The 466,711-nt window shown below is 39.4% G+C and overlaps 58 protein-coding genes, 5 long non-coding RNA genes, 4 other non-coding genes and 2 pseudogenes across 143 annotated transcripts; 33 read left to right on the forward strand and 36 right to left on the reverse strand.

Annotated features, from left to right (window-relative positions):
* Positions 1–694: 694 nt before the first annotated feature.
* LOC135594471 (uncharacterized) lies at positions 695–1,150 on the forward strand. Its single transcript, XM_065084852.1, has one exon. It carries the CDS (start codon positions 695–697, stop codon positions 1,148–1,150), a length of 456 nt encoding a protein of 151 aa, XP_064940924.1.
* Positions 1,151–3,590: 2,440 nt separating this feature from the next.
* Positions 3,591–7,707, reverse strand: LOC103996957 (uncharacterized). Its single transcript, XM_009418035.3, has 4 exons — positions 7,313–7,707; positions 5,165–5,234; positions 4,850–4,938; positions 3,591–3,818 (listed from the first exon to the last, which is right to left on the reverse strand). The coding sequence occupies exons 1-3, from the start codon at positions 7,646–7,648 to the stop codon at positions 4,883–4,885; spliced, it is 462 nt and encodes a 153-aa protein (XP_009416310.2). The 5' UTR covers positions 7,649–7,707; the 3' UTR covers positions 3,591–3,818; positions 4,850–4,882.
* Positions 7,708–7,935: 228 nt separating this feature from the next.
* On the reverse strand, positions 7,936–20,206 carry LOC135592498 (protein SCAR2-like). Of its 7 annotated transcripts, XM_065081988.1 has the most exons (16): positions 20,009–20,206; positions 19,659–19,902; positions 19,409–19,548; positions 18,345–18,791; positions 18,073–18,257; positions 17,734–17,940; positions 17,603–17,664; positions 17,414–17,510; positions 13,851–14,014; positions 12,761–12,884; positions 12,543–12,672; positions 11,720–11,787; positions 8,795–11,633; positions 8,563–8,649; positions 8,365–8,472; positions 7,936–8,266 (listed from the first exon to the last, which is right to left on the reverse strand). In XM_065081988.1, exons 9-16 carry the CDS (start codon positions 13,972–13,974, stop codon positions 8,204–8,206), a joined length of 3,543 nt encoding a protein of 1,180 aa, XP_064938060.1. In that variant the 5' UTR covers positions 13,975–14,014; positions 17,414–17,510; positions 17,603–17,664; positions 17,734–17,940; positions 18,073–18,257; positions 18,345–18,791; positions 19,409–19,548; positions 19,659–19,902; positions 20,009–20,206; the 3' UTR covers positions 7,936–8,203. The 7 variants fall into 7 exon arrangements, with proteins under 7 accessions (XP_064938060.1, XP_064938062.1, XP_064938061.1 ...); XM_065081990.1 differs by having other exon boundaries at positions 17,603–17,940; positions 19,459–19,548; XM_065081989.1 differs by having other exon boundaries at positions 17,603–17,940; positions 19,449–19,548.
* Positions 20,207–20,474: 268 nt separating this feature from the next.
* Positions 20,475–29,953, forward strand: LOC135592499 (uncharacterized). Of its 11 annotated transcripts, XR_010479101.1 has the most exons (9): positions 20,539–20,772; positions 23,732–23,825; positions 23,920–23,992; positions 25,288–25,445; positions 27,369–27,953; positions 28,357–28,410; positions 28,501–28,928; positions 29,056–29,528; positions 29,615–29,953. It is a non-coding gene; the product is annotated as an uncharacterized LOC135592499 (long non-coding RNA). The 11 variants fall into 11 exon arrangements; XR_010479096.1 differs by lacking the exon at positions 20,539–20,772 and adding an exon at positions 20,475–20,520 and having other exon boundaries at positions 23,732–25,445; positions 28,501–28,655; positions 28,768–28,928; XR_010479097.1 differs by lacking the exon at positions 20,539–20,772 and adding an exon at positions 20,475–20,520 and having other exon boundaries at positions 23,732–24,670.
* Positions 29,954–31,162: 1,209 nt separating this feature from the next.
* LOC135594200 (senescence associated gene 20-like) lies at positions 31,163–31,903 on the forward strand. Its single transcript, XM_065084609.1, has one exon. It carries the CDS (start codon positions 31,234–31,236, stop codon positions 31,753–31,755), a length of 522 nt encoding a protein of 173 aa, XP_064940681.1. The 5' UTR covers positions 31,163–31,233; the 3' UTR covers positions 31,756–31,903.
* A 640-nt stretch (positions 31,904–32,543) lies between these two features.
* LOC103996960 (uncharacterized) lies at positions 32,544–58,893 on the reverse strand. 4 transcript variants are annotated; one of them, XM_018818524.2, is made up of 25 exons: positions 58,723–58,893; positions 58,243–58,626; positions 56,279–56,350; positions 55,858–55,901; positions 55,655–55,766; positions 55,289–55,360; positions 54,890–54,952; positions 53,676–53,753; positions 53,518–53,610; positions 53,308–53,427; positions 52,609–52,692; positions 51,191–51,406; positions 51,046–51,093; positions 47,978–48,232; positions 43,030–43,133; positions 42,410–42,654; positions 40,837–40,905; positions 40,688–40,752; positions 37,854–38,023; positions 37,666–37,744; positions 36,046–36,301; positions 35,035–35,080; positions 33,696–33,804; positions 32,948–33,010; positions 32,544–32,856 (listed from the first exon to the last, which is right to left on the reverse strand). In XM_018818524.2, the coding sequence occupies exons 2-25, from the start codon at positions 58,591–58,593 to the stop codon at positions 32,776–32,778; spliced, it is 2,895 nt and encodes a 964-aa protein (XP_018674069.2). In that variant the 5' UTR covers positions 58,594–58,626; positions 58,723–58,893; the 3' UTR covers positions 32,544–32,775. The 4 variants fall into 4 exon arrangements, with proteins under 4 accessions (XP_018674069.2, XP_009416312.2, XP_009416313.2 ...); XM_009418037.3 differs by lacking the exon at positions 58,723–58,893 and having other exon boundaries at positions 58,243–58,670; XM_009418038.3 differs by lacking the exons at positions 32,544–32,856; positions 32,948–33,010; positions 33,696–33,804; ... (2 more) ...; positions 37,666–37,744; positions 58,723–58,893 and having other exon boundaries at positions 37,886–38,023; positions 40,683–40,752; positions 58,243–58,670.
* A 278-nt stretch (positions 58,894–59,171) lies between these two features.
* Positions 59,172–63,322, forward strand: LOC135592503 (protein transport protein Sec61 subunit beta-like). 2 transcript variants are annotated; one of them, XR_010479105.1, is made up of 3 exons: positions 59,172–59,322; positions 60,621–60,856; positions 63,007–63,322. XR_010479105.1 is itself a non-coding variant. In XM_065081993.1 (2 exons), the coding sequence occupies exons 1-2, from the start codon at positions 59,770–59,772 to the stop codon at positions 60,880–60,882; spliced, it is 318 nt and encodes a 105-aa protein (XP_064938065.1). In that variant the 5' UTR covers positions 59,338–59,769; the 3' UTR covers positions 60,883–61,179. The 2 variants fall into 2 exon arrangements, 1 of the variants encoding a protein (XP_064938065.1); XM_065081993.1 differs by lacking the exons at positions 59,172–59,322; positions 63,007–63,322 and adding an exon at positions 59,338–59,825 and having other exon boundaries at positions 60,621–61,179.
* Positions 61,354–64,446, reverse strand: LOC135592502 (uncharacterized). Its single transcript, XM_065081992.1, has 4 exons — positions 64,206–64,446; positions 62,844–63,281; positions 62,171–62,515; positions 61,354–61,748 (listed from the first exon to the last, which is right to left on the reverse strand). Exons 1-4 carry the CDS (start codon positions 64,383–64,385, stop codon positions 61,473–61,475), a joined length of 1,239 nt encoding a protein of 412 aa, XP_064938064.1. The 5' UTR covers positions 64,386–64,446; the 3' UTR covers positions 61,354–61,472.
* A 744-nt stretch (positions 64,447–65,190) lies between these two features.
* LOC103996965 (cationic peroxidase 1) lies at positions 65,191–67,613 on the reverse strand. Its single transcript, XM_009418042.3, has 3 exons — positions 66,342–67,613; positions 66,062–66,256; positions 65,191–65,991 (listed from the first exon to the last, which is right to left on the reverse strand). Exons 1-3 carry the CDS (start codon positions 66,540–66,542, stop codon positions 65,425–65,427), a joined length of 963 nt encoding a protein of 320 aa, XP_009416317.2. The 5' UTR covers positions 66,543–67,613; the 3' UTR covers positions 65,191–65,424.
* Positions 67,614–68,995: 1,382 nt separating this feature from the next.
* LOC135592504 (CBL-interacting serine/threonine-protein kinase 14-like) lies at positions 68,996–70,509 on the forward strand. Its single transcript, XM_065081994.1, has one exon. The coding sequence runs from the start codon at positions 69,084–69,086 to the stop codon at positions 70,389–70,391; it is 1,308 nt and encodes a 435-aa protein (XP_064938066.1). The 5' UTR covers positions 68,996–69,083; the 3' UTR covers positions 70,392–70,509.
* A 1,732-nt stretch (positions 70,510–72,241) lies between these two features.
* LOC103997268 (expansin-A2-like) lies at positions 72,242–73,476 on the reverse strand. The gene is made up of 3 exons (XM_009418437.3): positions 73,200–73,476; positions 72,821–73,133; positions 72,242–72,748 (listed from the first exon to the last, which is right to left on the reverse strand). Exons 1-3 carry the CDS (start codon positions 73,345–73,347, stop codon positions 72,445–72,447), a joined length of 765 nt encoding a protein of 254 aa, XP_009416712.3. The 5' UTR covers positions 73,348–73,476; the 3' UTR covers positions 72,242–72,444.
* Positions 73,477–73,943: 467 nt separating this feature from the next.
* LOC103996967 (nardilysin-like) lies at positions 73,944–96,861 on the reverse strand. Its single transcript, XM_009418044.3, has 19 exons — positions 96,313–96,861; positions 94,853–94,928; positions 93,304–93,350; positions 91,848–91,960; positions 91,653–91,726; positions 91,432–91,527; positions 91,228–91,347; positions 90,842–91,075; positions 89,983–90,131; positions 88,135–88,291; positions 87,684–87,839; positions 84,604–84,983; positions 83,095–83,244; positions 78,645–78,827; positions 78,267–78,470; positions 77,687–77,793; positions 77,342–77,495; positions 76,066–76,187; positions 73,944–74,791 (listed from the first exon to the last, which is right to left on the reverse strand). Exons 1-19 carry the CDS (start codon positions 96,664–96,666, stop codon positions 74,545–74,547), a joined length of 3,123 nt encoding a protein of 1,040 aa, XP_009416319.2. The 5' UTR covers positions 96,667–96,861; the 3' UTR covers positions 73,944–74,544.
* Positions 96,862–99,017: 2,156 nt separating this feature from the next.
* LOC103997269 (vicilin-like seed storage protein At2g28490) lies at positions 99,018–100,864 on the forward strand. Its single transcript, XM_009418438.3, has 5 exons — positions 99,018–99,383; positions 99,486–99,667; positions 99,763–99,843; positions 99,904–100,269; positions 100,342–100,864. Exons 1-5 carry the CDS (start codon positions 99,047–99,049, stop codon positions 100,756–100,758), a joined length of 1,383 nt encoding a protein of 460 aa, XP_009416713.2. The 5' UTR covers positions 99,018–99,046; the 3' UTR covers positions 100,759–100,864.
* Positions 100,865–102,578: 1,714 nt separating this feature from the next.
* On the reverse strand, positions 102,579–106,399 carry LOC103996968 (probable LRR receptor-like serine/threonine-protein kinase IRK). Its single transcript, XM_009418046.3, has 3 exons — positions 106,171–106,399; positions 104,591–106,071; positions 102,579–104,371 (listed from the first exon to the last, which is right to left on the reverse strand). Exons 2-3 carry the CDS (start codon positions 106,036–106,038, stop codon positions 102,910–102,912), a joined length of 2,910 nt encoding a protein of 969 aa, XP_009416321.2. The 5' UTR covers positions 106,039–106,071; positions 106,171–106,399; the 3' UTR covers positions 102,579–102,909.
* A 1,845-nt stretch (positions 106,400–108,244) lies between these two features.
* LOC103997270 (WRKY transcription factor 55-like) lies at positions 108,245–109,718 on the reverse strand. Its single transcript, XM_018831458.2, has 3 exons — positions 109,240–109,718; positions 108,935–109,060; positions 108,245–108,840 (listed from the first exon to the last, which is right to left on the reverse strand). The coding sequence occupies exons 1-3, from the start codon at positions 109,716–109,718 to the stop codon at positions 108,369–108,371; spliced, it is 1,077 nt and encodes a 358-aa protein (XP_018687003.2). The 3' UTR covers positions 108,245–108,368.
* Positions 109,719–111,870: 2,152 nt separating this feature from the next.
* Positions 111,871–114,726, forward strand: LOC103996969 (trans-cinnamate 4-monooxygenase). The gene is made up of 3 exons (XM_009418048.3): positions 111,871–112,717; positions 112,823–112,953; positions 113,976–114,726. The coding sequence occupies exons 1-3, from the start codon at positions 111,933–111,935 to the stop codon at positions 114,569–114,571; spliced, it is 1,512 nt and encodes a 503-aa protein (XP_009416323.2). The 5' UTR covers positions 111,871–111,932; the 3' UTR covers positions 114,572–114,726.
* A 2,660-nt stretch (positions 114,727–117,386) lies between these two features.
* On the forward strand, positions 117,387–117,460 carry TRNAI-AAU (transfer RNA isoleucine (anticodon AAU)). Its single transcript has one exon. It is a non-coding gene; the product is annotated as a tRNA-Ile (tRNA).
* A 272-nt stretch (positions 117,461–117,732) lies between these two features.
* On the reverse strand, positions 117,733–123,837 carry LOC135592506 (eukaryotic translation initiation factor 2 subunit beta-like). 2 transcript variants are annotated; one of them, XM_065081996.1, is made up of 11 exons: positions 123,747–123,837; positions 123,496–123,632; positions 123,253–123,358; positions 123,102–123,157; positions 122,952–123,006; positions 122,493–122,590; positions 120,973–121,118; positions 120,008–120,150; positions 119,137–119,222; positions 118,216–118,342; positions 117,920–118,048 (listed from the first exon to the last, which is right to left on the reverse strand). In XM_065081996.1, the coding sequence occupies exons 2-10, from the start codon at positions 123,538–123,540 to the stop codon at positions 118,265–118,267; spliced, it is 813 nt and encodes a 270-aa protein (XP_064938068.1). In that variant the 5' UTR covers positions 123,541–123,632; positions 123,747–123,837; the 3' UTR covers positions 117,920–118,048; positions 118,216–118,264. The 2 variants fall into 2 exon arrangements, with proteins under 2 accessions (XP_064938067.1, XP_064938068.1); XM_065081995.1 differs by lacking the exon at positions 118,216–118,342 and having other exon boundaries at positions 117,733–118,048.
* Positions 118,959–119,042, reverse strand: LOC135594550 (small nucleolar RNA SNORD34). The gene has a single exon (XR_010480104.1). It is a non-coding gene; the product is annotated as a small nucleolar RNA SNORD34 (small nucleolar RNA).
* Positions 123,838–126,208: 2,371 nt separating the features above from the next.
* Positions 126,209–129,579, forward strand: LOC103996971 (receptor-like protein kinase FERONIA). Of its 2 annotated transcripts, none has more exons than XM_009418051.3 (2): positions 126,209–126,320; positions 126,469–129,579. In XM_009418051.3, the coding sequence occupies exon 2, from the start codon at positions 126,678–126,680 to the stop codon at positions 129,324–129,326; it is 2,649 nt and encodes an 882-aa protein (XP_009416326.2). In that variant the 5' UTR covers positions 126,209–126,320; positions 126,469–126,677; the 3' UTR covers positions 129,327–129,579. The 2 variants fall into 2 exon arrangements, with proteins under 2 accessions (XP_009416326.2, XP_009416327.2); XM_009418052.3 differs by having other exon boundaries at positions 126,223–126,320; positions 126,587–129,579.
* An 847-nt stretch (positions 129,580–130,426) lies between these two features.
* On the forward strand, positions 130,427–135,131 carry LOC135592507 (hydroxyacylglutathione hydrolase cytoplasmic-like). The gene is made up of 7 exons (XM_065081997.1): positions 130,427–130,586; positions 130,696–130,818; positions 130,997–131,158; positions 133,046–133,121; positions 133,209–133,322; positions 134,011–134,187; positions 134,915–135,131. Exons 1-7 carry the CDS (start codon positions 130,540–130,542, stop codon positions 134,987–134,989), a joined length of 774 nt encoding a protein of 257 aa, XP_064938069.1. The 5' UTR covers positions 130,427–130,539; the 3' UTR covers positions 134,990–135,131.
* Positions 135,132–136,315: 1,184 nt separating this feature from the next.
* On the reverse strand, positions 136,316–143,837 carry LOC103997271 (2,3-bisphosphoglycerate-independent phosphoglycerate mutase-like; annotated as a pseudogene).
* On the forward strand, positions 136,682–137,450 carry LOC135592508 (probable calcium-binding protein CML27). Its single transcript, XM_065081998.1, has one exon. The coding sequence runs from the start codon at positions 136,682–136,684 to the stop codon at positions 137,270–137,272; it is 591 nt and encodes a 196-aa protein (XP_064938070.1). The 3' UTR covers positions 137,273–137,450.
* Positions 143,838–144,796: 959 nt separating the features above from the next.
* Positions 144,797–147,498, forward strand: LOC103997272 (cation/H(+) antiporter 15-like). The gene is made up of 3 exons (XM_009418441.2): positions 144,797–145,003; positions 145,129–146,238; positions 146,323–147,498. The coding sequence occupies exons 1-3, from the start codon at positions 144,797–144,799 to the stop codon at positions 147,496–147,498; spliced, it is 2,493 nt and encodes an 830-aa protein (XP_009416716.2).
* A 538-nt stretch (positions 147,499–148,036) lies between these two features.
* Positions 148,037–151,053, reverse strand: LOC135594201 (L-ascorbate oxidase homolog; annotated as a pseudogene).
* Positions 151,054–151,668: 615 nt separating this feature from the next.
* LOC103996976 (probable NOT transcription complex subunit VIP2) lies at positions 151,669–160,372 on the forward strand. 4 transcript variants are annotated; one of them, XM_009418056.3, is made up of 14 exons: positions 151,669–151,787; positions 152,926–153,065; positions 154,314–154,419; positions 154,500–154,678; positions 154,897–155,257; positions 156,612–156,815; positions 156,903–157,004; positions 158,440–158,525; positions 158,616–158,789; positions 158,885–159,313; positions 159,397–159,449; positions 159,523–159,564; positions 160,006–160,150; positions 160,226–160,372. In XM_009418056.3, the coding sequence occupies exons 2-14, from the start codon at positions 153,048–153,050 to the stop codon at positions 160,298–160,300; spliced, it is 1,974 nt and encodes a 657-aa protein (XP_009416331.2). In that variant the 5' UTR covers positions 151,669–151,787; positions 152,926–153,047; the 3' UTR covers positions 160,301–160,372. The 4 variants fall into 4 exon arrangements, with proteins under 4 accessions (XP_009416331.2, XP_009416334.2, XP_009416333.2 ...); XM_009418058.3 differs by having other exon boundaries at positions 151,695–151,990; XM_009418059.3 differs by lacking the exon at positions 152,926–153,065 and having other exon boundaries at positions 151,691–151,787.
* Positions 154,342–154,419, reverse strand: LOC135594558 (small nucleolar RNA snoR35). Its single transcript, XR_010480110.1, has one exon. It is a non-coding gene; the product is annotated as a small nucleolar RNA snoR35 (small nucleolar RNA).
* Positions 160,373–162,394: 2,022 nt separating the features above from the next.
* LOC103996977 (probable apyrase 1) lies at positions 162,395–168,930 on the forward strand. Its single transcript, XM_009418061.3, has 9 exons — positions 162,395–162,976; positions 164,431–164,559; positions 164,669–164,725; positions 164,853–164,945; positions 166,002–166,207; positions 166,356–166,444; positions 167,823–168,040; positions 168,170–168,359; positions 168,447–168,930. The coding sequence occupies exons 1-9, from the start codon at positions 162,680–162,682 to the stop codon at positions 168,557–168,559; spliced, it is 1,392 nt and encodes a 463-aa protein (XP_009416336.1). The 5' UTR covers positions 162,395–162,679; the 3' UTR covers positions 168,560–168,930.
* A 1,497-nt stretch (positions 168,931–170,427) lies between these two features.
* Positions 170,428–171,880, forward strand: LOC103996978 (NAC domain-containing protein 58). The gene is made up of 3 exons (XM_009418062.3): positions 170,428–170,830; positions 170,913–171,205; positions 171,286–171,880. Exons 1-3 carry the CDS (start codon positions 170,671–170,673, stop codon positions 171,685–171,687), a joined length of 855 nt encoding a protein of 284 aa, XP_009416337.2. The 5' UTR covers positions 170,428–170,670; the 3' UTR covers positions 171,688–171,880.
* A 7,681-nt stretch (positions 171,881–179,561) lies between these two features.
* Positions 179,562–181,895, forward strand: LOC135592510 (thioredoxin-like 1-2, chloroplastic). The gene is made up of 4 exons (XM_065081999.1): positions 179,562–179,955; positions 180,209–180,385; positions 180,508–180,672; positions 181,262–181,895. The coding sequence occupies exons 1-4, from the start codon at positions 179,719–179,721 to the stop codon at positions 181,517–181,519; spliced, it is 837 nt and encodes a 278-aa protein (XP_064938071.1). The 5' UTR covers positions 179,562–179,718; the 3' UTR covers positions 181,520–181,895.
* A 7,246-nt stretch (positions 181,896–189,141) lies between these two features.
* On the reverse strand, positions 189,142–190,914 carry LOC135592511 (transcription factor CSA-like). Of its 2 annotated transcripts, none has more exons than XM_065082000.1 (3): positions 190,354–190,914; positions 189,796–190,242; positions 189,142–189,664 (listed from the first exon to the last, which is right to left on the reverse strand). In XM_065082000.1, exons 1-3 carry the CDS (start codon positions 190,631–190,633, stop codon positions 189,444–189,446), a joined length of 948 nt encoding a protein of 315 aa, XP_064938072.1. In that variant the 5' UTR covers positions 190,634–190,914; the 3' UTR covers positions 189,142–189,443. The 2 variants fall into 2 exon arrangements, with proteins under 2 accessions (XP_064938072.1, XP_064938073.1); XM_065082001.1 differs by having other exon boundaries at positions 189,568–189,704.
* A 9,193-nt stretch (positions 190,915–200,107) lies between these two features.
* LOC135592513 (phospholipid-transporting ATPase 1-like) lies at positions 200,108–205,479 on the forward strand. Its single transcript, XM_065082002.1, has 7 exons — positions 200,108–201,752; positions 201,821–202,130; positions 202,827–203,529; positions 203,603–203,726; positions 203,798–204,017; positions 204,450–204,908; positions 205,082–205,479. Exons 1-7 carry the CDS (start codon positions 200,354–200,356, stop codon positions 205,305–205,307), a joined length of 3,441 nt encoding a protein of 1,146 aa, XP_064938074.1. The 5' UTR covers positions 200,108–200,353; the 3' UTR covers positions 205,308–205,479.
* Positions 205,480–210,135: 4,656 nt separating this feature from the next.
* On the forward strand, positions 210,136–212,104 carry LOC135592514 (WUSCHEL-related homeobox 11-like). The gene is made up of 3 exons (XM_065082003.1): positions 210,136–210,876; positions 211,463–211,638; positions 211,789–212,104. Exons 1-3 carry the CDS (start codon positions 210,159–210,161, stop codon positions 211,804–211,806), a joined length of 912 nt encoding a protein of 303 aa, XP_064938075.1. The 5' UTR covers positions 210,136–210,158; the 3' UTR covers positions 211,807–212,104.
* A 2,731-nt stretch (positions 212,105–214,835) lies between these two features.
* LOC103996984 (cyclic dof factor 3) lies at positions 214,836–219,931 on the reverse strand. Its single transcript, XM_009418067.3, has 2 exons — positions 219,687–219,931; positions 214,836–216,705 (listed from the first exon to the last, which is right to left on the reverse strand). Exons 1-2 carry the CDS (start codon positions 219,837–219,839, stop codon positions 215,326–215,328), a joined length of 1,533 nt encoding a protein of 510 aa, XP_009416342.2. The 5' UTR covers positions 219,840–219,931; the 3' UTR covers positions 214,836–215,325.
* An 844-nt stretch (positions 219,932–220,775) lies between these two features.
* Positions 220,776–235,948, forward strand: LOC103996987 (uncharacterized). 13 transcript variants are annotated; one of them, XR_010479112.1, is made up of 9 exons: positions 220,776–220,908; positions 221,710–225,076; positions 225,624–225,734; positions 226,532–226,951; positions 230,592–230,686; positions 231,851–232,075; positions 232,550–232,928; positions 234,493–234,900; positions 235,020–235,948. It is a non-coding gene; the product is annotated as an uncharacterized LOC103996987 (long non-coding RNA). The 13 variants fall into 13 exon arrangements; XR_010479113.1 differs by having other exon boundaries at positions 231,864–232,075; XR_010479110.1 differs by lacking the exon at positions 230,592–230,686 and having other exon boundaries at positions 221,710–222,114; positions 224,940–225,076.
* On the reverse strand, positions 225,903–228,739 carry LOC135592515 (myb-related protein 2-like). Of its 4 annotated transcripts, none has more exons than XM_065082006.1 (8): positions 228,554–228,739; positions 228,256–228,466; positions 228,034–228,110; positions 227,829–227,886; positions 227,672–227,750; positions 227,528–227,597; positions 226,811–226,967; positions 225,903–226,714 (listed from the first exon to the last, which is right to left on the reverse strand). In XM_065082006.1, the coding sequence occupies exons 2-8, from the start codon at positions 228,464–228,466 to the stop codon at positions 226,323–226,325; spliced, it is 1,044 nt and encodes a 347-aa protein (XP_064938078.1). In that variant the 5' UTR covers positions 228,554–228,739; the 3' UTR covers positions 225,903–226,322. The 4 variants fall into 4 exon arrangements, with proteins under 4 accessions (XP_064938078.1, XP_064938077.1, XP_064938076.1 ...); XM_065082005.1 differs by having other exon boundaries at positions 225,903–226,717; XM_065082004.1 differs by having other exon boundaries at positions 225,903–226,967.
* A 597-nt stretch (positions 235,949–236,545) lies between the features above and the next one.
* LOC135581909 (E3 ubiquitin-protein ligase SIRP1-like) lies at positions 236,546–238,808 on the reverse strand. 4 transcript variants are annotated; one of them, XM_065082009.1, is made up of 3 exons: positions 238,598–238,807; positions 238,283–238,419; positions 236,546–237,863 (listed from the first exon to the last, which is right to left on the reverse strand). In XM_065082009.1, exon 3 carries the CDS (start codon positions 237,822–237,824, stop codon positions 236,769–236,771), a length of 1,056 nt encoding a protein of 351 aa, XP_064938081.1. In that variant the 5' UTR covers positions 237,825–237,863; positions 238,283–238,419; positions 238,598–238,807; the 3' UTR covers positions 236,546–236,768. The 4 variants fall into 4 exon arrangements, with proteins under 4 accessions (XP_064938081.1, XP_064938083.1, XP_064938082.1 ...); XM_065082011.1 differs by lacking the exon at positions 238,598–238,807 and adding an exon at positions 237,936–238,149 and having other exon boundaries at positions 238,283–238,574; XM_065082010.1 differs by lacking the exon at positions 238,283–238,419 and having other exon boundaries at positions 238,598–238,808.
* Positions 238,809–239,773: 965 nt separating this feature from the next.
* Positions 239,774–243,918, reverse strand: LOC135581911 (probable complex I intermediate-associated protein 30). 2 transcript variants are annotated; one of them, XM_065082012.1, is made up of 7 exons: positions 243,608–243,918; positions 242,177–242,290; positions 241,330–241,386; positions 240,962–241,053; positions 240,487–240,567; positions 240,265–240,363; positions 239,774–240,146 (listed from the first exon to the last, which is right to left on the reverse strand). In XM_065082012.1, exons 1-7 carry the CDS (start codon positions 243,912–243,914, stop codon positions 239,961–239,963), a joined length of 936 nt encoding a protein of 311 aa, XP_064938084.1. In that variant the 5' UTR covers positions 243,915–243,918; the 3' UTR covers positions 239,774–239,960. The 2 variants fall into 2 exon arrangements, with proteins under 2 accessions (XP_064938084.1, XP_064938085.1); XM_065082013.1 differs by having other exon boundaries at positions 243,618–243,781.
* A 168-nt stretch (positions 243,919–244,086) lies between these two features.
* Positions 244,087–248,509, forward strand: LOC135592518 (pentatricopeptide repeat-containing protein At3g03580-like). Of its 2 annotated transcripts, XM_065082015.1 has the most exons (3): positions 244,087–247,725; positions 247,811–248,054; positions 248,133–248,509. In XM_065082015.1, exon 1 carries the CDS (start codon positions 244,178–244,180, stop codon positions 246,902–246,904), a length of 2,727 nt encoding a protein of 908 aa, XP_064938087.1. In that variant the 5' UTR covers positions 244,087–244,177; the 3' UTR covers positions 246,905–247,725; positions 247,811–248,054; positions 248,133–248,509. The 2 variants fall into 2 exon arrangements, with proteins under 2 accessions (XP_064938087.1, XP_064938086.1); XM_065082014.1 differs by having other exon boundaries at positions 244,087–248,054.
* A 1,669-nt stretch (positions 248,510–250,178) lies between these two features.
* Positions 250,179–258,468, reverse strand: LOC103996991 (probable ADP-ribosylation factor GTPase-activating protein AGD14). Its single transcript, XM_009418087.3, has 13 exons — positions 258,005–258,468; positions 257,847–257,908; positions 256,117–256,204; positions 255,981–256,042; positions 255,804–255,900; positions 255,231–255,674; positions 254,565–255,077; positions 254,294–254,434; positions 254,102–254,212; positions 252,715–252,798; positions 251,041–251,170; positions 250,925–250,970; positions 250,179–250,850 (listed from the first exon to the last, which is right to left on the reverse strand). Exons 1-13 carry the CDS (start codon positions 258,098–258,100, stop codon positions 250,796–250,798), a joined length of 1,929 nt encoding a protein of 642 aa, XP_009416362.2. The 5' UTR covers positions 258,101–258,468; the 3' UTR covers positions 250,179–250,795.
* A 634-nt stretch (positions 258,469–259,102) lies between these two features.
* Positions 259,103–260,117, forward strand: LOC135594202 (uncharacterized). Its single transcript, XR_010480029.1, has 2 exons — positions 259,103–259,824; positions 259,897–260,117. It is a non-coding gene; the product is annotated as an uncharacterized LOC135594202 (long non-coding RNA).
* Positions 260,118–261,478: 1,361 nt separating this feature from the next.
* On the reverse strand, positions 261,479–265,754 carry LOC135581927 (ADP-ribosylation factor 1). 7 transcript variants are annotated; one of them, XM_065082016.1, is made up of 7 exons: positions 265,610–265,754; positions 264,996–265,156; positions 264,611–264,681; positions 264,153–264,272; positions 263,145–263,263; positions 261,882–261,963; positions 261,479–261,716 (listed from the first exon to the last, which is right to left on the reverse strand). In XM_065082016.1, the coding sequence occupies exons 2-7, from the start codon at positions 265,141–265,143 to the stop codon at positions 261,711–261,713; spliced, it is 546 nt and encodes a 181-aa protein (XP_064938088.1). In that variant the 5' UTR covers positions 265,144–265,156; positions 265,610–265,754; the 3' UTR covers positions 261,479–261,710. The 7 variants fall into 7 exon arrangements, with proteins under 7 accessions (XP_064938088.1, XP_064938093.1, XP_064938090.1 ...); XM_065082021.1 differs by having other exon boundaries at positions 264,996–265,148; positions 265,610–265,753; XM_065082018.1 differs by having other exon boundaries at positions 264,996–265,175; positions 265,610–265,720.
* A 3,009-nt stretch (positions 265,755–268,763) lies between these two features.
* LOC103996993 (la-related protein 1A) lies at positions 268,764–283,426 on the forward strand. 2 transcript variants are annotated; one of them, XM_009418096.3, is made up of 14 exons: positions 268,764–269,344; positions 271,495–272,068; positions 272,162–272,321; positions 272,636–272,726; positions 272,838–272,909; positions 273,055–273,731; positions 276,761–276,830; positions 279,041–279,145; positions 279,356–279,693; positions 279,783–279,923; positions 280,012–280,075; positions 281,922–282,067; positions 282,207–282,311; positions 283,007–283,426. In XM_009418096.3, the coding sequence occupies exons 1-14, from the start codon at positions 269,111–269,113 to the stop codon at positions 283,200–283,202; spliced, it is 2,973 nt and encodes a 990-aa protein (XP_009416371.2). In that variant the 5' UTR covers positions 268,764–269,110; the 3' UTR covers positions 283,203–283,426. The 2 variants fall into 2 exon arrangements, with proteins under 2 accessions (XP_009416371.2, XP_064938095.1); XM_065082023.1 differs by lacking the exon at positions 268,764–269,344 and adding an exon at positions 269,379–269,585.
* Positions 283,427–286,681: 3,255 nt separating this feature from the next.
* LOC103996994 (protein argonaute 4B) lies at positions 286,682–294,030 on the reverse strand. Of its 3 annotated transcripts, none has more exons than XM_018818679.2 (23): positions 293,905–294,030; positions 292,163–292,421; positions 291,857–292,062; positions 291,517–291,741; positions 291,266–291,402; positions 291,062–291,159; positions 290,831–290,928; positions 290,387–290,558; positions 290,200–290,316; positions 290,011–290,118; positions 289,862–289,924; positions 289,674–289,787; positions 289,438–289,603; positions 289,255–289,367; positions 289,038–289,175; positions 288,803–288,933; positions 288,536–288,601; positions 288,279–288,342; positions 288,046–288,157; positions 287,828–287,901; positions 287,549–287,643; positions 287,429–287,460; positions 286,682–287,183 (listed from the first exon to the last, which is right to left on the reverse strand). In XM_018818679.2, the coding sequence occupies exons 2-23, from the start codon at positions 292,403–292,405 to the stop codon at positions 287,008–287,010; spliced, it is 2,748 nt and encodes a 915-aa protein (XP_018674224.2). In that variant the 5' UTR covers positions 292,406–292,421; positions 293,905–294,030; the 3' UTR covers positions 286,682–287,007. The 3 variants fall into 3 exon arrangements, with proteins under 3 accessions (XP_018674224.2, XP_018674223.2, XP_064938096.1); XM_018818678.2 differs by lacking the exon at positions 293,905–294,030 and adding an exon at positions 293,698–293,898; XM_065082024.1 differs by lacking the exon at positions 293,905–294,030 and adding an exon at positions 293,816–293,886.
* Positions 294,031–306,785: 12,755 nt separating this feature from the next.
* LOC135592521 (uncharacterized) lies at positions 306,786–307,792 on the forward strand. Its single transcript, XR_010479120.1, has 2 exons — positions 306,786–307,003; positions 307,294–307,792. It is a non-coding gene; the product is annotated as an uncharacterized LOC135592521 (long non-coding RNA).
* Positions 307,782–311,029, reverse strand: LOC108951253 (cell number regulator 5-like). The gene is made up of 5 exons (XM_065082027.1): positions 310,891–311,029; positions 310,122–310,375; positions 309,911–309,955; positions 309,052–309,278; positions 307,782–308,400 (listed from the first exon to the last, which is right to left on the reverse strand). Exons 2-5 carry the CDS (start codon positions 310,186–310,188, stop codon positions 308,233–308,235), a joined length of 507 nt encoding a protein of 168 aa, XP_064938099.1. The 5' UTR covers positions 310,189–310,375; positions 310,891–311,029; the 3' UTR covers positions 307,782–308,232.
* Positions 311,030–311,289: 260 nt separating this feature from the next.
* On the forward strand, positions 311,290–314,246 carry LOC108951254 (uncharacterized). The gene is made up of 6 exons (XR_010479121.1): positions 311,290–311,429; positions 312,427–312,577; positions 312,672–312,796; positions 312,877–313,078; positions 313,219–313,359; positions 313,503–314,246. It is a non-coding gene; the product is annotated as an uncharacterized LOC108951254 (long non-coding RNA).
* A 38-nt stretch (positions 314,247–314,284) lies between these two features.
* LOC103996996 (protein ROLLING AND ERECT LEAF 2) lies at positions 314,285–322,259 on the forward strand. 2 transcript variants are annotated; one of them, XM_065082025.1, is made up of 7 exons: positions 314,285–314,309; positions 314,400–314,483; positions 315,603–316,746; positions 316,911–316,985; positions 317,246–317,460; positions 318,450–318,673; positions 321,219–322,259. In XM_065082025.1, exons 3-7 carry the CDS (start codon positions 315,621–315,623, stop codon positions 321,895–321,897), a joined length of 2,319 nt encoding a protein of 772 aa, XP_064938097.1. In that variant the 5' UTR covers positions 314,285–314,309; positions 314,400–314,483; positions 315,603–315,620; the 3' UTR covers positions 321,898–322,259. The 2 variants fall into 2 exon arrangements, with proteins under 2 accessions (XP_064938097.1, XP_064938098.1); XM_065082026.1 differs by lacking the exon at positions 314,285–314,309 and having other exon boundaries at positions 314,316–314,483; positions 315,523–316,746.
* Positions 322,260–322,499: 240 nt separating this feature from the next.
* Positions 322,500–325,032, reverse strand: LOC103996997 (probable steroid-binding protein 3). The gene is made up of 2 exons (XM_009418104.3): positions 324,514–325,032; positions 322,500–323,079 (listed from the first exon to the last, which is right to left on the reverse strand). The coding sequence occupies exons 1-2, from the start codon at positions 324,828–324,830 to the stop codon at positions 322,818–322,820; spliced, it is 579 nt and encodes a 192-aa protein (XP_009416379.2). The 5' UTR covers positions 324,831–325,032; the 3' UTR covers positions 322,500–322,817.
* Positions 325,033–326,334: 1,302 nt separating this feature from the next.
* LOC135592523 (guanylate kinase 2, chloroplastic/mitochondrial-like) lies at positions 326,335–334,779 on the reverse strand. 9 transcript variants are annotated; one of them, XM_065082029.1, is made up of 7 exons: positions 334,639–334,779; positions 333,985–334,278; positions 330,014–330,145; positions 329,600–329,774; positions 328,458–328,522; positions 327,372–327,726; positions 326,335–326,592 (listed from the first exon to the last, which is right to left on the reverse strand). In XM_065082029.1, exons 2-6 carry the CDS (start codon positions 334,234–334,236, stop codon positions 327,388–327,390), a joined length of 963 nt encoding a protein of 320 aa, XP_064938101.1. In that variant the 5' UTR covers positions 334,237–334,278; positions 334,639–334,779; the 3' UTR covers positions 326,335–326,592; positions 327,372–327,387. The 9 variants fall into 9 exon arrangements, 5 of the variants coding, with proteins under 5 accessions (XP_064938101.1, XP_064938100.1, XP_064938104.1 ...); XM_065082028.1 differs by having other exon boundaries at positions 326,335–326,626; XM_065082032.1 differs by lacking the exon at positions 334,639–334,779 and adding an exon at positions 331,006–333,903 and having other exon boundaries at positions 326,335–326,626; positions 333,985–334,124.
* On the reverse strand, positions 334,725–343,879 carry LOC103996999 (uncharacterized). The gene is made up of 13 exons (XM_009418110.3): positions 343,678–343,879; positions 343,493–343,559; positions 342,304–342,414; positions 340,455–340,650; positions 339,713–339,798; positions 339,291–339,486; positions 338,489–338,600; positions 337,621–337,748; positions 337,272–337,478; positions 337,020–337,129; positions 336,669–336,798; positions 335,444–335,593; positions 334,725–335,170 (listed from the first exon to the last, which is right to left on the reverse strand). The coding sequence occupies exons 1-13, from the start codon at positions 343,766–343,768 to the stop codon at positions 334,949–334,951; spliced, it is 1,806 nt and encodes a 601-aa protein (XP_009416385.2). The 5' UTR covers positions 343,769–343,879; the 3' UTR covers positions 334,725–334,948.
* A 5,006-nt stretch (positions 343,880–348,885) lies between these two features.
* Positions 348,886–349,371, forward strand: LOC103997000 (calmodulin-binding protein 25-like). Its single transcript, XM_009418111.3, has one exon. The coding sequence runs from the start codon at positions 348,886–348,888 to the stop codon at positions 349,369–349,371; it is 486 nt and encodes a 161-aa protein (XP_009416386.2).
* Positions 349,372–350,556: 1,185 nt separating this feature from the next.
* Positions 350,557–355,662, reverse strand: LOC135592524 (UDP-rhamnose/UDP-galactose transporter 6-like). 2 transcript variants are annotated; one of them, XM_065082034.1, is made up of 7 exons: positions 355,208–355,662; positions 354,800–354,964; positions 353,758–353,951; positions 352,248–352,432; positions 351,957–352,157; positions 351,617–351,778; positions 350,557–351,278 (listed from the first exon to the last, which is right to left on the reverse strand). In XM_065082034.1, exons 3-7 carry the CDS (start codon positions 353,885–353,887, stop codon positions 350,949–350,951), a joined length of 1,008 nt encoding a protein of 335 aa, XP_064938106.1. In that variant the 5' UTR covers positions 353,888–353,951; positions 354,800–354,964; positions 355,208–355,662; the 3' UTR covers positions 350,557–350,948. The 2 variants fall into 2 exon arrangements, with proteins under 2 accessions (XP_064938106.1, XP_064938105.1); XM_065082033.1 differs by lacking the exon at positions 354,800–354,964.
* Positions 355,663–358,339: 2,677 nt separating this feature from the next.
* Positions 358,340–361,350, reverse strand: LOC103997003 (ethylene-responsive transcription factor CRF1). 2 transcript variants are annotated; one of them, XM_009418115.3, is made up of 4 exons: positions 361,113–361,350; positions 360,748–361,006; positions 360,584–360,652; positions 358,340–359,492 (listed from the first exon to the last, which is right to left on the reverse strand). In XM_009418115.3, exon 4 carries the CDS (start codon positions 359,392–359,394, stop codon positions 358,516–358,518), a length of 879 nt encoding a protein of 292 aa, XP_009416390.1. In that variant the 5' UTR covers positions 359,395–359,492; positions 360,584–360,652; positions 360,748–361,006; positions 361,113–361,350; the 3' UTR covers positions 358,340–358,515. The 2 variants fall into 2 exon arrangements, with proteins under 2 accessions (XP_009416390.1, XP_009416389.1); XM_009418114.3 differs by having other exon boundaries at positions 358,340–359,567.
* A 138-nt stretch (positions 361,351–361,488) lies between these two features.
* On the reverse strand, positions 361,489–365,586 carry LOC135592527 (ubiquitin-conjugating enzyme E2-17 kDa-like). Its single transcript, XM_065082036.1, has 5 exons — positions 365,430–365,586; positions 365,253–365,332; positions 364,267–364,394; positions 362,298–362,402; positions 361,489–361,877 (listed from the first exon to the last, which is right to left on the reverse strand). The coding sequence occupies exons 2-5, from the start codon at positions 365,320–365,322 to the stop codon at positions 361,734–361,736; spliced, it is 447 nt and encodes a 148-aa protein (XP_064938108.1). The 5' UTR covers positions 365,323–365,332; positions 365,430–365,586; the 3' UTR covers positions 361,489–361,733.
* A 95-nt stretch (positions 365,587–365,681) lies between these two features.
* LOC135592526 (exosome complex component RRP41 homolog) lies at positions 365,682–369,755 on the forward strand. Its single transcript, XM_065082035.1, has 11 exons — positions 365,682–365,839; positions 365,926–365,972; positions 366,088–366,148; positions 366,453–366,491; positions 366,584–366,651; positions 367,109–367,187; positions 367,266–367,302; positions 367,445–367,561; positions 367,658–367,743; positions 369,022–369,111; positions 369,359–369,755. The coding sequence occupies exons 1-11, from the start codon at positions 365,783–365,785 to the stop codon at positions 369,404–369,406; spliced, it is 729 nt and encodes a 242-aa protein (XP_064938107.1). The 5' UTR covers positions 365,682–365,782; the 3' UTR covers positions 369,407–369,755.
* A 1,212-nt stretch (positions 369,756–370,967) lies between these two features.
* On the reverse strand, positions 370,968–379,506 carry LOC103997006 (G-box-binding factor 3). Of its 3 annotated transcripts, XM_065082037.1 has the most exons (15): positions 379,352–379,506; positions 379,153–379,252; positions 378,534–378,987; positions 376,893–376,969; positions 376,357–376,407; positions 376,201–376,278; positions 374,126–374,206; positions 373,859–373,924; positions 373,546–373,694; positions 373,355–373,412; positions 373,206–373,254; positions 372,665–372,927; positions 372,172–372,249; positions 371,945–372,070; positions 370,968–371,534 (listed from the first exon to the last, which is right to left on the reverse strand). In XM_065082037.1, exons 4-15 carry the CDS (start codon positions 376,950–376,952, stop codon positions 371,319–371,321), a joined length of 1,275 nt encoding a protein of 424 aa, XP_064938109.1. In that variant the 5' UTR covers positions 376,953–376,969; positions 378,534–378,987; positions 379,153–379,252; positions 379,352–379,506; the 3' UTR covers positions 370,968–371,318. The 3 variants fall into 3 exon arrangements, with proteins under 3 accessions (XP_064938109.1, XP_009416392.2, XP_009416394.2); XM_009418117.3 differs by lacking the exon at positions 378,534–378,987; XM_009418119.3 differs by lacking the exons at positions 378,534–378,987; positions 379,153–379,252 and having other exon boundaries at positions 379,352–379,488.
* Positions 379,507–383,632: 4,126 nt separating this feature from the next.
* Positions 383,633–387,630, forward strand: LOC103997007 (cytochrome B5-like protein). Of its 3 annotated transcripts, none has more exons than XM_009418122.3 (6): positions 383,633–383,856; positions 384,725–384,817; positions 384,894–384,931; positions 386,147–386,224; positions 386,307–386,398; positions 387,333–387,630. In XM_009418122.3, exons 2-6 carry the CDS (start codon positions 384,739–384,741, stop codon positions 387,397–387,399), a joined length of 354 nt encoding a protein of 117 aa, XP_009416397.2. In that variant the 5' UTR covers positions 383,633–383,856; positions 384,725–384,738; the 3' UTR covers positions 387,400–387,630. The 3 variants fall into 3 exon arrangements, with proteins under 3 accessions (XP_009416397.2, XP_009416398.2, XP_009416396.2); XM_009418123.3 differs by having other exon boundaries at positions 383,634–383,856; positions 384,739–384,817; XM_009418121.3 differs by having other exon boundaries at positions 383,635–383,856; positions 384,711–384,817.
* A 1,932-nt stretch (positions 387,631–389,562) lies between these two features.
* LOC135592530 (F-box/kelch-repeat protein At3g61590-like) lies at positions 389,563–392,469 on the reverse strand. Its single transcript, XM_065082041.1, has 2 exons — positions 391,854–392,469; positions 389,563–391,084 (listed from the first exon to the last, which is right to left on the reverse strand). Exon 2 carries the CDS (start codon positions 391,048–391,050, stop codon positions 389,842–389,844), a length of 1,209 nt encoding a protein of 402 aa, XP_064938113.1. The 5' UTR covers positions 391,051–391,084; positions 391,854–392,469; the 3' UTR covers positions 389,563–389,841.
* Positions 392,470–392,807: 338 nt separating this feature from the next.
* Positions 392,808–400,799, forward strand: LOC135592529 (protein SCO1 homolog 1, mitochondrial-like). Of its 3 annotated transcripts, XM_065082038.1 has the most exons (9): positions 392,808–393,097; positions 393,561–393,717; positions 394,286–394,363; positions 395,269–395,445; positions 397,047–397,137; positions 397,847–398,059; positions 398,787–398,876; positions 399,075–399,207; positions 400,494–400,799. In XM_065082038.1, exons 1-9 carry the CDS (start codon positions 392,817–392,819, stop codon positions 400,594–400,596), a joined length of 1,323 nt encoding a protein of 440 aa, XP_064938110.1. In that variant the 5' UTR covers positions 392,808–392,816; the 3' UTR covers positions 400,597–400,799. The 3 variants fall into 3 exon arrangements, with proteins under 3 accessions (XP_064938110.1, XP_064938111.1, XP_064938112.1); XM_065082039.1 differs by lacking the exon at positions 394,286–394,363; XM_065082040.1 differs by lacking the exons at positions 392,808–393,097; positions 393,561–393,717 and adding an exon at positions 393,729–393,796.
* Positions 400,800–402,221: 1,422 nt separating this feature from the next.
* Positions 402,222–411,402, reverse strand: LOC135592531 (uncharacterized). Its single transcript, XM_065082042.1, has 14 exons — positions 410,767–411,402; positions 410,573–410,659; positions 409,820–409,929; positions 409,656–409,706; positions 408,734–408,905; positions 408,292–408,612; positions 407,919–408,122; positions 407,333–407,818; positions 407,021–407,227; positions 406,345–406,533; positions 405,126–405,289; positions 404,804–404,956; positions 403,913–403,991; positions 402,222–402,886 (listed from the first exon to the last, which is right to left on the reverse strand). The coding sequence occupies exons 1-14, from the start codon at positions 411,160–411,162 to the stop codon at positions 402,449–402,451; spliced, it is 3,057 nt and encodes a 1,018-aa protein (XP_064938114.1). The 5' UTR covers positions 411,163–411,402; the 3' UTR covers positions 402,222–402,448.
* A 2,821-nt stretch (positions 411,403–414,223) lies between these two features.
* Positions 414,224–420,595, forward strand: LOC135592534 (calcium-dependent protein kinase 15-like). The gene is made up of 8 exons (XM_065082049.1): positions 414,224–415,103; positions 416,841–416,984; positions 417,065–417,217; positions 418,128–418,240; positions 418,319–418,495; positions 419,192–419,319; positions 419,406–419,505; positions 419,952–420,595. The coding sequence occupies exons 1-8, from the start codon at positions 414,437–414,439 to the stop codon at positions 420,033–420,035; spliced, it is 1,566 nt and encodes a 521-aa protein (XP_064938121.1). The 5' UTR covers positions 414,224–414,436; the 3' UTR covers positions 420,036–420,595.
* Positions 420,596–421,167: 572 nt separating this feature from the next.
* LOC103997012 (protein ABIL1) lies at positions 421,168–424,459 on the reverse strand. Its single transcript, XM_009418130.3, has 8 exons — positions 424,182–424,459; positions 423,622–423,704; positions 423,018–423,168; positions 422,804–422,903; positions 422,441–422,525; positions 422,309–422,361; positions 422,121–422,221; positions 421,168–421,466 (listed from the first exon to the last, which is right to left on the reverse strand). Exons 1-8 carry the CDS (start codon positions 424,266–424,268, stop codon positions 421,308–421,310), a joined length of 819 nt encoding a protein of 272 aa, XP_009416405.2. The 5' UTR covers positions 424,269–424,459; the 3' UTR covers positions 421,168–421,307.
* A 1,045-nt stretch (positions 424,460–425,504) lies between these two features.
* LOC135586120 (S-type anion channel SLAH2-like) lies at positions 425,505–428,567 on the forward strand. The gene is made up of 5 exons (XM_065082048.1): positions 425,505–425,655; positions 425,776–425,946; positions 426,090–427,340; positions 427,429–427,460; positions 427,528–428,567. Exons 2-5 carry the CDS (start codon positions 425,785–425,787, stop codon positions 427,829–427,831), a joined length of 1,749 nt encoding a protein of 582 aa, XP_064938120.1. The 5' UTR covers positions 425,505–425,655; positions 425,776–425,784; the 3' UTR covers positions 427,832–428,567.
* Positions 427,949–428,146, reverse strand: LOC135594542 (U2 spliceosomal RNA). Its single transcript, XR_010480099.1, has one exon. It is a non-coding gene; the product is annotated as a U2 spliceosomal RNA (small nuclear RNA).
* Positions 428,568–430,765: 2,198 nt separating the features above from the next.
* LOC135592533 (ribosome biogenesis ATPase RIX7-like) lies at positions 430,766–440,890 on the forward strand. Of its 5 annotated transcripts, none has more exons than XM_065082044.1 (17): positions 430,784–430,887; positions 430,981–431,238; positions 432,541–432,662; positions 432,760–432,848; positions 432,928–432,963; positions 433,371–433,464; positions 435,074–435,116; positions 435,207–435,307; positions 436,877–436,941; positions 437,108–437,604; positions 437,685–437,769; positions 437,863–438,003; positions 438,943–439,508; positions 439,611–439,746; positions 439,818–439,886; positions 440,253–440,381; positions 440,525–440,890. In XM_065082044.1, the coding sequence occupies exons 2-17, from the start codon at positions 431,018–431,020 to the stop codon at positions 440,636–440,638; spliced, it is 2,508 nt and encodes an 835-aa protein (XP_064938116.1). In that variant the 5' UTR covers positions 430,784–430,887; positions 430,981–431,017; the 3' UTR covers positions 440,639–440,890. The 5 variants fall into 5 exon arrangements, with proteins under 5 accessions (XP_064938119.1, XP_064938116.1, XP_064938117.1 ...); XM_065082045.1 differs by having other exon boundaries at positions 430,807–430,887; positions 430,986–431,238; XM_065082047.1 differs by lacking the exon at positions 430,981–431,238 and having other exon boundaries at positions 430,766–430,887.
* Positions 440,891–442,080: 1,190 nt separating this feature from the next.
* On the forward strand, positions 442,081–455,540 carry LOC103997014 (golgin candidate 4). The gene is made up of 15 exons (XM_009418134.3): positions 442,081–442,552; positions 444,276–444,374; positions 444,955–445,077; positions 446,704–446,862; positions 446,996–447,131; positions 447,227–447,291; positions 449,125–449,295; positions 449,398–449,475; positions 450,139–450,258; positions 452,380–452,676; positions 452,782–452,847; positions 454,123–454,325; positions 454,579–454,633; positions 454,728–454,913; positions 455,090–455,540. The coding sequence occupies exons 1-15, from the start codon at positions 442,340–442,342 to the stop codon at positions 455,393–455,395; spliced, it is 2,277 nt and encodes a 758-aa protein (XP_009416409.2). The 5' UTR covers positions 442,081–442,339; the 3' UTR covers positions 455,396–455,540.
* Positions 455,541–456,767: 1,227 nt separating this feature from the next.
* Positions 456,768–458,775, reverse strand: LOC103997015 (reticulon-like protein B2). Its single transcript, XM_009418135.3, has 6 exons — positions 458,509–458,775; positions 457,795–457,975; positions 457,560–457,701; positions 457,413–457,482; positions 457,147–457,324; positions 456,768–457,028 (listed from the first exon to the last, which is right to left on the reverse strand). Exons 1-5 carry the CDS (start codon positions 458,699–458,701, stop codon positions 457,155–457,157), a joined length of 756 nt encoding a protein of 251 aa, XP_009416410.2. The 5' UTR covers positions 458,702–458,775; the 3' UTR covers positions 456,768–457,028; positions 457,147–457,154.
* A 5,210-nt stretch (positions 458,776–463,985) lies between these two features.
* On the reverse strand, positions 463,986–464,916 carry LOC135594203 (uncharacterized). Its single transcript, XM_065084610.1, has one exon. The coding sequence runs from the start codon at positions 464,866–464,868 to the stop codon at positions 464,185–464,187; it is 684 nt and encodes a 227-aa protein (XP_064940682.1). The 5' UTR covers positions 464,869–464,916; the 3' UTR covers positions 463,986–464,184.
* Positions 464,917–466,711: the final 1,795 nt, after the last annotated feature.

Here is a 466,711-nt window from a genome sequence, read left to right on the forward strand (position 1 = left end):
CTCTATAAATACCCTCGCACTCTGAACGAGTGGGGGGGGGGGGGGGAGGAGGTGATACACCAAAGAGACTTCTTCATCTAAACCCCCTCCACTATCGTATCGTCTGACCCGATCGTCGGAGGGGTCGGGTCGAGCCTCCCGACCCGACCTTTGTGCAGGTGCGAAGCCGAAGGTCCCCGCCAGACGCGCAGGCGAGGAGTTCCTGTCCCGAGGCAAAGGCGACCCCGTCCTGATCGGACATCGCACCACGACCCCCTCTGCGGGCTCGAGAAAGGCCCCTGAGAGATCCCCGTCGTCCGGACCCGAACCGAGCCGTCGACCCCGAGACCACGACTCAAGGTCGTTTACCAACAGAAGGTAATACATCTTATCAATTTAAAGATTTTAGAAAAAAAAAAAATCATCCAAACCAAGATAAATTAATGTCAATCAAATCCTACGACGACGACGACGACGTTGTCAATCGATTTATTTTACGCAAAGCATTATCGATATTTTATGTTAACTGATCGTGCCGTGTCATGAATGTTGAACTACGAAAACAAAGGAAGAGAAATAGAAAAGGACTTGCAATGAGAGGTCAATGAATAGAGTTGTTTGCGGAGTGGAATTGAGTACGTCAAACTCCAACATAGTCTTTGGATGGACATTGGAGTACTTACTATACGCCGGCGACAAGAAGAAGAAGAAGACGATGGGGATGGGCAACAACCTCAGGTGCTGCTTGGCTTGCGTCCTCCCCTGCGGCGCCTTCGACGTGGTTCGAGTCGTCCACCTTGACGGCCAGGTCGAGGAGTACTACAGCCGCCGCCACGTCTCCGCCGGGGAGATCATGGCGGCAAACCCCGACCACTTCCTCACCCGGCCATGCTCTCGGGGCGTGGCGCGTCGGACCTTGGTCGTCCCGGCGGAGTCGCAGCTCGAGCGAGGCCACATCTACTTCCTCGTTCCCACCTCGACATCGCCGACGCAGCGGAAGCAGAAGAAGAGCGATAGGCGAGAGAAGCCTGCGAAGAACGCACCGAGCATCGATGTCGCGCCAAGTGAGGACCACGGTTGCCTGGCGGCGGAGAAGAAGCCACGCCGCTGGAGCGATCGGGTCGGAGCATGGCGGCCGCGTCTGGAGAGCGTTCGTGAAGAGAACTCATGAAGAGTCGGGAAGGCATCAATTGGATGGGTGCGTGCTGTTCTTGCATGAACAAAAAGAAGAGCAAACTTGATAGGAAGAGACCATCACAGTCTCGATCATTCTCTTTCTACCGGTCTGCTGGTGTTCGTGCTTTACCTCAAACTACGCAAAGCTCTTGCAGCTGCTGATGAGCCAATTCTTGGCATCGAATTCTTTGGCTTACTCCTGCAATCAAGTTTCTCATCGATCCAAACAAAGCACAATAAAGAGATGCAATGTTAAAAGGTAGAAAACGTGTGGTGATCATATATAGTTTCTTGCGCGAGGAAAGAGATCCAAGTTTGGTGCTTTGTGCCGCAACAGAAGACTTCTCGTGCAACGAAGAGAGAGAGCCAAAAGGAACCGACGAAAGATGACTTGTGAGCTAAAAGTCTACAACAACTAATTGTGTTGCATTCTCAATTCAACACGTCTATTGACTTCAACTCTTGGAAGAATATTTACAGTGACTATGGTCCCAAAATCGACAGGAATTTGGAACAGAAACCAGCATCGGATCATGGGGTCTTGCTGAGGTGAAAACATTCATCGGTTGTTTGGTTCTTGATGTGATGTGATGATTTAATGGTGAAATGATCGATGATGAGAATGACAGGCTGCTGAATCGATCGATGATGCTTAGAACTGGAAGAAGATTTGAAGGTAGACATGGTTCTTGTGAGACCTGATAAGTGATGGGTAGGGTTGTTCTTGTTGGAGAACACAGACAAAGAGTTGGCTTGGTGAGCAGACTCTCCATGATCAGCTGCCAGAAGAACGTGATGTTATTGGTTTCATGAACTAGTAATTCATAGAGATCTGTTTCGTAGACTCTGCGTTTGCATATCAAGTCATGCCTTAAGTTATTCATTTAATGCAATAATTGGTGAAAACGTCCTTTGTCACATCTGTAATTTTATTTTTTTATAGGATTACAAAAAATCTTTCTCCAGATACATAATCAAAAGTTAAATAAATAAATAAATATTTTTATTAATATACACAAATTATAAATAGTTATTATAATGTATTATTTATCAAAATATATGTAAAAAGTAACGATAGATCTTATTGAGAAACATAATGATATCAACTATAAAATAAAATTTAATTGGCTCTACCTACCTAATAATAGATGAAGGTTTACTCTCGATTGAAATCTTGACTAGTGTTATTGGGAAGCTGCTTTTAAGATAGGAAAATAAAATAAAATAAAGTAATATTGAAAATAAATATATATCCAAAAGTTAATTATCCCATTGATATGTATCAAATGTAGATCACTCTCCAATAGTTGATGAAGAGGTTTTATGTTCTCTTACTAGCGAATGGAGACAAATTTAAATCGCACTCCTAATAGTAGATGAAGTGATGTCCATACCAAAGTGGAGGCACGTTCCTCCTAACAACATATGAAAGAATCATCCCACTACCACATTTAATGACTTGCTAATCCTTCAAGGAAATCACCTTATCTGTCCTAGGCAAAAGAATAAAATAATCTCAAACTAGTCATATCCATATACGATAAAATAATATATTAAAATATTTTAATTTATCTTTCAAATGTCATTAATATCAAATAATATCAATTAACCTTAAATTAATTTGAATCATAGTTCAATTGATCTAATTGAACTCGATTTAATTAGAACATAACTGAATTGATTCTCATTTAATTGATCTAGAATCAAATTAGTATAATTTGAACTAGATTATGTTTAGATTAAACATGCTCGAATAAGTCAAACTAATCGAATAAGTCAAACTAATTTTGAATCATCTTGAATCGATCTAAGTTAATCTCGCATTGGTTAGACCTAGTTTATGATTGATCCTAGTCTATAGATAGTGGCTTAATCCGTGGAGTGATTTTAACCTAAATGATAACCAATCCCCTTAATTCCGAATTATAATATATTTTAATCCAAAAAATTAAATATTTAAAAATTATATATAGCATGAATAATTATAAAATTAAACATGTGTTTTTATCTTGTAAAACATGTAAATGGTATAGATAGAGTAATGCCTACCACAGCCTGATTTCTAATCGATGACATTACGATGTTAGCAATCTCAACACAGTGGACCGTGACATCGTATCGGCTGAGGATTCGATTATATAGAAAGATGGATCTATCACTCAATCTTGTTGCTAAGGTGATAGATTGCTTTTGACCTTTTGTGGCACCATGATTCAAAACTTACATTTATATTTTACAGTGCCTGTAAAGTATTTACTTACATTTACATTTTACCGTATTTACTTGAATGATTACTTACGTAATCCTAAGTTTTCATCTCTAAGTCTGTCTTTTCATTTATAAGATTATAAATAGGTCAAACTGCTGCATAATCTAGACGAAACCAGCTAACATAGGTCAACATGCACCAACATCGTCGCAGACAGACAAAAGCGGACCGTAAATGATTCATTTGTTCAAACAGAAACTGTGTCCGTCACTGAATTGTTACATTATTTATTGGAGTTCCAAAACTCGAAGAACAAAGTTGTATTCATATCAATATAATCGTAAACGAAAAAAAGAGATACACGGGGAGGAAAGGTAATGAACAGATGCTGAAACAGATGCACTGGTGGCAGTAAAAGTTCCCAAAAATCACGCAAGTGTTGTAAGCATTCCAACTGAAATGATGAGACCAGCAAAGAGGTAATCAGCCACCGACAATAAGCAAGCAACACAAACAAAATATGGCGGAGTTAGCAATTATATTGTAAATAGGCATCAGTCATCAACACTTCCTCCAATTTTTTTTTTAGCTATGGCTAATCTAATATAGTTTTTAATGTTCTTAAAAAAAAAAAAAGGTATTAGAGACTGCAATTAAGCAAAATAATGCGAATGGATCAGATTTGAAATGCAGCTAACTATTTCTTCCAAAAGCAAAAGCTATTTTCTCCTTCGATACACAAATTGCCAATACCCAAACCGGAACATCTATGAACCCAATATACCATTATGTCACCATGCTAGCATTTCGAGTTGATTTTTTAGAAGGTCATTAGTAGTTTCAAAGTTCAAAAGATGTGTGTAGAACTTCAGTACTTTGTACCAAACATTTTAACTTCCAGAAAAAACGGAAAACTAATCATAAAATTACATGATAAATAAAACAAAGCATTCGATATTTTAGATAAATTAACAATGTTCGAGCTCTTCTATAATCTCAACCTGGACTCTAGTCTAATACACATGACAAGTACTAACAACATGTTATGAGAGTTGGCTCACAAAAACCATGAGAACCCTTTCTCACAATCTTGATGATTTGATTTCTTTGGTGTATGGAGGGCCTCAATTATCTGAAGAAGCTAATAGAAAGACTTAAGCTAGTAGTGCTGGTTATGTAGGGTATTAAGATATAGTTGGAAGAAAAAATGGAAACAATCAGGAAGCAAGAACTCCATCCTAGATCATCCATCATTCACAACTCAGTCGTGTGTATCGCTTCTAACTTTTTTGGTTTTCAACAAAAAAGAAGTATTCTCACACTTGTAAAATATACATGATTTACCATATTTAAGTATTCAAATGTGCAATAACATTATATTAGCTCTAGTGAGTGATTTCTTTCCCCCTTGAACTCAATAAAACAACATTCCAGCTAGAAGCTCAATCTTAATAATGATGTGAAAGATGGACAGACACAACTCACTTTGATATGATTTCTTAAAATTCAAGCCTCGGATCACGATTTCATGCTCATCTTCTCCTCATCAGTGTCTGAATCACTGGCATTGTAACCTAACATACAAAACAAAAACATGAGCAACAAAAACCATGCAAAAGAAGAAGATTTTGAGTTTACAAAAAGCTATGAGAGCAAAAGTACAAGTATATCACATACAAAAAAATATAGACCCCCCCAACAATAAAAAAGGGAACAAAAATAGACATGCATACACACATACCCCAAGATATTAACCTGTCAATGCAAAAATAGTAATGGTAAAAAAAGATAGAACATTACCTGGACGCTTGTCGCTAACCTTCCAAACTGATGAACGGTACTTGGATGCTTTTGAAATCCATGTATATGCCTTAAAAGCAGATGCTCATTAGGATTCTTGCAAAGGAGATTCTTAATCATTATTTCAACAATATGAAATAACTAATTCATATATAGTTCTGAAACATTTTAATTTAATGGAACTATCCAATGATTACAGTTCTCTGTCATTGGATTAGTGTTCTACAACCTCCAAAATTATTATTTCCCATAACTGCAGACACATACCTTTACACGCATGTAGTCGATAAGTTAATAAGACTAGCACACGTCATGATGAAGGTTATTTGGGAGGACCGGATCATCCTCAAAAAATTTTCAGGGTTCACTCTCACTGTTTGCACCCAGGTGAGGCCCCATATATACGTGCCTCGCATGTAAGGTGTTTGAGAGGCAGACATTTCTTTAGGGTCAACTCAGTCCACCTAAAGAGCAGCCTTTGCTCAGAATTTCCAATGATGATGGCATGATTATTTGTCAATTCAATGTCTCAAGAGTATCCAGAAGAGTTCCAATGTACAAGAATCCTAACGTTAAACAAATTGCAGAATTGAAATCTGGCAGAATCATTGTTTCTCCTAAGCTGCCCAACGAGGGCCCAATGATATGTGTTCTCAACTTCACAAACTACACTATACACTATTCACAGAACTGACCTTGCCGCACAAGATTATGAGTACGTGTTACCCTGCATCTTCAAATTGTACAACCTTCAGAACCAAACAGCTTCATCTTCCAAACATGCAATCCTCAAATCCAATGCCTTGCTACAAACCAAGGAGATAATTGGATTTCAATTTCCAAAATTTGGTAACAAAAAGTTGTCATATTGCTTGATACCAGAAGCATTGTCAACAATCTTCAGATCCATGAAGTTTCTCATGAAGTTTTGTTCAAGATGTAGAGACCTCAAAGTAATAGAGAAAGAGGCATTTATTGAAGTATGTGGATCACAAAAGGGAGATTAAACACTTCACTCTGCAAATCACAGGTAAGACAGACCTACACAAGTATTCTTGTGTAAGGAGCTATGCTCCAGGAGTTCCATTAAATCTTTCCCAAGAAGAAACTTAGCCAAGCATGACAAGTGCTTTCCAAATAGCTGTGCAATATATAACATTCTCCACTGACCTTCCAAACCACAAATATGATTCTGCTTCTCTCAATATGAATCTCACAATACGAACCTTCACCAGTTTGGTCCTTTAGATGATGTCCACGGCACTTGTAACAATACAGTTTTACTCTAAATAATCAGCATATCATTTGGAAACACTTTGATTAGGTGCAATTAGATTCCTTTTCTTTACATTTCTATTTGCTAAAAACTGAACCAAAATGTTCTTTGAGAAATCTATAATTCACCTCATTCTATCAAAGCAAGTCTATAATATCTAGCGAACATCTTCAGGTGTATTAGTACTAACTCATTGAAGGATCTACAACCAATCCACTTTTCAAGAAACCAAATGTAAGAAAGTCAAACTCCGGTTTAAGACTATGACTACATCAAACACTTGGATAGTTCTAAAATGTGGTCTACAAGACTGCTTATGCTGTAAGCAATTATATAACCGCGTCACATAGGGCCTAGCCACATATAATGTATAGAAAAAACCAAAACATATAATACTTGTCAGAGTTTCTGAAAGAACTCAAACTTCTCTTTCAGAGGTCCCAGCAACAAAATTCTGGATGATCCAGAAAGCCAAAAGACTATGATAAGGGAGAAATCTATCAGACAACAGATCCAAATGCAGCTGCCACTATATTTTCTCCTATTTTAAAGCTGCCTGACACAATCAGCGTTTCATGTTTTGTTCGTTGTCAGATGCTGATGACTTCAGCAACCAAAATACACAAAGACCAAAAGCATCTTTTTAAGGAATTCAAAGCATATTTTCAGAATCTTACGTAAGCTATTAGGTGCTGCTACCAATCGAAGCCCTAGTTCCTAGAAAACACAAAGAGAACCCTAAAGACGATTCTTTACGATCGAGACCAGCAGGTTTCCCCAAATCACAAAACCTACATCTCAAGAAACTGCCACGTTCAACAAATCACACTTCAAGAACGCTAAAAACGATCAGAACCCCTACAAAATCTCACCTTTTGCTCATTCCTCGGGACTCCGTAGCCGCTATGGTACATCTGACCAACAAGAACCTGCATCGCGGCATCCCCGGCCCTGGCCTCCTTGAGCGCGTCCTGGAACCACCGCCGGGTGCAGTCCGCCACGACGTCCTTCAGGGGGACGCGGCCCTGCTGCCGCTCTCGTTCGTCCATCCACCGGCCTGGACCTCTAGAGTGGGCGGCCGCTGCCTCCTCCTTGCCCGAAGCCAGAGATTTAAGGGCGGGCTTCGCGATCTTGGCTCTCCGGATCGTCTCGACTGCTAGGCGGGCGTATCTCTGTAGGCTCGTCGCCGATGGGAGTTGTTTGCCCATACAACAGAGCGGAGAAGGAGAGGGGAAGCAAAGGGAGGGAGGCGGACCCAAAGGTGGACCGGGAAAACTATATTATATTGCGGGAGTGGAGTCGAGAACAAACATCGAAGCCGATGCTCGAGAACGGGTGAAGGGTGAGAAGTAGCTTACACGTACCGCGACGCACGCTATTACAAGATCCACCCACTGATCAGCGTGGGCCGAGATGATTATGGCCTTCTGATCGAGATCGCCTTCGTAAGGACAGTTAAAAGAACCGCACGGTGTGCTTACCGACACTCATTACATCATCCTACAATCCGACGAAGAAAAATGCGATAGATGTAATAGATCTCCATACAACTACTACACTCTACCCGGATGGCATGTCAATCTTGATCTGAACAAGAACAGTAACGTTCATAATATGTGACCGAGATAGTAGCAGTAGTTCCATGAATGTGATTCTCAACGTTGAGCAACACTCTATCGATCATCCCCTCGTTCTAATCTCAAAATGATCAGCAAAGTGAATCCGTTTGAAGTTCTGTAAGTACTTCTTGTGGTCAGTGATTCCTAAGAATCACTCTTCCAGTTATCTTCTTCGTCATCGTCGTCGTCGTCACTTCCTGCACATGCCTAAATCAAGGAGTAATTTAGGAGAGGCTGTATGAAACCAGAAAGAGAACAAATGTAAGCGCAGATCAATAGTTTTCCGATTGAGCCAGAGAACAGACCTGCCGGATTGCATTTGCTTTCTCTAAAATGGCGATGACCTTTACGTCTGTTGGAGGGCCACCTTTGAACTTCACTGTCGGTGCCACCATTGGTTTCAGGTTGAAGGACTTGACAAAGAACAAAATGCATCAATATATGATAATAAAAGGTGTTTTACTTTGAGACAAAGATTTTATTATCTAAAGCATTATACCGACTTTGTTCCTTATCTGCTCCAGAAACGATCCTTTTTCATCGGACTTTGGCATGACAGAAGAATGAATCAGCTGGGGTGCCTTCCTCAACTGCAGTCATCAAAATAAAATAGACATGGTGAGAACAATTCTTTAAAAAGGTCCTGTACTATAGACAATTCCTCAACTGCAAAATCATCAATTAAATTGTTTTCCAATGTTACTTTAAAGATTATGCAGGAAATAAACTACATACCTTGCTTTTGTCATGAGATGCAATAGCCTCAATCAAGGGGTCATTAGGCCTACTGATAACCAAGCGAAGTTTGTTTGTGGGTTTCTCATTCTCTGTAGTCGGTGTGGTTAAATAATGTAAAGAGGATGAATCCTTTTCTTCTGTAGAAAGAGATCCATGTCCAGATTTCTTAGGTTTTGTGGATGGTGGTAGTGGAAGCTTACCATTCACAGTTAAGGCAGAACCAGCAACTTCGTGGGTGTCCTTGTGCTTCTCACCATCTGCAATACCATTCTGAGATCTCTTTAGTTCTAACTCTTGACACCTCTCATTTAAACTTGGAATTACCTCTGACAATGTTGGAGGATATGTTTTTGAACCTTTCAATACAGAAATGTCTCGAGAGCTTTCATTTTCTACAGTTGATGGCAGTTCTGTTGCTCTCATGCAATCTTCTTCAAATGCGTTGCCATCATGCACCTGCTTGTCCTCTTCATGTGGCAACTCCAAAGCTGGGTGCACCAACTTTCTATCTGAGTGTAAGATATCTTCGTAGCCACCCTTGACAGCTACTGTTATATCACATGATTTTGGAGACTGCACGGTACAATCTGACCCTGTAATTTCAACTCCAGCTAGTAAGTCTCCTGAATGTTCCTTCTCAACGGTTGATAATGATATGTCAGTGTTTGATCCACTTGGAGGTTGGGCCACACTACAACTGGAGACAAGAGAAGCCTGAGGAGGTTTTGTCAATCTCCCTGGAAGTATCTCTTTAGTATCTTCCGATGTAACATTATCCTCTGGAAGTGGTGCACTCGAAGCTAGTTGTGGCTGCTGTTCAGAAGATTGCTGCAGAATAGTTTCAGATATCGAGTCCTTATTCAACCGGATTAGTGGAGCAGGTACCGAAACAGAACCGGAGGTATTTTTATGCAAATCAGAATTGCATTGAAATGGAATAGATCCTTCAAAAGAAAGTTCCCCACATATGGTTTCATTTGATGATGGCATGTTAGATTCGCTAAAATCAACATCACTGGTAATGTCGTCACCTGATTCTTCTGGATTGCATTTCGGCAGTTCATTTTCAGTAGATAAGATTATTCCAACAGGTTCAGACAGGACATCCGTGTTATCAGAAAATGCTTTATGTCCAGTAAAGGTCCATGGAGATTCATGTGCCCCAGATAAAATATCCGCCTTACAGGTTGACATGTTAGGCATGGGAGTTATTCCTTGGGTTACAGCATCGGCATTTTCATGTGTTAATACCAATGTTGAAGCTGCTAAACTGTCATTACCTGTGATGGCATTTCCCAAATCTTCATCCAGTACAGCAGGCTTCACAAGGCAACAAGCTCCTTGATCATGCTTTTCTGACTCTTGAGACTTTATATGGTCTGAGACTTCAATATCTGTGGTACCTACTTCAAGAGCAGTTTCATGTTGTTTCTGCAAGTGAAGCACCGGCCTGTTAGAACTCACCACATCATGTGTGCTTTGCTCCTTGATATATTCATTGGGATCACTTTCTTTAGGAATATCATCTTTCATCAAAAGCTTTAGGTCTGTCATATGGTGTAGAGAATCAGATAAGATGCCAGGGTTTTTAGCAAACTCTCCATGTAACATGTTAATCTTTTCTTCAGAAGGGAGTTCGGAAGCATCTACTTTGCATGGTGACTCACCATCCAAATGGCTTACAGCTTGGCCAGTTTTTCTCTCATAAGATGGGGATGTCTCCATAATGTTTAACGTAACCAATGAGATTGTAGAAGTTAAGTCTGTGATAGAAGATCTACAAAATGCTTCTCTGTGTACAGCAGATGAAGAAACATCTGATGTCCTTAGAAGTAAATGCTCTGAAGATTTGCATTTCACAGGCTCATTATATGTCTGCTCAAAATGGGTACCCTTCATTTCGCCTAGGCCAACATCTGACTCTGGAGGAAAATCAGAGTCATTCTTGTTCTCTTCTAATAATTGAGCAGCCATATGACCTAAAGTATCTGAGAAGGAAAGATTTGCTGCCCCTTTCCTGAATATTGTAGTGAAACCTGGTGATGAAGCAGAATTTTTTATAAAATACTGTTTAGAATATTGAGCTTGTAACTCCTCCTGTTCCTCATTAGCATCACTTGCATCAGAATCTGTCTCTTGAGATTCAGTGCTGACAAAAACTGAATCTGTATTACCTTGATTCTCAGCATCTGTTTCTAATTCTGATTCCATTGTGGTAAGTGCGTCCATGTAATTGTCCAAGTCACTAGAAATCTCATCAGAAATATAGCCATCAGAACTGTTTTGTGATCTACATTCAGCATCAGGTGAAAATCCATTTTGTTCGACTTCTTGATCAACTGAAAGATTTAGGTCTACTTCACTAGGCTGAGAACCATATAAATGGCCTTCAGTTATATTTTTATTCTTGGAAACTACTGCCTTTTCTTCCAGCATAAAATAGACAGAATGCACGTTTTGTACTTCACTAGTTGGCTCAAACTGTTTATCTGAAAAATTCATCCTTTCTATTTTCTGCTTCTCTGAGTCACCTGCAGTTGTCATTTCCTGCTTGGTAGGAGATCGGCTTTGGTTTTTCTCTCTGTTGGAAGATGTATCAACTACAATTGCATGCACCTCAGTGGCCGACTTAATCAAGTCAGCAGATTTCATTCCGATGGATTGAATTATAGATGTCTCGGAAGCCACTTGCTGCTCTGTTGGAAGCAAATCAATATGATTCTCCATGTAACTTCTTAGACTGTGACTAACTGATTCATTCAGTTGTCTAGGTTTCAACTTGACATGTTGTAAGGTTACTTTGTCAAGAACTTGGCCAGAAGTAGCAGGCTGCAATCTATACACAGCATCAATTTATGACAAAGAAAGAACCTCAGAGGACAAAGAGTTCTATAAAGGTATCAACTATCAAGAAAGAAATACCTGGAATCAAAGTGAGACATTAAGAAAGATTTAGGTGGTTCACCACCACAGGAAAATGATACCTTCTTCTGGAGAGAGAAAGAAGTGGCAATTTTAACTGACAAAAGTTCTTGGTGCAAAGAAGAGAAAAAGGCACAACCTAAACAATTCTCCAACAGAACATTGGATATAATGTCAAGCTGAAAGTCATTATGCTTAAGCAGAAAAAATAGACATAATAAGCATCAACTCCTTGTCACTTACTATCATCAGTTCATGGGTATTAAGCTAGCATCAACCCCAGGTTTTATGGATATTAGGCTGTAACTGAACTTACTATCACCAGCATGTGGACATATATCAACTCCTTGTCACTTAGTGCTGGTATCTCAGCTTTTGTTAATTCAATGGAAAGAGATATTAATCTGATATTCGGAAAAAAATAAATTCAATATAAGAAACCTTTAACAGGATACTAAACTAGCCAATGCGGTATTATTTTTATTTATTTGGTCAATTTAAATAGGGCCATCCCCTAAGGAACATACTAAGTAATACAGATTTTCAGCATACCTGACACAACACTGGAAACGAATACATGGAAAAGGGTTGGGTTTAAGAACTGGTGTCATTAAAATTATAATGTGCATAGGGAGCCATGTATCACTCTTCCTAGGACAAAGTCAAAGTCATCATCATGTTATTTGCTCACTGTATATTTATTTTCTGTCACCAACAAAAGAAGCCAATCTAGTAGGTCTTGTGAAAAATACATCCTACCTAAAAGTAAATGCAATGAGTATTATTCCTTGCAGGTCATTTTTAGTGTTTTTTAATTGACCACCTTTGTTTTGCAAGTTCTTTTTTCTCTCCGAGGGTCATGTTCCACCAATCTGGAGGATGTCAATTCCATCATAAAAAGAGATGGATCACTGTATCTCTTCAAACATGCTCCATCACCACCAACATCAAACCTGCAGAAGCAAGGACGTATGAATTAAAAAAAAAGAAGAAAAAGAAGCCATAAAGTCTGGCTGGTAAGTAACTAGAACAATGCCATACTTGTCTAGCTTGAATAACTGTGGTGGACCATGACATTCTTCATACATATCCATGAAAAAATGCGGCATATCTCCTGCAGTGATTAGATTATGGTCCACTTGGATATTACAGTGCCAATCAATACCTGCAAATGATGGCATTTGTACTAATCATTAAGTGCCTTCTAAAAATAAAAGTTAACTTTGTTTTGAGCCTCTCTAATTTACTGCATGAGCTCCAAAATACTGCTTTATATACAAGGTTATCTGCAACTCAATAAAATTCTAACTTAAATATAGATTTCGACAAGTTTCCGGTTGCCACAAACATAAATCACATCCCCTTTTTTTACTTGACTTTGCAGTCATATGGTAAATCCTAGCGGACTGGTAGTACCTTGGGTCATGCTAACAGTACTTCACCACTGTGTCAATGGCAATATCTTTCAATAATGTGTCTATATGGTCAGTTATCCTGTCTGATTATGTTCAACAGATCAAAAACTAAATAAATTTCTATGTGAATGAAATCGAATTGACACGAAACTAATAATCAAAACAAAGCAAGCGTATTCAGATAAAAATTTATGAAAAAAAATCTTAATTAAAAATTCATATTTAATAAAATGCATGGCTATCCACCCAACATTTTGCCTCTTAAAAAATCGATTGGTATGAAAACAAAGTTTCAGAATAAATACATATGTGGCAACTACGTAATTACATGCATGTCCAACTCTATGTTTATCACAAATCATGGCAATGACAATCAAGCGATGCAAGTTCCATATTCAATAGCCACCAAACCTAAATATATATGAGGAAGTTAAAAAATATCCTGGATGCATGTTTATCAAATGAATTAGAAAAGCAGAAATAAAGTAAAATACCTTTCGAGCAATGTAGCTAATGCCAAGCAGAAAAGTATGATTTGTGGCTAAATTACAAAACATTACATCAACATCTTAAAACTTGGTGTTTTTCCTTTTTTTTATATGGTGTTAGAGGTGCAGAACATTGGAAAACAGATGATAATTGACACAACATCTGAGTCATCATATACAACAAAACTGTTTTGTCTAAACCATAAATTTTTTTAAGTGCAAGCTGACCTTCCCTACAAGACAAACATGAAGAGCCACTCCCATGAAAAAGGCCATTTGATATTGCTGGAATCTGTGTCTCTAGCTGTTGGACTCGAAGTATCATGTTATGACCTCTAGAAGCAGTGTTCATTACTTCTTCATGCAAATTGTGGAACACCTCTGTAGCAAACCTATAGTATAAAATGTGCTTGTCACAACACTGTGAATGGATATTAAGATGCAGTGAGAAGACTGAATCTGTACAATTACATTCTATACTCAGAGCTAAGCAACTGCACCACGTCCATAAACATATTCAGGATAACAACAGTTCAGCATGATAAATTGGCAAGAATAGTAGTTTCCAGATGTTATACAAAATTTCATCTACAAATGATCCATTAATGGATATGAAAATTTTAAATATTTGAGCTTCCTATCTGTGGTAATGAATCAAAGTAATTATGTTTCAATGAAAAACATGCAAGAATTCTGGTTGTGGTTCAAGTCATCAATACTTAGAAGCTACTGAGAAAATCACAGACGAAGACCTGAGTTATCACAGTTCCTTGTGGTATCTAAAGTTATTTGGCCATATGCATATTAAGGAACCAAAACAACAAGCTAATTAGTTTGAATAAGACTTCTTGTGGGTAGTTGATCCTGTTTTTTGGTCATTGACAACTGTCTTGTGTAGTGCACCTAATAATGGTAATCCTATGACTTCACATGTATATGGAATTAGGCTTTGGGGATCAAAGTCTATTTGGAGTTACTTTTGTACAACCATAATGCCTCTCCCTAAAATTTCTTCACTTTAATTGGTTACTCAGCTCAACTTCTCGGAAAACCTGAATAAAAATTATACATTGTAAATCTAGACAATGTAGTCCAGTCAACTTGTTAAATACATAATCCAAACACAAACTAAATCCTTGCTCGCTCCAAGTAATTTTAAACTTGGAAGTCTTTTCAAATTCTTGAAGAAAGAGATGATGCTCAATCTTAGGTCCATCGGTTTATATATGAAATACAAAATAAGGAAAAGAAGGTTAGCCTGTGGATACAGATTCCGCTACTGGTGGAGGAAGATGAACCTAACTTTTTGCTATAGTGCAATTCCAGAATATTCATTTATTCAAAGTAAATCTTATGAAGCACCAAGGAATTCGAACATGTTTCAAAACAATAAACAAGATTATGAATCATGAAGAAATTTTGAGAAATCTAATCAAGTGAAATGGTTCAGTTATCTGAAAATGAGCATGGGACAAGTGTCTTGTGTCCGATGATGATATGAAGCACCAGGTTCATTTGCTTAGAACACTTCCCAGAATGCCATTGTTAAGGGGTTCATTTACTTAGCTAAAAAAACCAGTCAATTTGAATGAAATAAAATTCTTACAATGTAATGATCATCAAAAGTGTAGCAATGGACACTGTTCATCATGTATGCAATAAATTAATTTGCCCCTTGTTCCTCCCTTCCAGCAATTGAATCCATAACTTAGCTATGACAAAGACCTACGTAACCCAAAGGCGCCAGTAGACAATCCAATCTCATGCCAATTGCAGATGATCATCATCATATGCAATACAAAAAACCAAAATTTCAGAATATCCAGACCTCATCATGTTCCTAATCTCTCCCTAATCTGCACCACGAAGTACAAAGAACATAAAAAGAAGTTCCGAAAAGCAAAAAAAAAAGCAGGATCAGTGTGCATAGATATTGAATCAACCACGCTTCCCAGCAGAATATCACAACACATACCCACACACATAAAACATCACACCAAACCAACACCACAGAGATACTCAACAACCCAAAAACTGGCATGAGAAAACGAGGAAAAAGAGAATCCAAGAACGCGTGACATCGTCTCTCACCTTTCATTCTTCCCCAAAACCACCCAAAGAAAAGAAGGAAAAGAAACCGATCCAAATCACGCTTGAGGTAACACCGAGGATGAAAAGCTCACTCTGGATGCAAGAACGAGGATGAAGCTTCGTTACCGAAAAAACGAGAATATAAACCTACTCTGCGAGATCGCCAAGCTGCCTTAAGAGGCCGACCAGTCCAGCCATGGCGACACCCTCGAGAAGTGCTTCAGGGTCATTCTTGTCCGCAGCTCCATAGAGCTCCGACCTGCCCAAGCCATACTCGTTCTTTATCTGGTATCTGATCGTCGGCATCCCTATCCGACGTCCAAAAGGCCGCGTCGTCGATGACTAAACCAAACAAAGGGCTCCTTCTTCCTTCCGATATATCTTCACCGTTGGAGCTCCGTTACAGAGGTCAGACGGGAGCCGAAGAGACGAGCCTTGCAAGTCTCCCTCCACTCCTCTGCTCTCCTCTCCTCTCCTCTCCTCTCTCCACGCACACAGAAACTAAGAAGACGTGATAGCGTTTTTAACGAGCGTTCGATCTGGCCCGTTAATTGTCCTTAGGACCCACTTCCATTAAGAAGACAGGACCGTAGATGGGGAATTTAATTAGCTGTTAAATAGTTAAGTACCACGGCGTACCGACCCGCTTCGATTACAAGTCGGGAGGGAGTGTAAATGGTGAATTTAATTAGCGGTTAAATGGTTAAGTACCACGGACGACTGACATGTTCCATACCCTGCATTAATGTTCTTATGTTGCAAATTTACTTGGCCACAGTTCAGCCTTATTATATCTCTCTCTCTCTCTCTTGACCTTAAAACCAAAAAATAAAACAAAATTTATGTCCATGTCTGGTCTCAAGGGAACTGAATTGTACTTTGACAGAAGCACTTAAAAGTTTACAATCACAAGAAATCCACGTTTTTCTGTTTTCGATTCTAATGATCTTCTTCAGAAGGTGAAAAAAAATCTTTTTTAATCAGCACGAATATATATATATATATATATATATATATATATATATATATATATATATATATATATATATATCTTCTCCAACATCATTTTACAAAAGTCGAATAATATAGTATTTTTAATAGTAAAAAAAGATAGAGAAAGATTAAAAAAATCTTAATAAAAATTATAAATACACTAATTAAATAAAAGTGAATTATTATATATCATAATAATAATAAAAGATTCATGTAACCAACTATAAATAATTAGGACTTACGATTTTATTATTGTTGTTGTTATAAGACATGAAAAGTCGGGTTAGATTTAGAAACAATAAGAAAAACTAATTTGAATTGATAATTTAAAAGAAAAAACATTTTGAAAACACAAACTATATCAAAAGCCTCTAGAAGTAATAAAACAATGTTTTGGCAGCTCGATTGGTGATAGCTGGGCCAAAATGTTGCCAAATGCTAGCTAATAATAGTATAGCTTCTATCACGTATTACTGCTTCGTCACCCACGGTTGGCTGCGCAATATTATTATACAGCGAGCATGACTGCGATTCCATAACCAACCTATCATTTCGGCAACGACGTGTGGCCCTCTTTCTTCCACTCTCTCCTTTAGTTTTATTATTTTACTGGAGATAGCATTTTTTTGGTCTCTTAGCTTTCAAGATTTTGTTACTTGGCAAACACTCATAGAAATGGATGTTCGAGCAAAGTAACTTATGCTTACCTGACGAGGTCAATCGAGGAACTGTAGCTCTGGGGACTGCAAACTGTATCCAGCAGAGGTTGTAGAGCATTAGCATTTCGATCGAAGCTTTTGGTAGCTGCACAGAGAGAAGTTAGGTTCTCACCACTTAAATGCCATCTACATGCGAAGAAAACATCAGCATCAAGAATGTGATCTTAGGGAACACACCTCCTAGGAGAACCAAGTCAAGAAAGTGGATCCTTTCAGGTCACTGAAGTCAACAATGCCCTCTGCATCAGAATCGAAAAGTTTCATGGTCAAATCAGTGACACCTATTGGTTTTAGGCATAGAAGACAACCGTGATCTTGAAATCATGAGGGGCCTGCTTGGCAGCTGAAGCATACAGGTTCTCAGCCATCTTCTCCACCAGGCCAATTTCCTGATTCAGGTTCCATCATCTGTTACTCGTGGAGGAACTCAAGAATGATGGTCAACCTTCCCATACAATGGGTATCTTTTGGAACGGCAGGAAGCTCATGCAAACTTGTCTGTCCTTGTTGGGAATCTGGAAAAGCATGTAAAAGATAAGTGCAAATGTACAAAGTTAACAATCAATTACCTTGGAGAAGTTCAATACTAGTAACTCAAGAGAAAATAAGTTCATAGAACGTAAGAGCTTCTGAGAACACCTTCTTACCTGCACAAACATAAGAGCTTTGCCATTTGAAGAATAGCACATAATAAGGTGTTTATCATACCGATTGCAAGTGAAACAATGATACTGCTTGTGACTCAATCAATTACCTTGGAGAAGTTCAAAACTAGTAACTCAAGAGAAAACAAGTTCATAGAACATAAGAGATTCTGAGAACACCTTCCTACCTGCACAAACATAAGAGCTTTGCAGAGTGTCACGATAATACACACATGCCATTTGAAGAATAGCACATAATAAGGTGTCTATCATACCAATTGCGAATGAAACAATGATACTGCTTGTGGCACCCAATTTCTCGTAGGAAGACACAAGGGCTTTCTTCTAGCATATCTCGATAAGTATGATAATGATCACATTCTAATTAAGTGGTGTAATGCTCTCCTCTGATAGGTTCAACAAAACAATTTTCAATGATTATTGAACAATCAGGAGCTCATCATCAGAACATGTTCCAGTAACAGAGAAACCACCGGAGAAACACATCGACAATGGATTTGCTCATTGTTCTTGCAACAGGAAGAATAAGGGCACCATCCATATGAAGTAATGGAAGAATTACGCAACTTGAATATTTGTTATGCTAAATATTGCACAAATTCTATGGTAACCTGGTCGCAAAACAAAAGAAAATTGACATCTATGGAGCATCAGGAGCAGAGTTAGATTGCTATGCCTCCAAAGCCAGCATTTTTTGGCAGCTGAAAAAAAACACAGAATAAATCATATGGAATTCAAGTTCAGAAAAACATTAATATTTCTGTGGAAAAAGAAACTTTTGCAGATTGCAGAAACTATGTTGGCTGAAACTATAAGATTGAGAGGTATAATCACTGGAAACTTCATGCTTATTATACAATTGTAACAACACCACAAGAGCATTGTTGTGGAACCTTAAGTTGTAATCGTTTAATCGTAAAATCTTGATACTTTAGTCCTTTCATCTCTAACATTATTTTTCCATATAGCATCAAGTTTTGTTTAATATTTGCCTCCTGACTTGGCTTCCAAGACATCTCTAACCTCATCGTGACTTTGTTTATGCATAATGAATCTTCTACACCATGTATATTGCACATATGTGCACATATAAATGAGCTTGAATACACAAAATAATTCCACTAGAAAAGGTTGTGTATCCATAGCCAGTTGTACCATGTAGATAAGGACATGTTCAGAAGAAAAAGTAATGCAGCAAGTCATCCTTTATCTAAAAGATCTAAGAACTGATGCTGAAACCAACGATTGAAATCGCACTGCCAGTCCACTGAAACAAACATTGCATTAACATGGCAAGGTAATTTTTCCCATTTCTCACATTGCATTAACATGGAAGCTGTAGCTTCAGCAAAAACTACCATGCTTGACCTTGAAGTTTGGCTGTTTTCATTTTTCAGGGCCACCACATCCGATGTTCTCTCATATTGAGAAAACAAGCATAAAGAGATTGCTTCACTTCTGCCATATACAGAAAAATGAAAGTAAATTATGCCACAAAATTTGTACATGCATGTACATGGCAATACCAAACAGAACTCAATTGGATAATGGTAAGTGATAAGTCAAACCTTCTTCTTTCCCTTCACTTTGGCAATTGGTGAAAGGTACAGATTCAACGACAGCATTAAAGACTAAAGCAAATATCCTATAACCCAGTCTACAACAATGGCATAAGACGCCAAACGAAAACCAGCTCTCAAAGAATTCCTTTTACGAGGCGAATCTTGACATCTCTGTTGCTGAGATAGTCTGATCTTATCGAAACACAGGCTTCGTATCGTGTTCCATTCGACATCGGAAAAGGCACGAAGACTTATAATCAAGAAAGAAAACACAACATGAATAACCCTATTAGCCGACAATATCAATAAGAAAAAGAGTACGAAAAGAAAACATGACAGCGCCGAAGAACATCTACCTTTCTTCTTATTCTTCAAGTAAATCATCTACTTCGGAACGATATCTTGCTTAGGAACCGACGCCATACGGGGACGAGGAAGAGCATAGCCCGCTGCTTTCGCTTGCTTCCAATTCGGCGACCGCCGACCAACGGAGCACGAGGAAGACAAAAGTGTGAGCTCGTCTAATTCTACTCTGTTATCTATGAGCAATAGCAGCCTACGAATAGACCGGATCTGGATCCGATAGGAGCGGACTTGGTTCACAATTTCGATCCAAAAGCCTGGAATCTTCGGATCCGAAACCCGATATCCGACCCGGTTCTTTCTGTTTGTTGCTCTTTTCTTCTCTTCATTCCCGTCGAGCCTAGGAAGATCCGAACTCCGAGAAATATTCGGATCGAACGTGGAATCGGATCTCCTAGCATTCGGATCCGATCTGATTTCTCAGGTTGGTAGACCTTAAACGACGTGGATCAGATCAATGCGGGCATTAATCGAGAAGGAAGCATCTCCGTGGTAGAAGAATCAGGTGATCCCTACTCCCCTTTCTCTACTCTTCTTCCCCAGGGTAGAAGAATTAATCGCCAGGAAGCTTCTCTCTGTAAACGGGAATTAGTCGCTAGGAAGTTTACGGTTCAAGAATTGACATTAGGTGGTGTCTTTGATCTAGTCCTCTCACCTCGTGAGAAGCTTCGAGCGGTCTTCCTTCAGAGCCCTTTGTCCCACTCTGATTTAGTTCTTTAATCTGGCGGTGAATGTGAAGTTCTTTGGTTTGCAGCGGGTATGCGAACTATTTAATCTTAGAGTGGTAGGGTTTTTTGAAGTATTTATTTAATCAATGAAGGGATAATGCCTTTTGGTAAGTGAATTAACAATGCAGCGTTAGGGGTGGGTTGAGACATGGCAGATCCACGGAGTTAGAGTTATTGGGGGATGATAATGATGGCTAATGGATCTAGAGCATTGACACTGTTAGGGTCATTGTTCTGGTGTGATGGCATTGAATTCTTGATGATGTTGGGGTGTTTTGAGAAAATGATCGAGGACTGTCTTCCACATACCTCATTCACAACATGATGATTTGTAGTTATATATTAGTAGGAGATATAGAAGTAATTGAATAGAATAACTTTATGTTTTGAAAGAAAAATTTGCTTAAGAAATTTTCTTGGCATCGTTGGTTATTTGGCGCCTATCTAACTAATGTGTGATCCATGCGGATAGAGTTTGCTATAGGTTACGCTGGTGTTAGTGCTGGCAATTTCAGAATTGTTAGATGGAAGCAAAAAAAAAAAGAGATATATGTGAAGTTTCTTAAGGTATGGATCACACAGGAGTGGAGGAGATGCTTTCAAGGGTTCACATTGCATATATAAGATTTTCAACTTAGGAAATATTGAATCTTTTACATTGTTCTGGTTATTATGATCAGAGGAGTCACTATTGGATTCAATTAGTCGGTTAACCCTGTCTTAGTAGTAGAGGGATACCTCTTTTACTTATCACATTGGACATTATTAAAGCTTTAGTAAAATAACATGGTCCTCTAACTGTAGCATCCCGATTAGTCTCACATCGAAAGTGGACAAAATTAAAATTTATGTATAAGGGTCCGATAGGTATAATACTATTGACTTCAGCTTAAACATTTTGAGCCAGTAGTTCAAACCCAATGAAGTTAACAAGCCAGTTATCCTATCAGGTCGGGTTATGACAATTAGTATCAGACTAACCTACCTAGTATTGGGGCATAACGAGGGCCTCGAGTCGGACTAGTATGAAGCTTAATGTTGTCCACTCATGAAATTTTGTTTTTGAGCATTACTTTATGGTTAAAATCCATATATTATGCTTCTAAGTTGTGTTTGATGTAAGGTTTTTAATCTCGTATCGTATCAATGTACTAAGCTTTGCTCGGTATGGTATGACATACCGAGCAGTATGCCTAAAATAGTCATAAAACCCTTCGAAAATACTTTAAAAAAAAAAGTTAGGATATGTTTTTAAGTTAGAAATAAATATACATTTAGTATAGTTTTAAAAAATTAATGTAAATTAGGTAAGAATAGTGCCACATATCTTTTTCGGGCTTTGAGGAGTAGTCTTGTGCAAGGTTCGTAATTTTGGTTCATTCTGGATCGTTCTTTCATTAATATTGAATTATCTATAGAAAAACTATTTGAATTGTTAGATTATTTTGTATACAACTTAAACTTTAAGATTCAAATGAATTAAGTAATCATATGTGTAGATATATCTGATTCTACCACCAAAATGAACGACGGGCTTCCACGGGTGGTGGATCGGGATCCTCAATCTTATGTATCTGTATATCAATATAAGATGCTTGCCGGACCTAATCCTGAAATTGATCTCATGACATAGTGTATTGGTACACCGTATGTCATTGGTGAATTAATGTGGTGATGGTTGTAGGTTGATCGTCGTGAATCACGTGTCGGAGACAGCTCCTGAGGCATGTATTAGTGAATGTCAAAACTTATACTTTCGCTACTAATCTACTGTTTCATATCATACCTCTTGATTAAAAGGTTATTCCTCTTAATCCTTTCAAATTAGCCTTCTAAATTTGATCTAATCCACAAATCGTTGTTTTGTTAAGTTTGGGAGGGTGAAAATGTGAGAATAAGAGAGAGATTGTGAGTAAAAATAAGTTTAAGAGAGTTTAAAAGAGTGCGAGAGTGAAATGAATTTAAAGAAGAGGGAGGAAAGGGTTTAAAAACCCTTTAGAATGCCTCCAACTGTCAAATTGACCATTTGAAAACCGATATAAATCGGTAACGGTCGAAATCGACCGGTACAGGTAGGTAATGGTCGAAATCAAAATTTCGGCCATTACTGCCCGGTACAACTCCGTATCGCCCTATACGGGGCCAAATACCTGATACCGCCCGGTAGTGGGCAGTCAGTGTGCCAGTCTGCTAGCGGACCGGTACATACCGCTCGTGGGCGGTATGGTACGGTATTCAAATCCTTGGTTTAATGCACATTGAATACTGGTTGGTACCAGTTGAAATTTCGACCGTTACCGCCCGGTACAGCCCTATATCGACTGATACGGGGCCAAATACTTGATACTACCCGGTAGTGGGCAGTCCGCGTGCCGGTTTGCCGGTGAACCGGTCGATACCGCCCGTTTCGGGGGATATGGTACAGTATTCAAATCTTTGATTTAATGCACATTGATCAAGCACTATTGGAGTTTAAGTTGCTACATAGGACTTCCTTGAGGCTAATTTAACAAGCATCTTTCTTTTGTAGCTGCTCTCTATACAATTTATCTTTTACTATGGCATAATTTGCTCAGAATAAATTTTTTCTATATTTTCTTCTGCTGGTGTATTCCTCACATTTACAGTGAATTTTTTTTGTAGTGCATACTGTTTGTGTTCCTGGTTTTTTTACCCAAGGACCTGTATTCATATGGTTTACATACCAAACTAGATGAAAACCTTTTTATGCATAAGTTCAGTTTGTGTCATATTTTTTCACTTTTTTGTTATTTTTAGTAGCACTTAGTAAAGAATCAATTTCTTGCTTAGAATTTTTCCTAGTTTTAAGAATTCGTGGTCTACATGAATAAACCTAATGTTGATAGATGATCTGAGGATCTTGTATATGATTTACTTTTGCATTCATTATGGGCAGCTATCTTTTAGATGCATTGATTAGAGCCGCACAACTGAGCATCAGTTCACTTTTCGTTTTAATTTATGCAGGTAGGTACAGAGATGTGGTGGGCATGTGGACATATGTGTTGAAAACTACCTACTTCAAATGTTAAACATTTGGATTTAGATATAATGTCTCAAGGTTCACTTTGTCACAGAAAATACAACTATAATAATCTGGATGGGAAAGGTTTATTTCAAGCAATCGATGCTCATGATGTTATAGTGAAGTGCAGATTGCAGATTTTCTTATCTTACTTTGGGGTTGCTGTGTTTCTTACGATTACCTTTTATTTAATTATGATGAAGGTATCTCCTAACCATTCTCATGGCTTTTATTGTGTGTATCTTTAGGTTTTATTTGCCAAAAGACATGTTTCAAGGGAGGATTTTTAGAATGACACTTTGTATAGGTTGTGGGCATAAACTTGCTCTTGCTTTAGTTGCTGATGCCTCACAGAATTTTTGTCTAACAGGACTTGTGTGTCAGCTCCATTTGGAAAACTCTAGTGTGTTTCCTCATGGCAAAAGTCTTGCATTACAATCCTGTAAAGAATGGCGAAGTGTCAAATTTTTTCTTTTTTTTTGTATTTTAAGCTGCCTTTGATTCATGACTTCTTTCATGTTTGAATTAGTTAATTTGAATAAACAGATTTCAATATAATTGTTGTTATATAATTAAAAACTAATGCCATATAAGATGTGATAACTGTAGTACTACTTTTCGTTTCTTATTTACATATTTCTTTTATGTTGTCGAACAACTTTAACAAGGTGAAATATGTTTTGATTGATGTTGAATGAGTTTGACACCAATAGAAGGGCTCATTTGGTCTTAAACAGAGCTGTTTCGACAACCTGCATTCTTTTTTCTTTTTTTTTTTCGCTGGAGACTTCACACACCAATTTATGGGTTTTTTTTAACAATGTATAATCAGTGGTGATTATGCCAGCATTTGGTGTTCAACATGAAACTCATTACTGGAGGTAAGTTCTGTTATATCTGGATGCCTTGACATTGCATTGGTACATAGTTTTTTCTGTTCTTGTATTTTTCTTTTATCTTCATAACTGATGGAGTGCTTTTAAGATAATTATATTTTCTATTTTTTGGTTTCTCAAAACATTTTACTCTTTGATTTTTCTCTAATAAATATTACAAGATCTTTACTATTTAATCTAGTTGGCACCTAAAAAATGTGGATAAGAGTAATCTCAAACTGCTATCCAATGGTTCCTTGTATGTCTAACCAAAAGGTTGTAGTAGTTAAGTAATCTCAACTGGTCATGAGTTTGTCCAGACTTCGGATTGAACTCAAATTTCTAAAGCTGCTAATATTTTATGTGCACTGTTGGAAATATTTTCCTATTATAATTTCAGTAAATTGTCTTGCTGATTGATACATTTAATTGCATCATATTCATTTTGTACTTATTTTCAGAATATGAACTACATTTTACGCCTGTGTCGTGAGTCTGATGTGTTTATGAAATTTTCAACAGAGAATAGATGAAACAAACATCCATTATGTATACACCACTGTGACATATGTGTTAATGGTACAGCAATCCTAATATATTTTGAAATGTCTGGCCTGTATTAGGAAATATCCAAAGGTGTACCCAGTGCACAAGGCTCTCACCAATGCAGGGTGTGGGGAGGGTCAATGTACATAGCCAATTTATGGTTTTTCTTGAACAATATAGAATCAGTGGTGATTATGCCAGCATTTGATGTTCAACTTGAAACTCATTACTGGAGGTAAGTTCAGTTATATCTGGATCCCTTGACATTGCATTGGTACATAGTTTTTTCTGTTCTTGTATTTTTTTTTATCTTCATAACTGATGGAGTACTTTTAAGATAATTATATTTTCTATTTTTTGGTTTCTCAAAACATTCTACTCTTTGATTTTTCTCTAATAAATATTACAAGATCTTTACTATTTAATCTAGTTGGCACCTTAAAAAATGTGGATAAGAGTAATCTCAAACTGCTATCCAAGAGTTCCTTGTATGTCTAACCAAAGTTTTGTAGGAGTTAAGTAATCTCAACTGGTCATGAGTTTGTCCAGACTTTGGATTGAACTCTCTCTGAAGCATGTTTCTGTGCGGCACTGTTTAAGTTGGAATTGTATGTGAACACTTCTGACCTTTTAGTGCTTGCCAAATTGTTACTTCTAGACATAGCACTTCATTGTTCCACCATGTGGTTCACTGGAGCCATTAAGACATGCGGTATATCTTCTCAAAACATATAGAGCTGTATGCCTTTGCATATACGCTTGTCTAAATTTCAAATATCACTAGTTTCCTTGTTTTCTTGGTCTCATGATTAAATTTATACTTGTAGTTTAATTTACCGATGCTTTGGCAATAAAGAACCTAAGGAAATTTTATGGTCATTACCATAAGTCATAAAAAAGAAAAAGTAAAATTGATTCTTTTAGCTGATGTTTATCTTTCAAATGCCACAAAGATACTTCTGGCTTTCTACAAACTAGATTTCAGGTTATGAACTTTATGAATTTGTTGTGGCTGGACACTAAAGTGGATTTCCTATTGAAATCATTATGTTTATATTATTGTTTTCTTTGCCTTTTTATCTGTTATTAGACTCTAATAGGACTATGAAGTAACACATATGTTCCCTTGTTTGAGTGAACATATTGATTGAACCAAGACTTTGTGTTAAAATGACGAGACCTTTATTGACCTGTCCTTGTGCAAGTGTTGTGTCTGCCGTAAGATACTAATCGTGTTTTCCCATACGCAGAATAGAGATTTGTTTCTCGATGATGACCCATGACACATGCTTTTTTTGTCATGGATAGCACTAGACTTTTTATTTCATTCTTTTCTTCTAAAGACAATCTTATCTTTCCTTAGTGGAAGGGTCATCCGCTGTTTTGTCCGTCTTAGCAAGATACTCAAACCAGTCTTAAATGAATATGTGACTCCTATGATGTTTTTTTTTGTTCGACTCCTATGACTTGTTACTGGAACCAATCAGTTCGTTGAACTTCAGCTCTTACCATATTCTATCTTTCAACCTCATCAAACTATTTTTAGATCCATATTCATGACACCCTAATGTTAAACTTAGTTTGATAAAATTATAAGTACATGCAAGGGAAAAAGATGCATTGAAGAATGCAACATATTGGTTGCTAAATAAATTTTGTCTAGGCATATTATTTATCTACATACAAGCAAAATAGCTACAAAGCATTTGCATGCCCAAAGAGTGCCCCAGTATAGTTTTCATCAACAAAGTTACAAGTCTTTTGACATATCCAAGATCACAATGATGTTTGGATGTAGGAGTTGTATGACAAACAAACTTGCAAAAATATAAACTAGGAACAATTTTCACCAACCGTATTGTTGTCAAAGGTGATAGGCACAAAAAAGGCATGAAAGTGTGAAGTCACTCTAGGCACCAGGCGCTCACCTGAACAATACAGGTAAAAAATATAATTAAGGAGAAAGAAATGAATCACTGTTGAATAATAAGCACCCTCTGCCTGGTGGGTTTGGACTTTAGCCTTTACTCATATTAGTTACTATGCTAGATCAACCATACTCGAAGGCTTACAAATGACCAATTCTCTACCATTGCAATGGCATAAATCTCCATAGGGTTGCATTAAAATCAGTACTGATGGCTTCTCTTATTTGCAGGATGGAGATGCTGGATTTGCCTTACATAATCACTTGAGAGCATGTTTAGGAGTTGGGAAAATATATGTCCAACACAAAATGGACATATAGTGTGAAGCATTGGCCACTAAAGAAGGGTTGTTGTTTGCTTCAAATCGAGGATTCATTCGTATTCAGATTGAAACAGATTCCTCGATATTGTGCAACACATTTACCAAAGACGTTGCACCACCTTTGGCATTTGCGGATCATCATTCAGGATATCAAAGCACTTCTTCAATAATTTACTTATTATATTTTTCTATACTGTAGTAGAGAAAGTAACCAAACAACTAATTGGGTTACCAAAAAATACTAGGGTGTCTAATGTATCAATGATTTGAAAGGACAATTATCCCCCCGAGTTATCCTTGTATTTGCTCAACGACTAACAGTTCTTACCGCAGAACTTTAGCTCAGGAATCTAAGTTTTCTTTTTCTTGAAATAAAAATGCATTGCTTTAATATGTCTATATTTTGATGCAGTGTTGGATACGTATATATCTTTCACTCGACACTACCTACTTGGGAAAAGAAGCTATGTGGTCAGTCTGGCTTGGATTAAAGGTAATTTACTTTTTCAGCCTCTCTGTTTGTCCTTTTATTCATGGACGAAAAAAAAATTATAGTAGATGCACATTTTATCACACATATATGTTGTTCGAAGCCTTTGGACTACAACCATAAAATGCTAGTTTATTATAGAGAAACTAATTAATTATTGTCAGTCTGTAGGACAGCTAAAATAACTTATAATGAATGCAGACATTAAGATGCGTACATTTCGATGCTGTCGTTGATACGGTGAACATAATGCACAGATTTTTCATCAATGCAACAACATAGAGTTAAAAGTTTTGGCGATTCGAAGCTTGCTCGCTTTCTTGTGGTGTTAATGCATATCTATGTCTAAGTGCATCATCAACTTATAATTGCCTAAAGCTTAAATTTTCTTGTCATATCGGATTAGTTGGAACAGGTTTGTTGCTGAGGAGAAACCCAGACCCTACATAAGCTGGACAAGGTATAAGCCAAAACACAGCTACGCTACGCTGCCTCTCCTTCATACTCTTCTCATTGACTTCTTCATATCTCTGTCATCACAATCTGCCAGCAGCAGAAATGGACAAAAGCTGACAACTCATTTCACACGCCAACTCTGACCGACAAAAGCAGCTGGCGAGTGCTCAGATCCATGCATGCAATGCTTTTATACCAACACTTGGGAATGGGTTCCCGTCTGAGGCTGTTCTGAAGAGGAGACCACGAGTGAGTTTGAAGTCTGTCAGAGATGGAACGATGATGATAGATAGCATTATTAAACCTCCCATGCCCTGGTCCCAGTCAACTTGATTGGTGTTATCTGTCTCCAATGAATCAGATTGCAGTACACGCGGAACTATTCATTCATGGTATCCCTGACGAGCAGGAGGAGCCACAGAAGCCGATAAAATGGTGAATCCAAGCTGTAAAGGGATTAAATACTCCTCAAAGCGACCGACATGGACACACAAGACAGCAGGATGGGAAGTTTGGTTTCAGGTAATGCGTGCAGTCTCTGCAGAGAAAGGTCCATACTATTTGATATTGGTTTCCTTGAAACTTAGCTGTTATCTGCTGAGCGGCAGCAGTTCATGGGGCCCTGTTTAACTTGGTTCTTTATTTGTAGTACGTGAAGGCAGTGGTGCTTCAAATTAAAGCTGGTCGAAGGGCTTTAAAGGCATTTCAGTCAATTGGAAAACGTTGATGAAAGGTTGAATGCCTCGTGTCACAAATTCTGCATCGATTCTAGAGAAGCAATACTTGTCCTGTTCGAAGATCATTAGCAGTTGTGGATGGGTTGGCGGGACAAATGGCATCTTAAATCGTACCGATATCTGATTAAAAATCACTGGAATTCGAGCCATCCCAGCTGTTCTTCTGAGGCCATTGTCTGCCTGAATCACCCACAGCTGTGGATGGGGCAATTATATGAGCATATTTATGACAGTGATTGGCTCCTAAAATTCAATCATAGTTCAGAGGATCCGGTCATATTCATTGCACCAGCAACCATCCGAGTTTTCCTCCTGTGTCTCAGAGAATTTCTATGATCCATGGATTGATGGATTTATTACGACTTGCATCACCGGGGCAATCACGGTACTTCACATTTCTTATTTGGTGATATCAATGTGAGCATTTTCTTTTTCTCTTACACGAAAAGAAAATATATTTTCTTCTTTCAGATGTCAACTCGCAGGGAGAAGAGAAGAATCTCCTGCTCTCGGACTTGATTGCATTTCAGTCGACACATCTCTCGTGGAAGGACATGAATGGAAGTAACAATATCTACTGCGCCTGCACTGCAAGATTTGAGGTAGCAAACGCATTGGCTGTTTAATAGGTGGAGGCAGCAAGAAACACCGAATGCAGACGACAGACAGATCGATGGCTGCAGCCAGTAATAATTTTTATAAGATATGCAGCAGATTTGGTAACGTGGCACTCGCAACTAATCTCCTCCGTCTCGTCTTGTGTACCTTCTTAAATGAGATGTCCACGTCCTGGGGTCATTCGCAGGCTCATCTTCCCATTCTTGCTCCTGGCTTTTAGGGTGCATGCACGCCACGTGCACGTCAATCAAATCCAAGGAAGAAATGAAGTCTCGATGGAATGGGTGCGAGCAGTGGCTGAGAACTCAGTGAGAGTCCCATCAGGTTATTGATGTGTCTTGGCACATCTGTAAGAGAAATGCAGTCTTTAGTAGATCGCTCTATCACGTAATTAGTTCCCGTGATCTCGAAGGGTTAATTATATATTATTTTAATTATTTTTTAACTAAAAAAGATTATTATATTTTAAAAAAAATTATATTAATATTCTTATAATTACGAAAATAAAATATTTATATTCACGATATCAACGGAGGTCGACGATGACGTCGTTAAGGGTCGTGGGTGATTGTTGTAGATAAGGAAAACGATGACAATAGATAAAAGTCGTTTTGCATTCACGTCGACACTGATGTAATTGTTAAATGACATCGTTCTACATTTACGTTAATGTTATATAGATGTGAATAATTTTTACGTAAATATAAAATAATAAAAGGATCACTCGACAATTACATCGATGTCGATGCACATATAAAATACTCCTAATCTTTTATCATCGTTTTTCTCGTGTACAATAATCACCTATATCCCAATACCAACGTCATCATTTATTATTATCCATCATCAACAAGTAAAATATTAAAATTATTTTTTATTTTAATATTTTTATTGATAAAACCGATAATATTAAGATAAATAGATATAAATTTTTATTTTTATAATTATAAAAAAGATAAATATTAAAATATTAAAGATAAATATAAATAAAATATATAATTAGCCCGATCTTGAATACACATCAAGGCAAGAAAGAGCAGTGATTCATGTGAAGTGGCTAGGGCGGAATGCATCTTACGCACGTTTGTGATTCCGACTACGCGCGTTTGTGATTCCGACTTCAAAAAGGTCGCCTGGAACAGAGTCAAATTCGATAACAACACATTGCCTACTTTTTTATGACGGACAAAAGGTCATCGTACCGGTGCTTCAATTCCCCATGCGGTAACCCGCTCGAGACCATTTGTCTATACATGAAGCCCGACTCGGCTCATGCGTGGCTTTCCACCGAACTCATGATTCGATCAGGTATGATGATGATGATACACGTCGGTGTCGTGTACCCTGACAGTATTAAAAGCTTGATGACAACAACCGTATATACATACATATTTGTATAACATGTGTACGAAACGTGGCCTAAATTGCTTGGCTTAATCCCGTTGTCGTTTTCCTTGGCACGAACGCTATAAATGCGCACCACCGCCTCCTCCCATCTCCATGTGTTCACAGCACAGGGGCATTCAGCGCCGCACCCTGCCTTACTGTCCATGGCGTCCAAAGAGGTGGTGGAGTCGCTGTACGAGGCGCTGTCGAGGGACGACGCGGCGGCGGCCGCCGCACTGATGGCGGAGGACGTGGAGTGGTGGTTCCACGGGCCGAGGCGGTGCCAGTACATGAGGCGGCTGCTGACGGGGGAGGCGGGGCACCGCGACTTCCGGTTTCGGCCGCGGAGGGTGGCGGAGGTGGGCGGGTGGGTGGTGGCTGAGGGGTGGGAGGGCAAGCACGCGTACTGGGTCCACGCGTGGGTGGTGGAGGGGGGCGTCATCACCCGTTTCAGGGAGTACTTCAACACCGCCGTCACGGTGCAGGAGCTCCGCCCGGCGGAGGCTGGGATGGACTCCGTGGCGAGGGGCGGCGGCTCCGCCGTGTGGCAGAGCGAGGCCCGGGCTCACCTCGGCCGCTCCCTCCCCGGCCTTGTTCTCGCCATCTAGCGATACATACTGTAGTACTGGTGATCGCAGTTATTTTGGTGTCACATGTAGTTGTTGTATAGAGTAGGAAGCTAACGAATGTTGTGCGTATTATTCCTACTGCCATGTCCCATCTTTTTTATGCAGATCTGAGCTGAGTTTCTCATAATCTGTTGGTGCAATTGGTTAATTATATGATGGATGATGGATTAATTAATATGGCAGAGAAGCTAAGAAAGTTTTTCATCTTAAATCTTAATTATAATGGATCATCACAATACCGGTATATGTCCGACACAGATCGATAAGCCATAATCCTAATTGTTTGGGGTCGACTTTGCATGTCCGGTATATGCCGGATTGAGGATGATGATGATGATGATGATGATGATGATGATGATCCCGAAACAGTAACACTTTCGACGAGAGAGAAAACCACTTAATGTCCGAGATCAACACAATATAAAATCAAATCTTGCCTTAATACGATACATACATACATACGAGACTAAGCTCAATAGCAACTCGACCAATCACATGTCTGATAGTTGACTCTGATATGATTAGTCAACATCTGACTTGATAAGGCAACTGATATACTAACTGTTTAGATCGAATCGCTAACCCAAAAATACTTGAGCACAAAAGATCTAAGGTTATGAAAACAGTAACTTGGAGACTCGATGCCTTATTGTGTCAACAACGTAACAAACGCCTCAAACATCTGATCAAAAGACCTCAAGTTCAAAACACCTCAAACATTTGAATCAATTTCATCCAGCAAATTCGAAGGCGAAAAACTAACCGGCTTATCTAACAAAAACTTTATTCAATTATTATAAAGTCTGGGGATTAAAACTAGCATTCATCACTGACCATTTGCTTAAAAATCAATTACAAAGTAAAACACAAAACAGTAATATGATAAATAGGGCTCAAACAAAGAGCAACCAGAATGACACTAAGAGATCCAATTATTTATTCCCTTAATAAGTGCCTTAATTAGGATACTGAGTTGTAGTTTGGATGATGGAGAAGGATCTAATTCGATCTTTGCCGAGCAAACTCAAGAACGGTACGAAAAAATTCTTGAGGACGTATGGGTGGTTGTTCTTCAAGGGCCTGAAAAGAGAGTCGATGGTCATTACGCCCAAGTGGTGGATGCATCTTTTATAGAGTGACTCTTGCAATTGTCACAGATCTAATGAATTACCTGATGAATCAAGACGGTCGATGGGGTCATCCCTGGTATGGTGTTAACCTCTATCACTAAAACCTGTTAACAGACATTTAATGGGTTATGAGAATTGTACAACAGGCAGTGGATACGATAAAGACAAATTGACAAGCACTTTTTAAAATAACTGCAGTATGTAACAAATTATTACAAGCTACCAAAATAAGCCTACTTCAATATGATCGGATGCTGCAATTTACTTTCTGTAGGATACTTAGCATGCAGAGAGATAATATACTTCACACAACCTCTGATTCGGCTGTTTAGATGAGGTGAATAGAGTTAGGGGGGTTGGAATGGCTATGTACCAGCTATTTCAACATCTACGGGATAAAGTTAGTTGCTTTCAGATGGAATGCAATTTAAATAATGAAACTAGGAAAGCAGGGATGATCTCAACAAGCAGCATAATACTTGGCTAAGCTTGGTTGCAGCAAAAGACATTTCATCAAATGGTACCACACTCCATTTAAAAGATGAATCTATCCGTCATAGCAGGACAAAGGAAGCCCAATTTTCAGATCAGTATGATCAATGATTGAGATGGACTCGAGAGCTACAAGTACAAGAAATTACTTCGAACAAAAATATGCTAGTCTCATGAAAACCGAGTTCAAGCTGAACAATGATGGATGGCACCTTTAATGAAAACAGATCCATGATGTAAATTACCATTAATTAAAATGTAGAGAAAAGGATCAATAAATTAATGAGAAGAATATACCTCCCCACTTTGCACATTCATGAATGCATCAATCCGAGAAAATCCTTCCAATCCTAAAGTATTTGCAATGATTTCAATTCGTTGTTTACATCTTTGTAAGGCTTCATCACTGTGAGAAAAGGCCAAAGGAAATACTCAGCAAGACAAGAACACACTCCTTCAGAAAGCACATGTAGAAGAATGAATATTATGTCACCTAAATTATACTGCCTTCAAGTCATCCTGAATATACAAGTCCAACGCCAATTAATCAAGTTAATTAAAGACAGGTTCTACTTAAACATTTCGGGAGGATTCTTCTACCTTACCTAAAGGATAAAACATACAGAACTGCAAAGAAAGAAAGCAAACGACTATATGTCTAGCATTTTGGGCTTTTAAAAGATCTGTGCTATATTTGACATGCTGCGGAGAAGCAGCAGGACTTTGCAACACATCACCTCTACTAGTTCACAGGCATTTCTCCATGTGGATGAGACCAATAGCCTACACCTGTTTGATCCACCACATCAACAAACAAGCCAAAATGTCCCAACTATTTCCATATAAAATGGCTGTTAGCTGCCTATTGCAACCCTCCTTTTTTGATGCTTTGGCCTGACAGTGAAAAAGATTCAACTCTTGCATTTGATAATTACTTGCAAGTGAAGAAAGTTCTAATTTTTATTTTTTATTTTTGGTTGTGAGCAATGATATTACCCAGGTTAAAAAAGCACCATATAACATAATGAACCTGAATCATTATACAAATTTCTTTGCCAAACTTACAAGAATTAGCATGCTTTTTTTTACTGCTTAATGATGATTATGAAATGAGATTGACAGATCCCGCATGCCAAAAAATCAATCATAAGATCTAGTTTGGAGTCATATCATCAGTCGTTAAAAACCAAAACATAACAATCTCAGACAAAATGTGCATGTTAATAATGACTGAACAAAATCCTGACCTTTTCCAACTCTTGAAGTGCCAAAGGAAAATAATAGAGGTTTAACTGCTCTACCGAAAACATTATCACAATTTACAGATTCCAAATATCTATCTCACAGAAACTCACAATTACATAGCATCCAAATTATTATTACTAGCATTTTTGCACATAGCATCCAAATTATGTCCACATCATAGAAACTCAGAATCTCAATAAGTATTTTATTTTCAGGCTTTAGATAGTGGTCAACGTTACAATTTCAAAATTATGATATGCATCTGAATGATCAAATAAATGGCCAAAAAATTGCAGTTATAATTATCACGTTTTAGTACATTTGTCAATTCTTGTGTCAAATGTTAAAAACCATATAATCAGCAATTATATAACAGGATTTTGAGATGAACCTTATTATTGCTGCTGGAGGTGGTGTCAAGTTGATGCCAGTACCACCTGCAAAATGCACATATACAAATAATTAATTGTTAATTATAAACAATGACTGTTCCTTGAAGCATCCAAAATGATAACATGAATGGGATGCACATTATACGAAGTACTTAATAAAAAAAAAGTATCAACTAGAAACATGAGCAAAGATGACAAATAACATAAAATCAGGGATCATTCACTATGATAGCAAAACCTTTCCTAGCTAACAGATGCCTCTCTTTCTTAATTAGGTGATTAGAACTTTACTACATTGTTGTTCAAGAAGCCGAGGAATAAATAAGCTTGATAAAGATGAAGCTGACACGTAAGCTGAAATTTAGAATTTAGAAAATGTTCAGATGACATTGTAGCTAAGGACTTGTTGCTAAGAATAACATTCCTACATAAGCAAATATCCACAGAAGTTAGAACAATTAAATGTTTTCTCCTAAATAGTTTCTTTGTTAAGAAAAATTTCAACTTTAAATCTGGTAGAGTGCAATCTATAATGAATGGACACTGATACGAGTACAACATGATCTGGATATACCAACATGGTAATTCTTAAAAATTAAAATAGCAACATAGTGCAATATAATAATGTTGTCTATAGGTGATTAAAATCTACATACAAAGATGTATTTTGTACAATTAGAGAATCTAGATACAAAGAGCATTAGTAATAAGCTAAACTGATAGTACCATCTGGAGGTAATATGAATAAGAAAAAGCATTGGAAAACTTGAAGGCAACTATGGAAGGCCAAAGTGCAATATTAGAAAAAAATGATAATCACTGTAATTATTCTAAATCATAGCTAAGACACTGCAGAAAATTCATGAAAGCACATTTGTTAATGCAATTGGTACTCCTCATCTAAATGGCATGCCTTTCAAGATAAAATATCAATAAGATCAACTGTGGAAAAGAAATAATTAGTTAAATATATTCAGGACCTGTACGACAACATTAAATGAGAAACATACCTTGAAATTTCTCTTCAAGTGATAAAATGTCACCAGTTTCTTTGACAGTAATACTAGGACTAAGTGAATGCATCTCACCACGTGTACCCATGACACCAACTGTCACTTCAACCCATCCAGTATGTCCTTCCCATATAAGATGACGAGCATTACTATCCAGTGATTTGGATGAAACAATTATTTCATCTGTTTCAATAAAAGGCTCGAAAATTAATGACTGAGGAGGAGGGCTTGGCATTTCGATCACCCCATGTGCCTAATACAGAAAATCAAATATCAACTAAAAGAATCACAATTAGATTAGACACAATGCCAGGAATATTTTTAAGTATTATAAGATACTACCAACACACAAAGTGTTCATTGACTAAAGAATTTACAGTTCAAGGTGAAAAAAATTCTAGACAAGCTTTCATTGGCTCAAGATATGCAATTGTTAGAAACAACTTCTCACTTTTAGGAGTTAGTTTGTAGGAAGTAGTTAGGCATAATTAAGTCACCAACAAAACAGCATGTATAATTTTTCTATGGTAAACTCAAATGTTACATGTTCATGGTGTTCAAAATCCATCACTTGGAAAATATTAAAAACATAAATTTATAGGTATGGAGAACGAGATAATATGGATGTAGTAAGAAGACAGAAAAACACTTGAATTGATATCATTTAGCTAATTCCCTATAAAAATATAACTCCAAAACAATTTATTTAGATCATTTATCTGTATATATTTGTCAAGGGAAATTAAAACAGTTTGTCTGCTAGAAGTACAGGGACAAAATGAAATGAAATATCACTTCATATATGCTAATATAAAAAATGGTATTAGGTTTCATGTAATCCACAAAAGATGATGCCAAGTACCACAAAAGGAAGATATCATGATCCTTAACAAAAAAACAAGAAGTGACTGTTATAGGGAAGAACATAATCAAAAAGGTATTTTCATTTGAATCTAAAAGCATAGCATTTTTAAAAAGTTTCTGAACCCATGAAAAATATATTGAACATTTTTAAAAAGGTACTACATACTCTGCCAGTCGAACTCAGGCATGTTAAAGAACAATAACTATGCCAATTTCCAAGCAATACAATTTTACAAATACTCATTTCTGGCAAACACACTGCACTCAAATTTCAATGATCCTATTTGACAAAGGTGTATAATTCTGTACATCTGGTCTAGCATCAACCAAGAAACATAGATAAACACTGTCACAATCAAATATTAAATTGAGTTCCTTGCTGATGAAAGCATGTTTATGATCATTTTTTACCAATGTACCAAAGAGGTACATACCTATGTACCATGTTTTTTCCCATAACAGCAAATAGGAACCAGCATGCTAGTATGTACATATATGGACATAACTTAGTTAACTAATGTGTCTTGGCATGTGATAAGACACCAAATCATGGATCAGCACTACAACAACAGATCAGGTCATACGAAACAAGATCCTGTAGAACTTGAAATAAACCATATATGCTGTCAACTAAAAGAATAATCAATTCTTTTGCTTTTAGATGCCCATTTATAAAAAAAATGGAACTAACAAAACTACACTTTTATAAGCACATATCTTGAAAGTTCTAAATTGACAGTGAGTATTGCAGACCTTTAACAAACTATTAGCGGGTATACGTGGGAGGGAGTTCCTTAATGCATTTACATAGACTTCAAGATCTTCCATGGAGCTGCAAATACACTATTATCATTAAAACTGAAACTGAGAAGCAGATAAATCAAGTACTTGCTCATTACCACCAAATTTTAACCAAAATGACCTTGACAGGGTCTTCATACCATAATCTAGCAACACCAGTTGAGCATCCATCCCGAGCTGGTTTGACACATAATGACCTTGATTGCAGTTCACTTGTCAGAGCTTGCCAGGTATCAGATACATAAGAATTCAGTAATTCTTCTTTTCTCCGAACAACTTTAGGTATGGTAAGTACTCCCAAACTTGTCAACTGTTTCAAAATTAAAGGAATAATAATAAAGATACAGAACCCAGGCCTCATACCGGTTAAAATTAAGATGCAAGCTACAAGTTGAAAATCAACTCTGCCGAACACATTTACAAAACAGAGAAGGCCAAGAAACCAGAATTGATGCAATTTGAAATCCATTTTTCATGTACATCAAGCCATTAAAAAGTAGGACTTTACAGTGTTTTACATATTTCAATGATGACAAAAGATCCAAATCCCAATAGTTGGGACTTTATGACTTTGCTGTGTTGTATGTACACCAAACATTAAAAGGTGGAAAAATAAAAAATTATGCACTAAATATGACACAGGACATTTCTTTTAAGGATCTGAACCACTGATATTGAACTAAGTGTCGTGTAGACCAAAGAGTTCATAAAATTCTGATGCTTCTAAATTCCTAAATTTTCATTCTTCATGATAAAATTAGTTAAAAATTGGCATTTATATGATTCGCCGGGATGAATGGTCCCAAGAAAAGTTTATAGACTGTAGTACAGATTAATGAAATCTCTTCATTAGTGAACATTCATATAGTCTAATAAACATGACTTCTCTTGGGATTAAAATTTTGCTCTTTTTTTTCTCTCTCCTTTTGGACAAGATGGTCATTACTTATTGTATCAAAATATGTTTCAGTAAATAATACAACTTAGAATGTTTCTGGAGTAGACATCACAATGCCAGGCTGCACATAAGTTCTATGACATACAAATGCTAATAATTCATTTGTTTTCATAAACCAACAAAGGAAAAGGTGGTCTTAACTTTATCCTAGAATTTGACTTGGATATAGTTCTTGATTTCTATACGAAAGATGGGAGGATAATTTAAATTTATCCTCTTTTTTTAAACTTATTCTGCATTCCTAGAGTAGTCATCATATTTGGCTAATCCTGAATATACTAAATTGTCTTTGCACTCCTACCATCTTTGCTAATGAACTTATTACAGCCTCCTCCAACTGTTATGCCCATATTTTTGCCAATATCAACCATTATTTACCAGTTTGACCAAGCACCAGTAATGTAGGTTGATATACAGGAAAATATCTTGGTACCATATCAGACTAGTCAATTACCGAAATGACTATTAGACTGGTATTTAAAACACTGGTTTTGACTAATATAAAACCTTAAATTTTTCTTAGGAACCTTTTCTTTTATTCTCCTTTTACTCATTTTACAAGCATGACCTGTTGAGTATTGCCAAATATCTGTCAAAGCAAGATCTTTGGGTTCTCAGCCGGCACATTTACTCTTAACATCCTAATTAAAGGTTATTACACTTGACAGACGGCAAGAGAGAGATTGTTATATTAAGGCTACAAAAAGTTATTTTGTTTTTGCTGAATAGTGAATGGCCCAGTCCTGCAACATCATTTCTGCCACAATCAGATGTAGAAGTGATCATACTTTCTAAGGTACGAAAAGGTAGCAATTTTTCATCATTCCTGGTTTCCATAGAATGCCACTATTCTGTCATCCTTAATAACTTCATTTGCATTATCACATATCAGAAATACTTAAGATCTTTGTTCAAAACGAGGTTCCTAACTTTGCCTTAACAGGCATGTATTGGATGGGCTTTAACCAGGATGCAGACCACCCCTTTCGGGCAATAATGGTCATTTTCTTTTTATAAGGTAGCGGGCTTAGGGAAAAATGTGAATGCACATGTTTTTCTCCTGCCTCATGCCACCTCCTGTCCACCTGCTAGCATTGGCCTACTGTATCTCCCAGTATTTCTCCTCTACCATAGCACTTACAGTCATACCAAGTGTCAGTATGCTATTATGAACCATACCTATACCGATCTAGCCAAGGACTAATACAGGCCTGTAAAATTTCAAACTATGGTTCAGAATATTTATAGCTAGATGGGGAAAGTACTCACCCCATCCATCAGATAGAAACTTTCACTAGTTTTTATAAACTTACACTATTCATGGGAATGATTCTCGATGCTTATAAATTGAATAGCAGATTTATTTACTGGACTGGAACCGGGAAAGTATTTGACATGTTTAAGAAATTGGCGAAGTGTGTGCATATCAAAGAGATAGGAATAGGAGTTGGGAAAGAGATGATAGACGATGACTTAGAGGTTATCTTATCCCATAGATAAACATGGCACAGTTGTGGGCTGCCACAAAATAGTTTGCTCCAAATTCACCTCAGAATTTGGAAGTTTCTGTATCTTGGACACTGTAGGAGGAGGCCTTTGCATTAAACCACAACGAGAAGCCAAAACCCACAATATCACGATTGTTTGGAGTTGGCTACATCGATCTTTTCCAGCCATTGAGCATTCTTGTCAGGCAAAATTCTACAAGTCTAGCTCCTAGACCGTTAGTTTGGATGTAGGATGTATAACACAAAATTATTATCCACAATTAATAACATCGACAGTAGAAAATTTGTCATCTGACCTTCTAGTGTTTTAAATGTAAAACTAAACCATTTCTCAGTTAAGCTTTTAGGTCAGAAACTTATGTTACTAAGGCAAACAGAACATTATAAGATAACAAATTTGTTGTCACAGAACTGTTGATAACAAACAGTTTTGAGACTGAAAAGGCATAGTCACAAAGCAAAAACATTATGCAATACCATATACATAAAAATATTACAGATACCTTACTTGGCTAAGAGAAAGAGATGTTTGCATTTTATCCATACATATTTTGGAAGCAAAAGGTCCTGGACCTGCACCGTTTGAAATTAAAAACCCCAGCAAAATACTAAAATAACAAGTTGGAGTTCAAGAAAATGTTGTTACAGGCTTATCACCTGTATAAGGAACTCCAGCAGCCTCTAACAAAGATTGGAGAGTACCATCTTCACCAATTCCACCATGCACTATAATAGAAGTAGCTAACAATGATCAAAGAAATAAAATAGTAGACTCATGATATCAAAACATATATAAAAGAAGTTGAAATCTTTTCTTTTTATTAATAACAAAGATTTTGGACATATCACCCAAATTAAGTGAAATGGAACACTTGATCTGAAATAGTGACCAAATAACCAAGACCTAACCCATGGCTATGGATGCTGCAGCACATTAAAAAAAGGAGTAAAAGAAAGAAAAAAAAGAGAGACGCTTAACTGGCTCGCGCTTCTAGATTTACTAAAAGAAAATGCTTTGAAAATGATCATGGAAGGAGTAAATGAGAAATCTGCAGTGGGTGAGGCATATTATATAGAAGTTTCTGGCCATTATGGTCAAATCTGGAAAATGAATAAAACTATTTGTCAATGTGATTTTGTAGATTTGACTCATCTATCCAGTGTATCATGGTGTTAACAGGCACTCTTGTATCCTACGAGTAATATAGAATGTACCAAAAAATCTAATATTTGCATTTAATAAACCTCATCATTATCTAGCTATTTTATCTACATATTCAATCAGCTTAAAGTGCAAACACAACACTAATTATGGGAACATAACTTTCTAGGTCAAAAAAGGTTCTTAAGTGATGTTTAACAGAGAAATACTAATTCTAGTCATGAGAGAGAAACTATTAAAAACTGCTTTCACAGCCAAGGAACAAGCAATGATGAAGAATATATTTTGTTTGAAGTTTGAACTATGTTAGAACACTTGTTCATGTTTAGTATCACATGGGAAACTTAAAAAGTATTGAAGTACCTGATAATTGTACAAATGCATGGACTTACATGAAATTATTTTATCAAGTTCCTGTGATTATCTAACATTTGTAAATCTGCATTAGTGACAATAGGATTCATCACCACCTGAATGTTACAATTTCTTCACAGTAGATATTCACAGAACATTTGCTATATTCATTCAAGAATAAATTCAAATTAGTGACTATTATAGCAAACCTTAACTAAGAGTATGGACCACCCAATTAAGAACTGTGCATCAGAACTGTGGTAGACTGTAGCCTAACAGAGAGTAGTTGAAGAAATAACACAAAAAAACCATCATCACAACTTCCACATTATTTTTTGTGCATAATGATTATTTTTTACTAATAATAGAAGTTTATTTTATCATGTCTTGCTAAATAAAGCCATTAGCATTTTATGCTTATTTTCTTCAACGTACCTTAGCAGTTGATCTAGTGATGTTGTGTTATTATTATACCCCATAAAAATTTATCACTTCATTGTTTAACTTATCAGAAAAGAAAAATGCAAAGATATACTTATATCTGACTACACAAATTTATTTGTCCTTGGAGACTATATGTAACTACAGCATGAGCTCCAAAGAAGGCCTGCCACCTCTTAGGAAATATATATTGCCATGTAGCCAATTTGACATACTCACAAAACTAGACTATATATGATTATTAATTATATATGCATATGGTTTGGAATTGACCTGCAATAAAAACTATTGACTGAGACTCTTTAGCATGCTTGATCCAGTTTTCCAGCGTAAAATTTGCAGGTAGTTCTTCATTGATGTCAAAACCAGAAAACCAATAATGTTTGCTAAGAGCTGCTGATAGTTCACTCATAACATTGTCACGTAAATGAGATGTTAATAAAGCCCTATCTGGTTCGACCGCCTCAATGCATGCTGCCAGAACTTCCTCTGTGGTATGTCGTAGGACGAGAGAGTAACTGTAGAACATGGGATTTATGAGCATGTAGAAAAAGGATTCAAAGGTATATTGGTAAATTGGAGTCTCTATAGAAACTGAAATATTTATTATGCTAGTATATCTAGTGTGAAAGTTCTTCCACCTAAAATAGGTTCAACAAATAAACTGGAGATTTTCAAAGAAATTTGACATGATTCATAACTAACCTCTTTAACAAAGAATAATGAGATAATACCATTGAGTATTATGGATACAGACAGTGGAAATGGTTTCCACACATGCTGTCAACAATATGCAACATGTTTCTTTTTCTTTGGAAAACAAACTAATTATATAAACATTCAAGTACAATATATTAAACTGAATAGATAAGTCAAAAATAAAACAAGCTTACGGTAAAGTCCAAACAGTTCTACAAATCTCTTGTTGATCTGCATTCTTAAGTTCAGCAGATCCATATCCATTTGCAGGAGCAAGCAGGCAAGGAATCACATCAAGCTGAATTCAAAAGAAAGACCACACATGACACTAATTCAATAATGAAAGACTTCAGGTAGAAAAGAAACTTATAAGTCAGGTCATCATTAAAGTGCATAAACATCCTTATAGGAACAACAATATATACCAGGACCACACGATAGTCAAATACATAGTAAAGAAATAAGGAATGGATGGCCAAGCATTGAATCATGTTAGAACATTATCTAGAAAACTTTATAAGTTTATATATATATACTCACCTTAGTTTTTGGCCAAGCATTGAATCATGTTAGAACATTATCTAGAAAACTTTTTGGCCAAGCATTGAATCACCTTAGTTTCAATTGCTCACCTTCTTCCCCTCCCAGTTGTTCATAGTTTTATGAATACATTGTCGACCATCACAAATAAATCTAACATAATTAGAGTCAATTATCTCTTTTTTTTTCATTTTTAAGGAACAGAATTATTCAAATGAGAGAGTAACTGACAGCTATAGTGGCCCTGTAAACAAGTGCTTATAATTCTATACACTTATTTTGTTGGTACAATTCCTACATCTGACAATTTCATTCTTAAATCCTCATGTCAGACACTTCAAATATTTTTGATTTGTGTGATTGACTAGTTAATCCCACTTAGAAATGTAAAAAAAAAAAAATCATTTTTTTAGAGAAAACAAAACTTCTACAGTCTCATGCCTCAACTGGCATACAATGACATGCGATTAACACAATGGGTACATACCATTGCCAATTGGTGATAGGATGACTATACATGGTTTTCACATTAATCATTACTTTGATTGGGTCTGCACCAACCTTAGGAACCCTCTTTGTGTGCAACCTTGAGCCCATTTGCAAAAGCCTTTTGTGCCTAATTGCTTTGATTGATTGTAATCCCAGGTTTCTTTACCTTTTTTATGATTTCTCAACCAAGTTCTGACTGTTGTGAATTTGCAATCCCATGCCCCGTCCTCTGAAGCTCATGGCCTTCTACACTTTCTCGACCAAGTTATTCTTAGATAGCAGAGTCCCATTGAGATTCCATATCGTTGTAATGTCTCGCCTCTCCTGACTAGTTGCTTCTACACATTCTATGTCCCACGAAGCAATTCCCTCCATATCTTTTATCAATCAAATTGGAACTTTTCAAGGTGGCCACCACCTTCAACTTGTTGCAAGGCCCCCGCCAACTCTCATTCTTAGGTCATTTTATTGACATTAACACTCACTCATTCGATCTTGCCCCACGAAAACATCATGATACCCATGAGCAAAGATAATCTCTAGAATAGTATTCCATCCAACAGCTTATCTAAGAGGTCCCGGAGGTCCTCTAACTTCAAGAATGATACACAATATGGATGGCTGACTATACGTAAAACTCAAGTTCGAACTCCCATTCCACATTGTAACCACGTGGAAAGGATTCTCATGATTTGTTAACATACCAACATATTCTTCGAGAGTGTTCGTCCTAACGATCCTTTGTCAAGCACTAAGGCCTTTTGACTCCGACTGCATTGCTGTGGAACAAGTCAGGTCTTTTTGCCTCAATTCTTCTTTCAAGAGTACATGTGTGTGCCTCAAAGATCTCTCTTTGAAAGTGACACCACACATGGAGAGTCATCACCCATTAAGAACAGAGAATTTAGGAATTGACTTGGATACTGCCCTCACCAGTAGAAACTTTAGTCCCAGAAAATATGCTCCAACCTCAAAGTTTGATGTTGACTCTCTTCACCAATCTCCAAATATGCTCTACTTTCGAATTGACTGCCTTCATGTGGCTCGAAGTCTTAGCCTATTTCAATCCAAGTTGCTTTGTCTTTTAGTCCATGCCCCTCAGTTCACTATGTTGTGAGTGGCTCCTATATCCACCAGTGTCCACCAATGCATAAGTCACCATCTCGTTCGGTTTGATGTCCATAAACATCAACATATTGTCATGTGTCTTGGCTCCTTCGGGGTCTTAGACTACTCCCCTGCTTGACCTCAAAATGCATTCACCAATTACACCACCCCTTTGCATTGTCATTGTGATGATCCTTTGCTCAATTTCGACACACTGGAGCTAGAAAAGTCACTTCTCATTTGGATTCTACTAAGGTCTATACCAAACTTGTCCTCATAAATGTTCAATTTGCTAGGTTTTGACAACATTTTTATTTTATAAAACATGCTAGCATTTTAGGCTAAGAAGTCATCACATGAAGGGGAAAATAATTGAAACAACTTGTTTTGGCATGCCACGAGGTAATTTTTTAGAGGCAATGTTGTGGTGAAAGCATTGGTCATCTCAACACCCTAGAGCCACTCCCTAGTGTCACCAAGCTAGATGAAGCCTCGGTTATCTGTTTGAGAGGTGATGTAATGATTTTAATGAATCGTTTTGGTTCGACAAAAGTTGTAAGTGAACATTGAATCAACACCTGCCTTCCAACCCCCTTTTTGTGCGATCATTCAGCTCGTTTGCGAGAGTCTTAGTGCTTAATAAAATATAGTTTCTTAGTATAGTTTTCTTGTCCTTGTGTGCGACTACAACTTACTACCCATGCATTCATCTTTCTAACATTTTCTTCTTGGTGCATAACTTTAATGGACTATACAAGGTTAAGGTATATGTTGACCCTTGCAAGCATCTATCACTTAGGTGTCGCATGCCTAACTGTAGTCATCACAGTGTGTCGATATGTCATAGCAGTCATCATAGTGGTCCGGCCATGGACATGCACAAGTTCAGAATCCAAAATTGCATTCCTTAGATAAGATTATGCCAAAGGAAATCAGGGCATTAAGATAGATGTAAAACATGATGTGATGAATGAACCAATTAATGGTTTCTAGGTATTAATAAAATTGAGAATAACAGAGTGGCCTAAGATCGAAAATAATATAGATAAGTCAAGTATCTTCCTATTGAACATCGAAAAGACATACTAGTGCTTTGAGGAAGAGATCACATGAGTATATATTAATATTATAAGAAGTAGTAGAGAAACATTTGTAGAGTTTGCAATAGCAGTGCACTAAAGACACCAGTCATACAGAGGATTGCAAAATGAAAATTCAAAGGCAAAATGAGAATACAAAAGGCATTCAGAATAGCTGAGACCAGAAACATGCTACATGTCCAATCGATCTTATGTGCAGTAAACACATGATACATCAATGCCATACAACAGTCTTGCAGATGCAAAAGTTAACAAGAAAAACAAAGGAAAAAATAGAACTGCTAACGGTTTGGCTTGGGCACCTTGGGATGGTTCAAGGATGACTGCATGGGACACCAAGGTTTGCTGTACCGTACCATACCGGCGTTTCGACCCGGGCTTGGTACGGTATGGTACCAGTGTACCGGGCGGTACATCAGGGTGTACCGAATATTTTTTTTATTTTTTTCATACTGTAGTAGTGCTGCACTGTAGCGGTACCGGGCGGTCCACGTACCGATAATCTGTCGGACCGGTATGTACCGCCTGGTACAGACGGTACGCTTCGGTACGGCAGACCCTGTGGGACACACTAAAGAGCATAAATTTTGAAGGGAAGAAAGAAAATCCTTTTTACTTACTGGACCATTTTGACACAACAACCCAATATTAGGTACTAATTCCAGCAATGAGTACAAATATGCCTTGCTGGCAATCTTGGATTGCATGGTCTTCTATAGTTCTATGATTAAAACCATAGTTTCAAATACAGTACTGACAGGTATTTATGGTCCAACAAACGAACAATATCCAACCTTATGATCTGGTACCAATTGATTTGGTACTAATCGGTATTACCATGTGTTGCTCTTTTTGATTGACATGGTGGTATGGGTGGCATACCACCTGGTACACCAGAACCATGCCAGTCAGGTAAATTATTCAGATCAGTATCTGAAGCTAGGCACTATGAAGGCTTCCTCAATTTCCCGGATTCAATTTACGGACGAGTGATGACACAATCATCTTAGACCGAGATTTAAAACCTCTGACTTAAATTTATGCGGACCAGTTTCAGTTATGATTATCTTCGATATTTTTAAAGAAACCCCAATCTCCAATAGCATAAGAAATATAGATAAATAACAAAATTAAGCTTATTATATGATAGAATCAAAGGAGCACTTAAAATCCCCTCTTGCCACTGAAACTTCGTCTATCTCAATTATACCATTCCAAAAAAAATCCTATCTGATTTACATGGCCTCCCTTTAATAATTCTAACTAACTAACTCTGTAATTAATGTTCAACTCTTAAGTAATATTCAGTCATTGAACATGCAACATAAACTTTGGAAAATGTAACTCGTCTGTTTGCATCCTACAACCTCTTTAAGAAAAAAATAATTATCTGTATACTATAAATATTCTCATCATGGCATGCAGTCATTATGAATAATAATCTGAAGGTAAATTTTTATATCTTAAAAAGTCAAAGTACACACAGGAAGGTCAATAGTTTAGAGGAAACACGAACAGTTGCTCAGAACTTTGAGGATGATTAACTCATTGATGTTACAATCAGAAATTCCTTCAGATTAATAAATATAATCGATTCAAACTTAAAAAATGACAGCTGCATAACAGCACGAGAGAGATTGTAAGTCAATAGCAGGGATCGAAAAATGAACCTCTGACAGGAAGCTTGCATCTATTTGTTCAAAAAATCGAAATCATTAATAGAAGTGTATTAAATGGGCTAACACATCTACTTGACTTAAGCAACATATTCAGCCAAGAAAAAGAAAAAAATTAGTCACATGTTTGAGTAGAACTAGTGATAAATAACATGATTGGAACAAGTAGCTACAGTATGATTTATTAAAACTCAATAAACGTACCAAACAGTAATAAGTTCAGAACTTACATCACCATAACCTTGCAAGTTGAGCCAAACATTTGTTCCACTCATGAGAGATACTTGACGTTCTGAAGTTTCCCCACCAAAGAGCACAAAAACCTTCTGAGAACCCCGGATCTTGGAGGGTACATTGCTATGCTGAGCAGATTGCAATCTTCTGGATAATGTGTTCCATGCATTACTGCATGATTTGAGAGAAGGATATCGCAAGCATGCATGCTGGATGATGGTTCGAAGAACATTTGAATGAGAAAACCCAACCTATTGAAAGAAACAACTGTCAGCGTCATACAGAAGAATGACATAAAAGCTGTGATCAAAGAAAGAAGATGTCTTTCATAATACCTGTGCCCAACTGTAGATGACTAGTTGGGTAAGACAGCTACAGATAGTAGCGCTAACAATGCTATCACAGATTAGTTGCAGGTATCTTTTATCATAATTAAAATTCATGCAAGGGTTTAAAACCATATCTATTTGTTATCACTAATGTTGATATGATTGGTTAATATTTTTCAGTCTAAGATCAAGATCGTTTTCTCCTCTATAAACTTTGACAACCTCAGTGTGATTTGTTTCACTGACACTGTCATTTATATCCAGTAAATTCTTGTTTAAAATAACCATCTCAGGATTAATGCAATCTCAGTTAAGAATTTTATGGAAGCAAGAGGAAAAATGGATAAAATTGCATCCTACAATTGCACTAAGATTAACAATTGGAGAAAAGTCAGTTTAGGTTGCAAGATCAGCAGATGGAACTATGTCTATTGGGTCAAGATGTAGATGAATGTATCTATCTTGACCAATGCTAGTTGTTTATATCAAGCATAGTTCAAAAACCAGTCGGACAGGTAAATACCAGTATAGATCCTACCAGTATTTATTGGTCTGGCCAGAAACCAGCACTTGAACCTGGCAATTTCGTCCACTTCTTTCAAATTTGTTTTCTTCTTTTTTTTCTATATCTCGAACCTGCTGTTGACAACCAAAACAACTAACAGTAGACCTCCCTGCTCCTCAGCCTCCTGTATTCTCCACCTCCTCCTCCACCTCCTCTACTGCCTTCTCTCTTCCCTTCTCTTCTCTTCTCTTTGAACTCTACTGACTGATACATTGGCATACTGTGTGTCAGTACACCAGTGTGTATCAGACCCATATTGGTCGGTTCAGGGATTAGTGTGTCTTAAATCAAGATTTGAAACCATGATATCAAGGATTTTAATTTCAACCATACTAACGGATGCAGACTGGCATTTACTAGTCCAATGACCAACCAACACATGAACATGTTAATTTTGCCCAATTCAATTCCACACTAGGCATAACACCTGATATACTTATCATACCAGGTGGACACCTAGTATATTTGCAATATTGATAGTGATCCACGAGTACCAATCCGCTATCATCTATAATCCAGATATAACCACATGGTTACCCAGCTGCTTGCAATGTTTGAGCCTTTTCAACAAGGTTTCATCTTGACTAGCACACAAACTCTCCCTCTCCATCTTTGGATACCTTGGCATCGAGCAAAAGATATCTCTGCATACTTAGCTCTGCTTTCACAAGACAGCTAGCAAATAGGAGCAAAAGTTCAAGCTGTTGTTGCAGTAGCAATAATCACTAAACATAAATACCCTTTTGGTAACATCATTAACCATTTTCACTCTTTAGGTACTCCACATTATGGTGTGTGTCAATTCTAAGTTTCTAATTAATAAGAATAATTTTTTCTGCCACCATTTTTATTAACTTGTGAAACACATGCATAGTTCTTAATTAAGGCTATTTTGATTTGTATAAAATTAACCACTCAATTGCTTGAAACTTCAGATACCAATCCCATCTTTCACACATAAGAAAATATCATTTCTGGGTTGATTTTTCAATTTTAAAACAATTCATTTCTACTTGCCATCTATCAAATGCCAACATGCAACTAGGGTGAATTTTCCTTGACCATCTTTCTAAACAATGTAGATGCTGCCAATTTGGTTCTTATGGGACACCATCATCTTATGAATACTTATTTATCACTGCATAAACAATATCCTGCATGGTACTAAAGATCCTTGCTATTGTAAGGAGAGACTGTCCAGAATATCCAATCAGCTAGCAGCACGGACATCATCTTTATTTGATCAAAAGAAGGGTTAGATGATGGATTTTATCTTAACTGTTACATATACTTACATATTCAAATAACTATAATTATCACTTTAGTGTAGTAATGTATTATCTTGAAACAAACAAAATGGTATTTTATCATGCTACCAAGGTTTGCCGCGATGTAGTATGCCACCCGATACAGGTAATATGTAGTGATCCGATAGGGGTCTGGTACATGGAACCCCCTTATACTGGGCAGTCCAGTTAAATTAATAAAATATTCGAAGAAATAGTGGGGCCATGTCTAAATCAGTGTAAAAAAAAAAAGATTAGGGCTCAAGAACACAAGCCCTCTTCTCACACAAGGTACCATCGCCTTGCCATCATCACTTCGCCTCTGCTGCCGTTGCTGCTTCCCCATCACATAAGATGTTGCCGCCTCACCATCGCCACTTTCCAACTGCTGCCACTATCACTTCGTGTAAGATGGCACCACCTCGTTGTCGCTGCTTCCCAGGTGCACTACCAGTGCTCTTTTCCTCCTCGTCTTTCTTCTTCTTCATTCTTCTTCCTCCACTTCTTCCTCTTCCTCCCTCTTCTTTCGTTCCTCCTCTGTTCCTCTACCATTCCTTCCACCTCTCTTTCTTTTTCTTCATCGCCGAGCCACCAGTATGCACTGGCGTACCATGTGTCAGTACACCAATACAAACCTATATATACCATTCTACAGTTTGCCAAAACAGGTTTGGTACCCAAAAAGGCAAACCCTACATGCTACAACTTTTCTCAAATGATTCTATTAAATTCTAAAATTTCAAACACTAATGTATTATTTTTAAAAGTATATGGTTAAAGCCCAAACAATATAAAAATAATATAAGTCTCAACCTAGATACCCCCATATTAAATTGGCAAAAGTTACTGAAATTGATGGTTACTTGACATAAATAGGAAGGTACCTTTGAGGCTTGCTGAAATAAGAAGCTGGTTTGCTCCATCCCGCTTATCTGCATTCAGTAAACCAGCACCATTGCAGTAGCAAGCAATTTAGCAAAGTGAAATGTAAGCCCTACAAAATCACAATAAGCAAAACTTTTCACATACCAGGTTAATGTCTGTGAAAATGATGTTACCCGATTCTGTAATTCCAAACTTAGTATTTTTTGCAACTGTCGAGAACATATTAGCATTGCCAGGTAAAAACCAACCATCGATCCTAGCAAAATCACGAAGACCAAAATGTTGAAATAACAATGATGCTCCTTGTCTTATACATTCAATGACATCAGTTGGGAAACGAGGAGGGGTGTGATAAGCAACCTGCAAAAGTAAATCCATAACCTAAAAAGTTCTCTGTACTGCAAATATTAGAGATTAACAAGCAATAAAAAAAGGGATGGAAATAAGGAATGAAAATGAGCCTCTATGACAAATACAATATCGCTGACAAAGAGACCAATGATTTGTTATGCAATGACATCAACATAAACAGCTAAAATATAGAATTACAAAAGAATATACATTCTAGCCCACTAAGTGTGTGCCTTGCGTCCAAGAACAAAACTTGATAGTTTTTGCAGATCAAAAAACATTTTACAATGGTGATTACACATTTTATCTGAGGCCTTCTTTTCATTGCTTCTGCATCTTAAAATAGGTTATCATGTAGATAAGTGGAAATGAATAAAAAACATCTGTTCATGTTTGACATTTGAGAACATGATCCAATTCTTTTTCTATGTCAAAAAGGAAATGTTTAATAAGCTTATGGAGATTCAGTAAATTGGTGTTTGAGCAAGCATGTGTATAGCCTGAAATATGATCTGGTGTAAATATTAATGTCAGCCAAAAATATTATCAGGCTTTTTCAGATCATCAAGATTGATGCCATATAATTATTCTGCTTAACTGAGACTCTAGGAACAGATTCATAATGTGCAACCCAACAAACACATATGAATAATAAATACACATAATTAAAGAAAAAAGCAAAAGAAAATATCGAACTAGGGCAATATTGATACCAACAGTTGGTACCATACTATCCTGAGGATCGATATCAATACTGGGCCAAGATCTAAAACCATAATTGGTACACAGTGGGTGAAACTGAAATTCCTTATTCATATACAAACTTTTAACTGTGAACGACTGGCGGGCGGGGGGAGGGGTGTTCATGTGAACTACAAGCATCCAATGATTAGTACTTGCATATCCTACTCACAGCAGATAAAGACCAGTTGGCACATGCATGGCCAAGCAACGGTCATCTTATATATGCATTAAATATCAAAAGAAGTATACATCTTGCCAAGTATGCCATTGCAAATTAATGTTAAAATTTAATTAATAGTTTCAATTTTGGGTCAGAGTTTATCAATCCAGTTTGGCATACATTAGGTTCATTGCCAATTCAGCTTATCTAAAGTCATGAAGCAGACACATTAGCAACTACAAGTGAGAAAAGTTCAACTGATAATAATGATATAAGAAGAAGATAAATCTTGCTCCAATTATCTTGCCTGCTGTGTTGGAAGATACTTCCTCCTGTAGTTAAAAATTGTGTCCTCAGACTGATCATTATTGGTCAAAACTTGAAGCTCCACCTGATATTGAATAAGAAAAATAATTAGCAGATGCTTAAATGTTCTATAGTAGTATAGTATACTCCCTTTTGCATTGGATATGCTTGACAAATGCATTCTAAAACAGACTTCTAAAATCAAGATAATGACATCGCCAAGTGTGTACTAATACACACTCAGCATGCCACAAAATGCCATATCAGAAACCAAGAGAAGGTGTGCCTCATAATGACACCCATAGCATATAGGACCTTCTTTAAGGGAAGGACAAGAAATAAGTGGACAACTCACCTTCTTCAGTTAGGTTAGCAGGTCTTTTGTTAGATAATTGGAATCTGATCCATGGCATCCAAATGTAAATTGGAAAATTAATTTTTAACTCTTGATCATTTACTAACTAATAGCAAAATATTTTATATCAATTCTATAAACTTGATCATTAATTTCTTGGCAGTGGTATCGTCTTTGAAAGTTCATCTATTAAGCAAAAGAATTCTACAAGATGTACTAGAAAGATAGTATGTCTAGGATAGCCTACATACTCTCAAGACAATATAGACAGTTTAGATGCCTTAAAAGAAACAAAATGTTGCTTTCTTCCAAATAAAGAAAAAACAAGTATATTGACTGACTTACTTCAGTTGGTAGTAAAACAACAGGCTTGGCATCATTATCAATTCCAACATCAATGACAATTGCTGTAAATTCACTCCCTCCTTCCAGAAAAACTTCAACAAGAACGTTATCATCAATGCCCTATTTGCCACAGAATGAGCTCAGGCTAACACAAAGATTTTCATCCCCATGAAATAAATTTCCACAATAGGTAGCATCAAAGGTAACCACCTCACTAATTATGTTAATTGCTTTCTCAATGGCATCATCAACACCGTAAGCAACTGTAACACCAATGCTTGATCCAGCCAGTGTCGGCTTCACCTAGGGTACATGGAGGTTGAAACATCTGTATGGTACATTTGAATAGAAGAGAATCATTCCCTTACCACAACTTTTCCTGTTTCCTTATCCAGAAGATTGATTTCAAACCACCTTATCATTTCAGACCTGTCTGGTTGGTTTCCCTACTAAAAAAAAGAGAGAAACATATAACTGATAATTGAGAGAATTCACAAAGCATAACTGTCAGGAACTTATTCCAAATTTTTATTACTAAAAAAATCAGTGTCCTTATCCAATAATTTATCATGAATAGTTGACTTGAAAATTTAAATAAAAAGAGTAAATTGATAAAGAGGGATTGTTTAGCAACTTGAGATGGAACTTGAACAAGTTCATAGTGCTTTATTTTGTTTGTTACATGATAAATTGCACTAGCTTCTTTTAACCAGATGTCCCAAAAGATGGAGTTTGATAAAATGACCTCTATTAGCTCACTGTTATTGTGATATTTGATCAACACTTATTGATCTGCCTAACTTCCACCTTGAACTCAGGTACCTTCCTCTTTCATGCTTTATTTGCAGTCAAGTGAATTGTCTTTTATCATAAAGATAGTTAATTAAATCGGCACAATAACCTGTAAAATTGTGAACCCATTCTCATATACCCAATTATAACGTGAGCTAATTATCATTAGCCTACTAGCAAAATTAGCTACCAAATAGAGGATCAAATATATGGTAATGAAATTAGTTTAAACAAACAATGGCATAATATGGTTCCTGCACATGGAAGTGAAACAACAATAATAACTTTACTGTCCTAAGATCTGCATATACGCTCTCAAAGCTGCAAAATAAAGAGCAGTGAAAATTTGGAACTGAATGAAAGAAAAAAAAACAATTACTCAGTAACATGTTTGTCTTAACAGTCCATACGAGTGTACCAACCGGCCATTGGTATAGTATGTACCAATCCATACCAACATATTGACATATGTACCAGCAGACTGATACGTACCACCCATACTAGTCCCCTATTAGATTGGTACGTACTACTTGTACCAGGTAATATGCTACAATATGACTAACCTTGCTCAGTAGCATGTTATGGCCTTCAAATGGTCATTGCAACCATGTAGGATAATAGATTGGTACTTGGAAGCAAATGAAGTAGTAAAACAAACAGCAATAACCCCTAATCAAACAGTGCCACAAGATTCAAATGTAAAATTTTCAAAAGCCAAAGCATTTTCTCAAAGAAACATACAATATTTAGAGTAGCCTAACATTTTTAAAGATAAAAGTTAGTGCCACACCTGAACAAGAAAACCGGGCACTGTGAGGAAACCCTGTTTGATAAGCTCCAAAGATGCATTGTACTGCAAAACAATTTGCAAAATCAATAAACAATAAAGAAATATACAATAAGCAAGATTTTCAGTGAACTTGAACCAGCATAACAAGTTAAAAAGAAGTTTCCATCAAATATTTGTATGCCAAAGAATGTAAAAAGAAGAACAAAAGGCAGGCCACAAACATAAGCAAGAGATGGTGGAGAGCAGTGGACAAACATGTAAACTAAAAATAACGACTACTGAATGCAAGCATTGGATGGATATCACAAGGAAAAATAATGAGAATGTCTAATTTGATTGATAACAATATGAAAATCATAATAAAGCTGCAATCACCAGCAAAGCATCTAGATGGCTAACCTTGTGAAATGCCTGGCGGCATTCATGAGAAGCTGTGCCAACAAATGGTACATTTGCTTTCTCCAGCAGCTCCTAGACATTCAAACAAGACAGCTGATTTTAATCATACAGTACAGAAGCAAATACTCCATTTCAGCGAGTATACAGACTCCAACATGGCCTACATATTCTTTGCAATATGCAAGTTCTTGTAGTTCCCAGACCAAAAAATCTATTGATATTATAAAATTACATAATTAGGCAATTCATGGCAATTAAAAGTGGAAGTGACCGATACAGATCAGCATTTTCTGAATTATATGATTAAACGTAAGAAAATCTTAATGTGGGATGTTTAATTGTGTCCCATTTATTCATAAGACAGACCTGAATGCCCCCATCTTCACCAAAACGGCCATGGATAACAGGAAAAACTATGTCCACAGAGACAGCAAGATGCTCTACGAAGGTGTGTAAAGAGCGAAAACCTTGGGCAAGGCTGCAAAATTTTGGTTATGGAGCAAATCATCTACAAAAGAAACACCAGCCATTGAGCAGTGTAAGATGAAGTCAAAAACCAGAACGTTTACCTCTCTAGTTTGAAATCAAAATCTGCAGGAGTGTTTGAGTATAACTGCAAATCCATTAGAGGAAAGAATTACCAGACACTACTACAATGAGGACGTAAAAGCTAGAAGCATTGAGAAGTTTACAGGATAATGGACACCACATCAGTGGAAGCCACAAAAAGGATGCCCGTATGATTGAGATAAGTCTAAAGACATGGCCAACGAAGCACCAATATAATAATAGATATATAGCTTCCATAAGGTATTACATTTGACTGTGAACAACAAAGGAACAATTAAATCTGACTTAAGACACTATAGAACAGGAGTTATACTATAGGATTGCAATTGCATGTATCTACAATTTGACATCCAATGACTTTACTTATAGTTGGTACATCAAGTCCATACTACAAATGAATTCATTATCCAGTTCACTAACCTGGGCAGGTGATATTGCATATGCATTGAGACTGCAATCAATATAATAGCAGCTGACATGCAAATCTTCTCCCTGTAACATAACCAGAAAAGAATTAAACGTCAGTCACAAGAAGAACAAAGCTATTGATTAAGATGTTCACTACAGTTTTATTATGTTTCTATTATAACAAATATCAATTCACAGGATTAATATAGTTACTAAGGTAAGATAAAATAATTAACTAATAAAAGAAGAGGGAATGTTTTCTCCACAAAAGAGAAGTTTTTTTTTGTTTTATAGAAAAAGTCCAGCCTGATGAGAATCACAAAGACCCTAGTTACACATCACATTTTGTATCCAAGCAAAACAGTGCAACATAAAACCTCTATATACAGCAGAGCTTTTCAAGTAGATAACCCAAAGCTGATCATATACTCGAATATTTGACATAATACATCTTTATTTTTTTTAAAACATGAAGATATATTAGTATGACTAACTGTCACATATCATTTCAAACAACAAATATCAAACGCATTAGACCAAGGATTAAAAAACCGGTCTTAGTACTTAATCGTACTTAATTTAAAATCTTTATTTTTTAAGATTTGTCCCATAACTCAAAATTAAATTTGATTTCATTTAAACATCCATCAATCAAAACAATATTAACAACGAATAACATACACCATGAAGGTATATTCTGCAAATAACTAATAAGTTCCTTTATTACCAATTAAAAAAATAAGTATTAAAGGAAGATCCTTAATGTAATCCTATAGTAATAGAGGTTTATTATTATCTAACAGATAATAATCCAATTTAATAGTTAATAAATATAATGTCAAAAAATACTTAACCCAATTTAATAGATCATTATTGTCAATTTGGCAAAGTACCAATTTAAATGTATCCAAGGTAAGCAGAAAATCACAACATGCACATGCTTAAATCAAATTATAATGCTAATGTTTCATGTAATTTATGTAAATCATCTATTGGCAAGAATTCTTGCAAAGAGTATATCTGCTTAAAATCAAATTCTCACGAGTAGATTTGATGAGCGCAACTGTTCTCAAGTTGATTATTTCTTTTTTGCAAGGTTTGCCATTTTGGGTATCGGACCGATTTCGAAGATTTGTTGGTACAGTACGTACCAGACTACCAATCTATACTGGTGTACCGATACATGTTATGCAAGTGTGTGCCAACGAGGACTCATGCAAGCCATGTCTCGGTGATGGGTCTGATTGGTATATACCGCCCCGTGCCGTACTGACTCAGGCGGTACAGTGAACCTTAATTTTTCACGCTAAGTTGTTTACCTAAGAGGAAGTTTAATCCCTGCCTCATATTGTACCAAACCAAGGCCTGAATATTACAACATCAGCACTCATAAAATAAAAACGTTCAATAATACAGAAAAACATTAACAAGCCAACTTGTTGACCATATAGACCATAACTACTAGTCAACACAAACTAAGCTCAAGCCCTAAACTTCTTAAAATTCCCTACAAGGTAATGTATATAATGATAAAAATAAACTTAACCCAATTTAACATATCATTATTATCATTTGGGCACAGTAGGTAGCAGTCTAAATGTATCCAAGGTAAACAGAAAATTACACCATGCACATACTTATAGCAAATTACATCATCAAAGAAATCCTCAAAGAAATAACAACCATCCTGTACATCATCAAAAATAAAAACCAATTCAACCCTTATCTGATAAATAAAACCCTCAAGGAAACAACAATAAACCTGTTACATAATCAAGAAAACCACAAAGAAAGAACCATCGAGCTGTATACGATGGCAAAACCCTCAAGAAAAAAGAAAATAAGAAGCAGTATATGATCAATAAACCCCGCACAGAAACAATAATAAACCTGTTACATTATGAAGAAAACCTCAAAGAAAGAACAATCGAGCTGTATCGGATGGCAAAACCCTCGAGCAAAAAAGAACAGGCAACCTGTATATGATCAAGAACCGATCGTGCAGAGTTCAACGAGATGCCACGCTCCGCAGACGGGCCACCGCAGATGATCCCGACCCTCAGAGGCCTTCCCTTCTCCTCTTCCTCCTCCTGCTGCCTCACTATCTTCGCCTCCTCGACCGCAGATCGAAGGGCTCCCAGGCGAGCACCTAACTCCGCCGACACAAGGCTCCTCGACACGCGCGTGGAGCATCCAAGAATGGGGGAAGAACCGCACGCTGAGTTCAGAAGCGAAATTTTGGAACCGGCGGGGGTCTTCTTGAGGCAGCGAGAGGCGTCCTCGAAGAAACCGCGGTACAGGAGGCAGGGGCGGGATAGGGAAGCCATTAACGGGAAGCGGAGGTCTTCCAGGAGATCAATCTGACAACTCCAAAGATTCTCAGAACGAGAGAGAGAGAGAGAGAGAGAAGTGCTGTGCGTCATTAATATAGTCGAAAGAAGAGAGTGACAGACAACCTGACTTTGTCGTGTGCGGTGGGGCAACGAACGGATGGACGGCGTGGATACTTCGACCGATCGCCAGGAGATCCCTTGATGGGATACCGAGTCGGTACCGTCCAAAGAAGTAGACGAGCGTCGCCGGCGGAGACGGCACGCGGTGACGGCCCGCCAGGGAGAAGCCGGCGATGGCAAATACGGCAGGCGCTTCGATGACAGTTTTCGAAAAGTTAAATAAGAGAGAGAGAACAAACTTTGGTCGATAACGTCCCGTAACAGATCAAGATGAAATTATTACATTGAAATTGAGTCGATATCATAGAATTTAAATACCAAAAAAAATTATAAAATTGATTAATAAAACTAAAAAATATATTCTCGAACCGAAATCATTTTTAAACCCTTAAAATCGAATTATCAATAAACTGATCACGCCAAGTCGATTTTGGATCAATTCGATTGGGCCACACACAAACTGGGCTCTTAGTAGCGTGGCCCGTTTCCGGCGCTCGACGGGCTCGTCGACACAAGCGCGCATCAAATTCCTCCGATCGGCTACCCCCTCGGGCGATATCCGTCTTGGAACGCCTAGCTTGTGCTTCCCTCGAGCCCACTAAGGTGCGAATTTTACCTCATCCTCATGCATTCCTTCTCGATCTTCTTCGCCGCCCCCGCTTGATTTGGATCTTTTTTCTAAACACATGGGAAATTCGACCTAGAATCCTCGATTCCACCATATGTTTGATTGGTTATTGTTTTCTGATATTGTCAATATGATTTATATTAGTGTGAACTTTAAGGAGAAGGGGATCTGCGAATTGGTCGCTGAGATCCCTAAGTTGAGGTTTCATGTGCTAGTTGTTTTCGTGTTCGCCGAGATCCGGCGCCTACTTTTATAGGAAAAATGTGATACGAGGAAAACGTATAGTCAATTGACGTTGTACGATTTGGAGTTGACAATCGCATGATCTACTGATGTTATGTTGGCGATTTTGTTGGTTCTACTAAAATAACCGAGTTAAGGAAAAGAAGAATTGGTTTAGCATCTCCTATGAGAGTATCAAAATGATCTTACATCTCCTATACAACCTGCTTGCAGATGGCAGACATCTTCTCGATAGGTAAAATTTCATTTCTGAGATGTTTTTTTTGCTGAAAATGGCATTAAGAACTGAGAAATGCAATTACCAATACACTTGATAATAATAAGAAATTTGTGGTCCATTGAGTGACTGATGTGCGGATTTTTAGATGTTTAACCTACTTGGTTGTCCTCTGAGACAATACGGAGTAGCAACATACACTTTATGTGATCATGCTCGATTTCCATTTAGAACGTAGTGTATCATGGCCTCCGTTTTTGGAGTGTATCTCTCATTGTATTCTTAGAGGAGTTTCCCACTATATACACATGATTCAGCTTATTTCTAACATTACAATCTGCAGCAAATTTGTGCTGTCATTCCCGTGCCTCTTCAAAATCCAGTTGCTTGGTCTTGTTTGTTGTCGTCTTTAATTTGAAGTGCTTGACGGTTTTGAAAGTAGCTAGCCAAGATTTGCATGTATGAAGTAATAGAATATATGTTTTTTCTAACCAACAAGAGTTATAACAAAGGTTTTCGGCGCTCTTTGGTCTCTGCGAAACCGTCTTCTTGTCCCCCTACAATTTTCTGCTTTAGTGCTCGTGCAGCATCATTTTAACTGATTTAGTATTGCTATAAATGTTCAAACTGATCATCCTTGAGTCAAGGTCTTTTAGCATAGAGTCCTCATGTTATTGCCACTCAAGTTCTGAACAGATAATTAAAGCATCACTGAGTCTGGTCATGAGCAATCCAATTTAATGAATGCACCAACAATCGTATGCACATGCAAAAGACATGATACAAAATTCCTTTTGTTTTGTTTGGGTTCAGTGAACAGTCAGTCGATATGGTTGCTGGCGGTGCGCCACCCAGAGGAAGTGCAGCAGCAGCTGCTAACATGCGCAGGCGGAGGGCAGTAGGTGGTGGTGCGGCAGCAGCGGGTGGAGGTGCCAGTACCATGCTCCAGTTCTACACTGATGTTGCCACAGGGGCCAAGATGTCTCCCAATACTGTTCTCTTCATGAGTATCGGATTTAGTGCTGTGGTTGCTCTTCTGCATGTCGTTGGTAAGCTCTATTTTGTTCCTCGCTAGAGCTTCAGGCGTGCAGCGACTCTAATCTCAGTAAAAGTGTACTTTTTCCAAGCAAGCACCTTGTGAATGTACCCCTGTTAGATCATTTATCAGATGTAGACATGATTCATTTTAGCAGTTTAGTTTAGGATTAGCAGCTATTAGCATTATGAGAATTCTAGAATGTATGTAGTTCTACATGTATGTTAGTTTTAAGAGAGATCCAACCTGCAGCTCAGTGTTTAATTTGTAACAGATAAAATGATTGAACTGCATTATGCCTGAATTAAAATGCATATTTGATCGCATTGGGTTCAACATTCTGTCATGAGATCAATCAGAATAACACATTTTAATTAGGAAACGACTGATCGATGAGTCGTTTGTCTTCGTACAAAAAACTTATACAGAAATGGCATTGCTCAGAGGCTTTATCACATGTTTTGTTACGTCAATTCTTTATAGAAAACCAAAGATCACATATGCTTGGAGTAGCATGAAGCAGCAAACTGGTTGTGTCATCTGGGCAAAAGCTTATATTACAGATCAACTACAGGACTCAGGAAAAGAGTGTCCACATGGACAACCAAAATACATGAAAACTAACTATGCTAGTATTGCCGGAAAGTAAGATTAAGGCGGCCAGGCAGCATGCCAGTTTCTTCAATGAGCCATTTCGGCGCTGTCATTGGGATGATCGACGAAACCCCATGAAATATATGCCTAGATTTTCCACCGAATATTAGTACATCACCAGACTCAAGTTCAACTTCCTGAGCTTTGTTAATATCTCGTTGATCTCCATATAAAAATTTAGCCGTGTCTCCCAGTGAAAAAGAGACCACCGGTAATCCTCTTCGGAGACTCTCTTCGCGCTCATCTCTGTCCTGCACGTTAAAAGAACATCAGCATCTTCTGAATCGATTACTAAAACATTCATGCAAAAACATTACGATTTTGTCTATATGGTGGAAACATGTGCCTGCAGTTCTTTCATAGTGTCTATGATTAGAAACATAGTTTCAATCCGGTGCCTCCATCACATTCTTGGATAAAAACAGATAGTCCATAATGCTCTGGCAAATGTTTAGATGAAAACAAATAATCCAAGTATTAACCAGTTTAAGGGAAGTCCCAGCTAAATTCCGATGAACCTCAGAAAGCTACACTCAAAAGTTAAAAACCATTTTATACAAACAATAAAAACTTAGGTGCCATATTGTGGTTTGGAAGTAATCCACAAGATGGCACGGAAATACAGCATTAGAAAAAAAATCAGTGTTTTGCAAATAGAAATGTAGGATAATACCTGATGCAGACCAAGACGACCATTGTTATCGTAGAAATTCACAATGCAGAGATCTGGTGATATCTTTGGAACTTCAGATGCAGCATTAACACCATGAGATTGTGCATTCAAAAAGTCATGAGATGACTGAATGGCTCTGTCAACCATTTCTATGAAGTCCTCTGGAATTTTGGGTGGTTCTGCACCATCTATTGATCGCTTGCTATCATACAATCTTGACTGTGGATCCCAGTTCATCCCCAAACACATCATTCGCAGATGCAGTTTGGCACCATCTCGATAACCAGGTCTGTAAAATCCACCCAAACCGACACCAAGGTCTCGACATTTTTTAACAATTTTTACCTGAAGCAAAAAAAGAGAGAACATGAACTTAATTGAGAAACCAAAGCACTCGAGCACCTACACATTATAATTGCTCCAGCTATCTTTCTGTATGATTAATTAAAAAACAAAATAAGAAGTGCATTTTCAGTTACAAATTTGATGTGTGTTATTTCCTATCTCCTAACTGCAAAATATAAAGAGAAAATTCCTTAATAACCAAGTCTGAAGTAGTTTACATGGAGAAAATTATTTTTGAGTAGTGTCACTGAATTAAAAGTAGAATATGAACAACAGACTGAACGTAGATCAATGTCAAAATATATATTCGAGTAAAGAAAACACAAGCCTGATCATCGTGATCAAGGTAATTTTTCAACAGAATCATCCCCGGCCTCAGATGTATATGCTGAGGAACAATTTTGGCTCGTTCAGCTTCTATTCTTTTTTCCCGATTTATTGCCTGAAGAGATCTCTTTAGTATCACATGACCCACATCTTTGGCCTTGCAGATATCAAAATGCTGCATCTCAGCATCACTTTGTGGACTTCTCCTAATGTTGCTGCCAATGCTCTCTGGAGATGCTCGACTGCGTTGAGCTATGACAGTATGTGGGGATTTAGCGTAGCGGAAGACGTTAGGAGACTCGTATGTTGATTCGTCAGCACTCTCTGGAGAAGCTTGACTATGTTGAGACATGACAGTATTTGGGTATTTAGCATTGCGGAAGACATTAGGGGACTTGTATACTCCATCACCCTGATACATTGATTTGCCAGCAGAAACCTACAAATCCAATCCAAAACAACAGTAAGCATTACCTCCAACTCAAATTTGCTTCATGATTATTTGTATGTCAAAAAGGATAAGGCACTCAGCCAAATTTCATAAGCAAAGAATTTAAGCAACTTAAAACAACACAAATGTAAAACAATCCTGCAGCTTGCAAATCAGCAAAAACAATTTGTGAACCAAAGGATATTTAAGCACACATGAAATGATGAACCAAAGTATGTTTAGTTCTATAGAGTCTATCAAATAGCATGCATCTTTTGTGATATATACCATTCACATCGGTCGTTGCAGTGCCTTGCAGTGTTGCTCTGTTACGACATGAGCAACCAAAATAGGAAAAGCAATACAAGTGTACATCCGGCTGCCCTAATAACAATACTTGCACTTTTCATCTCAAGAACACATAGGGTTGCTTCCATTCCTTCAAGCACAATCATCATGTAGGATTGAGTTCTGGTCCTATGATAGTACTAATGATTCTTTGCATCAATCAAAGAAGTAAAGTGTGTAGCATTATTATTACAATACGATCAGGCGCTCACAAAACGAAGTCCACTACATATTGAATCCCCGAAATCCTATGTGCTGCATTGTGTTGATGAAGGCATGCGTATCTGACCAATGATTTATAGTAGGGTGAATCAACATCGACGAGTTACAATTAGACATTGGGTTCTTCGAAACGTCGACTTCGAGGACGAAGACGGCGGCGATCATCAAAGGGATCGGTCGACACAAAAAAGGAAACGAGTGTCTATTCAAGAACCAACAAAACCCAATCAAACATATATCATCTCGACAGCAAAAGGAATCGACCAAAAGTTCGTGAAAGGGACGAAGAAAACCTAATCAAACCTGTATCATCTCATCGGTCCGTATTATCGACACAGGGATCGGTTCAAGAAGGGAACTCACGGGTTTGCGGGGATGAGGAGAAGCTCGGTTTCCGGAGAAACCCCCAGGCGTTCCCTGGCCGGACATCTTCGTCGTCTTATTGTCGCCGGAAGAGGAGAAGAAGGGGATACGCCGGCGGAGCACGGAGAACCGGGAGGAGCGCGAAGCGACGGAAGAGGTGATGAGCCAAGATCGGAGCATGGGAACATAAATCGAGAGACAGGGAATGGGGGTTCGCACGCCTACTTCGAAGTACAGATGGAGGCAGTTGGCTCTTTGGGACTCGGAGTCGAGCGCTTGATGGGTGACTTCCTCGCTGGGCCGGCAACTTCTAATGGGCTTTGCGGTTGCTTCATTTTGGGCCTCATCAAGCGTTGGGCCGTATTATGTTTCGAGATCCTAATTACAAAATTAGATCCTATTATTATTATTTTGAAGCATCACTATGAAATATTTAAAGTTTGTAAAATTATTTTTATTATTTTAAATAATTTTAATTACAATACGAGGAAAATATTTCTGTGATTTCCAACTTTTTTTCCTTTTTTTCTCAAAAGTGCATTTATTTTTTGTTTTCTCAAATGGCATCTCATTTTTCGAACAAAATATTCCTCACAACCCTAATGATACCTTTTGTCATCAGTTTTGGACTTTTTTATTTGATTCATTTACATTATCTTTCAATACCGTTATATTATTTTGATTGATGAATTAAAAGCACTATTAGTGTTTTTAAAACACCGAAGAACTATTAAAAATATGATAAATGACATCACATTGTGCATTTTTTTATCGTCCTTGCTCATAAATTATTAGGATGCCAAATTTTTAGACTCGAAGTTGATTTGATTGGGGTTATGAATTCATTTGTCTCATTTATGATATTTTAAATTATAATTTAAGATATTTTTTATTATAGTTTAATATGTTAAAATATTATTTTTGATGTAATTTGAATAAGAGACACTATTTAAAAAATAACAAAAATATAAAACAACTTTTCAAAGATAAAGAAAAAAGAGAAATATTTTTCAGTAAATCACCCAAAATATTTCATAATAATATGATGAGGCGGAGTTCAACAACAAACACTTTTTGCTCTTTTTCTTGACGAACATATCATTGGCACGATTCAACATTGCGTGCCAACATAAAAAGCGAACACCACACTCGTGCTATCGGCACGAACAAGCAGACACACGAACGCCGTGGGCGTAAGACTTCTCAAGGACTCAGCCGGTCATGCATTCGCCACCCGACAGTTCTCGCGAATCTCCCCATCGCTCCCCGTCAAAGGGCTTATGCTCCCCATCTTGATCATCGCCGCGCCGAAGTCAGCCATGAACTCGCCGGGGTTCTCGCTGTAGTGCTGCACCAGGGCGTCCGTGTCGTCGCTCCCGTCGCCCCCAAACAGCTGCTGGTCCGAATGCAGCAGCCCCTTGTTCTGCAGCAGACCTCGGTAGTAACCGGCGTCGAAGACCGCCGGGGACGTTTCGTCCAGCGGCGACAGCTCGTCGTCTCCGCCGGTCCGCGGGCATCGCGCCTGGAGGGCGGTCGCGAAGTCGCTGTCGATGGTGGAGGTCTCGTTGTAGAGCCGATCCCGGAACAGGGCGCACCGAGCGAACCCGAGGGTGTGAGCTCCGGAGAGGGCGACGAGGTCCTCGACGGCCAGGCCGTGGGACTGGAACTTCGCCAAGAGGTCTGGCAAGCCGGAGAACGGCGTGGGGATGTCGGCGTTTGCGTCGTCCTTGCTCGCCGTCGTCGCGTCTCTTCGGCCAAGTAGCACCTCGTACGAGCTTCCACCTAACTGTAACGTAACATGTCATGAACAACGAGTACATACCATGCTATGCCATGAAAGGACTGCTACAACTCACCGCTACGATCGAGTCCCTCGCGGCGACGGCCAAGATATCAGCACAAGAGACTACGTTTCCGAAGCATGCCGCGTTCACGACAGCTTTGATGTCGTCTATTACTTCGAACCCTCTCAGGGAATTGTTATTCGGTCCCGCCGTCTTCTCTCCGACGAAGGTGGCGGAATCATCCAGCAACACCGAGCCATCGCAACCCTGTCACCATCGTCATCCCCATCAGGTAATAACTTCTTCTTCTTCTTCTTCTTAATACAATATCAGAAGGAAGATGTGGTCTTACGTTTACGAAGCAGTCATGGAAGTGCAATCGGACGAGGTACGCACCCAAGCGTGGCTGGAGGGCGACGGCCGCCTCCACCACTGCTCGGATGGTGGGCAGTGCATGCGGGCACACTGCATCGTAGAAATCGGGGGTGAGCTGCCCCTGAGCCGGGAGCATGACGACGAAGAAGATGGTGAAGAACATTTGAGCAGTGGCCATGGAGTGAGCGACGCTTCAAATCGAGCACCTCCGACAAGCAAATGGTGCTCGCGTGCATATGTAGTCTGCGTGCCACCAACATCACGTTGTTTATGAACCTGCCATGTACACAAAAATCGAGGTTTCTTCTGGGATTAGTCACTCCCTGGAAACTTAGAGAAGGCTCGAAATCCAAAGGCGTATCGCATCTATGCATCCAAATGAAGGATAGGTTCTGAGAGAAACAGATCTGTTGACGACTATGAAGACATAACCCAACGACCGGAAATGACAAAACGTGGAGACTGCTCCCTTTGGACGAGAGGAATTGCTACAAAACCTGGTTAGGTGTATGAAGTAATATTATGATGATTTAGTAGGTTCAAAATGATATATTAATGCTAATAATGACCGAATCACTTGATGACACGTTTATGTTCTGCAATCTACTCTTCGTTAGCCAAATGCAACAAGCAATTAATGTTTTAGGTCATGTATATTATACATTTATTGAATGCGTTTAATAAAATATCAAGATCAGGTGAAATGTGGGAGATGAGGCCCAATGGTACGTTCATTATACGGGCCTGATAGGTCGGCCCGGCCCAATAGGTTCAACCATGTGGTTGGCCATCCATGGCGTCAAAACCAGGTGCTCCCCCAGAAACCACAGGCGATCTCCAAGTTGGCACCCTCCCGGCATGGAGCGGAGCCGCTGACGACATGATTGCACGGTGTGCATGTGCGGCCACCGACGCAGCAGTTAATAGGGAGTTCAGACGCCTTTACCGGAGCCGAGGAAGTCGACCGGCAAATAGCCGGCATGCGATCGCATGGAGGACGAACGGATGCTAACCGAACTCTTCTCCTTCAACCTTTTGCCGTCTCGTATCTGGGTGGAATATTCCACCAAGTCCGAGCACTCGATGCGACCGTGGAGGATCGGTCGCAATGTGGACCAGACTCGTCGTAGCTTTTGCCACCGTAGATTCGTCCTACAAATTCCGTTGGTCGGTCGACTGTGGGTGGCGGCACGACCCGTGCGGACAGCGACAACGCACGTGAGGAACAGCCAAGGGGAGGAGCAATCGGCCGGGCATCTTCTTCACCGCGCATGTATCCACCTACCAGAGAGAGAGAGGGGGGGGTAAGGTGGGGGAGGTTCATGGGCTGGCATCTTTACTGATAGAGACGAATGCGTATCAACCACGGCGACGTCCGTGGCCGCGTACCATAGGTGCAGCTTCAAGGAAGGAGGAAACTGGCTTTGGAGGAGCACATCGTTTTCATGCCATCCTCTCTCTTCTCCTTGCTTCTTCGAGGAAGTGATTGGGTGATCAGAATCTGTAGTTCCCAACGACTGTTCTACATTTATATATTTGGTACGAATACGACATGACAGTACAAAATGATTCCTTCTTTCTCTGACGACCTCAACCTGATAAATTACTTCTAATCGTACCTTCCCGAAAACTGAGACAGCCGCCCATGACGAACCTACGCAGAACGCTCCACCCACCGTCGGTATCACTCACTGCCGATAGGCCACAGGGAATGGTCCACCCGCCATCGGTACCGCTGCCGACAGGCCAAACCCTAAGCGGATCATGCATGAAGCGTGTCCATGACCGGTCGATGGCTGCTTCGATAGCCTCTCCGCAAGAGGTGTCGACTTCGGATGACGACCTTCGTGTCTACCTGGCGGCATGGAGGAGCACACCTTCTTTCCCATGGTCGTGTGACACATGTTACATGTTAGATGTTGGACTGACAGCAACGAAGGAGCTCGAAGCAAAACCAAGTTCGTTCTCTCATGCCAACCACTGGAATGTTCGATCTTCCACTTTAAACAGTATTAATTATAAAGTGTTCTCTATAATTAAATTATTTTTAATATTTATATTTTAAAAAAATATAAATCGATAACATAAAAATATATATATTTTAAAAAATATATAAAAATAAGATAATAAAATTAATTAATTATAATTAATTATTTTAAATATGATCAATAAATAGATTGTATATAATATGATAAGGGAGGATCCAATCCGTATCTTAGTGTAGCTCAGAAGGATAACTATGATGGTTGGAGCAAACAACCTGACCTCATATAAAGTAATTATTATTATTATGATAGTAAATCTAAGCGTAATAATCTCAAGAAGCCCAGCGAAAACAAAGCTCGAGGAAAGAAGGAAACTCCAATAATAACTCTGAGTTGTATCAAATTCTATTTGGGTTTTTGAGCCGTCCATTCCAACCTGCTACATAGGAATTCAATGGTTATTACCTCATATCATAAGACAATTTGCACTGCGAATTGCCGTCTACGGTCATTGAATTCTTTGGAGGCCGCTCAAAGTCAACTATTCCCTCACGGCAGATCCAAAGTTCTAATATAAGAGTCCTGTCACGGTGACGTCATAAGCCACTTGGCCAGGCAAATATTTTGTGTATATATCATCGAATGGACGCCCGAGAGCACCTCGCTTCCCCCTTCCCTTCCTCAGCTTCTCTGTTCGAGGAAAGGAAGACGAGAAGGCGAGGCAGCCGAGGAGCATGACCGAGTCCGGGGGCGGTGCGCCGCCGTCGCCGGCGAAGGTCATCTTCGGCAAGTACGAGATGGGCCGCCTGCTCGGCCGCGGCGCCTCCGCCAAGGTGTACCACGCCCGCCACTGCCCCTCCGGCCAAGGCGTCGCCGTCAAGGTCTTCCCCAACCCCCGTCGTCCTGCTGGTTGCTCTGCCGACGGCGACTCCTTTATCCGCGAGATCTCCGCCCTCCGCCGGCTCCGACATCCCCACATCATCCGCCTCCACGAGGTGCTGGCCTCCCGCTCCAAGGTGTACCTCGTCCTCGAGCTCGCCAAGGGCGGCGAGCTGTTCTCCCGCGTCGAGGACCGCGGTCACCTCCCGGAGGACCTCTGCCGCCGTCTGTTCCGCCAGCTCGTCTCCGCCGTCGCCTACTCCCACTCCCGCGGCGTCTTCCACCGGGACCTCAAGCCGGAGAACCTCCTCCTGGACGAGGCCGGCGACCTCAAGGTCTCGGACTTCGGGCTCGCCTCCCTCCGCTCCTCCTCCTCCTCCGAAGGCGATGACGGTGACCTCCTGCTGCACACCCAATGCGGGACGCCAGCGTACGTGGCGCCGGAGGTCCTCACGAGGAAGATGACGGGGGGGTACGACGGGGCGAAGGCGGACATGTGGTCGTGCGGGGTGATCCTCTTCGTGCTCAACGCCGGCTACCTCCCCTTCAACGACCCCAACCTCATGTCCCTCTACCGAAAGATCTACCGCGGCCACCACCGCTGCCCCCGCTGGACTTCGCCCAATCTCCGGCGCCTCATCGCCCGCCTCCTCGACCCCAACCCCGCCACCCGCATCTCCATCGACGGCATCCTGCGCGACCCCTGGTTCGCCAGGGACTTCGACGCGGACCAATGGACGGCGCTGATGCAGCCCCGCGGAGATGCCACCGATCCCTCGGGCAAGCCCCACCATCGCAGGGAGCTCAACGCCTTCGACCTCATCTCCTTCTCCCCGGGGCTCGACCTCTCGGGCCTCTTCGAGGAGGCGACCTCGGACCGGGAGCGGTTCGCGTTGACCGAGCCGGTCGACACAATCGTGGACCGGCTCGAGCGGGTGGGGAGAGGGGAGGGGTTGGCGGTGAGGAGGGAGGGCGAGAAGGGGTTTAGCGCGGTCGTTGAGGGGCAAAATGGGGAATTCCTTCTGAGGGTAGAGGTATACCGGTTGACCGGCAGCGTTGCGGTGGTGGCGGTCGAGAGGAGCGGTGGCGCTGGCGAAAGCCTGTGGACTGAGAAGTTGGGGCCCGCGTTGAGGGGCGCGGTGACCGGTGAGCGGTTAACTTAGCTTTAGAAACCCACTGTTTTATAAGTATGTGACTATTGTTTTTTTTTCTTTTTTCGGAATTAATGCTAAAGAAAATTGACGTCATCAGAAACAAATAAATCGATCACGATTCATATTCTTCTTCGGAAAGCTGGAAAAACAGAACACAGTCTACGAGTATCGTATGACACACCGAAAGCACGAATCATTTGATTCCCTTACAGGAACTGTTCGACGCTTTCGATCTATCTGTGTGGGTACGTACAGCACTCGAAGCTCAACACACACACGGCGCGACGGAGTCTTCCATGGAAGAAGTCTGCACCGTCGAAGTCTCCAACGCAACTTACGACTGTGACTTCCGTAGCAATCGATGAAGGAAGGGCAAGAGGTTGTCCACACGAGTTGGAACTCAAAAGCACAGTAATATATTAATAATATTCTCTTATTAAGTGGCACTTTCCGGAAGAACAAGACGTGCAGAAGATACAAGCAAGTCCGATGGCAGAAGCAACCACAGACTTGCACTCTTCCACTGACACAACACCGGCAAACGTTGGGAGCTGCGCTGAGGTCCGTCCAACAGGATGGTGATTTTGAGAGGAAGAAGCCGGTCGATTAAAGCCCTCCACCGATATGATTGATTTGACAGCTAGCTAATAAGCAACATCTGCAAGGGGGCTGGAAGCTCGCGGAAGAGGGGTACGTCAGAGATGAAAAGAGGAAAGTGCAGATCGAATCTATTCACCCATCGAAACAAATGATTCAATCATAAACAATGATTGAATGAGGAGTTCGAAAGAATAATTTCTCATCTGATAATTTTTACACAAAAATCGAGGAGTTATAATCATTATTACGTAAAATAATTCTTTCAAATGAATGAGCATAATTAATAAAAAGATTATGATAGTATGGGTTTCTCATCTCGAGAACCCGATAAATGAGAACAGAGAAAATTACAAAATTATATTTGAATATGTGTTTTGAGGTATTTGAGTGATGGCAACATATTCTATATTCATGGGACATAAATTCTTGGAAATTATTATAAATTATTTAAATATTATATTTTTTTGGTTTTTCTTTTGTTTATAATCTATTGCTGCTGATAATAGGACGGTAAAAGGATAAGAAGAAAAGAGAATTTTTCATTATTACAAATTGATATCATTTTGACTTTCAAATGTGATGAGTATATCTACATATCAGATAACTTTCTAATAAGCATCTAAAAATATACACTATATATTTGATGTCATTAATTGATCTCAATTTCTGGTATTAGAGTATTTCATAAAATAATATCATACTTATGATTTTTATACTTATAATTGGTGTTAGAGTCATGTTTTGAAATCAAATACGTTAAATTGTAAAAATATTTTAGATATATTTTATATTTAAATATGTTTATTAGCATCATTCATTTATGAAAAAAATATTATTTGGTTTAGATTTACGATACTTAAATAATCAATTTATAATATCGATTTATTTTTCTATCTAATCCATTATGTCGTCTATTTATGGACGATAAGAGGTTTATCATGCTTGATTAATAAAATGCTATTGACAATTTACGGTAACGATAGTATTATTGAGGGTAGCGACCTTCGGTGATCGCTAGCCTAATCACTAGCGGTGGCTGCATACACAATTAAGCACCACGGGGATTAGCAGGCTTGCGACGGTTGTTGCTGCCTGCGATGGCTAAGGCGATCACAACAGCTTCGTTGCCTGCGGCGGCTACAGTGACTACAGCAGTGTGCAGCATCAACTTGACGTCGAAGGATACCAGTGGCCCGGGCGCAAGCATGGGCACAGCAGCGCTCCCGACGACCCTAAATTCTTCTTAGTATTGCTAGATGTTTCTTAGCTTCTAAAGAACTACTGGTTCTTCATTCATCTTAATATTAAAGATAAAACCTTGTTCTACTACATGCAGAGTTTTATGTGTTTAGGCCTTAGCGGGTGCTAATTACGCTACCACGGCATTGCATGAGGCCAAAGACACCGGTTTCATGATGCCTTCTTCGACTTCCCTGACGTCGCCGAGCGTTGAGACTTCCCATCAGAACTGCCCTCCCTCGAAGGTCTGCCCGAACTGCCACCCTGCGGGCGCCACGTCGATGCTGCTGACGGTCCTGCCGTCGCTGGTGGTGACCTGAAAGGAGAGGCTCTGCCCGTCGAGGTAGCCGTTACTCTTCCAGTTCTGGCCCCAGTTGCCCGACATGGCCTGCCACCCGGTGTTCGACACCTTGATCGACACAGCGTGCACGTCCCCGGCGCCGCCCACGTTGGTGATCAGCACCAGGTTGAAGTAGGAGTGCCCGTCGATGGTGAACCGCATCCCTCCCTTCTTCACGCAAGCCACCCTGCAGGAGGATTACGTTATGCACGGCTCAGCATCACCACAGTGGACTCGGCCGCCTTGTGTCACTGCTCACCTGCGGAAGGAGACGGGGACAATGCCGGCACGGTACCGCGCGATCCGCAGGAAGGCGGGCTGGGCGAGGTCGAAGTGCGGCAGGGGAGGGTTGCACCAGCCGCCGTTGTCGTTGGCGAGGGCGTAGTTGGGAGGGCAGAAGTTGGTGGCGGTCACGACGATGGAACCGGGGAGGCACCAGCGGGGGTCGTCGGCGCACCGCAGCTCGTAGCAGGCGCCGCAAATGAGGCCGTCGTTAAAGAGCGCGGTGCTGAGCGCCGCCGTGCTCGTCCCGTAGCCCTGGCTGTAGAGGTTGCCGTACCCGCAAGCCCCGCCTGCAAACACGTACGTTCATATGTCAGTATCGGTCATTTGCGTCGTTTATGGGGGGCCAAACTCACCCATGGTGCCGGAGGCGTCGCCGCCACCGTAGAAAGTGGCGTGGGCGTTCTCCCATGCAGAGTCTGCGAAGGCCGTGGACGCGAAGACGCTAAGGGAGAAGAAGCAGAGGACGAGAGCACTGTAGAGATAGAACTTTGGGTTTGCCATCCGGTGGTATATAAGATGATTGAGAGAAGAGAAGAGGTTAGGGGGCCGTTGATCCGGGGAGATGAACGGAGCTATTTATAGTGAACACATTGCCTTCGAACCAAGTGCACCAGTCAACCCAAATCATGAGCACATGGTATCGGAGAAGCACGAGCTACCCGGCCTGGTTGAGCACCCTCTCTCTCTCTCTCTTCCTCTCTCTCTCTCTCAACTCTGAGCTCATGCATGCATGAATGCACGGTGGATTGACACGCCAGGGCGGCGAAGGCTTGGGGTTCACATGAACCATCAATCCGTTCGGTTGGCAGCCGACGTGGTTAGTTGGAGGCAGTAAATTGCTCGTGTGGTCGACGCCGCGACGTGGATCACGCCTGCCTTCCTCACCTTTTGACTACGATGAGCGAGTCTTATCTTCTACTCTCTTTCTCCAACCATACCATTGGGCTCATGATTCGACTCATGATGCCCAGCCATCATTGGTCGTTTGACGTTGCAGTCAATAATTCATAGATCCAAAATAACAATTAAACCACATGATATGCTGCAGACACTCTCGACGAGCCCATCCATAAGAATCGAGTTCGTAACTGAGTAGATGGACAACAGACACATCAATGCACGTACAACAAATAAATTCCACAGACTATCAACAATCTTTAACGCTTGCCAAAATTACAGCAAGCAGAACGAAACCCTTTAACTCAACAGATTACCTGAATGACCTCTACCAAAAAAACAAAAGCCCTCTCACTATATTATACACCACAAAAGCCATTGTCCTTGGTTATAGGAATACACATAATAACCAAATGATGGCGTTCGCAAAAACAATAAAATATCCCACATTATTGATCCTTCCAAATAAGAATTTTATCTTGGTCAGTCAACAAAAGCGGATGTGTTTCTTTGAATGTTTAATGCTGCCACTGAGTTAGTTTACCATTCTTGGATACTTAACACACTATCAGTTCAAAAACTATCTGCCATCACTCCCCCAAGACCAAACTGATATCGTTAAATTAGTGATTTGAATCAACACCTTTGGGATCATTCCATAGAACTTGTGCACTGCCAAAATGCATTGATGACGACAACATTAACCATTGTTTCCTTGGAATGGGAAAGCACTGCAGATGACAGAGTAGCAGATCTTCAGAATCTGAATGCGTTCACCAAATGCCATTTCAAGCTGCTCATTCAACAGAGACTTGAATAGAACTCGGATGATGATTTCAAAAAATTAATGTCTTCAATGGCGTTCCCAAACTTATTTAGCATTTTTTTTTCCTCTTTAATGTCTGTATTGCAGCCCCATATGTGAATGGCAAGTTGTCGACATTTTGGAGACGGTGGTCTCAAATATTTCTTGTACCAATCAATAACATCACTCTTTTCTATCGTCTTTAATTCTTCTGCTTCCACTTTCAACATGTCAAATAAGTACCTAAAAGTCACATCCTCTTAGCATTAGCCACCAAAAAAGACCTCCAAGAATTGTTAATACTTTTGTTACAAATCACTCAAATACACAGTGAACACCAGAGCCATAAATATTAATAGATTTGACCAAAAGAGTAACTATATATTTTTGGTCACACATTGCATCACTCTTACTAGCAAATCATCTCAATTTATGCAAATGGTTGGTAGCATGCATCTTAAAGTGATGCCAAAAAAATCAGTAAGATGTCACGCTCTCATATCTTGTGTTTGGGAGACCATGACTGCATTTTGTAAATGGAAATAACCAAAAAGCATAAATAATAGTTACTCTATACGTATGAATTCTCAGAATTGACACTTACTGGGAAGCAGAATTGACAAATTGAAAACATGATGCCATATATAATAATGCAAATTATAATGCATAATCTGATTTTGATTGAATCTAATGCAGCCTTAAATGTAAAGTAACTGTGTTTTTCAAGCATAACCATGAAAGCTGGCCTAATCATGACCAGTGTCATGTTGCATCAAGTGTATGATCGGGTGAGATAATATATAAAAGCACAAGGCACAAAAGCCTATTCATCACGAACAAAAGACCAGTTACCGACTCCCAACATGAATTCACAATTGCCAAGGAGCCCAATATATGTCTCAGTCGACACAACTCATGATACTCCGACACATCTATGTAAAACAGTAACTACTGGCCATAATTATTTATCCAAACTATTCAATGTCAAAAAAGTAATGAGACTCCTCTCTTGACAAAGCATTATAACTACTGGCCATCGAGTCTAAAATGCAGTGGTAATCTATGTCAAGAAAGTAACAAGACTCCTCTCTTGACAAAGCATTAAAACTACTGGCCATTGAGTCTAAATTGCAGTGGTAATCCAGCTTGCCTATATTATTTTGAAAAAGCTATATACTTGAAAAATCAATTTGCAACAGCTACTCTTCATGGCTTTTGAGTTGAACCACCTGAACCTTTGCTCATTTGAAGCAAAGTTACAGGCCTGTAACAACAGTGTATGTTTTCACTCTTCAATCAGACAACTAATTTCAGAAACAAATCCCTAGACTTATTAAATAAAGGAATTACACAGAAGTGACAGAAAGTCAGGGCAAATGCATGAATATGCCATGGTTCCAGATGTATCAAGACAACCAAAAGACCAACAGCAGATATGCACAGCAACAACTTGACAATCCTAAACATATTTGCGGAATAGCAAAATAGGCGCCAAAGAAAGTTGAAATGAAAGAGACCTTTTTTCCACGATTTGACTCCAATAATGTCCAGTCTCATATGTAAGTGATGGGTCCTTTTCCAGCTTTTCTGCTATTAGGCCACTTCTATGACTTTGAAATGATTCATCATCAAGACAATCCTGTGGTGAAGAATGGATAATTGGTTATAACATATAAAGTAGTTGCAAAAATGGATGATCAAATATTATAGCACTGGATCTTTAGCTCGACTTGAATGTAAAATTGCATAACCTGCAGAACATCTGATGCAATAGAAACTACAACAAAATGTTTTGGGTTAACTCAATAAAATTGGCATCTAATAGGTGAATTCTTTCGGATGCTACCAGATGACATTGCAACAACATGAACAGATTATTACGGTATAATCCCTTAAAAGGCTTATTGATCTAACTTCTTCAGTAATTACTTATCAAAACACTTTTCAATCAAAAGAGGACTCTGTAATAGGGTGCAATATGAGAATCTGTCAATGACTGATCTGGGATAATTGAAAAGTTGGAAATGACGGAAATAACAATTTGATGAACCAAGATGTTTGATTCAATGTAGTCCCCAATCAAAGAAGCAAAGTGAAAGAGATGTCGAACACTATATTTTTGTCATATCTACTACACAAAATAAAAATTGACTAATATGAATGTCAAGGCTAAAAAGGCAACTATTTGTTTAGGAAAGTAATACTGAACAATTTAGACTTACAGTGTTCTAGAAGTCCTTTTACATAGGATTTGTGGGATGATGAATTAACAAAAAGTGTCCCATAATTCCTCGAATTCATAGTCTTTAATATTTTACAATTAAGAAATTACAAAGGGTAAAAGGTCCAGAAAAACTAGTTCTGAGTTGATGAAGTTCGATTAATGAAAAAGTGATACTCCTCTCATCTACCTTCTTTCTGCATTTAATTCACTCTCTACCTCATTCTCTTTCCTTTCTTTATTTTCTAAAAAATGTTTGATTGATGAACTTTATGTATCTAGCGAAAAAGGAATAGTAATAGAATAACAGCAGAAATGAAAACACCAGAAAGGTGGAAACAATAAAATGATAAGCAAAGCATATTCTCATTTAGTCCTAAAATCATAATCCACACAGTAAACATTTTATTCAAGAAGAATTTCGAATAGTACAAAGTTGTGTGTTATTTGAAAAATAAAAGCAACAACAGACAATGTTATACACATGTTATAGACAATATGTAATGTATAACATTAAATATTGTCTATAACATGTGTCTAACATTGTCTGCAAGACAAAATCAGTAGAGTACCAGTAAATCTTGAAGACCATTGATGAAGTTGTTTATTCTGTCATGCAGATACAGTGGACTATATTTTGATGATTGGATACGAAAGCAATATCCCAAAACACGGTATGTCATCCGTGGACCACTCTCAACAACATACCCAAGCTGCTCCTTTGTCCTATGATCAGCATGAAAAACATAAGTTTCTATCAATTCATCCAAATAATAACAAGGCTCAATAAGTCCAAATGAAGCATACTTTACCAATTTCAAACTCATAGACATGGAAGTAAATAAACACAAACCTTAGGGTATCAAATTATAGTCAAATGTGTGATTCTGAAGCAGAAACTAGTATCATGATATTACCTAAGCTGATCAAAACATGGTTCTTCAATAATATTGCTGAAGAGATCTGTTGTGGCTCTCAATCGAGTAGCTTCCATCCCTACATCTTGCTCAATTTGGAAATAAAGCTGCCAATCCAATTAATATAGGTATAAACAGCCTGCATAAATTAACAAAATCCAGTAGGACTAAAACTATATTAACAAACTTACAAGGCAAGCGCTAATCTGTATTCATGCAGATAGCAACAAGCCTTAGTCAAAGTGCATTCGGTCAGACTGATGGAGATGCAGCTGTCTCAAACAATGACAGGTAAGAACTGATATACCCAGAAATCTTTATGTGGGATAGCTAGAGGGCCCAACAATCCCAACAAACCATTTATTATTTGACATTGTCACAAGTAGTTAATGTCAACAGTTCCAAATACTGGTCTTGGATCATATCGTCCAGTACCGCTTGGTATTTAATTTTTTAATATATTTTAGTTGATGCCATACTGGTCCCATAGATTACTGGAACTGGTAGCGGCGCAAAATCTAAAAGTCCTACCTACTTGTAGACAACAGATAGCGCACAATCAAACAATTGAAATGTATACCTCGACCACAGAGTTCACTTCGAGCTCATTCTTTACAGAGACACTTCTGTTGAGGCTACAACCAGATGAAAGACAAATAACACGTTCTTTATGCCTTAACCCTGCAGGTATAGGTTCTACAGGGAATGTATTTGTAAAGATGTTTGATATGTTGATTGCCTCCTCTTCTGACAGATTCCCATGGCAGAGGCCTTCAATATACAACTGCAAGTTAACAGAGACAAAATAAAACTTTTATCAATGAACAATTAGGAAAGGACAACAGAATACACAAATATTCTTAAATGGTAAAATTGGTATTACCAATAAGAAACCAGGCTGCGGACTTGAAATTAAAAAAAACAACCTTAGGCTACCAAAACAGAGTTATTAGGTAACCTGAGATAGGAGACTTGGAATGACCTCCACCAAGTCAGAAAGAGATAAATTTAGGAGACAGGATAGCTTGTCATCCACATCCCAGAAACTTTCACGCAGTACTTGTAACCTCAAGTAAGATGAATGACTCAGAGGTTTCATATTGGTATTTCTGTATGCTCTCTCCATATCCTCCTTTATAACCTAAATAATTTTGTAGAAAAAGAACTTTAGTTAAGAGAGAAGATGATCATGTAAAGCCAAAATATCACACACATTTTAATAAGAAAATTTTCACCTAGCATTGATACTATACTGCTAATTTAAAAGTTAATGAAACACTCGTGGTGGCATAATAAACGTTCAGCTCATTGTGCCGTCAACAAAAGAAATATAATGATGGCAAACCAGGAAAGCATGCACATAACATCAAAGGTTACTTCAATAGAACTTTGAACTGGTTAATATTTAAATTATCTGCTATTAAAAGGGGCATAGTTTACAAAATCTTGCTAAATAGAACATTACTGGAATATAGTTCAAAAAGAAAAAGATCCAGAGTGAAACAGATCACAAAAGGATTGAAGACTGTAAATAAGCCATCTGAGACAAACATAGGAAGCTTAAAAAGGAACACCCAGAGGATGGGCCTTGCAGCAGTGATAAAGTTGATCCAGTGTGACCTGTGTCTCATAAGTCCTATCACAGAAACAGTTTTCTGCATGTGGTCATAATACCGCATAACTGTTTTCAATTTGCAGCAGGAAGCTTGTAAAGTGGAAGCACTATGTGTTATCATCCAAGACTTCTTGCCTAGTACATGGCAAGCTACAGAGCACAACTTATGACATGAGAGGGGAAATCTATCAATAATTTAATGATGTGCTACCAAGGCAATACACATAATTTCTGAAAACCTAAAAAGTTAGTTGTTTGGTACAAAGATATATTTGGCAGTAAGTTAGGCTCTTGCAACCATAAAGCACCACTCCTTAGGCTTACAAAATTTTGAGAAGAAAGAAACTATCAAGAAGAAGCAAAATAAAAAGAGGAAATATGAGTAGTGAGGATAAAAAAGAAAAATATAATCCATTAGACAATAGTCATATGCAAAAATAACTCAAAGTGTAAATAGCACTTCATAAGGTTGCAAGCATAAAACAGCATCATGCAATGGTTCCCAACTAGTAAAGGTCAGCTATATTGAGTTACCAACTCATTGGAATCAGCTATAACAATCCTTTCCAACATCAAGCTCTGCGATTATTCTGTAAAAGGAAGATTTCCCCTTTCATCTAAGGACTTCGCAGCAGTTAAAACAACACTTTGAAGGTTCCACCGAACTTCAACTATCCCACTTTCCATTTAGAAGCTTATCACCATAACTTTAAAATTTTATTATTTGACTCTCATCATTTAATATAATTTCCATCAGCAAATAATATATTATATGGAGTTTCATTTGAATAAGACTGCAATTTCATCCATAATAAAATGTTTCCCATTACAATGTTTCCTTATTTGTACCAAATATTTATCTGGTATTTGCAGCTTCTGCAGATTCTTTTAACTTGTTACTGTATTTAATGTTATGTTGATCCCCTTTCTCAGTTGTATCAAGTATCAACCAACTTTTCTCACTTCCTTACAAGTGTTTCAATTTCTCAAGTTACTAATTGAGAATATGGTGTTGACTGAATCATGTGTCCACAAAGACCCAACATAATGTGAAAAGCCTTGCATGGTTAACAATAATGTGAAAAGTCCAGGCAACAACGTAATGTGTTTTCAGTTGATCTCCTGGCCCACTTGTTGTTTTCATCATCATACACTCATTGTTTTCATAGATATGTTACAATATCACATTTTTTGAAGAACTATCCAAGAGAACTCTAACTAAACAAGTATATAATAGAACTTGAAATCTCAAAATGAATAGGAAATAGAAATCCATTAAGGTAACTGTACTGAATCATAAGCATCATGGACAAAAAAATGCTTTGACTATGCAAGAGGTCTATGAACAGTTATGTCAGCAACCCTGGAAGTGAATATTATGGTAAAGTTGCAAAATACAACAATTTCTTATATATTCAGATAATGATGTTGCAACTCTGAGTTAATGTTTTAGACATTCCTATCTGAAAGATCGGAAGCCAAGGACTAAAACACCGACGGTTTCTCAAGAACCAAAAAGGTGTGTCTTGGCCTTCTGATACCTTAAGCACATACTGAACACTTTACCAGCCAAAAAAGCCACACATATGAGCTCGCTTTCTTCTTTTAGGTCTAGATATCATAGTTACACTGCCACACAAAGCTCACTTCACTCGACTGCTCACCAGAGAAGAAGAGTTCACTAGAGAAGCCAATGACTACAAAGATATAAATTTTGATAACATGGTTTTCTCCTTCTTAAGTTTCAATGAGGATTTAGCTTTGGCTTCTACACTTTGGGTCTTTATTCTGGTGGAAAAAGGTGTCATCCATTCAATTTGGTCCAAACTGTTTAGGTGGATGGCCAATATGTAAAGGGTTCTGCTTTTCCTATTGATCTCTCCTCTATGTAAGGATTTATACAGACTGCTTTCTTAACCATCCATATATACCAATTAGTTCACTTTTGCTGTTTGACATGAATAGCAAAATTTTGGTTTATCTCAATCTTCATAAAGAGTAATGTGTCATCCAGCAAATCTAGCATATAAGACACCAAACTCAACTCCAAAGTCAACCAACTAAACCATCATTTGGCAGACTCCTAACTAAGGCAAAAATTAGTCCAATAGACACTCGTACTCACCCATAAGGCACAAATGATAAGAGAATAACAAAAGTAACAAAAAGGTCCAGACTGAAACAAATGATAAGAGTGTATCAGAAATAGCAAAAAAAAGTCCAGATTCTTTTAATCTCAACCTAGATGCTAAGTAGACTGTAGACTCAAACTAGACCTAACTGTATACCCCAAATGCAACCAGATCTTAAATCACTTTCAATGGTTGCACTGTCTACTGGTTACATGACAATAATGTCTATGGTAAAGATACACTTCTACAAATTGTTCTGATAGAGGGTTCACCTAGTGCTCAAGGATGTCCGCTACCAAGCACATATGGCACATCAGCCATATCAAAGAGTGGAACAAGACGATTTTGACCTAGAGGTGAGGGTATATAATTAATTCTATACCTGTTAATTTTCTGTCGCAACATGGGAAAAGAATAGTTTCAAGCAGCAGATTCATCCTGTAAGAAGAGTGATCGATTATTGCATGCCACATGACACCTGCTCCTTCAACCCAAGGACTTGTCAGACAAAGGCACTAGCCTGCGTTTTCATGCTCCTTTGAAAATTCTAAGGGTTGCCTTGATCAATCAGAATTTCAGCATGATCAGCTTCGCTGCTAATGCAATCATAGGACTTGCCCTCAAGGATTTAGATCTCAATTTGAAATCAATTTCAGTAACAGATTGGACTGGTATGATAAAGGCATAATACCTTGAACCATCCATTATTACCAAATAATAATGATAAAAATATTGACTAGTACCAAACTATATTTTCTGGTGTCTAACCAATATTAACAAACAAAAAAAGATACTAACCAGTTCCAACCTATATATATCCAGTACCAGTCCCTTGTTGGATGGCAAAATACCAGTATGTACCAAATGATATGACCAAGATTTGATTACATACTTGCCCACTACTGAAACATGGTTGGAGACAGGCAAGCATTCATGAAAGTCGACTTACCATGTTAATGTGTCATGCTACTATGCTAATGTTATGCCAAGTCAAATTAAAATATCGCCGAAGCATAGTATCGGTTTATCATGGCTTATGAAGATAAACCCATTATATGTATCAAGCTTGGAAATGGAAAAAGGTATGGTCAACTATCTAAGAGTAAGGATCCAAGGGTAAAAGCAGAAGTTGGGAAGAGTTTCAGGATTGAAAGTTCAGCTACAGGAAAATGATTTTTTTCAAAAGAAATGGTGAAGAATAACATAATTTCAGAGACTTAAATTATAAACAAACAACTTAAATTTAGCATGTTCTGGATCAGAAATATATTTAAATGGAAGAAAAAAGGTACAAGCAGATTATGGAACAAGGAATACAGGGAAAGCATGCACAAAGATTTGTGGCATATAAGCACTGATTCTAGATATCATACAGATCCCTGAAAGTGAGATAAAAGCTAAATAAGTAGCCAATGACACTTAAAAACTTTAATGGATCTTCAGATAGATGCAACGATTCTATACACAGGATGTTGCATGGATTGTACATCTAACTCCATTGCTATATCCTAATTTTTAGCACCACCAAATACAACTATACAGAACAAACAGAATACACAAAACTATCCACAACAAAATGAACTGTACAAGCAAAGTAACATATAGAACTCCACTGGACTATTAATGAACTGTAGAAGAAGATAAAGGATTATTAAATGTACCTTAAATCGGTCGATATTAGGCATAAATGTTTTAGATAATTTCAATATCTTTGATAGCAAGATTGGTAGCTTGTCATTGAAACCATAAAGCTTCAACTCAAGCTTGTCACCAACAAAAGACAAAGATGTTTCCAGCTTAGCAACTCCAGCCTGCATAGCCAGCAAAAGGACGATTACTGACAAACAGTCTCAAAAAAGAAAAGACTGCAGAACCTCATGTAAGAAGTTGAGTAGTGCTGGCTAACATGAAAAGAAAAACAGTGTGAAATAAGTGATGTTAGAGATACATTCTAATGTTAAAAGGTATACTTATTTTAGTATATCATATGAAGTTAGCCTCAATGGAACCTTGGCCTAGTTGGTTCCCCACTTACATCTTGAATATGTACTTGTCTGTAATCAGTATGGATTCGGTTCCTTCTTTGGTGGGCATCATCCTTTCCATTATTCTGAAAAGGATCATGACCTCTTCCAAGTGTATAAATCAGAAAGGTTGACACATTGCAGAATCAAATTCTGCTTGGAAATATCATAACACCAAGATGAACCCCACAGTTGGGATATTGTAAAATTTACTTAACATCCTCATAGCATCATTGGTGCACCCAATATGTTGAAATCATCTAAATGGCAATCAACTTTAACTGCACGATTCAGGCTCATGGTCATTCATGGAGCGTCATAAGGCAATTCAGAGGATTAGCGATCACAAATCACAAAAGCACTTAATAAGAAGCAATTCAGAGAATTAGCTAAAGAAGAAAAAGTAATCAAAATCCTCTAACGAGTTAACCTATAACAGATCGAGAATTGATTTTTTTTTTACAGACTACCCAAATGATGTACTGTGTACGGTGTTTGCTTTGCATATGGAGGTGCTTTAGTGGTCAGTCATCTGGTCAACTAGCACTGAGAAGCCTTATCTCACCCAATGTAAAAGTAAGTATCAAGTAAAACAATTGGACTTCCATGTTTTGTTGCAAAAATTCCCACTACTAAGACCTAGACAGGATTTTCTGTTTATAGTCGAGCTTTTGGTGAAGATGTGATCCAAGACCTTAAGAACAACCACCAAAAATTTCAACAGCAACATGGACAGACATTTGTTAGTATTAATTTCAGTAGCATCATTTTTTAAACTAACATATATGAAATATGAAACTGCTAGATGAGATTAATAATATCAAGATGTAGCCAAATGATGAGGTCATCAACTTCAACCAAAAAGTAAAATATTTAATGGAACCCAGATCAACACCAACAGAACATCTTTGAGACCAGCTTTTTCATTACCAGTGACCAATCCTGGGTACATTTCTAGATTTACAATATGCATCCAGTCTAATAATGAAAAATTGAATCATTCTTTTTATGCAAGTAGAGGAGAGGAAGTTGCTAAATATGTGACATAAATTGATGTCAGAAGACTCAGAACAGTATCATACATTCACAAAATAAAATATTAAAGAGAGAATATTTTGAAATCTTCCTTAAAAGTTAAAAATGTACCTGATATATGATCTCATTTAGCTCATCTTTGAGCAGTAATACAAAAAGTTCTGTCAAAACACAATTCCTTATGCTGAGAGATCCATCCTTGACAGTGATCAAGAAGTAAGTGTTTGCACGAGGAACATTAAACGTCAAGTCAACCTTGTACCAGAGCTTCATCAATGGCTGATCAATGATGCACTGTGGATTGCTAGTATTTGATCGAATCTTCGACAAATTAGCACTTCGGAGAGAAAAATCAGAAGGAATGAAGTCATTCCTTAATGGCAAATGCAGAGACGGGCTAATTTCAGGAGGATTTCCCCAAAGTTTGAGTAGAGATGGTGAGATGTCCTCTTCAATGAATCGCGATCCAAACCATGGCTCATATTGGATGGCTGCAATCAAGAAAATAATCATGCATTAACTATCATGATTATATAGCTAGTAAGTCAAATCATAAGTACATGGCCAGTAAAGTAGTCACAACGATGCAGTATGATACATTATTGACCCCGACTTTGATATTGCATGAGAAAATAACGTAGAAATTACGACCTCAATGCATAGGGAGACAATGCTACATGCAATATCATTTGTGATTTGCAATGAAAACTTGAGAGACTCTACCACTTAGAAATTGCCTGCAGCTTAACATTCAAGATTCAATGTAAAAAATTGTATATGTTATATCAATGACAAAACAAACATCAGAAGACCGCTGCTCTATTACAACCTGCACAACATCAATTTAGTCATGTAAATAATTATAAATATTATAAATAATTATAATACTTATAATTATTATAAATAATTATAATACTTATAATTATTATAAATAATTATATAATATTTGAAGGTGAGGATAAAACTATTATAAATAATTGCAAAATAACTTGAATTCTCAAATAAGTTTGCATGGAAGAGCTAGTCAATAAGTAATTTATATATACTAGTTATACGTAGTTATTAAAATATTCATAAACTTTCTGATTTTATTCCAAATCAATACACAGTAAAATTCTCACTTTTTTTTTTAAATTATTTATCCAAAAGTTTCTCCTACTTACACATTATATCAAATTCTGATTTAATCGGAGACTTGGTTTGGTTCCTCCTCCTTTAAGATCTTCAAACTTTTTACGATGCACATATGACGAACAATCCCATATAACAATTACGAATAATAATTGAACAAAGAAGAGATAAGTAAGCAGTCTCCACAAGAGTCCCATGTCTTTCCATTTTCACTAAGGTCACAGAGATTATTCTTTCCTTTGTAGTTTCATTGTGAAGCAACCAAACAAATCGCCACATATGCTCTTCTACCAAATGGATTTTATATCGGCCAAAAGGTGGGGGCCAAAAATGAATCAGGTTGTTGACCTTGCATAAGGGATACTAAGGTGAGACAGAGAACGAGTTGCCTAAGAGACTGAACAATCTACACTATGATCAGCTAGAAGATGTTGACCAATGTCAATTTGTAGCCTCAGCTTTAATTCAAGTATGCTTATCCATAAATCTTCAATGACAATGACAAGTCATCATCTACTGCTTCAGATTGACAAAAGTGATCTTAATTTGTCCAACTCAACCATCCCAAAAAAGCCAGGAGGAAGAAACAAAGTGTGCTCTCAAAGAGCATGGGACCATAACAGAAAACACAAAATCTTGAACCATCCAAGATTTCTCCTCCCAAATACAGCAGCAATCTTGTGAAAAAATTATTCAAGAGGGACCACACAGATCATACATAAGGAAACAGACAACTATCTTTTCTAAACAAGATACCTGGCAGTGAATGTAAAGCATAAGAACCAGCCACATAAATTTCTTGCATCTAGGAGGATCAAGTGCCTTATCAATAACACAACAGAACAGCCAAAAAGCACCTTGATAGAAAGGCAAAGGTCAAAGAAAGCCACCCAGAAGTAAAGGTTAGGCATCGGTTTGTACTTTGTATAACAGAAAATTAGGCTCTCACAAAAGAGTAGAATTAGCTACATATGTGGGGAAAGAGAAATCAACACTTAAAGCAGAGGGAGGGTCCAAAGCAGGGAGCTAAAAGACCATAAAGAAAGTAGGTCACCACCCAGAACTTGGGCAGCTGTTATGTTCGGCTTATGGGCTCATTGAAAAAGAAGAATGTAGTCCACCACAACATCTCTGTTAGCCAACATAACCTCTAAAGTTAGTATTTACCAACAACTCCTGTTGCTTGCTAGATTAATTAACCTCTAAAGTTTAATTAATCCTCCCAAGTCCCAAGCACTAGGTTCATCCATGGATTTATAATTATACCACAGATGAGATGTCTAGTTCCATATCTTCTCCACAAAACTAATTTCATTAAATGTTTTCATTCTCTAATGCAAAATTAGATTCTCAGACAGTATTCAGATTGGAAACACAAATCACAGACAACCGTTATCAATTCTGAAACTATAACATTGGACAATTCAGATCATGTCCTATGCCAGTCTATTGGGCCCATGTTCTCCTAAACATTTATGACATCAATAAAACAAAAAGTAGTGAATGAAGAACAGAAGAAGTTCTATTGACCAAAATACGAACTCACTTTTTCATCAACATAGAAATAGTAGCCCCTGTAGCAATTCTTATGGACATGGTACTTGATAGGCAAATCAGTAAGGCACCATAAAACTAATAGGATAATGAACTTACTCTACATCTACATCTAATGAAACATAAATGTACAAAGTAGTCATAAGTTATTGCATTAATCCTATAACCGAACTCCATATGCTCATGGAAGAGATAATCATTTCTACAACCAGACAAGCAAAGAGGAAGAGGATTACAACATGAAGCATGAGCACAATTAAACAATGATGCACAGGGGTCTTCGTTGAATGAATGAATACATGGCATTAACTGTTATTATAATTTTTGTGTAAATAGTTTGACAAAATTAACAAATACTCCTTTATGCAGTTATAGATTAATATATAAATATAACTCCAACGAGGCTAATTTACAATTATAGCATTATAATTTTCAGAAACTATTCCTCAGTCAGCATCAGAAATGTCAAGCAGCCAAAAAAACACCAAATAGATACAAAAAAATACCTTCTGACTGTTTATCAAATGATTTCGACAGTATGTCAATTCTCATATTCTCTGGCGAGAAAAAGCTCAAAACATGCTGTATCAAATCAGGATCCCACTGTTCAAATGCATATTCTCCATAAATAATGTGCTTTTCAGAGTAAAAAAACATATTTTCTGCAAAAGAAAACATTAATTATTTCTAGTACCACAAAGAATAATTGCAGCATCTAATCCTTAAAAAATCATAATTTAATAAACAAATAGTTTAGCAATGTATTTCCAATTAGAAAGTCATGCAATACAAATCGAGAGGAACTTTAGACAAGCAAAGATACATCTGCAGGAAAATTTTATCAACAAGCGCTTGTCATACCAAGTGCAATAATAAATTAATGTAATGCAACTAACATGTATAGCTCATATCTAAATAATATATAACCATATATTTCGAGGTAAACCCTTAAGTTACCAGCAAGATCTACTGCATAATCATCCTGAGGTTGCTCCTCGGCAAATCTGAATTCCATATTTCCTATATCTTGGAGTTCCTTAAATACCCATTCTTGCGGAGTAGATTGGCGTAATAACTTGAGATATTGATATACAAACCCAATCACCTCATAAAACTGCAAAGTATTTTTAAAAAAAAGTTAAAATCTAAGCCAGGTATCTTTTTTGTACAATTTCTGGGGAAAACAGAAGGAACACATCCGTTCTTTATAAGCACATCATTTTCCAAGTTGCTGCCTAGAGTAACTTTAACTAAACAATTCAAGAAAATCATGAAGGGTGCACAAAACAATAGATATTTCTAATACTTTCCAAGTAGGCAACCTGAATAAAAAAGCAACTCAAAGGAAAAGCAGTGTGTATTGTTTCTGAAGACTGATAAATAACAAAATGTTGCAAAAACAGTTTGCAGATAACTAAACAAAAGATGCATGAAATATTAATATAATTTTTTTAATTACATAGAATAATTGTTTATATATGAGCAGAAGTTTAACATGTAATAACCAGTATACGTTTTCAACAGAAATATAACAGGAGCTTCATGGACAGAATAGCCATCAGCACAAATTATGTACTGCATTCAATAACAGGAGAAGCCTCTTCTTGAAGCAAAGATAAGCTACGGTCTATCAGAATCTGATAAACAAAGATCACAAGCAGTAAAGAGAAAACTGAATTAAGAATTCATTCTTGTCCATCGTATCCATAATTGAGAAATTAAGTGTAGAAAAGGAAAACTAAACCTCCAGGGAAAAGTTAGAGACTTCAGCATAACATTTAGCAAGTCCATTTGCATGTCAAAGTGATGCATGAGGTCACTAAACGGTAGTAAGTTTATATATATTTAGATACAAATATATGGAATTTCTTCCAATTTAAAAAAATCTAAAACAACATACCAGACAAATAATCAGGTAAATAAATATTGGCAATACTTGTCAAAAAGTAGAACTATTTTTCAGAAAATTTCAGATATTCCAAACCCACGAAGACAGGACAAATGCATATACCAACAAAGTCACGAGAAAACATAAACTACACTGTCGCTAGTTGCATAGGATTTGGGTAGTCAAGACAATTAACAATGCAGTCCTAATATCTAGTGGTTGAATGAATAGTATGTATGTATGGTAGTACATGAAAGAAGTGCAACCACCCCATCAAACAAAAATGTTCCACAGAGAATTTTTAGATGTCAGTTTATAGAGATAACTAGAGATAACTTGAAACTGATAACCAAGTAAAGCCCATCATGGTATGGGATTATAAAATATCCTTTTCTTTTAGGTGTTGCTTAGTTTTGTCTTGTTAATGAACAATGGGAATATAGCTGATAAAGCATCACTACTTAGAGAAAACTTACCATTTAGAAAATTAACAACAACAAGGTGTAATATCCCAAGTATTTGGGGTCAGCTATATAAATCTTCTGCTGTCATTGAGTTCTACACAAAGTAATATCTTCAGCTAAATTAACAGAATTTAATTCCTTATTTATAGTTCTTAGTAAATCTTCTTAGGACTCACTCTACCCCTCCTTGCATCACTAATACTAATTGTCTCACATCTCCTAACTTAAGCATCTATAAGTCTTCATTCATACCCTCTTATGCGATTCTCCTTAGTCTACAAGAGTACAATTAAATGAAAACATTCCTTTTTCTAACTCCACGTATCCACCTCCTCTAACAAACTTTTTCTTTATATTTCAGTAACCACTTCATGCAATTGTTGAATTAAAAACTCAACTAAGAACAAAGTACAATTGTAGCAAATACAACTTATTTAATCTAATTATGCATACCTTCTCTAAACCTGAATCAGTTAGGTAGATGGAGATGACAAAGATGTAAGCAATAGAGGACCTGCGCATTCCTTCCTCACCAACACCAGCAGACAAAGAAGATGCCAATCCTTTAGATTTTAAGAAATAAAGCAAGCTTCCTCTGCCCTCTGTAACAATTTTCCCATTTTGTAAGCATAGAGGTGAGAAGCATATCCAAATGTACATATAAAGGATTCAATAAAAACTAATACTAGTAAAATCGTGAAGAACAAAAAACAATAAAATGTACCTTAATAAACTTCTCAATCATGAACAATTAGTCATAGCCTCTTTAGATGATAAAACAAAAGCACACCATTTAAGAAAATATAAACATGCTTATTGGAGAAGAATGCTGTAGATGCTTTGATTAGAAGAGGTGAATTGATTAAGATTAGTGGTGTATGGAGAGTCCAAAAGCAGAATAATAAAACTTGATAAGAAACTATTGACTGCACTTAATTCAACTAGGGATATTGCCCTGGGCTCAACGGCAGGAAAAAAAAAACCATATAGCTGACTTGAAGTAGTTTGGACATTACAGAATGTTGTTGCATGGGTAGTTATACGCCACTTTGATGATATGCATTCAACAAATAGTTCTACATCAACCATCCAAACCACTCACATGATAAACATGCATCAAGTGTAACTTACAGTATTTAAGCAAATGGAACGAGAAACGACACAATTTTGTCATTTGAGCTGTCTAGTTAGATGTTAAACCACTACCAAGCAATCGAACACTACAGTATGAGATCACATATGTCAAGTGAAGTATCAAATAATTAAATTTCATCATGATAACAAAACTCTTATGGTATCACGAAGTACTAACCATGGCCCAATAGATGTGCTAAGTAATCTTCTGGTTTTTTCAGATATTTCTTGTGAAGACATGGCAGTGTCCAAGTCAACTCCAGAATGTGAACATCCTTGACCGCCTCTAGTCTATATAACTTACCGACTTTCCAGATAGGCAAATTGGACTTATAGCTCATCGTTAGCGGAGGACCTGCCTTGATATTACTGAAGAGCTCCACTACCCATTCTTGTAGAACATCTAAGGGTTCTGAAAAATAATGAATAAACACATCAACCAAAGAGACCCAGCTTTTCCTAGATTGTTTACAGTCAATCAGCAAATGTGACTAATAAGTAATAACCGACAAAGGATGGATGTTTCAATTGAATACCATGCACATACTCATGCAGCAACCTCACCTCCTCCTATTACAACTAATTTCATAATTCCACCATGATAATTTTCTGCATACATTTTCAAGATCTCTTCCCTCAGATTGATACCATTCTCCATAGCATCTACCAAGCTCTTCTTATTTCCTGCAATCATATCAAAAAATGACTATGAACAAGAGCAAGAAAATTGGTACAAGGGACTATTGTAAGATTTTGCATTGAGCATACCCCAATAAAATCTGTTGAAAGGGTGACCCACAGACGATGTATGGCAGTGAAGCTGTAGTAGACGACAACTGTCACTTTGCAAAACTTGATTGAATTCTGTATCACAATATTTTTTGAGAATATATTGTAGAAAATAGGATGCATAAATCAAAGAGTTCATAATTTAAAGCCAGCATATTGCAAAATGAAAGCTGATGAAGTTAGAGCAAACAGTTAAGGACCTGAATCAACAGCCATGACTTCACGTTCCATAGCTTCCGCCTTCACCAATGGTGATATAAAGAACTGGCTAAATCTGTAAAATAAAAATGATTTAATACCCCTGTGCTCTTGGAAGCTAAGTGATCATCATAAAATCTTTCTGAACTTAATATAAAAGTAATGCATCCGTAATGCATAAAACAAAAGGAAATTACCTTTTTAAGGCACCCTTCAAGTACTCACGATTAACTTCAAAGTAATAACAGGTGTATTCAGTCTCAGTGAAAGCATTTGTTGAACCTCCATGCTTGGACAAATAATGATCATACTAGATAACAGAAGAGCAAATTAGATGGTAATGACTAATCCACCACTAACAGTTGAGTATCATTTGCAGTTGATATCAAAATAGAATTGTAAAATAAAAACAAATGACTCTCTAAATTCAAAAGTTCTTTTATTTCTTCACTATTTTGTCATAATCTTCTTATGCAAAACAGCATATCACATAGACGAACACAATCTTGGGAACTGTACATAAAAAAGAAATCTTGTGGTACTGCACAAGTACACATCAATCATATAGTTTGGGTGTAATCATTTCCATCTAATATTAATATGGTTCATGTGAGACTTGGTGTCATGGTAAGGCTGCTACTTCACAATCTTCCCTACAATTCAAGTTAGGCGTGCACCCTATTTTCTTGCCAGGGTAAGACAACATATATTAACCCTCCAGAGAACAGACAATGGTAAAATTCTTATGTGCTTGGTTACCCTTCTTCACTGAGGCAATCTTAGGTCAGTGATCCAAATAGAATAGGTTAGTTTGCAAGTAAGAGAATTTGAGCTGTCTCCTATGCTAGGTGTTGTTACGGTGGTCGAGTCTTACAATGGGTGGGATTGTGACAACCCAATGCTCCCACATTAATGGGTTGCATTTGTAAATGTAAGCAGATGGACCTCCTATTTCCAACTTGGAATAAAGCAAATTGGGTCACATGGTTAAGACTCTTTTAATCAAACTTTCAAACATCCATATAACATTTATGAATAAGCTTAACCAAATAGGAATTCAATGATTAAATGCTTAAGAAATTGCTGCTTATATTACTATTAGTCAAGAGTGCAGTAGAGGAATAGTGAACAACAAAACATAAAGGTTTTTAAGGTAATTCAAATCAAGGTTTAAAATCTCAATCAAATACTGGTTTTGATACCTCATAGGATTAGTATGATACGGGTATATTAGATGGAATATCAAGTTGCAATGTGTCTAATATCGCACAGAAAAATATAACAAAAGAATGAATATTGACGGATACCAAGCAATATTGTATCAAACCACGGTTCTTGTTCAAAATGGCAAGTATTGGTTGTGAATACTGGTCAGGTCAGTATTCAAAACCCTGCTTAAAAATTCATAGTATAAATTAGTGTTCAAAATGAGGCTTTAGGCTACTTTAAGTTATTGGCAAACATAAAGAGCAGAGAATAGGGATGTATGTGCAATAGACTGACTCCACATAGAAGGCATTCAATTGATATCATGTGCCATGTAATGATGCAAATAGAGTAGACTGACCACAGATAGAGCATTTAATTGAAACCATGTGCCACGCATAAAAAGCATAATCAACAGTCGTATAGAAGATATAAGAATATACAGACCTCATTCTCGTCTGGAAATTCTGAACTCCCCATAAAAAGCATGTGCTCTACAAACCAAGACTCAACTTAGTTTAAACTGAGAGGATATACTGATTTTAAAATTGTAATTCAGAAAAAATTTCAGATAAAAATTATTGTTATTATAGTGACTAAGGTCCTTAGAATTAAATCAAACAGAGTTTAACAACAGTAATAAAAGGCACATTTTAATTATATATATATATATATATATATATATATATATATATATAAGTGGATCTTTGACAAGACAATATTTGTATTACTAAGATGCATTTTTCCATTGAAACATATTTTTTTAAATCTACAGAGGTTTTAGCCAATAGAAGATCTTTCAACTAGTTAAATTCCAATTGCTATGCTGAAAATATGAACAAGGTTATAATATAGTACATCAAAATTAGAATACCGAGGCCCTCATGTTGCTTCACTTCATGGTTTGGTTACTTATTCAGAAGCTGATCTATGACAGCTTGGCTTCATGACCAAACTTATCATTCAAAAGCTTACTTCTTGTGTCCTTCATAAGTCAACCACTCACGCTTGGCTTCCTGTTCATGATGAAACCTCTCATGCTTGGCTTTTACAAAAGGAGAACGAGACGGCCTAATTTGAACATCAAATACCCGGCACATTTTTCTGCACAAGGTTGGACTTTGTTTCCTTCTATTTAGATACATCATAGCAATAAGACAACGTATTATGGTTTGGCTTCTTCTTTAAGGCTCACTTGGACATGTATTGTCTGTCCTTTGAGGGCACTATTCATAAGCTGCACCACCTCATGGCTTGGTTAATTTTGGATGGCTTAGACCTATTCATTGCATTTTATACAAAATTACATAAGCCCACGTCAACCCATGAGTCATCTTGCTTGCTACTCAACGACTCCTTTGCTGTGATCACAAGTTCAGTTCTTCGGGTAGAGCTGAGTGGTCTCAAGGGCAAAAAGATAGTGCCATCCTTAGACTTGACTTCTAAGCTATTACTATTAGTGAACGACCAAGGTATTTTTTTTATACTTATATAGAGCTAATCAAATGGAATATAATCCATTCTATAATTTGGTGTCATGCATTTTTTTGGCCATTAACCACAAAAATTCCAGCGCATAAAATAACATTGTGTACATCAACTTCCACTCATGCAAAGCACACAACCGTACCCCACGTTTGTGTGTGCATCTTATTTGTATATATTTAGGTAATAGAGAAAAATCATGCAAAAAAGAAGGATGCTAGTTTCTTTCCAACAAGTAAGCATCAGGTGATGTTCATATGCATCTTATGTTGGGGGAAAACAATCTAAACTGTGCAGCAGCAACATAGGTAACCAAGTGCCATGAAGTGCACGACATGACATTACCAACGATGCACATATGTTACAAAAATGGAGCGAATAAAGATATTTTAGCAGGAAATCATTTGGTGTTCAAATATCAAAACAAGCAAACATATGAACAATTTGAAAGAACGAGTAAAACAACCGGAAAAACATCTTCTCTAACCTAGTGCAGAAAGCGTAACCATACCTAAGAAATGTGCAAGTCCCTGGGCCTTAGAAGGGTCGGAGAAGCTACCCATTCCAACACACATTGCTGCAGCAGCCTGAAAACAGAGAATTAGAAGAGTTGTTTTTAGTACAACAGGCGATCAATATAACAAAAATCCTCAGCCCAGCAAATTTTGGCAAAGTGAGAGCATACTCAAGCAAATAGTACAGATAATGTGAAAAACACAATAAAATCCATAAAATATTTGGCTCGAAACACTTGAAATGTGAGTAATATTTCAGTCTACAAAAAATTACTTCAATTACGGATGAAAAAAATCATATGAATATATGCACTTTAAAAGTTTAAATACCATTTGGTTTCAGAATTAATGCAGCCCTGCATCACCAGAAAATAGTGAAATAGTGGAAAAAAAATCATACTGCTAACAGCTGAATCTATTATGCAATGCAAAGCCATAATGTCCTAGAACATTATCACTAAGGTGCTCCTCAAAATGACTAAAAAAAACAACTCCTTTTCGCTAAAAAAGGAGACCTTGATGAGTCCATGATGCTTGCATTTCTAGGGAAGTATCATGATAGAAACCTGAAAAAAAAAATCTAGTGCATTTCTATGCGAAAGGAATCTAATGATTACTCAAGAATACTTAAAAAGTGATCCAGAAGAATTTTTGTATAAGAAAAATATAGTGGGAACATTTGAAATATTAAAAGAAGAGGCGTCTCCTTTACGTTCAGCCCAACGTCTCACTGTAATTCACCATGAAAAATCATGGTTAGAAGAAGTTTAATAGAATATCAAGAAAATTGAAAAGAACAAATCAGAGTTCTTAAAGAAGTCCTTTTCTTCACAGTGCTAACATAGGAAAATCAAGAAACCTAAAGAAACAAGCTTCAATTGATCTCAAATATTGAGATAGCTAAACGAAGTCAATTGAATTAGCTAAAAAAAGAACATCGTCTGAACAGATGTCATAGAGCATCAAAAAACCTGAAAAAAAAAAGAAAAAATATATTGGTTAAAGAAATCTATTCCTTTTGGGTGCTGAAAGGAGAAAAGTCAAGAAACAAACTTCAAGTTGATCTCAAGTATCAAGATATCACAAATGATCATTATTTTAGCAGGTTTCTAGATCATCAACAGACCTGAAAAAAGATAAAGAAATATATTCTTTGGGATGCTAAGAGGATGAAACCCACGAAACTTGAAGAAAGAAACATCAAGTTGATCTCAAATATCATGATAGCTAGAGTCACTGGAATTCACCACGAATGATCAGCATTTTAGCAGGCATAATAGAGCATCAAGAAATTTGAAAACAAAATAAAATCAAAGTGCTCGGATAATCTCTCTTCTTTTTCGCAGGTTTTAAGACGGGAAAATCTTCAAGAATCCTAAAGAATTAGGCATGTTGTTCGTCTCAGATCATCAAGAAATCAATATGATATCATTCAAGATCTCTTCGAATCGATCACCTTTTTGGTGGGTGAAGCCCCCTTCTTGTTCTTCTTCACCAGCTGGCTGCCATCCCCATCGTCTTCTCCATTTTCCTCTTCCTCGTCCCCATCTTCAAATTCCTCGTCGTCTCCCTCCGACTCGTACTCATCGTCATCTTCATCGCCGTCCTCGTCCTCATCTTCGTCATCTTCCATAGCACCGTCCTCCTCCATCGGGCTCGGGACGCCCTCCCGGATCGGGTCGACGCCGTCGGGGTAGATCTCGGGGTCGTGGACGAGCACGGCGCAAAGGCCATTGGGGAGGTGAACGATCCTGTACGATCTCCGGTCGGTGGGGGGTTTGATGATCACGTCGTCAAATCTTGTCGCCATCGACGCCGCCCTCGGTTTCTTGTACGAGAAAGAGTGGGGGAGGGGGAAGAGGAGGGGAGGGCAGAGGAGGAATTCGAGGGTTTCCTCGGAACTCCCAGATGGGGTATTAATAGTGTTTTGCTGAGAACAGTTTTGACATAGCGGCGATCGGGTGAAGACCTGGGGCGGATCGAAGAGTCTTCGCGGCGAGCGCTCGAGCCTCCCAATTGGCTCGTTAACTTACTCCTCACTTTAGTCTCCTTTTAATACTCGCGAATGACGGCAGTCTTAAAAGCGCATCACGGCAGCAGCATAAGTGCTCTCGCTACCCACGTCCACTCACCGACAAGCTACCTAGCATGTGATTGGATAGACCCACAGAGCCGACGTGGATCCCACACGACGGTATTTCTCAAGCTTCGCAATTGGCTCGTTAAATTTACTCGTCACTGTACACTCTTTTATGAACGCGAACGACGGCAGTCACAAAAGCGCATTAAAGCAGCAGCAGAAATGCTCTCCCTACACCCACTAACGTACCCGGTGTCTACCGACTATGTTATTGGATGTAGCCACCACTTCGGATGTGGGTCCCGCTTGATGGTATGTCCGTCGTGGGAGTAGGGATTTTTTGGCGTAGGAAGAACGCGTATGCCGTTTGCCGTACCTCATAGCATCTGTGTGGTGTGACCTGGAATTTGAACTTTTATGAAGCATTATTTCAAGTACTTGACGCATAATGGTAGGTAATATTGGTTGCCTTTTTTTCTGGTGGGACAACGCAAATGGCACGATATATTGTTCTATAATTTTTATATTTTGTTATTATGTTGTTTGGGTTTTTTTTTTTCTTCGAATCACTCTCATCAATTATACACGTAATCGGATCGAGTGTCAATCAAGTTAAGTCACTTTATCGTTGATTAAATCGATTGATTCAACCCTATATTTAATAATTTTAAAAAATAAAAATATATAATATTGGATTATTCCTATCAAAAGGCTTTTTTTTTTTTTTTTTTGGTCATGTTTTCATTTCTATAATTTTGAAAACATCCTTTATTCCCTTCCTCGTTATTGTCTCTATCCCGTCTACACCAAATAACCATGGTTCCTTGCCTACCGTTGTGAGGTTCGCTCTTTCCCGTTATGTCTCTCATCTCCATGTCTTTTTTTTATCGTGCTCCTCACCTCCTTCTGTGAGGAGGAGACAACTTATGTTTTTATTATTCCATAAAAAAGAAGGAAGAGAGGCGACCTACGATAAAGCTAGTGATAACAAGATTAATCTATCATATTTATTGTCAACTTTAACATAAGTCACCCACTTTCCTTCCTTGGCTCTGCGGGACGACATATACATAGGTCATGAACTACTTTTTTTTATCAACAATATCATAAGGGGCATTTGTATCATGATGGGAAGGACTCATTATATGACGAGAGAATGGCTCATGCATATGGAGGTGAGAGACGCGATAGGAAAGGATAAAACCTCGTGTTAAATGGGTGAGCGAGCAAGGGCAAAAGCAATGAGTCGACAATGCCAACAACACGGAGATAATGGGTGAAGAAACACGAGCAAAATCTACAAGGTGGAGGCAACAAAGAGGAAGGAAAGGAAAGGTATTTTTGAGATAAAAAATCAAAAGTGCTATACGAGAAAAAAGAATAAAAATAACACTATATGAGAAGAAAAAAAAGAGATGAGAAAAATCACCCTATAATATTTATAATATTATTTAAAAAAATAATATAATGAAATATGAATATATGAACTAAGAAAACACGATGAGGGCATGAGAGAGTAATGAATGTAGTAGCATTGTTTTCTATTTTATCATTATAGAAAGAGACTTAAATTTCCCTTTAAGCATTTAAATATATATATTTAAAAATAAATAAATATTAAGGATGCATACATTTTTTTTGAACGTTCAAATTATCTAATAAGTAGAACAAACAAGTTTAGAATTTCGCAATAAAATAGAAATATAACGAGCACCATATGCATGATTATGACCAATTTATGTCAAATAAGTAAATATAAAAGATTATATATATATATATATATATATATATATATATATATATATATATATATATATATATTCATATGAACTGCACTTTAAGATTCGCGTTTGGGACTGTGGATGGTGGGATCTCCGTCCTGGAGAAATGATACTCGCCAACGACCGTCGGTTAGATGCCTTCGACCTCAATCCGCCTCGTAGTACACGCAGACTGACCGACTTGGGACACGTAAACACGAACGTGCCATGCATGCACGAGACGTGTCACGTCCACGCTCAACTCCCGGACCCTTTAAGGCCTGCCCTCTCCTCTTTCGCTTCACGCTATGCTCGCTTGCAGTGGCAGATCAAACGAGGCGACGACATCGATGGGTAGACGCAGTGAGGTGACGCTCTTGCTGCTGCAGCTGCTGGCGGTGGCGTCTTGTTGTACGATGGCAGTGACGGGATACCGAGAGAGGGAGATCGGAGGAGAGGAGGAGGTCCGGGGCACGACTGCGAGCCCTTTCAAGCTGGAGAAGTCGGAGCAGGTGGTGAAGACGGAGGGTGGAGAGGTGAGGGTGGTGAGGGGCTTCGGGTCGTCTTCCAAGTGGGGTGGGTGCGGTCCTGTTAGCCCCATGCACATCGGATTCATCTTCATGGAGCCCAAGACTCTCTTCATCCCTCAGTATTTGGATTCGAGCCTCATCCTGTTCGTTCACAGGGGTAAGCACCCTCTGTTCCTTCTTGTCAGGACCTTCAGAATTCTAAGATTATATGATCTTAGAAACGTGAGTCAGAACACACAAAGTGATCGATGTGCTACAGGGGATGTGAGGGTTGGGTGGATATACAAGGATGGTTTGGCGGAGAGGCAACTCAAGATGGGAGACATCATTCACATCCCTGCTGGTTCCACTTTCTACATGGTCAACGCCGGCGAGGGTCAGAGGTTGCAGATCATCTGCAGTATCGATACCTCGGATAGCATGGATTTCAGCCCTTATCAGGTGAAGCAGCTCCTGTCCCTTCGGCTGGCTCAGCCAAGTCAACTCTACACTTGAATCTGATTCCATCGTTTCCCTACTATGCGCTGTTTCTGCAGTCGTTCTTCATCGGTGGAGGGATGTACCCGACTTCGGTGGTTGCAGGATTCGACATGGGAACCCTCTCTACGGCATTCAATGTAAGCCCACTAAGTTACAAGCTGTAAGGATCAGCGAGGTGATATCTGGGTGATGCGCAGGTCACCGAAGAGGAAGTGCAGGCAATCCTGGGGTCGCAAACTGGAGGGCCAATAGTTTTGTTGACCGGTGAAGCGGCCGAGCGAATCGACCGCCGGCGGCGGAAAGGTTTATTAGAATTCCACGACGAGGAGGAGGAGGATGGATGGTGGACATGGAGAAAGCTGCTAACGGGCATACTTGGAGGTGGCTTCGGTGATCGCAACAGAGGAAAGAAACGTCCGGTTCGCTCGCCCGATCCTTACAACGTATACGATCGGGATCCCGACTTCAGGAACGATTACGGATGGAGTCTCGCCCTCGATGAGCACGACTACCATCCTCTGAAACACTCGGACATCGGAGTCTACGTCGTCAACCTTACTGCGGTATCGTTCTGTACCTTGAGCGGTTTAGCGTTGTGATCCGTGTCCTGTTACGACATGTCATTATGGCGTCAGGGGTCGATGATGGCGCCTCACGTGAACCCGAGGGCGACGGAGTACGGCGTGGTGCTCGGTGGATCAGGGGAGGTTCATGTGGTGTCGCCCAACGGCACCGGCGCCATGAAGGCGGAGGTGGCGGAGGGTGATGTGTTCTGGATTCCGCGCTACTTTCCCTTCTGTCAGGTGGCGTCGCGGAGCGGTCCGTTGGAGTTTTTCGGGTTCACGACGTCGGCGAGGAGGAACAGACCCCAGTTCCTGGTGGGGGCGAGCTCGATCCTGACGGCGATGATGGGGCCGGAGCTGGCCGCAGGGTTTGGGGTGTCGGAGGAGCAGCTGAGGGACGTGGTGGACGCGCAGAGGGAGGCCACCATTCTCCCGTCGCGGCCATGGCCGCCTGTGAGGAGGGAGGGGAAGACACCGGTCAATAGGTGAGCACTGCATGCGTGCAGGAGACTTTGGATGTATGTATCTTTTCTAGCTCCTTAATAAAGAAGGATTACAGTTGTAGTTCGAATCCTTTCTCAGCATATATTTTTCTTGTATCTCTTGGTTATCGTCTCCATCTGCTGCTCTTGGTGATCACTTCCCCCGGCTGCTGCTGCTCATCTCTCCGCTGGTTCCAAGAGTTCCTGATCTGGGCGACTCGATGGAGAGAAGCAGATGATTTGAATCCTAGTGTTGCATAAACAAACAACAGGAAGATGCCAAAGCTGCCTTCAGTCATTTCCCAACGCCCGTCGCATGGAAGAGACTACACAGAGCACACTTCTTGATCGATGCCATGCCTGTACCATAGTTGCTCTTCGAAGCGTCACTGGTTCCCTTTGTACAGCAAGAAACAACGGGCTGTGTGTCTTATATTGGGACACGATGATATGCCTCTCGCAAAGGACCGAGAAGATGAGGCTAGAAATGTGATGACAAGGGACCAGTGAGGCACCTTTGGACTTGCAAAGGGAACTGATTAAAGAAGATGTGCACCATAATATTTAATTCATGGAGCATCTCGAAGGATTAAGAAATACTACAAGAAAGGAAACAGATTGCATTCATGTGATGAATTGGGCAGAGAATAACAATGTGAGGCCAAATGGTGAGGACAAACAGGCTCATTAACATTGTTATCTTACTGGCAAAGATTCCCAAGCTACTTCAGACCTGCAGTGATCTGCTTATAGGAGACAATTACTCGAGTTGTAGATGTTGGACAGCCCAGATGTCAGGTTTATCGAGCTTCTAATGTATCTGCTAAAACAAATATGAACATACTAAATTTTCTCTGAATCATGTCAGAGAAAGCTTCTACATGTGAAGCATCTCAGTTTCACAGTTCCAAAGGTGTACTGCTGCTTCTGTGGCATCATCACACACTGCTTGATTCCATCTGCCACTGCCATGTACTTCCACTCTTTTACCATTGAAGTGGTATCCATTTTTTTACTGAAGTGATAGGATCTCAGCCAAACTTCTGTTGACTTTGCTGTCTGAAGCAGCATGTTATTTATTTGATACAAGCTGTTAGACTATGTATAGATTATTGCAGCTATCTCCTTCTAAGCACATGAAAAGAAGACTTAACTCTGCAGACATGGATAGGGATGGGAACAAAGCTCCTTAGCTAGTTAAGAGGGAGCATTTCTAATGTACAAGATTCCCGCTAATGCGGTGTAAAGAACAATCTTACCGATGTATCGAGGCCCGCCCTCAGCTCCTTAGCTAGTCGATTCAAGTTTAGCTGGTGGGCAACTAATCAAATACCGATGCCATTGATGAGGGGAAAGACCTTCAGGAAAAGAATGAGAATGGTATCTGAAGGCTGGTTAGGTATGACTCCTTTGCTGGTGCTATCACTCCAATAAGAAGAAGAGGTGCAAGTTAAATCAAACCTTGAAGATGAACAAGGCTTTATAAGTTTCTATGTTCAGAATGCAAAATGTTACTGATGCAGATATGGAATACTGCATGCTCAATAACAATCAATACATTTGAGGTGCCTTATGAACATTGCAGGCCAAAAACATGGAAAGAGAATTGCTGAAACAATCGTTATAAGCAACTTCGGTAAGCGTTTGGTAGGAATATCATGCATAGAAAAAAAACAACCATTATCATGCGGAAAAGAGTAAACAGAAGCTAAACCGTCCAGATTGATGATCTCTTAGATAGTACTTGACGTACCAATGAAGAGTTGCGGATCAGCCTTTGGCCGGCCAGCATCTCAAGAACGATGCTTTGCAGTGAACAAAATGATATCCAAGTAGAACGCAAGGTAATATATTTTCCTCAGAAGGGTTTCTGGTGAAAGGTAATCCAGTTTTCAGAAGCATATGAAAATTAGTCAAAGAAAAAAGGAAACCTCCTCCACTAGCAGAATGCAAAACAACAAAATTTTACAAGGATTTGTGCTCATCAATCAGATTGCTTGTCATGAGCCTGCAACTCTTCTTCAAGGAATTCTGTCCTCATTTCAAGCAAATCAGATTCCACTTCCACAGTATGTCATGATGCAACGTCTTTGTCTAGCTAAATGATTATATCATAGACTTCCAAGGGGAGAAAAACAAGAGATTTCAGCAGAAACCCTCAACAAAAGTCATCTTCCTCTGGGCTATCCTGAGGGAATCTGATCAATTCTAATATGTTCACAACCTCAGCCATTTCTGGCCTGTTAGATGGTACCTGTGAAGTACATATCAAACCCAATTTCATCACCGGAATGGTCTCTTCAAGAGGAAACTTCCCGCACAGTCTCTCGTCCATGCATTCCTCCACTTTCCCTTCATCTAGTGTCTCCCTCACCATATCGGACAGCAGCACCACATCGTCTTCCATGTATTCCACTGGCCTCTTTCCCGTCATGATCTCGAGCACTAGCACTCCAAATCCATACACGTCGCATTTATCTGTGATCTTCACTGTCTGGCATGCAAATTCTGGCGCCATATATCCCAAAGCACTCTGTATCTTGCTACTTAGCACGTATCTATCCAGCATCGGTAGCAGCTTTGCCAGTCCACAGTCCCCCACCTTGGGCTCACCAGATCCATCAAGAAGGACATTGCTTGATTTAAGGTTGTAGTGTATTATTTTATGCTGATGGAGATGTGCTAAACTTCTAGCGATACCAAGAATTATATCAAACCGCTCTTGCCATGAGAGGGTGTTAGAGGCAGAGCACTCATGGAGGTGATCGTACAGACTGCCACCAGGCACAAACTCGTAGATAAGAAGTTGGAGGGAAGGAGTCCAGTAATAGCCTTCGAGGGCCACAATATTTGGATGTTGCACTTTTCCCAGCCTTTTCACCTCTTCCTCGAAATCCTCTTGTGACTTTACTAAGCTCGAAACTGTAAGCTTCTTGATCGCCACAGATCGGCCATCTCTGAGGACTGTCTTGTAGACTGCACCAAAACCTCCACGACCCAGTTCACAATCCTTATTCAGCACAGCATGGGCACCGGCACTGAATTGAGGGTCACCACCAGCGAACATCACAAGCTTGCCAGAGTTGGCATCAGTGACTGGAGAATGGCTAAGGTATTCATCTGACAGGGCCAATTCCACAGCAGAGTTGGAGGCAGATGCATGGGCACGGAAGTTCAGAACAGTGATGGTGATGACACCCAGCGCAATTACAGCAGCAGCTACAATAGCAATGAGGGCAGAAATGCTGAAAATAATCTTCTTGTGGCTGAGGTTGCGAGGTGATAACACGGGGTTTGATGATGGATCAGGTGAGGAGTTGGGGTCAAGTACAATGGGCTTGGGGAGGATGCCGGGGCAAGAGCGGTTGACAGTGGATCCACAAAGACCAGGGTTGTCTGTTAGTGAAGAAGGAGGAATGTTGTTGAAGAAACTTCCTGCAGGGAGGCCTCCAGAGAGTTGGTTGTGGGAGATGTTGAAGGAAAGGAGGTGAGGAAGGTCAGAGAGCTGCTTAGGAAGGGTTCCTGATAGCCGGTTGCGGGAGAAATCAACAACTTGAAGGTTGGTAAGATTAGCTAATGTTTCAGGAATTGAACCGGTGAGATTGTTTTGCGACAGATCCCTGCATGAAAAAAAAAAGTCCAAACAAGAGATGTCGTGTAAGCATTTAGTTACTAGAAATATGATTAACCACTTGAAATCGAGACCGACTGCATTCAGGGCATCTGATTCAATCTTTATTTACATGACCAATAACAAGCAGATAGAGTTATGATAAAGCTATAATAGACATGCCATCCATAAGAACGAAAATGGAAGAAATGAGAGGTGAGAAACTTACAGATATGCAAGTGAAGAGCAACTCCCTATCTGAACCGGTATCTCTCCGGTGAGAGAATTCTCCTCTAGCCTCAGCTCTCTGAGGGATGTTGCAAGGGCAACCTCTGATGGTATCCTCCCACTCAGCAAATTCCCACTCACATCTAGAACTTCCAAAGACTTCAACTCACCCACGTCAATAGGGATGGAATCGGATAGTGAGTTGGATGAAAGATTCAAGAATTCTATGCTTCTAAGGCTTGAAACTTCCTTCGGAAATTTGCCAGAAAAGGCATTGCCAGATAAATCCAGTACTTGTAGAGTTGAATCAGTAATGCGAGGAACATCGATCGGTCCACTTAGTTTATTCCCCGGCAGCAAGATCTGCCTGAAACCTGTTTCGAAAGCCCATGATGGGAGATTCCCAGTCAATGTGTTCCGACCAAGATCCACGTCCAACAAGCTCCTGCAGGCAGCCAGTGAATCTGGCACGCTGCCGGAGAAACTGTTATCAGAAAGCTTCAACAGTTTCAAGAACTGCAGATTGCTTAATGAACCTGGAACCCCACCGGAAAACCTGTTCCTCGACAAATCTAGCGTCTCTAGGCTGTTCATATCCCCAATCCATGCCGGAACCTCACCGGACAAAGAGTTTGAGCTCAAGCTAAGATAGGTACATGTTGAAAGGTTCCTCATCGATTCTGGGAGTTCACCGGAGAGCTGATTCTCTCCTACGTCAAGAGACTTCAACAGCAAGCATTCGCCGGTATCATTCGGCAACTGGCCAGTAAGCCGGTTGCCTCTCAAGCTGATCATTCTCAGGTTGAACATTCTGCTGATTCCGACCGGTATCTCGCCAACAAGAGAATTATGAGACAGGTCGAGCGACCTCAAGGCATTCAAAGACCAGATTTCGCCAGGCAAGGAACCAGAAAGCTGGTTCGACGAGAGGTTCAGGGACGCAAGGGTCGAGCAAGCGCCAACATCCGATGGAATCTTCCCCGAGATGGAATTTTTCGCCAAGGAGATGTCTCGAATGGACCTACATTGCCCGAAGAACCCATCCGGGATCGTGCCGGACAGGTTATTCGCACTGAGATCCAGCGTCCGAAGGCTCTCGAGGCGGAGGAGGGCAGGGGTAAGGCTACCTGAGAAGTTGTTCACGGAGAGGGACAGCGTGTCGAGGAACTGAAGCCGGAGGAGGCCGCGGCCGAGCTTTCCGGAGAGGGCGAAGCCATCCAGCGCGACCACGGCGACGCGGTTGGACTTCGGGTCGCATTTGATGCCGTCCCAGTTGCAGGGATCGTTGTCGTTCTCGTTCCAAGACGCGAGCTTGGACCGGGGGTCTTCGATGCCGGCCTTAAAGGCGATCAGGCCGAGGACGTCGTCGTTCAAAGTTGCAGCTCCGGATTCGGCGAGCAGGGGAAGGAATGAGAGGAGGCAAATGACACCAAACCAAAGGCTTTTCATCTTCGACAGATATCCCTCTGCTTCCGCTTCAATCTTTCGGCCAAAAAGAGCTCAGATTAAGCTGTTCCAACTCAAAAAAGACATCTTTTCTCGGATTTAGAGAACGGAATTAAGAAAAGGAGAGACTTTTACCAAGAAAAACGACGAAGAACACCAAGAAATGGCTCTTGTTTTGCGCTCACAAGCCGTGAATGAAAGCAACGGATCGCTCGCAGAGCTAAAGCCGGGAGTAGAATGCCATTAGGATATGTGGTATGGAGAGTAGGCGTTGAGGTGGGATGAGGAGGGGGGTTCGGTTGCCTCCGAAAGATCACAGCTTTTCTGCGCTTAGCAGCTCAAGCTGAGAGGTCGGTGGAAGAAAAGGGTGCACTCTCGCTGTGGGAGTGGGGTCGGAGAAGCGTGGCAGAATCTATTGAGGTCAATCAATGCTTCGATGGTGAAATGACAAGTAGACTCTCCGAAGGATCCCTTAAACCCCTATTTTGCCATCAGTGGAGAAATTGAGTTCTCATGCATTCTATTAATAAGAGTAAAAAGCCCTAAAAAAAATTACTTGATTTCATCCAAATATCATTCCTTTTACATACATGTTTCCAAAATAATTCTATCCAAATATCAAAAGGCTTGATTTGATCAAAGCAATGATGCAAAGTTATGCATTCACAAATCACCCCTCAGTGGAGTATTAAAGTAAGAGGTGGCCTTTCTCAATGACACAATGATGCAATTTACATCATTGTATGTAAGAATATGATATGACTTTGGGAACTTGGATTCCATATGAGAAACATTGGAGGTCTGTGATGGTGATGGAACTCTGCACCACACCACTGTCTGTCTTCCATCATCATCATAATGCCCATGATAAAGTCCATCACATGAGATGGGCATTCTCCACATCCACCAAAGCTTCTGCTGCCATTGTTGATGTGTGTTGGCTGCTTCTTTTGAGGCTAAAGCTCACTTCTTTTGAGATACTTACATGTTTATTTTTGATTCTTTTGATGCTGAGGTATATATATTTGTCTTTGATAGGTCAAGCTTGAAATCATTTTTTTTTCCTTAACAACACAATATGAACTTGTAAAGTGTGCAAATTTTATATTTGATTCAAAGAAAAGAAGGCAGCAACTTCTAAATAGATGCCTTCACAGTGGCATCAAGCTGTGTTTCTACCTGTTCTTCAACCAATGAGATTTCCAAGCTGTGGTAGATTTACCAAAGGGATTGTACTCACTGGTACATTTCTATCATCAAAGGATGTAATTTGAGAATCCATTTATAGCTTCATCTAACAAAAGTGCTAGAAAATGACATGGCAAAACCCATGCTTGCTTCCTTTTCTTACTGGCCATTGCCATGCAATCCATGTATCTTAGCTGCATCGTTGTTCTGTGGGAGAAGAAGCTCTTGATTCCCACTGTGCAGCATGGAGTACATCTGCGCTTGTGTGTTGCCCTATGTAGGTGACGAGATACAATGGAGGGTCATCCTGTGTCCTCTGCGCCTGTTTTATTGCTCGGCAACCTTGATTCTTCTTCTGGCTGCACTTGTAGTAGAGCATGCCAACAATCAACACAAAGTTCTGATTTCATGATCACCGTGCAGGCTTTCATAAAGAAGTCAATTTGCATTCAATGCGTAGGTTCCGATGCCTTGGATATTTGGCATGAAGAATCTTCTTCTGACCATACGTTTTCCAACAACGATGATCTTCCAGTGGTGTCGATGGCATGAACATCTGTGGCTCCTTAATGTTGTCGGCAAAACACAGTTTCTTTGAGCCTTCTACAGCAAATGAAAGAACCTTCTCCTCCCGTACTGTGCAATCTAACCGCCAGCGTCCTCCCGCAGAGCACCGGAACTTGGATCAACCGGCGAGGCTTCTCTGGCACTCGAGGCGTTGATGCTTCTGATGAAGCATTTTGAGATCTCTTCCACCGATCTCCGATTGCAGCAGAATGGTTTTCAGCTGCGAGGCCAATTCACGGCCTCGAATCAGCGCTCTCACGCCTGTTTCATGCCCCTGACTCTGTTCCGTAGAGAGCAAGTCCTCGGTCGTAGTCCTCTCTTATGGTCTTTGAGGTGAATCCACTTGTAGTTCTTTTGTCATCGGAAGTGGCAACTGGAAGTTCATCGCACGAGTAGGTGATGGAAACAAGTTCGTCACCAGGGTGACATAAGAACAGAGATGGATGTGACTTCAAGAACCAAAACAGAGCTACCGAGAAAGGTAGACATTTATTAGAAGCTAAGCTACAAGGTTGGCCAGAAAGGATTCGTCTCTGATCTAACTTCTACAGCTCTCATCATTTTGATCAGACCATCGATTACTCTCCATGCGTGGGCGAGAAGATGACATCCATGCTACTGCCGCTGCTCGCTGTGTTGAGCAGCGCATCCGCCACGGAGCAGTCGATGTCTCTTCCACCCTGCACCTGCGCTACTTGTCTGCTGCTGCGGCTGCTTACTCCACTGTGAGCAACGAGGAGGGCTCCTGTGCTACTCGGATTGCCCTCGAGCCAGTTCTGCAGATGAATCGGAGTAGACTGCGATGCCACCGGGTGCATGGCTTCCAGGCCCAAGGGCGCGCCCTGCGGGTTGCCATTGCCACCGTCCTCGTTGTCGTTGACGGAGCCGCTGGGCACCAGGGTGGGGATCAGCTTCGGGGTCGGAGAAGTGTGGCAGGTGTGGCTGCCGCAGTAGGTCACTTGGAACGTGTACGGATCGTCGTCCGGCCTTTGCACCATCTTCTTCGCGTCGCAGCGGTAGTAACTCTTGTGGTTGCAGTGGTAATAGCTCCTGCCGAAGTCAAATCATGTTCTTGCAGTATCAAGCAGATCATGAGTAGCTCATCGAGAATCCACGAATCTTTATCAGGACATCGTAAGCTTACCTTGGAAAGCTCGAATTGAGTATCTTCTTCTGACCGTACTTCCTCCACTTGTACCCATCGTTGGGAGGTATCTCCGTGTTCCCTGTTCGAAGGACCGGCACTCTCTGCGTCACAGTGCCTTCCTTCCTGCCAATTCAAGTAGTAACGATTAGTTCTCCAACAGTTGACCTCAAAGTAGCTTTTCAGATATCTCTGCCGTTGTTAAGTCTCGTGGGTGAACATGGCGGCGGCGGCGGCGGTTGGTGAACACGCACGAGCTCAAGTGCAAGGAAATCAACTTCTGATCTCGAGGTTGGGGATCCCACCTCTTCCTGCGAGACCTTTGCGGCAAGGAACCGTCCGCTGTCCGCCCGGATGGCGCGACCGGAGCCTCTCCTCTGCCGCCCACGAGCGCATCCACGTCCGTGTCAGGGGTGTTGGCATAGCTCGAGCCCCCCATCGCACCGGTCGATTGGATTTCCGGCACCAGATGCGGCAAACCGGAGAAGGCCATGTCGTTCGCCGACGGCCCGGCGGCACAGAACGGATGGTCGCCTTGTCGGAGCAGATGGATGGCTTGCATGTAGCCTTCTCCCGAAGCCTCCCGAAAGAGCAATTGGGAGGTGCAAGAAGACGGCGTTTGTGAGCGTATCACATGTACGGCGTTGCTGAAGGCACCGGCGATGTCCTCGCAGGAGCCCAAGAGGAAGCGGGGATCGATCGGGCAGGTGGAAAGGCGGAGGCAGCTCTCCAGATCTCTAGCTAGCTTGCATGCGTCAAAGACTTGAGACAAGATGTCGTCCATGGTCTTTGCTTCGGATCTGAGTCCGGGAGGCATAAGATATAAATAGGAAGAGGTCAACGGGAGACTCATCTTCCACACGTCAAGGAGGAGGGAAAGTGTCTCGAATGGGTTGCGAAGGCATTGACTTGGTCGTCGTCCTCTGCACCAACACACGACTTCTCCGAGTCTCAGATGGGATCACAGTGTCCCACACTCCTCTTCAATCTTTGTATTACGGCAAACCTCTACCGACAGATGAGCGAAGAACACTGTATTCTCTCGAGGTCACGGAGGAAGAGGAGCGTAAGCTCTGGGCGTTGCATGCTCTCGATAACATGGACTACAGGACTCCTTCGCAACCGAGTCCAGATTGGCTACTCGCAGTCTCTGCTCCCTCTTCTGGAACAGCATCCGTCTTACTTTTGGTCATCAGCCGAGGCTGGAATTGATGATGACTTGGGGTGGGAATCAGTCGATGTGCACCGTGCCAAGACTAATTCTCCAAACCTTTCTTTCATGGGTGTAGGCTACTGAAAACTGTCATCGAAGTCTTTTTCCTCCTCTCCAATCTTATCTTCATCCAATTGAGACAACCCCATTTACTTAGACCGGTTCAACCCAAGATTTCAACCGGTTTTAAAGTAATATTATATTAATTAATATACATTTTTATTTAATTTTAAATTAGTTGTTTAAATAATTAATGTATATATATATATATATATTAATATATATATTATTTTAAAAAGTATTTATTCAAATCATCAATGTATTCTTATAAACTATATATGATCTAGTATTATTTTTGAACCGGTCTAAATCTTGGGTTGAACTGGCCTAGATGAATGGGTTGATTCATTTAAAGGAAAAAATTGATTTTAAAAAAGGTGAAAAAATAGTGAAATTATTTTATAACACTTTTATAAAATAGTTTTTATAAAATTGTGAAAAAAAATAAATAAAAAAAATCATCTATAAACTTTTTTCTTATATTTTCAAACTATAATTTTATTAGACTATATATCTATAGTTTGGGATATTTTGCTGTACACAATAGAACTTAACATCAATCTCATTAGCATATTTCCTGTGACGTGTGTTTTCTTACAACCCAATATGAGGCTTACGTACGAGATGACCGAGTACCGAGAGATAATTTTTGTTCGTGATCTACTTCTCCCACTAAAGTCAAAGTCAACTGTTCCATTTCCTCGCCAAAAGCCAACTGAAGCGAAGAATCGTTCCAAGCGATTCACCCACCATTGAGCTTCCCACCTTCTTGTGACCATGCCAGATGTCCAAAGAGTGCAGATGATGGTTTGTTTGACTAATTAATGCCAGCTTTTCTTAGCTAATACTATCGAATTCTGTCTATGATCCACTTGCCTCTTAAGTACAGAATTCAACTCTCTCTCTCTCCATGTATAGATACACATATATGTATTATCCAAGAGCCAATTGAATGAGATACTGTAAAGAAATGTTGGAATGAAATAGGGTGCTCGGCCATGTGCCAAGGAATTCTGGGAGCATCTTAGAACAAGCGATGGCAAGTCAAACAACATGTTCTTCGGATTATACTATCACACTCTTGCACATGCAACAACAGCTAGCATGTGGTTGCCAAGATTCACAAAGGGGCATGACTTGAGGAAGAAACAAAGGTGAATTTTAATCTGAAGATAGATAATAAGTTTTGTAGTTTTATTCTTGATTAACCATATTTGATTCACCAACAATATAGATAATTAGAAATATTTACTATCATGTTACAAATAGGCAGTCTTGATTTATATGCTCTCTCATGACTTTGTCGACATGTACCCCAACAAGTACGGTCCCAATTTGTCACATCAGTCTTGGTGGATCGCATGAATATATATATATATATATATATATATATATATATATATATGTCACATAATTAATGCTAATCAAGGGAACAAGTGGGGCTTTTGTCCAAGCTTGGTGGCACAAACTAACATTCAAATCCCCATCACTGCCCAACCCGGGTTCTGCATGCATGTCTATTTGACTACGATTAACAGCTGTCGGTAATATATTACCTCTTGGCAGCTTTGATCCACTCACCCGTCGTAACGTTGATCCTGGCGTCCTTCCGTCAATTAGTAACGGTCGCCGTCAAGTTCCGTCCATATAACCACCCCACCGCCTTTGTTGCTTCGACATCCCCGTGACGGACACTTGCTCTTCTCCCTGGATCGGCTCGCCGCCATGGATTTGGTCCTCCTCGAGAAGGCCCTCCTCGGGCTGTTCGCCGCTGTGACGCTCGCCATCGTGGTGTCGAAGCTGTGTGGCAAGCGCTTCAAGCTGCCGCCCGGGCCGACCCCGGTGCCCATCTTCGGGAACTGGCTGCAGGTGGGCGACGACCTCAACCACCGCCTGCTCACCGACATGGCCAGGCGCTTCGGCGAAATCTTCCACCTGCTGATGGGCGTGCGGGACCTGGTGGTGGTCTCCTCGCCGGATCTCGCCCGGGAGGTGCTCCACGCGCAGGGCGTCGAGTTCGGCTCCCGCACCCGCAACGTGGTGCTCGACATCTTCACCGACAAGGGCCAGGACATGGTGTTCACGGTCTACGGCGACCACTGGCGCAAGATGCGGAGGATCATGACGGTGCCCTTCTTCACCAACAAGGTGGTGCAGCAGAACAGGGCCGGGTGGGAGGAGGAGGCCCGGCTGGTGGTGGAGGAGCTGAAGACGAACCCCACGGCCGCCACCGAGGGGGTGGTCATCCGCCGCAGGCTGCAGCTGATGATGTACAACGACATGTACCGGATCATGTTCGACAAAAGGTTCGACAGCGTGGACGACCCGCTCTTCAACAAGCTCAAGGCCATCAACTTCGAGCGCAGCCGCCTGTCGCAGAGCTTCGAATTCAACTACGGCGACTTCATCCCCATCCTGAGGCCCTTCTTGAGGCGCTACCTCAACAAGTGCAAGGAGGTCAAGGACCACCGCCTGCAGCTCTTCCACGAGCACTTCGTTGCCCAGAGGAAGTGCGTCCTACGATCCTCTCTCTCTCTCTCTCTCTCTCTCTCTCTCTCTCTCTCTCTGCAACTTGTATGACAGCAGTTAATTACTGGATCATTCGAACTAAACAGGAAGATGATGGAGGAGAAGGGATCAAAAATGGAGCTCGAGTGCGCCATCGATCACATCTTGGACGCAGAGAGGAAGGGCGAGATCAACTACGACAATGTTCTGTACATCGTTGAGAACATCAACGTCGCCGGTAATTTTCCTATTCTTTATGTCATTCGATTAATCTCGATGATAGGATTACTATCCATTTAGTGCATCAAATGCTCTTTAGTTGTTCATCTTAATTATCTTATTTCGTGTATTCAAATAAAAATAATAATAATAATAATTTTGATAGTAATTACGTAAAGAAATAATAAATCTTGATATATGAAATCTCTTTCATTGATATCAAAAAATAACAAATAATTTAACTCACAATTTGTCTTAAATTTGTTTGACATATAGTGGTGATTAACTTATGTAAAGGCCTTATCGGTAATCATATTAAATAAATTATTTGTCACCAATTTGGTGCTGATACACCATATCCACTTACTAGATATTAAAGGTTTGAAATCTCATTCCAAATGTGGCGATTGACTTACTCGATAAAGACATCAACAATTTATGGAAAGGTACTGATCTCGAATGCTGCATCACATATCTTTTTGTTTTAAAATAATTAATAATTAAAATATTTGTACGAGTGATAATATAATAAAATATATTTTAGTGGAGGGCAAATTGTTTAGTTCGGGCAAACGAATTCAAAGTTTGACCAAATCAATGGGATCCGTTAGCCTTTCTATTAATACAAACTGACAAATGACAATGTGCAGTAGCCAACAGATAGATATATATATATATTCGAGAATTAATAATACAATCGTGTCCTCATCCGATAACTATTAGTCAAGTCTTACACGACTATAAAATTAAGGGAACAATTGTTATTTCCGTGCAACGCAAACAAAGAGGATATCATCGAATCCATGTCGAAAGATGTGGGAGCAGTTCTCCTTTACGTGAAAAGAAAGCACCGTGTTTTCATGAGAAAACAACAGCCATTACTAAAGTACGTACTTTGGGCCAAAGTTGGCAATAATGCTGTCATGTCATCATCCATCGTCTTTGGATAGAATAAAATCATGTTGTCATCACCAGAGAGACAGCTTGCTCAGTCAACACTAATGTATCGTAACAATGAAGCTTAATGGTGGGTTAATGCAGCGTTGGAGACGACGCTGTGGTCGATCGAGTGGGGGATCGCGGAGCTGGTGAACAACCCGGAGATCCAACGCAAGCTTGGGGCGGAGCTGGACGTGGTGCTGGGACGCGACCAGATCACGGAGCCGGACCTGCAAAGGCTGCCCTACCTCCAGGCGGTGGTGAAGGAGACGCTGCGCTACCGGATGGCCATCCCCCTCCTCGTCCCCCACATGAACCTCAACCACGCCAAGCTCGGCGGCTTCGACATCCCCGGCGAGAGCAAGATCCTGGTCAACGCATGGTGGCTCGCCAACAACCCCGCCCACTGGCGCAAGCCCGAGGAGTTCCGCCCCGAGCGCTTCCTGGAGGAGGAGGCCAAGGTGGAGGCCAGCGGCAACGACTTCCGCTACCTGCCCTTCGGCGCCGGCCGCCGCAGCTGCCCCGGCATCATCCTCGCCCTCCCCATCATCGGCATCACCCTGGGCCGCCTGGTGCAGAACTTCGAGCTGCTGCCGCCGCCGGGCCAGGCCAAGATCGACACCACCGAGAAGGCCGGCCAGTTCAGCCTCCAGATCATGAAGCACTCCACCGTGGTGTGCAAGCCCAGGGTGTTCTGATGGCAGTCGCTCCGGGGAGTCGCCTGCAGTACTCACTCCTCTCTCCGTCTCCATCTTTGGTTCCACTTAGCCTGCGCGAGTTTGCTAGTGTGTTGAAATAAGTCGATCCTACTGTATTCATTTACGTAGATGAATCTATTGAGGACTTACTGCTATTATGTGATTGATATATTGGATATGGCTTCAAAGATCGTCGTGAGCGAATGCTATACATCCTCTGTTTCTTCTTCTTTTGTTATAAGAGCGTGAATGTAACCTAATGTGTGAGATATGACTCGAATCAACTTAAGACAAGAGTCGGATCTTGAGTCTCACAACCCGAGATCCGCTTGGGGATCGGATCGGGTTCGGATCACCGCTTTGTCCCGACCGACCGCATCTCTATGAAGTCGCTTGATCTTGACCGTCCGATCTATTCGTGATTTGATCTGTTCCCACCGTGTAACGGATCTACGTATAAATGCGCCAACCGTATATACAACACCCCAGACGAGCAAATCCAAACGTCTCTCGCCGACTTTGTTCCCTTCTCGTCGAGTTCCGATTTCTGCCTCAAAACTTGGATTTATGGCTTTTTCCCTTCCGTTTTACCCCTTGTTTGACGATATATTCGAGTGATGATCTGAACGACTGTTGTGGGAAACAATTTTTGAGCCGTGGCCTTGGGGTCGACGCGGCTCGATTCGGGTCCGGATGATGGGGATCTCCCTGGGACGTTCCTCGAGCCCGTCGAGGTGGTCTGATGCGATGGTCGGGACGGGATCGTCGTTTCCTCTGGACAGAAACTCCTCGCCTTTGCGTCCAGCGGGGACCTTCGGCTTCGCACCTGCACAAAGGTCGGGTCGGGGTGCTCGGCCCGACCCCTCCGACGATCAAGTCAGTTGATAGTGGTTAGGGGGTGTTTTTTCACTTTTTTTCTTTTCCTGTTCAGAATGTGAGGGTATTTATAGGGAAGCTTACTGTGCCCGCTTGCAAGGGGCAGACTAGTAGCGTCTGACGTTGGTGTTGGCGTGGCGTGAAGAACCGAGCCTGAGCAAGCATTAATGCGCCTCGGTCGGTGTTCTGGTCCGTTTGATCAGGTGTTATCGCGTCGATTAAGGCGTGAGGCATCATCTGACGTCCGTTTGACTGGGTGTTGTCACGTCGATTAACGCGCCTCGCTGGTAATGCTCCTTCGCCTCCACTGCATCTTGTGTTTGGAAGCGTTTGATCGGATCTCTGTAATCGCGGCTGTTTTGTCCAGTTTTAGTAGAAAGTCGTAATCTTTAGTGTTTTCTTTTAGACTTTTTTTCCCCAATTTTTGCGTTCGAGAGGTCGGTCTCTTCGTCAGAGGCATTAAATCAACAATCTTAGTGTAACATGTTGTGGTGGTAGGCATCCAAATCGGATCTTGTGTTAGGAAGTGTTTGATTTGATTTGTGTAATTGCGGCTGCTTTCTACACTTTTAGGTAGAAATTCGTAATCTTTAGTGTTTTCTCTTAGACACATTCCCAATTCTGGTCGTGAAGATGTGTGCTTCTCTCTTAGAAGCATCATAGTATCGAGAATCTTACTTTAATATGTTGTGCTGGTAGGCTTCAAAATGTGGAAATTCTACACTTTTAGGTAGAAATTCGTAATCTTTAGTGTTTTAAATATTGTCTTTTATTAAAATAAGGAAAACATGATGAGGGAATCACTGAAGACCCAACAGCATTACGGTTGGTGACGCGCGCCCCGTCTCGCGGTAGCCAGGTCAACCGAAAGGACACCATCTGACAGGAGCAATAATAGCGACACGACCAGAGTAACATCGTCATAACGTGTCACGACGTCGGTCTCACCTGGGCGCCACTCTGCCCGAGGAGGAGGGCAATAATGCTAACTCGATATACACTGACGTCATCCGCTCTCAGACAACGACTTCATCATTGTCTGACCCCGCGCGCTTGGCCGAGGCAGAGGAGGACGACGATCGAAACTCGCCCATACCCTGCGGCAGTTCGGTTCTTCACGCAACGTCGATGGCAATGTCAGACGCCATCAGAGGTATGATCCTGCCTCCCGTAGGCAGGCGCATCAGGTAACACTAAACTACCCTATAAATACCCCCGAGTTCTAAACGAGTGGGGGGACACTTCTTCACTAAAAAAACTCCCTTCCACATCATTTGACTAGATCGTCGGAGGGGTCGGATCAAACACCCCGACCCGACCTGTGTGCAGGTACGAAGACGAGGCGCCCTTCGCCCGAGGCTCAGGCGAGGAGCCCCTTTCACGGGAGAAACGACGGCCCATCGCTACGACTGAACCAGAACCTGGTCGCGTTGGCCCCGAGGCCACGGCTCAAAGTTGTTTCCCGTAACAATTGCTAACAGCTTATTTACAGTATCATGTAATCCATTGAACTCCTCCTCTATCAGCCAACTTCCAATATTGCTCCTTATCGCCCATAAATAAGTTGCAAGGTTGATTTTTCCTATCCCCGCCTTGTGTTATGGATTTTCAATGGAAATTCACTTGTTTTTTCTTAATTTTACTTTGGCCGAGACTTTATTAACCTAAGAAAATTTACTTGTTTTGATACATGGTGATATTTTATTATCTATGAACATGTGATTAGTACGCTTAATGTGTGGATGGTACATGTGAATTTTTTTTTACACAGTAAAAATATATGTAACTCTTGTAATTTGGAACAGTATATTCATTAGTATGGCATTGGAAGTAGTGATGATCATCTTTTAACACTACTCATATTTATAAATTATTTATTAAATTAAAATTATAATCGTATTATAATTATCTATAATATATATCTCTATCTTCATCAACTGGCCTATTAGCTCAGTTGGTTAGAGCGTCGTGCTAATAACGCGAAGGTCGCAGGTTCGAAACCTGCATGGGCCATAGTATTTTTTGTATTAAATTCGATTTTTTTAACAACATTTTTAAAATTTATAATTTAAATTCACATGTCATATATTTAAATTTTCGGTCAGCCTAACATCAATTATTTTAACATTTATAGGCAAACATTTTAGCGGTTCAGCAGGTCAAAGATATATGTCGGCTTAAATTAAGCGAGATTTGATAAAAAAAATGTACCGTGGATGTTACATTCGTGTTGCGATTTTAATTTAGCAAAATAATTATTTAGCAAAAGAAAAAACCAAAGAAAATAGAGACCATCGAGCATCATGTTAAAAGCATGTTAATAACAATGATGGGCACGCACAATTCTTGTTAACTTTGGGATTGGCATGCCATAAACCAAAGTAGCATTACATGTTCCTCCAAATCGTGCTCGAGTCACAAAGTCTGAAACTAGCAGTAGCGAAACGAGATCGAGCAAAAAGCAAACACAAATTGGCACAGCACAAAACTAGTTTCGACAGTCAGTTTATTACTCGAGTTCCTGCTACAAATTGCCCTCGGTTTCGATGACATAAGAATACGTTCCCACAGGATCCGAAGACCAGACTGCAGCCTCCTCGCCTGAAATTACAATGGTATATGGCTCATCTAAGCTTTCAGTTTCCACCATTGCTATAGATGAAAAAAGCTCTTAAAACTGATGAACATTTGACTCAGTTGATGTAGCATGCAATTCCCAAAAGGACAAAATTGTAAGCAAATCGATACAAAAAAAAGTTTGAATATACTGTCTGTGTAAAACGTTGAAGAGCAGCAGCAACACTGGGGAGATGAAAATCAGGTGCCAGCTTTTCGGCGGCCAACCAGTGCAACAAAACCAGCCTTGATGGGTGCAACTGATCGTGAAGAGCCGCACTGAAGGAAATGATCGAATTAATCATGCAAAGTTACTTGAATGCCTGAAGAATTAGCTAGAAAGATGCCCACAGTCGAACAAGAAAACTCTTTGAAAAAAAACCAGGAAAATAATATTATTCAAGACCAGCTAAAAAGAAAGCCAAAGCTCAGAAGACCTTCAGAGGCTATCAGAAAATTTAAGTCTGACTAGCAGTTCAGGTTCTTCGGCCTGATGTGCACCAGAAGATGGAGCACAGAGGAAATCTAGAACAGCTTAATCCAAGGCCAGATGTATTTTGTAAATTTGCACACAAATTGAAATAAATCTAGAACATTTTTTTTAATGAAAAAAACTTTTGGAATTTTAGAAGTCAATGTTCAGAAAAATATCAAGTTTGACCAAGACACTAATTGAAGTTTGAGGTAAATATTAAAAGTGGATCTCTAAAGAAAAAGATTAAAAGTGGCGTGAAGAGAAGAAAAAAATAAGAGAGAGAGAGAGAGAGAGAGAGAGAGAGAGAGAGACTTTTGCACAGGATACCAAAACCAAATTTGAATATTTTTACATTTGTACTAAATCATATAAAAGGAATGATGAAAAAAAGTCACAGTTCTTCGTGCTTCTAACCATCTCAAAGGCCTCAGAACAACATCAGATTATAATCACAAGGCTAATCAGGCAATGTAGGCAATATATTAGTTGACTATCATAGGCCTTGAGGAAAAGAGAAAGCACTAAAGCCCAACCATATACTGAATTGGAGTAAATGTATAGAGTAATCGATGTGGAGTTGAGGGGTTTAGATGATCACCTGTTCACAGCGAAGAAAGAACAAACGATTTTCCTTTGAAAGTATCGTATCCGGACTTTTGCAGCCATTGCATATGACATACTCATCTGAAGGGAAAAAAGGTGTTCATTAGAAAAGTAGTCAACAATCAACACTCTTTTAGTCCTCGTTTTAACTGTCAAAATTTTTGATGCATCAGCATGTTACATTTTTTTTGCGACAGAATTTGAATTACCAACCATCCTTTTACTAAACATCATAATGAAGAGGGAAGATCATACTCAAATATTAATGCCATACTAATAATGATTATAAAAGGTACGAGGAAACTAAATAACATTCAGCATGCCTATCCAAAATAGTTCAGCAATGATATAGTTAACTAATTAACAGCTCAAGATGAAGATTTTGGCTACCTTGGAAATAATGACTGCAAAATCACAAGGAGAGTTTGATGATTTTAGGTACATTGGGCATAACTACAGCCCGATCACAAGGAGAGTGCAATCAAGTTTGTTATATGAATCATCATGTTTTGAGAATCTTCCAATCAAACTTATACACCATAATAAAACATAGCAGGGTTTACCAATAGTTTAACTACACTTTATTGTCAAGAGATAAATATAAGGCCACTGGCCAACCCTCTAATATTGGCATCAATCTCAAGCTTAGTCAAATTTAGGAAAGAACACGATTTGCTAAACTAATAAATAAAATACATACGAAAACAAACAATTTACTGAAGCACTTTGATATGTTCAACCTATTGTTCAATCAAGTTGCTAATACATCAAAAGTTATTTCAAACCAATAAAGACAACAGAAAATGGTAATGATGATATTAACAAAGCACTAAAATCTAAATTTGGCAGTTCATGTAGAAACTTACTGACATATCTTCTGAGGATGCCCTCAAAATTTTTTGGTGCAAATCTTCCCTTGACAACCAATCTCTGCTGCCCATCAAGAGACCCATTTGTCCCCATTTCAGCAAGTAAGAAATTCATAACATGCTCATGTTGCCTATGCATCCTGAAGAAGATCAGAAGCTTTCTTTGAGAAGGCAGTTCATTATGACTAAATATTGCAAATATGGAACTAAGAATATCAAAAGAAGACGATGGTCAAGTAGACAAACAAAGAATGCTCTGCTAAAAGTAAACATGGCATGATACATTTCCAACCACATCAACATGCTGGTCAGCAAGACAATCCCTGTTTCCATCAATGAAGATCATTGTACCTTTATGTTGCAAAAGCATTTTAAGGATGACCTTGATCAAAATGCAAATATCATTCAATGTATATACCCTATAGACAAATCACACAGCAAAAGCATACAAGAGTTTTCTATATCATCAAAATGGTTGCAAATTCGATCAAAATGACAAACAAGCATTTTCATCAGGTGACAGAATAAGTGAGTAATTATTTATACCAATTTAAGCTACCTCACTTCGGTAATTATAGTAACTGCACTACCAAGTTTCCTAACACAGTTTAGAAATTTATATATGTATGATTGAAAAAATCATAACCAATCATATGTCAACTTTAAATTAAAACAAAGAAAAGTGACATGAAAAGCTTACTTGAAATCTTTTCTTAAAATTACCATTACAATAGAAGTAAACATGAAAATTAAATCCATATAATTTTTTTCCCAATGCAGCAGACAGTTTCATTCAAACAGAAGAACACGTATTCAAGCATATCCTTGAAAAATATCTGATTACTAACATAACAGAAAAGAAATGCCATTCTGACAACATAAACAGCAAAAAGTGCGGTAGAAGCTAGGTAGATCATAAATTATTAAAAGAAAATTAATATACGGAAGGGTATTGGTTATACGTTTTGCATAGATCCATAAAATTAACAAAAACTGTCTTCTTTGTTCCTTCTCTAAGAACTTGTGGAGGCCTCATCACAGTTCTACGCCTGTCTCCAGCAAGATCAGGGTTATGCTCACGCAAAATATTAAACACCCTACCCAGAAGCTGCATCGACAATAGCAAATATCAGATTAAAATATAAATGTTTAATATTATGTGAGCAGCTCACATAGAAACAAGTACCCACAAACATTTTCAATATTCCACCACAAACTAAACATAAAAACAGATGTTATTCAGAAAGAATAACCAATTGTTCTGATTCGTACAAGCCTTGTGGCTGCTGATGTAGAAACAAGTACGATACCAAATCCCAGATTACACCACAACCTCAACATAAAAGGAGATGTGATTCAGAAAGAATAACCAACCATTCTGATTTTTACCAAGTACCAAAAAAAATGTTGTACAGGGTAGAAAACAAAAACGTAAAATGCAAGCGCCTGGTTTGGTGTTTTGGAAGATAGCATGAGATCCAGCCAAAAGGCCCAAAATCATCTAGCAGGTCATATCAATGTTAATATTAATTGAGATGGTGACCACAGGAGTATGATGTATACTATTTCACTTGGCTTTCCTCCTCCTGTCCACCTTGTCATCACTCTCTCTTGCCCCCCTCAGCCCCTCATCTCTTCCTCCATCCCAGCATCTGCCTCTCACTTACACCAGCACACCTATGTTGGCACGCCACAATGTCATATAGTTCCAACACCAGTACTAGTCCAAGCAAAGGCCAATACCACACAAGACTACAACATTGAAATCCTTGGTCAGAATTATGTACATTAGATACCTAAAGTGCTAAAACTAGCCACAATTTTTAATCAGATACCTCTCCAAAACCACAACTTGAGTGTTTTAGCAACATCAGCAGTAGAACCACTTAAAAGAATGCCAACTTTCAGGACCATCACCAATCAGAAAATGATCACTGAACTATGATAAGCATAAAAATTAGCTTATAACTGAATAACAGTGTAAAGGGTCTAATCCAGCCGCAAGCAACTTGCATGTCACCTAATCTCGAATTAGTTTGATCAAAAACTAAAAAGTCAAAGATAAATCCCGTTTAGCCTCCCCCAGCAAACAAGAAGATGTCATCCGATGACTAAAAAGATCCTAATCCAGACAGCTATTTTGATATGCTCCAAGTACTAGTTATTGTGGTAATATCAAGTTGACTCTTTCTCTATTTCTGTGTTATTTTGCTTTCACCTTGAAGCCCCTAAAGGCTGACACATCCATCCAATTTAGTTGACATATATTTATCTTAACTTCAGATTGTGGCAAGAATCACTATCGATTTCTTAGGTCCAGAATAAGTGCATCATAGGTAAGACTCATGCTAAACACAAAGGGGATGGAAAACATGAATGAACTGCACCTACACTTACAGAATACACCTTTGAATGTCATTTCAACTATGAATTCCAGGTAAAGAAAAAGCAATTCAGTTTATGAAAGATAACATGACCACACCTCTTCATACTTATAATCACGATCAGTTCCTTCCCAAGGGTATCGACCAACCCCAAGGACGATGCCTTCTCCTTCGTCCTCCCCGCCAACTTGATCACCTGAACATTAACAACAATATTAACTGCTATCATGTTCAAAAGAATCCAAATTAATGTGTTCAAAATATCAATGTACAAAAGGCCTTCTGGATGAAGCTTTCCAGATATATTCATCTTTGAATTCAATTCTACACATTACATATACAGCAAATTTATTAAACTGAATGGGTCACTGTTTATATTTGAATTGTGATTCTCTCCCACCTACATGGACTAATCATCAAATGTTTTGTTAATAACAAAAATTCATAGTTATTTCACAAATAATTACTTTTTATAGCCTGGATCAGTCATTGTTGGCAATCTTAAAACTGAAATGACCAAAATCAAATCATCCAAAATTACTACACACGGATCTTACCAGTTAGATCATCTACCACATCACCATTTTCATCATTCAGAAAGTTAGTGTCAACCTGAATGGCCAAAACAACATATAAATCATGTCATCATCAAAAGGAAGCTGCAAGAACCTAATCCCTAGACATCATCGTACTGCTTCCCAACTAACCTGTTTCTTCTTCTTTTTCTTCATGCCAGCAAAACTAGGCTCACCCGAGTCAGCAACTGCGATGGATAAACATTTCAGCTTGCACAACCCATAATATTCTGCGCTTAACGAAAAGTGAGAGTCCAATGAACTACTTCAACAAGAACTATACCAGTTAAATTCTCCGTTTTCTCGGCTAATTTATCCACCACCTCAGCAGAGTCCTGAAGAACAACCTTCTTCTTTTTCTTTTTCTTGGTCGGATCAAAGGGGGCCAACTGCAGGCATTATTGCCAGAAGTAAATGAATCAGAATAATAGGCAAGATCTATGTGGAGTAAGGAAAATTCGCATCGACCCTATCACGAGTATAAATCTCGCTAGCCCTAGACAAAGACGCACATCGACTCTATTACCTCCGAAACCTCCTCCTTCACATCTGATGGATTCTCGTCCGCCATGCCGTCTCACGGACACAGATTCTCGAATCTGAAACTTGCGAAACCCTAAATAACGAATACAAATCGATGCAACGAACAGCCTCCACCACCAACTACAACCGGAAAATCAATTTCGCACATGACGGGGAAAAGAATTAGATCTCGAACATATTTTCCGTGAAATTTTCTTGGGAATGGATTAGGAATCGACGAGTTCCTCGGCATACCTCAAAGGATGTGATGACGAAACACTGGAGGCTTCGTTCGGCGGATGCGTGCTACCACCGCTTCGGCTTAGCATTTATAGCCAGGGTTACGATAAGGGTAGGGTTAGAGAATGGGTGGCATTTCTAACCCTGCACCGATCCGATCCGATCCGATTCGACCGGTACGAATTGGGTTAGGTTAGACCCGCTTTCATTAAGGGCTAATTGCATATTATCTTTATAGTTAAACTTTTTTAATATTTCGATTTATATATTTAAAATATTTATATTAAAATATCTATAAATATTAAAGTTAAATATCTAGTTTTATTTACATAATATCTTTTATTTTATCGATAGAAGTATAAAAACGAGAGGTAAAAATTATAATTTTAATATCCTAATTATGTTTTCGGTAATGACGAATAATATTAACAGTGACGAACAGGGGTCGCGGATATTTGTTGTGGATAAGGAGAGAGAATAACGGTAATATATGAGGTAAATTGAGATAAATAAATAAAAAACGTAGCTACTTATTATCTTTATCTGCATTGATCTCGATACAGATGTAGAGTGAGGAAATAATTGTTTGATATTTATATATGTGCTGATATAGTTTATCGAGTGGTTCTCATCTTTCATTCTCATTTTCTTTATCCATAACAATCATCTATGATTAATAAAACTAACGACTTTAGGATAAATGGAACTAAATGTTTCACTTTCATAATTATAGAGATTTTAATATAATTTTTTTAAATTTAGATATCAAAATATTAAAAAATATAATTAAGGGTTATTATGTAATTAGCCCATTTGACGAAAGATCAAGTAAATTTATATTTGATTAATAAAAATATTATATATGATTAGTTATATTTAAAGTTGCATGGACAAATATTTATATGGTTGATTGTTATTTGTGAAATAAACTGATCGAAAAATCTCCACGTTTTTTATTTCACTCTTTTCATTCAAATATCACATAAAGGAGATTATAATGGGCAAGTTATCGATATATTTCTGAAAAATATCTTCATTTTCATTCTTCTCTAATCACCTCCTTTTTTATTTAGTAGATAAAATACCACCAATCATCTATTCTTTTTTTTTTTTTGTCTCTATAAGTTAGTTCATAGAATAAATCATTCCAATTATAATATTTTTATACTTTTAACTTTAAATATATTAAAAATATATATTTTTACTATGTTATAGTATTTATCTAGTATTACTGAAAACACTGACATAGTATAAAAACACTATTATATAAATAAATAAATAATATATATATATATATATATATATATATATATATATATATATATATATATATATATACTGTATTATAGCATATTGTTGATATTGTTAAAAACATCGTAATCACTACGATTCACCTTATGGATCGATCTATATGAAAAAAAGAAAACAAAAAACAAATAATAGATGGTTGACTGTCAAATCAATAAAGCTCTGTGTATTAGGTAAATACATAATATTATTATGAAAATTTAAAAATAAACACACTTCAAAGAAAAACAAAACCTATGGGCTTTCTTTAGGAATTCATCGGATTATAATTGTCAACAAATAACCAAAATTCTTGGCATCTTTGTTTCACTAATTCATGAACATAATCGAATTGAAATCGGAGGTAGTGTGATGTATACGTTATGCCATGTATTTACTGCAATTTACTTGTAGGTATTAGGTAACATAATGTTGTGTTAACTCAGTTTTGGGATGAGCTTACTCACCCAATACCATCCTCACTATAATTATTTACCATGGATGTCAAATTTTCCTAAGAATAGCTACCATTTCCTAAGAATCACATTCAAATGAATTGATCGTCAAAGCCGTGAAGGTTCGATCTACCACTAATATAATTACATGAAAATGCGATAGGGAAATTGGTTTCTCACACGATATTCTTAATTTGCGGCGTGACGGAGGGAAAAATATATTAGATGATGTGGGCTCCACCTAAATAATCGTTTTTTATTGGTCGCCTCAATCGGGTTGTGATCCACCACCACCGTCTACATGTTACCGAGTCAACGCTGTCTTTCCGGAGCGTTAATGTTCCCCATGTTCATGCGTTCATGTCGGATTCGGACCCTTTGGCGTCAACCTACCGTAGAAAAATACGTGTTCGAACGAATCAAAGAGCCCCGCGATCCAACGGTTCAAGTTGGACGATCTTTTGCTGGACCCACCATCACCACCCGGTCCATCACTGGCTCCGTTCCGACAACAGCTGGCGTCGGTGGGTCGCCAAACGCGGTGAGCGAGGTGCGTCGCTCTTCAACACGTCTTTCCCTGACGAACCCGGTGTCACACCATTTCGGTTACTGGATGATTAGGTGGGACCCACGAGAAATCGGCCTCCGGGTAAGGTTCTCGGGAGGGTTCTTGGTGCCGAAGCGACAGCCGTATCATACAAGGGATCGACTAATAATGCACTTTCCATTAAGCTAATAGGGAAGGAAATAAATGGGGAAGTAGTTGATAGCTTGTAAGAACTGAAGAGGTGTTCCTCCCTCACCAAAGATTCCCCGCGGTTCTTTCCGCCATCGGAGCTCATGCAAGGTACTCACGTTGCTCTTCCCCGTCGATCTAGGCTTCCGCTTCATCCGGTTTTGATTTATTTCAGCTGCGTTTTGTAGATCTGTTGTTGTTCTCTTTTCCGACAATTTTTTTGCCAAATATTCCGTCTTAGATTTCAGTATTTCTGCAGGAATTCCGGTTTATTTTCCTCGTTCTGTGGATTTCTCCTCTGAATCCAAGAGGAATGCAAGAACTTGAGGGAAATCTTCTGTTTTCTTCATCAAAGATTCGATTTTTGCTGTATCTAGGGCTAAAAATCCAGTCTTGGTCTTCGGCTTGATTGCTAGTTTCTTCCCAAAGTTCTGTTCTTCTGGGTGGTGCATAGTGTGGTGTTTCCACATGAGGAACCGTTTCGGGTCGGCTTCCTTGCTCCTGTTCTTGGCGATGGCCCCGATCTTGGTCGCCGCCGATAACTCCACCTATGTCCCTCGGGACCACATCCTCCTCAACTGTGGCGCTTCAGGGCAGGCCATTGATACCGACTCCCAAACTTGGACCGGCGACGCTGGATCTAAGTACGGCCCTTCTCTGAATGCCGTCGGCTTCACAGCTCCCCAGCAAGACTCGTCGGTCCCGGAAGTCCCGTACTTGACGGCCCGGGTCTTCACCTCCCCGTACACCTACTCCTTCCCTGTCGGCCCGGGCCGCAAGTATGTCCGCCTCCACTTCTACCCTTCCAATTATTCCAACCATGTTGCATCGGATGCATTCTTCTCCGTCACTTCCGACACACACACCCTTCTCAGTAACTTCAGCGCCTATCTCACTGCCGATTCACTCAACTATGCCTACCTCGCCCGCGAGTTCTCGGTTAATGTCTCTACCGGTGGCCTCAACCTCACTTTTAGCCCATCGACCACCCATCCCAATGCTTTTGCTTTTATCAATGGTATCGAGATCGTGTCGATTCCGGACATCTTTAGCTCTGCAAGCCCTATGCTCGTCATGGGTGGAAGTTCCCTGCCCTATACAATTGACCAGGACTGGGCTCTAGAGACAGTGTATCGGCTCAATGTGGGTGGGCAGTCCCTTTCCCCTACCCAGGACTCTGGCTTGTTCCGCTCTTGGAATGATGATTCACCATACATCTATGGGTCTTCTTTCGGTGTGACCTACTCCAACGATCCGAATGTCACCATCTCATACACGGATAATGTTCCAAACTATATTGCACCGGTGGATGTCTACTCAACTGCACGATCAATGGGGCCAAATGCAAATGTCAACCTGAATTATAATCTCACATGGATTCTCACAGTGGATGCTGGCTTTTACTATCTCGTAAGGTTCCATTTCTGCGAGATCCAGTATCCGATAACCAAGTTAAACCAAAGAGTCTTTGATATCTACATCAACAACCAGACTGCACAGGAAGAGGCTGATGTAATCGGGTGGAGCACTGGAATAGGTATACCTGTTTTTAAGGACTATGTCGTGGTCACAACAGGAAGCGGACAGATGGAGCTATGGATTGCACTCCACCCAGATACCAAACTCAAACCACAGTTTTATGATGCTATCTTGAATGGGCTTGAGATCTTTAAGTTGCAAAACAGCAATGCAAGTCTTGCAGGACTTAATCCACCACCAAGGCCTGATCCAGAGGTGGATGCTAGCAAGATTTTTGATGGGCAATCCACGAAATCCAAGAGTAGAACTGCGGCAATTGCTGGCGGGGTTGTTGGAGGGTTTGCACTCTTGCTTGTTGGTTTCTGTCTTATCAGGATCTGCAGGCGCCAAAAGAAGAAAGGAAAGGATGCTGGTAGCAGTGATGGGCCTTCTGGTTGGCTTCCTCTCTCCTTGTATGGAAATTCTCATTCATCTGCATCAGCTAAATCAAACACTAGTGGGAGCTATGCCTCATCACTCCCCACAAACCTTTGCCGCCACTTCTCATTTGCTGAAATAAAGGCTGCCACAAAAGGTTTTGATGAGTCTCTCCTCCTTGGTGTTGGTGGATTTGGAAAGGTTTACCATGGGGAGATAGATGGTGGGACAAAGGTAGCCATCAAGCGTGGTAATCCGATGTCCGAGCAAGGTGTTCATGAATTTCAGACTGAGATTGAGATGCTTTCCAAGCTTCGCCACAGGCACCTTGTCTCTTTGATTGGTTACTGTGAGGAGAACTGTGAGATGATCCTGGTGTACGACTACATGGCCCATGGGACCCTCCGTGAGCATCTATACAAGACTCAAAAGCCGCCCCTCACCTGGAGGCAGCGACTCGATATCTGCATTGGGGCAGCTCGCGGACTGCACTACCTCCATACTGGTGCCAAGTACACCATCATCCACCGAGATGTGAAGACCACAAACATTCTGTTAGATGAGAAATGGGTCTCAAAGGTTTCAGATTTTGGTCTTTCCAAGACTGGTCCGACACTGGATCACACTCATGTCAGCACAGTGGTGAAGGGAAGCTTTGGATATCTTGACCCAGAATACTTCCGGAGGCAGCAGCTTACCGAGAAATCTGATGTATACTCGTTCGGGGTTGTGTTGTTTGAGGTCCTGTGCGCTCGGCCAGCTCTAAACCCTACACTTCCGAAGGAACAAGTCAGCTTGGCTGAGTGGGCAGCACACTGCCAGAAGAAGGGAATACTAGATCAGATCATTGATCCCTACTTAAAGGGTAAGATTGCTCCGCAGTGCCTAAAGAAGTTTGCTGAGACTGCCGAGAAGTGTGTGGCAGATGTTGGGACCGAACGACCATCAATGGGTGATGTGCTGTGGAACCTCGAGTTTGCCCTCCAGCTGCAGGAGAGTGCCGAGGAGAGTGGCAGCATCAGTACTGGTATCTCAGACGAGGCAGCAACACTTATGATATTCGGAAAGAAAGTTCCTGATGACCCATCTATGGAATCAAGCACCACAACAACCACAACCACCTCGATAAGCATTGGAGGGCGGAGTGTAGCTAGCGAGGACTCGGATGGGTTGACCCCCAGTGCTGTGTTTTCACAGATCATGAACCCAAAAGGTCGGTGAGCTCATCATTGTAAGGGTTGCCTCGATGCTTCTTCAATCTTCGATATGGAAGTTAGCGCTTTGATTTATCTTCTTAATCTCTTTATTAAATGTTTTTGCTGAGTTTGTGCTGTAACATTACTCAACCTTGAGATTTCATATAACCTCCGATAAATTTGATCTGTAATTTGTACTTCCAGGATGAAACTGCTGTTGTGAACAAAATAAATGGTTGGTGTTATCAATAGACAACTTAAAGTCGTCTTCTTTTGTATCTGGAAGTTTGATATCCCATCCTTTGTTCCTGAAAGATTTGATGGATCGAACAAAATATGACCTATTCAGATATGAAATGGACTCCTAGTTTCTGCTCTTGGATTCATGTTGAGCTGATAGATTTCTTGGGGTGTCGTTCTAGCGCTTTTCTTGTGCGAGCATGCGATATCGAAGTATCCAAAACCTGTTCTTTTATCTTATTGTCTCTATCAGAGAGGTGGATCATGTGCTGTATCCCACTGCGTGCTTCAAGTTATGGGTCCGCAAGATCGGGAAACATTTCAACCCGTGCACGTTACAGCTTAGTCTGTGTTTTTGATAGCATAGGACATTAGCTGGAATCCTCCATGACCAAGACCGATTGCTCTTCAGCTGCTCTCCATTTATCTCATGTTCTTCCCCGAATTCTGTACTTTTTCCTATAGAATTCCAGTTCAGCTTCATATAACATGCAATCACTTCCTGTTGTCGGCATCCATAAACCAAAAAGATCAACAACAACAACAACAACAACAAAATCCAAACTAGCTGGCTCTGTGTTGTACCAGTGAGTAACTTAGATTAGTAGACCTGTAACTAAATATAATAGACATCATTTAACAAGCCTGCATCTGGCGACAGCTAACACGATCGATGAACTCCGATATAATACTGTTATGATTCTTCATTGAAGCTAAAAGATCATTACATAACCAGACATAATTTCTAGAATGAAGATATTTTTCAGATAAATCGTCCTTATTAATATATATTAAAAATAATTATTATACGCAGATGAGCTTCCAGAGAATGCTTGCCGTCTTGCCACGTGTCGCTAAACGCACTCTTCTAGTCCCAGCGACTTCACCTTCTTCCTTAACCCACCCCCGACCCCCTCCGCTCCTACCCCACTTCTCTCTCGCTCTGCTCGCTCGCTCTCTGCGTCTTCTCGACCATCGAAGAATCGCGAAGAGCGACGATGAAGATTGTTCACGTCGAGTGCTTGGAAGACAATTACGCCTACATGTGAGCACCGGTTGATCCTTTCCCCCGCGATTTCCCGTTGCTTCGAACCCTAGATTTGCTTTTGATCCTCTTGTTTTCTTGATCCGTTCCCGTTTCGCGCGACTTCCAGAATCGTGAATGAGGTGTCCGGGGAGGCGGCGGCCGTCGATCCCGTCGAGCCCGACAAGGTCTGCTGGACGGCGAAGCAGATCGGGGCCGATCTCAAGCTTGTCCTCACTACTCACCACCACTGGTTGGTCCAAATCCCCTCTCCTCTTATCCTTTTTGCTAGTTCCGATAAGTTCTTGACCCAAGATTCACCAAATTGTTCATCTACTCTGAGAATTTTGAGCTCTGCAGTACTAGAAGTCGTTGGATTAGGTTGGTAGCCCGTTATATGTTGTCTTCTGAAAGTGCCCCGTTCATTATAGGGATCATGCAGGTGGGAACGAGAAGATGAAGCAGTTGGTGCCAGGGATAAAAGTCTTTGGTGGATCAAAAGACTCCGTCAAAGGTTGCACGGATAATTTAGAGAACGGGGATAAGCTGCCTCTGGGGCCGGATATGGAGATACTGGCGCTCCACACACCATGGTATGGGGTCACTCCTCTTGTATCACATCTTGCTCTCCATACCCTATCTTGCTCTACATACCCTGTATTCCTGTGTGATCTATGCATTCTTACTTGATTGTTTGTGCACTGTGAAGCGACAAGATGAAATCAAAATCACAACCCTATGTCAGTCTCATTTGAGAAACTATTATTGGACAGTGATATATCACATGTAGAATTGCAGGACTGCCACATGTTGATGTCGAACTAGCTTGTGACTGATTCTGAGACATAGGATAGCAAGTTGTTTAATTCACATATGGAGGAACACTTAGGCTGCGTTTGGTAACACATTTGCATTTCTAATGTGCGGTCGGAGAAAGGGGTTTGAATAAATGTGCAGTCATGGAATGCTCCAAGTGTTTAGTAGACAACATATGAAAACTATATTTTAAATGTGCATTGACGTAAATTTTTTTTAGTAAAATTATATTCAAAAGTTCATTAAATATTTTTGATAAATTTACCTTTCTAATATTCTTAATATTTGTTCAAAAGTGAATATATATATTTTCATTAAATTAATAAGTAAATAATATATGTAATCTTATAAAAAATTAGTATGGCCCAAACATATAATAAATAAATAAATAAATAAAATTTTATCTTATAGAAAATATAGATCAACTTGGTTTATCACTAAATCATTTTGGTAATATTTAATTTTAGATAAAGTTATAAGGTACTTTTGGAATTTTAAAAATTACATTGGCATCCTTCAAATGTTGAAATGCTAATGCTACCATGAGGTAGCATCAGCATTTGAGCATTTTCAATGCAGCATCCAGGCTAGATGCAGTTTGAAAAAAAATTAAACAAATACCGATTCACATGACATGTGTATTGGGCCCTCAATGTTTATTTCAAATGTGTTCTCAAACATACCCTTAGAATTGAAAATATAAATGAATCATTTTGACAGCCCGAGGACATAAGATAAACAGACTTCAAAACCAGCAAATAGTATGATGACATTGTTAATTAATTGTCCTTGAGCCACTTTTATCGAGAACTCAGAAAAATTTTGATTGAACAAACATTTTCTTGCACTGCCTCAAGTTCGTAAGTGAATTATACATCATAATTATTGGTGGTTTGTGCTAGATAAACTGGAACGTGAAGAATATCTATATCTTTGGTCATGAAGCTGAAAGGAATTATTGAGCTTTAGTTTCTGATTAACATGACAGGCAAACCATAATATGTGATGTCATAAGCAACTATTGGTGATGGCAACATATACCATCTGAGAACGACTTTGGTGATAATATGAATGTGACAATACATATTATTTATTAAAATTAAACATCCTAAGTTTTCATCGATTAAAGGGCAAAGCTTTCCACATTTGTAAAAATGCACATGTGTACGTTGAATGATAGTGCCAAGTCAATAAGATGGAATTCTGTACATAGCAGCAACATCTCCTCTTGGAAAATGTTGGTCAAGTTGGTCACTAGAAAAATGGTGAACTGTGGCGTCTTTGAGCTGGTCAATTCTCCTTGCATTCCCTCATGCATTTCCAGAACGAATGGTGCAGTAGCTCAGAACAAATAAAACCTCAGACAATTTAATAATCTTTATTTAGAGGTTTGAACCTGTCCTAGTCTGAGCTTCGAGTTGTCCATTTGCATCATCTAATCATTTCTTGCATCCTCTATAAGGAAGCACATTGTACCTTAAGATGTTTTTTAGTGATCACCATTGATGCAGGATGGAAAAGTAAACTCAAGTCCTTGAATTATTTATATTACTCATAAAGGATGAAGATATAATCTATTAGTTGATGTTGCTTTTTTTTTTCACTCTTTTTCAACCTTTTTTGGTTCTCAACCTGAAAATGTACTTATGATCTGGTTTCATCAGCCACACCATGGGTCATATTAGCTATTATGTGACCAGTAAAGGGGAAGATCCAGCTGTATTTACTGGAGACACATTGGTGAGTCGACATCATGTTCTTTGTTCTATAATATGGATGCATTACACTCTGATAGGATGACACTCTTTTATTCCTTTTGATTTTCAGTTTATCGCTGGTTGTGGTAAGTTTTTTGAAGGCACTGCAGAACAGATGTATCAATCACTATGTGTGACATTGGGTTCACTGCCGAAGCCTACCCGTGTTTATTGTGGCCATGAGGTGTGCTTTTTATTAATCCGAATATCTAATATGAGAACCTTTTCCTCGTGATAGAATGGACTGAAGTCATGGACCTTAGAGTTTCTATTTCGATTCCTGGTTGGACTAGTCATGCCAAACGAGGTTGTTGAATATAGGTAATGGAAATAGTGTAGCAGAAGGTGCTTAAACACATCTAAGTTCGATGCATTCCAAAAAGTTAAAAAGGTCATTACTAGACTAATCCAGGAAATGCATAGATTGCAAATGTTAGCTGATTGTATTTGTTATGCAATTGATGAGATCTTGATTAGTGGAAAAATATATCCTTGGGGAAAATGTACATCAGATGATGTATGCATGATGCTGATTCCTTATAGTTGCTATCGAGAAGTGTAGTCAACATAAGCAGCAAATGTGGCATACAATTTGATTACAGCTGTAATTTGGTAATCTACGATAAAACAGTTTATCATGTTTACCTCCCCTGCTATATCTGATAATACAGATATCTTCATGATATGTCATTTCCATTTAATAAATCATTGTCTTGTGTATGTGACAAATTTTTTGTTGCTCTGATGTAGGAGGGAAACATGTCAATAGTACTGTGAAACATACATCATTTTATTCTTAGATCTGTTGCAACTTCTAGTCTTTCCCTTATGTTGGGAAGAGATGATGAGGCTAAATTTGTGATTTCCTGCAGTACACGGTGAAGAACCTGCAGTTTGCGTCAACGGTTGAACCAGACAATGAAAAGGTATCACAGAAGCTATTATGGGCTCAAAATCAGCGTAAAAAAGGCCAGCCTACCATTCCTTCGACAATTGACGAAGAACTACAAACTAATCCATTCATGCGGGTTGACTTACCCGAGATACAGGTTTTTTGCTTTCTTTTTGATTCATTGTATTGCTTGAGGGAGGGAAAGAAAAAAAAAAAAGAAACGGGCATATTATGTTAAACTAGTGGCTGACTACATAAATTGCTAATCTGATACACAGCTTGATTCTCCCAGCAATGGTCTTAAGCTGCCTCTAAGAAGATATAGATGTTTTTAAGCTAGGGAACTTTAGACTTAAAAGGTGGATCTACACAGCATGAATGAAAGAGTTAGCATTACCAGTCTACTAGCTGTAAAATGAAATAGTGCATTCCATGAAGATAAAATGATGGCTTTATTGCTAGAATTCAACTACCATACTGTCAGATGGACCGTTCATGGGATGTGAAATGAATACGTCTTTTGAAGCTTGCACATTCAAGTCCTCAGCATTTTAGCATTGGATGCTTATGGCTGCACATTCTTTTAGGTGACAGCATACAGTTATGAAACGGGAGCCTCGATGATGACTGTGCTCTCAACATCATGTGTGCAATTTCCCGAGGGATAGAAATAATGTTAATGAATTGCATAAGATTTCTCGACATATGTGGAAGACAGAAGGCATATGAACTTTGTCCAAGTCTGTTTTCCTGTATAACCGTTATTACTTCCATCTGCCATATCGACTATTGTCCTTTGTTTTGGTCATATTTCAAATATCTGGATTTACATATTTGTTTTATATTCTGGATCAGCTTATCAACTTGAACTTGGCAATTTGCAGGCTAGAGTCAGCTGTGGTACTCCAGTCGAGACGCTGAGGAAAATTAGGACAATGAAAGACAACTGGAGAGGCTGAAAAGGAGGAGATCAATCCTCGGAAAAGACGATCCAAAGAGTCTTATGGGATATGGTAATGTATTGTTAGAACAAGGACCATATTTTCTGTGGTTATAGAATCTTGCCCGAGACTGCAATAAATCACGGTGTGCGATTGTTCACGGAATATATCTCGATGAATTAATGTTGTGAGAGAATCCGAGATGTGAAGGCACTTGCAATCCCGAGAGTTGGTAATGGCAATCAAAGATGCTGAAATGCCAGGACAGTCATTTGGTTTTCTACCGAAAGCATCACAGCAAACTGAAACGACATGATTCTCCATGAGCAGGGCTGGCACTACGGAGGTAATTGTCTTATGTTTGTCGTACAATCATCCTGACGGAGGTAATTGTCTTATGTTTGTCCTATCATCAAGCATTCTCTCTGTGATCATGACGTGCCTTATGTTTGTCTTTAGAGGTGATACGAGTCACTGCTTGTGCTGTGTATGCATGCAACAATAGTCTGTGTGCTCTTCAATAGCCTCTATTGAAAACGTTGTACAAGCAAGGACGAGAGGGGCGCTTTTATTTGGAGCTTCTTTGGGCTAACGTGTCGGCAAGCCTCTCGGTGCTGGATTCAGCTTTGATGATCAACTACCGACAGCTTCGTGAACAGTTCATTCGTCATTTCGGTGCGGAAGAATCTTTTTGCCCTGCGAGCGGTGATCAACAATTAATTAGATTATGTGGATATCAATTCGTAAAATATTTTTCTTTGATTAAATTTACTATAAGAAATCGATTAGATAATAACAATTAAGATTAATTATTGTTTACTTAAAATTTTTTATTTTATTTTTGTTTCAAAATCAATTAGAGTACTGAGAATCTCACTCGACATCTCGTACAGGATCACCCGAGCCACCTTCAACCTATGTGTATCAACTCGAACTACTACTAGATTGGACTGATCCTGTCATCATAAACTTCTCTCACATTAAATACTAATATGGAACAGATTACAACACAGTCTTCCAGCTCACGGCATCACATGGCAGTAAGCGCAATGGTAATAACAAACCCTTCTCTCTTCAGATGTAGACCAATCTATGACACGTCGAGACGATCGTCATGACTGCAACTCCGCATAACGTGTTGCCCACGCTATGTTCTCCTTTGATGTCAACCTAGCGTCGAGCCCTGGAGTCGTGCACCGCCTCCCAAGCTCGAGCTTCGTCATAAACAAGAGCTTGATGTGAGCTGTTTACCGGAAGATGCTAGTGTATCAAGCCATATATTTTATTTAGTTGACTTCTCACTTTATTTGCTTTATTTATGATCAACTTCCCATTTTAGAAATATATCTTAACTTCTCACTTATTATTTTTCTTTTCCGATGACCATATATCTACAATTTTTTTTTTCTCGACGATAGCTTTTCGAATAAATGGAAAAGTAACAAACTCTCCTCTTATGGCACAGTAAGGGACATGTGACTCATGTCAATTTCGTGACACCACTGTATATCATTGTCTCGAGAATAAACCATTTCGCATCCAAATTATTATTTTCGTAGAAGAAGCCGTTTCCAGCTCCCATCGCACGCCGACTTCCCGCGTTTCCCTCTCTTTATATGATGCACCGCCCTCGGAAGCTTCGCTCACCCCTCGCCTCTCCTTCCTCTCTACCTCTCTTAGCTCGCTTGCTGTTGTCCACGTACAGACGCCATGGAGGGAGGGATGGCCGCTCACCGCCAGCCGCCGACGCCGGCCCCGACCCTTGGCCGGCCGTCGCCGTCCTTCCGGCTGCGCACCGAGAGCCTCAACACCTTGCGCCTCCGCCGCGTCTTCGACCTGTTCGACCACAACGGCGACGGGGAGATCACCGTGGAGGAGATTGCGCTTGCCCTTGACCGCCTCGGCCTCGCCGCCGACCCCGCGGAGCTCAGTTCCACCGTCGCCGCCTACATCCCTCCCGGCCGCGCCGGCCTCGCCTTCGACGACTTCGAGGCGCTCCACCGCGCCCTCGGCGACGCCCTCTTCGGCGCTCCCGACGCAACAGGCGAGGAGGAGGAAGCGGCCGAGGAGGAGGTGGAGGAGGACATGAGGGAGGCCTTCCGGGTGTTCGACGAGGACGGCGACGGCTTCATCTCGGCGGCGGAGCTGCAGGCGGTGCTCTCCAAGCTGGGGTTGCCGGAGGGCCGGAGCATCGCGCGTGTCCGAGAGATGATCTGCTCCGTCGACCAGAACTCCGACGGCCAGGTCGACTTCGGCGAGTTCAAGCACATGATGCAGGGCATCACCGTCTGGAGCGCCTGATCAACGGCACATGATGCAGATCCTTTTTCTGGTTGCTTTCCCTTTCCCTTTCAATTTTTTTCTCTTCGCCCCTCACCGCTTTTAAATGCTGCTGATGTTGCTCGCATCACATCATGGACGCGTGGAGGTCTAATTGCCGTAGATTTCTAGAGCCAAGTGGGGACGCACCTTTTTCTTATCCGCTCATAATTTGTCTTTGACTTCTGTGTCGGGCGACCGATTGATTTGAGCTTTGAGGATGTGCTGCGATGTGTGATATGTTATGTTTATTAACCTGTCGAACTAAAAGGAGTCAGTGTCGTCGATCAATAACTCGTGCTACAATTCTTGTGGTTTACCAAAATATTGCCCCACATGGGGTTATGATGAGCATATGCGAGTGTTATAATCAACGATAGATATCTTTTATATCTTTTAGACATAGATATAGTTATATATTTTACACATTAGATATAGAGTTATGGTTATAGTTATATATTTTATTTCTTTTTACACATTAGATATTAATCTAAGAAACCTCATCAATTAATTTTAACTTGAATTTAAATATTTTAGATTGTCAAATTAAATTATAAAAAAAACCATAATGTATTAAATATTAATATAATGGTAGTACGCCAAATTTGTTTACCGAAAACTGAGTATCCAAAATCTTATTTCATATTTAAAAAATATCTGAAATATTATGTCAAATAATGATATAATAGTAGTATAACAAATTTGTTAAACAAAATTGAGTATTCAAAATCTTATTTTATATATTTTTTAAAAATATCGGATAACTTAGGTGATAAAATTTTTGAATTATGAAAGATTTTTATCTTTAAAAAAAAAATATTTATTGACGAAACCATTTCGGAGACGGTGGGGCCACTTGCCATCCAAAAGGGGGTTTTCCCATGCTTCGTTAGTCAAAGTAAGCGGCTTCACAGGAGACCGATGACTGCTTGCCAACACTATTATTGTCCTTCAGGTATAAACTTATGATGCTCGAGTAACTGCAGATCGAAGATTTAAAAGAAGAGGAGGGGTTTTGGCATGGCGTACCTAATCGCAGATGGGTCGTCGGACCACTGTTCAGTCGCGAACCACTTCAATTAGTGTCGGCTCGTAGTCGCCGGGAAGTTTCATCACGGTAGCAGCAACATTGGCAAGCCCACGGCCTGCGATCGCAATTGGAACCTGCAGCACAAAAGTATGTACAATGAAATATGCATCTACACACACGTATACTAAGGGACATAAAACATAAAGAATTCACAACTACGTTCATGATTTCATACGAATGGCGATTCACTCAGCAGAACAGAAATAATACTTGTTTTTTTTATTTAACTTTGTATCGGGTAAGCGGTTGAGGTCTTGTTATCAACCAGTTGATATCTTCAAGAATTTATCTATACACCAGCTGATACTTGTTTTCAAAGAAGTCTTGAAAGCTGTAAGAGTGAACCAATCTAGAACGCTGAAATACCTCAAAGCTAGCATTTTCAGCAGCACAGAAACAAGTGATGGTAAACAATGATGATGAATTGAGAACGTAAGGTAGAACTTACCGGATGAAGTGTATGGGAGGTGAGAATTTGGATGTTCCCATCTTTGTCAAGAAGTGGTTGGCCGGACTTATCCCTTTTGACCATGTCCTCGGCATTACCATGATCGGCGGTCACAACATAGACTCCCTCCACCTTTTCTGTTGCTTCGATTATCATCTAAAAGGATTGTTAGGTCTTCGTGATAAGAGATAGATCTACTTGCAAATATGCCATGATGATGGCAATCATCTAGAAGCTAAAACTGCAGTCATGGCATTGTTCTGTAACATTGCCATGAATACATCTGATGTAGTGAACATAACAATGTGAAAAACACCTCTTAGGAGGTATAAGCTGCATCAGTAGAGAAGAAGGAAATCACTAACAACTACATTGTTTGAAGAAACCAAAAGCAACAAAGAAAATGTAGTAGCTTGACATAAAAAGGGAACAACAGTTTATATTGTCTAATGGACTAAAAAATGCCATGCACTAAAAACATAACATTTTGCAAAATTCATCTAAACTACATCTGAAAATACTTCACTTGCCATGTTGAATTTGACCCGATCCACTAAATATTTTAGGAGGATCAAGAAAATTCTTAGTCATAGAGTTTGCTAGTAGCAGAGTCATGACTAGCCCTATTTGATTGACAAATTAGTCCTACGCCAATTTTGGAATTTATGGAACTTAAAAGATTAGTTCTCCAAGGGTTTATAAGCTTAAAATTTTACTTCAACGTCCAACAGTATTTGAACACAACCCCAAGCATTTTGGACAAAGCGTAAAGCCCAACAACAGAAGAAACACGAAATTCATAAATTTACCTTAACAGCTTCATCAGCTACCTTGCATGCCACAACAGTAGCCTTGATGTCTCCGGTATGACCTTCCATGTCTCCAGTAGCTAGGTTGATGCATACCTGCAGAAAATAAATCATAAGAAAAAACAATATAAAAAGAAAAACTTTTACAGTCCAAATGTTAATCACCTGGTGGAACTTGCCACTGAGTATCGCATCTCTTGCCCTTTCAGCAATTTCCAAAGCTTTCATCTTGGGTTGAACATTAAAACTAATCCCCATGTCATTGGGTATCTCAACATACTCTTCCATGGATGGATCAAAATATCCCGATTGATTACCATTCCAAAAGAAGGTGACTGACCAAATTTGACAGTCTCACTGCAGGTCAGAGAAAAAAGAAAGACATTTGGCATGTGGATGTATGTGATAGGTAGTAAGCAACAGCCCCATACAGAGTTAAGAAGAAATTAATGTCTTGCTCTAAATGACTTCTTACAATACAAATCTGGTAAGGCAAAGTTCAGAAATATGTCCTCAGCATGCATTAGAAATGTACATGTGAACTATGTTTAATTCCCTAATATATATATTTCAATAGTATAAGAACATTTAACTTAAGCTCATACACAAATAGTTCATATTGAATCCAGAGATCACCAACTCAACAATGCATGCTGCATAGGTAATGTTCTGCCTAGCATTTTATATTGACTAGAAGGACTCTTCCATCTTCCATGACAAGACAAGAAAATTTCACTCTGTTTGGGCAAATAAAGGGGGAAACAAACATTTGGAATATCAAAGGATTTTGTCAAGACAAATACCAAGCTCTGACGGATGATGTAGAGTAATATTATCTGAATCTCCATTGGTTTTAATACAATTTAATCATAAATATTCTTGAGATTAAAACAGTAATTAGTAACATTGTCTCACCAGCACAAATAACCTTGTTCAAATTTGGTGTTATTGCAACATTGTTGTTTTAATGTTTGTTTGCAGTTATTAGCTGTTATAGCACATAGGGGGTTTGTCTGCATTTATCAGCTATTACAATTCATAGGTATGGTTGACAATAATTATTCTAAATCTGAAAAAGACAACAGTGATCAAGAAGACTGACAACAGCCATTATAATACGTTACAGGGGTTTCCATCATACCAGCTATGATGAGAATCCAAATCCCGAAAGTATTAATCATCTTGGTAGGTTTCACCAATTTGTAGTCCAAGGCAAGAAAGAGAGTAGACCATCTAAATACAAAACGTTTGTACGACTAATTAAGTTAATCAACTTTATAGTTAACAAACTATAGACAGAGAAGAAGTGAAGAACTAAAAGTTTATGGACAATGGTAATTTATGGAAATAAAACCAATATCTCTGCAAATAGAATGATTCATGCATTGATAAAAAAGAAACAAATCATGCACATTGTTTTTAAAGTTTATCACAATAATTAACAATTTCTAGATAACAGCATAGAATATTACCTGCAGGCAAAAGTTTTGATGCCATTATGCACTAAATATTCACCAGATGTTCTTTCTATCTCTGGAGGAGAAACAAGATAGTGGCTTGGAAGCTTCAATTCCCCATCATATTGAAGCATTCCAACATATCGTATCTTTGGAAACCGAAGCCGATCAAACTTATCAAAATTTTCATACTCTAAAGCTTTTGCAATCATAACCATCCGATCTGCTCGAAAGTTGAATGTTACAACTGCATCTCCATCTACTATAGGTCCAACTGCTTTACCACTCTCATCAACTATGACAAAAGGAGGCAAGTACTGATCATTGGCTTTTGGGTCCTCCCTCAACTTTTTAATGGCTTCAAGAGCACTTTGGAATTTAGTTAGTTATTTCTCCACAAGTGATCTTGCTTGGTGCCATCGATACTTGATCAGCATACAAACTAGAAACCTTTGCACTTTACCTTATGACGGTCCATTCTCACATACATCCGGCCCCCACCAGATGCAATTTGTGCATCAATGTCTTTCTCACGCAATTTTGAAAGCTCATTCTCAAGTATTTCTACAAATCATACACTGCTACCATCCAAATCATCACGGCCATCAGAAAGTATGTGCACACGGATTCTTTTGGCACCATGTTCACCAGCTCCTTCTAGTAACAACTGCAAGAATGAAGTCATCGATGATGATGAATGATTGAAGCTTCTAAAGTACGAACCAGAAATAAGAAATATGTACTAGTAGTTGATCAAGCCGTGAGCGGACACCACCATCGCTCAATAACCAAATGAGATGCAAAGTCCCTTTCTCAAAACACTCTTTGATATATTTGAAACCTTCTCCTTCGTATATTTCCCCAAAGGCAAGTGCAAGATCCACTAATTTAGCCCTGACAATGGGTAACATTTGGCTTACAGTGGATGAACCAATAAAAATGAAACATACAGACAGCATGTGCCACACATAACACCCATATATTGCATTGGCATGAGACTACTAATGACATTCTTATATAGTGTTGTTCTAGCACAGAGCTCATGTCGCCCAAAAAAGCAGTTTACATATCTCGTGCCATCATATTGTAGTGAAATTGTACTTCATCAAGATATACAACAAAGTTGTTAACAAGGGAATCAAAGAATGTACCCTAAACATAATAGCAGAACAAGGTCAAAGATTTCTAATAATCTGCAAGTGATTTTCCAGATAAACATATAGGATCATTACTTGAATGCAATCACTATCAATGTTGATGTAGCGATAGTTCTAAATAGGCTCAGCTATGAAGTATCTGATTGCAATCAGACAGGATGACAACATTGCTGAAAATAGTCCATAAATGAAATGTTCTTTCGAAACGGCAAAAATATTCATTTCATTCAAACAATACCTTGACCATGAAGAAAGCCATGTATCATAATACTTCTAAATAGGCCAAATTGTATTGTGTTCATATAATCATATTCACATGTCATAACTCAATGCACACGAACTTTCTACCATGCAAACATATTTATAATATAATGCAATGTAAAATATCAGCAAATGAATCAAATATTAAAGCCTGCATAATGCTATTTTACTGTTGCAGCAAAACCATTTGCTGCATCAATGATCAGGACAATCAGAAGAATCGGAAGGTAACAAGCAGTTAATCAGGTTAGCATTGTTCCGGTAAACCATTTATAACAAAGAGTTCAAAACCAAGCAAGTTATATGAACACAAAGAAGCAAATAAAGAAAAAAATACGATTTGTAGCTGAAGCACATAGGCAAATGTGTAATTTACCCCTGGGCATAGATTCTCCCTGCGCCTAGTGCATTGTGACCAACTTCACTGTTACCCATGTCATCATCAGTAGGTAGCCCGACCCGACCGCTGTACCATGAGCCCTCAGCAATCTCCATCTCTCTGGAGCACCCTATGAAATGGTGAAGAATGTTTACCCTTTTATTCATTGAGTAAACATGAGAAAACAACTCAGTTGAATAATCCAGAACATTGAACATCAAGAACCAACCAACCGTTTGCCATCCTAACTTTCTCTTTAACGGATAAATCATGCATGCAATTACCAAATGGCACAATTGGGCTCAGTAAATGCATTTGGTTTGGCGTAGAGTAATCATCTTATCTAGCTTTTTCCTAACAATCCCACCTGCTAAATTTCTCCAAACAACAAATTTCTCTCACCACCTATAACCTAACAAATTTTATCGCAGCCATATTCAGAGTAGCAGCAGAAAATAACTAAGTGGTCACAGATACAGCAAAATTTTCTGATTAAACAAAATAAAAAAGGGGTTAAAAATATTGGCCAATTCTCGTACTGACACATCAAATTGGCGACTTCCATATGGCCAATTCTCGTACTCCAATTATCCGTCTTCAACCCTATATGTTCATGAGCACAAATTGCGTTAGGCCCTAATCCGCATCCCCAATGCCGAAAAGTATAACTGCAAGTTATATGTTCGATACTCACACGGCTTCGCGAATCCAGGGTACCAGATTAGAACAGAACTAAACATCGATAAGTACTAAAGATTCTACCAGATGAGGTCTTGCTCAAACAACAAATCGTCGCCGGCAGGGACATGGTGTCGGCGACATGGATGCAGTTGTACTGGTCGGGGTTGGCTTCCCCCCATCCGTCCAAAATCACCACGGCCACCGTCTTCCGCTTGGGAAGCCTCGGGTGGTCCGCCAATTTCGAAGAGAACTCCGGGCTTCCCATCCTTTCGAACCCTCCACGAGACTACACACCAGGGCGATCAAGACAACGCGCGACGTCGAACGAAGGGATCGTTTCCCGCTACAACTCTAGCGCAATTTAATCGATCAAGAGGAGGGAATGGAGGTGTGAGAAGGCGCAGATGACAGGGCGACGAGTGCTGTGGATAGCCGCTGTTTGAAGTATCAGATGCAAAGACCGGGCGGCGAGGGCGTCCCGAAGCTTCGACTCCTTCCGGTACACACGAGAGGATGAACCCCCGCCTTTAGTGCCTTCCAATTTTATTGGAGACACGTGTCGTCTTCTCGCCGAGTTTTATGGCCATGATAACGGAATCGCAACGCATGGATCAACCGATTCATCTCATCATTAGCAGAAATTTGATTCATATGAGATGTTATACAATCTTCTACCGACGTAAATTAAATGAGAATAACTGTATAAGATGTCGTATGTACTTGTGAAGTATTAATATTGAGAATGATTTTACCTTTTTTTTTCAACGTAGGTACAGTAATATTACACAAAATATGAGAAAATATACGAAAGACATGACATAATCGGTAATGTCCGAAGATTGTGACTAAGTCAACCACACTCAATCAAGATGTTAGAGGATATCAAGTTATAATATGAGCTTGGTGAGCTTCAAATAAAAGGAATAGAAAGTGATTCATAAGACATAACTAAAACAACGGTTTTTAGTTAGTCGAAGTTTGCGTCTGAAGGTGGTTGTGTTAGTTAGTGAAGGTCTAGGGGTTGTTGGTAACGGCAGTCGTCTGTAACCACTAAAGCCTAATTAAGCCCCAGCTTACGGAACAACGGGGCTAAAATAGCAGCCCTCCGTGCCCCGGCCATATATACAGTCACCACCATTCTTCCTCCCATCTCTTGTGCCTGAAGCCTCCCTTCCCTCGTCCCTCTCCCTTCTCACCCATCGTTGCCGTTGTTGGACGCAAGACATGACGGAAGGGAACAGCACGGTATGCCCTCCGTCGGATATGATCCTGCTGAGCGGACTTTGGGCTAATGAAATTGACATTGAGGTGTTGTCGGAATTCCTTTTTCCCGTCCTAATCATGCAGACTTCGGTGATATTAGCGCTCACTCGCTTCTTGGCCTACGCCCTCAAGCCTTTCGGCCAGCCCAGAGTCGTCGCCGAGCTCATCGTAAGCTCGACTTCCTCTCCTCTATTTTTCTTTCTCGTTCCGCAAGTCTCACGAGATTAGCTTTCATTCCATATGTAGTGGAATTATCTTGTCCAGCTGTTGACTTGGAGTTGCCTGTCTATTAGGGTGGCATACTGTTGGGGCCGGCGGCCTTTGGGAAGCTTACTTACAATAGCGCCTCGGCCGAGAATGCAGGGAGCCCACGAACATCGGTGGTTAAACCGCTTTACAGATTCCTTTTTCCCCCGACGAGCTATACCTTGATCGAGGCTATCGGCTTCTTGGGGCTCATCTACTACGTCTTCCTAGTCGCAGTCGAGCTCGACGTGAAAGTGTTCAGGGTGATGGGCAGGAAGGTGGTGGCCATCGCGATGGCCAGCCTAACCCTCCCTCTGCTTGCGACCGCCGCCATCGTGGCGGTCTTCGGTTTACCTGCCCCTATGGCGAACAACAGCTATAAGGCGTCCGGCACGGAGCAAGCCGCTTTCGTCCTGCTCCTCAGCTTCGCGCTCTCGATCACCGCCTTCCCGATCCTGGCGCGACTCCTCGCGGAGCTCAAGATCCCGAATCCCGAAGTCGGTCAGGTCGTCCTGCCGTCGGCCTTGGTCGGCGACGTGGTGTCGTGGCTCCTCCTCGCGCTGTGTTTTGCCCTTATTGGGCCTGGCGACAAGGCAGCTGCTCATGAGTACCTTGCGCCCTTTTGGATGGTGCTCGCCGCAGCCTGTCTTGTGCTCGTGTGCCTGTACATGGTCAGGCCGCTCCTGGAATGGACGTTGCGGCAGATGCCGGAAGGCGAGCCGGTGAACAACGTGTACATGGGTTTGGTGCTCATCTTCGTGTTGGGCGCCGCCCTGGCCTCGGCGACCGTCGGATTCCACCCCGTGTTTGGCGCCCTCGTCTTGGGGCTGGCGGTGCCCAAGGGGCCGCTCACCACAACCCTGATCGAACGGCTCGACGACTTCGTCATCGGCTTCATGCTGCCGTTCCTCATCGTCGGCTGCGGACTCAAGGCCGATGTGGCATCCCTTATGAGACCGGAGGGAAACGAGCCGACGCACTACATGTTCTGGCTAGGCTGCATCGTCGTGGTTGCGACGTTGGCCAAGGTGGCCGGATGCATGATCATCTCTTCCTTCTATTCGATGCCGCGCTCTCAGGGGTTGTCGCTCGGGATATTGATGAACACGATGGGCCCGGCTCAGGCGATCATCCTCAACATGGGCAAGAGCGAAAAGGTGAACTCCCCTCCCTTCCTCACCGTCTCTCTCGCTTCCAACCCTGGTGTGCTGTCGTCTCATGAGCATTATTAGCCCGTGCAGGTCTTTAACCAGAAGATATACGCGTTGCTGGTGGCCTCGTCGGTCATCTCCACGGCACTGGTGGGCCCGCTGGTAACAGCCCTCGACAGGAAATGCCGCGGCCCGGCCATTTACAAGCAGCGCAACCTGGAGCTCTCGAGGCGGGACTCCGACCTGCGCCTGGTGGCGTGCGTCCACACCGTCCGCAACGTCCCTTCCGTCATCAGCCTCCTTCAGCTCTCTAACCCCACCCACGACTCCCCGCTCTTGGTCTCTGCCGTCCACCTCGTTGAGCTCACCGGCCGCACCCCTCCCATGCTCATCGTCCATGAAGCTGGTGCCATTGGCACCCTCACGAGAAGGAACACCGACAACGCACCCCCGGACCTCGTGCACTCCGAACCGATCGTTTCTGCCTTCGAGAAGTACCAGCAGCACGCCGGATGCGTCACCCTCCAGGCCCTCACTGCTGTCTCTGCCTACTCGTCCATGCATGAGGACATCTGTAACATCGCCGCGGACCACCAGGTCTCCCTCATCGTCCTCCCCTTCCACAAGCTGCTCACGGTGGACGGCGAAATGGAGGTCATCAACCCTGCCATCCGCGCCGTCAACCAGGGCGTCCTCACTAACGCGCCCTGCTCCGTCGGAATCCTCGTCGACCGCGGCCTGGGCGAGCACGGGAAGTTCGCCAATGCCGGGCATCACACGCCCCTCCACGTTGCGATCCTCTTCTTTGGCGGCCCCGACGACCGCGAGGCGCTCATGTACGGGCGCCGGTTTCTCGAGCAGCCAGGGGTCGTCCTCACCGTCGTCCGGTTCCTCCCCAGCTACGAGGCTGAGGCGCCCGCCGCCGCGCCGACCGTATGGCCGGCCAAGGTGGACCGGCTGTGGGACGACGAGTGCATCAGGGACTTCCGGCTTCAGTTCGGGGACAACGCGTCGGTCTCGTACACCGACAAGGTGGTGAGCGACAGCTCGGCAACAGTGGCGGCTATCCTGTCCATGGGCAGCATCTACGACTTCTACGTGGTGGGCAGGGCGAGCGGGGGGGGCTCGCCACTCGTGGTAGGCATGACGGAGTTCACCGACTTCCCTGAGCTGGGACCGATTGGGGACTTGCTGGTATCATCGGACATGGGGGCGATGGTGTCGGTGCTGGTGATGCAGCAGTACGTGGAGGAACGGATAGAGTGAGTATCGGAAGGAGTCAACCCGGGGGAAACAAAGGGTTTAGGCGGGACGGCCACTGACCCATCTCTGATTGTGACTTAGGAGAGACCGTAGACGGCTACTGACCATTTTCCCCCTTTTTTTTCCTGTTAATTCTGTATTTTCCTTTCCGATAATTTAAATTCTGCTGTCATTAGTGTTTTTTTTTATTAGTAGTCCCGTCTGCCTCTGTCTCTTATAGAAGAAAATTCCTGAGGCCAAAAAATTATAATCACAGTAACAATTCTGATAATTTTGTTATGATCCATCAAGAGAATGCCGATGCTAATCCTGTCACAGAGGGAGAAAACAAAACACAAGCAACAGTAAGACAGTTTTGAAAGTGAGCTTGAAATGCAATAACTAATATAGCATCGAAGAACCGTGCAATCAATAGCATACAATTGGTCATACAAAAAGCCACTTGTGATCATATATATGTATGTATTGTACTCCCCCTCCCTCTCTCGGATTAATACACACGAAGTGGAATGAAGGTGGGGATCAGCTCGCAACCATGCAATCAGACATAGGATGGCGGCTTCGGCAGGTCGGCGACGTCGCCGCAGAGCAGCGTGTTGTCCGGTATGTTGTACTCGTCCCTCAGCGACCTCTCCGGCGACGTGACGCTGATGTAGATCTGCTGCCCCAGGTAGTGCCTCTCCCACATCTCAGACCGCAGGTTCCACATCCCCGCGTTGTCGACGGTGAGCATGATCGCTGACCACGACCTCGGGTACACCTGTATCGTGTGCCGGCTCACTGCGTCGAGAAGATTGTACGTCTTCCTGCTCTCCGGCGTCCACTTTCCGTGCCCGATCCTGCAAGCATTACACCAAATATTTGGTTCATTGGTGATGAGGATAGTAATTATGATAAGACTTGGCTGACGTCAGATGACGCCTCACGCAACAGCACCTGGTCAATGCAGACCAGAACGACGACCGAGGTGCATTAACATCCTGCCAAAGCTCAATTCTTCATGCCACGCCAACACAAAGTCAGACGCTACTAGCCTGCCCCCTGTAAGCGGGCAGCTCAGGAAGCAGTATGCTTCCCTATAAATACCCTCTCGTTCATTAGAAAGGAAGGGGAGAGACAGACACACAAAAATACTTCTTCATTTAAAACCCCCTCCACATCTGCTAACTTGATCGTCGGAAGGGTTGGGCCGAGCGCCTTGGCCTGACCTTTGTGCAAGTGCCAAGCCGAAGGTCCCCTCCGGACGCGCAGGCGAGGAGTTCCTGCCCAGAGGAGACGGCTACACCATCCCGATCGGACACCGCACCCGACCGCCTCAGCGGGCTCGAGGAACGCCCCAGGGAGATCCCCTTCGTCCGGACCCGAACCGAGCCACGTCGGCCCCGAGGCCATGGCTTAAAGTTTGTTTCCCACAACAATCGGCGACATGGAAGGTGAGTACTGATACTGCTCGACGGCAAGTTGGTTGCGGTGTAGGCGGCGTGATGAGATTACTCGACAAGGAAGAAGGAGTAACCATCCAAGTGGTAGCACTGAATGCTCCTCTCAGGATTCTCGAGGATGATCTCGATGTAAGTTCTGTAGGTGGCGTTGAGGACGTTCGGCGTGGCCGTGATCGGTGCGCTGGCCGCCGGTGGCTCGTCATTGATACTGTCGTACTTGAACACCTTGTCGGCGATGCCGTAATACTCCGCGAGCTTCAGTGGGGTGGGGGATTCCACATGCGACACGCCGTTGAGCGCGAAGCGGCGCTTGCCGTTGACGAGCCCGACCGAGCTGGCGAGCTTGATGGTTCTGGTGATGTTGATGCCACCGTAGTGGTAGGAGCCCTAGGGGTTGGGCCGGGCGGCGCTGGCCGTGAGGTTCCATCGGAACGACCGCCACTGGTTGAAGGACCACGCCCAGCCGACAGGCGCCGCCGGCAGCTCGGGTGATGGTGGGACGCTGGAGCCGGCGTAGCGGATGACGCCCGTGGCGGTCCGCATGTACTTGGTGAAACGTGTGGAGGCGACCATGTAGTAGTCCTTGGGTTCTTGGTTGGCCGTGACGAGCACGGAGAGGCACTGCCCGACGTGGACGTCGAGGGACTTGATAGGGGTAATAATGGTGACATGACGTGTCACGACGTCGACCTCACCTGGGCGCCACTCTGTCCGAGGAGGAGGGCAATAATGCTGACTCGACATGCGCTGACGTCGTCCGCTCTCAGACAACGACTTCATCGTTGTCTGACCCCGCGCGCTTGACCGAGGCAGAGGAGGACGACGACCGTCCCTCGCTCATACCCTGCAGCAACTCGGTTCTCCACGCAACGCTAATAGCAACGTCAGACGCCATCAGAGGTACGATCCTACCTCCCGCAGGCAATCACATCAGGTAACACTAAACTACCCTATAAATACCCCCGAGTTCTAAACGAAGGGGGGAGACTTTCTGACTAGCAAAGAAATCTCCTTCCACATCATCTGACTTGATCGTCGGAGGGGTCGGGCTGAGCTTCCGACCCGACCTGTGTGCAGGTACGAGGGTGAGGTTGCGTCTTCCCAGCGCCGCGAAAAAGCTTCGCTCCACACGCAACGTCCCGCCCGGACCATTACAACTGGCCACCTCGGCTGCCCCGAGGAACGCCGCGCGAGATCCCCCCGCATTCGGACCCGAACCAAGCCACGACGGCCCCGAAGCCACGGCATACAGTTGTTTCCTGCAACAGGACTCATAGTCGTTCTGCACGGTGTGCGACCCGTCCATCTCCACCAGCTTCATCCGGTGGTTCTGCATCCGGAAGTTGAGCGACACCTTCATGCCGACGTTGCAGATGCGGTAGCGGTACGTCTTTCCGGCCTCCATGGTGAAGAGCGGCGTGTCGTCCTTGCCGCTGGCGTCCTTACCGGTTCGTCCGTTGATGAGGACGCCGGCAGGGTTGCCAATGCCGTGGCCGGCGTCGAGGATCGCGGCGAGGGCCTTGTGGCTTTTGGCGTACCAGTCGCCGATGAGCACGGTGTAATCGTCGGTTGGGTCGGCGAAAGGCACGGGGATGAGGAGGCGGCTGTTGACGCGGAGGCCGCCAAACGCCCCGGCGGCCCTGTGCATCCCCATGGAGGGGAAGTAGAAGAAGCTTCCGATCTGGTCCTTCACCTGGAAGTGGTACGTGAAGTTCTTTCCGGGAGGTATGGGGCAGTTGGTGCCAGGCATGCCATCCATCCACGAGTTCTTCCTCTGCTGTATGCCGTTCCTGATACACAAGCACCGGGTCAGCATGAACGAAGAAGAAGCTCATCAGCGACACACTCAACGAGCACAGACAACAAACCACGTCAAGAGGAAGGGCTCATCCAGGTTGTTGAAGACATTGACGACGATGTTGTTGTTGGTGGTGGAGTTGATGTTGGGTCCGGGGAACTGGCCATTGATGAGGATGACCTGCTGAGGGACGCCGAGGGGAGAGACGGTGCCGTACGTGGCGTTCCACGTGAAGAACAAGTACGGGTCCTCGGCGTGCACCGCCGCGGGGCCAAGAAGGCAGAGGAACACAAGGAGCGCATCGCGACCCCCTCCCATGATCGGTGGTTGCTCCCCTGACCTCCTTCTCTCTTTCCCAGCCACGAGAGCTAGAGCGAAGGCGACGAGCTACGACCCTCTAACCGGCGATGGGAAAGATAAAGAGGTTTACTCCGTACGCAGACGGATGGAAGACGAGGAGGCCGAGGGGGAGTTCGTCTTCGGAGTTTTGTCGCCGGGCGAGAGGGCCGATTTATAGAGGAAAGCAGGGACGGAGCTGGACGCTCGTTCAAGCTCCTCCACTCCGTCCCTCCTCGCTCGTTGCTCCTTGCTCCGGACTTCGCGCTCTGCCCTGTTTCCATTCTCCGCTACAGGGTGATGTCGCCCGTGTTCCTTCCGTGTGTGTGCGAGACGAGTGTCTTGAAGTTGGTCAATCAGATGCGGGTTCGGTCTTAGCTATCTGAACCGGAATTAGAACGGCTCCGATTTGGTTTTTCTCCCATGATTCTGAAAGCGGACCGGGAAGAATAGAAAAATCTCCGAACCGGACCGGCCTAGGAAGCAGATTGGCTGTTGGGCCGTGTTCTAAACAGAGTTAGCTTTGGGCCCGGGTCATTAAAGAAAGGGTTTCTTATTTATATGTATATATATATATGTATATATCTTCTTTTAATTAATGATTTATAATGAATAGTTTCCGTTCCCCACTATCTCTGCCGCGGATTGAAGGTCACACTCCCACCTCTTCTTCTTCTTTGGCATCGGAGCGCTCGTTCGCTTCTTCAGATTCTTGGGTATTGACTCCTCCCTTGCGTCTTCGCTCGAGCTCTCTTTCGTTTTGGCGATTAGATGTGTCCTCCGTCGGACGGATCTCGCTCTAGGGTTTCGGTTCAAACTGGCCCAGTTTGCGTTGAATCTTTTCGGGGTTGTTCCGCGAAGTAAAGGGTTGCTCCTCGATCGCTCGTGATTCGCGTTCTTTTGCCCGTTCGCGAGATCTGTAAGTTGGAAAGTTGGGGATTCGTCTACTCGTTGATTCGATGTGTCCTGCAAGCTATCTCTGTTCATTGATTTCGTGAAACCGGAGTGCAGTTTGATGCTTCGTTTCTTTGTCTAGAGAAGTTAACTGTGAATCTCCATTGGTTTGTCAATTGTTGATGTATGTTCACACTTTGGAAGAGTGATTGAATATTGGTTTTGAGAATGAGATCAATCAGAGAAGTTGTTTATTTGTTGAGATAGTTAATGGAAAAAATATACAGAGAAGAAGAAAGATTTGCACATAGATTGTCTTATAAGTGATATGACAGAGTTTTTAGATTATTATTTATTACAGTAGGTTTTGGAAAAAAATTTATATAATATCTAGTAATCAGAGTAATGTAATAACTGTAAGTTTACACCATGGATCAACATCAACTGAGTACCTTTTCATATTTTTAATGAAAGAATATTCTAGTCATACAAGATATACTTCTTATGGTGTATGTTACTTATTGATGATATTATTCTGATTTAGAAGAGTTTAACTTAAGTTTTCATGACAAATGTTACAAAATAAAGGTCTTAAATTAAATAGGCTTAATAAGTATATGAAATGCAATTGTAACAATATTAAAGGAACAGTTGAAGTGTAATTTTTATTTGTATCTTGGAGAAAAAAGAAGAGGAAATCATCTTTGACCAAGTAACAGCCGAGTTATAAAACTAACCCCAGAAGTCACTGCTGATTGTACTATTATCTTATGAAGTTGCAACTCGTTACATTTCAATTATTATTACTTGAGATACACAAAGTTTTAATTAATTCTGTAAATCTAGACTTTTGTATGTTGAAACAATTTCTTTAGGATGATACCTTGGTATTATAAGTTCAAATTGCTTCATACGGTTTCCTTTCTAATTTCATAATCAAAATTTGTTTTATCTTTTCAGCTTAAGACAAAGATAGCAGCCAACACGACTAGAAATCTTGCAAGTGCCATCACTGTTTAGCAGAATGTGGCATCACTACATCTGGAACTGAGTTCTTCTTGAATGCTTATTACAAAACTATAATGTCTGGGCTGCTTAATGTAATTTCTGCCTGTTTTGGCTTGGCAATGCATCTTACTTGCATTATATAACTTGTTCTTCCCCATATTTCATCATCTATGATTCTATGTATTGTTTGACATTAGACACTTCTATGTTGATGCTTCATATGTGTGTATGTCTATGTGTAAGATTGTATTTATTTGGCAGATGGAACTACTGTAGAATCATAATTTGTTATTGCTGGCTTGTATTGATATTGTCTATATATAATTTTTTAGTTCTTTATAGCTTTATGATGTGCATTACAAATACTTGTTCCTAACTGTACATTGCATAGACATGAATTTGAAGGGCAGTTACAGAGTGTGTTAGTATATATCATGAACTTCCGGCTATTGTATATTTGTATTTGAGGATTCCATTTTAAAATTACCTTTTATTTTTTTGTGTATTTATTAATTTTTCAATTGTGTGCATATATTTTATATATTGTTTAGAAATTTATGGAGGAGAATGGAACACCATTTTAGTGCATCAATTGTTTTAAATTTGAAACTTAGTAACCCACTACATTTTTGTATGTTTTTCTTGATTATTTTGCAAGTGTGGAGTGATCATCATTTTCTAATCAGTTGACATGTTGCTTAAGGATCACTTCACTTGGCTCATTAGTTTATTAGGCCTGAGATATAAGAACACTGAATATCAGTTTCCTCTTCTATATTCTTTTCATGATCTGGGGGAATTTTTGGAGATTTCACCATAGTTTCTTAAGTCTAATGTGCGGTTACTATAGTAAATCTTTCTATCTGCAAACTATCTTTTGAATTTGTCATTGAGTTCCATCGCCCAAATTTATTTGGATAAGAATTTTGAACCAGCTTCAGAGGGTTGACATCAATTTAATGGCTGATCATAAAATGTTGACCAAGACTTCCGTGGTTCCTTCTTGACTTGAGTTACCTTTGTAGTGTTGCCTTTTTTGATTGAAAAAGACCATTACTATTTCTTTTTCACAAAGGATTTGAGACTTTAGTTTGATTGATAATCCTTTTGGGATGCTTGTTTGTTATTAAATTATGTGAATATTCATTGGCAGTTTTGTGTAAAGAGCTAACTGGATGAGGCTTTGTGCCTGTACCTTGTATTTTTCTTTATTTCATATCGTCTCTATCAAAACACTGATCTATGCTAGTGTCCTCTTTGCTTCCCTTATAGTTATACACATGTCATGCATGCATGTCTTGCTTTTCTTGATTAAAAAAAATTGGAGCTTTTGGTTTCAGACAACCCTTAATGGTTCAGCATCAAATATCCCTGACTCAACGGGCCGACCCTACACGACATCATTTTCTGCTCAGTCGGCTTCAAATCCTGGATTTCATCACTCTGGTAAGCAGTTTGTTACTCGGTTAACTTTCTTGAACAGATGTTTGATAAATTTTTGTAAGTGCTAACTTGTACAATAAAAGGTGGTTTGCAAGGGCTGCATAACATCCATGGAAGCTTCAACCTGCCAAACATGCCAGGTTCACTTGCATCAAGAAATGCAGTAATGGGTGGTGTTCCATCAGGCAGTGTCCAGCAACCAGGCGGAAACATTCCTAGTGGACTGTTTGCATCAAACAATCTTTTGGTTGCATTGTCTCAGGTTCAGAATCTTTTTTAATTATAAGCATATTACTTCATTTGCATAAGATAACCTTTTGGTTGCATTATGTATGGTAAAATCTGCTTAGGTAGATGCACATGTCTTCCTGCACTGAGTGAAGTATTAAAGCTTACTAATGGATCTAAAGATTCTTCTTTTTTTCCTTTTTATACTATATTAATCTGAAGCTTGATTGCATATTCTCATTTTTCATGCAGATGTCTCATGGTTCTGGTGTCACCAATAGAGGGGGTATCAATGTTGTCGGAAACCATGCTTTTAGTAGTAGCATGAATGGAGTTGGCGGGTCAATAACTGGTATTTCCTCAAATTCTGCTACCGGCAATCGTAATTCAGTTCCAGGCTTGGGAGTTTCTCCAGTTTTGGGTAATGTAGGCCCAAGACTTACGAACTCTATGGGAAACATTGTTGGTGCTGGTAACATGGGAAGAAACATCAACTCTGGAGGATTATCCATTCCTGGACTAGCTTCCCGTGTAAACTTAGCTTCCAATAGTGGATCAGGGAGCCTCAATTTACAAGGGCCAAACAGACTGATCAGTGGCATGCTTCAACAGGGTAGTTCTCTTAATTTCCTTGAAGATCTTTGACCTTACATGATTTAGATAACTCATCTTAGCACACTACATTATCTATTTCAATAAGAAAAACTCTCTCGGAATGTATATAATTTAGCGGCAAGTTGCTTGAAGTAAGTCTAATTTCTCTTCGGTTAATGAAACTATTGCAATTCATGCCACCAACGCAACTAAGATTCATGTTCCTAATGGATTACCTTATTTGAGAGCAATGTTTCTGTTATTATGCTGTGAGGTGATTATGAAACTTTATTATTCCCCTGGTCAGGCATTAGAAAGCATCGACGACACTCGAATATGCTTTTTTGTTACCTTGTTATTGTACCCGAGGTATGCAATACCGAATGATACCGCTCGTACCGGGTGGTACGTACCGGTCCGCCAGCAGACATGTACACGGATCGCCCGCTACCGAGTGGTAGTGTCGATTGAGGCGTTATCGTCGACGGTGACCGAGGGAGAAGAAAGAAGAGGGAGAAGGGAAAGAAAGAAATAGGAAAAAATGGGAGAACCTAGAGATCGCCGCTTTCCTCCTCGTCTGTCAACGACTTCTCATCCGTGCAGTTTTTTTTTTATCTGCAACATCGCCTCCGGCAACGTCGCCCCATATATAGGTAAACCGAGCGGTTTACCTATATATATACCTCTCGATATATAGTACCGTATCGTATCGGATCCAATAAGTCTCGAAATTTTGATGTGGTACAAAATTTCAATCCTTGATTGTACCAACAGTGTTGGAACTATTTTACAAAGTTACTTGGCGTAAACTTTTAAAATATCAACAACATTGGCTTGCACTGGTATGACAAAGAAGGGGCAGCTCAATGCATGAAATTTTCTCTAATGTAGGATATGGGGATGATTTTTGCACTCGTATAACCAAGATATTCTCAATATTGTTTAGATGTATATTTGCAGATCTATGTAGATGGGAAAGGTATCTGCATATGTAATAGCTTTATTGATTCATGTGCTTGAATTGAAGCATGCTTGTGAGTGTGGGACACTTGCAGAAAAGTTTAATCCCTAATTAAATATAACTGACATTTCGACTAACCACAGAATTTGTTTTTCGGTTCCTGGTCTATTAGATGCTTTTAGTTCATTAGTACATATTGTAATGATGGTACTAATCCTATTTATGTGGCCTTTTGTCCTGATCTTTGACTAGTGTTTTTATCTGTTGCACTAAAGTACATCCATGTACAATTTTGTACTTTAGACTCCATGTTGCATCTTATGAAATACTCATCAAAATTCATGCATCGAAATATATCAGTAAATATGCCTGTAAATTTGCTAACAAATTGTTTCATTATTATTATAAGCAGCACCACAAATGATTGGTGTGCTTGGGAATTCTTATGCTACATCAGGAGGATCGTTATCTCAGGGTCAAGGTGGGAGTAACCCACTAAGCTCTTTGGGAATGCTGAATGATGTCAATGCTGCTGACAGTTCTCCTTTTGATATGAATGATTTTCCTCAATTAAGTACACGACCAAGTTCAGCTGGAGGACCACAAGGGCAACTCGGTGTGTAAATGAGTTTTTCTGGCTTACTTTCTTTTTTTCGATTTCTTTGCTGTGGAATGGAGCATATGCTGACCCGTCAATTTTTAGGTGCAACACGGAAGCAAGGAGTTGGTGTTAGCTCCATTGTCCAGCAAAACCAGGAATTTAGCATACAAAATGAAGATTTTCCAGCTTTGCCTGGATTGAAAGGTTTTTCTTTTCATCTGGAATTTCTCTGCATTGTTTCTGTTTGCTTTTCTCCTCTTAAGAGGCAAGTTTTATTTCTTTGGTCGTATTCTTTGTTCAGCTTTTGTCCTATCTGGTTCTGCCATTTTGATGAAACTTTGCTATGTGCCTTTTCTTTTATTCTCCAACATTTGTTTAGTTCTGGTCCTTGAAGAAGCCACTCTGGATTAGAACAACATGCTTCCATTTTTTATATCACATGATGTGACATCTTTCAGAATATTTGCCAGAATTAAATTGTTATTCATCTCAAACTAGATGCACATGCAGATCAGGTTAATATATTATGGATGACACTAATATTCTCCCAAGCTAAGCTTACTATGTCGACATGGACTCTTTGAGGGTTTCATGTTTCCTATTGGGTTTTTGATGTAGATACACACGAGTCTTACAGCCAGCCCCATTTACATTGAAGCCCACTTATGTTTTGTCTAGGTCAGTCTTAAATTTGCAATCACTTATAAGGAAATTCTGTCGATTAGGTGATTATCGTGGAACACTAATTTGAGGAATTAATAGTTTTCCTTTTCTTCTGTTCACATTCCAGGCTCCTTCATTATCGATTAATGGAAACCCACTTCGTTCATATTCACACTTCGACCTGGAAAGTGGAAAAATAAGAACTTGTCTGTTACTATAACAGAATATTCTTGTTTATATTACTTTTTGTAATAATTTTGAATTTATCATGTAAAACAACTAAGCTGTTTCATTTCTCTCTCTCCAACACCACCACCTTCACCACCACCACCACCACCACCTTGGATACAATCTTGGGACACACGAGTTTATCTGCATGGTTTTTTTTAAAGATTTGACCACAAGATATTGTGACCAGTTTAGTAAGGTCAAGGATTTAATGGAATCGCTGCAAATGAACATTTTTAGTTATACTTCTATCTACTCTTTAATTCCAACCTCCTGATCAGCCAATTTTATTCACATTTTTAACAGCACATTGAATTTCCTTTAGTCTCTAATGTTGGCTTGTATTTATATATGCTGCTTGATGTAATTGTAAAATGGTGGAGATCAGAAGTACATAAACAAATAATGGATGAAATATAATTCATTCTGGTCGAATCATCACTCATTGTGATGTAACAATGTTCTGAAATCATTTCAAAAAGCCTTCTTGCCTTCTTGGCTATGTTAGTGGGAAGAAGTTAGAGGATTTTGTTTTTACTATACCATACTGTGACAAACACATTTCTTATACGGTAAACTGTTTTTGAAAGCTGATTATTAGTCATTATGGACTTTCGATATACATATTCTGTAGCATTAGAGATAATTATATTATCTAAGTAGTAGTTTGCTTAGGTTTGTACTAGTCTATACTCTATAATCTTTCCCCAAGTTTCATGCTAAATCATTATATTTTGTTCTCTGTTAGGCGGTAGCTCAGACTTTTCTGTGGACTTGCATCAGAAAGAACAACTTCATGAAAGTATCTCTTCGATGCAGTCACCACACTTACCTGTGAGTTGAATCGTGGTGACTTTATTTGATCTAGTGTCCTTTCTCATTGATCTAATTTGATGAAATATTGGTGTTTATTTCATCAAGTAGATGGCACGATCTGTTGGATTTAGCTTAGGAGGAAGTTACCCACCTAACCGTCAGCAACAACATGCTACTTCAGCAAGTAGTGGTGGGCTACCTTTTACACCTGGAAGCAATCAAGATCTTCGATTAAATGACACTGAGTTCTTTCCATCTTCTCATGTAACGTATCACTCACAGGTATATTCATGTCTAGTGGATTTATCTGTTAGTCAATTTAATTTTTAAAGTACTGATATCAATTAAGTGGTTTCACCTTGACATGCTTTATTTAGATTCAAAACAGTGGTTCTCCTGGCATTGGGTTGAGACCCTTGAGCTCTCCAACAACAGCTTCTGGTATGGGAGCATATGAGCAGCTCATTCAGCAATATCAGCCTCCACAAAGTCCATCTCATTTTCGACTACAAATGTCTGATGTTAGTCAGTTATATAGAGACCAGAGCTTAAAATCCACTCAGGGGTCACAAGTAGCTCCTGATCGGTTTGGCTTGCAGGGTTTGTTAAGTGTTATTAGGATGAATGATCCTGATCTGACATCTCTTGCACTGGGCATTGATTTAACTACATTAGGGTTGAACTTAAACTCATCGGAAAATCTTCATAAAACATTTGGTTCGCCATGGTCTGATGACCCTGTCAAGGGAGAACCAGAATATTGCATTCCAAGTTGTTATTATGCCAAACCACCACCCCTTCTACATGTAAGCCTGTTTACTTTATGAATTTTTTTTAATAAATGTACAGTCTTGATTTTATGATCTTATATCTGTCATTATGGGTGTAGCAAGGGTATTTTTCGAAACTTCAGGTGTCAACCCTCTTTTACATCTTTTATAGGTATGTATTACATGTTGTTTTGTGTATTCCTTGCAATAACTGTTACTTAAAGTTCCTCTGTATCATTTTCCAGTATGCCGAAGGATGAAGCTCAGCTTTATGCGGCCTCCGAACTGTAATCCCTCCTCCCTTTCTCTCTGTTTGTGTCAGTCTGGAAGCTTGTTGGGGTTTTTTTCTCAATTTTTTGTGAAGTCACCAAACTTGCAAATCAGTCTATCAAGTTTATCCTTGAACATTTATATTTTGTTTAGTTTTTATTTGGCACCAGTTCATAAAGGAAACTAGATGGTTTTGCGGTAGACTTTTGTGGCTGTCCTCATAAATAAAGCGGAAGATTTAAACTTACTGTTGTTAGAAACAAATTATGCAGGACTTGCCTTTTGCAGTGTCTATCTTGCTGTTTCTCTGCTTTTTATTCAACTAAAATGAATACATAATCTCTAATTTTTTCTCTGGTGAATTTTTCCATATGACCTAGGAGTTTAACTACATTTGTATGTTGTCTGGATGTGCTTGTAGTTGTCTTTAAATTGCCTCAATCAGAGTCTTTTTGCAGATGTGCACGAGGATGGTTCTACCACAGAGAGCATCAGTTGTGGTTCACAAGAGTTCCAAATGTGGAACCTCTTGTTAAGACTCACGCATATGAAAGAGGGACCTACGTTTGTTTTGATCCTAACACATGGGGAACAATTCTGAAGGTTTGGAACATTCCAATTATATGTTCTGTTATTGCCATCAATTAGTTACTGAGCATCCCTGTTGTTGGATTGCAGGAGAACTTTGTTTTGCTTTATGAGGCAGTGGAGAAGAAACCAATGCTCCCCTCTGATCGCCCTCAGCTAGCTTAAAAGTTTGTTCATGTAGAACATGTCTTGTCACTGTTAGAATAAATTGATCAATCTATTCTTCATTTTTCTTCATCATAGTGTTCTCATTTACCAGCTTGGTCATAGTTTTTTTCTCGCGCCCTCCCATATTTGATAAAGTGTAGGATTTGGCTCATATAGGTAGGATATATGAATTCACCTTTTGTAGCTGAAGCTCCATGGGGAATGACTTAAAAGAAGTGTTCTCTCGCTGGGTAATTTAGGTTGAATATGTTCTGGAGATCACTGACCTCTTGGACTAGGAGCAGAATACAGGTATTGGAGGGACAAAGATAGCATAGTTGTTAGTCTTGGATGGATGGATCTGATAGGGTCTTTCAGTCTAAATAAATTAAATCATCTTTTCTCCTTCTTGATTGTTAGATCACTTTTAGCTTATAAAGATAGCATAGTTGCTTTTCGCTGATATTCAAGTTACAAGGTGCATAGTTTCTACAGAAGTACACAACCATTAAAGGCAAAGAAAAAATGTTGCCAGGTTTATGTTGCTCTTGATGGATAGGGTTGGATACGGTCTTTAGGTATAAGCAAATTAAACAGCTTATAAAAATAGCAAGTTATTTTTCCCTGATGTTCAAGTTACATGGTGCATAATTTCTCTGAAAATAGGGTTTATTGTGTTTTTGATTTCCATATTACAGGATTATCCATGTGGATGAGGTATGTGAATCCTGCCTTTGCATGAAAATTACTTTGGTAGTATTTCCTAGATTCACTGCCTATTTTGAGGTGCCTAAGATCCATGGATTATATGCTTTTGCGCACATGCCTCTCTGCATGAACACATATACATCCTAACCAGTGTTGTAAAGGAGATCTCTAGATGCGCTTGTGCAACCAGGTGAGTCAATTAGAATCTGTGGTTCCAGGAGAGGTGGGAAAGACTTGAATGATTTTTATGAGAAACGTTGGAAGAAGAACAGGTGACTTTGTGATCTTGCTCTCGACAAACGTAATATTTTTAAATTGCTGTGACAATACAGTTTTCTTGTTTTATGAGTGTTTTTAACCAGCTGTTGGTTAACTCCTCAATCCTCTTTTGTGTGTCGTGTGTGTTTGGGGATACGCCCCCGTGGAATGCCATCCTGCGTGTATAATGATTTGGCTGAATTTAGATTATGCTTCAATGGATTTTAATCAAACTCCGATAGCTGATGGGCTTTCCTTTTCCTTCTATTGAGATGTCTCTGAGACAGCAGCCGGTAAAGCTGCCTTCTTCTTCTTCTTCTTCTTCATCTATGCCACTAAGGTATTCATGCAGCTGTGCCAGATGGAGGCTCTGTGGGCTGCTGGTGTAGATCTTCCTTAGAGAAGGAGTTTTTGTTCATCAGGTAACTTCGGATGGTTCATCGTGTTCAAGTTTATTATGTCTGTAAAGAGGGCTATACTCATGCGTCTTAGACATTGGCATCTTTTGCCTTTAGTTAGATATATTTTGAATGGCAACACCTTAAAAAAAAAGAAAGAAAGAAAAATCTGACAAACTCTGACTTGTTTCTTCGGCATGTGATTTCTGTTCTTTTTTTATGTGTGCACAATTTTGTTTTCGGAATAAGTATGATTCCGAACGGATATTGGATTCCTCTGCCGTTGTGTTTATTATTGCATATAGGGTTAAAAGTTGTTTTTAATTGTATGCTTAATGTCGTGTCGGCCGTTGTGCGTGCACCCGTCGTTACCTAACCAAAGTGGTACTCCAAAGTCTCCATCTACTTTTTCTAAGACCGAGTCCTATCTGTTAGTGTTAATTTCCAAGCCAATGCCTAAACTTTACAGGTAAAAGACTCTTTCGAGCTCGTTGACATCCGTCGCCGATCTCTTCTGACGAACTCGACTTCCATCGCCCCGTCACGCCCACGTTAAAGAAACGCGTGCGCTCGTGACCACTTCATACGTTGGACTTACTCCAACCAAATCATCCTCACTCTAAACCTGAAACCGTATAATCTCTCAGAGAAAAAAACCCGGCTCCGTACCCACCATTTAGGAGACGACACGATTGCTTGTGGGTATTAGCCATGCATCTCGAGTGTTGCCGTATAATTTTCCCAACGCTTTGCCTTCGCTACAATCGCTCCTTTCTTCGGACGGAGGGAAGGACAGAGGAGAGAGAGAGAGAGAGAGAGAGAGAGCGAGGGAGATCGGTCTCCTTCTCGTCGCCTTCGAACTCTTCTCTCGATCTCGATTTCATTCTGTTCAAGTACGCTGGATCCGTCGCAAGAGACGCCGTTGAAGCCGCCGACGCCGACACCGACGTCGTCGGGCAACGGCCTGATCCGGTACCGGTCGCCGTCCGCCCCGGAGCTCAGCCTCGCCGCCCCAGCCGATCTCGAAGCCAAGATGAAGCGGGCACGACAGGAGCCCATCCTCGACAAGATCCAGCGCTTCCGCGGCGTCATCCTCGTCTTCGCCGTCCCCCTCATCCTCGTCTCCTTTGTCCTCTTCCTCATGCCCCGCTCGCCAGCGGTTATCTCCTTTGCCAGTAGAAAGACGATGCCCGGTGGCAGCGAGGCTGGATCTAAGAGCTATGCTGTTATCTTTGACGCGGGCAGTTCGGGAAGTAGGGTTCACGTCTTTTGCTTTGATGAGAATTTGGATCTGCTGCCTATAGGACAGGAGCTGGAGCTCTTTGTACAGGTACGGATACAATTGACGATGTGTATTTTTCTTCAATTAGCTGTAATTACATAAGTTTCTCTGCATTTTGAGTAATATATGTCTGATCACAGTATGTACCGATTGTTTCTAAATTGATTTCCATGAAAAGTGGGTAGATCTAAGTTTTCAGTATTTAAAATATTTTGTAGTCGCTCAAATTTAATTATAAGTACCGGAAAAAGAAAAGAAAACGGTATATCTCAAATCTGGAAGTTTATTCGCAATTAATGAAGATGTGATGGACTTTGTTTTGAGTTACATAAGGAATAAAAAAAAGGCCATTGTACATGGATTTTATTGAATTAACAATGAACTTTCTGAAGAACTCCTAGAGATGCATGTGATGGGTTTAATAAGGAAAGGGATCTTTAATAGATATTTTGACCTAACAAAAGATTTATATGATAAATTAGTATATGATAATATGTATGGAACCAGAGGTTCCCTATCATTGTAGGGATCTATCAAGAATCAACTTTAAGTCCTTATTGCACTTGTAGTGGATGAACTCTATAGGAACTCTCAGGATGAAATTCCATGGTGTAGGTATTTTGTTTATGACACTGGTTAGACTTTAGATTTATGATGGTTGAGTTAAGCCTCAAGATGGAGCTTTAGAGTGAAATTATACACTAGGCAATATGATTAAGTATGACTAGGAGTCTTAAGACTGAGTATTTAGAGTACTAATTTTAGTAATATGCATTGAAACTCATTGCAATAGAAAGATAAAAGTCATCACTAAGTAGAGGTTTTTTAATGTAATTGATATCTGACTCAATAGAAAGAGAAGATTGAATAAACATTGACCATAGAGATTAAGCGAGATGGTTTAATTGGAGAGGGTTCCTGTGTATTACACATGACTGTTCCAATTTGGTAATGACTTGAGGAACAAAATATTGAGGTGGGGCACTTCAAAAGCGCACCACCACCACTAAACAGTTTTTCACCCCGTGATGGCAACTGCATCTGGTGCCTCAAGTGATAGCTTAAGTCGCAATGTGTTGTTGCACTCAAGGAAGATAGTATAAAAATAATCTCTTTCATCAGATTTTCAGGTGAGACAGAATTTTTGGTTAAGTTGTGGTCCAGATGTAACTGGTAATGATGGAACACCAGAGGCATCAGATGATGACAATTGACAACATATACTCTAATTTTTTATTGCCTAATGGATATGTTATAAATGGCATTTGATATCTCTGACAATCAAAGCGAGAAGTCTACATCAAATGAATCCCTAAACAATAGCCTTTCTCTTTAACTTAAAAATAAAATAAAATCGGTGTGCTCCTGGTCCATCTAATTGCATCTAACATAACAAGTCACCTTGACATATTAATCATCTACTTACTAAAATATAAATTTCAAGTGTTATGAAACATCCCGTGTGAAGCAATTTTGTTGCTTGTTTCTTCTTTTACATGCAGAAAAAACCAGGCTTGAGCTTCTATGCTAAAGATCCTCAGCAGGCTGCACAATCTCTTGTTTCGCTGTTGGAGAAAGCTGAGAGTGTTGTTCCAATGAAATTGCGACAGCAAACACCTGTCAGAGTCGGGGTAAACTGTACTTCTTTGGACTAGAAGCTGTTGTAGTTCACATCAAATTCATGTTTAAGAAAAGTTGCATGTACTGCTGCCTGGCTGTCTAAGTGTGGTGCTTATGCAGGCTACAGCGGGTCTGAGAGCTTTAGGAGCTGAAACATCTGAAAAAATTTTGCAAGCGGTAGAAATTTCTCCATGTTCTAATATGATATCCTGATTCAACTGAAGTTTACTTCAACGTTTACAAACTTTTCAAACATTTTACCACCATTGGAAGATGTGTCAGTAAGTTTGGGTCATTTGCGCAGGTTAAAGATCTCCTTCAACACAAGAGCTCACTAAAGTTCAAGTCGGATTGGGTGACTGTTCTTGATGGGACTCAGGAAGGTGCTTTCCAATGGGTATATCACTTGGACTCTGATAATATCAATTAAAATGTTATATTAGAAATTACTTACTATTACTGGACTTGTTATTATTTAGTTAATTGAGTTCAAGTAGTTTTATAGATCAAGAAGGATTAACTCTTTAAAGAAAAATTTCTAGGTTGGCTTCTTGAGACTTTATTGGTGAATTTGATGACTTAATGCTGAAGAGTATTTTATAAAAAGGGCGATGCATGAATTCTCAAGGATTCATTTATTAATTTAATATTATATTTCACAGAGTTACTGTGAAGTAAATAAAATGCTCTTTAGTTTTTGTGACCACACTAGCTACCTTTCATTGGATGGTGAAGCAAAACTTAGAGGGGTAATGCATTGTACCACTCTACAAGAGCCTGTGCAATACATTGCAACTATAGTATATGATAGAGTTGTTAAAGCTGATGACAACCCAACCCAATGTGCATATAGGCCTTTCGGTAAATTGGAGTGTCAATAAAGATTGTTATAATTTAAAGGGCAGTAGCATCTGACTTGCTCAGAGTCTGAAGGCTAAACTTATCTTACATGAAATTCATGTGCGTTTATATAATGTTTTTGTATAAAATTTCTTTTAAAGTATAACTTCAGCTTGTATATCTTTGGAAATTCCACTCTTTACCCAAAGCCTACAATTGTTCTTGAGGTATGGAAGGAAAAATCTTTAATGCAAGCTAATTTCTGTTTTCTTGTATCTGGAAGATTAATGCTTGAACGATTATCTGGTTAACTAGTAGCTCATCACTGTAACACAACCAGTCCATACTTTTCTGAGAGCTTCTGATTGCATAATTATCTGAGATACAGTATAAAGTTGTTTATATATTTTAGCTGCATATACATTTAACTTAATTGCATTCAATACTGTCAATTTTCTTGTACTTCTACCTTATGGCATACTTGACATGCTTAGATTTATCTAATCCTATAAGCTTATGTCGATCACATTCCGAATCTTTAGACATCTAAGTCCTTATTCCTATCTAATATATATCCTTTTTATGGTCTCACGAAGAAAGTGTTTGCATGTAGGTCACTATCAATTATCTATTAGGAAAACTTGGGAAGTCTTATGCAAACACAGTTGGAGTGGTTGACTTGGGGGGTGGATCTGTTCAAATGGCTTATGCCATTTCAGAAAAGGATGCTGAACAGGCTCCAAAAGTCTCAGATGGAGAGGATTCATATGTGCAGAAATTGTTTCTAAAAGGAACTAAGTATTACTTATATGTCCACAGGTTCGGCATCTTTTTCTGCTAACTTCAGAATTCTTCTTTTCTACTATCTTCTGAAACTAATTTGGTAATGATTGTAAGCTGATGTGCATTTGAACATCTAGATCACACCTGTTTCTTAGGTTAAACTGACTTGCTGTCTCCTTTGTAGTTACTTGCGCTATGGTCTATTGGCTGCTCGTGCAGAGATTTTGAAGGTCACCAAGGATGACAGTAATTGCATTTTGAGCGGCTACCATGGTAATTTGATATACTCAATTAAGCTTCCAGATTTTAATATTAGTTTCTTTTTTTCATTGCTCTGGACCTATTGTCAATTTATGATGCTGTTTTGTCCTCATCGGTGACAGAACTGTGGTGATTAGTTAATTTTCAACATGTTTCCCTACATATATAGCTAGGACCAAGGTTTAAAATATCGTACCGTACTAACGTTTCGACATTCGCTTGGTACGGTACGATACAGTATACCGAGCGGTATACCGCTCGGTATATATATATATATATATATATATATATATATATATATATATATAATTTTTTTATATATATAAATATTTTTATAAAAGGCGACGTCGCCGAAAAAGGCGACACGACGTGGCCTTTTTCGGCGACGTTGCCTTTAATATATATATATATATACCGTCCGGTAACGGGCGGTCCGTGTACCGATCAGCTGATGGACCGGTACATAACGCTTGGTACGGGCGGTATTATTCGAAACTACATACCTTGGCTAGGACACTAACTACTCTGGGATGTGGAAGTTCACAATATACTTGGGTCTTATACAAGAATGGTTGCTCGTTGTCTTCTTGTTTTCCATTGAGAAAACCACTTGAAAATCTGAGGCAAGTAGAACCGTATTACATGCTGATATCTTTGGGCCCCTCAGGTGATTATTAACCCATTTATCAATATCCAATCGATAGAGTGGGTGCTTCATTATAACTCCAAGCATTCTGTTGGAATTCAGATGTTATAATGTCAATAGCTGATACAGGACATGACTTGCAAATAATTTTGCAGTTGTCTGGTTATACAACTGTTTTGGATTCACATTATGTTCTCATTTGATGCTTAAACACATGTTTTTCATGCAGAGCACCTAGCGTGTCCTTAGAATCAAGCCCATTGTTGCACTTAATCTTTACCTATCTCTTACATGACCAGCTAAAATGTCCAACAAATTGAATTTCTTTGGTTTTGGAAACTCGTGCTTATATTGTAAAACCAATTGATGCTGGAAAACTATGTTGGTTTTAAGAAGGCTTAGATAACTCTAAGATAAAACTAGTATTTGACTCTGTAATTAATTTGGTGATGATTTTTCTTCTCCAATCTTTACTTGGTAGCATGTTTCGTGTTTTCAGCCCTCGGAGTTGATAAATGGATTACTACATAGACTACTCGTATCAACAATGGCTATGGTTTTACGGGATAAGCTTGCATAATATAATCTCTTTGCGTGTCATCTTAATATAAAAAGATCAATTCTTTTTTTCTTTTCCCCACATCTTGTTCTCAAGGTCAATTTTTGTCTGTCTTTCATTATCTCACTAATAGCTTCGTTAAATGTGATTGCTTCTTCTAAATATTTTCCTTGCCTTACTTAAAGGGTCATACAAGTATGGTGGCAATGCATACAGAGCATCAGCAAAACAATCTGGTGCCAGCTTTTTGAAATGCAGGGAGGATGCAGTTAAGGCTCTCAGGGTTGATGAACCAGCGTGCACTCACATGAAGTGTACGTTTGGGGGCATCTGGAATGGTGGAGGTGGAGATGGGCAGAAAAATCTGTTTGTGGCATCTTTTTTCTTTGATCGGGCTGCCGAGGTAATATCATTATATGATGATTTCTTTTAGAACCCGAGATGTCATCTTTTACAAAAGAAATGTTGTATATATATATATATGTCTCCTGCTTGCCTCTGAAAATATTATCTAATTCTGGATATTTTTCAGGCTGGCTTTGTAGATCGCGAAAAGCCCATTGCAGTGGTTAAACCTTCACATTTCGAGAAGGCTGCAAAGCACGCTTGCCAGTTGAGCATCGAGGATGCTAAGGCTGCCTATCCTCGTGTCCAAGAGGACAACCTTCCTTACCTGTGCATGGATCTCGTGTACCAGTATACTTTGCTAGTAGATGGGTTCGGTATGTACAATTTTCAAACCTAAAAAGAGTTGTTATTCTACTAATTCGACGATCGATACCAATTCATTCTTTTTCATATAATGACAGCTATAGACCCAGATCACGACATCACACTGGTAAAGCAGGTCAAATATGGTGATGCCTTTGTTGAGGCAGCATGGCCGCTCGGTAGTGCCATTGAAGTTGCATCATCTGCATGAGATATAACCCTAGTTTCGTTCTGTCCTGTCGTAGCTACATCAAAGATCCCAAATCGAAGCATGGTAATCCGCAGCAGTGATTTTGCTGGGTGGGATAGTTTCTGACCAAGCTTTCGCCTCACCAAATATCCTGGTGCTTAAGAATCAAGGTCGAGCTGCAGCGAGGGGGGTTCCGAAACCACAATTTTGCTTGCATTAAGATTAATTTGCCTTATGGTTGTAGCTTAATAAAGGGGATGGAGGGCTGCTACAATTTCAAATTTCCACGCTGAACTCTCATTCTTTTTTTCCATTTACTTGAATCAAATGTTGCTTTGCCATTTGTGGACCTCTTCATTAGATAATATACACATTGGTCTCTAATTGTTTCATGCTGTGTTATCAATAGTGTGTTTGGTATGTTTTGTCTACGAAGAAACGTAAACGATATCATTCTCTTTATTATTCTGTTTCTCATATCATTTTAGGTCTCCTATCTCCCACGTTTATATAGTCAATTCTAAACCAATTCCATACGTTTCCATTATGTTACATGTGATTGAGATCATTCCTAATTTTCTCTGAAGCCTTTCTTAAGCTTTAAGATACGCATTTTACTTCAATTAATGGTCCCATTTCTCTGGAAAGCTACGATAGATCTTCTAATCACCATCGCGTGTGAACGGTTAAGATTAAAAGGTGACTGAGGATGCGTCCATTCTGATGGTTCCACTTTCAGAGCCGCCATTCCACGTCGCAATCCATGCCATGCTGCCAAGAGAGAGAGAGAGAGAGAGTTAAGAGAGCGCGCGGCATGTTACATGAACGATCAGGTCGGCAAGTCAACACAGGGATCATATCATCACCGCCTACCCGTAAACTTTCAAGTCGAGGAGACATCACATATGCCCTTGTGATCCTCCCAAAGCTAACAAAAGCAAATGATTCCCCCTCCCCGCCAAAGAAGTGGGTGCACCTGTTGCCATTTCCCCATCTCTCTTTTCTATCTACATCATGGATGCTTGCTGAACTCATCTTATCATCCCTCTGGCAGACTATTCTGACTGAGTAGCGGCGTCGAAGATCGATGAGAAAGAACCTGAAAGGATGATTTAGCATTCGGATCGTATCTTTATATATTATTCATTTCATCTGATTTCTTTGGCATTCCCGTGTTATTAATAATTACCATCAAATAAATATATCAGGAAATCATAGCTCGATCGCAATGGTGTGACTCAAAAGTCACAAGTAGTCTCCAACACGAAACCAACAAGACGTGGAGTTCTCAGCCATTTTTGTTTCCTTCTCTAGTAAGCTGGAGAACACAACATATCGCGTGCATGAGGCCTCGTGATTCCAAGGAAATGTGATACATATGGCTTCGGTTCAGCAAAGTGAGACCCGTGTCTTTCTTCACGTTCATCCATGAGCATTTCCAGCAAAAAGAGAAATAAGAAAAATGCAGGTCGGCAGAGAAAGGTAAAGAGAGTTCCATTTCTCGAAGAGAACCTGAGGACGTGGTGCGTTCACTTGCCACGATAGCTCGTGCCATCACCGTCGTCCTCTGCTCGATGCAGCCAATTTAGGGATTTCATCATCCTCGCGTCAGTGCGATCGCCGTGCGGCCAAAGGCGGATGCACCTGTCGCTTCGAGTGGAATGTGTGTGAGGGTGGAAGACGACGCCTTTGGCTTTTGTCTTCGTTCCTCTTTAATTAGCTTATTGCTTGTAGCTTCTCACGCTGTCCGATCTAATCATCTTTTTATCTTAGAAAATCTTTGAGAAACAGTGATGGATGGATGTCGAGGAGAAATCATAAAGTGACACCTCTTTTGACTCTATCTCATCACTTTTCGTAATTGCATATATATATAAGATATTAAACTCAAGATTTTGATTATAATGATGATAGGAATACTTCTCGATCGAACTCATGTCCGTGTCGGCACAATCTTGACTTGTTGGCCGCTGTAACGCGACTCGAGAGAGAAGAGAAGGGAAGGGAAGGGAACGGAGAGGAGAGCTCGCTTCGTGTTCCTCCTCCTCCTCGACGAAGAAGATAAAGGAGACAACGAGCGTCCAAAATACTCCTCTGTCTTCCACCTTCCTGAGGCAAACGAAAGCTCGACCATGTCGGATCCCGCGTCTCTTCCGCCCGGCTTTCGCTTCCACCCCACCGACGAGGAGCTGATCCTGCACTACCTACGGAACCAGGCGGCCTCCCTGCCGTGTCCCGTGTCCATCATCGCCGAGGTCGACATCTACAAGCTCGATCCATGGGACCTTCCTGGTCGGTAACCTGACGAGCTCCATGCGCGTAGGAAGGTGCGCGTCTTCTTCTTACTTGGTTCTTCTGTGGATTGGTGGCGTAGGCAAAGCGGTGTTTGGGGAGCGCGAGTGGTACTTCTTTAGCCCCAGGGATCGCAAGTACCCCAACGGCGTCCGGCCGAACAGAGCCGCCGCCTCCGGCTACTGGAAGGCGACCGGGACGGATAAGCCCATCCACGACAGCAGGGGGAACGAGCGCATCGGGGTCAAGAAGGCGTTGGTGTTCTACGAGGGAAGGCCTCCCAAGGGGAGCAAGACGAACTGGATCATGCACGAGTACCGCCTCGAAGAAGCTCGGAGGAGCAACTGCTACAAGCTGAAGCACGCCTCCATGAGGGTAACCATGACCTCACCTCTCCCACCATCTCTTCCTGCACTCGATGCTGGCGAGCTATTAAAGGTGCACGTCGATCGCAGTTGGATGACTGGGTCCTCTGCCGGATCTACAAGAAAAAGGGCAACCTGCAACCGGTGCCGCCATCGATGGACGATCGAGAACGACAAGATCCAGCAGACTCTGCCTCGCCCAGCTTTCACGGCATGAATCGAGCTCTGTCCATGGCAGATCTCATGGAGGACTACTCAGCACCGTCACACCTGTTCGCTAACCTGCCGGTGATGCAGGGATCCGAGCTTGGCTTTCTCAGGGCTCAACCGAGGATGGATCATCAGCTCTTACGACCTGGAAACTTCGACGGCAGCAGCGATGTCCACTACCACCTCTCTCGACAGAAGAAACCCAGTGATGCGACCATCTACACCGCTGACTTCAGCTCGCTGAGCCAACGATTGCTCGATCTGCCCGGCTCTCATCTGTGATTACATCGAGTGAGACGCAGAAACAGCTTGCATTAGCAATCGACGAGAAGCCATTCTTTATCTCCACAACCACAAGCTTTATGTTGGATCGAAGATATCATGCGATACACATGAAAGTCATAATGTTTCTAAAGAACTATTGTGGTTGAGAATCTAATGGAAGTCTTAACGATGCAAACACCAATTTCGTTTATCTTTTACCCAATAGATTTTATTAGAAAAAGGAAACAAATGTAGAAATAAATTGTTCTTCAAATCAAGTTAACAACATCATATATTTAATATATTAGACGTAGTTATAATTTTACTTATTTCTATTTTTTCTCTTATAATTGAGCCTATAAATTATTCTATTCCAAAAAAAAAAAAAACTTAGGGATTTTAATTAATGCCTTAATCATTCAAACTAATGGACATCAACGAATATTGAATGACGTATTTGCAAAATTATGTATATGCGTTCCTCCTAATTTTCTCATTTTTGTATTCAAACCTTTAAAAGTGAAGTTTATTATATATACATAAACCTTTAAAAGTTTATTATATATACATATACAAAGGAAAAGATAAAACTTTCTTCTTCTCATTTATGATCGAGTATAAAAATTTAACTTTAACAAAAAAAAATATAGAGAATTATTCATATCTACGTTCGTACATCTTGGATTACTAACTGGAGTATCGGAATGATCGGATTATAAAATATTTTTTTATCTTAATCTTCGTACTAACTACGTCGGATCGATCAAAATATCAATGATATTTTCCTTTAACAATCACCTACAAATTTTAAAATTTGATGTCAATCTAAATAGTGCCAAATGCGTTTATCTATCCATAGTGTTCTGATTAGACTTTGTTTAAGAGAATTGGAAGTCCACATGAAAGTTTCACGACATTTAATTCATCGTAGGTGTCATAATTGACATGCTTCATGTTCTATTTATATTCGTGCTATATGTTGTCGTCCTTTGTTCCTAATACCAGTAGTAGTGGTGTATAAATGTCTTGGGTTGGAAATTGTCTCCTGCTTTCTTTAGAAAAGTTATAATATTTTGATTTAGTTTCAACTCAAATAATTATAATATTTCGATTTAATCTCATTAAAAATGAAAGTTTGACTCGAGTAATTTAAATTTAGGCATTTTTGCACTCATAATTAAGCCTTCACAACTTCATCAGTTAGTTATCTCATCGAGTTTGATTATGATAAATAATATCAAAATCGACTTAGTATTAGATATCGTAAGAAAAGACGGTGTACGAAACTACTGTAGAGTGTGACAAATCTTATCAACATCATTAGTTATTGCAATTGAAATGTGGCCGGTATATATATATATATATATATATATATATATATATATATAGAGAAAGAAAGCGTCTTTACGTCACATTTCAATCGCAAAGAATGAAGGTGGTGGTAAAGAATGAAGGGACAGTGATTGCTTTAAAATTCCCTATCCTTCCTTTAGTAGAATCATGCATTATTGGAAGAATGAAAGGAGGATGAGTCCATCTTTTCCCTTTTTCTTTTCTTTATGTCAAGAGATTGCCAATTGCATCGAAGACAAAACTTGGCGTCACGATTACATTCGTTTGCATCTCTCGCTTTTTTGTCTCAACCGTCCATTTGTTTTAAGGAAAAAATAACACAAAAATATAATTAAAATGAAAGACGATATTTGATCCCAATATCTTATTATCAAAAGTTTTTTTTATGGGATCGAGCTAATTGACATCTTCAATATTTATTATTTTGTAATATTCACTGCACATAATTTGTAACTCGATGATCTAAAAATAATAATAATGTAAAGTGGATCTGAACAGGTGCGAGCCATGGGATCTTCCAAGTAGGCTTCTTCCTATTGCTTTGATGTTCTGTCGCTCGAATCCCAGTTTGGAGGTCCGAGTCGTTGAGCTTTCCATGGGGTTCTGCTGTTGTTTGTGCAGGCGAGGCAAAGATGGGAGAGAAGGAGTGGTACTTCTTCTGCCGGAGGGACAGGAAGTACCCAACCGGAGCTGGGTTTTGGAAGGCCACAGGAAAAGACAAGGAGGTCTTCAGGGGGAGAGGAGTCCTCGTTGGCATGAAGAAGACCCTTGTGTTCTACGGAGGAAGGGCACCCAAGGGAGTGAAGACAAACTGGGTGATGCACGAGTACAGGCTTGAAGGCACTTCAATGTCGATCCCCGATCTCCCCAAGTCTGCAAAGGCACGTACTGTTCTTCTCTATCGATGAACTATCGTTAGTTACTGTCCTTCCGCTGTACCTCTCTGTAAGGAGAATCTAAACCCGATGGTAGCAGGATGAATGGGTTGTGTGTAGGGTCTTCCACAAGGATACAGGACACAGTAAAACCCCACTGCCCAGGAAATTTACCAAGGTAATTTGATAATCCAAAAATAATAATAAAACAGAAATAATAAAAGAAACAAGAACATCATATTTACGTAGTTCGATCAATTGACTCACATCCACGGACGAAGGAGAAACAAAATACTAACATCCACGGATGAAGGAGGAACAAAATACTACTATAAAAAGGATAATTACAAATGCCTTAGGAAGATGTTCTTAGGTCATAAAATACGAAACTACTAAACAAGAAAAGCCTAAAGCAAATAATTAGGTTTTCTTGTGGTGCATCTGACTTCAAAGCCCAGACCCTTATTTATAGTTTAAACAAGAGATACCAAACTTGATTTTCCTGATGTGAGACTTGCCAAACTAACAAATCTCTACCTTGGCATGTCCCAACAAAACTTGTTCCATCTTCTTCATAAAAGCCCCAACGGGCAATCACCAACAATGAACACCAACCAATTCCAAGCACTGCTTGAACTTTCTTACCCGAAGGCGGATTCACAAGATCTCAAGTTCTATTCTGATGGAGAGATTTAATTTCTTCATTCATCGCAATCAACCACTTCGCGGAATTATCACAAGAAACTGTATCTGAGTATGTAGTAGGCTCACCAACTTCACTTGTTTCTTCTACAACAGACAAAACATATGCAACCAAATTTGCATATCTTTGTGATGGTCGAATATCTCTTCGTGGTCTATTCTTGGCTATGGAATATTGCTCTTCATCTAGATCATCTTCTTCAGTATACTCAGGACCATCTACTGATATTCTTTGAGTAGAAGAATTCGATTTAAAAGAATCTGAACTACCAATCTCAAGCTCTCCTTGCTTCTGCACACTTTCATTTGTACAACTAGTAGATTCCTCTTTGGAAGATCACATAGACAATTCATCAAAAGTAACATTTCTACTGATTATAAATTTTGGGGATTTTGAATCAGAACACCTAATCTGTATCCTTTCACCCCTTAGGCATACCCAAGGAAAATGTACTTTTTCGCTCGAGACTCTAATTTTTCTTCATTTATATGCATGTATGTTGGACATCCAAAAATTTTTAAATCAGAGTAATCAGCAGGAGTACCTGACCAAACTTCCTCCAGAGTTTTAAAGTTAAGTATTGTAGAAGGAGCGTGGTTGACAACGTAACAGACCATATTAATCGCCTCTGCCCAAAAGTCCTTTGTCAACCCTACATTTGAGATCATATACGTTGCTCTCTCAAAGAGTGTTCTGTTCATATGTTCGGCCATACCATTTGCTGAGGCGTCATCCTAATAGTGCGATACCAAACAATTCCTTCATTTTTGCAGAATTCATCAAAGTCACCTTCACAAAATTCCATGTCATTATTTGTTGGAAGTCGCTTAATCAGTTTACCTATTTGCTTCTTAATCAAAGTCTTTCATTGTTTAAAGGTTAGAAAAACATCATTTTTATATTTCAGAAAATAAATCTAAACTTTCCTGAAATAATCATAAATGAAAGTTAACATATACCTGGCACCACCTGTAGACTGAACATGAGCTGGATCCCAAAGGTATGAATTAATATAGTCAAGAGTACCTTTTGTATTGTGAACCGTCGGAGAATTGAAGCTGACTCTTTTCTGCTTTCCAAAAATGTAATGTTCACAAAAATACAGTGGCTCAATACTCTATCCGCCAAAAAGACCCCTTTTGCTTAATATGCTCAAATATTTTTCACTCATATCACCCAAACGCATATGCCATAATTTGGTGATATCAGAATCAGACAATGATGATGACTATACTGCAACTGAGCCTGCGACAGTAGTTCCCTGCAAAATATACAAGTTACCAAACCTACAAGCTTTCATAACAACAAGGGCACTTCTAGAAACTTTCATAACTCCACTTTCAACTACGTATTTACACCCAAGAACCTCTAGGGTGCCTAAAGAGATGAGATTCTTTTTTAAATCAGGAACATGTCTAACATTAGTGAGCATCCTCACAATACCATCATGCATTTTAATTCGGATTGTGACTTTACCAATAACATCACACACAACATTATTATCTATCAAAACAATTCTACCATTACAAGATTCATATGTGGAAAACAAATCTATATTAGGACACATGTGATAAGAATAACCCGAATCTAAATCCATTCATTTTTAGACCTCGTCCTGTCATCAATAGCAAAGAAAATATTTCTAACATTCTCATCAGTTACTACACTAGCTTCAGCGGACTCAGTAGTTTTCTCGATAATTTTTTCCTTTTGCTTTAATTTATTTTTTAATTTAAAGCAATCAACCTTAATGTGTCCCATTTTATGAAAATATCTGTACTCCAAATTTCTATGTCTGGATTTAAATCTAGATTTAGATATAACTGTTAAATTCTCTTTTCTCCATTCTACCCTTGACAATCAGACCTTCGTTCTAATTCCCTCTACTTTCCCTAGTGATATCCCTGTCTATTTGCTCCTTAGATTTTAGTGCAGATTTAATTTCCTGATATAAAATTATTTCTTTTCCATAAATCATAGTATCATAGAAATACTTAAAGGGTTGAGGAAGAGAACACAAAAGTAATAGGGTCTTATCATCGTCATCAATTTTCGCATATATATTCTCCAAATCTATAACTAAAGAATCAAATTTATCAAGATGTGAGAGCATAGATGTACCTTCAGTCATCCGAAGTATATACAAACTCAGCTTCAAGTAGAGACGATTCTCCACTGTCCTCTTCATATACAAGGCTTTAAGTTTGTCCCACATGCTCTTAGCCTTAGTCTCCGTAGTTACCTCCCGTAAAACCTCATTAGAGAGATTTAGAATAATGCTTGATCGGGCCTTTTTATCTATACCTGCAAGATCTTCTTTTGATGTACCATCTGGAATGTTCTTAGCTCCCTATAGTGTCAAATCAACTCCGTCTTGAACCAGAATGACCTCCATCTTGAATTACCAAATGTCAAAGTTGACATTTCGGTCGAATTTCTCGACAACGGTCTTTGTTATTGTCATTATTGTCAAAAGATCCTGAAACCAAACTGTGATACCAGTTTGTTAGAGCTAGCCCCAAGAAATTTACCAATGGGTAATTTGGCAACCCAAAAAAGATAATAAAGTAGAAATAATAAAAGCCATAAGAAACCAGATTTACGTGGTTCGATCAATTGACCTACATCCACAAACGAAGGAGGAGCAAAACACTACTATAAAAGGGACAATTATAAATACCTTAGGAAGATGTTCCTAGACTACTAAATAAGAAAAGCCTAAAGCAAATAATTAGATTTTCTTATGGTACATCTAACTTCGAAGTTCAGACCCTTATTTATAGTTTAAACAGGACTCGCCAAACTAATACCTCGGCGGCTGAGAGAAACAATAACTCATCTGCCAATCAGGAGGCACTGCAAGGTGGAGCAGCACTCCAACAAGTCGATGGGCTGTCCTTGGCAGGACACAGGGCTGAGTGCTGACCACAACACGGAGATCTCCTCGGTGGTGTCGAAGCCCTACGATGACCTCGACGACCCTTCTTCGACTGCACCATTCTTCGATTTGGAGGACATGTGGAGCTCTGAAGAATTCGAGCTAGGTCGATGCATCAGGACCACCGATTCATCATCTCACCCTGTGTGTTCGCTAGATTCAATTACATGGTATGTATCTCTCATTGTCCATCGCGCAAAGGGTGTGAGGACTAATGAAAAAGACGATTCTTTTGTCCAGCTAGTTGTACTGTCAATGGATTTGTAACCTTCAACCCTGTATATGGGAGGATTACAGTCTCTAATGACCAGCTAAAAGGATGTAAGAACTCAGTTAAAGGAGTGTGTGTGCGTGTGTGCGTGAGAGAGAGAGAGAGAGAGAGAGAGAGGTGCAAGTGGAGGAGGATTCTTCGATTCTTATTTGCTTCATCTAATAGCTTACTTTCCATTCAAAGCAAAGCGTTTCTGTTCATCACAAAGGGTTGGTGTGAGGAGAAGAACCACCTTTCATGCATCAAAATCGGGGGAAGAAACCATAAGGAACAATCTCATAGCACGAGAGTACACAACGTATATATGTTTTGAAGCTTGAAGGTTAAGCACCTTCACTACAAAGACTCGGTAATGGATAGAATGCCTTCTTCCTTCCATGGCATGAGATACCAAGATAGTATCTTGGTAAGCTTCGAAGCTAATCAATCCAATGCCGGCTTGGCTGCTCCCTCTCGAACTACAGACTACTGGCCAATCTCTACGGTGCAGAGTGGAAGGATTCAGAAGGAGCTCAAAAGAAAGAGAAACGTGAGGAGCACTGCCTCCATGTTCGACAAGAAATCCGATAGTGGGATGTCAGGCATGCATCGGGTTATCGAACGATGAAGTGGAATACGTAACTGCATGCGTAGTGTTCTTGGATTTTCGTGGTGGAATTAGAAACTTCAAAGGATTACTGTGAGGTGAAGAAGAGAGTTTGAATCTAATGAGTTCTGTGAATTAAAATCATGTTTGGCTTGTAATCTTTTTGGTGTCTTATTTACCACTGTTTGGAAATATTAGGGGTTGAGACGGGAAACATCAAAAATTTCAGTATCACAGCTATAGAATGTGTTTCTCGAAGAGTGTGTATATATATATATATATATATATATACATACATATATACATACATATATATATATATATATATACATATATATTAGAATATTATGTGGATCGATCTATAGGGAGAGCCGATTTAGTTATATTATTTTTACACTATATTACTGTATTTTCAGTAATACCTATATTTGTATAAATTTGTAAAAATATTATATTTATAGTGTTTTTACACCACATTATAAAATATTCAGTAACACTAAGAAAACAATGTAATGTAATATAAATTCATTGTAACACAGCATTTTTATACTACTTTATAATGTTTTCTTGATATTATTAAAAATATTGTGTTATAAAAGTGTTATAACTGTATTGACTCATTTTTAGGTAAAAAAAAGATAGATGATTGGGTATTTTAAGTATTAGGTTAAAAAAAAAAGAGAATACTATTTTAAAAAATTTAAAGTTTTTATTTTTTATAAATGTATATAAATAATCTTTCAGAAAAAGAAATAGATAAAATATATAATACAAGGATGATAAATAAAATAATAATAATAATAATAATAATAATAATAATAATAATATTATTATTATTATTATTATTATTATTATTATTATTATTTTAAGAAGGGGTTATGAACGGTAAGCTTTAGAAAGAAAAAGAAAAAACTCAAAAAAGAGGGTGGGTCCCACTATAAACAAGTAGCGTGGGTCCTGGGTGCGTCAACGGGTCGGTTGTGGAGGTGGAGTCCTACGCGTGTCTTCTACTACAACTGTCACCTTGCCACCATCCTGACCGTCTACATCTGCCGTCGCGGAACGACCTGCATCAACGAACGGAGGAGATCCAATACGGCAGCGCGATTAGACAGAACGGACAACAAGAAACGGTTTGTTCATATGTTTTCTTTATCCTATTCCTATAACAATCGACGATCTTTTTGTGTTTCTTCTCCTCGCAATCTCCCAATCATCTCCAATTTCTCCTCCTTTTGATCTGTGTTTTTTTTTTTTTGGGACTTTTGGGTTTTTTGTTTGATCTCGTTGGGAGAAAGAAAAAAGCTTCGACCTTTGGAATCCATGGCGGAAGCTTTGGCTCAGAGGACCCTCCTTTTGCCTGGCGGGCATCTTTCTTTGCCGCCGTTTTGCGGGATGCGGAGCCGCCCTTCTCTTGCGGCGTTCACTCTCTTTTCACGTACCAAGGTTGAGCCCTTGAGGTCTTCTTCTTGTGATAGCAAGTTCCGTGGGAGGAGACTGGTCGTTGGGGCGCGGAGAGGGAGGCCCTCGAGGGCACACCTCGGTTCTGGCTCTGAACAGGTGACCGAAACCTACAAAATCTTACCTTCTCTGGTTTTTCGTTCTTCTTGCCAACGTTTGATCTTTTTAGGTTTTGAGGGGGAGTTTTCGTGTTTCCCCCTTTTCTTGTTCGCCATTTTTGATCTTTTCGGCTCTTTCTCGAAGCAAAAAGATGATTTTTGGATCATTTAAAGTTTTGTGTGTATCTGGATTTTCAGGGTATCTTCGATTTGCGTTCGTGGTGATGACCTCTTTTCTTTCGTTTTGATTGCAGATGGCTCTGTCGTTCAAGAAGGCTATGAAATGGTGGCAGAAGGGGCTTCAACCCAATATGGTGGAGATCGAGTCGGCTGAGCATCTCGTCGACTCCTTATTGAACGCTGGCGACAAGCTTGTTATTGTGGATTTCTTCTCCCCAGGGTGTGGAGGCTGCAGAGCGCTTCATCCAAAGGTATATATATGATATCTGTAAAACCTTGTTACTCCTTGAACGTTTACAAGACAGCTTCTATATAGATATTGCAGATTAAACATCTTCTTTTTCTTCCCCTGATGTAATTTGCGTGTTTGCAGATTTGCCAGTTCGCCCAATCGAATCAAGATGTTTTGTTTCTCCAAATAAATTACGAGCAACATAAGTCGATGTGCTACAGCTTGGGTGTCCATGTTCTCCCCTTCTTTAGGTTCTATCGCGGAGCACACGGGCGCCTGTGCAGCTTCAGCTGCACCAATGCAACTGTGAGATCCATATCCTCCTTCCTTCCTTCCTTCCCTTCTGTAGAACTCAATTATTTCTTATCATCACCATCAAATGGTTAGTATGAGGATCATGTAATTCTTGTTGCAAACATTGATATGTAACATTCAAAATTAGTGCTTCAATTTAAATCTGTTTTAGGATGATGAGATGCTGCTTGCTTGTAGCATATTGTTGATCTCCTAATTTTGTGCTTAGTGACCCTTCCGGTTACTCATAAAGTCTCTTTACTTGCTACAACCCGTAAAAAACATTGCTTTAGACGATGCATATCTAAGAAACCTATGTTTTTTCTACTCTTTACTAGTCGATTGGATCTTCTTTTCCTTGTTTCTATAACGGAGATAATCGCACGTAGTGTGCCATATTATTGAATTGTAGTGGTTTGGTTTAGAAACAATACTGCAAGCCTTTGTATACTCTTTCTTGCTCGTGTGTATAAGGCCTATAGTTTCAATGTTTTGTGTAAGCTGATACCGTCTACAATATCAGTTTTTTGGCTTCTCTTTGCATGTCGCAAGTGACCTTTGATCATTTGTTCTAAACCATTGTTTCCCGCATCACCAACAGATTAAGAAATTTAAAGATGCTTTGGCCAAGCACATCACTGACAGATGCAGCCTTGGGCCAGCTAGGGGGCTGGAGGAGTCAGAGCTCTTGGCTTTGGCCGCAAACAAAGATCTCTCCTTTAACGACACAAGCAAGCCAGTTCCTGTGCCTGAAGAGATTCCAGAGAGAATTCCAACAAGCCCGAAACTCCCTCTTCATGCTGTCCGTAGACCTGCCCAGGAATCCGAGGACAAGGCCCTAGCCGCAGCTGGGAGATGAGATGGTGCTCGGTGATGTCTCATCTCCCATTAGCTGTTATACTACTTACTTTGTATAATTCGCGGTCGCTTTGTATACTTTGCTGTGTATATATGTTTGATGATTGCTGTAGTGCAGGCCATGTTTTTTGGTTTGAGAAGCCTGCTGATTGGGTATGTAGTTGGAGATGACGAGTGGTGTGCTTCCTCCCCTGCGGAGATCCTTGGTGTTTCTATATATTGCTCTATGCTAGAAGGATATTTGCTTCTATAAGTTGGAGCTTGTTGTTGAAACATGGTTCTGGTCGCTTGTCTTCTTTGTAAACCTTGCGTCTCATGTGAAGTGTGAAGTGAAAGCATGAAAGCTTATCCTAAAAGATGTGATGCCAGTTCCTTTTTCTCTGGTGTTGCTGATTTGGTTGGTTGTCATGTTCTATGACAGGGACAATGGTTAAATTGAATTGAAAGAATCCATGAGATAGTCTGGGGTTTGCTGCTGTTGTTTCAGGGTTATAACTTGTGGATAAAGAGCTGCAAGGAAGGTGCATGGTCAATGAGGCAGGATGTTAAACCAGTCCGAAGAACTGGCTGCAATCACAAGGAAAGATCTTTGGTGAGTGGCTATGGCTTAAAGCGGCAACAGAGGGTAAAGGTATCCAGGAGCAGCGGCATGGTTTTCTGTGACGCAAGATTGAACACAAGGAAAGATCTTTGGTGAGTGGCTATGGCTGAAAGCAGCATAAAGGGATAAAGACACTTTTTTTCTTTGCTTGTGATATGATAATTGAGGGGGGAAAAAGCATGATTGATCGATTTCGTTCCATCCAAAAACTTATGTACGAAATCGACGTGCCCGAGCCAACAGGGGTCGGCGGCAGAAGAGAGGACATCCTTCGGCCAGCAAGCAGGTAGCAGTGTCCATGGAGAAACGGAGGGTATGCAGGGGAACTGAAACAGGGAGGCCTACTGTAGATTAATTATATATTATTCTTATCGATAGAGAAGAAGATGCAGAGCGTCGTCGCTATCGTCTTATCTCTCGGTATCGTTATCTTCTTTTCATCCATAATAATTATTTAAGATAAATAAAATAATGGATTTTACTTTTATAATCATAGAAATTTTAATATAATTTTTTTAACTCTAGTAATAAAAAATGCTAAAGAAATTTAATTTTGGAGGTAACGTATAATTAGGCCGACGATGAATCTGATCTCCGTCGAGCACGGAGGCTTGGGTGCGTGGGAAGACGTCATGCCATGCTATAGGAAATATCGGGTTAAAGGAGACCTTTCGGGTCGGGTTCGGGTCTTGGTTATCGGATTAATAAACCGGCGGGTGAAAGAAAAGAAGAGTTGAGGCTACGTAGACCCCATTTTCGGGTCGGGTTCGGGTCTCAGTTATCGGGCTTACAAACCGGCGGTTAAAAGGGCAAAGAAGAGTCGAGGCGACGGAAACCGCCGACGCCCGGGTTAAAGCCGCACGCGCCCGGGACGACGCTGCAAGTCCGACGGTGGTCTCTCGTGGCAATGCCTCGGGGCGGGGGCTCGAGAAGGCGGTCGCGGCCGCGCTTCCAAGATCATCGGGCACTCGGGTATTATCTCTTCCTGTCTGTGATTGTACGTTCTCCAACTGCCGAAGCAGTGTTCTTGGAGGTTTTGTTGGGTGTTTCTTGATTTCAGATGTAGAGTGAGGAACCAAGAATGCAAGAACAATTAGTACTATTTCTTTCTTCGGATTTTGAGGAGCTTTAGGAAATTGGAGCCACGTATAGGTCGTTTACGCTGCAATAGTTCGTTTCTCTTATGATTTAGAGGGGAAAGGGTCGATTCCTGTAGGAGGATCGCGTCGAGGTGGTGGTCGCGCCCGCGCGTGTCCAAGATCTTTCGGCGCTCGGTTATCCTCTCTTCCTTCTATCGTTATACGTATGCAAAAGTAGAGTTTTGGAATTTTTATTTTTGTCGTTGTTTCTTGATTCGAGAAACCAAGAATGAAATTTTGAAGTGCTTAATGAAATTTTGATGCCCTACCGGGGTTATTTAGGTGGCATTAGCTTTCTCCTTTTCTGCTTTAGGGGGAAATAGGCGGCTAATTCTCGTTGGAATTTTGGTGGTGCTACAAGCTTCTTGTTCTTTTCCTGTAGTGTAGTGTCTCTCAAGCATTATAATTGGTTGTTGATGGTTTAACTGCATGAGATGTTGAAGTTTTGTTGCGCGTCATTTGATTCTTGGAAGTCTACTTTAAATTTAAATAGGTAATTGTACTTGTAAATCATTATGGTGTCCACTCTCTGTTTGTGGAAATTCCTCTGATGGCAATGCTATTGCTTACCGGGATGGAATCCTAGGCACATGCATTTGGCTCGACGGACATGACTCATGGCACCAAGAAGGCAAAATCCAACCAAATAGCAATGCAGGACACGTGTGGTGCAGTTCAAGGAAATTTTTGTGGGTGGAAAGCGTGGGCATTATAACCGAGGTCCGTCATACCGTACCGTACCGGAGTTTCAACCCGGGCTCGGTACGGTACGGTACGGTACCGGTGCACCGGGCGGTATACCAGGGCGTACCGAGCGGTACACCCTGGTGTACTGACACTGTGGCAGTGTTACAGTGTATTACTGTAGTACTGTAGCGGTATCGGGTGGTCCGCGTACCGAGTACCTGGCGGACCGGTACGTACCGCCCGGTATGCTTCGGTACGATAGACACTGATCATAACCATGAATTCGGTCGGTTCCTTTGCCTCCATACATGCAAAAGTACTTGTGCTTTACCTTGACAATAGATGCAAATTTGAATTTTAGTTACTCAGAAAATGTTTCTTTTAGTAGCAGAGTTTTTTCAACTTACAGTAGAGGAATGAGAATTATTTCTAGGTCATAGCTGACAGTCTTTGACTGAAAATTATTGATGCAAGGCAACAATTTGATGCTATTGGAACATTGAGTAATTCTTATGTAGTGATATTGTGTCTGTGCAAAGCAGCTAACTTAGTATTTTATGCTATAATTGCTATACTTTTGCAAGTCTTAAAGGAAATTGTTCCATTCATTTTTTTTCCCTTTCTGATACTTGTTTTCTTAACCTTATATTCACGGAACTTGTAGTCCTGGAATTTGCTATACAGCATGTATGTCCATTTTTCTGCATTCTGGATGTACCACACAATATTTACGGTTTGCTCACCTAATAATGTTCTGCATTTTGGAAGTACTGCCTGATACAGCATAAATGTGGAAAAAGAAAATGTTTTCCTAATTAAGATGGACCACCACTGATACATTGATTGAATCAAAAGGGGTTTGATTGCTGAGGATTTACATCTTATGATAGATTATTATCCACTAATCTAGTCCTCTCCTTTTAGACATTAACTTATAAGCAGCTTCTCACCATACTATTAAGTTTTCAGTCATCATGACTCATAGCATTTGGTAGTCACTTATAATCATCGGAGATCAAGCTTTTTGTAAACTAAGCTTCTTATCATCCATCCCAGGTTGTCAGTGGGGTTTTAAACATATAGATACTTATCATGACAAGTAACTAGACATTGAAGAATTTCCCAATATATTTAGCATCAAATTACATGATCCATCTTTTAGAAAGGGAGATAGATTTGGCATGTTATCATCCAGAATGTCAAACATATACTACCACGATCTATTATTGTCTTGGATGGTATTATGGGGTTAAATTGGTTTAATGGATTATGTATCCCAGTGTGGTCTATGACAGCTTTGTGATCATCGTGGTTCACAAGGTCCAGTGTTTAGTCCAGAAAATGGAAACACAATCGATCAATTTGATTTCTTTTTCAGATATCTATTCACACACCTTAATTTATTATGATAGCTTTACTTGTGCTTAGTATGTTAGTCCTATATATAAGTTCACAAATCACATGTTTATTTAGGGTTGCTATTTTGTTATTCCTTGTCATAGTGTAGTTGGTATTTCTGTTATTAGATGCAGTCTTATTATTCCCCTATTATTTCATCTATGAAACTCAAGTCATGATATGCAATTTCATAGTTGTATAAGGTGGACCAATGATCCCTGAAACTCTTCAGAGGTGATATGGCCTTCAATGAACCTGATGTGTGTGGGCTTGTGCATATGGACCCACATGCCAGGTCTGTGAGAGACCATGTCACACCTGAAAAAGTGTGATCTGGTTCACCGGAAGAGCAAATCTCTTATGAAAACATTTATATCCTGTTGCCTTGATTCTGTGTTTTAGGTAAATTTTATTCTAGGTGGTCGCCTGATGATACACACTCATCCACCTAGGCTCCTAAGGTCAAACTATATGGGCTTGAAAACCTTGGCCGGAAACCTTATTCTTGATGTTCAGGTTAAATTTCTCTAACATCCAACATCTCAACTGGGATGTGCTTTCAGAAATCATGGTAGAGGAGGCAGTACCTGTTTAGCTTACTGTTGGCTTTGCTGGCTAGGTAATATGGTTCATGCACTCTATCTTAACTTTCAACATTTTAACTGGGATGATTGCTTTGATACACACACACACACACACACACAGAAGTAACAAGACGAGACCAATTTAGGCTTGTCAAGTTAGAAAAAATGATTGTAAATTTTGTATTAGAAGTATGATTGATCGGTGCAGGTAATCTGGAGAGTAACCATTCACACGATGGTGATGCTCCTTCCTGGGTGATCAAGGCCCCTTTTTTTTCTATAGGTAAAGAATCCAAGTGCATACACTTGTTGCTTGTTATGCATTAACATATGTTTCATGAAACAATATCTCATTCATGTCTTTGGTACAATCTCATCACTCCCCTTCAGAAGCTTGATCATTGCCATTAGAAACATTTTCTGGGTGTTTGTTTACGGGTTATTGTCATTAGGTTGGCATTGTCATTATTGTACCTTGCTTATGAACGGCCTCCGAGCATGCCTGACAAATTTGAAATTTCATTTAGCATCGGAGAAGTTGTTTATCATAAAAATGTGGTAATGGGATTATCATTACTTCACGAGTTCCAGGTCATTCAATGATGTTGTAGCAACTATTTCATCACTTTCTTCTCGTTTGAACACAATCGGCATCACATTTCCCCAGTTGTGATTTGTTTTTTTTTTTTGTCGAAGCAGGAGTATCATGCCATACTGATGAATCATTACAAAACATTGAGACTTAGCACTCATCCTGGTGCATTCTATATGAAAGTCGATAGTTTGTTTGTAGCATTTGTTTGTAGCATTATCATATCTTTTGAAACGTCTGCTGTTCATTGATATGCTTGGTATTCTTCTCAGTTGATTGGCATCTTGGTCTCATCATGTTGTTCTGTTGCTGTACTTAAAACAATCATTACCCTAGTAGACAACACATGTTGTATTGCAAGTGATTCTGATAGAGACTTTTGTATCACAGTTGAGTGACCCCAGAGCTACCACCGAAATCTTTAATTGATCTCAAGCAAGGCCAACATAGCTTTTATGACTGTCGGCTCTTTTCTCTTTAGACGTCTAATAGGATGATGAAAGTTCCAACAACTACAAGAGACTGATACTTTTGTGTTGGTAGCATCCATGGTCGGTTTTCCTGCCAGGAAATAGCTGTGTACCACTCAGTCATTGCAGGTTCCTATTTATTTTATGTTTGTGTTAGAAGAGGCTTCAACAGACGGTACCTACTGCTATTACTTTAGCTATTTTGTTTAGAAGATATAACATGGCATTATTACCGACCAGTAGCAGTCGTATCATTCTAAAAGTACAATGGATGAGCCCATGAATATATGTCTGTGTAGGCTTCTTGTGTGCGGCAGACTGCAAATTACGAAAGGGAGAGATTCCATGCTTTATTTTAGTGCTTGTGGAGTCCACCGAGTGATGACATAGGTACTGTTTGTTTGGTAGTTTAACCGGGGTTAGATAAAGAAGTCTTTTGAATATATATATATATAATATATATATATTCTCCCAAGTCAACAATTACTGCGGTTTCAGTTTGGTTAGTGCCTTCTGGCTATTCTGATAAAGTTAAGCAAACAACTTTATATAATATAATAATCCAGTTCATTGTATTGATGACATTGTACCACACATGGCTTAAGTGGATGGATCCTTACCTTTCGAGTTGGATGTGTATGCTTTTTTGCATGGAAAAGTAGCTGCCCTCTTTTACTCTTCTTTACTTGGTGGAGTAACCAAAGATGAGGAGGGCACATACATTAACTTAATTATATCAGTCTGCAGGTGTCATTACTTTTTCTCTTTTTATCAGTCATTTTGCTGATGGCACGCACTGGCTGCAGTCTTGTGCCTATGACTTATAACAGGTCTGCTGAAAGACCCAAGTCTCCTGGCTTATAGTCTTTCACAGGTTCCCAAGAAGACATGTGACTCGTGTAAACATAGCTTCCTAATGATCTGTTTCTTTTCTCCTCTAAAGTGCTGGTGTCTCTGCCAGGTTCATCAAGACATGGGCTCTGTCAAGTGGCTAGGCTCCCTTCTCGCTACATCTCATTGGAAGCAACTATTTCACCACCATGATTATAGTAAGCTGGGGGGGCTGTCAGTCTGCAGTCAGCACCGGAGCCAACACGGAAGGCCTCTCTTACCAGATTGGGCGGTGAGAATCATGAGGAACCCCCGGACTTTGTGTCAGACCAGCTACAAAACCCTCCACCGATCAGTTGCCACCGGGAGGAAAGAGCCTGGCCAGATGACATGACGTGAAAGTATCAGCACAAGCAGAAACGAGCAGAAGCCTGGCTGGCTCCCACCGCGGCACTCAGAGCCCCAACGGGGAATGCTGATCTCCCTGCTTTAACCATCGGAAATTAGAGCTCCTCCCCTGGGGAAGCGTGTCGCGGTCGTCGCGGAGGGGAGAGGGAATTCAGATGCGTGCTCCGTGCTGCTGTGGACTCCATTGTTGAGAAAGTGCGTACTGGGATAATCGATCTTGTTAAGAGAGATAAGAGAGAGAGAGATAAGAGTAACCGGCCTGTTGCTAGTGTTGGCTATAGAACAATCACGCAAAGCTTACGTTGAAGTTGATGTCAAAGATGACAATAGTATTCTGATAGAACACACTCTATTTTGGAGTGTCTACTCTTCTACTAAATTTGCTATGTTCATGGATGGCTAATATTACTGCTTGCAATTCGAGCCTAATATTTGGATGAGGCGCTCTTTATGTTTCGCAGAGGCATCCCTCTCCTGGGTTTTTGTGTATAGACTTGATTGATGCTTATCATCAGAGATATATATATATATATATGCCCATTATTTGTTAAGATAGGTATGTACAGGCAAGAAACCTGTTGTGATATGTATCAACGTTATCAAGTAACTCAGTGATTTGTCTTTTTAACACATTTTTTTGTCTTCGGAATATACTTGAAAATTTGTACTGAAACAAGGGAGAATAACACACTAAAAGATCAATATTTCTATATTTGACTTGAGAATAACACACTAAAGATCAACATTCGTTTCAATCAATCTCATGAGGAGTCGGGCTTGATCATGCGTGCAGCATCAAAAACAGCTTATTTAGTGAAAGAGCACTCGTTCAGAGTGTCAGTAGTTCTCAACTATGCATGCATATACCGTCATGCATTATGATTCATATATTGTGCATAGCTAACAATCCATATCACAAGAAATAAGAAGGTTCATTGTAGTCATATGGTCAGTCGGATGAGAGCATCATCTCTGTTGGTTTGACCAGCAAATTGAAACTAAGCTCACGACTTTAGTTGACTAAAAATGTTGGAGGAGGGCGGACAACACAGGATCAAAGTTCTTCGGTAACAAAGGAAAGCTGCTGTTTCAATGAACAGAAACCCCTCATCTCATCACCTTCACCTCTCTCTCTCTCTCTCTCTCTCTCTCTCTCTCTCTCTTTCTGACCTCTCTTCTCCCTTTGTTCATTAGGAGGATGGAGCCCTATCTTTCTTATGTTGCTCCAACACCTAGGAAATCAATGAAGGTCAATCCACTCCCATGTGTTGTTTCACCACGAGGCAGGTCATTGCTCATGTGGTAGGCCACTGAAACCTCCTCAGAAGCTGAACCGGTGCAACCAGGCTCATCAACAACCCCAGGGAGCAACATCTTAGGAACACGAGGGGAGAAGCCGCCACCGGAGTCACCAAACCTCCCGACACATCTTTTCCCTGCAGCAGCCACCATCTTTCCATCAGACATAAACCAAACCTGATGACCCCATAAGCCATGGAGAAAGAGTTGAAAGAATGTAGCAGCCAGATCAAACTTTGAAGAACCAACCACGGAGAAAGGATCATACCATTGAGTAGTATTTGAGAGGGGATGTGTCCATCAGGGACGCTAGGAACAATCCTGCTGGTGAAGGAACTGAGAGAAAGGTCTGCGCCAGTGGAAGCAGACTCATCTCTGGTGCTGGTGATGGTCGACTCGCCACTGCACGCGTTGTTGTTGTTGTTGTTGTTGTTGAGGAGAGGTTGAGGAAGGAGAGCGCAGGAGGGGGAAATAGATGGCCTTCTTAATCTCCGGTAAGCGTTGGACTGCTCCCTCTGCTTCCTGGCCATGATCACATGCCAGTGGTTTTTGACTGCGTTGTCTGTCCTGCCCGGGAAGAGCCTGGCGATCAGTGCCCACTTGTTGCCGTAAAGCCTGTGGGCAGCGAGAAGCCTCTCCTCTTCCACCTCACTGAACGCGTTCCTGTTGATCTTTGGGTCGAGCTGGTTGAACCATCTCAGCCGGCAGCTCTTCCCTGCCGAAAACCAAATCCGGAAACAAGAAGCAAGAAGATGAATCAGTCGAGCACATCGATGCGTCCTACAAACACACGTAGATGGATCATCACCCGGTCATGATCGAGTACCTGATCTTCCTTCTAGCTTCTCAGCAATCACGTTCCAGTTCTGGGGGCCAAACTGGGAGACGAGCTCCTTGAGCTTTGCGTCCTCAGCTGGCCTCCAATGGCCCCTGGCACATAGCCTGTGCTGCTGTTCGTTCCCATGAGGACTACCATCACCGCCTTCTTCCTCCCCGCCTTGGCTGTTGCTCTTGTCATCCCCGCCTGCAACCGCAGGAAATGGAGACGCCACCGGAGGGAAGAAACCCATGTCGGCACCTCTGAGGTTCACTTCATTTGGAGCCATTTTCTTACCCAGGAATGACCAGATGAGAAGACAACAAAGATGTGAGCAGGCAAGGAGGAGTCGAAGAACAGCCGCTCCGGTGTCAAGCTTGATGATAGCAGACCTCTAAAAATGAGGAAGATCAGAGATGCTGGAGGACCCAAAGTCCTGTTCACCAAGAAAGAAACTCAATACAAGGACAGCAAGGAGATGAACCTCTCTCTCTCTCTCTCTTTCTTTATGTGCCTGTTGGGAAGCACAGGTTCAAAGGAGAACCGCTCGTGTGGGTCTGGGAGTTTGAGTCCCTCTTCCCCACACACACTTTTATACGTGATAGCGCTGCCTCTGTCTCTCTAACACTCAACAATGCCATCAGAGCTTTCCACCCCCCCAACTATTCTTGCTGTTTCCAAGCCAAGAAAAGGTGCCAAAAGAAAGAAAAAAAAAAAAAAAAAAAAAGGAACATTTTTATGCATTTATCCCATCTTTTGCTCCCATTTTCTCTTTCTTGCTTCCTATGTATGATTACTTCAATTTGTACTGAGCTTTTAACCTTTCTCCTCTATCATATATACCTGAAATGATTTAAAGTTGTATTAGGCATTGTTTAGGTTTCCCTTCTGGACTTTTGAGAATTGAACAACATAAATATATCTTTCAAGCAATCTATTTGGTGGTCACACTTGAATAGTTTATAGACTGCGATTCATGTAAACTTCTATTATTTTACATCTCATCCATCAAAAGGCATCATTCTGTCTGCTAAAATTTTGGCTAAATGGCTGCATCATCTCATGATGAATTATGATTTATTTGTATAAATACACTTTGAGTTTTAAGGTTTTATTAAGAGAAACATAGATGATATTTTACATGTTAGAGATGATTAAAAGAAAATATTATTCTAAATTTAAATCTTATATCAATTTTATTATATATATTTTTAATTATTGATCTTTATGGATTTTTTCATTTTTTTTATTTTTTAAAAATTCTCCTTAGCTGACAACAAAACAATATGTGTAGCTGTAAAAGAGAAGAAAAGATTAAAGCATGTAAATACATGTCATCTAAAGAAATATGGAACTTCTAATTCCAAAGTCAAGTTTATTGTCACCAAACCTGTGAGTTAAGGACATCTCATCAACTATATATGTAATCAGCCTTGTTTAGTCAAAATATTCTTATCCTGTAGCTAATCAACCTTCACAATTATCTATTCATATGTTGTTGTTGTTGACAACCAAAGATCTACATACACTGTGAGGACAAGAAATATATCCATAATACAATGCATTATGTTGTGGTTCAATCAGCCTATAATATTCCACTTTTATTCTCTTCCACCACTTTAGTAGTTTGTTGGCTTCTGTGTGTGTATATATATATATCCATTGAATATCGAAAGCAATCAAACTCGAAGCATTCACCTTTTGCCGAGTCAATTTTGAATGGTTAAGTTAACCATAGTTAACCAAAACACACAATATTGTTCTCCACAAACCATGTTCAGGCTAAAGAACAGCCGACCTAGTTATACTAAACTTAACCTTCATTGACATGTCACAAATCAATGCTAGATTCCTTGGTCAAGCAAAAGCTCATTGGACATGGTGAAGAATCCAAAGTAAAAACTCAAAAACTCCTTTGCAGGTAGCTCATAGAAATCATGTCTTTTAAAAGTGCTGGAAGAATATTTTCCTGCTCATCGTAGAGAAGGAAAAAACAAGTGCACCCCAGTAGAAGAACACAGACACAGACACACCCAAGTGATGGATTGTCACCTCACCCATCTTTTCTCAGCCAACACATCCTCCCTTTTTTTTTTTTTTCTTTGCTGTGATAAACTTCAACACACACAGTACTGCATCTGCATGACTAATTGACAGCCATTTGCAAGAAGAACAAAAAAGAAAAGGTCTTGCAGAAGAAGCTCAATCTATCAAAGCTGGTTGCGATGAAAGAGATGAGTAGGTTTTCCATTAGCGTGATCATAGTACTAATGAGATCTATGTATTCGATAGAAGATAAGATTTTTTGAACTAAATGAAAAAATCTTTTTATTCTGTCGAGAAAAATACTCTCGTTCTGTTGAGGAAAATCCTTCCTCCTAATATGTATAAATAGGAGAGGAACATATTAATGTATTGTTTTTTTACTTTTTCAATAAAGCTTCTACGATCAAACCATGGGTGATAGGTGAATGCTTGCTTGTTGCCACGGTGATGCGTGCTTGCATTTGCTCCCCTGCTTCATTTCAAGGCCATGCGATGTTGCACGGTGGCCTAATGCATCATCTTTTTCTTGTGTCACTGATGTGTATGTATGTGCATACAGTTTGACACAAGCAAAACGAGCTCAATCTGTTGACTTCTCTTTTCGTTTGCCTAAGCTAAGCTAATCTACAAACAATTGTTTATTCCCACCTTAATATTCTTTGCTAATTAGGAATTATTTACTATATGTATTTAGATATATAAAAAAAAAAGCATCAAAATATTTGTTACCTACGATGAATTTTTTCTATACACCATTAGTCGAACGATCATAAGATAATAGAAATCTTTGTGTAGACAAATAAATGCTCGGTCACTATCGAACACGTTGATAAATGGATTATTAGACCCCACACCTCACTTGGGATACTTTACGATCGACCACATTGTTTGTATGCTGACTGTCGAATTGGAAGGCTATTGCCGTCTCGTTGAGATATCATGGATGGCTTCCTACGCTGCTCGAAAGGTGCGCGCATGTTGTTGGAATATGCATGCATGCATGTCGACTTCTCATCTTCCTTTTTCTTCTTCTTTTTTTATTTCCCACTAAATAATTCTATTTTTTTTCCTCTATACCATCATATTTATCCGTTTATATTAAATCAAAATAGAAAAAAAAAAAAAAAAAAAGTAGAAGAGATGTGAAGAGAAAAAGATGGTTGGAAACGGTGACCGACACGGACTTTAAAACGGCACGGCCGGAAAACCGTAACGGGATCGTCTCCTCGAGGTTCTCCGCGTTTGAACGTTTCGTCGGTTTGCGGAGCGGCGGTGGCTGGAAACGCGGGGCGGCATCGTATCCGCCAAAGGATTTGCCGCGCGGCCGAGCGTGTCGTGGTGGGCCCGCCCGCCGCCGCCTCCGCCTAATTTTCCTCGGCCGCACTCTATTTATTGTCTCAATTTTCTTTGATTTGTTTATTAGTCTCATAATTATCCAAAATTATTAGGAAACGACGTTCGATCCCAATTTGCAAACGTGATGAAATTTAAGATGCGGATAAGTTTACAGAGTGAATCGACCATCAAATTCATGAATGGTAACCCCAACAAGTAAACTCGCGGCATCAAACATGGAGGAGCCGAAGCTGCTCGACCACACGGTGTGTGGGGGTAAGGCGAGGGGGGCTCGTCGGTGCCGCCCCTCTCCTTCCTATCTAAAGGAATCAAAGAGGACAGAAGACGACACCTACGGATTTAGTTCGGGTTTGTGAGGGGGACAACAAAATCCAAAATCCGCGGTAGGATCGTCCTGTCACTCTCTCTCTCTCTCTCTCTCTCTCTCACTCTCTCTGTGGGTGTCTTCTCAAGAGAAGATCGAACGCAAATGACAAGACATGCATGCATGGCGGGCAGCCATTGTTGAACCAATTCGACGCGTCACGAGCACTGCTGGAACTGTTGCGTTTTGACTCTTATGCTTCTGCATACATTAGGCATGCATGCATGCAGCCTAATTTTTTATTCGTAAATTTTATTTTATTTTTTTTCCTTTTTTTTAATTATATATATATTAAAAATATTAGTGATACTAAAATGAATAATATTAGAAACGCTAAATAAATAAAACATTTTAAACGTTGGCTTTAAACAATCATACGAGTATTTACACATCTTCGTTTATTTTTCGCTCTAAAAAGTAAAATTGTGGAGATAAAAAAGACGTCAAATCGCGTGAAGCGAGGTGGTGATGGGATGGCCATGCAAACGTGCGTACAGGGGCTGATGCTCGCCTGTTTGTTGCCCGGACAGGATATGCAGATTCCTCCCTCCATGCGAAACTGGGTCCCACCGATACAGTCGCTCACGACGTCGGCTCGGACGGACATAATCCCTGAACGCTGGATTGGAGGCAGTCACTGCATCAGTGTCGCGTGCCACCGACAACCGCGGTCGTCGCCTTCGTTTTCGTGGCACGTCCGACTCCACGCACTTCCGGCACGTGTGAGACACGTACTGTCGTGTTTTTGGCACGTGTCGTGGGGGGGGGTGGTGGTGGGTGGGAGGAGTTGGATTTTAGTCAAAGTAGTGGTCTATGAGTTGATGGGGCACACAATCTTGCAAGGACATTATCTCGTGCCGACAAGCTCGGGCAAGTTCTTCTTCTTGCGGTGTGATTTTGATGGACATCAACCACTTTGAATAGGGTCATAAAATGCTATTTATAAATATTTTTTATATGTAAGGATGATGTTACATTACATTCATATTCTTGAAATTCCATAAGAAAAATATTATATGTTGATTGAAAACATATATAATATTGATCCTCAACTCAATTTTGGTTTCTATTTTTAGTTTTGTTGTGGCTGATATGCTTAGAGACAATGTTTTATTTTGGATTCAAGTTATGATATTTGATCAACATTATAGGGTGTATGACCTAAGTATCCGATCAAAGAAGATCGATGACATTAGGTTAGATTATGTGAGTGATGTGAGATCCTATTGTTCAACCTTACGTTGAAGAGTTTCTACGAGACTTATGTTGGGAGTCGCAAGGTATTTTCGATGCTTGACTATACTTGATAAAAAAATATCAAAAAATTTTGAGATGAGTTTATTCTTCAATACATACAGAGATCTTCTTTATAGTATTCATTCTACCATTATTATTGATTATAAAAAATAAAATATATAAAAAAAATATTTTCTTTAAATATCATGCTCATTAACTATTTGGATTTCACATGTCAAGATTAATTTAAAAATAAAATAAAATAAAAATTATTATATTAAATAACATATATGACATTTACGTATGAACTCATTAGCCAATGAAACACGAGACGGTTGACTAAAAATATTAATCATATCGATATTAACTAATGTTTCTAAATATCCTCTCTCTCTCTCTCTCTCTAACATACAACAATTGCATTTGCGAGAATCTTTAACCAACGAAGCCTCCATCAGAATAGACAAAGTTAGCAACCAAAAATTGAAAGGAGGGGAAGCTTCACATGCCAACCCCACTATCGAATGGCTTTAGAGAGTCACGGGCACTACACACACATCTAATATATATATATATATATATATATATATATATATATATATATATATATATATATATATATATATATATATATATATATATATATATATATATATATATATATATATATCCCCTTATCTCGGAATGTGTCATACATACATACATGGATGCACATGCGAAATAAAAAGAAGTAGACGAGAAATGACATGAATCAGTGACCGAGGGAAGGGAGGTCAAACTAGTTGCCATCGAACTAAGGACTCATACGTAGGGTTAGGTCGGATGGGTCATTGGTTTTTGTTTGATTGCAACCGTGATTGATGCACCGAACGTCGTACTTGTTTTCGCTTTGTGATGCCAAGTCGGTGGACGACCACTTCATGATTTGGATCCATGTTAGGGTAGCTCTGATCCTGTGATCGAGGTTGTGGTGGATTTATGTGCATGCATGTGCCCGTGTTGTGTTGTTTAGGGCTTCCATGTGGTTGTGCGAGGAGGAAGAGATAAGATATCAGCAAGATGGATCATAAAACAAAGTTTCATCTTTATTTATTGGGATAGTCCTACTTAAAAAGCCCAAGAAATAAATCTATGGTATCGCCCAACACGGTCGATGGTACCATCAGGATTCGAGAAATCCTTGATAAGATCTTTTTTTGCTCTATTTTTTAAATCATTTTGGGTCTATAACTACCCCAGCTATTTTTGCATGAAGATATAAGAATTAGGTAGAAAGGGAAAAGAATTCTAAGTTGAATGTTATAATCTCTCTAAGTTTAGTGAGTCTCTTCCTCTTAAAGTTAAAATGTTTTTAAGGGAGGAGTGAGGTCTAAAAGAAAGAGAGGTGTAAGGGTTCTCTTATAAGCCTATGAAATTGAGAAAAAGAGTTGTAAGGGTAGTTGATCTTCATCCATTGAAAGGAAGATCGGTAGTAAAATCCGATGGCCTCGAGTGAAAAGGAATCGGGAGGGAACATAGGTTGAAACGACCGAACCACTATAAAATTGGTGTGCCTCCCTTTCTCTACTTGTTTACTTATTTTGCAACTGCTTTATCTACTCAATAGTGTATTATGTGCTCTTATCTCTCTTCTTATTATTCTTCTTCTAAAATTGTAGGGAGTGGATTTTTTACTCTTATAATTGATTTTTGAGCCTTTTAAGTAGGGATTTTTTTTTCTCGACAAAACTTTATTATGTGATTTTGATACTAATAATCGAGGTCTCTACTAACTAAGTTAGTTGATATATTTAAATTTATAGAATGAAATTTTGAGTCTTTAACTTATGGCCCAATGAATTATATATATTATTATAAAATTAATTTTTTAAGATAAGATTTTAGTTTCTCTTGATATAAACGAGTTATGTATATCAATCATTATTAGACTAATGCTTTAGATGTAAAAATAAATTATAGAATATGAATTTGAATTATCAGCCTAAGATAAGAATTTGAGCCATATATATATATATATATATATATATACATCATTATTAGACTAATATCATAGATAAAAGAAAGATAGGAAACAAGTGAGGCTCTTCAAAGAGGCCCATGTTGATGTCCCATGATCAGCCAGCCCTATCCAATTCACAAATCCCAAAACAGCACATCTCATCAAAATAAGACTTTCTTAGGGAATCAACATCCATATCCCATTCACAAAATTATCATATTCGTACTCAAAATATTGAGTCGAAATGTCTAATGAGATAATTAACTTATTAATTTTATTAAATTTAATCTATTAGTTTAAAATATTTAAGTCAAAATTAATAATAGTACACTCTTATAATTTAATTAAAAATAAATAAACTTTATTGCTATGATACGTCCTCTAACCCTCGTGTCCAATACTAAGTCGATTCTAATATTCGTTATTATGATAAGATCTTATATTGAGTCCATCGAATCATATTATTTTAAAAAATGAATAACGAAAGTAAAATTCGAGCTTAGAACGATTCAACGATTATTTTACCTCGGATAAATAGATTTGATGTACTAGTTTGAATCGATGGAACAATATAAATGTCGACATCTTAGGTAGAGGATGCCGAGTTATTTTTCCATATCATTGCTCGAAGAACAAACAGCTAATGACAATGGTACAATGGAGATCGACTTGTGGTCACGAATGAGGCAGCCTTTATGATATGGATGTCTTTGACTTTGGCTTACACATACCCAGCGTTGGACCTGTTCTTATGGTCAAACGTCTATGGGCAGAGATTGCGAGTTGATGCAAAGAATCATGCTACGTCAAATTTGGAAGAAATATTATTAGGATGTAGTAAACTCGATTACCACATTATCCAATGGATTTTCTTTTTATGATTCCCTATCTCGAATGTATTATTCTATTAGATCATTAGTGTTTTCTTATGGACGGACATCCATCACTCATTTTGAACTAATAATCTTCATCTATTCTTATTAAAAAAATATGAGTAACCTTATAATTTGCTAAACTTGTATAGCTAATGTTTTTAATCTTTCGGGGGCTTAACATGTGGAGTGAGAATTAATATTCCAAAAATTACAGGATATTTTTCTCGTTTAACTCACTATAAAATGTTTATCTTAGGAATGATAATCGAAATCAATTATCATGGATTATTTTTCTCGGTTAACTCACTGGATAATTGAGATTTATTATTGTTTATTTAAATTATTTCATCTATATCGAATATTGACTTAAGCGTCAGAAGGATCGAACTCATATGACCTTAATCCTCGTGCAGATCAATCATACTCGAGTCCATCTCAACTCATTAGCCTCTCTTTCAATTACATTAGATTTTTTATGCATAGAATCATGTGAATTGACATCCATGATGTGAGAGTGCAATCAAAAAGTTAGCAAGCCACCAAGACTTACCACATTAACACAAATATGAGTAGACAATATTTTTCAAGAATTATCTATTTTAAAAATATTTTATTAACGATCCAGGATTCCTAAAATATTTTATTTGTGAATCCGTAACAAATCTCATACTAATTTTAAGAATCTATCGAATATACCCTTGAGATGAAACGAGATTTATAAGAGACATTTGAATCACGAGTAAATCATTCGGACGAAATCAATTGAGACCATTTATGTCAAAAAATTAAAATTAAAATGTCATCGATCAATATTATCATATTGATAGTAAAATATTTGGAGTCTAATTCTTTAAGTGTGATAAGATTAAATTTAATAATAATAATAATAATAATAATAATAATAATAATAATAATATTATTATTATTATTATTGATGAGACTAATGCAATATCTCGCTTCTCAAATATTAAAGTTGACGAGATACCACCGTCTACACAGCAAAAGAAAACCAAACGAAGGAATCTCCCACGTCCAACCGCGTGAAAAGCGTGCGTACTTCCCGCAAGTCGAAATAATTGTGGCTGCCGGTCCCTCCGTTGAGGACACGCGTGACGCCCACTGCTCTCCACGTCGCATTCGGGCGATGGTCACGAGACATGTGCGGTGGTCCAATTCTAACCATTTCGGTATTGGCGTCATCAATGACCGTACAATTAATCTACACTCTCATCATATAATATATTATGAGCCGAATAACTTACTCGCATCGGCGTGCACCACATCCAAATCCTACATGACCATATAATAAACTCGATATAAAACGGGTACCTGTGGATGAGAAGGTAACACGAAATATACGCCGTGCGACACTTCCTGTTTTGTGGTTCGTAAGAAGGCAAAGACAATAATAATAAATGGTGCGTGACTCCTCGTGTCATTATTTTAGCAGTCCTCCTCAGCGCGCGCTTGCGTTGCGTCCACACCTCGGATCCCGAGTTGGTAAAACGCACGCCACTCCTGCCGTGATGTCGTGACTTTCGTCGTGGGATCCAATCACTCGGCTCGTGCTTGTGCCACCCGTTCTTACTTTCGCCCGGAAGTTAACCTGTCTTCGGATTGGACACAAGCATCGAGTCCACGCGGGCCCCATCGTAAAGACATGTCTTTCCAACCACGGCGCGGATAAGATTGTGGGTTGCCATGTACTAAACAGTCGATAAAATAACTGCCCTCCTCGTCGTGTCGAAATCCATTCGCGTCCCACGCACACCTCCCCGAAACCTTCTCCCCCCGCACAACAGCGCAGCGCAGCACAGTCGCCGACATCACTCGAGTGGGTCCCACGCTGCAGGTGATATCCTCGCCATCGGGTTACCAGACGATGTGAGCTCTTTCTCTCTCTCTCTCTCTCTCTGCTCCGTGACAGCGCCGCGTTGCAGCACCGTTCATCCTTTCTTAGTTTCCGCGTCGTTCCTCGAAACCGGTCACGTCTTTGACTGCCACCACCGGACATCGGCCATCTGAACGCGAGACCAGTGACACTAATAAAAGAATTCCAGTCCTCGGCAACTGGAACCTTCGCCTTCGGCTTCGCCTTCGCCTCCGCGTCCGCCCAGCCCCTTCTCTACTTCTATGCAAGGCTGCTGTTCCTCCTCCTCCAAGCTCTCCCTCCCTCTCCTCCCCCCCATGGCTTCCACCACCACCGCCGCCGACCCCCAGGATGCCCGCCTGATCTTTGTCGGCGACCCGGATCGGTCGGCGTCCCCCGGATCCGGCGTCGGCGCCAGCAATGCCATCCGCACCACCAAGTACTCGCTGCTCACCTTCGTCCCCCGCAACCTGTTCGAGCAGTTCCGCCGCGTCGCCTACATCTACTTCCTGGCGCTAGCACTCCTCAACCAGATCCCCCAGCTCACCGTCTTCGGCCGCCAGACCGCATTCGTCCCTCTCGGCACCGTTCTTGTCCTCACCGCCATCAAGGACGCCTACGAGGACTACCAACGCCACCGCTCCGACATCGCTGAGAACAACCGGCTCGCCGCCATCCTCCCCCTTCACCGACCACAGGCCACCGCCACCGTCAAGAAGAAGTGGAAGGAGGTCCGCGTCGGGGAGCTCGTCCGCGTCGAGGCCAACGAGACTCTCCCCTGCGACATGGTCCTCCTCGGGACCAGCGACCCCACCGGCGCCGCCTACGTCCAGACAATCAACCTCGACGGCGAGTCCAACCTCAAGACCCGGTACGCCAAGGTCCAGACCGCCACCCTCGACCCCGAGGCCCTGGCCGGCGCCATCCTCCGCTGCGAGCCACCCGACCTCAACATCTACGGGTTCCAGGCCACCATCGAGCTCGGCGACGGCCCCAGGATCCCGCTCGGGCCCACCAACATCGTCCTCCGCGGCTGCGAGATCAAGAACACCTCGTGGGTCGTCGGCGTCGCGGTCTACATCGGGATGGAGACCAAGGTGATGCTCAACAGCTCGGGCGCCCCCTCCAAGCGCAGCCGGCTGGAGACGCGGATGAACCGTGAAATCATCGTGCTCGCCGTCATAATGATCGTCCTTTGCTCCGTCATCGCCATCTGCACCGTGACCTGGCTTCACAGGAACAGGGATACGCTCGACACGTTGCCGTTCTACCGGAAGATGGACTACTCCAAGGTTCCGCCCAGGGTCTACCTGTACAATGGATTGGGGCTGGAGATGCTATTCGCGTTCCTCAAGTCCATTTTCAGCTTCCAGAACTTCATCCCCATCTCGCTCTACATATCCATGGAGATGTCGAGGGTGATGCAGTCATTCATGATGACCCGGGACAAGAGCATGTGCCATGAGGCGACCGGCAACAAGCTGCAGTGCAGGGCGTTGAACATAAACGAGGATTTAGGGCAGATCAAGTATGTGTTCTCGGATAAGACCGGCACGCTCACGGAGAACAAGATGGTCTTCCAGTGTGCCAGTATTAACGGGGTCGATTACAATGACGGAGTGCCTCTGTCACCGGGCGAGATCGCTCCTCATCCCGCCATTGGTAAGCTCTACATGTTCTTGGTCAATGAACTGGAACTGTTTGATGAATTGCTTCTATCATGTTGCTAGGTGTTGGTGGTGAAGTATTGAGGCCAAAAGTCATCGTCGACACCGATCGCAATCTCCTGAGACTGTTGGAAACAGGGAGGGATACAGAGGCAGGACTTCATGCTCTTGATTTCTTCCTTGCATTGGCTACTTGCAACACCATCGTGCCTCAGGTAGTGGACACATCTGACCCGGGAGTGAAGTCGATTGACTATCAGGGCGAGTCGCCCGACGAGCAGGCCCTGGTGTATGCTGCTGCAGCATATGGTTTTGTGCTAATCGAAAAAACATCTGGGCATATCACCATTGATGTTCTTGGGGAGAGACAAAGGTACTCGCCTAAATTCTGGTCATGGTAGTTCTGAATTCTTGATACTATATAAATTGCTTGATGTTTACTCTTAATCTGGATAACACCAGATTTCTATCAATCAGGAGAGTTAAGACATGTTGCAGGGCATTTAGATCATAACTAGGTTTCGTTGATCCTTGTGAATCCTTGAAATTAAGGTGGTCTTCCAAGGAATCCAAACTCTCGAATGTATCATAAAATCCTATTTCCAAATCATCACTAGTATGGAGTAGATTAATTCATAAGAAAATTACCATCATGCTGTCTCCATGTTCTTCATTCTTTTCAGGTAGGAGTTGCCTTTGTTGCCTTCAATAATTTCTATTTTGAAATTTGATTTTCTTAGCTTCTGACAGATATTGCTTTATTACTCTTGAATATTGTAATGAAGCCTGTTTCATTATAGCGAAAATAAAGATAGTAAATAGAAAGCTCAAAGAATTCTACACAATGTGATTCTTGCCAGAAAGATGATTTCTATCTCGAAAGGCTATCTCACTAGTTCATGTGGTTGATTTGTTTTTATCTGCAAATGTGGCTCATTTGTTTCACAAATGGCAATTGACCAAATGATTTGCTGCACCAGATGTTTTTATCCGTACAATTCGGTTCCGTTCTACCATCTCTTTGCAGAAGCCTTAATTTTCTTGGATCCTGTTATTGTTGTTCATGTAGGTTTGAGGTTCTGGGCCTTCATGAGTTTGACAGTGACCGAAAGAGAATGTCAGCGGTAATTTGCTGTCCTGACAAGTCTATAAAATTATTTGTTAAAGGTGCAGACAGTGCAATGTTCAGCATTCTTGATAAATCCTTCGATTCAGAGATAATACAGGCGACTGAGATGCATCTTCATGCCTACTCTTCCTTGGGGTTAAGGACTTTGGTAATTGGCATGCGGGATTTAAGTGGCACAGAGTTTGAAAACTGGAAGCTTTCTTATGATAAAGCAAGCACATCATTAGCTGGAAGGGCAGACCTTCTCCGGGATGTCGCAATCAAGGTAGAGTCCGATATCCGGATCTTGGGAGCCACTGGAATTGAAGATAAACTGCAGCAAGGTGTGCCTGAGGCCATAGAATCTCTGAGAGAGGCTGGAATCAAGGTCTGGGTTCTAACAGGGGACAAACAGGAAACTGCTATATCTATCGGCTATTCATGCAAGCTTCTATCAGACGATATGACCAAGATCATAATCAACAGCCATTCCAAGGAGTCCTGTAAACAGAGTCTTGAAGATGCCACTTCCAATTGCAACCAACTGACAAAGTTGAGAACACGGACCGATGAAGGTGGCAATGATTCTGCTAGAGTTCTTGTGGCCTTAATTATCGATGGCCCTACTTTATTTCACATTCTTGAAACTGAATTAGAAGATGAGGTAATTGCTAAATAGGTTATTGCCTTTGCTGGTTCTGCTTACTTACTGATGCTATCTAATCTTGGTGAGGCAGCTGTACAGGTTAGCCACTTCGTGCGATGTGGTTTTGTGTTGCCGAGTGGCTCCACTGCAGAAGGCTGGTATAGTCGCGCTTATGAAGAAGAGAACAAACGACATGACACTTTCTATTGGTGATGGTAAGAATCCTCTGTTGCATTGTTTCTATTGGTGATGTTACTTGTTACATGATCTTTTCCTCATCGACCAGGTGCTAATGATGTATCAATGATTCAAATGGCTGATGTTGGCGTTGGCATCAGTGGTCAGGAGGGCCGACAAGCAGTAATGGCATCGGATTTTGCCATGGGGCAGTTCAGGTTTTTGGTTCCTCTTCTACTGGTTCATGGTCACTGGAATTACCAGAGGATAGGTTACATGATCCTCTACAACTTTTACAGGAATGCCGTGTTTGTATTCATGATTTACTGGTAAGCATCAGAAGTAATACTCAAATTGGTCAGCTTTTTTCCGTTTATCATGCGCAGAAATCTCTCACTGCAATTGTTGCCTTTTCTACTTAAGATATCCTATTTGAGTATCAACTTTTTTGTATCTTAGTTACAAGGTTTTGGATAATCTTTCTAAGTAGTACTTGTGATGTCTTTGAATTTATGAAATCACACTTTGTTTTAACTTGAATAGGTAATCAGGCAAAACTATTTAATAAAAAAGAGAATCCTTTACAATAAATGGATTAGATTTAAGTCTCATGATTACATTTAATTTTTTGATAATACTCCTGTTTTTTGTATGAGTGTATGTGTATAGGTTTCAACATTTTGAGATTCTTTTGAAACGGTGGACACCATTGATTTGTTGGAAAAATACATTCACTTAACCTAAATTGCTGTTAACTGCAGGTACACATTTTTCTCAGCAGTCAGCTTGATGAATCCTATCAACGAGATCAGTGGGTTGCTATTTTCAGCTGTTTATACTGCACTTCCGACCGTAATGGTTGGAATATATGACCAGGATTTGAGTCGAAGAACACTGCTTGCGTACCCAGAACTCTACGGACCAGGGCTTCGAGATGAACATTATAACCTGAAGCTGTTTATTCTGATCATGATGGATTCAATTTGGCAGAGTCTTGTCATTGTCTTTGTTCCCTTTTATTTCTATTCAGAGAGTTCATTGGATGAAGCCAGCTTAGGAGATATATGGATCATTTCAGTGGTTCTGTTGGTCAACATACACTTGGCTATGGATGTGTTCAGGTGGAACTGGATTCTAATTGTGACCTTTTCGGGTGTCACATCCATAGCAATGGGCTGTATTATCGCGATAGATGCATCGCCTTCAGCACCTGGTTACTGGTAATTTCTTGCAACACTTTCCTTCAGTATCACATTTTCATGTAATCCTCAGTGTCAATTCCGATACCATTCTTGAAGTCATTCAGTGATTGCATACCATACATACATACATACATACATACATACATACATACATACATACATAATCTAATATATATTTTTTCATATGCCAGGGCAATCAATAATCTAATGGCTACCGAATTATTCTGGCTCTGCTTACTTTGTGTCGTGGTGTTTGCATTGCTTCCGCGAATTGTGGTTAAGGTGTTTGCAGCATACATATGGCCCGACGATATCCAAATTGCAAGGGAAATTGAGAAGTTTGCGAAGCAAAACAATGACAGTGCTTTGGAAGCTCCATTGCAGACCTCTACAGATCCTCAGCAGGAGAATACCTAATCTTGTTTTTTCTTTTTTTGGTTCTAATTTCTTGTTTACTTTGTACATTGGCAGATTATTTAGCTGTTAGATTCTTACTGAACTTTGTTTGCTTTTTCATTAGGGTGATCGCATCCCTCTATTTCATGTACTAAACAAAATTTTGGATTAGTTTCATTCTGCTGCTACTCGAGGTTTGGAGCGTTTCTTGTTGCAAGGATTGTCCATTTAGTGTAGTAACTAAACCAAATTTAGTGTTCTTACCATTTATAACTGGATGAGCTGTAAATCCATAATTATTTCTATGATTCTCTCAAACATAAATTAATCTTCTATGGCTCTTCATCACTTTATATAAGGTTCCAAGTATGCTATCAGATGATTAACCTTCTTAACACTTTGCTAATTTTCGACATAATTTTGTAGGAATTGAAGAGATGATTTTGACGCTTTATCTGATTCTACCAATGATATTCTGGAACAAAAAAAGATTATGATCGGATGTAAATCATTCTTAAATTAAACGATTAAAATCTGCTAATAGAACATTTCCTGATATTGATTCTAGAAATCCTGATTACTTGATGTCATTTTCAGGAGAAGTAAAATATTGATAGTAAAATTATATAAATATGTCGTTTTGTAAGTTGAGTATATTTAGCTGTAACAAAAGATTGTAAAGAATTTTAATAGATGAAAAAGAGTTATGACTCGAACAAGAGAAGTTTATTTTACATTGTGACAATCAAAATATTATTCATCTGCGTACAAATCTAATTATTTATTCTAGATTCAAGCATATTGACATCAAATATGTTTGGGTTTCAGAGATAAAATTATTGAATCAAATATGATAACTAAATCATTGTCTTTAGAGAAATTTATTAGTCACAGAGAAATAGAAGTGGGATTTATTGGGGTTAATTAAAAATTTTAAATCCTGATATGAGTTAAATAAAAAAAATAAAATCTTCACGAGGAAAGAAAAGAATTTTAGAAGAAAGATTTGACTATTGGCTATTGAAATTAGTTTTGGTTGTCATACTTTTTGATATGCTGATCTAAATATCAATATAGATCTTTAGGATTTCTTCTCCTACTTAATATCCTCTAATTTATCTAAAAATAGTGATATTATAACCTCATTATTTTATAATGAAAGATTAATACGATTTATCCTAACTTATACTATTAGATTATTTATAATATATTTAATATAAATAACAACTTATTTAATTTATATATAAAAAATTGATATTTATTATCTTCATATATACAGAATTTCATATCTAATCTTTTTTCCCAAACACAGTCTTGGTTGGTTGTGTTGCCATGGTGGAAACACCCCTTAATGGCAATGGTATTGGTACGGAAGGCTCAGCATTCGTCGGCCTCTTTCCCGACCTTCCATGACAGCACCATCCTTAATCAATGGAGTTAGCATTCTAAGCCATCTTGGACGCATACGTCCTCCATTTGATTTGATTTAGGAACGAGGAAAAGTCACACACACACACACACACACACACACACACACCCACATCCATGCTCTTCTTGGTTGGCAAGATTTGACCGTGAAAGACATCGAAGTGACCGGTTGGGACAGGAAGATTTGTGGATGCCAGATATGATGTTGGGTGCAGTGCGGAATAATTAATAGTAAGATTATTACGTTGTTGATTTGCAAAAGGGAGTTGTGAGATGAAGGGGGAGAAAGATGAGAGTCGCAAGTACATGGAAAGGAGCTTCACGTTGTCTTCATATGATAAGTTGGTTCATGTCATTTTCCAATTTCCTCCAATTTTTAGGTCCTGAGAGTATGTGATAGAAAATTTATTAGTACGATAAGTGATAGAAAGAATATTCATAGCCTTTCGAATCTGTCATGTTGTCATCATGCATCAAGAAATCTTGAATCGTGTAAGACCAGCATACTTAACCTCATCACCCTCAGCTATGGTGAATGAATGATACAGCCCCCACACTGTGTTCTTTGTGGTGTGGGATGAGCTATGAAGTATGAACACCTGAATTGTTTTTGGTTTGTGGATGGATGGTGAAGGACTTGCCATCCTACTTTGATAGGGATGTATGCCAAGTAAACTATGGCTCTTCTTCTTCTTCTTCTTCTTTTATATGTGTTTCAGTGAAGCATCTGTTGTTGGTTGTGCCCGCCCTGTACTCGAGGACGATAAAACTATGGAACATACATGTGCACTGTGTTCCCAGACAAATGATGTAACTCGAGAGCTCGCCGACCTCCCTTGCTGACATCAATGCATCAGTTCAGGCTACAGATGTACAGAACCAGGCAAATAAATACAAGCTTTGTTGGACCTTCTGCACCTTCTCCCGAATCATGGATGCCACCATGCACACACCACCGGGGCTGCTCTTCTGACGCCGTTGTCTGTGCATGAACTCCACGCGCTTTGGACCCGAACTCCAAGAACGAGAACCTCCGAGGGAGATGAAGATGATGATGCTGCCTAAAAGATTTGGATTGCCATCTCTCACACACAAAAATGTTTGCTTGTTTAGCTCGTAAAGATTTCGGTCTTTGTCTGCCGACATTACGGTCGATTTCTACAGAGGATGTGACGGAGATACTCGTCGAGAGGTGTGAGGTTCTTTTAAGGCACATGCTTTGAGAAGGGTTGGCTTTAGAGAATGGTGCATGCACCCTCGGACTCTTTAGATTACCCTATTTCCAGAGAAAAGATGCATGGCGAAAGCCGAACCACATGAACTCGATTGCATTCCATTAAGTTCAACATCAAGCGCTTCTACCTCTCCCCATGTTTATAGAATTCGTTTCGGCGTCAAGGCATCTACGAGTAGCTAGATTGACTGACCATCAAGATGGAAGATGCGTGGTTTAAGTATCATCCATTTGATCTACGAAAACCTCAAAGTAGAAGTAGGGATTCACATAAGAAACTCGAGAACGAGATGCTTTTGTCTCAGCATGTTGTGGAGGCAAGCAGCAGCTCATACAGAACTTTTGCAGCCGCACAGCGACCACTTTTGGCGTATGCTATGCATCAGAAGCGAGAAATCAATAGATTACTTAGCAACATATCCGACAATTAGCCAAAGGGCTGTTTGCTTGAGCTTTGATCAGATGTGCTTTAGGAACACTGTTGTGTGTGACATGATTTGGTGCCGAAAGGATTTTTAACGAGGGAAGGGGAAAAAAAGGTGATGATTGAAAGATGGTTTGTCCACATCAATGATGATTTCATATGTTTTGTTTGCTTACCCATTTTTCTTGGCAGTACAGAGAAGACCTGTCACATGGTTCTTCAGTTGGAATCAATAAACAACATGCAGTGCATACGTCCAATCAAGACAGAGAAAACGAAACAAGTTGGCAAGCTTAAAGTCATCATATGTAAGTGTGAGTCTGGCACATGGAGGGAACATAAAGTGACCAGCAACCATTTGTTTATGTCAAACTGGATTGTGCATGCATGAGAACTTTGTCATGGCACGATCAGTTCTTTGTGTCTCAGGAGGCATATGCATGTTCTGATCACAGAACAAACCAAGTGTGCAAGTGTTCACCAAAAGGACAAACATGACCTACTCTCTCCTTCCTGGTGATCCAATGGAGTCCTCCCCCATTCACATCACGTATGATGGTAAGAACAAGGTTGTTGTTTGGACTATATTGCTCAGTAAGCTCCCAGCAGTTTAAGAGCTTTGGTGAAGAAGATGACAATAAAGAAGTATATTTTACCGTAGGGGAAGTAATTGTCTCTGTGAGTTTGCCGAGCTTTTCGATATCCTCTACGTCAGATGAGCTTGCCTTGCTTCCTGTGGTTCGCTTTTAGATATCAACCAACGTACAGTTCCATTGGTATCATAAACAATGCAGCCAGGTGAGTGCAGCAGCACTAATTCTCTCATGATGCTCACTAGTTCTTGCATGTACAGTCGATGATGCTGTGTCTTCTTTATGAGGAACTAATGATGCTGTGGTTGGCCAGTAAACCCTAGAAGATGGTGCCTTAGAAACATGCAAGCGGTCAATCAGGACGAGCAGAAAGTTCAAGCTTGATGCCAAGGAGGAGCTGAAACCATGGCCCTTTTGGTGGCCAAGGAAGGGGACAAAGGTCATTAACTACGTCTCGGTAAGACACCCACCGGCCCCTAGCCTCCCTCCGCGGTCTCCCTTGCGCCTCTCTCTCTCTCTCTCTCTCTCCCACCCACCGACTTATTATATTTCCCACTGCTGTTGTTTTCTTTACCTCATCAGCCTGCTGTTCTTTTGTCATCGGAACTGGGTGCATTGTCGCTGCCCACTCGCTGCATTCCCATGCAACGTCAGCCCTAATAATTTAAGGATGGTCATTCCTTTTGACCACCACCACCTTCTCCTCCTCCCTCAGACAACGCATCACGTTCCCCACACTGGTGTACAAACGCCAAACCCTACCTTCATCCCTCTCACATGAGCTAACCTAGCTAGAAACCCATGTGTTGGTGGAACCTCGGAGAGAAGAAACCTTAACTGCACCAGGGTTAGGGTTTCTATCCACTGCAACTCTGCATGATGAGATGTTGATTTAGTAGACGCCGAAGTGTGTGATTAGGTTGGACCATACACTACTCTGCAGGAATCTAATCAACAGTGGTAAGATAGCAGCAGATTGGTTCATGGTTAATCAAGGGAATTTGCAGACTATTAGTCCACTAATCACCAGTACTCCCACCTGATCTAGGTGTTATTAGATTAATGATCATGGTGACCTAATGCCTATAACATTAGAGCAAAGCTACAAACTGGTCATGTTCCAAATGACATCCATGGTTAATCACTGTTTTCCAACGGGATCACGGCACACATATGGTATTGCATGCAAGCTCATGAAGAACACTTTGGTCCAATCCATATCTTCCACAGACTGCCCACGGCCTATATATAACTCACCACACGTATGCACATGTAAACCTCTCCCCTTCCCTCACGGTAATCCTTCCATTGACTTCGTCTTGCTTCCCCATCACTCCAATTACCCACCTGCCACTTCAACCATGGGTGATCACGGGCGAGACCGAAACAGCAGCTCCACCCTGGACAGATCCACTGCCGACCGCACCGAGACCGAGCCGGTGCGCACCCGGTGGATGCCGAAGCCGGAGCAGATCCTTATCCTGGAGTCCATCTTCAATAGCGGTATGGTTAACCCTCCCAAGGAGGAGACGGTGAGGATCCGCAAGCTTCTCCAGAAGTTCGGCGCCGTCGGGGATGCCAATGTCTTCTACTGGTTCCAGAACAGGAGATCGAGGTCCCGCCGCCGCCAGCGGCAGCTTCAGGCGAGCCTCATGGCCGATCCTAGAGCTGTCCCGGGAGTTACGCAGCAGGCCGGGGGTGGAGTCCTCCCCCACGAACCGCCGACGTCGTCGAGCTCATCCAGCACGTCGTCTAATAACTCCTCCTTCCCTTGCTCGTCCTCGGCTTCTTCTTCGCCCTCCTCTTATAACTTCGTGATGGACGATGGCTCCGATGATCTCTTCTCGATGATCTCTTCTCAGACTCCTTTTATGTGCTCTTCTCATGTCCCGCGGTCACACCGTCAACCTGGTTAGTGCATGGCTAAGTTAATCTTCATGAAAGCATCCCTCCCATAGTGGAAATTAGATATGTTTGCTTGGTTGCACGAAACCCTCAATTCATTTCCTTCATTTCGGGCTTTTTGCTCTATGACTTTCTACCTAATTGGATCTGTGAACTCTTCCCATAGTCTGATTGATTGATTGACTGTGATTAGAGCTGTTCCCTTTCTTCTGTTCATTTCCCCACTAGATGTCTCGATCTGAACATTGAACTTTCAAGATCCATCCAAGAAATTTGAATGTTAGGCAGTCCCCCACTTTGGATTCTTGTTCCCCATCTTGCTGTCATAAAGGTTTCAGTTAGATCCCTGGCACCATAAATCTGTCTGGGATATCAATGCACTAACCCTAAACCAAGTAACTTTACATGTTGGTTTCCTTGTTTGAGGAATAGTGACACTTTGATGTGGACTGAATCCTAAAATTGAGATATAGAACACATACCTGATTTCAGTCTTAATTTTTTTCATGAGAAAAGGCTAGTGATTGAGATTGATCTATATTTTTCTTGCCAACATTTGAGCTTGTTTTGATCATTGAATGCATGGATTCAGGGACCATAACTGTGTTCATTGATGGTGTTCCTTCTGAGGTTCCAAGGGGACCTATAGACATGAGAGCTATGTTTGGCCAAAATGTGATGCTTGTGCATTCCTCTGGGGAACTCCTTCCTGTCAACGAGCATGGAGTTGTTGTGCAAAGCTTGCAGATGGGCGAGAGTTACTTCTTGGTGAGCAATTCTACTGCTTGATCACTTCAACTTCTTGTCAACACTGCATTGAGGCTAAAAATTCAGCTCACACTCGGCAATAAAGAATCTATCGATACCACAAAAAACATAGAATTTAGCTAAACGCATGTCATACTGACTCTTTGACAGGTTATAAGGCCTACTTAAGATCGGTTCGCGGGCGAAAAAGGATGCCTTCATCAATTGAGAATACAAGAGAAGGATTGCTTGTTACCAGCAGACCAAGCTATCATTATCACTCTATCAAACCCCTATAGGAGAGAAGATGCAACCTTGCACTTGCTTAGATCATAGTTTCCAAGAGACTAAAGTAATATAATTCAATGATCATTAGCATCATAATGCAGTGTGTCTGTTGTTTAGTGCTCTTCCTTTTTTTCATTTTGGCAGAGCAAAAAACCAGTGCTACATGAAACATATAATTAATGATATGCCTTTATGCTAATTCACATCGCTTAACAATAGCTCTTAAACGTTCAAAGATGACATGCAATACTACATTCGGCGCGTGTGTTTAGAGTCTTGTTGATTTGCTTGATGTTGTACTACTCTTCGAATATCATGTTCTTCATTCACTTGGTTATGTACAGATTGTTTGTTTTCTTTGTATCTATTCCTCTAAAGGGATATCCTGTGAAGTCTTCTCTCATTCAAACCAAGAAATGAGAGAAGATTTAGATTTCCAGAACTCCCTCAGTGACCCATTAAGCTCGATGAAAAAGCTTAAGTTCGAAAGTTTAGAAGAAGGTTTACATCTAACAAATGCAATTGGAGTTGTAATTTTCTTCTCCCAACACCTGTGATTTAATATGCTGCAGTTTTCACCACTGCAGAGAAGGAAAGCTTACATTCTTCCTTTTCATCATCTGTCATCTGCTGCTTTAGGTTTGGCATCTGTTCTAAATCTGCCATGATGCCTGATGAGGACTGAAATATCCTGTTGCCTTGTGAAGTACAACCATTTCATAAGAGGAATGCCATTCCTTTTGTAGTCTGGTCTCTTTAAACAAGATAATGCCTTCCATAGAGTACATCAGAAGTAACTCAGGCTTCCTTCACTTATAGGTCTCAAGAGCTTCTTTTATATATGAAATATGTTTCTTTATGAATAAAAAGTTCTGAAATTTGATGGCAATAAGATATTGTTCTCATATTATCCACATCAAAACTAACAAAGAACTTCCTCTTCTCAGCTATACTTATGACTCTGCTAAGCCAAACTTCACATAGCTTTACATGACTGATGGAGGAAAGAAGAGAAAAGACCCACCAAATTTCCACTTTGTAAAACACTTCTGGCCATCTGAGCTTCTTAGTATTTCATCACAATATATATGCATCATTTCAGGAACCATAGCAGGATAAAACACCATAGCTTGGTGTTCTTAGTACAACAAATCTGAATTTTCCTGAGTCAAGTCACCTGGAGAAAGTTTCCTGTAAGCATCTATCTACCTTCTCTCTCTTCTTTTTTCCTTGTCATCCTGCATTATAAAGCATGGTGTTGTCCACTTAGTAGAATGTCATATATCTGCACTCTATGCAAATTTCTTTCACAAGCTAAACCTTCAACACAGCTAATAAGTGAACCACAAGATTCTGCAGCTAATTGGTGGGGTCTTCACAACAAATAAATGGGTTATGACACTATGCCTACAATATCTCACATTGTAGCAAGTATGTTTGTCACTCATCCTCCAGTCCACATCCATCTTTCACTGCTATATGTCCTAAATAGATTCCCAAGAAACTCATCAGAAGAGATGGACCCATTATATCTTATTTCTAGGAAAGAGATTATCCCTTTTTATTTTTCTTCTTTCTGAGTTATTGTTTTCTCTTCTTGGATTTAACATTTTTTTTCAAAAGAAAATTAAATTCTATTTCTCGTAAAAACGATTACGACGAAGTCAAGCCATTACTCCTAATCCTCTTTCTAGAAAAATTAGCAAGCCAATTAGTCGTAGCATTGAAGTTATTAAAAACATTTAAGATAGTTATGTGTATGTCTAATTATAGACAAAATGAAATATAATGGAATAGACCTTTTGTTCAATGTATGTAACAACATAGCATTTGAATTACACACACTGCTTGTGTTCTTTTCACTTAGAAAGAGGAACTCCACATTAAGAATAAATTCCAAGAAAAAAAATCAACTTTTATTACTTTAGAAAACCAATATATCATCTGAGCATAAACGATTCATGGGAATTGTTTTATTTGCCTTCATCACTACTTGCAGTGCCCTGGAACTACTTTTATTGTCTGCTTTTGTTAAGACTCCAGAAAGCTCTCTCTCTCTCTCTCTCTCTCTCTCTCTCTCTCTCTCTATGTAGGCCTCTGTCTCTGAAACAACAATGATGGGAAGTGGTAAGTTGTGGGACTATTCATATTGAACATTAGAAAACCTGCAGGTTTTGTAGGGATTGTTTGTGAGATTTATTTGCTACGTATTCGGCAACTTCTATTATGAATCCTTTCACTTCATATGTGGTTATGTGAAGTTGCAGAACCAACACTGATTCAATCAGTATTACCACTTGCGAGGTAGGAAGGAATTCAATCAAAGTAGTTGTGCGGTCCTTCGTTGCTCTGCAATGGCACTTCTCTTGTTATGTTGAAATGATTGCACACAGACAACAAACTAGATAGCTTGAAACAACGAACAGCTCCTTAAAAGACATAATCTTTAAAGAATGCTAACAAAATAAAGTATTTCTTCATGTAATATATTATGAATGGTTTAAGTAAAATCACAGTGAAAACCATACTTTTCTTTCAGTGGGAATAAGAGTTCAATAGCTGTTTACTGACTCGTTGAGAAACAAGAGGAAAGCATTCCACTGCCATAACTAATGCAACTTTGGTAGTCTGATCAGAAACAAGTTTCATCCATTATTTGTAATACTGAAAGCATGCACATTTCTGACCTTCTAATACACCAATTGAGCAACAAGTTGAGTAGGAGTTACTGCACTTTAAGAACTAAATACGCATGACAAGCACAAACATTTAGTAGAACTAATCACGGACATATAGCATGTGCGATGCACAGATTTCATTCAGCCGCCAACGCTTGCAAAATCCAGAGTATGATAAACACCTTAAATAGCTCCCAAAAAACATTACAACAATGTTGACCAAAAGTATGAAGAGCAGTTCATTCATCGACGTGCACCAGAGCTCAATGACATTGCTTATATTCATAGAAATTTCAAATGTATCCTCCAAAACAACTAAAAACCATAGAAAAAACACTAGTTTCCTCTCCATTACTAGGAAAGATGTGATTTAGAGAACCGGAGCTTTCAGTTCCAAAGCTATGCTTGTTACTCGATGTTTATTAACTGAAACTTCCTATTGTGCTTCACCAAAGCTGTCATGGTGCAGGAGATTTAAATTGTCTGCAGGGTACAAATTTATAGACAAATAACTTTTCACTTGTATTCACAACATAAATTCTTAAATAATCTTATAGACATCAGCAAGCCCGGCATTTCCGACTGCTAGATTCATGCGAAGCATGGGCAAATTTTAGAGTCGACTATCTTTCAGTTCTTGTATTTATGCGTTCTAGGTCAGAAGACCAAAGCAGCTCCCAAATCCTTACCATGTAATGAATTCTTTCACACATTGCATCCCTTGAACTTCTGACCAAACCCTTCATGTGCTTTCCTGAAAGGAATGGGATCGGGATACTGCAGCAGGATTTGCATGCAAGACCTGTGCAGCATCTGACTCATCAACCTTGCTTTCAGCCTTGGACTGGAAAATACCACCTATGTCAGGCTTGATGCCAAGAGTAGCCCATATCGAACTTTTTGCAGCCTCCTCAGGATCATCTATCCTAAGAGTCTTAGGAACCCATAAAGACTTCTCCATCTTCTCCTCACTCTGTAAACTAGCATCTCTCGAGTGCTTACCCAAAGTTGGAGAGCCATTTCCTGAACAATTACTATTGCTTGTCGAAGATGATGGGGATATGCAACCACTAGATCCAACACACGGTAAATTCCATGCCCCATTGGGCCAAGTGGTGAAGCCCCAGAATGGAGCTGGCATGAAAGGGAAAGGGTGTGTTGCTGCACAAACAGGAGGAGCTGCCATTATTGCTCTAGGACTCCATGGAACTGGACTTGAATTTGCATTCCCTGGTCTGCATATATATTCAGATGAACATTTACCGGCTTCCATAACAGCAACATTGTTCCAAGCTGGTCTCCATGGGTAAGCCCAGGGAGCCCCAGGGTAACACTGCAAATGAGGCAGGGGTGCAAGTCCATTACAGTAAACTTGCATGCCACTTTGTTCCACGTGGACTGCAGTTTTAGCAGATCCATTTTCCACAAAATTGGAGGCTGTTGCAGAAGATGCACAGGATGGTTCCTCCCTTTTCTCTCCATGTATCATCGAGCCAGAATCAGAATCTTTGCCTTGCTCTTGGATATTGAGCACAGAGACCATGGACTCGCAAAGAGGAACTTCTTGTCCAAATTTAAGGACAGTCCCGTTTCCTATTGGAGGTTGTGAAGGGGTGGAAGGCACACATGGGAGAGCTCGATGATGAGTCAAGTTAAGAGCATCTAGTTGAGCAGATTGCAATCCATCTGAAGGAATCACTAAGTTGCGACATTGTGAAGCTGAATGCTTACTCTTGCGCCTACCAGCACCCACAGGGACATTCCTCATTGTTCCTCCAGCAGTCCAATATCTCTGACAATTCTTGCAGAAGTGTCTAGGTTGGTTGACGTTGTAATTGTTGTAATAGCAGAATTTGGTGTCCATGCTATTGCAGCGAGGACATGGTAGAATTTTATCTGGTTTCTTGAGGACCTTCTCCGGCACAGAGCAATCAGCCTCAGTTTTGGTGTCTTCAGCTTTATGTTTTGTTGATTCTTTTTCATCTGCAATAGAGGTTTTATTGTCATCTTCATTGGTACCAGTCAACCTAGATGAACTAATTGGTGCAACTTCATTCTCTTCATCAGGTGCTGTAGCCGAATCATCGTTGACTTCCATATTTGTCATTTCTTTAGTTGTATCCTAAAATACAATAACAAAACAAGATGCTTGATAAACTATCATGTAGAATACGTTTAATGGCATAATGAAAAGAAACAATCCTAGTCAACAAAAGATGACCCCAAATTAAGCACAGAAATGATTTCAAATGTTTCAGAACCATGTTTGTACTAACAAGTTCAAGTGATACACAGAAATAGGCATAGTTCTCCATGAAATAAGAGATAAATCATTTAAAATGTTATGAACATGTCCATAGGAGGTCTACAAATGCACTTGTTACCTGAAGCACATTAATTAAGACTGGTGGTGCAAGAGGTAGAGGAAGACCTAAGAAAACTTTATTAAAGACCATAACCAAAGGAGGCTTGATGTAGCCCCTATAGAGTCCGGACCTTATAAACAATCTATTAAAATCTTCAATTATTGATGTAGTTAAACTCTCTTTCTTCGAAGTTTTAGACTTTTTCCTATATATGGTTAGTTTCCTTTTTATATAGACAAGAATGAATTTAAGAATTAAATGCCTTTCTATCTCCGCACTTCATTCTGGTCATTCTCCTTTGTAGGAACTCCTACATAGAGTAGGATGCCAATCTTGTGTCATATAAGCTAACCTAAATGTTATACAGGCTAAAACAGCACTCCTGTGAACACAGATATCCACTCAACTATTACGTTGCTACTTGATAGCTAACTTTCAACGGGTAAGTAAAATACTAATACTTACTGTAAAAACTCCAAAACATAACTAGTATTGCCCCAAAACTACATAGCCAAAGATCAACCCCTTGAATTTTCTCTGGCACCAAATTACAAGACACCACATACATTAAGGTTAGCTAGGGCACTTTTGGCAAAGGCTAACCCAACTCTTCCTACAACACATCTTTCAAGTGGAAAAATGCATTCACTCCTCACAGACTTGAGTTCTTATTGGATCTTCAACTTTTTGGAAACAAAGTCTAGGGGTAGACATAGTAGAAGTCCTTAAAAATATGATGATTCTTGCAGTAATGATCAGAAAAATTTAACCTAAAACTGGACATTGATCTTAGACCCAATCACCCATTTTTGACTTCTCGAGTAGTAAGCATGGACATATTGGTTATTTCAGTCTTATTCGGCTCCATGTGTGTTACTTAATAAACAAATTTCCCATCTTCTCAGAAGGAGATAGGCAACATGTCAATGCATACATGAAAGTCAAAAGTTCACCCACGTCTCATCAATTGTAGCTATTGTAACCATGGAGACAAAATTTCCAACTTGTCCATTCATGACAAATAAAAACCAACGCAGCAAAGTTTCCAACGAGGGTGTTTGATGGAGAAGGCCACCCAAAATGTCTAACAAAACTTATTTCAAATGGTGGATAACTTCTACAAGTGACGTGAAATCAATTGCAAGTAGAAAAAATATGAGAAAAGAACAGATGGCAAAGCAACTGTTGGTGCCTATGCAGTACTTCACAGAATACCATTAATCCAGCTTCCCAAAAAAAAAGCATGTTCTACAACTTGGTCATGTTTAGGCCATGTGACCCCTTATTTTATTAAACAGGGGCAATGCCTCACAATTAACTTCAAAATATTCAATGGAGTTCCGAATTTCCCAAGGAAGCTTTGTAACTGTTTCATTGCTTTTCCCTTTTTCAATTTAAAAAACTGATAGTTGATAACACACACTGCCTCATCAGTCACACTGACACTAAACTGATAATGATGATTGGCTCATGATGTTTGGCATAGGGCTCACAGCTGCACATTATGGGCACAGGGCATACCAGCAAAAAAAGCAATAATCAACATCATAAATGATATTGAGAATGTACTTCCAGTGAGGAATGTTAAATATCACAGTCGATCTGTACCTAACATGTCAAATTTGGTTGATCTGTAGCTAACATGCAGAATTTGACAAAAATTTGAGATTAATGAAACTAAAACATTGCCACCACCTAATTTCACTTGTTTGCAACTGTAAATAAGAGTCAAGTAGATCTCCTATCAAACCTAGAAAAGATGGCTTCTCATCAAATAGGAATTATTCGTGCTATAAAGTCCACACATCTTCAAGTAACAGAGATTTTTGTCACAGTCCCATTCTCCTTTTCTTTTACTTTTTTCCATACCCTTTTCCCATCAATTATCTGGATGGAAATATGCCTTATTCTTGTAGAAGTTAATCAGCCGACCACAAGCTTAAATTTTAGGTGTGGCAGACATAACATCATAAGCTGGATATAATCCAACGAAACAGAACAGTAAAGCATACAAAGCCACACGATATCCCCAAGAAAGGGGCATATCACAAGAATAACAACAAACACTATTTTTTTTCTCTCTTGCTGAAATTTTAGGAAAAACCAAGAAATCAACGCTCACAAAAAACTAAACAACGTTAAATATGCAAATCACTCATAATAAATGAGTTCAATATTTGTTAAAAGAGAAAAATAAATCGGATACCAACTAGCATACGCAATCAATGAGTAGTAGATGTCCAGATGCACATATTAGAATGCTGAACTGCATTAAGTTGCCGCATCATGTAACTGTGACCTAGGCTTTTAGCAACATAAATTAAAGATAGCCCAAAGAAAGCGAAATGATGGGGAAATTGCTGTCCATATATGAATTTCTATATTTTCTTAAGGAAATTTCCAAAGAACTTAGTAGAACGAGATGCAAAATCGTCAATCTTACCATGCTTCATTAAAAGGCTTATCGAAGAAACACGGAAGAAGAAGCATCGACAACGACTCGAACCGAGAACAAGACGAAGAAGAAATAACCACCAGAAATTCGCCTATTCTAATAGAAAACATCAGAAGGTCCAACCTACAACAAAACCGCCAACTTTATCGGAAAAGAACGAGGCGAAAGAGAATAAAAAATAATCAATCATTCTCCAAACCAAAATCAGGTATTTGTGAAGCCCTAAGGAAACAAGGAGGTCCGATCGAGAAAACAAAGAGAGTCGGTGGCTTATCCCCTCACTTTCTGCCCCACCGCCGTAGAAGCGGCGGACTCCGCGTCGGCCTCCTTATCCTCGACATCCACCGCGTCCGCCTCCGCCGGAGGCAGAGCGGCAGCCGCCACCGGGATGGTGGCGCCGAAGAGCTTGATGGCGGGGTCCTTGACCTCGGACATGTCCTCTGCGCCGTCCGATCGCTCGTCCCGAGAACTCCCAAAGGGCAATCAAATCGCATGTCCTCCCCCTCGCTCTCTGTGAGAAAAAGGCGAGTAAGATTATTCTTATTCTTTTATTAAGGGGGAGACCGGGAATCGCCGGTCACCCAGGGGCGACCGGATGCCAGCTGGGCGTCCGAGTCGGCGAGGGGAGGCATTCTGAGCCATGAATTCTCGTGGCTGGGGATCGCGTTGGGCCGACGTCGTCCGTGGCCGAAAAGGTCACGAAAAGGAGAGAGACAGAGGCACGACAAAGGCCACAACAGTACGCGCGCCCTTTCCGGTGTCTTTATCCCTTTTCTCACCTTTACCAAATAAAAGATCGATGAAACCACAGGGGAGCCACTGACGCATCGCTGCTTCTGCCGAGCGACCAAACAGAAAAGAAGAGCGTCCCGTCAGTGCTCATAGTGGTGCCCACCTGATTCCTTAACTAACAGCCAATGAGACAGCCTCCTGTGCTGTGCTCGCTTGACAGGAACACAGGAGCTAAACTCGTTTGACTAAGTGTGCACGCCTACATCAGCGGCCGAGCCCAGCTGTTGCATCCAAGTCAAGAAATTGAAATAAAAATCTTTAATAAAATAAACATTTAATTCTCATACCGTGCTTTATGTAATATGATTGAGATTTAACCGAATAATGAAAAATTATATAGAGTATTATTTTTCATGAATTACCCATTAAAAGTTTGGGCCAAAATTGCATTCCATAGTTCTCGGATTCATGACCGGAAGCAACAGGTCACCCGGGCATCCGTCGCCACGTCATCGCTTCTTCGTCCTCTCCGGACAAGCAAGTCCCCGTTACTTCACGGACACGTGTCGGTGGATCAAGAAGAAGAGGAGGATAAGGTCTTCTCATTAAACGAACCAACTGAGATCTTTCCCATTATAAATCCCGGGGAGGCGCGACTCCATCCACAATTCAGATCATGGACCGAACACCTTGTGTGCATGACTGACGCTGGTCGATCTCATCCACAAGCCAAAAAGATCTGAAAGCTATCGATGGAGCATCACAGAGCGAGGTGGCGTTTCAACTTTACTCCTGTAAAAAAAGACAACTTTGATGAGGACCTTCTCTGGCCTTTTTCTATGTCTGTTTTGGTGGTTCTGAAATGAAGTCATCTCCTTTTCTTTCATCCGATCCTTCACATTTTTTTTTAATTTCTGAGATTTACATGTATTTTTTTGTCTGTTTTTGGATTTTTGTGCACACTTTCCTTAATGACGTGGGAGCAACAAAATAATATTTCTTCTCGAGCTTTTCCAGACCTAATGATTAATGTACAATTTCCTGTGGTTGACACTGTTGTTCATGCATTAATCTGTGGAAAAAAGACATTTTTCCTCCCATCAAAGGCTGGCTGGCAGGCAGATAGTTGAATCGCCAAGAAATCTTTGTTCAACAAGCTATCATCCATGGAAGACTTTTGGGTCATCAGACCTGTAATATAGATTCCTTTTCTGGTTCTCATTCTACATAAATTGTTATTTTCAACTTAATTGCTCACTTTCTTCAGCAACTGGATTGCCCTTGCAATCATGCATGATATGGTTTATGTTCAGGTGAAGTCGAACCAGCAATTTTTTCCCATTAAATCTGGGCAACTGAGATAGAATCTATCTCATGAGCCACTTGATGCCTTGTATTGTAGAAGGGGATTCACAGCCTTCCCCATTGACATGGCAAGAAAAGATCTGGCTTCATGGGCACTCCCCGCCACTCTTTCTCCTGTTCTTTTGTTCTTCTCCTCTTATCCTCAATGCTTCTTAGATAAATTCTCCACCAGAGGTTGAAGATCTTGAAGGCACATGGTCTCTTGCAGGGTGCAACTGGATTGCTCTGTGGAGGAGGGCCCAAGGATGTCACTTTATGAAGTCCTGCTTACCACACAATCTCATCTGTTTGGAAACACCATCTGAACCTGCCTGGTACCATCAAAGAAGAGCACTGATCCCATAAATGACAAATGTCAAATGGCATGTTACATACTGAAATTGGTGGATGACAACAAATTGAATTTTGTGCTTGGTTATGCAACAAGAACATTATATTTTGTTAAGAACTGCTTGAACTTTGTACAAGTTTGCTGATGTTACTTTCTGCCATATCTTTTGCAGGAAGCCAACAAGGTGACTGACTGGTGTCTGGTAGTAAATTTACTATACCTCGAAGGATAAAACGGATAACGGTGTTGGAAGTAAAACTAGAAAGAATCTGAAAATGAATGGTGAGAAGAGGGGCAAGGGTTGGATTGGGAATGATGTAGCGTTTCCTTCAAATTTGAGCTCTGATGGGGCCCTGGCAGTTGCCTTCTTCTGGCTTTAACATGGATGTGTAAAGCTAAGGCCTTAAATCCTTTAGAGTTGGCATGTGGGGAGCCACATGTTTCAGCTGTTCTCTAGCTTTTACTACTGGAATTTCTCCCTGTCCATTTGAGCTTCTGCGTGAATTGGTGTTAGCTTTTAAGAGGAGGTTTAAAGGGAATGGGTGACAAGGCAGACACAGTGAAATCTTATCTTTCACCATCTTGACAAGGCTAGTGATAACAAGAACTTGGTATACCATTTTCTGGGGAGAAATAGGAAATGGGAAATGAGATTACTATTTACAATCCCTATTTTACTATTTATAACCTCATTTTAAATTTTTTTAATATGTATAAACTACTCATTTGTAAATGTACGTAAATACTCTCTTCTTCCTCCTCTTCATCATCTTCTTCTTCTCCTTCTCTTCTTCTTCCTCCTCTTTTTCTTCCTCCTTTGAGGATGGTGTCGAGGGGATGGTGAGCTGAGTTGGACGATGTCGAGCGGCATCAATAGTGAGCAGTGACGACAACAGAGAGCAGCATTGGCGGCAACCTCGACTAATAAGGGGTTATGGGGAAGAAAAAGGGGTAAAATTAGTAATATTGGGGTTGTAAATAATCAAATAATATTTTTATTATTTTTTAAGGAATTTTCAATAACAAGAGGTTGTCAATAATAAAAAATAAGCTATGAATAGCAAGCTTCAATAGGAAATGATTGAAAGAAGAGAGTGAAATCTCTTTCCTTATATTTATTTGACTATTTAAGCTCAGGTGGATGAGAACAGTCTAAATTTCATGGGCATTTTACTAGAAAAAATCTCCACTATTGGTTTTTTATCGGATGACACCCCTCATATTCATTTTTAATTGGGGATTTTTTTTTCTATTTAGATGAAAATAACCTTGTTCTTTTACTAAAATGACTTGATCACATATGTTATTAAAAAAGATCGATAATTAATCATCATAAAAATTTCAAAAAATAAATTAGGTGATACTAATCATTTCAGAATTAATAGGATAAATTCTAAAATGATTAGTATTATTTTTTGTTTTAAAATTTTTTATGATAATTAATTATTAAAATTAGAGTTTTTTTGAATAACATATATGATCAAGTCATTTAAGTAAAAGTATGAGAGAAATTTCATCCAAGTGGAAAAAAAAAGCACACCTAGGTAAAACCGAATATGGGGTGTCATCAATAAAAAGTCAATATTAGGTGTTTTTTTGGGTAAAATGCCCAAATTTCTTTCAAAAAGTTCATCAAAATTTTTTCTTTCAATATTTTTGTCCCAATAATTCTGCATTAACCTCTAAGGGTACATATTTTTGCATAGTAATGTGTGTGTATATATATATATCAATTTTCCTAAAAAACCTCATTTTTCATTTTTTTCTTAGATAGTGCCCTATATTTTTTGTAATCTTGTAAATATCCTTGCCCTTCCCCACCTGTTGCCTCCATTGCCTACTCCCATTGCTAGGCTCCACTGCCTCCGTTCTTAACACCGCCCGCCCTTCCCCACGAGCAGAGGCATTGAGTGGGGAAGGGCGGGTGGCATCGCACAGAGACAGCGAGATCTCATGGTGGGACTAGGGGACAAAGACAATGAACGGGGAAAGGCGGGCAATGCCCCATCACCTTGTGGTGAGGCGAAGGCGATGGAGGCAACGGGCGAGGAAGGACAAAGAAAATTATGAGATTATAGAAAATAGGGGCACTATATGAGAAAAATGAAAATAAAGGCATCTTGTAGAAAAAAACGAAAAAGGGATTATATATATATATACAAATATATATATATATACACGAATATATATATATATATATATATATATATATATATATATATATATATACATATATATACATATATATATATACACACACATTAATAGCCGTACATTACAAACTTTTAACAGAAATATACCTCCATTTAGTTTTGGAAATCACAATATTAAAAGTGTTGGTCAACAAATTACATTATCATTTTAACCAGTTGCACAAGTACTCATACATTTATGTTTTGACTTCTTAATATCAATCCTTAGTTTGTAGCATATTTTTGCAAAGAAATCCAATTTTACAGGACATTATTAATAACATATTGTGGGCATTTGGCTTATTTGTGGCCTTCAATTAAGTCCCACTGAAATAGATTGTTGTTTGGTGCCTTCAGATGACTTTTTATTTTCTGTAGGGAATCTCAAACTGGGTGGGATACTGAAGAAGTTATAAATTCCCAGGAACGTTACTGTAACTTGTCATATTCGGAGCAGAAAAAGAGGAACAAAATATTCGTTGATAATTTTCAAAAGAGAAATTTTTAATATGCAGAATTTACATGATAGTTTATAATGTTTACATTTTTATTATTTTTTTCTACTAAACTTTTCCTTTACAGAGGCTAGAAGGGATGAACCCATTGGATGAGACTTAGTGGACTGGATGGTATCAATGTACTCAGCCTAATAAAAATCCCTGATACATAACCAGTCCATGATCTGCTGGTTCTGTATCAGCAGCAATTTGGTCCTTGAACCACAACTTTCGTTTAGAATTATATGGAAGCTGTAGTTGTTTCTTTTTCATCCGAGTCTTAAAATGGTTATTCTTTTATGCATATCTTCCTTGATTGGAGTTATATGCTTTATCCTATTCAAAGAAAACAATTCTTTCATGGATTATGTGTCATATTTCTTACCAATGTGGAATTCCTTTTTCTCGATGGTTGTAGGTTTGTGATTGCATCTACATAAATGTTACTCTTGTTGGTAAACAAGAAACCCTCTTTTGATAGATCTTTGGTGTGAATTGTGGAAAGATGAAGGAAGAAGGGTCTCGAGAAGTTCTAAGATTGTTGGGAACATCAAGGTAAATAGTTGCTCAAATGATTGATCACTTTTAATGTGGTTGATGATGTTGATTTGAGTTCATGTTTTCTTACCCCAAAAGATTTTGTGCTTACTTCCATGGCCTAATTCTCCCAGGTTGTTTTGAGATTGTAATATAAAAAAATAACTTCCTTCTGTTGTACAATTAATTATAGATTTGCTTTTAGTTTAAAGTAAACAAATATTAGGTTTCAGCTGCAATTGATTTTTTCATGTGTTATAAAACATAAATTTTGGTTCCTGTATTTCTCTATTTTTGTACGTGTCATTTGTGTTCAGCCTAGTCCCAGAAAAAGTACTTGAAGGGGTTCCAAAAAATTAAAGGTATAAATACAATCTTATCTGACATATCTTTTTCATGAATCCATACTGTAAAGTTTGTAGGAAGCATTTTCTGTTTCTTTTCTTTTTTTCATTTTTTCTCCTGAAAGCAATCTCTTGACAAAATTGACATGAAGATTATTATTTGATCATGCTCTTTGTGCTTTTTCTGTTTAAGCTGAGATTTCTAATTTGTGACCTAGCAGATGATGTTAATGCAAATACTAGTTGATATTAGGGTGGGCAACTGTTTGTCGAAGGATCCTTTATGACTATTCAACAGATACTGCACCACTCAAAGCAATTTCAGATTATGGGTATGTGATCTGGTGTTTTTTTTCTTGTTCCATACTAATTGATTTCAATGGAGAAAGTAAGTTTCTATGTCTCAAATATTATCCTGATAAGAACTCATTGTGGTGGAAGACCCTTGGAATTGCCTTCAGTAGTTTCCAATCAAATATAGGCTGATGGATCCGATAAAGTGTGCCATAAAGTTTTACATACCTTCAATAATAATATGTTGGATAGCAACATGAAGCTAAAAAGCTCATTGCTATTATTCTAGGAATTTGGTGAGTGCTTTTTGTAGAGTCCTCTCTGCATTATATTCTAAATTCAAATCTCTTCCTCGCCCTTTTTGAAGCTGAATTGATCTTGCGAATATGAATCACTATTAAACTGTGATGTCTAACCTATCAGTCACGCTATCTTGATGATGCTACTTGTTACATTGCCATAATGCGAATTATGAACCCTTGACAACATGATGTTCTATTACATTCTCTTTGATACTTGTTCACCGTAATGCATCCTCAGTTTGTTCACTAGACTTTATCCTCTGGATCAACTTATTTTGTTGATTTTTACCATCCTTTCTATCTTTCTCTTCCACGAGCATTCTGTCAGTTCCAACTAAAGCCATTCAGTTCAAATTGTTTACAACCTGATGCACCTTCATCATCTTCATGGATTTTTAGTTCTAGTTCTGTTGTAAGACATGACAGTCCAAAACCATCTGATTGCTTTTTAGTCTCCTGTCTGACTACTGATCTATTGCTGCTTGGGTGTTCAAGTAACCTATCTTCATTGTTTTCTTTTCTTTGTACCTCAGGAACAGAACTAAAGATCTTCTGCTCATTCAGATCACCACACCATGCATGTTGAGTCTGTTCAAGCTTGTCCTCTCCAAATTGTTTCATGCATGAGGGCAAATCTTTATGACAGGCTCTTATCCCTATAGTGGTGTCATGTGTATCTTGCTCCTTTTGTGATCGATCAGAAGTCAAGCAACTGTCTACTGAATAATCAGCAAAGTGGGCTGGAGTTAGTTGTGACATATGCAGGACAGGAATTTCTTCCACACCTAGAAATGAGTTGCCAAAGCATTCACCTGAGACTTTAGTGACCAGCTCCGAGAGTTGGACTTTGGCAACTTCCAGCCCTACAGAACCTAAGCTCTGCTTCTCAAGTCTCTCTTGGGCCTTCTCCAGCACCAACTGCAAATACCTTCCCTGTGCCTCTATTCGTACTTGTAAGTGTCTTTGCACCTTCACAGTAAATTCAGTAACATTTTATTAGTACAATCTAAAAAAATTGAGGAAATTGACCTAACAAAAGAAGGTTTGAATTGCTTGTATGATGGATTCATTGTTCATTTTTTACAGCACCAAATGGATCATAGTAGTGCAAAATCTTCCAGCTTTAACTCTTTAACTGCTGTCAATCTTTCTGAGTGAACTTGAAATGAAATTTGGAACTCAGTAACACATTTTGAGTTATTCTGTTCCTAGTAGTTCGTAATCTCTTCAAATTCTGTATTGATGCAAAGTTTCACTTATACACATCCAAATATTTCACAAAAAACTCTAAAACTAGACCTTCATGCTTTATCAATAAAAAAGATGCTTTTGTGAATAGTTAAGACTTATGATGTTTGAGACTGATCTTTTCAGTTGTTGAAACATTTTAGGTGTTTAAATTTTCTTATACTTTACTTCTAGGGTCCTTGTTCCAAAACATAAAATAAGCAAGATACCACATGTTTAATCCAAAAGGCACATGAGAAAGCAAAGTAAGGTTGTGTGATATTATTGACTTTACAACTTACCTCAAGTTGTTCATGTAACTGTTTCTGTACTTCAATTTGCTTTGTAAATGCTTCATTTATCTGCATGGTTCTGAAACTAATGTACCATCAGCCAAAGATTGTTATAACTTTGGAAATCTAGAGTGCATATTGCTGTTATCATACTTGTTTGTGGGGGCTGCAATGTTCCTTGACGATCCATTATCCTCTGGTGTCCTTTCTGCTGCTAGTGAACACCCAAAAACTGCATGAAGACAAACAGTGTTTATATACATTGTCCAGTTTGAGACCTCAAATATAAACTCTAGGTGCTGCCCCTTACTATTTTTAGTACTTCTGATATTTGTTTGAGCCTGGAGGTTTTTACCAAGCCTGTATTTCTAACAGACCAACAAAGGCAAGTTAGTTTTCAAATGCAATGATAACAAGCAGAGAGAAAGAGAGAAGGTGCCTGGTTTTTTATTTGAGGGGAGGGGGGAGGGGGTGGGGAGGGTGTAAGTATAGAGAATCAAGAAGTTAATTAGGACCTGAAGATGACTTTTTAGATGGTACAAGGTTAATCCTGGAATTCCCATGAGTCTCATGATTGTTTTCGGGGTCGCCTCTGCAAGATTATGGTCTTATATTAGTCTTTAAGATTGATCACTTTGTCCTCAAGTGTAATGTATTCTTAAAACCCTGTCTATGTAAGTGAAGACACACAGTCACAGTTATGCACAAAACAAATATAAATAACTTTGTATGCTCACTGTCTGCTCCACCGAGTTGGTTCACCGCCTCTATAAATCTTGCATGGAGCTCAGGGTTCCATTTAAGTCTAGGCTTGGCCTCAGTTGAAAGAACTAGTCCCGACTCTCCTGTAGTACTTCCTCTCTGCAGAAACAATTGCCTCTCTGAAGGAGCTGCTATCCTGGAAGAAAGGAGGTTGTTGTGGCTCTGATGAGGTTGATGTTGATACATCTGCTTCAGTAATATATATAATCATCTTAGAGGAAACCATAAAAAACAAGACAAACAAACTTCCTTTCAGTTTTTTTTTCCTCTTACCTTTTTGCCCTCACCTTGCTTCTTGTCAATTTGAGAAATTCAAGTCTGACGTCTGACAAACTAGTTTGCTTCTATGCTGTTGATGTAATATTTCTGGGAAGCAAGGGCATCTAGAGTTATATCCTATATGTATGCTCCTCTTGTTTAGGATGGAACTTGAGTTGCTTCAACTCCTCATGCTGATGAGGGATGACTCCAAAGCTCCTCTTATAAGGCTAATGAAAGGGAATTTGAAGACGTTTGAACAAAATACTAAACTATAGATCTAATCTTTGTGGTTTGAAAAGTGATTGTCTATCCTGCTCTAGGTATCTGAGGAATTTTATCTTGTAACTTTTGTTGTCAATTCTTGCATGCAATATTCTGCATCACTAACTTCCGTGAGACAACTTTAGCTTGTCAAATGTCCAAGGGAATAAATACTTAAACATGCATCCTTTTGATACAAAACTCTAAGTAAAAGCAGGAACCTTATACTTAGCATAATTTTTTACCCAAACTTTTGACTCCTATGTATTGAGAACTTGCAAATTTCCTATGTACCTAAACCAGTTGTGGTAGCTTAATCACGGGGGCCTTTACACATGAAAGGAACATCTTCCTGGAGCCTGAAAGGACATCTCAGGTGCCTAGCTATTATATTTTTGGACCTTATGGAAGTTGAGATTTATATAATATATCCTAGTTGGAACAGATTCGTAGTTCATAGACTTGATTGAGGAATTTGATTAGTGATGGAAGGTTAACTTTTTTATTAATTATGGTATGAGAAGGTTGTAAATTCTGTTTGACTGGATGCATCCATAAGCAGCACTAGATATGCCCTTTCTATAAAGAACAGAAAACTATACTATACATGATGCTCTTATCTACCTTTTGAAAGCAAGATTGGAATATGGAATAAGGATGCAATTCCATTTTATCTCTTCCACCTAGTTTGGCACTTATTCAGTTATCCAGGAAGAAAAGTAGAGAGGAATCTGGAAGCTATTTACTGGTAGGCAGTCATCACACTGAAGTACTTGTCGATATAAGATCTAAGGGAAGGACATTATATAGAGGAAATGTGATGATCACATTTCAGACATCAAACCTCATGAACCCCTGGACCACTAAATCTCCCTCTATCAGCATGTAGTGTGTCAGCCAGACATCCATGCATATCTGTTCGTGTTAATTTGAATGTTATGTGCTTTGGATTAGTTGCAAGTATTAGTGCAGCAGATATGGACATAAATACTCATTTATTTTGTGCCAATAGGTTCAAGACCTCAGAGCTAAGCCTTCCAGTAATGGCTAAACAGATTAGCCAGTCTGCTTTTCTAGCAATATACATATTCCCCTCTGTTGCATTGATGTATCCCTTGAATTCCCGAGTCGGAGTCCTTTTATGGGAGTAAACCATAAGCTTGGTTCAGCAAATTTTATCTAGTGAAATGCATGGTGGTTAATATCTAACAAGAAACATCAATTTGTTAAATTCTCACACCTTTTAGTGATCTGATCAGCTCACGGCTTGAGATGGAGATAGACCTTTTTTACACCGCAGTAAAGACACTGATTCATTTTACTAGATTAAGGCTATATATATTTCATCTATTTCTGAAACCTTGAATATTAAATGGACTATTAGTATTTTTGTGGCTTTAATTCATAGAGCTTTTACTTTCTGTGTCTAAAGATTCTAACCCATGTTCTATTAGGAAAATTTGACCATGTTACCATGTATTGGGAGAAAAAATTTATTTGTTTTTTCTTTTAATTTGTAGTGGTAGAGATCTCCTGCTAATTATAGATCGACTTTATAGACCAATAATAAGATAGGAATCTTAAATAGTGATATTCTGCTCCATTAGTTCAAGTAAGATTCACGTCTAAAATATTTTACTCATCGAGTGGATAACATTACCTTGGAATGAGAATATAATTCAGCATGAGATTGCTGCTTTGCGACCATGAGAGAATATTTTGTTTGCACTGCCTTTCGTTCATTTGTGTGGTCCATCAAAATGATTATATGTTCTATCAATCTCCACAGCACATTGTGGCATATTTCCAACCACCTTCCTAATTGGATGAATCACAAGAATCAAGCAATTGCAAAGGAGTTCTATCTTTCTATCAATAGAAAAAGTAAGAATATATTCGTCATTTCTCCTGTTCATATGTTGATATTGATGGGAAATATATTCCCTGGACAATCTCACATTGGTACCTCATCTGTCAAGCAACATTTCATTGGATTTTTATAATCATTGTCTAAAAAATTAATCAAACCAAGTTAATTCAACAACTTGCCCATGTTATCAAACTCAGCCAAAACACAAGACAACCATTATCAGGCTGATATGTCGATATCTTGTTTATGCAAGATTTTGCATGCAAAATACACTGGTATAGTTTGATAACTTCCAACTGGCCCTGAAAGAGTGTGTTGTTGATGTAAACTAGGTAAGGAGTTTGAATTGAGGTAGATACAAAGCAGATAGGTTTCAGAGACTGGAGATATAGCAAGCATTGACAAACTTGTGGATGTTAATATGTCTGGAAGTCTATTATGATTCATCAGCTCTTTTACAGCGAGATTATACGTTTCTTCTTTCAAGTTCAACAAGTACAAGGATGATTGAAACTTATGACAATTCCTGCACTTCTTAACGATACCATAGAATGATTACATCCCCAATAAACCAACTTACAGCATTCATAAAGATTCTTGCTATTAGCCTTTGGTTATTAGTTTACCTGATCTTGAGAGTTAATGCATGTTATTATTGTAACTTGTTAAATCTTCAGATATTTTTTTAGCAGTGTTGATTAGGGAAAATGACAACCCATGCCTTGATAACATCCAGCACATTGATTGGCCCCTTGAACAGCTAAAGATGTGCCTTTCAGTTTGATTGTTATTTGGACCTTTGGTGTCAGTTATTTTTCCTGTGTCTTCCATCTCAATTTGGAAACTGTACAATAGCAGAGAAAGTTTTAAGCTGCTTATGTGAAGAATGTAAAGCACTATTTGAGTAGTTAAGAACTTTGATATCTTTAGTTTATTTTAGGCCTCCAATCAAGCTATGATACATAGCAAGGAGCACCAAGAACATTGTACTTAATATGTTCCTTGGAGCATCCATATGTTGTTTCCACCAGTAAAAGTTGGGTTCATTTATTCCTCTACTGTGCACACTGTGCATCTCTTTGGTCATGCATTAGCACTTGCTTCATTGGAATAAGCTTTGCCTCCACTAGTTTTGCCTTCCCCTGTGCTCAATATGATTAACATATTCCTGGAATAAGCTTTTATTTGCAGGGGAGCTGTCAAAGAAGCATCTGGCCATCCAAACAAGTTCTTTAATGTTTTGGGTTCTCAATGGTGTGTGCCATTTCAGACCGTTCACAGAGAGGAATGGTGAGATCCCGAGTAGACTTCAGGTCACAGAATGCTGTTCCAGATTTAAATAAAAGATCATGAATGAATGATTCTTTGGCAGTCAGTCATGCAGCTAAGTGGTCATCACAAACGTAAGACACTTTTTCTCTCTGATATATTTTTACACATGCAATCACTCAGTTTTATATTGTATTTTGTAATTTCATGAGCATTCTCTTTTTCTTATGATTGAACGCACAGTTTCTAATATATTTTTGTCTATTGTGTTCTTGGAATCAAGTCTTCATCTTTGGAATGCATGGGCTTATATATTGTTCATAATAATTGGACACAAACAATGGATCATTGTTGTTTGAGCATTCTCTTCCTGTGAATTAACATTGAGTTTTCTAAATATTATTGAGATCAATTTTGCACCAATAATAAATCACCAGCTCTCCTTTTTTTTTCTTTTTAATTTGTGGATTTGATGATCTTCAAAAATTAAAATAAAAGTAATTAAAGATATTTTTTTTTTCGATTTTTTTTAAAAAATTCGAATATAAATTAAAGAAAAAGATAAAAATGATTTTTATATCGGTCAGTACTTTTTGCACCTCTTGCAGACCACCCGGTTTGCGTACCTTACATGAGCCGTCAGCGGGTCCACTTTTCCCCGAATGACAAGACGAGCAGGTAGTCGAGTGGTAACCAAACGGGCTGTTGTTATTACATGAGCCGTCTTCCGCCTCGCAACCCGCGGGTTCGATCGGTGGGATGGGATCTTTTTCGCGAATGCCGGAGAAGGAAGGCGTCGGGGAGGCGGCGGAAGACGAAGATCGTGTACGACTTGGGCCCTGCGTCGAGGTCGATTAGGGTGAACGTTGCCCAGGATCAACTTTTATTCCGCCGTTCCCGCTCCATTCACCGGGAAAGACCCTAGACAATCTCCGCAGAGCCCTGGAGAATACCGGCTTTCTCTGCGCCGCCATTCTCGACGCAAAGGTCTCTCCTCTCCCCTTCGCATCTTAATCCACTGTCGCATCATTGGGTTTCTCTTTTTCCCCTCTTGACTTGGTTTTCTTGGGATTCTGCTTTGTCGTAGTTCATGTCTTTTATCTTCTTTTTGTCTTGCGATGATCTTCTCGGTTCACAAATTTTGAGTGTCTGAGATGGGATTTTTTATGTTAAGATCGCTCATCTGAGCGTGGTATTGGGTTTCCGTTTGGGTTCTTGGACTTGTAATTTTTTATTTGATTTGGTGCTGAGTTTGCCATGTCATTATTAGCCTGAATTAACGATCCAAAACGCTTAAGCTTCGGATAACGACCGTCAAGAACCATCATAATTCAGAATCAAATGTTCCATACCATGTTGTGGTGCTATCTGGTCCTCCACATGTAGTTCTTACTTACTCGCCCCTCGCTAGGCCCAAGATCTGATCTGCTTTGATGTCATTCATCGTATGACCGGCCATTGACCAGAATGCTTAAATCTAAATTTGTGATAGTGCATTCATCAAATTCTTTTAGATGTGGAATTACACTTAGGATTGATACATATTTGCTATTTTAGAGAGAAGTTAGATTATTGTTTGGACTTTTGGGTGATGATGAATGTGTATGGAAAAATTGATCATGCTTTTCTTGAAATGGAGCTATATTGTGAAGTTAGTGAGGTTGGTTTAGTTGTAGTGCAACTGCTTGTCGTATACATTGTTTTTGGCTGAAGTTAATATTTGTGTAACAAAGTTGATGCAGTTGGTTTTGACACATATCGCTTAGTTCTAAGGGTGGTTTTGACACATTCTGGAGGCAGTGTGAGAACATTCTGGATGTGTCAAAACCACCCTTAGAACTAAGCGATCTGAATGTGTCAAAACCACCCTTAGAACTATGCAGTGTGAGAACATATCGCTTATTAGTATAAGACAACTTGAATGTGTATACTAATTATACATATATCGGTTGTCACTGTAACCTGTCTATGGGTGGGCATGGACTTGAGCAAACAGATTGATTCATGAATGAAGTAGATTGATGTTAATAGTCTCTTTGTATGTGTTAAATTTCTAGTCTATCTTTGTGCTTGTTTAAATGATTTATACTCACAACTTGAGAATTTTCTAGTTAGATGGATCTTGAAAGCAGAGGAATTCTTCTCACTAGACCATGTCATGGTTCTCATGACATATAACTTAAATAAGAAAAATATACATTTAACAAGTCTAAGGCATTACAACTTATAGTTGATCCATTTGTTGGGTCTGGCTAATCTATGGCTAGCATGTTGGAAGTGTAACTCTTAGAATGTCATAGGTTGGGATACTTGAGTAGTAAAAGATACACAAAGAAATTGTCAGTTGCAGGAGATATGAACCTGAGAAATCTTAGTAGGATGGAGCGTGTCAATCTGATTTAGAAAGGAAACATGAAGTTTGTAGAGCATATCATAACTTTTATACTAATAAGTTTACAAGTTTGTTTGACTGAATTTCTTGATCGAATGGCCCGTTGTTTGTAAATGCCAATTGGAATTATTGTATTAACATATTCTATGTTACTCACAGGGTCCAGGTTCCAAATGGATTTTCCAAAGGTGGCAAATGTATCCATTTGAAGAAGTGTCAACAAATCACCGTCGCTATTGGTTACCGCATTAAGGGTGACGATACCATGATAGCCATGAGCTACAGAAAGTTGGCTGAGGATTTGGAGCCAGACTGTCACATTATATGCTATTGAGGCTATTGCACTTGTGGTTCTTTCTGTGAGTAGTTAGGGCTGGTCAGTTGCTCCGTTAGAATTCTGCAATTCTTGGAGAGAGAGAAAACATAAATCTTCCAGGTGTTGTGATCCTTTTGCACCAATAGAGAAGGAAAAGGAGAATATCCTAGAAAAGGGACATCCCAAACAAAATTGGCATGATTGCCTTCTCCCTTATAACCAGAGGTTCCAACTTTCTGAAGTTTGGAAAGGTACCTAGACGATATACCAATTCAATCATGCTGATGCCTAAAGTTTGTCAGTGTGTGTGGATTCATTTATATTTGTGTACAAGATCTAAACTGCTTACATTCACTCTAATTACTTGCAGGCTCGGAATCAAGAAGGGGTAGCCAATTTTGATGCTACTCTTGTGAATTTTTATGGTTGCACGGAGAGATTTGAGAATAGAAATTCCTTTTGAAAAGATATAATATGCTTGAAATTTGATGTCCCCCTTCAAGTAGAAGCAACTGTTGTAGCTAATGCTGTTCTTGATTGCAGTGACTGAGACGTGCTCAGTGGTGAAACAGCTGGAGGTGCTTACCTGAAACTAGCAATTCAGATTGCTCGGAAGAAGTCTCTTTTATGGATCATGGATCTGTTTTAAAGGAATCATGGCAGAACACCTGTACATATGAGTCCTGTTGAGAGCCTTGCATCATAGTTTGTCTGAAATGCTAATCCTACTAAGGCATCTCTCGTCTTGGTCCTGACCAGTAGAGGAAGTTTTCTAAACTAGCAAAATACAGGCCAGCAATGCCAATACTATCTGTAGTGGTTCCTTGGTTGATAGATTTTTTTTCCGACTGGTACCAGTATTGATCTCTGCAATTTCCAAGGCCTCAGACACTGAATTTGTTATACAGCATGCAAAGGCCAAATCCAGATAAAAAATTGTGACACTGCATTGAATTGGAGTTGCATCTATGAATCAGATTTTGACAATCAAATGATTCATTGATGATAGCTGAAAAATCTCCTGTGCACAATTTTGTTCAGTAGTATTTAAGTTTTCTATCAGTACACAATTTTGTTAACTAGTATTTGTCCCTATTTTGAATTTCTGGGTTTTGTTTCTCAGTATGTTTTCTTAAGGTTAATCTTTTAGAGACATGTGCTTATGCTTAGCATTCACCTACCTGGAGGGAATTCTTCGAGTATTTTGTTCTGGGAGAGCTTCTATTTTGGTCGTGTCATATATTTTGCATCATAGCGTGAGCATATGAGGTCGGTACGATGCAGCCAAATGATGTTTAAGTTTGCTTTCTCTTATTGCATGTGTGTTCTTTATCAGATCTCAGCTGGTTATTTGTATTGAATGTGAGGAATGTCCAAATTTTTTTGGTATGTATCTACACCAGCCAGCATCTTTCTTCTCCTTTTCACACATAATTTTTGTCCTTCAAATTTGAGTAACCAGGCTCGATTACCGGCATGTAGATGTTCCTCTTCTAGCTCTTCAAGCTGATCTTAGCTAGCTCACATTACATTTTACTACTGCTGTTTAATGAAGATTCTGAGTTGTGCCTTTTTTTGCAACTTAGGCTTTCGATCTGAGATGATGTTTACAGCTGATTCCTGCTTCATTCTGGTAAACTTTAACTCTGACTAAATTAATTGGAGCTTGTTAAAGGCAGCAGAGTTTTAGCGTGGTGATGTGATCCATTGAATCTGTCTGGAAGCAATTGTGATGCTTCTTCATTAAGTTTGATAACATGCAGGGGAGGGAACATTCAGATTACTGTTGAATTAATGAGTTTATGAAACCTGCTTTAATGTTCGTACTGAGTAACATGTAATATATTGTAATCCTATCATTGTATCCTTCAGTATGGATTCTGGATAGCTGACAAATAGATGGAAACCTTCCGATTGTTGCAGCCACATATTGCATATACTGAACAGGTGAAAACATCAAGATGGGATCAAACTCGAAGAAATTGAAGAACAAAAGGAAAGGAATTATTCTTCCACAATCCATCACGGTAAATGAAACAGTATGTACAACGAACTGGCACAAGGCGGCGGCGGCAGCAGGAGGAGGAGATCGAGCTCAAGCACTGAAACAACACCACCGTCAGTTTGCATCAGTCGGAGAGCTACTTCCAGTCGAGGATGATGAGGATGATGGCTGGGACGAGGAGTTGCCGGTGCGGTGAGACCCCAACAAGGAGAACAACCCAGTTAAAGGCCAAGGAACTGGTAACCGGAATCCTCTCTCACTCCCTCCATCACTACTACTACCACTCTGACCATGAGCTTCCACCCTGGTGGCACCTGCACTGACACCGGCACCTGCACTGGCACTGACATTTGAGACCTTGGATTCATCTGTTGCCAGCTGAAACCTGCAAACGGGGCACGAACTGTGGAGCTCGAGCCATGGCAATATGCACCCACCATGGAATTTATGTTTGCAGGGCATCTCCCTGGCCTCTGCGCCGGCTTCGAGCTCCTCCAAGCAGATCGAACAGCTCATGCTCTCCTCAATCTTCACAGTGGGCATTGCCTCCACTGCTGCTTTCCCAGCCGGTGGTGTTCCGTAGCAATTCGGATCGTTCTCCGCCAAGTGCTGCAACAAAAGATCCAATCCTGGTCCCAGAAAGTAATCTCCTAACGGGACACCGGCGCGGCCGTCGCTCGAGCTTTGTCCTCGGGACTGGTTTGCACCTAAAGATCCTTCCATGGCGCTGTTGAGGAGGTTGATGAGCACCATGTGCGCCCTGTCCCTCTCGCTCTCATCACCACCATCGGACTCCGTTCTGCTGCCCTCCCCGAGGGCTTGGAGCAACTGAAGGATGGCTGTGGTCCGCCGCCGCCGTCGCAGAATCGTTTCCAGATCGCGGTCCTGCTCCGCGTTCTCCTCCTCCTCCTCCTCTTCCTCCTCCTCTTCCCGGCGGAGCCTTCGGCGTCGCAAGGAGCCACTGAGCATCCCGAGCAAGATCGGAGCCCAGAGGGAGAGGTCTCTGCTGAATTCCAGATCGGCAGTTGCGTCTACTTCCTCTCCTTCCCCATTCATCTCTTCCACGAATCCACTGTCACAGACTGGGCATTTGATCTCCTCTTCCATGACCGGATTCACCATTCTGGAGCACAAGTGGCACCAATATCTAGCAACCCGAGATGCCTCCATCGCTCCTTCCTTCTATCTTTCACCCTTCTTCTCGAGTTTCTGTAGTCACGTTAAAGAAATCAATGAACATCAGGAGACACACACATCAAGAGAAGCAATGTTTGGGAACACCTCAATTCTATAGGACCTCAAGCAACAAACGCAGCCATATTCTTGCCATCTATGACACGAAACTCGAACAAAAATGACATCTTTTCTCCAAAGAAAAGATCGATGATAAAGAAAAGGAGCGGCTTTTTCCCATGAAGAAAAGGATATATCATTTGGGACGGCAACGATCTACAATCTCTCCCACAACAAGAAGACGAACATATCAAACAGAAATCTGAGGGAAAGAACAAATTAGGTCCCTTTTCTGAACATGAAAATCGAATCCAGGGTTTTCCACTACGGCGATCTCAATTCGAATCGCATTATCTAAACAATCAAGAACGGAACAGGGACGAAACGAGATTTACCGGCCAAAATCGGGCTCCCTCTTTGTGCCCCCAACGATTCCAAGAACAAAATCCCCACGACGGAAAAATACCAGCCAAAATCAACTTTTTCTCAGAAATCTTGGAGAAGAATTGGATCCCGAAGGTGAATCGGAGCTCTATACAGGTAAAGATTGCATTTTAATACGGCAGAAGGGTTGGCAGCAGAAGAATCCAGAAGGGCACACAACGATTCAGCGGAAGAAGAAATAGACACGCAACTGCATGTATTTGACCGTGTAATCTTTTCGCCAGACGCATACAAATCGGATTCCTAATGGGAAAGCAATTAATTACCTGAGCGAGATTGGATGGGTATTGGTGTTTGGGGGGGAGAGGGGTTGGGGGAGGGAGGAGAGGATGGAGATCAGCGAAGGAACAAAGGCGACGACCCTCCTCCCTTTGTTTCCGTCTAACAATAAGGAAGAAAGGCTGTTCCTTTATTTCTTTTATCGCCTGTGCTGGTGGCCTTCAAATTTGAAGTGTGAATGCTGTTTCTCCCTAATTTTGCATTCTTCTGTTTTGCTTTTTAAAGCAGTGATTGGTTGGGTGCTCTCTCTCTCTCTCTCTCTCTCTCTCTTTGGAATAGCCAAGTTTATTTAATAGGACTTCGAGTTCAAAGTTCAAACTTCTGAAATGGTCACAGTGAATCATGTGTCAGAAAGATTCACATAGTCTGTGATTTGTATCTCTATCAAAGCATAGAAGCACACAAAAACATGAGGTTTTAATGCTCTGGAAGCAGGTTAGCAAAAGATTTCGAGTCCAATGAAAGCATGGAAAGAATGGGAGAGCAAAAGGATTGAAATCTGACACCAAATCAGATCAGGTAAAAGTAGGATTGTGATACGCCAAGAGGAACTACGAACCATCACTCATCCAGCGACAGGTCTGATGCTCCACCAAAGAAGTGGTTGCGGAGAAACAAACACGAAAGACCAAGTTGAATCTGAAGAGGAGATGAGAAGCTTGCCTGAGTGCTCGAGGTATGGAGCCCTGCACCACATGGTTTTGGTGGTGTGTGAGTTGGGATGGCCCATTTCCCTGAAAGTTATCGAAAAATCAAGCAATTAAATGGCATTATATGATACATATAGTTCAGAGATTTTGATAGAAATGCCAACAACACATTGAACCAAATTTTGCTCCTCTATTTATTGATGATGAATATACGATACAAGAATTTGTTGCACAAGAGCAAGTACCAGCAAGAATCTAATTTTTGTGATCTCATGGGGCCACACAAATCCAGCCAACCGAGTCACAGGTTACCTATCCATTCATTGCATCAAACTCTGGGCCCACCAACGGTGAAGAACATACCATCCAGGCTTCACATTTCCTCAAGATGCAGATATGTAGCTTCGCTGCTTTAAGGGGAATAAAACATCTGTATTAACAAGCAAATCTGACCCACAACAGCTCAACCATAAAGCTTAAACCAGATGCAACTTTCCACGAAGGTACAAGAAAGAAAAGAAACAGGTAAGATGCCATGTTGAGCTTCAGGAGAAAAAGTGAAACATTCAATAATGATGTATACAGTATACAGGTGTACAAGTGACTGCAATTTATGCTAGGAAAAAATTTCAAAGGGGACATGCGACTAGCACCCCCGAGGATAAATACTTGCTCAAGAAACTGGGTTGTAGATAGAACACTATGTTCTCAATGCTTTGATCCAATCAATTTCAAGTCTGAAATCTCCAGGTCCGGATTTAGCACCCGGAATGCCACCTTCCGCATTGACAGAAAGAGACATGGCCAGGATGCGTGATGGATTCATCTCCACCTTTGTGCTGATCACATTGCCTTTCCATGTTGGTAAATATCGATCTAGAGGGATCTGACAAAGAAGTGCAAGACAAAATGGCGTAATTTTGCAAGCTCGCATATACTGCAATCAAGCTGTAATGTTTGATCAATATTACCATAACTAACAACAATGGCAGAAGAAAACTTGCCTTTGCAATATGCCATTGATCCTTGGGAACAAAAACAAAAGCTTGCCATGAGTTGTCTTCCTGCTGTCCCGGTGAATTTATCCAGTTCTCGGTGTATATCTGCATAAGCAACAATTGCCACACAAGTTCAGTATGTATTCAATTGAAATTGAAGAACCCTATGATGAAAGTCAAATAAGAGAATTATGGTCATATTCTTGCAACTCCAGTGTAGAAGCTTACGGTAGATATGTAGCACCTTCCATCCCCCCTAAGTCGCATGGCTATTGTATCGTATGAATCCAAGTCAATAAAGCCATTAAACTGTATCCAAAGTATATGCGATGGCACTAGCATTAGCAACCATGCCAAAATTCTTTAAATTATAAGAAAGCATCGTAACAGGTTTGATTAAAACATCAATCAAGTAAAACTAATTCCCTTGATATGTAAATGAAAACATATGAGACTGAGCTGACATGACAGGAGGTGCGCACAAAGTTAAATAGTGCAATGAAAAAGAAAGGGCGGTTAATCATCAGTGTCAAACCCATTGTTCATGTCAAAGGAGATCATAGATCAGTTCCAAACATGATTTGGACCAAGGTAAATGATGAGAGTTCTCCATTAGGATGGACACCAGGAATGACACCAAATTTTCACTAGCATCCAATAATGACAGCAATAGTTGCATTTTGAAAATATTAATATAGGTTACCTTCTTTGATCGCATCCCACAGAAACCACTGCGATTCATTCTCCATGTGGAACCTTCAGCTACATCTAAGGAAAGATTGCCGGAGAATAAACCTTTCACAGAAGCAACATAGGTGTTGTAGCAGCATAAAGTGTCAGCAGTCTCACTTGAAAGACAAAAAGGCATGCAGATGATCTTTTGCCAAAATCTTTTTTTTTTTCAATGAAAAATTAAACCACAATGTTTCAGAAACAATTTAAAATAACAATACACATAACAACATAATATCAAGACTGATTTTCTTGTGCAGAGCTTCAGAAATTTAACCAAGATGATTCATGACCACTACATTGAAAGATAGAGCAAGTGAGAAAAATACATTAGCATACCACTTAGTTCATGACCACTATCGGCACCAGTGATTTCCAATGAGGCTGATGACAAACCTGCAAGATTGCATCTGTAAATCTCACTAGAAAGTCCAATTGACAAAAGAAATTAAAAAACCTAACTTCCAAAATGAAATTAAAGCATACATGATTCCTTCATTTTTGCCACATGTTGATAGATGAATGAAAAATATGTTGGCTCTCATTGATCCATATACATCCACTATGCAGAAAACAGTTATATATGCACCAAGCTTGAGCATCATGTCAAAGATCACCAGTCCATTGTTAATCCTTGTGACCATTAAAATTATGCAGTTAAGTAATTATCTTTGACTTAAATAACATATGATCACTCTCACAGACAACTTATGCCTACTATAGTTTTTAGTTCAGAAGGAAAAAAATTATTGCATGTCAGCAACCATTTAAAGCAAATTATTAGTAATCATTATTGAATTAAAACCAAAAACACATCATGGTAAAATTCATTAATAATTTAAGTCCTTATTTTTTGTGGCATTTTAAATGATACAATGGTCTGTTGCACAAAATCATTGATCCACATATTGTAATTGACAACATCAGAGGAGCATGCTTCAGGAGAAAAATAGTTATGTACAAGTTCTGGATTCACATAAGTTGGCTATCCATATACTATATAAGTGACAATACTGCTTTGTCACATGTTACCATAACTAACCAAGATTCTACTAATGAATGGTATATATTGACAGGCTAAACTTTACATTTTTACAAGATAACAACAATTAGCAATGAACTCATCAAAACAATAATAACACAAGGAAGTTCAGTAAGTTAGAACAAATTCAAGAAGTAATACAACCTCCATATTCTGAATCAGAGTACAGGTGCCATCTATTCAACTCCTCCTTTGAATTGAAGTTGAACACAAATCTTTCACTTGGTAGCATCAGATCTTCTACATTCCACGCCAAGGCTGCGAATTATCATAAGAAAGACAAACAAACTTAAAGCAAATTTCCTTACACTGAATTCCTTTTTCCAATATGCCCCGTTAAAGAGTTTGGAAGAAGGTAAAGTTTCTTTTCATCATTTCTCTTAAATTTCCATGAAAAAGATTTTTAAAAAGGATCCAAGTAATCTGTAGGATTTCTAAAAGTTCCTCTAATTTCTCTAGCTACTGGACTTTAAATTCCAACTAATAGCAAAATTTCAACCATTCTGGAAAGTATAATTTGAAAGTCATTTATGGTCAACCAAATGTCACCTAGAAACAAAATAAACGCTCATCGTTTATTTTCTACAGAAATGCATATCTTTTTTTTTTCTACTGGCTCATCGTTTATTAGTTCGACTGTTAAGTTCCAAACATTTGTACATGTTCTTCTAGCTGCTAACGGGCATGCACCTTAAAATACATTTTTAGACTCATCTCATTGTTTACCGGTGCTACTTTTAAGTTCCAAACATTTTTAAACATTCTTCTAACTTCTACTAGACATGCACCTAAATATCCACTACTAGACTCATCCACTAATCATATACCTTAAGAAAATTTGAAAGGAAGGACAATCAAAACTGCATCTCCATGTGCTCAATTTGCTTTTACATGAATCTATAGTAACTTGATATTAATCTTTCAATGCAGTGATAGATGAAATAATAACATATAAAAAGTAATCAAACAAGCAACGATATAACACTCAATTGCTACAAAATTTCTGTCAGCCATTCTCTTATAATTTGTTTGGGATGAGGACCAGCTTGGCCTATGGGATTTATCCTTGAGAAGGCATCTAATTAAGGAAAAGGTGGATGAATAGACCACAAGTTTCCGCGACTGTATCAGTCGTGGAATGATCTGAAACCCCTAATGCAAACCACGAGATTGAATATTTTGAACTTCTCGATGGATCAAGAACCTATATTTTTGGCATAAATGAAATGTGGAAATCAGGGTTCTCCAGAAGGGGTAAAAGATAGGGTTTAAGTTATAGTCACAAAATTATGTGAAAGGATTCCAAGAGATGAACCTTCTGCCAAGATTAACACAATCCTCTTCGATCAGAGATGCATCCGACGTTTCGACACGGAAAAATCTGACAAAGAACGCTTCGTCTACGTCAATTCAGAATCTTGGTCCTCCAAAAACCCTACTCCCAGTTCGACACCACGTAGAGCAAGTGACGAAAATTCGAAAGATCCGAAGAGCAAAACAGAACCAAGAACCAACCAAGATTTGAAGAAGCCAAACAGGAATCGATCTAAAGCAGACGACATCAATGATCAGTACCATGAGATACCTCGCTTCGTAGCGGCGACCGACGCTTGCAGGAGAGCTCGAAACCTGGACATGGATCCGATGCCGAGACAGAAGTCGGATCAGCGACCGTGAGGCGGCGGAGGAAGACGGGGGCGGCGAAGACGGTTTCTTGAAGGTTATCGATCAAACGGCTACGATGATTCCACCGCTTCGAGTGTGGCGCTTCTGACCGTCCGATACTTACGGCTGTCACGAAGGGTTCTGTTATTGGCAGGACCGTATCACCCCCAAAAGTTGTCAGGGGTGACGTCACCTCTTCGTGGTGTTCAACTTCCATCGGATTAAACCTGCGCGAATAATTACAAATTAAGATATTTGAGGGGCTTTTTCATAAATAAGAAGTTTCAAAGGAATTATTCTGTTACAGGAAAACATTGGAGGGACTATTTTGCAACAATTTAACGCCACGTGTCTCTCCCGTGTACTATATATTTAGCTCCTCCATCACCGAGGACAGCCTCCATAGCGACTCTCTCATGCCAGCTTCCTCCTTCTCCCCGTCCCATAAAGCTGGATCTGCTTCGCCTGCGGCCGCGGACGATGCTGCTCCCCCGCCTGCAGTGGAATCATACGTCTTCTCACTTACCCAATACCCCCAAATCCTTTGCTTCCTCCACCCTTGCTCCCCCGACCCTTCCCTCCTCCATCTCCGAAGCCCTCTCCTTTCTCAGATCCCCTCGCCATCTCCCCCAAATTCACTCTTTTTGCATCACCTCTGGCCTTGCTCGGTCCCCATTCTTCGCCGGAAAGCTCATCGCCGCGTACTCCGACCTCCGGAACCCGGCCGCATCCCTCTCCGTCTTCCTCTCGACCCCCCGCTCCAAGCACAACGTCTTCTTGTGGAACTCGATTATCAGGGCGCGCGCCCGCAATGGCATGTTCGCCGAGGCTCTGGATTGCTACGAAGATATGCGGAAGACGAAGCTACGGCCTGACGCCTTCACTTTGCCTTCGGTCATCTCGGCTTGCGCTGGTTTGGGCGATCTCAGAATCTCTCGCGAAGTTCATCAGCACGTTGTCGAGTTGGGTCTCATGTCGGATTTATACATCGGCAATGCTTTAATCGGAATGTACTCGAGAGTGGGTTCGTTGGTTGACGCTCGTGACGTGTTCGATGGAATGGCTCGTAGGGATATTGTTTCATGGAATAGCTTGATCTCGGGGTACAGTGCGAATGGAGAATGGGAGAAAGCTGTTGAGGTCTATGGAGCAATCCGAATGGACGGCTTTGTTCCTGACTGTTTTACAGTGGAGAGTGTTTTACCAGCTTTCGGAGGTCTAGGTGCCATTCAAGAGGGGCAAATGGTCCATGGGCTTGTATACAAGGTTGGAATTGAGGAGGACAGACTAGTTGGCAATGGCCTTATTGCCATGTATTGTAGATTTGAGAATTTGGTTGATGCTAGGAGGGTTTTTGATATGTTAGTCGGGAGGGATGTGGTCTCGTGGAATACTATCATCGATGGGTACTACCAAGTCGGTGATTTTAAAGATGCACTTCAGATGTTTCGGAAGATGATGACTGGATCTAAACCGGATCTTGTGACTCTCACTGTTATTCTTCATGCTTGCTGTGAAATGGGGGACTTACAATTGGGCTGTTCAGTTCATGGGTACATCATGCGGAATGGTTATGAATGTGATATCACAGCATTGAACATTCTTTTGGCTATGTATGGGAAATGTGGAAGTTTGATCATGGTGCGTAATTTATTTGATCAAATGGATGTCAGGGACTCTTTTACATGGAACTCCTTAATAAATAGTTATGTTAGGAGGGGGCTCTTTAGTAAAGGTATAGAGCTTTTTAAGTCAATGAAACAGTTTGATGTGCAACCTGACTTTGTTACTATTGTAAGACTCCTATCTATGTGCACTGAGTTACAGCAGCCAGTCCATGGTAGAGGTCTACACTGTAATGCAATTAAAAGAGGGTTGGACTCAAATTTGTTTGTTGGAAATGCTCTTCTTGACATGTACTCGAAGTGTGGTAGTCTAGAAGATGCACTGGAAGAATTTCAGAGGATGGAGGTACATGACAGAGTAAGTTGGAATACCATTATATCTGGTTGTGTCCATAGTGGAAATTGCAGTTTAGGATTTGAACTTATAAGTGAAATGAAGGTCCAGGGGCAAAGGCTTGACAAGGCAACAATTTTGGGCATCTTGCCTGCTTGCTCGTACGTGGCAGCAAAACGACTAGGCAAAGAGATCCATGGCTGCATACTCAAACTTAATTTGGAATGTGATGCGGCGATTTGCAATGCTCTGATTGAGATGTACTCCAAGTGTGGCAGATTAGACCATGCTGTTTGTGTCTTTGAACATATGAACATCAAAGACATTGTTACTTGGACTTCTCTAATATTTGCCTATGGTATGTATGGTCAAGGTGATAAGGCCTTGAGAGTTTTCATGAGGATGGAGAAAATGGGTGTTATGCCAGATCATGTAGCTTTTCTAGCTATTATATATGCATGTAGCCATTCTGGTTTAGTCGATGAAGGCAAGATGTATTTCAAGAGGATGGAGCAGGAATACAAGATCATCCCCAGTTTGGAACATTATGCTTGTATGGTTGACCTTCTAGGCCGATCTGGAAAGTTAGAAGAAGCAGAAATTTTCATTGAAGCAATGCCAGTGCAACCGGACATTAGCATATGGGGAGCTTTACTTAGTGCCTGTCGAATCTTCAATGAAACTCTGATCGCTGAGCGTGTCTGTGAACGAATTATGGCCTTCGACACAGAGAACACTGGCTGTCATGTTTTAGCATCAAATCTTTATGCAGCAATCGGGAAGTGGGACATGGTTGTTAAGATACGAAAATCCATGGAAGCAAAAACGATGAAGAAAGATCCAGGATTCAGCTGGATAGAAGTTAAAAACAAGGTTTATGTGTTTGGGACCGGGGAACAATTGGTTGAACAATCAGAAGAAGTGTATAAGTTTTTAGAAGTACTTACTGGATTAATGGCCAAGGAAGGATATGTTCCCGATAGAAAATTTGTTCTCCAGGATGTAGAGGAAGATGATAAGAAACATATGCTATGCACACATAGTGAGAGGCTTGCTATAGCTTTTGGGCTGTTGAATACAAAGCCAGGCACACCTTTGCTGATAATGAAGAACCTCCGTGCATGTGGCGATTGCCATACTGCAATTAAGTATATAACAAAAATCGTTGCAAGAGAGATTTTAATTAGAGATTCTAATCGTTTCCACCTGTTCAAGGATGGTTTTTGTAGTTGTGGTGATTTTTGGTGATCTCTTTACTTTTTTCAGGTTAAAAGTTCACGGAATGCTTCAAGTTCGATTCATGCTTGCACTGGTCTGCAACAGGATCACCAAAATCCATTCTGCCATGAGAAAAAATCTGAGAGAGCAGAAGGAATCAGGACAAAGAACTCAGGTACTGGTGGTTATCACTTTGTGTCATAATTTCAATGCAAGGACTTGCTGTCTTGATCAGTAGGAAGACGGTACCAGTCACAGTTGGAGATAAAATGTACGGGAGAATGACATGCAAATTAATCAGTTGAAATAGGCTGCACAATTACATCAGACCAAATGTTCAGCAATTTCTTTTTGCACTGAGCTGTGCCAAGATAAAGCTTCAGGAGGCTGTACATTCAGGGCCTGCTTTGACAGCTTTCTACAAGCCATATTCTTTAGCTGCCAAGCCAAGCACACTAGCACAGTGGAGGTTGAATACAGATTTGTTCAAAGATGAGACTTTAGCAAAGACCTAGTTGTTGATGCTGAATGATCTCATTTCCAGACTGGTTTAGAAGAATGAGTGTTCCTCAAGTCGCTTCCTGGCAATAATAGTTGCACCGTGACTGAGGGCCAAGCTATCCGAGTTGCACCAAAATTTTGGACAGATCAGTAAGTCCAGGAAAGAAGAAAAGGACTTATTCTGCAATCGTGCTGCAGCACCAACGATTTAGAAATCCACACAGCTCAGGAAGAAGTAATGAGAGGGTTCTGCAACAGGATCAAGAAAAGCCATAGGCAAGTGAGGTATCCAAAGGACCAACATAGAAGCCTCCCTCATTTTTTGAACAGGGAGTCATTCGGCAGCCAAAGTATGAAGGACATACTAATATTGTCTAAAACATTATTAATCTGATCAGGCACATGATTTTTATGCAATTTTGTTCATTCAAACAGGTTCAGATTCAACCATGTCCCCCTCCTGTTGCAGCTTATTCTGCCCTCATGTGATTTGCCATTGTGACCATGGACCAGAATTGAGAATCCGATGAACTCATTCATCACTCTCAGAACTGAAGAGCATCTGCCTCTCGAGCCATATTCTTGGATGCTGATTAAGCTTAACACCATCTTGTGCACAACCATGAAACTGCATTGAGTGTATCAGAAGAGCTTCCTTGTCACCTTCACCAAGAAAAAGGTATATCGACAACTCCCTGAATAAGATTTGCTAACGTTTTATTATGTTCATGAAACATTTAATTTTATCTGGCTACAGATCAGAATTTGAACAGCGCAAATGAATGTGAGCATATATGACAACCGAGTCTTCCAAATTCAAGCAGCCATGTGAAGAGTCATCAAATGGAGGAGTGGGAAGAGATGGAGAGCACCCACCAGGAAATAGCAACATCAATAGATTTGAATATTTTATGAGTGCTCATAGGAAATAAGGAAAAGAGGATTTGAGAGGTAAAAATATTCTTTAAAAACTCCTAATTCTCACACGTGCAGATCTACTAATTTTGATAACAATCGGAGGAATTAAAGTAGAGAGTTACTATGTGAGAACGATTTCATATTGAGCATTACTAAGATGTGATGGGTTAATCGAATCGTGATCGAGACCATCGTGTCAATCACGTGAATCACTCATCTAATGTGTTGGATTGATGAGGTATTCGATTAAATGTTGAGCTAACGCCGACATAACATATTCCAAGTCTACTCATGTCATGTCATGTCATGTCATGATCGACACCCCTCAACAACTTTTTACTCGTCGGAGACATCTAACTCATACATCTATTATTTTACTTATCCCAAATCTCATCGACGAGCATCCTCAAGGATTAAGAGCTCGTCTCCATACCGAAAAAGCTCAAGAAACAGTCGCCACCACGAAAACGTAAGCTACTTACCATCACGTACCACGGTGAGGCACTGACGTGACACTGCGTGATGTCTTCTATAGTGCAGATGGTGCTTCGAGAAGCTTACACGTTGCATGATACAGACGCACCTTGTCCCCCTCTCTCTCTCTCTCTCTCAATAGACTTCTCTGTTCGTGCCAGTGGCTTACGGTGCCATCTTCTCGTTTTGGACTCCCTCCCTATCCGGTATAAATACCCCATCAGCCTCGCGCTTCTTTCTCTACGACAAGGGAGAGCCAAAGCCAGCATGCTTTCTCTCTCTTATCCCATGTGCAGGCCCTCCTTGGTCCCGACGCCGAGTGCCCGGCCCCGTGTGTTGGCGGCGGCCATGCAGACGGCCACCATGTACGAGCTGTTGTCGGTGGCGGAGACGGCGGGGCAGGAGGAGATCAAGGCGGCGTACCGGAGGGAGGCGCGGCGGTGGCACCCGGACGCGTGCCGCGTCGCGGGGAACGAGCGCCGATACGCGGAGAGCTTCATTCGGGCGCGCGAGGCCTACGAGGTGCTCTCCGATCCCGTCCGCCGCCGCCACTACGACCTCGCTCTCTCCGCCGACCGCGGGGCAGCCGCCATCGGGGCCAACGCGGCGTCTCGCGCGGGCGGCTGCAGGGCGGGGGCCAGGGCCAGGGCGAGGATCGAGGACTAGGACTGGGTCTGGGAGGGCCAGCTGCAGGGACTGCAGCGGCGGTCTGCGGCGGCGGCGGCCGGCGGAGAGGGGACGTGGGCCGGTCGGATGCGGAGGGCCCGCCAAACCGAGCCGTCCATTTGATGGGTGGACTTTGGCGGCGTTCGTCATTTGAATCTTCAGCGATTGCTGTCAGTGGCGATCATAAATAATAATGCTTAATATTATTAAAAATTATAAAAATAAAAAAAAATAAAAGAAAAATGATGTCGTCTATATTAAGTGGATGAATTTTTTTCAAGAAGAGTGCGCCAAACAAAGATAATCAAATGCGGTAGCGGCAAAATGAGGCATGATGATAAATTTGAAGGCGTATTCACGGCTTGTCGGACAATCAATCACCACGACCATTTCGTGGACGGCACACGCTAAGCGTACGTTGGAGCTCCAGCCCAAGCCCAAGCCCAAGCCCACGACGACTTGACTCCAGGCGGTGGTTCGGATGTGTCCGACCGGTCATCCATCAACATCGAGTTCCCATCTGATTTCTCACATCTAGAACTGGCTTCCTGCGTCAGCCTGTCTAAATCAATTAATTAAATGACGAGGTGAGAAGGACCCATGCTGGATAACTCTGGATGCCGTGCAAGAGCCGTCGAACGATTTGATGATTGACGGTGAGTGCCACGTCCAGGCAGTAGCCTAACAGTGCCTCTGATCCCGACAAAGTAAAACGTGATGCACAATCTTTAACAAGAGATTGATCTCATGGACAAGTGCGCCACACAAAATTCAAAGATATTAACTGTCACAATGTTTAACCAAGCACACCCCGTTTTGTACGACAATGAAGAGAGATCGATATTACAGCTGAGTCCATCAAAGAAATAAAAGATAATAAAGAGTCGATGATAAACTCTTTCTGGCACAACAAGACCTAAGCATATCGATGTGGTAAAAATGGACTAGTTGCAGCAAACTAGATTGAAGCATCTACGACACTCAAGTTCCTCTGTTCCGGGTTAACCACAGCTCCGATATATCTGAGGCCCAAAACAGAAACAAGCCAACAAGATGCCATCACTTGAATGAAATAGTACCAGCCGACCTTGACAACCATATTGGTTGAACAGATAAGAACATGTACACGAGCCACTGTCACCTTAAGTCCAACAAGATTTACCTGTCTCGGCCTAAGAAATCATAAAGCCAGAGCTGAACAATGAAACATACTGCATTCAGTCGTTGCATTCGTTCTCTGACCTCCAGATTTGGTTGTGGCACAAAGGTTCACAGGAAAGAACATCAGCATATGTGCCTTAAAGATGGCCACGATGCAATGGCATTAAACAGTCTCAAATCCCACAAACTGACTGCAATTCTCTAAGCAAAAGGGTTCCCGCCAATAGATGCAACAGGGCCTTGTGAAGTTACATCCCTGGTAAAACCAACAACATTGAGAACACATAAAGAGTGCACAAATGCATGACAAAGGAATTCACCACAACCTACCGCAACTGAGAGCTTGGCACTTGTCCTGCATTGTACGCTAGGCTTCCTGAAATGGAAGAAACAAGCGCTTTTAACAAAATGATATAGACTCCTCCATGAATTCACTGAATGCCTACCTTGAGAGACCGGTGGTACAAATGCTGCAACTGAATTCGGTGAAAACCATGTTTGAGGCAATCCACCAAGTAGATTTGCAGGCAAAAGTGGATTTGGCAGGGCAGACTGCAATGAGCTCATGTCCGGAAACTACAAAGGAACACACTTTTAAGCAAGGAATTACATGGTCGGTAATTAGACAAAATTAGTTTTTCCTTTCTACTATATGCACTAAAACTAGTATCCAGCCTATCAGTAACATTGAAGTTTCATATTCAGAAGCATGGCTCTAGATTGGGATTAATTGTTCAGATTCTTAATTGAAATGACCTAAAGATCATTTTTTGGTGAATGAGTTGCACATGAAGTTTGGATTCAGCCTATCAGTAAGATTGAAGTTTCATATTCAGAGGCATGGCTCTAGATCAGGATTAATTGTTCAGATTCTTAATTGAAATCGCCTAAAGATCATTTTTTGGTGAATGAGTTGCATTCCATGTGGTTTTAAATAGTGAAGACCATGTTTTTAAATTTCGATAAGGAGCCCCAAAGACAATTTTTTTTTTTTATTCGAATGAAGACCCAGTCGTACCAACAAGCTACTGGCCCATCAACATTAGTTGACCAATATTCAAATAATATAGTACAGTATGAAAGATTTTAGTGCATAAGCTAAAACAACTGAAGTAAACTATTGATCGAAAGACAACTACCATCTTTCTGTTACAACATCAAAAGCTTGTTACATATTACAATACTAATATAAAGATGCTGTAATCCACATATAATATTTGATAATAGCTATTAATTACCAATGAAAAAGAAGACTGCTGGCTTATATTTTTGCTGATTTCAACTACGATAGACTATGGAAAGTATTCAACTGGTTGCCAAACAGTTCTCTTTTCTTTCTTTTTTTTTGTCTTGCTGGAAGAATTTTCTTCCAACTAAACATCTCTGATTCAAACTTTCCCGACCAAAACGAGCTCTTAAAGGTTTTAACAAAACAACAAAAGGTCTATGATGTAGGCCAAGTTCATAACAAATAGAGAAAGTGCATTCTTTGTAATTTGAAAATATAGAAACGAAAAATATAATACTAGAAAAAGATAACAGAACAAACAAAAGAATAATTACCAAACATACTATGGCTCAAAGTGCAAATCAGAGGATGAATATATCACACCTCTGCACATCATATATATACCATTTGCAATTGGAAATTCAAATGTGATTTTATACCATTCGCAATTCCTTTTTATAGACTTCCCAAGTGCAAAAAATAAAATAAAATTACATCAAGTCAAATTAATCATGTATTCTTTGTTTTTTTTTTTCAAAAATAAATTTGAAGATTTGATTTGAAGAGTATCTTCCTTTTTAATCATATATATGATTGATAGATCTTTTACAAAGATGAAACTTCCTATTAAAAATGAGATCTTCAATTAAAATTAAATTTGATTTGTTCCATTTTTCCTCATTTGCTTCCTTTTCCTTCTCCTTGAACAATCTAGGAAATTAACCTAAAATATTAAAGATATTGTCATGTGATAACTTATGCTATTTGCAAAATAGCCATATAAACTAATAAAATTTATTCAAATGAGAAATAAATTATAATCATTCCACCAGACTAGCTCACAACAAGAATTATCACATAATTTTCATGATAATTTGTGATTGCTACATACCAAATCATTTGCATCTAGATCCGAATCAAATGGGAGATCAAATGGATTTGTAGATTTTCGTTCCAGAGTGTTCCCGTTACCCCCCTGTAACGAACAAATATATCACCTTGTTAGATACACACACACACACACATGTTCATGTGAAAAAGTAAAACAAAAGTGAACTCAAGGCTCAACAGTACAGCCATAATCTATTTCCTAGTGGAGCCAATTGCTGGAGAGATAGCAACCAAACAACCTGTCAAAAGACAACATGCTAAGGGCTCAAAAAAAGTGGGTGTAGAATGGGAGAAAAAGAGGGAAAAAAGGTAAAAAGAAACAGGATTCCGAAAAATGATGCAACCCATCCCCAAAAGCTTTATTTGCTCGTTGTGATTAATCTATTGGTCTCAAGTGCTTTGCGGTTCAAACAGAGCACAGTCTATAGTTTGGGGTTCTGAAGGATTGTGTAAGGTCAAGAGAAAATATAGGACAAAAAAGGGGCAATTGTATATTTAGATGGATTCATGATAATATACAGTAGATACAGTTAGAAATTTGCAAAAAACGACTTGAAAGCAACCACAAGTAAGAAAAGATTTGTCCACAATATTTTTGCTAGTTCATTTTGTCCTTACAAAGCCATTATTTAAAAAAAAAAAAATCAACAACTATCCATCATCCTTATCAAATTCCATCACTTTAAGAGGTAATAATCTTCGGCATATAAAATAGACAGCTCAAAACCTGATCACAAAATCCAGCAATTCATATTCATTAATGTCATACTCTATCTCTCTCATCATCTAAACCACCAGAGTAGCCATCAGACGACCTTTAATTAAGCACTATAATAAAGAAAATTCATTAAATTTGGCTCCTGGCAAGGGATGCAGTTGCAGTGCATCTGACCAAGGCTAGAGCAGCCAACAGTGAAAGAGATAAGGTCGCTTAGGTGGCAAACACTACCTTCAATGTAGTTGGGGGAGCTATACTCATATGCAGAAGGTGTGAAAAAGGAAAAGATACAGGGAACAAGGGCTGAATCACAAGAATGGAGGAGTGACCAACAATTCAAGAAGCAGGTAGGGAAGCAGATTGAGATAAAAAAACTGGTAGCAAGGTAAGGAAGTTCTTTGTCAATAAGAAGACTTAGAAGGCCTAGTCTAGTCTCTCTAAATCTTTTGTGGACAATAAATCATTTAGGTGACTGATGTATGAAGTGTCTATGTCAATACAAGGATTGCTCACTCAAGGTTCTCTTCCTGACAACATGAATGGTGATGAACTGGAATATGGATTTATACTTTATGTGTCAACTCTGCTAAGTCCATTTTGACTGCAAAAAAAACTACTTTAAAGAGCATTCAAGATAATTATAAAGGGCACAAACTTGAAAAGATATAACCTTCAGATGTAGAACTGAGGAAAATGAAGATCCAGATAGGTCATCAAATGGTGCACTGAGAGCAGAAAATTCATCTGTACTCAAATTTTGCGAACCATCCTCAACAGGTACCTTCGAATGTTTCAAAATAATAAGCATATAATGCTGATGAGCACAAGAAAATTGTATGCAACATCCTAATTGAAAAAGCACCTCTTGATCTTGTAAATTTGCATATAGGACACGTGATGCAGGATAGTTATGCACCAGAACTTGTGCTTCACTGATCTGTGATAGTTTCTCATATGATGCTGGTTGAGAATTTCCATCAGAAAAACCAAAAGTATCCCAAGCCTGCAAACAAAATACACAGATCTAACTAAGAATCATAGATGAGGCATTGCAAGTGGAACCTCTAAAACATCATTGACCTGCCAAGTAATCATATAGGAATATAGTTTCATATCACTAATATGGTCCTCACCTGAGAACTGTCCTTTGGATCTGACAAAGATGCAATTTCATTATGCTGGTCAGCAAAAGATAAGAAAAGGTCATCAGTAGCATTTTGTAGAACTGGTTGCTTGTTTGCCTGAGAAACCATAGAAGCAGGGTCCTTGCTTAGTTCAGAGGCATTGTTTGCCTGATAAGGTAAGTCAAATGTGGCCCACCCTACACTATCAGATAATGGTATGGTCAATTTTTCTTCTGAAGGTATGGTAGATGAAGATTGATGGTTAACAGCAAACACATCTGTAAACGAAGATGAATAAGGTATTGGTTGTTGCATAATTGGTAGACTAAAAGAATCCTGACTCCTTGCAAGTGTGGAGGAAGAGGTTTGCAACAAAAAGGGAGCAGCAGATATCTCTGGATGCTTGGCTGGAGATGAATTCTCTGGCTCAAGAACAAGATCAATTATGTTACTTGAGCTAGATGGTGTCAAAGATGCAGAATTGCTGTCGAAGGATCCAAAGCTACTTGATGATGCAGTCCTCTGCACAAAGAAGAAGAAATTAGTTATATATTCATCAATCAAATTTAGTTGCTTCACCAAAGAAATTAGTTAAAATATTCATCGCTCAGTTCTAGTTGCTTCACCAAAGAAATAAGTCAAGACTGATTGGCAAATAACTCATATATAAATCACCTGTGGACGTGGGAGCCCATTTAAATTCTTTTTGAAATTTGCATCAGGATATGTTGTCAACACCGGGGGCTGTGTATCTTCAATTAAGATATCTCTTACTTGCCGTAAAGGAGGACTGCTATAACCAGTGTCCTGAAAATTTGGTGACTGGCTATCAAATTTAGATGAATCTCCTCCACTAGCAACTGAGTAATCTGAATTCCTTGAATTAGGAGTCTCGTTAGCTGATCTGTCCTCATATGACTGCTTTCCTTGGTGACCTGGACTGTACAAGAAGCTAGAAATCTTGCCTTCATAAAGGCCACGATCTGAACCAGGTTTTCTTGATAGAAATCCAGGCTTTTTACCAGTATATCTTTCTTCATATTGATCTTCATAAGGTGGGCTCTGTGAAAAGGAATGATAAGAACTGGCTCTCCTGTGATCTTCATGGTTCTTGTGGCTCTATCCAGATTCCAGAGTGCAAAGACAAAAAGTGAATACAATACCAATGGAACTAAAGAACTGCTAAAAGAAAAATATTATAAGAATCATATTTAGATTTCAAAAGCAAATATCATGTTTGGAGATTACCTGCATGTCTCTAGGTGGCTTGTCAGAGGATTTCCCACTAGCATATTTCTTATCCACATAAACAGCTTTGATAAATTCCCTCAGCTTGTCAAGGTTGCTGTAATTTGTATCCACATGGCCACAAAATATCAAGGGCATGAAACACGAGAATGTAGCAATAAAGGTTTAGTCATTTACCTGCTATCAGGCAACCTCATTCTTTCCATGTCCCAATCCCTCAAAAAGGTCTCTCTGGCACGCTGCATAGAAATTTTTGTATGATAAAAAATTTGTGTAGTCTGATTGTGATAAATTGGTGAATTTCTTGTAATACCTGATTGCCTCCTCTTTGTAAAGCCTCAACTTCTTGAGAAGTAAATTTAGCCATAGATATCGATTTCACACGGTGAGTAAACTCACGACTGTATGACAAACAAAAATCATCCATCAAAAGCCAGAAAGGAAAATGACAGAACACACAGGGTCTCAACAATATTAAGTTCACAACATATCAATCATACAAGAAGCTCCAACTACAGTACAACCAATATCGTCACGCCAACAATAAAGGCACAGATAAGCCAATTTATATATCTCCAGTAATTAATGTCTAAGAATGTCCAACACAACTCTCATCAAGAATCTCACACGACGAATGTGAGATTATAAGAAATATTCACTGCTCAGGAGATCCATAGTTCTTCTAAATGTGCAAACATGATAAGATCCTTCAGTGCCAGTTACTCATGTACACTGGATAGCCCTGTGCATTAAGACGTCATGACTATGGGATCTAAGACGATGCTGATGTGGGACAAGTCCAATAATTCTTGACGATGCTGAAGTCAATTTTGAGTCTATATTTTGTAATCATGTTTAGTTCCAGTTTCAGATTACTAAAAGATATCAAGCATACGCATTGAGAATCATTTTCTTTTAGGATGCCACTTGGAATTGCTCAACAACCTGAAACCACTAGACAATGAACCTAAGATGTTCCTCAAAACTCAACAGAAGTTGATTTCTATACCAACTCAGATACCGAGTGGATATTTAGAATCTTTACAGAAGTTGATTCCATTGATATAATTTGGGTATTGTTCATGCTACAATACTGCAACAGTATGTGAACAGCAAATGTGATATTTAACTAAAAGGTTGTTGACATTTTCATATTCTCAGTTAAATCCACTTGTTAAATTTGAAAAATGGATAAATATAAGTGTTGACTGGAATAGTCTAGATACATGTGGAAAAGTTCTTGCATGTAAATATTTAGATAAAGAAAGTTAGTCTGGCAATCTTTATTCAGCATTTTTTTTCCTTGCTTTCCCTCAGATATTCTCTACTTTGATCCCCTAGTGCTACATCTAGGCACATAGCAAAAGTCCAAAGACCATCTTCACTTTTTCCATCATAACTTTCGCTACCTGTGTTTTGCTGTTTGACCTGGGGAACACCCAAACAAATAGTAAGCCCCACTAGTGTCCTACCACTTCCTAATACCCATTACTCGATATTACTGTGAAAAATCCGGTATCTGGTATCAGTGTGAATGACTCTGCTAAAACCAGTGATCCTACCTGCTAGTGCTAAAAATCCAGTCCAGTCCAATCATAAGTATACCCATGGAATAGTCAAAAATCTCTAAGAAGATGTAAAGACAAGTATGATCACTTTTAGGGCATCCGGATGAAAAATGCAAAATCATACCAAAATCCTCCTAAGAATCCACTAGAACATCATCTTTTTTTGTAAAAAGTTTCTTCTACCCAAAAGGTATTCCACAAAGTAGAAGGAAACTACTAAGAATTTATGGCTGTGAGGCAAAGCAATAATTTAGTCCACTGGTCAACTTACTTTTTCTAGTGATCGTACCAACTTTTTCTAAGTTTCAGCCGTCCAATAAGTAACGATTTGAGTGTACAAATATGACTTAAAAGTTAAATAAATCCAAATTCCAGTAGCAAAACACAAGCTCATTAAGTTGGTTACTAGAAAACAACAACATAATGCAAGAAACTGGTAGTATCACATGCTAAAGTAAATCAATCGATCACTCACTGTATTCCACTGCAAGTCACGCAGATGAAAGTCCAAAAATTGATGCAAACATACTGTGGACCCTGCGCCAGCAACGCGTACAAAAAAGAAATCAGACCGTAAACAAACTGATCCTAGAGATCTACCGAAACAAAGAAAGCCTCTGAGAGGATTCCAACCAGGCTGTTGCAGTTGATGCACTTCCTGTTGGGGGGAAGCTTCAGGAGACCCCTAATGACCTTCTCATTCCTTTCGTCCTCCTTCTTGCTACTCATCCTCTCCGAATTCCACAGCTAACCGGCGACTCCGCGGCCCACCACCTTCTCGCGTATCACGATCACTATCCACCCGATCGGACGTCAGACGCCTTCGGTTAGAAAACGACACCAAATTACACAACCTTGGGGCCAAATCTAGGGTTTTGTGAACTGCAAGACTTAGAAGGAAGAAGGGGGAGGGAGAGTGCCATCAAGATTGGCCGAGGGGGAAGGTCGAGCCGGGCGAGTGAGAGGTAGGGATGAGATATGGGCGATCGCCGAGAAGAAGAAGAAGAAGAAGAAGAGGTTGATGGGAAGGGGGTTATGTGATAGTAACAGGGAAAGGGAAAGGGAGAGGGTGGAAACCGGTGGGTTGGAATGATAGACACGAAAGGTTTTAAATAGTGACTAAGGGGTGTCTGTTAAATCGTGTCTCGGTGTTCGTCATGGGATGAAAGGAAGGGTTTTCCACTCGGGGACTGTAGTCTTAGAGTCGTGACTCTTGCGGTGAATGGGTGGTCCGGTGGCAAGCTCGGTTACGAACCGGTCATCCATGGGGTCAAACTTCGGTTCGTCTTATCGGGACCGGTCGGTCAACGTCAATCAGTCACACTGCCGATTTACTAAAAATATATTAAAAAACATTTATTTTAGAATTTTATTAAATAATTTACCTTGAATAATTTCTACTAACTAGTTTTTGGGTTTCTTTGAATTTTTTTTTTTTTTGAACGAGGGGCAAAAAATCGATTAATTCATGTTGATTGATAAGTTATATGATTCACTTGGTCCGAATTATTAATTTCACTCATTTGATCATTCATCAAAACAATATTTATGGGTCCAAAATTTTCAATCTAATCTTTATTTAATATATTTTTTATTATATCAATTTCATATTTGTGATAAGCTTAGTCGAAAATTGAGCTTGCTTTCTTCTCGTATTCGACGTGTCCTCGCTGTCTTTTTCCTGATCTGACTCCTCAAGCACATGCGTTGGATATAATACTAATCCTTCCCCGATGCATCTGTATCCATCCCTTATTCTGCGTTACATATGTATACTCCATTAAAGAAAGTGAAATGACAGCATACAGCTTGGCATGCGTCGGTTCGTCTTCTCATCTCATCAGAGTCGAGACCTGTTCGTGGAGATGACCGCTTGTTTTTGGGCTTGCGGACCATAGAAAGAACACCTCTTTTGTCGACTGGTTTCATGTCATCGTTCGACAGGTGTCTTATTTCTGCGTACGTGCTGCTGTGCGTAGCCAAGCGCCTCCAATGTCCGCCCTCGTCCACGTAGTGTCATGCTTGCGCCATGCCTGCCGCCGTCGCCTACATGGCTTCACTTACAGATCGGAGGTTGAATACTGCTTTGCTTAGTTAAGGAGTCACAAGATAATGCCGCCCAGCATCAGCAGTGGAGAGGAGGAATTCTTAGCAGCATCCGAGAAGGCGCCAAGTCCGTCCTTGGAGCCGTCATCGGAAGAACCCAGGAGCCGACGAACCAAACCCCCGAAAATAGAGGCGAGCACAAGGACTCGGAGGCGATGAAGGCAAAGGACACGAAGGAGACTGCCCCTGCCGATAACGCGCCCGAGAGCATGGAAACGACAGCCGGGACGAGAAGTGAGCACGACTACAGACGTCCGTTGGCTAGCGATGCTCGTCGGGCGATTGACTACTTCACCGGCAAGGAGGAGACAAGAAAATGGATCGCGGAGACCGGAGAGTCCACGCCGGTACATTACGTCCGAACCCGTGTCGTTTCTTTGGTTGATGCTCTCTCTCCATGAACATGTTGCTTGGAGCAGGCTCAGTTAGGACAAACGGATGAGGTGGCGAGACAGCAGCGTGAAGAGGCAAGGCTGAGGGAGGCGGAGGCGGAGGATAGGCCGAGGGCGGAGGATAAGAGAAGGAAGGTCGAGCCAGGACTCAGTACAGAGGCTCAGAAGGGTTGATTACATATTATTACCCGTTATAGTTAATTAGTCTTAGTCCTTATATTTTAAATAATTATATTAACATTCCTATATTTACTATAATATCACATGTTTTATTAATAAAAATATATTAAAAATATAATAAAATAATTTTAACGTTTCAATCAAGATTATTATGGATGATGAGAGAGACAAGAGATGAGAATCATTTTACATATGTGTTGATACCAACACAGTTGTCCAAGCGACTCTTTTGTCGCTCTATATATACATCAACGTCGATACAATTATTGAGCGACAAAGGGACCATTCGATATATACATCAAATGTCTTTTTGTCGTTCGACAACTACATCAACAATTTTGTCATCGTTTGACAATTGCATTAATACCGATACAAATGCGGAGCGACGAAAAGATTACTTAACAACTACATAAACGTCGACGTAAATGTAAAATGATCGTCATATCTGGTTGTCACCCTCTTTATCCACAACAGCCCTTAGAGACATCGTCATCTGTCACTACCGACGTCTATCCTTCACCACAAAAAAAATATTAAAATTATTTTTTTTTATTTTATTTAAATATTTTTATTGATAAAATTAATGATACTAAGATAAATGACCTTAAATGTTTGACTTTTGTAACGATAAAAATACTAATATAATTTTTTAAAATATAAATATCAAAAAATTAAAAAATAATTATAAAAAATCTAGAATTAACGCTGCGATCAAGCAGAAGATAGATGCCGGCGAGGTGGTGGAGTATAAAACCAGAGGACAGCAAAGGTAAGGAGGAAGACGTCGTAGATGACGGGATAAAAGGTAGATAAAGACATGCATATGCTTTTAGATGAGTGTTAAGCTGCAGTTATGGGCGGTCCTGTATCAAAGATGACAAAAGGTGTACAGTGGAGGTTTGCTTCGGCTTTAATCTAAACAGAAGCAAATTTCGAATATCGGTAATAAAACAGCGAGGGGGAGATTCTTTCTTGTACGAAACTTCATCCAATTTCCGATCATCAGTCTCAATTTCCAAATTATTGGCCAAAGCTAGAGTCACTGAATGCTAAAGATGATCTACATACCCCGGTGTAAAGCCGATCGGCCAAGGCTAAACTCATTTATTAGATCAGTGCAGAACCAAAAAGTACGATGTCAATTTCCATTGATGGGTATGGACGAATCTGCTATTGCTATGCACATGTTATACAACCTATATCAACCAAAGCGTCAAAATCAAATTTACCAAAGCTGAAGGCAGCTGTAGATTTTCCTTTTCCGCATTTGTTGAAGGAATTAGAAGAACCAGCCAAGTCAGTACCGGCCTTGTAAGAAGGGATCATCGTTTAGTCTACTAATAATGTTCTAAGCCACAAATTAGCTCGCACGGTGTAAATTACACCATAGCAAGTAGATTACACAGGAGAAAAGGCAGACGTCCGCAGGTGATGAACTCAATTCACAAATCATCTGTTTGTAAATGAACTAGAATCACAGGCAGCAAGCAGACACTAACACATCTAATTTCTGAATACATGAAATCTGATGTCTTAAAATGCAAAAAGCTGAGGTAATACAATCCATATAAATTACACTAAAATTCTGTTACCTCTCATGTCCCAAAAGCAATCAAACTGGCACGAAGTAAGAATATTTAAACTAAGCACTTCCTGGCCATTTAAGCCTGACAAGCAAATACAAAAAACATATATCAGCGGAACACAATTTATATCAATTGTGTAAAATGCATTTTTGATCTCAGAAAGAAATTTAGCACAAGAGAAATCTCTAGCTCGAATTATATGTCAAAAGAAATCAATTGTTGCAAGCTTAAACGAAGATAAGATACCTTGCTGGCAATGTTGTTCGAGAGCCAATCAAGCCCCTCATACAAACCCTCACCAGAGGTAGCGCAAGTGCTCTGGATGTACCTGATGACAGTCACAATGTATGTGTCTATATTAAACAGGACATGAAACCTACTTAGTCTCAATCGTTTTACTTAAACATCTATGGTCCTTTGTTGTCTTGCAAAGATTCTTGTTAAACCCAAAATTTTAACAAAAAACAAGGGAAAAATAAACCTAGTGGTTGACTAATTACGACAGTATAGAAGAAGCATGCGTAGAAAAATAAACTTCACTGAATACTGCATTTGATATCTAATAATTCAAAAAAGTCTTTCCATGCAATGATGTATAACATTTCACTTAATACAATTGCTGAAAGATCTGGTTACACAAAAGCTTTCGTATATGGCTTCCTCACAACATTATATGAATAAATTGTTCGGTCATAGATATAGCAGTATGCCAAACTAATCAGTGCTAATGACAAATTTCACATTCTTTAATGATCACAACTAATTTGATACAAAATAGATGAAACATCAGATCAACAGGTAAATTGCTTCTTTCATACCCATATTTACAACGAAATCAGCCATATCCTAGTTAGTTGCACAAACACAAACACCAAAGTTTAACATCAAGTTATTTGCTCATCTATTATCATCACATGACTGCTTTCCTACCAAAACCATGAAATCCATCCTGATAAGTGAAACTAGACAAGGGTACCTCAGACTTCATGGTCATTGTGAAATCCAAGCAATACTGGGCACAGGATACCAAGTAAATGGAGCTCTAGGTAAGCAAAATGAGATGAGAGGACAGGAGTAAGAAGGGAGCGCCATTTAAAGCCAAATGGATGAAAAACTAAATCAAGGTTTTCTTCCTAAAACATCAGACTTTGTAATTTGCAATTTTAGATCATTTTTTAATTCATTTCAAAATGTTGATCATAAGCTCAGCCTCTGGCAAACATCTTAAATGAAGAGATCATATATGATCAAATAGTTCTCCAACCATCAAGTGGAAAAAGAAGCAAACCTTCAGGTCCTCAAGAACCAAGGAATTTCTCTATTCTTAAGTGATCATATTAATCAAGTATCTTTTATATCTACAATTTAACCAACAAAATGACAATGCCAATATTGCTCCACTTCATCTACAACCTTGTTATGTGATTTTGACATGAGTTATCAATCATAACAGCAAGAATCTGCAAGACTTCTCAACAAGTTCAGCATAACAAGACCAGAATGCCGTACCAGTGTCGCTGGCGCAAGGAATGCAGACCAAGCTTGTCGGTGATTTCAGCAGCATTCATTGCATTTGGAAGATCTTGTTTGTTTGCAAAAACAAGCAATACAGCGTCCCGCAACTCATCCTAGCAATACCAAAATTAAAGCTTTGACAAGTGAGGGGGGGGGCGAATCAGAATGAACATCATGCTGCTAAATTAGACATCAATTCACACATTTCTCATACAAAAATCAGTGCTGGATTTCATGGATCATGGAGAGGAATCACAGGAAGATGCTACAAAATGAGTTGCTCTAATGGAACAGAAAGTTAGTTACTCACTCAATTTTTGTTTGTTGATAAAAAACACTAATCAGCAAGCATTTAACAGGTGAAAGATAAGCTTCTTCTTATTCCCAAGTAACCGATTTTATCATTACAAAATTCTACAAGCATCATACTTGGGACATTTATCACAGCCAGTATAGTGAAATTTTCAATTTGCTATTTTCATGTCAATAACACCATGCTTGTTAACAGTTACCATGTAAACAACTAAGACATTTGCAACGATTTCTTAGTCCAATTATATTATTAGAAAATAACATGTTATCTAAATTGCATTTTATTCAATTTACTATTATCATAAATGGTTACCATTACCATTTTCATAAGCGGTGAATCACATTACATATACCCACATAGATATTCAAACTTAAATTGCATGAAAGCATATTTATTTTGAACTTCACAAAAATAGATATTGTTGAAGTACTGTCATGTTTGTGACAATTAATTTGTAATGTTAAAGTCTGATAGATTTATACATATGGATTATATGCATGTTAATTTGAGTCATGTGGATGATAATAGATAGCAACTTTGACACTGAAACAGGAAATGATAATAGATAAATAATTTCTGGAAACAGAAATTAGAACGAGTAGCATAATAGTTGGTTTTATAACTAATAAGCAAGGGTAGAGAACAAACCAAAAAGTTCAGAAAACATATCACCAAATGGAAGAACTTACCTCGTTAAGCATTCTGTGAAGCTCATCCTTTGCTTCAACAATTCGATCTCTGTCGTTGCTGTCAACCACAAAAATAAGGCCTTGTGTGTTCTGGAAGTAATGCCTCCAGAGAGGTCTGATCTGTTTTTCACACGATCATATCACCAGCACATTATCAAAAGGGTAATATGATTAGCTGATAAACAGATGAACTCTTGCAAGAATATCTATAACAAAATGATGATGATATTCCGCAAAATTTTGTTTAACAAGAAAATCTGTTAGGCATTGCAAGAAGAAGACAGTTTAATAACACCCAATCATTTGACCGGTTTTTACAAGTAATTGTCTACATCAGTATCATGCCCTTAGAAACATTTGCTCTTTCGAAAAAGTCATAATAATCAAATAACTCGTATGAGCAAAACATAAAAGAATAACTTCAATAAAAATTTTTAACTAAATAGGCACCACAGTACCTTGTCCTGACCACCAACATCCCAAACGGTAAAGCTAATATTTTTGTACTCCACAGTCTCCACATTGAACCCTGCATTGAAACACTAAATAACTAATCTGACACATATATTTTATTATTCAGGAACGATATTAACTACTAAAAGTCTATTGAAGGAAGAATGCCCAATACAAATTCAAGTTTCCATAACAGAGCGTTCGCAAGCTAATTAACAACATCACCAGCCTTCCTATTCTACACCTGTCACGATTATACATATGTAAGTATGTATAACCCAAGGCCGGTCAAATGTTGAAAAGGTAGCCACGTTTTACCAAAGTCGTTCTAGATGGCTGAACAGGAAACGTTAAAGTCAAAGGAAAAAAGAGGAAGATGAGAACTCTCACCGATGGTTGGAATGGTGGTGACAATTTCTCCGAGCTTGAGCTTGTAGAGGATGGTCGTCTTACCAGCAGCGTCAAGACCCACCATCAAGATCCTCATCTCCTTCTTCGCAAAGAGCCGGCTGAACAGCTTCGTGAAGGTGAGCCCCATCGTTCCTACGCTCCTAATCCGCAATGTTTACACTAATCAAACATAGAGATCCATAGATCAAAGATCCAAGGAAAAAAAGGAAACGCAATATCCACAGTGTGAGGAATTCAGAAACACGGATCGGAAGGTCTACAATCAAGGATCCGCAATCGTCGTCATCAGATTCAGATCACGAATGGAGAAAATTCTAAGATCTACATTCGGAACTCGTAAGAGAGCTGGAAATAGGGTTCAGATAAGAAACCTAAGATTTACAAAGAAGAGAACCGATCAAGGATCTAAAAACGGGACATAAGATGCTGCGGAAATGATTCCTTGAATCGAATGGACTAGAAGAAGAAAACGGATCCAAGATCTGAGAAAGCGATAATCGATGCGAAGGAACAGAACAGATAAAGGACCTTTGTATTGAACGGAAGATCTCGGAGAGGAACCGAACGGAGAGAGGGAGGGGAGACTCGAGTACCCGGAAACCACGGGGAGAGATCGATTCGACGGTGAGATGACTCCTCGATTGCACGTTCTCTCGATGGAAAGAGAGTAGGAAGGGGCGCCTTTATATACACGACAAATACAAGACTCGAGAGCCAGTGGTCACTTCGCTTCCTTCTTCAGGAGACAGCGAGTCACGTGACTGCCGGTAACGGGACGCGCTTGTGCGTGGACCGCAATCTGGTTCGGTTCATATCGATCGTTAATTGCACTTGGTCCAAGTTATTCATATCAATCCTCAGTCATGGTCAATTCCTTTTGTAAGTTGCTTTACCATAAATAATCTTCCAATATGAAAGCCACTCATGCAATTACAAAGAACTTAGCATCATGCACAGGTCTAAACTTGCTTAATAAAGCAAGTAAAGAATGAGGGTAATTTCATATAATCATAAGTAGTGAAACATATAATTTTAATTCTTTCTCTTCTCTCTCAACTTATGCTCTTGATTGCCACTACTCCTATACCGCTTGATTGTCGCCTCTCTTGTATCACTCGTCGTTGCATTAAGCTCGTTCGATCGTCGCTTCTCTTACTAGTTATAGGTGCCCTGGAAACCAAATCACATAAGTGATGACGCATGCGATACACTATATAATAATTATTATTATTATTATATTTTTTATATATTATATAATGAATATATATATTGTGATATCTTTTGATCTGTGTAATGAGAATTGAATCATGATGATAAGACCGATTCATATTTAAACATATATCACTAAATATTCTCGATTATAGATTACTCGAGAGGAAAATCGAGATAATCGGACATAATCAGTGTGCTATATACTCGTCTATATGATGAAGATAGTTGGTCTCGTAACTACTTAGGTTGAGACACTATGAATATAATGCAGGTGCTCATTAGAGAATAAGTTTACTAAATGATCTACTTATGGAATGTTAGATGGTTAATGATACATCATTGTCAGATAGCGATTCCGTAGTCTCAGTTACGTATTTGGTCCATAGATTTGAGATACTAAATATGTCTTATTTAAGTATTCAGTTCTTTAATAACAGACTTATAAGTCTATAAGTTCTGGATCTAGTACAAACGATCATTGGGAATGACAACCAACCTTAGAAGACAATTAAGTGTCAATAAATGATCTTCTATTCTCGATATCATGAGAAAAATATCACATGTGCTCTCACTCAAACAAATCCTTGACTAGGATTAATTGGATCGTGATGAATATGATAAGCGTGAGATTCAAATTGAGAGAGAAGTTCTCTTGGAGGATTCGATTAAAGTGAGGCTCGAATATATTTCATATAGACTTGATAGCACCATGAGCAGTATATGATATCTGGAATATTAGATGAACGAGTGACTATAGATATAAGGTAACATATGACAGATATGTCAAATGGATTAGATTTTCCTGTATCGTTTGGGGACTACAACATAATAGCCTAATACATCCATAATCAATGAGTTAAGTGATTTATTATAAGGATAATAATTCATTGAGTCAAAAGGAGTTCTGAAATGTGTAACTCACGATCAGCTCGATATTGGGCCTAGAGAGTCAACGTATATGATAGACAACATGACGAGTAGATGATTGAATATGAGATATCTAATAAGCCCATGTTTTATTGAATCTATTGGGTGAGATCTATTAGGACATGAAGTGGTTATTAAATGAGGATCCAATATTCATTTAAGCAAAGATAATTGGATAAAGATCCACTATCAATTAAGACATGATCCATTAGGTTAAGTCACGAGGACTCTTTATAAATAAGAGTTGGGGCTTCATGGGTCATAAGCTAGACCTCTATTGTCACCACCTCATTTCTCCTGGGTGAGAACATCTCACACCGTTTATATGGTTTTGTCGCTTTAAAGTTTTTTTACTCTCGATATTCATGATGATTTGATAAATTTGTTTTAGGAAATCAGTTTTTGTTTTTTTTGTTTTTACTGTACTTGTGATGCTCTATGCAGTTCCCAAATAACTCCTGCACTATTCACCACCGTCACACTAAACCCACTCGATCGTCGTCGCATTGGACCCGCTCGATCATTGTTGCTCTTGCATTCATCGATAGGGAGTTCAGTTTTCTCAACAAAGATTAACCTTCTCCAAATGTTTGGACCCCTTATATCTCTTTGCGGCATATCCTCAAGTTACATGACATACTTCTTTATTCTCGTAGCAATCTTGAGCTTGATCGTCTTGGCGGCGGCCGCGGCGGCCTCGGGAGAGAGGCCGCATGAGTCCTGCAGGAAGCGAAACGTGCGGATCGGGTTTTGGTGGTGGCTGCGTCGGTGGTTGTGGATCTAGGATGTTGGGTTGGGGGGAGGGGGACGGGGAGGGGGAGGAGGAGGAGGCAGACGGAGGAGGTGGTTGGATCTCTGACATGGACGGTGGCTCGACGGAACAGCTTGGTGGGGATGAGACGAAGCATCGCGAGAGCAGTTTTGGATCGGCCGACTGCAACAGGGAGATGGTTTTATTACTCTCTACTGCATTGATTGTTCGTCTTTGTGCACATTTCTCCCACCCTCCGTTCGCCGTCGTTATTCTCGCTCGTGACTCCATTCGCTTAAGGACGAAAACTCTAAATCTAACATGTTAAAGTTTACATGATATATTCTCGAAAATTCTACATGTATTCTGAAATTTCAAATAATGTCTCTGTTAATTTATAAGATAATAAATGTGATTCTAAAAAAAAATTATTTGACACAAACTCGGAAATGGATTTCGATTAACTTCTACACAACTAAAAATTATCTTATCTATATAGAATATCGGATGCTTTTCCATCCTATTCATGAGTATTTCCACCTTTTTAAAATTCTAGCATTATCCCTCATTCATTTTCCCTTGTCGAGACCAAATTCTTTCTTTTACAAGTGATATAACAAATTAAAATGATTCATATTAATTTCAAAAAATAAAATTGTATAATAAAAATTAGAAAAATATCCGAGGAAGTCGGCTTGGAAGTTATTAAAAAAATATAAGCCAAATTGGAAGTAAAATGATTTATATTAATATAATTAATTTTAGGGCAGCCCATTGGATCATATCCAATTGCGTGCTGCCAACTGTCAATATCCAATAGCATCACTCTCTCGTATTAAACCCATTCCAGCGTATTTTGTCCCGCTCTTTGCTATCCTCACTGCTGTCGCACTCCTCCCGGTTCCAAAAACCCTAATCCCGCCTTCTTTCGCCGTGCCCCTCGAAACCCTAAATCTTCGATACGATTCCGGTACCATTTCCGGTCGGGCGCCGATGGCCGGTCCTCGATCGCGGTCCTCACCATCCCAGATGCCGTGCGTTAGATGCTAGATTCTTCTCCGAGCGCTTTCTGATCTCTCTCGGATTTGATTTGCCCCAAACTTATATCCTGGCGACGGAGAGCGGCACTGCCGCGCCGGCAGAAGCTGCCGCCGAAGATCCTGGAGAGATAGTGGCGCACGAAGCAGCGCCACCTTTGGGCGTGATGACTGGGCAGTCATCGTGGAGGAAAACGACGGCGATAGCGGATGGAAGAAAGCCGGGAGACCCGGTGATGGGCGCAGTGTCGTGGCCCGCGCTCGGGGATGCCACGACGAAGGTTTCGTCGGATTGTACGGCTAAGGTGGCTCCTTCGGCTGTGCCGCCACCAATGGCAGTGGGGAATGCACGTTCGATTCCGTGGGATGTGCCGCCGCCACCACCACCTTTTTCAGTTCAGGTCAATCTTTCGACGCTCTTTATGATCTGATGCGGCAGATCTTGACCATTACAATTGGACACGAGTATATATTTTGTATCTCTTCATGTGTGGTCGATGATGTTATTTCGTTGTTTTAATTATTGTATTCAGATTCGCTAACTTCAGAGTAGATATTTGGTAACGTCTCTTTTTCTGGGAATCTTGATGATTGATCAAGATCGGGCAAGTAAAAATGGGATCAGGAGAATGAAGACCAGAAGTAACTTACCATTCCTGAAGTTTGAGTTTTGTTCTAGGCATCTGAATTTGTTGCATAATGACACTGTATAGTTGACTGTGTATTTCACAAGATTTATTGCAAGTAAATAATATATCCTTCTTTATTAGTTAATCACAACACTATATATATTTGCAATGGTTTTCATGATTGTATTAGCTTACCACTTTAGAGTCATTGGGTCTAAATATAATTGAACTCTATGTGCCGAGAGATAGGCTGTTGGTGATATGAACTTTGGGTCAATAAGCTTATGCATCCAAACCTTTTTTCGAATTGTGAGCGTGTTCTTTTTTTCTTCCTAGGCTTACTCTTCACTCTTTGGGATAAAGCTGAAAGTACTAATAGGCATTTATATCATCAAAATTGTTATAGAAGAATGATTGATCATGAGATTTCACCCTTGTGATACATGCTTCACAATGAGCCACTTCAATTATCTTTTTCAGCTTATTGAACCATAGTAAAAGTACTTCTATTTTCAAGAAACTAATAAGGCCTTACCATAATTGATATTAGTGATCATACAATTCATTAATCGTGAAACTTTCTTTAAACTTTAGTCATGAAACTTTAGTAACTCAAAGGTTTGTGACAAAGGTAGACAATGATACTGCTTGGGCTGTATATTTTATGCAGTCAGAACGCTAGTTTATGATACTCCTGGTGGTTGTTGATATTGGATGGATGAGAACGGTGAACGCTAGTTTCCTATTATTTTGATGGTTATGAGCTGATTGAAAGTGGAGGCTAAGAGTAAGGAAGCCATTGGGGATAAAAAAAAGGAAGATATCACATTCAAGATTTCATCTCTACAAAGAATTTTCATCTTTCTATAAAGATGGAAGCTAGCGGTCAGATACATAATAGAAAAGGAAGATAATTTTGCAGTCAAATTTGGAAACTTATCTTCAAGAAAAAATAAGTGATTGATTAATATCAATGTAATTGTACTCTTTCTTATTTTTGTAATTTTCTTTTCTTGTTGTACTTATGCAGTCTACAATAAGGGGAAAGAGATTGCAATTAGGACATGCATGCACGAATGAATAAATAGCTTTTCTTTTTTCCTTCACTTTGTGTGTTATAGTGGTGTGAGGTTACATCTTAATTCTTGATAAGACTTCATCATCTATGAATGAGATGTCTGAGACTTCCATCGGTAGTCAAGTCTTGAGCTAGTCCATTCCTTAATTCTCAAATAAAAAGAATACTATCTATGCTCATCATGAACTTGATAAAAAGAATATTTTCTCAGTATAGATACTGCCTTTTTTATACCTTACTGTTCATCATTTTTATCTTGCTCTCTTCTCCATCTTGTTCACTTGCTAGAGCTGCGGTCACGGGCTCCAGTAAGCCTGATATGAAAACAAGAACAGTTTTTGAAAGCAAAAGAGTAGCAAAGTTTGACTGACTGATTCAATGTCTGGCTTTGAAATCTTCTTTGTCCTTTGACGGTTTGACTGACTGAGTCCAACACCCGACAAAAGGCTGCTCACCAGTAAATGTATGAGAATTTATTGCTAGTTGCCCTTCAATTCGTTTAGAAGTTTAAGATACCTGTGTTTACTATTTCTGCAGGTTAGTAACTCAAACAATGTTCAGTAGATAGTAAATAGGCATGTTCAACGATTATGTTGCATATGCCCTACAAGCTGGTTAAATATCCATGTGGAAGGGAAAATATATGCAAAATAGTGTCCTTTTTTATTAAGCAACCAGAAATATTTATTGTTTCCTGTACAATCCAGCTAATTTTTGAAAGAAATTATAAATGACAAAGTTTGCTACCCTACTGCGTATGTTTTTTGTTGCTCATGAAACTTTTCGATTATTGTTTTTTCATTAGGATATTATAACTGTGACCTTATTTCTCTTATTTTTTCAGGGTTCAATGGTTATGCACAAATCTAGTGGATTTGGAAGTAACAATTCTTCCAAGCATCAGCCAATGCATTCTAACAAACATGGTCCCAGACGTAACGCACTGGTTAATGGTGGGCCACCTTTTCCTGTACCCTTGATGTACCAGCAACAACCGGGGCAACCAGTGTTGTATCCTGTTTTTCAACCTTCAACCCCGATAGCCCATGATCATGCTTATCAGACGTGCCGAGCACCATTTCCTAATGGTCAGTCGCACATTGTGAAGTCTGGTGAATCTCATATTCCAGTCATTGTCTCAACCAATCAATCTGGAGGTTCTGATGGAAACAGAAATTTTCCACCACCTCCACGTGGAGATCCAAATAATTGGTGTCCTGGTGTAGGATATGGTGGTAGACCATATAACGTCCGTGAACCTCCCAAAAATTTAAATCAAGCATGGAACAACCAATGGGCTTTTGGTCCAAGGGACAACATAAATATGCCACAAGGTTTTGGGCCGAGAACTTTCATTAGGCCAGTTCCACAGTTTGTTGGTCCTACTCCTGGATTTATTCATGGACCTGGTTTCCCAGGCAATATCTTAAACTAAATGCCTTTTCTTTTCACTCTTTATACTGTAGTCATCTTGTCATTTTTTAAAACTTATTTATGCTGCTGAAACTCAGGTCCTCCTCCGCCCATGTATTATGTTTCTGCTGCTCCTTTTGAAGTAATGTGTGGCCCTCATTTTTCTTCGCATCCTCCTCCTCCTGTCTATCCAAATTTGACACCAGAGATGGCAGCTTTGAGATCTAATATAGTCAAGCAAATTGAGTACTATTTCAGGTTTGTTTTGATGTATTCCATGTGTTGGTATTTGGCCTAGGGTTAATTCTTCTTTCACATGGGTTGCTACTCTGAGTTGTTGAACAAAATTGCAGTTAGATCTGATGTGCAGACCAGACATATTGTCAGTCTGGGACTATTAATATTTGCACTTTGCATTCATGCAACTAGGATTATCTCAACATTAGGTTGATATCATTTTATGAATTTCTATTAGTGTGATCTTTCTGTGATGCAAAAAGTTCTACTTAAGGGTAATACAACTTTGTATTTTTATTTTGTCCTATTTGTATAATTACATCTTCTTTTTATAGTGATGAGAACTTGCAGAAGGATCAGTACTTGATATCATTATTGGATGAGCAGGGATGGGTATCTATATCCAAAATTGCAGACTTTAAAAGGGTATGCTCTATTTTGTTGTGAATACTTTTCTTGGATGCTATATGAATGTAATTCCAACGGTAGTATAGACATATGCATTTTGTTGGTACTAATCAATGAATGATCTTACAGGTAAAGACAATGACAACTAATATACCCTTGATTCTGGATGCTTTGCGGAGTTCAAGTTTGGTAGAAGTCCAGGTTACAGCCTTTTTTTTAGTAATTTATAATTTATATTTTCTTCTGTAATTGATATTGCTAATTGGATTTGGTGGAACATGTATAATGAAAAAAAAAAGAGAAGCTTTTTAATGTTTTTAGGTTCTTATTGTTATTGAATTGGCAGGATGACAAAATAAGGCGGCATGGTGACTGGTCTAAGTGGATTCGAGCTTCAGCTCATTCTATAGTTTCTACACAACCTCAGTCCACAGAGAGCCAACCTCCTGCCAGGATGGAGGGTATTGATAGTGATGAGACTCATAGCGTTTGTATTTCTCATATGGGTAATAACTCTAAAGCTAGATGTGAAGATCAAGATGAATATTCCAATCCAACAGATTGTTGTGGGAAAGAAACTAATAACAGTTCAGAATGTGATACTAGGAATGTGTTTGCTAGTGATGAAAAAAACAATGGAGATAGCAATAACAACAGCAAGGAGGTGAAATCTAATTTGATTTCAGGGGCAGGACAACGAGATTCATCCGGTGGTTGTAGCTGTATGGTTAGTAATGATTCCATTGGTAGTGATGCTGATGCCAATAACAAATTTGGTGATTCTGCTAGCTTTAGAAATTCAGAGGAAAAATCCAACTCTAGTGGTGATCTTAAACCTGAGAAGAAAACTTTTCCAACAGATGTGAGCTCTGGCACACAAAGTGGCACAGAAAGTCTAGATTGTGATAAAGTTTTTCTGGATGAGTCTGTTATCTGCAATGTGCAAAGTACATTTTTGCTTGATGAGGAACTGGAGTTAGAGCAGACAACAAATGAAATGGAGCATCTTTCAGTACATAAAAGGTGATAAGATACTTGTTTCCTTACCGTAAGCATTCCTTTTTAATGTGTCTTTATTCTACTTCAATTTCATCCATTTGCCAAACTTTTTTGTATGTCACTGTTTTCTGTCATTTGGTCTTAACGCATGTCATTTGTGGAGATGACAACTTGTATTAGGACATATTTAAATAATATACTGATAGTTGTAATTAAGGAGAATTGTATCATGTAGAATTTGATACACTTAGGTCACTTTCCTAGGCACTTATATTAACTAAATTATATCTACTTGGCTGATAAATCTTGGTACCTTCTTTCTTGGTTTAATATAGTTTAATTGTAATAAAAAAGGGTCATAGTTTATTAGTCATGTCCTATGAAATGAGTTTGCTGAGGTGGAAACCAGGGCATATTGTTAATTGTATGTCTATTAAGGTATTGGAACTTAACATGCCAAATGGAAGTGTGGCACTACCTGTTTAAGTGTTCAATGGCAGTGATTTAAATAGGTTCTTGGGGGCTTGTCTTGGCGCTTGGGCGAGGCGAGGCCCGAGCACCTCGTGTGTGGACCAAGCAACGTGATTCAATGAGGCGCCACTTGGGCCCTCGTCAAACCTAGGCATCAAGTGCTTTGGGTAAGCGCCTGATTCAAATAAGTAAATTGAACCAGACTTTTAAGTCTGGTTTGGTTCAATAACACAATTTCTTACCCCCACCTTTCATGCCTGTGCGACCCCGAGCCAACCCTAGCATTGCTTTTGCCTCCGCTGCCGACGCTTTCTGTCGCTACCTCCGCCATAGACGTAGTGGATCGAGCCTTCTTCTATTGTTGACGGACGAGTCCAACAACCTAGCAAGAGCCTATAGCTTCCTTCCGCTGTCGCTACGTGTGTAGTTCTTTCCACTGTCGAGGGAGAGGACCGTAGGTTCCTTCGCCACCAACGGACGCTCTTTGGAGATTCCGCCGCCACTGCTGCTGTTGTCCGTAGCTTCCCTCGTTGCCGTTGTTGCTGTCTGCAGCTTCTCACCATTGCCTTCTCACCGTTGTTGCTGTCACTTTCCATCAGTTTTCACGGTTAGTGACCCTTTTATCCCCCTCTGTTACTGTTAACTGTTCTTTTCTCCCCCTCTAACTATTAACAGTTAGCAATATACTGTTAACAATATATTTTTAATTTAATATCATATTTTTATTTAAATATTTATATTTTTAATTATATTATATATTTTAATATTTTAGAGCATCTCGTTTCTCTCGGGCGAGCGCCTAGCACCTCGTGCATTTTGGGACCTTGGCTCGTAGTGCTTTTTAAATCACTGTTCATGGGTAGTGTTCTTATATACAGGCACTTAGCCTATGGTCCAATATTTCGAGCTGTTGGTTACTTTTTATCATATGAATTTGTTGAACAGTGGAATCAGCATGAACTGTTAAGAGTAGATTCTTGAAATGTTTAGATCTTCTTAGCTTCTGAATTTTGTTGTATATATGAAGGATTGCCTTACCGGTCTGACCATGTACCTGTCACCATACAGATGCAGTGATGTATCATTGCTATACCAGTAGGTACTGTTTTGGTGAACAAATAGGGAAAATGTAGTAATGAAAAAAGGACTTGTCTCTTATGGACATTTTGTTCGTTTCTCTTATCTTCTCCTTCTTTGCAAGTGTAAGCTCAGCCTCAATTGAGTCTCCTCTTCCTCCTCTTCTTTTCCTATTTCTTTTTGCTCGTGTCCCTAGGGTTTTAGATGGATGACCGAGACATTTGAACTGTCAACTGGTTTGTTTGCTAATTTATTTTGGGTTCGATGTTTTAACCAGTTTATGTTTGTGATTGGCAAATAAATATCTGGTGTGCAACTGGCTTAGACTAAAATTAGATATATCGAATAACTCTGTGCAGCATGTACTACCTGGGACAGGCGATTTGCAACCATTCTAAGCTTGGCCTGATACCTGTATCCTTGGTATATATCATCCCTGATGCTTCATCAGCATAAAATACATAAATTAAGTTTGCAAAAACTTAAACCCTAACGCTTCCAGCCTTGTGCAATCTTTATCATTACAAGTTTCCTCATATCAGCTCCGCTCATAGTTATGTTTTATACTTACGAAGTTTAGGATCATCAAGTAAGACAGTGTTATTTTGGTTACTATGAAAACTTGCAGATTAGTGGTCACCTTGTAATATATTGTTAGAGTAGGAAACCAAAATTTGATCTGTATGAATTTGTTCATGAAACACAGATTTTTTTTTTGCAAATTTAAGAGTCGGTTTAGCAACAAATTTTATCATTCACTCTAGAGGTACTTGTCTGAGGAATTCCCTAATAACTTTAGCCACGATGATGAATCATACTTGCAGCATCTTCTTCTTATATACTGCAGAATCTCTCCAGTTAGCCTCAACTTATTTTCAATTCTTTTGCTATGTTCTTTCCTTTATTTTTGGCTTCTTTTGTCCATAGGTGAATAAACATCATTGCTCAAGTCCCCAGGGAGTTCAGTTCACTAAATAATTTGATGTTAGTTGTAAAATATTATCAAATTCTCCATGTAGCCTTTTGATCCTTGATTGCTCCAAAGTTGACATGTGAAAAAATCTAATTGCATAGGTATTGCTTGGCTCTGAATACATCAGGGACATCCAAGTCTATCCCGTGAGTGATTAAACAATAGGAGCATGACATTTTGTGAGCTTGCAAATCTTTCAGATCTCTCTGTTCTTTGTACTATGTTTTTCAGATACCTTGAGATATTTAAATGACAACAAAGGGTAGATACGAGTCAATCACCAATAGTTGAGAGTAAAGGCTTGCTTAGTTGTTTTTCTGACTCAGAACTTGGCACCTAAAACACAATAGATCCAAAATTCAATTATAACCTTTAGTAGTTGTCCTGTCAATAGTCTGTTTAATATATTTGCATATTTAGCCACAATTAATGTCATTTCTGTGTTTTCAATTATAATTTTCACTTTTTTCCTAGTTAATTTTCTGTTCTGGTACCGTTCAATTCTTCTTTCCCAAATGACAATCTTTGACAGGCGTGCTGTTGAGGAGGATGAAATGGATATTAACGATCAAGATGTGCATAAACTTGTAATTGTGACACAGGTAATATTATGATAAAACTTTTCATCCCGTTGCCTTTGTTTTTTTATGTTGCTGTTTAACATATTTGCTGTTCTGATCCATATTTTTAAATGATACATCAAATCTGCTTTGGAGGTGGGCGAAAAAATTCATGTAGTTTGTAGGTTGACTTTTCAGTTTGGATGTCTCCTTCATATTTTTCCTGGTGGGGTTTGCTATATTTTGACTCTCCCTGTGGGTGTCCTGTTTTGATATGCTATGTTATGCATGTTAGAATTTTTTTGTTTAAAATCAGATGCTTAAAATTGCAGATGACTGAAAAGTGAAAACCACCTTATGCACATGAAGTTTCTTGCATCTAGGTCATGTACCATAAAGGATTAGTGTTTGTGTAGCAAGGAATCAAATCTCATGCACCCTTTCCTAACCTGTCTGCTCGCAGTCTATTACAAGTTAGCACAACAGTATGGTGTACTGCAGTATATCACTTTAAAAATAGTTGAAATGTTGGCATGCTTCCATAGGATATGATGTATTGCATACTGGTAAGGGGTTCGGTATGGTCTGTATATTGAAATACTTGAATTCGAGTTTCTTAGTTCATGATAATTGTATCGATTGGATGATTGGTGTTCACATGCTTCACGGTGAGATTGGCCAAGTACATTTCTTTTCTTTCTTTTAGAAGTTGGACTTCAAAGCTAATTTGTGTTCCATTGGTTTTCATATACATCCAATCTGATTAAAGCAAAATGGTTTGTTTATTGGTCAAATATATTGATTTACTTTTCCATTGTTATGTGAAAATTAATTTATTGATTTTGTAGTGTTTATAGGATCAATGCATATTTAAATAAAATTTATAGGGAAAACAGAAAGTTCTATTTTCCTTCTTTGAACATAAGTGACTAGAGTTTGTCTTAACCTTTGTTGACTGTTGTGTTGCTATATTTTTTTATTCGTATGTCATGTTTACATATTTTTTCTTTAGGGTGTGTTTGATAGTAAAGAAAATAAAGTTAACAGAAATCTGTTTTCTCCTTGAAAACTTGTTTTTCAATGTTTCTTTGACAGTTTACCAGAGGATCTGGAAAGCACTTTCACATTTCAAGGAAAACTTGGCTTTTCATTTCCTTTGTTTTAATAAAGGAACTAAAAGGAAACTTATACAGAACTTCCTCATGGCTTTTCAATATATCTTCTGGAAAGAGAATTAACTTTTAACTTGTTTTCTTTTTCCTTCATTCCAAACACAAGAAAAGGATAGGAAACAGTTTTTTATTTGTTTTCTTATAGATTAAGCATCTACAATTCTTTTTCCATGTAGAAGACCCAATGGAATTTTTTTCTTTTACTTTTGTTCCTTGTAACTGGCAGGCTCTACTTAAAGCCAAATGCCTAGAGGTGGCAAAGAACATGAGTAGCTTTGACAATTTATGTGTGCCATGTTGTTAGGACTTAGGATACCTTTGTTGTATTGCCTTGCAGCAGTATTGAACAGGAAAGCACAATTTTGGTTGTGGCTGGCATGTTCAATGAAGATGGAAAGTGGGCACACAGGTTTTGGTGAATGTGGGTCATGTTGGGTCAACCTCAAGTATCTTGGAAAAAGGCCATTTACTTGCTGGTGAAAACCAGTCATGTCAGCCGATTGTTACTGATCTTGCACATCCATAACCATCAGAGAAGCTTCTCCCATCAATATAGGGTGCACCTTAAGTACTGTGTATGCTCACCAAGGATTGATGTATTCATGACATGCCTACATTATATTAATTGGCAAACCTATGCAATTAGTGCCCCATAGCGTGCATTGCACAGTACCATTTATAGGATCCCTTGATCAAAGACAAAGCATTGGAACTTTCTTGACAGTATTTGTACCGGGTTACAAAGATGAAAGTTCATTTGTAAATGTTAGACTCAACCTTAGGATATTGATTTTCTTTGCTTTGATGTCTATGTGCTGCTTTAGTGTGAACATCTTTATATGTTCTCTTTTACATTAAGGATACTGGAATTTCTCCATCTAGCAATTTGGGTGTCAATCCGCTGCTTTACCATCTTTATATGTTCTCTTTTGCATCTATAATTTTTTTGGATAGGCATGACATTTTGGATAGTCAAGTTCGATAGGTTGGTTAATAACAGTGATATATGTAGGTTGAATTGCTGATAAAAAGTTTTCCTGGTATTGATAAATAGTTGCATTTTGGACAACTGTTATACAGGATATCAGGGTTGACAAAGATGATGGAGCTAGCTCAGGTCAACCGGAGACAATATCGAATGAACTTGCATCTGTTATTAGTGACGGGCTTTACTTTTACGAGCAGGTAGTGTTATTTTTTTAGTCTGTAAGCAGTGAAAGTTGCACATAATCTAGCTTTAAGAATTGTGCTGTTTGTATCCTGCTATTTTCTTTTTTGCCATTTGCATGCTAGTTTCTGTCGCATGTGTTTGATATGGACATTTGTCTTCTATTGGGTTAAAATTTAATTCTCTGATGCAGATACTAAAGTGTCTTTGTGCTATGTAACTAGCAGGAGTTGCATGCCAAACAATCTAGTAACCGGAGAAATAAGATTGGGACAGTGAATAAACCAGAGGATTTTAAAGCTTCCTTCAATGCAACCTCACCTTTGCATTTGAAGGCCAACATAAATATAGGAAATAGTGCATCTGAAGTGTCTGGACATGCTAGTTCTCGAAGACGCCAAAATAAAGGCACTGGCAAAACACATGCCTTGCATAAGCCGCGTCTTTTTCCAAGCAATTTTAGAAATTATGGCAGTGGGCGAAATCGCCATGGAATGGTGTCTGAGAGCCCACCAAGCAACTCAGTTGGCTTTTTCTTCGGGTCAACACCGCCAGAAAATACTGGGTTAGTATTAGTAGGTAGTTTCGTTTTACATGGTACAGCGCTTTATTATAATGTTGCACTGATCTTGCTTCCTATTTTCATATTTCCAGCCTGATGTCATCAAAGTTGAGTTGCTCTCCACATAGTATTCTTTCTGGAAGTCCACCTGTGGGATCGATGCCAAAATCTTTCCCACCATTTCAGCATCCAAGTCATCAGCTTTTAGAAGAAAATCAATTTAAGCAGCAAAAGTAGATGACTTTTTTTACACTTTAAATGTGTCTAACAGTTTTGCTTTTTGATGATTAGCCATTCTCATTCAGCTATTATGTGATGAAGGTTTCTGAAGTTCCACAAGAAATGTCTTAATGATCGTAAGAGATTAGGAATTGGCTGCAGTGAGGTAAGTTCTAATTATTATTTTCTTTTGCCTGGATGTTCATCATGGAGATGTGGGTTAAAAAGGATGTTGACATGGTGAACACTGGTGATGGTATTATTTACTGATGGCATTTGTCATACAATGTTTATTGTTGTACTGACATTATTGGGGTTAAGTTCCTCATTGTTCTAAGGTTCTTGATTTATCTTCTAGGTATAATACTAATCTTCACTTGTATTACCCTATTGACGTGTGCTTGGGAAGCATGGATATGTCAATGTGGCGGATATATTCGTGTCGGACACGAATACGTCGCCGACATGGTTGGACACGTGTCTTTTTTTATTTATATATATTTTTATTTAGGACATGGTGTATTTGTGTCAGACGCTTCTCCCACGCCCTTCACCCTTCCTCGTGTGACGCTTACGTGCGACGTTGAGTCGCATGGGCATCATGTGATGGCGGGGAAGTGTGGAATTGAGGGAAATCAAGCCCATAAACATTCATTGTCCATAGGAAGGCTGAAGCCACTGTTGCATGCACCACGACTTGTCGGCGACCTCACCCCCATTGACGACTTAACCAACACCTGCGCATGACTCGTGATCGCACACTTGGTGACTTAACTCTCATCGACAACTTCACTAGCTTCCATCGCACGACTTGTGTGATCATGACCTTGGCAATCCGTTACCGACTTCACCAGCACCCGCTGTCGCTTGGGAAGCATGGATATGTCAATGTGGCGGATGTATTCGTGTCGGACACGGATACGTCGCCGACATGGTTGGACACGTGTCTTTTTTTATTTATATATATTTTTATTTAGGACATGGTGTATCTGTGTCAGACGCTTCTCCCACGCCCTTCACCCTTCCTCATGTGATGCTTACATGCGACGTTGAGTCGCATGGGCATCATGTGATGGCGGGGAAGTGTGGAATTGAGGGAAATCAAGCGCATAAACATTCATTGTCCACAGGAAGGCTAAAGCCACTGTTACATGCACCACGACCCATCGGCGACCTCACTCCCATCAACGACTTAACCAACACCCGCGCATGACTCGCGATCGCACACTTGGTGACTTAACTCTCATCGACGACTTCACTAGCTTCCATCGCACAACTTGTGCGATCATGCCCTCGGCAATCCGTTAGCGACTTCACCAGCACCCGCTGTCTCGCACCCTCGGCACCTATCGCATGACCTGTGTGGTCGCGCTTCGGCCAGCCTCGTCAGCGACTTCACTAGTGCCTGTGTGGTCGTGCCCTCGGTGACCCATCAGCAACTTCACTAGCACCCATCGTGCAACCCTATGCTGTTGTGCCCTCGATGGCCTCTCTTCATGGGTTGCCATTGGTGACCCAATTGTCGATGGACATCGTGACCTCGATAGCAAAAAGCCTTCACAAGGCTTTCTGTTTCTTTTTTGTATTTTTTAGGAATTGATGACCTTTTATATTCCCTAAGTAACAATATCACATAACTATATTAATAATTATATTGATGGTAAATTATGTTATTGTCTCTTATTAGTAATAAGTCATGTATAAAATTTATAACAGATGTAGGTTATGTGGATATATGCTAGGAATTAATTAAAAAAACCAAATGTAATATAAATTTTAAATATAAATATTATAAGACTCATTAATTGAATTATACACACACACACACACATATATACACACGCACACACATATATATATATACACACACATGTTCTCGTCATGTTCGTATCCTTTTTTTTTTTTTAAATGATGTGTTCGTGTCGTGTCCTGTGTTCGTCTCTGGTCTTCTATTAAGTTACACCATTGATTTTAGTTGTAATTTTTTGAAGTATCTGTTGTTTTATATACAGGAAATGAATACTCTCTATCGGTTTTGGTCGTATTTCCTCAGAGACATGTTCAACAAATCCATGTATGATGAGTTTTGTAAGCTAGCAATTGAAGATACAGTTGCTACGTATAACTATGGACTAGAGTGCCTCTTCCGATTTTACAGGTTTAGCCAAACATACTATTTTGCACATGTTCAAACTACAAGATACTGGATTTGAATTTTTTATTATGAACCCCTTATTCTGTATATTCGACTTAATTTAAGTCAGGAACACTGACCGTTCTTCTTTACTCTCTTCCAGTTATGGATTGGAGAAACACTTTAGAGAAGATCTTTATGACGATTTTGAACATCTTACACTTGAGTTTTACAAAAAAGGCAATCTTTATGGTCTTGAAAAATACTGGTAAAGCCTCTTTGCTAATGTTAGTTTGCTTTTATAGTTGCTAGTTTCTTGTGTCCTTTTTTTTGTTGCTTGATGTCTAATTTGTCCATCCGTGACGTTGTAGATAATGTGTCGTGTGTAATTTTATGCTTGATGAATTAATTGTTTGTTCCAGGTTATCTTGAATGCTAAAGTTACCTGTGATTTGAAATGATCTCATGATTTATCATAATATATTGGTGTACCAATGTGTTACTATTTGATATGAGAGCACTGTTTCTGTCTTGACCATATTCTAGGTAAAGTTTGCTGTACCTGATTGTTTTGGTTAAAGTCTAAACTACTAAGCCAATATAAAATCTCACACATTATTATTGTTTTGGTTAAAATCTGATGTTTAGAGTTGGTATATTGTCTGATATACATTTGACTGGTGACTTTTGTTCAACAATGGACCAAGATTTTAATCCTTGATCCAGAAGGTGTAGGCTGTTATTTTTGTTCCATTTTGTTCGTGAAATATAAAAATGGAGTAGATTGAGTGTGCTTTCTGTGAGCTGCTAGTTTCGTACCGAAGTTACCCAAATGGTTTTTCTGATGTAGTTTCAATGGAACTGTCTGGTTTGATAGTAATCTTTACTCATTTACGATGCTTGAATATATGAACCTTATATTCTCCTGATTTATTACTAATTGCCGAACTTTTCATATACCAGGGCGTTTCACCATTTTAGAGAAGAGCGGGGCAGTTCTCAGCCTCTACGGAAGCATCCAGAGTTGGAGAGGCTTCTCCGAGAAGAGTATCGCAGTTTGGAGGATTTCAGGGCTAAGGAGAAGGTAGAGAAGGCCTCCGGAAAAGAGTGTAGCAGCAGCAGAAGCGGCGGTTCGAATGACTCACAAGTCACACCATAGTTGTGTTATAGAGCTGCTTCCAGCCTTGCCTCTCTTTTCCAAAGGTTAATACCCATAGAAAACAAGATAGAAGAGGATTTGTTCATGCATACATGTGGAGATTTTGGGATGTAAAAGCTGGCTAGTTCAGGAATTCTTCTCTCCATCCCGGATTTGTACATAAGGTAACCAAGGATAAAAAACTGTACAAAAATTGACCAATAAATATCTGGATTTAGTCGGTCTGCCCTTCTTTTCTAAGTAGAATAAATTTACATATGTGGTGTTATCGTGATGTCACGAGCATGATCTGCCCTATCATCACGATCCGACACAGCATCGGATCATGCAGTCTGTAGCAACGACAGACTGTCACAGATAAAACCTTAAACAAGCTTATTGTATTTTTCAATTTTATTTAATTTTATTTAATTTTATTCATGCTTTACAGAGTTTACGATAGATTTGACAGTAGTAGTTTGATTAGCTTTTATAATCATTTTAAGTTTATAAACACATATGCAGTTGCCGTGCGGAGATAAAACTATTAGTATGGTCATGGTGTATCACCTTGGATCTTTTATTGTGTGATTGTTCGGAATTAACATCTTTTTTAGGATTATGGATGGACTGTGCAGTGATCTTCAGTAAACTTAATGCAACTAATCAAAAGGGCAAGGCATATAGTTTATGTTCTTCGAACAGATAATATGAGGTATGAACTCTTGAAAGAGTATCACGATTCCGTTTGGATTGGCTCTTATGGAGAGGATCTTTTATTGGACAATGATGGGAACTGATGTGAAATAATATGTTCGGACGAGTCTTATTTGCTAACAAGATAAGGTAGAATAACGGAAGCTTGTGGAATTTTTGAAGTCGTTGCCCATACTAGAAAGGTCGTAGAAGAGTATTTCCTTGGACTTTATATCAAGCTTATCAACAGTAGGGGGACTCAGATCGATACTCGCAATGATCGATTAGTTTTTAAAATATGTAACATTTATTGTTATATCCTTACACTGCTCAACGAGGAGGCGATCGAGTTGATGATAAAGAATGTGATGAAGTATTGGGGAATCTTACACAATATCATTAGTGATCGAGATTGAGTATTTCTTGAGATGATTATGGATCGAGTTGTTCAAATTGATATAAGTTATACTTCTCCACAAACCTCCACTCTCAAACGGATGGTCAAACTGAAAGAATAAACTCACTCCTTAAGCAATACTTTTGGCACTATGTGAGTGTCAACCAATAGGATTGGGTGAACTTGTTGGATATAGCCCAATTCTTCTATAAATTACAACGGAGCTCTACACCCAACAAGAGCTCCTTTGATATTATTACAGGATAGCAGCTATCGACTTCTCACATCTTGACGATTGATTATATTGGGAGTAATCCGTCAATATATCACTTTGTAAAGGAATGATACCGAAACGCAGATATTATGCGACCTTATTTGAATAAGGTGACCAAAAAGATAAAGAAGTGAGCAAATTTAGAAAGATGACTATAAGAATTTAAAGTTAGTGACTTGATGTTGGTGAAGTTCCAACTAGCATCACTCCAGTTCTTTAGGCATAAAGTGCATAAGGGATTGGTGTGTAAGTATGAAGGATCATTTCTAATTATTAATAGGGTAGGCAATGTCTTCTACAAGTTGCAGTTGTTGACGTGACTCAAAATTCAATATCTTCCACATAAGCAACCTGAAAACTTACCACTCATACTTGCAAAATGCTTCCCGAAGTGTTCCAACTCCTACCTCTCTCCAGAGCCTCCTACAAAAAGTGAGTTGAAACCATTTTAACGGATCGCAAGACAAAGCTATCCAACGGAGCAAAACAAACCGAGTATTTGGTGAAGCGACGAAAGCTTCTCTGAACATAAGCCAATTGGGAGCCTTAAGATGCTTTGCAACAAGAAGAAGCAAGCATCAAAGCTTACCAGCAAGCGTCGATGAGAGCGTCGACAGTTTAAGTGGGGAAGAATCTCATGAACAGTCATCGCACATTCGCAACATCTTCATTAACAGACCATTCGTTACTTTTGTGTGCTTGTACATATGTTTAGCAATATGTTTTGCCTAGGTTTTGTGTGTTTTTACTTCAAATCTAAGCAGGAATAGTTTGTAGCGTTGTCGAGTAATGTCTCACCAAAATAAGCAAAGCTATCCTAAAATAGCCTAGTCTGCATGTGCCATGACTTGGCTTTTATAGGCTACGATGCAATGTAAAACATCAGCCATCTCAACATGCTAGAACCCCCTAGGTGGCACCTAGCTCGATGAGGGTTTGGGGTAGTGTTGAATGTTGATTGGATTTCATAAGTTCACACATTAAACCTATCGAAATTTACCATTGCACTTGACACATAGTGAGCAATCGTTTGCGGACTTACAATTGTCCATTTGTCTTCTACAGTCTTTGTTGAATTTCTTGTAAAACTGTTCTCTTCGCGAGACGTCGAGACTTTTTTGTCGCTCTCTTTCAAACTAATCAAGTTAAGTTCGTAATATTGGCACAATGATGCTTTAGGACCTAGGTAATCATGGTTAAGTCCGTAATATTAGCACAAGAGTGTCTCACGACTCTTACTAGAATCTTTGTTGACGACCGATAGTTACAATGATTTACGGCAATGATAAGAAAATTTTGAAGGTCACACAGTCTGCCAGCCTAGGTAAAATGCATGGTGGGTGTTACCTTTTCCAGTTGGAGGTGCGATATGTTATGCAGAATGGAGGTGGTGTTAATGATTTGCTTGTGTTTCATGCTCTTCAATCGCTGGTCGAAGAAAATGATATCGGGGGGTCAGAAAATTCTCCATTGTGCCTTCATCTAACAAAAAGCCAAGTGAACAGCTACCGAATTATGACTATACCATACCAAGTTTAGCTGCAGTGCACAAGAAAAATTGTTCCAAATCTTGCTCGGATGTACTAACATTATGTGATGAGGTCCCGAATAGTGTGCGTTTCACATAATAAGATTGAACCGGACATAGCTAAAGAACAGACTATTCCTGTGTTAGACAGTTACCTTCATTGATTAAAGTTATGCACGATTGAACGGACTCGGTCACGCATATTGTCGGATCCAAATGTTCAACCATGGAGAACACATGAAATCTAAAGAGGTGAGCTCTTCTCAGGCCTTTATTGCCGCTCCTGTAACATGCAACCAGTAGTCAAGAAGTAACAATAATTCATTTAGCAAATAAGATTTTTCTTCAAAGAAATCGAACTACTAAAGTATTTGAATAGAATATAGCTATAACTCAACTGGATTGGACGATATTGCTTGGACTGTTGAATACACTGAAAAACTACCACAATATCATATTTAACCCAGTGCATTCAAGCGCCCCAGAAAGGGACACATCAAGCATCGCTCATATCCACTGCAGACAGACACTGGTTTTGCCCTTGCCTTTTCAAATGCTTAGGTTCATCTGTCACTTACAAAATAATTGTCAGCCAAGAACACAAGTGCAGCATAGCAAAAAATCTCCAATAAGCTGACAGCATCTTCCTCTGGGCAGTAATCTTGGAAAGATGCTACTACCAACGAAAAAGATTCTATATGTTAATAACAATCTGAAAATAACTGAAGCACAGTGGCTTTCAAGTATGAGCTTTGACGTCAAAAGTAACAGTGTTTGTTCGCACAAGGCAGTCATTCTTGATAGCTGCGTGCTTTAGGCGGCAAAAACATCAAGACAATTAGTTGAGGAAGCTTCCATATATACAGTGAGTGTTACTCGTCTCTGATCCGCCACAGCACACAAAAATGGATCTCAGGAGATATTCAAGGCATCAGCAGAAGAACATTGAGCTGCTCACATTCTGATGCAGCCTCGGTAACTCTGGCACAGGTACACTTGCTGCAGATGTATGTCCACCATGGCTAGACGATGTGTCGGACATGTCATCAAACTTGACAAATTGACCCAATTGTGATGCAGCCAGATGGGCATAGCATATAGGAGCAACTGATACAAAACATATGTCAAATAAGAAAATTGATGTCTTTGGCTAAGATATCTAGAAGTCTAAAAACAATCGCAACATGAAAGATAAAATTCAATAATTTAAAAGCAGTAAATTATAAGCAACAATTAGGGCGGGTGGAGGAAAGAATATGCTAGAAAACAAGAATATGAATGGACACAGCACAAGTTATTGCATAAGTGGAGTTCAACCTTATGTGAAGGTCAAAAATATCTATGTGCCTTACCAACAGAAATTGCAGTTGTGCTCCTTTGATAGCTGCAAATGTTTCAAACAATTTCACAATATCAATCGCAATGCACAGTCTTATATTTAATACCAAATCACCTAGAAAACAGATTCTTACACATAGGAAAGTGAATGCACAAGCTCCTGCAGATCATCAGCCGAGAACTCAATCTCGTCCAGCAAAACATGGTAATGAGTGGGTCTAGTGGTACCCTGAAAGAAGAAAGCGATTATAAAGAAAAGGAATAAGCAGAGCATATTTGATCCATGAGCATGACATTGACCAAAGTCATAAAAATACAAACGGGTCTAATCACCAACTAGAAGAAAATGAGAGTAGGTTAAATTGTAACAAAGATACAGGATTAAGACTTCACTCAAGTTGCAAAAAGCTTACAATCATCCCGGCATGCGAGCACATGTAAAAGTCATAATTTCTAGGATGACAAATTTTGCTGTCGACAACCGTGCCTGCAAGTGTAGATATGTCAGATTGAAGTATCCCAAGTCACAAGCATCTTTAGAATAAAAAACAAGCCATTTCAACCCAGAAAATTGACACATTATAAGAACAAGATATAAAAAGCTAATGCAGCTAAAATTACAGAAGCTTACCTGGTTGAACATTATCAGGTGATTTAGGCTGGAAGAATTTAGTATGATGATTTTTCTGGGCAATTATTAATGTAAACTTTGGAAACCACTGCTCATCGAGAAACTTGCAAGCCTACAACAAAAAGAAACTGCAATATAAGCACAATGGATGATTCATGAGTCACAAATGCTTCCTAGCTAGGGACATCGAATGCATATAAGTTATTAGTTATCATAAAATTGTTTTAAGATACCTCAATAATTTGATCCAACTCAATGTTCAGAACCTGAACAAACTGTGATTCGCTAACACCATCCCTGGAAATGTAAATACTTAACCTTCAGACTCAATTCATATACATTCAATTGTGAAAATCTACTGAAAAAATATAACAAAAAAGCATCAAAACAATCAGATTCATGAAACAAACAAGCTAAACAATTAATGTCTATAAAAAAATTAAAAACAAAATCTGTGCATGTTACTACAAGATACAGTTAAATAGCATACCTAAAAATAATAATGTTCTCTGGCTTTCTCTTTCCAGAACTGGTGTAGAAATCAATCAGCAATTCACTGAGTAATAACAAAAGAACTAAACCACTTTAGTGCATAAATCAAAACAAAAAGTCAACAACCCAAAAAAAAGAGAACAAATGACTACCAGAAGATAGAAAAGAAAATAATTTCTTATAACAAGAAATTATACAAGAGTCCTAAGTTGTTACATACTTTAAACGAAAAAAAACATTGTGAATATAATCCAAAAAACTATACCGGATTATGCCTTCATCATTTTTGTCACCAACAGGCTTAAACAGTGAGTCAATCATTTCAAGCTTCGGCGATTGGGACCGCACGGAAGCTCTATAACGAGAAATAGAAGGCCACTGTCTTGAACTCACAACCTTACCAAACATTCAAATCAAATGTTATAAATAAGAGCTGGAAACGACCGTGGATTTAGTTGTAAAGCGAGAAAAAACACTAAAGCATTAGTCAACAAGTATACCGCAGCAATCGATGGAATATCAGACTGTCCAGGAGAGCCATGTGAAACATCCATTCCTAATATTATTGTTGGGGTATTTGAAACCAAAGGAATAGCTTGTGATCTTTCAATGTTCAAAAAGGAATTTATCCCACCTAACTGTTTCAAAGAAAAACAGACTGTTAAATAAATAAACATGATAAACAAGACGAGGATGTTAATGCTCCGACAATTCTACCTTTGCATTGATTTTCAAAAGCACATTGGTAAGATATTGGTCATTCACTCTTGTAGGGGCAATGCATTGTGTAACGATTCCAAATTCAGCAAGGCATTTCCTCTTCCATGGACCTATACATTACCAAAGCGTTCTAGTAAAGTCATATACAAGTAGACAATAAAAAGGAAAAAAGACATTAACCATAAATATCTGAATTCTTTCTCTCTGGTAGAAGACAGAGAAGAAATTGTGGGGCCCCAGGAAGTTTTTTCTTTATCTGTTGGAACATATCATCCACCCTTGCAACAGGTGGCACCCTTCTCACTGAAGGATTTTCCTCGATCACATCGAATGGTTCTTTCATGACCTAAAAAGCAAGATTCTTAGAACCAGTTAAAAGATTTATCATAAAAGCACAAAGTAAACAGATAACATACAATGCCCTTCATATTCGAACACTTGATTAGGTCTCTTATAAGTGACCCGATATCACATCTAGCTGAGAAAGTGACAACAGCCCATCGGCTGATCTCGATGGGCTCAACCAATTTCTGCAGAAAATACAAAACTCAATCACCTGGTCAAGCACATAGATATTGAAGTAAACAAGACAAAGAAACACAACCTTGTGGTTAAAATTCCACCTTCCTCTAGATGGCATGAAATCTTCCCCATTACCAACTCTCAACTGCAGCATAAAGTAATTTTGATTGAATGTAGTTTGATTTATGAAATATAATAACTGAACGTTGCATACAAGAATGTTGAATCCACCTTTGGAGGTTGCAAAACTCTGCCTTCAACCTGAGTAAAACCTGCACTTATGGTGACACCACAGGCTCGTAACATCGGATCAGCATCATAGTTGTTGAACTTTAAAGCCTGACATTGATGTAATAGGCATGAGAAGAGAGGACGTAGACAAATGACAACAAAGAGGCATCATAAGAGAAAATACACAACCTCAGTCAGAACACTCATTCTTTCTTGAGGCTTTTGCCTAGATTTCTCCACAAGGGAAGAACGTTGGAAAGTAGATAAGGCCTTTGTATATCTTTGCAACGATACAAGGCTGCAAAGCTGGGTACCAAAATTTTGTTAGAATTATAAGCTAAAAAGGCTCTGCCCTAAGATGTTTAACTCCACAAACCTCAATAGGCACATAAGTTGGACGCTTTGGTTTTCCAACATTGATGCATGGAAGTGTGGCAGAGAAGCTCAAAGGTATGTTCCGATACTTTGTGAAATAGTCAAAAACAGTTATTTCTATTGTATCAGAATCCCCATTCCCATCCCTCCCATTTCTCTGCTTGAAATTGAATCTGCAGTGGAAAATCGAGAATAGTGTAAGAAAAAAATATCTAACAATATTAACTGGACCAAAATTTCACAAACCTACCACTAACACTAATATTTAAATAGAAACTATAATCCTAAAATGAAAGTGGGCATATCCAGAAAAGCAAAAAACTGATGACCCACATTTGTAGAACTGCCTAATTTTACAATTCTTCAGGAGTTGGTTCTCAAAGCTACTAATGCTTTTAACTATGGCTGTGAAATCTAATAAAACACTGTGTACAACCAAAATTACCTTAGTTCATTACAAGGCAGTTCACTCAAACCAACAATCTTAAACTCTTGATTACTATGGCGGGTCACGATCCTCAAATTTTTAAGAACCCGTTTAGCCTGTAAAGCAAAAATAACCCTATAATAAGATAAACATCAGCAACTATAAGACTGAAAATAGATCTAGAAAAGATCCTTGACCTGGTATACTTCTAAATCAAACTTGCCGTTGTTACCATTACTTTAAACTTACCTTTGTCCAGTCAAGATGATATGGATCCTTGACATTTTGGTTGTCAATAAGGAATTGGACAACTGGACCTGGCTTAACAATCATGGTCGTTGAAACATCTACATACACCAGAAATACAATGATGCTCACACCAGAAATACAATGGTTAACGCAACATAAAGCATGCAAGAGAAAACAATCTCAGAGAAAGATGTCACAACATACCAATGTTTAACGACAGGCCACCTTGTGAGGTTCTAAAGCTAGAATGAAAACCACGACATCCTAGGACGCCACCTCCAATGTCAGTAAAGTTTCTTGGATTGTTCTGGAAAAATGACTGTCGAACAAGAAGACATCCCCTAGAAAAGATGACAATCTCAAGAAAAAATGTCAGGTAACAGAAATGGTTTTGGATGTTAAAATCCTTAAGTGAGAAATGTCAATGATGAGTTTGATTAAGGATAACGACATACTGCTTTGCTGCATGCTGTCGTAAAATAATATCAAGAACCCGCAAGGCTTCTTGGGAATTCTCACTTTCATAGCCTTTCAAAGCCATTGCAATTGATTTCATAGGAATCTTAGCAGCAAAATTCAGCTCAACTTTAAAAGTCTTTATTCTGTAGGGGCGTCTTACACGCTTGCAATCACTTTCACCAGGACTGTCATTCCCACGTGGGCTCCCATTGCCAGTGGTTCTAAGTAGGAAAAGGAATGCATTTCAATTTCCTTGATCTCACGTCACACAAAACAATACAGACAGTTCATGATAACATAAGAAAAGGGCACACAAAACAAAAAATAAACCTATACCTAGCTGAGGATACATCCTCGAGTACAACAGTGAACTCATTTTTGACTTGAGGAAGAGCACCGAGTGTGAATAGACTCTTTTCTCCATCATATGCAAAGTCTTTGTTTCCTAGATCAATGTCATAAGTCTGATGCAGTTTATCTATCACCCTTCTACCAATACCCTTCCCTTCAACAGGCCTATCATCTTCATATTTTAATAAAACCTATTTGTCAAAATGAGAAAAAAGAATTATACACACACTGTGTTCCAAATTAAAGTTTTGCAGTAATGCTAACAGAAATAAAAGGCAAACCAGAACCTACACTGTAGTGATAGAAATAATCATCCACATTCCGAACAGAAACTTTAAAATGGTTTGTCAAAAGCGGGACCACTTGGCCTTTCTTTCCAAGCCCCGGTCTAGGCATTGGTACCCTACTAGGCTTCGTTGCCTTTTTTGGAGGCAAACTTCCCTCAGGATCAACTTTAATTGGGGTAACATTTGGAGGTATGGGAGGAGGAGGAGGCAGATCTTCAGTGGCTTCTGAATCAAATCCGGACTCCATCTCTTATATCACCAGTCTGACAAAAGGAAAATTGAGAAGATATATCAGTTTAGACATGAGAGAAACACAGAATACTCCAAGGACCAGGGAGTCGGAGAGAGAAACTGCAAATACATAAGATTAAGAAAAGAATCAACATGTAAAAATGCTCCACGAAGAATGCACAAATATAATGGATAAAAAACAGATGATGCTTCAGACCAGGGTACAGACCAAATATGTTACTACAAAGATATACAGAATAAATTCAACAAGTGAACCTACATAGTTCACAATAATAAATAATCACATAAAAAGCAAAATTAGAACACAAAGAACTCCAAAATTATCATTGCAAACGAATTTGATACAACTGAAGTTGAGCACCCGTCTATTCAATGAAAAACGTCACAAAATAGCAAATACAAACTTAGAGCTTCAAATAAGAAACATCAAAGCAATAAGAAGATACTTAAAGTCGATTTCTACAAGTTGGCCTGGGTAATTCTGAAAAGACAAATACATTAGTGTATAGTTGGCTTCATAACATTCATAAATATATCATACACATAATAAGGTTCCAATTTATACAGCAACTGCAGCTACAGACTTCAGCAAAATATACAAAAAGTTCAAAGTCACTCAAGAACAGAGCTTGGTACAACTCACAGATAGCCAGAAAATTGCCATGTAAAAACAACTCTGACTTTCCAAGACAAAATAAGAGTAGCTTCTGCGATCAGAACAGAAAGCCTTAACTAAAAATATAAGTGGCATCATTTGAAACATCTCAATCAACTGCATTAATATAATTGATATACATGCCATCCACGCATCTTTACCATAAAAATAATACTCAACAAAAGCTCCAAAATATGCCGTGCATCTTTACCACTAAAATTTCTAATTAACGTTTAAGGCAAAATAAGAATCGCAGATTCGGAACGTAAAAGATGCCACAACTTCTTGAGCAGTTCGAGACCGCATCAAGTATAGGAAAACAGCGGCTCAGTGGACAGAAGCTCCATGTCTTAAAAGAGGGTTAATGCACCAAATGAACAAAAATAAACACAAAATGAAAAAGAAGTACGAAAAGGCTTTTGTCTTTACAGCTAGAAAGAAGGGGAACTTCGAGGGCGAACTAAAATGCAACATGCATTATATGGTCTCAAAAAAGCCGCTAATATTCTCCAAGAACCTCCAGAAAATATCAGACAAGCAAGTAAGCAGGTTAGTACCAACTTACCACACATCGAACAAAACCTAAGTAATATGCAGCAATAAACACAACGAAACACTTAAACTAGAAGGACCTCACGAGCGACTGCTTGAAGTCAGCAACAAGATGCTTCAACCCATCAACATGAGATCGAAATGTGAGAAGGAATTGAGATGGAAACAACTAAACCCTAGAGGAAGAAACTATTCTACCAGGTAGAAATCTGTAGAATCTCGCAAATAATCGAAAGAAACAGGCAAACCCTAGGGATCTCTTTCTACCGTAACAACCATTGTATTACCTCAAGGGTAGGGAGATAAAACGACAGAGCGGCGCTTCTCCCCTTCGTCCCTCTATGTACTCCTCCAACGGCGTCAGTGCTCCTTTTAGATCGGGAGGCCGCAGATATATATTGATGCGAATGATATCATCATCGTTCTTTTCCCATCGAACCGAGCCGATATTGACGCGTGTCATTAGAGCATGGAGACTTATATGCGCAAGTCCAAACCGAGCGGGGCAATAATCACTTCGCTGTTCGCACATGTCGAGCGCACTCGCCGATTCAAGGAAGCGACACCGCCTTTAGTTAACGGCATCGCCTCTCTCGGTTAACTGCTTCCGTCAGTCCTTCGCAATGGCGGTTCCACAACTTGACGGCCGAGATCACGACAACTCATCAAGCACCCGTAGCAGCCGTCGGATGACAGGAATCGCGCCCTTTCGGGATTAGACGTCGGCAACGCGTAAGATCTCGAGGACGTGTCGCCGTCACGTGATGGACGGAGGTAATTTGACCGTCCGAGGAGGGTTAGTTTCGGAATAGAAGACGGAAGTTGAGGCTTTGAAACCGACCCGCCATTTCTTTTGCCTTATATGGCCTCCTTTCTTATTTAACCTTGGACACAGTCCGCTTTCCTCAATGGCCAACAAAGTGGAATTGCGTATTTCCTGATTTGCCCATACGTGATTTTCCCCGGAATGCTTGTTGGAAGAGATGAGTGATCCCAGCCGTTGGATTCTTGATGGACACCGATGGTGGCCGTTCGATGAACGGGAGAAAGGGTTGCTTGGTAAATTGCAAATTGCATCGCAGTCGAAAACTCCCTCGGTTTTGCCCATTTCTAGGTCTCGGGTTTCGAATTTGGTTTTGCCAAAAGCGCACCTGGCGAAAACACTCCAATTTATACCCCAGGAGAAACTCTGTCCTGCTTCATGCCACGTCACACAAAAAGGTGGAGCCCAGTGAGGTCGTTTGTCACTTACCCCGAGTGCCGACTGTATTCTGGCGGTGTACGCTAATTGGCAGTCTTTGATCCGTCGGTTACTTATATGATCACCGAGCATTCGTTGGTTTTTCCAAACAAGTGGATTTGACGCGTGGCGCCATCTTGTTGCGTTTCGAGTCGGGAAAGCATTGATGACCGTCTGATCCGTGAGCTATGGTTACCGCAACACACGCATCGGTTGGAACTGTCAAGATCCATCCGGTTGGTTATGATGATGGATTTCCCTTCCGATGGATGGGAGTATTTGGAATCTGTGGCTCGTATAAGGTAGAATCGAATCGGGTTACCGACTTGGGGAGAAATTGATAGTTAAGATGCTAATAGATAAAATCAGGATCATATTCCGTTTGGGTGAGATTGGACGGCGTAGAACGTATTACAGATCGTCAAATCAGATTGTCATCGAGGTTGGCCTCCTGATTCAAATCAATCTTGATGCACGATGATGAGGTTGGGCCGAACATGTTGCGGTTGTACCCAATCAAGTTGAAGGCTAGGATTAAAAAGATTAGAATATCGATCGAAAATAATTTAGAATCTCAAAATCTTATTTCTTTCTTTCGTTAACTTTTCAAACCATTCACATTGATAGCTAAAGAACTACGATATATATAGAATGCAAATTAACATCCTCCAACAAATTGAAACAAGATAAATTGTTCAAGATTAAAGTAAGATAAACTATTCTAATCATCTTATCAATAAAAAGAATAATAATGGAAGTAAGAGAAACTATTTCCTTAAAACATCACGAAGCAAGAAGTTTGATAAGTTGAAAAGAAAAGAAAATATTTATAGATTTTGAACACCGTGAGTAGAAAAACTTGAAAAGTTTGAAAGTTCACGTAAAAGTTTAAAAATAAAACACTTACCGATATTGAAAGATGATTATTCTTTTGAATTGTTTGGTTACAAATGGAGTCAATATCGTTTATATAGTGCAAAGGCCAAATACAAAGGGAATGAATCTATTAAATGCATTAAACGACATTCATATTTCAATTCATAAATGTAGCTCATTTATAAATATACCTTGAACTTATTTAAATGATTAAAAGTATATCATTCATTAATAAGTTCATAATTCCTAACATGATCTAACATGGTTAAATGATCTTTTTCTTCAAAATAGGTTAAAATTTGTCATTTTCTCAACGCTGGACTTTCTCTTTATGATTTGGACTTATTTAAATCATGTTAACCATTTTAGGTTCTCATTGCATCCATAGAACCTTGATCAAGTCGTGACCAACTTGTTTCTTTCAAATGACTTCTAATAAATAAGTTAAGATTTTTTTCATCTTTTTAACCTTAGCTCTTATCATTAGTCCTCCATGAATAGTTAAAGGGTCTTTGACTGTGATCAATTTGTTGGTTCATATCATTCCCCATTTTCTCAAAATGATTCGTCCTCAAATCAACACCTTCATCACTTATATCAAGCAAAAATAAATTTGAAACATTAAAGGTTCACACTAAAATTGTCATACTCACGTGATAGTTCCAGTTTGTATGTATTGTCATTGATTTTTTTTTAAGGATACGAAATAAACGATCTCCTCTTGGCATTAGTTTAGACATCATTTGGTTAGGAAATATTTCCTTCCTCAAGTATACCCAAACCCAATCATGAAGTTCAAATACTACTTGTCTGTCAATTGACCTTTACTATACTATCATTCAACCATTGTAACTTGTAAGATTTTTTATGTTTGATAGTAGGTAATTTTAGTTTCTCCACGAGCAAGGTATCTAATATATTTATACAACTTCCACTATCAATAATCACATTACATAACTTGTTAGCAATCAAACAATGAGTATGAAATAGTTTTTTATATTGTTCATCATGTTCATCATTTTTATTTTACAAACTAAGTATGCATTGAACAATTAACTTTTCAGTACTAGCATCCTCTGGAATGTCATCATCATCCTTTCTCTCACTTTCAGTTCCACAATCCCATCTCTCATGATCATCTATCTCTTATTAGGACAATCACGTGCCACATGTCCATGACTAAGGCACCTAAAATACATAATACCTCTAGTTTGATTATGTTGATTCTTACTTTTACCTTTACTGCTTAATTCATTTTTGCCTTTAGTTTCATCAATTTTAGGCTTAACAATGAGTTTATCATCCTTTTTACTCCAATTTGATTTTCAAAAGGTAGAACCCCAATAAGGTTTTGAATCGTACATTATGCTTTTTCTTTTGAGTTGTCTCTCAATCTTCATGCCCACATTCACCATATCATCAATCTCCACATAGTGTTGCAACTTCATAAGATAAGCAATGTTTTTATTTAATCCACTCAAGAATCGAGCCATGGTGGCATCACGATCTTCCTCCATATTAGTTCTTGTCATGACTATCTTTATCTCCTTGTGATATTCATCAACACTCATTGATGCAAATCCCTAAAGTAATGACTAGAGACAAATCTCCTTCTCATGATTTGTTTCATCTCCAACCAAGTCTCCATGTGCCTTCTATCATTTCTACACTTGTCTTCACACAATTGATCCCACCAAATAATAGCATAATCATAAAATTCAACTGTAGCTAATTTTACTTTTTTCTTTTCGGAGTAGTTGTAACATTCAAACATTAGCTTTACTTTTCGTTCCCACTCTGAATAAACATCTGGATTATTCTTCCCTTAAAAATGAGGAATTTTCATTTTGATGCTACCTATGTTTCTATCCACACTATGAAAACATCTTAACCAATTAGAGTAACTTAGGTTATCATCCAAGCCATTTGCACCATCATATTCATCATTGACAAAAGCTAGTTGTCTCTCATGCTGTGGTTCACCTTGCAATCTATTAATTGCATCATCATGCTTTTCTATATGATCTCTTACATCTCCTATCATTTTGAAAATACGTTCAACTCACTTATTTATCCTTAGACATGTTTAAAACCTGAAAAATAAAGTTAGAACAGCCTCACCAACACTCTCTCACGTGTTTTATTCAAGATTTGATTCACTCCACTTGTGTTTCACACAATTTTTGACTTTTCTCGATACTAATCTCATCACTCTTGTCTTTTACCTCTCTTGTTTTATTCTTAGATTCTTAGATTAACTAAGGTACATAACAAATAATTCAAATTATGACAATCAAGGGTAATGAAATTTGGCAGGTCTAAAAGCAAACAAAAGGTAGGCCAGGCAAAGATTATAATTCAAATATCAAATGAATAAATAAAATTTTGTAGGATGAAAAAAGCTTTTCAAACCAAAATAAAAATTCAAATAAATGAAGATAGAATTATGTAATTTATAAGAATTACAATCAGCAAATATATTTTTTAAATTATAATCTCTTTCTTTTTTTACCTTTGATTTTCTCTTTTTCTCTTTTTTGATTTTTTTTCTTTTCTTTTTATACTATAAAGTGTGAAAAAATAAAGAAAAATAATAATAATACAAGAAGCACAGCAATGAAAATGAAGGAAGAACAATAATTATAGATATGATACTAAAAAAAGAAAAAGAGGAGAAAAGGAAAAGCTAAAAGATAGCAAATAAATTGATAGGAAAACCTCAACCGAGCTTTGCTACCAAATGATGAAAATCATCAATTTAATAGCCATATACCTCGATAGCTAAAAAGCTATGATACATATGAAATGCAAATTGATACCCTCCAACAAATTGAAATAAAATGAATTGTTCAAGATTGAAGTAAGAGAAAATATTATAATTACTTTATTAATGGAACATCAATTAAATAATTAGAATAATACTTTGATTCTCTTAAGACGTCATAATTTAAGAAGTTTGACAAGTTGAAAGGAAAATCAAAGATTTTTGAGTTTTGAACGTCATAAGTGAAAAGGTTTATAAATTTTAAAGTGCTAGTCATATTCGTCTTGCAAGCCAATCATGTAAATGATGACGCGTGTGAGATGATATGCACTCTTTTTTACTTATTATATTTTTGAATATTTTATCATTGTATATTGCTTGTTGCATATATATATATATATATATATATATATATATATATATATATATATATATATATATATATATATATATATATATATATATATATATATATATATATATATATATATATATATATATATATATCATGGATCAATATAGTATGAATCGGATCATGATGAGATCATGATAATGAGACCGATTCACCTTTAAACACAAACCTTAAATAATCTCAATAATAGGTTATTCGAGAGGGACATAAAGATAACCAAATAGATTAGTGTACTATACACTCGTCTATATAATGGAGGCGACTGGTCTCATAACTGCTCGTGTGGAGACACTATGGATATAGTACATGTGCTCATTAGAGATTGAGTTTACTAATTGATTCTCTTAGGGAATGCTCGATGGTTGATGATGCTTTATTGTCAAACAATGATTCTACCGTCCCAATGATGTATTTGGTCCTTAGACTTGAGACACCAGTGAGCTAGTCATAGGTGTCCTACAAGCCAATCACGTGAGTGATGACACGTGTGACACGACACACTCTTTTTATATATTATTATTATAGTATTTTTTTACTTTATAATTGTTGTTGTATATTTTAACATGCACTCTTTTTGCTTATTATTATTATGACATAGTGGCCTAGTAAATCCACATTCGATGAATCGGGTAAATTATTGTGGAGATTAATAATTCACTTCGTCAAAAAACGTCATGATAGGTATGACTCATGACTAGCTTGATATTAGAGCCCCTATCTTACTAGACATCCAATAAGCCCTTAAATTATTAGATCTTATGGATAAGATCAAATAAGAGCCAATGAGAGATTATTGGATAGAGATCCACTAATCTAAGATACTTGGATAGTTAGATGGAGATCTAGTACCTAATATGGTAGGATCTATTAAGGTTATGTTGACAAGGGGCCTCTATAAATAGGAGGGAACCGAAGGATAGTCTTTTTGGCTGCCACCTCTTATTCTTCTCTCCCCTTCTCCTTTTCAGCTAACAGCTCCTATTTGTGGCATGTGGATATTTGGGTAGCGATTCGAGGAGCATCTTCACAACCCCTACGTGTGGATCACCACTAGAGAGGAGGAATATATGATCTCATAAGTGGTTTTTAGTTTTATAAGTTTTTGTGTATCAATCTTTACACGACGATAAAATCTTTTTGTGAAAATCTAAAATTTTTATTTTTTGTTCTTTTACTACATATGTGATGTTACCTCTAGATTTCCTTACATAAAGTTCATGCAGAAATATAAAAATAAAACACTCACTAGTGTTGAAAGATGATTATATTTTTAAATTATCTGGTTACAAAGGGAGTCAACCTTGTTTATATAGTATAAAGGGAATGAATCCATTAAACGATATTCATATTCTCAATTCATAAATGTAGATCAATCATGAATATACCTTAAACTTATTTGAATGGCTGAATATAAATTATTTATGAATAAGTCCATAATTTTTAATATGATCCAATATGATTAAATGACCTTTATTTTTCAAAATAGATTAAAATTCATCGTTCTCACAAGTTTGGACTTATTTAAATCATATTGATTATTTTATGCTCTTCTTGTATCCGTATAACCCTAATTAAATCTTAACCAGCTTATTTCTTCTGAATGTCTTCCAATAAATAAATTAAGACTTATTTCATCTTTTAGCTTTAGCTCTTGTCATTCCTCTTCCATGAATAATTGAAGGTTCTTTGACAGAAACTTATTTCATCATTCATACTAGAGGTGGACGCAGGCGAACCCCGAAGGAGAGAAAGAAGAGGAAGAAGAAGGTGATCCCTCACCGAGAATCGATATGCAAGCTCTCGAAGCCCTTCGGTAGGGACCAGGTGATCGAGCTCCTCAAGGAGGCCGCCCTCCTCTCTCGCATCGCCACATCTGCTAACTCCGACCTGATCCACTGCAACATCTTCATCCATGGCCTTGGTTGGGATGCCACCACCGAGGTCCTCTCCACTGCCTTTTCGCTCTATGGAGTCGACGAGTGCAAGGCCGTCACCAACTATGCCATTAGCAACTGTAAGGGCTATGGCTTCATCCTCTTCTAAACCTGTGCTGCTATAAAGCAGGAGCCCTAGAAGAAAGATCGACAACTGCATTACCTCCTACCAGCTTGCCTCTTTTGGCCCCCTGGGCTCCCAGGGTCCCATCACCGAGCTCACCGACCGTAAAATCTTCGTCTGATGGGGATATAAACAGGAATAACCTTTGTATAGGAACAAATACTAGAAGACCAAAATACGCAGCGGAATAAAATGGAAACACAATCAAACAGAACACCAAGATATACGTGGAAAACCCCTTCAATGTGAAGGGTAAAAACCACGGGGCAAACTAGAGATAATCCACTATGAGAATAATGAATATACAAATCTCAATCTCTTGCCCAAAACCCAAGCAACAACCACAAGAGAATAACTGGGATACAAGGATCACGTTACTGCCCACAGTATCTAAAACCTCCCAAGTAATCACAGCAAGAGCCTACTGTAGATTTGATCTAACCTGAGATGAGAACACTGCTAGATGATTGTGAACAGTCTCTCTGCGTTGTCCTTGTCTTCTTCCTTTTCTTTCTCTTCCTCTTCTGCCTTGTTCTCCTTCTTCTCTTTGGAATCTCGTCGCTACAAAGATCTGTCTCGTTGCTGCCTTTTTATAGCTTTAATCTGCCTCTAAAACGCAGCCACCACACCCCCCTAATCTTAATTAGGGTTAGGTTAAGAGGGGGTGTGAGCTGTGGGCTGATAAAGCCCACATGGGCTGAATATGGGCCATCAGCCCAACATCGTCAGCAACATCGACGACCACGGGGACTCAAAACATCTACATGTCTTCTTCACTACATTTGGGGAGATCAAGGGGCCTTTGGGGTACAACGAGACCACAAGCAAACCGCAAGAATACACAATATTCATCTACAAGACAATCGAAGGTTGCAAGAAGGTCCTGGAGGAGCCGAAGAAGTTTTTTTGAGCGATGCGAGTTGGATTGCTATAGGGCATTCAAGGGGTTCAGGCCAAAGAACCAGGTAGTGGGGATTGCTAATGTGGCAACGACGGTAGCAGGCGAATGATCTTACCATAACCTAAGCGATTCAATCTTTAATGGGACTCAATTCAGCGGCAGAATTAGTGGGGCACTATATCAACTTAATATTTTAAAAAATTATATTGATATTTCTTATAATTATTAAATTAAAATATTTAGATTCAATTATCCTAATATTATTGATTTTATCAATAAAAAATAAAAATAATAAAAAAATAATTTTAATATTTTAATTGATGATGACGGACAATGATATTGTTGGGAGACACGGGTGACTATTTTAGTTGAGGAAAACGACGACGAAAAGCGAGAGTCATCTTGCATTTATGTCGATGTCGACATAAAAGTAGAGCAACGAAAGGGTTCTTACCTTTTATTGTCGTTCTTTTTATCTACGATAGTCACCTATGGTTCCTCGCGACATCGTCGTTCGCCACCACTATATTAATCGAAATGTTAAATTTATCTTTTTATTATTTATTTTCGTATTTTCATTAATAAAACTAATGATATTATGATAAATAAATTTAGATGTTTTACTATAATATATATTTTTTTTAAATATAGAGATTAAGATAAATATAACTAATATGTAATTAGTTCGACAGAATGCTGGGATTAGAGTGCTAAACTAGGGTGCCAGTGGCTATAGAGATGTCACCATCTTTGAGCATGAGTTGGCCAGCTCTACCAAATGAAGTTGGATCAGGGTTTGTTGGAGGCAAGTGTGGAGATAGATGAACAGCATCAGTCCCAGTGCGATTGGGAGCTATCAATCGCAAGCAGCTTTGCAAGGCTTGGGAGCTTATCAGAACAGTTATCTATGTCCATCAACAGGGATGAGTTCAGAGTCTGGCGGGGCGGTAGGTAAGATCTTCTCAATTCATGTGAAATTTGCTTGTTTTGTTTGATTAATTACGTATCTTTCACATTTGCAAATTCTTTATAAAATGTTTTTAAAAAAAAATTAATTCTTTATGGAAAACCTCGGTAATGGTCAAGAATAATGGAAGAAAAGCAAAGATTTCTGAGATATAAAACGAGTGATACACCGAATCATCACCCACAGTGACATGAGTAAACCATTCTGTCGAGATAGATGGTGATTATGCTTTTGTCACCTGTATCTATCTATCTATCTATCTATCTATATAAACATACATATGTTGATCGAATACTACTAGATGGTGAGGAACGATGGGCACAGCTTTGTATACAAAGATGATAGGTATTGGATACTCGGGACCACAACTTCCCTTTATGAATGCCATTTATTAGTCATTTTGTGACTTTAGGATGCGTGTTCCGGTGAAACTAAAGTTCACGGGGCACACGAAGCTGGAGCCTCGTCATCGAAGAAGAGGAAACAGTTCAAGAACAAGGTAACTCAATGCAAGCTGAGATATATTGTAACTATATTCTCTGTAAGTCAATAGAATATTTAATCCTTTTCGAAAGGATGACTTGCTTGCTTGTTGCGTATGAAGAATCCAAGCTACTAGAGTAAGTAGATAAGATACTAGTTCGTCTTATTCGGCAAATATGAAGTAGAACTTATCATAAATGATACTATTATATTCCTACTCTTGGTAGAAATTTCTTCTTTTATGATTTGTGTCATAAAACGATGGGATTAAGCTTGAGGAGTTGGATTTGTTGGAGAATTTTCACTGATGTGAAATACTTGCTGCATGAGTATGTCTCAGGATGACTAACAGTGGAGTTCAAATTTGTAGCTTGGGTTGGTCAGAGTTTATTGTGAGGCTGGCCAGAGCATTAAGACCTCGCGGCTGAAGCTTTATCTGACCTCAGAAGTCTCTGAGGGTGGCTCTAATTAAGGCCGCCATGGATGTTGGGCTTCGGAAGGTAAGCACCATCTGGAGGTACAAGTAAAGAAGGTGAAGAAGGAGAAGTTAGTCTTTGCAAAGATGGATTATTTAGGTGAAAGGTTGTATCGAGGAATTGGATGGATGGATGGTGGGTGGGGCCTTCCTACGTTTTCTATTATAAATAACCACAAAAATGGTTGACGAACCCACCGTATTTATCCCCAAAGTATGAACAGTAAGTCGACAACAGAACCACATAAAATGGTCCTCGAGAAATAAATAATTATGTCCTAACAAACACAAATATATATATATATATATATATATATATATATATATATATATATATATATATATATATATTCCCCAAAAACACCAGACGACCTTCTTAACCTGAACCAGCGAGGCAACCGAACAAGGCGGCGCGACGGAAGGGGAAAGAAGTCACCACATCCACCACTGAACATAAGAAAGCAGCACGGCGGCGGAGTCGTCCATGTCCTCATCGCCGTCCGCATCGTCGCCGCCCTTGACGGCAGCCGGTTCGCGCTGTAGCAGGGTGTCCCGACACAGCGGGCACGTCGCCCGCCGGTGCACCAGCCAGCGGTCGAGGCAGCGCCGGTGGAACAGGTGCTTGCATCTTAGCTCCCTGATCTCTTCGCCCTCCTCGATGTCGGACAAGCAGAAGACGCACTCCGCCGGCTCCTTTTGCCCCTCCGACGGCCGCTCGTACCGCGCCGTCAGTAGGTTGATGTCGCAGGGGTGCAGAACCTGGTTATGGCCGGAGGGAATCCGGCGAAAGCGGGAGCCGGGCGGCCATGTAAAGTGAGCTCTCGCGTGGAGCTGAACGATGGGCGTGAGGAGGATCCTAGTGAGAGAGAGCAGCAGGTTGGAGAAGGGAATCGAGAGAACGGAGATCAGCAGACAGAGCAGCAGTCCCATGATCACATCCACTCGGGAGTTGGAGGGAATGCGAAGCACAGGCACCGAAACTGGTATTTATAGTCGAATCTCACCTTCATCTTTTACGCAAGTATGTATACACGTACGTATAAACGTACATTCTTTCCACGTACTTTTGGTAGCGGTTTCCTGTTACTAAGTCTCCAGTCAATATAAACTTCACATCACTTCATTAAACGAGATGTTGTTGCAGGTTCTGACTTGCATCGGATGACAAGTGTCGATGAAGTTTTGACTCGGGACGTACACATCAACCATTAAACCGGAGATGGAAACAAAGAGGAGTCGAATCCACTTACAACGCATCACAAAACGGGGAATCGACCGCACTTAAATGCAGGTCAAAGCCATTGGTAAGGCTTTTAAGATGCGGACGCAATGTTGACACCTGTGAACGTGAGTGACACTGTTCTTATTGAGATCCAAAGCTCACAGTGAAGTCTGAAGTCGGGATGAAACGAGGGAGTAATTTGAGGCGATGATGTACCGAGAAAAGGGTGCATTCAATTGTGTGATGTGACATTGGGCTGTGGCCTCATGCGTGAAATCTGCACTGTATTATGTGACGATGTATGTGAGAAACAAGAACGCGAGAGGTGGATGTGGACCAGTATAAATGAACATTATGTTGGTCAACATGCTAGCTAGGTGCCCAACAAAGACGAAACCTAGTCAATCGATTACTCGAATTCTTCTCTGAGTTTGAGTTGCGTGAGTGCTACAATAGGAATCGAACGTGTAGAACAATTCTGAGACTTGCTGCGAAACTGTGCGATTAGAATAGCACAAACAGTTTCGAATAGTGCCGATTGCGAACCCGTAGATTGGGGGGGGGAGGAACCTTGCTTTGGTTTTAGTGTTGACCGTGAAGTCAAGCACTGTCTTAATAGTGCTTGTAATGTAGGAAAAAGGCTCCTTGTTTTGGTTTTTGTGTCGACCTTGAAGTCGAGCACTGCCTTTTACTTCTCTGTAAGCTATAATAAACCCTTAGATTCCCATCATATTTAGTTACCATTTGAAATCTGATTCGATAGATTTTATATTGAGAACATTATTCCGATGAATAATTTGATTGATGTATAATTTCATGATTTTTTTTTTTTATCATCTACATATTCGTTAGTCTTCGCATTTACACAGTTGTTGTTGTTATTTTGCACAATGAATGGTTAAGAAGAATTACAAAAGCATTTCTATCTATTTAGTGTTGTCGAACATACAGAACACAGACAAAGGGAAGGCGAGAGAGAGAAAGAGAATTTTAATGATGTATTTAGAAAGAAATGCCACCTTATTTCAAAGATCATGGTGGGACGTGTAGACCAAACTTGTTGTATGAACTAAGCAAGAACATGGGATTGCACGTAGTTGGATCTGGTCGAAGGTGCGAGGTGCGTTTGAATCATCACATCATTTGACCTTGGCAACAGCAAAAGCGTGCCCCCAACTCTCACCAACCAAAAGAAAGCACGGAGTCAAAATATACATATATTGAAAGGTCTTATTTCCGAACAGCATAAAGGAAAAAAAAAAAAAGAGTATTTAATCCTAAGCAGAAACTTCAAGCCTCAGAATAGTGCACTTGTAAACCTGCTAAAAGACACCAAATCTTAATTGTCCTTTGGGTTTTAGCTGCAGCAGATGGCGTCAAGATTTAAGAGAGAGAGAGAGAGAGAGAGTTTGTGTGGCATGTAATCTCACAAAAAAAACTAAAAAATATATCCTCAATTTCTCCTCCCATATGCTTTTATAGGTTGTAATCACCCGATTTTTTTATTACAGGACTTAAAGATCTCATCAGACAAATTTTTACGCCTAAAAAAAATAGTACGATAACAATTCACCTTAAATTGACGATTCAAATTCTTTAAAATGTCAGCATGGAATAACTAGTAAAGATGTTAATTCTTGATAAAAAAAAAATCTTAAATAAAATCATTTATTTTTATAAAAAAATAAAAAAAAATAATGAATTGGACAGATTGTCTATCCTCTACCCAAGGATCATTAGGGGGGTTAATTTCCTCTAATCCCAAATCATCGCTAGCCATGTTGCCTACTTTTAGAATTCAGAGACTAATTCTGGTCTTCTTTTTTGGCCTGTGATGATTCCCTGACCATTGACTTTGAAGCATATGACTTGTAGTTCCTATTCCTACAAATAGAGCCTCAGCTACATCAACTCCTAGTTTTGCCAGTTTCTCCATTAGAGACTTTTCCTGCTGTTAATTCTGTTTCAGCTGTAGGTTCCGATCCAAGGTAAGCAGCTCCCCCCCTTAAATTCATGAAAACTGGCTTGATCTCAAAGACACAGATTGTTCTGATCATATAAAATTTGAGATTCTGATCAATCAACTTATTTGTGATACTGATTTTGCTATATTCCCTTCGAATCTGTAGTCCTCTTGTTAGCACAAGGCATAACCTACAGTACTTCCATCTCTTCTTGAAACTTCAGTAACTTATGATAAGCTCAAATCCAACATATATTACCAGTTGAAGACCTGCTAACAAGATTATTTTCCTTGTTTTTTGTTCTCTTGAAACAGATACTAGGGAGAAGAGTAGGCATGAGTACTCATTACCTTGTTGCAGAGGGAGATCAGCAGCAGGTATCCAGGCATGATCATTTTCAAAAGCAGCTCAGCTCCATGAAGAAATCATGGTCCATCGATTCTCTTGCAAGCCTTGCAGAAGGAGGCAAAACCTGCATCTGTGCACCGACGAAGCACGTGGGATCCTTCCGTTGCAGGCACCATCGCCACTCCTCGAGCATCAGCCTAAGCAGCCAAGCCCAGCCACCTGCACCTGCAAAACTTTCAAGCTCATTGGAAGTTAATGAAGCTAAGTAACAGATATAAAAGAGATGTTGATCCTTGTTATGGTTTTATACAGATTGAAGAGGATTGCTGAGATTGGTCTGTTAATATTACTTACTACTTTTGATGTGTGGATACCGGAGATTGTCAGTAAACTGTGATTGCCTTATCTGTGTAAGAATACATGCTTATGTCAAAAATAAAACAACACTTGTGTGTTAAGTTTGAATTACTTGGCCATGGCAACGCTATATCATTAATGTTTAGTAAATAGATGAATAGTACAATAAAACCGATACAATAAGGTACCTGAGCATGTGGTGGCCTCACAACATGACTTCAAATGCCAGCCATTTGCTATGTCACATGATCAACACTAAGTGCAGTTTAAATCTGAACCTCAGCTGAAGCAGAAATATTTTACTCCACAAGCATACATGAACATTGTAGTACAATCAATTAAGCAGATGTAAAAATCTAAAAGATATTTTACTCCTCGTTTCAATATGGCAAAACTACAAAGCCTCTTGCACGACCTGAAGTTGGAAGAATTGCAATATCCTTGTCCTCGATGTTTCAACAGCTTTAGTTTTTCCAAAGCTACAAGCCATTCTCAAGGAAGCGCAAGGAGCAGTGTGAGCAAGCAATATAAACGTTCTTCAACTTCCATTATTCATGTGGAGCTAAGTCCATTGTCTGGATTGGGGGAGAGGCAACCTCAGAGAATGCCAGAGTAGGACTGAAGCCATTGGATCTCTCATAAATCTCTCTGCACTCTTGACAAATGGCACACAAGTGGCAGAACAAATATGTGGCCAAGTCACCACACAGTGCTTCCTGGAAAGAAAATCAAATTAGAAATTAGACTATATCGGAGAATAGTCATCTCAACACTTTAGAAGGAGTATCAAGTATAATGAAAATAGAAAGGGGCAAAATAGGTCATCTCAATAGTATTAGTTCATTGTTTGCAACAACACTCTAGATTTAATTTCTATACAACCAAATATCAGAAAAATGCAATGAAACTCTTAAAATCTGTTCAACTATCAAATTTTCATGAAAAAATTAAGCCAAACAATAACCTCATAATGATTCGGTGCCACATTCATGCCAAAAAAATCTGCATCAGAGCATATTATAAAAACCATGTATTGGTGTTATAGACTATATCCATTCTGGACCAAGAAGTACAAGGACAGCCTTATGAAATCACAAAGGAAGATATGAATTGATTAAAAAATCATTTCTATAGCAACTTATTTTGTTGTTGCTTTGTTAAGTAGTAGGATCACTAGAAAAATTAAGCAAACCCCGAGTCAAAAGTCACTCAGAAAAAACAACTTGGGCCACACCACTTGCACTGAGATTTGCTACTGGAATGGGGTTGTGAAGAGATAGAGAAAGTATTTCATGTAACATTTTGGTATACTCAATGGAGTAAATATATAAACTTATTCCACAAATGTTTTCAAGGCACTGGCATACCTGCAGATTATACTTTGTCTGTAGTGACTTGCGGTATCCACATGCATAACAAGCAACCATTGATCCTGGTACTCCAGCAAGTAGACCTCTGGTGAACAGACAGCAGAGACTATTGACAAGACCCCACAAAATAAAATGGGTCATGCATGACCCTGCCAGTGTTCCAGATCCCAGGAATTCTGCATTTTCCCCAAACAGGAAGCATGGACATACAACACCAATACAACCTAAAAGAATCAAAAGATAAATAACTGAAACAACTTTTTGGCTACTTGTGAATAAGCAGCTCTTATCAAATGCAAAAGGAATCTTCCGATAATGGTAAAGAATCAAATAATACTATAGCTAATGTAGATTGTATAAACAAACATACATAATGAAACATGATATAAGTTCTCATAGGATGGAAAGCAAACCAATTTTGTTTTCCAGTACTTATAAATGACAAAATAAAACTATTTTTCTATAGAAAATAGTATGAAAGCTTGATGACATGCTTATTATCATAATAAGTAAGATATCATTGAAGAAATACAATAAAGTATTCCTAATTTTCAGAGGACTCATTCCAGGAATATTTTCTATGGAATAGCAAATGTGGTTTACAAACAATTTATCTAAAGTCTTAAAGCCCTTCGAATGAAAAGGCCACTCAATGTGCTTAAATAAAATTGAGAATGCTACAGTTTTTATTTTGTTCATATGATTGCTTGAAAATCAAATATTGTTTAAACTTTAGTCATTTTTTATTTAGAATATTTAAATTTATTAAGGTACAATTTGGCCATATCATCTATACATGATAATGGTGCACGGAAATAACCAAAATTTGTAGAGGTGAAGTAGCATGGATTGATACCTTCCAGAAATTGTTTTCGTGAAGTGTTGTAGACAAGCCTTACTCCTGCATGCATATAGACAATAAAGAAAGACCCAACTGCTTGCATAACTAGCGATACAGCATAGTAGTAATTAATTTGAGCTGAGTCTAGAATCCCTATCTTCTCAAACAATTTCTTTTCAAGAGCTCTAGGAATACTATTATGTTGCATTAAATGAAAAAATTGCACCTTGAATTATTTTTCTTCTGAAAATTAAGTCAGATGGCAGAAAGTAGCATACAGCTCTGCAAATCATCGAAGCAAGCACAGATTCCAGAAGACCATTATGTCATGTCCTGTGTTACAGATAGGTGAGAAGAGGAACTTGCATTCACAGGGTTACTGTCAACTTCAGTATCCTACTGATGTAGAGGAATATATGGAGGTGGAATATAGCTGCCTTGCCCTTTCATATTCACTGAAGGATGATCACAAAATTGTTTCTGATACCAATATCAAATGAACATCATCAGAAGATTGGGAACACATTATTGAACTTAGATTAGCAGATTAGCTGTGTGATCCATATTTACATAAAATTAAACCAGAGAGTCTTTCTTTATTTCATAGTTTGTTTTCCTTTGGTAAGAAGAAGCTTAAAAGATTGAATCTGAAACATACTAAAGAACGGTCCAAAAAAGGGCGTCACTCTAACCCGTGACCTATACACAGCCACATAAAAACCCCTTCTTTTGCCTCTGATGGAAAAGAAGTGAAGAAGGACGAGACATTAAATCCCCAAAAAGTAATCTTTAGCAAGAAACAAAAGCCGTCATATTTCCATAAGTCAAAGAAGGAATATTCAGCTCAAATCCTAAAAGCGCGTCGGAGAACCAAAGCAAAATTATCGAATAGAAGTCGAAACCTACAACGATCCTTCGAACGACCCACGGCAATCCCAAAGATCTTAACAATGTGCTGATTTCTAAAGAAGCAAAGGCAGAAAGAGAATACTTACCGAGGAATTGATCAATTGGCGAGGGCTTCCACGAATTCAAAATGAAGCTTCAACTGGTCTCCTCCCCTCCGTTCCAAAAGCCGAACTTTTCTTTGTTTCTAATTTCCCCCATTAGAAGAGAGAGCAAAGAATCGAAGTGGTTATGCGGAGAAGGCGGCGGCTGAGATTACGTCGAGGTGTCGTATCTGAAGTCGCGCCGGAAATTACACGTAGACGCGACAAATTTCGCGGGCTGCTAGAACACATGCAAACACAAGAGGGCATATTCGTGGATATCCATCTTGTTAGGGGCGTACTCGTAAAGTACGAGCCCATTGCTGGCTTCGTCCGACCGACGGCACGACAGCTGCAAGCATTCTCCCTGCCCTCTGGTTCTAGGGTTCGACTTCGAGGAATACAACGGACTGGGCGGTGAGAGAGAAACCCTTTTGTATGATCGAGACCCATGAGCAGCTCTCCGAAGATTTAAAGTAAATCAAGAAAGACGCGAAGGGTTCATCCATATCGAGGTTGATTTCAGCGAACCCAACAAGAATCTGGTAAGTGTGATGGGAAAGAAAGATGATATTTTGAGTGAGAAAGAGATGTTTTGTTGGAAGCATTAGCCGTGGATTCGTGAGAACATTGACAAGATGTGATCTTTAGGCTACTGTACGTTTGGGATTCCTCTGAGTCTATTTGGCGAAGACTCATTGTTTATAAAAGGATTCCACCCGCCCCAAGCATGGCTTGAGCATCAGATGGGGCAGCTTTTAGTTGATTTCCTAATGTTCTAAGCATAAGAATAGTTTAACCTCTATGACTTGTGAAATCTTGGCAGTTTATATTATATTACATATCTATTGCAAATTCAGGTGTAGATAACTAAACGTCTATTTGCTTGAATTTGTTTGTGATTGATTTAGATGTTCCAATGTGATTATGATACCAAAACAAATTGCATAATCTATTTAAAGATCATTAGCTTCGTATTCTCACTTGAACATTTAGATCAGAATGTGGAACCTGTTCTTATAAACGAACACATCCTCAATCATTGGTTCCATGTGCAATCTGAATAGTGCAATGAGGACTATATAGGCTTGTCTCTTTTACTGCAAGGAACATATCCTCTTTATGCTGCAGGAAACAGGGGAGGGTTATGGTATAAGCATCAGCAATAAGGGTTGTTGTCCCTATGTTTGGGATTATGGATTGCCAGCAATACAATTTGAGATGTATAATTTACATTGTTTTTTGTTTATGAGGACATGCTAGCTTGCTAAATTTATGCAAATTAAAAAGTTTGTAGGGCATTGAACTCTCAATATGTGACATGTAGCATGAGACGCGAAGGTTAGATGGTATTATGCACGTCGATGACCATGTGCCTCCATTGAAACCATTTTTTATTATTTTGTTTATTTAATTGAACTTTTTGAAATCATCACTCCATGAGAAGTTTCAGCTCCTGCACAGGGTTTATCATGTTCTTCGATGCGAATTTTCCTTTAATAAGCATACCCATGGTGATAATCTTGTTTCGCATTTTTGCAGATTTTCCAGTCAAAAACATACAAATGACATGCAGTTGCCTGTAATTTTGAAGCTTTCAGGAGCTGGCTGCTTGTTGAACTTATCTAGAGGACTCGACACCATAAAAGATTTTGAGGTCCTCGGTGGTCTCATGCCAAATATATATTGTCAGGTGGGCCTTCGGTTGTTGAAGTAGGCATGCTAGTTGCGTAAGCAAATAGGAAAGGGAGAACTAATGCTTGATATGTTGGTGTATTCCATTGTAGAGCAAATCTTGCAAAAAAGGCTCCTGATGTTAATTTCAGCCACTGGAAGCCTCTTTTCCATAGACTCTGGCTGGTGTTGCTGTTGCTGTATATGCTGCTGGTGACACTTAGTCGATGAAGTTATGGTATGGGCAATCTTTATTTCAACCACCAGGCTTCATGAGTAAAGTTTTTGATTTGAGAGCTCTCATTCTTGATCCAACAGCCCTCACAACCGCAGAAGTCATAAACAACTCATAAGTGGATAAGGGAAGGGCTCTTAGGTAGCATGGACCACAGGTCATGCATACATCTGCAGATTCTTACAGAAAGATTCATGGGTAAGCATGACTCTTGGACATGATGAGGATTAATAATTGGACATACTTGCGTCGGCCGTCAATTACACTTGAGCTACTTAGCATAAGGTTTGTCTTAAAGCCATTCTTTATCAGCAAATTTAGAGTTGACCATGCAACCCAACCTATCACTAGAGTGCAATGGAGCATTATATTCATCGTCATGCTGTCATCGTCATTGCTCATTACCTTCATATTTTCTCGATCAGGGGAAGCTGGGATTATGACACTAATGATGAGAATCCTGGTTAAGATGATCATCAGTATTATTCATTACAATTGTATCTCTCAGACCTGGGGAGACTTGGATTTGCCGTATGTCTGTCATCTTAAGATCAACATCGGAAGAGGTACATTGACTGGGTATAATCATGCAAACAATTTTTGTTATATGCTGTATTTCAAGTACATTATGGAGAGTGTACATCAGCAAAATTATATATCCTGTGGTTTACTTATCACCATCTTTCTGGCTGCTCGAGGATGATTGCAGGCATTGTTCAACTTCTGCTGCTGGACAAGTGGACCCAACCTAGATGGCATGAACAGATGTTAGTTTTTTTCACGAGAAACACATCATTCAGTTTGATTTGAAGACTGCTTAGATCTTTCTTATACTATGTTCTTGATCCCATGGGACCAAAACTTGTCTGGTTCTAGGAAGCAACTCGCATCATAAGATTACAAAAGGTCATGTATCAGTCAGTATCCATTAAAAAGAAGTGACCCGTGTATCAGGATCTCTAGCTGCGGGACTCAGTGCCATGTCATTGTCTTCTTCCCCCACGAACTCTCTCCATCTCAGATCGTTGAACCTTTTACTGTCACAGACAGCATGAACGAAGAACAATGATAAAAAAAAAATGCAGGTGACTCGGAACTACATTCTGTTTTGACCCTACAGATTGCAAAGTAGGTATCAGGATCACCCATGTGGGTGTGAAGGCCTGTGAAGCATTTTTGCGTTCTAGGGTTCATACCCATGACTCCCAAGATCACAGAGCTGAAGACAGCCAAGACGAAGGCAAGGTTTCAATGGTGTCATAATGAATGCACTTATTACATTGCCATTTTACATTTTCCATTAAATGGTACCATCTTTTAATGTGCATAAATGCCGTTAGTGAATATTCAAACTAATGATTTCAAGCAAGAATTTATCTTTTTTTGATGGAAATTTCAATGGAAGAAAATTGTGGAGGGTAAATGTGGAATTTCACAGTGGCAAGTTATATAACCCCGATTGCTTTCTTTTTCTTCCTTTCTTGTACGACCGTATTAGAAGAAGGGTTAGCAGTGGGTCTCTCTCTCTCTCTCTCTCTCTCTCTCTCTCTCTCTCTTCCTTTCTCGGCCACTGAGATCCTCCTCTTTTTGCATGAATTCCAACCAGCCCGATCGCGAAGATTCTGCTTTCGTGGGATCCTGTAAAGATCGCTTCTTGAGCGCAACACGTAGCGTCTCCCTTTGGCCGCAGGTGGGCGTGATTTTCTTGACTGACTTCGATCATTGCCTGTTTCATGTGTTTTTCCTCTTCTTTCTATTCGGACGGTTGTCGGAGGCATTTTGGTGACCGATTTACAAAGAAGTTGGATTCTTGTAGTGTTAGCGTCGACCTTTTCTTTCGTAATTTTGGATATCAGTTTGAAATTTGGATACTTTCTATTAGGTTGTGCGAATTTGTCGTCGTTTTTACGTTTTAATCGCTCGGGGTCGAAGTCTTACTGTTGGTATTTTGGTTCTGAGACGCGCAAAAGGGTTAATTGTTCTTGAAAGTTGTAGGACTATTAATCGATTCTGTGCCCTGGATTTGAGTCAACGAATTATTAGGCTTGCTTTCGCGTTTCCATTGGAGTCAAAATCTTTCTGTTTGTGAGAGGATGACCGTCGAATTGGTACTACATTTAGTTTTCATCGTTTAAGCTTTCTTCTTTATTTGTAATAAAATCATTCGAAAAATGTTTTTGTCTTTCTTTAATGTGAATAATACTTTAATTGCTTTATCTTACTCAATCTTTGGGTTCAGCCGTGCGCCTAACTCGGTGGTTGGCTGTTTATCCGAGTTGGATAGCTTCGGTTTTAACGAATTTACAAGCGAATTATAACTATGTTTTGATCGCATGCATTGCTCTTGTTTCCACTATGGTCATTTGTATTTCATTTAGTTGCTTTACTGGAGTCAATTATAACTATGTTTTTTGCTTTTCATACACTTCATTCGGTACCCAGTTTATGTCCAATCTGCTTGATTTCTCTTGTAACATGTTTCTGATTTAAGTGAAAAAATGTGACAAGGATTGAAATTTATCTTCTTTTGGCTTACATTAAGAGTCTTGAATGTGATGTTCCATGATGTAGCCATCAGAGAAAATGTTATTGGTGATGACTTGTGTATGGTCCGTTTCAGTAATAAATGTCAAATATCACCTTGATATTTTAAGATCTTGTTTTATTTCATAGTACCTCTCCTTTCTATGCTACTGCTAGGGTTATTAGAGCATCTTTCTTTGCTACAGATGGATAGCCTTATACACAAGTATGCTATGTATGTATACTGTTGATTTGTTGCTTACTGTATGCTGGAAACTGGGTACAGTGTTGTGTTTTTTAATGAATGGGGGCTGCAAACTCAAAGAATGAAGAAGACAAAGCGCTTGTTCTTTGTAAAGAAAGGAAGCGGTTTGTTAGACGAGCTCTTGATGAAAGGTGCTCGCTTGCAGCTGCTCATGTTTCTTATGTTCAGTCTCTCAGAAATACTGGAATTGCACTTCGAAAATTTGTAGAGCCCGAAGCCCCTGCCGAGTCTTCCTTGTATACGTCAACATCTGCAACACCTGAGGCTTTTGCTTTTATTCATAAGCCTGTTTCCCACTTCTCGAACTCATCTCCATCTCTTTCACAGCATGTAGAGACAGCTGAATCATTTTCTCCAGTACCTTCTCCCCTCTCTTCTGGAGGCCTTCATGTAAATCATATGAAAGCCAGGAAAACTTCTTACATGACAGTTAAGGAGAAACTTCCAATTTCAGCAACAGCTACTCAACGAACCTCATCCACCGCTCCGAAGCACCTAGTGTCGGGATTAGATGAAACTTCATCCTCTGAATCTCCCTCGACGCCCCCGCAGGCACAACCATGGGATTATTTCGGTCTTTCTCATCCTATCGACAAAAAACTTTCCTTTCAGAACAACAGAGGATTGAACCACGGTTTTGATAATGCTGATGAAATTAGTCATCTCGGGGAAGAGGAGGGAATACCAGAATTGGAAGATGAAGGAGACAGAAGAGCCTCCACGAATGAAAAGAGTGACTTGGACTCAGAAGATGATTTTGATGAACCATCAAATGAAACCTTGGTACGAATGTTTAAAAATCCAAATCTCATTTCAGAACATCAATTACAAAGTGAGTATCCAACCAGACAATTTATGAAAGATATCATTTCTGAAGCTAAGCATCAGAATGGGGATAATATGAAGCTCATAAATGGTACCTTTGAGACCTACGAAACTCCTGAAATGACACCAACAACAGTGGAACCTGATGAAGTTGCAGTTCCTATAAATGCAAAGGCCAAAGAATCTGATCCACAAATTAAACATGACTCGAGAGATTTTTTGTCCTGCATGAAAGAAATTGAAGAGCTATTTATGAAAGCTTCTGAATCTGGAAGAGAGGTTCCGAGGATGCTGGAGGCAAACAAAGTGCAATTCCGACCTTTATTTCCTGAAGAAAAAGGTAAGACAATAATGTTGATCTTTTAGTGCATCCTTTATCTTTGCACAAAATCAACAAACAGATTTACAGCACTAAATGTGTTGTTTTAGTTCCTCCTATATTTTATCACCTTCTTTGTTCCATTATAATTAAATAGATGATTTAATATCAAGTGTTTGATGCAGCTCACAGATCAAAGGCATCTGCTTTCTTCACAAACTGTCTTGCTTGTTGTAAAGAAGGAACATCTTATCCTCATGGTAGATCTACCTTTCCCTTTATTTGAGCTTTGTTCTTTTCATCTATGGCTGTCACAATCTAATGAGTTGATATCTTGCATCTCTCCACGATTGGACATCATTAATGAACTCTGGTTCTGATTGTGATTGTGGACTTATGACACTCATGGGCTTTTTAACCCAAAAAAATTCTGACTTGCATCATTTTTTTCCATTCTTTATGGGTTTGTTTTTAGTTTTTCTGATGTTTAAGCATTTAATATCTTGAGTTTATATTGCAGTATATGTTACAAATGAGATGAAGTACTTAACGTGGCATAGGTCAATGTCATCGCTCTCATCATCATCCAGGAATTTTCTTGGCCCAACAGTAAAAGATGATACAGAGGACCTGAGCAGTAGTCTCTTTGGTAACATGTACATGAATTCAGGTAGCCATGCCTCAACATTGGATAGGCTATATGCATGGGAGAGAAAGCTTTATGATGAAGTTAAGGTTGGTAGTTGTTTAAACTTTATACACTGATAAGAATTCATAATTTTATCTATTTGCATCTGTCTGGTATCCCTTGATTGTTTACTCGGAGGAAGCCATTTTAATTCACCATATAGGCATATAATTCAGAATACTAGGAATGAGTAGAAGGGAAAGAATTTCTGTTCCTGGTCATTGAAAAGGAAGTTGCATTACAGTTTAATACACGATCATCGAAACTGCACTTTTGACTGTCTATATTTACTAGTTAGTAATCAGGACACCATTATGGTCAAGTTATATGGACATCTGGTTCTTTCATTTGCTATATCTTACTGAAAGTGGACTGGATGGGAGGCTTGTATTTTGGTATTCTCTGTGGCTAACAATATCTTTTCCAGAAATTGAAGGGGATCAATAACTAAATATTTTCTGGTTAGTGATATATTTGTGAACCTTAACAGTATTGGTTTCATAGACTGAGTCTACAAATTACTTCGTCAGTATTCTTTTTTAGTTCAACGCATGTAGGTTGACGTGGACGTACTTCAAATGCTTAACTATTTACTTGTGTTTGTTGACATATAAATTGTTTTTTATACGTTATGGTTCACGGAAATGGACTATCCAAGGATCCTGCTCAGAATTATGTATCTAAATTGGAGGTATATCTTGCGTTGTTTTATTTATTAAAATAATGGTTTACTAATCAATTAACTAATAATTGTTATCTATATATATAGAAGCAATTTTACTTCTTGTTGTTATTTCTATTTTTGGAAGATTGTTTTTTTACTTGATATTGTTAGTCCTTACAGATGTTCCAAGACCAACTTTTCATTCAGATCTGGCACTTTTCTCTTACAGAAACAACCCCCTAATTGCCCTTTTCTATGACCTGTATAATGCTGCTCTTGAGTTCAATTTGCTTTGCTCTTGTAACTTCCTATATTGTCTAATCTATTGCTTTGGTGACTCATCTCTGAGTGTTCTATCTTTTTGCATTTCAGGCAAGTGGTATTATACGGAGGGAGTATGACATGAAGTGTAGGCTTCTACAGCATAAAGAGTCCATAGGTGAAAGCCGAATAAGTGTTGATAAAACCCGTACTGTTGTTAAGGACCTTCATTCTAGAATTCGTGTTGCAATCCAGAGAATTGATTCAATATCAAAGAAAATAGAGGAGATAAGGGACAAGGAACTCCAACCACAGCTGGAGGAGTTAATAGGAGGGTATAATTTCTTCACCATCTCTTGTTATGACATTATAATCATTTTCTGCTAAAACACACGTAAACACTCAAATTATATATATTGGCATGTGCATGCCTATTTGCAATAGTATCATCCTGTTTCCCTAGTATCAGCTATAATAAGTCCAAACATGTTAGAAGTGAATCAAGTTTTAGTTGGATCAGTTGATATGCAAAAAACCAGTCTTGGAAGACTCGTAATCAATAGGTGCAGATCGACTACAATATGCTTCTCCCAAACATACCAGCCCACATTTGCCAGTCAAAGCTCATACAGAGGGTGGCAGGACTATGTTTTGTCACCTACTATTCAACTCCCTTTTCAGCAAATTATTTTGTTTGGATGAGTGGGGATCATGTGATTTGCTGGAAATAGGAAATTCTAAATTGGTCTGAAAGATGGTGAGATTTGATTGACCAAACTGGGCAGCAAGAGAGAGAATGTGAGTGCCACATATTCGATGCATCTCAATTCGATCTCAGATGATGTGTATGATTATGGACCATAATATCAAGTTGATTAAATAGGTAAGGTTGTTTTGTTTTGTTATGACCAAAGTGGACAGTACAAGTCCAGTGATGTATATCATTTTGGGTCACAAATTAGTTCGTTGGCTCTATCATGTTATGAACCACAGGATAGAGGTGTTCCAAGATTAAGATGAATAATGGGTCATTCTTTGAATCAGAATTGTTCACTCCCCTCAAAGTCATGTTGATTCTACTGCATCTATTATACAAAAGTAGTGGGTTTTGGGGTTTTGATGCATACGTCCTACCACCAGGAATAAGCTGATAGTGAGGTCCTCTTGTAACCATACTTAGTACTAGCTCACATAAGTTGTGTCAAGATATCATTATATAAGTTAGAATTACTTGGAGGTATTTACTACTGTAGTTGTTCTTATTATATTTTATTCTTTAGATTCTGAACTTTGTTGTGTTGATTGAATTACTTAGTGGCTGTATAGATGTTTTCCTAGCACCCATGTAGTGCCTAGTACTATGGCTGCCTGTCTACTATCCCATCATTTTCTAAAACCTTGGCATACGACTGCAAGGGCCAAAACACAGTTTGAGAACCTTTATTAGTTATCAGTCATAGAGATAGTAGTGGGTCGGGTTTATGCAAATCTCACCCGAATCTGGACTAGCTATCTGGGTAAGAAGTATGATGTCAGTGTTCTACTCTCTCCTCAAGGGTGTGTATTTGAATTTTTGTTACTTCTATTTTCATTGTTTGGAATTGGGTTTTCTTTGAACTGAACATGTTTTACCAAATCAGCCACTCTATTTTGTCTTTTCGTTTGTTCTACATCATATTACTGGTTAGTTGCATGATGAGCTGTCAGTAACATTGACAATTGTTCATTATTTGTTTCTAAAAAATTACATTTATATAATTGGATTTAGATGAGTATCAGCAGGAGATTATATGAACAAGAAAATTGGTAATACATTGATAACCGTAGTTAGCTGAGTTCACATGCACAAGATGATATTCTCTCAAGTATCTCTGAAAGTCCGTTTCTGCACTAACCACCAAATTGTGCTTCATACTGACTAGCAATTTGATTAGCTTGCTATTTAATTCCTCCACTAATTTTTTTGGCAAATTTAGCACACCATTCTTTCTAGAATGGCCAATTCATGATTCCCTAAAGCTTTGTGCTAGAAGCTTTAAGAGAGTGTACATCACCTCTTTTCCTGCTTCAGTGGTTTCCTGTGGAAGTGTGGCAGTATGGGGTTGGTAACTGAACCAAACCATTCATGAACATCTAAGGCATGGCTCGGTTCTAGGCTCAATTAAGCTCAGTTCCCATGGAGCACTACAGTTTCAATTTCTCTTGAAATGTCATTCTCATTATTCTTATTCATACTTTCATAGTACTTCAAATTTCGATGTAGTAGTACATTTTTGGTTCTAGTTGGCCAGAAGGCTGATGAGAGCCACATACTGGTAGCATGAGAGAAATTGCAATCTGTCAAAATCATTTTATTGCAGCATTCCCCTCTATTGTGCAAGTACGTAGCTCTTGATAGATCTTGTGCTCTTCCGGCATCTTTCTGAACTCATAATTGTATTTCTGGATTTTTTTTTCCTTGTAAAAGGTTATGCTTCTGTTTTTTCTTGTTGATCATGATAACCATGTTTTAAGGACAGTGATCTTTTTATATGGCAAGAAAACTCTAATGTCGATGATTATGCTGTAAAACAATATCATGCGAAACAGAAAAAATAGGGGTCTCTGTTGACTTGGGTATATATGCATTGGCTTCTCTGCAGACTGTTTAGTAATAAAGCAACTAGAACAAAAGAAATATTGAAAAGTTCTTTTACTTATTTGACTTGCATGTTTATCTAATTGTTTAGCACTATTACTTTCTGTACCTGTCATAATTTGCAAAATGCTTTAAAATGTTCATTGCATTGTCAAGTTCCATATTCACTTTTGCTGATTAGCCATGAACTTTTTGTTCCTCTTTTCATTTGGTTGAGTAATAGGCTCCCTCATTCATTGCAGCCTAACTAGAATGTGGAGAACGATGCTTAACTATCACAACCATCAATACAGCATTATCTTGTTGGCTAGCAACAGTGGAAGCACTAAAGTTTCAGTTCGATCTCAATGGCAGCATCAGGCCACATTTCTCGAGTTAGAGTTGAATTCTCTGGGTTCAAATTTCACAGAATGGGTGTCAGCACACAAATCCTACCTTGAAGCCATCAATGGGTGGCTTCTTAAGTGCATTGTCTTGTCACTAAAGTGGAACAAGTCATCGAGGAAGAAGCCCCAACCGTTCTCCCCAAAGAGAGCCATAGCTCCCCCCATCTATGTTACTTGCCGAGATTGGTTGAATGTACTAGACCAATTGCCAACGAAGGAAGTGGTTTCTTCCATAAAAGATCTGGTAAATGTGACAACCCATTTCTTTCCTTGCCAAGAGAAGGGTCGTGCAACTTCAAAGTCGTCGTTCTCATTACAGCGGAAGGCAGAACAGAAAAAACTAGGAGAACATATTCAGAAAAATGATTCGTCTGTCGACTGCAGTCTGAACTATGACCACCTGCAATCGGCTCTCACGATCTTCCTTGATAGGCTAAGGAATTTTGCGGAGTCATCAGTTTCAAAGTATGAAGCTCTCCAAAAATCCATCGAAGAGGCTCAAGCCGCTTATGAGAGAAGTGAGTTGAGGACATGAAATCTACCTCTCTCCTGCTTGATACAATTCCCATCTCCAAGAAAAAGATCAAATTTTCCTAAATAAGTTAGTTGGTGGTATGGAGTATACGTCTCAGAGCTCCCTTTGTACATCTGTTTTGGGAATAAAGGAGCTCTTGATGGTGTTTAAGTAGGATTTAATCACACCATCAATGTAAAAGTGTCATGCAACCAAGTTTAGCTGGACATAGGAAAATTTAGTACTGTTCACCTGATGTTCTCATGGGTGAAAAACTATCACAGTGAGATCACCACGTGAAATCTGCAATGCTTAGTTTATCAACATGTTTGTGCTATGGAATTGCTTGTTTTGATGAGGTAAATATTCCGCAGGTTGTCAAAGATTGGGTTGTTCACCCTCTGGGAGTTCTGTACATATGTACGTTTGTGTGAATATATATATGTATATTATATATATATATATATATATATATATCTAACTCCGATGAATAAACTAAGATGACAATAACAAGATTGTTCACATTCCTGTCTTCAACTAAGAACTTAAGGACCCCAGTATCTATCGTTCAAGAAACACAAATGTCCAACAGTGAAAACCCATAAATTGCAGACAGAAAGCAGTAAAGGAAAACTGTGTAAGAGTTTATCCTATTCTCCAGAGGAGAAAAAACCCAGTCATTTGGTCTACATGGAGGACAACTGTTGGTAATAAAGACACATAAGGAGAATGGTAAATGAGCATACATCCAACATCAAGTATGTAACTTACAAACTATACCACACCGATACAAGAGCAGTTTATTGCAACCAGTATACCATGGGAGTCGTTGTGAGTTACTTCAATGCATTATACCTGCTAGGCCTGATTATTTTGTGCTTCTTATATTCCTCCTGGGAAGGCATTCCAAAACATTTAAGATAAACTCACCGCTTTCGTCGCTACTCGTCCTGGTTCTCTTTGATTTGATCGCTGCTTTCATTATCGTCTCCAACTTTCGAACTTTCAGGGACAATTTGCCCGACCTTGACATATTTCTCCTTGAATTTCTCTTCCCAGTCATGTAGGACTTCAAGCTCGGCTTCACTCAGATCTTCCAGGTTACCGTTGATATCACTGGGGTCAAAGGACATAAGAGCCAAGGCCCGACTTGTTTCTTTTCCTGCAAAGAAGGCATAAGGCCCGCCGGGTCCATAAAATAACCTGGAAGAACGAGGAAACAAACAGGTGTTAGTTAAAGGTGCATGCTAGTAAACTTTTAAAGAATATAGTAGGAAAATTCTAGTCACAGCTAAAAAAACAAGACAATACATACATGGTCAAAATCAATTAAAGAAAAATGGATTCCATAGAACTTATTTATTTTCTCCTTGCCGTGCCTTTGTCAGGAAAATTTATTAAAATGGCAAAAGAAGAAAGCCACAAAGAATGCCACTCTATTGATTTTGTGTATCTGAAAGTTGACCATGGTACATCATTTCATTCTCATCATGAATTCAGAACAAATGTCATGATCCAAACAGCATCCTCAAAAAGATGAGTGGACATCTATCTCTGAATATACACATCAAATTATTATCTAGGCTCAGAAAGTATCATTATTTATTCTCCAAGTAAGGCCACATCCTCATTATTAGCATCTTTTAGTTCCAACTTAAAGAAGGCCTAAAGATATGGATCACTCTTCATATTTACCTCCAGATCATAATAATGTTGCAGATGCAATACAGACATGGAAAGCGATCAGGCTTAGCATAACTTCATAAAGCACCTTCATACCATGCAAGATAAGCTTCAACTTGATTTTTATTGACCGCCATTTCTTCACGTATTTAGCTAGAAAATCTGGGAACTAGGAGGTGCTAATCGCTTCATATAGAGTAAATTGTCCTTTGTAACATAAAATCTCTGTCTGATACTCTGTCGCATAGTTGATGACTATTTGTTTAAGGCTCCATTCATACTCGGGACAAAAGTAAATAGAAGAACAGATCTCTTCAGAGTTTCATATGATTACTAACCAAGCCTTACCTCAAGCATTCTTCAGAGCGAGTTGAAACTTCCAAAGGCTAACTTAGTGTAGTAAATTTAGAACCATTATGAACTACATTTGAAGAAACAACAGCTCAAGTTCCAACATCGGTTAGGTTCAGTGAGGTCCAGGATGCACCAACCTAGAAAGTCTAGAATTCAGATATCGTGTGGCTTCGTGCTATAATCTTATCATGGGACAAACAATTTACTGAGTTGGATGGAACCAATTAAGAAGCAATTTTAAGTCAGCATTGAAGATTGTTGGACCATAAATTAACATTGCACAGAATGAGTCGTGATATTATCAGACGACAGAATTAGATTTGAAGATTGGATCCAGAAAAGAAGCACTTGAAGAAACAGGGTAAATGCCTAAACCATCTTTTAAGGACTACTTAACATGCTTGATTACTTCAATTAAAACAAGCTTTCGAGTATCCGTCTGAATGCGAAAATGGAAATGAACCTTATCATAAACCATTACTAGATTTCTGTTTCAGTCTAAAAAGATTTAGTAATGAAAACTATGCAAGAAACTTAAAGGAGAGAGAATTGAATCTTCAAGAGAGACTTGGCGGCGGCGTCGATCTTTGGAAATCGTACCTCCCCATGGAGACGTCGTAGACTTGACCCTTGATCGCCATCAAGAGGGGCTTATTGGGATCGGATCCGTCGTACGCCTTCAGCTCCTCCAAAGTGATGTCCCCCATCTGGACCGGCTCGGGCGGAACAAACGGCTGCATCGCCGGCGGGGCCGGGGGCGGCGAGGTCTTCTCGGCGGCAGCGTCGTCGGGGTAGACGAAGAGGCTGGAGACGAGGCGGTAGACGCCGAACATGAGGGCGAGGATGGTGAAGAAGGCTGCGGGGGAGAGGCCCGTGTAGGCGTCGATCGCCGCCACGACCGTCGAGTAGAACGCCATGGCGAAGGGGAAGGAGGGAAGCTGCGATCCGGATCGAGACGGGGGTGGGGAGAGGTGGGAGATAGGGCTTGGGATCGAAGGGGTGGGTGGAGCTTGGAATGAGAGCAAAATCAAATGGGAGTTTCAAGCTTCGTTCATAGGTGAGTTGGTGAGAGAGGGGCGGCGTAAGAGGCGTGGGATTGACTCTTCGGAAGAGGAGTAGATGGCCAAGTATTTTGTGACGTTCGCGAAGCGGCTTTTGACAGTCAAACTAACACATACGAATTGACCAAATGCCTGACAATGTTTAGAATAAGACGGCTCGCTCTACCGCTTAATTTTAAACCACTTATAATTCAAAAAGATTAATCGTGCCAATCCGACTCTGTTAATTCGGATGGGAAGAGCGAATTTTATATATATATATATATATATATATATATATATATATATATATATATATATATATATATTTGTGGATCTCTATTGAGTTATTTAAGCTGAATTGTATTTCGCAGGAATACATATAAAGAAAAAAAAATGTTTGATTGGATCTGAAATAAATTTGATTATTTTTATCGTTAATCGAAAGGACTAAATTTATGGGATCTATTTGTCGTCATTCATATGTACATACATGGGCTTACGAAAGGGAGGGAACGTTTTGATAGATGATCACAACTCAAAAAAGTGTTCCCAAGAGTGGCTCCCACGTGTGTGACATCAAAGAAGGAACATAAAAAAGCGAATGCTTTTGTAGGTGGCAATCACTATCACTAGAATAGTTGTCATTGCACTCTGGTTTCTCAATTAGATACAAGGCTTTGGACTAAGAGTGCAGGGGCGATTTCATGTTTTGAGGACTCTAAATTCACCTCACCTCATGTAAAAGCTACTTCTTTAAGAAGAAATGCAGATGCCTCTCACCACTTGGATGCCTGTATGGTATATTAATTGAGACTAAGAGTAGAATAGATTATTTTGATGGAGTCTTTGTAGGTTTCTACCTTCAAACCATTTGCGTCTGAGAATTTGCTTGTACTCGGAAGTGTATCTTTAAATTGGCCAAAACCAAATGTAGCTTTACCCCCTGCAAGCAGGGACATTACTTTTGAAAGACTATAATTTACCATTTATCTAAAATCAATTTCCTGATGCATAATTGATGATAATATTTGCAGCTAAGTTTCAGAATTTGAATTAAAGGCAGAACCTAAATATAAACTTTGCACAGTATATTTCTGCTCGACTATAATCAATTTTTATTTATCATTTCAATCATGTTGATATAGAGAGGTAATAGTGCCAAAATAGTATTATATTTCCCTTATCAGACACAAGGCATTTGGCACACACAGATACAGCATGTCCAGTGACAAACACACAAAGGATGGCAAATTTGCTTCCAAATTTTGTGTAATCCATAACGGTGATACGGATAATGAACTTGATTTGCAAATTTCTAATCAAAGAAATGAAATATTAAGCACCTGATGAAGCACAACACAAATTTAGGCATGAATGCTACACCCAAATATACTTTATTGGTGATCATAAGATTAGTATGGTCCTCCATGAATGAAGATACAAGGTGATTATAGAGTGAAAATAAGGATCAATATCCACTACACAATCAAGCCAATTCAAACTGAAAATAAGCTAAATTCAAAGAAATGAAGTTTACATGTGAACAGATGTAATGTCATAAGTGTACCTCTTAGAAGAGATATTTTCTGAATTTCCAGCAACAGCATCCTCTCCTTCTTGAATCAGTGAATATGCACTGATTAAATGTTTACACAATGAGAATTCAAGATCTATAAAGAAATTTGAAATGTCAATCCTCCTATGCTAGTAAGTCGCTATCAAACAAAAGTTGTTTGAATGTAGATCAGATATTGGTGAAACAATATTCATTTGCATATGCACTCATAATCAGCAGACAGACATGGAAATAAAACAGACTCTAAACTCCATAACCGTATTTGTTCAAAATGAATATGTATATAAATCAGATACATAAGGGGAACGAATCTGAACCAGATTTAGGGTGGATGTGAATATAAATAGTGCATTATTTGATTGCACTAGCAACAACTATTACGGCAGTAATTCAAAACCGATCAAAGATACTTTTTTGATTAGAAGAGTACAAAACAAATGAAGAAAATTGTAACTACATAAATTTGTGTTACTTTCACATATACTTGGACATAAAAATTTAAATGTCCCAATGGATAGAACTCAACCCTACACATCCATGTTTTAAAAAGTTCAGATACCAGTATCACTATGGTGATAGACAGATTTAGGTTACAAAATCCAGGCTCCACTCAAGCAGAAAAACAAACTTGGATCAAAATTAGATGGAAATGTGTTAAATAAATAGTTCTCAAAGTATGTGCTTACATAACAGATTTAAATAGTCAGCTCTAGGTTAAAAAGCTTGAAAAAAAAAAAAAAAAAGCTTATGAAAATTTATAAAGCATATTAAAAAATCAGAAGCTATGATCTTGCAGAAAGATACAATGCGTAGTGAAGATGAAAGGAAATATTGCATACCACTTGAATGATTGAATTAGATTTGAACTTTGCGCTGCCAGACTCTAGCCTTCTCTGCATCAATGATGGATTCCACAAGTTTAACTGCATTGTCAAGTTTCCCCTCCGCATTAACAACTACATAGTCAAATTTTCTCATGTGCTTGAACTCCTCCTTAGCTGTGGCAATTCTTACAAGAAGCATTTCAGGTGTTTCTGTGTTACGAGCTACAAGCCTCTTCACAAGTGCTGCTTCACTCTCTGCAACCAGAAAGATAAAGACTGCTGAATCACCCAGTATTGACCTCAACGTGGCTGCACCTTGTATATCCACTCTCAACACAATGTCAAAATCTTTAGCCATGTAGTCACGAATCTGGAGACAAAGAAGAGGCAACCCATCAAATTAATGGACAAATATCATCACAAGGCATGAAAAATTGGAATCCATTGTCCATGTATGTGTGCTTATGTTGTGTGGTTAAGAGAGTTACTGTAATATTCATGTCATGATCAACGCACATAAATGAGTACTAACAAACTAAGTGTATGTATATCAGTCCATTGATTCATAGAAGAAAAATATGGATGCAATTTTGCCTAACTGGTAAAAAACATTATTTAAAAGAGAACTTTCTATACCTTCTATTGTTACATGGGAATCAGTGAAGCCAAAATGAAACAAAGAAAAAAGTATTTACTACATGTTAATACATGAAATCTACTTTAATGTCATATCAATCCCTCAAATCTTTGTATTTGTATACAATCTCAAATCCCAGGGTAACTTGTATAATTAAATTACTTTATTAATCTCATTTTCAGGAAGCAAGGTTTATCAAAATTTATCTTCATCGCGCCTTGACCTAGGTCCTTTTTTTCTTCAACTCACTCCATCTCTAACCCATTTTGACATCCACGACCAGCAGGTGTAAGCAAAGGAACCGGTCAAACCGAGAACCTGAACCAAAGTGGTGCATTTTCTACAGTTTGGTTTAATAAAAAATATAGTTGCATCTTGAAGAATTGTGCTCTATGTCATTACAATAATAATATCAATCATAATACTTGCAAGAAATTTGTACAGCTTTTTTAAAAGAATCAAACCATGTGAATCCCTACCATCAGCCGATTCCTCACAAACAGAAGATTTTTCATCCACCTGCAACCACCTTATGAAAGTGGCTCCCAAGAGCCAAAGGAAAAAAATCATATAGAAAGGTCATGAATTATGGGTAGATGAATACAGCGAAATCATAAAATTACCAGGTACGAAGGGCATTATATGCCCTTCATATGAAATCTCTGCCTCATCACAGGTCTAATTGACCACAAGGGTTATCGGAGTGTTACGCATTTAGAAATGAGAAGAGATCAACATGTACAGATATAAGGAATCGAGATATTATTCTACAAAGACATTAATTCGAAACCCTAACTGCAAAAAAAAAATAAAGTAAAAAATTGAAGTTTCTGACCAAAGATTCAACTAAACTGTATTTCTTGGAATATAAGTAAAAATGGCTTTTGAACAAAAGAGGTATCAACAATGGCAGATGGATGAGAAAATGCATGACAATGACTTATAGTTCTGAATTTTCATATAGGAAAGTGGCATAATAGACAGTAGGTATATGCTACATTAGTCTTGATGGTTGATGTGCTATTACCCCATATAACTTGTAGTCTTGGATTACCATATAGAAAAGTGGCACAACAGAGTAAAGATATGCTACATTAGTCTTTTTGCTTGATGTGCACAAAGATGTCAGAAATGGAACACAAAACTTATGTTTCAGTTTTGAAATATTTTACAAACAACAAAAGAAATCAAATTTGGGGAGAAGTCCACATCAGACATGAGAAATAAACATCTCATAGACTTATCTTACAGATCCACCAAGGACCAAGCCAATCAAAATGTCATCCCCAATGATGACTTTTAGGTAGAACACGTTAGGCAAAGTGCATCATACATCTGTTAGCAAGCATCTGGTGCAACATACACTACTTTACACTACACACGTTAGATGGCTCCCTATTATCTGGAAATAAAGAGACCCAACCCTTCTGTCAAACCTAGTAGGAACCTATTATTGCCTAAGGAAAAAAAAAAAGGATTTGCCCTTATAATTTATATGATTATGGTGACTCTTCTTGTTGGAGAATAGATGAAAATTTACAATAGGATGTGAAGTCAGTATTCCATCAGATCAAAAAACTTTTGTGTACCTGCTGTTTGGGAATACCTTTATAGTCACCATAAACAAGAGCATATTCCAAAAGCTCACTCCTTTCAACCATCTTAAGAAACTCCTCTTTGGTAACAAAATAATAGTCCTTTCCATCGATTTCACCAGGTCGTTGTGGTCTGCTGGTCGCTGTCACGACAAAATGAATCCCTTCTCGAACTTCTAGCAGCCTCTGTTAAACAATACCAAGTAAGGATTGAAAAGAAAATCTTACACATTAGCCAAATAGCCCCAACAAAAGTTCTCTTAGCAAAAAGTAATTTACATTAAAAATAAATAAAAGTCAAGTTCCAGCCCGACCCATAGTAACACAACAAAATCCTTGCCAGCCTGACTTAAAGGTAGACTCAATAAAATCATACGACTTTGGCATATACAAAAATTAAAATAAAAAATAAAAAGCTCTGTTACCTTGATAACTGCATCCTTGCCAACGCCACTTGGTCCACTAATAACAAGAACTATAGGATTTGGAGGTGGTGATAAAGGATCTGAACTGAAAGGTGTACCTAATGCTGCTTCAAGGCCCTTGTACATTTCAGCCTAACAAATACCAATAGATACGGCATTAGTTTCACATATCAACCAATACATAACTGCAGCAAGCATTGATACAAAATCTAAAACAACTATTTGCATTTTCCTAGATGGATTCAATTATATAGATAATGATGCATCTTGTCTCAAGAATGGAGACTGACGACGTCCAGCGTCTTACGTACTAAAATCAATTATGTATTTATGTCAATGGATCTAATGGTGTGATCAACAATATCACCCAAGAAGAACCTAAACAGAGAAATCTTATCCCATATCATGCACGTCGTCACGTTTTATGTTCTAAAAGAAACTTGCGAAGACACGAAGCTGAAACCTAAAACGATGGAAGAAAACAGAAGCCGCGACGAGGACCAGAACCAGAACCCAGACAAGACCACAAATTTGGAAACAGGCTGATAAGACCCTAAAGTCTTATCGTCGCTCTGATACCAAATGATAAGACCCTAAAGTCTTATCGTAAAAAAGAAGAAGAGAAAGAGGATGATCACTTCGAGGGGATCGGCCTCCTTGATCGCTTCGAGGGGATCGACCCTCCTTGATCGCTTCGAGGGGATCGACCCTCCTTGATCGCTTCGAGGGGATCAGCCTCCTAGGATTTGTCAAAAGACAAAATAGTATTTTTCATAGATCCCTGAAAAAAGCAGTTACATCCCTATTTATAGAGTTCCACCCAGAGTCCATCAGGACTTGAACTCTAATAATAAATAAATATTAAATAAACATCTACTTGACTCTAATTGAACCAAACCGACTCAATAAATAACTGGACTAAACAGACTCAATAAACATTATTCAAAAGCTCAGAAAAAGGGTCCTAACAGTTCCTCCCTCTTCAAATCAACCTTGTCCTCAAGGCTGAGCAGCATCAATCTCGGGGAGCTTGTCTTTTAGCACTTCAGTCATAGGCTATCTGCAACGCATCACAACCCGTTGATCAAGTATGGTCTCCACTTTTTGACAGTGTAAGCAATAGGTCGATCTTTCAGTGTAGTAATCGTTGTAAGAAATTCCTAGCCTTTGCTATCATAAGTTAAAATCCGTCCATCAGCTTCAAATATATCACATCCTTCAATGTGGTGGGCTAATTGGGCTGCAACTTTCCTGTCCATAAAATTATTAGTGCTATCTGTATCAATCAAAATAGTGACAGGTTGATGCTTCAAAGTTCCTCCGATTTTCATAGTTTGTGGGTTAGTGTAGCCAGCCAATGCATGCATTGTATGTGTGATGGCTTCAATATCTTCATCAGTTTTCATACCTTTATGATCGGAGTCCAACTCTTTTACTTTTGGTTCCTCTCTAATTGGCTCAATCATCAGAAGTTGCCCTTGTTTACATCGGTGCTCCATACTCCACTTTTCATCATAGTATAAACCCTTTGTTGATCTTTCCTTAAGTTCTTCTTGGGTTAGTCTTCGGGTGTCAAGGCTTTGGTTGGGAATAGATAGGGCTGGTGGCTTACTGACCATCTGGTTATTGTCACTTCTGTTTCCATGATTTTCCCTGTTGATTTTTTTCTCATGTAGATGTGCGAATGAGATCGCAGCTATCATAGTGCGAGGTTGACGAGCTTTTAACTTCACACCGGATCTCTGGAATAAGACCTTCAATAAATGTATCCAGAAGTTGTCGTTTCGACCAATCTCTAGCTTGATTTGATAATCTTTCAAACCTACTCTAATACTCCAACATTGTAGAAGTCTGACAAATTTTTTAGAGCTGTCCATCCACCTTCATGTATGAGTAGATTGTGTCACAATCTTGGGGCCCTTTTCTAGTATTTCCAGATCTGTGCAATGTAGAACTTGAGCTCCCACCTTGTTGAAATTTACTAAGGCTCCCCAGTAAGTCCTTTTTGAAATCATTAAGTACTTCTTGTAACCGGTTCTCAATTCTAATTTCCAATGCTTCCATTTGTGCTTTCACTGAGTTATCGGTGGCCATTTCGTAAGACTGCAAATCTGTAATCTCAACTCCTATTTTTGGTGTTGGTCAAGGGCATCAATCACTGTCCTATTCGGTGCTGCTGTTGTGATGCAGTCGATGGCAACACTATGAGAATGAAGGGTTGCTGCGATGATGCAGGGATGTAGCTGCGGTCGCCGCGTGGGAAGCAACGATGCTTGTTGCGGTCGCTGCGTAGAGGGATCGCTATTGCTAAGGGCTTGGAGGCAGCGATGGTGGTGCGGCTAGGGCAGCACCGCCAAGGGCTCACCGCTGCGATGGCTGCGACAGTGCGGATGAAAGGCAGCGTTGCTCTGTTTCTATCACACTGCGGAAGGAGGCGCTGGTGAGAGGCAACGATGCTTGTTGCAGTCGCTGCGTGGAGGGATCGCTGCTGCTGAGAGCTGGGAGGCAGCGATGGTGATGTGGTTGGGGGCAGCGCCGGCAAGGACTCGCCGTTGCGGTGGCTGCAATGGAGGAAGAGTTGCTGCCCTGTGTTTTTGTCACTGTGTGAGATGAGAGCGCCGAGGCTGAAAGGCGACGGTTGTGACTGCTGTGACCCAAGGAAGCAATCGCCGAGCAGCCGGGTTGAGGCTGCGGTGATGCCAACCAACAACTGCAGCAGCGGAGGTAGAACAAGAGGGAGGTGACGTTGAAGCGGCCGGGGTTGAGGCTGTAGTGGTGGCAACCGGCGGCTGCGGCAAAGATGCAAGGGGGCTGCAGCAACGGTGCAGATGAGGGGGTTGAGGTGAAGGCTGCGGTGGCTGGCAGCAGCAGTAGTGGCAGGCTGGGCGGCGAGCGGCGTCGTCGCTGGCTGGGCAGCAGTGGCGACGGTGGTGGCAACCGGCGTTCGCAGCAGCAAGAGGATTGCCCTGTTTCTCGGTCACAAGGGGACAGAGCAAGGGGGAGTGGCGGCGGTCGTTCTCGCCCGAGCCAGGGGGAGCGGCGGCTGGGAGGCGAGCAGCGGTCGCCGCACAGTGGCTGGCAGTGGTGGTGGGTCGGCTGGAAGGCGACGGCGCTCGAGGCGTGGCTGCGGCAACAGAGGAAGCTCTGTTTCTGCAACCGCTGCAAGGAGGGGCTGCGGCAACCGGCGGCTGCGGCTGCGGTGCCGGCGGTCCTTCTCGCTCGAGCGAGATGGGGACGCGAGGAGAAGAGGTCGCTGGCCATGTGATCGAGCGGCGGCGATGCGGCTGGGAAAAGTGGTGGTGACGCGGCTGGGAACAAGGGCAATCCGTGTGTTGCCCTGTTTCGGTCACCGCGAGGAGGGCGACAATCGGCCGCTGCGGCTGCGACCCAAGGGGAGGCGGGCGGCGGTGGAGAGGCAGCGGTGGTGACGCGGCTGGGAGCAGCGTCACCAACGATCGCCGAGGAGGAGAGGTCGAGCGGCTGCGCTGCGACGCAAGGGGAGGCGGGCGGCGGCAGTAGGGCTGGGATGGACGCTGGCAGCGTCGTCTCCTGGCCGGGGAACAGCGGCGGCGGTGGTCGCCGGCCGGGAAGCGGGGCGATGGTGGGCGCTGGCCGGAGAGCAGCAGCGGCGGGTGGGCTGGCCGGAAGCAGGGGTGGCTGCGACTTCTTCTTCCTCTCGTGTTTCTTCTTTTCTTTTCTTTTTTTTCTTTCTTTTTTATTTTTTGAACGAGATGGGGGCAGCGAGGAGGTCGAGCGGTGGTCGAAGGTCGCTGGCCGGGGAAACAGCGACAACGGTGAAGAAAGAGTTGCCTTGTAGTGGTGGCGGGGAAGAAGGGAAGCAAAGGTTCCTTCTCGGTTGAGAAGGAACAACGTGGGCTGCTGGCTTCATCCTTTCTCACAAAAATCAATAAATATTATTCAAAAGCTCAGAAAAAGGTCCTAACACAGGCAAAGAAAAAAGGGCGACGGACCTTGTCGGAGGTAGGGGGAGGAAGAGGCGCGACAAGCGGCCGCCGACCATCGTCGGTCCTGGCAGCGGAGCCAAAGCCCACCCCTCGGAGGACGCCGAATCGCCGGTTGCAAGCGAAGAACCACGGTGACATGGGGAGTTGGGATCGAGAGAGGGAGGCGACGAGGCTTCGGAGGAACATCGGGGAGGAGGAGGACGAGGAGGAGAACAGTAGCTCTTTATTGTTCGACTTCGAATCCTTTCCACTCGCCATCTTACGGGTTTTTAAAACATGCCCTCGAGCAGAGCACGTGATCTGCACGGGATGGCACCGTGAGTACTATAGTGCGGAAGCGGTCTTAAGCAGCTTTGTGTCGAGCTACTTACAAAGGACTAGATAGCTCCGTTATTTAGGCCACCAAATCAAGCATATTATTAACTAGCATAAACTGAGCAACCTATAAGCCGCCTAAAGTCATAAGCCCACACCACCACTCTACCAGGATATTAAAATGCAAAGAAACAGAATCTTGTTATTGGATTTAGGTTACTGATGTTTTACGTGTTTGTAGCATAAAAGAAATAGTTTTCCTCAACAATCTGATGATTTATCATCCAGTCAATTATTAATATATGTGAGAAGAGAAGAAACTACAGGGCTGAAGAGAAATCTTACTGTGAACACCACCTCATAGTGAAAGAAGCACAAATAACTGTGTCGAGAGATAACAGTTGGGCCTGTCGAATCCGACCTTGATCAGATACATCTGGAAGCAAAGCTTTATTATCGAACTTGTAGCAAAAAAGGTAAATTCTAAATGGAACTGTGCCATATCAATCCTCTGTCACGAAAACTCAAAGGATAAAAAAGAGAAGGGAAGCAGACTTTTAAATGTAGCAATTTTCTTTCTCCAGACGATCGGAAACAATAGGAGCAATGAAAATTTAACCGAGTGATGTCCTTTACCCATCTGCAGGAGAACAGCTTAACGCCATAACCTGCTGAATATACCTTTCTTGTCTTTCTTCATTCTGTTTTCAAGCGATGGGAACTCAATTGAGCTGTAAGCAATATCTAGAACAATGGGATTGCATGGAACTGCTTGGAATGGTGGTGGAAAACGCTCTATGCGTGGAACAACTTTGGAGTTGTGATCTCCAACCGCTGACTCGTAAACATCAAGCATTTCAAGAAGAACCTTATCTACCTGCAATGAAGACAAGCCACCAAGATTGCAGAGTTTGAGCAAATATATGACAAGAAATAAACTTTGTTATACGTCTATGTCTACATGAATCAAATTTATCGACTGAGGATCTTCATTTGAGGGAGATATCTTTAGATGCATCTTACGATTTCATCTGTAGGTGGTCAAAACTCATTGCACTTAAATTTAGTTCACCACAAAGAAATTTCAAATTTGTCATAGTAAGTATTTTCTAAATCTGTAGTAAGCTTACGCATACAGTAAACTATATACCTTTTTCTCCTGCCCTGTCAATGAGATGGTTGAGACTCCTTTCGATAGCTTTTCTGGAATCTTCTCTTCCTCCATAATGCCAGCTGCGTGTTCTATACAACTATTTGATCTACAGTTGTCAGATAGGACCTTCAGATCTTTAATTAAAGTCTGTCAAAGAAAATGTTTAACAAGCAAAACATGCAGAGATTAGAAGAAACAAACATTCCTGGAGAAAACAATATCTAAGTTCAAAATTTTACTTTTGCTTAATGGAAGATTCTCTTTCAAATGTCATAAAATTGTGAATTTATATAATTTTATTGGTTTATATTAGACAATCAGAAGAAGAATTTCAATTCTGAAGCAAGCTAAACATATTTGGCGTGATGCATGGATTGGTACATCATTTAGGTCGGAGTATGATGGTATATAGGGTCAGATAGATTCGCTACAAAAACTTGATATCAAGTCAGTGTATATGGAGATTGGTCATGACAATTGATATCAAGGTGGACCTTGTATTATACATATGTGGTGAATAAGCCCATTCAAGACAAGGTTATCCATGAATGGCACAAGATAGAGCTAGCACTAGGCCATGTGCCTCGCCAACCGTTCAGTTAGTAGGTCCATTGACCATATTTTCATGTTACTTGCCGCAAATCACTTTTTCTGTTGAAATAGAAGCTTTACCACTAATTATGCAAAGTAAGAACAAACTAAGCACCAAGCATGCAATATGAAAATAACATTTTTGCCTTAAAGCACAATGCATCCTAGCATTTGTTGCATGTGTGGGAAGGAATAGAACAGCCATGGAAGCATGTTATAGTCCTGCACTTCTAGTGGTTCACACATTTTTTGCAGTTATCTTCAGTTTCAGCACAAGGTGTTGCTTTCTAGCATTTGTTGCATGTGTGGGAAGGAATAGAACAGCCATGGAAGCATGTTATAGTCCTGCACTTCTAGTGGTTCACTCATGTTAAAGCACAATGCATCCTAGCATTTGTTGCATGTGTGGGAAGGAATAGAACAGCCATGGAAGCATGTTATAGTCCTGCACTTCTAGTGGTTCACACATTTTTTGCAGTTATCTTCAGTTTCAGCACAAGGTGTTGCTTTCTAGTCTTAAAATCATTCTCACTATATAACAACAGAAATTTGTTTACTTATATAAAAGATGACATTACAGAAAAACTATAGTAGCAACACAAAAACATGTCACAATAACTAAGGGTCACACCTGATCAGGATTACTTGTCATTTGAAGCTTCTCTAGGGCAGTATCCCCAAGAGAACGTGCATGGCAAAACAACAAGTACGCTTCAGCCCTTTTACCAGCTGAACTGTAGGATTTGGCTAAATAAAAACACCTGGTATGTTCAATGAAATTAGTCTAAAAACAATTTAAAGGTAAGATTCATTTTCATGGCACTCACTAATAACATAATAAATAAAAAAGGTTGACAATAACATAGAGAAGGAGCTTGAGCAAAACAGATGGTTCTAATCTTACATAAATAGGTAACAAGTGATATATTTCATTGTCTATGAAAAATCACTAAAATCAATTACAAAGGTAATGACGACTAACCGCTCAGCTCGAAACACTGTACCCTTAATCACACATTCCTCCACAAGTGCGACTTCTTCTGGGTTCCTGTCCCTTCCAGAACTGACTAAATCAGATAAATCTGAGGTATTCTGCCGGTAAATAAAAGGAAAAATAACACATGAGTTACACTTGCACAGTGAAAAGATCATTTAGAAAAAATTGATACAATGTTTAGGGGAAAAAAATGGTACAACAAAGAGATCCTGCAGAAACTGAACCATGGAACCAAACCTGTATTAGAAGATCATATAAGCGAACAAGTTCCTCAGGTTTTGTTACTTTGTCACCCTTGTCATCACGTTGTTTAGTGAATTTACTTTTAGCAATGGCAACAAGCAACTGATTACGCTCTATTGTACGCTGTCCCAGCACAGCACTTACTGCTTTATCCAGACCATTTAAATCATCTTTTACATTCTCAGCGTTGCCTGCAGTAGCCTAAAATCAGAATAACGTAAGGTGCATTATTTATAGAACAACAAAAAGACCCTACCTCTTATATAGTTTGTGAATGGGTTACAAGAAGAAAGAGCAAACAAGAAGTTATCAAGTCAACAACAACTGCTACTAATTATCATACCAAGTCATTACGAATGCAGCTTCTAGCATCATGATATGCAGAAAAAATTTTGTCAAACATGGCAAGCTTCTTCTCAGCTGGAAGTGAATCTGATGCTGAACCATGTAGATCTTTCTCTAGCTCCTGAGCTGGTCGAATTTTTCAAGTAAGAAGAACTTCAACAAATTATCAAGATCATATGAAGTAAACAAAACAACAAAAGTAACCGGTATAGATTTTGTATACATTTCCAAAGAAATACAGTAATCTGTAACATCAAGCATGCTAATTTAGATATCCGTCTATATTTATCCATGGCTCTACACTACACATCAGGCAAGCTTGCATGGGCCTCTGTAACAGCATAAGAAAATAAATAAAGATATACATAATAGTAATTCATATGTATAGCTTAATTTAAAAAACATTAATTACACCTCAGGCATGCTTGTATGGGCCACTGTAACAGCATGAGGTAAAAAATACAAGTATTTATAACAGTACTTCATATGTATGACTTAATTAATAAAAACATTATATGCATAGATACCAGAGAATTAATAAATGCCACCATGGCAACAACATAGAAAATTAAAAATCACAAGGAGTGTTTACTATTTACCAACAAAATAAATAATGTTACCATCAAGAGATATGATTATATTTATCTCTATAATCTTGTTAATGAAAATTCTATATGATACTTGCTGCCTGGATCACTGGAGTGACAGAAAATCAGTTAAGCAACAGAAAAATGTCACTAAACCATGAATCAGGGCATATATATGATCATGATAGAAAATATCAAGATACAATAAACGCAAACAACATGTTCCATCATCGTTTCTTCATCAATACCCCATTTCTTTAACAAAAGAAAGTCACAAACCTTTCAAAATGGAGACACGAGTCTTAGCATTATTGACAGGGAACCTATGTCCAAGCCAGTAGAATTCTGTCATTGATGCTGCTTGTTGCGATCTTGCCTCAGCCATAACAGCCTAAAAGTTACAGAACATGTGAAGATACCTTCAGGAAGTTAAATCAAAGCTGATTATATTAGTGACTTGCTAGTATTGTAACATGCTCATTTAACAAAATGCTCTCTGTATAGAGAGTTTTCACTCAACTAACAATCTTCAAAACAAATGGAAAAATGCCAAAATGATTAGAGAACTCCACAAGAATAAAGAAAAATTAAAAAAAAAACTCAAGTTACATTGTGATACTATATTCATCATAGGTTCCATAGACTCAAACAACACTTTTACCTATTTTTAGATAAATTTAAGACTAGGAAAATGTCCACCTTCTCAAATATACTTCCACAAATTTCAGTCAAATGGATCATGTCATTCTACCTAGTCGAGGTGCCAATAACAAATATATAAAGTTATAAACTCATACAAGACATCATATCTATTAGATTACAAATGCATTTAATACAACTCAACAATTCACACCTCAGAAGCATCCTCCTATTAGATATACCAAGTAAATTCTATTACAATGATAAAGTTTTCCCACACTTGAAATCAATTGCAACTACATAACTGGCAAATATAGAAAAAGTAAGGTTTTGGTTAGTTATGAGTGAAATTTCATACATTAACACACAATGTGCATGTACACACCAATAAAAAAGAGAATAAGTTTTAAATTATAAGCAGGACACAGGGGAAAAAGCCTACCTCTAACTTAGATTTGAAGAGATCTAAGGCGGGTCCTTCCAGTTCTCCGATGTCCATAAGCTCTGAAGTTTGCAAGTTTGATTCACCTACCTTGTGCAAACAATACCTGATGCTTGGTTCTAGTTCTTCAACACGTTCACGGCATAAAACTTGATTTTCTATGTTCCCATATTTTCCAAGCTCTTCATAGACAGCCCTTCACAGCAATAATTCATTAAAAGCTGCCAAAAAACTAATGCAACAAGAATAAAGAATTAAAAAAATCTATCATAACAGATCAACCCACACAAGCAGCAAACAACATTCAGCATAAACAGAGAAATAAACTGAGCTTAGTACCATCTGTCGCAACACAGCAGGTACCAAGATATCCCATAGTTCAGAGTAAAGGAAACTGATTGATATATTTGGTAATAACGCACCTTGCATTCTTGAAATTCATTAATGCACTTTGCCAATTTTGATCTTGTTCAAACAATAGAGACCCTTTCATATAAGAAGCATATGCCTACAAGACAAAAACTCTGGCACTTTTAGATAGAACTTATCTTCATCCCACTGATTATAATTTAATAACTAGAATAAATAAGGTAATCTCTGTTGTCATGGAGTGTATTATTACATCCTTATAATACAAACTAATCTCTAATGAACCAAAACTCTACATCAGTAATATGTTATTATCAAAAGGGAACTAGAATGAATGCAAGCGAAAAAACACATAAGCATAGCAGGGGCAAGGTTTTAAGACCACCAATCCTGATCCTGGTTTTTAAAACAGATGATATGGCAACACTAAGTGGCCTAAAAAATCAGATTCTCTGTTTCGTTCCCTTTTTTCCATAACAGCTCAAGTGAAAAACAAAAACTTACAATAACACACTGCATTGGCAAGAAAAATATTAACACAAGAATCATCCTTTCATGACACAAGGCCACATGAGTACCTCTTTAGTATGATTTCATACCATGCCATACCAATTGGCAGCTCTGGACACAAATTAGGCCAGCCATGAGTTAGAACAGCAAGCACAGCAGTCCATGACAGATATATAGATATGCATGTATAGATCTTGCTATTTCATAGCAAATATGCCTTCAAGTAGCAACAATATTTAAAAAAATGAAGCAATAATTAGACAATATAGTTGGTGGAAAACATACCTCTGCTTCAAGAGAAGTTCTAGAATCTCCTTTGGCAGCACAGAGTTGTGCAAAAAGTGTTGCCCATTTAACTGCTTTCCTTAATCTACCTAGCAAGTGAATGCGTTGGCGAGAATTTGGTCCATCAGGTAACTGTTTTTTCTCCATGGCATGGCTCCAAGCTCGCTCAGCCATATAGAGAACAATATGGAGAAACCTATTAAAATGACAAGTCACAGTTTTGTACATTTGCCATCCTGTATTTTCTAACAGCCCCAGATAAACTGAGCCAATGCTGATGTCATTTGATATTTCTAACAAGTACTGATTTAACTTAATTATCAAACAACAGTGACAATTGATTTAAAAGCCTCCTAAGTTACCAAGTGGTCTCAATGGCCAGGACAAATGTACTTAAAAGCTATTGAAGGGTGCCAATCAAAATGGTCTCCAAGAAGGCATGCACACACATATATACATAAATGTGGTATATGTGTGTGTATGGTATTCTACTATACATAAATGCATGCAAAAAATGGCTAAATCAGCTGTAATTCAGAACAACGCTAAGCAATTAAATCAACAGTGAACCTCAAGATTACTTAAAGTTTAAAAAAGAAACTCAGGCCACAAATTTTGGTGGTTATGATACGGCATACAAATTCTGATGGAAGATGGAAAGGTATATATAAGCTACCAGGAATTAGGAGTATATTTCTAATGTCTGTTCGATGCCACCAAAGACTAAATACTAATGAACATACAAAGGATGTACTCTAACTAGCAATCTCTTTCATTACAGTGTCATAAGCTGATAATGCAATCACTATACTGAAGCAGTACATACTAATCACCTCAGGGATTAAGTCATGATACTTGGTGTTTGGAGTCAAATCGGAGATAATTTATTTGTTGACAATCAAATCAAGATACAAAAAAATTAACCTTGTTGACAATTACTTGGGAATAAGTTATGAAATATTGTTCAATGAAGTACTACTACATTAAATTTCTCTTTTGTTAAACAAGCACTCATATATTTCTTTGGCACATTATAAAAAGGCATTGAATAGTTTAAACTCTGCCATTACTTCCATAGAATAGTGAACTCTGGTGTTATCTACGTAATCTAAAATTTTGACTTTTTCTTATTGCAACTCTATTTCGTTCATTTTTCATGAAATTCACTTAAACTAGTTAACTAGTTAAAAAATCATCTCTGACAACATATTTTTGACCCTGCCTGGATACATGTTGATATAGACACATTAACTTACTGACAAAGATTTATTTCTGATAAAAACCTACATAAACAAGCACAATGCATCTAATCAACTAGTTAAAAAACCATTTGCGGTCAACCACACTTTGGACATGAACAGTTACATGTTGATACAAAGACATTAACTTGCAGATATAAATTTAATTTCTTATGAAAACGTGCCCATACAAACAAAACAAATTAAAGCATAGTGTACTACACAGCAAGATAATAGAGAAATTCTAAATGGCAAGAAATTTTAGCCTAAGTATTAAAAAAAATAAACAGATATCGATTTATAATTTGTTTGATAATGGCTCTTCCCCCAAATTCAGATAACTTAATATATCACACACCATGAAGAACAATTCTGAGACACTTTTTGCATCACACCATACAAAATTTTAATTTATGTACCTTATCTAAAGAAAATGTATTAAACCTCAAACTGATAAGAGAATGTATTACATGATATTGATAGATCTCATAGTATGATAAATAAAGAAAGACCTTTATCAAAGAAAATAACATATCTAAAAATAAGTAAGAGAACAGAAATGTATTCTTCAACTGGAAGTATAAGATGCTTCTAAGACAAGCGATGCAAACCTCACGTCAGTGATAGTCGACTCTGTTATAGTCTTCCGGCTGTATTTACCACGACCATGTGTAAACTTCAATGACTTATACAGCCTTCTCAATCGTGCAGTACAATATCTCCTAAAAAACCAAAGATTATTCTTAAAACAATGTAGATACCAAAAATATATGGCTTTGACTGATATCATAAGAGATACATGAACAAGAGAAGAACAAAAACAAGGATGATTATAAATCCAGTGTGTCATACATTTATTAAGTCAAGATGAATATTACAGAATTTATAAAGTACAAAGTTACAAAGAATGTGCAAAAGTCACGAGAAGCATTGATCTAAAATAACTCATATGTATGTTAGCTAGAGCTTTGAACGAAAAAACATATTATGTTTAAGTAAGTAATTGGAGATTACAGAAAACTATTAAGAAGATAGAAGAACAGAATTGTAGCATGAAATGGAAGCTATACCTATTATTAAGATAAAAGAGAAGTTCAGATTAATTAGCATGATTGAAAACTAAGCATGAATTTAAGGCCTGCCATCTTAAAAAAAAATCATGTTTTGGGTACATTTCACAACAAGGATGTGGACAAGTAAAATATCCAGGATATTAGCATCTTACCTTGAAGAAAAGCAAAACAAAACAAGCTGACAACATGAGAAAATATCATGGTCAAGGCTAAAAGTTATGAAGAACAATTAGACCGTGTAGACATTATTCTTACTCTTTTTTTCCTTTAATCCTTTAATATATCATCCCTACAGCAAATCTTTATTTTTTCTTTTAATCATCTGAGCTTGTTATAAAGAGTAATGACTGCCATCTTGGCAGCTCGATTTGAATGTCGTTACAGTTTCAACCATATCTTATGGACAAAAACAAACACTACAGAAATAATGAGAATGAAAGTTAATAGGACACAGAATTGATCAATACGGATCTTAGATCATATTAACAATATGATAGAAATAATCCACATCTTCCCATTCTAAAATTACGATGACATCCACATCAATCCATCGATCCTTATATAGTAGAAATAATTCGCTTCATCCCATTTTAAGATTCTAATGACGTCCAGAGCAATTCGCTATGGTGAATCAAGATCCCTACATACATTAGATCAATCAAGAACACCGTAAACTGAGGGCGTAAAGAACTTGGTTTGCACTCATGTGCGACGAAAGAGACCGCACCTATACCGAGTGTAATCTCTATGCCTCAAGCCGTGCTGCATCTGAGCGGATTTCACGAGCTGCAACACTGAGATCACAAAACAAGCACCCCAGTGACCAAAACTCATCGAGGAGCGACACCTCGAAACCTACAAATTACCACAGAAAGATCGCAGATCCAAGAAAGTAGGAGGACGAGTGCAAACCGTTGATGGGAAACTTGGTAATGATCTGCTCCGCAGCAGCCAACTTGTCGCCGTCGAGCTCCATCACCGTCGCCTCGTCCTTTTTCGCCATGTTTCGTCGAAGGGCCGACCGGATCAGCAGAGGGTTCCTCGAATATGAGTTAGGGTTGTGGGGAGATATGTTACGCGATCTGCCCGAATCTTTTAACCGACGCTATAACCTGCAAATCGGATCGGGTTTATCAGTAAATCCGACCATGACCACACCGTTAGATCGTAAACAGACGGTTAGATCTTTGAATGGGAGACGTGGTCATGATTTCTCTCGATCAAGGATCCGATCCACATCCGGTTCTAATAAATCGTGAAAATATCCCCCAAAAATTGTTCTTTAATCTAATTTTATTGTTTTGATTCGTAATCAATAAATCATGAAAAAATTCAAATAAATTTGTAATTATATCTAATTTTCATATTCATAATTGATAGTGATAGAGAATGTCAATTTGTAATCAATAAATCATGAAAAAAAATCAAATAAATTTATAATTATATCTAATTTCCATATTCATAATTGATAGTGATAGAAAATATCATTGTTCATCATGCAAACATCACATAAGACTCGTGGGAGCAAAAGGTTCAGATGATCTGTCACTCGTTTGTCACATCAATAAGAGTCCAGGGATAGTTCAAAACAATTATAAATTATTTTTCCTTACGAAATATTCACGAGAATATTTCCTAAAAGTTCAAGGAACAATTTGGGATGGTTACGAATCACATCATCCATAAAAATATTTAAAAAATATTTTACCTTTCAAATATCAAATATAAAAATACATCCTCAATTCTATATACAAACGTACTGAAATTAAGAATATAGATCTATAAAAGTTGACATCGGAACTTCATAGACACCTTGGTTACCACTTCGAATAATTTTACGCATATAGATCAAAACCACGTCAAGTAGACAAGGACATCAAAAATATTTTTTCTCAATAAATAGAACCATGAATCATTCTAATGCGACGGATAACTCTCCTCTTTGTGTTAGAAAGATACAATAACATAGTTATGAATGCATACATATATATATATATATATATATATATATATATATATATATATATATATATATATATATATATATATATATATTCATATGTTTCTTTTATTTTTTCTCCATCCTTCCTTCTTGTAGACGGAGATGACTTGTTTGTAAATAATAAAAATGGCGTGCGAATCAAGAGAATCGTGACCGATAGCTATTAAACTCATGTGGTCTCATCAAGCACATTATTAGTTCCCCTCATGTGTTTCCTAAGCCATTCAATTCTGTACCTTGGCAATGCCACTATATTGGCGTTTATTAAAATGTGACATGTTTCTCACGTGACGAAGAGAAAAAGGTCGGTTGATATCTCGAATTCAATTTAGCTTGATCATATTGATTTAGGCTACAATAATTAAATCCCTTCGATGCAATTGCTTATTCGATGCTTTGTAGTCGGTGTATATCGTGTGATTAAGTATACCCTTTTTTTTTTTTTTTAGATGACACCTTTTACGATGGTTTTTAACTATATAAATACATATTATTGTAGTTATAAAAGATATTAATATATAAATAAAAACTATAATATATATATATATATTATGTATATATTGATATGATAGAAATGACGTGGCGAATACGTTAACCCCACGGGGGTAGTAGGTCTTGTTATTCGAAATCCAGAGGGAGATATTTATGAACACGTTCCCTGCTTCTTCATCATCAAGATAACTAATAATAAACCAGAGTAAGAAAATATATGACATGTTTAAAATTCAATAAAAGTAAAAGAATAAAAAGTTTAAAGGTCTATGGTTGTCAATCCCGTCAATGATGCGTAAGAAGCTCATGACCCCACCACCACCATGGCTTCATATTAAGTAGAAGTAAAATAGATGATAGATAACATCCCAACATTCAGCATTGAATAAGTCTCTCAAAAGGATAATACGACAGATCGATGCACTATTCAAAACTTGCTAAAGTGATCCCCTACATTTATCAAAAGGGGTCACCATAGAAATCCTAAATCAAACCAGCATTCACAAATGCCAAATAGCAACTATATCCGGAAATAATATGGATCGGAAGAATTATGAGATATCTAAATTCAATGAATTTGGTCTTTAGACTTGAGATACTAAGGATGTTCTGTATCAGTACTCTACTCTTTGATACCGAACTTATATGTTTGGAAGTTTCAAATCTAACATAGTCGATCATCGGGAGTGGTAGTCAATTTTAAAAGGGATATTGAGTGTCGATAGAGGATCATTCGCTCTCAGTGTCATGAGAGGAATATCTCATTTATTCTTGCTCGGATAAATCCCTAGCTATAGTCATTCGGATTGAGAGAGAAAAAGTTATGTTGGAGAATCCGATTAGAACGAGACTCGAAAAGAAATTGTATGAGTCGAGTAAATTATTATGAAAATAATAATTCACTAAGCCATAATGAGTTATGACAAATATGACTCACAACCAGCTTGATATTGGCCTAGCGGATCACACACATATGGTAGACATTGCGATGAGTATAGGTTCGGATATATGATATCTGTCGGAGCCTCTATCTTATTGGATATCTAATAAGCCCCTAAATTATTGGATCATATGGATGAGATCTAATAAAAGCCAATGATAGATTATTGGATAGAGATCCAATAATCTAATAAACTTGGATAGTTGGATGGAGATCCAATATCCAATAGAGCATGACCCATTAGAGTTAAGTTGGCAAGAGGTCTCTATAAACAGGATGTCTCTATAAATAAGAGAGAACCAAAGATTCATAGGCTAGAGCATCTTTTGGTTGCCAACTCCTATTCTCCTCTCCCCTTCTCCTCCTCGAATAGCAGGTTTAGAGATTTAAGGAGTGTCGTCGCAACCTTGTTGTGTGGATCACCACTAGAGAGGAGGACGCTTGACCTCCTTTATCCTCTTCTATAGATCTGTAGGGATTTAGGAATATACGCTCCCTAGGTAAAACGTAATATTTCATATATGTAGTTTTCGATTTTATAGATTTTGTGTATTAATCTTCACATGACGATGAATACAATTTATGCAAAATTTGAAGATTTTATTTTTTATTTTTCCATTACGCATGTGATGTCACTCCTAGATTTCCTTACATGAAGAATCATATATGTAAAAACAAACTAAAGGTCAGACAACTCAAATAAAACCTTGAAAACAAAATTCTAATTACTTACCTCGAGGAGTCGGGCTTAGTCCCGTATCAATGAGCCATTGCTTACTCATTTGGAGGATTGTAGTGGACTCATATGGGGCTAGAGATAGTTGGCAAAATTTCTCTTTTTTCGACCTGTGCAACCTTAGAGTGATATTAAAAAATTTATGGATAGACTAATCTAAGTCGATTGGCTAACTGTTCCTCGAAGAAACAAAAAAAAGTATTTTTTTCTTACAACACTAATAAGAAGTTGAAGCGCCCAAAACCTTATAGTTGGGTTGAGCTGAGAGAAAATAAGTCAATCCCTTAAAACACAAGCTATAGCGCTAGTAGGAGGATTAACACCGGAATAATATAGAGCCTTTCATATCCCTCGATGATTGTTGTAATAAAGCACTATGAATTTCACACAATCTGGGTGAATGAGAACTTTAAGAAGTTGAAAGCCTCGATGAAAATGGGGTAGAGGGAAAAGCAAAGCCATGCCTCTAGTGCACCAATGCTCATGCAAAACATGTGATGCAATACATAAAATCGATCATCCAACTAAGTAGGCACAAGCTCAAACTTGATCAATGTATAATACACCCCTAGAGAATCTCCAGGTCGAGGGTCGATACTATCGAGTCAGAATCGAAGGACTCTGCCATCGATAGTAAAACTACACCACATGATGGATTCACCTCCGAGGGGACAATCTCCATCAGCATGGCTAACTTGGCACCCTCCGAGGATAAGTATTTTGTCACCAATACCGAGGGTGTTGATGGAATCAATGACCTATCCAAGTCTGAGATGCTAGAAAAGGAAGAGGATGATATCTCGAACCTTTATTTGCTGGAAGAGAAGTGCTAAGTCTGTTATCTGAGGATGTTCAAGCTGTAAGCAGAGGTGAAGAACAATAATAACCAAAGGCTCCTATTTATATGAGTCGAGAGTGACGATTTCACTACCCATTTGCTTGTTTAATTCTCAAATGTTTCGAAGAAAATGGGGAACGTAACTTCATCTAGTGTTGTTTGGGATGCATGGTGCAATCTGTGCAACTTAATGGTAATTCGAATTATTAGAAAGTTCATGTTGAATCTACTATGATCCATGTCAAAGACATAATGCATAATGTTTATGCCACATTAGCCTTACAATAGACGGGTACGATACATAATCAATTGTTAGATCACCGATCAGATCTATCTGATAAGTATCCCACACAGTCATGAATACACTTGGTTCCAAAATTCCTATAAATTCAACGCTCGAATATTATTCTTCCAATAAATTCTCAAACTAATGAAGAATAAAATCGACCATCCCGACGCACATCAAGGATTTACCAACTCACGGATCATTCCCAGAGCTGACGGAAGCCAAACAAGTGGGCAAGTCTCAGCTGACACCCAACACCTCAAAGTCAAAAAACACGGCCTCGTGCTGCAACCATGGCCTCTGCCACAGGGATGCCCGAGAGGACAAGCCATGAAAGGCACGCTGTACCTACTTCCTATGGTCATGAAGCACCGTTCGATGTAGCTAACGTGAAGCCGACGTCCTTTAGACACGTTGAATGAGCGATTAATTGCTGCAAACAAAAAGCAGGGATGAATGGCAAGTCAAACCGAAACGCTCGACGCCCGAGTTATGTCAACCTTCTCGTACGAAATGGGTCCCGGTGTGGGACGGAGGTAACTAATGGCTTACCGGGCTCGGAAGAACTCAGCCCCAGAAGTCAGCCACATGCTTCGGTACCCAGGATGTGACTGCGACTGCTGTCCTGTGACAGCCAATCGATGAGAGGGTATATAGAATTGGTTGGTTATTTCTTAAAAGGCCAAACATATCTGGGTCTTCACCACTCGTAACGCACAAGGCAGGATCTATATAACCCCCCTCGTTCCCACTCTCTGCACTCCTTCTCAGCTCCTCCTTCGTCTCACGCTTGGGAGGCTCGTCTCCGTCGTCTCGAGCTGTGGCCATGGCGGAGGACTGCTCGGTTCTCGATCCGTGGATGTACCGCCCCTACACCTGCAACTCCGAATCGGCCTTCGCCGGTGAGAACGACGTCCTCACCAAGGCCCTTCGGATCTCCCTCTTCTCGGAGTCCGCTTCCTTGGCCGCAGGCGACCCTTCTCGCCGACAGGATCCGCTCACCGGGCGGGTCTCCAAGAAGCGCAAGTCCCGGGCGTCGAAGCGCTCGCCCACCACCTACATCGCCGCCGACCCGGCTAACTTCCGCGAGCTGGTCCAGCGGATCACGGGGACGCCCACGGTCGAGCCAGCCGGGGAGCAGCAGCATCGGGCGGCGGCCGGGCAGGGGAGCCGCCTTCTTCCGTCGCGGGACATGTCATCGTTCTATTTCGACCGGGCCAGCTTGAGCCGGGGTGAGGTCGATGGCCCGGTGCTTCCCGAGTGCGACCCGTTCTCTCTTCTTCACCCGTTCGACTCGTGGGGGGTGATCTAAGAGAGATCAGAGACGATCTTTTGACAGACGTCTGATGGTCATCGGACGGCTTTGGACTATGTAGCTTATATAGTAGAGTAGTTCCATTAGTATCTCTCTTTCTCTGTTGTGGCTTTGCAGTGATGTTTGTTTACGAGAGAGCATAGACCACTTCAATTGAAACATATTTAGATATCTTGGTACTTTTTATGAACTCCTGCTGTGAATGTGGCCCTCAATATATAACAAAATCAATAGATATCGATTCAGGCAATGAAATAAGATTTATGCAGCTGGATAATTAATCGATAACTAAAAATAAATACGACATCAGTAAATTTAGGGGATGGCACTCAGCGTTGAGTGTCGGCGGAGCGGCCGACAAAAGCTTGGTAGCTGACCGGTCCGAGGACGGGAGTAATTGCTGCTGCGGGGAGAGCGCCACATTGCAGCGTCAGGATGTGTGATCTGGTGGTGGTAGGCGACAGGGTGGACTTTGAAGGTCGAAGTCTCGATCCACAGATACCTACTTTGTCTTCAAAGGAAGAAGAAATGCCGGTCGAATAGCCGGCCGACATTTAAAATAAAAATAAAGAAAAAAAAATGATATTAATTAGGCGGAGATAAAAATTGGAGGAAGTGGGGTCCTCCAAAGATGACCAGATCACAATCATTTGCCCTAAAAAACACTGACGTGACATGATGAGCATCAAAATTGAGTGATCGATCAAAATGACTAATATGTGTGATGTCGAGCAGGGAAGCCAACAATCGAATATCAAGGATGATAGAATGGAGGTCTCAATGGGCCACGCTATGGATTTGATGCAGAAAATCAGTAATTGGAGGTCCCAGTGAATCACGCTAGTGGGGCTGACAAGCCGAAGAGAACCCGAAGACTCCAAAATATAATTAAAATAACGGTGAGCCAGTTTTCAGTCTCTCCCGTCATCAATTCTAAGGAGTGACAAGGAAAGCCCCCTTCCTAAATGACCGCCCTTACAGACGAATCCACCGGCCGACATGCTACTTGAATAGAAAGCCCCCTCTCTTGGTTGACTCAACTGCCCCGGAAGTGATGAGTGGATGTCTATCTCTGCAACTCAAGCATGGGCACGACTTGACGATTAAGCAAAATCATCTATGGCAAGCATCCAATTAAAAGACCATTTTAAACAACACCACCTTAAGAGCACAAAGCATCACTTCTCTGAGCAGTCCAGCCATAACTCTGACAGTCTTTGAAACTCGTCGATGTTGTTTTACATGGCGGCACTGATGATGAAGTGGTGGTAAGTTGAATCTGCAACTTACCAAATACAAAAGCATATATGATGGAAGCATACATCTGTCACCAAATAGGGTATACATCCATCAGTTCTTTTCATAAACCAGAAGATGACCCAGTCAATAAATTAATATAGATGTGTAAAGAAGAAAACTATAGAGCCTCCGCCAGCATCACCTGAGGGGAATTCCTAAATTGGTAAAGAGACCAGGGAAATAAATCCCCAACTTCTTCCAAATTTTACTGCAACACATAACTTAAATATTCAACCTGTGGGCAATGATGAAGATGGTGACAAGTGAAGGGTAGCTTAGACTTCGTCGTCACGGTCTCCTGTTTCTGAGAGGAGCCCATGCTTCTGAGATTTGTCGACGGGCAATGAATAAGTCCGTCGCTCTTTTCCACCTGGTTTTGATGATGCATTTCCATACCAGATCATGCCTAAAACCGCCAAGATCATTCCAGAGATCACGTGTAAATTGAGGCCCTCTCTTCCGAATAAGAAGAAACCCAAAGTTAGGACAAGGATTGTCTTCATGTGCCCAAGGACTTGAAATGACACTGCCGTGAATCTTCCAATACAGATGAACTGGCTAAGGTTGGTTCCCACAGCAATGGTGCATGACAGGACGATGAAGAACTGCCACACAAAAACATAAACAGTATAAATAAATATATATATATATATATATATAAAGGATGAAACGTAAGAGAAAAATCAACCAAAATGACATTTTTCTATGCAGTATTAGTTCACATGTAAAGCATGCAGCAAGGGCAATCAATCACACAAGCCAAATTACAATCACAATCAATCACACAAGCCAAATTACAATCGAGGAAATCAAAACACAGTACAAGTTGCTATCAAATGGGAAAAGCCAAGCTTCATAAACATCATGAATCTAATAGAAGAAAAAATATACACGAAGCCATCAGATGAAATACTAAAGTTCAAAAACACCATCATAAACTTACCACGGCAGTCACACTGTAATCAAATTTGTCCACCCTTTTGTTTGTCAACCAATAATCAACAAAAGGCCCTAATATCAACAGCGATGCAGCCTGAACTGGAGCAGTATGCCCGAGAAGGTTGAACGATCCAAGTGAATATTTCTTTTGAAGAAAATGCACATACTACAAGAAACAAGTCACTACAGAGTTAGAACTTAAATGGAACTGTTTCTATTTACCTCAGAAGACAAGTGCCATTGGCTTGGAAGTAAATACAATGCAGCACCAATGAAGTATGAAACATTTTCTATTGAGCATGTCTAAAGAAATGCAAAACTCATATGTGTATCTATTTACTCACATATTGCTGTAAAGCTGTGCTCCAAACCGCTATGGTAGCAGCTATCAGCCCTCTAGCATTTACGCTCACATCAGTCACTGTACAAATAGCGACACCTGCCAGAACCACCACTATGCTGAGCTTTGTGGCCCTTGAGTAATGAATTTTGTCAAACACAACCTCGAGAAGACATGATACGGGAATCATAGACAGCTTTGCAATCTGTAATTGAATTACATAAATAAGTATGCCGCTTTGTAAAATTATTTATCATACTCAAGACAATAATTATAGTCTGTGACCAGAACGAACCTGATAAAATCCAACGGAATTCCACATTAAACTAATATTCATCCCAACGATAGATAAGTTTGCAAAAAGGACAAATTTTATAAGGTTAGATAAAGGTAAATGAGAAGGCTGAATGTATCCCAGCCACCTAAATATAATAGTCAGTAGCGTGGTTGTCGCGAAATGCAAGCCCGTTAATGTAGTAGCTGCAACATAAAATATAATGCATCAGGTAAAACCAGCAACAAAAAGAAAACCTTAATGAGTTTATGGAAATCAAATAAATATATAAATTAGAAATAGCCTATGGAGCCCATAAATCTGAATTTTTTTACTTTATATTTGCTTTGGATTTCATTTCAATGCCAACTATGAAAAACAACTCAAAACCAAAATTAATGGAAAAACCCATATGCATAAAATGGGTTTAGTATATTATAGCACTTAGCCACGTGATGGAGGATCTTAGAACCATAAATCAATATGAATTATACAAGAATGTGATAGCAGAAGTAATGAATAATGCAGATTTTTGCAAGAGCATATATAGAAAGTTCACATGTTATCTGAGAACTGGGAGTGATCAACAAGTCCTGAAGCTAAGAATGCAGCAAAGCTTACATAATCTACAGGTATCTGTATCACTTAATGTACCACTGTTTTAAAGTTATATTTGATGGTACTTGCCTCACAATGATTTATTCTCAAAAACCTAGAGTATAAAATAGCTATGATCAAAACCAATTAACAACTCACTAGAATTGGTCACAGCTGGAAAATAAATGTACAATTAAAATGCATGGGCAAAGAGGACATTTACCAACTTGAGGCAAGGGATAAGATATGACATATTTGGCAAATTAAGAGGAAATGTAAAAAATTCTTTTTTGATGAAGGTAATATTTACAGAATGCAATTCATGATGCATTACCCTCAAATAGTCTTTCACCAAATACCCAATGGAACAAGATCCAAGAAGTCAGCAGAAAATAAATGATTGTGGGCATCACTAACAAGTAGATGTCAGTACACAGGTAGACATCTTTGAGCGAAAAAAAAAGAATGGAGGCACAACTTTTGTGGAGCTTCAGCAGACAACTTAAACTATCAAAATGCGCTGATGCAAAAAATAAATTAGCTACGGCCATGCCATGATAACCTTCTAATGATCAAAAGAAACCAAGTGGTAACTGATGTTCCACAAAACAAGCGAACAAAAGTACTTTAATACACTAAACCATTTGAGTTTTGAGTGAGGAAGCAGGACAACCACGAGTTTTCCAATGCCAATGTCGGACAAACAAGTTGTTCCAATAATATTGTCAATATACATTCAAAATTGTTATAGAACACTACAAACAATCTGTCAAATCCAGTTGCAAAAGGTTCATCTTATGCCATTTGATACTAAGCCAAGTACTAGGTTTCCCCAAAGGAAAAAAGGAAACATTTGGAGTATATTAAATCAGAGATACATTAAAAACAGTAACAAAATAGTCTTGACCATAAAATGAATTTATGATGGACTTACCAAATGTGAAGCGATGAGTAGCCATTAAGGCCTTATTGACCATAATAATTCCAACAGATGTCACAATATTGAACGTCCAAGCAGCTACATCTAATGCTGCCTTCCTATCAGCCTTACTTGCAGGTGCCATTTTTTTCGGCTTATGTCAACTTGTCACTGCACTTACTCTCTAAGAGTCCAGGTAACAGTTTGCACTGCAACAAGAATCCTTCTACATCAGAAACCAACAGCAAAAGCAATGAAAATTATCTTTTTGAAATTATAACAACATTGCAAAAGGTTTTTCGGGCATTAAACATGTGAATGTATAAATAAGAAATGTTTTGGCAGTGGGCTCAGCATATAGCATACCCGACCATGGTAACATTGTTAGATTGTTAGAACGTTTGAATTGCTAAAATTCAGTACATAGCTTCGATTTATCAATTGTTATTGCTTTTTCTACTAAGTGATAATTAAAAGAGAAAACGTGACACCTAGAATCTGCCTTATTCTTAATTTATGCATTCACAATACCCTGCAATCTTTTGTCTAGAAGTTCTTTCAGTTGAGTTGGAACTGAGATGAAGTAGTCCAAATGCAGTGGGGTGACAGAAGCATCATCTCTTGTACTTCAGTGCCTTATCATGAAGGTTAATTTCTTAACAAAAATAGAAATATAAACTATTAAGAAGCAGTAACACTGAACCTCTAACATATGTCATTGACCACTAACGGACAAAGAGTAATTAGTTTTCATGTACAAACAAAATAGTATTTTTAAATACTGGAAATTAGCATGGTACAACATTATGAAGTGAACGGATCTTAGTTTACATCCCCAGATACAACAACAGTTTAATCTTGACAATCCAAGTTGACAGAAACTTAAGGGCAAAACCTTAAAACCAACCTTCAAATGTCTGTCAACATTCTTGCGGTATTATTAGTATAAAATCAGTAACTACCTACGACTACATGCATATTAGAAGGAAAAATCAATATAGTCAAAATGAATCGTCACTTATGAACTCATTGATATGCCCACGAAGTAAGAGCCCACCTATCAACATGCCCTGATAGTGACTGTTTAACTAGAAAAAATCCATTGGCTCGGTATAAAGACCTAAAAGTCGAATACTGATCCCCTTTCTCCTCTTTTTCTCACTCATCTGAACTAACCTTTGGTGCCTTCAGATGCTCCACAAACCCCATCTCTTTCTTAGATCTACAAAAATAATCAATTCGGCGGATCTATCATGACGTCAAGAAAACAATTCAGATCAAAATGATTACATTCTAGAGAAAATTCAACTGCTCGAACATGTAAAAGCAAACTGAAACCTCTACAAAGATCGGCATCTAACCAGAGGAAACTGAAATGGTCCAACGCAACAGCCACACTGACTACGATTATACGCTATGGATCATTAGGACAAATATATCGGAAAATGCAATAGATCCAACTCACCGGACCGGCCAAGAAAGATGAAACCCTAGCTCAGGCAGATCGTAGATCCGAGCCACCAACACGGTCGCATCCGATTGGGAATGAAGCGGATCGAGCAACGGCACCAATGCTTCGCATATCACATGCAACGAATCGATGATACAAGCAGATCGGAGAAGACAGTAGATCCAAATCACGGGATCTGTCCAAGAAAGATCAAACCCTAGATAGGCAGATCACGGATCCGCGCCTACTAGACCGACGCACTCGATCCGAGATAGCCAGATCGAGAGCGAACCGACCGTTCCGATCCGGACCGGATCTAGGTTGCGTCGGAGCAGCGACCGTGAGGAAATGAGGGAAGAAGCCTTCTTCTGCTCGCTCCTGCTCCGTGGTTTCTTCTCTTTCCCTCTTCACTCCAAAATGGCCTCCGATTCGAGGAGGAAACGCCGCTTGAGAGAGAGAGAGCGAGAGACAGTGAGGCCAATAAAAAAACGAACCGGAATATATAGAACACCTGGGCACGTGGCGGCACGTGACGACCTGTTTACCTCTCAAACTAGGGGAACGACTCGGCCACCTACCAGTGTCGAAGCACGGGGGCCCCACCGATCTCGCTGATGATCTTGACCATCGAATCTCTTGATATCGTGGCACGAACGAGGGTGTTATTAACGGGTAGTTACGAGTCGAGAAACAATTAGGGGGGTTATTGGGTTGGGTTTGAGTTGGATGCACCGACGATCCGAAAGAAGAAGCTTGTGGATCCAGAATAATATGTGAGAAATGATACGATGGACATGTAAGCTACCACATGATAACACATGTTCGAAGTTCTTATCGATTAAATATGGTTGACATATGGTGATTCTATCCGAAGATGCGTGGCCATCATGAATCGTACATAGTTGAATGATCCAACATTCAAACCTCGTGATTAGCTTAGATAGATAACATGGACTTCAGGAGCAATGAGTATCACACTATATCCTTGTTTATAATGTTGCACATTCCTCTCTTGGTTGACGATCTCAAGTGTAATTGTTCTTGAATCACGAGATCTATATAACTTCTCTTTGGACGTCAATGACTAATCCAAATAATATGAACTCAAGAACTAATTTGATCGTCAGAAAGGTATTGATGAGAATACTCCCAACCTAATTCTTCATGTCGATGTTTCGAAAAAAAATGACACCTGTGTACTTAGTTTACAAGCTAACACTTTTGAGGCTCAATCATCAAAGATTTATCTTTTCTAGTTATAACATATGAAGAACTAAACATCTAACTCATAAACTTAGCCAGAATTTGAATGGATGGAAAAGTCAAGAGAAATAAACTCAACTAGAAAATGAACCTTTGGATGCATGCTTTTAACCTTATGACAGCTCTGATTCCACTGGTTACCGATCTCTTTCAAAAGATGGGAAGTCACCAAGCATTGCTGGCCTTATCTGCTATAAAATATAACATGTTGATGATCAGCTCAGCAAAGTTAGATCCTTATGCATGCAGTGAAGAAGTTGAAATTTCAGAACAAGCTTTGGGTGCAGTGAAGAAAAAGGAACCTTGGGATGCACACTCACCATTTCTATGAGTGTTCCTACATCTCTTTCGATAGATGGGAAGTCACCAAGCACATCAGCTTAGTAGAAACTTTCCAAGGTTGGCATGCATCAGTGGTGATCAAACATAGGTCTATGCATAATGACCAAAAGATAAAGATCTAATGTTTGCAGGAATTAGCAGATCAGTCTTGGACATAGGGGATCACAGAAAGAGAGATCATCGTGTCACTCAAGTGTTCTTTTCTTGAGGTTGCTGTATCTGGACATGTTACTGAAGGGTTGAGAACCATAGATGAATCTGATTCTATATCCTGGCTTCTGTCTCCAAAAGCCTGAAAAGAACTCATTGAACAGCATCATCATTGCAATTGGTCCAAAGATGTGCATCATTTGATCTCATCATAAGGGTACCTAATTAGAGTTCTACTAGAAAATGTTTTCAACTATATTGTCAATTGAACATCTCTTTTGAAGAATTAAATTTGAGTAAATGCTACAATCTAAAGGATAATGATAGAAAAAATACTAACACTATCAACTCATCCCATCATTTGGGCCGAGCAAGCCACATAAGTAAAAATATGGGAACTCTCACCAACTCCGTGTAGCTGTCGACAGGGGATCAACCTATGATCCCTGCTTGTCCCAACTTCCCGAAGAAAGTTTGCAATGACCACTCCTTGCTAAAAGGGCCACACCCCTGCCATACCACCCACCTCTCTTCCGGATGATTGAAGGAGGGATCACTCCTTGCCTAACTCAAAGGAGTAAAAAGCCTAACATGGAACACCATTCCAAGGGCCTTGTGTCGACACCGGCCTTGGGTCGACACGTTGATAAGTTATCTCCATTAATGGAACCCAATGAGCAGGATAGGGGGATTCTCACAAATCTCCGTTCTCATCATCAGGTGCCCAGATATAAAACCTAGGCCTCAGGCATAACAAGAGTAAGCGGGTGAACACCACACTCTTCTGAATATAACTAACTTATTCTTTCCCCATCTCTTTGACTTAAGCATCGAAAGAGTCACGTCGAGACCTCCCTCGACACTGACCTGTCATGTAGAATCCCTGACTTAGCTGAGGAGCCATTGCAAGATAACTCCCACGGACAAGACGAGCCATCTTCCCAAGATCAATTTGCCCCCTCTATAGACAGGAAGCTCTTTACGCTTGTGCCTCAGGCTAGCTCTCCACAACAGTCCTCCGTATTAGCTCCCCAAGAAAGACTTGCACTTTCGATATTGAACCGAGCTAAGTTTACTCGGCTTCAGTGTAATAACTGATACAAATGCTGGCACTCCTCTGGAGATATGCTTCTGTTGTTCTACCACATCACCGATAATATGGTGGTCTTGGCATGGTTTTCTTGTAGATGACTGTGTTATTGGATCAAGCGTTACAGCCACAGTTTGCTGCTCAAACCTCGGCACTGAGAACTATCATCACAAGAAGAAATCAATACTGAAGCTGACTGTAGTTTGCTGCTAAGACCTCGGCACCGAGAACTATCATCACAAGAAGGAACGAAGGTTGAAACTTGACAGCTTGGAACTAATTCAGTGTTCACTCGCAAGAAGAGCACAAAGCTTTCGACATGGATACTTTCTTGAATTCAAAGTTTCTGATACAAATTGAAAGGGAAACCACAGTGACACACGATCTAAGAACACAACAAGGAGAAGATAAGTGTCGACCGCTTCTTCCTTCCGTTAATAAAATCGGCGGCAAGATCGGCGACTTAAAAAAATTGGACTCAGAATATGGCGGGGAGGGGTTCGAGCGGGAACAGATCGCCGATGTCGTGAAAATAGTCGTCGTCTTGCCACGTGACCGTCCCGAAACCCGTACCCGACGCCGAGGAGGACGCGAGCATGACCTCATTCGACGTGTCAGCCGCCGAGGCGGAGAACCCGACCCGTGTCGTCCTCGCCTCGTGAACCCTCGGCTCCCACGATGAGAAACCCCATGGATCGTGATATAGCGGCGCTTCGTCGAACGGTACAAACTCCTCCACCCTGCACTCCGGAGACCAGAACTCTGCGTTGAAGTCACTCCCTTCCTTTGTCTCCTCCCCGGCTGGGCCTTCTTTGGCGCAGCATGAGGAGAACCCTCGGAGGACGGACGTCGGGGAGGACAGGCTGTGGGACTCATCGCGGGAGTCGTAGCCGCCGGAGACTGTGGGCATGGCCTCCACCTGGGGTCGAGCGGGGGCAGTGGAGATGGCGGACGAAGAGGGAGTGGAGAAGTTGGTGGCGGCGCCGGGGCCGCGGAGCTGGCGCGCCGCGCAGTCGTAGACCATGGCGGCCTCCTCGGCGGTGTCGAAGGTCCCGAGCCACAAGCGGACGCCGCGCCACGGGTCGCGGATCTCCGCTGCGTACTTCCCCCAAGGTCGCCGCCGGACGCCGCGGAACTTGGTGCTCCCCGTCTGCGCGGGAGCCATCTTGCCTCGTTCGGCGGAGGCCTTCTTCCTCGGCCTCTTCTGCTTGTCACCGAAGGAGTGGCAGGGCTCGAGCCCAATCTCCCTCACGAGCCGCCCGACGCGGCGGCCGGAGACGCCGCACTCCTCATCTCCGGATGAGTCGGTGGCGTCAGGGTCGGTCCAGAAGATGCGCAAGGTCCGAGCTTTCGTCATGGTCGGGGTCCGTCGACGGCCGTCTCCACCGTAAGCGACGTAAAGGAGCAAGCATGAAGGCGTCTTCACCAAACCTTCTCTCCTTTCCGCCGAGCAGGCTAAAACCCAGCAGCATAAATCGAAATCCACTCAACGAAACAGAGCAGGAAGCGAGGCTAAAAGGAGGGATTCCACTGAGATTTTACAAGGGAATAAAGAGTTAAAGATGGTGTCTAAAGGAGCACACACAACCACAACGGTAAACAAAGATAAACCCAGGGGAGTACGGCCACTGGTAGAGAGAAGGGCAGAGAATCTTCGAGTGGTCGATGGGAGGAGGACGAAAGGCAAAATATGCGAACTTTCGAGGAAAGTAGGAGGGAGACCAAGCGGAATGCAGACTGGATGGGAAGCCGTGGTACTGCAGGAACCAACAGCAGAGGAACGAGAAGCAGAGCAGTCGCCAGCGCAAACGCTGTTGCTTTGTACTCTTCTGCCGCTGCTATCCCCATGGGAACAGAGACATAGGATGTGATGTTTTCCACAAGGTTTTTGCAGGGAGAGAGAGAGAGAGAAAACTTTGGGTTCGGTGTTTTGGATGAGTTGGTGGTGTCCTCCGGCCGTCGGACCAGAAACGCCCGCCCGCCCGCCGGTATAAAGTGTCATATACAATTGCGTCCACTATACAACGGCTTATGAGTGGAGTCCATTCGGGGTGAATGGATGTTTGCTGTTCGTATCAGGTCGTGGGACCCTTTTCTTGGGACCAATGGGACAGCCTTTTAGACAAGGGACGGTACCCGACAGAGGGGTCACGTGAGGGGGCCCGACCGGCAGGCACCTGTTTGCTCGCTCATCGCCAGGGTTAAAGAATTACGGTCAAATCACCGGGGTTAGCCACGTTAACCCCGCCATGCTGTCTTAGCTGTCCTTGTCACGGTGAAACCCTGACATAAGGCGGACACACTCGGGTACGGGAGTCTGTATCGGCAGACAAGTCGTGACTTATCTCCGTAGCTACCTAATCAAATAAATTTCGATTTTGACCAAACCCAGTAGTAAAAAAGAAGGTCCGATAAGCTTACAGGTATATCAACCGATCAACGGTTCATATGATTTGGGACGGAAGTATGCGGAAACGCGCACAGTAGTCGTGGAATAGAAAAGTCAAGGTTGATAATAACAATTCATTCTTTAATACTAATCTTACCTCATCAAGGAGGAATCGGTCTATTTTGAGCTCCGTTCGCTTTCGGTGATCCGTAGACGTACTGCTTTGCTGGAACGAAAAAAAACAAGGAACGGTTTAGAAGGATTAATAAGTACTGCAACGAACTAAAAGATGCTAAGATTGATGGAGAACGGTGAGCTTACCAACGGTTACGTGGGGGAAGACTCGGGACGTCCTTGGAAGCGGCGGCGAAGGAAACGACAAGACACGAACCGCGCCGGGCAGGCCTTGGTTTCCGCTGTGCCGCTCACGAAGGACCTGCCGTTGCAGCTCCAGCCTCATCAACGACTCCTCTGGTCTGTCTCGCAGGAGACACCGAATTGGTTACTGAAACTTGATTTGTTGCATAGACTATAGACCGAGGAAGATTCAAATTTGGAAAAGGATGACCAATGCATCGACCTAGAAAGTTCAAGGTTAAACTAGATTGTAATATTGCATCGAAGCTTATATAATTCATGAACAAAAGTTGACTATATTGCCAACATTAAGCTGCATTAGTACGTACCAACAAATTGACTCTTGTTTCCGCACGTTGGCTTTATCCTGCAAATTATTGCATATAACATTACGGTAGTAAACAATATAAAGATTGTCGGTAGAGATACACCGTTCCCAGAAATTAGCCTCCATCGCATCCAAATCTGTTTTCACTGAATAATGCTCATCAACGAATAGTTTTCCTTGCATTCAAGTCTGCTTGATGTTATAGAGACAACACAAGTGTCACCGGATCATCAGCAAAGCATCGGTTAACTGGGTAAATGCAAAGAGGGTTGCTGTCAGCATTACTCACGCTATTTTTTATTTCTCTAAAATTAATATAAATAAATTACCAAGATCACAGCAATTGGATCCTCACCTACATGCCATTGAAAGATGCATGAAATAGAAGCGACCAAGTCTTTTACGATTGACGTACAAATTACCATATAAACAATTATGAAGACAATGTTCTCTGATGAGTTTGTTGAGGCTTTCCTCAGTCTTTTAGTTAACCAAAATCCAGCAGATGCAGATTACTTCAATCTTACAAATAAGTCTTTGCAAAAACAGACAGACAGAACACAGCCACTATAGATGACAAATAACCGAAAGCCCCACACACTCTTTCGTTCGCTCAATAATTTTAGCCCATTGCGTACCTCTGGGTCCAGCTCCTTGCTGTGGTCTCATACTTGGTCCTGTCTGTCTTGTACATATGGGCGATCTCTGGAACCAAAGGGTCATCTGGGTTTGGATCAGTCAACAGGGAGCAGATTGACAGCAGCACCTGTAAAGGCACAATAAACCAGTTCTTATGATCACGTTCTTCAAGCAAAAATAGGTAGGTACAACCATGAGGATTTTGGTACATGACTTACAAGATTTTTCTGCATAATGCAAAATAAAAGACAACCAATCTCAAAAGGATAGGATCTATATTCCATGAAGCAATCACTCAATCAACTAACAGGAAATTAGGCAGCACTAAGAATGGCTGGCAGCAAAGTTCTAACCAACTTCTGACATTCACAAATAAACCGAACCATTATTATGTTTATTCAGTCTGTGTCAAGCACATGGTCCTCTGTGGTTTTCTTTGTTATATTCATGAATTGTGGCTTGTCCTGATCTTACAGGGTATTACAAATCTTATTATAATAGAGTTAATAGATGTTAGCATGATCAATAGAAGGAAAAGAACTGTAACCTTGGAAATAGTTAATGCAGGGCTCCACTGCTCCTTTAAGATGTCCAGACAAATGCTTCCGTTGCTGTTAATATTTGGATGGAAAACCTTTGTCCTGAAAGCAACCTGCAGAAGGCAAACTCAATCAGTTGGAGTCTGTCATATAATGTTTATTAATTCACGAACAGTTCAATCGGAATTATAGTGTCATGATGTTCAACTAAAGCACATATTCTGCATAAATAAAAGAAGCGAAAATCATCCACAAAAGGTACACCGTGTCCTTTTATCTTCTCTATAAAACATTTTACTTGGAGACAAGTGAAGCTACAATAAATAGACGACTCTGTTTATCATCTGAAAATTCAAAATCCTTCATTCAGCCCCCAGTGGATCAAGCCTGCAGGTAAACATTTGATGTTCTCATTGATCCAGCATTCACACTATGGTTCTCTAGACATGTTGTCCTAGAGCTCCGACATAAGTTTTGCCCATAATTATAGGAGAAGGCTGTGCACTCTTGACCGGAGAAGTGGGTGGTAGTACATCTATCACGAGTCAAACTTTGAGCTTGCAATTAAAATTTGACCCCAAAGCTCCTAACATCTTATAAATTCTTGAACCTTTGCTCCAACATCATGTAGAGAGGTGCCTCCACTTCAAAACATTCTTGAACCTTTGCATGTGGGAAACAAGACAATCAAACTATTCAAGCAGACGATGAGACAAGTTTATTGTTGATTATACTAACAAATATCCTTTCTAGATTAGACATACAATTGCCAGAAACTTGGGTCTCAATCCTGAAGCCTGATATTTCGGTAGCCAATAATCATATCAACTGTTAAAACAAGATCCACTATGACTATTAAACTCTGAAGAGTATGCCACATATTATATCCTAAACAGAACTTAGGTTCTCATATATAGACTAGAAAAGACAAATTCAACAGCTTTAGTATGGCTTGTACTGTACAGTGGTGTTCAAGCTTCAGGTTTGGCTCAGGTTATGATCAACACAAGGAATCTAGAAAGAAGTTTGAACATGACCTAGCTTTCCAATGCTTGGAGCAACAACTTATCATGATCAAATGCACAAAGGATGAGTTTAATTATGGTTTTGTTTGGTACATTACGGAAGTATTTTCTCATAATATACCCCTCACAAGTTTATATTTTTGTACTTTCCCCACTACAACTAGTATTTGCATCAATATCCTCCTAAGCATATCATATTTGCATATATGCCCGTTCATACAAAAGTTCTTGTATGATATAGCATTAACCCATTCATGGTTCATTTTAAACTGGGCAATTATACAATACTGCCCCTGGCATGACGTTGATATTAAAATAATATTGTATTAAGGCATTAGAGCAAAAGTTCAAGCAATATGATTGTCCTTTTGCTAGTAGTAGTAACATGAAAACTCTACACTTAAAAATGGAAGGTTGTATGTAGGACATTCACACAAGAAGTGAGCACAAGTGTCTCTACATAACCTGGCTATATTTAGGGGTAAACTATATAATCAAACATCCCTAGGGGCTCCATCCTTGTCCCTCAACCCTAATAGACATAGTGTAGTAAAGGATTCTGTTCTAATTCTTCTTTTTCTCCAGGTTCCAACATGCAGATCAGTTCTTCTGGGGATTTCCCTACTCTGCTAACACTATGATCCGGTCAAGGATATGGATGTGGCCATTTACCACTTGTTATGGGAACATCAACAAACCAATAAGAATCCACAAAAGAAATACATATGTCAAGAAAATAAAAAATTCTTTGCTTGTCTTTCAATCTTCCACATTCTCACAATAGTAAAACTATTACAAATAATCGTGGCTCCCATATGTTCGTTCTGTCTCCTTACCAAATTGTAAAATCAGATATTTTCTAAATATGACTTTAGTGACAGTATATATGAAAAACTAATCATAAAGTGGAGGACAAATGAAAACAAAAATCATTATATGTTAAAACATATACCTTGGGCGGCTTAAATGGATAATCTGGAGGGAAGTGGATGGTGACAAGAAATACACCTCCTGCATATGGACTGTCTGGAGGACCCATTATTGTTGCTTGCCAGTGGAACATGTCTTCACCTACTGGGCCTGTATGACAACAGGTCGTTCAAACTAGTAATATGAAGCAGGATTATCATTTGAAACTACATACACGAACTAATTCAGGTTTGAAACAAACACATGATTCTGAAGCCTACCGAGTTCACTCACAAGAAAACCAAGTTTACAAAAGTTGCAGCAAGAAAAATACATATTGCTTTTACTGCAAAATCAACTAATGAAAAGAAATCTTTCAAGCCTTAACAGTAGAAGTAATTGCCCTCTATAAGATTACACCCGATATTTTAACATCATTCCAATTCCCATTCCATCTAGGAAATGATGACAACCTTGTTGCATGAGATGGGTGAATCTTTTCCATGAAAATAATCTACTTTAGCAACCAATGATAGACCAAAAACTGGAATTATCAATCTGTTTAAAACAGCCATGATGTTTTCATTTATCTTAAAGTCACTCGTGCTTAGCTGAAAGCAAATCAGGTGCCTTGAACAGTCAGTTATCCACCATGGATATACGATCTCCTCCAACCCAATTCGAGATGTAAGAAACGGATATAGTCTAACAAAGCGGATGATGAGATGTAATGGGAACTTCCTTCACCAGGCATACTAATCATACAGAAGCCTGATCAAGCAGGCTCCAATTCATCCCCATGATCAGCAGCACTACATGAAATAGAAAGGGGGCAGCAGAGGGTCAGATAATTTGAGATAGTCTGAACGCATAAGAAAATTCCAGCTAGCATGAGTTATCGCCGACAAGAAAGCGCAACAGGATTCAGACCTAAATCCTGAAGAAACTGATATCGCCACAAAAAAGAGAGGAAAATCGCATACACACCACACAAGAAATAAAGGATAATCGAAGGGAAACCAGAAGGACCTGCGCTGCAAGAAGTCGGGGGATCCTTCTGTAGATCCTTCAGCTCCTTGATGATCCGCCTCGTAGCCATTGCCGATGACCTACTCGTTCCAAAATCCCCACCGAAAATAAAACAAGGAAATAGAGAAGATCGACCAACAAAGAAAGATATACAAGCAACAGAGAAGAGTCGCTTACTCGCGTCCCACGATCCTCCGATTCCTCTTCCCTCTTTCTTTCTCCCTTCCTCTCTCTCTCTCTCTCTCTCTCGCCTTCGTTGCGGTTGGAAGAAGGAACGGCGAAGAGGAGAAAAGCCAACGGCGCTGCGGAATTCGTACGCGAGTGTTACTTTTATGGTCCAGTTTGCATCACGCGTCGTGTGGACCAGTATCGATCACATGTTTTGCACGTGATTGATATAACGTCTTCCCGTTACGAACGAGTAAATATCGCACACCCGTTTTGCAAGCGTTGTCGTCGAATCAGAACCCTAAACCCTAGCGTCTTCCGTCTCGCGCTCCGGCCCCTGCGAGTTCACGGCGACGCGGACGATGGAGTACGTTGATTCCCTCACCGGGTTCAGATTAGACGGGCGTCGTCCCAATGACGTACGAACCTTCGATCTTCTTCTTCTGTTATTGATTGTTTCCGTTCGATTCGATCTCGACTCCAAGATGGCTTCTTACTGTTGCAGATGAGGCAGATTCGTGGGGAGATTGGTGTTGTTGCGAAGGCCGATGGGTACGACTGCCCTTTCTCTTCAGTTTTCTCTTTTCATGCTCTTGTCGTTGAGAGTTTATCCGAGAAATGACGTATGAATCGTTGACGAGTTTAAATATTGTTTTCCGAGACGCAGTTCTGCGCTTTTCGAGATGGGAAACACCAAGGTCATTGCTGCTGTATATGGACCAAGGGAGGTTGGAATACTTTTGTTCCTTATTCGTACCTATCTCATTCACTCTTCATACCATGGACTTCAAATTGTTGTTTTGGAATATTAGTCTTGCTTCTTGACTTGTTCGTCTTGCTTACTGGTCGTTCTTCGTTATTTTCTTTTCTATCCACGTTGTTAATTATTCCAGTGACATTTTAGCTTTTAGACTGCGAGGATGCATTTTCAATTCTTGTAACAGAAATATATGAATTTTACGTTTCAAGAGCTGCAATATTCCATATCAAATTCTGAACAATAAGTTTTCTGTGGTCTGTACTCTGTTTTAGGTCCAAAACAGAAGCCAGCAGGTTAATAACCAGGCACTGGTTAGTTTAAGTTTATGACCTTGTCTGATTGTCTCATGTGTGGTGTTGGTTTGAGGTTCTTGCATCTCATTCTTTCCGGTGAATATCTGCAGGTGCGCTGTGAGTATAGCATGGCTAATTTTAGCACTGGGGATCGTGCAAGGAGGCCGAAGGGTGACAGGTACCTTGGCCTTTAGATCAATTATAGTGCACTTCTCTTTCCTATCTGAAAGTTACAGTTATCTGCATGGTTGCAAGAGAGATGTGTGACTTTAGTATTACTACCAGAAACTGCAAATCAATTTGTTGACCAACATAAAATGCAAAATTTTCCAGTTTTCTTAAGTATTATATAGGAACCCCAATTTTAGTCCCTTCATTCTCCATTTTCCTCTTTTTGAACTCTCTGAATTGTTGATAAAATCTAGCCTAGTGGTAAGTGTTAGTTTCTTCATAATTTTCATATTGTTTGATACATGTTATTGTGGCTACAATGCTAGTTAGTAAACTTGAACATATTGTTAGCTTCATCGTTTGTTTGATACATATTTTTTGTGGCTATAATGCTAGTTAGAATACTTGAGCATGTTGTTAGCTTCATCGTTATCCAAACATTTCACCTTTGTTAATCATGACAGGCGGTCTACAGAAATATCTTTGGTTATCCGTCAAACAATGGAAGCATGCATACTAACACATTTAATGCCACGTTCGCAGGTCATTTTCATGGAATACATTTTATGTATCTCTTTTTTAATATCTTTATTTAGCATTTCATTAAATCATTTCTTGCAGATTGACATTTTTGTTCAAGTTCTACAAGCTGATGGTGGTAGGATCCTTTTTCCTGAAATTTATTGGATTTTAAATACATAATTATTTATTTATTTAGCTTCATCATTTACTATCATCCTTTTGGGAATTTGGCTATCAGCTACATCTCTCAGGTTATCTACATTCTATCTTTTCTTTAGGAACTAGATCAGCTTGCATCAATGCTGCAACCTTGGCACTGGCTGATGCCGGTATTCCTATGTGTGATATTGTCACATCCTGTAGTGCTGGATATCTTTCCTCCACACCTTTGCTTGGTAGGACTCTCCTTAGCTTTAAATTGCTACACTTTTCCAAATGAATCATAATGTCCTTGGTCAAAAAATTGAAATTGTTGTTTGGCTTGTGGACAGATCTAAACTATATTGAAGATAGTGCTGGAGGTCCAGATGTTACTGTGGGAATTCTAGCAAAGATGGATAAAGTGACTCTTCTTCAGGTGTCCAAGTTAATTTTTCTGAATGCAAAATGCTGCACATCTAGTTCTATGATATTGTGGTTTCTTCAGCTCAAGTTTCTTGTATGTAAAATAAAATTGATTTCTTTAAATTTGCAACAGGTTATAAATAAAGCTAGTGTGTTATTTGACTGATTTTGTTCATTAAGACATGGTTTTGCAAAAAGATATCTTTTTATTGGCCAAAGACAACTGCAGTCTATATTGCAAACCTTCATAGAAGAATAATAAAGTGCATCTTGATGTTGTTTTTGAGTATATCTAAATTTTATGTGACCTTAAGATGGGACTATAATGCAATTAAAGTTTTCATTCAACTTTATCTTTTAGGTGAAGTGGATATTCTAATGCATTTCAATTTATCATGCGACCATTTTGGCATTTGTTGTTTTTGTTGGAAATGATTATAATTATATTGAGAAATCATTTTTTCTAAAGTCAAGATAATGGAGGCTTTCCAGATGATACAGGTTATATTTTTCTTTTCAGCTTTGCCACCTGTATTTAGAGTCTACTGGCATGAGAAACTCTGATTTGTCAGTGACAGTAGTTTTGTGCCTGCAAAACAAAGATATGCATGCCCATATTGGACTTCTTTCACATGTTTCTCCGTTAAGCTTAGTTATTTTACTTTTCTACCTTGAATTCTTGGAAGTATAGAAAATTTTGATTTTTTTTTATTTGTAACAGATGAATAGGAAAACACGTATCTGTTTATATTTTGTCCATTAAGCTTTCTAGCACTTCTGTATTTGTGGTCGACTTTACAGCTAACCTTTTTTTTGTTTGTTCGAGCATCCTGGGGTTGTTATAGGATTTACATTTCTTAATAAAGAATACTACTAAGCAGAGACATTTTTCATAATTTACATTTCACAGTGTTGTGAATGAATAAAAGCATGATGAGTCCCTTCTTCTATTCTTGTCTTTCTAAACATGGCAACACCCTGTTAAACCATCACCCCTAGTGATATGCTACAACTCATGCACCAGGTTCCTACTTCCTGCCACTAGTTTTGGTTAAGAATGTGGAATGTACATTCATTGAGTTTCTTGCTGGTATATGGATGTTTGACTAGGTGTTGAGTGTGAGAAATCGTGACACAACTAATAGTCATGACATTCTGGTGTTGAATGTCTCTTTTGTGTATCCATATTCATATTCAGACTTTTATGCAGGAGCACAGTGTTTTGCAAATTTGTACCCATATTTTCTTCAGTTTATACATTTGACTAATTGTCATGCTGGTTAAATTTCAGATGGATGCCAAACTACCAATGGATATATTTGAAAATGTTATGCAACTTGCAATTGAAGGATGCAAGGCTATTGCTCAGTACATACGAGGCGTAAGAGATTTTGCAATTTCTCTCATGCATCCAGTCTTACCATGAATTTACTTATGATTACCAACTCAATATTCATACATTTTCACTTTTAGTTTATCATGCTATGCAAGCTTCTTAGAGTAAATTTGTGTCTTAAATGACCTTGCTGCTAAGTTCTCCCTATACCGTGCTTATGTAAAATGTTTGTTGGTGGTTAGTCCTTTTCCCTTTCATTATATACTTACCGTGTTGGCTACTCCTGTACCAGGTTTTATTAGAGAATACAAAGCAGCTGGAGTGTCGCAGGGGTGTTTGAGAGGCTACTAAAAACTGTTTCTAAAGGCTATTACTTCTGGAATATAAGCCTTGGAATTACTCCATCAACTCAAGTGTGATTAGGAACTTGACCTGCAGCGACACCACATTACCTAGGAGGACACTTCTTCCTTTCCTTTAGACAGGCACTAAGATCAAGCTGTTTGTCCTGCACAGATGGTGGCACAAGAGGGAGCATGTGTGGTTTGTATGACTTGGAGTTTTGGGTTAATTGTCTCATAAAACAAATGTTTTGTGATATAGCTCTTTAGACTTGCTCATCATTATTCTGTCATGTGATTTGCCACCAAAAAAAAGTAGAAGAATGCCATGGAAGCCATCATAAGTTATTTGTTGATCGTTTTATTGTTTTTTGAGTTGAAGCTAGCAAATTCATTGACACTTATTATGCAAAATTGAGCCATTATTTACATAAATATGTGGTGTCCATTTAGTGCTTGAATAAGAGTAGGAGACTTATTGTATGCTTTGGAGTAACCTGCAACAACCTAGGTTGTATGTTTCGGAGGACTTGTGCAGTTGGCGGTATGTCAACTGCATCCTCTTGAGATCACATCTAGGTTGGCGGAAGAGACGGTGGGCAACTGCCTCATCTTCCGATGATGTAAAACTATTGAACTTGGATATGATTTTTTTGTTGAAATGAAATGATCTTATTTTTTCGGATCATTACATATAATCATAATCAAGGCTCGTAATTTCAGTTCGTATCGAGGTACGTTCAAAAATGATAAAAATAACTCAAAAATATTTTTTTTAAAAAAAAATTAGATTATGATTTTTAAGATAAAAATAAATATAAATTTGGTATAATTTTAACGATAATAATATAAATTAGGAAAGAATAGTGATATTTTTTCATGTTTTGAGGAGTAGCTTTATGGTATATTTCAGAGTAGCTTTCGTTAATATTGAATTATCTATAAAGAAATGATTTGAATTATTAGATTGTGATCTGTTTCAAATCATTCATGTTAGAGTTCCATCATCTGAATCTTGAATGACATGTGTAGGATATTGTTTGTCGATCCATGCAACATCGTCAAATTATGTAGATGACAAATTATGTAGATGAGACCATCGACTCCCCGACGTCATTACTAGTGTAATTCACATCGTTGCTGTCTCTAGATTGAGCAAATTGTTAAATATGATTGAAAATATGTTTCATCGTTTGACTCGATTCTTTCCAACGGTGCAACTGATACTGCCTTCTCCTTTATTTTTGCACATGGACGGACAACTATCACGATCGAGTATTTTTGGTTTCTCAAACAGTACAGGTCGATATGATGAACCTTGGTCATACTATCTTTGATCATATCACTTTGTAAAATAACAAAGAAGAAACAAAATAACAACTTTGTTTGTAAATTATCTCTTTGGTCATTACCTCCCATGTTGAAGATAAACTTTCAAATGTGATCCAGGTACAATGTGACATTACAACATGAAAAAGACATACTGATATGTTAGAGCACCTCTACACCACAACAAAAGTAAATAATACCAAGTTCCTCACTTAAGAAACAAAGTGAGTGTAGTCCAGACAAAGACATGCTCATAAGCAAGAAAAGCAAGTACAGTTGTTTCTTTGTTTATGATCTCCAACAACATGGGTTTCTAAAACTTTCCAACGCCATGAATGGATCATAAAAGTTAGCAGAGCAGCCTGAACAACCTAGACACAAGATTATACAGTACAAGTCGTCATACTTTTTCGTCATCGATCACAAAGCACCATGCCAGCAAAACTCCTGGCCTTCAATCGGTCATGTCTACCAAGTCGATAAGCCTCTTACATACTACCTAAGCCAATCGAGCCTAGTATAAGGTTAGCAGTACTTCTGTGCTGAAAATTTTTCCAAAATTAGAGATTAGTATGATGAAGATCAGCTTGCGGCCACGGCATCTCTTCGGGGACTGTTGTTCAGGAGTTGGTGAAGCTTCCCACTCGACTGATCGCTACTGTCACCATCTTGCTGGGTCATTCTACTGATCGAGCTTTGGTTTTCTATCATTGATAAGAAGTTCTCAGCAACCGCAGGCCGGATTCTAACACCCATTGTGTTGCCAACATGGTCCGACTGCACATTATTCAGTTCCTCCTGTACAACAAAGAAAGGCAACGTCATTGTTATTCTTGCCATGCCAGTCACAAATTAATTTTACATATATTATAATTAAAAAAAATGTGTTCTCCACAGTTGTTGGGTCAGGCATTGATGGGCTTCATATGTATATATCCCGATATCAGACTTTCTATCAAGCCTGAACCTGAAACTGTCAAACTCAGCTCCAAATCAGGGTCGTACTAAAGATTTGGTCAAGGTCATAGACAGGATACCACCTAGTTTTTCGTTGTTGGCTACATAGAGTAACCTAAAAAGATTAACTACATCATGCTAGTCATCTTTGTTGTGACACCTGATGGTAGGTAACTGCCCATTATATAAAGAACAGCTAACAGTAAGCCTAGAGCAATCAAATTTAGAATTCTTAGCAGATGAGACAGTACCATTAGAGCAGAATTTTCCAATCTCAGTTTATCCGAATTCTTCATTAGGCAATTAATTTCAGATCTGAGACTCGTATTTTCAGCACTGAGAGTCTCAACTTTCGCAGAAAGTTCCTCAGTTTCAGCCTGGAATGCAGATATTGGAACTTATAATGAGGTTAAGAAAAGAAAACAGAATCAAGAAGACAGATAAAGGCAGCATCCTCAACTCTGGATAATGCCAGTACCTGTTTCCTTAACCTTGATCTTCTAGCAGATTCTCTGTTGGATTGTTTCCTCCTTTCCTTTTTTAGTTCTCTTTCATCCTGTAAAAAAAAGGCACATCTAAAAGTTAATAAACCAAAATGCCATGTAATAAAACCACATCCACTTTGGTATGTCTATCAATGAATCGGTGACTATCCCATGCCATTCGTAAGTCCATAACCAACATAAGATTATATTGGCAATTCATACATACTAATATATGCCACAAGGAGTCATGATGAAAATGCTATTACTGTGAGTAAACCACTAAAGTTAAAAACAATAAGATTATTGTCTTCAAGAGATATTGAAATTACAGCAGCTAATTAAATGTTAAATGAGAAACATGATGAAAAAGCAGGAAAGTACCATGGTTAAAAGACCTTCACATTTAAAAGGAAAAAAAAAGGAATTCTAATATCAATACAGAAAAATAAAACCTAATAACTTGTAAGACTTGCAGGGTGAACATGCCTGCATTCGAAGTTCAGGAGTTACACCGTTGTGACTGGGAAAAACAGCACCAGTTGCCACAGGGACAGGTAGGCCGATAGCTTTCATTTTGCTGGCATTGGAAACTCTAATATCCATCCCTGCTGCTGGGACAGATGAAGGAATGCTTCCTACTGGTTTTGCTGTGATAGCAGCTGCTCCGGTAACACCTGCAGCTGGTTTTGAGGATGTAGCTGTTTCCTCAGTGTGACCAGGATTAACCTGTTCGCTATTTGTGGCATTGTCTGTAATGAACCAAGAAAGTTCCTTTTAGACATGATCTATGTGTATTTTCAAGAGAAATTGGGATAATATCTTTCAAGTCAAACATTCAATTGATCAAAGAAAACAAAAGTAGTTTTATGGTGACCAATCATCAATAGCTAACTCATGAAAAGCATGTGTTGTTTCCAATATTTTATTTGAAAGGGATTAATCAAAACGAGATACGAGTGTTAGTGTCTGAAGCAAACTCATTTAATTTTAATGGATCATGTTTTTAGCATTCCAAGTGTGGACGTACCTGAGGATGGTACATCTTCAGATCTTCGCTTTCTTTGGTCTTTAATTCCCTAAAAAGGTAAACCACCAATTTAAACTAGCAGAAGAATATCCAAGAACATATCCCTAAACTATTTGAAGAAGAGAAATAGGAAGAGCTAAGAATATTACCCCTTCTGCATTATCTCCATCACTTCCATAACTTGAGCCTTCTGTGCTATTATACTCACTGGACAAGTAGCATATGATAGAAAGCATTCATCAAGATCAAAATGCCATCCCGAAGGGCATATCAACAACTTCAAGAAACAATAACAAAAATCTGCAAATAATTTTAGAACTGGGTGAGCATCTGTAACAACCTGTTCCCATCAGCCTGATCTCTGTTCTCAGTGCTGCCATTGCCCCCAGACAATGCAAGGCCATCAAGCCCTTTTAGCTTTTTCACCAGACGTCTATCTTTATTCCTTGGTGACTTGGCAGGCATTTCTACACTCAATGGAGTTGCCATCTGCAACAGAAGTGGTAGTAAGATCAAAAAGTGGCCTCAAAGAGTATCTGATAAGTGAATCAGAACAACGAGAGTATGCAAAGAATCGAGGTTTTTGTTGGCGTTGATGTAACTCAGATATAAAGAATACATTAAATCAGATTCATCGGGTCAATGTAACCCACCACTACTGCTTCACTTGCTGCAGGAGATGGAGATGGAGCAATCCCTTGACAATGTGTATGAGAACTCTGCATATAGTAAATCAATAAGCTCATTTAACATACTTCAAATACAGCATACTCAGATCCTGCATCTTTTGTGACTTATATGATATACATCCTGAACTAAAAATAATTTAAGGCAAAATTTTATGAATCAGTAGAATTCATTCACTAAAACCGAGTTTGTCAATATACTTTGAACACATACGACAGTATCTTTTGACTTACAAGGGGTACTGAGGCATGAGAATAAACTCCTCCAAGCGGATAGATTGCAGTGTATGGTGACCCAAAAGGTGGAATCAGAGGCTGCAGCAAATGAAGAATATATCAATTCCACATTACCAAAGCTTGGTCTGGTGCAATACACAAAGGTTCCACACAAAACAGGATCCATGGAGGGTCAGAATTTTTCCTGAACATAGAGAGGTTATTTACATGATCAAACCCTTGACACTTGGTTACAATATACCCATAATGTACTTCCTATACTTATATGGTTATACCGACTGCATGGCATAATTTATGTGGTTTACATTTACCAGAGCTGAAATGATTCTGGCCTATTGCAGTTATATGTGTTGGACTAATTGACCCTTCATTACTAGATTTTTAATTTGTGGAAATTAACTTTTCTCTACGTGATACCGACGTACTTGTCGATGAGCCAATCATAAACGTCAAATTTTTTTAAGGTGTTTGTTCGCTTAGATCCTCATGTAACATGTTGCAGCAAAGGCTTCGAATGACATTACAAAACTATCTTGTAATACAGATACATTTACACGAACAACTTCAAGTATGTCTAGATCTGTCTCCATCTTACAGTAACACCACCTGATATCAAATGACATCCTCCTCCAGAGACCTAAATGGTTCCCCCAACTAACCACTGCTATTTGCATCAGCCAAACAATACCAGGACTATGTTCCCTGTGTAGAGTGTTAGCTTTTATAGTGCAAGGTGAATCGCGAATCCTGACCATTATTACTTGTGGACATCATAGATCATCCTATAGCCAGATATTGTCACCTTTAATCAGTATTTCATTCCTCCTAGTACCATTCCTCATCAAGAATTCACTTTGTGATGCATTGCTCATCTCTCTCACACTTGAGCTGAAAGGGATCAACCTATGACCTAATCAAGTTCAACACTTGATTTACTTAGCCTGCCTCAGATCAATGCTGGTTGGCATGCCTAGTAATCTGCAAAACTCCAAAGGTGCCCTCAGTTTCTCTGTTTGTTTTTATCTTCTTTATGTTACTTAGATGTGTAAATTGTAAAAAGTGCATACTCCTTCCAAACAATTTTGGTGAATGAAACTTGTAAGTAGCTCATGTTCCAAGATTTCGTACAATCATATGCAAACTTTCACTGTAATCAAGTGAAAAATCAAGTCACAATCCATTGTCCACTTTAGGACCTTGCCAAGGCCCATATATACACTACAGTCCATTCCAAGCACAGTGTCTGGGATGATGGTTCCACATTCTACTTGACCACCCTACACCCTGTCTATTGGGCCACTAATCCATAACTAAGACCCCAGATTAGCTCTAATATTTTTTTTATTTTCATAACTCGAGTTTAAAACTGCATGCACTTTGTCCCATAAAAAAGTATTCAGAAATTGTTCATTACAGATAGGCAATGAATCACAAAACTTAGTAGGTAGTCCACATACAATGTAAAACAATTCAATCAAATGATCAAAAACTTTGTTCATGATTAGCCTCAGTTGCAATGTATATGGTCTCATTTTATGCATGTTCCCCTCTAGATCAGAAGATGTGAAGGAATCTTTATGTAGAATATAAGGTGGGAAGATGCATGACCCCATCCCATTTTTCTCCCCCAGATTATATATATCAAACCTTCTCATTACATTAAAAAATGGCCTAAATGATTAGTGAAGTAACAAAATTTTTGAATTCAAGTAACCATTTCCTCGTCTACAAATGGTTCGAGTAAGTTGCCATAAAACTGGTGATCCCAAGATCTCCAAAAGGAAATTAGCAAAAACCAACTATTGATAGGGTAGAGCACCTAAAGTCTTGTTGGTACATCTGGAGGATAAAATATTCTTCTGACTATCAAATTGAAGGACTTAAAGAAAAGCCATACAATGTATTTCTTGAAATGACAAAAAAAAAAAAGGAGGAAACAGGGATGCCAAGTGTAATAGCAAGCAACTGAAATAATGATATTATCCTAGTAGAAGATGTGATAGATTTCATTGCACCAGATCTTTCCTTGGCTAATTGGCCACAATGATAGAAATAACAAAAAGTTTGAATACCTGTGGGCCCCACATGTATGGATGAGGTACATGGCCAGACAAATATGTAGGTGGTATCATTCCATGACCATAATATGCCTAAACAAATCAAAAATTGTTATAAGTTTTATGGTAGGACATGAAAGAAAACAAACATAAGAATCTAGTTGTACTAACCTGCATGGTTGCCCAGTCAGCATATGGAGGATTTGCAGGTGTCTCCCGTGACTTCAACAAAATAACACTAATAAATAAGAAGCCACAGAAAAACAAAAAAAAAAACAAAGAAACCATAGTTGTTTTCATGTTTATTGCAACAGCCATGGAAAAATCATTTTCCTTAAGGGTAGGCTGCAACTGAATCATCAAATTGCAATGAAGCTAAGACGACACCCTATGTTCTATATCCTTTCTGGTGTAAACTCATGAAGATTTTCAGTGTATATCTAAGGAATCACCATAATGATGCTTGTATTAACTTAAAGTAAGATATGTGTGCAACTTAATATTTTATTTTGAATACAATGGACATTTTTGTTGCAGTAATGCTTAAAAGCAGCAAACTGCACGTCAAGAAGATATGCAGGATAGGATGCATATGAAAATCAAAACATGTTCAGTCTGTGACTCTCAGAACTGATAAGTACTATAGCCACCATGCTCAAACAACATACAACGAGTGTAAATTCAATTATTTTGACATTTGTGCTCACCTGCACAGGAGAAGATGCTTTGTTAGACTTTGGGGGAGTTGCAGCTTCATTACTTGCCATGATAATCAGTCACACACCTAAACAAAGTGTGTCAGAAGAATCATTCTTTGAAGAAAATTGATGTCTTATTTAATCATCTCACTTATTAATAACTCTTTAAACCAGAAACTTGTAAATTTCAACATGGGAATTACACAACTGACATGTTCAATAGCAAATATTGTAGCACCTGACGTGTCTGCTTATGATGGCAATTAAATTTCCAACCACATATATTTAACAGATATACAAAAATTAACATGAGTACTCATAGGATTTAACTCAACCAAGAATAGCTAGTTAATTTTACACACACACACACACACACACATATATATATATATATACACACATATATATATATATACACACATATATATATATATACACACATATATATATATACACACACATATATATATATATATATATATATATATATATGACGATTTGGGAATGGTCATCTTCCTCCTAATACATGGCACAAGGTTGGAATTTGAATCACACCTAAAGACATTGTCACCTTTCTCAAATATCAACAGAGTCATAATGGAAACCCCTGATATCATTGTATAATGAGTGGGAGCATTAAAAACTATAATTCAGAAGAATGGTTCATAATCAAGAGGGAAATATTCATGTTGGTAAGTATAAAGTTTGTGGTTGCCTTCAAATTTTCAGAAAGTAGAGTTCATATCAAATAAATAAAAGCTTGACCCAGTGAGAATAACAGAACTACTACCGTACTTTACATGGGTACCAGGAAACTGTTATGAGTATGATACGAGTTCAAAGCAGCCCAAACCAACAATTTACTTTGCATATATAACCCAATTTGAGAGTAAAATGACAACAGCAAAGGCAACAATGAAAGTGCCAAACAATAACTGCCATCAATAAACATGAATAGAGCAAACAAAATTTATATCAAAGGCTTTCGAGGATGAGGAACCATCGTGGCTGCTAAAACCAAGTTGTCTTTTTCAAAACTGAAAAAAACACTTTCAACATTCTTATTCATGTTGTAAACCATTATCCTTTAAACAAACTTCCACTGATCGAAGAAACTTATCATATCTTGATTCTTCCCACCTCTAGTCAGTACAACAATACTCCCCAGCATATATATGCACTATCAAATATCAAAAGATGCAGTTGATTTCTCATGAGGCATGCAGCATATATAGCCAAAATATCATGCCCATTAAAACAGGAAGCTTTAGATGTTCTGATGACCAGTTGCATCAGGGACTGCCCCAGCTACTAGCTATTAGATTCATCCAGAAAAAATATTACAGACTTTATAATTAAAAGAAATATAACACCTTATAAACTAACCAATTTCCTCAACAAACAGTTTTTTCCAATTGTTTTCATCGAACTTCTTGTCACATCAATTTCCAAACACAAGCGTTAATAATCCGTTTTCTCTCCATAAAAAGAACGAGGATAAAGGGAAAGAAAAAAAACACTTCTAAGCAATTAATTTGATGATGGACCAAAGTAAACTATGATCTATCACCAGATGTTTCATGGGCGCTAGGTTTAGAAAATAATCGAAGGTCAAGAGCGTCTTTTCGTCGGAAAGAAGTATGGACCGACCTGTAAAGTGGGAAGGGTCCGAATCTTGGACGGTCGCTGATCACTTCCGATACCAAAAAGACAGATGTACCCAACGAAAGAAGAGAAAAAACGAGCTTTTGATTAATGGGGGCACATAGAGAGGAAAAAGGAAAATAGCACCCTATCGATCTGCAACTCGGAGCGAGTCTCTTGACCCTGCTCTGTCGCTGGAACGAGGATCGTACGTCATACTGTCCTCCAACTGAAGAACCCGTGATTCCCGTAATGTCCGCTCTCTTCTTCCCCATCTAACCACATCTTTTTCTCGCCGCTCTTGATTTCCTCGCTTTCTAGCCTCCCTCTCGAAGAAAGAAAGAAAGAAAGAAAGAGTATCCTCATATTTTCCATCGAAATATAATCTTTCTACCAGATCGCGAGAAGATATAAAATCAGACGTCCCTCCGGCAAACAGAAGGTGGAATCCAACGTTTTCCTGTAATATCTCATAAAAATACGATAGGAAATGATAAATTCCGCTCACAAAACGATAAAAAAGGCAACCAATTGCAAGCGACGACGCGACGACGCCGTAGCAAGCGACGACGTTCAAGGCATTCCATAGAAAAATTGGATGAAATAAGCCATCGATCGCGCGTACCTCGAATTTTCGGCCACCGGAGGCTTTCCCAAAACCCTGAAGCCAACAAGTCGCCGCGTTTTCGCCTCCGGAAGCCAAAAAGAAAAGAGAAAAAGAGGAGCTAAAAAAAAAGGTCGGTGAGCTCCATGAAAGTCAGCGGCAGGTAAAAGGGTCTCAAAAGCGGAAAACGCCCTCTCGAGGAGTAAAAAAGCAACCGAACCTTAATGCCGTTCGTGCTCCATTAGGCCGTAAAGGAAGAGCAAAAGAGCTTCCTCTGTGGAGAATACTGGAGAGCCGAGCAAGGGAGGAGACGAGACAGAGAGGTGGAAGGCCGCGAAGGCAAAGGGGAAAGGAACCCCGCGCCAAGCCATTTGCCACCTCACGATACACGTGTCGAATCGGGATGAACGATATGGTCGAGCGCGATCCGCAGTCCTACACGGACGGGCACAGCCGATGCCATCAGGAAAACCACCCGCACACGGCGTTTGGTGGGTCCCTGACACGGCTCCGATTCCCCGGCCGTGGGTTTTGGCGTCCGCGTTGGAATCGCACGGCTTACGCGGAGGCAATGGTGGTCGTTGAGTTGGCCGTCGGTGCCGGTGGGCCCCGCGAGCACATACGAGCCCCGACGGGACGCCCTCGAACCCCACCCCGGACTCACCCACCCACGGCCTCCTCCGCGGACCCCACAAAGTAGCCGGTGAGTGGGGCTACTTTTTGTTGCGCCACGTTTCCTGGTGCGTGCATCGAGGCCATAAACCCGTATCTTATTCTACGTTGGACCACAGCCACCGGACACGCGTCGATATCATGAGCAGTCTACGCGACGTCCGAGAGCCAGGTTGCCTCGCGATCACGATGCCGCTGATATGGCGGCCCGGTCCGCTTCGTTGATTCAGACCAAACCCACATGACGCGTCGTCGGGCACCCACGTCATCGCCCTTGGCAGTTGAGGTCCGTCGCGGGGCGACTTGCGGGTGGGTTTGGTTGGTATGGGGGAATGAATTGGGTTGGAGACGGGCCTCGCGCCCGGAATAAAGAAAAAGCTACAATGTAGATATGATTATTTAAATGCCCCTCATTTATTTCGGTAATCACAAGAAATCTAAGCCGTCGTGGGGAAGTGGGCCACGATGACCTGTTCACGAACGGGTTAGGTGGCGTACCGGCGAACAACGTGATCCGTGTGGGACCCGATGGTGAGGTCAGCCGCTGCCTCTCGGGTGACTCACGCGGGTAACCGAATCGAGAGCTCCTTTTCCCTCCTGAATCCAGAGAAAAGCGCGGGACCCACGGCTCGATGCCGCGCAGCCACTGAAGACCTAGATCAACGGTCGCGACGGCTAACAGAGCGCTGCGCGCAACGGCCGCGATGCCGAACACGCGGCCGGCGCTCTGACGGGGAGCCACGTCGGGCCCACCACCACGACGAGGACAAGCTCCCGTCGTCCTTTCCCAGCACAGTGAAGGACGTGGATCACCGCCCCGTTCACGTGGGGGCAGCGACATGGCGTACTCCCGTTGGCCCGCCTCGTCGCCATGGATCTCGAAGCGTGGTGCGCCGTGACGTCACCATCTCGTAGGCCCCGGTAGGTGACCGAAACGCCAGCCGTCGGATGAGGCGGGACGGAGCAATCCGACGGATGGTTGTGACCAGACGTGCCGGTGGGCCCCGCGACGGTCCATGAGCCGACTCCCGTCCCTCGTCCACGAATTATTATGTTGCCGGAAGAGATCTGGGCGTAGGCCGGGCTGTTTGGCGACCGACGGCGACGAGGGAAATGTTCGTGATGAGAGCGGTAGGTCCCCGTGGCCGGTGGGGTCTCGCTGAGGAGTGTTTAGCGGACGTTGGGTCACGGAGATGTTTCCTGTCGGGGGACAGGCAGAGGATCGGCGGGGACACGGGCAGGAGCCCGACAAGGTGACGTGGTCGCCGGGGAAGGGCATGTGAAGTGTGGGCGGTGGAGCGGGGCCCGCAGATACGTGAACGTCAAGCGAAAGGCGGCAGATGGAGCGAAGCTGTCAAAGTGGCACGAAAAGTAATACGACGAGAGGAGCCGCACAATGAGTAAAAGGAGCAGATTTTTACGTATAAATATAATAATTATTGTTGGCAACAAAATTGATTTTTTTTTTTCTTTTAGATTCTTTGAGATATGAGATTAAATGAATAAAATACGTAACCTTCCAAGAAATCATGAAATCATTCACGAATTGGGTACATAAATTTAACTAATGATGCAGAATTTGTAGTATATTTTGAATAGGAACATCCTCTTCTCGAACTGTAGCTTTCTCACTGTTCGCTGACATCGCCAACCCAACTGCCCCAGCGAGACGAAGCTATCGTCGGTACACGCACACCACATTTACATGGATTCACCAAACTCCTTATGGCAAAATGGATTCTTCCTGCGTTGACTGGTTGATAGTGTGGACAACCAAAGTGTGCTATCAAAGCACAAAGCCATCGCCAAGGTGGAGCTCATAATCTTATCGATCTAACCTATGCTACTGGAAGATGTTAGTCATCGTTCTTTTGTTGTTTATTGCATGTCTACTTCACGCTACAACTGCTCCAAATCAAGATAACATGAGTCATCAAAGTAGGGAACGCCCACTCACACAACAAAGAATGTCGAAAGATCCTCTTATGATTCTTTTTCCATCCTACTAACTTTCTCCTTTCATGAGGAGACTCTTGAAAATTAACTTTCCTCTGATGAATGATTCTTTTCTTTTTCTTCTACCTTTTGGGTTTACACAACTTGATGATAGAATATCTTATTACCTCATGTGTCGTTAAGGTTATACAGGTAAGAAATAAATAAACTTGGATCGATAATATATATTTAGGGGGCGATCCATGTATTATATACATTATGTATGTATAAGGCTTACATGGATAGATCAATATTTGATTGTTAGTTGAAATATAATTAAAATTGATGATCACTAAAAACTCATTTATAGAGGATACAAAGGTAGTGTAAAAGCCTATTGATATTCGAGTTCTAAGGTTGATCTAATCTTATCGGTCATCATTAAAAAAATATTCATTTATAGTGATAAGGCTAAGAATTATTTTGGATAAATTATTTAAAGAATAATCAATGTTATTCATTTCACAACTAATTTAAATTGAGACTCTAACAATCTTTATGAATCTTTAGGTAAATGTTTCGTAGTTATTTTTATTTTTGTATTTACGGCTCCTTACGATAGAGAATAATCTAATAGTCAATCTCATCCTATCAGTTGGGCATCATAGAGGCTTCAACGTGGAAGACGAAGGCCAAGTCACCCCCCACGAGATAATGACATGGAAGCCATTTGAGTTGGCCTTCTCGGCCTCCGTGGATAACAGTTTACGGACAGTCATTTGAGCTTATCTCCCCTCGGTTGATTTCTATGGACAATAATTCATAAAAGATCGTTTAGGTTTATTGCCTCCATGAACAAACCACCAAAGAAAAAGGTGTTACGATCATTTCATGGTTGCTGTCCTCGGGGACAAAACGCTAATGAAAAAATATTACGATCAGATATGTATAAAAGTCGACCCTGACGTCAACCCAAGGGTCGAATCTATTGACAGCTAACCCCTTATACCATATTTCATCACAAAACTAACTTGAGTATTGGAGAGATTGGATTGAGAAACGTCATTCGATATTGACCTTTGTGTAGAAACCCATCGAGTAGCCGAACCCCACTTCAATTTAGTCTCAAGAACACCTCAGATACACAAATTCCAATCGAAAATCTTCTCGGATCCATCACAACCACATTGGTCCCTCATCAATCAACTCTTAAAATAGTCGTTTCATAAACACCATTACACCTTCGGGTCTAGATCGAATTGGGCTAACTTACCGTTGACAATGTATTTTCTAAAATACCCTCTATAACCTATATCATATAATCACGATTTATATTAGTTGAATTCAGTCAAAAATTATATATAATGACCCATGTCTATTGTATTATATTAAATTTAAAAGATATAATAATACAAATTAAAATTTTAATTGATAGGACACTTATAGTAGCTAAAGAAGATTAATTATAATGATTTATATCCGCGTGACTTTTTATATTTTGTTTGTATATATACGTAAATTTAAACTTAGGAGAATAAATACAAAAATATAAATATACGATCCGCTAAGAAGGAACACAAACGCGGCCGTATGCCAGTACGACTGAGACGGAGTGAGTTCGGATCCTCTTTGATTCGTGCGGATCGAAGTACGCCTCCAATTCGCCTTCTCAACCCTTCGAATCTCCCATCCTAGCCGTAGGGGTCCCAGCGCAACAACCCGATCGTGTGATTGTCCGTCTGCTCCGGTCTCATCGAACGGGCGACAGTTATCGGGTAATCGGACCCGTAAGAATCGAAGCGAACCCTACTTGATGCGGGTCCGAAACGGCGAGACCCCCGAACGACCCTACTTGAGGTACGACTTTGCTGCCGACAGAAGCGACGGACCCCTCGATGTTCACCACGTCAGTATGTCAGGACCGAAGTTGTAACATCAGTCGTGTGTTGATGCAGGCCCCCGGTAATCGGAGAGTTCGGGTGATGTGTTCCAACCCCGCAGCGGCCGCCGCCGTTTGAAGAGGTGCCCACGGACACCCACGACTCCCTCCTCCTCTTCCTCCGTGAGTTGCTTGTGCTCTTTCAGATCTCTGCCTCGTCGTCTCTTCCGATCCACTGGGTACTCCACTATCCTTTCAATCGTCGATTTCTTCGCCGTTTTCTCTTTCTTTTCTGTTCTAACCTTCGTTGTCATTTCGGTCACGAAAGAAAAAAGGTCTCTGTTTTATTTCTCTTGAAACTTGTAATCCTTTTAAATGAGATAAAAGCGAAATACAATAAGAAGAAAAGGTTAAGGAAAAGGCATGGGAGAAACCAAGGTTTGGCAACGAAGGGAAAGGTGTGGGTGTGGGGAGGGTTTGCATTGTAGCTGTGCGAGGAGGTTCCAGTTATCAAATAGATAGATTTGGTTTGTGCGCATCGACTACTTGTGAACATGCTGGTGTGAAACTAGGGCACCATTAGAATAACCAGGGTAAATGAATGGATTCACCTTCTTAACAGCTGCATTATGATGTACCTGCTTTGCAATGCAGCTGTGCGAGGAGGTTCCAGTTATCAAATAGATAGATTTGGTTTGTGCACATTGACTACTTGTGAACATGCTGGTGTGAAACTAGGGCACCATTAGAATAACCACGGTAAATGAATGGATTCACCTTCTTAACAGCTGCATTATGATGTTCCTGCTTGGGTTTCCCACAAAAATTTTCCAATATTGTCTCTGGATTCTTGATGCATTAATTGGGTCGTTACAAGTATGTCATTTTGATAAGTGATTTATCTCATGTTGAATATCTAGTAGTTAGATGAGTAGGCTGTCGGAAATCTTTCTAAATCAACTCCGGAGTGCACTCATGGTAAATTAGTAGTTGATGTGGATAATAACTTGCAGCTACTTGATTAATCGGAGTACATGCAGTATTTTGGTCATTTGATTATCTCACTTGTAGGCTTAGGAGTGTATTCTTTTAGTTGTTGTTTAACAGGGAGACTTGTCCAGATGGAGTTAATTGTTATAGCAATGATCCTGCTTTTGTTACTGGGAGCTCTTTTTGTCATCCCGAGATCAAACAGGAAAGGTAACTTTGTAATATCCTTTTTTTTATAGTCATCTAAATTATGCAATGCTGGAACTTATGGACTTACTTTGTGTAGGTAAAGCTCGAGGAACACATCCAAGTGTGACGACAAAGGTAATGATCAGTTTTCTTGACATGATATTCTAATTTCCCTGAGTGTCCTTCTAAGTATTTAAAGAACAACTTTCTTAACTATAAACCTAATCATATCTTTTACCGATTACATCAATTTTCTAATTCTTAATTTCTTATAATTATGAATGAATCACATTGTCTCGAGGTATAACTTTTGTCAACTCTATATAGGGGATGCTTTAGAAATCTTTTGTTTTTGCTAATTTATTGCATGTTTAGTAACTCATGATTCAATAAATTCATAATCCATGATCTACTTATTCCATTTAAAGGTGAATAAAAGGATGCCCATAAATATGTAGTAGTCTATAAATTTCATATGAGAGAAAATTTGGATGCTTCATAGACTACCTTATATTTGTCAGAATTCCTTTTTCAACTTCAAGCGGAATACATAAGTCATGGATTAACAATTGCCAAATTTAAGCGGAATATGTAAGTCATGGATTAACAATTACACATTAATTATGGGACTTTGTCCTCTAGGCATGTCGTCATAGCATGAACATTTCTTTCTCCTGGACTCTTCCCAAGTATTAGGGCTGCTCTGTTGTTTATCATATCTTCTAATTTGCTTTTAGGTATTTACTCAAGCCCTTGCTTACCCAATTTTGCCGTAAGATGTTGAACACCACAGTTTAAGGGGTTGAGGACAGGTTGCAGTTCGTGAAATATTTGTCATATTCTTGATTGTGTTTTGCTTTGTAGGTGGCTTTCAATGAACATAGAGACTTGTAGTTAATATTTGAAACTTGTAATTGACATCAATATGTCGGTTCAATGGAACACATTTTATTTCTACACGTCTTTTCTTCTTCCCCTAAATGAACTCAATTAATCAATCTTATAAAAGAGCATCATATTAGTTGACAGGTAGCCTTCATGTGGCAATTATGTTGGTACTTTTTTCAGTTAAAAATTATAGGAGCAAATGATAATGATCCTTTCAGGTCGTCATATGTGAGCTGATTTCTTATTACTGGCCTTATCAACAAGCTTACCTTCAGAAAATCTGTAAAACCCACCCCTTAACTACACTTCTCTATTTCCAAAAAATACAGCAAGCTTTCTCTATTTCATAAGCTGTACTGATGCTCCACTTTTTGAATGAAAACTAGAATTCAAATATTTTCTTAGTTGCTAATAAGTTTTTCCTGCAACTAATTATTATTTTCTTCGTGTTCTTTTACTTAGACGATAAGAACTTACACGAAGGAGGAGGTTTCTCTTCATAATACAAGGACAGATTGTTGGATCATAGTCAAAGACAAGGTTGTACGATGGAACCTGCGTCGTTAATTTTTCTTGGTTTTTCCCAACATATCATGAAAATTTTATTAAATTCTACATGTAGGTGTATAATGTCACACCTTATGTCGAAGAACATCCTGGAGGAGATGCTATACTAAACAATGCTGGAGGTGATTCAACCAAGGGGTTTTATGGGTTTGTACCTATTATGCAACCTATGATAATATCATTAAAAAAAAGTTGATTATTCTTTTGAAAATGACCTTTTCAGATTAGTTAAGAGTCTTTCTCTGCTGCAGTATTATCTTTTCAATCATATCTGACAGTTTATGTAATCTGCTTCGCACTGAAACTGTCGATTTAAAGCAGGTCTTTTGTCATTTCATGCATCATTCACAATTCCGGAACTCTTTTCTTCATCATCTCAAAATTCATAGCTGCTTGTCTTTTCAAACATTTTAACAGATGATTCCTAATGCCAGCTTGACTTTTTCTTTACAATTTTTTTGTGTGACATGCTTCTGTTAGAATATACCAAATACAACACGGCAACAAGCTCTCATGCCCCCATCTAGTTGGGGTTGGTTTCATGGATATTGTCCTGCCATTGAGCTCTTGGAATACACTAATAATACCGAAAAAAAAGAGAATATTTGTCTTGATTGATTGCCGGCATGTTTCTTATTGGAGTTCTGGTTATGAATAGTCTTGTCTATTATCCTTGGATCCCATATTAGTAAAAGAGTGGCACAATATCTCTCTATTTATGTATGTCTGTGAGATATGCAGATTCTTCTTACATGATTTTGCCAAAGGTAGTTATTAAATTTCTCAAAGTTACTTAATTTTGGACTTATTGCATCCGATAAATTCTAGTTCCGTTGTTAGTTTTCTTAATGTTTGTACATTATCTCCGAAGAAACGATGTTGGGGAGTGACGCTGGCCAATCAGTGTGGTGTAAACTAATATTTCCTGCCTGAGATTCAGGAGTAACTGAACTATGTGTTCACATGGCATCAATTTATGAATGTTTTTATCACGTGTATCTTTCTCCCTTTGCCTTTCATATATGCAATTGTTATTACTACTCTACTAGATTGATAATGCATTGTTGGTCTGTAAATACAGGCCACAACATGCCACTCGGGTCTTTGACATGGTTGACGAGTTTTATATTGGAGATTTGAAGAATTGAAAATGAAGCCATTTGGCCTCTACAAATTTGTCTGGAAATCTGGACCATGTCCTACAACTGGTACTTAGGTTGTTGTATTTCCCAGAACTGTGGCAATCTGTTGAAACCCAGTTTTGAGTTTCGAACAATTTAGTGATATTCCAACTTTCCTTGCGATTTACAAAAAGACAGTATCTGCGAAATTCTTGTAGACTTGAATTTGGATTTGCAACTTGAGAAAATTGACCATCAGCCAAGCTTCTAAATTTTTTTTTGTTTGGTTAGACAGTTATAGAAATATTCTCTGTAAGTTAAACACCATTACAAGATTGAATTCACAAATTACAGTGTTTTATTTGTTCTTCTTTTCCTGTTTGTTGTGACAAAAGTTTGTTGGATAGGTTTCTTTTTCTTGTTGAGAAACCATTGCAATTACATGGCCAAATATAGTCAGGATTAAACAAGGATTAACAGAGGGTTGCTCATGATGCATAGTTGTACAGCCTTAACAGCACCAAAAATTTGAGAATTATTTGACAGATCATGAATGTCTACTTGCACTTCAACAATTTCCTGTCATTATAATTTCACCACTAATGAATCTATCTTGAAAGGGCAGATTAGAACTTGTGTTAGCTGTTTGGGATTGTCTAACATGGACTAATTCATTTGAGGACTCACTTCTCTGTGGTGCATCACATGGTGAGCACCTGACTTGTGGGAGCTCAAAGTCTCCACCTTGAAGAAATTACTGATTTCAGCATCCAAAAAAGACCCCATTGAAAACTTTGATACATTATATTATATATATATAATTAAATAGAAAGCATTTTGTCAGCTAACACCAAATGCCATACCATCAGCCATATATATGAACTCATGTGCAGGTGCATGATATTCATCATCTCAAAACACCATGTAGAAATGAAGAAATGGATTTATACTTGCAAAAGTACAATCTAGACACTTAATGTCTAAGGTAGGTGGGATGCTGGGATCAGACAGAAAGTCTCAGCCACCAGCTGACATCCATTGATCAGTAACTTGCAGCTGCCCAGGGCTCCACTCACAGTGCACACAAAAGCAACCATATTGGCATCAGCTGTCACAGTCCTCCCTGCCAAACCTTTGACAGATAATGTTGGCCAAAGAATCAACCTCTTCAGATGCACCTCTTTTGTGGGTACAAGCAATGGGGAGCAGATGAGAAAACTTGCTTCCACCTCTAGCCTCTACAGTGTCCTTTTCATTTGGCTCCTCTCTTCATACTTGAGCTTTCAGAGTGAAACTGACCATCATGCATCATTTACACTTTGGCCAAGACAAGAATCTGCAGGTCATTTCAGAGGAAACTTGAGCTGCATCTAGCACTTACCATGTCTGCTCAAGATGGACATAAATCAGATTCAGACAGGAAACCCATATAAATCTTGGTTGTTGTATCTTTCAGAGGGAATTTGTGCTTCCCTCTTGATTTTGGCATTTCAGCACAGGATGGACATGAGGCAAATTCAGACAAAGTGCATCCATTTGAATCTTGGTGCATAATAAATGTTCAACTTGGTAACTCGCAAGTCCAATATAAATGAACATCTGATACTACTAGTCTACTGTGCAAGTTGTTGGAACCTATCAAAATGATCTGTGCAAGTCATTTGTAGATCTCCAGGAAACTTGTCAACTTTCATTTGATAATGTGCTGCTAAAACTGAAAAATAGATATGCTCATGTACTAGAAGCAGTCTCCAAAAAGTGAAGCTATATTATGTTAAGCTGCATGTTAAGATCAGATTCAACGGATGCTAGTACAACAAGTTGAGGCACTTGCAAGTGTAAACCAATGAATCCAGTAAGAATCCAATTGCAAGCAAAGATCACTATGTATGAACCTAAATTAGACAAAAATGTCTACATATCCTGACTCTTTTTGAACAGTGTTCAACTTTTGGCAAATGTAGTGTAGAAAATTTTCACTTTTTGGACCTTGAGTATAATAATAGCCCCAAAAGTAAGCCTAAATCCTAAAACAGCCACAACATCAAATATAATGCAGTTTGTCACTAACAACTAAAAGAACAATAGAAGAAATAATAAGCAAGGCTAAGGTGCAAATTCTGCTACTGATGACAAGCAAAGCCAGCACGCATAAAAAGCCAAAAGAAAGAACAAGATGAAGTAGCTAAATACATCAAAGGCAGAAGATCTTTTTTCAGGACTGTCATTTTGAACATTTGTCATTACATATGTCGCTTGTGCCAAAATATGTGATCAAGAAAAAGAACAGAAGGAGAGAGAGAGAGAGAGAGAGAGAGAGAGAGCATCATATAGCACTTGATGAATGATTCTTCTATACCGAGAAACCAGCACCTCATATCCCACACAAGCTTCAAAAAACTTCAGGAAATGACATAGACTTCAGCACTCTGTAACTTTGTTGGCTCCATATCAAGAGAACAGAAGACATCAGGAGACGGCTTCAAGCCTAGGTTCAAAGCAGAAACCAGTAAAAAGCTGCAGAGGAAATCTTTTAGTCACTGGACACTTAACAGACCATTTCCACTGTTTCTGGCTCATGTCAAAAACAAGCAGAGCAGTAGCTCCATAGCTCTGTATGTAAATCAGATCTTCTATGCCGCTGCTTGCAAAGACATCGTCCAACTCACCAAACCCTTGAAAGAACCTGTGAGGCATGCGAGCAACCTCCTGCCACTCTCTTTTATTAAGTTCCCAAATTCCAATCCCTTTGATGATGTCGGGTCTGTCATATTTTGCAATTCCACCAACCATCACTAGCCTTTCTTTGAGGTTGATCAGCCGACCACAGGTGAGAGAACAGGGCACAGGTATTGACATACACATCAAAGAAGCATGAGATGATCTGGCTAAGAGATCATACATGATCAGGCTATGTCGGAGGTCAGCATTTCCAAGAACGCCAGTAGAATGAATCAAACAGTACAAAACTCCATTGCAGATCACACATTCATCACCTCCCCTCCATCCCGACAAAACCTCTTTAATGGAAGAGACCCATGATTTGCTCTCTGACCTGTATATGTGAATAGAGAAGTCCCACACTGAAAAATCGCCAGGCACCTGTTTAGATTTCACCACAACTATAGTATAATGGTGAGAATTTCTGTCGACAGACATGGCAAGGGAACTATAATCAGGGAACTTAGCACCCGGAGGTTCCAGAAGCCTCTTGCAGTCTTTTGTAATTGGGTTGCAAACAAAAATACGGCTCCGGCTATCATTGTCCATGAAGCAAACTAATCCATGGGAAGAAGAAACAAACCAATTACTTTTCTCAATACAAGGGAGATCGATGTTATACCATTTCCGAAGAACTGGGTCATAAGCATAACCTGCTGCTGCCTCATTACAGGTAAACATGAAGTACCATGGCATCTGTGGTAACTTGTTGGCCCGTATAAACCTCTTGGAATGGATGATATGATACCACCTTTTACACACAGATGTAGCCCTGATGGTGCTGGCCATGGGAAGAAATGAGAAGATTCTCTCTAAAATGTCATAAGGAAGAATGCTATCCAAGGAAACAGTAAATTCTTCAACTCCTTCATTACCCTCAGAAACAGGTCTATTCTCAAGAACCTTTCTTCCTAAGTGGATAGCATACAGTGATTCCCATGATGCCTCGCTCTCCATGAGAGGAGACACAGCAATAGAACAGAAAAAGAACCTGAAAGGATGACAGAAGATAGGCAGAGAAAACAGAGAAACAGGTGATTAGATTAAATTTTTTTTAGATAAGCAATCTATATCGAAGTAGGAAAGACATAATATTTGTTCAAATCATAATCTGTATCTGCGAAAACCATAAAATTATAGAAAGACCACCATAACACACACCCATAAATGAACCCAAATATTCTCGAAGCTAAAAAGAACAAGCTTTTTACAGGGGAATTGATCATATAAACATGACTATAAGAATCATAAGAGAACAAAACAATGGCAAGAAAGACTGAAATTGACACAGAAAAGTTCAGATCAATGCATCAAGATCACATCGAATTTTCCCAGATGGTAAGAAAAACGGCATACATACATCAACAACCATATAAAGCATGAAGATATTGTCAACCTAATTTACAACTGGACCAAGTCACCTCCAAATAGAATCAACATCCAATGTTTTAACATGTTCGAGCAACAAATCAGAAAAGTTTACCCTAAGCAAACATTGATTATTCCAAGAAATTGCTATGTGTAGAGTAAACTTCAAGAGACAGCAACAACCTACTTTACGAATTAAATCATGCATGATGTTGTCAAGAGAATTGCCGATAAACCTAACAAATAAAATACATGCATAGCTTCCAAAACACCGGCAAGGGAACTTCTATTCTCTAGCGAAAAAAGATGGTAAGTGTAGATCGATGGACAACAAGGCATAATCGAAAACCTAGAGACTGGAAGAGAAAGAATAAACAAGTTTCATGCCATACCTCAATCGAAGACGAAAGCAACACCAAGATTCGAAATTTATGGTTCCTCTCACCAAAATACCCCACCTTTCCCTCGATCCTCCGAATCTAACGAAAGCTCCCAGCCGGTCAAAGTAATGGCGGAGAGATGCCGTTCACACGAACCAAACAGACGCTTTCACCCATGGACGGGAGAGAGAGGGATGGGAAAGGAAGGCCGTATGGGCTTCCGAAGTACATATCTCACAGCTTCGGATTCGGTCGAGGCCAACACCACCATAAAGAAGCCACCTTTGCTTCGGGATCGATATCGGAAGAGGCCGAGGGGCGGAGAAGAGACAGATGCAACAGTGCTCTGGGCTCTCTGAGAGCAAACAAACAAAACGACGGGCAAAGGAATGCCAAACCGGAAGTGGTTTTCTTCAATGACCTTTGGATTTAGCAGCGGATGGGTGATGGGAGAGCGGAGAAGAGAGAGAGAGAGAGAGAGGTGGAATGGCCTTTTGTGTGCGCACATATATATTGGAAACCTAAGCTTTTTTGGCCTCACTAGAGGAGGATCCAACACACACAATTATGTGGAGTTGGATTTCCTCTTGAGCTCTTTCCCAAACTTTTTTTGACCTCATCATCTTCCTGCCAACTTTCAATCAGTGTTTTCTGGTTGCTGAATTAGCCATAGCTTTAAGAACATCCTCATGGCTTTCCATCTTACTACACAATAATTTGCATATTGAAGTGATGCAGCACTCTGTTTCTCTCAACATTTACTTTTTTATTTGCTGGTGTTTATATATTATGATGGAGGAGGAAACATAAATATAAATTTTATTTTTTTGAGAAGAATTGTTCGCAAACAAACAATTTCAGCGAGATAAAAAAAGTAGATTAGAGCAACCATAATGGTTATGCCATTGAAGATATCCACGTTTCATTCCTGGAAGGATGAAGGTGAAGATTGCCGTCTCCCCACATCGGGTGTTAATGAGGCAACTGTCACTGTTTTCAAGCAAAGAAGCCACGAAACTTTGGACATACCGCCCCAGCAAGGCTTCCGAAGGTCACACCGAGAACTCTCAGCTTCAGCTCACAGTGGCCACCTTGCTCTTTTGGTGTGTATGGGACAGAGTGGCCCTTGTCTCTTGGATCTTGCACCGGCGTGAGTTGGTTCCACTGATGCTAATAATGCCATGTAGTGGCCCCTGCAATACCTCACCAAGTGCCACAAATGCCGTGCCAACTCTGGCGTCGTGTACTCGTGCCAGGTGCTTCACCAACCCCTTGCTCTTTAACATGTGATTCTCTCACGACTTGCGTCGAACAGGTTGTGTCCATCATGCTCCGGCCACTCCGCATTAAGTTCCTTTATCATCTCAGGCATTTACTTTCGTTCCTTTTTGACAAACGAAAAAAAGGAAGTTTTGTGATTCACATGATTTTATTTATCACTATTATCATAATATACTTTTTTTCCTCTTTATTTTCTTTTCTCTTTCTTTCTTTCTTTTAGCCTTTCTTCTTAATCAGTTTTTACATATATATTATTTAAAAATTTGGAAATAGCATTATAAAATTTAATATAGCATATTGTATTTATCTCAATATCTCTCTCTCACGCACACACACACACACCTACTCGAGATCTGATCTGATCCGACTGGACTTCAATTTTGACCGTCTGATCCAACTCGATCCGACCCGAAACCTGATAAACAAATAATACCGTAGCATCTACCGTATCGGGCTGGATCTTTATCCACCGGCCACGACCCGATCCGAAGCGCGCTCCTCCAACAACCCACGGGCGCCGCCTCGTTGGCTCTTCGGAGAGAAGGGCTTGCTCGCGAGAGAGAGATCTTGGCCATCTCTTATAGTCATCTTCGAGGTTGGTTCTTTATCTTCTCTCGCCTTTCTTGCGTTTTCTTGCATCTTCTTGCCGTTTATTGTGTTTGTGGAGATTCTTGGTGGGTTAAACCTCATTTCCTTCGGTCGATCGTACTCATGTTGAACAAAATGCAGTTTGATCTGTTTTTCTTTTTGGTTTTCCCTCCTTTTTGTGCTGGTTTTAATTCGTTTACGTTTCCTTGAGATATGTTTGTGTACAGGAAAAGAAGGCCATCGTGCGAATGACCATATCAGTCCTAGAATTGGCCGATCGGGTCAGATTTCCGATCGGAGTTCGGATGAAAATGAGATCGGACATGGATCATGTTTTAGCGTATCCCATGATGGATTTCAGGGTTTAGGGCTTAGGTTTTCAAGATTTAGAATATTGGGGTTATACATAGGGTTTAGCGTATCCCACTGATTAACTGTCGTAAAATCCTTAAGTTTGTAGTACTTGTATTCGTTCTTACCTATTTTTATTTAACCTAAAAGCTTTAGTTTATATTTCGCTCATTTTCTATGCTGCTGAGTGTGATCAACATATCATGATATCTAAACATTTCCAGGATTTATTTAAGTCAATGAGCAAGATTAAGGGACTTAAAGCTTTTATTGGTTTGATTACTCATGGACGACATTCTCAGGTGACTTTACATATGTAGCTCTTCACCTTTATAATCTATTTTGCTTGTGTAGACATTCAATCTTATTTTGAATTTCATTCATACACAAGACTAGGTTTTCTTCATTTCGATCTGATTAGTTCTTTATTGAAAACATGTTACCATAACATGTGCTGCTTGCCAGTTGTATCAATAGTAAGATCACTGTTTTAAAAATACCTTATTTTTTCAATGTAATACTTTTATGTTTCCAACAGAAGAAAGTTTACTGCCAACATCTATATTGCACTAGTGGTGAAATTGGCAGGATCAGGAGATATGAGATTTCTTTTGATACTAAATCATAAAAGTTAGATTATTACTACCTTTGCGCTTTTTATCTGTTTAAATGTCCTGTATTTGCTCTTTGATCTTGACATATGATGTTATTTTAACATATTATGTAGGCATGAGATATAAAGTTTTTTTCTTGTTGATCTGATTAATCTCCTGATCGGTTCTTGTGCCCTACTAGGTGCTGTTTTGCAGTGCATCATACTAGGATTAGTATGTGGTATTTTCTTCATGTCTATTTGAGTTGCATAAGGTTTATGATCTCCATATGGTACATTATGTTTTTGGTAAAATAGTCGAATGCCTGAAATTGTTACAATATATATGTTGCAGGTCTAGCAATTTTTTGCTTCCAGAAATTCTGATAGCAAGTTTGATATCCTCATCGTGTACTTTTCAACAGTATATTGATTTTGTTTATCTAAGGTTGAGTAATCAGATACGTATGGATGCAGCAAGTGAATACCGACTCTAGTATCTAATAAAGTTAATGACTTTAAGTACTTGCAAGTTGTAACAGTTTTTGCATCTTTATTGTTCATTGTTTTCTTTTTTAGTTGGTGTGATGATTATTCTGTTCATTTGTCCTACAGAATACGATCTTGTCAAGCGCAAACAGGACTTCATCTTTCTCTTATCAATGTCTGGTTAGATCCGTTACAACTTCAGAGCACACAAATGGGAAGATATCAGCAACAGTTGCTTCTGATGAGAAAAATGGGACAGGGGATTCAGATCAGACTGCTTCTCAAAAGCCTGTTCGAGGAGGGGTGACTAGTACTATGCATATCTTTTTTTAAATGAAACAGGACAGATTTGATGACAATAGGATTGAACTATCTCTATCTGTTTTATTTAAAATAGTAGTAATTAATCACTTATATATCAAACGGGGCCCACTTTTCTTAGCAGGATTTTTATTGCCTTTGTTCTTTCTTTTGTAAAAGGATTTGCTGTGCCCAGTAAAAAAGAATCAGGGTCATCAAAATTAAATGCTTATGATAGCAACAAGCTAAGTGATAGCTTGTTTATTGTCATTTATACTTGTTAACAATTAATTCTAACTTTTAAGGATTAAAAATTTGGCGGAAACATTTATGCAAATTCAAACTATATAAAGAAGAAAAGGCAAATGGTCCAGATTTATGCAATATGGGTGTACATTCAAATATATCTAGCTGAAGGATATGTGTAACAAAGCCATACTTTTAAATTTTTATTCTTCGTGGGGATTAGAGTTATGCTCTATGTGACAGTTATCATAGAAATTAGATTCCTATCAGTAGAGATCTGTATTTCTAGTTTGTAGATGATCATGGAAACATAAGTTTTGAAATGTCAATATATCATGATTTATATCCAAGTTTGTCCAAAATGGCTGATAATTGACTATGACTCAAGTTATTGGGGCATACCACTTAAAGCAAAATGTACGACAACAGTTTGTGGCTTATCCTCGTGATGTGAGCACCTGTCCATTCATAAAACGCTTCAACTAAGGTGTCAATACAGGTCTGTGATCCACAAGGTGTTGATTCTCTATTTTATTTTATATGCCTTTTGATATGTTATATGTATTGACTGGAGAATATTCAAGGTATGAATTGCTCAGGAAAAACCTAGTGGTAATTGATAGTTTGATACGAAAAAGATCTACAAGCTTCATCTCGTCATGCAAGAAAGAAAAAAAGAATGTTACGTGTCCAGGTCTCTTCAGCAGTGTTTGATAGAAGCAATGAACCCAATGAACAACTGCTGTTCACCTAGTTTTAGTTCTGAGGTGTGATTTGATTGTTAGTTGGTAGAAGAGTTCTCACTTGAGCTGTTGGTCATAGAATTGGTCACTCAGTAGCTGGAATGAGTGTGGAGGAAATGGATAAGAACTTGTCTGAAATGCATTAATAAATTTAATATTTGCATCACAAACTTTTAAGTCTGGATTCTGGAATCAACCTTATGACAAAATTAGCTTGTCGCCTTCAGATGTCGAGAATGTCCTTTAGAGAAATGGTACTTCAAAGAAAGACCATGTTCTGCTTTGCTTATGCATTATTTTCTTGTGGTATGCCTAACATGTCAGCTTATGGAAGGTAGCCATACCTTTGTCCTTGTGCTTTACCATCCTCTCTTACACTTTGTTCTTCTATTAGAATGACAATAACCAAGTGCCATTAATATATATTTTTACCTATATTCTGCATGTAGGATACTTTTGTTTCTTTACCAGCAAATCTCATATTAACAGTATCTTTGGTTCATTTTTGGTCTCCTATATGTAAAATATAGTCTGGTTACATTCCAACTTCCAATATGTTCTTGAATATCTTCAGGTTACTTTATCTATAGTAATTCTCTGGGATTTATATTGCAGCCTGTCTCATGGTTGAGCCTTGTTTTGCTTATTGTCACTGGAGGAGGATTGATAGTTTACTATGACAAAGAGAAGAAACGACACATTGAAGGTAGTTTCCTGCTGAGTATGAGCATACCATTTACTTTTTCATTGTTAACTGGTTGGCCACTCAGGCAAGAGCCAACAAAAAATCTGGTCTGTGGAGGAATTCATCTCCTCTGGACTCCTCTAGACTTAGAGTTTTTGGTTAGCGCTGACGCAAATGGAGTTATTTCTTTTAGGTACCATCAGCAAAGCTTTTTAATTTTCCTTTTGCAAAAATATTTTTTTTAAAATTTTCATTTTGCAAAAAATATACTTTTCATTGTTTTGCTAACAAAAAAACACATTCTTGTTTGAGTCTTCCTAGAGATAGGGAATGCATATACTTGAAAATTTTCCAAGTAATTTCTACAGCTGATTCTCTTATTTCAATATGCAAATCAATTTTCTGCTATTCTTTTACATTTCTTTCTAGATCTTTACTGTCATTAAGACTAATTCCATGGTTTACCATGGTAGCACAATTAATCTAAGGTATATTGTCCCACAGATGGCTTTTCCAACAGATGGTCAAAAGGACGATATCAGGGCCTGAATACTGTTTTTTTAATTAATGGAAAACAAAATTGGAATAGGCATTTCATTATCACTCAAGAATTAAATCACATATTTACGTCCCACTGCAGAAGGGAGTATATACTTGATTGGCTAATTCCTTAACATACCATCTTTCTTTATTCTTAGGTTAGCACATTTTGTTGTTTTTTCACTTGCAGGACTGAAGACTTCATCAAGTACTGTGAAACAGGGACCATCTGTGGGAACTGCTGCTATTGGTGGTCCATTCAAGCTTGTGAACCATTATGGCAAAACGGTTACTGAAAAGGATTTTCTGGGGAAGTGGACACTGATATACTTTGGATTCACATATTGCCCTGATATTTGTCCTGATGAACTCCAGAAATTGGCTGCTGCTGTTGATAAAATAAGTAATATACTGTTAATTTAATGTATAAGCAACTATTGGGTTAATTGCATATGCTTATATACAACATTGGTTGTCCATAGTTCTAAAAATGTCATTGGATTCAAAGATTTATGCTTCATATTAATTCTATGAGATAATCACATCCAATGTTTTAAATATCAGTAAAAATATTGGTACCATAATCTTCTTGGGCCAGTAAGTACCGGTTGTATCGTATGCCTTTGTACACGTGAAAAATACTGGAACATGTTTAATATGTCAGTATAGACCAGTTTGATGAGTGCACAAGTATTGGTAAGTATTGACACCTGCATTTTGCAGTTCGTAGGCCATGATATTTGAAATCATGGTTGCATCTTGTTATAGAATAGCGGAAGCAATTCCTATGATGTTCAATTGTGATTGTGATAATAGTTTGTGGTAAGATTTGAAACTTCCTTGCTTTATATGTGGCCACTACTCACTAGTCTGTTATCAAGATTTTATAGTAATTGTGAGATTGCTAATAATACAATCTTATGAGAATCACATTAATATGCAAATTTCCATAGTAGTGTGTCCTTTTCATCCATTGGCATTTTTGTGCACCACAATGATGTGCATTTTTGGTTATACAACATGGATGTTGCACTTGGATCTATTGGTGAACTAATCCCTTTTCGTGTGATTATTGTTTTTATTTTTAATAATTTGACTATATGAACACTGATTTCTAGTATATTATTCAGAAGCAAAGTCAGGGATGGAAGTTATACCAGTTTTCATTTCAGTTGATCCTGAGAGAGACAATGTTGAACAAGTCCATGAATATGTGAAAGGTGCTTTATCTTGATTCTTTAGTTTGTGTGACTGGAAGCAAAATGTTATTTTGTTCTGTTTCTTCATTTCCTTCTTCTGTTGCCATTCGCATAACATAATGTGTTTCCACATTATCATGGATCAACAGCTCTGTCTGTATTATATTATTCATGGATTATATGATATTGTAACCCACATGTCTTTACTTTGGATTGCAGAATTTCACCCAGACTTGATAGGCTTAACTGGTACAGCAGATGAGATAAGACAAGTTGCTCGTGCTTTTCGGGTCTATTACATGAAGACAGAGGAGGAGGGTTCTGACTACCTCGTCGACCACTCTATTGTTATGTACGTATCGCTGATAGAACCTGTGGGTTCATTTCATTTTTGAAGTACAGATGCCATGCTGCATTTGACATGCTGCAATTGCTAACTTTATGTTTACTAAATTTCTGACTCTGTTATATTAATCATTTATAAACAATAATTGCAAGTTACAATGGCTTTCATCATTATGTTATATTGTTGGCTGATTTTGAACATGGTTATTGGAACCTGACTAGATATCTATCTGATTGAGCCTCACTGGCCAGATTGATGAGTCAAAAAATTTTAAAAATAGAAATGTATTATATATTATGTTAAAAACATAAAAATAAAGAAATATCACAAAAATAGAAAAAAAAAAACATAGGAAAAAATGAAAAAAAATCTTAGGCATTATGTGTTATGTTTAATAAACTTAAGATAGTAACTTTAGTTATGTATTATATAATACTCCAAAATTTAAATAATATTTCTAACATTATCTATTTATATTCTTAAAAGATAGAATCCATTCTTAAATATTCTTAAGTATTTCTAACATAACCTATTTATAATAATATTTACTCTTTTTTTTTCAGAAGCAAAGATGAGGATGGAATCCGACCAGCTTGTTTTAACTTGGCTGGTTGTCATGGGTCATGAAAAACTCATCCAGTTCAATTGGTTCAGTACAATATTCTGACATCGGCAATCTAATTAATAAAATGAATTGGTCATAGGTCCGGTTCCCAGTTTTCCGACTGCACCGGCAGGTTGGGTCTTGATGTGATAGCTATATATCTAACTGCAAGCATTTTGGAAATAGCTTCTGTCATGATGTTTTCTGCCTCAACGTCTGTGGTAGTAAACAATCTTCTAAAACAAGTTGCGTGATAAATAGGATTGATCCATTTTCCTTGTGCCCTTGCATCTTGATTTAGCATGATTCATGAATTTTTAGATCACCATGGTATAATTAGGTCCATTTTATACGTATTAAAATTAACAGGCTGTGATGGTCCTATCTATGTTTTAATGTTTTATGGTATTTTTATCCATTCAGTATTGGCTTGACTCATAGAGATAATTAATATAATTGCTTTGGTGTGACCTTATATCTTTTTATGGCATTCTGAAGTTATCTTCCCATATAAGATTGTTTTGGAATTTTAGGTATCGAGTTTTTTTGGCTCAATTGTTTTTTCTTTTTGTGGACTTAAATCGTTTCTTTACCATGGGCTGAAGCTTGTAATAAGCTGTCGTAGACCCGGTAACATGTACTGGCAATTATTTCTTGTATATTGATATTAATTCTGAGCATCCTTCAGGTACTTGATGAATCCGAACATGGAGTTTGTCAAATTTTTCGGCAAGAATTATGATGCAAATGCACTCACAGAAGGCGTGATTAAAGAGATCAAAGCCGGCTGACATTTTTTTTTTGTCCCTCGACATGTTTACCTAAAGTGGATATGTCAATTCTGCCATCTTATATTTTAACAAATCAGATATAGTAAATATGATGCTAAATTAACTTAATGGAGAATGAAGTGTCGGTCATTGTTGTGCTCATGACATCTGCAAATGCTCCAATAATGAAACTTGTCAACAGTACAGAACAAGTAATTGATACTGTTGTGCTTGTAAATTCGACCTTGCTATCTGGTGCTACCTTATATGCAAACATAACAGATACTTTGCTCCAAACGTGAGAAAGTCGTTCATGTGTTGGTCATCAAAATCCAACGGGCTAATTATAGATTATTCTTTGTAGTTAGATATCTTAAGTATTTTTCATATACTTAAAAAAATTTATATTGATATTCTTATAGTTACAAAACTAAAATATCTTAATCCATGTATTATAATATCATCATTTTTATTAATAAAAATAAAAAATAAAAATAAAAATAAAAAAAGTAATTTTAATGTTTTAGTTGATGGTGATGGATTGCGTCAATGGTGGCAAATCCAGAGCAGCAATGGAGCAATCTACGATTTTGTCATAGAGCAAAGTTTGTGTCATGGAGTATCGGAATCATCAAGACCCCCTATAGTTGGCTCCCTCACTTGTTTTCTAGAACGCTCAATAGTACCTCTGCCTTGCTCTTCCCCCTCGTGGTCACCCTACTATCGTCGTCAACTAGAGCCCTCACAGTTGCCTCATTCCCGTCCACCTCTCTGACATCCTTCATTGTCTTATCTTCATTACTCTTTACTAGGTTAAGTAGCACACCTATAGCATTGCCCCTCGCCCTCTTACTCCCCCTAACCACTAGGTCTATCAGGATGCTGGCACCATCCACCCTCCTGAATGCCTCCACGTTCTTGTCACATCCTACCACTAGGGTGATCACTATTGTCACGTCCTCCACCAACCCCTCCACCCATCCTTCACCACTAGTGTGAAGAGGGGTAGCATGGTGCCCAGCTCGACGAGAACGATGCGATTGAACGGGTAAAAGACCAAGCCGAAGAGGGCATTGAGCGCATCCTCGATGGACCTAATCGGTGCGTCGGGGGTACCTAAGAGGTCCACGAGGGTAACAATAAAGACCTTCTTTGAATCGATGATGGAGCGGAGGCGAAGGGCAACAACAAGGGCGTTGAGGTGTCGATGCCAACGATATTACCATCTATCATTACTAACTAAAATATTAAAATTACTTGTTTGCTCTTTATTTTCGTTAGTAAATCTAATATAATTATGATAAATAAATCTAAATGTTTCATTTTCATAATTATAGAGATGTAAATATAATTTTTTAAAATATAAACCGAGAGGTTAAAGGTAGCTTAACTATTACACTGCACCTCAACTACTTGGATATACACAAATTTGAAATCCCCGATCACTTTTGAAGGATTATGTTTGTGACCGATGAAATCAGAGCGCCTATTATTCCCTTTCCAATGGTTAATTTTCCGGCTCAAAATCTCCCGTAGGAGCCGACGCCAGTGAACGACGGCTTGCATTTTGCGCCCTATTAAAGGCATCCGTGATGATCTAACAAATACTTTACCAATCAGTAGAAAGTACTTTATACACGGATAAGTTTCAGCAATATCTCCCGTTTAATGGTATATATGATGTTAACAGACCATACACCTTATACACCCTGTAGAGCTTGGATCTGATCCAAGAATCATCTTTAATGCCAAAAAGGAAGAAAAATGAAAGACTGCTTTATCTTTCTTTTCAGCCAAAAAAAACAAGACGGAAACAAAAATGACACGAATGGGGCAAAAGAATCACGAGATATCCTGTAAGATACAAAATGTGTCAAATAGTTCCAGAAGTGTTCCGGTAACCAGATCTCTCGGGTGGTGGCTTTACGTATCTTCCTAGTGTTTTTTGCCTTGCCCGTTTCTTTATTCTTTGAATTCTATCTTTCGTTTCTTGTTTCTTTCTTTCTTTTTGCCTCTGCTGCTTGTTCATCTCTCTCACATATGTCCCCTGCCAGGAGACTTCGCCTGTGGAAGGCCACAGCCACCTTCGGTCTGGGTGATCCGCATCGGCTTCTTCTGCAAGATCCTCATCCATGCTCTTCAGCGTTGAATATGAAAACCACTGGATCCACATCTTACCTCTCCTGCTCTTCGGCCTGTGATATTCCTCCATCGATCCAGATTCGGGGTCGACATATACCATGTGCCGTGCACTATGGTACGCCCATACATTCACGAGCAGCTCCAGCACACGAGCATAGCAACGCCGGTCCTGTAAACATGAAACGTTTGTATGAGATTAATACCAAAAAATGCATGCAGAAGTCAAGAAAGATTCAGGTTTCAAATGCACTTAAAAGATTCTTAATATAAACATAAATGATAAGCCATCACACCATCATCCTAGTCTTTGGAGATGCACTTAAAGAATAAACAAGAGTAGCTCAATAATAATATTAAAGAGGAAGATAAAAAGCAAGATCAACTTTTCAAACTTGTGGCCTTTGTCATTGTGTTGTTAGTTCGGGACCAGGTGTAGTAATTGTACTTCAAATAGATCAATAAACAATCAACCGACAGCTGCAGTCCCTTAAAAAGTGGTGACAAAGGAAGGAAACAGAAATGCCAAGTGTGTGTGTGTATATATATATAACGCAACGAAAAAATCACAAGAAAAAAATGTGAAAAACACCCGTCAATGTGAGATCTAGAGAGAGACAATATATTCAACCATATCCTACAAACTGAAAGGATGTTTATGTGACTCAACCCATAACACCCAAATGACATGGAGGGAACTTTATGTGATGCTAAAGCCCATAATCAATCAATTATGATGAAACTTTTCAGTTAAAAAAGAGATTGTTAAATTAAATGCAACCTAAGATTCTCTCACATTGTTGTAGCATGGGACACGAGATATATGCGAACTGCTTCATAGATTGTTATGTGGCTGTCTGTATATTGATCACCTACACGTGTCTGACAGAGATGTAATTGTTATTTTTTTCTTTCTTCTTCGCACATTATAGTCTCCTCTGCAATGACCATTAAAAAAATGTCCTGGCTCATTTTTGACTGTCCTATTATAATTCGTTTCCAAATGAAAATGAGCCTAATAAAAGGTTAATAAATAGTGGAACAACATGCCTCCATGACACAAATTTCCAATATGGGGAAAGTTAGAAAAGTACCATGTGCACTATCAAAGACTTTCTCCAATGAGCAACTGGATTAAGCAGGAAATGCCCCCCTGACACTAAGAACAATTGATAGTACTACCATGAACAAGTATTACCTTAGATGTACTCAGGTAACAGCTAGCACTTTGATGATGCTCATCGTACATCTTTGTATCCATTGCATCTATGAACATTCTGAAAAAGAGGACAACCAGATTTTTAAATGTGTGAATATAACTAGCAAAAGCAAATACATATATTCATAGACGTATTCTGTGTTGCAAATCATGGATATGCTGGTTTATAAAACAAGCTTTTTTTCTCCCATAACACCATGTAATTAAGTGGATTCTAATGAAAAAGTAGTTGGTTGGAATAACAAATCTCCTTGACAAATTGAAAATCAATATCAACTTCCATTCTTTAAAAAATGTGCTAGAATAGTTTTTTTTTTGTCATATCTTTGATTGGAAGTAGTCACACATAAAACACACATTTCATAATCACTGGATACCACACTCACTGCAGCTGTCTAAATAATCAGAAACAGTTCCAACTTATCAGATGTCAGCTCATTTGATGGTCACATATGAGCATGCATGCATATATATTTGAATCTGGTAACAGAGTTCAGAAATCAGAACGATTATTATAGTTGCACAAAAAAGTTGGCCACTTCACCAAAGGCGCCATAGACACCTCAGACACTCGAGCATATACAAGCACACTACCAACACGTATGGAAGGAAACATGAGCCAATTATTATGGAATGGGCAACATCTGGACATGTTTTCAATCTTTTAACCTAAGCACCGAGGAGAAACCATGGTTTTCTCCATCAGTGAACTTCAAAAATAACCGTAACAGGAAGAGCATGCATAGAGAAGCACACTGTATTTATTTTTGACCCATGCAGTTGCAAACTTAATAAAGTTCATAAATGTATGCAAGTTTCAGTTCAATCTGTAAAACTCTTGTTCTGAACTATCAAAACTTAAAATCTTACCTTGAGAACATGACAAACTCCAGGAAAGACCTTGTCGGCAAAGCCCAGCTATGCATCACGGACCATGAATCACCATCATCAGGCATCTGTGGCAAAGAACTCCAATCATCACCTACACCATACATCCTTCGAAAAGCCTCGGAGACGGCGGTTCTTCAAAGAAAAAATTAGAGGAAAAAGATGAGTTGTTTTTACACATGTATTTCTCATCCATATAAAAAATGTCTGGATTTGTTATTCTTGTTCACCACTCTTTTAAAGAATTGTATAAAACATTATTGAGCTTTTACAACAAAAATAGCATGTAATAGCAGTATCCAACCTGCAGTTACCAGCATTTATGGTATCGCAAAACCTCCAAAAATTCAGGTTCTGAGGATTTCTTGGATCTTTATCCATTCGGACCCAAAAGTAAAGGGCATCACCATGGGTTTGGTGTTCAATGGCCTCCAGGAGTTGAGTCTCAGCTTTTCTAGACAAGCTGACCTGTAGTCAAGCGTCACAAGTACCAGATTCAACATGGACTGTATGCTGAATTGCCGATCACAATTATATCATTTAACAATCATAAACTGCAAATAATGGATTCAAAGAAAAATGTTGGTCATTGACTCATTAATTCAGTTGCTCTGTGCTTCATAAACTAACACAGTACATAAATCAAATATATGGTCAGCCATGAACTCAGATAAGACTATAGATACTTCAGCTATGCAATGTTGCACATTATGTAATTAGTACTTGCAAGCATGAATTAATTTCAAATATAGGGTCAGCCATAAACTGAGATAAGACTGATCTAGATATATAGACAAACTCTTTAAGGAACTAAAATTAGAAAGGAACCAACCTATGTCCTTAATAGATCAGCGAATTCTTAAGGAAATTTATGAGAAGGGAATTTTCGTACATCTTGAAACTTTATCATGTATACAATGAGCCTAACTAAGAACAAATCAAATTGCTACTAACCAAATATGGAATAGTGCAACATGGATCTATAATTATATCAGATCCAGTTGCAGTAACAAAAGTAGTATCCCCCTTGAGGCCCTAGAAAATTATTCTGATTTCAATGATTTGATCTTTATAGTCACGGTGCTAATGTATAAGACTTGCAGGCAGTCTTTGACTGGAAACCAGTATATCCTTGCAGTGAAGGTTTCATGGGCCTATGCAGAGAAGTCAAAGGTTAAAAAATGAATAGCCCAAAGAACAAAAACTGCATTGCTTACTACATTGAACAAAGAATAACTATATAATTATCTTATGGTGCATTGTGTTTTAGAGGCCTATTCCTTGTAGAAAATGTTGATAAAGATTCTAACACAACACAGATCTTTGTAATAGCTAATTTGATCCAAAAGTGAAATAGTTAAGGCTTAATAACTCCTCGTACTGCATTGTGACAAGACAAGATACAGCAGAAGGGTAATGAAAAAATCATTAAAAAATCAACCATTGATGTACAAAGGCTTTTCTACATCAAATTCGAAAAGAGTGTTAAAAGCAAGTGTAAACAACATATAATATGCACGAACCTTTCTAGCTGAAGCTCTCCAAGATTGAAACGCAATCCAGGCATTCTTGTGTATACTGTCAATTTGGTAAGCCAAAGTGAAAAAAGCTCCATATTCACCAAGCACATCTCGGTAATATCCATCACGGAGGATTGGAAGATGAGTAGAAGCATCTATATCATCAGCTTCAGGTCTCCGACCTACAGAGGACTGTTTAAGGAACAGACAGAAAAAGACTTATTAGAATGTAGCATTTTGTTTGGTTGCCAGTCCATATAGTTAAGAGAAATACAAGTGCTTTTTTTATCTCATAAGCTATTATTATGCTGGTTGAAATTTTATGGAGACCACCCACTACCATTTACTATTCATATTTCTAACTTGTTCATCTTCATGTGTACGGCAAGCAATTTATTTCTGAGTTAATGTTGTAGAATATCCGTGCATCCTAACCAGGGTTAAGACAATTATCTGATTCTTGCACACATTGATAGTCTCATCGATTCTCAAGAATCCCACATTCTAACAAATGACACATTCTAATAAATGATATATATTACTTGTGTCATAAATATGGTATAGTATGATGACCGTACTTTTCTCATTCAAGTACGACTTCAATTTTGCTTCTGAAATTCCAGCATTACTCTTTAGTAGTGAGGTTTTCTCAATAAAAAATGATATATTAATAACTTACAAGGCTGATTCCACGATAAAGTGAAGTCTGATGTAGAAAAGGCCATGTTCCCTCACCAAAATAAGGTTCATATATACATAGAGGCTGACCTGTCCGCTCAAGCTCCCTCTCATCTCTCTCATGCAATTCATTACTTGCTCTTTCAGCTCTCTTGACGTTCTTGTAAACTTCCTCCCATAATCCATGAGGCTGATCACTTCTGTCCAACTGCATCAAGTTTCAACAGAATAAAACCTTGAGGGAGAAGTGATTCAAAAATTAATGTAAATTGTCCAAGTAAAAGAGTTAAAACAAAATGAAGACATTCGCTACCTCCTCTTCTGTTATTTTTCCAGCACCCATCATCTCAATTTTTTTCTCTTCCTCCCATTCTATGGAGATCAATGCTTCATCAACCTTTGATTTAGTGTTAGCAGAGCTTTGCATTTGACTATGATTCCACTGCTCCTCAAGAGTATCTAAATATTTATGGCTTCTAAAACTGCTATTTAGATGGTCTTCTCCTCTTACATTGGCAAACAGTTCCCACTGCCATTGCATCTTGAATTCTGGAGGGATCTGTTCAACAGCCTTAGGAGGCATAATTTCTGATGGAAACCTGAGAACTTTTTCTAGCAATGATACATAGCCTTGAATAGCTTCAGAAGCCATGAGGTTTCTGGCATACCCTTTCGCAACAGATGCAACTCTCTGAGCAAGTAGAGATAACTTTCCATTTGAAGTTGCTTGAAGTAGAATCTGAGTAAGCATACTAATGTTCTCCTTTGGAAAAAGATATCCATTGACTTTATTATCAACCTGGGCAAAAGCAGTATGGCCAGCACAAAATTAGTCACTGAAAGATGTCATAGCCAGATAAAAGAAACAAAAAAAAATTCTGAATATTAGTAGCAATTACATATTTCCTAATCATGTTCAGATCAGGAGCAACAATTAACTTCCCCAGACTCATAGATTGCTTTAGAATATTTGGAAAGGATTGCTCCTCAAGAAATGATCCATATATTACTAGGTCTGCTACACCGAGATATCTGTTAGTGTCACCATTAATGACAATATGTTCCACAATGCTACCTGGGTAGCCAACCTTTTCAGCAATCACCTGAAATAGTGAAAACAACACTGAATTTCATCAAGAAAATTACAGATAGGAAAAGATTTTGAAACATGAAAATTTTCGTTTTTAAGCAATAATGTCCATCAAGAAGAAACCAAAACAAGCAAGAATTATTATACAAAAGAAAAAAAGAAAAGGAAATACAAACCATTACCTCAAGAGCCTTCTTGTATGCACTAGTGAAGTTCCAACCCAAAATGTGAACTTTCAGTAGTGAATAAAAAGAGTTTGAGGAAGGAAACTTTTGGAGCAGTGGTCTCAATGCTTCCAAGACGAGGGCATGCTCTAGCAACATGCCACTATATGAAAATTGACTGCCAACAACAACAATGAGAAAGTTGTCTGATGTAGAACTCATACTCTCTCTCAATATACGGTCTTTTTGCATGGCGACAAAATTATCTGCCTCCCATGCTTCAGCAGGAGAACCAGGAATAACCATAAAGTTACCCGTATCAAATGTTGAATACATCATCTGGAAGCTTAGAAAAGGCCAAAAACATTGAGCATAAATAAACCAAAGAATCCCTTCACTGACAAAGATTTAGGGAGTCAAAATACTACGAAGCAAGTTGAGCATCAGAGAAATGTATTACCGGCATGGAATGGGTCGGAAAAACAATAACAGTAGCTCTGCTGAAAACTTGCTTCCATTCATTTACAAGCTGAAATTGTCCATTCTTAGAATATTCATCTAGACGAAGTGCAGGGGAACTTTCATGGATTGTCCATATGACAGGTACAGATCTGAAAGGCTCCTGCAAAAGACTGCATACTAGTGCAAAGGTCAAGCTAAAAGAATTTTTTAAATTAAAAAATAAATAATGTAAATATCTAAATATACCATCAGACACATGAAGTAATACCACATAAATGTAGCTTTTGTTTTGTTATTTTCACAAGAGTGTCATATTAACCATCCGATTCACTATAGTTCCTCTTACAGAGACTGGCAATATTTAATATATGCTTGCAATCAAAAATAAAACACACAACAACAACACCATAACGTCCCAACTATTTGCCACTTTGGACCACAAGTAAAACTAAGAGCAGGAGAGAGAGAAAGAGAAAGAGAGGTGAACAACATAAACAGAGTATGACTATGTCTTCAACCCCCCTAAATTCATAAAATTCCCTATTCTTCTTTTATGAGACCCAAATCACCAAAGCATGCTTTGGAAACATAAATTTCGTAAGTACACAATGTTTTGCGTCATGTATACTGTATTATGTCAAAGACCAAGAAAAGAATAGTAAGCTTTAAATATGGTGGACTAACAGGCATTTAAATTTTGATTGGACCAAGTGATCAATTCTGTCCATATATTGCGACAAGAAGGTGCAAGTTCACAGGCTTGATTGTTTTTAGCCCTTGTAAAGTCTATAAAACAAGCAATCAGTTAGCTCTTCTACTTGCAGATATAACAAAAAAGGTAATAAACTGATTGTGGATGACAGAATTCCATTATAGTCAGAAATCATACAAAACATTTGTTAAGGGAAAATATACTTTACCATGAGAAAACAGGTCTCGCCTGAATAGAATTCACAAGAATGCCATTGTAGCTGCATAGAAATGTTACAAAAGATCTGGTTAATTGAATCAACTGAAAGCTATGCTTGAACTCGCCAAGTTAAAAGATATTTCAATAACTTCTGCATCAACTTAAATCACTTACTCTAACCAATCTACAGTGGTTTCTGGATTTGTTACAATAGGCAGGACCTTAACGAAAATTCCCATCGACCTCCACACAATGCGAGCAGGCCCATCATGAAATGAAAAAACCTACACCAGATGTATAACAACATAAAAGTGACATGAAACCCTCTGCTACAAATCTTGTTAGAAACACACAAAAACATTACCCAAATAGGGCATTTCACAAACCCAGCAGATTATTTTCAGGGTCAGATGAGGATTTCATTACAGTATTCATGGAGTGGTACATGGCCAGGATGAAATAGGCATAAAGACTGGAAAAAAGATTCACTGTCTACAGTGCTCTTTAGCCTGGTCCCTCTTGGATCACACTGACATGTACTTTAGAGGGGCCAAAAGGTTCTGTTTCCACTGGCCAAATTTAATACGTGGTGATGGAATAATTCAGTTTTCACTTGCAAAAATAGACTTCCACGTTCCACATTGACATACTAGAGTTTATACAGCCTCAGTGGAAGACGGAGGGATGTGTCATGAAATGAACAGCATCATCGCAAAATATGGCTAAGATTTAGATCGGACTACGCCAGCTTGAAAATGAAAATCACATTTTATATTTTATCTATAAAATTTTCCTACGTATATTTAAAAACCCTTTTGTAAAATTATTATGAGGAGGTTAAAAATACATCAATAGCGTCGAAAGAAATTGCGGTTCTTTTCAACCAGAAGGCCAACAGAACAAAACAATATCTTCTTCACGGCTAACCTGAATGTCAAACCCACTTTCTTTCAGAGCAGCAGCAATGCTAACCATCTTGAGCTGCATGGCATCCGGATATAGATCCGGAACAACCTACAAACAGGACTCATCGCTCACAAATCACGCGCAAAATCACGAAGCTAGTAAAAAATTGGAAGGAAAGAAAAAGAACCAAGAACTCGACAAGAACCGAGACCCACCACCGCAAGCTGCGGCTTCCGCAGCGGAAACCGCTTCCGCTGTTGCCCAAAGGCCATAGCCGACGCGTTTGCTTCTTGATTCTCCCGGTCCAACCTCTGGACCAGCTCGGCCGGCACGAACTTGATCCCGTCCCCATAGTCTAGATCACCAACCCCTTCAAGAACCGAGCCCCACTGCTGGGGCGGGCCCTCGACCGCGGAACCCGGGAGGAAGGCCTGGAACAGTACGACCACGAGGAAGAAAACGGCGACCGCGAAGGCCCAGTGCAGGTAATGGACCTTGATGAGGAAGCGGGGTACCCTGGATCTCAACCGCGGCCGTCTGCCGGCGGCGGATGAAGAGTGGAGGAGAGGAGCGGTCCGCTTCAGGGGAACGCCCGTCTCCAAGAAACCCATCTCATCAATGGCGAGGGCATGCAATCGAGAGAGGAGAGGAGGCTTATCGCTACTCGATCTAAAGGGACGAGAAAGTGGAGAAGGGGGCTCGTGGATTGGATCAGGAAGTAGCCGTCAGCAAGCGATCAAGAGGCGGAGGTCTTTGGTTTGAGAAACGGAAAAGCAGTCGGCTGAGGTGGGAGGGCACCTCGCTTTCGAGAACGAAATGGCAATCTTTGACAGCTAGCTTTGATCACACGGGAATGCGAGTTTAGACAAGCAAGCTTGGAATTAGGAAAGGAAACAACACTGGCTATACGCTACCCAATGAACCACCTGCATTTATATTGGTTAATATCGTGGCTCATCGGTGAACCTCGTAGTGCAATCAGCAGCGCGGTGGAAGCCTGAGTTGCATTGTTGCGGTACGAAACGTGACGAATTAAGGGCAATGACACTGGCGGTGTGCTGTCTAAGATATATATATATATATATATCTCAATCGACATCCCTATTTTATTTTTTCTCAAACACCGTTCATTTGAAAATACCGCAAATACACCAATAATTTTTTCTATCAAATTTTCTTACTTATTTTTTACTAATTTTAAAAATATATCAACCAACAAAACTTGTTTAAAATCTAAATAGTTACTCACTATCTCAACCCAATTCTAACATTTTAGTTAGTGATAATCTAGTTAACAAAATTATATAACAACAAAGTGAGCTACAAAGTTGAACAAATAACAAACATTGATGAGAGAACATAACTACAAGCAAACTTGATATCATAATGCAAAACAAGAATATAAGAGTTTATAGATATCATCTCATTATATACAGAATCTTAAATATTATTTCAATCAAAATATATTTGATTCATAATAAATAAAATAAAATAAATAATTAAAACATACGATGACATAATAAGTATTTCGAAACATATCAATGACATATAAAATGTTTCGAAACATATCAATGACATATGAAATATTTTGAAATATATCAATGATCTATGAAATATCTCAAAGTATATTAATGACATATAAAATATTTTAAAATATATCATATATTAATGAAATATGAAATATTTTCATACGTATTAAAAAATAAATATGAAATAGAAGATCAAATATCATATTTCATTTCATTCTTATCAAAAACATATATAAAACATATAATCGAAACTTTGGATTGTCAGTCCCGATAGAAACAATAAAGAATAAGACAAAAGAGTTGGAAGAAGAAATGATCCAATAAATGAAACTTTTTCTTCTTGATTAGAACATGTATTTTCCTTTACATCTTCAATTATCTGGTCATCAACTTATATTTAGATCGAAATTAGTTCTCTCGGTGCAGGAGATTAGTTGCATGCATGTCTCCATAACGTCGCATAAAATAAAATAAAATAAATTAATAATAAAAAAATAGTTCCTTTAGTCTAAAGCACATCGGACATATGCAGACTTCATCCATGAAACGGATTTATTTCCCTTATTTTTATATATTTCTTTAATTATCTACGAGAAGAATAGCGGAAATTATATTGTCATGACAGACATGAATTGAAATGGATTGCAACGTTTATTTATTTGTACGCACACCTAACATCCTCAGTTTGCTTTGGATTTCTTCCTTCTTTTCTTCTTTGTTTTTAATGTCTCTTTCCGGGTTTATTTCCCATTCTCTCTAATTATATCTTATATATTGATAATATTTTTTCCCCTATATTTATCTCTTTATAAAGATCTCTTATTATTTATTTATTTGATTTTTTAAATAGCAAATTCTTTTAAAAATACCTCTTATTATTATTTTTCCAATTAACACTCCATTTTTTCTTTTTTTTTATTGCTCCTTATTTTTCCAAGAGATGAAATTAAATTACCCTTGCGTTCACCCTGTCAATTGTCGCCTTTGCCCCGCCTCTTGCCACCTCCGTCGGAGGAACTCGTTGCCCATCCATGACCTCCACTGTCCAAAGTCATGACGTCACCCTCAGTCATTTCAGACACATCAAAATAGTTATACATCAAATCAACATGATACTAAATTCAAATTTATCATATCTCATAGGCAAAGGTAGTCGGGAACATCCAATCAATATGGGACTACGTGTAGTCTTATCGAAGCATTCTGGGTCCCACGATAGACACTACCTAATATTATCTAATAAGAGCTATCACCAATCTTAATTAGTGTGATCTGAACCTCTTTAATCCACTAGGAATTGATAAGTCTCACATAATTATCCTTTTTACTATACCATCATATATATATATATATATTAGCTGCAATATATAGTGTAATAAGAATTCTGCAAGACGTGTAACAATAGTAATCGATTTGTCGATACTTACGATTCAACACCAAGCCACGATTGATGTCATGCCGCTGGATTCAAGAATGGCATGTTCACAATGACCATGACACAAAATTTAGAATGCACGTGATACACGTGAGAATTCATTAAATCTGAAATGACGAGCACGTAGCGCAACTGTTGATACGTTGAATTGACTCGCACATTTCTGAGCTCCCTAATGGACAAGCTTATATTACGTACAAGACGTTGTTATTCGGTACAATGTATCATCACGTACAAAACAATGTCTGTCGTAAAGAAGGCAATACGTCCAATTAATAATCACGCGTGAGAGGCGAGCTTTGTTGCTCTGGTGATCAAAGAGAGACGCGCATCGCACGTGTGAGAGCGTCAACGTATTGATGGCCGCCACGGTACGATCGGCTCACTAAGTGGGTGGGGTTCGTTTGGGCTCGGGGAGGATGACGGAGGCGCGGCGATTAATCCGTCTCCGGTCGTCTCACGCGGTTCCGTATCAGATGTAAGAAGTCAAAACGAACCGTCAGTGGCCGTCGCGGTACCGTCCCTGTGGTTGAATAGTGGATCTGAAGCTGGGTCCCGGGTGGGCTCCACCTCTGACAACAATCGTAAGGTGGGTAGGCGAAGCGGGTATGAAGAGGCTGGGAAGCAATAGAAGGCACCGTTTCACGGTCCGGAAACGGCGTTTGGTCAGTACCGGTTTTCTTACTGTGGCCGGTCAACCCTGCTTCCGCGTTCCTTCGTCGTCTGACGCTTCCGTGCTGCGTCCTCCGCCACCGGCTTCGTCCGCTCGCTGACTCCTTTTCCGCTTTAAAAAACCCCACTCGCTTGATCCTCTTCTTCTCTCCTTAAAGCAAAACAAATCAGATCAGAGCTGGCTCTCTCTCAAGCCACCGATCTAAACCCCACCAACGAGAGGAGAGGAGGGGAAAGCAAGAACCCTCAATGGGCAACCGCACGTCACGCCGCCACAAGGAGCCTCCGTCCCCCTTGCCAGATCGCCCTACCCCTCCACGCCCCCGCCCCCGCCCCAAACTCCCTGCCGTCGTCGCCGCCCCCAGATCACCCGGACCCATCGTTCCCCGCCCGATCCCATCCGACGTCGGGCGCGTTCTCGGCCGGCCCATGGAGGACGTCCGCGCCACCTACACCTTCGGCCGGGAGCTCGGCCGTGGCCAGTTTGGGGTGACCTACCTCGTCACCCACCGGGGGACCACGAAGCAGTTCGCCTGCAAGTCCATCGCCACCCGGAAGCTAGTCCGTCAGGATGACCTCGACGACGTCCGCCGCGAGATTCAGATCATGCACCACCTCACCGGCCACCGCAACATCGTCGAGCTCAAGGGGGCCTACGAGGACCGGCACTCGGTCAACCTCGTGATGGAGATCTGCGAGGGCGGGGAGCTGTTCGATAGGATCATCTCCAAGGGCCACTACTCGGAGCGAGCGGCCGCCGCACTCTGCCGAGAGATCGTTAACGTCGTCCACGCCTGCCACTCCATGGGCGTGATGCATCGGGATCTCAAGCCGGAGAACTTCTTGTTCTTGAACAAGAGAGAGAGTTCGCCGCTCAAGGCCACCGATTTTGGGCTCTCCGTGTTCTTCAAGCCCGGTAAATAGACGACGCTTTCTCCTCCCATTGATCTGCTAATTAGTCTACTAATAGTTATTCTTCGAACCCAAGAAACCCAAAATACGACCAGTCAACAAGTAATATCGCATCGAAGTACGAGTCTTTGAACATAGTAGATTGCTTATCGTAGGAACAACTTGTTCCTCGTCGACCTTGGAACTCTTACATCACTTGATTTTTGATCGACGAGGATGTATCGGTCTGATACTAAGTTAGAGAGCGATGGAGTATTGAGATGGATGGAGGACTGTGCCAAACCATCTTCCACACATCCTTTGTTACTTGTGATATGTGCTGGGCATGGGAACAGCCGTCGCAGTTCCCTGCTCGCGTTGCCTTCGGTCCAACCAAACATAATAGTGGGTGGATCCAACTATAATTGGAGAGAGCACCGGACAGTGGATGTCATGCCATGCTGTGATGTCTTTGTCCTATGCATGATTTGATTTCTTGATTCAGTGGATTAAATTTGCTCAGTATTAAGGTAGAAAGAACGCTTTCAAGAATGGATGGAAAGAAAAGGTGCTGCTTGTTTCCAAGATCTGAGTAATAAAGGCTAAAAGTTGGCTGGATAAGATTTATCCACTTTGGCTTCTGAGTGGATGATTATGCAAGTGCATCCATAATAACTGCTCATTCTGATCTGCATTTTGCTACACAGAATGTGTTGATACGGATTGAGCTCTATATGAATATAACATACCCTCTCTTTCTCATCCTCTCATTTAACTTTTCTTGTATAATTGACCATCTAAGAAATGTTATTAATTTGTTTTAGCTAGTGCCTTAACTTGTTGATCAAATATTTTCATTCCATGATTACCTATGTGATGCATAATCTACAATTGAAAGTTTTTTCTTTAATCCCAAACCCAATTAGGTCAATTTGTTTAAATTGGCCAATTTGGAGCATTGGATGTTTTAGAAATTGTTGGATTCAAGCAATATTAACTAAAATTAGTTGAACTTAGCATTTCGTAAACAGATAGGCTAATGAGATCTGGAAGTTGGTATTTATTGACCAGAAATGAAGGGTATTCAATTGTGACCGATCAATTTCTGACCATTGTTTCAATGAATTAGTCAGAAATAACAAGGACTAAATATATCTTGGTAGCATGGAGGACGGAAAAGAAGAAAAAAAGGAGAAAGAGAAACGGAAGGAGACAGAAGATGAGCTAACACCTTGTCACCTCCCTCCTAAAATAAAATCCCCAAAATTTCTCCCCTTGAGGTACTTTTGTTATCGGACCTTGCAGCTTTTCTTTCAAAGATTTTACCACTTGAATTTGACTTTCTGGGTTTTAACCTCTTTATCCCAAACGAGCTTCCCCCTTTGATTTTGCAAGCATCAACAAAATCCAACCGAAGCTAAGCCACATTTCTCAAGTCCAATGTTTAAACATGTCTTAACATTGCAATGAATTCATGTGTTTCTAAATCTTTTTAATTTCCTTTTTTTCTAATTTTCAGATTCTATATTAAACTTATTGTTATCGGGACTACTGACTGATGGAGTTCATTGGTCCCTGAGACATGCATAAATATTCAAATCCTGTTTATATATGTTGGTCTTTGGTGTGTTCTTAAAAAAATAAAGTTCATGGGGAAACATGTGAAATTAATCTCTATGTGAAAGAAACCTTGTCGAATGCCTTTTTTGTTCTTAAATGATCTTGCATAACAGTGTCCGAAATAACCAATTGGGATGTGCAGGAGAAATATTTAAAGATCTTGTTGGAAGTGCATATTATGTTGCTCCTGAGGTATTGCGACGCCGTTATGGAGCAGAAGCTGATATTTGGAGTGCTGGAGTTATACTGTACATCCTTCTTTCTGGTGTCCCTCCTTTTTGGGCAGGTTTGTGGAGTTGTCAGGATAAATGAATCGTCCAAACATGACTAAAGTCAGTTGAAGAATTTACTTTTTCATTTATGCAGAAAATGAGGAGGGTATATTCGATGCTGTATTGCATGGCCAAATTGATTTCTCATCTGATCCATGGCCTTCTATATCTTTTGGTGCTAAAGAATTGGTCAGAAAGATGCTTAGAGCAGATCCAAAGGAGCGACTTACTGCTGCTGAAATTCTCAGTAAGCTTTAACTTTCATCTCATTAATAAATTGAATTTCAATACCTAAGATTACATGTCTACTGCACCAAGTTTGTGCATTCCACTAAACGGCCATGACCAATAAAGTCGGTGCATTACTATTTACTAGTTCTCAAGTATCAGGTAGTGATTAAATGACATCGGTGCATTAGTTCTGTTGAGTTCTGCTGCATGTAAGGTCATGTTATATTAAAATTTGAACTCATTCTTGGATAAATTGGCTGCTACTGTTTCATCTGAGTTCGGTTTTAAATTCCATTTCTTGTTCTACAAAATTTCACAAAACTTTATTCATTAGCTCCAAACAAGGAGAGATGGAGATGATGGCGGCACCATATTAATCATATTGATAAAACTCTACAATGTTCTCCATCAATATGCCAAATGATGTTTAGTGTGACCTCCATCATTTATGATTTCTAATCACTCCGATAACTTCACAAATTTTTGACTAAATATTTTGTTGAATGATGCACCACAGTAAAAACAATATTTTCTGCCTTTGCTTGTGGTTGCACGTTTATCTGGATGTCTCTCTTGCATCCGTTTACATGTCTCAATGCTAGTTTTCAAAGACGGGCTCATTTTTAACAATGTTTAATCCAGATAAATATCTGCTTCATAGTCTCCTTGGAAAGGTTCTGAATATCATACCGTATCGGTGTACCGATCAACTATCGGTATGGTATGTACCGAGATGTACCGAGCATATCGACATACGGTACACTAAGGTGTGCCGATATACCGCTCATACCGGTCCTCTATCGGATCGATATGTACCACCTGTACCAAGCGGTATAGTACGAAATTGCAAACCATGCTTGGAAGTTTACTCGCTGACATGTTATCAGCATTAATTCACTTGGTTTGACAGTTGAGAGTGTATGCAGACCATCCATGGATGAGAGAAGATGGTGCACCTGATAAGCCACTTGATCTTACAGTTTTGAATAGAATGAAGCAGTTCAGGGCCATGAACAAGCTTAAGAAAGTGGCACTGAAGGTAAGGTTTCCTTACATTTTCTTCTGAATCTACATGGATAATTATCTTAAATGCTCACCATCACATATTGTTGTTTAGGTCATAGCAGAAAGCTTGTCAGAGGACGAAATCATGGGTTTGAAAGAGATGTTCAAATCTATCGACACTGACAATAGTGGGACTATAACTTATGAAGAATTAAAAGCAGGACTACCGAAATTGGGCAATTTGGGCATCAAGATTTCTGAATCTGAAGTCAGACAGCTGATGGAGGCAGTATGTCCCTTTCTTGCCTTTTCTTTGCAAAATCACTTAAAAACTTTGGTTGTGGTTTTCTTTCTTGGTTGACTATCTTCTTGGACAATGGGCATAAGCATTTAATGAAATTCTGTTATATAAATTTGTGAATTTAAGCATGAAGACAAGCTTTGATGTAGTAAATTCATTGATGAGAGTTTCATTGAAGCTAGTATAGAGACCAAAAACTAGTTAGCCAGTGCTTGAAAAGACATTTCACATATTATGATTTTCTGACCGGTGAATTAAGGCTTTCATTTGTGCCATCTGATTCGTCATCCTTTTACAAGATAGGCAGCTTCTATTGCCAGAATTACTGAAAACATTATGGAACCACAACGATAACCAAAGTATTTCAGGGTTCACCATTTTGTTGCTTTATGCATTGGGTTCTGACTTTAAAGAACTTATCTGAAATGTGGGTTGATTCTGCACAATCTGTTGTGGATCTGATATAGTTGGACATGTAATTCACATTATCTTGCTTTATGCATTTAGGTATGTCTTGGTTATCGGTCACAGGTCAATAACAGATATGCAACAGAAGTAAAGGCTTCCCCAAAGAAGCAACTAACCTTCTTGTTATCAACTGTCGATACATTTTTCTTAGGACCTGCTGTTGCTCCAAGATTAAATGCAGTGTAGCTCCTAAGATAACCTATTTTTTCCTGACAGGCTGATGTAGATGGAAATGGAAGCATTGATTATATTGAATTTATAACAGCTACGATGCACATGAATAGAATGGAAAAGGAAGACCATTTGTACAGAGCATTTGAGTATTTTGATGAAGACAAGAGCGGGTGACCTCATCCTTACATGAATCAATGTTGTTCAGTTTTCAATGCAAATGAGCAGTTAAATTTATTTGTCATCTTCTCTTGCATAGGTACATCACAGTCGAGGAATTGGAGCAAGCTCTCAAGAAATATAACATGGGTGATGAGAAAACAATAAAAGAGATAATCACAGAAGTTGACACAGACAGGGTAAGATAATTCACATGCTCCTTCTTAGTAAGTAAAAGTTTCGATTCAAGTTTAGCCCTTTCACATTCTGAGCTCTTTTCTAGGTTTAGGAACGCCTTTTAGAACACACAAGTTTGACTGTCCCAGGCTGCATGCATTGCATTATCATCTTCAGTAAGCTGGAGGCTACTATTGTGTGGAATGATGAAAACTGATTTATTAATTAGTTCTTTCCTTCTAGATGCCAATTGATATCATGTTTAGTTATAGTTTCGCTTCTTCCATGTCTTGAGACCAGGAAAAACTATTAAAAGACGGCATGAGGTTGCCTGAACTAGATGTTAGAAATGATAAAAGACAAAAATACCGTACTCTAGTTTTGCTATTATGGATCTGGAAGGATCACAAGTCGTAGACGTCATATGCTTTACAGTCTTTTAATCAGTTACTCATCATGCATGGTGCAGGATGGAAGAATTAACTACGACGAGTTTGCGACTATGATGAGAAAAGACAGTTCAGAACCCATACGTACCAGGAGACGTAAATAAGGCTTTTCTTTTGCCAGTATGATAATTAAGTTAGATCGTGCTCATCTTATCACTGTTCTTGAAAGAAGAAAGAGAGAGAGAGAGAGAGAGAGAGAGAGAGCAGTGAGGAGTTGCATCATCTGCTGAAGGAATTCATTTTCTAGTAGAGAGGAGTTTGGTTTCCGGTGTAATATAGTTGTGGTGCAGCTTCTAAGATTCAGCCATATGCAAAAGATCAAGTGAAACTTATACTATGGCAGGGGACAGTATTTTCGGTGTGGTATGTGCAACGAATGGTAGCGTAGTCAAGTCCTTCCGCCTCTTCTTTTGGCCTTTGGAATTGCTTGAATTAGTTCTTCATGGATAATGATTGGGACTTTTGGTTGCCAACTGAATGCTATTAGCTTTTATTAAGTATTACAAAAATACTGTTAGCGTCAATCGCCACCGGATGTAATGTTTGTGGGATCAACAGAAAATGATAAACTTGTGAGGGGAAAGAATATCAGTCTTTTTTTTAAACATATTTGCTGTAAAATAGAACTCATTATCAACAAATTCCAATGATGTTTTTTGTTCCACTTGTAGCTGATTTTACTATGTTGCTGCTATGTATAGGAACAGAAGCAGGAAAACAAAATTCACAATATCGATTGCTGGGATAGCGGTAAGGATTATTGAAGCTATAAGGATTATTGAAACATTTGTGAATTCGATCTCTTTAGAAGTGGTTTAACATTGAATCCCATGGTTTATAGGGCTTTTCTTGGAACTCAGGTCCTTTGTTCTTTGCAAGTTTGTTGAGGAACACCAAAGGCTATTATTTATTCCCCAAGTTGCAGATGATTCGGCTAGGGATTTAAATCTAAGATCTATCGCTCATGTAAGAATACAACGAGGCATCGATGTCTCACTGGAGACATTACAAGAGAATTTGAACTCACAATCCTTGAAAGGGACCTGAATGAATGCCTTGATCATCTCAAAGCTAGTGGACATTGGCAGTTCGAAATTTCGAATGCCATCCAAGCATACACGAAGATTTGGTCATTATCACCAAATAATATATGGCCAGTTGTCTATAGCGGGAAAAACAGAAATAAAATCGTATGAATAAAACCCTAAGCTCATCAAAAACTTGTAAGACCTGACATCAACTTCAACACTGATGATATATTACGGGTTCTAGTTGCAGGTGTACTTTCAGCAAAAAGAAAGATTATACACAACACTGGCTGCTTCTCAGCATAAAATAACCATGCGGTATGAACGTCCAGGAGACGAGACCTTTGATCAGGAGACTAAGACCTTTCTAGTTTTGAAGGTTTTGTTTTTGTTGAAAAATGCCGACAACATGCTCTTACTGCGACCAGGAGGCCTGCAGATCTCACGTCTACCAGGACTGTCGAAGGATTTGATTGCTGAAATAGGTTTTGGAGACTTCAAAGAACCCTGACAAGATACAAATTGATCGTGTAAACATAGGCACAGAAATAGTTCAGATGGTCAGTATGCAAAAAAGGAAAGCAAATCGTAACAACAAGTTCTGTTAGTCTCAATAATTCGGTAAAATCACATAGAAGGATCAAGTTACCGGTGAAGTTGGATTATATACCTTTTCATGAGGATGGAATGCACATGAATCCCTGTTTATTGAATGGTCATATCTTATATAAAACTTAAAACATGTTCTATCGTTCGTGAAATTACATACATGTTCATGGCTTCCTGCTGTCGCAAGAACTTTTGAATGATTTATTAAGAGATAACAAGATGTGCAATGAATATTCGTTCCACTACTTGGGCAAAAGAACTAACATATTTTAGGACATTTATGAAACATATGGAAGAGCAGTTAACTTGGTGTCATAATGCATGTCGACAGACGTTTGGACTGAATGACTAATGTAGCCTATCTTATCATTCACAGTGCATACAACTTCAGGTGGGATGCAGTAGCAGTAGAGTCTTAGATCTCCCGAGTATTTAGTGGTTTAATGTGGCATCAATGATTATCCCTATTCGAACTTTAAGAATACAGTATATGTTAACGATTTCTTCAAAGCCACAGATTAGGTCCATGACACTGAGTGATATGAAATTTACCATCAAAGCAGATTTGTTTGGAATCATGTCGAAAGTCACATTTCCACTAGTTGCACGGAGTGGCGCTGACAAGGGCAGTGATGCAGCAGGGTCTTCTGCAACTAAAATTTGTGTGGCCTCATCATTAGAAAATAGCTTCGAGTCATATCGGTGCATCTTATCTAGAAAGAATCAATGAACGAAGATACCTAAAAGATGGAAGACTTCAGAATTTACTTTGTAACACTTAACACCTCTTGTGCTGCACAAATATCAAAACAATGTTTAGGTTAAGTTAACATCAGCAGGGGTTTACAGGGGAAGAAGATTCAGAAGCTTGCCATGGTGCTGCAAGGGGATCCCCATTTGCTGCAGAATTGGCTTCTGAAGCTACGTGCCAGGAAAGCATATTTGATGCATATTGGCCTAAATGGAGATAAAATATCTCATTAGGCAGCAACATTTGATACACATGAAAATATAATCCAAAAAAAAGAAAAAATGTAACAAATGCATAACTACAGACTTGAAGCATGATAGTGAGATTTTGCTTCGGAAGGTTTTACATTGCCATCTGCGGGCATCCATCAACTATTCAGCAAGTTTGACTAACAGAGTCCGGCTTGGGTAATTAAAAAGAAGGTGGTGTACGTGATCTCATCATTCCAAAAAAAGAAAGTACACATTATCATCCTAAAGCATACTTGGCAAAATGTAATGCTTGTGATGTCTCAAGGTTCTTGCTGGCGTTTGATGCTGACTAAGACCATCTTTATCGCCATAAGCTTGGCAAGTAAAATTTTGCTGAAATGAAAACAGCAAGAATCAACTCTGTAAGACTTGTTAGGGGTGCTATCATTTTACCAGAGAATATATACCCGATTCAAACATGAAATCATTTCACCAGAGAATATATACCTGATTCAAACATGAAATCTTCATCTCCATCGTTGATGCATCAAGAAGTTGTTGTTCAAACAGGTCCGTCAGTTTATAGGCAACAGTGCCAAGATGATCTACAGCATTCACAATGGCTCGGACAGCATAACTTTTTAGATTATCTAATACCCTACAAAAATTGCTCTAACTTCAAAGATGAATCATAAAAATATTCGCAATTAGAGCTAGAAAAATTGACCATAGCAAATGAAAATCTGTAAGTTCCACACCAGATTCATGATATCCACCATTAACGAGCTATGAAAATGTCAGCAACAATGGCTCACAACTTTAACATCTTTTTCCTAATAAAGCCCCCTTTGGGAAAATGCAATATGAAACTGTGCGTGAAAGCCCAGTTAACACTTTTCCCTAATTAAAGTCTCATCTCAACATTTTCCACAGGAAAACACATCCTCAAGCACTTATTACCATATTCGATATTTCACTGCGGTAGCTAGAAGATAAGTCTATTTAGGACATAAAATTCAACCAAAGCTGGCATAGCAGTCTGTAAGAAAATAATAGATGAGGTATAGTAATAAAGTGTGCAGAAGATTTCGCCCAGAGAAGAAAACCTTACATCTGTTTCTGCTCACTGCGAAGGTAAGACTTTTCACAGTACTCAGCAGCAGAGTAAAGTTGAGGTCTCAGGTTCTTGAGTTCCTGCATTTAGCCAGTAGCAGATTATTTCCTCATCAATAGATGTTGGGATGATCCAAAAACACATTTCCAGGAAAATAATAATAATAATCCAAAAATCGATGCAAGAACGAAACTTTGCTCTCGTTATCTGAACTCAAAGCACAACAAACTTCAGCAGATTATGCCAGACCTTTAACCCCGTCAATTATATCACTAGGAGAACATAACAAGTTCGAAGCAACATCGAATTAGATGGTCATCACCAAGTAAAGGCGAATTTGTCCCGATACCAAACACAAAAATACCTCATGTTCTCAGATGGCACAAAACCTGAAAACCCGCACAGCAAGAAATCGTAGGGACTCGCGGAAACAGAAACCCTAGCAACCGCACCTGATCAAACGAAGGAGCAACGAAAAGGATCAAGCAGAAACGAAGCGGATCAGAACCGGAGGCGGAGGCAAAGGACGCGGATGGAGAGAAGAGGAGGGGAAGGACCTGCATAGCCATGACGAAGCTCTTGCTCCTCTCCATGGAGACCTCGTCGAAGGTCATGGCACCGTTCTCCGGCCGCCGTTGCTGCATCCTCCACCACCTCCTCCAGTTGCCGCACCGGCGATGGAGCGATCGAAAAGGAAGTGGGAGTAATTAGGTCACTACAATATCTTCGCTTTGTGCGGGATGCGTTCTTTGCTTACGGATGGGGGAGTGGCCGTTTATGAGAGCAGCGGAGAGGTGGGGCTCGATGCCGGAGAAGCGATACCGGGAAACGGGTTGTTGGATCTTTTCCTGGGAAGGCGAGAATACGTACCCACCGTTCCTCGTCGTCGAGATCTGCATTAGCGCGGATCGTAAAGCAGAGAGTTCGGAACCAACGACCCGGATCGAACGAATCAATCAACTCCATCACGATTAAAAAAAAGGGATGGAATATATATATATATATATATATATATATATATGTCATCCATCATTATTAATTAGAACGTTAAATTATTTGTTTATCTTTTATTTTTATATTTTTATTGATAAAATTGATAATATTAGGATAAATGAATTAGCATAAATTGATGATGTTAGTAACATGCAATTAATCCTATCACGACCATAACTAGTGTTGGCAGGCTTTAGAAGGCACTAATGAGGACACCTGCCGTTGTCATCCAGCAAACTCTTGCTGGAATAAGGGTGGGTCCTACTCACTGACACCGACCAAGTCGGTAGAAGATACTCGTTTTTGTTCTCGATGCGGTATGAAATCGGAGTCTGAAGGCCGAAATCGACTCGCGATCATCCAACGAGGTCCGTTTTGGTTTCAATTCGGCTGGCTGTTGAGCTCCGATGGCATTAGCTCGCTGCTTCTGGAGGCGTGTCTTCTTACTGTCACGTTAAGGTATAGATTGCACTTTGAGAGAGAGAGAGAGAGAGTAAAACGATGAACCTTTGTATTATGGATTCTGGTGATTCACAGCCACGAAAAACTTATGGGCTAAATCAACAGATGAACGTCTCTTTTCGAGTACTGTGGCCGATGGCCGACTCGAACGTCGTACTACCGTGTTGGCAAAGGTGGCAGCAGATGCGGTCGGAGAGTTGTTCTGACAACTGGCGAGCGTTCCCTCGCTCATCGCTCCTGTGGTTGTTCACTGCATAACCCATCTCTCACTTCAGCCGCTTGGATCAATCGCAGTTCCGTTTCCGTCAAGAAAGGGCACAGCGACGGCGAGGAAGTCTGGTGAGAATTCTAGAGAGAGTGTCGTCTCCTTCTCAAGCCGCATTCCCTCTCGTTCGTTGGACCACTTAGCTGCTTCTCAAGCCGTAGTACACGACTTTTTAAGTATTCTTTTTCTCCTTTTCCTCTCTGTCATCTCATCTTCAGTGTCTATATATACATTGTATATCAAAGAAAGCTTGGTTCATCCTACCGCTTCCTTTGCCAGTCGCCACTTGACAAGAGACCACTGCCTTTTAGGTAATCAGGAATGATTCCTAGAGAAAATTTAGTTAGACAACCGCTATAAACCTCTCTCTAGTTCTTGTTGTTTTCTACTGCTTAGATTATGGTTTTTTGTGTTTGATGATATGGGTGCAGTTGATCCCGATGGAAGGAGTTTCCCGTGAAGAAGTACTTCCATGTCTTCTCAAGTGCGTTGCATCTAAAGAAGTTGCTGGCTTCGACAGCATCGAGTGTGGCACCGGCGTTGCTTCTCAGGCTCAGCTCTCTGCTCCCACCAATTGGCAAGGAGAAACAGCAGGTGGCAAAGTAAGAGGCGAGCTTAGCTTCCGAGTTTTTGATTTGGTGAATGATGGAGCTGAGATCGCTTCTCTTCACAATGCTTTAGAGCTTGTGTTTCTCGGCAATCTGAACTCCAGATCGTCTCACTAAAACCGCATGTCTTGTTCCAGGAAATTGGTGATGCTTACGGTCATCCGCCTGCCGATGCAACCAGCATTCCAGTAAACTCAGCATTACAACATGATACCAACCGGTCATATTCTATTCCTAAAAGTGTTCCAGCCTCTCCTTGTGGATTTCATGTACTACAAATCGAATCTGGACCAAGTGAGATGGATCGACCCGTGCTTCAGCCTGCTAATTCTGCTGCCGTCGAGTTGGAGCAACCTAAACAGGGGAAGCTCCGCTCTCAGCCTATACCACTCGGGAAGAGTCGAAGAGCATCAGGGATCGATAACCAGAGGGACAAACGCTTCGATCCATTCAAGACATGGTCTGGCAGATTTGAGAGGCAGTTGTCGAGCTTCCGTGGGAGACCTCAAGAACACGATTGCGAGGCGAATGATGGCTGTATAGTTGAAGTCGAGCCTCTGCCGGCAGTCGATCGCTACTTTGATGCCTTAGAAGGACCGGAATTAGACACACTAAGGGTATCGGAGGTGTCGGTTCTTCCCGAGGACAAGAAATGGCCTTTCCTTCTTCGGTTTCCGATATCTGCCTTCGGTATGTGCCTGGGTGTCGGTAGCCAAGCCATCCTGTGGAAGACGTTGGCCACATCTCCATCCGTGGGTTTCTTGCACGTAAGCCTGACGGTCAATCTCGCCCTCTGGTGCATGTCGCTGGTGCTGATGAGCACCGTGTCCCTCATCTACGCGTGCAAGATCATCTTCTACTTCGAGGCGGTCAGGAGAGAGTACGACCACCCGGTCCGCGGCAACTTCTTCTTCGCTCCATGGATAGCCTGCCTCTTCTTGGTGCAGGGAGTGCCGCCGTCGGTGGCGGAGAAACCCCCTGCTGCTCTCTGGTATGGTCTCATGGCTCCCATCTTCTGCCTCGAGCTCAAGGTCTACGGGCAGTGGATGTCCGGAGGCCAGCGCAGGCTGTCGAAGGTGGCCAACCCTTCGAATCATCTGTCCATAGTAGGCAACTTCGTGGGGGCACTGGCGGGCGCCTCCGTGGGGCTCAGAGAAGGTCCCATCTTCTTCTTCGCCGTTGGGTTGGCACACTACACCGTCCTATTCGTCACTCTATACCAGAGGCTTCCCACGAACGTGACGCTGCCCATGGAGCTCCATCCGGTGTTCTTCCTGTTCGTGGCAGCTCCCAGCGTTGCGTGCATGGCGTGGGCAACGATCAACGGGGACTTCGATTACGGATCCAGGATCGCTTACTACGTTGCTCTCTTCCTCTATTTCTCTCTCGTGAGTCCTCTCCCTGATGCGACCTTCGTTTACTTCGTTCCGGTTGACCAAAAAGATGATAATAAACGAAGAATTCGTTCTTGTGCAGGCTGTGAGGATTAACCTTTTCCGAGGCTTAAGGTAACTCCTTTTTCTTCTACCTCTGAAATCTCTGTGAGTGATCGATCGCTGATCATTGGTGCAATAGGTTCTCGCTTGCTTGGTGGGCATACACGTTTCCGATGACGGGCTTCTCGATCGCAACCATCAGGTACTCGTTGGAAGTAACGAACGCGTTCACCCAAGCTCTCTCTGTTGGGTTCTCGGCCATCTCCACCTTCACCGTCACAGCCTTGCTCGTTTCCACCATCGTGCACGCCTTCGTCCTCCGCGACCTCTTCCCTAACGACATCTCCATCGCCATCACACGGAAAGGACCAACATTTAGCAAGTCCATTGTACATCTACGATCGATCAACTCGGACATGAACGAAGTCGAAGCTGCAGCATGAGTTCCATAGGAAAACCCTGTGCAGTAGCGCACTCCAAAATGTAAAGCATGTATAGGCAATTCAGAGAAAAGAGAGGCCCAGGCCCGAGCACGATAAATGTTTGGTTTGATGACTTAGTCGGGGTGCGCCATGCCCGTGCAGTAGTGCAACGCATGGGCGGCGCGCAAAGGGCCCCAGCAGCAAGCTGCCGTGATGGACCCTCCCCCACAAGAAATTAATTTAATATCATGGTGAGCCGATGGCCCACGTATCAGATATTAAACTGATAAGAACAGATACTACACTTGATCTTAGCCAAAAGGCCGAGAAAGGTATGCTTTGCCTCGGTAGCCGTCGCCTGCTTGTATACTGCTCTCGTCTCACCGCTTGAACCTCGCTCACCGATGTGGGACTATCAGGATGCGTCCGAACGTTCGTAGATGGCGATAACAGCTCCCAAACTGCAACACACAGAAAGCCCACAACAGAGCAGATTTGGCGATCTCAATCCCTTATTCCATGAACGACCCAACTTTGAGAAGCCTACTGCGTTTTTTCTCCGGCAAATCACCGACAGTAATACAAGTAATCTCCTCAGCTTTCGCTTTCATTCATCTTCCTCCACCGACGAGGTGCAGTGAAGGTGAAGAGGATAGTGCTTCTGCTTTGTTCTTGTGTCGGCTGTTGCATGTACAGTTTTGATTATATGTTTATAGCAGACAAAAGAAGATCCCACTTTGTGTGGCTGTGAGAACTCCGGAACAGATTCATCGAAAGACAGCAGAGAGAGCGAGAGAGGAAGCCATTAATGCTTAGATTCTTTAGTCTTGACTTGGATGCACGAATTGCAATCCTGAATCAATCGGGAGTTGCCGGCGTCACGAAGTTGACTTCCTTCTTCAAGAGATGAAATAATAAACTGGTAAAAGACTTCCATAATGCTTTCTTTCATAGTGGTAGTAACTTTAGCGCAAATCATCCAACAAAAATGACAAAGAAATAGACCGATTCATCATACCAAAGATCATACTCACCCCAAGTCTGTGTATCCATCCGACGTGACAAATAAATTGGGTTAATTTATTTCATAATACCTCGATCTGTATGGTTATTAAAGTTAGGAATCTCGCTTTTTACACAGTTGAATAGCAGCAAAAAGATCCATATGATTGATCCTAAATAATTATGACATTACGGCAACGATAAATACTTCATCGGATGTCCAAAGTGGCCATTAGATTAACACAGCAGCGTTAGAACACAGTGGTCCAATCAGCAATTGGAGGATGACATGGGAAGTGCCAAAAGACGAGGCAATCAGCATCAACAACAGTAGCACGTAATGGGCATTAGCGGTAGCGAAGGATCCTAAAGCAGCCACCGTGTCGGCGCCAGTTGTGTTCCACCACCAAGATTCCAGGGTGGACGCCATGGCTTTTGCATCAGAGAGCTCCCGCCCCTCGCACCATTACTTTAGCTGCTGGCCGCTCTTTCCCCGGGGCTGGGTTTGGTACGCTGGTGGGTGGCGAGAGCCGTCCAAAAGTCGACAGCGACACCAAAAGGGCCACCTGCAAAAGCTGGGGGGTGCCGTGATGGCCTCGCAAGCGGCCGATCCCTGGCGGTGTGAGGGAGGGGACGAACGTTACCGCCGCAGCTCCAGATTCTGCATGATAACCTATAGCGCGTGTCTCGAACCCCTATCATGCTTTTTTGGCTTTCTGTGGATGTGATGGCTGGGGCCAATCCACAGTTTTCCTGTCTAAACCATGCCATGGCAGTATCTTCTTGTGAGGCCAAAGTTTTGGTGATATGTTGGATCAGTTAGGTTAGGTCTTCTGATGGTGACTTCAATCGTGCATTCTTTTGATGCCAAGGTTTCACTGTTACTGCATTACTTGTGATCCCAATCCTTCCATTGTTGTGAGCTCGAAACTTGGCACCATTCTTTAACCATCAAGGTTTCTGTTCGAAGAGGGAAAGACATAGTTTGTGCTGTGCATCATGTAATAGTAGTATTGTCCTACTGGTGAGCGATGAATCTATATCATGCAAGAAGATATTAGGATGATAAATATTATGTAATAGACACTATGTTTGTAGTGTTCTTACAAAATTTGTAAAAAATATTATGTTATAATATTTTTATACTAAGTTATAGTTTTTTTTGTTATTATTAAAATATTATAATACTGTGTAAAAATATTTAATTGGATCAGTCTTATAGGAAAAGAGAAGGGAAAAAAAAAAGTAGGTGATTGACTTTAGGTACTATTGGGGAATCAAATTTTCTGTTTGATTTTTTTCACATCCTTACAAATTTATGAAACAACTTTTCCAAAAAAGAAAAGCTAAAGACTATTGACAAATATGTATTCAATGGAATGTTGACATGGATAAAGTTACTTTGGGATAGTTGTCTCAAAAAGAAGTTTCCACAGAGCAACATTCCTTTTTCCTTTATTTAGCTTCCTTTACGGTGTCTAAAGCGCCGTTCTACCTTCCTCCTCGGATCTGCAAATACGACGTGTCAAGCCTCGACAGGTCGAGAGTGCCTCGTAGCCACAAGCGGGGCTTGCCGCCCGCGGGACCCACATTTCGCCGCCAGTAAGAAGGACTACCGTCAACGCCACGTCAAAATACTCTCCGGCCACGTCAATCCGACTGCCGTTTCCCTGCTTTCCGCGCAAAACGATTCCATCGCGCCACCCACTAGTCTTTTCCAGCTTCGCGACCGTCGTGTTCGAAAAGCCATCTCAATTCAAAATATTTCTCTATTCGAATCTAATTGAGTTTGCTACATCGATTATTTCTAATGTTTAACTAAAACCTACTCTTATGTTTTTTAATCGAATAATTCAATTTGATTATTTGTGATTTCACTATATATTTATATATACTAATTTAATTTGATTATATATATATATATATGTGTGTGTGTGTGTGTGTGCAGTGATTATTAAAGCTATTTAGTTTCATCACGCCTGTGGAGTTCTTACGGCCCTCTGCTCCTATAAATAGCTCGCCGTAGTCTTCCGAAATCTCTGCCCAAAGAAAGAACAGAGACGGAACGAGAAAAGGTAAGAAGGCGACTCCCTGGTCTTGGATTTATTGGACTCCTCCTCCCCTTTCTTCTTGTCACCCCGTCGTTACATGTCAATTTGAGAGGAAAGGTCAGGTCCCGAAGAAGAGGACTCCTTGGGTTCTGACATGGAGCAGAGGGGCTTGCTGATGTCGGTCCTCGGGGTCGGGGTCGGGGTCGGGCTGGGGATCGGCTTGGCGTCGGGGCAGGCAGTCGGCAAGTGGGCCGCGCCGGCAGGCTCGTCGTCCGATGGGGTCACCGAGGAGGCCGTTGAGGCGGAGCTTCGGAGGCGGGTCGTGGATGGGAGGGAGACCAAAGTTACCTTCGATGAATTCCCTTACTACCTTAGGTAAAGCCTTTCACTCCGATCGCTTTCCTTTGTCGTTCTTGATTCGGGTCCACTGGAAGATGCGAGCTTATTTGAATCACGGGGGCCTTGGGATGACAGCTTTTGTTGCTTTCTTTGGATTGTCTTGTTCCCATGATTTGGGTGTTGTTAATGTTCTTGATGGGCAGAGATATGATTGGTTTCTTCTTCCCATTTGATGACAGGGTGTTCATGACCCATTCTTTAGTGTTTGATGGTTCCTTTTTATTACACTATTCTTTTTCCACTAATAACGGAGGAGATGATCCCCGACCTGTATCTGGGAAAAAAATCCTCACTCTACGAGGAATCGATTGTGGTATACTAGGTTACGATCCGGTTGGTTTCTCCCTTCCGTAGTTCTTCTTGCGATTCCTTTTCGGCTTATCTCAAATAGGATAAGATGGATCTTGGATCAGATGGACAGTCATTAACATGCTATAATCGAACGGGTATAGCAGTTTCCCAGTCACCATTGAATTTGGCTGAGATTTTGGGAAGACAGGAATACTGATATATACTTTAGAATTTTAGTTGCAAGCCTGGCATTTTGGCAGCATCGGGTTATACATCATCGGTTGCATGTCAATGTTGAATCAAGAACAGGCGTCTTTTTGCTTCAGATTATAAGAATTGTTGTACAGAAGCACTATAACTTTGAGGGCCTCTTGGCATATGAAATTATTGTCAATGTTGTCTCCTGCCATATGACATTGTGGTAAAGGGTATTTTATTGTTTATACTTCTTTTTCGGTTGCCTTTCTACCATAGGCTTGTAAATGAGATTTTTTGCTGAATTCCTTAAATGCAACTCTGCTCAGAAAACTTCTGCCTTTTTTTTTGTATTAATGCTGGATATTTGCTGTCATGTTTCTTCCTCCAACTACATCGTTTCATTTTTACTCCTAGAGGAATAATTTTAATAGTTTAAAATTTTAACGAGGGTTAAATAATTAAGTGGACAAGGTCAACCCACCAGGTTGACCTGGCTGTTCAATAGAAACAGCCGTTTGGCACCTGATATTATCTATTTTCTGTAATCGTGAAGTACAACTTCTTTGTCCATCAAGCCATCGAATGGAGCAATCATATATTTACATCATACTTTCCAATTTACTGTCTGGGAGCAATCATTCATGTGGCTATTCATTGGCTCTGTTATAGAGGAAAGATGATGTCATTCTACAACCTCTCTTTTACTTTTGAGTTGGCTTGTTTTTAGTTGTCATTGCTCTGTCTTCAATCATAGCGTCTTTCTTACATGGATGTTGATTTTGATGACAGCGAACAGACCAGAGTTATATTAACTAGTGCAGCTTATGTTTACTTGAAGCAAACAGATGTCCTAAAATACACCCGAAACCTTACCCCTGCAAGTCGGGCCATTTTGCTCTCAGGTCCTACAGGTAGTTCTTATACCAAGTTGCTGGCCTTTGAATTGATCTCTATCCACTGTTATCTAATTGGAGTTGTAACTAATTAAGATGATCTTTAATTTTGAAGAGCTTTATCAGCAGATGCTAGCCAAGGCTCTCGCCCACTACTACGAGGCTAAACTGCTGTTGCTAGATGTGACTGAGTTCTCAATTAAGGTAAGCACTTGAAACAATTGTTTTCTGTTTGCCTACAAATTTCTGATTGCGATATCATCCGTTGTGTGTTTGGTCACAGATTCAGAACAAATGTGGGGGTTGCAACAAAGATATGGTAAGATTTCTAAGATAGAAATATGTAATCAAGACCTCTTGTCTATCATAGGAAAAACTTTCAGGAACTAAAATATTAGAATTTTCTAGGAGATGTAATTGAGAAACATTAACCATTCGCTTCTCTGGTAGAAAGATGATGCATATTCTTATATACTTCAAAAAGCATGTGCACATGTTGGTGGAATTGGAAAGCAAATGTTGTCTCACCATTTTTGAGATGTAATATGAAAACAAATTTAATGTGTTTTCTCTTTGATTTATTTTTACAACGTGATTGTAATGCCTTTTATGCCTGTGTACTTAATTGTTTTTTTGCCATTAGTATGAGTCAAGATTCCTTTGTGCAATATTCTTGTTTTGTTAATTATTAAAAATTTCCTCGACCGCACACAATACCTCCTGCAGTTTGTTAAGAGATCAATGTCAGAAGCAACATTGGGGAGGCTTTCTGGTATACTTGGATCTTTGTCAACCATTCTCCGCATGGAAGAATCTGAAGGTACTGAGATGAGAATATTTGCTGTCACCAAAGATTCTATCAGTTTGCATGAGCTAGCTTGTGTTTGTTCTACCATGATTGGCTGAGAGGTTCCTACTTTTACTTCTTTTGTTTTTGTCACAATATATTTTTTGTATGATTGATCACATGTATATATATTATCTGTTAGTGAAAGTCTAATATAGAATGTTCAAGTAGATGAGTTTATTCACTTCTAGTCTTGCTAAAGAGGTATGATACTAGATGGAAGGTTCAATAGGTTTGATAAAGCAAACTGACAGGTAAAACTCGACGGGGGCCTCCTCAAGCTTTTTCTGAAGTATGAGACAAGGGCAAGTATTGAACCTAAGGGCACTTTTCATCCAAATAGAAACTTTTCTTCTGTTGTTTACGAGGTGATGCATGGCAAGCATGTATATGCAAATTGCCTTGTAAATGTCTTAGAAGGCATACATGTTAGAGGGTCTAGAATCTAATCCTTCAATATAAGAATTAGTGTTTATTTATCTAAACAAGGTCCTATGTGTTAATTTATGGTTATTTACAATTCTGGAGTAACAGTCAGTGTCTTCCCATGGGTTTCATTTGTTCAAACTACAAAGATCTAGTGATTTAATCAGTCACTGGTACTTGTCCTTCAGGCAGTAGAAGTTTTTGCGGAAAGTAAAAAAAAAATAGTGTCTTATATATGTATACACAAACATACATATATATATATGTATATATATATATATATATGTATATATACATATATATACATGTATATATATGTATATATATACATGTATATATATATGTATATATATACATGTATATATATGTATATATATACATGTATATATATATGTATATATATACATGTATATATATATGTATATATATACATGTATATATATATGTATATATATACATGTATATATATATGTATATATATACATGTATATATATATGTATATATATACATGTATATATATATATGTATATATATACATGTATATATATATATGTATATATATATGTATATATATATACATATATATACATATAAATATATGTATATATACATATATAAAAGAGAGAGAGAGAGAGAGAGAGAGAGAGAGAGAGAATTGTTTTAGTAATATCAAGAGCACCTATACTGCATCTCATATCAACAATCTCTTTGATTTCATATGAATGTTAGATTCAGCCACTGCTAGACAAGTATATCATACTGTGTTTCTATGTTTCTACTATTTTTTAGCATCTGTAAAGCATCCTGCTTTTGATGTGGATATCAAGGGGAAGGGGAATGCAGAATTTTGCTTTTAAAGGAATAAAATAAAATGTGAGCATGTGATAAATTACTTATTTACATATCATTGTAAACAATCAGTCCTGATCTAACTCTGTTGAATAGGATTTAGCTGGAGAAAGTTGATGAGCAAAGAGTCCCAAATTGCACACTTAGTATGTGTTAAGCAACAACCTGATAGATAATTTTGCTTTACTTTTCCCACTTTCTGTTATAATGAATAACTTGCCGGCAAGTAAATAACAAGATCTTTTGTTTTTCATAATTGTTTTGACAAAAGATGTTCGCTTTTATCACATCTAATGCTGATTGCAGGAATGTTCCGTAGGCAAAGCAGCAGTATGGAGCTGAGGCAAAGGTAAGGACAAAAAAAAACAGAAAGAAAAGAATGATCATACAACTTAGAATGACTTTTCCTAACATGTTTTTATGTGCTTTGTATTTTCAGAAGACCAGATTATGCTAATAGCACAAATGAACTTCCTAAGACTGCTTCGTTCTCAGCTGAGATGGGTGGCCTTACATCACAACATGGTTCTAGAAATATGGGTATTTGACTGTGTTTTATGTTTAGAAGCTAAACACTATCTTTGCCATAGTGTTTGTTGAATTGACTAAATTTCTAAAAGTGATACAGGATAAGATGGAAAAGAGTTCTTTAACAATTTGAAGATAAATTGTATCATGAAAGCTTATTAATATCTGTAGTTTTATGTTCTAATTGTTTTAAGCCAATGATCTTATTACAGACATAAAGGAATACTTTTCTAGTGTCAGTTATCTGAGTTGAGATTCGGTGGTGCCCTGTGAAAGATTCAAGGTTGTTGTAATTCTCTTTGAAGTCCTAAATACTCTTTAGGATAAGATAACAGCTGGGATAGAAATACAGGATATAGTGGTTACCGAGTGGAATATTGATCTAGATGATAGTTGAAGTGTAAAGGACAGGAAATAGTGTGACAACCTTGTTAAAGTCACAATTATGAAACCTGTTGGAGTTTACATTACTATATTAGAGGAATTATTATTCAATGCTTGGAGTTGTCACCATGGAAGACGAGAACATTTGTCATACCTTATTCGACTAAGTCAGTAGGAAATTAAGGTGGAACTGTTTTATATTTTCCTGGCAGCTAAGAAGATATGTGAGAGAAAATCTTATAATGAATATATACTTTAGAGATATATCTGGGACATAGCAAAAGCTAATATGGATTGTTGGTTAGTAATTTAAGGCATCTGAAGGTCTGAAGGTGTGTCGCAAACTTCAAACATTATGCTCCCAAGTAGAAAAAAGAAAGTAAATATAAGATACAGAATGGTTCATTCTTCTCACATTTTGAATTTGATTCAATAATACTGCTTTATTGAGAGGTAAGAGAAAAATTGAAAAGGACATGATTTAGCTGTTGTGTCAAAACCAATCAAGTTATTGCTGGAAGTTAAAAGGCCCAATAACATGTCATGTCACATTGGTAAGCTTAACTGGCCCTGAGCATTGTGCCTTACACTATGTATATTTGAGTGCAATGCATAGGCATGATGCGATATGCACTAACAGGGACAGGATCCACACGTATAACAAAGGCTAAAAGATCTGTGTGAGTAAATTGTTTGCTTGAATGACACCAATCTGTGGCTTATGAGACTCACCATTGGATTATCTTTGTTTGTAGCACTATAGCACATGATGGCTAATGGGTTAGTGTAGCTTAATTCTTTCAAAATTTGGTAAGGATTGTATGTATTAAGTAGACCCAGAAATACAAGGATCAGTTATGCTATCTTGGGACAGTCAACTGATGTACATGTTATAGAAATGCCTTCAATTCTTTTGTTAGATAAAGAGAAGTGACTAGTGTTTATGGACATATTAGTTTCTTAGCTCATTGTCTTTGTAATATGTGACCAGGAGGAGATGATGTTTTTGAATATGTCAATGCTACAATGCTTCTAAAGAAGCAATGGATATACATGAATCTTTGGAGTTTGGAGAATGTCGAAAACTTCACATCATTTCAACTTGAGCATTGATTGCATAAATACATCCGATTGATTATTCTTAACGCATTTATGATTGCTAACGTCTTGAATTTTCTTTTCATGTTCAATTTTCAGTCACCCCAAAACGATCCAGCTGTTGGTCCTTTGATGAGAAAATTCTTATACATTCACTTTATAAGGTATACTCTTCTTTATGCTTATTGCTGTTGGGGCCATATAAAAGCCTTATCTTTAATAAATGATGCGGCACAATGATTATGTTACTTCAAAATTCTGAATCTTCTGGATTTGTTGAGGTTGATTGTCTGCAAGTTAGGAGTTGACTATATTGTTGCCATTGTCCAGGTTCTCATTTTGATCTCCAAAAGTAACCCAATTATCCTTTACATAAGGGATGTTGAACACTTCGTCTGTAGATCAGAAAGGGTATATTCATTGTTTCAGAAAATGTTGACAAAGCTATCAGGACATGTGATAATACTTGGTTCAAGGTTGTCAGAACCTGACAATTGTTGTAAAGATGTAGATGCAAGACTTACTACTCTTTTCCCTTACAATATAGAGATTAAACCTCCAGAAGATGAGAACCATCTGGTTAGCTGGAAGTCCCAGCTAGAGAAAGATACTAAAACAATTCAGATTCAGGACAACAGAAATCACATCACAGAGGTTCTTGCAGCGAATGATCTTGAGTGTGACGATTTGGGCACAATCTGCCTATCAGATATATTGGTTCTTAGTACTTATATAGAGGAAATTGTCGTGTCAGCAGTTTCTTACCATTTGATGAATAACAAGGATCCTCAATACAGAAATGGGAAGCTTGTTATCACTTCAAAGAGGTCGGTTGGTCTTTGATAGATCCAGTTGGTTTTCTGTTGGTTCTTTATACTTTATTCTTTATCTTTTCTGATTGCAACAGTTTATCACATGGCTTGAGTATATTCCAAGATAGTAGGCTATGTGGCAAGGATACCCTAAAGCTGGAAGCAAGTGCTGAATCTGAGGTCTGTGACACTTTTATGAAGGATTGGAACTCTGATGTGCTGATATGAACACTGGTGCTTATTCTTTTCTTTCTTTTTTCACTTCTTTCTTAGGAAGATGTAAATGAAGATACTCGAACTGCCACAAAACCTGAAAATAATGGTGAAGCTTTACTTCCTGGAAACAAAAGTGAGACAGAGAAATCAACAACACTTGTGAAAGATGGGGAGACCTTAACTCCAATAAAAGTGCCCGTATGGTTCCCTTGCTTATATGCCTTGAGTTTTACGTTCTTTAAACTGTCTGATATTCTTAGTAATACTCCATGTTTTTCGTGCTAGAACTAACGAGTATGTTTCCAAGAATTTTCTTAAAATTTTATAGTTTTTCTCTTGATACAAGGAAATAAGATATTGGACTCGATGAAAGAGCAACGATATAGTCTTGAAACCATATGGGAAGTTATCTTTGATTGAGCTGCCAACTGCAACTAGCAGTAATTTAGCGGATGTCTATTGTTCGAATAAAATGTCTTCAGAAATTGAAAATTTATTTTTAGAGCTCTCAAATTAAGAACTGAACATGAACGTGTCTTCTTTTCCTTCCTCTCCTTGCTCCTTAAGCTCCGACCAGTCCCATGTGGCCTCAAATGTAGTAATGTTTCTTGATGGAACCTCCTTATTCTACTCCAATTCATTTATTTCTCAGATTGTTCAGATGTTCCTCTCGTGATCAATGTTTTTGAGCCATTGGATAGGAATAATTTTCTTGAAAGCATTAGCACGAATATTGGTGGTCCAAACTAGTAGTGTAGACACAGCATGAAAGGATGACTTAATAATAAATATCACTTTGAAGTTGACAAATAGTAGTTTCTTCAACAGTTTAATCTCAAAAAGAAATATTTTTTATGGGTGATGATCAAATTTTTTAATGCAGATTTTATTAGTTTTAATGCTTTTCGTAAATATATGGCTATTTACTTAAGCTTTGGCGACAAGTTCTCTGCTTTGGGGATATATTGTCATTCACTTAAGCTTTTGTTATTAAAGGAATCTTAGTTTTCACTTATTTCTTTCCCAATAATCACAGTTACATTTTCAAATAGATGCCAAATGCAAACAAATTACAATACCATTGTTCCTGTCATCGGATTCTAAGAACAGAACCTATGTGCTTTCCACTTACCGCAGGAAGTTGCTCCAGACAATGAATTTGAAAAGCGGATCAGACCAGAGGTTATCCCAGCTAATGAAATTGGAGTCACATTCGATGATATAGGCGCCTTAGATGAAACAAAAGAATCTCTTCAAGAGCTGATCATACTTCCCCTTCAACGACCAGACCTATTTAAAGGTCTTTTGAAACCCTGCAGAGGAATACTACTGTTTGGGCCACCTGGGACTGGGAAGACGATGCTTGCAAAGGCCATAGCAAATGAAGCTGGGGCCAGTTTTATCAATGTTTCTATGTCCACCATCACATCAAAATGGTTTGGAGAAGATGAGAAGCATGTCAGGGCCTTGTTTACGCTTGCTGCAAAGGTTGCCCCTACTATAATATTTGTGGATGAGGTTGATGGCATGCTTGGACAGCGAACTCGGGTTGGAGAACATGAAGCAATGAGGAAGATCAAGAATGAGTTCATGACACGGTGGGATGGACTTTTAACGAAGCCTGGTGAAAGAATCCTTGTTCTTGCAGCAACAAACAGACCCTTTGACCTTGATGAAGCAATCATCAGAAGATTTGAGCGCAGGTTTGTCCGGTTGCATTTCTACACTTTCCCTTGTAAAAGATAGAAGGATGTACTCCCTAAGAAGATGTGCAACTTTTTGCACTAATCACCTGAATTAAACAGAATCATGGTCGGACTACCATCCCTGGAGAGCAGGGAATCAATATTGAGGAAACTTTTGTCAAAAGAAAAGGTTGAAGGGCTTGACTACAAGGAGCTTGCGACCATGACAGAGGGATACAGTGGCAGTGATCTTAAGGTTAGTAATGTTTTCTTGGGTTATAGAATCACCATATATGGTCATTAATTCTTTTCGATAATTATGGGCAGAACCTCTGCATTACAGCAGCATATCGTCCTCTTAGAGAGCTGATTCAGAGAGAAAGATCCAAGGAATTGGTTAGTTTGTACTTCTTGAACTTTTGTATTCTTTAGAGCTGACCTAATAAGTCAACCCACGGTTGACCTCCAAACCATGGGCTTGTGCATTTCCTTCTTGGCCTACATCAGAATTTCAATTGGATTTTCCTTTTGTTTTTCCTTGATCATAAATTACCTGTTTAACTTTCCCAAAGAACAAATAGAAATGAATGTATTCTTCGATGAATTTGATTTTCTAGATCTAAGCAACCAGAAGAAACTTTATGCTGTGCAACTTCAATTTTGTATCCTTCTTCATTAAGGCCAACAGAATTAACAATGTCTCTCTGGTTGCTCCTCAGTTTCCTGAAACTATTAAACTGTAGTATATCTTTTTTGTTTCAGGGGAAGAAGCAGAAAACTGAGGAAGGTGAGAGTTCATCAGCGGGTTCAGAAAATAGGGATGAGGATGATCAACCGGCAATTGCCCTGAGGCCATTAAATATGGATGACTTGAGGCAAGCAAAGAATCAAGTGAGTTTAAGTCTCTGTTGCATCTTGAGAAATCTTCAATTTTTCAGAGGATCTGCTGTCTACTCTCTTGTCATTTTATATACATACATACATACATATGGCCGTTGATGTCTTTTATTTTATTTCGTCAACTGTGCATGCAGGTTGCTGCAAGTTTTGCTGCCGAGGGTTCTGTAATGAATGAGCTGAAGCAGTGGAATGATCTGTACGGAGACGGTGGCTCGAGAAAGAGACAACAATTAACATATTTCCTTTGAAGTATACATGCGTATAGACATAGAATTGCTCTTGCAAAGCGAGGAGATCCAAGTGAGAAGTCATGCACTTATATGTAGGTTGGAATTGGTGTGTGGTTCACTGTTAGATATTACCTCAGGGATCAATTGCAGTGTAAAATTCTTTTGTAATAGTATGTGTATTTGATATTCATTTATGTGTTCCAAGTTGTAGTACACTTGTTTCTCTTTATGGTCTATAATTTATGTGTACTCTTTTAATTGAAACGATAAGATCAAATGTGTTCCAAGTTCTGGTATGTGGGGTCTTTTAACTAAAATGATAAGATCAAATTTGATCATTGATTCGACTTAGTGAAGTTGAGTTGACTTAGTTCATGTCTGAGGTTTCCAAAGAGATGAATTATTTAGTACTCAACATCAAGGTTCGTAATACCGTACTGTATCGGTATTTCGACCTGGCTCGGTATCGGTACGGTACGGTATATCGAGCGGTACACTCAGGTGTGTCGAGTACTGTAGCACAGTTACAGTGCACTCGGATCGGTAACATGCGGTCCGCGTATCGACAATTTGTTGGATCGGTACATATCGGGTATCGCCCGTATCGAGCGGTACAGTTCGGTACGACAGACCCTGCTCAAGACTCGTATCTCGTTTTCTATTCAAAAAAATTATGTAAGTATCTAAAACTTATAAGTTTAGTTTGTTTTTGATCGCCAATATGACAACCAAATCTTCATCTTACGAGAATGTTAATTTAACTCTAGCTTGGAGGTCAGCTGACTTTACACGTCATACCGTTTGATGCTCCAATTGATAGTTCTTGACATTAACATGAACTGTTACCCATAACTATAATGTTGACGATTGGACATCGATTTCACGACTCCATAGTAGCTAGCTATTTTGCATAATTGTTCATGAATTAAATTCCTATTTCAGTCCAATAATTTCCTGACACACAATAAAAGGCATCCTTAATATATGCTTTAGATTTTTTTTTAATCTTAGGTAAATTCACTGTATATAAATAGAATGTTTTGGGATGTATAACATACATACTATATAAATATAATAAAATATAGATTGATTTTAAAAATACATCGATATATTTTTTTTATAAAGGTAAAGATAACACTTTTTTAATTAAATAATTCCAACATTTAACCCGACTTTAATCTCCACCAAAGAAAAAACAAAAAAAAAATCCTAATACTTAATCTTCGCACGTCTCTGAAGGTAACATTTGCCCTTGAAATTAATAGGCACCGCCGACACCGCAGCCTCCGGTGACACGTCCAATGCGATCAATCAAGATCAGAGAAAAAGAAATAATAAGCGATCAACAGCTTTGAGATTCGTTTACTCATTGAAGTACTCTGATTTGAACGTCAATCTGCAACATGACGCTACCACCCTACTCCCCTCCTCCTATATATGAAGACCCCAAGACTTCCCTGCCCTTTTCCAACACCCTCGAGGGTTAGAAATGGAAAAGAAAGAATTATAATCGAAGCCCATCGGAACGCCTCCTCTTCCTCCATCAGATCTGCCCGCGACTCCGTTCATCGAAACCCTCTCTCTCTCTCTCTCGCTCTCTCGAGTCCCGACTCTGCTCATCGAAACCCTCTCGAGTTCCGATTCTCGCCCAGGATTTCCGCCCATCCCCCTCTCGATCGCGATCCCGCGGGCGTCTTGGGATTCGAGAGCGACGGGAGGATGCGGAGTTCGATCGCCACCTACAGAGAGAGCCTCTCCCGGATTGCCAACGAGGTGCTGGACACCGCCGACGAGCTCGAGGCCCCCCGGTCCCGACTCTCAGAAGGTGAGTCACCGGCCTCTGCACGTCGGCTTCCCCGGCGGTTGTCTCGGATTTCGCCCCCGACTGGTTCTCCCACCGCCAATGGGGTTGATTCCGGACCCCAGGACGAGGTATGCTTAATTTGTGAAGGCTACACGCTGATCTCCTATCAAGGGCGTTTGGAGTTCTTGGAATCTTGTGTCTTCTATGTCAATTTGGTTATATTTGATTCTTGGTGTCCTTCATCTTCTATGGCAATTTGAGTTTCATGATCTTGAGATTTCAAGAGTCCTTTGCTGATTTAAACTTAAGAACTATCGATCCAGGATTTCAGGTTGACGCTCGACATTTAAGAGGAGAACCTAAGGATCTCAGGTTTTAATGGACCACCTGCGTGACTCACCTTCTTTATCCCCCCCTTTGCTGATGTGGATATCTATTGATTTTGAATTTGAACCTGTATAATTACATAATTGGAGTGATTCACCGTATGCACTGATGTCTAAAAATAAAATGCTATTGTCTTCTTATGAAGGACTATATCCAAAACATACAAAACAATTTAGGACGTGTGACTGAGTTAATTCAAGAATCTCATGTTTTGAAAATGGAGGTTTTAGTTTTACATGATATGGCAAATGTATCATTATTGAAATGTTTTACACTTTTATTAGTATAAAAAGCCCAATAAAATAGAGATTGCAAATTCTGCTGATTGAAACTTCATTTCGGCTCGAGTGAAAATATGAAGTTATAGCCTGAAGATTCTATGAGAAAGTTGAGAGCGATGGATGAAACACCCCCAGACTGATTCTTGTTACCTTGGTGTCAGCATGGAAAGGACTTAAGAAAATTATCATGCATGTATCTTATAATGCGGAACAAGAAGTGTTGCAATATCTGCTAAAGATGTCTTAACCACTGTAAAATGAGGTATGAGAGTTGTCTTCATCTGCCTGTTGGATGATGAATTAATTATGGTGATTACCAAACTGGTTTAGTATGATTAGAGAGCAGAGGCCACATGCTTGAGTGGCTGACTTTAAAAGGGCAAAAGGAAGTCATGCTTGAATGGTTTAGTATGCCATTTCCTTCATTGTTGTCATTTTTACATCTGTTTAGAATATTGAAGAAAGAGATGCACAGCCTAACCAAGTAAAAAGAGAAAGAGATATGTTGGACCTTTTTTTAATCTTCTTTTTATCAAGGAGGGGGTTTTTCAAGGGAAAACAAGCAAAGGGGACAAATATGGTGATATACATGGGCAGAGGAGGGTGCTGAGGAGAGGTAGGAGGGAGGATGTACCAGTTTTAACAAAGGTTTAGGGTAGGGGATGAAGATTGAGGGAAAGAGAGCCTAGGAGGGGAGGAAATGGAAGAAAGGAGCTGCTGATGGAAAATGGTCGTCCATTCATGGGTTACAAGGTTGAACATGATTTGACCTGAGGGGTATTCATTCTCTTTCTTTAGTTGAATTGCATATTTGGCATTATTATTTATGAAGCATAAGATAAGTTAGTACTTTAATCCAGAATATTAGATTCTGTGAGCTGGGTAGTCTGAGAAAAAAAATCAGACATCTAAGTAATTAATTACTTGCAATCATATTGATCTTAAATTATATCATTACCTTTTCATTTCCCTGTGTTTTGTTTTCGCAAGTTTCAGTTGGGTCTTCATGAAACCGTGGGTGGGTCCCTTTGAATAATAGTTGGGTTCTCTTTACTGCATTTGTATCATTGTCTTCCAGCTTGTTGAATCTTTTTAGTTCAACCGGTGTTTTGTCTAGTATCCTTTTGATGAAAGCTGCATGCTCAACTTTGATTGCTTTTCATTCTCCGTTGTTCAAATGCAGATAGCCAAATATAAAGCTGATATCCTGAAGCTTCAAGCATCTGAGGCTGAAATTAGGGCACTGTCGGTGAATTATGCTGCTATACTAACGGAGAAAGAGGTAGTTGATTGCACATCTTTCTCTTCTTAGTTTTATATTCTTTTATTTTCTTTTGTCTCCAATTGATGACTTTTTTGGGCCCTTTTTATGAATCTGTCTTTCTTGTCAATTTTATCTTAAGGAAAAAACTGAAGTTTTCTACTTCAGATGCCTTGTGCTTATGTATAGATTTTTATGTTCATGCCTACTGTGTTGGCATGTGTCATCTTCAAAAGCTTGTTTCTAAGGGCATCAATCATATCTCATTCGTCATTTCTGATCTTGGCTAACAGGGTTCAATGAAAATTTTTTCCAATAATTATTTATTTTTATCAAATTTGCATCTATATGTTGGTTTCCAGTCTCTTTAATAATATTTCTTTTTAGGTTATCTTTGATATTTATAGGTATATACTAGGTTTTCCTTACAGGTTCATGTGTTGTTCCTAGTTTTTGAAAATATTTGGATCTTTGACATTATTCTTCACCTTTTAATCAGATTATTAGGTTTGCTCCAAGCCTCCAAATTACTATAGTGGTATCAAACAGGAAACTGAATACAAGCTTACTGCATTTAGCTATTTTTCATCATGTTTGTCAGGAGCAACTTTCTAAACTTCGTGAGGAAAATGGTTCTTTGAGGAAAAGTTTGGAGGCTTCTGCATTACATCCATCAAGGGATGAGAGTCACAAAACTTTAACAAATAATTCTAATGCACTGAAGGTAATTCTATGTTGATGCTTACGTCACTTGATGATTTGCTTTAATGATTTCGTATGTGAATACTGTCATTTGAAAATCTTCCATTGGTCAATTATCTGAACATTTACATACTGATAAGGCCTATTGCTTATGTATGTTAAATTGCTTATTAATTAAACAACATTGAAGCTTTTGATGGGTTTTTGCCTCTATTTGTATTTGTGTATGTACTAGTATCATCACCATATTTTTGAACCATATATATTTTATAAACTCTTCTGGTGGATATTTGTGGCGTATCACTCTATTTTCTAATCAATGTTAATAAGTTGTTTAGTTGCTTTGGACCCAAAAGCTACAGTTCAATAAATCACACAGGTTCTTAAGGGCATTGAACCTCAAGTTTGCCCGCTTTCATCCCCAAATCCCCATCTCCAACTAGGCATTCATTCTGCTGCATATTGGAGGGTGGAGCCGATGACATTCCATGTTGGCCCTTCTTACATCAACTTTTGTGTTTTCAGCCTTCTATTCTTGTGATGGAGGCATCTCTTGCTGTCACTGTTATGCCAACCTTTGAATTTTTCAGGCACCTTGTGCCCTGCTGACCAACCTTATGTCAACCTTTGATGGTGGTGACCCTCATCTATGCCTTTTTCTTGGAGGTGGCTGCTGAGGGTGTTGTGCTCCTAGGTGTCCTCTCATCTCCACCAGTATGATCATATGATCATGGAGGTCAGGTGGCACCAGGGAGGTGCCTTTTTTAGGGGAGGAACTAGGAGGCCAGTCAAAGTGTGACAGGCTGTGATGCCCTAAAGAGAACACATCTTTATAATATTCCTTCCCCTCTCATTAAATCTCTTTATTTAATTCCTTTAAAACTGTTACTAATTGCATTTTTTTCTGTGTTTTCTTTTGCATCTTGGGAATAAACCAATTGCAGGAATTGGGTCAAGCAACCTTGAGTTCGTTGCTTGATAGCTAAATGCAAACTATCATCCTAAAATTTCAGCTGTGTTTTAGGCCCTTCTTTGTATTTTTCTTTCTTTAAGAAATTTGGCCGTCGATATAATTCTACAATTTTTTTTTAGGGTCATACTTTCATCTCAAGCGAGACTAAAGATAGATCCAGTATGCATAACTTCCAATATGAATCCCTTTGCAATCTCAAGTTATAGTAATAGCATTTGTCACCATTTGTCCTACATGTGTGTTCCCAGTGATCTGGACATGAATTATGATGAAAATTTGATATTATTTATTCTGTTATATTATTTTTGATGTGTTTAACAACTTGAGTAAGCTAATACATCTTAAAACCTCACCTTTCTCCTGCCTACTTGGTTTAAATTTTAGCAGACAATTTTTTCCTTTAGTTGTTTCTCTTTGGTGTGGGTGGGCTTATCCATTATTTTGATATGTTATTTCAAATGATTGTTGATGGCAATACTGCTCCTTGGAAAAGTATTGCTTCTGATTTACTTCCACTTATACTAAAGATAGGATCAATAATTTATATTATTTAAAGCACATTCATTTCTTATGTTGGTAAAAAATTTAGACCTTTGGGCTGGACTAGGAATGGTTTTTCATTTATCCACCTTCATTGAAACAATTTTCAATCACACAACTTCAAATTTTTTACAGGGAAATTCTGAACATTCACCTGGCAGACGACAAAGACATTTTTCTCAAGAAAACTCACATTCTACAGGAAATCATACACCGAAGTCTAATGTCCCTAGGCAGGATGGATTGAGCAATGGGGCAATGCAAAAACATGCAAATTCACATGGCAATGGAAAGGTACTTATAATTGTTGTTTTGCCCTTCTTACTAGTTGTTAATGTTAGGAACTTCTTGGTACTGCATATTAGAGTCTATATTATCTTCATAAATATGTTAAAGAAGCCTATGCATGCATATAATTTCTATACAGGAAGGTCCAGGTTTGCTTCATGAAAACAAATCTGCGGCTGCATCAAAGTCAAGTCTTGAGGCTGATATTGAAAGATTAAGGGCACAACTTGACAAAGAATGTCAAAATGCAGGAACCTTAAAACAAAAACTGCAAGGTATAATCTTACCCTGTTCCTACATATTCATTATCCCATTACATAGTTTCCTTTCTAGTGGCCATTCTTTTCTTTATACATTTAATTTTTTACAGAGGAACGTCAGCTGAATGAGTCTTATCTGAGCAATATCAATGATCTCAAGATGGATAAGGAGAGGGTGAGTGTTATTTGAATCTTCAGTATGATATGTTGTCTTTTACAATTTCTTAGAACTTGCATTTGTCCAGTATAACATAGGTTATTGTACAATTGTTAAGTTCCTTAATCAATTGCTCAAGTCCTGATGTGCTACACAGGTAATTAATTTATGTGGCTTCTCAGAAATGTTAAACTTAAGTGTACATCTTTCCTTGGAAATTTTAACTTCATGGTGATAAAAACTAATGCCTTCTTTAACCCATGCCTCTAAGGTCTGCTACTTCTTCCTTAAATTGGTTAAATCAGTGACTGCTTTATTAGGTCACATAGGTTTCATGTATGTATAATGCCTTCCAGTCATGAATCCATGGTTCGCAGTATCATCCAGTTCCTATATTATACCCTATTGTATTGTTATCATCCAAGGTTGATCCAATTTTGATTGATTTCTCAACTCATAGGAAATTGCTCAAATTGGTATGAACTGATCGAATTCAACCATTGTTGGCCTAGCCAATTTGACGATCACAAAAGAAGAAAATAAGAGGAAAGAGGCGGAAGGAGGGAAGAAGAGAGAGATTTAGATGAAAGAAAGCATAGTTTTCAAAATCAGTTGATTCTAACAAGGCACATACAATTTTGGCTAGTCCACCTGGGAATCTTCCTCTATCATGATTGAATGAAATAAAGAAAAAGAGGACATAGAAGAGAGGAGGAAGAAAGAGGTGGGAGAAAGAAGGGGAGGATCAGAGAAGTGGGTAAAGCCAGTCAAGGAGATGGGAGGATTGAATAAAGAGGAGATGAAGCAGAGAAAGAGGAGGGAATAGCGCAATTTATCTTAACTAGTTCCCAACAGTTAAGAGGGTTCAGCCGTCTGGACTCCTGACAATAGTTGGCTGTTCATGCCCATGCATTGCCTGCTGCGTCTTTCCATCACTGCTTTTGTTGCTCGTGCCATCTAGTCTTGCAAGGTCTTAGGTAAAACCTGTGATGGTATAGATTACTGCAAACTTAAAAAATGCATTATAATTTCTTATGACCTTTTTTAAACTATAGTCTTCTTTTTTATGACTTTTAATTTTAAAATTTTCAGCTGATTCCGATTCACCAATCCAATCCGGCCAATTTAGCACATATTAATCATATCGTTGCTGGCTGATTCCAATCCCAATTCCTATTTTCTGACCTACGCATCAAATATTATTTATATATGGTTATCATGGAAAACAAGTTGACCTATATTCTTCATTCCAAGCCTCTAATGGGTCGATTTATTTGAAGTAACTAAATTGAGGCCAAATTAATTGACTGCTTGGATTTGCCTAAATCAGTGAGATTGGGTTTGCTTGGGTTGACCAGTATTCTGGTCAAGATTGCCACCACCAACAATTCCAATCATTTAAAGGAGGTCACCTTTCTGCTGCTTGAATTTGACTGTCAACTTAGATTCTTTTGTTGTTGTTCACCCAATTACTTGTAAGTTATTTTTCAAAATATTCAATTCATCAAGTATCTTAGAGGTTTTCTAATTAGTGTTACTCTATTGATGTTTAAATTCTTGTGCAGCAATTTCTTCTCCAGTTACCTTGATTTCTTCTGTAGTTTCCTTTTGTTTTAAGAGACCTTTATACTACATGATGCATACACAAACTTCTGAAAGCTGCTATTTTGTGTTGAATAGTCAATGCATGTACTTTCAACTTGTAGTTCAGTAGAAGCTGTATATATAGGGTGAAAATGAATGTGGGGATGCTTATGTTCTGATAGGCGTGCGTGCATGGTACTCTACTCTCTCATCCATCTTTCCCTTTTGTTTTTCTCTGTTATATAATTTTTTTTCTCTAACTGGCAGAGCTCTATTGAGTTGAAAGAGTTGCGCAAGGAGTTAAATGAGAAGATATCAGAATTAGGACAACTAGATGCAGAACTGAAAAAAAGAGTCATGGAACAAGAATCTAATATTTCTCTTGAGAATGCAAAAAATTTGATTGTGACTTTAGAGAAGGAGAATGCCAAACTCAAGGTTCTTACTTTTGCTGACATATGTGATCTCTTCAAAGTATAGTTTTAATAAATAGCCCAAGATCTTGAGTGTCTTTGAGTGTTCTTTTTGAACTTTGTGTAGATAGAGAAGGATGAACTTGAACAGAATCTAAAACTACACGTGCAGAGTACATCTGAGAAGGCAGTTGACACTACCGAGGTAGTTCTCACTTCTGTACATTCTTTTTATCCTATTTTTATGATGTATTAATGACTATGTTCAAAATCTTTTGTGAATAAGATAAGTTTGCAAGCACCAGGAAGGCAGGAACAACATGTATTGTGCTTCTCTGCATTCCTTCATGGTCTGATGATCTGTTTATCTGTTTTGTTTGTCTCTCTTCCTGCTGCTTCTAAATCTTTAGTAAATATAAGAACTCATATGTTTATTCGGAAATTGTTCCAAGTCTAATTCTTGACTGATATAATTTTATTTCTTTACAACACTGAGTTTATTCTAGTATAAGATTATTAAATTCTTGCTTCTGTTGTTAATAATGTTCGTATGTGCTTTGCTTTTCCTGCGAACTATGTTCATTAAGGAATACCGGCTGTATTTGATCATGTTACTGCAGTGGACAATCATTTGTCCAGGACTCTAGGTCTTAACCATGTCTTCATGCAAAACCTGAAATTTCACTTATTTACTTTTGTGTCTTTTGAATCTTCTCTAACTTATCTGCACTGAGAAACTACTGATATTAGTCGATGCTAATCATCTTTGACTGTTATAGGATATTTAAAGATGGTAGACATTCTGTTTTGTTAAAATGGTACTAATGTTTTGTAACTAAAAAACATTTTACTAATTTCAACTTAAAAGGATGTGGAGAAGATGACACTTTCAATAAAGAGGTTGGAGGAAGAACTGATGGACACCCGCAAAGGACGGGACAAAGCATTACATGAATTGGCTCGACTCAAGCAACACCTACTAGAGAAGGTAACTTTTTCCCTGTTTCTTCCCTGAGGATATACTATTGACATTGATGACAAACTATCTGGCTATTCACGTATCTTCAAAAAAGTTTACTGGCTCCAATTATTTTCAAATTTTCAGTAATTGAGTTGTTTTTGAGACATTTTGTTTATATATAAGAATATCCACATCTGGTCACAAAGTTATTTTTTTAAAAGAATATCTTAAGTATTTTCTACTGCCATGCATGATTATTTGGTATTTTCTCGTAAATAGTACCTTTCATTGTGGATGACAAGAATCAGATCTCTAATTTTTAGCATGAGATTTCATAGCTTTCATTTTCATTTAATGAAGAAATCTGGTATATTTATTGCAACAAATTGAGTACCAAATCAAAGTTAACTGGTAAATTTATTGCAAGCAATGTTCAGTACCAAATCAAAGAAAGCTGGTAAATTGAGTACCTCATCAAGACAGTTTTTATGAAGTTATCATGCTTAATGGGAGTCATTTTTCAAGTCATATCATATTATTGTCTCTTGGAAATGAAAATTTAGAGTTCAAGACTATTATTTTTGGCTTAACAGTTATTATAAAGTTTTGATTTAACATCCTAGGCTTTTTCTGGCTTCTAAAAATATAATTTGGAGACGTTGCATGCTAATGTTTGGTTTATGAGAGATTCTAGACTCTCTGGTCATGACAAAAGCTACCATATTGCAACCTGATATGTACAGAGTTAATGATTTAGTTCACCTCGACGCTCGATCTACCACAATTTCTGTTTCTGCACTGTTATGTGTTACTGGAATGATATGCACACCATTGTTCTGAATCTCTATGATCATATTATTGGTAGGGACTAGGACAAACAGTCAAGACATGATGAATTCATGCAACCACCAATTCTTATTCAACTGCTGCTTCAACAGTCTCCACATTGAGACCATCAAATTAAATAATCACTTCCATGCAGTCAAATGTAAGCCACTGCTTCAGTTAAAATCCTCCACACTGAGCTATTAAATCAGTTAGATGCTTTCAAGGATATCATGTGCTGACCAAAATAAAAATACTTATAGAAGATCCTATCCAAGTCTACCTATGAATATTTATTTAACTTGAGATTAACAATGAAAAGCTACATCATATGAATTGCAAAGCCACATCTGTCACTGCAACTACTTTGTGAACATTGTTAAGACAAAGTTATATGGTCCTACTTCCTAGAGTTTCTGAACTATAAGAAAAACTTCACCAAATTAATATGGTCGAACGGGTGAATTACTTAGTTACTAATGCATATGCAGACTTGGGTTTGGTGATGATGAAATTTCTTTTCAATTTTACACTTTTGTTTTTCAAAAAGAAAGTATTGTCTAACATTTTACATGTCTAAGTAGCCTTCAGCTTGATATTTCATAAAGGAACAAACTAAATGATGAAGGGTATTGATTTTGAGTTAGCCAGTTAGGATAAAGTAATTCATCTTAACATTGCAAGATACAATCTTTTTGCAACTTTAACCCTAACTACGGAATTATCTTGTCCTGTGATGACAAATCCCAGGATTTAGATCCTTGGATTCTGAAAAATAAAAAATGTGGAGAGCATGATCTATGTCCACGGAGGAAAGAAAATTTTAAGAAATTTAAGGCAAGGATGCTGATAATTAGGTGTGAATCAACAAAGAAATATCCATTTATCTGTCACCAATAATCAGGGGAAAATGGGATCCAAATATCCATATTATTGTTCACATTGCACATTATGACTCATTTAGCTATTTTCTCTTTGTTGATTGACCTGCTAGGTTTCATTTGCTAAAGAAACCATTATCAATTTGGCAGTTGGCTAAAGATATAGCATGTTTTCTAGATTTTTAAGCAAAAAAGGCTGCATGAAAGCCATTTGGTAGATGAGTTATGAGAACGAAAAAGCCTTTCCAAGGAAATTGCAAAGATTTCTTTTTAAGTGTTTTTTTACATGTAACTCCCAATTAAGCATTCTTTTGTGGCTATTTTTTAGTTTACATGATACTTACTGTCTGAATTTATCAACAAAGCATTGCATTGTTGAATATCCATGAGCTAAGTGAGGGCATTTAATAAATTATTTTTCACTTGATATGTTGATATCTAGGAACTTGAGGATTCAGACAAGATGGATGAGGACACTAAAATGATTGAGGATCTTCGTGCAAATTGTGAACAGCAAAGAGCTCACGTAATGCAGTTGGAGAAGGCTCTGAGGCAGGAAATAGCAAAAAAGGACGAGCTTAAGAAACTAAAATCTGATGAACTTCGTAACTCAAATGAAACAATTAGTGATCTAAAGCAAAAATTTGCTAACTGTATGAGTATAGTCAATTCGAAAAATGTTGAATTGCTAAATCTTCAGACAGCCCTTGGACAGTACTATGCTGAAAGTGAAGCCAAGGTGAATGTTTTTACCTCTGTTTCATTGGTTCTTTGGAGGATCTGTCTCTTAGATCCTATATTATGACTGAGATATACTACTGACTCGTGGGACTTTCTGTCAAAGGAACGGTTAGGAAGAGACTTATCAAGGGCAAGAGAAGAAGCTGCTAAACTTTCTGAGTCGTTGAAGGTATGATTGGAAAATTGAATTTATTGTATCTTTCTGACATATATATATTGATGCAATCAGTTCTTGCACCCTTTGCCATACTTATCATCGGTAGGTTTTCACTTTGTCATTTGTTTATTGAGTATTTTATCTTCTCTACTGTTTATATATCAGTGTTCAAACCTCTGCCCAGAGAATAGTTTAACTCTAACCAGTGTGGGCTGGCCATTGGTTAGTGGGATTTTGGAGGTTGGTGATGTATGGGATCGTCAGACAAAGAGGGTGTTGGGTCGGCAGAATTGGCATGTAATAGAAATGGCCTGGTGCTTGAAGTTTGATGATGTTATATCTATTTTAGACTAACAAAGGTGATAGATCTATTATAGAGATCCCCAAGAAAAAAAAACAAAGCAGTGCAGTAGCATCACTGAATAGCAAAAAGAACCGAAGAAAGGGGAAAAATCTTCTTACCTTGTACCAATGAGTCTCTAATTACTGGTGGGGTTTTGATTGCGGGGGTGTTTGGGAGGTTATCAAGCAGCAGAAATGTGAAGGTGCTTGACGGTCTATTGTGGGAGCAAGCTGGGTGATCAAATACTAGAAAAAAGTTCAGAACCTATAGAAATTGGCTGAACCGAATTGGTTCAACTGATTTTGAACAGTATTGGGCAATACATGGTTGAAGCTGCCTGCTGCAAATTGGTCCCTGCATATTCACTCTGTATAATGCAGATGTCTGCCAGAAGCGGTGCAGACTGGGGGTTTGACTGATATACTGCAATTGGGCAAAAAGAAAAGGGGGGGGGGGGGGGGTGGCTTCTTGTTGTTTTTGTTAGTAGATGTTATGCGAAGGCTTTTTCTAAGATTGACGATTCTATTGAAGTTGATATTTTCATCAAGTATGTAGTCATTTTGAGGACTCGGTTACCTATCTGTCCTAAGATTCTGTATCCACGAAGCTTCCATCCATGTTCATATCTTTGGTTGACGCACTATGATGTAAACTTCATCTACTACTTGAATACCATATAATGTTTGGCTTGCCATAGGGTTTCCCTTGCATGTTTGGTTCATGATCTTGGGGATCAAAATCAGAGCCTAAAATAAGAGTGGCATCAAATTTGTGGATGGTTTGTGTGAAGCAGTCAAAAATTATAGTATTTAATTTGGATGTCATCTCTGCAAGCATTATGTATATTCCTTTTTGTTTTTTATTAGCAGTTTCCAAGTGAGACATTTTATGCTCCTTTGCTCTAAATAGTTCTAATGTTTTGAAGTTGTGGGGACAAAATATAGGTTGCAAATCAAGAGCTGGTAATAGCAAAAAGAGAAAAAGAAGAAATAGCTGCTAAACTCGCACAAACTGAGAGGATGTTGTCAGAGGGAAAGAACTTCATACAGAAGCTTGAGGAGGACAACACAAAGTTGCGCCATGCTCTTGAGCAGAGTGTAACAACACTAAATAGGATGTCACTGGATTCAGATAACCATGTTGACAGGTATATTCATTTATCTTTTCCACTTGCATATATCAGATAAATGCCTTGCTTACCAGTTAGCAAAATGAAGCATGTAGTAGTGCAAGGAAATGGAAGTATTACCTTTCGAGCGCTAGACTACCTGATTTTCCTACCAGTCTTTTTTCTGGTACATGCATGCATGCACGCTTAATGTGAAAATTCCAAAAATACTTGTTTGGCCAAATTGGGCATACAATAGTCAATTTGATTGATACTGGTGTGTTCCTGGCAGGCGAATAGTGATCAAATTGCTAGTGACATACTTCCAGAGGAATCACAGCAAGGAGGTAAATTTGCCTTTTTGTCACAGGGAAAATTGAGGTTCATCTTTTTTACAATTTAGAATGGAACATGTGTTGCAAATTTTGTTGGTGTCCACAGGTTTTGGACCTTATGGTTCGCATGCTGGGTTTTACTGAGGAGGACAAGCAGAGCATAGGTTTTGCTCAGCATGCTGCAGGCAAAGGTGTTGTTAGGGGTGTACTGGGTCTGCCAGGTCGCCTAGTCGGAGGCATTTTGGGAGGAAGTTCACCTGAAACATCATCCAGAGTTGCTTCGGATAATCAGGTCAAATATTTCCTACCACATCTACTACACACACACACTCTCTCTCTCTCTCTCTTTTTCTTTTTAAAAGAAAATTTAATTTAATCAAACATGAATTCTCGTACTAAGGTTGAAACCATGTGCATATTGTGTTGTTGTACGTACGTCTCAATTCACTCTTCATTTTTGTTTGGCAGTCTTTTGCAGACCTATGGGTTGATTTTCTTCTTAAAGAAACTGAAGAAAGAGAGAAGAGGGAATCTTCGGAGGCGTCCAGCAGGAGGAGCACGAGCTCGCCACTGGAGCATGGATCAAAGTTACAGACTAGTAGTGTTTCCGGTTCACCTACCGGACAAACAATATCCACAACTCCCCCTCCAAGAAGGTACCACCAGATCCTTGACCATGCGGATGGTGAATTTGCCACGGTGCCGCTTACATCCTCAGCCTCGACTCACCCAGCCCAAAGTAGTCGCTCAAGACCGCCAACCGGCTATTATTGACTTCACAGCATTTCCATTTGTCCGTTAAAATCATTTGTTTGTTCATATGAGAAAAATACCTTCTTATTATTTTGTTGATCATGAATGCTTGTGTCTATATTTGTAAATTAAATATCCTTTTTGAGTGACGACGTCTTTTCCGGCAGTGTGAAGTTGGAGAACCTTTGCTCTGTTTCGAACAATTTGTTTGAATAACTTAATGGACCCAAATGACATTTCCGCCATCCGCCATCCGCCAAATGGCACAGCTTAAGTTAATCGTAAATACCTGACAAAAAGTTATATTGCTTTATGGTGCAAAGGAGGTAAAATATTTTAAAATTATACAAAGCAGAAATATCTGTTGACAAGAAAGCATCGAAGATTTTAAAAAGTAGGAAACTCCGTGTTTGACTATAAACGCTGGTTATCACCATCAATTCACAAAACTGGCAATTGCAAACTCAACACCGTTCATAGCTTTTATATGCTCAAAGAATCAACCACCCATTCCAGCATAACAATTCGATTTTCAAGTAAGAATCCTAATTCAAACTCATACAGTTACTGTGAGGATCGATGAGTTTGCTTTTCTCCTGACTTTTGAATCTTCCAGAAGAAAAGTGGGAGCACGAATAAGAAAAGTAACAATATTTTGACCGGATAAAAAGCAAAAGCATAAAAGGCCACAGGCACAATATACATATACATATACACATACATATATGTATATGTATATGTATACATCCTCGATCAAAAATCAAGGATGACACTTCCTTTGAAACCAAGGGTCAGGCACATCAAAAATCAAAATGCAACTTACCTTAGATCTATCATGAACTCAATTTTCCATGTAACTTAACAAACAAACAAACAAGCAAGCAAATTCACATAAGGCTATCAACAGATATAACAATAAGGTACCTAACCTACTTAGTTAATTGTCCCTGATTCATCAAGATTCAGCCTGTCAAAACTTAGCACCAAAAGATGATATGAACCTCATCTTTGAACAATGTATCAACACTCCAAAACAAAAAGGCAAACAGATCAGACCAACTTCATTAGATTTCCAAACGTAAAAAAAATAAACAAAAAAAAAAGAAACAAAAAGACAAAGCTGATGATCCCATTGAAAAAGAAAAAGCACAAGATTGCCATAATTGTCAGGTGATTAAAAGTTTCAGTCCCATAAGATCTTCTACGACATTCCCAGATGCTGTACTTAACAAAATTTCCAATCTTGTGCTAGTTAAATGGGTCGGTCAAATGGCATAAATAAATTTTATGTATGATATCGTATTCTCATTGATGATTACTTCTAATATGTAAGAAGGTAAAGGAGAAAATTTACTGACCATAAAGGAAGGCATGGGGAATTGGAGATCTTCACTGCAACAACCACAAAATGGTAATTTTTGTGACATCTGGTTGGTTATAAAATCGTCCAAGATGACATGCAGAATGACTAACAAACCCCATAAAAACCTGATACCAACACACCCATATGATCCTAAACATTACATGTATAGAGCCATAATATACAATCTATAGAATGAAATACAATCCAATGCTCATGCCTGGTACAACAATGCCAACATAAATACAAACCACGTCATAAAAACCTGAGGCCACTCCAGCAACCACCCTAGAACTGTAAAAAGACAAGACACTTAGTTAAGGATTAAAGAAGAGAGTTAACAGCAAAAATAAAATGACTATAACATGGAAAACCATAATCATCAGTGACCAAGTGGGGGACCACAGAATACCATTTTTCTCATCGGAACTTTTTGTCTTTCAATGGCCCCCTAGGTATCTTGCTCAGACATTTGGCATGAAAAACTGCATAGTGCTTCTTGAACTCCACTGTTGCTTTCTCCGCAAACGTGTCAACTCGGTCTTCATACTTATCATATAAGAAAGGCACGGTGTGCAGTGTCACAAAAGCTTCATATAAAACAAAGGAGAACCGTCTTCAGATGCAATGCAAATGCAAACCAAAGTATATATTATAAAAATAGTAATATCACGTTACCAATATAAAACAAAGTCAAGAAGTTGCAGCAGCTTCCAATGATTGAAAGAATCCACAGCCCAGCAATCACCTGAAGCCAAAACAGAAATCAGGACCAATTCAAAGTAACTCAGATTTCCAAACTCTCTTCTATATCAGGGAGCATACAGCAAGGAACTTCTTCAGTTGGCGTCCTGTCGCAATTTCCCTTAAAACAGAAAAACCCCTGTTGATCTCATATGTGAGAGAACGCGATATGTTCACAGCCAGATCTTCAGGAATGCTCACCACAGGAATGTGAGGCGGAGACCTACCATGAGTAAAGCACAGCAAATACAATCAGACAATTTCATGTAATTCATTAGCGGATCATAAGAAACAAAACCAACAGTGATGATCTCACTTGTTTATCAAGGTAGTAGCATTGGACCAGAGGAAAAGTATAGCAAGGGACAGTATAAGACAATGACAGACCAAAGTAAGCAAATGGTACTCCATTAGTTCGAACAAGATCCAGATAGCCGTGGCCCCACCGAGCACAACAGCAGAGGCTTTCTTGTTCTTCCACAGGAAAACATCAGCAGCTGCAAAACATTCAGAAACATGAATTATTGTAGAGCTCATATCAACATAAAGCTATTGACCGTTTATATAAAGCTACAAGATTATACAGGCTAATTACAGATTAGCTCTTGTAGCTTGATCTCTTTAGCATCCCGATCTCTATACTTACAAAATTTATATTGAAATCTCTATACTTCAAAATTATCATCACTGGTGTCTCGACAAACCAATTTAGGGCTTCATGTTCCTTCAAAACATTCACTAAAGATCTCGCCCTGGATTGCTGAACCCAGTTAGGGTTTTACGTTCATTTGAAATTTTTCGTTTGAAGGTGGTTGGTTAAATGGGGGTAAAACCCTTTCAAGAAAATAGATGCAAACCCTAAATAAATTAGCCTACAGATGGAGATCGAATTTGTCAAGATCGATAGAACTCCGTAAATCAGACTACCCAAGATCGCATTCGAACAGGCATCGAGAATCTAAAGAAGCAAGATCGAAACAAGAAACGAACACATTGAAGGCATAAAAGAGACGGAAGAGGGAGATCGTACGCTTTCCTCCGCCCAAGATCTGGTGGACGGGCTTCTCCCGGCCGAAGAGGTGGTAGATCTTGGACTTGACGGCCTCCGCGACCACCGACGCCTTCGACTTCTCGTCATCAGAATCCGACGACGACGAGTCACCGTCGCCATGGATCTTTTCGTTTATCTGCTCGATCAGCGTCTCCTCCCCATGCTCCGCCATCGCTACAATCGCCTCGGAAACCCTCTCTGTCCCTCCACGACTTGAGTCTTTCTCGAGGAGCGGCCTATGAGGAGGGCACCATTATCAGTGTCTCGCAGAAGCGATCGGACCGTCAGAACTAGACGGCGTCAAGATCGTCCCAACGCACAAACATCGTAACGTCGAGCGGACGGGATTCCGTTTGCTAACGTCACCACTGCCGACGCCCGTACGTGGCACGGTGCGAGTGTGCCTTCTGCCGGAGGCAAACAAGGAACGACTTAGGAAACGATCAAATGATGGGGTCCACCTGTTTGGGACGCATAACAATACGTGGCTGGAGATTGCATCAGTGTGATGGCCAATGGAAGGGTGAAACGTGGCAACAAGTGGGCGGCAACTAGACGAAGGAAGATTCTAGAGAGACTGGGAGGACCGAGGCTGGAAAGCTTGAAATCGCCGAAAGGTCCTATCGCGTACCCGTATGGAGTACCTGATCCACGTACTCCTTCGGCGATAGCTTGTCAGTTTTATTAGGGGTAGAAAAGATGAGGACGGATTCCTCCCACTAACCGATTCTTGAGCTGTGCTTTCGGCGGGCCCACAAACCTATACTTGGGCTGGCGATGCTTTCCGCGGCAAGTGGCCATGGCGAGCGGGCCCACGTCCCCTGTCGTGTTTTCCTTTATTTTCGAACGGACATGTCAGGCGATATGATCAACTCTATGATAACTCTATTATAATGTCACTATCGCTCGTATTACGATGATTGCTTATTTGTCAGGGAAAAGACATTCAGGTCTGGATCAATCCGAATGATATATATATATATATATATATATATATATATATATATATATATATATAGAGGATTATCGATAGTACCATTAAGGTGTAAACATGAGTGTTCCATCAACATTAAGATCAATATAAGGAGATATTTGGTGAGATATACTCTCTTATTTGCACCTCACCTTTTGTGGTAGAGAAATCGAGGGAGCATATTTCTAGAGAGAAATCAAACGAAATATCTCTTCCTCGCACTAGAATTCTTGAAATTTAAAATCTTTCTTATGAAAAAAAAAAAAAGAGAGAGGCAATGATCAATGTTTAATATCTACAAGGGCAAATCCTTACCCCTTGCAGTATTGCATATAGCCGACCTACCAAACTTGATCTCGAATATACCGTTATAATCCATATCGGAGGGTTTGCAAGATGGGCAAAAAATATAGGGCGATTGTGGAGTTGTGGAGTAACACTACCGAGGATCCTTATACATAGTTGGATTTGAAGAAAACATACAACTCAAAGCTCGTCGATCAAGTTGCCATGGCCAACAAGTTCAAGGCCTGAAGGAGGTGTTGGAGTCTAAGCAATATATGATACCAAGGTACCAAAAAGAGGCAATCATCGAATATAATACCTCCATTGGGTTTAGGAGGGATCAAGAGAGGTCGGGGTCACCTCATATCAATATGAGTACCATGTCCCTTTAGCCCGTTTCAAAATAAGGTATCCTAGGATGAAGATTAAGGAGGATCCATTCACCGATTACCCCGAGGATCAAAACATCTCGATGGTGCTCGAATTGCCTTTTGACGACGGTCCTGACTTACCACCTCACCTTAACACCTAGTCTATTATCTCATACTATGTTGGTTTATATTGAGTCATCGGGTTTGTCTATTTGACTTGTTCCTTATGTCTTCTACTTGTAGTATCATCGACTATGTCTGTCCGATCAGTCTTCTATCTTAGTAGGTCGACATCTCATTTTGGATTAGAGGCTTGACTGAGTTGATGTAATCCTATTTAAAATAATGAAACTTTCTTTCCTCAACTTGCAAAATTGATATATTATAAATATACATACACCTTACAACCGATGCCAAAGATATAGTAGATTAATGCTTGATGTTCGGGGCATAGTCACCCCAACTTAAGGGTAAAACTTCTTTAAGTTTATAATGTGTCATGTCATCGACAAGACCACCCCTTCCTAAGGTAATAGGTTCTATCACAAATGACCTTGATAACTCGATATGACCCTTCCGAGTTGAGCTTACCATAAGATCTAATTGGGTCGCTAACTCTAACTTTTTAAAGCACTAAGTCCTTTGGTCCAATTCTCCAAGGGTAAACACCTCGGTCATACAACTTGATTACCGTTTTTCTATATCTCAGTGCTTTTAGGTATGCTTTTGCTTTGACCTCGCTGATTAAGTCAAGTCCGACTCGAAGTCCTTTTTTGAAGATTTTCTTATCAAAATTCTCAACTCGATATGTTGGAAAGATAATCTTGGGTGGTAGGACATTCTTGGTGCTAAAAGCTAAGTTGAATGATGATTCTCCCAACTCAGTCTTATGTGTCATCCGAGAGGCCTACAAGATACTTGGTAACACATCTTAGCTCATCTACCCAAGTACTTTTTGCCCCAATGACCCACTTTTCTAAGTTGGTTTATGGATGAGCTATTGAGCTGAACCTTAGTTGAACTCCGTAGGATGGGCAGAACTCATTAAACTTTATATTGTTGAATTAAGTTCTATTGTCGGTATGGCTCTTGAAATTCTGAATTGAGCAATGATATTATTTTATATGAGTCTCTCAACTTGTTGGTGGAAAAGATCTAAAGAACCTTCGTTAACCCGAGGCTAGTGGAAAGGGTCTGAGGATGTCCATACCCTACTAGGTGAAGGGTCATTCATAATCGATCGAACTTAAAAGAACTACTAATTGATATTGTATCCGCGCAAACCTCTGACATCTATGGCCAGTAAAACTCTTGTCAAAGTACTTTGAAGGTGAGGGTTCATCCAATAATGTATTTCCCACAAATACCCTCATGCACCTTGATGAGCACCCTCTTGACCTCTTATGGTGTTATGCATATAAGTAATAATTAGCTAAAAGACATGCGATATAAATGATTATTAATTATGTAATACTATACTTAATCATGCTTGACTCTTTGGGCCAATGTGGGGTATGTCAGTAGCATTCCTTTTTTTTTTAAGGATAGGATCTCATCTATCTAGTTCGGCTCTTCCCCAACTATAATCATGTCATGCTCCTCAAAGGTCTAGGTTGGTAGCATCTTGACCAATGACCAACTCTCCTTCAGGGCCTGAGTTGATGCTACTTTAGCAAGCGTAACGACTTGGGTATTCTTTTCACGGGGGCCTTGTAACTCATTGAGTCGAGAAGAAACGAGAGGATATGAGCCCTCTCATGAAGGTTTGTATTATGAGCGATGGATGAGCATCTATCATGCCTCATATTTTATTGGTGAATCGAATGACAGTCTGCAAGTATTTTATTCTCCTGTTGTCTAAGTCTGAGAAGCGTTGCTACCGATAACCTCAGGCACATATTCTCGAGGAAGTGAAGTTCGAACTCCCTCATGAGCTTTGTAAAAGAATCGATAGAAAGTGGCTTCAGTTACGCATATTTTTCTTATGCTAAGTCTCTTAGTGTGGTTGGGAAGGTGTGGTACATCAGGATGTCCAAAGTCTCATACAATAATATTTGGACACAAAAAGCTATAATATGCTCTATCAAGTTGGCACTGTTATCGAATGTCTCCAATGACAGGAGGCAAAAGCTTGCTATAATCAGTTTTTCATAGATTTTCTAGGTGAATGACGATTGATCGAAGGTGGGGTCGACCAACGCTTCTCCTTTGGATTAATGGAACTCTCATCACATCTCCTCCAAACGTCGATCCATTTACTATAGTTTGATTTGCAAGGAATCCTCTATCGAATCAATTAATTGGGTCTCAGAGTCAAGCAAGATAGAGTGGTAGTGTGGTTTACTGAATTCCATGGTTAGGGAGAGAAGTGCCCCCTCAGTTGGACGTTCAACGGGTATACGATGCTCTTGAGATGTCAGCACCATGTTAGGTAGGGAAACTTCGATTAGTGTCAATGCAGGTGATGGTTGAGCCGATGACCACAGTTAAGCTGGTGGCACGCTTATTGGGCTAATTGTGACAACTTGTATCATGCTCGTTAACATCTGCACTTGTTAGATGAGATTAAATGACACTTTAGCAGAGACAAACATGTGGCCTAGGAATGCAGGGCTCAAGTTGTTAAATAAACACCAATATCACATCGATGTTTACATCGAGGTGAATGTGTTCATGTGCAAAAAGGGTGATTGCCACCCCCATTGAGTGAAAGTACTATAAGTTAAGGGTAAAGTCTTCTCGTTCGAGTATTCATTGAGAGGGTCAACATGTAAGCGTTCCTACAATATCAGACCCTTCTTTTAGCACAAAAAATGTTGAGAGAAGAAATCGTTAAAGTTACGATCAACTCGATATTGTCTATACCCATATGCGTAGAATTGTTTGAGGTATTTTCGAGATGGAAACACTGAGCTCCTAAGGTACCACTTTTATGAAGATCGAGGTCGATGTATGTTTCTCGACTTGATTCCTCTAATGCCCAAGTTAGTAATCCGAGATATATGAGTACGAACACGAGTAGTGAAAAAAACGTAAACCTCCAACTTATTATGTTGAAGATGAGTTTTATACTTGGTTGTAAAGGGGCAAAATATTTAATAAAATATTTTGCAGAAAGACAATCTCTAACGGTCTCCCCTCGATCTCTTTTCCACATGGGGCAATAAAGGTGAGAGCAGTCCATAACTATTGAACTCTTACCCACGTGGGTAGACAGGTAGAAGGTGACATTATAATGTATTTTCTATTATTTATATTTTTCACAAATATAATAACTATGATTCATAACATCAAAAATTAGCATCGAGTTTGTCACGTCACCCACAGATGAAGATTGTCTGATTGAGTAGCATATAAAAATTAAAATACTATTGATAGGGAAAGTGCCAGTACTACCAACTCATGATAACACCCGAGTTAAGGAGGCCACCTAAGCAAAAGTATGAAAGCTCCCGCCAACTACCTATAGCCACCGATTGGGGATCAACCCACGATCTCTGCCTATCCCGACTTTCCAAAGAGAGCCTGTACTCGCTCTTTGCTGGCACCACAACTGAAGAAAGGGTCATGCCCCGGTACTGACTCGTAGTGTAGGATTCCTGACACTACAAGATGACTCCCCCACGGGTAAGGCAGTCTATCTGCCCAGATCAATTGGCTCCCTCGTACAAGCCACTTCTCTGCGCTTGCTACGTGCAGGCCAACTCTCCATATTGGCTCTCTATGCTCACGTCTCACGCCAACTCTCGACATCATCTCTCCAGGAAGGATCTATACTTTCGATCTTGAATCTAAGTCAAGCCGACTCGTTAGTCGACGGCCCAGTGTAATAACAACTATCAAAGCAGATTTATACAAACAAGGATTAACACAAATGAATCAAAGCAGATTAATACAAACAAGGCTTAACACAAATGAATCGAATGTGACGGCAAACAAGCTGAAGTAATTATTAGGCTACTCCAGTGCGGTCAACTGAATCAGTGAAACGATCGGCGAGAAGACACAGCTGATTGCAATTGCTCTTCACTTCACGGTGGCTAAGCAATCGGTGCCGGTTATCTGCTGCTCCGCGATGGACACTTCCATGGTGATGCTGCAGTTGAGCATCATCTCGATGTCGCGCTTGTACACGCCCAGCACGCTTACCCTCCCTCGGATGTCCGTGTAGCTCGTCAGCTGCAGCTGGGTGCCGCTGAGGAGGCCCATCGTGAGGTTGAGCTGCGTGGCGACGCGGTCGACGAGCACGTCCACCCGCACGCCCAGCCGCGCCGTGCGGTGGGCGGGCACCTTCCCGATCGGCGCGTAGGCCACGCCCACGGTCTCGCCGCTGTAGTAGAAGTCGGTGGTGCTGTTGCCGAACCGAAAGGAGGCCATGTTGGGGTTCTCGATGGAGATGTCGGCGTCGAGCGTGGCGTTGATCGACAGCGGGCGGCTCCGGTCGGTGCCGAAGTCGAGGTCGATGCGTTCGATGACGAGGGAGTTCATGGTGAGCGTTGGGTCCTTTACCTTGAAGAGGGTGAAGGAGAGGACGAGCACCACGACGCCTACGATGACCGCAGACGCCGCGCAGCAAAGGAAGCAGAAAAGGGCGCACCGGCGCTTGCGGAGGCGCCGCGCAGGTAAACGACCGATGGCAGCGGCGTCGTCGGTGGCGTCCGCCGAAGGCGATGACACCGCGACGGGCTTGGTCTGCTCCTTCTTCTCCATGAGTTGGGGAAAGAAGAGGAGGAGGAGAAGAAGGTTGTGAGCCTTATTGATTGCGTTTGTCTCGTTTCTTTGTTTTGGATTAGTTGGGGCGAAGACGGTTGAACAGAGTTAATAGTTGGTTGAATTAAATGCTATCGAGTTGGTGAAGTTTCTTTTTGACTCGTTATATAACCTTTCCTATATACATCGAAGACTGATGTTGAAACCAATAGAAGTACGCGCAAAGGTATTAATAATGTCTTAACTACGTTGAAAATTCTCCACGAAAGGATACGTTTCTAATCGAGTCCACCTCAACCTGTAAGTATTTAATTCCATCTTGCGTAGTATTTTTGAGGAGGAAGAGGAGAGGCTAGTGAATAGCGGCATGCATATCTTCAACAAGCTTGGTCAGGAAGTCGTCAACGGTGACATAGTTGACTTCCGGATAAACATCACAAGCTTCCACCACAACAGCTGGATCAATCTCAAAGTTGGTCTGTTCTCCATTTATATAGACCGAGCGAGCTACAGCGAGCAGCAAGTTGAATGGGAATGGAGAAATCTGCATCGAGGTAGCGAGCATATACCTTGAATCTTCTTTAGGAGCTTCTCTTCAGGGACGTAGCTCCTCTCGAGAGTCTTGCCGCTCTTCTTCTCCCAGAGGGATACGAGCTCGTTAAGAGTGCAGCAGTCAGCAGGTGATCTCATGTAAAGAAAGGGTGGCTGGAAGGCCTTTGATGTCGCGGTCGCCTACGATGGAGGCCATGTGAGTCGGAGGAGCAAGGAAGAAGGCATGGACGAAGAAGTAGCAGACGAAGGCGGGAGGGATCAGGCAAGGTTTCGTCTGTTGTTTCAGGCTAAGTGATATTACTGGATTATGTTAATTATACCAGAATTGATGAAGAATTATTGATATATACTCGATTGTACCTCGGTATCACTCGATTGAGAAAAAGTACAAAAACATCATCTATGATGCTGTGTGCATTACACTTGGATCAGGATCGAAAAACTTCTGTTGTTTGTTCAATTTTGTCATATAGTTGCCGGATGATCTCTTATTGTTGGATGTTAGAACTATTGATAATTATAGTTAAAATTATTTCTTAAGTTGTTTGTGCTAAAGTTGTTATTATAGTTGGAGCATTGATAGTGAAATAGAAGATGATGACTCTTAAGTGTTATCAGTTTAAAAGGTATTTTGTCTGATCATTTGTTTAAATTCTTATTACGTTGATTGTACTTTTCTTTAGATTTTTTTATTGAATTAAGCTATAATAGTTGGTCCCGTCTTTTTCTTTTTTCATCGTAGATACACTTCATTGATCATTAACTTATCATACAAGTGAAATTAGTAAGTCAATTGTTATTATTAGTTTTTTATATTCATCTTTTAGACTGTTAAGAATATGAATAATGACTTCTTCATCACTTAGGGATGACATATTAAAATCAAATCATATATAATAACTTTTAGATTTTACATATAATTAGTAATATTAGTTTTTCCTTGAATTATTTTTATTAAGATAGATAAAAGCCTTAATATGCGGAGAATGATTAGCGAAAGTGATTTATAACTTTGGATCATACTTCTGCAACATGAAGAGATTGGTGATGCCATAAAGTCAGTAATTAAGGCTTGAATGGTTTGTAGAATAAGATGATCTTAACGTAATCATAATTTATGATTAGGATTTGTTATTATGGTTGGTTCTTCTAGTATTTAAATATTTTTAGATAGACAATTGAGGGAGTTATTGACGTAGCCTAATACATAATTAAAAAAAAAAAAAAACTTAGTGAACTATACTGGTTAGAATACATAATTATCACTTTTGGATAACTTGAAGAGAATTAG

This window comes from Musa acuminata, chromosome BXJ1-9 (genome assembly GCF_036884655.1).
Source record: "Musa acuminata AAA Group cultivar baxijiao chromosome BXJ1-9, Cavendish_Baxijiao_AAA, whole genome shotgun sequence".
NCBI classification, from domain to species: Eukaryota; Viridiplantae; Streptophyta; class Magnoliopsida; order Zingiberales; family Musaceae; genus Musa; species Musa acuminata.

Bases quoted from the DNA above. Each gene is read 5' to 3' on its own strand.
- LOC135592513 (XM_065082002.1), top strand. From the start codon at position 200,354: ATGCAAGGCTGCTGTTCCTCCTCCTCCAAGCTCTCCCTCCCTCTCCTC. The intron at 202,131-202,826 runs GTACTCGCCTAA...TTGTTCATGTAG, and splicing joins GTTCTTGGGGAGAGACAAAG to GTTTGAGGTTCTGGGCCTTC. The intron at 204,909-205,081 runs GTAATTTCTTGC...TTCATATGCCAG, and splicing joins CCTTCAGCACCTGGTTACTG to GGCAATCAATAATCTAATGG.
- LOC103996969 (XM_009418048.3), top strand. From the start codon at position 111,933: ATGGATTTGGTCCTCCTCGAGAAGGCCCTCCTCGGGCTGTTCGCCGCT. The intron at 112,718-112,822 runs GTGCGTCCTACG...CGAACTAAACAG, and splicing joins CACTTCGTTGCCCAGAGGAA to GAAGATGATGGAGGAGAAGG. The intron at 112,954-113,975 runs GTAATTTTCCTA...GGGTTAATGCAG, and splicing joins TGAGAACATCAACGTCGCCG to CGTTGGAGACGACGCTGTGG.
- LOC135592530 (XM_065082041.1), bottom strand. From the start codon at position 391,050: ATGGAGAGCGAGGCATCATGGGAATCACTGTATGCTATCCACTTAGGA.
- LOC103997270 (XM_018831458.2), bottom strand. From the start codon at position 109,718: ATGGACGACATCTTGTCTCAAGTCTTTGACGCATGCAAGCTAGCTAGA. The intron at 109,061-109,239 runs GTGGGATCCCCA...TTGAATTGGCAG, and splicing joins CAAAGGTCTCGCAGGAAGAG to GAAGGAAGGCACTGTGACGC. The intron at 108,841-108,934 runs GTAAGCTTACGA...TGACTTCGGCAG, and splicing joins CTCAATTCGAGCTTTCCAAG to GAGCTATTACCACTGCAACC.
- LOC103997000 (XM_009418111.3), top strand. From the start codon at position 348,886: ATGGCGGAGGACTGCTCGGTTCTCGATCCGTGGATGTACCGCCCCTAC.
- LOC103996960 (XM_018818524.2), bottom strand. From the start codon at position 58,593: ATGGCTTCCCTATCCCGCCCCTGCCTCCTGTACCGCGGTTTCTTCGAG. The intron at 52,693-53,307 runs GTAAGTCAGTCA...ATTCAATATCAG, and splicing joins TTGTTTTACTACCAACTGAA to GTGGAGCTTCAAGTTTTGAC. The intron at 42,655-43,029 runs GTAAGCTTGTTT...CATGTTCTACAG, and splicing joins AGAACTGTTTGGACTTTACC to TTACTCTCTCGTCCTACGAC.
- LOC103997007 (XM_009418122.3), top strand. From the start codon at position 384,739: ATGGAGTTAATTGTTATAGCAATGATCCTGCTTTTGTTACTGGGAGCT. The intron at 384,932-386,146 runs GTAATGATCAGT...TCTTTTACTTAG, and splicing joins ATCCAAGTGTGACGACAAAG to ACGATAAGAACTTACACGAA. The intron at 386,399-387,332 runs GTTTGTACCTAT...CTGTAAATACAG, and splicing joins TCAACCAAGGGGTTTTATGG to GCCACAACATGCCACTCGGG.
- LOC103996977 (XM_009418061.3), top strand. From the start codon at position 162,680: ATGAAGCGGGCACGACAGGAGCCCATCCTCGACAAGATCCAGCGCTTC. The intron at 166,208-166,355 runs GTTCGGCATCTT...TCTCCTTTGTAG, and splicing joins TATTACTTATATGTCCACAG to TTACTTGCGCTATGGTCTAT. The intron at 168,041-168,169 runs GTAATATCATTA...GATATTTTTCAG, and splicing joins TCTTTGATCGGGCTGCCGAG to GCTGGCTTTGTAGATCGCGA.
- LOC103996978 (XM_009418062.3), top strand. From the start codon at position 170,671: ATGTCGGATCCCGCGTCTCTTCCGCCCGGCTTTCGCTTCCACCCCACC. The intron at 170,831-170,912 runs GTCGGTAACCTG...TTGGTGGCGTAG, and splicing joins CGATCCATGGGACCTTCCTG to GCAAAGCGGTGTTTGGGGAG. The intron at 171,206-171,285 runs GTAACCATGACC...CGTCGATCGCAG, and splicing joins TGAAGCACGCCTCCATGAGG to TTGGATGACTGGGTCCTCTG.
- LOC135592526 (XM_065082035.1), top strand. From the start codon at position 365,783: ATGGAGTACGTTGATTCCCTCACCGGGTTCAGATTAGACGGGCGTCGT. The intron at 367,744-369,021 runs GTGTCCAAGTTA...GTTAAATTTCAG, and splicing joins ATAAAGTGACTCTTCTTCAG to ATGGATGCCAAACTACCAAT. The intron at 369,112-369,358 runs GTAAGAGATTTT...CTCCTGTACCAG, and splicing joins TTGCTCAGTACATACGAGGC to GTTTTATTAGAGAATACAAA.
- LOC103997006 (XM_009418117.3), bottom strand. From the start codon at position 376,952: ATGGCAAGTAATGAAGCTGCAACTCCCCCAAAGTCTAACAAAGCATCT. The intron at 376,408-376,892 runs GTGAGCACAAAT...ATTTTGTTGAAG, and splicing joins AAGCATCTTCTCCTGTGCAG to TCACGGGAGACACCTGCAAA. The intron at 372,928-373,205 runs GTACGTCCACAC...GGTTCATTACAG, and splicing joins TGAAGATGTACCATCCTCAG to ACAATGCCACAAATAGCGAA.
- LOC135592503 (XM_065081993.1), top strand. From the start codon at position 59,770: ATGATCTTACATCTCCTATACAACCTGCTTGCAGATGGCAGACATCTT. The intron at 59,826-60,620 runs GTAAAATTTCAT...GTTTGGGTTCAG, and splicing joins GGCAGACATCTTCTCGATAG to TGAACAGTCAGTCGATATGG.
- LOC135581927 (XM_065082016.1), bottom strand. From the start codon at position 265,143: ATGGGGCTCACCTTCACGAAGCTGTTCAGCCGGCTCTTTGCGAAGAAG. The intron at 264,682-264,995 runs GTGAGAGTTCTC...GTTTCAATGCAG, and splicing joins CACCACCATTCCAACCATCG to GGTTCAATGTGGAGACTGTG. The intron at 261,964-263,144 runs GTACGGCATTCT...GACTGTCATCAG, and splicing joins TCCTTGCGCCAGCGACACTG to GTACATCCAGAGCACTTGCG.
- LOC103997268 (XM_009418437.3), bottom strand. From the start codon at position 73,347: ATGGCAAACCCAAAGTTCTATCTCTACAGTGCTCTCGTCCTCTGCTTC. The intron at 73,134-73,199 runs GTGAGTTTGGCC...ACGTGTTTGCAG, and splicing joins CGACGCCTCCGGCACCATGG to GCGGGGCTTGCGGGTACGGC. The intron at 72,749-72,820 runs GTGAGCAGTGAC...ATCCTCCTGCAG, and splicing joins GTCCCCGTCTCCTTCCGCAG to GGTGGCTTGCGTGAAGAAGG.
- LOC135592506 (XM_065081995.1), bottom strand. From the start codon at position 123,540: ATGGCGGACGAGAATCCATCAGATGTGAAGGAGGAGGTTTCGGAG. The intron at 123,359-123,495 runs GTAATAGAGTCG...TAATGCCTGCAG, and splicing joins TGAAGGAGGAGGTTTCGGAG to TTGGCCCCCTTTGATCCGAC. The intron at 123,158-123,252 runs GTATAGTTCTTG...TATCCATCGCAG, and splicing joins GAAAACGGAGAATTTAACTG to TTGCTGACTCGGGTGAGCCT.
- LOC135586120 (XM_065082048.1), top strand. From the start codon at position 425,785: ATGGAAGGAGTTTCCCGTGAAGAAGTACTTCCATGTCTTCTCAAGTGC. The intron at 425,947-426,089 runs GTAAGAGGCGAG...GTCTTGTTCCAG, and splicing joins GAGAAACAGCAGGTGGCAAA to GAAATTGGTGATGCTTACGG. The intron at 427,461-427,527 runs GTAACTCCTTTT...TTGGTGCAATAG, and splicing joins AACCTTTTCCGAGGCTTAAG to GTTCTCGCTTGCTTGGTGGG.
- LOC135592498 (XM_065081985.1), bottom strand. From the start codon at position 16,019: ATGCCGACGATCAGATACCAGATAAAGAACGAGTATGGCTTGGGCAGG. The intron at 11,634-11,719 runs GTATTTCTTTCT...TGCTGTGTATAG, and splicing joins ATGTCTCACTTTGATTCCAG to ATTGCAGCCTGCTACTTCTG. The intron at 8,650-8,794 runs GTATGTAGTTTA...TGATGACTGCAG, and splicing joins CATCTCATGACAAAAGCAAG to TTGAGGAAGGCACCCCAGCT.
- LOC103997012 (XM_009418130.3), bottom strand. From the start codon at position 424,268: ATGCAGCAACGGCGGCCGGAGAACGGTGCCATGACCTTCGACGAGGTC. The intron at 422,904-423,017 runs GTATATATTCTC...TTTTCATTTCAG, and splicing joins AGATTTCATGTTTGAATCAG to CAAAATTTTACTTGCCAAGC. The intron at 422,526-422,803 runs GTATGCTTTAGG...ATCTCCATTTAG, and splicing joins CAAGCATTACATTTTGCCAA to GCCAATATGCATCAAATATG.
- LOC135594200 (XM_065084609.1), top strand. From the start codon at position 31,234: ATGCGCACCACCGCCTCCTCCCATCTCCATGTGTTCACAGCACAGGGG.
- LOC103996976 (XM_009418056.3), top strand. The intron at 158,526-158,615 runs GTGAGTTGAATC...TTCATCAAGTAG, and splicing joins TGCAGTCACCACACTTACCT to ATGGCACGATCTGTTGGATT. The intron at 159,314-159,396 runs GTAAGCCTGTTT...TTATGGGTGTAG, and splicing joins AACCACCACCCCTTCTACAT to CAAGGGTATTTTTCGAAACT.
- LOC135594203 (XM_065084610.1), bottom strand. From the start codon at position 464,868: ATGGAGAAGAAGGAGCAGACCAAGCCCGTCGCGGTGTCATCGCCTTCG.
- LOC135592534 (XM_065082049.1), top strand. From the start codon at position 414,437: ATGGGCAACCGCACGTCACGCCGCCACAAGGAGCCTCCGTCCCCCTTG. The intron at 415,104-416,840 runs GTAAATAGACGA...TGGGATGTGCAG, and splicing joins CTCCGTGTTCTTCAAGCCCG to GAGAAATATTTAAAGATCTT. The intron at 417,218-418,127 runs GTAAGCTTTAAC...GAGTGTATGCAG, and splicing joins TACTGCTGCTGAAATTCTCA to ACCATCCATGGATGAGAGAA.
- LOC103996957 (XM_009418035.3), bottom strand. From the start codon at position 7,648: ATGGGCAAACAACTCCCATCGGCGACGAGCCTACAGAGATACGCCCGC. The intron at 5,235-7,312 runs GTGAGATTTTGT...TCTGCTTTTAAG, and splicing joins TCCCGAGGAATGAGCAAAAG to GCATATACATGGATTTCAAA. The intron at 4,939-5,164 runs GTAATGTTCTAT...TTTGTATGTTAG, and splicing joins GGTTAGCGACAAGCGTCCAG to GTTACAATGCCAGTGATTCA.
- LOC135592511 (XM_065082000.1), bottom strand. From the start codon at position 190,633: ATGGCTCCAAATGAAGTGAACCTCAGAGGTGCCGACATGGGTTTCTTC. The intron at 190,243-190,353 runs GTACTCGATCAT...GGTTTTCGGCAG, and splicing joins GAAGCTAGAAGGAAGATCAG to GGAAGAGCTGCCGGCTGAGA. The intron at 189,665-189,795 runs GTATGATCCTTT...TGGCTGCTGCAG, and splicing joins CTCTCAAATACTACTCAATG to GGAAAAGATGTGTCGGGAGG.
- LOC103996997 (XM_009418104.3), bottom strand. From the start codon at position 324,830: ATGGCGTTCTACTCGACGGTCGTGGCGGCGATCGACGCCTACACGGGC. The intron at 323,080-324,513 runs GTACGATTTCCA...TCGTTCTTCCAG, and splicing joins TACGACGTCTCCATGGGGAG to GTTATTTTATGGACCCGGCG.
- LOC135592514 (XM_065082003.1), top strand. From the start codon at position 210,159: ATGAAGAACACTTTGGTCCAATCCATATCTTCCACAGACTGCCCACGG. The intron at 210,877-211,462 runs GTTAGTGCATGG...GCATGGATTCAG, and splicing joins GCGGTCACACCGTCAACCTG to GGACCATAACTGTGTTCATT.
- LOC135592508 (XM_065081998.1), top strand. From the start codon at position 136,682: ATGGAGGGAGGGATGGCCGCTCACCGCCAGCCGCCGACGCCGGCCCCG.
- LOC135592504 (XM_065081994.1), top strand. From the start codon at position 69,084: ATGACCGAGTCCGGGGGCGGTGCGCCGCCGTCGCCGGCGAAGGTCATC.
- LOC103996993 (XM_009418096.3), top strand. From the start codon at position 269,111: ATGACTGGGCAGTCATCGTGGAGGAAAACGACGGCGATAGCGGATGGA. The intron at 272,069-272,161 runs GCAATATCTTAA...GCTGAAACTCAG, and splicing joins TCATGGACCTGGTTTCCCAG to GTCCTCCTCCGCCCATGTAT. The intron at 279,694-279,782 runs GTTAGTATTAGT...TCATATTTCCAG, and splicing joins ACACCGCCAGAAAATACTGG to CCTGATGTCATCAAAGTTGA.
- LOC135592527 (XM_065082036.1), bottom strand. From the start codon at position 365,322: ATGGCTACGAGGCGGATCATCAAGGAGCTGAAGGATCTACAGAAGGAT. The intron at 364,395-365,252 runs GTCCTTCTGGTT...GTTGTCATACAG, and splicing joins CCCGACTTCTTGCAGCGCAG to GCCCAGTAGGTGAAGACATG. The intron at 361,878-362,297 runs GTTACAGTTCTT...GTGCCTTTACAG, and splicing joins CTGCATTAACTATTTCCAAG to GTGCTGCTGTCAATCTGCTC.
- LOC135581911 (XM_065082012.1), bottom strand. From the start codon at position 243,914: ATGGAAGTTGAACACCACGAAGAGGTGACGTCACCCCTGACAACTTTT. The intron at 241,387-242,176 runs GTTGTATTACTT...GCAATCTTGCAG, and splicing joins CTCTGATTCAGAATATGGAG to GTTTGTCATCAGCCTCATTG. The intron at 241,054-241,329 runs GTATGCTAATGT...CTTCTGTGAAAG, and splicing joins TAGTGGTCATGAACTAAGTG to GTTTATTCTCCGGCAATCTT.
- LOC103997014 (XM_009418134.3), top strand. From the start codon at position 442,340: ATGCGGAGTTCGATCGCCACCTACAGAGAGAGCCTCTCCCGGATTGCC. The intron at 446,863-446,995 runs GTACTTATAATT...ATTTCTATACAG, and splicing joins ATTCACATGGCAATGGAAAG to GAAGGTCCAGGTTTGCTTCA. The intron at 450,259-452,379 runs GTAACTTTTTCC...GTTGATATCTAG, and splicing joins AGCAACACCTACTAGAGAAG to GAACTTGAGGATTCAGACAA.
- LOC103997269 (XM_009418438.3), top strand. From the start codon at position 99,047: ATGGGTAGACGCAGTGAGGTGACGCTCTTGCTGCTGCAGCTGCTGGCG. The intron at 99,844-99,903 runs GTAAGCCCACTA...GGTGATGCGCAG, and splicing joins CCCTCTCTACGGCATTCAAT to GTCACCGAAGAGGAAGTGCA. The intron at 100,270-100,341 runs GTATCGTTCTGT...TTATGGCGTCAG, and splicing joins ACGTCGTCAACCTTACTGCG to GGGTCGATGATGGCGCCTCA.
- LOC103996971 (XM_009418051.3), top strand. From the start codon at position 126,678: ATGAGGAACCGTTTCGGGTCGGCTTCCTTGCTCCTGTTCTTGGCGATG.
- LOC135592515 (XM_065082004.1), bottom strand. From the start codon at position 228,466: ATGTATCAACATCAACCTCATCAGAGCCACAACAACCTCCTTTCTTCC. The intron at 227,751-227,828 runs GTAAGGGGCAGC...GTCTTCATGCAG, and splicing joins TATCAGAAGTACTAAAAATA to TTTTTGGGTGTTCACTAGCA. The intron at 226,968-227,527 runs GTAAGTTGTAAA...TTTACTGTGAAG, and splicing joins AGTTACATGAACAACTTGAG to GTGCAAAGACACTTACAAGT.
- LOC135592524 (XM_065082033.1), bottom strand. From the start codon at position 353,887: ATGGCACCTGCAAGTAAGGCTGATAGGAAGGCAGCATTAGATGTAGCT. The intron at 352,158-352,247 runs GTTCGTTCTGGT...ATTCAATTACAG, and splicing joins ATTCCGTTGGATTTTATCAG to ATTGCAAAGCTGTCTATGAT. The intron at 351,279-351,616 runs GTAAGTTTATGA...TTTGTGTGGCAG, and splicing joins ATTACAGTGTGACTGCCGTG to TTCTTCATCGTCCTGTCATG.
- LOC135592518 (XM_065082014.1), top strand. From the start codon at position 244,178: ATGCTGCTCCCCCGCCTGCAGTGGAATCATACGTCTTCTCACTTACCC.
- LOC135592529 (XM_065082038.1), top strand. From the start codon at position 392,817: ATGAGGCAACTGTCACTGTTTTCAAGCAAAGAAGCCACGAAACTTTGG. The intron at 394,364-395,268 runs GTGACTTTACAT...TTTGTCCTACAG, and splicing joins CTCATGGACGACATTCTCAG to AATACGATCTTGTCAAGCGC. The intron at 397,138-397,846 runs GTAGTTTCCTGC...TTTCACTTGCAG, and splicing joins GAAGAAACGACACATTGAAG to GACTGAAGACTTCATCAAGT.
- LOC103996968 (XM_009418046.3), bottom strand. From the start codon at position 106,038: ATGAAAAGCCTTTGGTTTGGTGTCATTTGCCTCCTCTCATTCCTTCCC. The intron at 104,372-104,590 runs GTAAGTTTCTCA...TTTTTCATGCAG, and splicing joins TGCTCTTCACTTGCATATCT to GGATCTGTCGCAAAACAATC.
- LOC103996996 (XM_065082025.1), top strand. From the start codon at position 315,621: ATGGGGGCTGCAAACTCAAAGAATGAAGAAGACAAAGCGCTTGTTCTT. The intron at 317,461-318,449 runs GTTGGTAGTTGT...TTTGCATTTCAG, and splicing joins AGCTTTATGATGAAGTTAAG to GCAAGTGGTATTATACGGAG. The intron at 318,674-321,218 runs GTATAATTTCTT...CATTCATTGCAG, and splicing joins CTGGAGGAGTTAATAGGAGG to CCTAACTAGAATGTGGAGAA.
- LOC135592523 (XM_065082029.1), bottom strand. From the start codon at position 334,236: ATGGCGAGTGGAAAGGATTCGAAGTCGAACAATAAAGAGCTACTGTTC. The intron at 330,146-333,984 runs GTCCGTCGCCCT...GGTATTTGTTAG, and splicing joins CTCCCCCTACCTCCGACAAG to GCTGAAATGTACAAGGGCCT. The intron at 329,775-330,013 runs GTAACAGAGCTT...ATTGTTTAACAG, and splicing joins GCAAGGATGCAGTTATCAAG to AGGCTGCTAGAAGTTCGAGA.
- LOC103996984 (XM_009418067.3), bottom strand. From the start codon at position 219,839: ATGTCCGAGGTCAAGGACCCCGCCATCAAGCTCTTCGGCGCCACCATC. The intron at 216,706-219,686 runs GTGAGGGGATAA...ATTGTATTTTAG, and splicing joins CTACGGCGGTGGGGCAGAAA to GATACAACTAAAGAAATGAC.
- LOC135592510 (XM_065081999.1), top strand. From the start codon at position 179,719: ATGGCGGAAGCTTTGGCTCAGAGGACCCTCCTTTTGCCTGGCGGGCAT. The intron at 180,386-180,507 runs GTATATATATGA...GCGTGTTTGCAG, and splicing joins GCAGAGCGCTTCATCCAAAG to ATTTGCCAGTTCGCCCAATC. The intron at 180,673-181,261 runs GTGAGATCCATA...CATCACCAACAG, and splicing joins TCAGCTGCACCAATGCAACT to ATTAAGAAATTTAAAGATGC.
- LOC103996999 (XM_009418110.3), bottom strand. From the start codon at position 343,768: ATGGCGAAAAAGGACGAGGCGACGGTGATGGAGCTCGACGGCGACAAG. The intron at 337,749-338,488 runs GTTTGTGACTTT...AAATTCGACCAG, and splicing joins TCGTGTCTCCATTTTGAAAG to CTCAGGAGCTAGAGAAAGAT. The intron at 335,594-336,668 runs GTGTGACCCTTA...TTTCTTTGACAG, and splicing joins TGACAAGTAATCCTGATCAG to ACTTTAATTAAAGATCTGAA.
- LOC103997003 (XM_009418115.3), bottom strand. From the start codon at position 359,394: ATGACGAAAGCTCGGACCTTGCGCATCTTCTGGACCGACCCTGACGCC.
- LOC135592507 (XM_065081997.1), top strand. From the start codon at position 130,540: ATGAAGATTGTTCACGTCGAGTGCTTGGAAGACAATTACGCCTACAT. The intron at 133,122-133,208 runs GTGAGTCGACAT...TTTGATTTTCAG, and splicing joins TATTTACTGGAGACACATTG to TTTATCGCTGGTTGTGGTAA. The intron at 133,323-134,010 runs GTGTGCTTTTTA...GATTTCCTGCAG, and splicing joins GTGTTTATTGTGGCCATGAG to TACACGGTGAAGAACCTGCA.
- LOC103997015 (XM_009418135.3), bottom strand. From the start codon at position 458,701: ATGGCGGAGCATGGGGAGGAGACGCTGATCGAGCAGATAAACGAAAAG. The intron at 457,702-457,794 runs GTGAGATCATCA...TACTCATGGTAG, and splicing joins GCTACTACCTTGATAAACAA to GTCTCCGCCTCACATTCCTG. The intron at 457,483-457,559 runs GTATGCTCCCTG...TTTTGGCTTCAG, and splicing joins AACTGAAGAAGTTCCTTGCT to GTGATTGCTGGGCTGTGGAT.
- LOC103996967 (XM_009418044.3), bottom strand. From the start codon at position 96,666: ATGGCGACAAGATTTGACGACGTGATCATCAAACCCCCCACCGACCGG. The intron at 94,929-96,312 runs GTGATCGATTCG...CTCTGTTTTCAG, and splicing joins GGGCTTCACCCACCAAAAAG to GCTGCTGCAGCAATGTGTGT. The intron at 77,794-78,266 runs GTATACATTTCA...TTGGATTGGCAG, and splicing joins AAGTGAACTCTGTGGTCGAG to CTTTATTTCCAAATTGAGCA.
- LOC103996965 (XM_009418042.3), bottom strand. From the start codon at position 66,542: ATGGCCACTGCTCAAATGTTCTTCACCATCTTCTTCGTCGTCATGCTC. The intron at 66,257-66,341 runs GTAAGACCACAT...CGATGGTGACAG, and splicing joins TCCATGACTGCTTCGTAAAC to GGTTGCGATGGCTCGGTGTT. The intron at 65,992-66,061 runs GTGAGTTGTAGC...GTTACGTTACAG, and splicing joins CGAGGGACTCGATCGTAGCG to TTAGGTGGAAGCTCGTACGA.
- LOC135592533 (XM_065082044.1), top strand. From the start codon at position 431,018: ATGGAGCAGAGGGGCTTGCTGATGTCGGTCCTCGGGGTCGGGGTCGGG. The intron at 432,663-432,759 runs GTAGTTCTTATA...TTAATTTTGAAG, and splicing joins TTTGCTCTCAGGTCCTACAG to AGCTTTATCAGCAGATGCTA. The intron at 440,382-440,524 runs GTGAGTTTAAGT...CTGTGCATGCAG, and splicing joins TGAGGCAAGCAAAGAATCAA to GTTGCTGCAAGTTTTGCTGC.
- LOC135592502 (XM_065081992.1), bottom strand. From the start codon at position 64,385: ATGCTCCGATCTTGGCTCATCACCTCTTCCGTCGCTTCGCGCTCCTCC. The intron at 63,282-64,205 runs GTGAGTTCCCTT...TTGGATTTGTAG, and splicing joins CTCCTCATCCCCGCAAACCC to GTTTCTGCTGGCAAATCAAT. The intron at 62,516-62,843 runs GCTTGTGTTTTC...TTTTTGCTTCAG, and splicing joins ACCTTGATCACGATGATCAG to GTAAAAATTGTTAAAAAATG.
- LOC103996994 (XM_018818679.2), bottom strand. From the start codon at position 292,405: ATGGAGTCCGGATTTGATTCAGAAGCCACTGAAGATCTGCCTCCTCCT. The intron at 290,119-290,199 runs GTTGTGTATTTT...CATCAATGTCAG, and splicing joins GAATGAGTGTTCTGACTGAG to GCTTTAAAGTTCAACAACTA. The intron at 288,602-288,802 runs GTATAGTTTTTT...GTTATTACTCAG, and splicing joins AATGATGAAGGCATAATCCG to TGAATTGCTGATTGATTTCT.
- LOC135594471 (XM_065084852.1), top strand. From the start codon at position 695: ATGGGGATGGGCAACAACCTCAGGTGCTGCTTGGCTTGCGTCCTCCCC.
- LOC103996991 (XM_009418087.3), bottom strand. From the start codon at position 258,100: ATGAGTAGCAAGAAGGAGGACGAAAGGAATGAGAAGGTCATTAGGGGT. The intron at 256,043-256,116 runs GTATTACAAGAA...ATTTCTATGCAG, and splicing joins TACAAAGAGGAGGCAATCAG to CGTGCCAGAGAGACCTTTTT. The intron at 255,078-255,230 runs GTGATTTATATA...TTCTTTGTGCAG, and splicing joins ATGGGCTCCCACGTCCACAG to AGGACTGCATCATCAAGTAG.
- LOC135581909 (XM_065082010.1), bottom strand. From the start codon at position 237,824: ATGGAGGCATCTCGGGTTGCTAGATATTGGTGCCACTTGTGCTCCAGA.
- LOC108951253 (XM_065082027.1), bottom strand. From the start codon at position 310,188: ATGATTTGCAGAGCTGTATGCTACTTTCTGCCATCTGACTTAATTTTC. The intron at 309,956-310,121 runs GTGCAATTTTTT...ATATGCATGCAG, and splicing joins CAGAAGAAAAATAATTCAAG to GAGTAAGGCTTGTCTACAAC. The intron at 309,279-309,910 runs GTATCAATCCAT...TGATTCTTTTAG, and splicing joins ACGAAAACAATTTCTGGAAG to GTTGTATTGGTGTTGTATGT.
- LOC135592531 (XM_065082042.1), bottom strand. From the start codon at position 411,162: ATGGGTTTCTTGGAGACGGGCGTTCCCCTGAAGCGGACCGCTCCTCTC. The intron at 408,123-408,291 runs GTAATGGTTTGT...TCACTATTTCAG, and splicing joins CATACAAGAAGGCTCTTGAG to GTGATTGCTGAAAAGGTTGG. The intron at 403,992-404,803 runs GTAAGATTTTAA...CCTCTTTTTCAG, and splicing joins GAGTTTGTCATGTTCTCAAG to AATGTTCATAGATGCAATGG.
- LOC103997272 (XM_009418441.2), top strand. From the start codon at position 144,797: ATGACGGAAGGGAACAGCACGGTATGCCCTCCGTCGGATATGATCCTG. The intron at 145,004-145,128 runs GTAAGCTCGACT...CCTGTCTATTAG, and splicing joins GAGTCGTCGCCGAGCTCATC to GGTGGCATACTGTTGGGGCC. The intron at 146,239-146,322 runs GTGAACTCCCCT...TAGCCCGTGCAG, and splicing joins ACATGGGCAAGAGCGAAAAG to GTCTTTAACCAGAAGATATA.